General features: G+C 38.9%; 6 protein-coding genes and 4 long non-coding RNA genes across 13 annotated transcripts; 5 read left to right on the forward strand and 5 right to left on the reverse strand.

The window, feature by feature from the left end:
- Window positions 1-19054: 19054 nt before the first annotated feature.
- LOC124308985 (uncharacterized) lies at window positions 19055-391699 on the reverse strand. The gene is made up of 5 exons (XR_006909155.1): window positions 391626-391699; window positions 179371-179375; window positions 160282-160291; window positions 118078-118085; window positions 19055-19124 (listed from the first exon to the last, which is right to left on the reverse strand). It is a non-coding gene; the product is annotated as an uncharacterized LOC124308985 (long non-coding RNA).
- Window positions 248732-388659, reverse strand: LOC124308978 (protein O-GlcNAcase). Of its 2 annotated transcripts, XM_046772178.1 has the most exons (13): window positions 387653-388654; window positions 387395-387446; window positions 386901-387234; window positions 352183-352627; window positions 350101-350684; window positions 349602-349913; window positions 349326-349500; window positions 278290-278343; window positions 272508-272593; window positions 257888-258051; window positions 257618-257813; window positions 257043-257202; window positions 248732-249006 (listed from the first exon to the last, which is right to left on the reverse strand). In XM_046772178.1, exons 1-13 carry the CDS (start codon window positions 387723-387725, stop codon window positions 248870-248872), a joined length of 2772 nt encoding a protein of 923 aa, XP_046628134.1. In that variant the 5' UTR covers window positions 387726-388654; the 3' UTR covers window positions 248732-248869. The 2 variants fall into 2 exon arrangements, with proteins under 2 accessions (XP_046628134.1, XP_046628135.1); XM_046772179.1 differs by lacking the exon at window positions 278290-278343 and having other exon boundaries at window positions 387653-388659.
- On the forward strand, window positions 271002-279619 carry LOC124308984 (uncharacterized). Its single transcript, XR_006909154.1, has 3 exons — window positions 271002-271020; window positions 271085-271087; window positions 279486-279619. It is a non-coding gene; the product is annotated as an uncharacterized LOC124308984 (long non-coding RNA).
- A 9140-nt stretch (window positions 391700-400839) lies between the features above and the next one.
- LOC124308979 (negative elongation factor A) lies at window positions 400840-411040 on the reverse strand. 2 transcript variants are annotated; one of them, XM_046772181.1, is made up of 7 exons: window positions 410802-411040; window positions 408120-408552; window positions 405956-406366; window positions 404777-404973; window positions 402347-402446; window positions 401962-402232; window positions 400840-401188 (listed from the first exon to the last, which is right to left on the reverse strand). In XM_046772181.1, the coding sequence occupies exons 1-6, from the start codon at window positions 411009-411011 to the stop codon at window positions 402000-402002; spliced, it is 1584 nt and encodes a 527-aa protein (XP_046628137.1). In that variant the 5' UTR covers window positions 411012-411040; the 3' UTR covers window positions 400840-401188; window positions 401962-401999. The 2 variants fall into 2 exon arrangements, with proteins under 2 accessions (XP_046628137.1, XP_046628136.1); XM_046772180.1 differs by lacking the exon at window positions 400840-401188 and having other exon boundaries at window positions 401872-402232.
- Window positions 411041-413968: 2928 nt separating this feature from the next.
- LOC124308982 (28S ribosomal protein S15, mitochondrial) lies at window positions 413969-416239 on the forward strand. Its single transcript, XM_046772184.1, has 4 exons — window positions 413969-414386; window positions 414500-414633; window positions 414709-414904; window positions 415047-416239. The coding sequence occupies exons 1-4, from the start codon at window positions 414163-414165 to the stop codon at window positions 415288-415290; spliced, it is 798 nt and encodes a 265-aa protein (XP_046628140.1). The 5' UTR covers window positions 413969-414162; the 3' UTR covers window positions 415291-416239.
- Window positions 415433-421565, reverse strand: LOC124308983 (chromatin modification-related protein MEAF6). The gene is made up of 4 exons (XM_046772185.1): window positions 421373-421565; window positions 420787-420990; window positions 420610-420646; window positions 415433-416772 (listed from the first exon to the last, which is right to left on the reverse strand). The coding sequence occupies exons 1-4, from the start codon at window positions 421442-421444 to the stop codon at window positions 416435-416437; spliced, it is 651 nt and encodes a 216-aa protein (XP_046628141.1). The 5' UTR covers window positions 421445-421565; the 3' UTR covers window positions 415433-416434.
- Window positions 421566-440370: 18805 nt separating this feature from the next.
- Window positions 440371-456363, forward strand: LOC124309048 (probable serine/threonine-protein kinase MARK-A). The gene is made up of 9 exons (XM_046772281.1): window positions 440371-440885; window positions 444274-444475; window positions 444580-444732; window positions 445687-445933; window positions 446029-446380; window positions 446777-446905; window positions 448994-449102; window positions 451182-452775; window positions 452818-456363. Exons 1-9 carry the CDS (start codon window positions 440848-440850, stop codon window positions 453690-453692), a joined length of 3699 nt encoding a protein of 1232 aa, XP_046628237.1. The 5' UTR covers window positions 440371-440847; the 3' UTR covers window positions 453693-456363.
- A 1268-nt stretch (window positions 456364-457631) lies between these two features.
- On the forward strand, window positions 457632-475860 carry LOC124308986 (uncharacterized). Its single transcript, XR_006909156.1, has 4 exons — window positions 457632-457641; window positions 471051-471062; window positions 473008-473009; window positions 475699-475860. It is a non-coding gene; the product is annotated as an uncharacterized LOC124308986 (long non-coding RNA).
- LOC124308980 (polyglutamine-binding protein 1) lies at window positions 458842-465185 on the reverse strand. 2 transcript variants are annotated; one of them, XM_046772183.1, is made up of 6 exons: window positions 464995-465185; window positions 464765-464874; window positions 461327-461502; window positions 460548-460728; window positions 459287-459444; window positions 458842-459153 (listed from the first exon to the last, which is right to left on the reverse strand). In XM_046772183.1, the coding sequence occupies exons 1-6, from the start codon at window positions 465062-465064 to the stop codon at window positions 458961-458963; spliced, it is 888 nt and encodes a 295-aa protein (XP_046628139.1). In that variant the 5' UTR covers window positions 465065-465185; the 3' UTR covers window positions 458842-458960. The 2 variants fall into 2 exon arrangements, with proteins under 2 accessions (XP_046628139.1, XP_046628138.1); XM_046772182.1 differs by lacking the exons at window positions 464765-464874; window positions 464995-465185 and adding exons at window positions 461594-461700; window positions 461805-462071.
- Window positions 475861-525657: 49797 nt separating the features above from the next.
- LOC124308987 (uncharacterized) lies at window positions 525658-532397 on the forward strand. Its single transcript, XR_006909157.1, has 3 exons — window positions 525658-525669; window positions 528438-528445; window positions 532268-532397. It is a non-coding gene; the product is annotated as an uncharacterized LOC124308987 (long non-coding RNA).
- Window positions 532398-576716: the final 44319 nt, after the last annotated feature.

Raw genomic sequence — 576716 nt, forward strand, 5'->3', positions numbered from 1 at the left:
CATAGCGAATTAACGATTTCGAGGCGTGTTAATCACGCCAGGCGCCCAACAGAATTTCGCGATATTGTTTTTAAATCCCGGTTACATCGGGGGCCGCCAAATTATTGTGTACGCGGTAAGTTCTCTGTCATTTTCTCCGAGTGGTCGAGGTACGGAAAAATACACGTCACAATATATAGTAATATTAAATTCTCGTATAACGTGTATGAAATTTAAATAATGCAAACTCTCCTTGTCTGGTATTATGTACACATCAAAAAGTGTAATAATCATGTGATCAATGATCATGAACCAAAATAATCAACCATTCCCAGCCCGTATACTTTTTTTTTTTAATACATATAATTTTTTTATTGATATGAAAATATGTGACGCCTGGTGTTCTCGAATATTTTTAAACGCAGTCTATGGAAAAATATACGAAGCCAGCTCGATAACATTTATGCAAAATGTGCAATGGGCAAGCGGTTGGGGGAAATTTTTTTTTTCTCGAACTGAATCTTCCAGAGAACCATCAGCGAATTCCAAGCAAGCTCCAAAAACATACCGAGCAAACGCGCACGCGCGATCATGAACGTAGCTGTAGTGTGGCTGAGTGGATACTACATGAGGGTGGAGTGATGCGGGACACGGGTTCGATCGCAGTTCACTCTTTTTTGGAGTTTACTCCTTAAGAAACGATTTGAGTTATAGAGCCCGGTACGGAAATTATATGAAGAGTAAAATAAAGTTTAACACGAAAACTTGAGGCGTTATAGAAAGAGACAAACATGTATATTGAACGTGCAAAAGAATGAGATGCAATACATTACACAGCGTATCCTATACTCGGGGTCTCTTCTTTGTGCGGTGCTTCGTAGTCTCACTGTATAGTTCACTACCTCTGGTCTGAGAGTTGAATGTGTGCGTATGTTTGTACGTGTGTATTGTGTGCCTACGTATTACGAAGTTCTGTTGCAACTTGTATACTGCTGCCGAGTACAGGGTATGCATGCTGTATAATAAATACATATAGTAGCATTTATTGTATCGATACAACGTACACAAATAGCAACCTAACCATCAACTTTTAATGTTTTGATTTTGAAGTTTTCTTGTACTTCTATGCATTGATACGTGTATTTTTATGTACAGCGCTTTTATTGAAGTAATATAAATAATCCGAATAATTACAGATATATGTTTGTTTCTCTTATCATTTTGGAAGATGCGTTCATTTGCCCTCTTTTTCTATTCGATATATCATAATTATCGTTCGTAAGGAGTAAACTCCGGTTGTGCGTCGGAGCTGACACACACACTTTTTTGTTTTTTCAAGACCTCCAGTAATCAAGTACTCTTGGCTTGTATTCGTCTGACAAGTTCTCGTCATTGCTAGTGTATGCGTCTGGAGGCGACTTTGGTTCGTGAATTGCAGATGCCTATTCTTCATCCTCTACTATTTCCATTTTTAAATTTTCATACGATTCTTCAAAGTACAGGGAACTTTCTTCCTTCATCTCAACGTCAGTGTATTCTTCCATTGCATTTTTTACCTCTAATGTTTTTCGCGCCATTCAACCAGAAAAACTGATTTATTTTTATCTCATGTCTCGCATGATACGTCGCAACAGGCAGATGAAATTAGAACTCCGCCGAAACAAAATGTAATAGTTTTGGTGCGTCTAAGTCACAAGATAACTTGAATTTCTTCAATGGTATACTAGCCATTCCATGTTAACTTTCTGATTTCTTTCAATGTTTTGGAAAAAAATAACAAGCAAAGTCCTAAGTAGTTAAAGCATTAGCCACGTTGATTTCAAAATTGTAAGCTCGCAATCGATTCCAGTAACCTCACAAACTACTAAAATACCGGGCTCCGAAGGATTTCACGATCGTAAAGGAAGCTATGCCAGAAACCGTTCAGCAATTTGTGGGAGTAGTTTTTGTTGTAAATGCAACCGAAATTTATTGAAACGAAGAAGCTGCTAAATTGTTGCTTAGAAAGAGCTTTGTAATGTTAAATAAGAGGAATTGAAGCAAAACAGTGCGATTCTAATGGGAATTCGGCTGCACGTGTATAAGGGTAGTTCACCCCCTGAGTGACGTTATTTCGAAAAACGCTAAAACACGTATCCCCTACGTTTTTCTGCTGTTTCAAATGCAATCAATTTCATTCAAATCCAAATATTAGTTTTTTAGTTATTAAATTTTTTTTACTTTCAACCCCTGTAATTTTCGACTATTCAGCCCCGTCGTAACCGACCATAATGCATTTTTTATTATTCGTCATAGGAATTATTCTCCAATTGGTTTCATGCAAATATCTCAACATATCCTCAAATGGTCGAAATCAGGGTGGGACACCTCAGGCAGTTTCCTTGTCAGAAACATTCCGTTAAGGGGGGGGGGGGGGGGGGGGGGGGGGGGGGGGGGGGTAAGGTTTTGCACTTTTGAAAAATCGAATTTTTTGTTTTTGTATTCCCAAGATTTTAAGTCGATCTGAGCAAAACTCTTGAAGTTACTGTCTAGTTAGTCTCCTGCCGTTTAACACTATAGCTCCGACAGCAAGTATACAGCTTATTCACTTCTATCGTTCTGGTCCATTATCCTGTTTCGAGAATATTTTATTTAGTAAAGACAGGTAAGTAAAGCCATAAAGACATATTTTATATTTGTATGTATACTATACACTGTACAATATTTTAAAACGAGAGACGAGCGTCAGTTTGTCGTTGTACGTTCGATCGTGCGCTTGTGATTTTTTCTCAAAACTACTTTTTCAAAGACCGTGTTCACTGCCATTTAAAAACTACTTAACCGATTCATTTCAAACTTGGTACACATTTTCTACATATAAAGTATCTCCCCCCAACGTTTAGTTAAAATTTATTTTTTTACATCAAGGGTGTTTCCCACCCACAAAATCGCGGAATTTTTCGTGGCAAATAGCAGTTTACACTTTAGATGGCCACCAAAAATTTTGAAATGAAAAAAAAAATAATCAAAGAACGTTGGGGGTAGGATTTGATGATACTTTGACTAAATTTTAATGGTTTTTGATATCAGATAATTTCCGACCGAGATATAGTGGACACCGCAAATTGTTTTTTTTCTGACACGTTCTGGGCCAAGCTCTGTCACCGGCTTGTTTTTCAATATTTCCGCATGAAAAAATTACAGAATATTGTTAAAAGTATACTTAATAATGTACAAAAGGTTTGACTGAATTTTCTCAATCCATACTTTAAAAAAAATTCACAAAAGAGTGTTTTTTTTTTTTACGCTGAAAACCTTACCCCCCCCCCCCCCCCCCCCCCCCCTTTAATTTTATAATCGATAAATACTCATAATGACTAACTTATGCGTTCTAGATTACAATAAAACTTGAGACTTATAATTGTACAGGTGTTTCTTGGCAAGCAAATGAAAGTTATTCTCATCTCTCCACATCTATTTGTTATCATCGAGAACGAGTTATTCAGTATAATTGGCTAATAAAACAAGCTTATTCAAGCTAGGCGATATTCGATCGTGATTGATGTATGGAACGTCTCTATCATCAACGATTACCATCTAGTCATGGATTAAATCAGCTAGATTTCAACCAATAATAATCAATGCAGAACTACAATAACTATATGCTTAATTTTGCGTTTACATAAAACGCATCATGTGATTATAATCTAACATCAATTAGCACAGTTTGCTTCTTTAATCAACCAATTATGCGTGAAGTATTTTCTCTAGACCCTTGTACGTGGATTTCCTGCTGTAAGTTAAAATCATGGATAAGAGTAATTAAATAAATAAGGACAGTATGAATACACTACTGACCTTCTATGATTTTGTTGTAGGCCAGGATAACTGATAGCACACTCTCATACACGAATTTCAGTGTAGGCCACTTGTCAAATATTATTTGTATAGATATCGGAATTTTAAACCTCCACATCATCCAGTATTTTGCTTCATGGCAGGTATTCATAATCATTGGATCTATGTTGCACTCTAATAAACCTGTCTTGTTTCTACTTGGCCTCATTAAATATATATCCAATCGTTTGTGCACATCTTCCCCAACATCGTCAATCCATTTGTAAAATAAATCAGTGACTGTGGCTTGGATTGAATGGACTAATTTCTCATACTGCTCATTCACTTCGTTGCTCATACTGCAATAACTCAACCATTCAGCATCATCGAAAAATTTCTTCATATTTTCCAATCTGGCAACTCTAAGCCGCATGCTCAGTGCTCTACCAGCAAAGTATGGTGTCGAGGAGGGATATTCTTCTTTTTCTTCAAGAATTTCTTGTTTGGTGTCCTGAATTTCGTCGGCAAACATCTTCCATACCTGCCCACATATGAATTTAGTGACAAATAAATGTATATATTTGAGTTTGTAAGAGCTGCAAATTGATTTTTACTGTGTGAAAGGCTGATCGATTTGAACTACGTAATCTGCGAATGTTTTAATAAGTTTCAAAGACACCAGATACCAATTTAATTCCGAAAAAATTAACATCAGTATTGGAATTTTTCGAAAATTTCTAAACTTTTGTGGCATACATTTTCTAGATATCCCGTTGCGGATACATTCAATAAGCAAACACTGACAATTAAAAAAACAGAGGTATAGCTGGGTAAGCATGTGAAAGGTACCCTTATTCATAGCCGATTATGCAGAAGAGTAATTCATGCCACATGCCTTCGATAATCGTTTCGATTAATCGTTGTAGAATATAAATTAACATAATTGTGTATTAATGTCACAAGCGTTAGAAACGGGTTATATCAGCAAGAGTGTGGTCAATGGCACAAGGCATAGGCAAGAGCTGTAATCACACGAGTCATATATCGCCTATTTGCACGTGTTGTACATAATATTTCTCATTACATTAACATTGAAAATCTTCTTTCGCGTACCATTTATAAATGCTGGAAGTAACCAATCTTAAAATCATGTAACAATATTATTACCACGCTGCTAGCGATCCGAGAAGGTGGTAGGCATTCTCACCTGTTATTCTTGCTCCACGACTGATGTGAAAAAAACCTTGCAGGCGTTGGCAAAAGACCGCCCAGCGCCTGCAAATGGTATGTAAAAGAGAACACTCCAATAAACAAGTATAGAAAAAAATGCAGATTGAAAATACGTATCCCTTATGTAACGGAGCTGCACATCTACTTCCGCTCGTGCGGCCATGGCACATATTGTGTGCGCGCTACCACTTTACGCTCTTACATCTGAAAACACCAGACTGCAACAACTGTGAAAATAATTTCTATTTTCAAAGCCTGTGGAACATATGTTGAATATCCTATTTTCGGACAGTGCAATAACATAACATTGGTGCATGCACATAATCAAAATGCTACATCTTATACACTAGAGCTTTTTCGGCGCATGGGCACCGTTAAATACCTTAATTGCACGGACTCTATTATTGAGTGTGAGTTGTCAAACTTTGAGTTCGACGTGCCGTCATTGGCACCTTGAGTGCTCCACAGAGAAAATTTTCGTTCATATATGTGACAAACTCATTAGTAGTTCATTGTGTTAATTGACTGACTGGCAATCGCCATGGTTTCGATAAAAAAATCTCGGTTTGTTCTGATTCCAAAATCGTCTGTTGATGGGGCAAGGTGCCACATAAGCAGAGTTGGTCTTTCTGCAACTTCTTTGCGCCATCCCTTTTAAGGTTTTACTTTCGGCAATTGAGCGTCCACAGAAATGCGTTGACTGCGTGCTTCTTACGGTTAGGAAAGTTCGAGGAATATCGCAAAAATGGGCCGTTCATAACAAAGTCAACACTGACAGCACGTGGGATTAGAGAGTGATAGTTTACGCTCAATAACACAGTGTCTTTCATTGAGATATTTGAAAATGCACTTGCACCAAAGCAAGACTGCGTCTGTAAATTCAAACATTTCACTTGTGATATGTCAGCATCAGCTTACCACACTGTTCAAATGTGGGTTACTCCAGCCCTCTGACACTTCACCCGAGCTTGGGTCTACATAATGAGCCCCGACACTACGCGGCGTTAGTTGTAGTTTAGGCCAAAGAGAACTAACCTCATGTCCCAAACAATGAACCGCCATGAATAAAATAATTCTTCTTCACGTCGTTGGCGCTGCACGCGGCCAAAGTTACTACTAGCGCCGCGTGTGATTAGAGTCATGATGTGGTAACAGCTAACGCAATCAAAGTACGTGAGCGTCAGAGGGCTGGGTTATTCTATGCATGCTCCACAGATTTCGAAAATCGAATTTTCCAGGTATCTTTTGCAAGATATACCATAGTGTAACACTACGATGGTTTACGCGTCTTTTTCGTCGACGTTCCGTACCTAAAGTATTTATTGTTCATGTGACCGTACAAAAAAAAAAAAAAAAATTTGCACAGTACAAAGACTTACCGACCATAGTTTTGTCACCCGCGACTTATATTGCAACCTTTCCACACAACACGTGACATCGGAACAATGTATCCGAAAAATTTTCCGAATATTCCGCTTGTGTGGCGTTACGTGAGGGTGAGTGTACTGAGCGGTGGTAGTTAATGATTGATGAATAATCAAAGATGCTCCCACGTAACGACAATGGATAAAAATTAAAACTGAGAAAGACTTACCTCTCGATAAGCCAGTAATGTGGGTACGTTGTTGCCTAGTCCTATACAGGTCTATGAGGCTTGTTCAAATGGTTGAGGCTAATTTATAATAATGAAAATGGGAAAAGGTTGTCGTTCAAAATAAATGGTTCGAAATAATTTAACTGATAAAAGATGAAGTATGTTCTGTAACAATTAATGACGATAATCACATAGAACCCGAAGTAACAATTTATAAGGTGTTTGAGTTTATACAACAATCCACGCCGACGGACGAGTTTATATTCAAATGCAGAGAAGCTGCAGAATCACTAAATTTGACCGTTTGCGTATTTAAGTAAATCGTGTGTTATTCTATTCTAAATGATATAATTATTTGATGCCAAGAACATCTATCCTGAACGATACTTATAACTAGCTGGTCGTGATTATTCGATATTGTATCTCTCTTTTTAAATTATCTTGAATTAATTATAAAGTGGGGCCGAGCTGAAGATTGGAGAATAACTCTCTGAATTCCCAAGGAAATTGTCTATAGTTGGACACCAATTCTTGTTGCTGTTATTTCGAATTGTGTTCAAATCTTGGAAAAAATACGTCCAATCTCATTGGGGGTAGTGAAGCTAGCCACCAACTCTAGTCTTATTTTTAAATGGATATTGTAATAGTAAATTTTGATTAGAAAGGCGAAAACAAGAATTCGTTCGCTGTTGGAGATTAGCACTCGGATTGACTTATCTTCAGATGTGTTCTTGTGGTGTCGAGATCGAGAGCCGTCGGATCGTGTCGGTCTGTGTCAGTAGTATTCTGGAGCAGGGCCTCACCTCGAGTTCTTAAGGGTGGATGGATGATATTGGAAACGATGAACCCGGTCCCTCAGTTTTGATTATCAAAAAATACTTTTCACAATAAATGTCCGAATGTTTGACTCGCGGTTTTGATACGAAATGGTTTGTATTATTATTATTAAAATGATTATTTGACGGAAGTAATACAGTTCTTGATTATTAGAGTAAATGTTTAATATAACCAGATCTGGATTGAATCTGGGCTGAACTTGATTTAATTTGAGGTAAACGGAATGTCATAGAAATGTCTATTCTCGATGACATAAGAAATAGTTAAGAACAGGAAAGAATTTGGAAGATAGGAGATAGTGAGTCTTTTCAAATCTCAAGATAATATGAATTCTCGAGTTGACGAATTAGCAAGAGATTTTAGGCCGGTCACAACTAAGATTTTCCGAACACTACTATTACTCAAGAAGGGACAGACGAAAAACGTGGTTGCTTGGGCCTGAGGGTATTAATAAAGAAAACTTAAAGGCATCTGCAATTGCAATAAGTTGCAGGGGTAATTAGCCAATGAAGTGCGAGGCCGACCTCCCGATGCCCAAATCTAGGTCAGCGTTAGTTCGCGTTTTTCGATGGTGTTCCGACGATTCTCAATCTCGTCATTTACAAGTATAAGATGTTGACTAAAGGTATCTTAAGATAATTCTCAAGCATTCATTCACACATCTTAACAGATAATCTATTTTAATTTGGTGTTTCCAAAGGTAGTGGTTTATCTTATTTATTGATGATAATTTTGACCTAAAAAGAGACATATTCCCGGGCTGAGCGCCGCTGTTACTAGCTCAGCAATTCTATAAGCGCAGTTCCTGGTGTCAGCAAATAAGATACTCGTACAATGTCAGCGGATGCCGAGGACTGTACGTGACCTTATTAGAATATGAGATTGTGATGAAATAATTGAACAAATTAAAGAAATGAAATGAAATGGAGTTTTGAAAAAGGGACGCCAAGGCGGTACGTCGGGGCTTAACAGTGGTCTTGTGATAAAATACTTGGGGTCAATATCTTTTATAAATCCAATACAGGTTTGTTATAAGCCACATATAGAGAACATAGAATAGATGTACAGTTCAGGTTGCTCGTTCCATATTGATAACACACAAAGTACGTTGATCCTACATAGGATTGGTGATCGTTCAAAATAAATGGTTGAAAATGAATGAATCTGGGAAAAGTTGATACAAAGTCTTTAAATGATTTGGTTATGAAAAAGGAATGATAATAAATGAATTTTAATCAAATAAAAGAATTACGATGATTCTGTGTGTGAATCTAAATGAAGATAGCATCGACAGCGAAGTATTATTCAAATACAGCTAACTGTAGAAAAGCCGTAATTGCACCGTTTACGCTCTTCAGTAAGTGTTGTTTAATCTTAACGATATTTGGTACAATGTATAATCACTACTAAAAACATTTATGCTAAACGATTATTAATTCTACAGTTGATTGGTTATTATAATATTCTATCTCTCTCTTTAGATTAACGTAGTTTCATATCAATATACAAATTGCAGCTGCATTTAGTTGATCCGTGAAATTTGTATTATTTATTCCCGATTAATTATCTGTAATTGGGCCTGGAGAATCACTTTCTGAATGTGAAACACATTGACGTCAACTCAATTCAAAATCCCATGTATGTACTTCCATAGATCCAAATATCTTACAGGCAATGAAACCCGTGATGAATTGAAGATGAACAAAAGTATGCTATGGATTAAGCTAAAACCTGGAAAATCCCTCTCGGAATACCCAAAGGATGCAGCTAGGCACTAATTCCACTATGTTATAACCAATTTTTGTGTTAGTTATATTTCGAATTTCTTAGAAAAGAATATGTTCTGTTGATCCATGGCTAGAGGAGCTTTCTACTACCTCTGATATTTGGTTGTAGCTTCAAAGTGCTTAGGAAACAATATACGAGTATTTCACTTAACTGTGGGTAGAAAAGCTTGCCATCAATTCGAAATACGATATTTAAACGGTGAGTTTAACAAAATGGCAAGAATATCGGTTCACTTGGAGTTAAAAAGAACTGCTCGAATTGACTTATCTGTAAATCCGTAGATCGACGAGATGGAGAGCCATCAAGTCGTGTCGATTAGTGTTCGATGGAATTCTGGAGCACAGCCTCACCTTGAAATCCAAAGGGATGACGAATACGCAACGTTGATATGCTCAGCCATTTAGTCTTTGTGAATTTAGAATTTGGATATATCTGTTGCCGAAAAGTTATTGTTCAGAAATGTCTGTAAGTTCACTCACGATTAATTAAGGGGCTATACCAGTGTGACATTTTCAAAAAATCGTTTTATTTTTTTTTCTTTGTCGACAGTTTGTACTTTCAAGAATATCCTATAAAAATTTCAAGGCCGTATCTCTAATACTCCCCGGATGGCAACCTTCTAAAGAGTAACCGCACGTAGGTATAAAATGGCCCCATCTACCCTGACGTGTTGTTACCTGAATCTTTTGGCATCATGAACGGTACGTAATGAAGAGGAAGAGGAGGGTCCATAGTATGGGCCAGGTATAGCTGATTAGCAGTTTTTATGGTAAATATCATTTTACCTTGCAAAAATCGATAGTTAAATGTTTAAACACGTTTTTCTCGAAATGAGATTTTTCAAATTTGCTGACATTGTAACTCAAAGACCAATCATCCGGTTGATTTAAAATTTGAACTAAGTACTCTTGAATATATTTACTCTATAATGACCTAATATATTTTTTATTGGATGAAAATTGATGATTTGGTATTGAAAATAACGACCATTTTATAGGCAAGAAAACAGATCTTTTTTCACAACTACGCCATTTTGTTAGATTTTGATATTTTTCGAAAATCTTAACTCATTTCACAGGAAATGCCTTCAAGTTTAACGACATTTTTTTCTTTTTCGGTTTCAGCTACTCAATCGGCCGGAATCATGTTAGTAGTGGAGGAACGTTTTTTTGGTGCCTCCGAAGGTAGTGCGTAAGTCTCGTGGATCTGAATATTTTTCGATGAAAAACTTATCTAATATAGGTGCAATTCCCTTGGGTTCAGTCTTACAATCTCGTTGCCTGGACCACCAAATTCTACTAGCAGCAAGTTTAATACGTTGATAACATTAATAGATGCCATTGGTCAACCTAACAATGAACTAAAGAAAGACAATGATACCTATTTCCAATGTTCGGGTCATTTAATCCAGTCTGAGCAAGTTATCGCCTACATACCGACATGCAAAATATATGTAAGGAAGTTTACCTCCTTAAGAATGGGTTGAGTAAGGTAGTGGACCATCGAGACGAGTGAGGAAAAGAGAGAGAAGATAGAGGTTGCGAAATATATGAGGTGAAAATAATAAATAAATAGAATATTAAAAGAGCGAATGAAAGTGGTGAAGAATAAACATTAAATGTAGTTTCTTTGTTTATTTCAGGTTAGTAAATGGTTGTATATAGAAACTATGTAATTTTGAATAAGTAAATAAAATATAAAACTTTGTTTATTTCAGAGAAACGGTTCATAGTTATGTTACACCCACCCATTGGACTACTTAATAAAGTAACCAAATATTACATATATAACACGTACATATTATCGCAAGATATGTGCATGTAGAAAGGATGTCCTCAATCTCGCATGCCACCTATGCAATCAATAAATTACAGTTTTGATCAAATGCTTATACGAAGAGTTTAAAGCCAGAGGAGCCTATCATTCATTGTTCATAAGGTTAATTTTCAAGATCTCACGATATTGAAGAATGAGCCTCATCGGCCTGGTGAGTTAGTCTACGCTAGTTCCGAACCCTTCACGTGCATTTTTGATTAATTACTGGGAAATATTTTACCATTGCGATATTAATTTACAACGTGTGATCAAGACATATGTGCTCATTTTTTTTTCTTTTTTTGTAATTTTGGATTTGTAAAATTCAAAGTTGCGGATCCAATGTGGTAGATGCAAATTCAAAAAATAGTTTGATTCTAACGAAAGTAAGTGCCTAGAAGTTTTTGAGGTCGCTGAATCTGAATCTGCAATCGGATTTTTAAAATTCGAAATGGTTTACCCAATGTGGCGATTGAAAAGTTTGAATTTGATCAAATCTGTACACAAAATTCTACCCAAGGTTTTATGGGGTCGCTGATTATGAATCTGGAATCAGATTTCGAAAATTCAAGATGGCGTACCCAATATGGCGGAACAAAACTTTTTTAACTGGATTCGATCAGATTTGAGCTTTTGGTCCGCCATATTGGATCTGCCTTCTTGAATCGTGAATATCTGATTTCAGATTCCTAATCAGCGACCCCAAAATTCCCTGGATAGAATTTTGTATACAGACTTGATAAAATTTGAACTTTTCATTTACCATATTGGATATGCCATTTCGAATTGTAAAAATCTGAGTTCGGGTTCGTAATCAGCGTCCCAAAAAATCCCTTAAGTGGTTTTTAAGCAAAATTCAACAATTCTCTAAATTTTTCGCCACCATCGTGAATCCGGCATTTTGAATTTTAAAAATCTGAATTCGGATTCGAAGTGATCTAAAAAACCCCTCTATACCAATTTTCATTGAAAACCGTTTATCTCAAACGTGTATGCTGCAAAGGGTTAAGCACGTAAAGTTCACTCAGTGAGAAATTTAAATCGCGACACCACCAGGACGGCAGGAGTAACACGAGGCAGTGACTGTACCGGCGCGAAGGATGGGAGGCCTGAGCTGATGCTGCGACGCAACAATTTTTGCCCGCAGGAGGTTAGACGTTAATACAGGATCGAACATAAAGCGAATGAAAGGATGACATGGGTCATAGAAATAAAATACCGAAGTCAAACAATAAAAGCTGTACAAGAGGTGACAATAGGAAAATGCGGGGTAGAGCGTTGTCGTTTTCGTCTTGCCGACGCGACAAAAAGAGAGAGTTAGAACAGAGATTAGGTGAGACTAACAATGAGGAACTTTTGAAAAAAAATTCAAGAATGAAAATTACGAAAGGCTCATCAATATGATCGTCAAGATCAAAGTGAATCAGCCACACGAAAACCCGAGGTATGATGAAACGTGAGACAAGCAGTCGTCAAAGAATAAGTAGGACAAAAGGACTCGGGTGTTCGATTGGTCACAGGAAACTCAGTTATATTAAGGCTTTGCCTTACATCGACGTGTGAGACTCGTGCTACATCGATCGGGCCAAGCATGAGAATCACAAGTAAGAGCCGTGGTATTCATACGGGCGACCGATTTTGTTGTTGATCGTGAGCCCGTGCAATCGAAACTTAAATCATGGGCTAAAGGGTTGAACAGGAGGAAGAAAACTGTAAGCGGAATGACTAAGGATAGCGAAGAGACCACAAAAGAAAGGTACGGAAAAAAAATACTAAGGATTGAACGCGAAGGTTCAACCAAACTAGAAAATATAATTGCCAGCGGTTGAAAAGTCGTCCTTTCTGTTGGTCGTCAAGACCAGGAGTGACGGAGTGCGGTCCAGCGATGTAGATAGACGGAGAGCTAGCGACCAAATCGGTCATGTGGCTTCAGCAGTAATAAAACTCCGTTAGATACTTATCTGATTAACCTTTCCGGATAATCTTCGTGCTGGCAGGCTGTGGGCGGTGGGTGCGGGTGTAGTGGAGTGGGGAAAAAAAATTTTGAAAATGTGGTCTAAGCGACTTTAATTTTTATCGCAAACAGTTACTCTGTTCTCCCAATGCACCCAAAAAATCAATCGGTTGGGGAGAAGGGGTTGACAGCGTTAAATATAATAAGAAAATAATAATAATTTTAATGTGGGCTCCGCAGTATTGAGTTTTTTTCTGACGCGAGTTTAATTAATATGTAAACCCCAAAAAATAGCCATGCAAAAATATTTGTGGGAACGTATTGAAAAAAATTATTGAAATCGTTGGATTTCGTTAGAAAATGAGCTAAGGGGAATGCCCAAACGGACGTGGAGGGGATATCAGCCGGCGAGCGCGTCCGCACGCTCACGGCGCGTCGGTTGTGTTCAGGATATCGTTTACGCAGAGTCACAAGGAAACATAAAAACTTCAAAACATCTGACTCTCGGATTAGCTCTAAAAAGTCTAACGAGCAGTAGAAAGGTCGTGAACAAGTATGGACATTGCTGCAGCCATAATGTTGTCGAAGAGCTGGAAACGGAAATGACGTATGCGGCAACAGAAAGTTCACAGGTCTGTCCAGCAGGAATAAAGCTGGTTCCACATCTCAGCACAAGAGTTGCCTTCGACAATTCCGATCGATTTGCGGAAACAACGAACGGCAAAGATACGCTGCACGATACTGTTGGAATTATATTTCAATTTGAGGAGTTGACTGCCCAGGAATTGGAAGATTCATGTGCTACTTTGTCAACAGATGTGCAACCAGGAACATCTACATCACAGGATGACGAAGTTATTCAATACGCCACACCTGAAATTTCTGAAGAGAACAAACGTTCGAAGAAGCGAAGAACTTTTGAAGGTATCTCTGAAGATCTGCCGTCGTATACGAAAACGCCACGAATGCCCTACAACTTTTTGCCACCAGGTGACGAAAGAAGAATCTTTATTCCGAGCAATTTAACAGCAATTGCAAAACTCGATACAGTGCACATGATTTTGCATGCACTAAAGATTCCTAACGTGCCAATGTGGACAGTTTTTAACAGCCAGATAGTGAAAGATGATAGTTTGAAACAAAATATTTCATATCTCACGCCTGTCAACGATTCTCCGACAAATAAGGCCGTTGTACTTAAGACGATGTGTGATAGTCAGAAAATTGCTGAGGAATGCGGTCAAAAATATGTTCAGATTACATATGATTTGGCAATTTGCAGAATGGCGTTCCAAATTCAATCAAAGGAATTTTCTGAAGAAAAAAATTTCAACAACATCTTTATTCACTTGGGTCAATTTCATATCGAGATGTCGCATTTCAAAGCCATCGGAAAATTTATTGACAACTGCGGTCCAACACACGCAATGGTTGACAGTGATCCCTTGGCCAGTAGTTCTGTGGCCGGCTTCATTATCGGCAAACATTTCAACAGATGTAAGAGATTACACCCGATTGTTTCATTGAGATTAAAAATTTTGCATTTCGAAGCATTTCTTCGGCATGAAGGGATAGCAGGTTTCGAGGATGTTAAATTGCATCTTCAACGTGTACAAGAAAATTTCACTGAAATAGAAGAGGATTGACCACTCGCTGATTTGATAACAAAATATTCACAGTTTGCAGAAAGGACATTGAGTGGTGAATTTGGTAAGACCCCACAGTTTTACATGTTCTACACCAAACTGATCGATTATTATCACGTACTATCCAGAAGTATAAGATCAGCACATTTCGAGCTGTATCTATACATTTTGCCGAAAATCACAAATTTATTCTTCGTCATGAATCATCAAAACTACGCACGATGGACTGTGAAATACCATGACAATTTGTTAGGAGTTGATGAAACTCATCCGGGACTTATCGATGAATTAAAAAAAGGCTCTTTCGGAGTGAAAAGAATAAACCATTTTTAAGGCAGCCCATTGACATAACTTTGGAACAGACCATCAATGCTGATGCTGGTAGGAAACTGACAGGAATAACACATTTCACAAATTCAATATCTGCGCGCCAACGGTGGGCAAAAAGTCACAGTCTTCGATCGGCCATTATATCACACGTTTACGAGGTGACAGGGATAGAAAAATCTGAAGCCATTATAGCAGATTTGGAACCGAGCAAAATGAATAAACAACTGAATTGTTTAAACAATTTCATGAGTACGTTACAGAAAAACATGAGTCCATTCCAGGAAAACCTCGACAAAAATTTGCTGTTCAATATTGCAATAGATAAAGCAGCAAAAGATTCAACCGCCGAGTTTCTATTAAATATCGAAGAAAAAGGAAACCGTTTGCGTCAGAATTTTATTGCTGCATGCCACGAAAACCCTCAAAGATTTGAAACTGCAATCTCAAAGAACAAGATAAGTAATTTCAATACTGAGGGTGTTAAGAAGAATATAACAATAAATAACAAAGTTCAGGAAGTGCGGATGCAGAGAGACCTCTTCGGACGAATGCTCGGTATTTCGGTCGAACATAATATCGACATTGCCAAAGTAATGAAATTTCCTCTTACACCAGTGCCAATGTCCATGTACCTTTTGGATGGGAAAATATTCAAAACTGCGAAATCTGTCTTGTTTAAAATCTTGGAAGCAAAAATCGAATGTCCATCACCATCACCACCTCCAATCGATATCCTTATTGTAGATGGATTTTTTGTGCTACATCTCATGAAAGATGTACCGAAAACGTTCGGATCAATATCCAAGAAATTCTTGACATTGGTCACGAGGACGGGTGCTCAAAGGATTGATATAGTCTTCGATCAGTATTTTACGCCATCGATCAAAGATCATGAACGATCATTAAGATACGGATGTCAAGGCAGTAATTACATGATCACTGGGGCTTATCAGGCCAGGCCAGCTGATTCTGTGAAAGAACTCAAACATAGTAAGTTCAAAGAAGCTCTTATAAATTTATTCGCAGAACATTGGGCGACGGAGGAAATGATACCCTTCATCGGTAACAAGACAATTTATTTGAATCAAAAAAGTTGTTATTCTTACAATGTCCTCGATAAAAATGTCGTTCGAACCACACAAGAAGAGTTAGAATGCAGACATCACGAGGAAGCTGACACGAAAATCGCGTCCACGTATCCAAAATCAATTCGGCTCACAACATGTGTTCATCACAACATCATCAAATGTTCTGATACAGATATTCTTATTATATTGCTTGGAAACATGGATCACTGGTGCTCAACAATGGATATGTGGATGGAAATCGGTTCGGGAAATTCTTTGAGGAATATTCACGTGACAAAAATGTATAATACATTGGGTGGGTTTTTGTGTAAGGCGTTGCCAGGCTTCCACGCTCTCACTGGGTGTGATTACAATCCTTCGTTTTATAGGAGAGGTAAAGCATCTCATTTCAAAATCCTTGAGAAGTCACCAGAGTTTCAAACGGCCTTCGCGTCTCTTGGAGATATCAGCTCAGAGCACGCAACCGCAGATAATTTCAAGATCTTGGAAAAATTCGTTTGTCAAATGTATAGAATAAAACACATTGAAGACGTCGACGAGGCTATTCATCTCTTTTTCAGTCATCTCTTTTTAGTGAATTATAAACCCGCAGAATAAGAACAGTTACAAAAAAAATTGAAAAATTATGACGCTTCCAACTGCCTCCATGCCACGCTGAGGTGCATCAGCAACTACTGCGCACTAGATACATAACTAGTATCTGGAACAATGCTCATCTGGACATTCCTTCATCGTTGAAACCTGAAGGAAATGGGTGGATTGACAAAGAGTCTACGTCCAACTTTGTTTGGTTCGAAGATGACCAATTACCAAAGTTTACAACAGATGTTATAATTCAACCTGATGAAACCAATGATGACGACGAAGTAGGATCAGGTATGAGTGAAATAATAAACCAACAATAATTTCAACGAAATACGTACAAGAAAATATTAAAAAAATGCTGATAATTCATATGAAATTAACACAATAACAATGCCAATAGAATACAATTCAATTCAAAAAAAGCAATTAAAAAAACATACAGTAATTAGAAGTTCGAATAAAATGAACACTGTTAAAATTGTTATTCAATAAATACAATTAATATGTTTCAGAGGACCATCAATGTGAGAGCGACTCCGGAAGTGACAGCGACACTGATGAATAAGAAGAAACAGCTGACAAGCAAATATTGGACAGCACGCTCATCAGCCCCATACCAATTGAATGATACTTTATAATTTTTTTGCATAAATGTAAAAATGAATAAGATCAAGAAGACAAATGGATTTTACATTAATACAATTTCTTCGCATAAATCAAAATGAATAAAAAAAGGAATTAAAATGAATTTTCTACGCACATACAATTTTTTCGCATATGAATGAAAATGAATAAGAAAGAATAAAAATGAATACAATTTTTTCGCACGAATAAAAATGAATGAAAAAAAGAAATAAAAATAAATCGAATTTTCTGGCAGGAATAAAAATAAGAAAAAAAAGAAATAAAATTGAATCAATTTTTTCGCACGAATAAAAATGAATGAAAAGAAGAAATAAAAATAAATAGAATTTTTCGCACGAATAAAACTGAATAAAAAAAGGCATAAAAGGGAATATTTTTTCGCATGAATAAAAATAAATAGAATTTCTTCTATGAATGAAAATTCATAAACGCTCAGCTGAAGCAGCTGCTCGTTCGGGAACGTTCGGGTTTTCCCGTTCAACGGGTGCAAGACAGACAGCGGCTACTCTCTGTTAGCCGAACACAACCGACGGTGCGTGAGCGTGCGGACGCGCTCGCCGGTTGATATCCCCTCCACGTCCGTTTTGGTCTTCTCCTCAGCTCATTTTCTAACGAAATTCAATGATTTCAATAATTTTTTTCAACACGTTCCCACAAATATTTTTGCATGGCTATTTTTTTGGGGTTTACATATCAATTAAACTCGCGTCAGAAAAAAACCCAATACTGCTGAGCCCACATTAAAATTATTATTATTTTCTTAATTATAATTAACGCTGTCAACCCCTTCCCCCCAACCGATTGATTTGAAATTTTTTTTGGGTGCATTAGGAGTACAGAGTAACTGTTTGCGATAAAAATTAAAGTCGCTCAGACCACATTTTCAAAATTTTTTTTCCCCACTCCACTACACCCGCACCCACCGCCCACGGCCTGCCAGCACGAAGATTATCCGAAAAGGTTATTCAGGTAAGTATCTAACGGAGTTTTATTACTGCTTGAAGCCACATGACCGCTTTGGTCACTAGCTCTTAGACCAAGAGAATGGATGGCGTGTTCCCTACCTAAGCAATGCACGGAATATGTCCGCCGTTGTGCAAGCGAGACAGGGCATTCCTAGTGCCAATCGCTGTCTCTTCCTAAGACCGCTATCGACTGAATATCCCATCGACATAGTTCCAGAAAGCCGCTATTGGCTGATACCCCATCGACATAGCTCAAACAAGGCCGCTATTCGCTAAATATCCCATCGACGTAGTTCAAACAAGATAAGGAATAGGCCCGTACTGCTATCTGTCTCTTTCTAGTCGGCGAACACATTTTTGTCCTGCTCTTATTTTCTAAATCGATGGTAATGAACTTTTCTTGTCCTTTGTTTTAAACAAGGAGAGGATAGAGTTTTTGGGTATGACGGTCAATTCCAGAAAAAACGTTATACTGTATTCAGACGTTTTGGTCGAAGCATGGCCGCCCATACAGCACAAAACATCTATGGAAATCCCACTGGGTCTAATACAGCCCATATATATCCAGGACTATTACGATATCCTAATGACATTTTGCATAAATCCAGGGTTGCGCCAATGTCTATGGGATATCCTATTGTTGGACTTGAACATGCAGGACATTTATAGGATATCTGTTTCATAACCAATATGTATATGTCGGAGTATGACAAATCTTTAGTCTTTGTTCAATAATTCCATTTAAAAATGTATTTAGTCTTTCAAGAATAAAAGGATATTTCATTTGAAATTGAACTCTCGATGAGTTCACCGTATCAAGCGTCAAGCGTTATTTGCAAGCTATGAATATAGCTTGTAACCAATATTATTTTTGTGTGTGAGGGTTAAAGAATAAGTGAGATGATTGGTTACCCTACGGCGCAGTTACTAACCTGAATAATTAGATATTGAGAGATAATAAAAGAGAAAGATATGATTGTTGGGCGCCAGATGCACATGCGTCAGAAAATAGATAATTAGAGAAAAAGATATAAATGAAGACAAGATCAGGTTCTACGACGGTTTTGCACAGCTTGCTCAGTATAGACAAGGTAATGGTAGAGGGGAGGGGCTGAATCCAATAGATAAAATAAGAAACAGGTGAAGCAGAAATAGTATCGAATATATTGGCTAAGAAGCGATAAATCCTAATAACAAGCAAACAACTGAAAAGATTGAGACACAATTAAGATAGGTGAGATAATTAATTTACAGCCAGAGAAAAGTTTAGCGAGAGATTTAACAAATAACGGAACGTTTTCAGAATAAACGAGAGATATGCGTAGGCTCGCGATACTATGATTCGAGGTAATAATTAACACGGTTTTATAATGAATAGGCAGAACAGAAAAAGATATACGGTACTTAAATTAAGCATTGATCAAGCAAACCATAAAATATGAGAAGCGATTATAAGAAACATGCGAAATACAAAAATTGTAATAGTTATCACATTACCAGAATTATCGGAGACATAACAGAGGCAGGGAATTATTAATTACGAGGTAAATTCAAGGAAACCGGTCAAGTAGAGAATTATTATAAAATATAGAAACTAACAGATAATACGTAGTCTCTAGTTTGCGATACGTGCGAGAAGAAAGAAAGATAATAGTCGGTACGGTAAAAGATAATTTCGGGATTAAGACAAATAATACTCAAGAGACTTAATACGCAACATACGACAAACCAACGAGACTACGGACAACTACGATCAGCGGTATTAGCGAAGAAAATAATGAAAAAGATGTTATTCGATACGGCGCAATACTCCAAAGTCAAAGGAACGACGAGCGGGACCGCGCGGCGATGTAAGATCGCTCACGCGGTACACTCACTACAATTGATTACTCAAAGATAATAGGTAAAGAAATAGTTATGAATTAATCAGAAGAAGTATAACGAAATAGTAATGCTCAATAGCTAAGATAAGAATTGACAATTTAACAGAACACGCTGCTATACAGCGATATTAGATATTTAGGTATTCTAGAAGAGAGAGATAGTAAAATAAAGCAATAGTCACTAACAATGCGTAAGTAAGAGTCAACCAGTCGCGAAGTTACTTGCAATAAGAAATAAAAAGGGACAAGATAAGAAATAGTAGAGAATAAGGTACGAGCCCAGGTGGCTCACGCAGACCAACTGCAAGATAGAGAGAGAGAGAGAGATAAAGATATGATAAATGGCAAGTAGGTTCGTGGCTTCACAAAATAGAAAAGGAACCTCACTTACGTGAAAAGACGATATAACAGGTACTAGAGAATGCGGTACGATAGCGATAGAAACTTTTGATAGTGATAGCGAAGACACGTCTGGCTTAGGCGAAAACTGAATGTAGAGTGTCGAGACGAGCGATGATCCTGATTTTTGTCGTGCTGCTGTCACGTGATTCTTCCTCAAATTTGCGTTATTCTAATTGGGCCAGCAGGTCGCGTAGGTCTGGTCTACAGGTAGGCGGCGATAATCCCTCGCCGCTTGCTTTTCTTCTTCCTCGCTGACAGGTATTGAGGTATCGGGACGTCGGAAGGTGGTCGGAGATGTTTACCCTCAGCTGTGCTGCATCGTTGGTGAGAGGGGAGGTCGTACCTCTCATGTGTTGCGATATTGAGGTGTGCGATAATATTGCGTCACCGATCTCTTGGACTTGCGACCGATTGTACTTCAGTCCTTGCTTTACTGGTACTCCCCGTTGTAGCTATTTCGTTGGCGCTGCATCCCGGCCCTCGCTCATCGGAGCCCTCATGCCGAAACGATCTGGTGGTGATGGCCCTCGACCCGGATCCCCACACTATATCCACCAGATCCACTTGGTCAGCATAGTCTAGCCTATTCCACGCCACAGCCCTTCGATAGGACGGTTCATTAGGAGAAAACCGTCCTCTATTTGATAGACAACGACTTAGTAGATGTCATGGTCGGTTCAGCTCCAGGCTGATAAGTATCGACGACGGGAAGCTTTGTTGTGTTTTTGACGCATAGCCCTGTACGCCATCTGGCGATGCATCCGAGCGGTAGAAGCATTGATTCGTGGTTCGGCTCCTGGCCGATAATTCTTAAATAGTTGGAGGTACTGTTTGTGCATCACGCACGACCCTGTTCACAACTTAGATAGGCATCCATCGCGAGTGGTTTCAGCGGTATTCGTTCGTCTGTAGTCGGTGGTCGTCGGTGTTGAGCTGGTACGTGACCCCTGTCAGGCAGTGTCCTGGTATCTTGAAGCGGAAGCCTCGTAGATGGTTCTCGTAGAGCAAACAAATGGTTTGCTTATAACAACGCTTGGATGAAATCGACAATCACGGCCGAGCAGGCAAATTGACCGAACGTGTTGAGATCATCGCGCTTTTACAATGAGCAATCCTCGACGAGCCAATCCTTCATTCTCTCCGCCTTTCCGAGGCTTCACTTCGACATATATATATATGTGTGATATTTTATAGATATTTATATGATCACTTGACGTCCAATCGCTGCATCCACGACATTTTATAATTACATTCTATGTTAATTATGTATTTGTATGTCTCGTCATCACTCATAATTGTATTGTATACATATGTACACACACGCACACACACACGCGCGCGCGCGCGGGTGTTGCATGTGTGGTAATATAATGTCACAGTTTATTCCGACTAATACATAATCTTGTTACTGTTTTTGATCGGTGATATACGTTTTCTTTTTGAATATTATATAAAAATTTACACGTCCGTTCGGTGCTATGATTGCGGTGATTTCATATGTGATACTTCTTAATCTTAATATATATAAATCTCGTGTCACGATGTTTGTCCTCAATGGACTCCTAAACCACTTAACCGATTATAATAAAATACGCACACCATGTGCAGTTCGATCCAACTTGAGAGATAGGATAGTTTAAATCTCAAATTATAGTCGCAATTAATTTATTGCTAATTATTTGTCTGTTATTATTCGACAGTCACAATTATCTGTTAACTCCAAATGATTCTAACAGATGTCGATACCTTTAGACTGGGTTGAGTAAGTAATCAATAGATGGCGCTGCTATGGTAAATCTACGAACGTGTCATATAAGCTACACTAGCAACCCATCCCAGCTTCGCACGGGCATATAATAATATAATAAAAGAAAATACACAATGTTTACAGTGAGTTTCTAGAAAAATAACATTTATATTATTACTTAATATTATTATATGCCCGTGCGAAGCCGGGATGGGCTGCTAGTGCTATTATAGAATTCGCGCCCTCTTATTGCGACATGGCTGATGGCGTTTGTGTGCGTTGCACGTGTTCGCTACTACATCTAGGACACGGAACCAGTGAAAATTGAATAAATGTTTCAGACAATCATAAAGTTAAATATCAGGAACCTTAATTGCTCAAATTGGTATCAAATTCATTTTTACTTTAATTTGAACATAACCTTAAATCGTACACGTGCAACATGATCGTCATTTATAACAATTCAACATTTTCTTCCGTAGTATTCTTTTGTATAGTATAGAAGTGGGAAATCTATACTAGCGATATATATTTTATTACATATATTCGATTTATACGTATTGTAATATTTTCGTTTTATATTTCGATGGTTTTAGAGGAGCTATAGACTGCTTTGTTTTGGGTTTTTTTTGTTTTTTAAATGAATGGTCCATATGATTACGTTCATTACTATGTCTAGTTCATGTATACATAGGTATATGAATGTATATTATATACTGTAACGTTTGCCCAGATGGCAGTGTAGAGCGCACTGTCAGCTGATACACCAGTGAAACGTCGTGAGTCTTTATCCTCGCTACAATAGATAATTTGGCGAATTTTGATATTCAAGGAACTCTAAATAACCGTTGCTAAAAGAATTGTTGAATTGTAGAGTCCCTGGCTCTTGCAGTTCCGGATTTTACACTTCCCTGCGTGTTGAAGTGCGGCGCGTGAGCATTTTACTTCCTATCTAATCTTTTTTTTTTATAAATGTATGCCTTACTCATAGGACTAGGATTTAACCTGTCGTCCTGAGTTTTATCCACTATTATTACTGTAAGCTGTCAGATCCAGTATTACCCTTCACTGTGGTCCTGGGTGTCCACCGGTTAAGGTTTTCCCCAAACTCTCTATTTTAACTCCCTAACGGTGGGAATGAATACAAGAGGTTGTTTTTAAATAAAGCTTAAATTGAACTTGAACACAAATTGGAACTCTCCTTTTATTACTGGTAATCAATTAAATTCTGGTTTTGACAGCGATAACTTATATTTAAATAATCTTCTTATAGCTAATTTCGCATTCTAACTTACTCTATTAAAGAAACTAAAGGTGTGCGAGGATTCATCGGTCCTGCTCCCGTATGATATAAAGTGATATTTAAAGAATAATATGTGATGTATTTTATATAATGTCTCTAGCCAAGTTTATACCACGAGATTAGATGCTAGCTATTTCTAAATTGATTTTAATTATTTCGTAATATATGAGTCGGTTAGGTAGAGACCTATATTCTGCTACAGAATTTTTGAAATAATGACTGCGTATAGCCCACAGTGCTCATAGTTCGATGGTACACAGGTCTGCTGCTTGTATGCCGAAACGGGCGCCTAGATAACTTCCTCGGTGTTTCACCGTTTGAGAGTTATAGCGATACTAGACCTTCTGTCGGTGGAGGTCTTCACTAGTCCCATCCTCAGTCGTTGATCTGTACGGTGTGAGTAATTGTCCGCGCGTCCCGCGCTTTTGGTATTGTCACGGTCGTCGTTGTTCCAGCGCACGTCAGTGTTCGTAGATTTGCTGTTGGTGTTAGAGTTCATAGGTGACTTCGCACAGCGGCGCTCAGGCGGCGGCATCTAAACAGTGTTGCTCACAGTCTGTTATGATTAATCGGCGTGTCAACATGCGCTGCCGAACCTCCCTGCCCGCCGGTTACGTTACAATACATACATCAATGAAATGCTATATTTTATTATTTAATTATCCGACTATCACATCCTCTGATTACACAAAACATATCCCTATATATTGTGACGTGGTACTTCATATCCCGTCAAATGCGCTATAATAAAGCACCCTTCCCTCCACGAAATACCGCATAAACAGCGAAGGCACGTCTGAGGCCAATAAACCAACAAGAACGACTAGTTAAATTTAGATGAGATTTATATATTAAGCTAATACCTGTCTATTTTCTATCTTTTATATCGCATTACAAGAGCCGCGTCCCAGAACTTCGCTTCGAGTGAACCAGATATCGCTAGGCAGAGGTCACGGACCGGGTCAACAGCGTCACACCGTCAACCAGAGAACAGACTATCTCTACCTAACTCCAGGTAGATGCTTGCTAGAACTGCGAATAGGGTCAGTTTGGCGCCAAGCGCAAGGTGCCAATACAGACCTCCAATGACCAGACTTATCAGCCAGTGGCGGGATTCCGTAACTCTCTACCGACAATTATCGTCGTTGCTAGCTAGCGATAGTTGTCGCTTGCATCGACGATGCTAGCGACGTAGGGTGATTCTGTAACTTGGACGTAACAATATTCATCGATGCAAAACTATAATAGTCACAGGCGCATCGATAAATGTCGATAGATTTTCAGCTAATTTGACAACGTCGCAGATATTATCACTAAAAATCTACTAACTTCTAATAGATTATTTGTGAACGCGAACAAAATCGTTTATTGTTCTGTATCTTTGCCGTGATCTTTCCTCGCGTTGTATAAAAAAACTTTTCTCCGATTAATCAAAAATGTAAAAAAAATGGAACAGTGTTAGTATACTGAGCCCAAACAGTTCCAATGGTTTGAGCTACTTTGAGTACTATTAACGATATAAATGTTGCAATGCTCAGCTAAATTGATTTGGAGAAAAGGCCTTATGTCCTCTGTTTGTCATCTATCAATGACTAGAATCACTCTATCCAAGTAATTGTATAATATTCAGAAATATTTTTTTAGGTTACTTTGACTGAGCCCTCTTCATAAGTCTATTTCTCAGCATCGAAAGTTGATTAAATATTATTAATAAATCCATTTTACGGCGAATCAAAAATGCACTTGTTATTTTTTATATCAAAAAGCCATCGAGAGATTTGATTAAATACTATTATTTAATCAACCCTTACGATATCTTATAAATGGACTTGCATATTTGGAAAGATATTGAGGATTGAGTCAACGTAACCTTAAAAGTATGTTTTTGAATTTTATACAATTACTTGGATAATGAACACCGTTTTATAGAGAACGTTAAAACGATTATATTATTGTGATGAAAGAAATAATTGCTTGAAGTGAATCTTCATATTCACTTGCATGATGAAGTTTTCAATCCGTTTTAAATCTAAGTACTATTTTGAAGGTTAGAGAAAAATTCACGCGCAACACATTGACACGTTGTTGCACCAAGACTATCGTCTACTATGTGACTGATTAACGTTACGCCTTAGCGAGACTTTCGTATCCATCGCTAGCCGAGTGACAATTATCGTAACCTAACGATTCGAACTAGCGACAAATATCGTTAACTGCGTCGTACAGAATCACCACTAGCGACAATTGTCGATAGGAGGCGTTAACGATAGCGATAATCGTCGCTAGAGAGTTACGGAATCCCGTCACAGAAGCCAAACCACCCAGATTATCGCGACCGCCGCTTGGATGCGTCGCCGATGGATAGGCGCACCGTAGACGACACTTAGCAGCTAGGAGCTGAACCAACCCTAACGCCTATTTCGCCGTCAACCGTCAAGTAAGAGCATGTTTATCTGATGCACATGTCTCAGCAACGGATCGGAGCGTGGCTATCAAATCCGATGAGCAAGGGATGGGCGATGTCAGACTGATCAGTTTTGGATGAGAGGCCCGTGTGGTAATCACCACCACCAGGACGTCTCGGTACGCTTGTGCCGCGTAGCTAGGAAGCTGGGTCCCAAAATTTCTATATGATTTGCTCGTCTGGCAGACATTATTAATATCAAATTTTTTACCGTAAGAAACATTAAGGTCTGCCACCATGACAGGCCTGCGTTGTCAATTGACAGCGCTTGAAAAATTTAAAAAAAAAACGGTATGCTAAATCATTTGTTCGTGTCTGCCTCTTGGACTGATGTTCAGAATCGTCCTCAAAACGATCAAAATCCAGAGGCAGACATTCAGACCTCTGGCTTTTGTAATAGTAAATTTTTTAAGTTTTTTTTTATGATTTAAAAACGAGTATATGAAATGTTCGCTCGGCAGACCTGAATTGTTCGATTAAACACAATGTGAAGGGCCACAGAAAAATGGTCTGCCATCATGGTAGCGCTGAGTTTTCAATTGACAGCGCTTCAAAAATGTAAAAAAAAAAGATGTGCTAAATCATTTGTTGATGTCTGCCTCTTAGACTGATGCTCAGAATCGTCCTCAAAACGTTGAAAATCCAGAGGCAGACATCCAGACCCCTGATTTTCCAAAGGCAGACCATTTGAATATAAATTTTTTTCTCAACTCTACGCTAATTATTAGTTTAAACAATTTGTTAATAACTTTTAGGCAATATTATTATTGATGATTGTTCTTCATAGCATGCCGAATGTTGTTGAAGTTTTCAGATTTTTATTAAGTAACAAAGTACGAAAAGTCTGATCGTATACAATTTTTGGCTGGGACGATCAATGACATACATCCTTAAATTTATTTGCGTCTTCTAACGTTATAATAAACCGTTATTTTTTTCATTTTTTTAATTGGATCCAATTAAAAAGACTGAACAATATAATAATACTAAAACTATTAATACCAACAATAAATAGCCGTACTCCCCACTTTCCCTTGATTCTGCGTGAACTTCAAAAAATGATACACCTCAAAATCAGTGACCAAAATGTCTGCCAACTTTTTTTTATACTCAGGTAGTCGTATTGAATCGAATGGACGCAACTAGAACGACGAACAAATGATTTAGTAGAGCTTTTTTTTACATTTTCACAACTACGTCCCGTGATAATGCAGGGCCCTGCATGTCTGCCTCTGGATTTTCAACGTTTTGAGGACGATTCTGACCATCAGTCCAAGAGACAGACACGAACACAGGATTTAGTACCCTTTTTTTTACATATTTGAAGAGCTGTAACTCAAAAACGCAGGGATGTAGGACCTTAATTAACTGGACCAAATCGATTTGTATTGATCTGAACTTTCATCCCTATCGATATGAAAAACGAACAAATCATTTGCCAAAATGGCAGCCAGCTCCCTAACTAGTAGGGCGAGTACCTAGCTATGACACCGGAGAAATATACTGCACGGGGAATACCAGCATAGCGAGGAGCAGGCAGCATCTTTCTACCTTTTCAATATCGATACCGTAACATTAAGTAAGATCATTATACCGCTCAATATCGTCATCTACCGGCAAGATCTATTCCCCCATCGATACCGTAGTACCGTGAGGGGTACACCATCCCCTCTCACGCGCAGCGCGGGGCAACCGACGGCAAACCACCCTCTACATATCGCTCAACGGATCGAAAATTCAATATATGTCAACGAGGAAGAAGGTGGACTACCGCCCGTCTTACCTGTTGACCCGTCTCACGTGACCTGTTGGGCCAATTGCGATCACCCAGAACAAGGATAGGATCACGTGACGGCAGCACGCCGAAAATCAACCGGGATCGCGAGGAGCATCCGTCGACCCGTCACACTCTTCGTCTAGTGCTTAACCACTATAGCCGTGTTTCCTCTGTTTAATAGTTACCGTTTCCGTATCGCATCTACTCTATTTTTTAATGTTTCTCCTGTTACCGCAACTGCATTCTCTACGTTCTTCTATTCACGTAAGTGAGGTTTTCTTTGTTACATTGTGAAGCCCCGAGTTATTTGCATTGTATCTCATCTATATATTTTACCTATTTTCTCTTTTATCTTTCCTCGCGGCTTACGTTGCGTGGGCCACATGGGCTCGTTCTTCATCTTATCTCTGGTCTAATACCGCAAATAACTTCGCGACTAGTTAGCTTACTGTTGCAACTTGGAAGTGGGTATGAGAGTGGATAAAAATACGATGTTGTTCAAGAATTTGGTCGTTTATTGTTCGATGAGATTCTTGTGAATAAAAAAAAAGTAATACAAAAGGCGCCTGCAACATTAAAAAATCGAGATTATATACAACGCATGTTGCATGGCGATCGTTTACACGTGTAAGTACAAAATTTCGGAGCACATATTTTTACTTAAATTGCATACCTTTTCTTGTTTGATTGACGTATTTTATCTTAATAATATTCAGCCTTTATTTTTAACTTCAAACTGACGATGAATTGTATTCTATCGTAATTATTACGATAGATTATTTTACAGACTTCCTTACTCGTTTTTATTCACATCCTTACTGACTGACTGACAATTTTTTTTTTTTTCGTTCTGCGCATGTCGTTGGACGCCGCACGGATAACTCGTATGTTTAAGACGCATTCACATCTGCGCGTTTGTGAATCCTTAAAACTAATTTACATGAATCGTTTTTAAAGTAATTAATCTTAACACTTCCTTATTTAATTTGTAGTGACTATTGCTTCCTCTCTTAATTTTGCTTCGCTTATCTAATATCGCTGAATTGCAGCGTTTTGCTATCGCTTTGCTTCTGACTTCATAGGAATTGACTAATTATCTGCCTTATTTGAATAACGTATCTGTTGTTCCTTGTAGTGATCGACAGATTAATCAGCTTATATATTCTCTCAGTTTGTCTTATTTTGAGTATCTTACCTCTATCTCTTACCGTAATTGCTATTACCTTGTCCATATCTTTTTGTCTGATTTGATTAATTTGGCTTGCTATCGATTACTGTTGAGTAATTAATATCGTAAATATACCACGTGCGCGATCTTCCATCGCTGCGCGGTGTAACACTAGCGCAGTCCAATTAGATCAAATAAGGGGTCGACATCTTGAAAATTGTCAGTAGCAATTTTCCTTCGGAAATCGTTGGGGGGAGTCTCTGGCAGTCTACATTTTGGTTTTCGGGGTCCGCACGGCGTTGCATTTTCCGCCATCTTGAATTTAAGGGTAAAGTTCTGTTTCTTGAATAATTTGTTTATTTTCAATTTTACACGAAAAATGATTCTTACCAAAGTTGATTGGAATAAATTTTCCTACAATTTTGGTCGCTGTCAAATTTGTTTGTAGGGTCAAATGAAAAATAAAGGTGATAATTGAATAACAAAATTTCACCTCCTCTTTTTGGGTCTAAATAAAAAAATATCGACCCTCCGAAAAAATTGATAGAGACCAAAATTGTAGGAAAATTTATTCCAATCAACTTTGGTAATGATTATTTTTCGTATAAAAATGAAAATAAACAAGTTATTCGAGAAACAAAAATTCACCCTTAAATTCAAGATGGCGGAAAATGCAACGCCGCACAGTGGGGCAGAATCCCAAAAAGCTGGCCAAAAATCAAATTTTTGAATTGTATGTATTCGTCTATATACGTTAAGATCTGGTTTACAGGTAGTCTTAGCATGAAATTCGGGATCAAGCAGGTATATACCTGCTCTAGGGTCGCCTTGGCATCAGTCGACATTCAGCCGTCGTTCGGTACGCACTAAACAAGTATACGCGTCAAAAAATTCTTGCCTGTTTCAAAGTGCTGTGAAACGGACGAAACTATCGGAATTTGGATTCTGCAAAATGGCATCACTTTCTGAAGGTATGCAGAATATATAGTTATGCACTGTATGTTAGAAATATTTAAATTTTGCAACAAGTAAACATAAAACATTGAACTTTTTTTTTCTCAAATCGATTTTCTAATAGAGTTTTAAAAATGTTTTCGCGAGTCTCGGCCTGGTTTCGACAAGGAACTAATAGTGTATAGTATGAAGTATAATATAGTAAAAAACTGGCTGCTCAGGACTGCTCAACGAATAGTTAGACTAATTTTTCGGGAGAAATACGTGGCGTGACATTAACGGGCGTGTGAATGTAATGCATTGATTATTACGTTACAGCGCGTTGGTATATTTTGGCAGCTCAAACGATGGAAATACAGCCCGCCGTTTTTTCGAAAATGCTGCCACATCTGCTGAAATTACAGGAGTTGATGAAAATATGATTCACCGATTTCATGTTATCTTGCAGGTAATTTCGAGCGGATATGATATAGACGATGAAAAATTCAAAGACTATTGTGTAAATACTGCCCGTTTATTCGTTGCTTTATATCCATGGTATTACATGCCAACATCTGTACATAAAGTGTTGATGCACGGAGCAGAAATTGTAAAATATGCCCTTTACCGATAAGACAACTTTCTGAAGAGGCCCAAGAGTCACGCAATAAGGACATTAATAACTACAGATTACATCATTCAAGAAAATGCTCCAGAGAATCGAATATGAGAGACATTTTCAATAGGCTTCTCGTAACATCAGATCCATTTCTCTCAAGGATCAGGAAATTGCCCGAGAGACCGGCGAAATCTCTATATAAAGAAGCTAGAGAAATGTTTAAACAACCTGAAGTCATCAGACAAGAGACAAGGAACGATTCCGATTTAGATACAAGCGGGTCAACATCAGAATCGGAATCGAATGATTCGAACATCGAAGATGACATTCAAGATTTTTATTACTAGAAATAAATAAGAGTTATTTGATTTGCTGCAAACTTTGTACTCAAAAAACTTTTGATAAATAAATACATTGCTCAAGAGATTTTTTACTCATTCAAACCTAAAAAAATCATGAAATATTTTCTATTTAAAAATATTAAAAATTGAAAATTTTTACGGAATCGACCATATATCGCGTCTGCTATTTTAAAAATTAACATTTCAATAACAAATTCATAATTAGTGATCCCAAAAACCCTTAAGAAATACGATTGGGTATTTTTTACTGAATAATTTGACTAATTAGTTAAGTTATGTCTGCCATTTTGGGCCCGCCATTTTGAAAATCGTGATTCTGATAACAGATTCGTAATCAGCGACCCCGAAAACCGCTGAGGAAAGTATTTAAAATCACCTACGCCACTTTCTGATTTTTGGCCAGCTTTTTGGGATTCTGCCCCACTGTGCGCCGTGCGGTCCCCGAAACCCAAAATGTAGACTGCCAGTGATCCCCCCCCCCTGCCCCCCAATGATTTCCGAAGGAAAATTGATACTGGCAATTTTCAAGATGTCAAATCCTAATTCGACTGGGCTACACGTCGTTCTTAAGATCTGGAGTATTGCGCCGTACTGAATAACATCTTTTTTATGCATTGCTCTTCTCTATTATCGCTGGCCCGTAGTTTGTCCGTAGATCTTCTCGCTTGTAATATATCGCATTATCGTATCTTTTATTTAATTTCGTTTCTTAATACGTTAAAAATATCTGTATCTTTCCTATATCTTAACGTTATTTATTTCCTATCATGCTAGCCTACCTTGAGTGACCTATCTTGTCAATCTTGCTGAATGTATCTCAACTAGTAGTATCGCGAACGTTCGCAGTAGTATACCAAGGCGGGTTCTACACGCAGATTCCGGTTACCGACACTTACCGACCGAGCCGACCAGTCCGCCTATACATTCTCCCCAGACTCAAACCCTTTTCCGCTCCGCACAGCCCAGACTCAAACCCTTTTCCGCGATGACGTCACAGTCTGACGTACCGAAGGTCAATTACCGACAGTTCGAGGGTCAAAATCGTGCTGTTTTACCTACAATCTTACCGACAGTTGATCGATCGAGGGTCAAAATCGTGCTGTTTTACCGACAATTTTACCGATCGAAGGTCTGTAGTGCTCGCCTGTCCCACGATAGGACTGCTGATGTGTAACCCACTCCGAATTCCTTTCCCACGGTAGGACTGCTGACGTGTAACGTCAACCACCTCACATTCCTTTCCCACCTTATCAACCACGTGACATTCCAAAATTAATGGTTCCGAGAATTGTTTGTCTCAACGTCGCACCGAAATCCTTTGACCGCATACCGCTCGCCGTCGAAACGATCGCATTGTTTTGTCTAACCACCTTATCAACCACGTGACATTCCAAAATTAATGGTTCCGAGAATTTGCTGATGTGTAACATGAACCACCCCACATTCCTTTCCCACGGTAGGACTGCTGATGTGTAACATCAACCACCTCACATTCCTTTCCCACCTTATCAGCCCCGTGACATTCCAAAATTAATAGTTCCGAGAATTGTTTGTCCCAACGTCGCACCGGAATCCTTTGACCGCGTGCCGCTCACCGTCAAGTCGAAACTTGTCAGGTGCGCGCGCATACGTATTTGATATCAGTCCCGTGACATTTCTTACCCTCCATCAAATTATGTGGTGGGGGAACGTTATAAAAGCGAAAAGTGAAAAGTTCGTCGTCAGTCTGAAGCTGTTCTTGCAAATGAGAAGTGCTCTGAAACAACGTGAGTTGAAGAAACGATTAGAACTGCTCCTCAAGAATATCAGAGAAGTAAAACATCTCCTGAAAATCAGATCCGACCTCAATCGACTTACAAGAGATTTCGAGCACCTACAACTGAGCCGTAACGACAATGGACTTCTCAAAACTGAACGAAATCGCGCGGCTGGAGACGTTTCTGCCGTTGAAAAAAGTTTCGGATCTTGAAGCCTACTTCGAATACAGAGTCAGCGGTGTTCGTCGAGTCAAAACGAAATTTGGAGACAAAATCGTTCTGGACTTAGATGACGCTTTTACGATTTTTCTGCCCAACCGACTGAACAAAGCCCTCCACGAAAACGAAGATTTGTACCAGAAGGTGACAGCAGCCAGTAAGGAGATACGGTTGCATATACGCTATCTTGGCGGACCCTACAGTCAACTCGAATTTGTATACGTATAATATTCAAACAATGTTCTGTGTAAGTCTTACGTTTAATAAACAAAAAAAAGATTGAAATTATGAATATTTTTTCATTTATCCATCCTGTATACCTTTAATCCTACGTTTTGTATCTAGAATTAAGTCTCAAAGAAAATGTCCGAACACCACTAAGCGACGACGGAGGGTTTCGAGCTGCAACTCTACGATGAGTATTTGGACGGGTTCAGACCGGAGTGCAAGGTCGGCCGATAGCCGCGGTACAGAGCCTGCGGTGTTGGGTTACTATCGCTCTTGGAATGCAAAACTCGGTTTGAGTACAGCTCGGTCAAGGATGGAGAGCAAGGTCGAATCTTACATAAGCTTCTGAAAAAAATTCTCTCTTAAGAGCTAAGGTGAAGGTATAAAATCATTTCATGAATATTCTTTAAAAGTTTAATTGAGTACAATTTTTAGAGTATGGTTGACAATTACTTCACAAAAAAATAGTACAATAATTCTATTCAACAGTGTCATGACCAGGGTGATATATTCGCCAGGAATGCGGGACCGTTCTTGTAGACGCTTCTGCGCAGTAACACAAATCGTACAGCCTCGCCATCCGGACAGTACGATGATTTTGTAGCCAATTCTGGAGTATGCAAACGTTTCGTGCTGCACAGATTGCGTTGGGTATTGTGTGAAGGTCGCATCTCAGAGCTGAAGTTTTTTGCAGGGTTTCAAGCGACGGGCAGTCAAAGTCCAACATATCGATGATTTCAACTTTCGGAACGATTTTGAGCAACCAATCTCGTTTTTCTTCTCCTTTTACGTACACGGTTTGAGCTTTGCACAGCCTGTCTTGAATGGTCCGCTCAACTTCCTCAAAAGGTACGGTTCCACAGCTCCAACGTAAGCCGTGAAAATCGCGTTCTAACCAAGAATTTTGGCTTTTATATTTGACGTCCAGTAAATTCCATTTGTAAGGTGGTTTGAAGAAAAACACTGAAGGAGATGCTTCCGAGTAGATTGAAATTACAGCCAATTCTTTTAACGTGAAGGTGTTGTTGAGAGGTCTACGAAAGCCTTGTATGTCAACGATGAGCTCCATCTTTGAACTGTGCGAGATGGTGGAAACGGGTCAGCTTTTATACCAACTTTTTCACCCCACCACTGAGCGGGTTGTATTCGACAATACGATCGTGAACGATCAAGCAGTACGCCGATGTTTCAGCGGGAAAGTTGGTTTTAGCTTCAAATTCAAGACGGATGTCGACGGGTCCGTACTTCAAAGATTCGTTTTGTTTCGAACAGTCGATAACGAACAAGGGGACGTCTCGAAGGAATTCACTCTTTGTCAGCAACGGCTCGGGGTTCTTGTCGTAGTAGGTAGCTTGGAAGTTTGCGTACATCTCGTACAGGAGCGCGTAGAGATTACGACTCATGTTGAGGTTCAGGTTACCGTACGGATAAGATTGAGAGTTTAAGAATAGCTTGACGTCCGTGATATCGCAATGATCGAAATGACTTGCGTTCTTGCCGGTCTTGTTCTTTCTACTTGTTTGGAAACTCAAAATGACGTACCGAGGTTTTTCAAGCTGAGTGGAAGTTTTCACAGTCCAAACGTGTTTCGATGTCGTGGGAAGTAAGGGATATTCGTACAATTCCCAACTGCGGAAGCTCATCGAAACAGGCGGATCTCTCTGAATGAAATTTAGTAGGTCAACTTTTTTCTGATCCGCGAGTTTCAAATACGGTATTAGCCATTCCACTGCATTGATCGTGATTTTGAATTCCTCCTCCTGAGTCTGCACGATTGCGTTGACGTCAGTTTTTGATCTCGTCAAAATTAACTCATGTTTAGCGTTGACAACGATCTTGCGGTAGTCTTCAGCGAAACCCAATATCATGCTGAGCGGTATCAGTACGTCAAAGTTACCATCGGCATCGGTTAATTTTTTCTTCTCTTCTACATCGAGCCATCCAGCGTTCTCCATCAGCCAAGTCTGACCAGGGTGCAGGGAAGCGTAACCCTTCATGAGACTTGTCAAGCCAACGTTCTTGCTTCTATCAACCTCAACTGCGTTAATTTCGTAGCGAATTTCTTCAAACAGATGACAGATGGCGTTGTTTACGAGCTGTGTGTTCACAGTAGCTGTACCATCAGGTTTGAGGAGTCGTCCGTGGATATGTACCGAACTTTTGCTGGGTAATATGCATAAATCCTGATGCTGAACGGTGATTCGAATTTCATCGCTGTTGTTGAAAGTTGACGAGGCGTAAGGTTTGTGAGCGTGAATCTCGTAATGCGCAACGGATTCGTCAAAGACGACTGGTGTTTGAATGTTCAAGATTTCCTCCTCCATGGCACGTAGCAGATGATAAAAAAGCAAAATCGGATTTTTATTTGTCGGAAATTCCTCTTCCAAAAGGTGTCAGTTTCAGACCCAGAGCTATCAGGAACTCCACGTTTCGAGGTGTTAGCGGTTCGGGAATCGAACGACGACTGACTTGATCGGGGCATGTCGACTTACTGATATACCTACTCTTTGACAGTCTGTTATATACGATTCCCATCGTTTATTGCGATTTGATGTGTAGTCTCACAGTGATAACTTCTCCACGAAAATTAACCAGGTCTCCGTCTTGATCCACTAACCGGAGCTGAAAGTGATCTATGGTCTTGACGGTGATCGGAAGGTAAATGACGTGCGACGGTACTTCCACGATCTTATATCCTGGTGGGACGGTCGGGAAAAACTCGTGAATAGTGTGTACTTTGTGTCCATTGACGTAGGCGCCCGTTGTAATGCTACACTCGACTCGCAACGCGTTGACCTTGAGTATAGTTACAGGCACGTCCGATTCGTGAGTTTTGTCAACCTCCAGTACACGTGGTGTAAATCCCAAAAGTTGAGCAATGGAATCATTCGGCTCAAAGTTAACCGTGTGGTTGCATGTGATTTCGCTGCGTAATGTATTATTGTTAGGTTTGATGGCGAGCCTGATGTCTGTATTTCTTAGCACGTTTTGAAGATACTTCTCTATGTCCTCGATCTCGTAGCTGCCGGTAGGTATGGTGATCACTTTGTCAGCTACGTAAATTTTATTGTGACCGACATCAACGTTGGGAATCGAATTAAAGGTTAACAGCTCTACCAAGCCAAGAGCATAACTTTTATCACGAGCAAGTTCGATCGGTGGGAAATATTGTGCCTCGAGTATCGAAGAGGTTCCCGAAATCGTTAACGTTAACGAATCATCCATGACTGCGAGTGGTAGACTGACTTTGACGAATCACGCACCATGTTTATATAGCTCTCCACTCAGAAATTTCAGACACAAGTGTCCGCATTCAAATGTATCGTAATCCTGGTACCTCTCATGATTGTATTTGACGCTACCAACGCCGAGGTATTTTATGAGGTCCGAGGGTGGTTGAAGGTTGCCGAAACTGTCAAAGTAATCGATATTATTATCGCGTTTCTTGTACGCAACCCAGTGTGTTCCCGGACCGTCTTTGTCGTCAAGGTTGATTATAGCTGACTCGTTTCTTCGTGGACCGTTTTCGGGCATTTCGTTTCGCATGAAAACACCGCGGAAATGCGGAACCCTCAAGATTTTTGCATATTTCAACAAGTCCCAATCAGTCAACGCTCGACGTGGTAGCATCGCATCTAGTTTTTTGAAAGATGGAGACCAAGACCTGTTCTGTACGGTTTCATGTGAAGCCCTTTGCCCAACGCGATAGCTTCCATAGTTTTGTTGTGTCGTTTGCTTTCCTCCAATTCTCGTTTAGCCGCGCTCGCATCGTTCACAGCTTTTGCTATACCGGCCGCACCACCGGCTAACGCACCCGTAGCGCTAAGACCGGCAAAAATAGGAATCAGAAACGGTAGAAAACCACCGACTTTCGAAGGTACCGGTAGGACGCGAGGTGTTCGCACTTTACATTTACCACCCGCTTTTTTAACGGCGTTCTCAGCTCCCTTCAGTGCAGATTCGATAGCTACTTTTGCATCGTTGCTTGGAACCATAGAACGTTTTGCAGCATTTACAATTTTTCTCAAGGTCACATTTTTTGACTTTCGCATTCCCATTCCGAGTTTTGATTTTACTTTCATTGTATTAGCTACTGCCCAAGCGGCTGCCTTCTCACCCAAATTTGCGTCCTTTGCGAGAACCCGTTTCCAAGCTTTCTCAGCCAACACCCTATCAGCCTCGTTTCTAACCTCAAGGTTCTCACGATTTTTCGAATACGCTATATCGTGTTCCCTACACGCTGCATCGAGAGGATTGATACCGGAATCGCCTCTCGCGAGTCTTTTCGTCAACTTCGTACCGGGACCGCAGTATTGGTAACCGGGAACATGCAACTCGATCGGAAGTTTGTTGATGATTCTATTCACCAGACCCTTGCCACGATGTTGCCGCCTGCTGCTGCTTCGTTTACCTCTGTACGCGATCATGTTCGTGCGTTGACTGAAGAAAAGTGCTTTAAAACGGGGTATTTATAGCAAATCCGATCAGTCATGTCCGAGATGCGATTTGAGAAACAACCTACCAAGCTTCCCGTGATGAATTTTGACAAACTTTCGGAGCAAAATGTCAAAAAGCACAAACGGCACGGTGAATTACTCCCGAACAGTGTACGTGCGATATTCTGTGGACCGTCGAATTGTGGTAAAACTAACGCGTTGCTCACACTTATAACCCATCCCAACGGACTCAGATTTGAAAATATCTACATCTACTCGAAATCTCTCAACCAACCTAAATACCGATTGTTGAAGCAATTACTGGACCGTGTTGAGAGTACGGAGTATTTTGCGTTTACCGAGCGTGAGCAAGTGATTCCACCGGAAGAAGCACGGCCCAACTCAATAATCATATTTGACGATGTAGCGTGCGAGAAGCAGGACAATATTAGAGCCTACTTTTGCATGGGTAGACATCACGACGTTGACTGTTTCTATCTCTGTCAGACGTACGCGCGTATTCCCAAACATCTCGTGCGCGACAACGTAAACTTACTCGTGTTATTCAAACAAGACGATATGAACCTGAGACACGTATACAACGACCATGTGAACACCGATATGTCTTACACAGAGTTTAAAAGTGTGTGCTCTGCATGCTGGAACGGTGAGAAGTACGGGTTTCTGGTGATCGACAAAGACAGTGAGCTCAACGAAGGACGATACAGGAGGGGATTCGATTCTTTTGTTAGCCTGGAAAAGGAATAAAATTTACCGTTTTCGAGCGAGAGACGCAGTAGCGCTGCAGACTCAGTTGCGTCAACATGCAGAGCTCTGAAATTTCCAAGCAAGAAGATGTCCTACATCAGATCGCTCAAGCAAGTGCTGCGATCCGTCGAAAACACAGATTGCTCAAGTCGGGCAGGGAATCTACGACTCAGAAATTGAGTGACGTTTTCAAACCAGTAGTGACTCCGTTGCAAGAACTGGTGAATGTTACAAAAGACACCAAACCTGTCAAACAAGAGGTGGAAGAAATTAAAGAAGAAATAAAGGAGATGAAAAATGAAACGAAAAATGAAACTGTCTCGGAAACGGACGATTCCTTTGCTTCGGCGGGGGATGAAACAGTCGTAGAAACACCGGTCGAGGACGAGTATTTTGCACTGATGAGAGATGCGAAGACAAAAGGCGAATTGGACAACGTGTACGGTGTACGCAACCTCTCAAACGGACCGATGATCGGTGATTCGTTGATATCTTTTGAGAGTGACTACGTTCGTATTGGCGACACGCGTTACCCGAAAACGAAGGGTTTGCTGGAACTTTTGTTCAAAAAGAAGCCCGATGGTTCTTCTGTGAGCGCCGGAGATCGGGAAAATTTTAAAAATATAATCCTCGCAACGAACGCGCATAAGAAGTATTACTCGTCCGACGGGGCTGTTCGAAACGATAACAGTTACAAATTTAGAAATGTCATTGCCGAATTGATGGATTATTCTCCGTCACCTCGTCGAAAGGGTAAAGGTCTACTTCCGCAAGCTATGATCACTCGACAAGGTGTTGAAACGGAATACGTCTTCTGGGATGATCCAAACGAGTTGGTGGAGCGTCTTCGTTTACTCCTGGCATCTCAGGCAGCGGGAAATCCGAGTCACAATAACGAAATAATCTCCATTATCGAAGAGCTACGCGAAGCAGGAATCATTTATTAAGCAGCTCCCGTCATTTTTGCATTCATTACCGAGATGAGCGTCGACGTGTTTGGACGTCAGCTGAATAAAAACACGACCGCGAGCACTCGCGGTCCTCCGGGTGTCGGGTTTCAAATAACAGCGGACGGGCATTACGATATACGGAACAAGAGACTGTGCAACGTCGCCGATCCCGCAGAGCCGAACAATGCTGTAACTTTAAAAACCTTGAGACGAAAATTCGGCGTGCTGCAAAAACGAATCGACAACCTCGATCAAATGATCAAAGCTTTGGAGATCACCACGGAGAAAGCCTTGGATACCTTCTACACAGACTTTAAAACAGGCAGAGACTTGTCGATTCGAAACGCGGAAATCATTTCCAAATTGGACACCAGACTAATAGCGTTGGAACATGAACGAGGAAAAGCAAGCACTGGTGACGGAACTGCATAAGCCTGCACGCCGGAATTACCCGCGTCGACGTGTAGACGTGCGCGGCATCGACGAGACCTGGCAGGCGGATCTTGTTGATATGACGTCGTACGCTGGACAAAACAAAGGCTTCAAGTACATGCTCACAGTCATTGATATCTTTTCAAAGTATGCGTGGGCTGTACCGATAAAGAGCAAGTCTGGAGATGATGTTACGAAGGCAATGGAATCTGTGCTTGTCCAAGGACGGGTACCGAAAAATTTACACGTCGACAGAGGAACGGAATTTTACAACTCGAAATTCGAATCGCTTATGACACGCTACGGAATCAAACTTTACTCCACGTACAGTAATTTGAAGGCTTCGATCTGTGAACGTTTCAATCGCACGCTGAAAGGTAAAATGTGGACACGGTTCAGCATGCAAGGAAGCTACAAGTGGCTCGATATCTTATCCGATTTGGTTTCGGCTTACAACAACGTCAAACATCGAACCATAAGAATGAAACCGTCGGATGTCACCGTTGCAAACGAGAGGCTGTTGTTACGTCAGGCGTACGGAGGGCTTCGAGCGATACCTACCGTATCGGCAAAGTTCAAATCCGGCGACAAAGTTCGAATCAGCAAATTCAAAAATGTCTTCGAGAAAGGTTACACTCCCAATTGGACGACCGAAATATTCACGATAAGTCGAGTGGAAAATACTCATCCTGTGACGTACAAGCTCAAAGACTACCGAGATCAACCCATCGCTGGTGGTTTCTACGAACAAGAGCTCCTCAAGGTTAAGCATCCGGATATCTATCTGGTGGAGAAGGTGCTCAAGAAGCGTGGAAGAAAAATATACGTTAAATGGTTAGGTTTTGACAATACACACAACAGTTGGATAAACGAATCGGACATGTAACATTTTAATAAATGAATTTTTTTTGTAAAAACGTATGTCCCTCTTTATTTTATATCCGACACACAACAAGTATGCGTCTTTTTAGACAATCGACAGACATGGTACAGTTATAAAGCTAAGGTGTAGGCTTGTAGCCCCACGGAAGCGTGTCGGTTGTATTTTGAAACACGATCCGCTTGTCGTCATTCCAGCTCAGTGCTACTTTCTGCTGTTCTACGGTGTATACCTCGTGCTTTCGACTCATGATCAAATGCTGATTTGAGGATAGATTTTCACGTTTCAACGCACAGTCCAAATAATCGTTGAAGGTTATTTTTCTTAATGCTGATCCTCTGACTCCTTTGGCACGTTTAGTGTCTGTCTCATCTCCCATGACTCGGAACGCGTACAGTTTAGCTCGTAACCCTACAAATTCGAGCATGATTTTGCCGTTGTTCTCGTCTTTCATCAAACCGAGAACTTTTTTGTTCGCTAGAGGCATTCCGTAAGCGTTGTCAAGAAGATAATCCGACGTGTCAAATTTATGTAAGTCCGCCTTCATGTGTTCGTATATATCGGGGACGGTAAAATTGTAAATCAAGCTATCGGTATCCGTGTACATTAATTTTGCTTGGTTGCCAAATTTCTGTTTAATGTAATTATAATGAAAATTATAGATGTACGTTTTGGCTAGATCCATAATGGAGAAACCTGCGTACAATGGTTTGTTCAACTTGACTTTCGTCCTACTCATTTCAACGATAATTATATCTTTGTCGAACACGGTGCAGCTGTGAAAATTAGGCTTGGCTATGGTAGCTCTCGCACCGTACCGTCCATCCCATTCGGTGATCAGTCTGACATCTCTGTACTTTCGCACGTTTTCCATAGTTTTGCCAAAAACTGCGTTGTTCATTAGCTTGTAAAAATTTTTCTCAAATTCGTTGTCAGATTTTTTTCGCAAATCGGTATTTAAATCTATATATTTTTTCAGCCACGGAGTTTGCTTGAATTTGAGAACTCTATGAATTTTGAGTAATTTTAAACCTAATTGTAAACATTGTTTCAAAACGCGGTAGTGAACAACGTAGTTTTTCTTGGAAAATAGCGTGGGTGTCAATTTTAGCTGTTTATTGGTCGAAATCGGAGGTACATAGTGCTCCGGACACAATGGTAAATCCTTATGAGTTTCATGCAGTTCCGCAGGATATTCCAAATCTACCTCCAGCACGTAACCAAACTCTGCGTCGTCCGAGATGGTAAGAACGTCGCATTGTCCGAAGTCTGACACCCATTCGAAGGAATTACACGGCAGAACAAAGCTCATAGCAGCACCGTACAAATTATTAACGTCAAAGTACATGAGATAAGATTCTTCGACCTCAGGATCGAATTCCTCTCCCATGTACCTGTTGTTGGCCTTTGCGTATCTGTTCGAACACTGTGATACACCACCACGAATACCCTTTTCGATAAACATAACCATGTCTATGTCGGTGAGAAGCTCGAGTTCGATGTCTGTACATTTTAACATTGCATCAAACGACAGACCGGGCGCTGTGTAGTAATGTAACGGGTCCAGTTTGTACGTCGTCCAACAGCTCTGTCGAAAATTTTAAAAAACGTCAGCCAGTAAAAACACGTCCGTCTGTAAATACAAGTCCGAATACTCTCCCAAAGTTTGGACGTTAAAAGTTTGCCATACGTCGCACGCATGCGCGTAATCGTCGTCTGATATATTCCGGTCGTTCAATTTTGAATAAAACTGTTCTTTGACTGGTAAATGTTTCTCCTCGAGCTTCTCCCAACTGTCTATGTATTCGTACGGGAAGACACCTTTCCTAGTCAATAACCGAAATTTGTTCAAGCTACTGCAGAATTTACGTGTTATTGTTTTTCGGCAATCGTCCAGATACGATGATAATTTATCGAGACTGCTAGGCATGAAACGGTACGAATCTATGAATCTAAACTTTATATCTGTCCCCTCGACGTATTTTGTAAACGAAATGTACTTTTCTTTGTTTACGGGTAGAAGCTCAGTTGTGCCCTCGAACGATGTAGCCAGTGCTTTGATCAGGAAATGTGAATCGTAACCCGAGAGATTGTGGAATATCACTGGGATGGTGTGCGAATTTTGGTAATTTAGATTACAGCTGCGGTGAGCAGCACCACGGTACTTTCCTGTGAAATGACAGTGATCCCGATGTTTCACGTCTGTGAGCGTAAACGGTTTTTCACAAATATGACAGACCGCCGACAAATCAAATTCGTTGATCTGATTGAAATTTAGTGGTTCCATCGGTACAACAGTCTTGTAATATCCCTCTAACGAAAGTGCCAATTCCTTTAACTCGTTCACAAACCATTGGATGCAAGTTTCTCCACGATTAATTTTGAATTTTGAAAGCGAATCGTCAAACGCGCAATGCAGATAGTAAGCTATACTATACGGAAGATGCTTCTGATAAATTGTTCTATTTTCCCCAAAACTTTCATGTGTGGGTTGCAGTAAACATTCGAGATCCGCGTAAATGCAGAATGGAACGGTTTCTTTGTGCTTGAAATTTTTGAATTTCAGTATTTTTTCCTCATCTGTAGGTAGAATAACTTTGGTTTTGTTTAAATTCATGCAATCAGCTCGGTGCTTCAACAAACATCTTTCGAAATTGAAATGAGACAGACACCTATCGCACAACCAAGTTTGACGTTTATGCTTGGAAATTTGGGAACTTGTTAATCGAGACAGATTTCGAATACAAGTGAAATGAAAGATTCTGTTTTCTTCATAATTTACCATTTCATCATCATCGTCATCGTCGGTTTCAGACTCTATCGCTAAAAGATGGATTGTAGGCTTATCAGACTTGTTTCGGCTCAAATATATGGGTACAATTTCACTACGCTTTTGTTTTTCCCTACTATCTATACCATAAACGTTAATTGATAGGTCGTTAAGCTTCTCAAATTTTGAAATGGTGTTTTTGTCTAGAGACATAGGAAACGTTATACCATCATACCGTAGCACTGAGCTGAAATGTGGGTACGAGCTGGTCGCGTTAGGATGGTTGTTGTCGGCTGGGAACAGGGCTGCGGTGACCGACCAGAGGAAGCAATACGAGTCGCTGTTACGGATGTTGACGACAGCCTTCTTATCTTGAATATCTTTGGGTAGTGGTGTGTATGTGAAGACACCGCCTCGTAGTGGCACGTACTTGTTGATATTCACAGTCAAATTGATTATTTCGGTCAGCGACCAGCCCGAATCCTTTTCCTGGAAATCTTCCACCTTTTTCAACAAACGCTCCGTCGCGTTTTCGATGAACCATTCGCTGATATCCGTTGTCTGGAGGATGATTTCATTTCTCGTATTAAAAAATTTGATCTCTTCCACCGTGCGATCAACTTTTCTGAGTTCAAATTTACAAGCCAGGATAACGTTGGCTTTCAAGCTCCCGTCTTTCTTCAGAGCGTTTTTCAGTCTCGTCACAGCTAGTACCTTTGCGTCTTCTAGAAATCTCTCCACATCTTTATGCTTCAAATTGACGATGGATCCAGTTCGAATTCTACTCTCGAAAGCTGATTCCAAATCTTCCCACCGTACTCGATCGCTTCTTCGTCGGCTTCGTAATCCGTCACCCACTTTCTGCAATTGTTGAAATTTGACTGTCAACGATTTCAGAATTCCAATTGTAGTCAAAATTCTTGTCTTCTCCCCGATCGTTGAGGCGTTGTTGCGTAAGATTCTATTCAAAAGCCTGATATTTTGGGTTCCGAGTCGAATCCATTTTGCAATTTCTGTCGGCGACGATTTTTCCGATAAAATCTTGAACGCCGATTCCATAATATCGATCAATCTCAAACACTTCGCGGATTCCATCTTGAGCTCTCACGTATGCTTGACAGGTTGTGACGTAATGATCGTTTGCAGTGATGAGCGTCCTTTTTATAGGGCAGCTGTACGGATGCGCGCGCACCTTTTGGCATTCCAAGAGCGATAGTAACCCGACACCGCAGGCTCTGTACCGCGACTATCGGTCGACCTTGGATATCAAACCGAATAAGTGAAACACGATTCTCGGAACCATTAATTTTGGAATGTCACGTGGTTGATAAGGTGGGAAAGGAATGTGAGGTGGTTGACGTTACACGTCAGCAGTCCTACCGTGGGAAAGGAATTCGGAGTGGGTTACACATCAGCAGTCCTATCGTGGGACAGGCGAGCACTACAGACCTTCGGTCGGTAAAATTGTCGGTAAAACAGCACGATTTTGACCCTCGATCGATCAACTGTCGGTAAGATTGTAGGTAAAACAGCACGATTTTGACCCTCGAACTGTCGGTAATTGACCTTCGGTACGTCAGACTGTGACGTCATCGCGGAAAAGGGTTTGAGTCTGGGCTGTGCGGAGCGGAAAAGGGTTTGAGTCTGGGGAGAATGTATAGGCGGACTGGTCGGCTCGGTCGGTAAGTGTCGGTAACCGGAATCTGCGTGTAGAACCCGCCTTGGTATACTACTGTTCGCATTTCTATTACTTATCACATCTCTCGTTTTGTTAATCTGTTAATTCTCACTCATACCTTTTCTCTGGATGTATTTGAATTTCTTTCATGAGTTAATTGTATCCGAATGTCTTGCATCTCTCGCTGGTAATTAATATCGCTCGTCTTTTGTCAATATATTCGATACCATTACCATTCTCTATTTTATTGTGTTTATCTGTTGAATACGACCCCTCCCCTCTGCCATTACCTTGTCTATACTGAGTCAGCTGTACAAAACCGGCGTAGAACCTAATCGTTTCTTCTCTTGTCTTTTCTGTAATTATCTTATATCTGACGCTACTGCGTCTGGCGCCCAACAATAGTATTTTTATCGTTAATTATCTTATTATTCAGATCAGTACCTGCGCCGTAGGGTAACCGGACTTTAGTCCTCACAATTATCTTTAAGAATATAATTTAAATTAAATAAACAAAATTCTGGTTACAAGCTATAAAACTGTATAATATTGAGTTTCATGAAAAAATTGTAGAATCGATTTGTAATGTCTCAAGATGGAATGATCCATCTAGTCTTCTAATGAACTTGATCAATCAATGAAAGACGCATTCATCTTAACAATCAGGAAGAAAGTAGCAATTCTGTTAACGCAGTAGATAACAATCCTACTGCAACTAACTTCATATCTATACCATATGTTTCAGGCGTGTTCGAATCTCTGAAGAGAATACTCACATGACACCATGTCAAGTTCTTGGAAAACAATTGAAACGGTCGTAAATGTATATTTGAGTCTGGGAAAGATCGGATTTCGAAAGGCAAGCGTTCTAATGTATTGTAAGATTACATGCAACGATTATAATCAAGTTGGACAAACTAGTCGCCTCTTAAATACTAGGTCAAGAGAGCATCAGAGAAATATCTTTAACGCTGTCGCGTTGTGCATGTTATTCATACCTTTTTATTAATCCTTATCCAAATAAATTATTTTATATTCAAAATTGTTTTGATACCTGTAGATTACTTTTTCAATTTTTCAAATCGTATATTCCTTTCAAGAGATATTAGGAATTTGAAAAGTCACAGATCAGCCACGACACGGCGCGGCAGCGCCTTTTCTATGCTAACCAGGCATTGCAGCGGTGCGGGAGAGGGGCGGGATATACATAGTTAATACTCTTAAAAATAAATATACACACATAAAACAACAAAAAACGTAAAATAAAAAAAAAAAACAATAAAAAAATATAAATAAAAAATGTAAATATATAAAAAACTTAGGAAATTTCAATAGGTAGGATCACATAAAAATGTAAAATGTTGTAAAAATGTAAATAAAAAAAAATACTGAATAATCTCTCTCACTGAAGATTAAATACCTTATTTAAATAAAAAACCGATGAACAAATTCGGATTATAAGCATAAATAGATAATGTGGTACTGCGTTAAAAAAATATAAAAATAAAACAACAACAAAAATATAAATAAAAGGTAAAAATATAAGAAAAATCTTATGTCCACCCGTGCGAAGCCGGGATGGGTCGCTAATCTGTCGATAAATTTGGTCGCTTTAACTCGAAATTATCGTGGATTCTATTCTCCTCCCCTTGAGTCAGGCGGGTGCTTTACCTCGTTTGCTCCTACAACTATACCTGAGTCAGGCGGCGCTATGCTCGACACTGCTCCTAACGTCTGGCTATTGAGTCACGCCCGGTCTCTACTGGAATACTGCTGCTCGGTGCTGCTCAGCGTGGTCCGTGTATACTCGGTTTATTATCCCGGTGTTGTCGCCTCGTCGTGTGTAGAGGTTATATCCTGCTCATGTTAGGTTGGTTCTGTTATGTTGAGCTATCATGCTTGTACTCGGTTACGTGTCGAGTATGTCATGCAACCGGCACGTTGCAATATGTATTAGGATAGTTCTCGCCTGGTTAAACTGTGTGTGTTTTTTTTCTCCGTCTCAATTGGGGTGAATAACTCTCTAAGAAGATTTTTCATATTGTTTCCATTTTAGTCTAAGGGTTTTGGATATGCTATCACATGAACTGTTGTTAATAACACCATATCGGAGTACTACGGATAGGAATATTTGACGATTCAATTGTGACAAAATTTTCGTCATACCTAATGTTTCCAATTCTATTTCATTTTTTTCCCTGCCTGACAGATCAATAAATGTATTCGTTCTCCGTAGGGACCCCACCTTGGGCCTATTATATTATATTTATTTCATCCTTGCGGGTATAAATTTTTTATATATTTTTTTGCGTCCACCTATGTGGATGGACGACAAGTTTTGTCGTAGAATTTATGCGAAAAACGATACTTTCTAAGCTTCTTACCTTTCAAATAATGCGTGCAATAAGTTTCGTGTATGCGGGTATAGATTTTTTACAAAATTCTTAAAAAATTAAGCTTGAGAAGATGACTCGGAAATTTTTGTCGTCACCTCTGGAATGTTGGTGTACGTTTTTTTGCAATAATTTCCGTCAACTCCTTGAGTGGCAAAACGATTTCACTGTTTGTACCCCAAGAGCGAAAAAAACTAAATATTTTGATTTTAATGAATCGTAGCACTTACGGATTTTGTGGTTGCTTATTACGAATTTAACGGCTCATACGCAGTTGAGAGCCCGAAAAAAGTAATTTTTCATGACGAGACACTTTAATACATTAGAACAAAAATTTATACACGCGGCATTCCACGCCAAATCGGATGGTTTGAAAAATTTTGATTTTTGATTTCCTCATTTTTTCAGTATTTTTAAGTACCTCTAATAAGAGCCTTTCTGGTGAATTTTGAGATTTTTTGGATTATTTGTTAAAAAAATATCAAATTTTCCAAAAAATCGCTCTTCTCTTGGTTTTTTGTTTATAACTTTCTTAATAATGGTCCAAATTGAGGTTCATTTTTGTTTAAATCTTTGTTTTTAAATGGTCTTTACAGAAAAAAATACAAAACAAAAAATATTTAAAGTGTTTGTGATTGAGATTTTTGAGTTTCAAACTTTAAATCGTGTTTTTGAAAGTAAGTGTTCCTTTCGATTTTTTTTTTAAATTTTTCATTTCAAACTACTGTTCTTTCAGCAACTTTTAAAACCGATCCGGTTGCCTCCATACTGACTATTTTTTTTCGATTTTTAAAAAATAAAAAAGAATAAAATTTACTATAAATCATTATGAGTACCGATTTTTGCCACTGTATACTCTTTTTTTACTTATTTTAAATTAATTTTAATGCTTCTTAATTGGTAATAGGTATTTAAAATTAATAAGTAAACGTTAAGTCTATTTATAAACAATTATAACGAACATTTTCATTCATTTACGTGTAAAAGCAAAAAAGATTTGATTAATATAAGGCAGTATCTGGTCTTTAATCCAAGAAATAGGTGAAACATTAATTTTTAGTGTAACGGTGGCTTCTCGAAAAAAATATTGATTTTCCCTAATAACCTTTACCTCAATGTGGAAAATATTTGTCAACGAGAAAAAACCTCCCATCAAGGACTGAAAAATGTATTTATAAAGCTTGTCTAAAAATTTGAGACTGATTGCTTCAGCCATTTCCGAGAAATCTTGCTAACCGACTTTAAAAACATAGTTTCGAGAAAACCCCGTTCAAAGTTTCAAAAGCATTGATAAATGCTCCGGGGCGTCTTTGTCGGGGAATATTTATCGGATCGACATGAAATTTTCTGTTTATATACTCAGATATATGTACATTACGGAAATGTATTAAAAAAATTGAACTTTGAAAAATCGGAACTACGCTTAACCCTTTAAGTTCAAAGATCAGAAATTCAAAATAGTGGATCTAATACGGCGGACCAAAATGAAAAAATGTACTTTTGATTTCAGCAGTTTGGTCTGCCATATTAGATCCTTTATTTTGAAGTCATAGATTTTTAAAGTGGGTTTGCAATCAGTAACTTCGTGACCTCCCTAAAATCAATTATCATGCAAATCGAGTGTATTTTGGTCAACTATATTGGATCAGCCATATAGTTTCTGAATTTCGAGGAAAAATTCGTAATCAGTGACTTCCAAAACCACTGAATATCGAATTTCGCAAAACATCGTTCTAGTCAATCACAAGGTAATCAATATGCACCGTATGCTGTCAATGCCGTTTAAGGAGTTGATATGATGATTTGAGGTAAGGATTGGGCATGGAGCAGTCTTCCACCGGTATAAGTAGCAAAATTATTGGATGACCGGTTCTTAGAGGGAGCAATATTCACATGCTTACCTGCGGATTGAATGCAAATACTTACGGTAGTGGTCTTACGATCAAAAATTGCCTTCACACTATCTCGACGAGTGTAATTATAGAATCCATACAGTGCCTGTATTCCTTCTTCTATATTTCTTACGGTTTTAAACACATTCGTAATCAGATTTTCGATGAGTAATTCTAAGTCTTTGATTTCTTCTCGGAATCGCACCATATCATCGAACCAACAAGGAGCTTGCACATCCAAAATCGTACCCGATAATATTTCTATCACTCTTAAGTGTTCCAGAAACATCCTCTCTACCTTTTCACACAGCCTTTCGTATTCGGTCCCTTTAGTTCCACCAAATCGTGGTTTCGAGATGATTTGCGTTTCATCTGATCTGAAATTTTCTAGTCAATATTTGCCTGTATGTTATTATATGACAACACAATACTACCGTGCAAAATCGATCATTGCTTGACATATTTCCAAGGAATCATTGCACCTGGTAATGAATGTATCGATGTGACAAAAAATATATTCCTCGTCAAGTTTCCATTCCTCCGACGTTAGTTGACTATGAGCATCAGAGATCTGCGTAATGTAAATTACTTTATTATAATGAGATAGTAGATAACATAGTTAAATCGTAATAAGGTTGAATAACTTTATTGCGAAATGTTATCTCTGATGAGTTTATAAAATAACACGATTACATTTCATTGAACACAGCCCGCAAAATCCACTTACGAGAGGACAGTACGCTGAAAATACTACATTGGCATTATGCAAGGTGTACCAAAAGTTTCGCGACGGCCAAATACCTCAAAAACTTCCACTTGTGGAATAACCGTTGTGTACTGAGGTTGTAGGATTTTCCCCGAGCCATTTTCAACGTGAACCCGACGTTTTTTTTTTTGCTTTTAGAACCTCATGTTTTCGACCCGGAATTGGCAAAAGTGAAAAATTCTACGATCGGACATGACATTGGACACTACAAATTTTTACCTCTAAAGGTTATCAGAAGATTAAGCGCTTGGCACAAGGCACGGATTATCGTGATACAAATCCGTTTGGTGAGTTTCCGAGGTCACTATAAGTGAATTACATGTACGATCCTGAAAATTGAACAGACCTACACTGCAATTGGTTCTTATCCTCAAATTCCGGCCACCATCTTGGCTCTGTCATTTTGAATTTCCAAAATCTGACTTCAGATTCGCTTCGGGGGGACCTCGATTACTTTATTAAACTAACCTGCATCACGATTGGTCCTTGGTTGTAAGCCAAACATTCAACCTTGAGGTAACAATCAGAAATCAAAATTTGCAGTGTCCAATATCATATCTGATCGTGGAATTTTTGGTTTTTTTAATTTTTGGGGTCAAAAACATGGGTTCCCATTCAAAAAATTCAGCTTGACCTTGAAATAACCTCGAAGGTCATCTTCAAGGATCTAAGGTTACGACTGATTAACTATCGAGGAGAATCGGCCAACTGTAGCCCACGGATTTGCACGAGACTTCGCAGAATATGAAAGTCATAAAAATAAACGAACACGCATTTCAGCTTACCCATAAACACTGGACCGTTTACGAGGAAATAACGGTTACAGTTTCAATACCTCTTGATGAATCCGCATGCGCGTATCGTGCTCAAGCCGAGCGGTGGCGCAGTGGCTAGCGTTACGGCGTCGAGTTGCTGCGTCTCGTGTTAAAGTACCGAGCATTTGTTTTTTTTTTCTTCCGATATTCGTCAAAGTGTGCTTCACGAATATTTCTCATCTTATTAATAAATACAAGAGTGCTATATTTAAATTACAATTCATTATTCCAAAGCAATTGCCCGTTATTCCGAAATATGCTACAGAGTATTGGGTTTGAAAATAATTGGAAATAACGAATATATAATAGCGGGTAGCTTGAATTTTATGTTTATTATTACATTATTATAATTTGAAAGGATCCGATATATACCTTTCATAAAAACATGATAAACATAAAAATTTTGCACACCACGAACAAGGCACGAAAGCACTTTTGTCACAGTCCCATTTCTCGGTGTGGATGTTGTCTTATATTACAAGTGGACGTGATGTGATTGAATTCATAATCAATTGTAGGCACCAGCATTCAAGAAAATGATTTGGTATGCCGCAAAATTATAACTGGATCGCAAAATTTTCAGCAACGTCAACGACGTTGCTTTTCCAAACATTCACAGCGAGAAATGTGGCTTCGTGTATTGATCGTGGTGTGCAAAATTTTAGGCTCGAATATTTTTAGGGTAGGTATCACTCCAAGAAATCCACCGGATCTTCTTGAATTTTAATATTGTAACAACAAACACAAAAATTAAGTTACCTGCTATCATGCATTTTTCAATTCCAATCATCTTTAATTCTAATATCTTGTAGCATATTTCGGTATAACGGATAATTGCTTTGGAATGACGAATTGTAATTAGGAACATAGCACCCTTGTATTTATCAATAAAATAAGAAACATTCGTGAAGCATACTTTGACGATGAAAGGAAAAAAAAAATTGCCGATACGCTAGCCACTGCACCACCGATCAACTTGGACTCAACGTGCGCGAATGGATTCATGAAGCAGCATCAAAACTTTAACCGTTATTTTCTTGAAAACGGTCAAGTGTTTATGGAAAAGCTGAAATATACGTTCGCTTCTTTTCATTACTCCTTCATTCTGCGAAGTCTCGTGCAAATTCGTCTGTTATAGTTTGCAGGTTCTCCTCGTAAAGGGACAACAACTAATCTACAACCTTAGTACCCGACATTGTTCTACTACGCAAAGTTTTCAAGTTATTCAGTCATCCCAGAATTCTCAGGACACCCTGTATGTGCGTAAGTATCTCCAATGAACACTCAACCTAATCATTAGACATATTGTGACAGGATGGGCGATCAAATACGCATACGATACCACAACAAGTATGGGTATCGGAGGTGCGAGAGGCAGAAGAAGAGCCACGACAGAGGGTCCACCTACCATTCACGGTATCAGTGATTCAAGTTCATTTATAAAGTTTGACGGAGTTAATTTCACACTAATCTATGTCTCAGTACTCAAATCAAAGTTGAAAATACCACCTATTAAGAAGGAAAATATACAGTGTCTCGCAGTAGGCTTGAGAATTTCCTATCCGCTTAAATACCGAATCAGGTATATTTATATGCGATTACAGTTATTTATTTATTTATTGAGGAAACGAATTGACAAAAAAAAAATTGAAATAAATCTGGGAAATTGAGGGGAAAAAAATCGAAAAAAATCGATTTTTTTTTTCAAAATAACATCGGTACCAACGAGTACAAACGATGCTTTTTACAATAGCATCAACGCAAAATATTTAGCTCAACATGAGTTGCGGACCAATTTTTCTTCCCCTTGTATTTTCTTCCCCCTTAAGGTACAAACGAAATTTAAGGTGGTACAATCAGGTACGCACCGAGTACAATCGATTAAAATATAAAAAAATCCTTTCCGTTTAGTGGGTTGCCAACTTCACGTGGGTAAAATTAAAGATAGGATGACCAGCCTGCGAGAAACAATCGAAGAACTTGAGTGGTACCGAGTCGGCGATAACCGACTGCGAACATTCAAGATATTCTCGCGGTATTTACCTGCAGTGACAGCCGGCCGGCACTTAGACATCTGGACGCATACATCGTGAGGTCAGTGCTGACTTAGGGCTGCATCACTCGTCTATCACGGCTGGCAAAGAATAACCACGTGAGCCTTATATGGGTGCCAGGACACAGTGGCATCCAAGGCAACGAGCTGGCACACAACCTAGCCAGAGAGGGAGCCTCACGCCAAGTGAGCGACGAGGACTATCTCATTGACCTATCTCCGGGGCACGTAAAACGCCTATCTAAGCAACGAAAGGAGACCCGCCTCGCGGAATTCTGGGGCAGAGCACCGGGCATGGCTCATACGAGGGCCCTATTCTAAGGACCATCGCAAGCATTAGCAGCCACGCCTATCAATCTAAACAGGACCGAGCTAAAAACCGCGATGGGTCTCATTACCGGTCATTGGTACACGTGCAGGCACCTCGTACACTTGGGGCTCAGAACGGAGTCCCTGGCTCGAGATGCGAGGAGGAGCAGGAGACTCCCCTCCACTTCATCACCCGGTGTGGTTGGCTCGAGGGACCGTGTAAGCAGACCATTGAGGAAATAGGGGTGAGCAGGCTGCTTCAATTCGCCAAGCTGGCCAACCTCACGTCATTTTCTACATACTAGAATTCCTCAATGGCCCCGGACACATTGGTCCAGTGGGACTGAGCGCCCGGCTACCTCCGTATAATATACAATACAATACAGTAAAATAATTCTGGTTGTTTTTTGATTGAATTTATAATATATTCATTATTCTTATAAAATAAAAATCTGTTGAGAATATGCAAATATTGGCGCCTTTTCTGTGTGTGGATATAGACGAAGGATCGAGCTAGTCAATAGCAGAATTAGAATAAGACGTTGATACGTAAGATATGTTTTTGTTTTGATTCTGGACTTTGGTCTGTGGATTTCCGCCTTCTTTTCAGTGTGCATGTATTTACGCCATGATACAGTCATGTGTATCAGTTTCCGTTACCATACATTAATAAACGCTATCTTTTCATTTCACGAATAATTCACCGTGTTGTGTTGTCTCGTTTATTCCTTACCCCAAGTGTCTGAAGCTACAGAAACCCTAACTAATTTTCAACAAAATCAATAAGTATGTTACGGGGTAGACGATAGTGATCACGATGAGCGGATATCCATGACCGCATCCACACTCAGCCGTGATGTTATGATGGCTTATTTCGGGTTCGTTACCCGTCGACTACACGCACGTACGAAGAATCAGAGGAAATGAGAGAAAGTTACATTCATGAGATGAATGTTTGCGGGTACAATTGATTCATTTTCAAAGACATGGAGAGTGCAACGAGAAGACGAGGGAAGGAATAAGGAAGAGAGGTCTTTTTGATGTTGTCCGAATGAGTAAAGACTTGATTGCGTAGATGGGGTGAAGAATGTGAAGGACTGGCTAGCTGCAGTGCATGGGCAGAGGGAGCATTCTGCTGACGCGTTATAGGAACTGAGACAGTAAAGTGATAAGAAGAGGATACAGGGAATAAAGTAACAGTAGTAGGAGTGTGAGAAAAGAATTTAAGGTCTGGAGGACGTAAAAAATATTTAAAAAAATTGAAAAATAATATTTAAAAATAGTTTTTATTTTTTTTTCAATACGGCGCACCACTTTGAATAAATTTCAAAAAATATATGTCATGTAAGAGAGTATGAATGTTCCGAAAAAAATAATTTCATAATTTTGTTCGAAACATACCGTACTCAAAAAAAAAAAAATAATAATTTAAACAGATTTCTTATTTCAATGGAATAAAACGAATTATCAAACAGCATAACCATTAAATTCAGACCGTTCTTTCAAGAATCAATTTTTTGACCCAATAATAAATGCTTCCCAAACCTTTCCGATTCACTACTTCAATTATTTTTGAATTCTAACTTCAAAAGTTCGTATCAATTATGTCGACAACAGAGACAGAGTTTGACAGCTGATACTTGAGGTGGCCAGCCTGCACGAACACCCGATAAAACTCGCGCATGCGCAGTTGATTTTCAGCTGTCTAGAAATTGTCCCGGTTCATAAAATGGTAATGTATTGTGACGCTGATTTTTAGTGCACTTCAGCCACTTGGAAGAGTACCGAAAACTTACCGCGTACACAATACTTTGGCGGCCCGCGATATAAGCTGGAAAAATTAAGATGATACTTAACATATCGCGAGATTCTGTTGGGCGCCTGGCGTGTTCAACACGCCTTGAAATCTTCATCTTCTGTAAACCTCGGGCAATATGCTCGGTTGCTCAGTATCGCAGAGAGGGGTGGGGTAGTTTTGGAGAGAGAGAAAGACACTCACCAATTACACGCTATTCGACAAAAATATAAAAAAAATAATATATTTCACAATAGCGGCGATATAATAATAAAATAAAAAATAATACAGGATTCACTCTTCGCGCTATTGAAAATAACTACAAAAGAAAAATCAACCAACATCAGGAACAACCAGCAATCCAAGAAACCTTCATCTTACCTGCGCTAGTCGCACTCGTAATAGTAAACAAAAGGGCAAAAACTGAAAACAAAAAATTACTTTCCTAACCGCGGTCGTCCTCTACTAAACAACAGCGCTAATCAAAACACTGACTACTATCCGCATTTACAAATAATTCTCAATTTCTTAACTTTAATTTAAAGAGGTTAATTGCAACGCATCCGAAGTACGAATAGTACGCGTTTGAAACCCAATATCAAATAGAAATACTGTCAAACCGAGCGCTCACCCCCGACGATTTGCGACCTACATAAGATGTGACACTCTCAAATATGCTGGCGCGACGAGACTCCGTGTAAAGGAATTTGGCTGCACGCAATTTAAAAACAAAATGACTCAACTCAAAACCATGAATCTACTCGATACTTTTCATAAACAAAATTGACTCTACGCGTTATCGCGAAAACTTAAGCTACGGCCATCAAACAAGAAGATCGGCAAACGAATTTCGAGTATTCCTGTAATCGGTGCGCCGATCTAAGTCGTCCTCGAAATTGGTTCGGTAGGGATTAATAGAGCTTACTACTCTGCAGCCCCACCAAGAATTCTTCCACTTGGCAGCCGGACATCTCCACTCTCGTTTTTTTTCTCTTCGCTCGCGATAGAAATAACTGCAACAACAACAAAAAAAAAACTTTCGACAACTGCTTCCGTTTTTACTCTTTTCGCATCCTTTCCTTGCACATGTATAGAGTATGAAATATAATTGTGATGTATATAATAATAATATCTCTTTGGATTATAAAGATATCTCGCCGCCGCCGCCGCCGCCGTGTCAGGAATCCAGACCTTCATTCCACCACCCGGCCTTTCCTTTACTACCTCACCCCTCCCTCTCACACCCCAGTCCATTTCTCTGTCGTCAGGCCCTTCACCAAGAAGGCCACACTTCTTTCCACCCTTCAATAACTTCACAAGGTTAACCTCGAACCCATATATATGCCCTTATGCCTGGACAGATTTAACCTCGAACCTACGTGTATGCCTCCATTCCTTTACAGATTTAACCCTTTACCCTAGATATACAACTTTATACCTTTATAGATTCAGCCCTTTACCCCACATATATACAATAAACACCCGTCTTGGGATCAGGGATTGAACCCTTCACCCTAAATATACCCTTATACCTACACAGATTCAACCCTTTACTCGAAGTATATAACCTTATACCTTGTAACGTGGCATTTTCGATGCGCGTTCTAAACGGCTCCCCGAACTCTAGATAAGACTCGAAATTAGGGATCCCGCGGATCAGACCGCTAATTATTTCATAAAAGAGTGCCAGGACAAAGGTCACGCAACCGATACTCTGAGAGGGGACAATTTCCGGTCTGGCGAATACGATTTTTCAGGATTTTTGTTTATTTTTTTTTCTGTTTCGAGTAAATGCGACATCATACACGGGACCGGCGGCAAATTCAAAAAGCATTATAGAATCATAGTCGCGACGGACCGCGACGAAAGGAGCGCCTCCCACGAGGCTACGGAGGGAGCGTCAACGTAGAGCTTTGCCGCGAGGGAACCCAAGGCGGACGAGATTCCCGTTGGTGGCCGGCGAGCTGTAGCCTCCCCGCTCACCACGCTGACGTCACGCAACCACGTGAAGTCGTCACCACGCCACTGTCAAACAAACTACGGGATACCGGAGACTGGACAGCCAATCAGCACCCCGCAACAACGGGAGTCAACGATAGCGATAAGTTAGGTCATAAGAATTTCGGAAAGGCAACGCCAATGAGAGCGGAAGAGTTTTTCACGACGGATAGCACCTATGTTCGAGGCATGTTCCAATTGCGACTCCGATTAGCGGAGCTCGACACTTGAGTCCTGGCGACAGTGAGCGACAGTTGTGCATTTTTGAATATGTTGGAATGGTTAGGGAATAATTTCGCACGAATTGTTTTATTTATCAGTATAAAAGTACTATCATTTATGTGGTAAAATACAATATTCATTTACTGCGCTATCGTAGACAAACATGACAATTTATATTACATAAGTAATATGCCCTTTGATTTTCACGATGTCTTTTTCTTTTTTCTTTTTCTTTTTCTTCCTTCGAATCTTTGTTTTTCAAATTTTTTCTACGCTGACGCCATGCACATTGATATTTCCGATTTTTATTCCTTTTTTATTTTCTTTTTCTGAAAAACGAAGATTATTTATTATTATTTTATTTCATTTATTTTCATTTAAAATTATTTGTTTCGTATCGTATTTTTTTATGATTTTATACGTAATACACGTTTTTACACTCGATTAGCAAAGCACTTGATAAGTCAATGTGGTCAGTGTCACAATTGATACTCCTGTTACGTGGGGGTGAGGGTGGAACTGAGCGGTGGTAGTTAATGATTAATTGAATAATCTAGCTCCCACGTAACGACAATGAATAATAATTAAAACTAAGAGAAAGACTTACCTTTCGATAAGCCGGTATTTTGTAGGATCGTGCTGCTATAGACCTGTACAGGTCTGTGAGGTTTGTTTAAATGGTTGAGGCAATTACAATAATAAATGTAGGAAAAAGGTCGTTCAAAATAAATGATTAATATAATTTGACTGGTAAAAGATGAAATATATTCTATTTCAATTTGGTTATCGAAATGTTTGGTAACAATCAATGGTGATGAATATATATATATATATGCCGAAAATAACAATTTATGAAGTATTCAAATTTATAAAAATCGTGTGTTGTTCTATTCTAATGGATATTATTATTTGGTACCAGGAACATCTATTATGAACGATGGTTATAACTAGCTGGTCGTGAATATTGTATTGTATCTCTCTTTTTAGATTATCTTAAATCGATTATATGTATATTTTTGTTAAGTCTTATTCATTGATTCTTGGAAACAATAAGTACAAATTAATTGGGGGTAGTGAAGCTAGCCACCAATTCTAGACTCGGTTTTTGCGAATTTACTGATGTAGTTTTTGATTATCAAGGTGAAACAACAATTCGTCTAATTTAGAAGATTTACACTCGGATTGACTTAGCTTTTTGGTGAATCGGTCGACGAGATTGAGAGCCGTCGGATCGTGTCGGTCTGCGTCGGTAGAATGCTGGACCAGGGGGCCTCACCTCAAATTTGGAAGAGTTGATGAATCGAGTGATGTAGAACGTTGGTCACTATCTCTTTGTGAATTTAGAATGATATCTTGTTGTCGAAAATTTGAAAGTGTCTGTTTGTAATTTTGATGATGAGTTAAAATTGATTCGAACGATTATTTATTAAAAACGATAGTGTAATTATTATTATTGTTACTTAAGATTACCTGATTCGTTTGAATCAGGGCCGAACTCAATTTTAACTAAGGAAAATGGAATATCATAAAAATGTCTATTCGCGAAATGACGAGATTTAGTAAAGAACAGAAAAGATGGAAATGTAGAAGATAGTGAGTCTTTTGCAGCTAACAGGATAACTGAATGCTCGCATTTAACGAATTAGCGCGAGACTTTAGGCCGGTCACAATTAAGATTTTCCAAACACTACTCTTGCTCGAGAGGGCTAATCCGGGTTTACTTCCACGCACTTCGCGACTTGACAGACGAAAGACGCGGCTTCTTGGGCCCGAGGGTCCAAGGAGCTGCAGTTGTAATTGGTTACAACGGTAATTAGCCAATGAGGTGCGAGGGCGACCTCCTGGTGCCCAAATCCACATGGTCAGCGTCACTTCACGCTGTCCAACGGTGTTCCGACGATTCTCAATCTCGTCGGTGACACATTAAAAATATGAACAAAAGATATTCGCATGCAATGTTCACACATTCATTCATACATTCCAATGAGTAATCTATTTTAATTTGATGGTTCTGAAGGTAGTGGTTTATCCTAGTTATTGATTATAATTTTAATTTAAAAAGAGGGATATTTCCAGGCTGAGCGCTACTGATACTAGCTCAGCAGTCTCTCATCTCAGTTCTTGGTACCAGTTAAATAGAATAAAGTTGAACCTTATACTAGGGATCATTGTTGGTCTCTACGTGACTTTTGCCAGGAGGGGTGGAACTCGCCGTTATTAGAATATGAGATTTTGATGAAATGATATCTGTGCATTGAAGAAATTAAAGTAATGAAATGAAATGGAATTTAGAAAAAGGTACGCCAAGGCGGTACGTCGGGGCGTAACACTCCTAATATCAAGAACCAATGAGTCACGCGCGCATTGCTTTAATGTATTATTAAAAAAGAAACGATTTTCTTCAAATATGTCGCTAAAATTTGTCGCGCGTATATATAGGTTAACGTTATAAAGTATCAATATATTACAAATATTACATCTATAATGTGTGGGTACATATGTATATTTTTATAAAGTACTCACTTATTCTCTTTCGATATTTCTCCGTCCCTTTTTTTGTTAATAAATGCACTTTCTTCCATTTCCATCTTTTCAGCACTTTATATACACGAATTTCACAAGTATACAAACGATTGACACATCAGCAGTCACCATCTGTGGATGCGCGTAGCAGGCTGTAGTACAAACACACACGCGCAGGCGCCCAGCGCCACTTAAACGAAACAGACGGAGCAGGCATACATTTTCGCCGTACGGTAGGAAGAGAGGGGGATATTACCCCCTCTCCATCCGTCTTACGCTTTTTCGATCAGACTACGGATCTGACGCGCTTACGGATCTGACACGAGCTTAACATTTTGTACCCATCTAAAAAAGTGCAGAGCGCCGCTAAAGAAGTTTTCACTTCAAAAACCAATAAACGTAATTGGAGTGCGAAATGGCGGAAGCAGATGTGGGCGCGTTTTTGGTGTAGCTGCGAAGCGGTAAGCGCTATTAATTCTTTGCGAACGCATTTCGAGTGCAATTCAGATTGGTGCACCGGTCAACGGTTGGCCAGTTCCTCGTTGAGTTGGAGTGGCACTCGAAATTTGTTTGCCGATCTCCTTGTTGATGTCCGTAGCCTGAGTTCTCGCGATAACGCGGAGAGTCATAGTTTTGGGGTGAGTCGCTCTTGTTTCAAATTGAGTGCAACCAAATTCCGCTGCATGGGTTCCAGTCGAGTCAGCTTAGGTAAAAGTGTCACCTCTCGTGTAGGTCGTGTATCATTGTACGTGGACGCTCGGATTAACAGGGCGATTTGTGAACTTTTCGGGAATTGTGAGTACGAATTGAGTTCGGATGCGTTTCGATAATACCCATACGATTACCGTGGATATCGACGTAATTAAGAGTAACAGCTAGGTATGCGACTAGCGCGTCGAATAAGGATTAGCTTCAGTTATTGCCGTTGTGGATGAGCATTGTAGCGTGGTGATTAATGCTTTATTTCGTAGAGGACGATAGCTTATAGCGCATCGAGTACGATTTTGGTCCTATTTTTTTTTTGTCTAGTGGTTTATTGTTAAGTGGCAATCAGCGCTGTGAATAGTAGAGGACGGTCGCGGTTAGCGCGTCGGGTCAAATTCTGTTGTTGGTTTTTGATTTATTGTTACGGATTGGAACTATTAATTCGAGTAATATTCAATTTAAACAGCGAAACATTTGGCTCGGTAGCAACACTGTCATTACAGCGGTTATTCTTTTCGGTTTCCCCCTCTTAGTCTAGTATGACCGGCTCCTTGACGACTCGGCCATACTAGAACAGTCCTTACGAGAAAACCAAACAAGGCTGTCACGCACTTCGGTATTTTTTTTCCAACCGGTTAATAGCGGCTTTCCTCGGGATACATCCTCGTTATAATTCACGGTTTTCTAATCTATGATTAATTTGTTCGGGTACTTCTGTTCTGTTTTTTTTTTTTTTTTTTGTACTAATTTATTTTCTGCGCGGAAAAAGAGGAAACCGATCAAGGAAACCTCAATCATCGGTTCGGAACTCGTGCCATTTTCTTTCCCGATTGTCAGAAACACCCGACAGACCAAGTCCCTTCGAAAGAAAACTTACGTTTCCTCATACTCCTCAAGGCTATACGCAACATTTGTTCCTTCGAGCCGGATTTTTGTGTGAGAAAACGTGAGAAAACTTGGAGAATTGTAGTGTGCCTCGTGGCGAGAATTCGGGCTCCTCTCGGGTAATATCACGGACAGTGAGAATCGACAGAAAAAGGTGCGTCCTCGAACATTGAACATTATTTATCGGGTTTAGACTCTCGGTCTTTGTGTCGCTCGAAGACGACACTTGAGAAGGTCAACCGTGTTTACGAAGAGTGCGCGCACGCTAAACGAGCTATACAAACTCGCCGGCACACGTGCTCTCAGCATTCCTCGAGTGAATCGGACTCTCTCTCTCTCTCACTCGTGAGGATCACGGTCGATAACGCGGTCAGTCTCTCCATCGGTCGGTATCCAGGGAGTCAGTCGGTAAGTCGCAAGGGCAGTTATCATCGGAACGGATTCAAACCTTCTTACCTTCGAGTCAGTGAGTGCCGCGAACGATCAAAACAAACGTTGCTGTGACAGATGAATTTCGCGATCGGTTTCGAGTGAGTTTACTGTACCACGGGTTACCTTTCTCTCACGTATTCGTTTAATCTATACTCGACAAGGGATCGGACATTCCTCGAGCTTTGAATTTCGAAGTTTTCGAAGAAACGCGGTTTTCCTCGAGTTTGAACAGACAATCCTCTCGCGAGTGCACTGACTATCGGTTTTTCGTACAATCGGAAGTGTAGAGTTCGGTCTCTCATTCCAATCCTCGTTTCGGTTTCGACCCTAATACAAGAGAAGCGTGGGAAGTACGACTCGGATCAAGGCTCGAGGTTCCTTCACTTACGGAATTTCTCGAGTTTATCGCGGCTTGGGCCCGGGCCCTTGAGAACTTCGAGCGGGAGACGGCTCCATCGAAGACTCCCGCGAAAGCAACGAAACGAACGAGTTATACGCACACGGCCTCGGGAGCGGTCCAAGGTGACAACGACAAGGCGCAACCGTCATCGGATAAATATACGTGCTCATGCTGTAACGGCAAGCACTATATCACGACTTGCGCTCGTTTTCTCTCGATGACCCCTACTGACAGACGAAGTTTGGCGGAGAAAAGTAGGCTCTGCTATAACTGCCACGGCCCCCACGGAGCAAACTCGTGCCGTTCGGTAAAACGGTGCCAGAAATGTGAGGGAAAACATCATTCCCTCATTCATCAAGGGTCTCCAGGGGATCGGACGAAGGTGGCTCCGGCCACAACGACGGCGGCGGCAACATCGGACCAACCCTCGACATCCGGTGAGCAGGACTGACCACCAGGGGATAGACGTTCTCCTCTCGGTCGGCGGATTAACTCTATTCGGGTACAGGAAGAACTTACAAGGATATTCTTCCAAAACAGATGTGAAGGAGGGAAGTCTCAAGGTCTCGGAAACCCCTTCCCCTCCTCAACCATCAAAGACATCGAACCACGGGCAGCGAGCGTTCAGCAAGAAGGACACTGCGCAATCTTCCCTCAACTCGGAAGATTTCCCACAAGCAGTTTTACTGGCGACTGCTCGTGCAACGGCTTTCAATGACGATCAAGGACTTTCACAGGCGGTCAGACTACTGATCGATCCCGGTTCTGAACTCTCGTTCATCTTAGAGCGGATGGTGAATGATCTTCGCTTACAACGGAAAGCAGCGGCTGTTTCAATCATCGGCATCGGAAGATTCAACACGGGTCCAACAAGGGTAGTAGTTTCTCTGAGAATCCAGTCGTTGTTAACTGACGACTCGGTTACAAGTTACGCCTACATTCTCAAGCGACTCACCACCATCCTGCCATCATTTTCATCGGAAACCATCAAACGCGATCTTTTCAACAATTTACCCCTTTCGGACTCAAAATTTCTTTATCAAGGACCAATCGACGCATTAATCGGAGCGGACGCTCACGGCAAAATCATCGAGCCTCAAATCGTCAAGTCGGATTCACACGGTCTCATCGCACAGCAAACAAAACTCGGTTGGGTTATCTCCGGCCCGGTGGACGCAACAGTTCGTCACGTACGAGCATCAAATTCAGCTGTGCGAAGCGGCGGCTCGGAGGATGAAGACCTCCGCCAGATATTACAACGGTATTGGATTCAGGAAGAAATCCCATCGACAGCAGGAGCGGAAACAAATCCGGACGATTTGATATGCTAGCAGCATTTCAAGGACACTCACTCAAGGGAGTCCACCGGTCGTTATATCGTTCGGTTACCATTCAAGGAATCAACCTCGTTGCTCGGAGAGAGTAAGCCGACGGCTCCACGTTGCCTTCGACGAGTAGCAAAGCGGTTGTCGACGGACGCGTCATATCGGCAGCTGTACACGGAGTTCATCAAGGAATATGAATCTTTGGGCCACATGGAGGCGGTCTCTGACCACTCGGAAACATCGGCGGCGATATATCTCCCCTATCTTGGCGTCCTCAAGGAAGATCGCGTCACAACTAAACTCCGAGTTGTATTCAACGGATCGTGCCGAACCTCTTCAGGCGTATCTATTAACGAGATGCTTCATGCGGGCGGCAAACTGCAGGTTGACGCTTCGGATGTCTTGATTTGGTTACGGCGATCGCGCTGGTAATCCCAGGACGACTGGGATTACCAGCGTATATTGTGGTTTGACGAGGACGAAAACCTCGTAACATTTCGGTTGACTACGGTTACGTACGGGATGACGTGCGCTCCATGGCTTTCCCTCCGGGTTCTTCACCAACTGACGGAGGACGAAGGACATCGGTTCCCCCTCGCGGTACCATCCCTAACTCAGGGTCGTTATGTCGACGATATCTTCGGCGGTTCAGACACAAGGGACGACATCAAGGCGGTAATTCTCGACCTTATCGGAATATGCAACGCGGGCGGCTTTCCATTGCAAAAATGGAACTCAAATTGTGCGGAAATTCTCAACGAGTTGGGTCTTCAGCCCAGCCCCGACGCCACGATTCAATTTGACGATGAGGCTGTAAGCGTGCTCGGCATGTGCTGGCATCCTGCCTCAGATAGTCTTCGCTTCAAGGCTAAGGTATTCGCCTCACCTACCTTTACAAAACGGTCGGTGTTATCGGAGATATCTCAAGTTTACGATCCCCTCGGGTTCATTTCTCCGGTAATTATTCGAGCGAAGATCCTTATACAGGAACTGTGGCTCCTCAAGGTCGGCTGGGATGATCCACTTCCATCGGACGTTGTCACAAGGTGGCTCGAGTTCCGCACGGAACTCGCACAGTTAAACAATATTATTATCCCTCGCTGGTTACAGATCACTTCCTTGAACACGGTTTTCCATTTGCACGGGTTCTCGGACGCATCGGCAGCCGCGATGAGTGCCGTAGTATACATCAGGACGGAACATCAAGGACAACCCACGACGGTTTCACTGGTCTGCGCCAAGACGAAGGTCACGCCGATCAAGAAACCCGTCATCGCGCGGCTAGAGCTCACGGCTGCACTGATGCTCTCTAAATTGATGGCCTACGCCCAACGAATGTTGGGAGTAGAGACGATACAACTCTACTGCTGGACGGACTCATCGGTTACTCTCGCATGGGTCTCCAGCCATCCCTCGAGGTGGAACGAGTTTGTGCGGAATCGGGTAGCAAAAATTCAAGAAATCATCCCTCAAGGACAGTGGCGTCACGTAGGTGGGAAAGAAAATCCGGCGGATCGCGCCTCAAGGGGCATCTCACCCTCGGACCTGGAGAATCATCCCCTTTGATGGACGGGCCCGTCATGGTTGGTCGAGTAACCATCGTTTTAGTCAAATCCTCGGGTGACGTCACTGCGGAGGAGGCGCCGGAGGCTCAAACAAACCCTCCACGTCACTCCGCCCTCTCGGCACACACTATCAAGGCATCGGTTTGGGATCTTCTCGAGCGATACTCGAGACTCTCAAAGTTGCTCCAAGTAACAGCAACGGTGAAACGCGCTATCAGGCGGCTACGTCGGGAGAAAATTTACGAAACCGCAGTTCTCGATACACAAGAACTCGAGGAAGCTCTAATATTCTGGACGAAGGCCATACAAAACCAATTCTACGGGGGAGTTATTAAGGCGCCTTTCGTGGATCAACAAGGAATTCTTCGGATCGGAGGGAGATTAAAATTCTTGAACCTCTCGGACGAAGAAAAACAACCGGCAATACTTCCCCGGACATCAAGGTTCACAGACCTCATCGTCGAGGACGCGCACAAGCGGATTCTTCATGGCGGAACCCAACTTACTCTCGCGTATACACGTGAGACATATTGGATAATCGGCGGACGCCCGTCGGTACGCGCTCGCATATACAAATGCGTAGTGTGTGCACGGCAACGAGGAATACGAGCGCGCCAATTAATGGCACAGCTTCCGGCCTCAAGGATTACACCGTCTCGTCCTTTTCTCCATTCGGGTGTGGACTACGCCGGGCCGTTCACAATCAAAACGTGGCGAGGAAGAGCGGCGAAATCATACAAAGGGTACATCGCGGTTTTTGTGTGCTTTTCTACTTCGGCGGCACATCTGGAACTCGTTACGGATTATACGTCGGAGGCTTTCGTCGCTGCTTATAAACGGTTCACCGGTCGACGCGGAATCCGTGCGACACTTCAAAGCGACAGAGGTACAACACTCGTAGGAGCGGATAAACAACTTCGGAGACTCTTCGAGCAAGCCTCAGCAGAGAACAACCATCTATCGGCTTCCCTCGCATCCCACGGTACAAAATGGATCTTCAACCCAGCGGCGGCTCCTCATTTTGGCGAAAAATGGGAAGCTGCAGTCAAATCGCTAAAGCACCACCTCAAACGGATCATCGGGGACTCGATCCTTACCTATGAGGAATTTACAACCCTCCTGGTCCAGATCGAGGCCATTTTAAACTCTCGGCCTCTCTGCCCTACATCGGACGATCCAGAGGACCTTGCGGCTCTCACTCCTGGTCATTTTCTGATCGGAGAGTCGCTCATCACGGTTCCGGAGCCAGACTGTAGCTCGGACAATATCAATCGGTTGACAAGGCGTCAACTCATCCAATCAAGGATTCAACTCTTCTGGGAAAGATGGTCTCGAGAATGTATACAGCGCTTCCAAGCCATCTCCAAGTGGCGGCATCCATCTACGGAGATTAAGGTCGGATCGCTGGTCCTGATAACGGATAAACGGGTTCCGCCATCTCAATGGCCTCTGGCTCGAGTCACTCGAGTCTTTCCGGGTTCAAATGGCCTCGTAAGAGTCGTTGAACTTCGCACGACTACAACAACGCTTACGCGGCCGGTCACAAAGCTCAGTATTTTACCAATCGATTCCTCTGATACTTTATCACAGTCGTGATAAAGTGCGGGCGGAATGTTACGAATTGGAACTATTAATTCGAGTAATATTCAATTTAAACAGCGAAACATTTGGCTCGGTAGCAACACTGTCATTACGGCGGTTATTCTTTTCGGTTTCCCCCTCTTAGTCTAGTATGACCGGCTCCTTGACGACTCGGCCATACTAGAACAGTCCTTACGAGGAAACCAAACAAGGCTGTCACGCACTTCGGTATTTTTTTTCCAACCGGTTAATAGCGGCTTTCCTCGGGATACATCCTCGTTATAATTCACGGTTTTCTAATCTATGATTAATTTGTTCGGGTACTTCCGTTCTGTTTTTTTTTTTTTTTTTGTACTAATTTATTTTCTGTGCGGAAAAAGAGGAAACCGATCAAGGAAACCTCAATCATCGGTTCGGAACTCGTGCCATTTTCTTTCCCGATTGTCAGAAACACCCGACAGACCAAGTCCCTTCGAAAAAAAACCTACGCTTCCTCATACTCCTCAAGGCTATACGCAACAGTTATTGTTATTATTAAGACAGCGACTAGCGCACGTAGGCTTAGAAGCCCTCTAGATTTATTTGAACTTTTCTTTTCTGTTTGTTTCTTTTTTTTGTTTAACCTAAGTGTTTGAGATTTCGAATCGCGAATAGCGACTTTTAAATTATTATTTCTCTTGTTTTGCATTTTGAGTCGCAAAGAGCGACGTTTGAAGTATCATTTTTTTTTATTTTTCTTTTGTATTAGCGTTGGCTGGAAATATATTATTTTAATTTCATATTAGCTTGGTGAAATAACGTGTTGGTGTTGACTATCTCACACTCTCCCTCTCTACCCAAAAATTATCCCTCCCCTCTCTGCGGTACTGCGCTACCGAGCATATTTTCGCGGCATAGCGCGTTGACGATTTCGAGGCGTGTTTATTATGCTAGGCGCCCAACAACATTTCGCAGTTTTATTTTCTGGATCCAGGTTACATCGTGGACGCCAAATTATTGTGCATGTGGTAAGTTCTCGGTCATTTTCTCCGAGTTGTCGAGGAGCGGGAAAAATCCACGTCGCAACCTATAGAGTTGAATAACCCTATATATCGTATCGTACTATATTATATCGTATAAAGATATCACCGCCGCACAGTGGATCACCACATAGGAAAGAGCGGACATCGCACTTGTGGAGACGAAATATAGCAGCTAAAGCGAAATACTTATGCATACTTGATCATGAAGCATTGCTTTACCAAGTTAAATAATTGTTGTATGCAATATTGTTTAAATAACAATTGTTAACAACAATTTTTTTTAATGTGCTGCTACCACTGACATTAGTATTAACCAATATACATCATGAGAAGGTTGCACGGTCGGATTTTGCACGTCTGGTGTGCAAAATCCGAAAGCTTCTCGTCATTGTAACTAACGCGTCTTTTCCCCCCAAAATTCTCTTGTGTTTCATGCATAGGCACCTACGGGCAGCTGGGACCAATGGATTCGTGAAATGTAATGATCACTCAAACATGTAAAATCAACAGAATCTTGAACACTGTTCAACATTCTTTTATATGACAATTTGAACTTGCTTATGATATTCGACTGTTAAAATACCGAAGAATGGGCGCCATTTTTGTACACTAATATTTACATATCCTACACAAGTATTTTTCTTTATCGAAAAGGGATGTTACTAACACGTATAAAGTTGGTATCTAAATATTTGGATATGGAAGAGCTATACTGCTTTGAGGTTTCATGTATAAAATGACAGGAAAAGAAATCCATGTGAGTCATGAGGTTCAGAGCGATGTTCGACATGAATATTAAACCAATTTTTCGCAAAATCGGTTATTTCTATTTGCTCAGAACTATTTACAACTTAAATTTCTCAATTAGCAATGAATATCATGAAAAAAATTTTTTGGCTCATGTCCGCACATCAACATTGCTCGATCCACTGTGCGCCGCCACTGTGTTAAGAATCCCCTTCTACTTCCCTTTACCTTCCCTCCCTCCCTTTCCCTCTCAAGCCATTCCATCCACCGCTCACTCTCCCCCTATTTAATTCTTTACCCTTCGACCGTAGACCTTCGACCTACGATCTTTGACCTTCGACTTTCGACCATTGATCGACCTTCGACCTTCGCCACGTTTGTGGCCTTATACCTATGACGATTTGACCCTTTAGCATACGTATATATCTGTAAAGATTCAACCCTTAACCCTACAGATATACTATTTTACCTTTACTGATTTAACCCTTTACCCTACATATACATATACCGCAACACCTATGAAGACCCTTGACCCTTAAACTTCTGTAGATACATCCACCTAGGAATTAGGGATTCAACACTCAAACGTTTATACGTGTTCATGTAGAACAAAGCACCTACCTGTTTCGTTAGCGTTTGTACGCCGTAGCGCTCACCGAGAGGCTATGACTGAAATTAGATTCTTCTTTAACCCTTTGAAGCATATATTTTTTAAGTGATCATATGATCGTGAAGATTCTTACTCGGGAGTTTTTGAGGTCACTGATTACGAATCCGCAATCAGATTTGCGAAATTCAAGATGTCGGATTCAAGATGGCGGCGAAAGTTCAGAAAATTGTGGGATTTTGCTAAAAATGATTTTATACGTTGTAACGTGGCATTTCGGTTAGGCATGCCCGTTACAAGGTACTCCCTGAACCTTGGCCGGAGTCCAGGGATAAGGGTTTCGGAAATCGGGTCGCGAAATAATACTAGAGAGCGCCAGAACTGAAGTCACGCATCCGAGCTTCGACAGGGACACAATCGTGAATTACGACTTATAGTCTGGCCAATTTAGACATAAAAATAGTGATCGAAACACAATAATTCCGACAGAGCTGAATTTTGGTAGAGACCTTGGGTTTACCATTATAAATAAAAAGAAAAAAGTCCCCATCGATACCATGTGTGCTAAAAATTTTCGATTTTACTCGTTAACGGTTGGTTTTATCAAAAAAATAGTTCAAACTAAAACTGTAGAACATAAAATTATCCACAAAAATAATCTCTATACTTTTTTTCCTAAGAATTATCATTTCCGAGATATCGCGATTCTAAAAGTCGAACGAGTTACATTCTATACAATATGCAAGCATATTATATATGTCGCGGATATACATAGTATATGTATAGTACATATTGTATATATATTATATATTATAGTATATATATAGTATATATACTGACATACATAATATATATATACGGATATACATAGTATATATATAGTATATATCAGATCTTCAGCGTCATGAAATCATAGTTTATAACATAATATTAGACCTCGTGAAAGGAAATCGACGTGCGATTTTTTTTAAGAGGTGCCACATCGAGATTTTATAATTCCCGTTTGATTAACACATAAGAAATCCAATTCTGACAGTCGGAGGGAGATAATAATTTTTCTATGCAACGAACGGAACTCTATACAGTAGCGCTTGACAGTCTATATGTTTTCTTCGAATGTATTTGATGGATATTATGCAACATTTTAATGTGACCCACTCAAGGAAGCTGGGAGTTTATCCTAGGTACCCATTTTTCGAAAAGGCGAAAAACAACGTTTTGCGCAATGTTGAATCACTCGAAGATCGTGCGATTAAAAAATTTCTCCGACCCGGCGATTCGAAGAAATCATATAAACTGTCAAGCGCTACTATATGTATAGAGTTCCGTTCGTTGCATAGAAAAATTATTATCTTCCTCCAACCGTCAGAATTGGATTTCTTATAGTTTTTTTTGTTTTGAGGCAGTCTAATATATACTATATATATACTATGTATGTCAGTATATATACAATATATATATACTATAATATATACTATATATACACTATGTATATCCGTGACATATATGATATACGTGCATATTATATAGAATATGACTCGTTCGCCTTTTAAAATCACGATATCTCAGAAATGATAATTCTTAGGAAAAAAGTATACAGACCATTTTTGTGGATAATTTTATGGTCTACAATTTTGGTCTCACCTATTTTTTTGATAATATTAATCGTTAACGAGAAAAATCGAAAAAACCGACAATTTTGACCTTTGACCTTGAATAACTTTTTTAGCACACATTGTATCGATGGGGATTTTTTTCTTTTTCTTTATAGTAGTAAACCTAAGGTCTCTAGCAAAATTCAGCTATGTCGGAATTATTGTGTTTCGAAATATCCAAATTGACCGGACTATAAGATATTGCAGGCTTTTGTTTTTTTCTTGAGTACACCGGCCACAAGCCAGCGACCAACTCCGACGCCGAAGATATTTCGAGGCGAGGCGAAACCGCGGAGATCTTGCGTGAAGGATGCCGAGGCTGCGGAGGGGGAGACAACGCAGATCCCTGCAGCGCGGGAATCCAAGGCGGACGCGATTCCCGCTGGCGGCCGGCGCGCCGCGGCCTCCCCGCTCACCCCGCCTGCGCCTGACCAAGGCAACCGCGAGAGACCAGCTAGCGACGAGGGAGCACCACCCCGCCACAACCCCAGGACACCGTAGATCTGCGCGGAAGACGACCTCGCGATCTAGCGTTAAGTTCTGCGCCGCGTAGCGACGACAGGTACGCGTCAAGTTGCGCAATCTCCGAAATCGACGACAGATCGATTATTGCGCATTCTTAGGGTGATGACGTCACGAAGGATTAGCGTGACGAGATCGGCGTTGCGGCCGATCGGCCATCTGAGATCACTCTAGTTCTGGCGATTGAGCGAGGCGGTATTGTCTTGAGGATCCGTATTGATTTTGAGTTTCGAGCTTTCTTTTGCTTTCGCGGCAAGAAGTGTGGAGCGATGTTGCGCGGAGTCCGATCTGAATTTCGCCCTCTTCTTTTCTGTTTCATGGGGGCAGTTTCTATTGTGGTTGCGAGGATGGCCGCAAAAGATCACGAGGGAGTTGGCGACTTCATTGTCTGGATGTGGAGCGGTAAGCGTTGCTGATATTCTTGCGATCTAATTTCGAGAGTAATTGAGTGGGGGCTGGTCCGAGAAAGGATAGCCGTGTGTAATTTGCGTATCGAAAAATCCTCGAAATTCGTTTGCCGATTCTTTCGTTTGGTGACCGTAACCTGAGTTGCGCGGAATAACGTAGAGCCAATTTTAAGTAACCGACCTGGTCGAATAGCGTCACGGGTTTGAGTCACGGCAAGACAACTGCAATTTGAGCGTAATCAAATTCCGTTACCCTGAGTCACGTCGAATCGAGTACGATAAAGTGTAACTTCGTAAGGGGGAGCGTTCGCATCCGCGAACTGCGTTCAGACGTCGCGAAGAAAGTCGAGTTCGGATGCGTTTAGAGAACCGCCAGGCGATCCCCGTGGTGACCGGTGCCATTAAAAATAACGGCTGGAGATGCGAATAGCGCGTCGAGTCACATTCTCTTTTGTTTAAGTATTGAATTATTGTTTATCAGTAAAGTGGCGATTAGCGCCCGTAGGCTTAACGAATTTTCTAGATTTAGCAACGATCGCGTTTAGCGCGTCGATTACGATTTCAGTTTAGTTTGACCTAGTGGTTTATTGTTAAGTGGCGATTAGCGCCGCAGATAGTAGAGGACGGTCGCGGCTAGTGCATCGAGTCAAATTCTGTCTTTAGTTCGAGTTATTGTTTATTTTTCAGACAACACGAGTAGGCGTAAGAAGTCGTTTAGATTTAGTCACGTTTGCTTTCTTCCTTTCTATTATACATATTATTTTTTTGGGTTAGTTAAGCTAAGTATTTGAGTACGACTTGCGAATAGCGTGTTTTCAATTATTTTTTTTGTTTCCAAAAATTTTGAGTCGCAATGGGTGACGTTTGAATAATTATTTTTCTTTTTGTATATTTTTTTTTGTATTATCATTGGCCGAGAATATCTTAGTGGATTCTATCATTGCTGTGTAAAATAACGTGTTGGTGATGCGTACCTCGCCCTCTGCCGTTACCTAAAAATTACCCCTCCCCTCTCCGCGGTACTGAGCTACCGAGCATATCGTCGCTGCATAGCGCATTAACGATTTCGAGGCGTGTTAATCACGCCAGGCGCCCAACAAAACTTCGCGAGATTGTTTTTAGGTCCAGGATACCGCGTGGACGCCGATTCATTATGCACGCGGTAAGTTCTCGGTCATTTGCTCCGAGTGACCGAGGTGCAGGAAAAATCCACGTCACAACGTTTACTGTCTGAAAAAAAGAATACGATTTATCGAGAACAACCTACATATACCTCAGAACTATATTAGGTTCATAATTAAAAAAACCCGAAAATCCATAAGTGCAGGTTTTTCATCGATATTTAATCAGTGGGCCCGAAAACTCCCGAGTAAAAACTTTTATGGATATTCTCGAAGATTTAAAATTTGGTGTCCGCCAGCTTGAATCCATTTTGAATTTAAAAAATCTTAGTTCAGATTCGTAATCAGCGAGCCCAAAAACCCAGTTTCACTAAATTTCAAGTTATTTTCTCATATAGATTCTTCAAAGATGATTTTTTCAGAAAAAAACATAATTTTTTTAGTTTGTTTATTTAAAAATCTTATATCCTAAACAATGATGCTAATTAGACTGTATTTTTATGTTCGCTCATTACTAAAGTAACTGAAAAGTGCAAAAAAACGGATCCGATTAAGTAAAAAAGTAAATAAATTAGAAACATTCAAGAAAATCGAGATGGGAACGTGGGTTCCCGCCATGCTTCAAAGGGTTAAGTAATAGAAATGCATAGAACAATAACATAAGGTTCGATGCAAAAATGATTTTTCACCTAGTAGAATTTCATATAAGTCAGATTAATATGATTTCCATTTGATTGAAAATCAACTGTCAAACAAACTTGGAAGCGTAACCAATTAATTGTGTGGTGTAAATTTCATATTTTTTGTTTTCTTATTTCTTTTCTTGCATGAACATATAATACTTTGTTACTAAAACCTTGAAAATCACTGAATCTTTTCTGTTCGATCAAATATCACGTTACTCAAAACTTACTTCTTTACTTGCAACAACTTGTATGACGTGCTCGAGTCGATTTTAACGTCGACGTCCTATATATTTCCAAGTATGGAAGTCCACATATCTTGAACGCGAAAAAGGGCTTATCAGCCCCATTTTATGCATAATTCTCAACAAAAATACTTCAATGCATTTTCATTTTATGGAGTAATAAAGAAATGTCATAAATTTTACTAATTTACAATTGCTATTTTTTAGAATTCAAGTCATTTTTTAGTTTTTACTACAACTACTACAACTTTAGTTCTCTGTCAACTGAAAATGCCTTGAAGTTTTTTTGTTCAGAATTGTAGATAGAATGAGATTATTAAGCTTTTTTCTTGTTCAAGATACGTAGACCTTGATATTTAAGAGATATACAATACGTCAATGTTAAAATCGATCACAGCACCACGTTGTGTATTGGTAAAACCAATTAAATAGCCAAAAAACGACAGCGGAATGATATCCCGCGTCTGCAATGCAGCAACCAGGTAAACCTCCATGTCTGAAAACGGCGTATTCGGAAACAGTGATGGAGTCAAATTGTGCATCTGTAATACATCAACGAGGTGAAACCTTGCGTCTATAAGATCGGAGAATAAATTAAGAAGTCCAGAACCCTACATGTTGTAAAACATAATTAGCGGAGGGAACACGACTACGGTGCAATAGCCGCAGCAACGATCAAGGCAAGTCTGAATCTACTCACTGCACACCAGGGAGCACGTTTTCGGAGAAGCTCCGACGACAAACCAAAAAACTGGCGTCTTCATTTTCGCTGTTACGGAGTCAAATTCCGCGTCGGCATGGCATCAAATATGAAGCAATAGAACTTGAAATCTTCACCGGTCATAGTTTGATATTTGTACAAGATTAGTACTTGTCCTTGTCTGGTTACCGTCCGCCTTACCCGAGAACTACTTGTAAAACCCTTTCGTTGTTGATGATTATTTAAACAATAATCCTAAGAACGACGAACACCACGGATTAAAATGTATATACGAGAAAATTAATTGTTATTTTCTGATGAAGACTTACATATCCATGATTCTTTAATACATAAAAACCCATAGACAAAAACAGAGACTATCTGATTGAAATGATACTAACTCCCAATTTCTTTTGCCATCACGCAGCTCTTTTAAATTTTTCATATAATAAATCAACAACTTTGTTATTTTTTCAGGACAAAAACATCCACCGGCATGGTGTTTTCACGAGCGGATCGCTCACGAAAACTCGCGAACGTTACAAGATGTATATCAGAATTAAAGTGCAGCTCACAAGGAAAGTCTTTCCGCTGACATCCTTCGATTTTGATGAAATTTATATATGTTATTCTACATCAAAATCTAAGAGACACGTGTTTTTTTTATCGGCGGAAAAACGTTTCTAGGGGGTGAAATTATCCTTTGAAGTTAAGACCTCCGATGGGTACTTGTCAAGTTTCACCTATCTTCACCTGAGATAATCGAATGCACCCAAATGGATAATTAGCTTAATAATGAACGATGAAAAATGCAACTGGTTTCATATCGGGGGATTGCATGGGAAAAAAGTTATAGGGGTTGAAATTCATAAAATCGTTGTAACAAAAAAACTGTTGCACCTAGCTCGATGGATTCAATTGCACTTTGAAGAGCGAAAAAAACTAATACATATGGGTTTTCGTGTTTTTCTCGCAAATCAAGTTAAGGGGGTGAACTACCCCTATGTATGTTTACATTTAATCCCAATAAAACGGCAGTAATTCTTTTTTTTTTATTCCTTCTCCTACTGATATGTTTTTTTTTTAATTTACCACTACCGTATCGCGTATATAGCATTTAATGAACGGTTTTATCTAGGAGCCAACTTATTTATAGACCGATCATTCGTTGAAAAAGTATTTATATCTGACTTATCGATAATTATGACTGATTTATATTTGGCAATGAGATAACATAAGCATACGATAAGCGCTTACACATATTCGCTTCGCTAGATAAGACCAAGTTTTGGGACGACGCGACGCACAGAAAAACTGCGTAGTCAAGTAAAAAAAAGAGAGCGTACAATATGCTTGTATCTTTTATTGATAATATGTCAACAGTTTAACAAAATAATCACTATAGCAATAAATAGAAGCGAATATACAATCATATGCTCTATTAGCCGTATAAGTACTGCAGTAATGATAGTCATTGAAAAAGTGTTTCAAACATAACAACTTTTTACACCAGGAACAGCGAACAAGAGAAACATTTTCACATCCTGGAACTTCACAGTGTGAGTTGCAGGAATCTCAAGATGCAAAGTGTACAGGATGTTTAAAATTCGCTGGTTTTTCTTCTATGTAACCACTTTTGTACCAAGAATATTTGAAAAGATCGATATAACGTGGTGACGACAGTTGGTTATGAACAAGTGACTGAAGCTTTGTGATATTGTTTCTCAAATGCAAATCAATATCATAATTCATTAAAAGACAATTATCAGAAAAATGTCTAACAAAATTTTTCCATACTCGGAATCCAAAAACATTGAAGGGCTGGATTTTTCCGGTAGTTCCTTTAGGTGTAATCATTACTTTGACATCTCTATTTGAAGGTTTCACATCAAGTACAACTTGGGGACAGTGTCCAGTCCAAGAATCGATCAGTAATAAAGATTTTGAAACAACTTTCGGGAAAAATGCATGCTGCAACCAAATTTTAAAATGATCTGAAAATAGAAAAACCTATTATTTTTTCATTCGAAAACATGTCTATACAAAAACAGCGGGTGTAATTTATACCGGAAGTAAGCTTCTAGGATTTGGATACTTCTATGTACACATTATCTGGTCTGAAAAGCGTTTTCTTCGCTATTGGACCAATCTTGCCAGTTGGTTCTTTTAAAACCAAAAATAGAGGAGAAAGCAGCTTGCCGTTAGCTGATATAGTCGGCTGAATAGTGTAACTGTGGCTCGTAGAAGAGACTGATTGTATAAGACATTGTACTTGCTTTTCTCCTTCGACTGCTAAAGTTCTTCCGGAATGCATTTCTAGTTGGAAGCCGCTCTGATCTGCGTTAAATGTATTTGACAATCCGTACGTTCTAATATTTTACTTTACGTCATAGACAAATTTTTGAATTTGTTGTTCCAAGACTTTTCCATCTTCAATTGTTTTGGATATAATGAATTTATTAATTTTTCTCGATACAATACGATGAGCTGCTTTGAATGAGTTTATCCACGTATGAGATGCTTTGAAACGAAAATCAGTATGCCCTAATTCTTTTTGAGCCTGTAAGGCCCATTTTTTCAAATCAGAATCGTGCACTATTAAACCAGCATCCACAGCAGCATTGAAATTTTCGAAAGTGTAACCACAAATTCGTGCTAAATTTTCTTTGTATATCCCCCCCTTGTTCAAATTGTGGGCCCACCGGTGCAACTGTCGTATAGATTGCACTTTGTTTTACTTTTGTTTAACACTGCCCAAACCCAAATTTCCTTTCTTTCCGCTGCGCCAATACTCAACGGCCCTTAATTTGTACTCGTAGGATAAGTCTTCGTTATCACGAGTGCATGTATCAAGCGAAAGTTCTGGTTCATACAGGGCGTTTGCGCATTCTTTATCTTCAACAATTTCCATATCCCAATCCTTAAACGGTTCTTCGAAATGCAAAGAATTTTCTTCTACCATTTCGAAACCACTGTATTCGTTCATTGCACTCAACAAAATATTTTCAAAGTTTTCTTTCAACTGTATTTCATCGTTATTTACTGGCGAATCCGGTAAACACATAACTTCAAAAGTTGCGAGAAGCATTCTAATAACGTTTAAAGGATTTATCTTCATTTTGATTAATATTTGCAATTTCATTTTAAATAGTCTCGAATTGTAAGTCACTTCTTTCGTCGTGTAAAAGAAAAATAGCCGACTGTGGTGAATATATTCCGCGATCGCAGTTTTATCACTGCTTCTACGTCGTATTTCAAATCTAATTATGGGAGCGAATCACAGACTGAATAGAGGTGACTCTCAGATAACACTTTCAAGTAGGGGGGGGGGGGGGGGGTTCGATAACTACGAAAATATGTCAGTATTTACTAAATCTTTGTGAAAAATATAAGGAATAGATATTTTCAAAATTCGTGTTGTGGTATATTCAATATTAATTAATAAAAAAAATTGTTACCCGTAAAAGTTATTCAATCTGTCATTTTTGGCGGCAAGAATAAATAAGTGAATTCTTTTGAACCGTGAATATGATTCGTATGAATACCGTAAAAAGTTACAAAAAATAAAAAATTGATAAAGTGGTAGAATTTTCAGCGTAAAAATTTGATTTTTTCCAATATTCCTTGCTCAATTAGGTAAAATCCATTGTTTGAATAAATTTTAAATAGAACGTTTTAAGTATAACTAGAAGAGTCTCAAATTGCCTTCAAATAAAAAACAAACCATTAAGATCGGATGCATACTTTTGGTCCTATCACTTTCACCAATTATGAAAACGTAATTTCGAAAACAATCTGTCCATCGTTTGATACGTAGATATTGAGAATTTAGAAAAAAAACGTATCACTAAAAGAAGAAATGAGAAAAAAAAAGAATTAGTACCGTTTTATTGAGATTAAAGGTAAACATACATAGGGGTAGTTCACCCACTTAACTTGATTTGCGAGAAAAACGCGAAAACCCATATGTATTATTTTCTTTCGCTCTTCAAAGTGCAATTGAATCCATCGAGCTAGGTGCAATAGTTTTTTTGTTATAACGATTTTATGAATTGCAACCCTTATAACTTTTTTCCCATGCAATCCCCCGATATGAAACCAGTTGCATTTTTCATCGTACATTATTAAGCTAATTATCTATTTGGGCGCATTCGATTGTCTCAGGTGAAAATAGGTGAAACCTGAAAAGTACCCTTCGAAGGTCTCAACTTCAAAGGATAATTTCACCCCCTAGAAACGTTTTTCCGCCGATAAAAAAAACACGTGTCTATTAGATTTTGATGTAGAATAACATGTATAAATTTCATCAAAATCGACGGGTGTCAGCGGAAAGACTTTCCTGTCAGTACACTACTTGAGTCTGAATTAAAACTGCCTGTACGATCATGAAATTATGAAATGACATCAATTTTTTACGATAGTAAATCTGTAGCGGTTAATTTTAACAGTTTTGGTAACATGAAAAATTAACGATAGCTCCGGAAATCGAACCTGGTATCTAATGATAAGGTAAGGATGTTCTGTTCAGGTTTTAGTTTGTTAAGACTGTGTAAATCGCAAAGCGTATGGACCTAAGTTATGACAAGTATGTTCTAATTTGGTCAGCTTTCATTTCGTTATAAGCATAATGAAAGGAATGAACGTTAGCAAGTATCCCAGGTTATCGTAATTAGAAACTATTTTACTAACCTTCTGGTATAAGCATTTATATTCTTGACAGCATGAGATGCAACTATTCAGGTCCTTGATAGTTCTTATGGTTTTACCTTCGAACAATTCTTCGAAGTCTACATACTGTTTACACTTGAGTATAATCTCGTTGCTTAATGCCCGATACAAATTGGCCAATTTTTCTCTTGTTCGAAGGTAGGAAGAGTTCAACCAAATCACTCTGCAGAGGTTGATAATCTTTGGAATGTGAGCAAGAATGCATTCTGGCGATCGACACTTCTGAAGTTCTTCAGATGGCTTCAACAAAATTTGCAAGAACTCGATATTGGATCTGGCTTGGTTGATTCTGTACTCAATCTCTTCGCTGAGGGAAACAAATTGTCGCACATACGTGGATTGAGTGATATTCAGAATATTGATTATTTTTTTCATGACCGGATTTTGAAGTTGGAAATTCAAGCTGCCTAGATTTTCGTCTGTAAAATTGAAGGACATGAGGATTAGACTTATATTGTGATAACACAGCTTGCTATTCGGTTGAAATAATACTTAATAATATCTTGAATAAAACTAAACTTACAGCGATAAACCCAAAATTCGTACTCATCACGTGGGCACAATAGTTCACGAGGTGTCGTCTGATCTTGATCACCTAATGACGTCTTGATTTGTCTAGTCCACCCTATCACCACTTGTTCTAATCGCTTAACTACTTCTCTTTCAGCAGCAGCCTCTTCTGTCGCGAGATTGTGTCCTTCACGGGGAATGTACATGACAGTTAATCCCAACAACTTATACCTCAGATCCGTAAGCAAAGTCAGAAAATCATGCAACTTGGTGCAAAAGTCACTCTTGACGCCTTACAAAGATTAAGGAGAGAATAGGTAAGGATCGATAATTAGAATTTATTTTATTTGGTGTTTTTCTACAAAATAGAGTTTTAGGGTCGTTTAATGGGTCCTACGTACTTCAATACAGTCCAAAGTTTTTTATGATTAAAATTCAGATTATTCATGTATTTAACACGCAGACAAGAAAGTCATAATTTCAACCCAAATTAGTCACATCTCAGTCGAATCGCATAACGGTCACTGCAGGAAAAATTTGCTGCAGCTACAAAAAAAAACAGACTTTCTGTTTCAACAATGAGTTCGAAAAATTTTAACAAATATCTCGATTTAGTATAAAGATCGCAGAAAAAGCTCTCGGTTCTCCGAACCAAAACTACGACGACTAAGGGACTCTACGAGGACTTTGAAAAAGATGTGGGGTGAAATTCACCCCCAGTGATCAATTTGAGTTAAACGAATAAAAATCCAAATAAGTAAACTTACTAATGATCAAATCTTCAAGTGTTTATAGAAAATTCTGAAGCGCATATAATACTTAATGCTCTTTTACCGGAGAAGAGTATTCTGTGTTTATTTATGCATGACGAACGTATATATAATGAAGGCCTGGCGCTACTTCAGAAACGCCTCAGCGGCAATTAAAATTGTTCTACTAGCCAGCGAAATCAGAAACTCCATAAGGCTACCGTATCCGCATGTCCGTTCAAGCTGAATTAAGTCAACCGTACTTCTATTTATCAAGGCATATTGAGTCACCCGTATTATTTTCGTTCGTCAAGGCGAGTTGGACCACCGGGATTTCTGTTTATGACAGCGCATTGAGCCAACCGTATCATCACGTATCAAATCTCGTGAAGCCGACAAATTGGATCTGCCATCTAGAATTTTCGAAATCTGATTTCAGATTCATAATCAGCGACCCCCAAAAACCCCTGGGTAGAATTTTATGTACAGACTTGAAAAAATTTTAACTTTTCATCCACCATATTGAATACACCATTTCGAATTTTACAAATCCGATTTCAGATTCAGATTTAGCGACCTTAAAAAGTTCTGGTTACTCACTTTAGTTGGAATCAAACTTATTTTTTGAATTCGCGTCCGCCATATTGGATCCGCCATTTCGAATTTTGAAAATCTGAGTTCAGAATTGGATTCAACGCATTGAAATACATAAGAAACGTACTTGATTTAGTTGTAGAAATTTTTTCGTTTGCATAATTGCAGTTTTTTCACGATTTCTAGCCATTTTTAGCGTTTTTTTTAGATTCAACGCATCGAAATACATAATCCTAGATGGGTCTTGTCAAATGTACAAACCACTTTTTTTTGTGTGCCGGTGTAATCAATGATTCATTTACATAGTTATTTAAAAGATAAAAAAAATGGTGAAATTTTTGGAGGGGGTCCGTCGTGCCCAGAGATTTTTTTGTTTTTAAATAATGAATGAGTTTGTTCGAGATGTATCACAACAACTTGTACCCGGTGCTCAAGAGCCACAAAAAATAATTAGTGGTATCAGACCACCTAGTCTTTCGTGCCCCAATCTCCGCTACATATGCAAAGTCTTTTTCACCTCACATATTTGCAATATTCGTCTTTGGCTTGTACACACGCTCTTACATTCGGCATAAAAAGACCTACCTTGCCTCTTTGGTACACAATCTACTATGCTCTGTTTTTGTAAATCGTACACCTTATTCGACTGGTTGTGTAAAAACAGACGTATTTCGGCGGGATATCTGTACAAACTTATTTCGTTGAGTGGCTAGAACAGACATATCTCGAAAGACGCTACAGTAAGTCTAAACAAAGCTCTATACATATCTTGTAGAGTCGATTGAGATACGTCCATTCTATCCGTCTGTCAAAATGCGTCCGTTCCAAATTTCTCAGCGGCATACATCGGCTCTAGATAATGCACCAAAATACGTTTGTTTTCATAGGACTCGTCGATTATCGATCGGAATGTCGTTTCATAATTATTTCACCGGCATATACCTTAATTTCATCAAAAACGGAATCGTACACTACTCAAAAACATGAACAACGTTTTGTTTATGTTACATTGGTTTTATTCATGTTTGAATTCTTTTTCACATTTTTGCAAAACTTAAATATGTCCTAACAGAACGCTATTTCTTATTCTACCTTAATATATTTACTTGCATTTGATAAATGGTGGCATATTTACTGGCCCCAATAAAAAATTGTTTCTTTTTCGCAATTTTTGTGTAGGGCTCTAGTCTTTACCATCTCAATCAGCATGCCAATTTGTCATACATCATCGGTTATAACAAACTGTATGGAAATCGAATAGCATCCCGACTAAAATCACGGAATATTATTTCAGAACTTAACATGGGTTGTTTTTAATATCAACAGTACTTGGGCACATCGCAAACGATATGCAATCTTTTTTTCAGCAGGTTAGTAACCAGAACTTGTATATTCATCATTCGCAGCCTGTTCAGAAACACGGAAGAATTCGTTATTTAAATACAAATTGACGTGACTATGAAAGCCGTTTGACTTGACGCTAACAGTATGCCGATGGTTGTCCGAAAAGAATTTTGATTCGAATCTTATTTCAAAACACATATACTGACAAAAATATACGCATCATACTGTTTCGTTCGGCTTTTCGAGTTTGTGTATTTTTGCAATATCTTGATACTTTTCAGCATTCACCTGACTCAACAGAATTACTTTTTTTCCTTTAGCATTGCAACCCTTTTGTCACAGAATACTGCTCTAATCTATCACTTAATATTTCTTAATCATTGTTGGAGATATCACAATCCAAATTTACACCATGCTCCATTATGCACCAATACGTATCGAGCAAAATCGAGACGCAGGCGTGAACTCACGTACTCGCGCACTTCGGCAAGAGTCAGCTTCTAGAAGGTTCTTCGACCATAAGTCAACATTCACAAGGGTCTTCTATCCCTAGCGAGGGAAGTTAGATGAGCAACGAGCAACTCTTAGAAGTTGGGAAGGTAAACAATTCTTGGAATCATCAGACAAGTTGCGACACAACGTTGAAAGGCTACATTGTAAGGCTACGTTGAGAAGCACGCATCGATCGCCAAACATCGAAGGTTCTCGATCCATACCTGCATCGATGGTGAATTAGCAGAGAACAAACTGACCGTCTGACAAGCAGTGATATGATGTCGAGCGGCCTGCGTCAATCAGCAATACGTTAAATTCTATAAGGTGGTTACTTGAATCTGGGAAAATAGATTCTAAGAATAATGGTTAATATTAAGGAAGATTATTTCGTTCAGAAAACTCGAGATTACAGTTTACATAGATCCGTATTCAATTTTTGCAGTGAAGGGTATACCAAGTTCGCCAAATCAACAACTTCCACTTTTTCACGTAAAATGCTCCCCAACCAATTCTATTTTTCTGATCCCTTTACGTAAACTTTCGAAGCCTTACGTAGTGCTTTACATCTAAAAGCGAACCTAAGCTTTGTGAATGGTACATCGCGACTGCTCTAAGATAGTTTTTTTGGGGAACTGGACTGCGTAGTTAGACTTTAACACAAGTGGATAGCTTGGTTCTTGTGGCGCCGATTCCGCCCCCCTGGTCTAAATCCCTACCACTTTCTGTTCTCCCGAACGCTCCGATTGATATTCAATACAGAGGCAATGCTAGAAGACAAATAGGCGCACAAACAGGCTGATTTCTCGTGCGCTGGCGATCCATGGCTCGCTGGCGCAGAACTGTTTCTCACTTTTTTCCCCTTCTTGTTGAGCGCCAGGTTGGATCTGGATTTTCTTACATAACCCCGAACTGAATTAAAATAGTCTCTCCTGATAGCTGCTGCCGGTGACCCGAGGGCCGTGTGTTCGTGTCTGAAGTACTGATACTGTCCGAGGCGGCGGCGATAATTTTAAGAGGGTGCAAGGAGGGACAGGAAAGAACAAATAAACCTCAGAATGATATATGCAATACTAGTAGCTTATAACCTTTTAAGTCGATGTCAGCATTAATAATCCGCGGGTTGTGCCTCACTAGAAGTCTTATTCTCCCAGATAGCCGACGCACTTACACAGTACGACGCGCACTCGATGGTACTTGACTGGATCGTATTGTAAAAGATACGCAGTAACCGCACGGTAATATCTGACTAACTGTTCGGTCTGCCGGGTAAGAGGTGGCTTACCGGACGTCCCCTTCCCGGCCCCCTCCTCTTTCAGAGGTAAGTGGCTTGAATATTCTTTGAAATCCGCGCTTTCGCGTTACAAGATATACGTATGCTAAATACACGAGCCTGGGTCTAACTAATATCTCTTCGACCAGCGAATCAATTCTCTATTGTCGACCTCTCTTACCCCGCGCGCACCTCGTTCATACCTTGTAGTCTTAATTGTAAGAAAGCTATATTAGATACAGTCTGAATAGGCGGTTTCACTCTCGTGCCCCACATTCTGATGTGAAACCGAGATACGATTTCTTAAAACCTTGCACGTCTAGTATTAATTCCATTGCTACTAATACTGGACTAAATGTTGTAATTTGCATGGTTTTATACAAACTTTCTCACTTCATCACTTATCGGGTTATGTTCAGTTATACGATCATGTCAAGTTGAGCAGTATGCAGATATATCAGCCAGAAACGTCAGTTTTAGCCTCAAATTTGATACGAATATCAATTAGTCCAGATTTAAGGGCTTCGTTTTGTTTCGAACAGTGGATGAAAATCAAAGGTTCGTAGAGCAGAAATCTACTCTTCACCAACAAAGGCTCGGGTTCCTTACCGTGATACGTATCTTGGAATTTGGCGTACATTTTGTACAGTAAAGCGAAGCGATTATGACTCATGTCCAAGTTCAGGTTACCATGCATATAATATTCGGAATTCAAAAAGAGCTTCACATCGGTGATGTTGCAGTGATCAAGATAACTGGCATTTTTGCTTGCTTTGTTTTTTCGATTTGTTTGGAAACCATGAACAATGAATGGTCTCTCCAGTTCGGTTGTCTCTGTCCACAGACCAAACGTGTTTTGTGGTAGCAGGTAGCAAAGGATATTCTTACAGCTCTTATCTACAGAAACTCATGGAAAGAGGTGAATCTTTTTCGGTAAAATTCAACAGTGTAATTTTTCGTCGATCAGATGGCTTCACATATGGTACTAACCATTCCACTTGTTCTACAGGGTGAGTTTTTTATCTTGAGACAACGAAATATCGCAAAAAATACGCATTATACAAAAAAATGTTCATAACAAAAACTGTTGTTATTGAAGGGGAAAACTAACCCCATGAAATTTAACCCCTCCTCCCCCTCCCTGACCCCTGAGGGCGTGAGGAGCAGTAACTTCGAAATCTTAGATGGAAACCCCTATTTTTTATTGCAGATTCAAATTTTTCATGAGAAAATACACAAGTTTTTAAAAAATATTTGCTTGATCCGATACAGATGGTGCTGTAATTGGGAAAAATCAAATTTTCCATAATTACAAGACATGCGCTTTAAATCGAAGATGAGGAAGTACGTTTTAAACGTTTTTAGGGATACAATTCGGGAACTATCGGGTTGCTTGTTTTCAAGTGATCTTTCACGTACAGGACTCAAAATGGCGACTTTCTACTTCGACGCATTTGTTGATCCGCGCTTCAAATGTATGTACACAACTGAGAAGTGTCTACGGTGTTATTTGCGCACAAGCATTTCTGATTCGCTGAATCATGTTCTCTCGAGTCGTTGGCACTTTTTGATAAACTTCACTCTTCTTCTATTGACATCGTGTGATTACATGATCTCCCTGATATACCATGGGCAGAAAGCCGCAACTACACGACGAAACCGATGGAAGCGAACACTGAGTTACTATAAGTTGTCGCTCTTCATTCGGCAACGTTGACCGGGAGGCACTCTCCGTAAATGCCTCCGCCTAAGAACCGCCAACGACAGGCAACCTGGACAGTAGGATGTAGCAGTTGCAAATTTGTACGAGTTGGTGTCAACGACGAAATCACAGGCAGAACATTACGTGTTATCTATCGGTATATCGGGCTATACCACAACCAATACTCGCCACTAGAAGGATGACCCAATTATAGTGGGGAAATAAACGACCAATCACAGGAATAAACTCTCAAGTTTAATTTAAAATAAGTTGTCAGTGCCTACTTGCCCGAGTCACCGGCTAAGATAAGGCTTTTGCCTCCGTGTTGTTTCGTTACGAATTTGCTCATATTTTCTATTTTCTATTTTCTCGTATCTTAATTATCACTTTTGGTTGTGTTACGTGGGGGTGAGAGTGTACTGAGCGGTGGTAGTTAATGATTAATTGAATAATCAAGCTCCCACGTAACGACAATGAATAAAAATTAAAACTAAGAAAAGACCTACCTTTCGATAAGCCGGTAATTTGTAGGATCGTGTTGCCATAGTCCTGTACAGTTCTGTGAGGTTTGTTTAAATTGTTGAGGCAATTTTATAATAATGAAAGTGGGAAAAAGGTCGTTCAAAATAAATGGTTTAATATGATCTAACTGGTAAAAGATAAAGTATATTCTGTACGATTTGGTGATTGAAATGTCTGATAACAATGAATGGTGATAATGACATAAAAGCCGAAAGTAACAATTTATAAAGTGTTTGAGCTTATATAACAATCCACGCCGACGGACGAATTTATATTCAAATGCAGAGAAGCTGCAAAATCACTAAATTTAAACGTTTGCGTGTTTGAGCAAATCGTGTGTTATTTTATTCTAAATGATATTATTGTTTGATACCAAGAACATCTATCCTGAACGATGGTTGTAACTAGCTGATCGTTATTATTGTATTGTATATCTCTTTTTAGATTATCTTAAATTGATTATATTTCATGTTGTTATTTCTTGTTGGTTAAATCTTGGAAACAATACGTATGATTTAATTGGGGGTAGTGAAGCTAGCCACCAACTCTAGACTAATACGATCAATTCTCATATTTTTTGGTGAACTTTTTTTCGTTTTCTTGAAACTTTTTTTCATTTTCTGAAGACTTGTTTTTGTTTTCTGGAAACTTTTTTCCATTTTCTGAAAACTTTTCTCGTGGTAAACGAATAAATATGAATAATTGCTCAATATATTGATAATAAATGAATAAATAATTGATGAATACATGAATTCACATGTTATTTGAATTCTAAAACTTCGATCTGCTCAATATCGTATTGCTGGCGAAACGTCTCTGCTTCATGAAGGATCGCCCTGGGTGTCGAACGCATATATTTACAACGGTTCTATGCCCTCAGTTCCAGCCTACGGCTAGTTTATTGCGGGGTTGCAGCACACCCTCCAAGTTCTGGTGCCTGTTTGCCCAGGTATCGGTTGCATATTACCGTCTTGTCAACTCATGATCAATTTTTTCAGTACATTGGGGCTAACCTCGCGTTTTTTTAATACCTATTGAACACTGTGGGGTGGATCAACTCTTGGCAAGCCCCTCAGACCGTTCCTATAATCATTAAACGTGATGTTTTTATCGTTGCAGTTTTCGCATTCTTTGACACGTTTGCTCACTCTGATAATGTTGATATGTATCGTTTCGTCTTCAACCGTGGTGGTAAATGTGTATAGTTTTGCACGGATCTATCGTATTGTTGAAGAACTATCTCTGTTTGATGATGGGTTGTCCTTACAGCAGTTCTATGCCCTCGGTTCTATCCTATGGTCAGTTGATTGTGGGGGTGGTGGTAAACCCCTCAAGGTATTGCGTCTGTTTGTCCAGGTATGAGTTGCATATTACAGTCTTGCCAACTCAACGGCAATTTTGCAGTACAATGGGACTAACTTCATGTTTTTTACTACGTATTAGGCATTGTGGTATGGACCAACTCTTTGTAAGCCTCCCCATGCGATGCTTATAATCGTTAAAGGTAACGGTTTTCAACGTTGCACTTTCGGCATTCTTGACACGTTTGCTCACTTTGATGGTAAATGTGCTTAGTTTTACTTGAATCCCCGATGAATTCGGTCATAATTTTTCCATTGTTCCCATCCTTCATCAGAACACGAGGTGTGAAATGCTCGAGACAAAAGAATTAAAATCTTTATGATTGTTGTGAAGCTCTATAGGATATTCGGATATCCATCGGTCCAGGATGTAACCGATCGGTGGATCGTCCGAGTGAGTTGATATATTGATAGGATTATGCCACCACTCTAACGAACCGTATAGATTGTTTACGTCAAAATACATGAGATACGATTCCACGTTACTAGGATCAAAATCTTTCCCCATAAACCTGTTATTGGCCCGAGCGTGTCGATCAGAATATTGTAAATTCACTCCCGTGTATTTGAGCATAGCGTCGAAAGCAAGTCCCGGCACTGTGTAGTTGTGCAACGGATCTAAATCATATGTTTTGAGACATCTGGTCAGATCACCGTTTTGCATTTATCAATCTCTATAGTTCTCCATTGGCTCTAAATGGAATTCTTCCCAAACATTTTGAGCATGCTTGTAATCGTCGTTTAAAATATATGCATTACATAGGTGTGAGTAGAAATGCTTCTTTGCAGGTAGCTGAGTTTCATTGAGCTTCTCCCAGCAATCGACGTATTCATGGGGAAAACGTCGTTGCCAGTCATCAAACTGAACTGAGTCTGGTTATTGCAGAATTTACACGTTGTACGTTTATCTGCTTCATTCAAATATGTGGAAAGTTTATGGAAAGGATGCTGCTAGCCATAAAAATCAAACCGAATCGATGAATCTCAAGCACATTATTGTTCCATCAAAGCATTCGTGAATTAGATATATTTTTCCTTATTTATTGGCAGCAGCGTAATTTTATGGGGAAAAGTTGATGCTAGGGATTTCAATAAAAATTGCGTATCCAATAGGGTTGATGAATTGTGTAAAACTGATGGAATTGTGAATCGTGTTAATGTTTATAACGGCCAGGAATATGAATATTTTTACATACGTTAATTCTAAATGAATCTGTTTTGAAAGACATGTCAGAAATCAAATTATTGCTTTACATAATGTCATCGTACTACAACAATGCGGATTGGAAAATGTTGTGATGCATACCGCACTCTCGACAGCTCCGCTAGAATCTACTGAATTTGTATTTTCAAACATGAATCAGCCCGGTTACATCAACTATATTGCATGGGAAGTAGTACGTGTAACAAAATGAGAACCACTAGACGACAGAACAAGTAAAACGAGTGAATGTTACCAAGAGCTTCCCCGTCTATAGAGGAAACGGTAGTCTTTTCATGTGACCGGGAAACATGCAAAAGATTAAGTTATATTAGGTTGGCTAGGTTGTACAGTCTCGAGTTGGGATAGGTTATATTAGGTTGGGTTGTAGTGTCTTGGGTCAAGTTAGGTTATGTTAAGTTGGAGTAGCCTTGACGTAGGTCCGGTTGTAGAAACCTCGAGGCCGTCGCGCCAACCGCGAATTGCTCAAGAATCATTGAACTATCGAAGCTAGCGATCAAGGTTGATCGAATAAATCATTTCAGAAAGTATTTTATCAATTTAGGTTAGGTTGGGAAGTCTTGTATTAGGATAGGTTATATTAGGTTCCCCCCACAGGGTCGCCACCTTGTCGTGGTGTGGGGGGTTTGAGGCTCGCCGTGATGAACTGTTGGAGCGATGCTGGCGGGGCCCCCGGACCCCAGAAGGTCTTACCATGCCGGTAAGGTCCACAGGGAGCGGAGAGTGACTAACGGCGACCTAAGGGAGGGACCCTGACAAAAAACCCAAGATGGAAAGTACTAGGAGATTAACAATTACGGCGCAAGGGATCGGAGCCCTAGTGCCGGCGGGGAAGGTTGGTGACAGAGCAGGCCACACCCCGTCGTCATCATATGACTGCAACCAACTACACATACACACACACAACAGGAGGAGGAGCGGAACTTCAGTGCAAGGAAGCCCGGACATCTACTACACCTTGGACAATGAGACCATCCTGAGTCCGCCGGATCTCAGAACACCCGCGAGACAGCAGGAGGATGAAGATGAGGCTTCCATAGAGCACCCAAGAAACGCGATCAAGAGAGCTAGTGCAGTAATAGAACAATTGCTCGACATTGGACTGAAGATAGGCAAAGCCTACGGGCGAAGCCTCAATTTGAAGCGGGAGGCGCGGATTGAGGCAGACAACCTGGCCACACGAATTAAAATGGAGCTAATGGATGCAATCAACTGCCAGGAAACGGAGGAGGAAATAGAGAGAGTGCAGACCCTCATCATGAGCTGGCCGAGTAGAATCGGGGCAGTGATGTACAGGGTCTCCGAATCTAGGCGCTTTAGTGGGACCATTATAAGCGAAATGGAGCAACTGAGAGACCAAGGCCAGTGGGTGATAAATAGATGGAGTGAGAATGCCCCACTAGACTTGACGGATGAGGAGATACAGGAAAAGAGAACATCCTGGACGGCTCCAAAGGACAGGCGACCTAAGCGCGAAAAAGATATAGAAAGCGACGGTAGCCGGGAGGAGGCACAGGAGAGCTAGGGCGGCCGCAAACCCAAAAAGACTCGGGACACAGTAGAGAACGCAAGGGGGTCACACCCCCCGTCCCCCACGCTGGAAAGGGAGATGCAAGAAGCGGAGGCACCCCAAACGAACAGTACACCCAGCCAGGGAGCAACAACTTCCACCGGGGGATCGGATAAACAGACGACAACGCCCACCCCGATAGGACCCACACCGAACGAGGAGGAGCCACGAAAAAAAAAAACGAAAGTAAGTGAAAGAAGAACGGTGATGATCCGGGCTGAGGGTAGGACCTACCCTGACCTCACCACGGAACTCAAGAAAAAAATCCGGACCGACGACATCAAGGTCTATGGGATTAGACGGGCGAGAGGAAAGGAGGACGCCTTGGCGATGGTGCTTGGACACGCGGACGCGACGCAGCTGGTAAGTAGACTCCAGGGCGAAGGGCTCACGGCTGAAGTCATGGGAGACAGGAGGAAGAGGGCCATCATACAGAATGTTGAGGCTACAGCAACGACCGCAGAAATCACTGAGGCAGTTAACCGGGCCACAGGTGGACAGGCGGAGGTGATCTTCGTCAAGAACACACTACGGGGCACTCTCACGGTATGCATCGGGGCCCCCGGTAAGGTGGTCGATGCCCTTGTTAGACAGAGACACTTGAAGATTGGATGGACGCAAGCCCGGGCTAGGGAATTTGTCCAGGACAGCAGATGCTTCAAATGCGGGACGGTCGGTCACATAGCAGGGGAATGCAGGGAACCATCGAAGATCTGCTTCAGATGTAAGAAGCCGGGTCACATGGGGAAGGAGTGCGAAAGGCAACAGATGGAGAGCGGGAATAAGAAAGGAGAGGGAAACGGGGCTCCCAAGGCTGCCACCCACCCAAACCAAACCGCAGCGAAGGGACAGACGATGAGCAGGGCGACGCAGCCGGTAATAAGCGCGACGAAAAAGTGCTGAGGGGCACACGCACCTTCAGGTCCATCGGGGTGCAAACAGCAAGGTGGGAGGATAGACCTACTTCTACCAACACACCGAGAACTGAGGGCCTCCCCCGCCCAAGGGCAATCAGCTACGCACAGGCGGCCAAGTCGAACGATCTGGCAAGATATCGAGCACCGCGCACCTCAACGGCAACCACCGCTAATGGGGCGACCGGAGGAGCAGGAAAGACAAAAGGACAAGACGCCGGGCCCGCCCCCGATCAACGGGGAGACACTGGGACACAACAAACGGGGCGCAACAACACGAGAGGGGTCGCACTTAGGGTTAAGGTAAAGGGGGAAGAATACGAAAGAACCCTTGCCCGGATCAAGGCGTGCATCCCACCACCGGTAGGTGGGGGACTGAGGGGCACAAGGAAAATCAGGGATGGGTCTCTCCTGATGATCTTCGAAGAGATGAAAATAGCCAGGGAGATGGCAGAACTGGCTACAGAAAAATTAAGGTAGTTCTGGAGGTACACGTATCAGCCAAAAGTTTCGACCGCAGCGTACAGTAAAACCCAAGTCTTATATGACGCCGTCGGTTAAGAACTTTTGACAGAGCTGGTACACTCTGTGTGTCCTACACAATCACACCTCATGCATGGATAGGTCCCCTACACGCATAGAGCGCGGCGCTGTAATCGTGGCAACAGCGCAATTCTCTTATATATTTGTAGCTTCCACCGTGTATCAGTGTTTTACGAAATATTGTTAACAAAAGAGTGTGAAAATGTCATTACGAGTGAGATTCAAGGGTCGGTTTTTGAAGAAGATTTTGTTGGAGTTTGTAATCCTTATAAACAATTATTAATGGTAAAGACTTTACTACCAACTTTAAAAGATTTGAAAGGCGTGATTTCCAACGAGATGATTAAAAAAATAGCAGGAGCCGGAATCCACTATGAAATTCTAAAAGAGATATATTTAAAAACCGGCAAAGTGGGAATAAAAAAATTATTATCCGAGAAAACGATCTCAAACAAACCAAAGGTTACAGAAGCCACAAAAATTATCGAAAAGGTTGTTGTGCACCTAAAAAATAAGCTTTGATTTTAATATAACTTGTTTATTTATTTTCAAAAAATACATTGTTGTTGTTTTAAATATTTTTCATCATTTTTTAGACACTCAATACATATTTGATTTATTGATGCATTTTATTTTATAAAGACACACAAATGTCGACCAAACATGGTTGTCAAATGTCGTGTATATATATATATACACGTATGAATGAATGAAATAAATTTCATTTGTTGAGAAAAAACATTTATTTCAACTCGTTTCCGCAATTATTGAAACTCAGAAAAAAACACATTTCAAATTCCCGGAATTTACCGCGGGCCCACCAGATCGCCGCAGCGAACACTGTTGCCATTTCATCACAGCTGATTGTGTTTTCGTGACGTGAATTCCGTGACGAATAAAATAATACTTTTCGAGTGTCAATATCTCCGAAACTGAGTAGTGGAAAATTACCATTTTTTTTTTAAAGAATCGCACAATAGTACTGCATACACGTGCATTTTTATTCGAAAACGGTAAGTGGCGTTTAGCGCCTATAATAAAAAATCTGAGCAAAGTCTATCCGTTCACGTGTTAGGTATACGCATCGCGTACAAAATAACCGATTTTTAATTGCAATTATCTCACAAACTACGTAGTGGATTGATTTAAAAATTTAGGAATCGCTTCATTAAGGTTGTTTCTACACCATATTGAAATTTCATGCAATCCGTAAGTCGATCAAAAAACTCCAGAACTACCTTAAGGGAGGGTGTGGACGTCAGACTGCTAGGTGACAGGGAGACGTTTAAGATCCGGGGTCTGGACGTGCTGATACAAGAGGAGGAAATTCTAGCCGCCCTCGCCAGCGCGGTACCAACAGAGTCTGAGGACAGTGACCAGACGGAGATATTAAGAATCTTCACGTACCCCTGGATGGAGAGAGCTGCTATAGTCAGAACCAGTCGCGCACCTGGCAATCCCTGAGGAACATGGGAATAATAAAGATAGGCTGGACCACGGCCAGAATCATAACGGGTATGCAAGGCACGCGCTGCAAAAATTGCAACAGGCACGGACATAAGGAAGAAGTGTGCCGGGGTCCTGGGGGACAGGGGAGACAAAAAAACCCACAAACACCACCACAATCCAGAAATAGAGTTAACGGAGTACCAGAGGAAAGACACCCGGAAACGGACGTGAACATAGACACACAGATGGACGTCACTGGGGAACAGGCCGCTGCCCCAGTGGGATGTAGCACCAGAATCGAATCAACCCTACCAGGCGCGGACACGGACCTTAATGCCCACAATGAAGAGGAACAGCAGTAATATCAACCTCAACTTCATCCAAATTAACCTTGACAACTCGAGAACAGCCTCGATTTACTCGGACAGATGGTGGGAACGATGAAAGTAGACGTGGTCATCGTTAGTGAGCCATCCAGGTCAGGGCGTGGTTTTGGGAACTGGTACTCGAGCAATGACGGCAAGGCCAGCATTGTTACAACACGCAGAGACCTGAGAGTGCGGAAGCTAGCCACGGGCAAGACGTTCGTAGCCGTGGAAGTTGAGAACATCATAGTCATTAGCTGCTACCTCCCGCCTAACGATAAGTGGCAAGATTTTAATAAACAGGTCGCCGACCTAGATAAGTTGCTCGAGACCGCGCGGAAGCCGGCATTAAATGAGAATAAAACGACAGGACTCATACTAGCGGGGGACCTAAACGCTAAGTCGCGGCTCTGGACGGACAGGACGGAACGGAGGGGAAGCAGGATCGAGGAAACGATAAGCAGCTACGACCTGCTATGTCTTAACGAACACGGAATACCAACTTTCGAACGCAGGGGCTCAATGGCAGTACTGGACATCACGCTGGCATCACCAGAAATAGCGGCTAAGACGCACAGCTGGAGAGTGTTGGAGGATGAGACCCTGAGCGATCACAGGGCCATCGCTTTCACAATCGAAGCGACTACGAGCAGCGCCGAGGAAGCAAAACAGAAAGAGCGACAAACTAATACCAGGACGAAGTGGAGCTTAAGAAAACTGAACCGCTCCAAACTTGAAAAGCTTTCAAAAGGCATGGACAGACCAGGTAACGGAAGCCCGAACGAAATAGCTCAGGCCCTGACGGAGAACATACAGGATATATGTGACGCGGTGATGCCAAAGATCCCGAAGAAAGGAAGAAGAAGAGCCGCCTTTTGGTGGAATGAAGACATCGCGGAGGAGAGGAGAGGCTGCATGCGCATGCGCAGGGAGCTGCAGCGGGAGAGATGGAAGAGGAAGGCTTGGGACCCTATCCTTGAAATCAAGGAAGACGAACTGAGGGAGAAGAGGCGGCACCTCCGCAAGAGAATTAAACAAAGTAAGGGTAAAGCATGGGAAGAATTACTGGCCACCGTTGATAAAGACGTATGGGGCAAGCCATACAAGATAATAAGAAGAAAGGTAAACAACCTAAACGGGGCACCTACAAACATTGAGGAGGCCATGAAGGTATACTCGGAACTCTTCCCAGATGGCCCAACGCTAAGCGCCGAGGACGATAGGGAGATAAAGCAGGCACACGAATCCGAAGACGGGCACAGCGCAGCGACACAAGAAGAAGTAAACCTAGCGGTAAGACGGATTAAGGTGGGAAAGGCACCCGGCCCAGACGGCATCCATCCCGAGATCGTAAAACAACAACAAATATACAGGCATAACCCCCTCCCACTCCGGGAGGTACTGATAAGATGCTTTGACCTCGGCTGCGTCCCGGGCATCTGGAAGACCGCCGACCTGGTCCTCATACCCAAAGGAAACACTACTCCGACGATGGGTCAACCTATGAAATACCGCCCGATAAGCCTGATCAATGTATTGGGGAAAACGTTGGAGAGGATGATAGACACTAGGATAAAAAACCACCTAAGGTCCAGACAGTACATCAGCAGGCACCAATACGGTTTCAGGGAAGGCCTCTCTACTATAAATGCCATCCAACAAGTTGTTGACAGAATAAGGCATGGACTCGGGCGCAAGAGATGGGTGGCAGGGATATGCATAGACATCAAGAATGTCTTCGGCACAGTCCCCTGGCCAGAAATAATAAGAACAGCCAGACAGGCAGACCTCCCGGAACATATAACGAGGCTTGTACGCTCGTACCTCCGAGACAGATTGGTTAACGTCAACGCCGGGGGGGAAAATAGAACTGCTAAGCTAACCAGGGGGGTTCCACAGGGATCCATCCTGGGACCAACATTATGGAACCTTGCGTACAATGAAGTGCTGACGAAAACATATAGGACACCAGACAAGTCGCTGACATGCTATGCAGACGACACGCTCATCCTAGTGGAAGGCAAATCAGCCGAAGAAACTTCGGACAAGGCAGCAAGGGCAGCGGAAGAGGTGATTGAGCGGATAGAGGCACTCGGACTCGAAATAGCGGTGCAAAAAACCGAAATTGTCTTCTTCACAAGACGAAAAACACAAATACCGGAAAGTGTGCAAATCAGAGGTCTCAATATACCTATTGGGAAGGTACTCCGGTATCTAGGAATATACCTTGATCAAAAACTGAGCTTCGCAACACACCTCGATAAGATTACGAAAAAGGCTATTGGTGTGACGAATGAGGTAGGAAGAATCATGCCCAACATAGGCGGCCCTAGGCAAACTAGGAGGCGACTCTTGGCCCGAGTAGGGGAATCAATCGCCCTATACGGTGCCCAAATATGGGGCAAATACATGAATATAGAGACTAGAGCGAAAAAACTTAGAGAGATCCACAGGGCAGGCCCAAAGAGAGTGACCTCGGCCTACAGGACCGTATCAAATGCAGCACTGGCGGTCGTTGCGGGAATTCAACCTCTGGAGCTTACTGCCCAGCAAAGATACAGACAATGGGAACAAGAGGAAAGGGTCTGGGCGCTGGACACCGGCAAAAATCTAATAAGGGCGGAGCGGAAAGCCATCCACAAACGAGAAGGAAGGCACGCAGCGAAGTGGGCACTGGAACAGTAGAAGGAGGAGTGGAAAAGCGACACGACCACTGGTCAATGGACCAGGCGCTTAATGAAGGACATAGAGCCCTGGTTGACGCGAAAACATGGGGAAGGCAGCTACCATCTAACCCAGGCCCTAACTGGGCATGGGGCCTTCAACACTTACTTACATCGCTTCCATCGCCGCCGGGAGGCAAAATGCTCTTTCTGCACTGCACATAAAGACGACGTGGAACACACCATCTTCTGGTGCCCAAAGTGGGCCCCCTCCAGGGACTACAGATGGCGGGAAAACTCACGAGTGCAGATGAACCCGGACAACCTGATCCCCGAAATGCTAAAGAGCAAAGCAAGATGGGAAGAGATAAGCGCGGTGATCCACGAGATCATAACATCGAAAGAGAGGTATGATAGGGAAATGGGGTACTGAATCTCCCAATCTAGCAAACATACACATAACTAAATAACAAAAAACTCATGATTTATTTATTTATTTATTTATTTATGTTTACACCATGTCTATTGACAAGTTTTAACATCGTAACGTACTTCTATGTCTATTTTAAACTATATACTAATTTACCTATTTTGCTTATTTTTACACACTGACTATCCATTTACTCTATTTATTTATTCTATTTATTCTATCTATTTATTCTGACTATCCACATTCAATTCATTTATTTATTCATACTTTACACCGAGTTTATTGACAAGTTTTACCATCGTGACTTACTCCTATCTCTATTTTATACTATATACTAATTTACAAGACACCTACTTACCTATTTTGCTTATTTTACACACTGACTATCCTTTTGCTCTATTTATTTATTTTATTTATTATATTTAATCTATTTGTTCCATTTATTCTATTTATTTATTCTTGTACATAGAAGTGAGACGGTTTCTTTTCTCAAACCGCAGAGAGTTAAAGATAAGAGGGTGCTTCAAATAGTGGGACCTTAGCCTATGCAGAAGTAAGATAATAACCAAGAGTGCCTAACATCCCTTGGAAGGGGGCTACCCCGCGTCCCCACGAGGAGGGGCTCGCGACCAGGGGCGACTGCCATAGCCGGTCCGAAGCCCGGTTGAGAAAAGTAGACGGGCCTGACTGAACCTGACTTTGTCCCCAGCTGGCTACCCCCGGTGGGCGAGATGAGGGCACCCGGGCAGGTCTCCTCAGGGGGGCACGCTACGGTGCGACACCACGCCGACTGGATCGGGTGTAAGACGTAATGACGAAAGGCGGTTCCTTGCCCCCGAGCTGAGGAACTCCAACTCGGCGGTAGATCTTCGGCAAAAAAAAAAAAAAAAAGGTTATATTAGGTTGGGTTGTAGTATCTTGGGTCAAGTTAGGTTAAGTTAGGTCAAGTCCTACCGTCTTAGGTCAGGTCAGCTTTTACTCCGCTGGGTTAGGTCGGGTTAGAGCTATGGATGATATAGGCAGGGAGGACTATCTCCGCGTACAGAAAGTGTCCGTAAAGCCGAGGCAAAGAAATTGAGATCGCGTCGCTGCGTGAAAAATTGTATCATTTTTCAAACTTCACTGAGTTGACGAGTTATAAAAGTACATAGTTAGAAAAAAAAAAAAAAAATGGTTCTCGAATTACAGAAGATTTCTGTGAGTACCAAGTTTCATCATCTTGCTCATTATAAATGTTTTTATCGTAACATGTTTAAGAGTTTTTGAATCGTTCAATTATTTGTGTTTATATATGTAAAGAAAAAGTATTAAAGTTTTGGGAATTCTTCATTTTGATTTATTGTTCATTGTTCATGATAGTGTTCTGCGGCACATGGTTTTCGCTCTTTTTATTCGAAGTGTTTGTGTAGCATTTTAATTCAAATTTGGTTGTTTATCCTTGTTTACAGTATCTGCTGAGGACTCTGAGAGTCCCTAGGGTGGGTCAGTATAAAGGATTTTAAGAAACGCCGCCAAGGTGGGGCAGAAATTCGAAGCTAAATTGCTTATTTTCGAGGGCTAGCTGACGACTGCCGATGGTAGGGTGACGATTTCATAGACTTCTTCGGCATCAGATGGTTGATCGATGGGTGGTGGGGGTAACGCTGCCCCTTCGAGGATTGGGATCACCCGGTGTGGCACGCGCCGGAGGCATTGTGGGCGGTTTTCCACCCGAATTACTAAACATCTCCCTCAATGCCTCTTTTTTTTAATGTTTTGAAATAAAAACAAAGGGTTATATATCAACCCGTTATATATCCTATTTGATTGTGTCTATGAATTGAAACTCATTTCCTCTCCAAATAACTTGTAAGTTAGTTATAGATTATTTTTAGGTTTAGTTGTGAATTTTTTTAAGGATAGCGTCGTTTATCTTGGTTACATAACGTTGGTAAAATTTGGTTCAATGTTGTGTCGTGATCTTTTTGTTTGGGGATTCTTCTGAGAAATTTTTAAGGTATTTTGATTCACTAAAACGTTTGTGCTATTCGTAATACCGTTTATTGTTTGCATTTCCACGTCTTGATTTTGATCTTGTGCTCGTCTAGTATCGTTTGATTGACTCGGTATTTTTGCCAGATCGTTATCTATGTATGTACGGAGATTTAATTATTGCTGTTGTTGTTGTTGTTGTTGTTGTTATTGCTATCGTTATTATTATTATTGTTATTATTATTATTATTGATGATGATATGTTACACCTGTATGCATAAGGGAAGAGAATGTGAAGATATTTTGTATAATTGAATATTTTATTGTGATTCTTAGACGATTCACAGTTTCCGTGTAAAAAATGTGCATGCATCGGGTTGCAAGCCGGTGTGTTTACCGACCCAGGATTGTGAGTGGGGAGAGGTTGTGAAATTGATCAATATGGCTGTTCATGTGGCTAAGCAAAAATAAAAAACCTGCACACCCCCAACTACCGTTGGGTCATGTGATGGGGAAAAAAATTGGTCAACGAAAAAGCAGGTAGTGGGCAGCGCGCAGTGGTGACTGGGTGGAGGGCTGCAGTGGTGGACCACCGCTGCCATCAAAGAATAAAAAAAAGTTTATGACAAACAAGTCTCAGCCTGCACACCCCAACCCTTATCAGCGTGGAGCATGTGATGGGAAAAATCGGTCAACGGAAAGCAGGCAGCGAGCAGTGTTTGGCGTGAGAAAAATCTTGTCTTGTCGACTCTTGACCGGATGCTTTATGCACATACAGTTTTGGGGTTTATGACTCTTTATAGCGAACAAGTCCGAGCCTGCACACCCCCAACTATATTAGCGTGGAGCATGTGATGGGAAAAAATTGATCATCAAAAAAGCAGGTAGTGATCTCTTGAGGAAATTTTTCCAGCTTATACTGTTGTCGCGTTACATTTTTGCCTGTATGTCACGAGGCGTACACCCCATTAACGATTGGCTGATTGGTTTTTGCTCGGTGGTGGGTGAGCGTGTCTCCTCTCGTACAAATCCGAATAGCTGTTTGAAACGTCTCTAGCATTTTGAAAAATCTCTCGTGCAGAAACAGGTGTTTGACAAAGTGAGTGGTAAAAAAAGGTGTTCATACGCAAATCCGAAGACTTCAACGAGTTTCTACTTTTGTGTGTAGTTTATAGAATATATATAGTGCTACACCAATCCTCTTACGATACTGCGAATGCCGATTTAATTTCCGTAATATCACATTTTGTGTGTGTGTGTGTGTGTGTGTGTGTGTGTGTGTGTGCGCGCGCGCGCGTGCGTGCGTGCGTGCGTGCGTGTGTGTGTGTGGAAAAGCCAGTTTATATAAGCCTACAGATCAACTGATCCGTATCGTAGAATCGTATTTTTAATATAAATCACTTTCAATCCGAAAGGGTAGATACCATGTTATAATAACCGTCCAACAGTAGAATTAATAATTGCTCAGTATAGATGTTCTTGGTATAAATTACATGTTTACCCAAATATCACGAAAATAATACAACACTTGCTAAGGAGCGTAAATGATCGAATTAAACTAGTTCTACAGCTTCTCTGTATTTGAATACAAATTCGTACATCGACGTTATCTGCGTTTAAATTCACACACTTTATCAATTATACTTTCTTTCATTTGATTTTTATGTCATTCATATATTACTGTTCATTTTTCATAATTAATCGTTAGATGAAAACACGGTACTTTTTACCAATTGAAATCATACTTACCCATTTATTCTGAACAGTCACCTATCTCATTTCATTATTGTGAATTAGCCTCAATAACTCGAACAACTCTCGCAGCCCTGTATAAGACTAAGCAACAACGAACCCACATTATCTGTTTATCGAGAGGTGCGTCTTTCTTAGTTTTGATTTTTTTTTTCATTTTTGTTACGTGGGAGCAGTCTTGATAATGTATGGTCATTAACTACCACCGCTCAGACACGTCTCACCCCCATATATTATCAACGTTCTATGGTATTTCATGATGATTGCGTGTTCACCGTGCGTTAGTAACTCTACATTCAAGTGGTAAGCTGGTCAAATCACAAGGTGGCTTGATGAGGATGTGCTCCAAACCCTATCAGCTTATGCCGATGACTGCGACTTCCTTGGGTACAAGCTTCTTGCCATGGCCGATGAAACATAGCACGTCTTGGGTCATCGCCAAGTTGCAGAGGGATGTTGCGATCGATTTTACCCATATGCTTGTAGAAGATTAACCATTGAGCCACCTGTACAAGTGCTGTGATCCCTTGCCAATGAATTTCGTAGAAGTGGAGGATATGGCATCGATTATTTACGGTACATAACTGCATGAAAATTTTAACTTGTTGAATTTTCCGCCGTGATATTTCAAATGCAGAAGATTTTCCGCAGTGATATTACGAATTTCAGACAGCTGAGCAGAATCTTCTTATAGAACCCTCGCGATTCTCGGTGGTAAGCAGACGCTATATTCTCCCTCGATCGTTGCCAGAACACAACCCGAATTTCGTTTCGACTAGTCTCAGTCCAGTGACGTCATACACCTCACCAATTTTGAGTTCCGACATCTTCTTGGTCGACAGATTCTCCAGGTGGCTGACGTGGTTGATTTTTCTCAGATCTCAGAGAGTTTCCGATGAGAGCTTCGTTTTCTCTAAGTGTAGATAGTTCACAACGAAAATAGACGATGAACACGAAGTGACCATCGAAATAAGCTTGCATTCTATATATCACACATCCCCACTATAATTTTCCGTTAAATAAGTCTCAATATGCATATTGTAGAAATTTTTTCAATGAATCTCCCCTATCTCAAAATGATCGATTGAAATTACCACTTCAGCCATGTTTATTGTTGGGACCACCTCAAAGGCCTCAATTCCGAGCATTTTTTTTTTTTTTTTCATGAGATCAACGTTTTCACGCGCAACTGATTCATTGATAATACTAGTTCCTGGCGACATGATTTGACCCGTTAAACAAAATTCGATGGGAATTTCGTGAAAGGATTGAAAAAATAGCTACGATGGGTATGAACATCTATTCACAGCATCCAACCACCATTTTTCAAACGGCATATTTCCCCCACCAACACACTGTAAACGGTGGTCATCTTGTGGCTGACGTTAAATACAAAGCAGAGTCGATCGATGGAATAACGATTGATCAATGAAAAGGGGGTACCATCTGTGGTACGGTACACCTATGATAACACTCTTGCGGTAACATACCAATTGTAGTTATGGCAGACGTAAAGCCATCTTGTGACGGACATTAGAAACAAAACAAGTCAAATTGATAAAACAGTGACTGATCGACGAAGGTAGCACCACCGGTGCTTACACTTCCATTAGTGAAAGGTTTGCCACAATCACGCGTATACAACAATCATGTGAATACCTAAATGTCGTAAATCTAGTTTAAATACTTCTGCATGACATGCTGGAACGGTGATAAGTATGGATTTGAAGTCATTGACAATGATAGAGAACTCGATAATGGTCTATACAGAAAGGGATTTGACAATTTTGAGAACACGAAAACCAAATAAAATACATTATCGTTGAAGGAGAACAAACTGTATCATTGCAGAGCTAGTTGTGTCAATATGCAGGAAATTCCTCAGGAAAAAGAAGTCTTGTGCAAGAATGTTCAAGCGAGTAATTCAATTCGACGTAAGCATAGACTGCTCAAGGCGGGAAAAGAGTCAATGCAGAAGAAAATGAAGGATGCCGATAAACCTCTAGTAACTCCACTGCAAGAATTAGTAAGGGTTACTTGAGGTGTGAAACCTGTCAAAGAAGAAGTAAAGGAAGAAATGACAGATGAAATGAATGAGAAGCAGAAGAACGAAATCGGAACTGAGGCAACAGATTCTTACGAAACTGCAAGAAGAGACGATATGGATGAAACTTTTGTATAGTCATCCATAGAATTACAATTAAAAGATGAGATGTTTGACGATCAATAAAAATAGAACGATTCGGATACCGTTTACGGGGTGTGGAACCTTTCGACTGCCGGACTGATGGCTGCTGACTCGCCGATACGCTTCGAGCATGGATACATTTGCAAAGGTGATATGCGGTATCCGAAAACATGGGCTTGTTGGAGTTCTTGTTTAAAAAGATACCGAACAGCGCCCACGTTACCTCTGACGATAAGAAGAAGTACAAAAGTGTCGTCATACAAAATACTTTAGCGCGATTGAGCCTATTTAACATGTTCCTTATGCAAAATTCAAGCATGTAATTGCAAAGCTGCTGAATATTTCTACGACAGGCAGAGGTGTATCGTCACAGTCTTTGAAGGGTATAGGCAAAGCTGTTTTGCTACCTCAGGCTTGGATTACTCGACAAGGTGTAAAAACAGATTACATTTTTTGGGACGATGGAAACGAGTTAGTGAATGTCTTCGCTTACTTATAGCATTCCAAGCGGCTGGACATACAAGTCACATTAGTCAAATAATGTCAATTCTCCAAGTATCAGGCGAAGCGAAAATCATTTATTAGCTAACTCCCATCGTTTTTTCGATCATTTCCGAGATGACCGTCGACATGTTTTGACGGTAGCTGAATAAAAACAACGCTGTGAGTACTCGCGGTCCGCCAGGTGTTGGTATTTAAATCACTGCTGAAGGGTATTACTATATACAGAACAATAGACTGCGCAATACAGCCGACTTTGAAGAAGAAAACAAAGCTGTGAAGCTAAAATTGTTACAAAAGTAATTGAATTTTTCGCGAAACCGAATCGTTACCTTTGGTCAAATATTCAAAGTTTTGCAGACTATCACAGAGGAAGCGTTGGACACCTGGCAAGGTGACTTGAAAATAAACAGATATCTGCTCACACGTAAAACCGAAATCATCTCCACGTTGGATAGAAGGCTAACTGCATTGCAAAATGACCGAGGAAATGCTGGCGCTAATAACAGAGCTATGTAAGTCAGCACGACGAAATTACCAACGTCGTCGCGTAAACGTTCGCGGCAAAAATTATGTATTTAATGGTTAGGGTTTGATAGTACACACAATAGTTGAATAGAAAAATCAAATATGTAACATCATGGACTGAATAAATGGGAATTGTTGTTACGAACAATGTGCATCTTTTATTACCCACCATATTTGCATCCCATACATAACTCAGAACGATCTTTATTTACATTTTTTTTTACATCTTATAGACGATATATATTACAATTTTACACCTTATACTGAAACGGTCAGCTGATCGAAGCATCGATAATTGATAGCCGACGCTGTATATAAACCGAAAACAAAGACGACTGACCAGATCCGATGGAAGACGATTGGGACAGAGAGGGTCGACCAAAGATCGACGAAGACAAACTGCACGATCAGCGGCGCACACCAGTGCACCACACACCGATACACAATCGCGCTTCAGCAAGCAGCAGCACATGCTGCTCGAGAACGTTTTCGGTAGAAATAGATGGTCACCAAAACACGTGATAGCAAAGAGGGACCCCAAAATCGGCCCCTATTTTTAAGCCCAATATAATTTCTGAACGAAAATAGATAAATGAACGAAAGAAGATTCAAAATAATCGTTATTCCATGTTGTATCCGGGTTTTGTGTGAATTTAACCCCTATCAACCCCTAAAAATGAAAAAACTACCCCTCTAACGGGGTGTGAAGTTATACATAACTAAACGCGTAGATAAAGTATATTTTAATTATTTATTACTTACGTCAGTCAGTACTTATCATCACTTCAAACACTAAAAATTCAAAAACTACCCTTATCAAGGGGTGGAAGGCAATTGATGACCAACTACATTTATGATATAGTATTTAATTGGATTTTCTCATTATAATATAGTAACTAACTTATTACACGGCAACGCGCCCCAACACTTGAAAATCAAAAACTACCCTTATTAAGGCTAATCCTACGCAAAGCGCGAGGCTGATCACGGAACGTCTCGTCATTGCCACAGGTATTCTAGCAAGTTCGTCTCGGATGAGTTTTGCAAGCATGGGTTGCTTACCTCAAAATGCTTGCCTAGACAGCTCCTACACACCCACAAAGTATGTCCAGACACAGAACATAAACACCCTGTACAGCAATACTATGTTTCTGAGATTCATATAAATTCCATTTCATTCATTTTTAGTATTTGAACGATGTCGAAAATTCAAAAATATCCAAAATTAGCAATAAAATCTTATTTCTTACATCTATTTGTTATGTCACACAAGTACTAAGCCACGATCACTCATTAATTAAACCCGAAGAATGATTCGTGTATAGATTTTGAACGTAAAATGTATCATTTTGTCGTTTTTTTATTTTTTTTTTTTTTCATTTGTAATGTGGCACAGGTTGAATTTCGTAACCTTCTTTTTTGGAGCTTTTAGGTAGTGAACATTAGAATGATGTCGATTTTTCATAATTGTAGAAGAATTTATACACTGCAAGATAATTTTTGGCAAAGAACAATTCAATTATTGAAAATAGAGTTGAGTAATTGAAAATTGGAGGAAATTATCACGTTTTTGGAAGAATGTCGCTACAAATCTTCGATTTACCTCGTGATTTTCGGCTTAAACTAGATTCATAAACCTTGTGATGTCCAGGTTCACGAATTTCGATTCTGCTGGTACGAATTTCTCATTCAGATTGCCTCAATCTGGAATTATGTTGTGGGTCGAGCCAAGTATCACTACGCGAGTTTATAATAATTATTCGTACACAGCACTTCAATTTAAATACACATTTGTTAACAATTAGATATTCTTGTAATTGATTCGGAGCTTTGGTTTCAAAATAATATTGTTTACGCATTTAGTTATACTAAAGTTCGAAGATTCTGAATAAAAGCGTTCGGTGATTTAGAATGATCTGTTATTGATTTCGAAGAATTCCGAATGGTATGAAATCTCAATTTGTTCTGCTTCTTTTGAAGATCAATTAAGTTCAAAATTTTCTGGCGTCTGAAGATGATTCCATGTTACGTCAGTTTGGTTTCAAAGGTTCAAGGACCACTTACACCGTGGTACTGATTATTGGAAAGCGCACGTTCTGAAACGAGAATCGTACCTCAGAACTGTGTCACTTGCCATTCTCTTAAGACGAAATCAGAACAACAACTATTAGGGGGAAATCCTGTAACGCCGGACGGCACCTAGTACCGGACACACGTCGTATATCTCAAAGTAAACAAAGTATCAATAGTTCTCTTGTGTGGTTCGAACCTGCACAATGGACGTAGCGATGGGAATGCGCTGCACGTGGCATTGTGCGCCCGTGTGCCGCCAAGAGACAGTTGATATTTGAGCTGGCATAAATTTACGTCTCGCCTAAGTTTCGCGTTTGTTTATTTTAAACAACGCATGATTTTGTTCTTCTATTTTTGGTCTGGGATGTTCGTTGGTATGTATTCTTTCAGATAATGGTCAATAAAAGTTGATAAATTTGCAAACAAGCACATATTTCACTATTTAGCTGTGCATTACGGGTCCCTATTATCGGACACCCAATTTTTTCTCTGAATTTGACTATCTATGTAAAACTTGTTGTGACGTGTTTAAGTGTTGTTCTACCATGGCTAACCAATCAAAAATACTCGAAAGAAGATAATGGTCTGAAGGAACTATAAAGAAGGCAGTTCAAAGAGTCTTAAGTGGCAACATGACAGGTAGAGAAGCTGCGGTGAAACATGGAGTACCAAAAAGTACCTTGTGCGATAGCGTGAAGATTATGAGAAGTGGAGGCGAATGTACTTTCAAGCCTCAACTGGACTTCTTCACGACGCAGGAAGGCTGAGAAAAGTGAGATTTTGACTTCGTCGCCATACAGGACCATGCTCGAAGAAAAAGAAAACGTCAAAATGTCAAAGGCTAACACAAGTATAAACAAAAGAAAACCTGTTGACAATAAACGTGCTGCGAAACCGAAAAAACGTAAGACAACTGAGAATTTGTTGGCGATTCTTCAATTGAAACACGCGAAGCAACGCAAAGAAAAACCATGTGCCTTGTATGCCTTGAAGAGAACGATGAGGATTGGATTAAGTGCTGCAATTGCAAGGAATGGGCGCATGAGATGTGCGCAGACATTTCTGAGTGCTCTGACAAATATACAGGGTGGGGCATCTAAAGTGACCGGGGCAATTTTCTCGAAAACGAAGCAAAATCTCAATAAAAATTTCAGACGAGAGCTGTAGGGTTTTGAAGGGGACGGAACACAGCGCGTTTGAATTTTTATTAAGTGGATGCGCCAAAGAGATACGAAGGTCAACTTCGGTTTTTTAAATGGGATGGTGTAGTTTTTATTTTGAAAATGAATAGAGTATTCAATTTCGAGTATAAAAGTACAAGTGCACCAGTTTCCTAAAATTGACACTCAATAGGATGTTTCAAAAATAAGAAAAACATGTCAGTTCTCCAGTTTACGCGGAATCAATTTACAATTTTATCAAAGCAAATGTTTGAAATGATGGCCATCAACTTCAATACACTTAGATTCCTTTTTTCCGTTGCGACACGTCCGGTTTCTGAAAACAACCGTGTGACTCGATCAAAAGTTCTGCGGGATGGTTGACTTCTTTCGGGGTATCGTTCTCCGTGTAAATTACAAGCTGCACTAGCGTTTTTATGCTTCTCGCCATAAATGTAAATCATATCGATCTTCTCGGCAACCGTATACCAATCCATTTTTCAAAAATAATAATTACGATAATAGGAATTCTGAATGTTACTACTGAGGAAATTTCTACGACGTGATGTGAATACTCTCAATAACGATCATTGAAGAACGTTCGTCTACAACTTTGTCTTCTGACTGATAAGTCTTGGTTCGATTTTCAAAGGTAGCATTAAGCATCTAATGCCTGAAAAAGTTGTTCACAGCAAACAAACCTTAGAGGCATTATTTTTCCCGCGTGAAGTAGAAAGTTGAAATCGAATCAAGAGTCATCAGTTAAAACACAAGGTTGTAGGCGAATGTTATTCGTCGATGTTGTTCGTCGTTGTATCTTTTTCTTATTTTTGAAATATCCTATTGAGTGTCAATTTTAGGAAACTGGTGCACTCATACTTTTATATTCGAAATTGAATACTCTTTTCATTTCCAAAATAAAAAATACACCATCCCATTTAAAAAACCGAAGCTGACCTTCGTATCTCCTTGGCGCATTCACTTAATAAAAATTCGAACGCGTTGTGTTCCGTCCCCTTCAAAACCCTACAGCTCTCGTCTGAAATTTTTTTTGAGATTTTACTTCGTTTTCGAGAAAATCGCCCTGGTCACTTTAAATGCCCCACCCTGTATATGTGACCAGTGCAAAATTCATTGAGTTTTAAGACATTTTTTCTATCCGTACTATTAGTGTCCGGTACTAGGGGACACTTCTCTGACACCCTAGTTTTTGTTACTAAATAAAATTGTATTTTGTTCTTAGGTTCATGTTATATACTAATTCCAAAAGTTCCTATATTGTTCAACATACTCTAAAGATTATAACAAAAATAAAAAAAAATTATGTTTCCACTTAAATAACGATTTGATCAACGAATAACCTTAGGTGTCCGGTACTGAAGGACTTCCTCCTAATACGGCCTGAAACTAACTGAAATAGAGTTCATACTTGAACTGAATTGAATAATTCGTGAATTCAATATATGATCTCGAATCAACGCAGGTACTGAATTATTGTGAATGATAGCTGGCAGCCGTCTAAGAATCCAGGTCGGGCAACCGTAATAAAAAGCTAGGTCACAAGCTACTGTTACATCGTACTTCGCCCGATTACTTTTAGAAAATAGTACTCTTACAATATTTTTCATTCACAAAATATCAATGTAAACGGCTTCTGAATTTAAATGATATATATCTCTGCTGGGTACCTGATTCTGAGTAACCTATGTTCTTCTGTGTCACTCATTATGGCTGAAAAAAAGCACCGCAATTTAATACATTACAATTATGTTAACAAATGAACGAAATCAAATGATTTTCTGCGATAAAAGATTTCGCGTTTGTACACTCACTGTTCGATACCATGAAGTCCTTCTCAACCAACTTTTCAGTAAAAGAGAATTGCGTGTTACTAAGAAATGTTCTGCATTTTTCCCTGAAAAATTGAACAGTTACTCTCAATTCCATAGTATCAGTTTTAAGGCTTCGAAGGAAACAGAAAAAACTTCATATACAGGGTGGGGCATTTAAAGTATGACAGAGCAATAATACTCAAACTATTGATGATACTCAAAAAGGTTAGTAAATCCTTTGAAAATAATTATTTTGATTTGATTCGATTTTTCGACTACTTTCAAACTTCGTGTGACTCGAATGACCTTGTGTTGTAGATCACCGAATTTGTCTCAAAGTCAGTAATAACGTAGTAGAAAAAAACACGTTGTTCTGTTTAAAAAAGTGGCGTTGACCTTGACGTAGCTTCAGCGCCTTCACAAAAAAAGAAATAAGATGGTCCAGTATGACGGTCTTCTCGAACAATGTTACTTTCATCTGAAACTTTTTTGAGTATCATCAATAGTTTGAGTACTATTGCTCTGTCACACTTTAAATGCCCCACCCTGTATACAGTTTATGGTTGCAACGTCAATTATTTTGAAGTGTACCGCAATAACGAGCCAAGATAACGTATGTGGATCAGACACAGCGCGATAAAATAGCAATCAGAGATTGTATTTATCTTGTTATTGTTGTTGTTATCTTGAAACATCTCCGACATATACCGTTGATCCCTAATCCATCCCCTTCCTAATCCTGTACCACCCCGACGCGACAGCGCAAGGGGGCATACCCTGTCGGGTATGGTAGGTATTAGTGGTAATGGTGGTGTTGAAGATGACGGTGACGATGACTATGATGTTTATTATTGTCATCATCATTGTGCCTGTTGCCATCATCTTCACCGTCGTTATCGTCGTCATTGGTACTAGTATTTTAACCTATTTTTGTTGTTTATTCAGCAGCAATGCATTTATTTAGAAGATGTATCTATTGCAATCCGGTAATCTTGGCATTCATGCTTATTTCGAGTTTTCCGAAAAAGCATTACATCGCGACAGGATGTTAATCTGAACCCCTTTGCTTCCTGCCTTACTGCTGTATTGGTTAGTGCAGTATCCGAAATAAACGACATCCATACCAGTTGCGTTTGTGCACATATGCAATATGAGTGTATAGGTTCCTGAAAATGAACAAGCAGTTCCATAAAAAAATGCATCGCGAGCATAACCCCACCTTCATCAAATGCGTTTTTGATAAACTCGGATTTGACGTAATCAGCCAATATTTCCAGATTACAATACAATAATTTCTTGGAAAGAATATTTTGGCTAAATAAACGATGAACATGGGTTGAAATGGCAACATTATAATCATTTATTTTCATTTCAAAGCGCTTCGACAGTTTAATCAATGATTTCTTTGAAACCTTGGACATAACATTCTTTATTCCCGGAAACTAATTTTCTAAAAATATTCAACGATTGTGTTTGAATAATGAGTGCGTATAAAAATAAGTACTAGTGCCGATTTATGAGGTGTTCTTTAACAATAGTTACAATGATCATACCAGATATCACGTAAACTGCTCATAATGAATTAATCTGAATTTTGATCGTCCAAAGCTGAAATCTGCACCTGAATATTTTTCACTGTACTTTGTGAAAAAAGGAATTGCAAGAAATTGTATATAAATTTTCTTGGAAGAAAAATCATCCGAAATTTTGGTGAAGCGATTTCTGTATAAAAGGATACTCTCGGGCCACGAGTTGATACTCAAAAACGAAGGTACAAAGATATTTTCTATTGTATTCAAGATTGTGCCGTCCACACATTCGTTGATTGTACCAAACATTACTGAGTTATGGAAATTCGATGGTGTCAGTATTTCAAAAGGTTCTCTAACGAAATAGGTTAGATCTTGTACGGGGACTGTTGGAAATCCCAATTGTGCGGTGAGTTTGTCATCGTCATAAAATATAGTAAGAACAGCGTGTGCTGGATCTTTGAAGAAATTTTCAATGATAGAAATACATTGCTCATTCCAGTCCTCGTTATCCAATGCGAACAGTGTTGTGCACTCTTTGACGAATTCACTCTGAAAACATAATCAGTCTTTACTCTTGCTTTGCCAGTTCAAAGAATAAATCAGTCAGACCTGACGATGTAACCCTCAGCTGGTAGTATGTCCGAGCATAACAACTGGCATACTGAGTCGTCTCATTTACCAATCACTAAAATGCATATCGCGAGCAAATGAATGTTCATTTTGATTTGCACAAATTATCAGAGAGTCTTAAAATTGTTTTTCAAAGAACAAGAAGATTACTTTGAAAAAAGTAATCATGAAAAAGAAATATTGAACATAAAACATAATGGAAATTCCAAGGAAATCGGAGAAATATTTTTTCTTCCCATTTTTCTGATATTCTTTTCTTTATTCTCATTAGTTTGAAGTGAGTATGAGCAAGAGTGAAACGTTTCATATCCCTTAAGTCCAGCTCAAGATTTAATAGTATTTAACTGCCGAAAGGTTTCGTGGCGTTCTTTTCCACATTTTTCAAGACCTGGAAGTGATCGAAAAGGTCATGGTCGAAAGTGATGAAATTTTCATTCTCTTCATTGGCAAATTTTTGGAGCATTCCATTAGAACAAAATAAATCAACTATCGACCAAGTTTCAACACTACTTTGAGAAAAAAAATGAATACATCTGATGTCACATCTCGAATGTGCTCTACCCCGAGATATTAGGAACATTCTAAATCGTGTCATACCTTTTCTTTATATCATGCAATTTTGTTTTATTTTCTTCAATTGCTTGCGCGGTTTGTTCTTTTGTCCTTTTTTCATAGTAAAACAAAATAATCTTAACAGTAATCTAGGTAAGCCGTCTGCAGGCGTGCGTCAGATGGATCCTTTAAACATTTGCTGAGGACTAAATCAATGCCCGAAAATACCGGAAGGTATTTTCAAGAACAAGACACCTGGCGCGCACATGCAGTGCAATAAAACCATCCATCAAAGATTATCTGTTTGTAAAATGACGACCCAAGTCTAAAAATCCGTCCGAAATGACGGAGTAGGCGTAAATAACCTACTAACTGATCCCAGAGTGCAGGGGCTGCTCAGGGCGAATAAGAAGGCCCAAAATATTAGTTATTCATACTTGAAACTTTCTTATTAGTCTGACTCACTTAAAAATGGAAGAGGCCAATAAGAAAGCAAGTTAGAAATCTGCAGACTGAAGAACAAATCCTTGAAAAACGATGCACTGAGCAAGAGTGTACCAATTCAACGAAAACCTTCAAAAGAGACAGTTCGAAATCATCTCTTAAGTAGAGCAGTTCTTCGTCAACTTTTGATCAGACTAGTTCACAAAATCTCTTGAAATTTTGACGAATTAAATAACTTTAAAAACATTCCGTGCTTCACATATTAATGATCAATACTATTTTTCCATAACAACATTTAAGCATTATTTCAATTCAGTTTCATTTGAATAAGTCTAATGATTGTGTTTAATTGACACTGTGAGTCAAACCAATTCCCATAATAAGTTTCACCGTGAATAAATCGACCTGGTAAATTTTTTACACTGTCTCCGCATCCATTTTGTCACCGGTTTAGCACAGATTAATTCTTTCAATTAGTATATCTACCGGCGCTCTGTGTGACATTGGTGAATTTTTTTTTCTACACTACCAAATGCTTAATATCAAAATTGCGTTGATTGATTATCCATAAATATTCGCAGAATGATTTATGAACGCTAGCAAACTAATTCATTGGACAGTGGACTCTCCATACATCGTCGATCAGTATATCGCCACGACGCGACGGCCAGAATATCTACACTCGCAAGGAAACGTTTTCAGGTGTCCCCCTCCGATTCCGATGAAACTCTGGTATGTTATAGAGGGTCAAAATCGATGACATACGTATTTTTTTTTATCGGCCCAAACTCATTTTAAAGAGGTGAAACACCCCTCCAAAGTTGACCACCTCCCAAGATGATTTTTCTGTTTTCATTACAAGGAGGGGATTTTGATAACCAATAATGATAGTCATAAATACCTTGTCAAAAGTGATGAAAAACACACTTCGAATATTCTCAAGAACTCTTTATTTTCGGGGTTAACTTGTATATACAAAGTTCATTTTTCACATTAGAAACAAGATGTTCATCAGAGCTCAATGAATCCAACAGCACTGTGAAGAGCATGCAAGAATACAGAATACGTGCTTTCGATTTTTTCCAAAAACTGAATTCATATCGACTTTTTTCCCAATATTGCGGATTATGTCTAGTATTTAGCCATGAATCATTGAATAACATTGTTTGAGGCTCGCATTCATTCTGGCATCGCTCTCTTATCATTTTACTGTTTTACCATTTTTTTTCAAGAAACGTAAATATTTTTCATTTCAAGCAGACTATCAACTACTCGAAAATTCGATGTGTGTCATATGTAAACAAGTCATATCTCTACTTGAATTAATTCTATGGCACAGATACTTGAGGGGTAAGGGCTGGGAAAAAGATAAACAAAAAACAAGTAGTGATTATTAGCCATTTTGCATTGAAAAAATTAATAAAGAAATTTTTTTTGTTACTTTGATTCGTACACTAAATACACCTGTGAATAGTTTTGTAAATAAATTACGTTTTTATATAATACAAAATTGCTGAATATGCACATGATTCTACTTCCTCTACCGTGGCCACACCCTTTAAACAAAAACAAGTTCCAAGTTTATCTATAAATCGCTTTATGGATGATAGTCGGTACAATAATGATATTCATCAAAAAAATGCTGTAGGCAAAGTGATTCTTCACACCAAGAACATCTGATTACTGCGACATTCGTGCAACCTTCGATTTCGCAATTCGGATGAGATGACTGTCCAAATGCAAAATCAACGGGGTTATCAAATTCATCAGGTTTCTTTGCAATGAACCCGCTTTTATGCCACGCATAACGAAACAAATTATGATATCGCGGAGATGACAGTTGGTTGTGAACTAAAGACTGTAATTTTATTATATTATTCCTTAGATGTATATTCAAATCATAATCAAAAGGAACTAGGGTGTCTGAAAAATGACGAATATAATTTTTCCATATACGGAAGCCGAAAACATCGAGAGATTGAATTTTTCCAGTGGTTCCTTTCGGTATCAATAAAGTCGTCAACTTTTTGTCTGGTGGTGTTGTCTCTTGCACAACTCTAGAACAATGCCCACTCCAAAAATCAATTAGAAGTAGACTCTTCGGTCCCACTTTTGGGATAAACACTTCTTCTAACCACATCTTGAAATGCTCTGTAATGAATCATTGTGATTAATACCGTTTGAATATATGCAGCGCGAAACAAGAATTATTATACCTGAAGTAAGTTTTCCTGATTTGGAAGCTGTGATGAAAACATTTGGCGGTCTGAATAATTGTTGTTCAACTATAGGTCCGAACGTTCCGGATGGTTCTTTTAAAACAATAAACAAAAGAGATAATAATTTTCCGTCCGCTGAAATTGTAGGCTGTATAGTATAACTGTGCGTTGTTGAAGTTACTAATTGTACTATGCACGACACTTGTTTAGTTCCTTCTTCCGTTAACGTTCGTCCAGAATGAATCTCTATTTTGAAACCACTCTGATCAGAATTATATATATTTTGTAATCCATATTCGGAAATATAAGGTTCAACTCTTTTCAAAAATTCTTTAGGACTCTTGTGTAAATATTCACTATTTTCCACTGATTTTCGCGTGACGAATTTATTGATTTTTCTGCTAGTAATGCGATGGATCTTCTTAAAGTGAAGTAACCACGTTGGCGATGCTTTAAATCGAAAATCCTTATGACTGATAAGTCCTTGGGCCTGTAAAGCCCATCTTCGCAGATCCGTATCATGAACAATCAAGCCTGCGTCAATGCCATTTTTCATATTCTGCAATGTATACTCTGATATGCGAGCCGATTTTTCCATGTATGTTCCTCTCTGGTTGATTTGGTGTGCCCAACGACGCAATTGTCGTACTGATTTGAATTTTTTATATCTATGACGAAGCGTATCAATTGAGCAATTCTTTTTCGTCTTTGCACTTCTCCAATATTTAACAGCTCTTCTTTTATAATCGAAACTTAAAGGTTCGTCATCTTCAGAACAGCTATATTCAGGTCCTTCGGAAGGCACCTGAAAATCTGCATCTTCCACTGCGAACGTTTCAAGATTTTTGTAGGGCTCTTCAAAGTCAAGAGAATTTTCCTCAATCATTTCCCCACTATTATATTCTGTCATGCTTTGTGATAAAATGTTTTCGAAGTTCGATACTATTTCACGTTCATCATTTGTTAACGGGGACTCGGGTATATTCATTACTTCAAATGCTGCCCACAGAAGTTTAATAACGTTTATTGGATTCACTTTCATTGTAAACGTGAGAAGAAATTCAATAACTGCTCGAAGTTCTGTTTTTAACGTATTAACAAGCACTGAACGGTCTCACGACTTTTCATATTGAAAATATCCGAAAGATACGCGTAATCGATAAAAAAAATATCTGTGCCATAGAATTAATTCAAGTAGAGATATGACTTGTTTACATATGACACACATCGAATTTTCGAGTAGTTGATAGTCTGCTTGAAATGAAAAATATTTACGTTTCTTGAAAAAAAATGGTAAAACAGTAAAATGATAAGAGAGCGATGCCAGAATGAATGCGAGCCTCAAACAATGTTATTCAATGATTCATGGCTAAATACTAGACATAATCCGCAATATTGGGAAAAAAGTCGATAAGAATTCAGTTTTTGGAAAAAATCGAAAGCACGTATTCTGTATTCTTGCATGCTCTTCACAGTGCTGTTGGATTCATTGAGCTCTGATGAACATCTTGTTTCTAATGTGAAAAATGAACTTTGTATATACAAGTTAACCCCGAAAATAAAGAGTTCTTGAGAATATTCGAAGTGTGTTTTTCATCACTTTTGACAAGGTATTTATGACTATCAATATGAGTTATCAAAATCCCCTCCTTGTATGAAAAACAGAAAAATCATCTTGGGAGGTGGTCAACTTTGGAGGGGTGTTTCACCTCTTTAAAATGAGTTTGGGCCGATAAAAAAAAATACGTATGTCATCGATTTTGACCCTCTATAACATACCAGAGTTTCATCGAAATTGGAGGGGGACACCTGAAAACGTTTCCTTGTCAGATTCCTACAATTACAAACTAGCGTCCCTCGTTCCCATCCGATTCGTGATCTGATCAGGCAATGCAACGCCCCGTGGTCGGATTCCCTTAGGCAGTGGCGTAACTACCGGGGGTTCTGAGTGTGCGCAGAACACGGGTCCATGTAATTCAAGGGCCAACGGTCTAGAGAAACAAAAAAAATTTGCAGCGAAAGACACCCAACTATAGAATGAAACAAAATCAGTACATGTTCCTTGAATATTTATTTCAACTTTTTAATTATTCTACAGAATTAAACACAGTCAAACTTAAAATCTAATTGATGCATTTCTTTGTTCAACGGAAATTCTTCTTTCATGCTTTTAGGGAAGCACAGATTTCAATTATATTTCTGATATCCATTTCCTGCGCTTCTTTACTTTCGATGGAAAGTATAGCCAGGCTTGTCAACCTTGTTTGGGCCATCGTGCTTCTTAAATAATTTTTTATTATTTTCAATATAGCAAATGACCGTTCCGCGCTGGATATTGCAACCGGCAAAGTCAGAAGTAAAATCAGAGCTGAACAGAAATCCGTAAAGGATGTGTTCAAAAGTTGGTATTCAATAATCAAAAATCTAGCTAACTCGTATACCGAGTTTATTTTTTCTACTTCCTTTTTAAAAGTGGTTCTGAATAATATGAGCTGCTGACAAAAGTTAGATAATAAATCAGACGGATATTTAATTGATAACGGCATGCCGAATTTTATCAATTCTTCGTCAGAAGCTGTTCGTAGAGTTTGTGGCAAAATCGAAGCGAACAGACTGACCGCATTATCCATTCCTGTAAAGCGGTCATTTAACTGACGGATAATGATATCCAAAGTGGCGTTGTACACTTGGATTTCGAAATTTTCTTTGGCATTTGTTAATCATTCATCGCTACAAAGTTGGTCAAACTTCTTTTTTATTTTACGAGTTCTCTTATTCTCGTATTCAACGTCTATGTTCCACGACTCCGCCAGCTCTGCAGTAGCCGTTTCAACGGATTGAAAATCACCTCGCAATGCTGACATTTTATCGTACGCATTTTTCAAACGATCACATGCTTTTTGCAAGACAAAATTCGGGGTTTGGAGCAATTGAGATACAACATATAAGGTATTTAAGATTTCGGATTCTTTATGTTTATTGCGTCATTTCTTTCAAGTGCGTTTTCTGAAACGAGAATGATTCTAGTCAGCGCTTTCAAGATATCTTTAAAAAGAAAACGCAAGGAAAATATCGCGTTGTTACGCGAAGACCATCGAGTAGGAGACAAACGCTTCAGCGTATGATTTTGACTTTTGACAACAGATTTTAATAAGGCCCACCTCTTGATGCTATGTCCGAAAAATACGTAAACGGTTTCCACGAAGTCATAAAACTTTTTCACTTCCAAAACTTAAGGTACCGCATCATTAATAACCAAATTGAAGTTGTGGGCAGAAAAGTGAATATACGCAGCTTTCGGTTGACTTCTAAGTATTCGTGCCTGTGAACCGTTGTAAGCGCCACTCATATTAGCTGCACCATCGTATGCCTGACCGAGAAGTTCATCCATACTTAAATCATTTTCGTTCAGAAATTTAAAAATTAAAGTTTCTAGTGTTTCTGGTTTTTGATCGTCTGCGGTTACGAAACCTAAGAAAGCTTCTTTAATTTCAATATCCGAAATATTTTCATATTCTTTTGAGAGCTTTACAAATCGAACCATTATGCTGACCTGGTCGATTTTAGATATGTCTTGTGTACTGTCAATTATGATTGAGAAACCCGGAGAGCCATTAATTTCACTTATTAAATTATTCTTTAGTTTGTTTCCGAGAATTTCTATAATTTCATTTTGTATCTTGAGACTCAAAATTTTATTTTTTTAGTATCGTCTGCTAAGAGCTAGATCATATTTGGCTAAGAGTTTGACGATGTTTAAGAAATTTCCTGAATTCGCGTTTTTATTTTTGAAACTTTCGTCATGCCCTTCTAAATGGTAAATTACTAATAGCTAAAGTCAGAGTTACATTAATGACTCTCTCGATTACTTTCGACCAGTAACCATTCTTGTTTACGATTTCCTGCTCAAGATCTTTGTCGAGTACTCTTTTACTTTTCCATTGACGCACATTATGACAAGCATCGATATGAGTCTGTGAATGTTCGTGTCTTTTAATACCCTGAGTTAAGTGCTACCAATCATTATTTCCGTTTATCCACACAAATTTCGAATTATTGACGTTTGATTTATCTGCAAATAACCAACAAGGCTCACAGTAAGTTACATTTAACTTTAAGGAATAAACCAGCCAAGTTCTCGGATACTTGACTCCGTTTTCTGATATTTTAGTGTAATGTGACACATTGAAACTTTTATTGTTGTGATCTCTTGGAAAAGGTCCAGTCGGTTGATATGGTCCATGTGAAATGATAAACGATTTATTGTTTGTGGCTAAGGGATCTTGGAAGTTTGCTCGGTCAGTAGGAAATGGTGTACTTGCATATGGCACTAATGTATCGCTGAATTTGAGCTATCTTCACTTTTGAAATTTGACTCTGCGATGGTCATCTCAATAGCTGAATCTGAACTCTTATTTGACGAATCTGCTGAATTCTTCATTTTCTGTGATTCATTCTCTTGAATTGTAATCCCTCCTTCACCTTGTGTATCCCGTTCGTCCTGTGATTCAGCTTCTGAATCATCTAACTGAATAATATTTTCTCCCAATTCCGTGGAATCGGTATTATCACTTTTAGATACAGAGGTATCCTTGAAGAAACTTTCAATTTTCGGATGTTTTTTTATGCTTTCACTTGGAAGTTCTTTCTTTCTTCTAGCAGCTCCGCTCTGGTATTTAGGCATTTTTCCAGCACAAAATACAAACTTACATTTAACGCAACGTTTTCGATGTAATAAACGTAATTCTATATAAATAGTGAATACAAAGTATAATCTATCTTCATAGGTCCAGTATATTGAATAAAACATTAGGTTTATAGTAGGTTTAGTATGTAAAATTTTACATAGCCAAATATCTGGGTAATTAGGTGTTCTCACTCAAACTGCAAATTTTTATCAAACTTGACCTATTTAGCTCTCTAAATAGTCCAAATCACCATACGAGAACAAACTGACCGAAAAGTACGGTAATTACCGGGTAAACGCAGGTCCGCGGTCTCGGACAAGTTAATACAAGAAAATGATCAAGCAGAGTCCTGCAGAGACAAACGTGTCGAGTGTCTTTCTGTTCGATCAATGTTGCATAAAGAAACAATATAATATATCGACGCCTCTTACAAAAAGTAGCATGTTTCAGATTTATTACGAAAACTGGCTCGTTTCAGTTATTGCCGTGAAAACTAACCCGTTAGCACCAGCCCCTCGCGGAGGAGTGACTTTGGGTCGCCTTTCCCTTTCCCCGCCGTCCCTCGCCAAGGAGTGGTTTTTGGGATGACATCCCTTTCGTCCGCCACCCCTTTCCGAAGAGGGATTTTTTCACCTAGAAGTTTCGACAGCTCGCCAACCCTTTCCCCGCCACCCCCTCGTCACGTCATAAATACCAGGTGTCGTTCCGTTACCCCGGAACCCCTGATCGCGAAGCAGATTTCGGGACTCTACAAGATGGCCGCTGGGACTGTACCCCTTTGCCCCGCCACCTCTGTGTTCAAAAACCGCGCCATGCCCGTATGGCGGCAGCACCTCTCGAGAGAGGCAACTGACGCGCCATCCGACATCTCAATTTTAGATTACCCGCGAAAAGCTGACCAATGGGAAAATTACCAATTTAAATGCGTGCGCCTCTCGAATTTTCTCATTGGTCAAATATCACGCCACAACTCGTGTAATTTTTCTTTTGGTGAAATTTCTCGTCGTCTCATCGTGGAATTTTCCAATTCGTAGAAAACTTCAGTCATGCGCTATCTAGTCATCTCCAACGGACAACGCAACGTGTTCTTAATTTTTTTTACGAACAGTGCGGACGCCATTCTCTTGTTATCAAATTACCATGTGTATTTCCAAATGGTAATTTTAATTTTGTAGCACCATCTCAAGCAAACCTCATAGTTTTCACTTAAATATTGAAGTTTAACATTATTCTGAGTTTTCTGCAACAATTATTTTGTTTAATAATTTGCTACAACCTTTCATCGTCGTCTCAATTCAGTTTAACGTGTTAACGAACACGTGCAAGCCACTTTCTCAATTACTTCATTAAATTTTGTCATAATTAGCAGCATTTAGTCATCTCAACGAGTTTGTAAATAGTGTAAATATTAAGCCGTGAAAACAAAAATGAAAGATTAGTATCTTTATAATATTCTAGTGTCGACTCAGTGTCAAAAATTCTCTAGCAATAAATCCTAACCACTATCTACCTCATCACCAGTATTTCTCTTAGAACATCTCAAACATTTTTTGGTCCTTTGAGCCGGATTGAGGCAATTGGTTGAATTGTTGCTAAATTTTTAAAAACATTCAAGTGACATCTCATGAACTGAACCTACACCACTAGCGCATTGCGGAGTATCCTGGACGTGATACGGCGCTTAAGGGACCTTCAAATCAAACTTAGACATGATTGAGCAGAATTGGGCAAACTTTGAGGCCGATCATGAAAAACTGACGTCCTCAAAATCAGACATCTCTATTGAACACGACTACTTCAAACAGCACGTGTACGAAAACATGATGCAGTTCTTTGTGGCCACACAAACTGCGTTGAAGACCAGAATGGCTGAATTGGAAGCTGCCAATCAGCCAACAGGAGCATCCTTTGCAGACGTGAGTTTACCAACTGAGTCTCACGCACGGCCATCTCTCCCTGGCATCTCAGTCTCACGATTATCTGGGCATCTCAGCGATTGGAGACCATTCTCAGAGATGTTCGTCTCGGTAGTCGAGAATCAACCAGCTATTTCAGCAGTGGAAAAAATGCACTACCTGCACAGTAGTCTCGAGGGTGAGGCACTAGACCTTATTGCCGATCTTAATATCTCGTCAGACTCCTTAGCGACCGCCTGGGAGATTATCACTAAACGATATGATAACAAACGTCTTCTCATTAGTAGCCATATCGACAAGCTTGTGTCTCTTACCAAGATGAAACAAAGGTCTGCGTCATCTCTCAATGCGATGCTGAACACAGTTTCATCAGCAAAAAGTGAACTCAAGGCGTTAGGAGCCCCAGTTGACCACTGGGACTACCTACTAGTACATCTCATAGTGCATAATCTGGACGATAAAACAAGGGAGGATTGGGAGATGAAACTGGGAGCATCATCAGAATTCCCGAGCCTTGGTGATTTGACATCATTCCTAACCGGAACTGTCAGGGCTCTGGAGAACATCTCAAAAAACACGCCATCTCATACTCCGGTGTCAGCTAGTACTTCTGAACGGTCGAAATCGTCATCTCAACGTGTTTACGCTACGAGAGTAGGTGAACAAACTTCGTTGCCATCACTAGCGCAAAGTCCTGCGACGATACATCGGGCGCAAGCTGAACAGGTCACTACTACTAGGGCATCTCAACGGGAGGACTCGTTCATGGAGTTTATACCGAATCTCAACAAGCGCTGCTGCTTCTGCCAGAAGGATCACTTCATTGTGTTTTGCCCGGAGTTCCGAGATATCTCGCCAGCTAACCGATTAAAGATATCACAGAGCTTCAGACTGTGCTTCAACTGTCTGGGAAGACACAATGTCGCGAATTGTCGTCTCACTCGAGGATGTAAGGTATTTCAACAGCGCCACCATACCATGTTGCATGAAGCATCTTCAACAAAGCCATCTGTAGCATCTCGAGTTGCTAGACCTCTCTCGGACACCGCATCAACGCAGACTTCTCAAGCAGCAACTGATCACCCTTCAACCAGTTCATTTCAACAGAAAATGGAATGACAATAATGGTAGTGGAAGTCATCTCAATTCCCACGCCGTCATTTCAAGCGAAGCCAGTCATCTCAAACCGATGAAAGAATCACTCAATTCTTTTCTCAGTCATCTCAACAATTTCAAAAAAGGTCATCTCAAATCCAAAAGTTGAAGACATCTGAATTCCAGAAACAGACATCTCAATCAACTTCAAAACCGGCCTCGCGCCTGCATGATAAACCTTATTCTCATACACCAGTTTTACTTGCAAGTAGTCTAGTTCAGGTTATCTCTGATGATAACACCTCTCATCAAGCTAGAGTTCTCATTGACCCAGGCTCAGAACTGACACTTGTAACAACTCACTTAGTCAAGCGGGTGAATGCAGCTGTTCAGCAGGTCAATATACCTATCATTGGCGTGGGAAATACCTCTTTAAGCAAAACTCTCGGATGCGCACACCTCACACTACGGTCAACTCATTCATCATCTCAGACTGACGTCAAAGCTCATATCCTCAACCAGATTACCACTGAAATACCACCCCTTAAACTCACGCAACAAAACTGGACACATCTCAATGAATTAGAACTGGCTGACCCTAACTTTCGCAAACCCGGACCGGTAGACATTCTCATAAGACCAGATAATTTGAGTAAAATCATCACGCCATCTCGAGTAGGATTCAGCAATTCAACAGAACCAATAGCTTTTCACACAATTTTTGGGTGGTCAGTTATTGAGCCCGCCTCATCAAATGATTCAATACAGTCATCTCGATCACTGCACCTCGTAAATAATCATGACCTTCAGGATCTTCTCACAAAGTTTTGGGTCCAAGAGGAAGTACCGACCATCTCAAACATATCTCACTCAACTGCTGAAGCTGCCTGCGAAGAACATTTTCAAGCCACTCATACTCGAGATCAATTTGGCCATTACCAAGTCAGGATTCCCCTCAGTGATGACATCTCGAAACTAGGCAACTCAAAAGTAATCGCATGAAAGTGCCTTCAGAGACTTCTCAAAAGACTCTCATCTGACCCGGTTCTCAACGAAAGATAATAGTTTTGCACAGAATACGAGTCTATAGGTCACATGGTTCCTGAACCGTTCGACTCACACAAGCCATCTCATGCTTACTACTTTCCTCATCGTGGAGTTTTAAGAGAGAAGAGCATATCCACTAAGCTACGGGTAGTATTCAATGGATCCCGTAAAACGACATCTCAAGTGTCTCTCAATAACATTATGCACACTGGACCCAAAACTCAATCGGACATCCTCGATGTTCTGCTCTGGATTCGAAAACACAAGTACGTCTTCATCACTGACATAGTTAAGATGTTCCGTCAAATACAAGTACATCCAGAAAACTGGGATCTACAGCGAATTCTCTGGAAAGATGAACATTCTCAAGTCAGATCATATCAACTGATAACAGTGACACACGGAACTAGATCTGCTCCAGATCTAGCTTGTCGAGTTTTCAAACAGCTGGTGGGGGATGAAGGTGAAAACTACCCATTAGCAACTGGCCCAATTCTAAAGGGTATTTATGTTGATGACATCTCAGGCGAAACGGAAACTTCAGAGCATCTCCAAAGAATTGCATTTCAATTAAATCAGATGTGCCTCTCAGCTTGTCTACCCTTAGACAAATGGAAGAGCAACTGCAAAGACTTCTCAACACCAACAAGCTCTCAAGTTGACTCATCTCAAGTCCACTCATTTGAAAATCAAGAAGCAAAATTACTAGGAATCTCATGGCACTGTTATTAGGACGTCTTCTCATTTCAAGGTAACATCTCAATCAAAACGTCAATAACGAAACGGTCAATTCTATCAGAAGTTGCACAACTTTTTCATCCTCTCGGTCTCATCTCACCAGTTGTCATCAGAGCGAAAATCCTAATGCAACAGCTCTGGTTAGAAAAGTTGTGTTGGGACGATCCACTAACTCCTGAAATTGTTCATAAGTGGATATCCTTTCGTGAAGATCTTCATCAGCTAGCAAATCTCAAAATTCCCAGGTGGCTCAATCTGCATTTTCAAGCCCTTTCAGTTAAAATTCATAGGTTCTCAGACGCATCTCAACTAGCTATGGCAGCGCAGTCTATCTCAGAGTGCCCTTCTCAGATGCGGAATCGAAAGTTACTCTCATTTGTGCAGACTAAAGTTGCTAAAGTTGCACTTCTCAAATGTCTCACAATTCCTAGACTGGAACTATCCGCAGCAGTATTGGTGTCCAATCTAGTGAAACACACTCAGAAAGTTCTCGACCTCTCAGATGTACCTCTTTTTCTCTGGATTGATTCATCCGTCACGTTATCATGAGTAAAGAGTAGTCCAGTGCGATGGAAGGAGTGCGTTGGAAATCGAGTCTCATCGATCCAGGAAGCTACTTCCTCCGCTCATTGGCGATTCACTTCTGGCAAACTCAACCCCGTAGACTGCGCATCGTGAGGTCTAAGTGCATCTCAACTTATTGAACATCCATTGTGGTGGAATGGACCATCATGGTTATCTCAAGAACCCGAATTCTGGCCAACTATGGTACCGCCATCTCCTAAAGACGATCTCGAAGAAAGACCTGGCATCTCCCTTACTGCAGTCTCATATCAACCACCACTTTGGGATCTCATAGACCTGTCTCAAGTTTAGACATCTTACAGAAACTTAACAAAGCTGCTTCGGATCACTGCATTATGTCAACGAGCCATCTCCTGCTTCAAACGAATACCAAACTCCAATCTGACCATCTCACCATTAGGCCCAGCTGACCTCGAGCAAGGACGACATCATTAGATCAGAGCTACTCAAACAGCCTACTTGTCGTTAGAAATCTCATCAATCAAAGCCGGAAAGTCTCTACACAAGTCATGTCCTCTCAAAACTAACTGCCAGACTAGATTATCTTGGAGTATTGCGAGTGGGTGGACGTCTCCAGAACTCACAACTACCTCCCGATCAGAAACAACCCGTGATACTCCCTCGGAACTGCAAGCTCTCAGAACTCATCATCGCCGATGCTCACTCACGAACTCTACATGGTGGAACTCAACTGACCCTCTCACACATCAGACGCAACTACTGGATTATTGGGGGGAGAGCCCCAATGAAATCATTTATTCAGAGATGCCTCACGTGTGCTCGAATTCGCGGTGTTCGAGTATAACAACTCATGGCTCCCTTACCGGAAACTCAAGTCACTATTCTTCGAAACCACGGAAGTGGACTACGCTAGACCTATCTCACTGAAGACATTTTAAGGACGAGGTGTGAAGAGCTACAAAGGTTGGATATGCATTTTTGTATGCTTCATCACCTCCGCAGTTCATCTCGAGGCTGTCTCAGATTACTCTACTGAAGGATTTCTCAAGGCATTTCGAAGTTTTACCAGTCGCAGAGGGATATGCAAGACCTGGTAGAGTGATTGTGGAACAAACTTCAAGGGAGCAGACGCTCTTCTCAAAACCCTGTTCACTCAGACAACTCAGGTATCTCAGGAGCTGCGCCGACTTCTCGCCAACAATGGCACCAAGTGGGCCTTCAATCCACCCGGAGCTCCTCATATGGGAGGCAAATGGGAAGCTGCAGTAAAGTCGACAAGGTGTTCTGACCATTTATTTCACATCAATGCCGTAATAGTCCAGGGCATTTAGATCAAAATCAGCCGGAATAAAGAAATTTTTGGAGACAGCAGATATCGAGATGCGGTTTTTTGCATTGTGTTCAGGAAGGTCCCAGGAAAAAAGTCTATATCGTCTGGTGGGGCCATTTTTCGAAAAATGCATTCTGGGCCAACAAATGCACTTTGCAATTGCATAATTACTTGCAATATTATGAGAACGACTAGAAACTCGGAAAAATCGCTCGGAAATCGTTACTCGGGGGTTTTTGAGGATGCTGAATTCAATTCTGGCGTTAGAATTATCCGGAGGCGTTCAGGGTGGCTCTGCGGGGGAGCCCGGGGGGTGATTGAGGGAAAATTGCAGCGTCCATGAAAACAGACGAAAATCGCTACTCGGGGGTTTTGGGGGATGCAAAATTCAACTCTGGCATCAGAATTATCCAGGGGTATGAATTATAAACATTTTAATTTAATATCGAATCATATTACACATATTATAAAAAAAAATTCGTTCGAAAATCTTTCCTGCCTGAAAACTAGATTCGACAAAGGCGCCAAAACTATCAAGAGAGTACAGTATCGTTACCGCGGGTACCGACGTGAACAGAAAGTTTCTGTATCGACTGGAGAGCAAAAATACATACAGGACTAGAATTTGTGATTTTTCACTTTTTCCATTACTTTTTCCCGTACAGCAACCGGAAGCAATTTGTTTATAATATATGTAATATGATTCAAGATTGAATTAAAATGTTTATCATTTATACCCCCCGATAATTCTAATGCCAGAGTTGAATTCGACATCCCCAAAAACCCCCGAGTAGCGATTTTCGTCTGTTTTCATGGACGCTGCAATTTTCCCCCCAATCACCTCCCCCCCCCCCCCCCCCCCGCGCACGACCGAATCATTCTGATGCCAGAATTGAATTTGGCATCCCCAAAATCCCCCGAGTAAATTTTTTTCGTTTGTTTTCATGGACGCTGCAATTTTCCCCCCAATCACCCCCTAGGCACCCCTGCAGAGCCACCCCCGAACGCCGCCGGATAATTCTAACGCCAGAATTGAATTCAGCATCCCCAAAAACCCCCGAGTAACGATTTCTGAGCAATTTTTTCGAGTTTCCAGTCGTTCTCATAATATCGCAAGCAATTATGAATTGCAAAATGCATTTGTTGGTCCAGAATGCATTTTTCGAAAAATGGCCCCACCAGACGATGTAGACTTTTTTCCTGGGACCTTCCTGAACACACTGCAGAAAACCGCATCTCGATATCTGCTGTTTCCAAATATTTCCGATTTATTTCCTATCTTCCCTGGACTATAAGCTTAACTTTCTCTCCTGCAGTCGAAGAATCGCGGATGGGCAATGGTATGAATGAAAGGGTGCCAGCGCTTGTACCGTACTCCCCAATGGTATGTGCCTTATTCGAATCTTATCACGCAGTGATGAATACATGTTCGCATCCCTTCAATGTGACCTATGTGGAGAACGTAAGAGCACTGCGCTCCCGACGTTTGTATCAGGGTGCCAAGTGGTCTGTATTGGATTAGAACCCGTAAAATATTAAATCATCCTCTTTTTTTCTTATGCCCTACAGATGGCTTCCGTGATGACTAAGTCAGATGGCTTTGGTCTAAAAGTCAGCTAAGAAGGGCCCTTATACTCGTCCAGTCATTACATATGTCAATGACTTCACCTTTATTAATCAAGAGCTTCAACAAAATGAAAATGAGGACAGTGCAGATGAATTGCTTGCCGACCATATCCAATTTTCTAATAAGGAGAGTGCGCGAAAAAGTGATGACCGAGGTGATGACATATCGAATCAATCAATAACAGAAATAGAAACAGATTTAGAGCATGATTTGTTATTAATGGCCGCAGGAAGGTGCAGATATGTTGAAAACACATTACATCCAGATCGTCTTAAAAAGAGCTATTAACATTGTACACAGATGAAAAGGATTCTATCCATTTAATCAAAAAAAGTACACTGCGTTGGATTCTTACGCAAGGTAAATCGAAAATGAGCCGTGATCGTTTGCTTGGAGTACAAACGAAAGAAAAAAAGATTGTTGACAAAAATGAAATACACAATAGGTGGTAGGTGGGGTGATATACGAGGTTATATGTTAAAACCGATATTATTTATTATGCATGTAATATGATAGAATTCAATGTAAAATATCCCTAACCATCCCTAAGCAATATTACAACTTTAACTGTAAATATATTTGAAAAAAAAATAAGTATGAGTATCTAAAAATATATCTATCCGTCTTGATCAAGATATCAATTTATCATTCGTTTTCTGTATAAAATATTATCCTCTCGATTATCCTCAATATTATTCATTGGTTAACTTAAATTTTTTATTTGAAACCACTTGAAACCAAGCTTGAAAATTTGTTCTTCTGTGAATAAAATATTTTAGTGGTGTTTAGATCGAAAATAGAGCAACCATATGGAATTGATTATGGCTAATTTAATAACCCCTCCAATCACCCGTTAGCTCGACATTCACAAAATTGAAATTGCATACGTTTCACAGATTACGTTTTATTTGTCAATACTTTTGTTTACAATTACGCGCAATAACGTCTAATTTGAGGTCAAATCTTGATTATTTGTATTCTACTCGGTTTCTCTAATTTTTCCGCAAAATCTGAAACATTTTGAATGTGTCACATTTCATTTATTTTCGGGTTTATTCGAGGGTTCGTTTTTATTAGGTTACAGTCTGTAACATCGGCACAACGAATTAATTGAGTGGGAAAAATCACTATTCCAGGGCCTTTCACGACTTGAACTTTGTTAGAATTCATGAGATATGTAATAGCTCTTTATTTCAGCATTTTTTCAAATCAATTTGATGCAGACAAAGTTACAAACTTTCACCATCTTGAATATTTCACACTCGATCTTTGTAGGCTTCGGACTAGACACTTTTAAACTAGTTAATGCCATTTTTCTGGTTGACTTATAAGTAAATTCAAGGATAAATTCTGCTTGTAATGCATTATAATGGGTACATCAAGGGATTAGTAACTGTGCGAGAACATCGATAACAATTACAGGGATTACAAAGATTACATAGAATACATACAGATTGCACCAATGACAGCTAAATTACAAAAGATCAGGCGAGATGACAGAATTCACAACGATTACAGAAGATTACAGGGATTACGTAAATATTGCAAAGATTACAGATCGATTGCAACGAATACAAGAGATTATAAAGACTACAAAGATTACAGCAAGATTACAGTAGATTACGAGCGATCACAAAGATTACAGAAGATCACAAAAGATAACAAGGATTACAAAAGATTACAGAAAGATGACAAAGAGTACACGAGATTGCAGGGATTACAAAAATTACAAAATATTACAAATGATTACAAAATCCTTGTACACCAGATTACTTATACCTCGGGTTCTCTGATTGAGCTCAAACTTTGAGAACCGGTTGCGTGCGTCAGGTCAAGTATGAAAACACATTTGACCGACTCAACTATGGATGAGTTTTTTTCCTGAAATCTAGAAGACAATTTTTTTTTTTCTACGACACATTTCAGATTAAGAAGCCCTCAGCTTTTTGAGATGTCGTCCAAACCTCAGATTCCTTTTCCACTGTCTTATAGTTACTTTACACCCACCTTCATTTCCTAATCCTCACACAACTGCCTCGGTTTCTGTACCGAATCACTAGGATGACCCCTAAACTGCAACTAGTTAGTCTCCTGCATCCTTTCAACCAAGCACTTCCAAGACAAAGCCTAAGATAGCCAAATAAGCGTCCTCGTTGAGCCTGGAGTAGGTTCTGGTAGCCACTCATCGATATTTATACTATCCTCCCCGTAACATTTTTTGTTCAATTTTCAGCACAAAAGAAACATAAAAAATTATGGAACCGTAGTTTTAATTTATTGTTATGTCTATTATAGACGGGTTCCTTACCGCCCGAAGCAGCCACACCTGAAGGCTATTCATAGGATATTGAATAATGATTGATATTTGTTGAAAGGTAGTGTATTCAAAAAAATAGATTCGAAGATTATCTTGAGACGTGTATTTATAGAGAGTAGATTTTTTAAGTGAGATGTGCGATTATTAAGAGTTAGAATACCAGTGAGTTTAGAGACGAGACGTATTGGTGCAGGAAAGGTGTAAAAATACAGAGTGAAGGACGTAGAATTAGCTTAGCAATGGTGATAGCGCGTAGCGTGAGAATGGATGGAGATAGGACAGGATAGAAACTATGATGTTAACATGGGAAATTAGGAAGAGTTAGCAACTAGGAGCAATAAATGAATAAGACGTGTGGCAGTACACCGGACGTAAAGTTATCGAAATTTGAATTGCGCGAAAAAAATAGTGGGGTCGTCTTGAGGACCATCAGAGTGCATTTTTGTATTTCGTGATGCAGACAATCTGTCCTTAAAGTTTGAGCCAAATCCGGGAATCCAAAGTACAAAAATGATACTAAATAGAAAAAATCATTTCTGTGACTGAATTTGATTCAATATTCTTTTTTATATTTGTAACGCGGATTTTCGCTGTAACTCAGCCACCCGGAGAAGTGACCGAGAACTTACCGTGTTCACAATAATTTGTCGAGCCGCAATGAAAGCTGAAGATTCTATTTTATTAAAGATATCGCGAAATTCTCTCGGGCGCCTGGTGTGATCAACACGCCTGTCGATCGTCAGCTCCGCTGATCTTCGGCTCAAATTTTCTGCACCTGGTAGTTCAGTACCGCGGAGAGAGGATGGGTAATTTTATAGAGACGCAGAAAGGATACTTGTTCGTAACGCAATTTAACAAAAGGCAAATAGAATAATATATTTTTTTAACGAAGTAAAACAAGAAAAAAAAAATAAACAAATACTTAACTCAGTCTTCGCGATTCCAAAAATAAAAGCAAAGAAAAACAAAATATTGAAGTAATCTCAAATCTAATTACACTAGTCGCACTCTCAATAACAAACCAACTTATTCGAACGCGCTACTGCGATAGCAAAACAAAATAATAATACTCAATCACGCTATTCGCAATTTTCCTTAATATTAACTTCAGAGCTATTCACCAAACATAAAAAAAAATAATCAAGCCAAAGCTTACAACTAATGATGGCGCCAATCGCCAAAGAACATGAAATAAATTTGTGAACGTCATCGATGCGCTATTTGCAATGACGCAAAGGAAAATCTTAATAATTAACGCGCTAGTCGCGATATAATTCAAAACGAACAGGGAAGTACTTCTTAATTTAATTAACCCAAACTCAAGGCAAGTTCGACGCAACGCAGCGCAAATTCGAATATCCCTTAAACAACGAAAAACAATCGTACCGCTAAATCGAGTGGGATGGCACAAGGGGATGGCCTGACAGTTGTGATCGACTCTGGAGCGTCCTTTCTTGACAGTGTAGGGTTTAGTCCCAAGGTCACCCTCTGCCACCGTTCACCCTAGTGGGCCCGCGTTTTCAAGTAATTTTTAATTTTTTTAAATTTTATTGTCAAACGAAAAGCGTAATTAAAATAATAATTGTATTAATACAGACAAAAATATCAAACTATAAAAGAAAATTAATTCAAACAAAGACGATGTATGAAAACAATAGGAAAAACGAGCAATGAGTTCAAACTAGATGAAGAATAAAAGAAAAAAATTTGGATACACAAAATTTTTCAAACGCAATTAAAATCAGGCGGGTAAAAATTCCAAACGAAATATAAAAAAAAGTTGGGTTTATATTAAAGTGAGTAAATAAAAATAACGTTTACAGGCATTTTGATTTAAAAAAAAGAAAATGCCGTAGCATGACTTGAACCTACAACCAGCAGCGTACTATCCGAACACCTTAACGGCTAGCCTATCACGCTCCTTCCTACGGCGTATTATATTTGAAGCTCAAACTCGTCACAAGAAATTATTTTGATCGATTACTCGAAAACGCGGGCCCACTAGGGTGAACAGTGGCAGAGAGTGACACTTGGGACCGAACCCTACACTGTCAAGAAAGGACGCTCCAGATTCGATCACAACTGTCGGGCCTTCCCCTTGTTAGTCGCCAGGTGACACTTTCGATATATGCCAACGCGACTAGACCCCATGCAGCGGGATTTGGCCGCACGTAATTTACGACCAAAAAGACTCTACTCAAAACCTGGAACTCTACTCTAAATCTGCAACAAACAAAATTGACTTCACCAAACACCAAACAAGGAAATCGGTAAACGAATTCCGAGCACGTATATAAACGCTATGTCAAAATCGCCAACCGTTAGTCGATGTGTCGGTCTTGACCGCTTTCGAAATTTGCTGGCGAGAAGGAAAATAATGCTTACCGCTTCGTAGCCATATCAAGAATTCTCCAACTCAATTTTTGGACTCTAAGGTTCATCTGCGCGAAAACAACGGGATAAACTCTCAAACACAAAAAGGAAAACAATGTCAGTACTCATGGTCAGATGCCAAGATCTCAAAAATCATCAGTTTCCTTATCTTACGCAAGGACTAAAGTGACCCACTCTGTTACGCGGAGCCGAAGTAAAAACATAGGTGCGATCATTTATGAGAATTTCCTAGATTTGATTGGTTTCTGGATTACTGCATCTCTAGATCCTAGCTTATCGCTGATTGGCTGCCAAGCTCGCCAGTTCTCCATCGTTCGGTAGTGGCGTGCTGAAGGCTTCGCGAGTCTGTAGGATGCTGTTGTTCTGCGGGGATGCTGCGGGCCAATAACGGGAATCTCGTCCGCCTCGGTTTTACTCGCAGTAGAACTCTTCGTTGGCACCCCCTTCGTAGCTTCGCGTAAGGCCCTCCGCTGGAGGTGTAGCCCCACTCTCGTCATTCCTTTGCCGAAATTCTTTCCTACTGTTGTCACAAGACGCTGTCGAATTTGCCGCCGATTCCATGCCTGGGGTCGCACATACTCGAAACAAAAATCCTAAAATCTTCTATTCACTAGCCTGTAAAAGTGTCCCCTTTCAAATTCGTGACCCGCGTCCTGGCACTCTAACTCGAAATTACTAGAAATTACCACCGCCAAATCACTACTTCAGGGTTCCGCCTAGGGTTCGGAGAGCCGTTTGTAACGTTACAGTTTATATAAATACTACTTCATAAATGAAGGACGGACTGAACAACGATCGGACTTAATACATAAGTATTATACTAACAATAAGTCCGATGCAGTAAACTTGGTGCAAATTGGTACTGTAGCAAGTCAATTTTGTTGGATTTGAAATTTCTTGAGGACTTCGTACGGTGCACGTTATATCGAGTAGTCTGTTACGGGCCCGGTACAAAAATTACAAAAACAACTGTACACTTCGCGCTGTTTACAATTTCGGGTATGCTACGAGATATACCGGTAAATACCCGTGAAGTGCCCCGCAGTGCCCGATAATTATAGGCAAATCATGTTATAAGTCCATTCCGTGAGCGGCTTCACTGCTCTTTTGTGAGAATGCGGTTGATGTTCCCTTGGCGAAACTCGAAGCTGCTTACAGTGAACTTGTACCCTAATTTTCCTACAATTAAGGGTCCTTGTGAGGCACTCCAGGGAAAAAACCCGATATGCAATCTAATTTGCCGTACGGGTAATCGAAGCATAATTGAATATCTCTTTACGATACCAGTTTTTCCAAATCGCAGCTGTCGTAAGTTGGTTTATAGTCACCGACCGCTTCTTCGTCGAGTTTACAATGGAATCCACCTGAAACAGGTAATTTAAAGTTGCTATGTAATTATTTCACGCTTATATTCTGGTTGATAAGTGATAGGATTGATCCTCAATTATTAAATGAGAGTCATTTCACGTGAAACCAAATACTCTTCAAACATCACCAATTCAATTCTAATTTACTCGAGATTTAATCTCTATATTCAACTTAGAAAAAAATGTGATAGGTGTTTAACAAACAATTATAGTATTTATTCCCGACTCAAGCATAAAATTAACTTTTTTTTACCTCAAAAGCCAGACGAAAGTGGCGATCAGTGCGAAATATGAGCTCATATTCCCCGCACATCGAAATCCAGAAGAAGCGAGCGGCTTGGAGAAAACAAAAGAAGCTAGAGCAAACAATTGCCTACAAGACTGCCTACGCCGCGGCAAATTTAAAAGTTTCAACATCAAATAAATATTGCAGCCACAGTTAAGTCAGAAATAAGGTTCTATATGTAATACAGGAATAAAATTGGACTATTGCCTTGGATGATTACTGCCTGGGAATAATCTTCAACTTTATTCCCTTGTTACATATTGTACTATTATTTTAAAATACAATGCCAAATTTTTCATTTTGCCCCAGTGGTTTCCTCATAATAGCGATTGTATAGTCGAAGCTTCTTCATAGGCGAAGTTGCCTCGTAGTTTTGAATAGAACCTTTTTTATTAGTATGAAGGATAGAGGTTGAGGTTTCTTGAATAAAAAAACTCTCGCGTTTGAGCCATCGAATTATGAATGTTTATTGGCTCTTGTGGGAAAAGCCTTGCGGCATAAAAACCCACGAAGTATGAACGTGTATTTGTAAACGTATAAAAGCGTGTGTCGATTGTGTATATGAATGTGTAAATGCCGGTTACAGCCCGTTTGGCTCATGCCACCGCGATCTCGAGTGCGTTTCGTATTGCGATTTTTGTTTTATTCGATTCGATCGAATTTCGTATGATTTGCATTTGCCTTACTCCGAGGAGCGAACGTGTATGAGAGTATGATTGGTGTTGGTAGTACACCAAGAGCGCTCGGGCTCGTTGTATGATTGAAGGGTGCAAGACCCTTGGTATGCGTGTATGGGCACTCGGTCCCGTGTAGAATGAGAGACACTCGGGCCGTACTCATCTACCTTACTCCGAGGAGCGAACGATACGAGAGGCTATTTGGGCCTCTCGTCTTTTGGTTGTGTTAGGAGAGAACGCACGGCGTCACTCACGATCGTCACTAGACGGACGACTTAACTCGACTGTTTTAAAAAATGCGTGATGCGCGCTCGCCTCCTCATCTACGCGAGATTTGGCATCCCTGCGGAGACGAATCGTTCGAGCGCGGCTCGCACGGAGATCGCAATGACACGGGCACAAAACGACGCTCAGGCACCGAACAGCGATATCTTGCATAGTAATAAAGGTAATTATATTTTCCGCCCCGTCCTCCAGATCACTAGGTAGTTTCTCATCTCATGGGCTACGTGCCACCACTTTTAAAGTTATTATACTGCAAAAAGACAATTGCAGCTACCATGTATGCAGTAGCGTTGGCTGCTGACTTCATTCCTTTTCTTGGTGCGTTCCTCTACGCCACGTATTTGTGATGAAAAAATAAAACCGATTATGTCGCGAAATCGACTTCGTGATAACGATCCAGAGGGATCAAACTCAGAAGAAAGTGAAAGGGAAGATCACCAGCCTATGGAACTTTTAAAGCGACTTGAAAAGTTGAAAAAAAGATTGCGGAAAAATAAGCACAGACTTCATCGGCATCATCGGCATAAAGAAGATAGCGTATACACAAGGAATGATCGTAAGTTGAAATTTGGATCAAACCAGCGATCACAGATCAGATCCGCTGCAGACGAGTTCTGGGCGGATTGGACGTCAAGTTGTGTCTTCCCTACGGCTTCTCCCTTGACGAGTTCTCAGGAGATATTAGTCACGAGTTGACTGATAAAGCCAATCTATTCTGAGACGACTTCTAAAGATGACGAGTGCCTTTGGCTTCTCCCTAGACGAGTTTTTGGGAGATATTGGTCACGAGTTGACCAATTAAGCCGATTTTGTAAGTAAACATTTCCGTAACAGGTTACGAAGATGCTTCGTTACACTCCTCGCGACGAGACCGATCCAGATCAACCTCATGACGAGGCCGGTCTAGAGCAACCACACGACGTAGCCGATCCAGATCAATCTCACGTCGGAACGGTTCCAGGTCAATCCCACGTCGAAGCCGTTCCAACTCAACATCACCTAGGGATCTGGACGTTGATCCAATTCAAAACGACACCAATGCCATACCTCAACCTCTGGTAATTCATCCGGGACAGCCGAGCGCACCCGGTGTCAAGTCTCAGTCGTTATGTGAAAACATATTGAAAATACTAGGCTACAAGGTTAGTGAGGAAAAAATTTGGAGCAAGGAAATTCATCCAGATATTGCCAGAAGATGGGAAATGATTCCAACTAAACGACTTTCCCCTGATTCAAAATCAGAATTAATTACGAAATACACAGTTCCGTCTAATTGCACCCTTATGGAAGCCCCGTTATTAAACCCAGAAGCGAAGGGGGTGATGTTGCCCAACACAATTTAGAGAGATGTTAGACTCGCAACAATTCAAAACCAAATGGGTTGTTGTTTATCAGCTTTGGGTCAAGCATTGACACACCTTATCGAAAATAACCAGATAGGGGACAACGTACAACTGATTGAATGGGTTAGTGACGCAGGTCGCATGTTGTCAGATCTACATCATACTGATTCTGAAACTCGAAGGTTATTCGTAACCACTAGTTTCAATCCGTCAGCTAAGGAAACAATGACAGGGGCTCCAATCGGAAAGTTTCTATTCGGTAATAATTTGGAAGAGCAAGTGAACTCAGCAAAATCTATGAAAAAAATATCCTTGGGTTGGAAAAATATTTTCAACACCAATGGAAGATTTCAAAACCGCTAGGAGGCTTATATCTCATAAATGCTATATGAGTACTATAGATTGACAAGATGCCTATTTTCTCATTTCTATCCATCCAGATCATAGAAAATATTTGAGATTTTTTGTTTGAAAATCAGATTCACGAATTCACCTGTTTACCCTTCGGACTCTCGACAACTCCTTACGTATTCACGAAGATTCTGAAACCGGTTGTCAACGAATTGAGAAAAAAAGGGCTAATGTTAGTCGCATACATAGTTATTTTTCTATTATTAAGCAACAGTTATCAGTCTTGTGAAGACAATGTGTCACAGACTGTAGATTTGCCACTCAAACTGGGATTTCCAATTAACGAAGAAAAAAGTCAGCTGATTCCTTCTTGTAGCAAAATATTTATGGGTTTAGTGTTCAACTCTAATGGCCGTGTGTGGAGATGGCAAATCACATGGTTATTGGAATGATTTGAAAGAACGAAAGCACATGACCATTCTGGAATTATTTTCGGCTTTATTTGGCCTAAATTGTTTCGCTTCCAATAAATCAAATTGCGATATTACTTTAAGAATAGATAATGCGACTGCAAGTAGTACAGCAAGGCGGGTTCTGGATACAAACACCTTCTTTACCGACCGAGCCGCTCCGCGCAGCCCAGACTCAAACCCTTTTCCGCGATGACGTCACAGTCTGCCGTACCGAAGGTCAATTACCGACAGTTCGAGGGTCAAAATCGTGCTGTTTTACCAACAATCTTACCGACAGTTGTATCGATCGAGGATCAAAATCGTGCTGTTTTACCGACAATTTTACCGACCGAAGGTCTGTAGTGCTCGCCTGTCCCACGATAGGACTGCTGATGTGTAACATGAACCACTCCGAATCCCTTTCCCACGGTAGGACTGCTGACGTGTAACGTCAACCACCTCACATTCCTTTCCCACCTTATCAACCACGTGACATTCCAAAATTAATGGTTCCGAGAATCGTGTTTCACTTACTCGGTTTGATATCCAAGGTCGGCCGATAGCTGCGGTACAGAGCCAAGGATCTGCAGTGTTAGGTTACTATCGCCCTGGGAATGTCAAAAGGTGCGCGCGCATACACAAACGTAAATCTGTAACATCTGACCAAGTCCACCGTTCGTATAAAATAGGTTAGCACGTGAAACTTGTACATCAGTCAGACTGCTATTCTTGTGAGGCGAAAACCTTAAAATCATCATGATACGTAATAACGAAGAAGTAATTATCGGATTTAGCAACGCGACGTCAGAGTTCTCGCTACAAGATCTTCGGTGGCTCGTTGAGTCTGTCCGGAAAGCTCGTGTGCAACCGCACAGACTACACAGGATATATTTTCAGGACAAAACGTTGATCCTGACTTTTCAAAAATGGCAAAACGAAGTAATTGCAGTATTATCGGACATTGAACCGGATGACGATGAAGGCGAAGCCGATTTGATCGAGTCTCGTCAGATCAACGAGGAGTAAGAAACAAACCGAACCGTACACATCTAATGTTACCCACACAATCGAAGACACACACACACACACACACACACACACACACACACACATTCGACGAGCCCAAACGAGGTTCGCACAGCGTTTCGTCACAGACCTGAACACCGAATTCAACGTGTTCTTACCGGCACGGATTGTGTGACTGCTAACGAGGACGAGACCCAATATCAGAAATTGATGCAGACGATGGAGGAGGAGCGGTTGTTCTTGCAGTATATGGACGGTCAGTACGGTCAAATTGAATTCAAAGATGCGTCGACTCTCGCTTAATTTGTACACACCGTACCTGGACAACGTGTGCAGCGTCTCCAATTATTCTACGTTGCATAACCTTTATGAAAATTGTATACATTGTTGAACGAAGCTTCTTTATTTTATATCATTTTATTTTATACCATTTAATGGTACGACGTTCTGTATTGAAATATATGTATTTATCACTCAACGCAAAACCATCCTGTCCACCTTAAACTCGACAAATTGTTGGTAACAGCAATTCGACTTTTACAATCTGAGAAAGTGCCAATTTGAACACCGATGAGCAAAGACGAAGGTTTTCTAAGCTACGTTTTGAACCTCGTAACTGTAACGTGAACAGTACGATGAGATTTCAGCGGACTCAGTCAAGGACAGAGTGCAAGGTCGACCAACATCTGAGTTAGCGTACGTTTAAAGCCGCAGGTCCTACGGAGTTGGGTTACTATCGCTCTTGGAATGCAAAACATGACGACGTTGGTGTACAGATTAGTCGAGAATGAGATGCAAGGTTGAGGTGCAGTTTAGATTTCGTTTGACAAGTTTTTTATTAATTTTATAAAAAAGTATTAAATATATATATATATATATATACATTCGGTTTCTCAACAAAAATTTTGCGAAAGGCTTCAACGATTGGAGAAAAGATGAGAATTATCACAACGATAGGTTCTGAATTGAAAACGGATCGTGAAACTATGACTATAAGATCTGGTATTTATTTATTTATTTAACGAAATTAAAAATCTGTTTAGTAACTTAAATGTATTAAAATATTGTCGAAGATCTAAAGAAATTAAAATATTGTCGAAGACAAAAAAGGTTTGTACATTGTGTGACTATAATGATCTGGTACTTATCTAAAGAAATTATAAATCTGTTTCGTAACTTAAATGTATTAAAATATTGTCGAAGACAAAAAATGGTTTGTACATTGTGTGACTATAATGATCTGGTACTTATCTAAAGAAATTAAAAATCTGTTTCGTAACTTAAATGTATTAAAATATTGTCGAAGACAAAAAAGGTTTGTACATTGTGTGACCATAATGATCTGATACTTATCTAAAGAAATTAAAAATCTGTTTCGTAACTTAAATGTATTAAAATATTATCGAAGACAAAAAAAGGTCTGTACATTGCGAACTACAGCATCAAGTCGTGAAACAAAGACTGTATGATCTGATACTTATTTATTTAACGAAATTAAAAAATCTGTTTCGTGGATCGAGATATCCCCTGATTCGTCGTAACTTAGGTGTGTTAAAATAATAATAACTAACACAAAAAAAAAAGGTCTGCATACCGTGAACTACAGCATCAAGTCGTGAAACTATGACTAGATGCGCACAGTTTGAATTAGTATCTGACATTTTGTTCAATTTCTACCACGATGGTGAACCGAAATCCATAAAATCAATGACTTCAACTTTTTTCACTCAGAATATTCCAAACTTTTTACGTCAACTGTTGAACTGCAGCGATTAGTTCACTCTCACAGCTCTCTCTCGTACATGAGGCGTGCGAAACTTTTTCGCCAAGTTCCAAGAACTGCCTCGCCATCTTACACGCGCTGCAGGTTCGTTCGGGAAATATCTAGAAATTTCTATCAAAGAATATTGCATACGGTTGTCCACGAATTTTCGATAATGCGTGAGTCAGGCTGTTGTTGCTTGCCCACAAAAGGGACCGTTTCAGCATGGAGCAGTTCTTCTAAAGCAATTCTTACAACGATAGCTTAGTCAAGTATGTTCGATTGAAAGAAGAAAAACAAATAAGGATTCTGAAAATTAATAAAAATCATGGAGACGACACCCAAAATTTCATCTGAGAAATCTTCACCGACAGAAAATTCAAAAATGGATTCGATTCGGAACTCAAAATACCAGAAGTATTGTTCAAAGTGGTAAATTTCCACGAAAAAGACTCTGGTTGACCGTTGATCGAACTAATCAATTTGACGGTGAATATTAACAAGTACGTACCACTACGAGGCGGTGTCTTCACATACACACCACTACCCAAAGATATTCAAGATAAGAAGATGTAGTAAACATCAGAAACAACGACTCTTACTGCTTTCTTTGGTCGGTCACCGCAGCTCTGTTCCCAACCGACAACAACCATCCTAACGCGATCAGCTCGTACCCGCATATCAGCTCAGTGCTACGGTATGATGGTATAAAGTTTCCTATGTCTCTAGATCAATATTCTCAAATATCGGGGGCGGTGAAGTGGTACATTAAACCAACCGCGTCGGTATACATTAATTTTGTCTGATGTTCAAATATCATTTCAACGTAATCATAAGGGAAATTGTGAATAAAGGATTTTGAAAGATCCATGATGGAGAAACCTGCATACAATGGTTTATTCAATTTGACTTTCGTCCTGCTCATTTCAACGACAATTATATCTTTGTCGAAAACGGTGCAGCTGTGAAAATTGGGTTTGGCTATGGTAGCTCTAGCACCGTATCTTCCATCCCATTTCGTGATCAGTCTGACATCTCTATACTTCCTAACATTTTCCATAGTTTTGTCAAAAACTGCGTTGTTCATTAGCCTGTAAAAATTTTTCTCGAATTCGTTCTGAGATTTTTTGCGCAAATCGGTATTCGAATCTATGTATTTTTTGAGCCACGGGGTTTGTTTGAATTTGAGAACTCTGTGTATTTTGAGTAATTTTAAGCCTAATTGTAAGCATTGTTTCAAAACCCTGTAGTGAACAATATAGTTTTGCTTGGTAAGTAATTTGACTGTCAATTTAGGTTCCAATGCTTTAGTCAGAAAATGCGAATCGTAATCTGACAGATTATGCAGTATCGGAAAAGTATGCGAGTTCTGATCTTAAAGTGAGTCAAACATCTATCATATAACCAAGTACGATCGTTACGGAAAATTCTGTTAAGAAGCCGTATATTTTGACTTCAGACTTTTATCCATTTTTGAATTTCTACTGTTAATAACGATGATTTGTCCAACGAGCGAGACTGTTCGGATGCGTGGAGCGGTACGCACCAGAACAATTACATGAATCGAGATAACGACATTCGGTGAACATGGGACCACCCTACGATATCACATTTTTACGTTTGCAAAACATAAACACAAGGGTTCGTTATATAAGACTGCAAGTCCTGGGCCAGCTCATTGGCAGTCAAACTCGAGTGTCTTGCGTCTTCGACTATATACTTTGTCAGAAAAGAAACGGTAAGTCCTTATACAAATTGCTACCTAACGTAAATTTTTTTCAATTTATTACACTCATTCACTTCTTTTGTTCAAAAAAAATTAGCTGTATATTTCAAAGTATTGAGGAAACTTCAAGTGATTTTAAAAACATATTCAACTACTCATAAATCTCCAAACTCAGGTTAATAGCTTTCGAATTTGTTTCTCACCTGAACATATTCAACTACTGAAACATCTTCAAATTTTCAGTTCTGGACCAGCTCATTGGCAGTCAAACTCAAGTGTCTTGCGTCTTCGACTATATACTTTGTCAGAAAAGAAACGGTAAGTCCTTATACAAATTGCTACCTAACGTAAATTTTTTTTCAATTTATTACACTCATTCACTTCTTTTGTTCAAAAAAATTAGCTATATATTTCAAAGTATTGAGGAAACTTCAAGTGATTTTAAAAACATATTCAACTACTCATAAATCTCCAAACTCAGCTTAATAGCTTTCGAATTTGTTTCTCACCTGAACATTTTTCGACTACTGAAACATCTTCAAATTTTCAGTCTTGGACCAGCTCATTGACAGTCAATCTCAAGTGTCTTGCGCCTTCGACTACATACTTTGTCAGAAAAGAAACGGTAAGTCCATATACAAATTGCTACCTAACGTAAAATTTTTTCAATTTATTACACTCATTCACTTCTTTTGTTCAAAAAAAATTAGCTATATATTTCAAAGTATTGAGGAAACTTCAAGTGATTTTAAAAACATATTCAACTACTCATAAATCTCCAAACTCAGCTTAATAGCTTTCGAATTTGTTTCTCATCTGAACATTTTTCAACTACTGAAACATCTTCAACTTTTCAGAATATACCCTTTTTTTCTTCCTCAGATCATGGTTCCCGATGTATTCAACTTGCCACCAAGTCCGGAGCCGGCACCACAGGATGTGATGTTTCCGGAACCGGATCTACCGAACATACGTCGGATATATATATATACACCGTCAGATCGAGACACAGCTCCAGGAGGAACAACTCCACGATCTCATAGGCATAGTTTCACGACTGGATGCTGCAGTTCACGGCGTGCAGACCTTTTTCGTCTTTGATTATATTTTAATACACTTGACTTACGACGAATCTGGAGATATATGGCTCCACGAGACAGATTTTTAGTGGAAGAACGAAGACAAAACAGGTCTGCACGCCGGAACTACCCGCGTCGACGTGCGCGGCATCGACGAGACCTGGCGGGCGGATCTTGTTGATATGACGTCATACGCTGGACGAAACAAAGGCTACAAGTACGCTATACCGATAAAGAGCAAGTCCGAAGATAAACCCAACGGCGGACTGTGGTGGTCCATTACCCAGACGATGTCTTACGTAACTCGCGTCCATGAGACAATGTAAATATACAATTTGCAAATTTTCACGATTCTAGGTTTCTTAAATTTTTTTTAGAAAGTACATTAAATATGTCTTTTCTTTGTTTCAAATCTCTTTTAATGATCAACCAATGACAGACAGTTTAATAGTAGTAGTGTATCATACAGTAATATACGAATAATGTCACAGTAGTGGGATAAACAGGGTTTTTTGAAAAAAAATTTCACAACGAAACGTCGCTGCAGTTCAACAGTTGACGTAAAAAGTTTGGAATATTCTGAGTGAAAAAAGTTGAAGTCATTGATTTTATGGATTTCGGTTCACCATCGTGGTAGAAATTGAACAAAATGTCAGATACTAATTCAAACTGTGCGCATCTAGTCATAGTTTCACGACTTGATGCTGTAGTTCACGGTATGCAGACCTTTTTTTTTTGTGTTAGTTATTATTATTTTAACACACCTAAGTTACGACGAATCAGGGGATATCTCGATCCACGAAACAGATTTTTTAATTTCGTTAAATAAATAAGTATCAGATCATACAGTCTTTGTTTCACGACTTGATGCTGTAGTTCGCAATGTACAGACCTTTTTTTGTCTTCGATAATATTTTAATACATTTAAGTTACGAAACAGATTTTTAATTTCTTTAGATAAGTATCAGATCATTATGGTCACACAATGTACAAACCTTTTTTGTCTTCGACAATATTTTAATACATTTAAGTTACGAAACAGATTTTTAATTTCTTTAGATAAGTACCAGATCATTATAGTCACACAATGTACAAACCATTTTTTGTCTTCGACAATATTTTAATACATTTAAGTTACGAAACAGATTTATAATTTCTTTAGATAAGTACCAGATCATTATAGTCACACAATGTACAAACCTTTTTTGTCTTCGACAATATTTTAATTTCTTTAGATCTTCGACAATATTTTAATACATTTAAGTTACTAAACAGATTTTTAATTTCGTTAAATAAATAAATAAATACCAGATCTTATAGTCATAGTTTCACGATCCGTTTTCAATTCAGAACCTATCGTTGTGATAATTCTCATCTTTTCTCCAATCGTTGAAGCCTTTCGCAAAATTTTTGTTGAGAAACCGAATGTATATATATATATATATATTTAATACTTTTTTTATAAAATTAATAAAAAACTTGTCAAACGAAATCTAAACTGCACCTCAACCTTGCATCTCATTCTCGACTAATCTGTACACCAACGTCGTCATGTTTTGCATTCCAAGAGCGATAGTAACCCAACTCCGTAGGACCTGCGGCTTTAAACGTACGCTAACTCAGATGTTGGTCGACCTTGCACTCTGTCCTTGACTGAATCCGCTGAAATCTCATCGTACTGTTCACGTTACAGTTACGAGGTTCAAAACGTAGCTTAGAAAACCTTCGTCTTTGCTCATCGGTGTTCAAATTGGCACTTTCTCAGATTGTAAAAGTCGAATTGCTGTTACCAACAATTTGTCGAGTTTAAGGTGGACAGGATGGTTTTGCGTTGAGTGATAAATACATATATTTCAATACAGAACGTCGTACCATTAAATGGTATAAAATAAAATGATATAAAATAAAGAAGCTTCGTTCAACAATGTATACAATTTTCATAAAGGTTATGCAACGTAGAATAATTGGAGACGCTGCACACGTTGTCCAGGTACGGTGTGTACAAATTAAGCGAGAGTCGACGCATCTTTGAATTCAATTTGACCGTACTGACCGTCCATATACTGCAAGAACAACCGCTCCTCCTCCATCGTCTGCATCAATTTCTGATATTGGGTCTCGTCCTCGTTAGCAGTCACACAATCCGTGCCGGTAAGAACACGTTGAATTCGGTGTTCAGGTCTGTGACGAAACGCTGTGCGAACCTCGTTTGGGCTCGTCGAATGTGTGTGTGTGTGTGTGTGTGTGTGTGTGTGTGTGTCTTCGATTGTGTGGGTAACATTAGATGTGTACGGTTCGGTTTGTTTCTTACTCCTCGTTGATCTGACGAGACTCGATCAAATCGGCTTCGCCTTCATCGTCATCCGGTTCAATGTCCGATAATACTGCAATTACTTCGTTTTGCCATTTTTGAAAAGTCAGGATCAACGTTTTGTCCTGAAAATATATCCTGTGTAGTCTGTGCGGTTGCACACGAGCTTTCCGGACAGACTCAACGAGCCACCGAAGATCTTGTAGCGAGAACTCTGACGTCGCGTTGCTAAATCCGATAATTACTTCTTCGTTATTACGTATCATGATGATTTTAAGGTTTTCGCCTCACAAGAATAGCAGTCTGACTGATGTACAAGTTTCACGTGCTAACCTATTTTATACGAACGGTGGACTTGGTCAGATGTTACAGATTTACGTTTGTGTATGCGCGCGCACCTTTTGACATTCCCAGGGCGATAGTAACCTAACACTGCAGATCCTTGGCTCTGTACCGCAGCTATCGGCCGACCTTGGATATCAAACCGAGTAAGTGAAACACGATTCTCGGAACCATTAATTTTGGAATGTCACGTGGTTGATAAGGTGGGAAAGGAATGTGAGGTGGTTGACGTTACACGTCAGCAGTCCTACCGTGGGAAAGGGATTCGGAGTGGTTCATGTTACACATCAGCAGTCCTATCGTGGGACAGGCGAGCACTACAGACCTTCGGTCGGTAAAATTGTCGGTAAAACAGCACGATTTTGATCCTCGATCGATACAACTGTCGGTAAGATTGTTGGTAAAACAGCACGATTTTGACCCTCGAACTGTCGGTAATTGACCTTCGGTACGGCAGACTGTGACGTCATCGCGGAAAAGGGTTTGAGTCTGGGCTGCGCGGAGCGGCTCGGTCGGTAAAGAAGGTGTTTGTATCCAGAACCCGCCTTGCTGTACTACTACTGCAATCTCATACATCAATCGTATGGATGGTATGCAGTGTTCAGAACTCAGTCAAACATCTAAAAGATTATGGCAGTGGTACGAAAAGCGAAACATCTTAGTATTCGCATCATACATTAGCACATCAGATTACTTGGAAGTAGACATAGACTCAAGGAGATTAGAGAAAGAAACAGAATGGGAACTAAGTGGCTTTGCATTCAAAACAATTGTGAATAAATTCAGTATCCCAGATATAGACTTATTTGCTAGCAGACACAATAAAAAGTGCGTCCTTTATGTATCCTGGTTCAGAGATCCAAACTCAATGACGGCCGATGCATTCACCATTTGAGAGCCACATCCCTTTAATCTAAAACTTACCTTGGTGGCGGGCATATTATCAAACAGGCGTACAAATTGAGAGGTATTCCCGAAGAGGTAGCCAAGATTTTGCTTGTATCAATATGCCCATCAACTCTCAGGCAGTACGATTCGGGGCTAAGGCTATGACATACATTTTGTATCGCGCAGAAAATTAATATCTATAATAGCTCAATTCCAAACATTATCAAGTCTCTCACCGATCAATCTGACTCGGGTTCGTCGTACGGTTCTTTGAATTCCTTTCGTTCAGCTGTATATCTAATATGACGATTTAGGCCAGAATCTACTCATTAAGAGATTTTGGAAAAGTATGCACAATATGAATCCTTAGTAAACCAAGATATAAAGTGACTTGAAACCCAAGTGTGGTATTAACATATATCTCTACTCTATACCCAAACGAAAAACTAACTTTGGAAAAATTGACCTTCAAGCTAGTATCTTCACTTGCCCTAGTCACTGGTCATAGGATGCAAACCTTTGCTCTTATACAGCAACATTAAAATACTTACTGACATGATTGAAACAAGAATTACGAATTTAATAAAGACATCCGGTCTTAATATGGTCCAACCGGTATTAAAACTAACAAATTTTGATGAAAACACCAATATTTGTGTCGCATCCGTATTAAAAACATATATCGCAAAGACTAACAATATCCGTGGTACTATCAGTAGATTGTTCATTTTCACTAGAAAACCGCATAATAAAACCGTAACATCGCAAACTCTCAGCAGATGTGTAAAAACTGTTTTAGACAGAAGTGGATTAGACACGAACATCTTTAAGGCACACAGCATAAAGATGCTCCCACATGCTGCTTATAGAAAGGACCTGAATGTAGAAGAAATGAGAAAAACTGTTGGTTGGACTAAAAAATCAGACGTCCTTGCCAAGTTTTATAACAGACCAGTTGTAGAAGCGTGTTCATTTGCAAAAGTGATACTTTCTTTTTTCTAGGGCTCCGGCTGAGCATCTCTAGACGCCAGGTTTGATTCCTGGCTCCGTCGTTAATTTTTCGAAATCACCAATTTTTCGAAGTTATATCTTTCAGTAATATTTGCTCGATGATTTTTATCTTATTTTGGGCCAAATGTTTATAGCCTATAGAAAAAAAAGATCTGCTTAATTCAAAAAATGTATCAGAATTTCAAATACATACAAGTATGTTTAAGTTCTGACATCCATTGTCGTAAGATGGCTTAAACATCTACCTAGTTATCTAGAGGACGGGACGGAAAATATAATTAAATGATCAAACGAACTTACCTGTGGAGTTCGATCATAATTATATGACCGCCCCGTCCGTATAGATCACTCCCACCCTGTTAACCCAATTCCCCCTAGATCACGACAACAGGTTTATAGTTGAGGAGCTGGCTGCCAAAATTTCTAAATGATTTGTTTGTCTGGCAGACATTATTAATATCAATTTTTGAACCATAAGAAATATTAAGGACCGCGTCTGCCACCATGACAGGCCTGCGTTGTCAATTGACAGCGCTTAAAGAATTAAAATAAAAAAAGGTGTGCTAAATCATTTGTTCGTGTCTGCCTCTTGGACTGATGGTCAGAATCGTCCTCAAATCGTTGAAAATCCAGAGGCAGACATCCAGACCCCTGATTTTCCAAAGGCAGACCATTTGAATGTAATTTTTTTTTAACTCTACGCTCGCGCCAGCCACAAGTAGAAAATTCTGCGCCTACAAAATGTTAATGAAAATAATTATTGTTAGATACAAGCAATCGATAGGAATAATTTTAAAAACATATTTCAAATATTTGGCTTCTAAATCTGTTACCTGCAGTCCCGCAGGTATAAAATGGACTGTATAGTTTGTCTTTCTTTCTTAGAGAGAAGAAAGTGAGAACGTTATAACTCCGTAGAGAGCTGGGGCATACCTATACATAAATATATGTGTAGGTATATACCTATACATATGTAATAAATTGTTACATAATTATTTGTTTGAACAATTTGTTAATAACTTTTGGGAAATATTATTATTGATGATTGTTGTTCATAGCATGTCGAATGTTGTTGAATTTTTTCAGATTTTTATTAAGTCACAAAGTACGAAAAGTTTGATCGTACACAATTTTTGGCTAGGACGATCCATGACATACATCCTTAAATTTATTTTTGTCTTCTGACGTTGTAATAAACTGTCTTTTTTTCTTCTTTTTATTGGATTCAATAAAAAACACTGAATAATATAATAATACTAAAACTAGTAATACCAACAATAAATAGCCGTAATACCCACTTTCCCTTGATTCTGCGTGAACTTCAAAAAATGGTACACCGCAAAATCAGTGACCAAAATGTCTGCCAACTTTTTATTTTGTCTTCGGGTAGTCCTATTGAATCTAATGGACGCAACTAGAACGACGAACAAATGATTTAGTAGAGCTTTTTTTTTACAGTTTTACAATTACGTCACGTGATAACGCAGGGCCCTGCATGTCTGCCTCTGGATTTTCAACGTTTTGAAGATGATTCTGGCCATCAGTCCAAGAGGCAGACACGAACACATGATTTAGTACCCTTTTTTTATACATTTTTGAAGCGCTGTAACTCAAAAACGTAGGGGCGTAGGACCTTAATTAACTAGACCAAATCGATTTGTATTGATCTGAACTTTCACCCCTATCGATATGAAAGACGGACAAATCATTTACCAAAATGGCAGCCAGCTCCTTAACTATTAAAGAATGAAGTCAGCAGCTAACGCTACCGCACACATAGTGGCTGCAATTGTCTTTTTGCAGTATAATCACTTCAAAAGTGGTGGCACGTAGCCCATGAGATGGGACAGTACTTAATGATCTATACGGACGGGGCGGTCATATAATTATGATCAAACTTCACAGGTGAGTTCGTTTGATCATTTAATTAAACAAATGAATAAGGGAACGCGTGTGGAAATCAGCCAGGTTGACTCTATTACAAGAAAGTTTCTGGCTGGACACTAGTTGATTTATGATTTTGTTAAAGTTTTTGGCCTGTCATTGGCTGGGTGCTAGTCAGGTAGTTATCTTTTCCACGCGCTCAGCGAAACAGCAAAACCCGATCCGTTTTAAGGAACAGAGGATAATTAGCATGAAACAAAGACCAAATGCTCGACCAAACGTTGATATTTTTAGTTCGGATTAATCTGAGGCGAAAATGTGAGTCGATGTATTGAATATTCCTGAAGGTAAATAAAGCTTACTATCATTTGTAATTCCTGCTGTCTCATACATGGTGATGTCAGTTTGACTATCTTTTATCGTTTTCATGTTTGTTGTCATTTAGGCGAGGTTCCGTATATTCAAGATATTGCAAAGCAAATAGTCAGGTATTAGTTCTGATCATATAGAAATTTTTCACAGTAAATTGTTTCTTTACATCAATGATAATGGAAACTACACATGATACGTTTTCGAGTTAGAATTGTATATTTTATTAAATTTAATAGATTGCAGATGTCGACTTATAGAGATGAACTGCGCAGTCTTACTAGGCCGCTGAAGCTTAAACAGAAGGACAGAAATAGTCCTGGGGACCAGCCCTCTCTTTTGTACAATCAAAAGAATGGGGAGAAGCGCGCCAAAGTAGCCCACCAACACCCAACACGTGCTCGCGAACCGGATACGCTATCTTCATCTACCGGCGCTCATAAGCGAATGAAACATGTAGACCAGCACCCATACGAGCGCGTGGATCTGCACACGAATCCACCAGCCCTTCCCCTCGAAGACCAACCAAAGCATTACAAGACACCTCGACTTCTGCTGTTACCTCTGACTCAAGTGCCAGTATGACTGACAATAGCAGCGCAACGAAGGCACCGATCGTAAGCGTTAAAACGATCAAGCAAACTGCGGATCGAGTTAAACCACTTGCCTCATCTAAATCAAACCAAAACTCCGGTAAGCCCTAGGGTCGTAGTATTAAAATACGTGAAAAACAGTCCGACACACTGAATCAGCCGACACCCGAAGCCACTACCAGTAAAGGACGAAATTACGCCCCTCGATTCATGGAATTCGTAACAGACCTTAACCACCTACCATTAACGCATAGTAAATTTATTCAAGAAATACGCGCCAATCTCCTCGATAGACAAGATAACCTAGCCCACTGCATCTCGGCAGACAGCAAGACATCACGAGGAGTCGCGGAACAACTAATCAATAGGAAAATAATCACCCGAGATCAACTTTAACAGCTAGACCCTGTGGTAACGAACGTATTGACACAGCCACATGGTAACCGCCTCATTTACAATCTAGTGACCAAAAAGTACCACTACCAAAAACCAACTGAAGAAATACTGTTCAACGCCCTAGCAAACCTGAAGAATTGCTTAGAAAAAGACAAAGTCAAATCGCTCTCGATTCCAACACTAGGCTGCGGCTTAGATAAGTTGGACTGGAACCTTGTTAATCGGATGTTCCATTACATATTTAAAGACTCCTACATAATGATCACCATTTGTAATTATCAAAACCCGACTTATGACTCGAAATCTTCTGAATCTGAAGCCGAAGCATCAATACCCAGAATCCCTGCTCCCCCTAGCTAACTCGTCGGCTGACGCGTCAGACCGGCACTAGGTCAGCTCCAAGACATGCTCCCGTTTCTGCTTCCTCGCGCTACCCAACTGATATCTCGGAGAGTGACTCCGTGACACATGATCCGGAGTCAGCTGTTGAAGACACGGATAGCGATGCCTCCATTGTACCTACGGCAACGCTACCACCTTCACGCTCACAACGTCGCGACAATCACGAAGAGCGAAATCCGGACCGCCCCCATGTTGAAAATGATAACTTTTGTTGCTTAGATTACTTAATACAAAATCAAAATGACATATTACCAACACCCAACGTGACCGATACTAATGATGGACTTCTCATGTTGTGCGACAATTACGCTCATTTCGTATCAGCTGATTTTCGTTGGACAGAAGGACTAGAAAAACAGTTGATAGACGAAAATCTGATAAGCATGGAATGCTTTCAAAACCAGAATCCAGAAATATCCGACGTAATCAAAACTCGGTTGAAAACCGACAAATACATTTTTACCCTCGTAGTGAATCACGCCAATCAGACCCGGGCAGACTTGACGACATTTTCTACACGTTAGTTAACTAGAGGATTATCTTGTCCGGACTAGACAATCGGTCCATATCATTCCCCATGTTAGGACCAGGAGTAGATGATATTCTACGATCTCTCCTCACAAAACTCATTTATCACATTTTTGCGGATTCAGATATTCGAGTAACACTTTGTAGAAATACTACAATTATACCGGACGAACGATTACGCGAAGACATGATCGAAGAGTACCACGAGTCACTGATTGGAGGACACCAAAGCGTTACAAAAATTTTCAATAAAATAAGAGAAAAATATTTTTGGCCAAATATGAAAGAGCAAATTCAAAACATCATCAGATCTTGCGGCAGTTACCAGAGGAAAAAACTAGTCAGGATCAAAACAAAATTACCCATGCCAATTACTGACACGCCCACAGAGGCCTTTGACAAAGTAGCCCTAGATTTAGTCGGTCCACCCCTGTTACGAAATCGAATAACCGCTACCTTTCGACCATCCAGTGCAATCTGACCAAGTTCTTAGACGCCATTCCAATTCCCGATGCTACTGCAAAGACGATAGGGACAGTATTCGCTAAAGAATTCATCGCGCGCTATGGATCTCCGCGAACTATACTCACTGACCAGGGACGAAACATCATGAGTACCGCTTTCAAAAAAATATGCAGGCTCTTCAAAATTAAACAACTACGAACAACCGCCAATAGACCGCAATCAAACGGCTCATTAGAAAGAAGTCACCTTGTAATCACCTAATACATCAAACATTACACCAACGCAGGTAAAGATTGGGATGAATTCATACGTTTCGCCATTTCCTGCTATAATACAGCGAAACACGTGAGTAGGCATTATTCACCTCACCAGCTGATCTTCGGCCCGGAAGCTAAACTACCGACAGATGCGATACTAAGCAACACATCCACGCATACATACGATACATTCCTCCTCGATCTAATAGCGAATCTCACAGACATCCGTAAACGCGCCGCGTTGAACCTGAAACAAGCTAAACAGAAAAGTCAAGAACAGTATGACAGAACGATTAACCCACAACGGTCTGAAGTAGGACAAACTGTCTACCGATTGAACGAAACAAGGTCAAAATTCCAAGATCATCCAAAGGCTCGTATGTAATCAAACGCATAATAAATGACGTTAAGACCGAAATATACCTCACGCTAAACAAAACTAAAATAGTCCATCTCAATAAACTGAAAGTGGCACATACATGGAAAATCCCACATTAACCCCTTCAATAGCAAACGTAGTACAAAATAATAACAATTGCACCGGTTACACGGGTGAGGTGACACTGTCCACAACTAGATATTCGACCTCATCTGAAACCCACTTATACATCCCGAACTTCACCCTCGATCTAGACCCGATATACAAAAACCTTATTACAAATCGGCAACTACCATATTGCTACCAAGATCTGCTGTTGCGCTACCAAACAGACATAAATAAAATAAAAATACACAAGTAAGGTGAGAGCCCATATATGCTTGTGTACACTACCGCATTAAAATAATTGTAATTGCGGTTTTATACCCTTAGTTCAGCCTAAAATATACCTACACTTATAACCGATATCATTGTACGAATAGGTCAAACTCTGTATCTCATAAAAAAAAAAAAAAATAGTTATACTTACGACCCAGCAAATCAAAGAAAACATTGTTGATTCATCCTAAGTATACTAACCCGCTCCCACGCGCATTAACCCTAGGCAGCTAGCTTTAAACAATATTTTGTAACCATACTATTATAAATATATGCCTTACGCTCATACGCAACCCAGAATCTGAATCATACTATCTCAAACATAAACTTACTATTACAAACACTTATCATCAAATATCCAACTAATGTTACTGAACGCTTCAATTTGTATTCAAACTACATTCATACTGCGACTACATACTTGTAAACACACACCAATTATTAGTTTCATACATACCGACAGCATATCATGGTCAGATTATAAATACCATACACTACCTACAATAAGTAAAATTGTAAAACTTATTTTAAGCACATAATTTGAAATGATGTTTCACTACTGTTATATGACATTTCCACCTTCTTGCTTTGCATATTCAGGACCGTATCTACCGTTATACTCCCTCTGACGGGGGGGGGGGGGGGGGGTGTTACGTCCAGCATACCACTTCTCTGTATTTTTCCTATTCGTTAACTTTCCCACCGTCCTTGTATGAATCTCATGGTCTCTGTCCTGTCCTCTTATCTCTAACTAGTGTCACGCTATTCACTATCGCGCTTACTCATCTAATTCCATTCCCTTCCTTCAGCATCTTCACACCTTTTCTGCACCCCGTACGTTTCAAGTCTCTAGCGACACTCCTATTCTAACTCTCGGCAACTTCACATCTAGACTATCAGCTTCTTCGAAATAAATATATAAGTAATATCTCAAACAACCCTACGTTATCCAACCATCATCCTGATTTCCGGTTGACCTGGAACGTAAAAGCGAAGCCAACCAGTTTACTCCTACCGCTCAGGAGTAAACTCAGTTTGACGTATTGCAGCGTACCGGTTACCCGAGCATACACGTAACTGAGTACACGCATGATCGAACCACATGGAAGGACCAACCAACGTCAGCGGAATAATCACTATGCACGACGAGGTGACAATACCGAGGAATTAAACCGACTATATAAGGACCACACTGAGCAGCAATGATCAGCAGTGTTCAGGCGGAGAGCTGACCTGACTCGTAGATAGTCGTTAGGAGCAGTGTCGAGCAAAGAGCTGGCCTGACTCAAGGATAGTTGTTAGGAACAGCGGTTAAACAAAGATAAATTCGAGTCAAAAGCTACCAATTTAATCGTACTCAAAAGAAACGTGAGATTCGAAAAACGAAACCCAATCGAGAAAATTCAATAAATTAGGAAAATGGGAAAAGAAGTCGATAGTAGAGAAACAAAGACAGCTTCGCGTTTAATCTTTAGATTATTGGAAAACTAAATTTATTTATATGTTATTTTGTCTTTTATATCCATTTTGTTATCCAAATCAACGTACTGTTATTTTGTAAAATATATTATTATTATTCGTGCATTCGGCACTTATGAACTATGTACGCGGTTGTTTCCTTATCCGAAAAATTAGGGAGTAATCTTGTATCATTTAGAGATTCAGCGACGGTAACACAACCACACACTTGGCATCGTTATAAACCATGACTTTAGTCGTGTAATTGTGAATCCCGAGCCTGATTGACAGCCACGGCAATCCACCCTGGACTGTAGAGACTATCAATAAAATAAAGAACAGGCACGGCGAGCACGAGAATTTCAAACCCTGCATCGCTAGAGGGACCACGGCAACGGCATTAGCACCTGAGACTGTGGAATAGGTCAAAACACAAACGACGGCTGTAGTTCAGCCTTAGTTGTTAAAAAAAAGCGGCGAAGGTAACCCCTAAGCATATCAAGGATAAATTGAAGCAGCAAATGATTTTTTTTGAATAGGCAATACCTATCTTTCTTATCCCTAGTCCCTTGAAATAGCCCGAATTTAATAAATAAACTCACTATTAACATCTTTCTGCAAAGAACTCACAACCGATGCACTTTCCATGAGCGAAACAGCTCTCGAGAAAGCCAGCGAACGTTACAGTATACTTAATAAAATCCGATCCTTTTATTTATTAGTTATGCTTGTAATTAAGGAGTTATACGCAGTCAGTGTATTTCAAAAATCGATTTTTTTTAATTGCATTTTTATAATAGACGTATTATATATTCCAGTATAGACGGAAGATTTCATGTCGATCCAACAAATTTTCTCGAAGTTACGCGCACATTTACAAAAACGACCCAGAGTGTTTGAAAATGCTTTTGAAACTTTGAACGCGTTTTTCTCGAAGTTAATTTTTAAAGTCGATGGACATCATTTCTCGGAAATGGCTGAACCGATGAATCACAAATTTTTACACGACCTTCATGAATATATTTTTGAGTCCTGAATCGAAGTTTTTTGCTCGCCGATAGATATTTTCAATTTTATAAATAAATGAAGGTAAAAATTTGTATGGAAAGTCGTTTTTTTTAAGGAGAAGAAGAAGAAGAAAAGCCGTTTAGCTAAAAATTGATATTCTGCTTATTCCTTCCATTAAAGAAGGATAATACCTTATATCAACTGAATATTTTTTGTTTTTTCATTTCCGATGATCCAGCCCAAAGATATCTTGCTCACCGCAAGACGCTTTTTTTTATCAGTGGCCCTAGAGATCGGCTATGGAGCTTTAAAAGTCATTATATTTACAAATAAAAAATGTCAGAATAAAGTTCAATTTACTCTAATATGTATATAAATTTTTATGTTAATAATTTGAAATGTCTCTTCATGAAAAATCTTTGAAAAATTGCTTTTTTTCGGCCTCCTGACTGCGCTGCGCACTGCCTGTCCCACCTTCACTTTCTTGTAATATGTGCGCGTTTGTATATTTATGTATATTGAGTATCAAGGACCACGTGGTATACTTAACTTTATTTTTTTTTTGAAACATTCTTTGAAATAAATAATAATAAAAGTCAAAAGACGATATGATTTGAATTAAATGAAAGATCTAAAGGACCTGAATTCAAATTTCCAACCTGTCAAGAAGGACCTGAATGGTAGCTCGCAAAAATTGTAAGACGGGTCACATTGCTCAGGAGCTGAATTGGCGAGTTGAGGTTTGAACTTGGTCCGGTTACACCTGGGCAAGGTTTTATGCAGTTTTCCTGGTTTCTTGTGTGAATGCGGGTGTTTCTAGTGAACATCATAAGACGGCTGCAGCCGCATTAACCCCTTGCTCCGCACATGCATTTATGCCACCGAGAGACATGCCCTATCGGTCGTGGTGGGTGTGATAATTGATAACATCATAATATATCATACATAAAAAATATAAATATAAAATAAAATATCGGGTGATGTATACATCAGAAAGCGATAATTAATTGGATTTTATATACAAAGCGTAACGAGCTTCGCTTCTATCGTGTGTCCCACATAATCTAAATTTTTTTTTTTAACCCACAGTGTAAGTATTTCTCGAGTTACACGTGATCGAAATTAAAACAATAGAAATAATAAACAATAAAATAGTCGCACACAGTGAGCTATAGACGCTGATATTTCCGAATCTATTTATTGTAGAGGATCAGGATGGATCAGATTTTGCAGCTAATCAAATTTTGCTTCAGAATATGTTTATTAATCACACTATTCTTCAAATCAAACCCGTACTTTCATTGGTGTGAATATTTAATCAGATTTTTCACTACGATCAGCTCGACTTGAAATTATAAAAAAATACCAGATTATTACTCGTCCAATTTACAAAAAAAAAACCTAAAATTTTTATGATAGAGTGACTTGGAGTGCAGTTTAAAAAAATAAGGAGACCGAATTTGTATTTTGTTGAAACTTTATACCAGAACTGTAGTTTTGTCAGATTTTTGTCATTGAAACTGATCAGTTCAATATTTTGCCATCGTGAACATTCCACGCGATTTGAGAAAATTTATGTGTAATCCGACAGGCTTATCGTTTCGTTAGGAGTAAGCCTTCTTAGAGCCATCAACAATAATTTTTTGTTTTGATACATTTTTACTGAAACAAGCAGAGAATTGGCATGTAACAATTAATTTTCGCTAAAGCGATTCGTAGCACACTGTTGGACCATGCTTTTTTACTACGGTTTGAAAACAAAATAACTGCCGAAACTTTTTCGTTTACCTGCAAGTAAGGCCAAAATTTTGACTTGGATGGATGGGTCCTTTTGTAATGGTAACGGGTCGTCTATAAGACTTGGAGTATTATTTTACTATCAGCAATGCAGAAGTGAGCAACGTTTTCTGTTTACTGTATCGTAGTTGTGTGAAAATAATGTAGGGAAATGAATCGCAGAAAATCATGTCGTCAACGTCAAATGACACGAGCGGATAAAGTGAATAATATGAGACGCAAAGACTAACCCGAAAAAGAAAACATCCTGTGAATCGTTATGAATCCGAAACGGACTCTGTTCGCGTGAGTGCTTCGACGGAAAAACTACGTAGTTCAGCTGATTTAAAACTAAGCATAAACTTTGATATCGATTCTGTTTTTCTAAATTACGTCATCCTGTGTTCGTATATTAATGATTACGTGAGATGCAAGCAGTTCGGAAAAACAATAACAACCATAAAAACCTTTACTCATGGCGTCGGATTTGAGCTGAAAATAGAGTGTCCTTCCTGAGAGCCTTGAATTGTTTTCTCATACTCATATATTTACAACGCGTACGAAATACTTACCAGGGTCGCTTTTGCTATGCAAATGACAGGGATCGGACTAAAAGGCATGCAAGGATTTTGTCGAATTATGCATCTAGCGTAATTAGTTTCACAGACGGTGTATGCCGCGATTGTATAAAATATTTTGACTGCTCTGAAGCAATCTGAATTCAGTAAAGAAGAAGAAATGATTGCAGAAGCAACAAATGAAACAAATGCGGGATTAACCGTCTCAGACGATGGCACATGGCGCAAGCGGGGCTTAAATTCATCGACGGGAGTATGTAGTGTTATTAGACATTACACTAGCAAAGTACTTGATGCAAATATACAGTGCAAATATTGCAATTTCTGTGAATTCTGAAAAAATCAAGAAAATACTGCTGACAAGGAAACAAGCAGTTTTGCCCGAGGTGTGCAAAAACATGTATCCCCTACTTTTTTCTGCTGTTTCAAATGCAATTAATTTGATTAAAATCCGAACGACAGTTTCTTAGTTATAAAAATTGTTGAACTTTCAACCCCTATGATTTTCGACCATTCAACCCCGTCGTAACCGGCCAAAATGCATTTTTGATAATTCGTCAGAGGAATTATTCTCCAATTAGTTTCATTCAAATATCTCAACTGGAAGTATGCGAAACTATGAAACAACTAGTCAGAATGCCCAACTTTGGGGGCTGATTTCACCCCTTTGAACCGTTTTTCCGACGATGAAAAAAATACGCCTCGCTTATATTTCGATGAAGAATGAAATATCTTCAAATGGTCGAAATGGGAGGGGGGGGGGGGGAGGGACACCTCAGGCAGTTTCTTCGTGAGTGTAAGGGCTGGGCTAATCGTCATAAACATATTCGTATTTTGTAACAGTCGAATAAGCCCGCCTTAATCATAACAAGATTTGAATGTCGGTGGATGTACAGGCTTGACCGTCGTAGCTAGGTCTATAAGTTTCGTCCTCGCCATTCCTCGCTCTCACTTCCTCGATGACGACCGAACCGGTGACACGTGTAAAAGGAAAAAAGAAATATAATCTATCGATATATGTAAAAGTGGAGTGAGCTCTTCGAATAATAAATGTTTGTACCGTAGTCACCAGTATATCAAATTTAAACAAGCACCTGAGTTATTAAAAAAGAGAAACATATCTAATCAGTAAACGACGAAAAGGCAATAAGGGAAATTGAATAAATTAACGGACTAAACTGGACAAACACGAGGATAAAATCATACTAGGATCGCTATTGATAAGTTTACATTACACACCTATTTATATTCTTTTTACACATATTATATACATTTTATACAAATAATCACGATTTTACCATATACAGAATAAGAAATAATATTTTAAACGATTTTATCAGCCAGTTATACATTCTGTTTTCATCTTTTTTCTTGTTCTTTTATTAAACGTTGGCACGGTGATACGGCAAGTGTGATGAACAAAATTATTTATTATTTTAATTTATTTATTATATTGTAACGGAAAAAGGGCATTCCGTTACAATATAAACCACCAGGGCTTTTCCAGCAAAATGAAGGTTGATCCAATCTTTGAAATAATCAAAAGATCAATGGAAAAATACGTAATCAAATATACCAAATCCATAGACGATAAAGATTCCAGAACTTATAAGGGCATCATTGACAGAGCATCATATAAAGATACGGAAATGACCAAGAAAGAGTCTGTTGGACACGTCAAGAAAAGAATGGGCATGAGGTTCAGAAATGAATAGAAAAATACAATATGACTTGGAAGAAGAGGTAAATTGACGGTAATTGACAACCTCACTGACAAACTCACAATTTATTACGGTCTCGCGGTAAAATGAAATATTGATTTTGTGGAGAAAATGAAAAAAGCGATTATGGTTATATTTTTTTATATGTCCAATAACCACAGCAAGACGATTGTCCACCAGGAATCAATTCACGATGTACTTGAAAGCGAGCTGAAGCCACTAATAAATTTAACAGTTACCACATGAGCTTCCTCTTCATCCAGATGTTACCAAATCTATAGAGCGAATTTTTAGCAACCTAAACTCTGAAAACTTATTACTATGCTACGTTTGAAGAAATACTAAAAATTCAAAGGCCAGATTCAATAACGTTTTTTCGCGGATAGCACCCAAAATTTACCACAGGGATTCAAGCGTAATTTTAACTCTCGGGCGAAATCATTTCTCCAAGTTACAGATGCATTAGACATCAAAGTAGGAAAGAACGCTGATCGGTATGGCGAGAAGAAGACGAACGCGTACGTAGCGTCGAAATTTTATCCCGCAACGCAACCCGTAAAGAAAGGAGGATTCAGCTAGAGCAGTCACGGGATCGCTGCTGAGGATGCTGCCAGTGCTGCGTAGGACTTACTGTAAGCCCCGGGAACCGCTGATTAAAGGTGAGGTGGAAAAAATATTCCTATATTTATGATATCGTTACTATGAATTTTTTTTTAAAGTCGATTATTGTAATTTTTTTCCATTGACAAAAATTGATTTTTTCAAAAAAATACCCCAAGTTTGGAGCATCAAAAAACTTGTGTGTGAATTTTGTTCTGATATTTGAGAAATTGTAAGAATTATGGCTGATTTACCCGGAGCGACCGAGTTGCCAAGCAGATCATTTCTTCGTCAAACTCGGTAATCTCGAAACATACTTTTCGAAAACTGTTCCTAAAATATTTCTGAAACGGCTCGATCGATTTTCACAAATCTTAGACATAATATTTTTTATGTGAGTAAGAAGTTTCTTCTCTACATGCACGATGTATAAGGAGACTCTAGTGTGTAGATGTTGTGTTTACCCTTTTTGAATCCTTGCTTCCGATGAGAAGCCCGTAAGACAAGCAATGCCGTCTATTGAATGATATGCGGATGTGCAAATCATTTATCTACGAGAGAATATTTGTTGAAACAATGTAAAATCGAAAAATTGGTGATTTCGAAAAATTAACGACGGGGCCAGGAATCGAACCTGGCATCTAGAGATGCTTGACCGGAGCCTTACTCCACTAGACCACCTAGCCACTCTGACTCTGTTGTCGTTAATATCTCTCATCGTCATCTCAGGCGGCAGGGCGGTCTAGTGGAGTAAGGCTCCGGTCAAGCATCTCTAGACGCCAGGTTCGATTCCTGGCTCCGCCGTTAATTTTTCGAAATCACCAATTGTTCGAATTTACATTCTTTCATAATATTTTTTAGGTAGATTTTCTATTCCGCAGCGTATGATTATTTTTACTTGACTAGCATTTTTTTATCAAGCCAAAAGCGTCAAAAATTGAGGATAAGAAATAAATTAGAAATGAATTTAAGCTCAATCAAGCACTATTTCGCAAAACAAAACCTTTATTCGAAACTTATGCAATGTACAACATTTTATACGTTATATTTTGAGACTGTTTGAAATTTATGTTTCAAATAGAGCGCCCGCAGGGAATCCGAGCACCACAGACCATGCCGGCGAGGCATATGTTTTACATAGTAGGGTTAGATAGCAGGGCTCCCAAAGAATATGTATTCATTAAAAAAATTGTGCACATACTTAAATATACGTATTTTCGAATGAAATAAGCCTTGGTAAAATCGTATAAATAGTTTTTCAGACAAAAGTTCCCAAACAATTTCCACTTTTTTCATCGTATACTGGTATGTGCCCTCTTAACCCTTATGTGCGCAGCCAACTTCTCCTACGTTGATGTGCACACGGGGTACCCGGGTACCCATCTCCAGTTTTAATTACATTTTGAGTTCAGATGTGAACAGAATCATTATTAATCGATTTACTTCATTGGGTAAACATAATTAAAAAGTGATTAAGCTATATTTACGTTTAAAAGTAGTGTGTAGTTGCCTCGAAGAGAGATCGGAGGTGGGGATCTCGAGCGCTCCACAGCAAATTATTGGATTTATCGAGCAGCAGATGTTACAAATGTTTGTGGAAGTTGTAGTTAGATAGCGTCCCCCCTTTCCAAGTTTACAAGGACCCAGCAATGACGCATTTGCTCAGTAACGAACATTTATTAACATTAACATTGATTTACAGATGAATATAACAAAGTTTTCACTACTGGGTACCCGAGTATCCTGGGTGCCCACTGGCACTAACCGTACTTCAAGTTAATTTTTTTATTGCAAAGAATCATTTTTTTCGAAATATAGCTATGAGCATCTCTTCGTGAAGAGTTGAACTTCCTAGAATCGAAGGCTCAGATTCTCAGCGAAAAAAAAATTTTCAAAAAACTAAAAGCAAAAATGTGACGAGGTGGGTACCCGGGTGCGCACATAAGGGTTAAAGGAAGTGATATTCAAATAACACATTTTTTAAAAGGCAATTCCAATAGCTTCAAAATAAGGTCTAGTCTGACCCTACACGATGAATAGTACTGCACATACAAGAATTCGAAGATCATCATGCATGACTGTTTTGCCACTCCGTCTAGTTTAATTTTTTTTATTTGTTCAAATTTCTCCTCGTATGATTCCAAAAATTGTGACACTAAAATTCAAAAAATGTTAGAAGAATGCTTTGAGGGCAAAGACAACATTTTCACAAATACTTGTGATAAATATCCCTGGTCAAGAGAGGCCAAATGTCCCTGTTTCAAAATTTTCAGACTATCCAATCAGAAATGTTTCTTAAGTCATAAAAACATGTGCCCAGCGGTTCATAACTTGGTAACCCAAATACTAAATAAAAAAAAGTATGACTATATTACCATAAAACTTTTTGTGTAAATTAATTTGGGCGCAATGGGCCACTCCAGAGATTACAAGAAAAAATATTAATAACAGATTAGAATTGTTACATTTCGGAAGTAAATGAATGTAACAAATTTTATTAATGTAATTTCATTGCTTCAGGTGCATGTTACCCCACAAATCATTTCAGATTTTTTTGAGTGGTGTGCCACGTCAGAACGACGATTATTGCGACTTTCTTGCTACTCTTTTACTATTTTCGAACATGTTTTGGAAAAAAGTTATCTAAATAGCTATGGAATATTAAGATTTGCCTTCTAAATATTACTATACTTGATATCCAGCCGCGCCACCTTGCATATGAGAGAGAGTGCTTTGAGCTTTGAGTCTTATTTTAGAGCTAAAAATAATAAGTCGGACCGATTTTTTATTTTCTTTTTTTAATTCGTAAACAAGTTAAAGTCAGATTTTTCAAAAAAAAATATAATACTGCTGATGATTATGATGCTAATACATGCGATTGAAACAATGTTTTATTCTTGTACCTACGAAAGTCGTTCGTGACTACATATCATTACGGAATATGTTACTAATGGCAATTAGCAGTCACTGTTTTGGATAAGTATGTGAAAGAAATTGTGTTATGCTCTTATCGATTATTGAGTTACGAATCGCTACCCAATTTTTTTTTTTACTACCCAAGAAATATTTCTGAACGGTTAGTTTAAAAGTCCTGATGCAGCATTTGACCCCTCTTAACCAGGGATACCATTTGACCCAAAAGTACGTGTTTCGATGTGGGATGACATCTATTTAGCATTAGTGAACCTTAGAAATGCATATATATATATATATATAAAATAAAATATAAAAACTTTTTTGGCTCCCTATGCACGAGAAAGATGAGTAAATTATCAATTTTTGAGTGTCAAGTGCCGACACTTTACGCACGGACGTATAAAAGTTCGCCTTCACTCAGAAATCGGTACAATACAAACGAACTTTTTTGACAGGGGTCGAAATATATTGTATTCAACTCGGACGTGAAACTTTCGCACTTCTGTGATCGTTGAATCTGTTTTGTATCCTCTCACCACCAATCCGATAGAACTCTTCACTCAACATTAGCCCAACGCTGTCCAGATCGGTCAAAAGTAGCGCGATATTATTAAATAAAGATCCATTGTTATTTCATACGAATCGCAGATTCTCTACATTCTCAAATGAATTGTTTTTATCATTGATCTGCGATAGAGTTCACGATTTACCTTGGATTCAACGTTTAATCATGTTATAAAAAAGTTAATTTCGATAAAATTGAATTTAAGACTACTTTCTGACAGTGAGCTCTCCTTATGCAGTACTTCTATCGTATAGGCTGCTATTGTAACAGTAGAGTGTGAATGAAACAGAATATGGCAAGCTATCTGCAAAAGTAAAAAGCGTATTTACTTATCATCCGGTAGTTTATTTTTATGTGCTCGGACCACAATGATGGATGATGGGAAAACCGGAGATAAACAGTGTTTCAGATTACCAAAGATAACGAATTCAAAGATTTTCTGTGAAATCTTCTGGCAAAGTTTAATTTTATTGTACATGAAGCATTCTACGGGGTATCGATGGATAACAGAAATGATTATTTCAGTTTTGCCTTAGTTTTTTATACGGGATTACAGGTTGGAAATGAGAGGATAATTTTTTTTTGAATTTCTCACACCCTATGTAAGACATGAATCAATTCGAAATTGTCCGAAGCACCCAGTTCCTACATTCTGAACACGTTCAGCAAAATGTAGTAAGATATAGCAAAATGTTTGAGCCCTTGTTGAAAATCGAGTTTTTATTGCAGCAAAAAATGTCACTTCACATAATATTTATAAATATTTACATCTGATGACCGTTTGATGTCGCAATACATTCTTTCGGAATTATTTTGTTATTTCGTCTCTTTACACCGAAACTTTGAAATTTCAGGAATGTGCTTTCTTCCAACTCACAAACGAAGGGATTTTTTGTTCATTTTCATAACCCAATTTATTTTAATTTTGATTGTTTTTTGTTCAATCGTCAACTCTAACATCAAGACAGTTAATGTCGTAGACGCTTCATTTTCAAAAAAAGGCTTAAGAATTTTGTTGTATGTTATTAAGTTTTGGCAAATTGTTCACGAACTGAAAAAATGGGCACTTTAGAAATATCAAATTCATTTATTTCTCAGATAGAGGTAGATAAAAGCTTTTGAACAAAATGAGGCTCCATTTCTCGACCAGTACTTTCACATAAACATTTTGGAGCAAATCTGAAGTCTGAAATTAAGATCTTATTCTCGTTTCAGATTGACACCTCGTAAAATGCTTCATCTATTCCGGAGTTCGATATATTATTATAATTATTTACTCTTGACTGCACTCCAGAATCCAAAATTCTTTCAGTCGAACACTTTGAATGCAATCACTAATTTCTGACAAGGAGTCGCTAGGTCGAAGTTCGCTAAGGAGCAAGAGTTTAGTATTCACGACTCAAAAATAGTTGTGTCGAAAGATGTGAAATAATCACATCGATCCCTTTTGAGGTATATTAAACAGAAAAGCCAACGATTCAACAAATACTGTTTCATCGAGTTCACGCATGGGTCAAGCTAAGCGAAACTAGTCTTTCTAAATATTGCTGTTACGAACTTACTTGTGCTATCCTCGCCACCACTGGATTCAGCATCTAAATATTCCCTGTGAGAGTCAGTTGAAATCCTGGTTTTTAACTTATCTTTTCGTCTATGCATTTCCCTCAGCCAAGTAATAACTGTCAATCCCGTGCCTTTAACCTCAGATGGTCTTGCGCTTTCTTCAAGTTGTTGACACTGAATAATGTAGAATATCAAAAACAAATGACAAAAAAAAAAAAAAATGAATTGACAAGTATACCGAGTGGTTTTTTTATTCAGAACCAATTTTAATTTTCAAGAGGCGCACTATTGCAGATTCCCAATTCAGGAGTATATGGGTATGTCATACTCGTGTGTCTTTAATCATTTATATCTTACGGTTGAATTAATCGATTTAAACGTTTGTTTTTTCAATCGGAAGCTCAGACGGTGTAAAAAAACGTATTGTTTGTGGAATGATTCGAAAAAAAAGTATTCTTGATGTAACAGAAAGAATAAAAAAGAATTTATTAAAAATGGTCAAAATACCATTTCACCCCTGGGTATCCCATACCCAGTGCACCACTTGATGGTTAAGTACAAATCATACTTTCTTAATTACTAAGGCTTATCGCAACGCATCCGAGCTCAACTTTCTCCAGGTCTTCCAAGCTCGATTCGCGAATTCGAACACTCCCCTTTCAACAATTCGCGACCTACACGAGCGGTGACACTTAAACCGCATATCGTGGCTCGGCCCGGTACAGCGGAATTTTGGCTGTGTGCAATCCCCAAACCGCGAGAAACGCGACTCGATAGTGTAACTCTACTCGGCTTTCTCAATGATCCAAAAATGCACTCAACTAATTAACGCGCAACTCAAGCTACGGTCACCAAGCAAAAGTATCGGCCAAAGAATTTCGAGTACTTCGATAACGCAAATCGTCGATGGCTATCCGTTTCTCGGCAAGCCGTTATTTAATGACTCCCGAAATTCTTTCGCGAGAATATCAACAGCGCTTATCGGTCCACGTCCACACAAAAAAGTTGTCCACTCCCTCGTGCTTCACTACAGCCATCCTCGCCACGAACTCTTCACAAAGGAGAAAATAAGAATACAACTTGAACTACTCGACCTCGCAATCACACCGTCCGCCTTGCTTAATCGCCAGAACTAGAGTGCTTTCTAAATTGACCACCGGCCACAACGTCGAACTCGATACGCTACTTCCTTCGTGACGTTATACCCGCAAGAATACGCAACAATCGATTCGTCATCGATTTCGTTGATTGCGAAACTTGGCGCGCAACTGCCCTCACGGAAAAAAACCCTCAATTTTCGGGGGTAAGCCTCAAAATTTAGGGGTTGACCCTGAAAGTTGAGGATAAACCCCTAAATTTAGGGGTTTACCCGCAAAAATTGAAGGTAAATCATCATTAATAAAAGGTTTACCTCCAACAGTTGGAGATTAACCCTCAACAATTGAAGATTTTTTCACAAGAGTTGAAGGTGAACCCTAAACGTTGAAGGTAAAGCCTCAACGTTGAAGGTACACCTCCAACGTTGAAGGTAAACCCTTAACGATAAAAGTTAATTCCTAACAATTGAAGGTTCAATCCCCAAGACATGAAGGTGAAGGTACACCTTCAACGATGAGGGTAATTCATATCCCCAAAATTTAACTGATGGTAAATGTGACGGTGAACTATCAACATTGCGGGGATTGTCCCCTGCAACCCCAAGGGATACACCTAACTCTTCTTGAGGGTAAACTCGAAAATTTGGGTGTCAACGCGAAAATATAATATGTAAAAGATTGGTGGTGAACCCTTGATTCCATTGCAGGGTAACATAACCCGTGAAATTTCCAAGGTAATTCTTATGATATTCGTTGAAGTTCTATTATTCCGAATAACATCTGAAACGATCTATCTATATACTATTTATAGCAAAACCAAAGATTCAATTTGAATTTAACTTTCCAGCAGCTCGCTGCAATTAGGCCATCGCATCATATAGTATAAGGATCACTACTGATGTTTTATTTTACTTATCCTGCATGACATTATGCAACGCTCCAAAAGAATACTACTTAGTTTTTTCAGGGCTGAAATTAGAAATCATAAACTACACTATATATGGGGATTCCCACGTCAACTCGGTGAATCAAAAACATTGACCCTCTTCGATTTTCTGAGTGATTTTTTATATGATCTTTGAAATTATCTGAAAATTATCGAATCTGAATATTTTATATATTTTATATATTTTCATATAGTGTATGTACATTGTACATGTACGCATACATCTTCATTATAATATAATAATGGATGGAATGCATTGGGTATAGATAATTCTTCATGGCTATATGAATTATACATACGTACATTAAATTTTATTTACGATTATTTTTCTGCGTGGGGATACATTATACCCTCCTTCTATATTAAACACGAATTCGTATAGATATACAAGAATTTAATAATGTTAATATATAATTTTCGTGACATTCAATGATCAAAATGAATATCCAAATGCATGTACAATATATGAATATGATTGCCTCAAGATATCAAATGAGAAATAACCAGACAACTTCTTGATTAGTCAGTTTCTATTGTATTTACTAATGGTGTGCAATGCACTTTTGTAATACCGTTACATCTATTGTCCCAATAAAATGACATAATAAGCTCTTAACTCGAGAATTCTTTCAAAGTGAATCCTCGATTGGGAGGTTCACCCTCAACTTGGAGGTAAACCCTTGACTTGGGAGTAAATCCTCGACTTGGGAGTAAACCCTCGACTTGGGAGTAAACCTTCGACTTCGAGGTTAATTCTAAATTAAGGGGTACGAATTTACCCCTTGGAGGTTGAGGGTTATTTTGGGGGTAAAATTGGGTTTTTTTTCCATAAGGGTGTCGTCGCATCGCGGTGCAGAACTTTAATGCTAGATCGCGACGTCGTCCGCCACGCAGTTCTACGGTATCCCCAGTGGATTGGGGTGGTGTTCCCTCGTCGCTAGGTAGTCTCTCGCAGATTTCTCGGTCAGGTGTTGGCGGGGTGAGCGAGGGAGGCTGCGGCGCGCCGGCCGCCAGCGGGAATCGCGTCCGCCTTAGATTCCCGCGACGCAGGGATCTTCGTTGACTCCCCTTCACAGCCACGACATCCTTCCCTCGAAATCATCGCCAGTTCGCCACTCCGCAATCTCCTCGAAGTTGTGGTTGCCCTCTTGCCTGGTGCCGTTCGATAACTACTTCGGTATCGGGAACCCCTTAAGTTTGGTTCCGCCTAGGGTTCAGGGAGCCCCTTGTAACGGGCATCAAAAATGCCACGTTACAAGGCAAAACCAAAAGTATTGAACAAACAATACAAGCTCCAATAGGCAAAAGTTTAGTCATGAAAGATGAAAACATATCTTTAAAGAAACGACATGCGTACTATGGGCAGGTGCAATTAGGTATGGCTGTGCTTAATGTAAAAAAAACGTATTTCTTATTTATTCTTCAATTGAAAAGACTCCATTTATACTTCCTGTTGCTTTCGATGAAGTTTTTGTCAAGAAAATGCTCATATCATTGAAGACGGCTTATTATCAAAAGATACTACATTTTATGAGTGGAATGAAAGAAGATTCTCAAGAATGTCGTTGATTTAATCTTGAAAAAAAATGCTAGAAGAGAAAACTAGAGTTAATTATGCTGAAAAGTTTATTATCATAAATGAATATTTAAAGATTACTTTTAATCCAAAATATAATAATTGGTTGTGATTATGATATTTATGATTGTTATAAAAAACATATTTTTATACCTAATTTCATCAAGATTCAATTATGGGAGCTTTCCAGTGTGAAATTTTCAAAAAATCGATTTTTTTTTCTTTTGCTTTATCGAATAGTATACACTCTTCCGAATATTCCCTGAAATTTTCATGCCGAAATTCAGATTATTTCGGGTACTGTAAAGCATTTCTTGGAAGAAGGCAACGGAGCGCTACAGCTGCCGCGTCGGCCGTTTGCCCGTGCGACCGTTATTTCTATTGTCTCGTTCCTACCTGCACGTACATGAACTTGGCTCGCCAATTGTCGAAAATGTGAATTCGGACTATTGCATAATTTGCCGTTAATTAGCCGTTAATTAGTCGCGCGACTTATTTTTTTGTCGCACTCAATTTTCAAACAAAAAAGCGGATGGCGTTCTGATTTTTCAAGAATTTAGCCCGGCAACTACCAAAATAACGCACAGCGAGCATCATGAGTGATTCTGATTAGGTTGATAATTTGCCGCAAATAAGCCGCAAATTAGTCGTCGAACTTTTGTTTTTGTCGCACGCAATTTTCAAAAACAAAAGCGGATGGCGTTCTGATTTTTCAAGAATTTAGCACGCCAACCGCTTTTTTTTTTAAATTGAGTGCGACAAAAACAAAAGTTCAACGACTAATTTGCGGCTTATTTACGGCAAATTATCAACCAAGTCAGAATTACGCATGGTTTGAGACGCATGAATCCGAATGCAACGTCAATCACGAAGGCAGCGCGGGAAAAATGGAAGTCGACGGTATAATCGAAATATTCAAGAGATCAGAAGAATTGCACAACGCGAAATACGGTTTCTATATAGGAGACGGCGATACAAAAACATTCAAGATGTTATCAGAAGCCAAGCCGTACGGTGACGATTTGACGGTAAAAAAAAAGGAATGCGTTTTGCACGTGAAAAAGCGAGTATATAAAAGGGGAAACGAAGCAAGAAAAAGGTTAGTTCAACTAAAAAAGGCCAGAAAGCAAATCGAAGACAAAGCAATGGAGAGTGAACTGAAAAAAAAGGATCTCGTTCGAGTACTCCGAAAACTAAAAAAAGTCAAACAAAAAAAACTGTTGTTGAACCGAAAAGACCGCAATTGACGTTAAAATTATTGACAAATCTCTCCGAATATTATGGCTTGGCAGTTCGTCGAAATTCCAATTCCGTGGAAAGTATGAGGAAAGCCATATGGGCTACATTTCATCACAAAAGCTCAACTGATGAAAATTCTCAGCATGATGGCATGAGTATTGCCCTCCGGGAGAAAATTCGTGGTGCGAATGGCGCAAGGCCGAGGCCACAGGAAAGGAGTACACCCATCCACCAGCACTCGACGAAGACGTACAGCAAGTTTTAAAGCCGATTTACGATGATCTAACAACGGAGGATCTCTTAGAACGATGTACGGGCGCGAACACTCAAAACAATAACGAGAGCTTCAATCACTGTGTGTGGCAACTAGCCCCAAAGCACGTATTCTGCGGCAAGCAGATAGTAGAAATCGCTACGCAGTGTGCTGTGTGCATCTTCAATGAAGGTTACGACCCAATTTTAAAAATTTTGGAGACGATGGGATGCACGATAGGGCCGAGCGCCGCAGATTTCGCCGCTAAGTACAAGAATGCGCGCATCACCCAAGCAAACCGCCGGGCGTCCCTGGATAGCAAAGAAGCGAGGACAGCTCGTCGGACTGAACAATCCATTGAGCACGATCTTTTCGAAGAAGCAGAAGGGATATTGTACGGATCTGGCATCGCTGATTGACTGTAAGTAAACGATTTACCTAAAATTTCCTTACTTGAAACTTTGAACGCGTTTTTCTCGAAACAGCATTTTTCAAAACCGTGTCCAACTTGGAGGGCAGAGTTTTAAAGCTATCGAGTTGAATTTTTTACACAATATTCTTAACGTCATTATTTATCGTGCTACGGAAGCTTTTTTTTCACATCTTCCTATTTTTTTGTAAAAAAAAACTGCCAAAAAAAAATGCTAAAATTGATACTTTTTGTTCAAACCGGCGCCATTTTTGCAAAAAAAAAAAAAAGCCTCCATAGCACGAAAGCCAATTATATACCGATCAATAATCTTTTTGTGTTTTTTGTTTCAGATCAAAATTGTGACCCCCAACGTGGACACCACATCCAAGTGCATTTTCTGCAACAATTATTTCATCATTTTTATAGATATTAATTAATAAATAAATCGATCTTTAAAAAATTGTTTTGTATTCTTCAATACCCAATTAATATACAAAAAAAAACCAGACCGATTAGATTATTTTTTCTTTAAAAAAAAAAATCACGAAAAACAGCGATTTTTCGGGCTGTCACACTGGAAAGCTTCCTTATGAGCATAATATTATAAAGCACATTTCAATTCATTTTGAAAACCATCCCTGAGTAATTATTTACATTTAAAAATTTGATCTACATGTTACTTTCATAAATTTATCGTCGGTTAAACCGGTGAACTCAAATTAACAGTTCCAGAAATTACTGTAAAAATATCTTCCAGTTGTAACGAATTTCTTATATTGGTAGGTTAGGTGTTATAAACGCATAATGGTGAAGTAAATCTTATAGTTATATAAATGGTTATACAGATAAAGTTGACCAGAAATGTTTATGTGAGATGAAATAAAACAAGACAAAAATAAATACTTAAAAACAACTCTTATCTTTCTGAGGCGTCGTACGATAAAAATAAATGTTTGTCTTTTATGTTGAGTCGTCAGTCCTTATATAATATATATTTCGATCAATCTGGTAATTGGTGTCAGAATTTCCTTAAACTTTTCCAACAGGGTTCGAAAGGATTACATAAAACAAATAAATAAATAATTGAAATTCCGTCTCGATGCTTATGTGTTAATTCGAGTTGTCACATTTATAATTGATGTGAATGACTGTGTGGATACTGACCGACTGACTATCCTCGCAGCCTCACGATGATCGACACCACACGTATATGTGTGAATATACACATGTGACGTCCAGATTCTTACACAGTATTGGTACTAATTTCACAGACATAGTTTCACCAACGATTGCAAAGTTTTTAATCCTTTGATTTGACCTCTCAATATGAACCCGAGCCTTAGCAATTGAGAAGTCAAAACCGCTTCGTTCTTAATAAAGTTCTTTGTCTTTCAGGAAAGGTGGTCTTATGAGTTTCCAACCATATCTTGCACATAATTCATCGATCAAAAATACCTAGTTGAAGCTTGGATCGTTCGTCGAACGGTTTTTTAAAAATGGGATTATCGAATTTCTCAGACTTAACCACACATTTGAAGGATAAAAAAATGTGTCAAACATCACAATTCACCCCCAAAAAGAGCCCTATAGAACAAAAAACCACCGCAACCGGACAAATCGTATATCTTCAATCGTGCTAGTGAACCAAGTGAACGTGCCACCTAATATTGATAGGGGGTGTCTGTGGCAACACTAAAAACTATTTCCGAAAGTACGATAATTTACAAAAAATGGGACGGGTACATCCGGTATGAAAAACCTCCGTTCGAGAGCGAAAAAACCATTTTTAACATCGCAACGAGTAATCAAGCCATTCAATATCGACATCAAGATTGTACAGGAATGAGACGAATTCCTGAGAGATCCAAGGAATTAGAGTCATGTACGGATATTCTGAAATCAATACGTTGATTATAATTTTTTTCTTTGTTTATTTTCTTTCCGCCGAGTAATAATTATAATTATACATTATGGTGTTCTTGAAGTATTTGGATGCAGCGTACGGCTGATGCCGTTGCATCGCATACTGTCCACCCTCGCCACGTCCGCGCCAATTCCCCCCACGTCTCCCTTTACCGCCGCTTCCTCCCCATCCTCGACCCCTCCATCCGCCTCGTCCTTTGCCCCTCCATTCTCCTTGTCCGCGGCCCCTCCACAATTTTTCTCTTCTACCTCTGCCTGTGCCCTCTTCTTGTCCTCCAGCGTCATGCCCGAGCTCGCCTTCCTCGAAGCCGCTCACATCACTTTCTTCTGATGAAAAACAATATTGAATGACAAAATAGCTTTTCCAAAGTGATTTACGGTTGATTCACTGATTAAATATTGTTACAAGTTTTAATTAAACGCCAAACAGCCGCAATACACATGCTGGGAAATAAGTTGGAAACACCCAAGTAATTTGTGAGGGGTGGTTAAACGTCAAATATGTTACGTCAGGTCTTTTATAATTTTCGACAAAGAATTCTATGTTGACCCTGGATGTCACCTGAAGGTACAATCTCAAGGTCATTGCAATGGAGTCCCTTTCTATTAAACTAGATGCCCATTATTTTCGCTCCGAAATTAGACAGAGCGAACAATTTCACCTTTACCGACTCCTGAGTGATGAAATAGCTCTAGAAAACAATAATAGGTTGATTTTAAGAATATCTATTTTCGTGAAAATTATATGAGTCAACAGTTTTCAGGCTCCGTCAGGCGGATCTGATCATGATCTGAAACTTGACCTTGAAGTAAAAGTCCACGGTCATTCGAAGATCAACCTAAAGATCTCTGCTATAGTCCTATACGTGGCGCAGACAGTCTCCCGACTAGTTCGGATGGCTCTTCACTGAATAGAACGGGACAGGATGATCGGGCGACGGCCAGCGCCACGTACAGGACGGTAGCAAAGTCAAAAACGGTGACAAACAACAAAAATGAGTTGTCAAAAATTGGGGTTTATATTTTTTTTCAAATAAACCGTCCTTGAAATGATTTTGAGTTTGTGACTCCAGGTTAAATTCAAGGTCGCATCGCATCTCTTATTGAAAATTACGTAAGACCTCACCTTGGTAATTATCTGTCGACCACCCCTAACGATTATTTAGGTGTTCACATATTTTTTCTCTACCCTGTATAAGAGGCCATTCATAAATTACGTCACACAAATTTTATGGGTTTTTTACCCCCCTCCCCGTCCTTGTCGCAGATGGTCACACTTGTGAACCCCCTCCCCCCTGGTGTGACGTTACATATTTTTCAATTTTATATTTAGAAGTAATTAAATTAAAACTGCATTTTTTTCAAATTTTATTTTATTTACATTAAAAATAATCTTTAATTAAATTATCATAAAGTCAAATATTTTAGATAATGGACAAAACAAAAGACCAATTAAAGAACGATAAACGATAAATAATGTTAATAAAAGATACAAACCTTAATCATCTTGTGTCCACAGACCGTAGACCCACTGTGATATATATATATATATATATTGTTACAAAGGGTGAAATCACCCGTTTTGTCCCCTTTTAAATGATCTAGTAGTCATCATAGATAAAAGACGTTTATAAACCTCTTATGTCTTTAAAAAGAATAAGGTTGCTGCGTCAACCGATATTATTGTAAAAACAGTCAGTCTCTAGACTTTAAAAAGAGAGCTTGTGTCCAAATACATCCATTTTCTTTCTTAATATTCCTTGTTCGTGAGACTTCTTTGGCTCGGCGTTCGCTTAAATCGCACAGAGAACCCTTTGTTTCTCTTAGATCTTTCGTAATTTCCCCCCGTTGTTACAATATATATATATTACAACGATAGCTGGCACTCAATCTATCCCTTATGAGTTATTTGAAGTTCGGTAACGAATCCACGGTCGACAGGATACTCGATGTGTCCTTACTCGACTGCCTCTCAATCAGAACTGCCTCTTTCTTCTCACCTTCTTATTCCAAAAAGCTTCACCAGGCTCACCAGCCCGCTCGCCTTTTCCCTCTTTACCTCTACGGGTAGATAACGGTACTTATCCCGCGACCGTGCCTACGTTCGGTGACCAGATGTGTCACCCCGAACCCAATCAACGAATGTCATAAACGACTACCCTTGTGTTTAAATTAACTACTTATTACGGTTATAAAATGTTAAAGCTAGGGTCTTGGGAATTTCCACTCTCAGGGAAAAACCCGACCATTCTTCTCTCTCCGACATATATATATTGTAACGTTCTTGGACGTTACGGAAATAAATATAGATTTGTGAGTTTGATTATCAAGCCAAAATCAAAGGCGTAAATAAATGTCGTGAAAAAGCTTTAATTGCAAGATATGTGTTTCTCGTTTTAAGTCTGAAACAAGACTATTTTTACAATAATATTGGTTGACGCAGCAACCTTATTCTTTTGAAAGACATAAGAGGTTTATAAACGTCTTTTATCTATGATGACTACTAGATCATTAAAAAGGGGGCAAAACGGGTGATTTCACCCTTTGTAACACTACTCCCCCCCGAGGAAAAGAGTCGTCCCGACTCGGGAAAGATAAAACAATTATAAAAGTGATCTAGCAGTCAGTACTCAAAGGTGAGTTGGAGCTGTGGCTCTAAAAATTTAAAGACTCCCTTTTTTACCATCTGGCATTTGCCCACAGTCTCAAGGTAAACCACAGAAAACCTTGAGCAGATACTTGAGCGTTGAATAATTTCAAAAATTTATGTGCCTTGTTTTATAAAGGTAAGTGTTGTTTAGTGTTATGTATCTTCATGAATTTGAAGACATCAGCAACGGTCCAGATCAATGTCAAAAAGAAATCTAATCCTCTTAACGAAGGATTGTCCGAACGAAACAGGTTCGGGTGAAAACATCGAGGCGGGAACCGAAAATTCCGGGACCAAACAGGATAAAGGCGGATTCGCTTTTGAAAATTCACACAGGAAACAGGAAAATAGATGGGTGACTGATCCAAGACTTCTTCAGAAACAGCATACCCTGGAGTTTGGGAGGACAAATATGAGTAGTGGTATAACAATTCAAATTCACTAAGTGAATTTGGGAAAATACACGAACAAAATAAATTGAATATTTATTTAAAAGAAAAGAAACGATCTTATCCGATTTATTTCGGGTCATTCTTTAGAACGAAGGCCACAGTCGTCCTTAGGAATCAGAAAGGTCGGAAGGTAAAAGCTGTTTGGCAAATAATCTGAAAAGTGCTTACAAAAACTCACACTTGAGGTTAATAAAATGTGAAAATCAAGCAGTCGCTCATCGACCTTGAAAAATAATCGTGACTCTACTCACATTTCAAAAGAAACCAAAGCCTATCCGACACAAAACTCGATTCCAAAGAAGAAGTTTCTAGAAAGAAACAAAGAAAGAAACAGATTTCGACAGAAACAAAAGCTCATCATCGACGTCTTCATTTCCCTGACAGGCAATAAAACAGGTTGGGAATGCCCGTCACGCATAACCAAAATATTTCAAAGAAAGAGGTTAACTCCAATGATGATTTTATATAAAAACGTCTGAAACTAGTTCCTCAAACCAGCCTCAGACGAAGAGTTAGATTGAGGATTGAAGATTTTCTTCCCTAACCTCTATATCTCTTGAAGACGATTTATCTTGACCTTGATGATTTGTTGATTATTGTTATTCTTGGATATGAAGGTCACAACTCAAAACACTTTTTTATAGTATTTACGTTTCGGCCCTGACGGGGGCCCTCCTCAGAACAATTTATTTAAACATCTGTCACGAACAAAAATGAAATAATGTACAACTAGGTTTTAACAAAATTAAACATACTGGTATAGATAATATGCAAGGATGTTTAAGCAAGTATAAAAGAGAGGAATTACCTAGTATGGGATGACACTTCCAATTACATCGAATGCGTGTTGGTAATTAATGAATAAATAGAAACAATAAAAACAATAAAAAAAATAAAAAAAAAATAAAAAACAAAAACCGAAACACACTGCGTTCGCGACACGTAGTTCTCAAAAATTCATATTTGTTGTTAATTTTGATAAAATAAAATAAAACACACAGCCGTTATAGGTTGAATCCAGAGCACATTTGCACAAGTGGAACGTCCAGTGTGTAGTGGGGGGAGGTCGATATCGATAGTTATCAGAGCAAACGCAGAGTCAACGGGTTAAAAGGAAACCAAAATTTTGTTAAGGAGGTAAAATCGAGAGCAAGCTCAGTCGGTAATGGATAATTACAATGGTCGTATCACAGAGTTGTAAATATTACTCAGATGTTCTATGTCTTGTTTTCGGTTGACAGAATTGGGATGTGCAACAATATTGCACATTTCTAACGGTAGCCTATTGTAATACAACGGTTCAACGTCAATAATGCTGGCTTGAGAATAATTAAAGGAGTGGTCGAAATCGATGGCATAGGATAACCGAGCATAAACGCAATATTCATGAACACGAGGATAATTATACTGCACTGACGACACATGCCATCGATTTCGTGCTCTGGATTCAACCTATAACGGCTGTGTGTTTTATTTTATTTTATCAAAATTAACAACAAATATGAATTTTTGAGAACTACGTGTCGCGAACGCAGTGTGTTTCGGTTTTTGTTTTTTATTTTTTTTTTTTTTTTTTTATTGTTTTTATTGTTTTTATTTATTCATTAATTACCAACACGCGTTCGATGTAATTGGAAGTGTCATCCCATACTAGGTAATTCCTCTCTTTTATACTTGCTTAAACATCCTTGCATATTATCTATACCACTATGTTTAATTTTGTTAAAACCTAGTTGTACATTATTTTATTTTTGTTCGTGACAGATGTTTAAATAAATTGTTCTGAGGAGGGCCCCCATCAGGGCCGAAACGTAAACACTATAAAAAAGTGTTTTGAGGTGTGACCTTCATATCCAAGAATAACATTAATCTCTATATCTCTTCTACGCCAATTATAGAAATCTGAATGCGAGTTTTGTATCATTTCTCTACTATTCCTTTTACATAAAAAAAAGCAATGATTGGCATCATGTCCAATTTTATTACAAAATAAACAAGTTACTACAGTTTGATCTGTCGTAACTGCGCCTCTAATTTCGTGTTTGTTACTCTGATTCTGAAGAGAACCACGATTTTCACGATTATAATACTTGTTATTATTTTTATTTCTGTAATTTTGAGGCTTTGTCTTTTTCGAGTGCTCAAAATCCCGTCTTTCTGAGGTGTTTTTGGACATCTCAATTTGGCGAAGTTTGTTTGACCCAAAATATTGCTTACGCATAGCCTCCACCTCAAGGGCTTTGGCCGTTGCCTCTCGCAGAGAAGTGAGACCCGATGTCCCAACGGCCATTTTGATTTCCGGATCACTAATTGCGTTTAGAAAAGCTTGGGTCGCTAATAAGTTACGAGACGGCTCGTGGTCTGGCAAAGCTACACGAGAAAGCCGTTGAATATCTTGGCTAAGTGACGCGAGGTCTTCGTCTCGTCTTTGTCTTCTGGTCTGTAATTGAGCTGTATATAATTTTGTCAGATGGTCATTTCCGTATCTTAATTTAAGCGCGGAGCTAAGTTTTTCATAATCGGAAATTTCTTCCTCAGACAATGCTGATGAAACATTTAAAGCCGGCGTCCGAAGACAAGAGGCAAGGCTGTGGGACCTCATGGCGGAGTCCCACTGATTATGTTTTGCTATTGTGCTAAATTGACGCTCATACTCTGCCCATGAAATTTTTCCATCGAAAATTGGCGGTTTTAAAGGACAAATGGGTTTCTCGTTAATCTGAGAAGCAACCCCAGGAAATCTCGAATTATTTAATTGACTTAAATGAGATTATCGAGGCTGAACCTGAGACAGAGGCTCAGAAAAACCAACCTCATTATCTACTCTTGCTCTACAAATTGGGGATTCATCTACCCCTCTAATAAAAGGCACAGACCTTGAGTCACGAACATCCTGGGATCGTCCTGGATGTTGGACCTCCAGAACAGCGGGAGAGGAAACAGGAGAAGGAAGTGGACTAACGACTCTGGAACCTCGAGGAGTAACGGCCGGTTCTCCAGAGCCACTCATTTGATGGACGGATTGAAGGGCCGCCACAGTCGTCCGGAGCAGGTCATGAAGACAGGTTTCCGAACGTTTTCGAGCCTCTCCTTCTCGTCTCCGCTGTTCTTATTGCTCTTGAAGCAACTGGACAAGTTGTTGTTGTTGTCGAACAGCGGCTTCTTGTTGTTGGCTCATAATCTTTAGTAGATCGATCTGTGAGACCGAGACCATCGTAGGGACAGGTAAAGAGTCCACTGAAGGTGAACAAATTGTCTCGGGAACCCGCGGATTTTCCGTGATGGACTGTTCTTTTCCGCCACTTTCCTGACGACGAGAACGTGCCATACGACTGTTGCTCATAGTTTATTTCACGCACCGAATTGACTCAATTGAAAAGAAACTCAAGATCCCACTTCTGACACCAGTGTAACGTTCTCAGACGTTACGGAAATAAATATGGATTCGTGAGTTTGATTATCAAGCCAAAATCAAAGGCGTAAATAAATGTTGTGAAAAAGCTTTAATTGCAAGATATGTGTTTCTCGTTTTAAGTCTGAAACAAGACTGTTTTTACAATAATGTTGGTTGACGCAGCAACCTTATTCTTTTGAAAGACATAAGAGGTTTATAAACGTCTTTTATCTATGATGACTACTAGATCATTAAAAAGGGGGCAAAACGGGTGATTTCACCCTTTGTAACAATATATATAATATATATGAGGTATTCCATGCCAACTGAGAGGACATTTTCCCTGACCCCCGCCAATTAACTTCATTATTTTTCATACGATTCTACAACCTAAAAAAAGCACACCATTTTTTCAGATTTTTCGTCGCAACCATTCTTTTTTAAATAACTTTACAAACCTTTTTATGGTCTTAAAAAAAACGCGATTTTTTATTTTTTTACAGAAATTCACATATATACAAATTTCGCGTTTTAATATTTTAGATTTTGGCATGTGACGTCATAAAGCTTTTAACCCACCTGCCCCTTGTCACACAATGTCACATTTCGTTGACCCCCCCCTCCCCCCCTCAGCGTGTGACGCAATTTATGGATGGTCCCTAACAGTGCGTTGGTCAAAAAATATAAATGTACACAACCGTAAGGCCTTTTTTCCGGTAACGCTATGGAACAAGCAGTGACCAGTTAACGTATCGACACGCATCCTAATTACAGTGAATCGTGTACAATTGCAAACGGATTCAACTATCAGTGCGCATCGCGTTGTTTCACTGGACGAAATCAAGTCGATAAAAAACGCAAAATTTTGCGTCTTAACGTCGTATGTATGTGAAAAAGTGTAATCTCCGCTCTTTATGATTGTCTCCTATATATTTATTCCCGCGGGAATATAATAAGTAGTAAGATAACAAAAGCAGTCAAAAGCAGCTATACGGGGGACGCGAAACCCCGACTCTCAGTTCGCAACAAAGACAATGAACAAGAGACGCTAGGACGATAATTCACTTGAGAGCCTGTCTCAAGCAGCGCTCAGGAAAAAAGTAAAAGCGTTTGACAGGATTACCGGAACCAATAACTACCGGATGTTTTTTTCAAAATGATAAACGGAGAGCAGTTCCTAACCTCACAAAAGCGAGATCCAGATCTACATTGACAGAATCGATAGACGGGACCGCCATCAAAGAAAATGCACCACCAGAGACATCTGGCTTCGCATTTCTGAAGCACACGAGCAGCTGAAAGACGACGGAGGGTGATGCAGCCATCCCCAGCAAGAATCAATACGAAACGCTCTCGGACAGCATGGAGTACACAGATGGAGACACCGAGCAATCACCAGCAAAACAACAAGGCGGCTCAAATGCACCAAAGAAGCGAGCACCAATCGAAAGCGGCGAAAACTAGGCAAGAGCCTCCGAAGCAAAGGTAAAGCCGCCACCGATACACGTATATAACGCCAAAGTGTGAAACGTAATTGAGATTTTCACGGAAGCAACTATCGCGGAGGAAGACTTCTGGGTCAAACAGACGGACACAGAATACCTTGGGGTGATGCCACAACGAACTGAAGTTTTTCATGCGATGAAAAAATTACCGGTAGCCAATGCCCTTCAGTACTACACGTTTACACCGAAAGAGGAAAAAACGAAATCCCTAGTGTTGAAAGGGATAAGAGCCGATTATGACGAAAACGAGGTTAAAGAGTATATCGTTAGAAAAACCTCCCTAACCTCGAAGTGGTAGAAGTTACCAAACTCAGCTTCGATAAAATGGATAAAAGCAAATTTCATTTTATAGTACAGCTGACCCCGGACGGCAAGGCCGTGGCCCTAATAAGGCTTAAATTTATCCTTCACCAACTAGTGAGGTGGGAGAGGATACAAAAAAAAAACTATATTTCAGTGTAAAAGATGTCAACGGATAGGACACGCCAGCAAAAACTGCCAACTGCAGTTCAGGTGTGTGAAATGTGGAAAAGATCATGGTCATGTAAGAAACGGGGGCGTGTGCGAGGTCGATCAGACAGGACCAAAGGAACGAGTGAAATGCATAAACTACGGCAACTTTGGTCACCCAGCCTCGTATCAGGGTTGCCCGTACTTAGCAACGGCGCAAGACTTGAAACGACGGGCAAACGAGATGAGAAAAGCCTTACGGAACGAAAAAATTAACAAAATAGACCGGTACATCAACCCAGATATACCATACGCAGCCTTAACAGGTAATTATACAACAAACTTTCCATCGGTACCGAGACAGAGAGGTGATACCGAGCAAAATGTCAACGACGAACGCCAGAGACAAAATCCAGCTGTCAGTCAAAACACATCGTCAGAAATGATAGAAACCGTAATTTTAAAAATAAACCCAGCAGCAACGACAACAACAACAACCTCTCGCAAATCGAGAGCATGATGAATAAATTCAGAGATAGCATGATGCAGATGCTCGGAACACACCTCTCAGAATTGGACAAAAAAATAACGGATAACTCTAGAAAGACTGAATTTCTATTAGTACAATTTAACTATTAGAGATAGCTACGGACACTCTACAATAGAACGAAGCGCAGACCCATAGCGGGGCCCCTAACTACTAAATCGAATTTTGTGCGATAAATGTCAACTCGCTAGCGGCGAATAAACGGAGACTGGATCTCAAGGTTTTTGTAAACACCAACCATATGGACATAGCGCTGATTTCAGAAACCAAACTCAACAGCAAGCATAAACTCGGTTTTCAGAACTATTCGTTCATCCGGACGGACAGACCAAATGTAAGAAATGGAGGCGAAACAGCAATCTTGATTAACAACAGAATCAGCTATTCATATATCTCTCATCCAAATTCCTCAGTCAACAAAATTATAGAGTACACTGCCATAAAAATAAAAGTTAATTCAAATAACACGTTATATATATTTAGTATATACGCTGCCTGCAGCAATAAAAGATCTTTTATTACAGAACTTGACAAAATTTACCAAGGCCACAAGCTAGGTGGAAATAAGATGGTCTTCATTATGGCAGGAGACCTAAACGCGAGACACACGAGCTGGGGAGACCACAGATCGAATGAGAGACGTATACTGCTTACCCAATGGAAAGAAGACAACGGAATCATGCATAGAACCTCCATCTACAACGCAGACAGGCCTACGTACCCGAGTGCGGGGTCATATCTCGACCACCGCCTTGCTGACACTCGAATCGTGCTGAAAGATCTGAAAAATAACAAACTTACCTCGCTCCCATATGACAGCGATCACAACGCCATAAGCTTTGCTATCGACTGCGACGAGCTATTCCTTGGTTTGGTCCCCCCCCCCCCCCCCCGCCCTCAGAGCCGAGCATCAGATTCAACTTCAAGAGGAGAAACTGGAGAAATTTCGCGCAGCACCTACAGGACACTTACGACGCTCTGCTACCGCGGGATAGAAATCTAACAATCGCTGAGATCGATTCGCCAATAATAAAACTGGAAGAAACTATATTAGAAGCCATTAACTCAGTTGTGCCAAAAATCAGACCGGACACCAATAAAGGTTGCATGAAGTACGTGAGTAACAGATTTAAAAAATCACAATCCGTACAATCCGTCCTAATTGCAGAGATATTCAAATCCAACAATTTCTACACACAGTCAAGCAGGAACATCAAAATACAAATAAAAGCTATCAACAAACAGCTAATCAAACAATTCAGAAAATCAGAAATATGGTATTGGCAGGCCAAAGCTTTTTAGCATCAATTACAGAGATTCGGCGAAGTTCTTTCCAAGAATCAACAGATTCATGAGATACAAAGAACCACCAAGAATCGATACTCTCGCAATAGACAAGAACAACAACGCGTTACTCACAGAGGGGGTATTAAATAATTCGGAACTTATAGGAAAAGGCGATAATTACATCTTCACGTAACCGATAACAAAGCTCAACACAATTGCCAAATATTTTGAGTCAATCAACACACCAAGATACTCAAACCAAGGAACCGAAACCAAGCGACAAGCGGACACAGTGGCAGAAGAAATCGAGACAATACTCCAACACAACAGAGCACATTACATCACACAGACAGAATTTTCAGTCAACAATCCAGCTCATTACCGTGTCCGGGACCAAGATATGCCAAAATTCCTACATCGACAGTCAGAAGTAGTACTGTTACTCAAAAAGGCAAAGAACAAAACCTCAAGCGACCTGGACAACATTGCAATGATAGCGCTAAAGCATCTTCCACCCAACATAGTTAAAGACTACACAATTATTTTCAACAACTATTTTAACCATTCATATTATCCAACGAGGTGGAAGAGAGCCAAGGTTATCCCAATAAAAAAGAAGAACAAAGACACAGCTGACCCTGCAAGCTATAGGCCGATTAGCCTCACCATAAATATAAGCAAAATTTTCGAAAAATTAATAAAAATGCAACTTACGGAACACACAGACACGAACAAAATTATACCGGACAACCAGTTTGAATTCAGAGCCAGACACTCAATAGTCCACGCTATAAACAAATATTCCTCAGACATCAACAGATACCTGTTGAATGGCGAGATGGTTGGGGCTACACTCATCGATCTTGAATAGGCTTTCGATTCCGTAGGGCTAAACGGGTTAATATACATACTGGGCAGACTCGACTTCCCACATTCACTCATACTACTAATCTCCGACATGGTACATGGCAAGTCATTTGTCACCTGGGACGGAGTCAACTCAGCAACACTGGTCTTTACGATACGAGAAGGCATGCAACAAGAAACGGTCACATCTCCAGTTCTCTTCAACATCTACAATAGTGAAATACTTAACCTATTCAATCTAAACACAAGAAACAACACCCATTCCGGAGCATACGCCGATGACATGGTGGTGTACGTTACAGACAGCAAGATCACAGTAATTCGAGAAAAACTCAACAATATCGTAAACCAAATATACTCTTATTACGAAGAATGGAACCTTAAGATCAATCCGAACAAAAGTGAAACAATGTTGTTCAGAAAAACGCTGAATGAGATTTTTCCGAAAATAGTACCCTGTATAAAAACATTTCAAATAACAATAGAAGATAAAGACACCGGAGAAGCAACAGAGATCCCCAACAAAACAACAGTTAAATTGTTGAAACGTATAATTTTGAAAAACTGGTAAATTCGAAAAATTAACGACGGAGCCAGGAATCGAACCTGGTATCTAGCGATGCTTTACCGGAGCCTTACTCCACTAGACCACCTAGCCGCCCTGACTCTGATGTCGTTAATTCCTCTCATCACCAGTAAGTTCAAATTTGTTTTCTTGTGCTGTGATAGTATGTGTGAATATAGAAAGTGTTCTTCCTCTTCGAGCAGCACAACAGTTAAATACCTCGGCGTACACTTCGACCACTTGTTCAGGATGAACAAACATCACGCAGCCCAGCTGACAAAAGCTAAAAAGGCACTTAAAGCAAATCACAAAATTTTCTACAACAGAAACTTGGAACCAAAAGCAAAAATTATCTGTTACCAGCTGTTGGTTCGTCCCATCCTCTCATACGCGGCTCCAATCTGGTGGAACGTTGGACCGTCAATTATGGAGCACTATCGTAAATGTGAAAGATCGTGCCTGAAAGCACGCCTGGGGAGATACCGCATAGCTGAGTCTGACTATACAAGACGGATATATAACAAAGAAATATACGATCCAGCCAACATACCGAGATTTAACACTTTTTGTCTCATACTGACACGAAACTATTACAGCACGGTGTATCAAACAAACAACGATCTACTCAACGAATTAAGGATAAACGACGAGCCAACAGCACTAAAGATGGCGCGGAGTAATTACTCCCCTCCAGAACTCTTCACGAACCTTGACAGAATGGGTTGCATCGAGGACGAGAACAACTTACCGATGATATGTCACATTCAGAGGCATTGCGCTCGAATAGCAGTATATATTGACCCTGATAACGTTCCAAGAGACAATTGGACATATTCCACGGCTCTACCAAAGAGAGACTGCGATAGTCTTGATAGACTATGTGCAAATTACTGGTGGCTTCAGTGGGAGGTCAAGCACATGGACGAGTTAAGAAGAGCAAGATTGAAGAAATTGAATCAGCAACAGCAACAAAGAGTCGCCAACAGGGCACGACTCGGATATCGCGATTAAAAATCGAACACAACCGTTGGTACGCTAGCACCACTTCTCCATATGTATATATATATATAATATGTACGTATTGTAAATAGTAGATATATAACACCCAACACCCATTTCCAACCTTCCCATCCTATTCCCCTCCATAGCCCCCTCCCCATACAAAGCCTGCCGAGGCAAGTAACAGTGACGATGGTTTTTTTATTTCTTTTTTTACCATAGCTTTTAACTACCAAAGGAAGTATCGATTACTGAACACGAAAAAAGTACAATTAATAAGAGAAAATAAATCTACATTTATAAAAAAAGATATTTGGTAAGACGCATCACTAGATGACAAACCAAAGCACAAGTATTACGGATTAAGTTAGATAAGGTTGTTTATTACTTAAAAATGTATCTTGATAAACCGTGAAAATAAACCACCTTTATAAAACAAAAAAATAAACGGATTCAACTATTCATTTACGACAAACTTACGTACTTACACTGCAAATATGACAATAAATATTATTAAATTACGGGGGTTCTTCCCAATGTGACGGGCGACTAGGGCGGCAGCTCTGACGCCACGTTCTCGTCGGGGCGTCGTCATCGCAGCGCTCCGTGATTCTATGGCGACTGAGCAAATGGATTAAATGATCACTTGTTCGACTAGTGCATTATGCATAACACAACTCTACATAAAAATTTTTCGTCCATTTCCTAAAATTTATTTTTGATTTTTCTTTTCATTATGCTCCAAAATAAAGGAAAAGTACCCATATTCAATATAAAGTTTTCTTTTATAGTAGTTTTGATAATAATACATTCTTTTGAGTTATCGTAGAAATATTAAATAGTTCTGGTATATTTAAAAATACCGCCAAAAAAGAAAGGTTGGAATAGTTTTAAAGCAGTAGTCTCTGAATTTTTAGGGAAGAACAAAGATGAAAATTACCAAGTTCTAGTTGAAAATATGTTAAAAAACTTCATAACCATGGGTTGCAGAATATCTCTAAAAGTACATATGCTGCATGCTCATTTAGATAAATTTGAAAACAACATGGAGGCGTGCTCAGAAGAACAAGGAGAACGTTTTCATCAAGATATTATGAACTTCGAACAACGTTATCAGGGCCAATACAACGAAAATATGATGGGTGACTACATTTGGGGTTTAGTAAAAAACGTACTATGAACATGAAAGAAAAAGTAATAGGGTTCACTTTCAAACTTTTTTCCACTATTTTGTAATTTGATATGATAGTAAAAGTTGATAAAAGTTACGTATAAATATATTTGTTTCGAGTTATCAATAAATAAAAATTTTAACTATGGATTTTCTAAAATACACTTCAACCATTCTCCTGGATAGAAAAGCAAACTTTTCTAGGGCACATACATTTTTTTCATCCAACTGTCGATAAATCTATCGAAATTTCATACCCTCATATCCAAGTCAATATTCGCGTTGGCCTGTGTAAGTTTATTATAAAATAAAAAGTCATTTACTCGCATAATCATGTGACATTTTACGTTATGATGCATTACCTGATTTTCATATCAGGCAATAAGTTCCATGCCCACATGAAATCCTATCCTACACAGAACAGCCTTTTTTTCTGAATGTGAAGATTTAGCTTTCATACTTAATGCACTGCCAGACCAGACATACAATAATTAACCGTCTATATCACAATTTTCGACAGATTAGCTGTCTTGTCCGTACTTTTGCGCATGTGGATACATTGAGGGTTTAAAAGAGTCCAATCATGTCAAGTAATAACACAGCTCAAAAACAACAATTAAAAATAAATTCGTTATTTCCATATTTTTCGTGAATTTTGGCGTTTGATGACGTAGAATTCACTAATAACATCATAATTATAGGCTCTATTTTTCATGTTAATTTGGTATTGAACGAGAGGGGGTTGGTTTCGGGAGGTTTTCCAATCAAAAACGGAAGTCAGATCTTAACACTTTCACCAGGTTTTGCGAGTGATGGAGGAAAGATATCAGGGTCGGAGAGATAGTCACATGATGGCAGATTACTGCTGCAGGACGCTACAAAGGCATAGTTCCCAAAAATATTATTAACGAAAATATAGAGAAAACTAAAACTAAGAGAAGAAAAGAATTCAAAAAAGTATTTTAGTTTCTATATTTTTTTCACTTTTGTCTGAATAAATTCAGTATAACTACAGCCATCGATAATATTTTTTTCGATAAATTGTAGATATAAAATAGAAATCCAACTTTTCATTCAAATATTAATGCTTTGCCGAGTCATGTATATGAAAATGTCAATAAAATAAATAACAATAGCCAATTTCGAAAAACTACGCTTACTCCCAGGGTCGTCGAGATCAAATCTTATTAAGACCAATCAAATATCAAAAGCAACCAAGTCACTGTTAACCAGTGCGATGATTGTTGAACAATGACGCAAGAAAACGTAATGTCCTGCCGGAATTCGAACAAATTTCAGTTACTCGTCCAGTTCCAGTAACGAAAAATGTAACTCTATAATCACGCGCCCTCAGCCCTCGGAGTAGAATTTTTGTGCCTTTTTGTACGGTCGACTATTTCAAAAATACTTATCCGATTGACTCGAAAAAAAATTTCAGATATTCTTCAAACATTCTAGGATGAAACCCCGTATTTGAAATGACTCGCTAGAAATATTGAAACTTCGACAAAACAAATTTCAGATTACAAAACTTCCTATAAAAAAAAGGAAATTTCGTATAAAATATAATTATGTGATTTTTTATATTTTGGGTAATAGTTTAAAAACATTCAGCCAAAATAGGGTTTCAGTCGGAACTTGAGGACAGGATCTGTCAGATTTTGTGTGTTCTCCGAGGGTTAACTTTGAGGACAAAGCTATTTCTCCTGAAGTTTAAATTGCGTACAAGTTTCCGGTTCGACTTATTGTAACTTGACTGAAGCATTCGTGCTTAAACATTATACCTACCGTTATACTATTCTGATATTATCGTCAGTCATGATTGGTTTTAAACGATACACGTTTTCAAATATGTGTGGCAAGTATAACCAAAACTTGACTAAAGCATTTTGCATACGAACGAACCGCACATAATAAAATGTGCCAGAATAGTGAGGTATTCTTTAATGTTAACTTAGCACCACAACCGTTTTATTACGGTTTTTTTGAAGAGCATGAAATTCGGCATTGTGGCATTCAATTAGCCTGAAATGAGCCTAAAATTATGGTATAGTTAGTTTTTCGCTTTTCCGTTGTGTTAGTGTCAACTTGACGGAGATGAGGTATAAGCATGATCATCATAATATTCTTTTTACAACACCTGCTCTGGAAGTTGACTTTTCGATCGCTATATGTCATCTCCAAAATACACAATAATCGCATACTTGACTATGTGTGTTTCATAAACGCACATGTTCGGTTAAGTATCAGATAACTGCACAGATTCCACCTAAACTATACTACTATAGAAATATAACCACACGAGTACAGTCTGTATTAAACTCACTCTATCTTTTTCACTTTACTAGAAACTACTCAAACGCCATTTGATGCCGCTATAGTAATTTAAGTTTTATCGTTTGTGTAACTACTCAAACGCCATCTGATACCGCTATAGTAATTTAAGTTTCAAAATTATTATATTCCTCTCAAATTCGACTTCCAGATCAGTTTTTGTAAAAAATATTGTATTCTACGTGTGGGATAAGTAGCGAATACGACAGTCGTGATTACGACATTCGCTGTAAGGTTTATGAGACATTTATATGAAGACTCGTGTGGTTGTCGCAACTCGCCTGACGGAACAACACGACTGTCCGATTATTTGCTACTTATCCCATATGTAGCATAAATAACTATTTCATGATAGTACACTATGGCACGCCGTTTTACTATTTAATGGCAGAAAAAAATTAAGTTAAAATTAAATTACCACGAAAAATAAATTTTATATCTGTCACAACATATTAAAGTGTGATGAATTAATTTTATGTCCATTATTGCTTTAAATTGTTACATAACATATTTTTAGCAAGGGGTTAATATACTTTCACAGATTAAATAGTAATAATATTGAATAAAAACAATAAAGGTATCAAAATATTAATATCACAATAATAGTATCGAATAAATATAAAACTAGCAACAAATATTCGGTGTATATGAAGAACTTTATAATACGAAAATATATATTTTCCATTTGTATTTGGTGTATAGAAGTTGACTTAAAACTTAATTAGAATTCAAATTCAGACTTGAACTTAGATTTAGCGGGAACAATTTTTAGGTATTTCATTAGTTTAGGGCCTACTCTCTCAGTTGGGCACTTTTTTCCGTGAAATTCACAATGGCAAGTATTGTTTTGAAGTCGGTCGTAGATAGAAGGTTCGCTAGCGGGATGTTTGGTTCCAAAAATCTGGCCAGATAGTGATTACGTAGCGCAGTAAACAAGGGACACTTGGTTAAGAAGTGTTCGATATTGTCCGGCTCTTGCAAATTATAGATTTGGCAATTGCTGCTGGGTGAAAATCGTATTATTTGGCCATCCATTTGTAGGCAGCAGCAATTTTTATTAGCAAGTCTGATTTTCGCAAGGACACGCTTAATTTTCAGAGGCCGTTTATATAATACATATTTGACGGGAGCAAGCTGCAAAGGCCTGTGAATGTTGAACTCCAGGGATTTGGATTGTCATGCGGCGTCCAGGTCTTTATTTAGCAGAATAGCACGGTAGTTTTGAAACAAGGTACCGATTTTTGCCTCCCACACACATGGGTCCAGAGTATCCATTAGTTCGGGGCAATCGCACTCCATTAAGAATTCTCTAAGTTGTGTAGCCCAGTTAAAAGGTGTCGAGCCTGTAATGCGCCGGGCAAGATGGAAGAGGCGAAGGAGACAGATTTTGCTTAGAGAGGAGTCTTTGTCCTTGAGAGTTTTAATTACCCAGTTTAGCAGCATGTGCATTGCTTTCCAGGACAACGGCGTCAGACCAAACTCCAAACGTACAACCCAGTCTGGCGTGTTTCGTGGAAGATTGTAGATTCTCTTGACGTACTGCTGCTGGATCACCTCCAATGAATTCCGGTACCATAAAGCCCAGGCTGGGAATGCATATAAAAATACTGAGGCAACCATAGATTCGAATATCTTTGAGTAGGCTTCTAGAGAGTCACATTTTGCTCTAGCCAGTAAGGCTATGGAGGCACCTGCGGCACATTTAGCCTTGCTGGTTGCTGCATGTAGAGCAGTGCGCCCCATGGTAGAGGAGGAGGCTTTGACTCCTAGGTAGGAGTAGTTTCTCACCAGTTTTAAGCAGTTTCCTTTGTAGCTCCTGTAACTCTCAGGAAATTCCTTCTGTCGACCAGCTGCTTTAAATGTGACTACTTCAGTTTTCCCACTGTTGACGGTAACACAGTTTAGGTTACAATATTCTTCGAGTAGTTTGAGCTTACGTTGTAGGTTGATTTGCGAGTGAGCCAAAATGACCATATCATCGGCAAATAGCAGTAAAAGTAAGTCAGTTGTACCGTTGAGATTAAGACCACGCGCACCTTTTTCCCTGAAGAACATCTGAATGTCGTACAAAAAAAGCAGGAAGAGGTCTGGACTCAAAGACTCCCCTTGAAGTACACCCTCTGTTACCCCGAACTTGTTAGACTTGTCCCCGTTGGAGGTAATTTGAACGGTGGCGTTTTCGTACAGCGATTTCATTGTATTTATGAATTTTGTACTGATGCGTATGTGATGGAGTTTTGCCACAATCTTTCGTGAGAAACAGAGTCAAAGGCTCTTTGAAAGTATACAAAAAGACCATAGATTTCCCTGCCATCTTTGTGCCTAAACAGGAGCTGGATAGTGTTGACCAAGGTAAATATAACATCAGTACAGCTGCGTCCTTTTGGGAACCCCATTTGGCAGTTAGGCAAGATGTTTTCTGCCTCCATCCATTTCGTCAATCTTTATTTAAGTAGGGTGGTGAAAATTTTGGTGACTGTGTTACATAAAGCAATGCCCCGATAATTTTTGGGATCATTTATGTCACCCTTCTTGTACAGCATAGTTACCGAGGCTTCTGCCCAAGAAGTAGGCATTTGTTCTTCTGCCAGCACTTTGTTAAGGGATTTTAGCATTTCTTTCCAGTGAGGGGTCAGGTTCTTGAACAGTTCATTTGGCAGAAGGTCCGGCCCCGCAGCTTTTCCGGCTTTCAGAGATGATAAGACAGTCGCGAGCTCTTCAAGCGAAATTTCAGGGTCCAAAATATCGTTTGGGATTCTTTCCGTTAGTATTGGAAGTTCCAGCCTAGATGGATAGACCTTGACATAAAACTCATTCCAAGGATTGATGGGTATTGCCGAGCGTGGTCCTGCCTTGAAAGAAAATTTTTTAACCTCAGACCAGAAGTTTGAAGGGGTAGAGACCATTTTGAGAGTGTCTTTGATCTTTTCATAGTGCGCTTTTTGTTTTTCATGACATATATTTTTGTAAATCTTTTTGGATTTTGCAGATTCGAGCCTGGCAGGTAAATTGTGGTTCTCTTTTTTACATAATCGGAGAGATTTTCACGGGCTACTTTTGCATGTGGATATTTTACCTGTGAAGCTTCTTTGGCTCAGCAGGTCGGCTTTTTCTGCTGCGGAGAGTAAAGCAGAGTGGAGTGAGTTATACTGCAAGCTGGGATCAGATGAACCTTACAGGCCTGTGATCAGAAAGAGAAGGCTCCAGGACAACCTCGAGATCCATTACACGGTGCAGTGCGTGGAGTTCTATCCACACTAAATCGATAATCGAAGTTCCAGGGTTGGCAAAAGCAGGTTGGGCCGGAGTATCACTAGGGGTCCTGCCATTTAGAAGTACAAAGTCATTGTCTATCAGAAAGTCCATAATTTGGCGGTCCCTATCGCAAACGGTGTCATCGGAGCTTTCCATGCTGCTGTTCAGGACTGAATCCATGAAAAGTTCTTCAGCCCACGAATTCCGCAGCCCTACTTTCGCGTTCATATCACCACCAATTATAAATACGTTGTACGTTTGTGAGGCCTTGATTTCATCGACTGCATCCTGAAACAAGTCCAGTAAGTGATTTAAATTCAGGCACTTGCGGAAATATACTGACCCAACGATTAGTGTCGTAGACCCGATGATGACTCGATTAAAAATCCACCAGGGAGAGTTGTCCAATTCCACCATTTCATAGGTTTTATTTATTGCAGTAAGAAGGCCACCACTCGCACAACCGATAGAGTGCTCCCTGACTGCATTTGCCCAAGATGTGTTGTAAGTGGAAAGAAATGATGGAGGCGTCGTAGGCGGAAGAGTACACCATGTTTCGCAAGTGGCCAGGATGTCAGAAGAATTTATCAGCGAGCAGTGTTCAAAATTTTAAAAGCCATGTAAATTCCAAAAGGAGATTTTTATTGTTCCTGCTAGGTAAGTATTTAGTTTTTTGGAACTTCTTTCCGGTTTAAATTGGGCCGTCTAGGGGGAATTCCAGGACGTTGTAGCACTAGAGAGTTTTGCGATTCGCTCCATACGTAAACTTGGTTTCCAATTACAACAGAGTTTCCTTTTCTGGTAGCATTCTTGCCCTGCGGGGAGTTGCTCCTAATAAACTGCCTGATATTCCAGTCTGTAGTACATTCCTTCGGAGCACAATCAGAGTCGATGAAAATTTTTGAACCATTTAACTTGTCTTTTTTCTTTCTGAGAATATCGGACTTCGTACAAGGGTTAAATAGATCTACAATGACAGTCAACGCCGAATTTATCCGTTAGGAAATGCTTGATTTCATCATTATGGTTACTTGAGTTGAACGTGAGACCAGAGATTGAAATCTTAGTTCTTCTATTTTCCTTTTCAAGGAGTTCCAGTCTATTCGTGAGTTGATCGAGCTTCGCTTGTTGCACTCCACCTACGGGAAGACTAGCAGTTATTTCCGTCTTTATTTTTCCATGTCACTAGTTTTAACAGTATTTTGTTCTAGTATCGTAATGCGTGTGCTGAGTTTGGATTTAGTCGACCGGAGATCCTCTTTTAGGCCATCAAATGTTTTTTGCATTTCATCGAAAGCAAGGAGGTTTTTTTGGAGATTTTCTTCCATTTTCGTGGTAAGCACGTTGTGCTTGGCTTGCTGGTCCTTCCTCATGGCTGCTAGTTCCTCTAGGATTTTGTTCATGTCGCTAGGAATTTCCTCGGCTGGAGGACCAGAATTAAGATCGGTTATTATTTCTTCGCAGCTGGGCTTTCAATATTCTTGGTTAGCGCCTCGCTATCTCTCTTTCTTTTCTGGTCAATGAATTTGAGCATGGATGGACAGGACTCAGATCTGTTTAATAAGAGTCTCTGGAGGTTCGTTTTTCTGCCTCTCTACGAGGACTTGTTGTCAGTCAGAAGCGTGGACCCTACTCCTTGGCTCTTCAAGTCGGGACTGTTTACAGCCGCTAGTTCCGTCGTTACTCCAGAGATAGCGCTAGTTGTCATTGAGGTGAAAGAGAGAGAGCGGGTGATTAGACTGAGACAGAGAGAATACTTCCTAACCTGCCAGCAAGGGCAGGGTATAAACAATGTCCAATATTATTTCCAATTTTCACAATAGAGACTCCACTTATGTATCAATATAGATTTTAGCACTGGATATTATTTATGATACTCTGAACTAATTAAACAGAAATAGTTTAAGAGAATATCACACAAAACTTAACAGTTTAAAAAACACGATGCGATACGGTTGAGCGCTGGTGGCCACCCCCCATACATAATAGTTATTAAAAATTACTATCATGCTATAACACAATGTTGAATTATTATTATGTATCGGCATAAATTTCACTGTTAAATTGCAATCATGATATAACATTATAAAAAATAATTGGATTATAATTATGCCAGCGCATATATTTAATTTGGAATTATACATATGGTGTGACATAAATATAATGAGCTCATAAACAGTTCTACTTTTGATAGTGAGTATTGGATAATTGTGTTACGTGGGGGTGGGGCGTGTGCTGAGCGGTGGTTTTTAATGATTGATGAATAATCAAAGATGCTCCCACGTAACGACAATGAATAAAAATTAAAACTAAGAAAGACTTACCTCTCGATAAGCTGGTAATTTGGGTAAGTTGTTGCCTAGTCCTATACAGGTCTGTGAGAGTTATTTAAATGGTTGAGGCTGATTTATAATGAAATGGGATAGGTTATCGTTCAAAATAAATGGTTGAATATGATTTTGATTGGTAGAAGATAATGTATATTCTTCAAACGATTAATTATGAAATGAATCAATGATATAAAAGAAAAACCAAAGATGGTATAATCATGAAATATCTGAATTTAAACATAGATAACGTCGACGGAAGAATTCATATTCAAATACAGAGAAGCTGTAGAACTAATTGAATTCAACCATTTACGCTTCTGTTAAAACGTAGGGTTATTTTTATAATATATGGATAATATATAACTAAACATAATGCTTGTCAAAGACATCTATCCTGAACGACTATTATTTCTACTTCTGGTCGGTTATTATTATATTGTTACAAAGGGTGAAATCACCCGTTTTGTCCCCTTTTAAATGATCTAGAAGTCATCATAGATAAAAGACGTTTATAAACCTCTTATGTCTTTAAAATGAATAGGGTTGCTGGTCAACAAATATTATTGTAAAAACAGTCAGTCTCTAGACTTTAAAAAGAGAGCTTGTGTCCAAATACATCTATTTTCTTTCTAAATATTCCTTGTTCGTGAGACTTCTTTGGCTCGGCGTTCGCTTAAATCGCACAGAGAACTCTTTGATTCTCTTAGATCTTTCGTAATTTCCCCCCCGTTGTAACATTGGTGTCAGAAGTGGGATCTCTTCTGTGCCATTTGAGTGGATTTTGAGTGTAAAGAAGTAAATAAAAAAAAAAATGCAAAGATCTCCTCTGACGAGAGCATCACGCGCGGAGCGACGAGCTGCCGGACGCGTTTCATCGTGCCAGCGTTCTCCTCAACCGGCGTTTCCTCCCGTTTCTCGTCGTTCGGAAGCTGAGGTTCAGCCCCAGCCCCAACTAGCTCTCGTGGCAGAGCTCATCCAGGGAAACCAAGATTTGCTGATGCGTCAGATTCAGCAGCAAGAACAACATCAACAACAGCAACAACAACATCAACAACTGCTACAACAGCAGCAACAAGAACAGCAGAATCTTCTGCACGAACGCCTCTCGCAACAGCGTCAACAACAAGAAATCGTGTCCCAGGCGTTGATCGGGATCCTGCAAGGTGTGCAGAAGCTTCAGGAGCGGCCGCAGGAATTCCCGATACGCCCAGTTCCATCCCCAGGTAGAAGGACTTCTCTTCCTTCAGTCCCGGTCCCGGCAAGGAGGACCTCCATTCATTCAATTCCGGATCAATCAAGGTCTGACGCTATTTATGGGGGAGGCGAAATTCCCCCTGTTGCTAAAAATTTTCCACCTGCTCATGTCTCGCGACAAGCTCAGGTTAGCTCTTTTCCGCGATGCCACGATGTTCCGTCACGTGATATTTCGGAAGTAGTTGAGCCTCCTGTCGCGTCGTCTCATCCTAGCGTAGATATTCAGTCAGAGTTCCTGGCCTTTTTAAAATCACGCGGAACTGTCAATGTTCTCCCTCCGCAGACTCAGAGTTCGTTCGGACTTAATCAGGTCTCTGTACCTGCCGCGAGTATTGTAGAGTTGCCCTCGAAACAATCGAATTTGAAGCCCGGTTCGTATGACGGTTCGTCTGCTTGGAGTCTATACGAACGTCAGTTCAACATGATTAGTAAGGTTAATGGTTGGAATCCGTCCCAGAAAGCAGCTAATTTGACAGCGTCTTTGTCTGGTCCGGCTTTGGTAGTTCTTGGATCGCTTTCAGATTCGGATTCTGAAAATTTCGACAGCATTTGTGCGGCTCTTAAGCTCCGGTTTGGCGAAGAACATCTTTCCAAACTTTATTTTACTCAGTTTGAAAATAGACGTCAAGGGCCCAAGGAAGATTTAGCCTCTCTCGGAAATGACATCGAACGTCTCGCTCGACATTCTCTTACTGATTGTGCAGAAAAAGCTAGAGATCAGATAGCTCGGGCGAAATTCATTAATGCGATTCGGAATCCGGAGCTTCGGTATCATCTGAGGCTCGCAGCTCCAACTTCTCTACATGAAGAAATTATTAAGGGCTTAGAAGCCATAAACGAGGCAGATTTAGGTTCGCGTCAACTTCATCGATTGAGCCAAGCCGAACCTTCAGAAAATTCTTCGTCCCGTCCTTCAGTCAATCAGCCTAGCTCAGATTCTCTTCCAGGAAGGAAAAATAGTGGTTTCTCTCGTTACAATAGATCAAATTCCAATCGGCCTGTCTCAGAGTGCCAGTTTTGCGGCGCAAAAGGACATATCGCGAAGAATTGTTTTAAACTCGACCGTCAGTTGAAGACTGCGGAAGATTCGTGGCGCAAAAATGCTTCCAAGAGGGCTACCTCTAATCCGGTTTGGGCAGCACAACCTTCTGTTCCTCAGAATTCGGGAAACTAGCTACCGATGTTTCGAAAGGGCGGATATCATCGGTTTCTTGCAAGTTCCTTAGCCCTATTGCTTCACAGTTCGTGGTTAGAGGCCTGCGACGTACCGGCCTATATGCTAAAGGTTCCGTTAACGGACTAAGTTGTTTGTGGGTGATAGATACTGGAGCCGAAATTTCCGTTGTTCGTCCTGATATGATTTCGTCTCTTGCTTCAATTAATCCTTCTGCGTCTATTCGCACTGCTACCGGAGCAATTACTCCTGTCGTAGGTAAGATGGTCGTGCAGGTAACAGTAGCGGATTGTGTTCAATCCCCACATGAAGTTCTAGTAGCTGATATAGAAGATGAAGGCATTTTAGGCGTAGATTTTCTTTCCGCTCACAACTGCGTCATTTCTACCGGCGATTCGACTCTCTGTTCTGGTTACCGTAAAATCAACCTCGAAACGTCTAAGTTTATTAACTCTTCTGAACAGAAAGAAACTCTCTCGTCTTTGCGCGTTTTAGAACATGTGTCGGACTCATTAGTCGTTCCTTCTTATCTCACGGAACTCTTTACTAGGTCTTCTGAAGATTTAGATATCGCTCAGACTAACAGTCTCGTTTGCCTTTTTAATGATTTTAAAGAGACTTTTGCTAAAGACTCTGCCGACATCGGGAGATGTACCATAGCTAAGCATTCGATAGATGTAGGGAATAACGCTCCGATTAAACAGGCAGCTAGACGGCTTCCTTTAAATGGTCGCAGGGAAGTTGAAAAATTAGTAGAGGATATGAGAACAGCAGATGTTATTGAGCCGTCTTCTAGTCCATGGGCTTCTCCCATTGTTTTAGTCAATAAAAAAGATGGTTCCAAGAGGTTTTGTATAGATTATAGGAAGTTGAACGAGATCACCAAGAAAGATGCGTATCCGCTTCCTCAGATAGGAGATACCCTTGATTTAATTTCTGGTGCCCGTTGGTTCTCTACGATTGATTTACAGAGTGGTTATTGGCAAGTCGAAATGAATCCGTTAGACAAAGCGAAAACAGCTTTTGTCACAGGGTTAGGTGGACTTTGGCAATTTAAAGTTATGCCTTTTGGCCTTTGTAATGCACCAGCTACCTTCGAAAGAGCGATGGAATTTGCCCTTCAAGGTCTGACTGGCAAGTTTGTTTAGTTTATCTCGATGACATCATTGTGTTTGGTAAGAGTTTTGATGAGGAATTGGAAAATCTTAAGCAGGTTTTTAGTCGTTTATCCCAAGCTGGTCTTAAAATGAGTCCCAAAAAATGTCATTTTTTCAAAAAGGAAGTATCTTTTCTTGGACACGTCGTTTCAGCGGAAGGTGTTAAGACAGATCCTTCTAAAATAGAAAAGGTCTTGAATTGGCCTCGTCCCGATTCAAAAGCAAAGGTTCAAAGTTTCTTAGGACTTTGTACTTATTACAGACGTTTCGTTAAGGGCTTTGCTTCTATAGCGAGACCTCTACATGCTCTTACAGGAATTAAAGTTGTTTTTGATTGGACTTCCGAATGCGAAGGAGCCTTTGTTCTCCTTAAAAAATTATTAACTTCGTCACCGATATTAGCTTATCCCATCACCGATTCTCAATTCATCGTAGATCCTGACGCTTCTCTCTGTGGTATAGGTGGGGTTTTGTCTCAAATTCAGGATAACCAAGAGCGCGTTATTAGTTATTTCAGTCGGGTCTTGTCTAAACCGGAACGCAATTATTGTGTTACCCGTAGGGAATTATTAGCGATGGTAAAATCTATTTGCCATTTCCATCATTATCTTTATGGAAGGAAATTTTTGATTCGGACAGACAATGCTTCCTTAACTTGGCTTCTTTCGTTCAAATCACCTGAAGGCCAAGTAGCTCGATGGTTGGAGAGGTTAGGTCAATATGACTTCGAAATTAAACACCGTCCCGGAGTTCTGCATGGTAATGCTGATGCACTTTCTCGTCGTCCGTGCGGGGACGATTGCAAACAGTGCTCTCGTTTAAATAAACAGCTAGATCCCTCGCTTAACGTTCGTCAAATTTCTTTCGTTGAAAATAAAGAAGACTGGATCATCGCCCAGGGAAAAGATTCAGATCTCCTCCTGGTTCGGAATTGGAAATCCACAGGAGTTAGGCCTCAGTGGGAAGAAATATCTTCTATGAGTCAGTCTTTGAAAATTTACTGGGCGCAGTGGGACTCCTTGTTTCTCCTCGATCAGTTGCTTTATAGGAAATGGGAATCACCTGACTCCAGGTCGGTTCGTTGGCAGCTTCTGGTTCCTAGAGAAAAGATAACCGAGATTTTGTCAAGCTTTCATGATTCACCTGTCGGTGGTCATTTCGCTTCTAATAAGACTTTAGGTAGGATCAGAGAAAGGTATTTTTGGGCTAACTGTCGAGCTGACGTTGAAAATTGGTGCAGAACTTGCACGGTTTGTTTAGCCAAGAAGGGACCTCGTGAAAAAGGGAAGAGCTCTCTTCAAATATATAACGTAGGAGCTCCATTTGAAAGAGTCGCAATGGATATCCTAGGCCCTCTTCCTCTTTCTAGGTCAGGAAATCGGTATGCCCTGGTGATAGCAGATTATTTTACAAAGTGGTTAGAAGTAGTCCCAATTCCGAATCAAGAAGCTAGCACCGTTGCTCGAGCTTTCATTCGAGAATTTGTCTGTCGTTACGGAGCTCCTCTTGAATTACACAGAGATCAGGGTCGAAATTTTGAGTCGAATTTGATGAAGGAGTTCCTTCAAATTTTAGGGATTAGGAAAACTCGTACCACCGCTTTGCATCCGCAGTCTAATGGAATGGTAGAAAGATTGAATAGGACGCTTCTTCGTTATCTTTCTTCTTTCGTTGATCAGGATCAGAAAGATTGGGATGAGTGGATTCCCTTATTTCTTTTATCGTATCGTTCTGCAATTCACGATACTACCGGTTTTTCTCCAGCTATGATGTTGACTGGTCGGGATCTTCGACTTCCGTCAGATTTAGAAAAGGGCGTCAATCCTTCCGTGACTTCGTCCCAAGTGTATTTTAATTCCGTTTTCCGTCAAAAATTGGACGAGGTTCATGAATTCGCTAGGGAAAGAATTCGTATGGTCTCTGATAAGACTAAGGATCGTTATGATATTAGAGCTAGAAATTTAAAATTTGAGAAGGGAGATTCCGTTTGGTTATTTCAACCTCGTCGGCAACAAGGGCGTTGTCCCAAACTCCAAAGTAATTGGGAAGGTTCTTATTTTATTGTTGACCGGATTAACGACGTTGTTTTTAGAATTAGACGTTCCCCTCGTTCGAAATCTAAAGTCGTTCATCTGGATCGTTTAGCTCCTTATCTGTCAAGAGCATCGTTTCAGTAGCTCTCTGAAGGTTAAAAAGTTCGTTGACAGGTTAAGGTTAGTTCGATGTTGTTCGATTCGAGAAATTTTGATACATCGATTTCTTTGGCTTGAAGAGTGTTTCGGTTCTGCGCTTGAATGAAGTAGTGAGCGTTTGGTCGATCCTCTCTTATTTTTTCTAACCCACATGTCAGTTTCTTTGAGTTTTTATAGATTTTTCCCGACGAATCTGCCGTCTTTGGCTGTTCCCGATGTTACCCCCAACTGTACTGTTTGTCCGGTCTTAGCCTGGGTTCTCCGGATATTCAGATAAGATCGTTCCTTTTCTTTTGACTACATATTTAATTTATTTTATTCGTGTATTCTCCTAAATTCACTTGGTGAATTTTAATTGTTATACCACCACTCACATTTGTCCTCCAAACTTTAGGGTGTGCTGTTTTTGAAGAAGTTTTGGATTCAGTCACCCATTCTTTTTTCCTGTTTCCTGTGCCGGTTCTCGGAGGGAATCAGCTTTTACGTTGTCTAGGACTCAGAGTTTTCCCGAGGTTTCCCGCCTCGTCGTACTCATCTGTATTTGATTCACCGGACTATTTTCCCTGAAGAGGATTGAATTTTCTTTTCGGCGACGATCCGGATGATTTTGATGTCTTCAAATTCATGAAGAACTCACTAACTCACCCTTAACACTAACCTTTATAAAACATGGCACATAAATTTTTGAGATTATTTAACGCTCAACTATCTGCTCAAGGTTTTCTGTGGTTTACCTTGAGACTGTGGGCAAATGCCAGATAGTAAAAAAGGGAGTTCTTAAATTTTTAGAGCCACAGCTCCAACTCACCTTCGAGCACTGACTGCTAGATCACATTTTTTTGTAATTGTTTATCTTTTCCGAGTCGGGTCGACTCTTTTCCTCGAGGGGGAGTAATGTTACAAAGGGTGAAATCACCCGTTTTGTCCCCTTTTAAATGATCTAGTAGTCATCATAGATAAAAGACGTTTATAAACCTCTTATGTCTTTAAAATGAATAGGGTTGCTGGTCAACAAATATTATTGTAAAAACAGTCAGTCTCTAGACTTTAAAAAGAGAGCTTGTGTCCAAATACATCTATTTTCTTTCTAAATATTCCTTGTTCGTGAGACTTCTTTGGCTCGGCGTTCGCTTAAATCGCACAGAGAACTCTTTGATTCTCTTAGATCTTTCGTAATTTCCCCCCCGTTGTAACAATATGGTATCTCTCTTTTTAAATTAGATGTAACTTATGTTAATAGACCAATCCTACGCTACAGATCAGTCGATCCGTAGAATTATATGCGTTACTTAGCTCTGATTTGAGCCTGCAAAAATATGGCTTGGGGGCAGAGCTGAAGACAGGAGATTGAGAACCGTCGGTCGTGTACGTCGGTGTCCGTAGAATTCTGTGGCAGAGCCTCACCTCGAGATCGGAAGGATTGACGAATCAGAAGGATGATGAACGTCAGGCACTTAGCTTCGTGAATTTTGAATGATACTCTTCTATCGAAAGCTATTGTTTGAAAAAGTCGACTTGGCGGTTTATGTATTGTAACGTGGCATTTTCGATGCGCGTTCCACACGACTCCCCAAACCCTGGACGGGACACGAAATTAGGAATCCCGCGGATTGGGATGCGGCATCGTGCAGGGGATCGGCAGCAAATTCGAACGATGTTACCGGATGGCAGTCGCGGCGGATCGCTACGAAAGGAGGGCCTCACACGAGGCTACGGAGAGAGCGTCAACGGAGAGCTCTGCCGCGAGGGAACCCAAGGCGGACGAGATTCCCGTTGGTGGCCGGCGAACCGTAGCCCCCCCCCCCCCCGTCGCCCAACTGACGACAGGCAGCCTCGCGAAATCGTCACCACGCCACTGTCGAACTACGGGGTACCAGAGACTGGACAGCCAATCAACACCCCGCGACAGCGAGATTCAACGATAGCGATAAGCTAGGCTGTAAGAATTTCGTAACGAGAACCCCAAATAGATCGGGAGGATTTTGACCACGGATAGCGCCCATGTTCGAGGCATGTTCGAATTGCGGCTCCGATTTGCAGAGCTTGACACTTGAGTCCTGGCGACGTTTCGCGATAGTCGAGCCTTCAAAACAAAAAAAAAAAGACAAAGAGTAATTTTGTATGAGTGACATGGCCGAAACGGGAGTCGGCGAGTTTTTGGTGTGGCTACGGAGCGGTAAGCGTTTTTAATACCTGGCGAACACATTTCGAGTGCAATTTAGACCGGCGCACTGACAAACGGTTGGGGCCATTTGCTTATTGAGTTAGAGTCGCACTCGAAGTTTGTTTGCCAATCTCCTTGTGAATGACCGTAGCCTGAGTTTTCGCGATAACGCGTAGAGTCACGGTTTCGAGTGGGGACACTTTCGGTTTGAAATTGAGTGTAGCCAAATTCCGCTGTACAGGGTCTCGTCGAGTCTGCGCATGTAAAAAGTGTCACCTTTCGTGTAGGTCGCGTATCATCGTGCGTAGATGCTTGGTTCAGCAGGACGGGTTGCGAACCTTTTTGGAAATAGCGACTACGACTGGAGCTCGGATGCGTCATGATATGCGACACGCAAGCACGAAAAGAAAAGCTTACTAGATTGATTAATTTGGTCGCGATTAGCGCGTCGAGTCACGTTCTGTTGGTTTAGTTTATAAATTATTGTTTATGAGTAAAGTGGCGATTAGCGCCCGTAGGCATAAGGAATTTTCTGGGTTTGTTACCGATCGCGGTTAGAGCGTCTATCGGGATTTCAGTTTAATTTTTGTCGAGTCGTTGATTATTAAGTTGGCGATTAGCGCCGTAGTTGGTAGAAGACGGTCGCGGCTAGCGCGCCGAGTAACATTCTTTTTTTTTTGTTAAACTTAAGTATTTAATTTTGAATCGCGCCTAGCGACTTACGGATTATTATTTCTCTGTATTTGTAATTGGAATCGCGAAAAGCGACTTTTGCAATATTATTACTTTTATTTTTGTATTATCGCTGGCGGGAAATATATTATTTTAATTTTATTATGGCTTTGTAAAATAACGTGTTGGTGTACGTGTGTCGTATATCTCTCTTCCCAAAAATTACCCCTCCCCTCTCCACGGTACTGAGCTATCGAGTATAGGGTCGCGGTATATCGCATTACCGATTTCGAGGTGTGTTGATCACGCTAGGCGCCCAACAAATTGCGCGATATTGTTTTAGGTCCAGGATACCTTGCGGACGCCGAATTTTAGTGCACGCCGTAAGTTATCGGTTTTTTCCGAGTGACCGAGGAGCGGGAAAAATCCACGTCACAATATACACATAATGTTTTCTTTTATCTGAAGTTGAGATTGTCGGAATGAATCAATGAAATTAGTTTCTCTGTAAATAAGAGATTTATTTTATAATCATTGTTACTATTTACAATATATACAAAATTTTACAAGTTACCTGTAAATGAGAGAAATGCCAATTAAAGTCAATTATTCGTCTCTCTTTCACAACTCTGCTTTTATCACCTATATCGTTATAACAATTGAATATCTATTTATGAATCTTTCGTCTGAGTACGTGCTCTCTCTTATGATCCTTCTGTCTGTCTCTCTCACTCATAATTTACTTTCGCTGTCGATTACTCTCCTCGATGGTGATTCATTTCATATTCAACGAGACATCTAGCAGGTGTCATAGAAGTGCGCGCGGAGCATGCTAAGCGCGAAATTTAAAGAGAGTATAATCTCTTTACATATATATTGAAAATGATTCTAATGATTATTAATTAAAGATGGTAATGTAGCTGATTATTATTATAAACACGTAATATTACCTGATTCAGTTTGAATCAGGGCCGAACTTGATTTAAGTAAGGAAAATGGTATAGCATAAAAATGTCTATTCGCGAAATAACGAGATTTAGTAAAGAACAGTAAAGATTATAACGTAGATGATAGTGAGTCTTTTGCAGCTAACAGAATAAACTGATTGCTTGGATTTGATGAGTTAGCGCGAGACTTTAGGCTGGTCACAATTAAGATTTTCCAACGCTCTTTTTGCTCGAGAGGGCTAATCCGGGTAGATGTCCACGCACTTCGCGACTTGACAGACGAAAGACATGGCTTTTTGGGCCTGAGGGTCCCTTCAAAAAAGAGATATTTCCAGGCTGAGCGCTGCTGATGCTAATTCAGCAGTCTCTTGTCTTAGTTCCTGTTACCAGTTATAAGAAACAAAGTTGAACAACATACTAGGGATCGTTGGTGGTCTCTACGTGACTTTTTCCAGGAGGGGTGGAACTCGCCGGTTCAGGCAATACGTTATTTTAATGTTATCTATGGCTGTAGCTTTCGTTACAGCGTTGAAAGGGAATTTTGAAAAACACTTCACGTATTGAGAGTCCTAGTTATATTGTGATTTCGAAAAATAATCCGCCCAAGCAATACGCCGGACGTAACAATTGCAAGTTTTATTGTAACAAAATAATAATTAAATTTATTTCAGTTATGATCGTGCTAAAGAGGTAATCTGAATTAATTTCATGTACATAATGGAGTATAAAAATTAAAATAATGTACATAATGAAAATGCAGAATTAAAATCATTTACATAATGGAAATGTTTAAATTGAAATTATGTACATAATGAATCGCAATGAATAAATTTATGAGCCGTGATAATATTATTCATCTAATTACTAGTATGCAGCAACATAATTTTTATTCAATAAATTATTTTACATGTTTTCATGATAATCTATCAAAATTAAAACTATGTAGTGACATAATAAAAACCCACGGCTGCTAATAAAATTTATGGTGGTACATAATAATAATTCTCTCATATTTAATTATGTCAATATATCGTTCTGTTGCACATTTATATTTTAAGCGTTGTCATAAACAAATTTCATGAATGAATATTATGATAAATCATAATGAAAATTATTTATTAATATAATATTATAAATTTAACCAATTAATCGATACGTAGCGGCATAATTAGAATGCAATCAATTATTATTATGTCACAAGATAGTAAAAATATGTACTATCATGCTAGAAGATAATAATAAATAATTGAATTTATGTTGGGACATTATAATAATTCCTTATTTTTCGTATCTTCCCTTATGTATTTAGAATCAATTTATATCGGGTCATGATATGTTACATTTGATTATTTCAGTACATAAGGAACTTACCAAAAAAATATTTAATTAAAATTGAAAATGATAAAATAATTTGAATTGTTTTTAAAAATATTTCACGATTAAATATTAAAACGGCGTTCCATACTACACGTTATTCTATTGCTCTTCGTATCTCAAGTACATCAAACGTTAGTGAAATTTAACATTCAGCTTTCTTGTCAGGACCCCACTTTTCTCGCCACAGCATCAATATCTGGTGTTGGCGTAGGTACTCATATAAGCCCACAGTAGAAAAGTGATTACTCACTCAAATCAACCAGCGGTTGCTGGCTTGCTCCCTGCTCAGCAACGGTGGTTTGAGATTGTTCTGTGAAGACAAATAAACTTTATTATGTAATCCCATCTAATCCAGAGATACTATTTCATGTGATTGTTCATATCAACGTCAACGCTTCAAAATTTTCTCATAATTGATATTCTTGTCCAACCAATTTTTTAACAAGTGCGAAGTTGAGTAACAAATTTGCGATTTGTTTAAAAATGCTTGACGCAAAGTTATCTGTTAAAACAAAGAACCCAAATTTTTTCAAATTTTCAAAAAATAGAAATAAATCTAGTGAAATGTAACAACTTTTTTCAGCTTTACAGTAAGTTCAGACGTGAATTTTACCAAAGCTAAGAACATGCAATACTCAGAAATCACGAATGAAAAATTCGGTTATGACGTGAAATTAATGAAATTTTTCTAATAACCATAATGGTTGCCATGAATATCGATAAAATATTTTAACTTGGATCATGCGGTCGCAGAACGAACTTGTCCCATCCTTGGTTTTATAAAACAGCTGACAATGAGCATGATGAGTAAGAATTCTCGACCTCGTATGTAATATATTATGTTATTGGTGATCGGTCAATTAAGAAAACGTAATTTTAGTTAACGTTTCGACCCGGGTATGGGCCCTCCTCAGAACGATTTATTTAAAAACTGTCAAAAAAACAAACAAAAGGAAAATAGGACTTAAAAAAATTAATTAACAATGGTACTAATAGTAATCGGACATAAATATTGCAGAAGTAACATTCTCAGAGACAATAAACATAGTTGATAGTAAGAACCTTATGAATAATTATGATAAGGATGTTTTTTGATGTTATTTACCTTTTGAGTTAAGTAGGTGTAATAAGATGTAGTCTATTTCACAATAACAATTGGCGGAAACTGTGTTCTTTTTAGTGACGGTAGACAATGTCAATCTTCCAGTTGTTTTTTTTGTAGGAGTTAAAGGTTGGTAGTCATTTATTTAAAAGATTAAAGAACTATGTTTTTTTCACAGTCAATATGTCATAGTGTTAAAGGTTATTGAAAAAAGTCAATTAGCAATGAAATTAATTCACAGGTGTCAATTAGGTGGAGGTAAGATCTTTATAATTACATCCTACACGTATAACGAAATATTGTTGGTTGAACCAATTGGTCCAACAGGTGAATAACGACTGATGGGGGAAAACACAATAATCCAGAGTGAAGGTGAACATATTATAAACATTATACAGAAAAAACAATAAATATTTGGAACGAAAGGTTATGTAGAATGAACTGTAAATGGGACCTAAATAATAATTTTTTTTATATAAAAAAATAAAAAAAATTAGTTAAGGTTAAACAATATTTGTTGTGTGGGCAGAGATTAGAGGTTTGTAAATATTGCTTAAATGTTCAACGTCTTGTCTGAGATTTACAGTATTGGTATGACCTACAATGTTGCACATTTCTAAAAGCAATCTTCTGTAATAATTTTGTTCTTCACAAAGGATGTTTGTGTTGTCAAAATTGAAAGTGTGTTGTTTATCAATCCTATGTTTAATTTTTTTAAGTCCTATTTTCCTTTTGTTTGTTTTTTTGACAGTTTTTAAATAAATCGTTCTGAGGAGGGCCCATACCCGGGTCGAAACGTTAACTAAAATTACGTTTTCTTAATTGACCGATCACCAATAACATAATATATGACAATGAGCATCATTCAGAGTCACCACTTCTACCGATTCTTGACGAGGAATCGTGTGATGCCTCTAATGGAAACGAATGGCACTTACCTTGCCTCTCGCCGGCCATCCTGCTCACTGCATGGTCCAAATGCAACAGGTGCCGATGCGCTAGTGGCGCCGGACGCGCATGCGCAATGTAGCGAAATGACCGTAGCGCAGACCCGTGCCGAACGCAGAAGCTAGTCATACAGTTAGTCCGAATAAATCGTGGTACACACCAGACTATGGCTGATGATCAGGCAGCAATAGGTGAAATGATTTCAAAGTAGAAATAGATTCACGAATTAATCAACAAATTGAAGAGAAATAAATTTTTCGCTAAAAAATTGAAAATAAGAATTATCACGGAATTGGTTGAAAATGAATTATCAAGGCCAGTAAATTAAGAAAATATTTTACAGATCCTGTTGAGAGCGTTGAGAAGTATTTTTAGAGAGATTCACAGAGATTGAAAGGACTTCTTAATTTCATGAAATTTTTTTCAAACTCCGACCCAACATTTGGAATCATTCGATAAAATATTCATGAAAAACCATACTAATTATGCAATTCATGTTGGAAAAAAAGCGTTTTTTAACGTCACTTGAACGATAGTTTTGAAATATTCATTTTCACCCGTGGTGTTATGGTAGTAGCAACATTTTCTTCCATATTGTCCTGAACATCATCAATGTTTGTTCCTTAATTTTGCAAGGATTGTGATTTCAGGCCGAAATCATCGCTTATTTTACTGGCATAAATAGGTCGCTTACAATACCTCCACAACCTACGAATAAATAATCTTATGTTAACTCTAACTATACAAGGCCGGTTCTGAGTACAAACACCTTCTTTACCGACCAAGCCGCCTATCCGCCGACCAAGCCACCTATCCGTGCATCCCAGACGCAAACCCTTGAAAATTGCCCCCACTCTTGTAAGATAAAACGTGCTCTGCCGACCGCTCGTCGGTAAGAAAATCTCCCAAATGACCATGATCATTGGTAAAAAAATTCTCCAAATGACCATAATCGTCGGTAAAGAATCCTTCAAATGACCATGATCGTTGCCAAAAAATGCCTGAAATTGCCGTGGTATTACCCCTTGTGGGATAAATTGTGCTCTTTGTCGGTAAAAAAAATCACGCCATCAAGCGGGATCAATAACTGCATTACCGAGCGCATTCCATGAATCCTCAGACATTCGAGCAGACCCCGTGCATCTTTGAACGTTCGACCGCGAATCCTGGCTGGGTCAGGTTTTGAGAGCTTCCAGAAGGTTTGAGAAGATTCTCCGGCGATCGAGAGGTTTCGAGGGCGAAGGTACGACGTTGGAAGGCTCATGCAACGGCCTTGAACGAATCTAGGCTGACAAAAAATTCATTCGACGTGTTTCTACTCGACATTGAGCGGCATGCGGTCAAAGGATTTCGGTGCGACGTTGAATTCTGAAAGGTTCTGGAATTTGTATGCGGCTGCTTCGACCCTGAACGAATGTAGGCTGACAAACAATGCGTTCGACAAGTTTCGACTTGACAGCAAGCAGTCCGGGACCGTGAGAAAGAGCTTCTTCGACCCTGAAAGATTCTTGGAAACTTGGACTGACAAACAACGCGTTCGACGAGTTTCGACTTGACGGTAAGCGGTCTGCGGGCAACGGATTTCGGTGCGACGTTGAATTCTGAAAGGTTCTGAAATAAACTCTTGACTAGCAAGACAGAGGTTCTGAATTAACGGTTGATATTGATGATGAAAGATATTTTATTGAAAAAAACAACTTGAGATCACAGTTTTACATGAAATTCATAATGTGATATATGAATTTAATTACATGTTTCTTACTCAACGGTATCGTACCCATGCTTCAGGCAATGGGAATAAATAAATGTTCGAGTAGATACCGATTGTCTTTTGTGTTTGAGTAAAAAATTTCGCAGTAACAATACGTTTTGAGCTGCACAGTTTGGATGTAATATAGCATGATGCGTACAGTTTGAATTCGTATCCGACATTTTATTCAATTTCTGCAACGACGGACGACCCAAATCCATCAAATCAACGACATCAACTTTTTCACCCAGAATTTTCTGCAGCCAACTCTTCTTCTGCAAACCTTTTACGTAAACTGTTGAAGCATCACGTAGCGACATACATTCGATGGTGAAGTCAAGCTTCTCAAAAGATAAATCACCACCTTCCCAGGATAGTCCATGATAATTTCGTGACAGCTATAAATTTTCGCTTTTGAATGGAGCGAGTAAATAATTCCAATCGTACGGAGGTTCGAAGGGAGAAATTGACGGGTTGGTATATTCGTCTAGTGATACAACTGCCAACTATTTTGGTGTAAAACCGGGACCCGGTCTTCTGAATCCTTGTACGTCGACTATGAACCCCACTGTGAAAAATACTGAATCGATTGTCACAATGTTCAAGGTTTTTATACCAATTTCCTCACCCCACCACTTAGCGGGTTATATTCAATTATACGATCATGTAAAATCAAGCAGTAGGTAGATGTACCAATAGGAAAGTTATTTTTAGCCTCAAATTCGATGCGGATATCTATCGGTCCTGATTTCAGAGCCTCGTTTTGTTTCGAACAGTTGATGAAAATCAAAGGTTCGTACTGTAGAAATTCGCTCTTCGTCAACAGAGGCTCGGGTTCTTTGCCGTAACAGGTGGCTTGAAAGTTTGCGTACATTTCGTATAGTAATGCAAAGCTATTGTGACTCATGTCCAAGTTCAGGTTACCGTAAGGATAATACTCGGAATTCAAGAAGAGCTAAACGTCAGTAATATTATAGTGATCAAGATGACTGGCATTTTTGCCAGCTTTGTTTTTTCGATTCGTTTAAAAACCGAGCATGACAAATCGCGGTTTTTCCAAATAGGTGGACGTTTTTACAGTCCAAACGTGTTTCGTGGTTGCCGGTAGCAAAGGATATTAGTACAACTCCCAACTGCGAAAGCTCATGGAGACAGGTGTATCTTTCTCAATGAAATTCAACAGTGTGATTTTTTGTTGATCCGAGAGCTTCACATACGGTACTGACCATTCCACCTGATCAATCACGATTCTAAGGTCTTCGTCGTCTTGATTTTGAACGATGGTATTTAAATCACTTTTTGATCTTGTAAGAATCAGCTCGTGTTTCGCGTTAACGATGATCTTGCGATAGTCTTCAACGAGGCCCAATATCATGCTCAAGGGAATAACTAAATCAAAGTTGACATCAACATCAGTTGATTTTTTTGTTTCCTGAACATCGAGCCATCCAACATTTTCCATAAGCCAACTTTGACCAGGGTTGAGCGAAGCGAAACGTTTCAGCAGGTTGGTCAGACCAACGTATTTACATTTATCAATCTCTACAGCGTTTAGTTCGTACGGTACATCTTCGAACAAATGGCAGATGGCGTAATTGACTGAAGTTGTGATCGCCGCTGCAGTGCCGTCCGATTTGAGCAATTTTCCGGAAATATGCAGCGAACTCTTGCTCGGTAATACGCATGAATCCTAATTCTGAACGGTGATTCGAATCTCATCGCTGTTGTTCAAAGTTGACGATGCGTACGGTTTGTGTGCGTGTATTTCTTGGTAGGCGACTGATTCGTCAAAGACGACAGGTGTTTGAATGCTCAAGATTTCCTCCTCCATGGTACGTAGCAGGCAACGAAACAGCAGAATTATAGTTTTATCTGTCGGAAATTCGTTTTCCAAAAGGTGTCAGCTTTAGACCCAAAGCTATCAGAAACTCCACGTGTCGACGTGTTAGCGGTTCGGGAATCAATCGATGACTGACTTGATCGGGACATGCTGACTAACTAATATAACTGTTTTTGGACAATCTGTTACAAACAATACCCATCTTTTATTGCGATTTGATGTGCAGTCTCACAGTTAAAACTTCTTCGCGAAAATTAACGAGGTCTCCGTCTTGATCGACTAACCGAAGCTATATGTGATCAATGGCCTTCACGGTGATCGGATGGTAAATGATGTGTGACGGTACTTCCACGATCTTATATCCTGGCGGAACGATAGGGAAAAATTCGTGAATAGTATGCACTTTATGTCCATTGACGTAGGCGCCCGTTGTAATGCTGCATTCGACTCGCAATGCATTGACCTTGAGAATAGCTGCAGGCATATCCGAATGGTGAGTTTGGTTAGCTGTCAATACGCGCAGTGTAGATCTGAGAAGCTGACCAATAGAATCGTTAGGTTCTGAATTTACGATACGATTACACTTATTTCGCTGCATAACGTATTGTTGTTAAGCTTGATGCTGATTTCAATATTGGTATTTTTTAACGCGTCTTGAACATACTTTTCAATATCCTCAATTTCGTAGTTGCCAGTGGATATAGTGACTACCTTATCGGCTACGTATATTTTATTGTGACCGACATCAACGTTGGGAATAGAATTGAAGGTCAACAGTTCAACGAGACCGAGAACATAATTTCTGTTTAGAGCAAGTTCGATCGGAGGAAAATATTGCGCTTCGAGAATCGAAGACGTTCCCGATATCGTTGATGTAAACGAATCATCCATGACTGCAAGTGCTCGACTGACGTTATTAAATTACGTGTCATGTTCATATAGCTCATCACTTAGAAATTTCAGACACAAGTGTCCGCAATCGAATGTACCGTAATCCTGATACCTTTCGTCGTTGTACTTAACGCTACCAACACCGAGATATTTCACGAGGTCTAACGGAGGTTGAAGATGACCGAAACTGTCGAAGTAAACTACATCGTTGCCGCATTTCTTATGTGCAACCCAGTGTGTCCCAGGGCCATCTTTACCGTCAGAATTGACTACAGCTGTCTTGTTTTCACGCGGTCCGGTTTTGGTCATTTCGTTGCGCATAAAGACACCTCGGAAGTATGGAATTTTCATGATTTTTGCATACTTCAGCAAATTCCAGTTGGTCAACGCTCGGCGTGGTAGCTTCACACTTAGTTTTTCGAATGATGAAGACCGAACCCCGTTTTATAAGGTTTGAGTTGGAGACCTTTACCTAAGGCGATCGCTTCCATCGTTTTGTTATGCCGTTTGCTTTCCTCCAATTCTCGTTCAGCCGTGCTCGCATCGTTTACAGCCTTTGCTACACCCGCAGCACCCCCCGCTAATGCACCCGTAGCGCTAAGACCGGCAAAAATAGGTATGACAAAAGGTAGAAATCCGCTGACTTTTGAGGGTACCGATAGAACGCGCGGTGATCGGACATAATGTTTACCGCCTTCTTTTTTCACAGCTTCTCGAGCACCTTTGAGTGCAGACCTAATGCTAGTTTTCACTTCATAGCTCCGAATCATAGACTGTTTTGCCGCTCGTATAATTTTGTTCAAGGAAACGTTCTTTGGTTTTCGACACCCCATGCCTAACTTTGTTTACCCCTTCATCCTGTTAGCTACAGCCGAAGCGGCTGCCTTCTCACCCAAATTTGCGTCCTATGCGAGAACCCGTTTCCAGGCTTTTTTGGCTAATATTTTACCCACGACGCTTCTAGCTTCAAGGTTCTGACTATTTTTCGAATACGATTTATCGTGTTCCTTACACGCTGCATCGAGAGGATTGATACCGGCATTGCCTTTCGCAAGTTTTTCCGTCAACTTCGTACCAGGACCGCAGTATTGGTAACCGGGAACGTGCAATTCGATCAGGAGTTTGTTGATGATGCTATTTACCAAACCTTTCCCACTTGATCGCTTTTTTGAGGATCGCTTGCGATCACGTGTGTGCGCACTCATGTCCGCTCTGCGACTGAGAGAAAGTTGTTATAAACGATGCATTTATAGAAAATCCAGCCAGTCACGTTCGAGATGAGGTTCGAGACACAATCGACCAAACTGCCAGTCATGAATTTTGACAAATTTACGCAGCAGAGTACAAAACGGAACAAACGTCATGGCGAATTTTTGCCGAGTAGTGTGCGTGCAGTATTCTGCGGACCATCCAACTGTGGCAAAACCAACGCATTATTTGCGCTTATAACGCATCCGAACGGTTTGAGGTTCGAAAACCTTTACGTTTACTCAACATCTCTCAATTAACCGAAATATAAGTTTCTGAGTCAAGAGCTCGAAAATGTCGACGGTGTTGAGTATTACCCCTTTAACGAGCATGAGCACGTCATTGCACCGAACGAGATGCAACCTAACTCGATCATGATATTCGATGACGTAGCGTGCGAGAAGCGGAATAAAATACGCGCGTACTTTTGTATGGGTAGACATCACGATGTAGACTGTTTTTATCTTTGTCAGACGTACGCTCGAATCCCTAAGCATCACGTGCGCGCCAACACCAACTCGCTGATCTTATTGAAAGAAGACGAGATGAATCTGAGACATGTGTACAACGATCATGTAAACACCGATATGTCGTAAGTAGATTTCAAAGTGTGTGTGCGGCATGCTGGAACGGTGACAAATATGGGTTCGTAGTGATCGACAAGGATAGAGAGCTCGGTAATGGTCGGTTTAAGAAGGGATTTGACAATTTTATAAACATGACAAAAGAATAAAACACACGATCTTCGAAGGCGACGAAACAGTAGCTTTCCATAACTAGTTGTGTCAACATGCAGGAAATTCGTAAGGAAAAAGAAGTCTTGCATCGTATCGCTCAAGCGAGTAATACGATTCGTTGTAAGCACAGAATCCTTAAGACGGGAAAAGAGTCGCTGCAGGAAACAATGAAGGATGTCTTCAAACCTGTGGTAACCCCGCTGCAGGAATTAGACGATGTTTCTCGCGGCACGAAACTTGTCAAAGAAGAGGTGAAGGAAGAACTCAAAACTGAAACGGAGGATGAGCCGAAGAACGAAATGGAAGCAGAAGATTCTTTTGCAACTGCAGAGGAAGAGGATCAAACTGTCACCGAATCGTCGGTGAGATCAGAAAATGAATATCTTGAGATGCTCGACGATAAAAAAGACAGCACGAGTTAGATACCGTGTACGGAGTACGAAGTCTTTCTTCTGCCGGGCTGATGGTTGGTGACTAACCGATAAGCTTCGAGCGCGATTCCGTTCGCATAGGCGGTACGCTCCATCCGAAAACTCAGGGACAGCTGGAGCTGCTGTTTAAAAATATGCCCAACAGCGCTCACGTTGCCCGCAACGACAAGGAGAATTACAGAATATCCTTCTCGCAACAAATGCTCACAGAAAGTACTATAGCGCCAAAGAGCCTATACGAAACGCTCAGAGCAAATTCAGACCAAATTCAAGCATTTAATTGCTGAGCTGCTCAATATTTCTACGTCAGGCAAAGGCGTATCACCATCGTCACGGATGTCGAAGCATACGGGCAAAGGTGTTCTGCTACCTCAGGCTTGGGTTACTCGACAAGGTGTTGAAACAGATTATATTTTCTGGGACGACGCTAACGAGCTGGTGGAACGTCTTCCTTTGCTTATGGCATCTCAAGCGGCTGGGAACACAAGTCACAACAATGAAATTATGTCGATTCTCAAAGAATTACGTAAAGCCGGAATCATTTATTAGTCAATTCTCGTCGACTCTGCAATCATTTACGAGATAAGCGTCGACGTGTTTGGACGTCAGCTGAATAAAAACACAGCTCTAAGCACTCGCGGTCCTCCGGGTGTCGGGTTTCAAATAACACCGGACGGGCATGACGATATACCGAACAACAGACTGTGCAATGTCGCAGATCCCGCAGAGCCGAACAATGCTGTAACTTCAAAAATCTTAAGACGAAAATTCAACGTGCTGCAAAAACAAATCGACAACCTCGATCAAATGATCAAAGCTTTGGAGATCACTACGGAGAAAGTCTTGGATACCTTTTACACAGACTTTGAAACAGGCAGAGACCTGTCAATTCGAAACGCAGATATCATTTCCAAGTTGGACATCAGACTAAGAGCGTTGGAATATGAACAAGAAAAAGCAAGCACTGGTGACGGAACTGCATAAGCCTGCACGCCGGAATTACCCGCGTCGACGTGTAGACGTGCGCGGTATCGACGAGACCTGGCAGGCGGATCATGTTGATATGATGTCGTACGCTAGACAAAACAAAGGCTACAAGTACATGCTCACAGTTATTGATAACTTTTCAAAGTACGCGTGGGGTATACCGATAAAGAGCAAGTCTGGAAATGATGTTACAAAGGCAATGGAATCTGTGCTTGTCCAAGAACGGATATCAAAAAATTTACACGTCGACAGAGAAACGGAATTTCACAACTCGAAATTCGAATCTCTCATGTCACGCTATGGAATCAAACTTCACTCCACGTACAGTAATTTGAAGGCTTCGATCTACAAACGCTTCATTCGCACGCTCAAAAGTCAAATGTGGAAAGGGTTTAGTACGAAAGGAAACTTCAAGTGGCTCGATATCTTATCTGATTTTGTTTCGGCTTACAACAACGCCAAACACCGAACCATCCGAATGAAACCGTCGGATGTCACCGTTCTGAACGAAAGGCTGTTATTACGTCAGGCGTACGGAGGGCTTCAAGCGAAACCTACCATATCGGCAAAATTCAGGTCCAGCGACAAAGTTCGAATCAGCAAATTCAATTCAAAAATGTCTTCGAGAAAGGTTACACTCCCAATTGGACGACTGAAATATTAACGTTAAGTCGAGTGGAAAACACTCATCCTGTGACGTACAAGCTCAAAGACTACCGAGATCAACCCATCGCTGGTGGTTTCTATGAAGAAGAGCTCCTCAAGGTTGAAAATCCGGATATCTATCTGGTGGAGAAGGTGCTTAAGAAGAGTGGAAGAAAAATACATATTAAATGGTTAGGTTTTAACAATACACACAACAGTTAGATAAACGAATCGGACTTGTAACATTGAATAAATGAATTTTGGAAAAACGGATGTGCCTCTTCATCTCATACCTGATACATAACAAGTATGCATCTTTATTTTTTAGACAATCGACAGACATATGCATCGCTGTACAATTTTTATATTTCGGAGCGTTCGTATTTACTATCCTACATAATAATATTTTATATATCATGGTACAATTATAAATTAATTCCTACATACATTACGATACGGTAATTACAAAGCTAAGGTGCAGGCTTGTAGCCCCACAGAAGCGTGTCGGTTGTGTTTTGAAACACGATCCGCTTGTCGTCATGCCAGCTCAGTGCCACTTTCTGCTGTTCTACAGTGTATACCTCGTGCTTTCGACTTAATATTGAATGCTGATTTCTAGACAAATTTTCACGTTTCAAAACACATTCCAAATAATCGATGAAAGTTTATTTTTCTCAACGCTGATCCTTAGACACCTTTGGTACATTTATTGTCTTTCTCATCTCCCAAGACTCGGAATGCGTACAATTTTGCTCTTAATCCTACAAATTCCAACATTATTCTCCCGTTATCCTCGTCTTTCAATAAGCCGAGGACTTTTTTGTTCGCTAGAGGCATTTCATAAGCGTTATCAAGCGGATAATCAGACGTATCGAATTTATGCAAGTCCTCCTTCATATGTTCGTATACGTCGGGGACGGTAAAGTTGTAAATCAAACTGTCGGTATCGGTGTACATGAATTTTGCTCGGTTGCTAAATTTCCGTTTAATATAATTATAATGAAACTCGTAGATATATGTTTTAGATAGATCCAGGATGGAGAAACCTGCATACAACGGTTTATTCAACTTGACTTTCATTTTACTCATTTCGACAATAATTATGTCTTTGTGGGAAACGGTGCAGCTGTGAAAATTAGGTTTGGCTATGGTAGCTCTAGCACCGTATCTTCCATCCCATTCCATGATCAGCCTGACATCTCTATACTTCCTAACATTTTCCATTGTTTTGCCGAAAACTGTGTCGTTCATCAGTTTGTAAAAATTTGTCTCGAATTCGTTGTGAGATTTTTTCCGCGAATCAGTATTTAAATCTATGTAATTTTTGAGCCACGGGGTTTGCCTGAATTTGAGAACTTTGTGAATTTCGAGTAATTTTAAGCCTAATTCCAAACATTGTTTCAAAACACGATAGTGAAAAACGTAGTTTTTCTTGGAAAGTAGCGTGATTATCAATTTCGGCTGTTTATTGTTCGAAATCGGAGGTACATAGTGCTCCGGACGCAATGGTAAATCTTTATGAGTTTCATGCAACTCCTCAGGATATTCCAAATCTACCTCCAGTATGCAACCAAACTCCGTTTCGTTCGGAATGGCAAGAACGTCGCACTCTCTGAAACCTGACACCCATTCGAAGGAATTACACGCCAGAGCAAAGCTCATAGCAGCACCGTACAAATTATTAACGTCAAAGAAGATGAGATCAGATTCTTCGACCTCAGGATCGAATGCCTCCCCATGTACCTGTTGTTAGCCTTTGCGTATCTGTTCGAGCACTGTGACACACCACCTCGAATACCTTCCTCGATAAACATAACCATATCTATGTCGGTTATAAGCTCGAGCTCGATGCCTGTACATTTCAACATTGCATCAAACGACAGACCGGGCGCTGTGTAGTAATGTAATGGGTCCAGTTTGTACATGGTCCAACAATTTTGTCGAAAATTTTGAAAAATGTCGGCGAGTAAAAACACGTCCGTCTGTAAATACAAGTCCGAATACTCTCCCAAAGTTTGAACGTTAAAAGTTTGCCAAACTTCACATGCATGTGCATAGTCGTCGTCTGATATATCCCGAGCATTTAATTTTGAGTAAAATTGTTGTTTGGATAGTAAAGGTCTGACCTCGAGCTTCTCCCAGCTGTCTATATACTCGTACGAGAACACTCCTTTTCTGATCAATAACTGAAATTTATCTTAGCTACGATAAAATTTTAGTGTGATTGATTTTTGATCATCACCGAGATACGTTGCTCATTTTTCAAGACTACTGGGCATGAAACGGTACGAATCTATGAACCTAAACTTTATATCTGTCCCCTCAACGAATTTAGTGAAGGAAATGTACTTTTCTTTATTAACAGGTAAAAGTTTAACAGTACCTTCGAATGACGTTGCCAGTGCTTCGATCAGAAAATGCGAATTGTACCCCGACAGATTGTGGAATATCACTGGGATAGTGTGCGAGTTTTGGTAATTTAGATTACAGCCGCAGTGAGCAGCACCACGGTACTTTACCGTGAAATGACAGTGATCACGATGTTTCACGTTTGTGGGTGTAAACGGTGTTTCACAAATATGACAGACCATCGATAAATGAAATTGGTTGATCTGATTGAAATTTAGTGCTTCCATGGGGACAACAGTCTTGTAATATCCCTCTAACGAGTACGCCAATTCCTTTAACGCGTTTGTAAACCATTGGATGCAAGTCACTCCGCAATTAGTTTTGAATTTTGAAACCGAATCGTCAAACGCACAATGTAGATAGTAAGCTATACTATACGGAAGATCCTTCTGATAAATTTTTCTATTTTCCCCAAAGTTTTTAAGAGTGGGCTGCAGTAAATATTCTAGATCTGCGTAAACGCGGAATGTAACGGTTTCTTTATGTTTGAAATTTAATAATTTGAGAATCTTGTCCTCTTCTGCTGGTAAGATAACTTTGGTTTTGTTCAAATTCATGCAATCAACTCGGTGCTCCAACAAAATCTTTCGAAATTAAAATGAAACAGACACCTATCGCACAACCACGTCTGATGTGAGTGTTTGGAAATTTGGGAACTTGTTAATTTCGACAAATTTCGAATCCATGCAAAATGATGTGTTACATTCTTTTCAATATTTTCCATACCATCGTCGTCATCATCATCATCGTCATCGTCGTTTTCAGTCTCTATTACTAAACGATGGATTGTAGGTTTATCAGACTTGTTTCGGCTCAAATAAATGGGTACAATTTCACTGCGCTTTTGTTTCTCCGTACTATCTATACCATAAACGTTAATTGAAAGTGTCTCAAGTTTTTCAAATCTTGAAATCTGGTCTAAAGACATTGGAAAATGCAAACCGTCGTATAGTAGCACTGCGAAGGGGACCTTACAGGTTGTCACTCACGAATTTTGATGGGTCTCAGATACGTTGTAGAGGGACCTACCCTGAGTACCTGAGTACAGGGATTTTTTTTCAACGGCTCATAGTTTTCGAGAAAAATCGTTCGGAAATTCAACTCGTACCTATTAGACGGGTAAGGTAATATAATTCCCGAGCAAGCGAGCGTACCCAAATGGGCAAGGTTCACGGCTCCGACTCTGGCGGTCCCAGGTTCAAGTCCCAGGCGATACTTTTTTTTTTTCTCACGAAATACAAATTAATTTAATGGACTGTGCAAAATCATTTAATTATTTATTATTATTTTATTTATTATTATTTTTAGACTTTTCTTATTTTTTTTTTATCAAAATTTTTTTTTTAATTTTTTTCGTTAAAAAACTTTTTTTAGTTATTTATTATTATTTTATTTTTCGTAGCGACGTTATACCCAACGTATTTATTCACACAACTGATGCCTGCGAAGGACTGGCATCGTCTGACTGCTCAACGTCCAAAATTCCGTTAGGGCTCGTATAACAAAGGAATGGAGTACAAGTGGGGATGAGGATCGCAAGTAGCAAACCTGACTAGGGTATTATATTCAAAATAATGGGCCGACCGTTTTAAAATTCATATTATAATCAAAAACTTCTTGTGAAGGATATTATAATTTCTTCTCCTGTGACAATTTTTTTCCGTGTGAAAAAAAAAATAATAATAAATAATTAAAAAAATTTTTAAATGAAAAAAATTTTAAAAAAATTTTTAATTTAAAAAAATTAAAAAAAGTCTAATGGTAATAATAAATAAAATAATAATAAATAATCAGACGATTTTGCACAGTCCATTCAATTTATTTGTACTTCGTGAGAAAAAAAAAAAAGTATAGCGCAGGACTTGAACCTTGCCCACTGCGCTGCGCTCGCTTGCTTGGAAATTATATTACTTTACCGGTATAATAGGTACGACTTAAATTTCCGAACGATTTTTATCGAAAACTATGAGCCGTTGAACAAAATCCCTGTACTCACGTACTCGGGGTAGGTCCCTCTACAACATATCTGAGACTCATCAAAATCCGTGAGTGACAACCTGTAAGGTCCCTTGTGAGCTGAAATGCGTATATGAAGTAATTTTACTGGAATTGTTGTTGTTGGCTGGAAAGAGGGCTGCGGTGACCGACCATAAAAAGCAATATGAGTCGCTGTTACGGATATTGATGACAGCCTTTTTATCTTGAATATCTTTGGGTAGTGGTGTGTATGTGAACACACCGCCTCGTAGTGGCACGTACATGTTGATATTCACAGTCAAATTGAGTATTTCAGTCAGCGACCATCCAGAGTCATTCTCTTGAAAGTCTTCGACTTTGCTTGACATTTTTTGTCTCGCGTGCTCTTCGAACCACCCGTGTATGTCAGCTGGCTGGAGGATGATCTGGTTTCTGGTATAGAAATATTTCATTTCTTCAACAAATTCGGCGTTTTTTGTTACACCAAATTTGCAGATCAAGATGCAGTTGGCTTTTAAACCTCCAGCCTTTTGTAGCATTCTCTTCATTTTGACAACGATGAGGTGTTTGGCATCTTCGAGAAATCTGTTCAAGTCCTTGTGTTGTAGATTGATGACGGCTCCCGTTCGAATTCGACTCTCGAAAGCTGTCTCCAAATCTTCCCACCGTACTCGATCGCTTCTTCGTCGTCTTCGTAATCCGTCACCCACTTTTTTAAATATTTGAAATTTGGCTGTCAACGATTTCAGAATTTCAATTGAAAGTCAAAATTCTTCTCTTCTCCCTGATCCTTGAGGCGTTGTTGCGTAAGATTTTATTCAGAAACCTGGTATTTTGGGTTCCAAATCGAATCCATTTTGCAATCTCTGCCGGTGACGATTTTTCAGTTAAAATCTTGAACGCCGTTTCCATGATTTGTATTAATTTCAAATACTTTTCGGAATCCATGTTTGTTTCTTCTTCTTTCGATCACGCACTTGACAAAGATAGAGTTGCAAGGCTTGCTCTAGAATGACCACTCTACGCTGGCACGGTCCCTTTTATGGGCAAGCAACGACGTGACTCACACATTGCCAAAAATTCGTGAACAGCCGTATGCAATATTCTTCAGCGAAAAAAATCCGTTGTTCACTGACCGCTCGCCATCAAGTCGAAACTTGTCGAACGCATTGTTTGTCAGCATAAGTATCCGAGAATCGTTCAGGGTCGAGGCGGCTTCTCCACACGGTTCACGAACTCAACGTCACACCGCAATCCCTTGTCCGCAGACCGCTCGCTATCAAGTCGAAACTCGTCGAACGCATTGTTCGTCGGCCTACGATTCCGAAAATCGTTCAGAGTCGAGGCGGCTTTTTCACACGGCTCACGAACTCAACGTCGCACTGCAATCCGTTGTCCGCAGGCCGTACGCCGTCAAGTCGAAACTTCTCGAACGCATTGTTTGTCAGCATAAGTATTCGAGAATCTTTCAGGGTCGAGGCGGCTTCTTCACACGGCTCACGAACTCAACGTCGCACCGCAAACCGTTATCGGCAGGCCGTTCACCGACAAGTCGAAACTCGTTGGACGAATTGTTCGTCAGCTTAGATTCGTTCAAGGCCGTTCAGGATTCTCGGTCGAAAGTTCGAGGATCCACGGGGTCCGTTCGAACGCCTGAGGATTCACGGAGTGCGCTCGGCAATGCAGGTATCGATCCCACTCGATGGTATGATTTTCTTTACCGACAAAGAGCACAATGTATATCACAAGGGGTGATACCACGGCAATTTCAGACATTTTTTACCAACGATCATGGTCATGTGGAGGATTTTTCACCAACGATCATAGTCATTTGGGAGATTTTCTTACCGACGAGCGGTTGGCAGAGCACGTTTTATCATACGGGAGTGGGGGTAACCTTCAAGGGTTTGCGTCTGGGATGCACGGATAGGCGGCTTGGTCGACGAATAGGCGACTTGGTCGGTAAAGAAGGTGTTTGTACTCAGAACCGGCCTTGTATAGCTACTACTCTGAATAGATATGGCACCACCTTCGCCGAATCCCCCCGTACCCGACGATGCCACGGCAGTTGAGGTCACGGAAGCGGTCTTCCCTAGTAAGTAAACCATGTAGCAACATGTCATGTATGTGCTGAAAATTACAGGATTTAGATACTTGACTTGTATCCATTCTTTCAAATTTATGTGTCGAACTTCACTGTAGTTTTCGGTAATCAGGACGTGATAAGGTTTGGTGCCGTAAGAACGAATTTTGAAAACCATCCCCAAAGCTTGGAATATGGGTACATCAGTCTCCGCCAATTCGTCCACTTTTTTGTTTATCCTCTCGGATCTGTTCCATAATTGGTTATATAGTATAAGTACTATTTGAAGGTACTCTGTGTGAATTTTTTCAGATTTTTACATTTACTCGTTTCGGAAATGTTTTTTTTTTTTTTTTTCTTTCTTTAAAGCCGTATATCATGCATGATCAAAGTCGGACAAAAAAGCTGGAATACAAAAAAGTTTTGTGTTTACATGGACTATTCAATGCAATATATGTTATATTTTTTATGGCATCAGAAAGGCTATTTACAGCAAGAAAATGGAGATTATTTTTTCGTCCAATGCGACACCTTTGACTTCGCTGTAAATTTTACGGGTATATTATTGAGTCTTGGTGAGCGGTCATAGAAATGTATAACGTATTTTCGTTAACGTTTCGGCCCGGATATGGGCCCTCCTCAGAACGATTAATTTTTTTATTGGACTGTCAAGAACAAAAAATTTTTTTTAAATATACAATAAGACATTAATTACTATAGATGTAATACTATTGAAGCTATTGTCTATTGTAGATTAGTGAGTACATATTAAATATCTGTTATGATTATAAAGTGATAAAACTTAAAGAGTAATTTACCTTTTATAGGAAAGAGGATTCAGATACAAGTCAGAATCGTAAAATACCGTTTGGCGAGCGCAGGTTCTTCAAATAGAATGACAATAATCGTTGTCGACTTCTGCAATTGTTAAAAGTATAGGTGTTCAAAATATGGAAGTAATTAATTAAAAAAAACTATGTATCTTCACTGTCTATAAGTCAATGTATTAAAAGGTTTAAAGAAAGGGTTTATGGTAGTTAAAATAGTTTAAAACATGGGCTATATTCACAACATCGAGCTTTCACACGGGAAAGCGACAGCTGACTACCTACGTCGTTAGATCCGCACAGCTGAAAAAATGTCGAGGATGAAGAACCACAGGATCTTTCTACTTCGATGTAAGAAACAAAGAATAATGCCTAAACACTTGAGTTTCTCAAGGACAACCTCTCACAGTATTAATTTCAATCTGTCAAGTTCTAAAACCAAAGCCAAACAATTAGTAATTAATTTCGAACTATCTTTACTCAACCTAGAAATTAATGACGTGCATATGTATATTATCAATTCTGAAAAGATTTTGACTAACTTAACCGAGCGAACCAACCAAAAACTGGGGAGCACTTCTGGAAAAAAGTTCTTTGATACTCAATATCGGATGTAAAATAATAAGTTCAACTCTATCAAAAATCGTAACATCAAAAAATTCACCATGTTGCTGGCTCAAAAAAAACCTTCCAACAACCACAACGAATTACTTTCAAATGGAAAAAATAATTGGTTAGTAAATCTAACGGACACTCATATCCCTGATAACGTTGCTGAAGTAGTACAAGTCGGTCCTAAATTTGGACGCCCATATAATAATCGCGATCTTCCTGTTTTCAATCTCATCTCTAATTTTGAATAAAAAATAACGAGTTTCCCAATCGATTCAAGAAACCAAGTAAGATCAGAATTTAGTAACAGAGTTCTTAACTTTCCAAAGAACCCTAGAAACAACAGCAATAATTTTGTCCCAAACAAAAAGATTCGTGATACCATGTTTTTTAAAAAAAAACAACCCGAACATCATGTTTTTAAAAGCGGATAAAGGCAATACGTCAGTAGACATGCACAGAGAGACTTACAATAACAAAATGCGACAACAGTTTTCGGACACTAACACCTATAGAATTGCTAGATACGGCCTCTGCAATACCCTACAGACTAGGGTGAACAAACTCACCTTCAATTGGTTCAATTCCAAATTAATAAACAAAAGCATACACAGATGCATCGCTACCTATAACAGTGTTCCCCCACGTGCATATGGACTAAAATCCGTAAAGAAGGAATCCCATTACGAATTATAGTTTCTTTTGTTAATAGCCCGACTTACGCCTTATCTAAGCTAATTAATTCATGGCTCACCACAAATATCACCCCCCTTACCTCCAGAGTCAAAGATAGCTTTACATTGGTTGAAACAATAAATAAACTGATTATTTCAGACGATTATATTTTAATATCACTAGATGTAATATCTCTATTTACCAATGTACCTATAGATCTCGCTATGCTCGCAGTAAAAAACCGTTGGGCCTCTCTAGATAAAAAGATTCCAATCCCACTCACTGAACTTGTTAAAGCCTTAAACATTTGTTTTGATTCGGCAATCTTTAAATTTAACAACGACACATACGCACAACAATTCGTGTTGCCCATGGGATCCCCTCTCTCTCCAATCTTGTCAGATCTTGTGATGGAAGACCTAGAAAGGTCATGCATCAGCAATCTAGATTTTGATTTACCCTTCTATTTCTGATATGTTGACGATATTTTAACTGCTGTCCCTAAAGAAAAAATAGACTACACACTGAATACTTTCAACCAATATCATCCACGATTACAATTCACCATCAAAATAGACGATAATAACGCCATCAATTTCCTCGATTTACTGCTGATACATAACAACTCTAAAATCAAAACAGATTGGTTCCACAAAAAAACTTGGTCTCAAAGATATTTGAATTTTAATTTCCACCACCCGATGTCCTACAAGATAGGTACCATCTTTAATCTTGTTGACCGAGCCATCAAATTATCAAGTATAGAATTCCATGAAAAAAATTTGTCACTCATATATAATATTTTAAGATGGAATGATTATCCACACGGCTTTTTACACAAACATATAAATAAGAGACGCTTCCATATCAATAACCTGCTTGACAATAATATTGACTCTGCATCCGCAGACGACAACAATAGACCAGCCACCACATTTATTCCCATCCCATATATATCGGGTCTCTTTGAGTCACTGAATAGGTTATTTACCAAACACAATGTCAAGTTTGTGGGAAAAAACTCAAAAGACTTACAACTTGTCTTTGATTCGGGAAAAGATAGGATCCCTATGGGCAAACGATCCAATGTTGTTTCCAAAATACCCTGCAACGATTGCAATCAAGTTTATATTGGGCAAACTGGCCGCCATCTAGACACTAGAATCAAAGAACATCAACGCAACGTACAAGATAATGAGGATCGACATACTGCTCTAACTAAACACGTGATCAAAAAATAACATTCTTTCAACTACGACAATGCAAACATCCTTTGTGAAGAAGCCAATTATTATAAACGGTTACTACTAGAAATGTGTAATATTGTAGGACGTCCAAATTCCGTTAATCTTAGACAAGATGTTGAACATCTTAGCAATATTTACAAACCGCTGATTATCGCCCACATGTCACACATTGTTCAACCTTAACTAATTGTGAGATAAAAGTTACCGACGTCGCGATGCCAGCCCATGCTGATACATGCTCTGATATAATCTTGCTTTTCACACGCTACATCTTCGAAAATCATAACAGAGTTGAGTTGTAAGCACATCTTTCGGTTTTACAACCTCCTTGTTCTCGTGAAACGGGAAATATCCCACACCTTGCACGGGTACAGTAACTTCTGCGAAAATTGATACTTTGGCTGGATGAGGGATTTCGAATATACCTAGACATTTTTGAATTTGTATTTGGAAATAATTTTCTATGGCGTTACTCCACCTCCTTCTTTCTACGCTGAACCATTTTATCGAAATTTGCGACAGGTAGTTGATCTGTCTTCTCTTGAAATATGATAATGCTTGGTGAACGTGACAACAAGAACTAAGATGACTGTATATAAGTTAATCCTTTATAGAACTCTCATTAGCTGCTGCTCGACTATGAAGACGTGCACACGTAAGCGACGTAACAGAGGTTTTCTAAATAAAATCATCAATCGTCTCCCAGTTGAATTGCACGTCCCTGGGTATCAGTATTGCGGACCGGGAACTTTTTTGATCAAGAGATTGGCTTGCCGTGATCTCAGTACCAAGCTACTGGACGCTGCATGTAAAGACGACGATATTGCATGTGCAAAGAATCAAGATATCACATCGCGACATCTGGCTGACAAAGTGCTCGCTGAGAAGACGTGGAAACAAGTCTTGGCCAAGAACGCTAGTGTGGATGAAAAAGCCGTAACTTGGGGAGTCACCAACACCATGACAACTAAGTCTAATGTCGGAATGGGTGTGGCAGGGAAGTTGTCAAAATTTGGAGCAGGTTGAAAGATACGGAAGAAATCCACAAGGGGTTGGAAGACTCAGCAGCGGAAAAAGGACAATAATTCTCGAATCTATTATCTGGGCTGCAAAGTCCTCCATGCGAGTGGGACATAAAACTGTTGAGGCGGTGTTAGTAGATGCTCGTGCAGCTGCCTGTGGAGCGCGGAAGAAAGTTCGTGTGCCGCGCGTTATACCTGTACCTGATAAAATTGGCGGCATCCTACTGCTTATCAATCCCATTCTGGCTGATCTAAGCGCTGGAGCTCTAGCAGATGATGCTGCGGGTATACCTAAAGCGGTCAACGAGGCTAGCGCCAACAAACATCAGTTGGGCGAAAATGGACGTAGTCCAGGAAACGGGTAGAAAAAAGGGCAGTTTTATGTCACGGTGTGCAGAAAGGATGACACCTGCGGATTCTGGTAACGATTATAGCCCACATGAATGCCTACTACTTTCCAACCAAAGATTTGAGTTTCTAAATTTTTTACACGCATTCAAAGTTTTGAAAAACAGGTTTTCTACTAGGATCTCCTAAACTATTAATTGTACAGAAACAAAGTCCAATAACTTTTTCTAGGTCTCAGAAAGACGAACAATTTCGTTTTTGGAAAATCAAAATCGGTCAATTAGTTCTCTTGTAAAAAAATAAGAACCGGCTGAAATGGCCATTTCTTAATTAACTAATTATGAGTCCAATAATATATGTATGGCTTTAGGAATCTCAGAAAATATGTCTCTTAGAGCACTCAAAAAGCTCGCAAAACTGGGGCTCGATTGGATGAATAGTTTGTGAGAAAAGCTATTTGTTATGAAAAAACCGACTTTTTTTGCAAGGAATTTGCAGAGCCCTAGAGCGGCGTACAGCAATTTTATTAGCGGATTTTTAATCGAGAAGGATTCTATTATCATGTACACTTAAGGGCAAAATGATTTTTGATTATTAAGTTGGTGAAAAATGGCTCCAAAAAGAGGGTATGTTTTTCAGCCATAAACAAATGGAATTTCATCGACAATTTTCACGTTACAGGGCTACGATTAGTCTCACTCGAAAGCTGTTATTTTTTGACGAATTTACAAAAAAAAAAAATTTGCCAAAAGTCAATTAGGGAGGGAGACAATTTTTTTTTTCATTAATTATTGCACCGCCGGTTTTAAACATAGAAGGCTAAAAATTGGACACGATACAGGAAAGGGTTCATACTAACCGACAATAAATTCTGGTAGCAGTTGCTCATGAATTTGTTCATCCGCTTTGCGGTCAACTCAGTGATAAAATACAGCACCACGCCGAGCTCTCATCTCATCGAAGATATGAAAATTTTACATTTTCGCGGCGATTTCATGAGGAATGATCTATCGAAATCAGGGCCAAAAATACGAGAAGCTGCAATTAACAATGTTTATGATAAAAATGGTCTGAGGAAACATTGGGTTGCATACGTGAAAAATGGCGATCACGACGCGCATTATGATAGTTTCGGTGATTTGCAATCACTTAAGGATTTGATGAAGTATCTCGGTTTCAGTAGGACAAAATACAATCATAAGAGATAACAGAAATATGATACTGCAATTGGCGGCTACTTGTGTTTCAAATTTCTCGGCAGGCAGCTATAAACAGGAAGGTGCAACATGTGCAAGTATCAGTCATGGCGGAATCGCTGACGTCGATACTGTCGGGCACATCCTCTGTGCTAGTGCGCAATATTTCCTTGCCCCCAATCGAGATATGGTCGTAAAAGAACTATCTTCTCGGACTCATCAAGTTTCTAACATTCGATTCAATACCCAATATTCAAGAGGGGTATAATAAATTTTACCTGGAACGACCAGACAACAGTGGAGAAGTCATCACGATACCCAGGGGAAGCTACGAAATTAGGGATATTGAGAGTTTTCTGCATAAGGAGCTACCGGCCGACACCACCCTCTCATTGTTAGAACATTGCTCTACTTACCATCGTGCACCGACTTACCGTAGTGGGCAGTCTTGTTACCGACCGTTCGGCTGGCGCTTACGTGTTACGTTCCGAAAGGAACGTTTCGAGTCGATTCTGATTCGCCGCGTGATTTAAATTGTTCTCCTGACTTACGTAGTTGGTATATGTAAATCTCGGGAATCCGCTGATCAGCTCCTCAGATCTTCTCATTCAACTCGCCTACAATTCTGAGAGTTTGTTAGGTAAGGCTCGTGCCAACCATCACTATGCGTGATTGAAATAATTATTTATGACAACACTTGGGTCAATTACACATTTATTAACAATCTCCTTCTAGTTCTCAATGGTGGGTTTACAATTGTGGTACAGATTGGTGTTAATCACTATCGCAGTGACAAACTGTTAATAAGTCTCGGAGGTTCTGAATTAATTATAATGTGATTTGATTCTAGGATTTCGGTAGAGTTCTGATCTGTTCTCTATGATGTCTGAAGTTCTTCTCTTCTATTCTGTTTTCTGGAAAGGTTGGATTAGTGGGGAAGTGGGACGAGTTCAAAAGGAGTCGCGGTTTCTCGTGGGTCTCGGATGATTGGTTAAGGATGATGGAATAATTGGGGGTAAGGTTTCTGGTTCGTGCATGAGATCTCGGTGGTGGATTAGCGCGAGGTGGTTGGTTTAGAGAAGCAAGCGACAAAGCGCTAATTGGTCTTATCATCGTTAAAATGAGGGCGCTATCCTAAATTCTGAGAGTAAGGGTTTCTTTCTCTGTGAGCTATCCGTGATTTCTCTTCCCACGTTTCCGGTGTTTTAGTCTTTACGGTTATCTTAACTGTTGCAGGTTTTTATTACTTCGGGTTATTACGGTTGAGATCGTAAATCAAAGGTTTTATGTGAAAGCTAATGTTGAACGGTATAACGGTTAAATGGGAAAAAATATATATACCATGTATGTGATGAATTTGACTGATGAAATAACGGTCAATCTAGCGTATGGGAACTATCGATATAAGAATTTGGACGTTATGATGGTAACCGTGTGTGTTGGTATTAATCTACGACTATCGGTAAGAGTACGTAAGGCTCTCTTATGGTAACTGCACGCTGGTCAGGTAGGGCGCAGAGAGGGCGCCGCCGTGGATACCGGCTGGCACGTAACATACGCACCAACACGGAGTGATGAAGTCAAAGCGTCATCCTATGGCTACTTACTTACGTTTATTTACACATTTTTTTCTAATTTTCAATAGTAAAGATTACAATTGTTATATAAACTAATGATTATAATTTACCACAGTCACATAACTGGTGCTCAGCCTTGGAGGTTCTTAGTTAAGTTATTCTATGATTTCTGAACGGTGCTTATGAAATTACATTCATTTTTTATAAGACACACAACCTTCTTGTTGGCTTGCAGGCTACTATATATATTCTGAGGATGGAAGTTCCAGGTATCAAATTTACCGATGTCACGTTTTATTATTTCATAAATTTCCAGACATCGTTCCTCATACATGAGGCTGTCTGAGTCTGTATACAGGGTCCGTTCAGGAAGTAGTCGAGCTGAAGTTTTCCCACCCAAACAGAACGACGGAGGGGGACCTTTTCGCGTTAGTTGGTTGTGGGGAGTCTTAGCTAAGCAGCGCACTGGTTCCCAACCGCCTTCGAGCATTTCCAGAATGTAGGTTGATTTTAAAGTGAACCACAGTGAAGGTGCCTTATCACGCTTCGCGATGAACCGTTTAATCGAGCAGCGTTACGCGATAAGTTTTGCTTCGAACTCGGTACAACCGCGAATGAAACCCCTGAAATGATCAAAAGTTCCCAGCCACTCTACAGCCCAGATATAGCTCCCCCAGACTTCTTTCTCTTTCCCCGACTCAAATGGGTTCCGAAAGGACGGCACCATGACTCGGCCCAGGCCATTCAAGAGGCCGTGACGAGGCACCTTGACTGGGATTCACTTCAAAATCGACCTACACTCCGGAAAGGCTTGAAAGCGATTGGGGACCGGTACGCTGCCAAGATTTCCCATAATCCGACCCACGCGAAAATGTTCCCCTACGTCGCTCTGTCTGGGCGGGAAAAATTCCGTCTGACTGCTTTCCGGACAGACCCTGTATAATAATTAACAATGATCTTACAATACCAGTAGTATATAATCATAGTGAAAATCGTGGACGCATATTTTCGATAGGTCTAATCCACAAAATATATCGGTTTATTTAATTCAACTACTGTTTTCTGCAGTTCCACAGCAACAAGATTCTCGCTAAAAACGGAACGACCATGGAAATTGAGTTTGACGATGAGAGCTTCCACTCCGTATCTCCCTTTTTACGTTGTTACGAGGTTGATATCTACTTAGTTTCGGATACTATCAATGGATTTGCCGAAAACAGCAGTATTCATAAGCTTGTACGGACTTTTCTGAAACTCGTTTTTAGCATGCTTGCGTGTACCGTCATTCAAGTCTATATATTTTTATAATCAAGGTGAATGATTGACTTTCATGACTCTGTGAAAGTTGACGAGTTGAAGGCCATTTCGTAAAGTTCGTTGCAAATTTCGATAATGCAGAATGTACCGAGTTTTGGGATACATGGTTGCCAATTACTTGGCTTTTTCCGAGACAAGAGGCTCCCCGTGTTCTGAACATGGAGGTAAGTTACAGTAAATGTCATGAACAGCGTGCGGATACTCAAGGTCGACTTCCAGCATATATCCAACCGGTGAGTTATCAGCAACTTTATAATTAAAGTCGTCAAGTTTGGGCACCCATTCAAAGCCACCGTAAGAGAGCCAATGCGTCATTGTTCAGCCGTAAAGATTGTCCACGTCGTAGTACATCAGAAATTTTGACTTTTTATTCAGGTTGTAGTCTATTGTGTATTTGATGCTGGCTTTGGCATACCGATTGAAACACTGATTTACACCACCCTTGATACCTCTTACAATAAAGATTACCATATTTATATCGGTTAGCACTTGCAATTCGACCATGGTAAATTTAGGCATCGCACGAGCGATCTTAGGCTGAATCGAGACCGTGGGCCTTTCAGACAACCACCTCGGAAATTTTCAAATACATTCGCAACGGTAAAACATCCGTTTTTGGGTATAGTTGGAGTATTCACCCAAAATTTTGATGCCAAATTCTGTCCACACTGTTTTGGCTTGCTCGTAATCTTCGTCAGTGATGGTATGACTGTTGAAGACGCGAAAAATTTGCTCTTTTGGTCGTAAGTTGGGTTCGTTTCGCTTTTCAAATGCGTCAAGATATTGAGAGGGATATATGCATTCTTGTGTGAGTAATTTTATTTTGTCGTCTCCGATCTTGTAAAATTCTCACTCTACTATTTTCAGCTCTTGAAGATGCAGAGCTAGTTTTTCTAACAAAGAACTTATAAACCGGAAAGATTGGATGAATCGAAATTTGATATCACTGTCTTTGTTATGTTTTGTAATTGAGATGTATCGTTCGTTGTTCAGGAACAGAAGTTTTATACGACCGTCAAAGTTGGTAGAAATGTCTTTGATGAGGAAATAAGGATCGTATCCATTCAGTTTGTAGAATACGATTCGCACCGTATGGGAATCCTGATAGTTTAGGTGGCAATCCTCGTGTGCCAAATCTTGATACTTCCCAGTGAGATGGCAGTGGTCCCTCACATTTGTCTTTTGCAGACTTGGCCTTACACAAATGTGGAAAATTGTTGATTTTTAAAATTCTGCTTCTTGGTCTCTGGTCAGTTGCACTATTGGTAGCGGACAACAGAACACTGTAGCCTTAGTTAACCATAAGAGCTGCCGCATAAACCATTCAGTACACGTGGACCTTGATAACTACCGTGAAAGGATAGTTCGTTATCGTAGGTGCACTGGCGATTAACATAGAATCCTACGCTGAATAGTTCGTGCTCCTGAAAAACCTCAGTGCTGGAGTTAGTGTGCTGTGTAACTAGCTTCAGAAGACATTCAAAATCAGTATGAACAATAAATGGCACTTTTTCCTCATTATTAAAAATTTTTAATTTCAATGTGTTAATCATCGGTGAAAGTAGCACGATTTTGCAGTTATTCATCTTTACACAATCTAGTTCATGAGTTACCAACTTTTCTGCATTTCGAAAGTAGTATTTCACAAATTGATACAGCTTTATTTCTCTTACTAGCTGACTGTAATTTAACCTCTAGACGGCTGTCAACACCACTATAGTGGTGTTGCCATGATTCGAACATATCCGGGGAACATTGGGGGATGATTATATGGAAGTATCCCACCAAAGTAGGCATGCATCAACGAAAAAAAAATCCCGGCTGCCAGCAGGTTAATGTAGGAGCTACCTCGCATAGGATTGTATTTGTTGATGTTAATTGTCAAATTGGCAATCTAATGCAAAGTCCAGCCTGAGTTACGTTCTTGGAACTCCTTCATGTGTCAGGAGGATTCAGTGTATTTTTTGCAAACCAGGCTCAGTAATCTGTAGAATCATAATTCATCGTATTAAAATATTTCACTTCAATAATTTTCTCATCGTTCTTTTAAACACTATATTGCACAGCTAACATAGCGTTGATTGTCAAAGCATTCTCTTCTTTCAATATATTTTTAATCCGCGATTGAAATAAAGCATTTGCAGCTTTTATAAAAGTAGTTGTATCTATATGTTTCAAGTTTACAATGACTCCTGATCGTATGCGTTTCTTAGAAGCTACCTTCAAATCACATCACTTAACGCTATCACTATATCTTCCGCGTGTGTTTAAAATACCACCATCTTTCAGCGAACACTGGTGGTAACTTGAAATTTTCAGCTTGACTGATAAACGATAAACAGTTTTATTTTTTGGAAACACATTCTCAATGTGTTTACGCCATGCCTGGTCCACTTCGCCATCTTATATAGATTGAACCCTGACAGAAAAGCAGTATTATTTTATCGCAATTTTCAGTAGAAATAATGGTACGCCTGATTTAATCACCTCTGTTCTGCTCGCGTACCTTGCAGCTCACTGGATAGTTGTCGAAAGACTGTGATCAAGAAATTCATAATCGACCTTTTGATAGCGACAAATTCATCAACAAATTTTTAAATTATTTCCCTAGAAGGAATTGCTTATTTTGAGAACCTTCGCTAACTATCCGTGAAATGGGTTGCATTCCAGAGTCATAACTTATTAACTCGAAGTGCACGTTGAAATCTGATATCCGTCCTATGCAGTTATCATGCGCGTAATGCCTCAAGTATAAAAAGATTCGTAACAATGTAATGACAAACAAGTTGAAATATGCTCGGTGATTTTACCAAGTCGGTGATATCTGACTGCATCCGATTGAAAATTCCAAGAACTGTTAACGCTGAAAAAAATTGCCACCGTCGTTTCTGTTCGGTGGTGATAACCGTAAGTTGATATATCTGACAATACATTTTTTATTTGAAGAGTAAGTCATATCCGACACAGGCCTCTCGACGTTATGTTGAAACTTCTTTGGCGATTCTGAGAACTGTTTGTTTTCGTGGATTCCGAGAATTCGTAGTTACTGTGTATTGTAAGCAGGATGAAACCTGCAAAGACAATTTTACTAATTGTAAGTTACTGACGTCATCGAAATTCTTAAGGAACAAATAGCAGCCCGTTGGAGACAAGCGTCTGAAACCGAATGTGTGACGTCATCATCGAGAAAATTCTTACATGCGCTTATTCTGAGTCGGCATCCTGCAAGTCATTTCGGGGTTGAGCGGGCACATACAAAGGATACAAAATAATGAACCTGATACTTCACGAATTTTTCAACACTACAGATGTCGAAAACGATTCATTACCCCTGCTTTACCTGACGAGTACGTGTGGATTTACTTGCGCAGGTTTCAAATTTCCGGCCGTTGCGTATGCGCTGTAGGTAGATATGGAAAATCAGAAAACTTTGGTGACCCAGAATCCGTGTAGCCCATCTATTTGTGTCCCCCGCCAAATCTCTGCTTCGAGGCGTCTGCTGTCACAGCCATGGCGTAAATGGTTAGTCACGGCCTTAGTATTTCCGATCGTAGACTACCCTCCCGTGGTCTACAATGATATCTCAGACGTCCAGAACCTGAAACTCTAGAGATTGATGAACACTTATGTCCGCTTGACCTGTGTCACTCCCACGAACAACCATATAACTCATTGTCAGGCGCAGGGTATCTGATCACAGACACTATCTGTATCTGTCATTTCTTTTTGTCACTCCCGGCAGTGAGCGCCCCTTCTACTTTCGTGAGCTTTTTGTTAACCATGGCGCTTCAGACTACATTCCATCAAGGCTCGTGCGTAGCGATTTTCACCTTCCGAGCTTTCGAACTGAAACAATGAGCTGATTATTCTCTGTGGGTGGCATCTATTTCTGGGACAAATTACCTGTGGATCTGCCCAATGCTCGTTTTCCCAAAGGCTTCACAAGCAGGCTCTCTGAGGGGTTTGAGGGACATTCAAATCTGTACTGAATCAAAACGTGCTCGTACGTTTGTATTCTATTTGTTGAACTTTCGTAACTTTTCTCGTAACTTGTGTAATCTTACAACCTTATCTAACAATTTTATCTTGCTTATTTTATTCGTGCTCGTACTGTTAGCTATTATTGTACGTCTTGACTTCCTTATTTATGTAACATCTTTTCTTACTTATTTTTATCTATTGTTTCTCTCTACTAACTTAATTATTCTATTTTATTTTATCCCTTTATTCACTCACTTACTTCTATCTACTGTACCTCCTTACTTACTCACTTATATTATTTTACTCTAGTTAGCTATTGATTTTATTCATACCTGGTAACGCTAATTTCTGTTACCCTCAGATGAGGATTTACCGTTAACACTGTGGAACGATTCTCCAATTATTCTGAACTAACTAAATTATAATAAAAATATACGTTGGGCCCCAGACGCTTCAGCGTCGAATTTTTAAACCAATACTGGGATACGATATGATCAATAACTAGAGAACCCGTTGTATGGCTGGTTAGGCCAAGGTACTCACACGAAATGGTAGAGTGGTGGTATTCAAGGCAGCTAACGATAATTAAGGAATTGAAGAAATAAAGAATAAACTCAAATCAGTTAAATTAACACAAATCATTCGTATATTTTCGATAGGATTAGGATCACACATTCCAGCCAATAAAATTGGATTACAAAAGGCAGCGACGGTTAATGGATCAGAAAATAATAGTTTATAGTTAATTTAAAGAGAGAGTGAGAACTTTATCGGGAATCGATAGATAACAAAGTGACAATAGCTCGGAAGGTAGTAACAAAAGAGTTGGACAGACTTTACGATAGATTTCAACTAGTGAGAAGGATTGGCATTGATTAATACTTTACGAAGTTGGTAGCTTAGGCGAGAGAATAATAATTACTGTCAAGTGCAAGAGACAATTTACGACAGTGTTATCAATAGACAATAGAATTAATGATTTACAATGCTTAGAAATTCGAAAAGTTTCACAGAGAAATCTTAAAATATGATTTTCGAAAAAATATGAAATTGTGAGAAAGTGAGAAATTTATAGAAGGATTTGCAAGACGAAGAAATATACTTCATTACAATAAAAGCAGCGATGATTGCAGAACTTAAACTAGCAAAGAAGTACGGTATTGCAGAGAAATACAAAAAAAATTATAGCAGGTAAATGCAATACAAAACGGTTTCTATTGCTTAAGCAATAGAAAAGGTACGGTAGTATTTAGAGGCTTAATATACGCTCGGATTGACTCCAAGGAACTCGATTTACAAATCAGCAGGCAAATAGCAACTAAAACATAATTGGAAGTACGATACAATAAGCAGTAAAATACAGTGAGCACTACTAGCATAGAAGATTACGGGGAAAAAATAGCGATAGCAAAAGACGACAGAAATTACAAAAGCGATTCTACCACAAAATTACAAAAAAATCAAACCATAGAGATATTTATTCGATAGCTACAAAGTCACTCAACGATAATATTTTACGGACTTAATTAATCAAAGCAATGATGTACTCACACGACAGCCTACAGCAACTCAGAGCCATGGAGCATGATTCACAGAGAAACGAAAAGAGATAATTAAGATACAAGAAAATGGGAAATGTGAGCAACTTCGTAACGAAACAATACAGAGGCAGAAACCTTACCTTAGCCGGTAACTCGGGCACGCAGGCACTGACAAGGAAACTGCCTGAGGTGTCCCCGCCCGATTTCATCTATTTAAGGATATGTTATTCTTCATCGAAATCAAATCAAAGCGACACTAATTTTTTTCATCGATGCATAAAGTGTTTGACGGGGTGAAATCAATCCCCAAAGTTGGGAATCCCCAGTTGTAGTTTCATAGTTTCGCATACTTCCAATTGAAATAGTTGAAAGAAACCAATTTGAGAATAATTATTATGGCGAATAACGAAAAATGCAATTTGCCCGGTTACGACGAGGTTGAAAAGTTGCAAATTATATGGGTTGAATATTAAAAAAATTTTATAACTATAAAACTATTGTTCGGATTTCAATGAAATTAATTGAATTTTAAACAGCAGAAAAACGTAGGGGATACGTGTTTTTGCGTTTCTCGAAATGACGCCACATGACGGGTGAACAACCCTTATACACGTGCAGCCGAATTGCTATTAAAATCGCACTACTTTGCTTCGATTCGTCTCATTTAATATTACAAAGCTCTTTCTAAGCAACAATTTAGGAGCTTCTTCGATTCAATAAATTTTGGTTGCATTTATACAAAAAACCACCCCCTCAAATTGCCGAACGGTACACTTTCACCTAAAATATATTTCTGACCAAGAATTCATAAGCTCAATGTTCCACTTAGACCCATTGCGTCCAATTTAAATTCGCCAACTTATAAATTATCGAAACATTGTGCCTGCATATTGTCTAACATAGTTGAAAAAACTATACATCATGTTACAGACTCATGGTCATTTGTCAAGGAAATTACGGGTATAGTTCTTCCAGAAAATCACATACTGCTACCTTTAGACGGGTCCTCTTTTTTCACTAATGTTCCCATTAATCTGGCAAAAGCTACTGTGAAAAGCAACTGAGGCAATATAAAAGATCATACTACTATACCCAAAACTGAATTCATGACTGCACTTGAAAGGGTATAGCAGAATAAGTGTTGAATCCGCTCTGTAAATTAGCGGCATTCTTTTTCACGTTCAACATTCTTAATCTTCATTTTACATTCTTTAATCCCAAATCTCTGCGTGGACATTTTAGTCACGTTTTAAAGTTCATGAAATACTCAACTGCTGGAAGTTCCCATTCCTTATTGACGAATTTCTTCGACTGATTTGCAAGAAAAAGATAATCCTTACGCCTGTCTGCCACATCTGACAGCCAGTCTTGCAATCTCGACAATTTCTCTACTTTTTACTAGTAAACACCTTTGCCTACCTACCAACCGTTTAATCCTTACTTTTCGTTCCTTGTTTTTTATGACGTGTATCATAAAACGCCCGCACGTACATCTCACATTGGAAATGTACGTTTCTGTTTCTCGCTCACTTGCTCACTCCCTCTCATTCCTTCGTACCTACCCACTACAATCTTTTTTTCGGTGCAAAATTTTCCTATGAGTGACCATCTCTCCCACTCCCAAGCAAAATTCATCCCTTCTCTCAAGGGACACTCCTACCCCTTCCAGTGGTTTTTTGGCCATCGGAACTCAGTTAATTTTTAAGAACTACTTCTAAGATCAGATTCGTTTCGACCAACGCGAAGAGAAGACCAACTTATTCGAACTTCCACAATTTCTTCTCACTACCTGTATCCCGCGTGAATCTCGTACAACATTATATCAACAATGTATTCAATTTATTCCAAGTTTTTTAATAAATATATTTGTTGATTTAAAACATTCTAACATTGAATCATCTTTGAGGCAAACCCAATTGTCTCAAGGACGCCAGTGCATCGAAAATCTTTCCCGATTGGATTGACGAGGATTTACAACCCTCGTTGGTAAGAAATCTCTTACCACCATCGATGCTGAGCGCAAACAATAAGTATTCAATAATTGTCCTGTTACCGAATTTCTCTGGGACGATTACATTTCATCCGGTCGCAAAACAGACTGATTCCACCCAAGTTTCAGCCTAGCGGACTGCAACGACGGGTTAGAACTTTAATAAACCACGTTATTTGGATTTTTCCAATTTCCTCCACAAAACGAGCGAGAACCGCGAGAGATAAGAGCAAATTACAGTGCTGCGCGGAAAAAGAGGTTATGTATGAGCCGAATGTGAGTGTTATTGTGGGCGAGGATGGCAAAGTAGACGAAAAAAGCGCAGTATGGAGGGAAAATGTCATCCTGCGGAAACTGGTAAGAGAAATGGATAGCAAGACAAAGTTGCTGATCGACAAAGCGAGAGAGCTCGAAAAGATGCTGAGAACAAGGGACAGGGCCTCATCCTCGTACGCGAGTGCACTCAAAATTGGAACGCAAACGAGCAGATTATCGAGGAACATACCGGCGATAGTGGTAAAACCGAAGCATCATGAAGAAGGGAATAGGACAAGGGATAAAATAACATCCAATGTGCACCCGACAAAGCTGGGAATATGCGTTAAAAAAATAAGCAACGCAAGAAAAGGACAGGTGATAAGCTGTGAGCATACGGAAGATGTCGAAGTACTCAAGAAAGCCTTAGAGGATAAGGTAGGCCCCCAATACAGTGTAATCCAAGAGCAGCTACAAAAGCCAAAAATAAAAATCGTGGGTATTAGCGATGAATATAACGCAGAAGTTCTTCAACTAACCATCAGGAATCAAAATCACTTTATCGATGAAGAAGAGGATTTCAAAATCACACACATCAAGTATTGGCCGAAGATAGAGACGAGCACTGCATATGCGGAAGTTGCCCCAGCTGTGTTTACGAGAATAATTTTGGACAAAAGGATTTCTGTCGGATCGGAAAAATGCAGAGTATTTGAAGACTTGGATATAAACAGGTGTTTTAAATGCGGTGGTTTAAACCACAAAGGAAGTAAGTGTCAAAATGAGAGGGCCTGTAGCTCCTGTGGGGAAGATCATGACATAAGGGACTGTAAGAATGACGAGAATAAAAAGTGCGCGAACTGTAAGAGGTCGAACGAAAGGTACAAAACGAGATACGATTTACACCACGCCGCGAGCGAGGTGAATAAGTGTCCTATGTATGAACAATTACCCAATGAGGTGAGATCGCGCACAGACTACGGTAATTGCGAAACAGTTCCCACATAATGGAGCAGAATCTACTTTATCTAGAAGACCTAAAAATAGATGTGACTGAAATAGACTGCAATGCCGAATATTAACGATTAATTGAATCATTAGGAACTACTTTCAAAATACTGCATGTTAATATACGGAGCATAAATAGTAACTTTAATGAACTCGAAGTGATGGTGAAGTCGCAATCAGTAGATTACGATGTGATAGTATGCTCGGAAACTTGGAGAATTGACAATGAGGAATTTTTTGGGACCGATGGATATACTATGATATACAGCAAAGGGTCACATAACAGATGCGACGGCGTTGCTGTTTACATTAGGAACCACATGAATTTTGTCTCAAGTATAGTCAACATAGAAGGTATTCAAGCGATAAAAATCAATGTGAAGCAGGTACAGTTGGATTGTATAATCACAGCGCTATATAGACCCCCGAATTGCGATATAGATTTCTATCTGGAAGGGTTCCTTCAGTATTTACAATCAAAAAGTACATTAAAGGAACATGTAATGTTGAAAGAATGTAAATTCGAAAAATTGGTGATTTCGAAAAATTAACGACGGAGCCAGGAATCGAACCTGGCGTCTAGAGATGCTTGACCGAAGCCTTACTCCACTAGACCACCTAGCCGCCGTGACTCTGTTGTCTTTAATATCTCTCATCACCAGTGAGTTCGAATTTGTTTTCCTGTGCCCGGTTTATGTGTGAATAAGAAGTTCCTTCTCTGCATGCACGATGTATAAGGAGACTCTAATGTGTAGATGTTGTGTTTACCCTTTTTGAATCCTTGCTTCCGATGAGAAGCCCGTAAGACAAGCAATGCCGTCTATTGAATGATATGCGGATGTGCAAATCATTTATCTACGAGAGAATATTTGTTGAAAGAATGTAAATTCGAAAAATTCGTGGAAGGGAAATCGACTAAAGATGCGTTAGCCGATCTCAGTAAGCTGATAACGGAATCTCTAGACGTGGGGAAAAAAACAGCAGTAGTGACTATCGATCTAGCAAAAGCATTCGATTCCCTCGATCACCAGATATTACCGGAGAAACTTGATAGACTAGGGTATAGAGGAAAGATAAATGACTTAGTAAAAAACTATATTACAGGGAGAACTCAAAGAGTCAGAATAGGTGGGGTAACGAGTTACGAAAAAACAACAGAGTATGGGGTGCCCCAGGGTACGGTTCTGGGCCCATTCTTGTTTATCTTGTTTGTAAATGGCTTAAAAGAAATAAAAGATTCAGGGGATATCCTGTCCTATGCGGACGATACCGCAGTTTTTTTCGAAGCTGATACGTTGAATACTCTACAGAGAAAAATAGAGAGAGGGTTAGCAGTAATTTTTAAATGGTTTCGTACTAATAAATCAACTGTGAACATAAAAAAAACAAGCTTCACCCCCTTTGGATGCTACGAGAATAGCTTACCGAAAATGCGCAGAATTGTAAGCCACTCGATGGAATACGAAAGACAAGGCATATGCAGTTGTATACAAATAGATAGAGTGGACGCGGTGAGATACCTAGGTTTAATTATAGATGCTAACGTAAAGTGGAAGGAACATATAACGAAGCTAACTGATAGACTAAGATGAGTAGTTTACATATTAAGCAAATTGAGATACATTCTCGGGAAAAAAGAGGTTATCAATGCGTACTATGCGTTCTTTCACTGCTAATATCACATGCATTAGAAGCATGGGGTGGGGCCTACGAAACTGCCATAACCAAAGTAGCAACACTCCAAAATAAAACAGTGAGGACGATAAGTTTTAAGAACCACAAGTACAGTGCGGACCGATTGTATAGAGAATGCGGAGTATTAACAGTTAAGAAAATGTATGCTGTAACGGCGGTGAAAACTTGTAAAAAAAAATCGATTAATGCCAGTGCGAGCTCCAACTAGAAGGGCGTAACATCAATGTGTTGTTGTGCCGTTCCGAAGGACCACGCTGGGAATGAGAAGCTGGGAAAATGTGGGACTATAGATATTTAACGAGCTGCCAAGTAATATAAAGCAGGAGAGAGATAGCAAAAGGTTCAACATGGAGTTAAAAAACATGTCATAAAATACTGGCAAGGACTGTCAACAATCATCAAACATATAGTAACTAGTAAGAATATTAAAAAATAAGAAATAAAAAATAAAAAATAAATAAATAAATGAATAAAAAGTAATAGATAAATAGATAGATGCAATAACAATAGATAAATAAGAAGATCTATTTAGTATTATAGGCTTATATATCTATATACTTTCATAGTTTAGGTAATATATTATTAAGTTGCCGGCGAGAAGGCACCCCAGGACACAAATGTTAGAGCACTTAGGGGGCATCCATGAATCACGTGAGACTCACGATGGGGAGGAGGGGTACTTGAAAATATCACGATTGATCACACGGGGGGAGGGAGGGGTCTTCTCGGACAATATCACATGTATTTTTTGATGCATTTTTTCTAAAAATACCGAGTATATTTAGAGATTTTTATTGGTTTTATCACATTTTTTACCCATGCACGCGAGTAGTCGATCGGTGAAAAATCACGTGATAACGGGCAAGGGGGGGGGGGGGGGGGGGGTGTTCACCAAAACCTCATGTGTGATCACGGTGGGGGAGGGGCGGAGGGTCTAAAATTGATTATAAAGGCATCACGTGATTAATGGATGCCCCCTTATCTGGGCCTTCTCTTGCCTGGTGGTATTAGAGCACGCATCTATGTGTAGGAAAATGATGTACGATATAGCACAGAATAATGTATTGTAATACGATGAACACTATGTAAATACCACAGCAATTCTATTATTATCAATGAGCAAACAATAAACAATATAGAATTAATAGCTTACAGTATATCCAAGGTAACTAATTTTACCGGGACAATCTCTAGAAACTATACAGCAAGTGCGCACGCGTGAGTTTTATCGGCCGTTAATGCAGGCTGGCTACTTCGAGTTTCAGCTGTCAAACTGTATCATGTTTTCGGCAGCGATGTAATTCGTACGAATTTTCGAGGTTAGAATCTTAAATAACTGAGATAGTGACCGCGGTATTGCTGAACGATTCTATTACTCTTAGATAACTCATGCTCAATAAGAGTAAATAACAACATAACCACAATCCGCTACTTTACACGTAAGAGATTCACAGCTCTTGACACATTTTGTGCACGTTGGTCCCTTGCTCAGCCGACGAAAATATCATCGCGGTGCGATTTTGACGACTAATCAGATTGAATTATAGCGCATGCACAGTTGTTGTGTAGCTTCAAGAGATTGTCCCGATATTATAATCTTATTCATTGAAATAGATATGCACGTAATATACATATATTTTCGATTTCTGACTTACAGTTCTCAGTTTTGCGTACATTTATATTGTAAACAATAAACTATGGCCTCCGAGGATGACGATATTACTCCTCATTCTAAGAAACATTCTCGGGATGACTCGAAATGTGCTGTTTGCAATATTTATTTAAACATATATGCCGAATAAAAGAAGAAAAAACAATTTCATATATAGTCGAAATGCTTGATGAGAGAAGCAATTTGAGACTCAGCTACCATAAAGACCGTGATAATCTGATAAGAGTATTGGTACATTCTCGTCACATCAACGGTAAAATCTATAAATGTTATATCGAATACACGCCAAATGGTATCGGATATGCAAGTATACTATGTTCCTGCTGTGAATGCCCCAATGGTAAACGTACTGTGGGTTGTTGTGCGCATGTGGCAGCTGTTCTTTATTATTTTTTATTAGAAGAAAAATTGTTTCGCATTATCTTGGCCGAAAATTCACAGTAAAATAAAATAAAAACTCTTACTTTTTTTTCATAGGGACCCCATATTTTAATATTTTGTTGAATCATGGCTCGCGGAATAAATGTTGAGGCGTAACAAAAAAAAAATATTCCCAAGCTGGTGCCACGCAGGAAATTATTGATATTTCATTCAAAAACTTTCAATCCGAACCCTAAGCTCCAATTTGTGATTGAAAAATCTGTAAAATAATCTAGTTTTGTGTATTTTTGCGAGACCTTTCGATTAAGACTAAACTCGAGATGATCGGTCGAATAATCGCGGAAGAAGTTGGACAAATCTAAAAAACGCGGTTTATTGAAGTTATGACCCGCCGTTATAGTCCGCAAGGCTGAAACTTAGGGGGAATTAGTCTTTTTCGCGGACGGATGAAATGTAATCATCCCGAAGAAATTCGGTGACAGAGCAATTATTACATACTCATCCTACTAAACCCTTTGCCTTAACTCGACTTACTTTATCCATCACAAATGTTATTACAAACATATTTATGGTGTAGCCATGCGATCTTCTATAAGCCCGGTGACAGCTGATCTGGTAATGGAAAAACTAGAGCAGTCTTTCATCAATACATTACCTTTCGAATTCCCTTTTTACAAACGGTATGTTGATGATATTGTTACGTGGGGGTGAGAGTATACTGAGCGGTGGTAATTAATGATTAATTGAATCATCAAAGTTGCTCCCACGTAACGACAATGAATAAAAATTAAATCTAAATGTAACCTTACGATAAGCCGGTAACTTGTAGGATCGTGTTGTTATAGTCCTGTACAGGTCTGTGAGGTTTGTTCAAATGATTGAGACTAAATTTTTAATGATAAAAATGGGAAAGGTTGTCGTTCAAAAGAAATGGCTTGAAATGATTTAACTGGTAAAAGATTAAATATATTTGGTACGATTGGTAATTGAAATGTCTGGTAACAATGAGCGTTGATAATGACGTAACAATTTATGAAGTGTTTGAATTTATATAACAATCCACGCCGACGGACGAATTTATATTCAAATCCAGAGAAGCTGCAGAATCGCTAAATTTGACCGTTTGCGTGTTTGAGCAAATCGTGTTATTCTATTCTAATGATATTATTATTAGATACCAAGAACATCTATCCTGAACGATGGTTATAACTAGCTGGTGGTGATTATTGTATCTCTCTTTTTAGGTTATCTTAAATTAACTGCTGCTGTCATATCAAATTGTGTTTAAATCTTGGTAACAATACGTTTGATATAATTGGGGTAGTGAAGCTAGCCACCAACTCTAGTCTTACTTTTGACTAGATATTAGGATAGTAAATTTTGACTGGACAGGTGAAAACATTAGAATTCGTTCAATGTTGAAGATTAGCACTCGGATTGACTTATCTTTAGATGTAATACGGCGAGATTGAGAGCCGTCGGATCGTGTGGTCTGCGTCAGTGGTATTTCTGGATCAGGGCCTCACCTCGAGATCGAAAGGGTTGATGAGTCCAAAAGTTGTTAACGTTGAGCACTTAGTCGTTGTAAATTTAGAATAATACTCTACTATCGAAAGCTATGGTTGAAAATGTCAATTTGATTCACTCGCGGTTTTGATATACATTGAAAGGTGATTCTAAAGATTATTATTTAAAGGTGATAATGTAACTGGTTATTATCATAAGCACTTAATATTACTAGATTCGATTGAATCTGGGCAGAACTTGGTTTGATTTGAGGAAACGGAATATCATAAAAATGTCTATTCTCGAAATAATTAGATTTAGTAAAGAACAGGAAAGATGGAACGTAGAAGATAGTGAGTCTTTTCAAATCACAGGATAATATGAATGCTCGAATTTGACGGATTAGCAAGAGGCTTTAGGCCGGTCACAACTAAGATTTTCCGAACGCTACTATTGCTCAAGAAGGGCTAATACGGGTTGACGTCCACGCACCTCGCGACTTAACAGACAAAAGACGCGGCTTCTTGAGCCTGAGGGTCCAAGGAGCTGCAGTTGTAATAAGTTACAACGGTAATTAGCCAATGAGGTGAGAGGGCGACCTCCCGGTGCCCGAATCCACATGGTCAGCGTTACTTCACGCTCTTCGACGGTGTTCCGACGATTCTCAATCTCGGCGGTGACATATTAAAAATATGAACGAGAGATATTTACATACAATGTTCACACATTCATCCATACATCTTAATAGGTAATCTATTTCAATTTAGTTCACAATGGATGAATAGTTTATGCTAAATATCAATGATAATTTTGCCTTAAAAAGAGAGGTATTATTAGGCTGAGCTCCGCTGTTACTAGCTCAGCAGTCTCCTATCTCAGTTCTTGGTACCAGTTATAAGAAACAAATTTGAACCTTATACTAGGGATCATTGTTGGTCTCTACGTGACTTTTGCCAGGAGGGGTGGAACTCGTCGTATTAGAATATGAGATTTTGATGAAATAATATCTGTGCATTGAAGAAATTAAAGAAATGAAATGAAATGGAATTTTGAAAAAGGTACGCCAAGGCGGTACGTCAGGGCGTAACAATATCAACAAATGCGTACATCAGGACAAAATCCACATTCTATTGAATGCTTTTAACAACTTCCATCCGCGTTTAAAATTTACCTATAAATTAGAATCTAAACATAAGATCAGTTTTCTTAATACACTTATTAGAAATGACAAAGAAGTATTAATAACAGATTGGTGCAGAAAAGAAGCTTGGTTTGGGTGTTACATAAACTGCAACTCACATCACCCTCTACAATACAAAAAAGTGTTGCGATTGGGTTGTTTGATAGATGAATTGGTCTATCTCACCCAAGATTTAGAAAGAAAAATCTAAAATTGGTCAAAGACACATTAAAAACCAATGGCTATCCTACTAAACTCTTTAGCCCTATTCAATCACAAAGGGTGGAAAAATTCTACAACACTGCCAGATGTCCAAACCAAGACCAGTTGGATATAAACAATAAAAATCATGTAACTTCCATTCCTTTCATCAATGGTCTATCACAACAAATCAAACATATTTAAAAAAAGAGAACACACGGGTAACCTATAAAATAAAAAAATACACTTAAATTCTTGTTTTCTGCTCTAAAATCACAGACACCCACTCTTGAACAAATCAAGACTGTATACTGTATAGACTGTAAAAACTGCAACAAATGTACTGTAGAACGAGTAGAAAGTTTCGTGTCTTGAGCACCCGATGTAAGAATGTATGTAGATGTATGTTTACATTTTGGAATCTTACGCTCCGATGGGAAGCCACGCAAGACGGGCAAATCCGTCTAATAAATGATATGCGGATGTGCATATCAACAGTTAAAAAAACGTATCGCAAATCATGAATATGATATTAAGTCCCATAATCCAGATAAGTCAGCCCTGGTATTTTATACACTTACTGAAGGTCACCATTTTAATTTCGATGATGTCAAAATATTAGATCAAGAAAATAATTGGTATAAAAGATTAATCAAAGAAATGATCCACATCTCCACAAATGATACATGCAACAAAAGAACGGACATATAAAATCTTAGCCATCTATATTCTGACATCATAAACAATGGAAATTAACTCAAACCATTATCTCAAACTTCCAGCAAACTTCAATTCAAATTTCGCACACTTACTATCTTCACTCTGTTTGACTACGTAATACAACATTGTTAACACCGAAATTTGGTTGGGCATATGAAACACCTGTTTAAAACCGCACTTCCTCCATGGTAGCCGTATAATGAATACCTAAGCGCTTAGGAATGTCCTTTAATGTAAGTTTCCTCAGTTTAACATTTACTATAAAATTAGATATAAATTCTCAACATTTTTGTGCTCGATGAACACCTACTAAGTTCGCTGTAATTATATAAGTTGTTTTGTTTGTTTCTTTTTCCAATAAATAGCCTGATGATCGCTGGCTGGGCCCAGCCGTAATGCCGCAAAAAAAAACCTTATCGGTTTTTCTCTTGTCAAAATTGACCTTTCCCCACGAAATCCTCACTCATATATCTTCTCGGGTCGAGAAAATCGACGCAATAAAGAATAACATATCCTTAAATGGACGAAATCGGGCGAGGACACCTCAGGAAGTTTCCTTGTGAGTTAAATTTAAAATAAAACTGATTGGTAACAAATGAGGAAACGGAAAAAGCATGCAGAATTTAGGAAAAAGCTAATCGCTAAAATAAAACGATAGAACGATAGAAAAACGGTAGAGGTAGAATAAACGATATCGATAGCGGCACAGCAAAAAGGAAAAAGGTAAAGTAACTGAAGGAAATCTAAATCAGCGATAGCAAGGAATAGCGAAGCTATCTCCTGGCTGGTTGACCGTAGAATACACGGAGGTTGGAGTTCGACTGGGCAATCTCGCCGCTGTCGTCAGGTAATCTTCTTCCTGTGATTGGTCGTTTATTTCCCCACTGTGGCGGTCTCGGAACCCCCCCTCCAATTCTTGCTCGCGCTCGAGGCGCCCCAACGGGGATCAGTGAAATTATTTTATATCTTTATTATCATTATTATTATTTTCTGGTAACCTTGATTCTCCCTCTGGTTTTTCTCTCCCGCCTAACCGGCAAAACGTGATCTGCGTGATTTAATAAATACCGTGATAAATCAACAGTAAATATCAGTGGATTATTTCCCTCTCCCTGAAGATATTGAAAATTGTAGCGACGCTCGCTATACCACCATAATTGGGTCATCCCTTTGGTGGCGAGTTACGATTGTGATTGCGTTGCGCGTCTTCGAGAATTGCCGATAGATGACACGTAATGTCATTCCCGTGACTTGGCTAAAGATCTGCGTTTCGGTGAATTTGTCAAAAACGCTTCTTTATGAAAGCCGAGTATGTTATAGATAACATCGTGAGAAAAATTTCCCTTGCTGAGCGTGGTATGGTCTACTGTACCTTTTAAAACTAAGTTTTCGAATACCTTAATCTTACGCACTGTGTCAACGAGCGTAAATTACTTGCTGCCAATGTTACCGGCTGTCAGTGGCACTTTTGGTGCCTCCTGCTGCAAGGTGTTGCAAAATACAGCATATATCACACGTCTGGATGGGCGATATCTGACTTATGTAATTACAGCACTCACCTTGACTTATACTACGTACACTCTTGTACTCTCGTCTTCAACTTTGCGCGTACCGGAAATCACCCACTTTCCGCGCTTGTAACATAATACACTCTTCCTTCCTTTTACAAAGTAGAAATGAATTTACTTCTGAGTCAAGTTACTTTGCAGCTGGAAATATCTATTTAAAATTTAATACGTTCTAGTACTTTAATGGAATGAGTACAATGACACAAAATTTTGCCCTTTGAATACATCATAGTACAGATTTATTTTTCTGAAAAATCTCAGGTAAGACATAATTAGAAACAATGAAGTGATTGGACTTCCAATGGGTTCATTTATATAATATTTATTGTTATTTCTCGCTCAAATACACATACGCACTGTTGCGTTCTCAGCTTAGAATATTTTGCTCCAACAGGGAGACGAGTAAAAAATTTTATTTATGCAAACAAGTACGATGGCTTCAAGCTAGAAACTTCGACGCATGGTGATTGTTATTGAATCAGCGTCCTGTGTTTCTGGCTGGTCGACGAATCCAAGCTTACCGTAGAATTCATGTGCTTCTTTGTTTGTTTTAGAAACCGTTGTGTGCACGCCAAACGAACCTAGAGTAAATTTTTTTTTATTATTCGCAGTGAGCAAAAAATATAAATTATCATGCAGTAAATATGATATGTTGAGTATTGAGAAAACTAATGAGAAGGGGTGGGCGGGTGGGAGAAATTTCACCCTTTGAATCCTAATGTGTCACAACTCAGTAGAATTGCATAACGATTACACGGAGTGAAATTCACGCAAAATATAATATTTTCCTTCAAAAATAAGTTCTAAAAATCTGGAAAAAAATGTCTACGTATTGTTTGAAGTTCGCAGAAAAAGGTCTCTCAATTTTCTTATTTAAAATTGATTGTTTGAATATTGTAAGACTTCGGCAAAGTTAAAGGAAGTGTCAAAAATGTCGAACAAAGCTTTCATTTCGTATGGAGAATGGCGCCAAGTAGTCCAGGAGAATAAAATTAAGTTCTATTCTGGAATAACGTAGGTTAGCCGATTTTTTTATAGGTTCGTTAGAGATGGACGAACATATTTTCACTTATGCCCCAAAAAGTTAGGTCCGGGTTTGTCCGTAACGATTGTTTAAACTTTTGAGAGCCCACATTTTGTTAAATAACGTCTTTGTTATGGGTCATACACGAAAACTATTCAAACAAAAGTCGTTCGTCTCATCATTGTCGATGAAACAAGCTGTCGTGAGATCAACTTCCTCTATTTGTTTAGTTGCAAAATGCAAAATGCCGTGGAAAAAAAAAAATTCACATTTCTTGTTATAAATAGATGAATAAACGAAGTGTGGCTTTAAAACTATTGGTACAGGTAATATGAAGTGTCTTCAAAATTATCGTGCAAGGCTTTTTTGGCTGTGTTATATAGTTGAGCAACAATCCGCGACAAGCCAAAATCCGTATATCGTCTGCCTTTTCTTATTTGATTGGCCCACGGGTTGCCAAAAAATCATGGAGTCAGTTCGTTACTAGTACTTTCCATAAATTTTTTGCTTTTAAACAAATAGAGATATCTCCAAGAATATTCATATTATTGTAAATATTATGATGGATTGTACTTGCCCTTCATTTTACGAGTAATATAAAAAAAAAAAACCTGAATATCTTGATTAAAACCGGAGATAACGGTGCTCAAGTGTTATTTTATTTATTGTTGTTGTAATTAATATTGAGGGGGAAAAAAATCAGCTATTTCTCAACACCCCAAGGCATCACCGTGAATTTTTTCAGATTTCTAGGTGCGTTGTATCTAGTAAAAAAAAATTTCTCAACGTTCGTCGAGCGGGGTTAGTCGGAGGAATGAAACCGGGTGGCAAGGTGGGGCCTCGAAGCTTTGCGCGCCCGGCTGTTCTCGCTGCTTAATGAACAACTCAATAACTCCGTTAATAATTATCGTACAACATTTTATTTTTTCAGAACTAAGCTATTTTTTTTCTCAATAATTTGGTTCTGTAATTAGATTTTTAATATTTATAATATTTTTTTTTCTTTTGGATTTTAGTCGTATTCTTAGGAAATATTGTTATAAATAACTTTAGATATATATCTGTGAATTTGAAGATAAAATGAAATTAAGAAAAACTTAATTACGGTGGTGTATGTATACATATTGTGACGTGGATTTTTCCCGCTCCATGGTCACTCGGAGAAAATGACCGAGAACTTACCGCGTGCACAATAAATCGGCGTCCGCGAGGTATCCTGGACCTAAAACAATATCGCGTAATTTGTTGGGCGCCTGGCGTGATCAACACGTCTCGAAATCGGTAATGCGATATACCGCAACCATATACTCGATAGCTCAGTACCGCGGAGAGGGGAGGGGTAATTTTTGGGTACAGAGAGATACGACACACGTACGCCAACACGTTCTCTTACAAAGCAATAATAAAATTAAAATAATATATTTTCAGCCAGCGATAACATAAAACAAAAGAAATGATACTTCAAAAGTCGCTCTTCGCGATTCCAAATACAAATACTTAGGTTTAACAAAAAAAGAAAGAACAAAAAAAAATTAATAGATCTAGAAGACCTCTACGGCCTACGTGCGCTAGTCGCTGCCTTAAGAATAAACGCTAACTCACGAAAACCAAAAACAAAATTGGACCCGACGCGCTGCCCGAGATCGTCCTCTACGGAATGACGCTAATCGCCAACTTAACAATTAACTCCTCGACGAAACCGGAACCGAAATCCCGACCGACACGCTGACCGCGATCGGTAATAAATCAAAAAAAAATTGCTTATGCCTACGGGCGTTAATCGCCACCTTATTACTAACCAATAATACAAAAGCCCAAACGAAAAAGGGGATCGTCGCGTTATTCGCGACTGTCCTCTACAAAAGAAAATTCTTATTAACACGCACCCGAGCTCAACTTTCTCCGTGACGTCGGGACGCGGTTTGCGAATTCGAACGCTCCCCTTTCGACGGCTCGCGACCTACACGAGAAATGATACTTTATCGTACTGATTTGACGTGGCTCAGTGTAACGGAATTTGGTTACACTCAAATTCGAGATAATAGTTCCTCGGCTCAAAACGTGACTCGACTCGATCTCCTCGATCACTCGGAATTGGCTCTACTTTATTACGCGCAACTCAGGCTACGGTCACCAAACGAAATAATCAACAAACGAATTTCGAGGATTTTTCGACACGCAAATTACAAACGGCTATCCTTTCTCGGACAAGCCCTCGCTCAACTACTCTCGAAATTCGATCGTGAGAATATTAGCAGCGCTTACCGCTCCACATCCAGTAGACGAACTCGCCTACTCCCTCATGACGATGGCTGTTCATCATTCCTCGCGATCACCACTTCCGTACAATAACGCAAACCCAAAGAAAAGCCTGACCTAACGCAACTTCGCCACGTGACTACTGTCTTAGTTAGTCGCCAGAACTCGAGTGATCCCAGATGGCCGATCGGCCGCAACGCCGATCTCGTTACGCTAATCCTTAGTGACGTCATCACCCTAAGAATGCGCAACAATCGATCTGTCATCGATTTTGGGGATTGCGCAACTTGACGCGCACCTGTCGTCGCGACGCGGCGCAGAACTCAACGCTAGATCGCGATGTCGTCTTCCGCGCAGCTCTACGGGGTCCTGGGGTTGGGCGGGGTGGTGCTCCCTCGTCGCTAGCTGGTCTCTCGCGGTTGCCTCGGTCGGGTGTAGGCGGGGTGAGCGGGAAGGCTGCGGCGCGTCGGCCGCCAGCGGGAATCGCTTCCGCCTTGGATTCCCGCGCTGCAGGGATCTGCGTTGTCTCACCCTCCGCAGCCTCGGTATCCTTCCCGCGAGATCTCCGCGGTTTCGCCTTGCCTCGAAATATCTTCGACGTCGGAGTTGGTCGCTGGCTTATGGCCGGTGTACTCAAAATAAAAAAAAAAAAAACAAAAGCCTGCAATATCTTATTCGTAATTCGCTATTTCGTCCCTGTCGAAGCCCGGATGCGTGACTCCAGTTCTGGCGCTCTCTATGATTATCTCGCGACTCGATTTCCGAAACCCTTATTCCTGGATTCCGCCCAGGGTTCAGGGAGTACTTTGTAACGGGCAGGCCTAACCGAAATGCCACGTAACAATATATATATATATAATGGAAGAGCGAGAGAGAGATTCCAAGCTTTACAACAGATTTTTGCTGTGAAATATTTATTTTCCTTACATGTATATATATATTTCTATACGCAATTTCGAGCGAAAAAAAATATGTATAAATATTTATGGTCACATGTTCATTATTATTTTATGTATTGTAACATTATATATAATTGACGCTTAAATCAGTTTCACTTTTCCTACTATTACCCTAGGTATTTTCAATTTTTTTTTTTTTAAATTTTGGATGAGTGTAATCTATAGAAATATATATACACATATGAGGAAAATATAAATTTCAAAGCAACAACCCGTTATAACGTCCGGAATCTCTCTCTCGTCTTCCATTATACATATATCTATGTATATATGTATACATACACACACCACCGTAATTGATTTTTTTTTAATTTCATTTCATCTTAAAATTCACAGATATTATATATCTAAAGTCATTTATAGCAATATTTCCTGAGAATATGACTAAAATCCAAAAGAAAAAAAAAATATTATAAATATTAAAAATCTAATTACAGATTCGAATTGTTGAGAAAAAAATAGCATAGTTCTAAAACGGAAAAAATGTTGTACGATGATTATTAACGGAGTTATTGAGATGTTAATTAAGCGGCGAGAACAGCCGGGCGCGCGAAGCTTCGAGCCCCCCACCACGCCGCCCGGCTTCATTCCTCCCACTATCACCGCTCGACGAATGTTGAGCAATTTTTTTTTTACTAGATACAACGCACCTAGAGATCTGAAAAAATTCACGTTGATGCCTTGGGATGTTGAGAGATGGCTGATTTTTTTTTCCCCCTCAATATTGATTACAACAGCAATAAACAAAATAACACTTGAGCACCGTTATCTCCGGTTCTAATCAAGATATTCAAGTTTTTTTTTTTACTTACTCGTAAAATAAAGGGCAAGTACAATCCATCATAATATTCACAATAATATGAATATTCTCTGAGATATCTCTATTTGTTTAAACGAAAAAAATTTCAAGTCACCCAAAAATTGTGATTTTCAAGTATAAAAATTTTTTTTTTTCATTTATGAAAAGTACTAGTAACGAACTGACTCCATGATTTTTTAGCAACCCGTGGGCCAATCACATAAGAAAGGGCAGACGATATACGGATTTTGGCTTGTCGCGGATTGTTGCTCAACTATATAACACAGCCAAAAAAGCCTTGCACGATAATTTTGAAGACACTTCATATTACCTGTACCATGAGTTTCAAAGCCACACTTTGTTTATTCATCGATTTATAACAAGAAATGTGATTTTTTTTTCCACGGCATTTTGCATTTTGCAACTAAACAAATAGAGGAAGTTGATCTCACGACAGCTTGTTTCATCGACAATTATGAGAAGAACAAGTGTTGTTTGAATATTTTCCGTGTACGACCCATAACAAAGACGTTATTTAACAAAATGTAGGGTCTCAAAAGTTTAAACAATCGTTACGGACAAACCCGGACCTAACTTTTTGGGGCATAGGTGAAAATATGTTCGTCCGTCTCTAATGAATCTATAAAAACATCGGCTAACCTACGTTATTCCAGAGTAGAAGTCAGTCAATTTCATAACTTATTCGTCTGGACTAAAGATTGGATTTCAGGACTAAGAGACTCTACGAGGAGTTTGAAAAATTTTTGGGTTAAATTCACCCCCAGTGACCCATTAGGGTTAAATATTGATACTGAACGGCTATCACGGTGCGATAAAAATTATCCGACAAACTGATCTAGGAATAAATTGATGTATTTCTGACGTATTTTGGTGCGCTAAATATGATGACGTAACCCGTTTTTTCCATTACGTCAAGATTTTTATTCTGTCGAAAAGTTTCATTTTTGAAGAAAATTGATATCTTTGGCTCGCATTATCTCCCAAACCGTTACGTAAAGTGCATTAAAAAACTGATGGTATGCGTTATTACCTACGCTTATCTATTGCTATAACTGTAAAGGATAAAAATTTTGGTTTCTGCTGTCAAAATTCACTACTTGGGCTGTTATTTTCGTTGGATGAAAATACCCTTCTCGCATTGAAATCATCTTGCATGAAACGTTGAAATCGGAAATAATACATATATCTTAACAAACGTGAAAAATATGGAATTTTCATGTCGAAAATATTTTTCATAGGTATTTGTAAATGTAATAAAATTAGAAAACAATGGTATATCACTAAATAAGTTACAACATATGACATATACTGTTTCCACCGTACTTTATGTAGCGGTTTGGCAGATAATATGAGTAAGAACAGTGCAATTTTCGTCGAAAATTCTATTTTCCGATCGAATATCTCGCAGCCCTGATATAGTAGAAACAAACGGGCAACAACATCACATTCATCGCACCAAAATACATAGGAACTACACCGAATAATTCGTTGAGTAGTTTTTCGATAAAATTTTGCAGGGCTGTGTTATGATAAAAATTGATACTCTGGAGTAAAATCAAAATGAAATGATTTGTACAGGCTTTCAGAAGCTATTATTTATGAGCAGAAAGAGATGAACGAAATTTCCAGCAAGTGGGTATTCTTTTTTAATTAATAAAATCCACTAAAAAATCATCGGCCTTTCAAGTCGAGAATTCGAAGAGAAGATGCATTTTTTAGGTGGCTGTACTGTTAAATATCAATACTATTTTGATAATTTTTTACAATATGATCGCACGTCAAGTGTTTAGTTTAGTTTAACTCACAATCAGTATGTTCGTAAGCTACGGTGTTTGGGCCAGAAATGTGGAAAAAAGAATACGAGAATTATAAACAACTACTTCGATATCGAGTTTTTACTTCGACCTCTTAAAAGACAGTGAAAAATGAAGTAGAATTATTCGATTTCACTTCACGTTGGCTCATGTTATTTGAAAAACTACTTTTCACAAATTCACTGAACCGACTTCTTTTCCTTTTAATAATTAATCCGGTATAGCTACTTATCGATCAAAATCAATAGAATGGCAACCCTCGAAAATTTGATATTGAACAATGCTAAAGTAATGAAAAAAATAGGCGTGGTAGAATTGTAAAGAATAATTTTGCGAGCAAAATGACTCATCGGAGAGTGAAATCGAACAAATTCTTCAAATTGCTCGCTGTTTTGAAATGAATAATCGACATCAAAGCTCTTGTTAATAATTATCATTTTTTTCTGCATTATTCGTAGAAATATTGTAGGTTTTCGAATGCCATGGTTTCCTTACGGGGTGGATGGTTGTGATCACGACGAGCAGTTATCGATGACGATATCATGTACGTGCATGTACGAAGAATAAAGGGATCGAAAAGTTAAATGTTTAAATATACAATTGATTTATTGTAAAAGGTATGGAAAGTACAATGCGAAGATATGGAGGACGAAAAAGGGAAGAAAGGTGAATTCAGATGTTGGCCGATTGAAAGATGATTTGAGAGTGAATATACGGGAGGAAGGATCCAAGCGACTGGCTAGTTGCAATTCAGAGGTAGTATTCTGCTGATGCGATATGGGAGTTGAGGCAATGAGAGGATGATAGTAATAAGATTCACTGTATAAGGTAGCTGTAACAGTATGGGAGAAGGGTCAAAAGTCTGGAGGACATAACGTGTGATAAATACTTGAAGTGTGATCATTTTGTAATAAAATGATGAAACAAGAATTGATTTTTCACAATACAATCTTATTAATACTCTCTCTCGCTCACACATCACTCTTCCTCTCTCTTCTTCTATTCCTCCATTCTCTTGTCCGGTTTACGGACATTTTTTAGCGTTACCAAGGAACGTGCCGTTGTCGCATAAGAAGTATTCACTTAAAAAAACTTGAATGGCTACTGAGGTAACTGCTTTTGTATATACCAGGTCATCTCTTGCAAAGGCTTCGTACGGCGCTACAATATACAAGCTCAGAGATCTTAACGTAAGCTCCGTTATCGAAGCAATAAGAGTCGTGACTATTTACAGTTCCATGTAGTGATATTGTAAATTTACAGAGATAATGGTATTCATTACATTAAAGCAACCATACAAGTAGTCATACAATTTGGGAATAAATTACCCTGGACTTTAATGATATGATTTCACATTATAGTTTTTTATCAGAAATTGCTTCAAATGACGTACTTTGATTTTATTTCAAGTACGAATATGTAGTGAATTTACGTCAAGAAAAAAAATATCATGAACAGTTTATTTTAGCTTAGAACTTTAGCTCGAATTCCATTATACGTACCGGGAGTCTCTGATGAAAGTGTCTATTCCGAGCCACGCGCTCACCCCCAGCACCAACACACGGATAACTTTTACGTGAGCGGAGCGAAGCGGAGCGAAGCGGACAAATGCTGCGAACGAAAACTTGTGCATGTGTTGGCGCTGGCGGTGACCACATGGCTTGAAGTCAGTACTTTCACCAAGGACTCTCGATATGTACAAAACTTCATCTTTTGTTTATTAGTACGACTGAAAACTTACCATTTGCCCTCAAAGCAGCAAGAACACAAGTGACAAGCCTCTTTGCAACCGATTGGTCGGTTACACTGGGTAGTATTGAACATATCAGTTTGGAAGGGTATTGTCTGGATAACTCTTCCGCAACGTCAGGCACGAATGCGTGAAAGTATTGTATTGCCTCCTACAAATTGCAATTAACCAAATCAATCCAACTATTATTGCAGCAAACGGTTCGGAGATATACATAAATATTGTGTACTGATTACTAAGGAGTAAGGACATCTTAAACTTGCTGTATTATTAGCAAAAGTGCATATGCGATGTTTTTGGGGGCTCCATTCTAAACGTCACATCATTTTTTACTGCATAGTCTCTGTGTTCTATGAGGTTTAAACATGCTACGGATTTTATATCAACACGTATCTACCAAGTAACTAGTGGTTGATGGTATTTGAACAGAAAATGTTATTCAAATATAAAACTGGATGTAACAAAACAGTTTGAAAACCAATGTGCATCGAGAATTATTTGGGTAGTAAATTTAAATTTTTAAGAGATTCAATGACGAAAAAAATGGATATAAGTTACTGATTTACCTTCTCATATTGCGGTAGATTTTTGACACTATCGTCTAACGGATATTTTGCTTGAAGTTCTGGAATCCAGGAAATTGCCATCTTCTGATTAAACGCTTTGAGGTTCAAAGCAGCGAGTGCATATCCCACAATGCCATCTTCATCCTCGACAACCATGCACAACTCAGGGCTCAGTAATAGATAGCTTCCTACCAATCTAGACTCATGTAAAACAGTAGAATGACTGTCTCTATGATAAAATTTAGTAGGAGCAGCTAAATAAATGCTTACCTATCAGCTACAATTGAAGTGCCTCCAAATATTTTGTTGCAAATTGTTCGAACTGCATCCTCGTCAATTGCTGAATAAGGTCTAATCGTATAAATTTTACTACACGGAACTTCTGGCGCCTTGTAAACAAACAAATCGTTTCCACTATCTACGGGAATTAATCTCTGTAATTTGAAAAGATAAGTACGATAACTTTTGTAATAAACAATCACCAGTTAACTAAACAAATCTTAAATGGCTAGTGAGGTAACTGCTTTTACATACATATACCAGGTAATGTCTTGCAAAAGCTTCGTAGGGGGCTACAATATACAAGGTCAGAGAACTGCGCGTAAGCTCAATTATCGGAGCACTAAGAGTTGTGACTATTTGCAATTCTATGTAGTTTTATCGTAAAACAGCGACTGCTATGTTTAAGTCGGCTGCAGATCCGGGCAGACGATGACATAACTCACTGTACAGAACTGTTTATGAGGCCTTTGCACGAACTAAGTGACTACGTTCGGGACATCGATCCGTCTACTGATCAACTCTATGGGTTCTTAGCCTATACTATTTTCTATTCAGCTGATAATTTCTTGAATGAAGTCTACTTCTTTTAGAAGGGGTAACATAACTATAAAAATTTTTAACTTTGCCAATTTTTTAGGGATGGAAGAAAAAGTAATGAGACAATCATATTTAAGGAAGTTATTGGGCGTATATTTAAATATGATACAAATAATTATTATCAACAAATATTAAAAAACAGCGACACTGGAGCCATTGTCTTGAGAAATGTTGAATTTTGCGACACCCAGTGCACTGGTGCAAACTTAAATCTGGGAAAATATATTACTTGATCTAGATGTTTATGGCTAGAAAAATCCGGAAGGGATATTAAAAATATTGATTTTCGTGTGATTGGCGAGTGTCTGAGTGAAAGACGTTATATTTTCGACAAAAACAAGGTCATCATTTAACAGTAAATAATGGTTAAATTAACTTATCCAAAATCTCCTACGCATTTCTCTAGTTATAAATATGTGGATTAAGTAACGTTTTTTTCCAGATTCAAATTGGCACCAGTTACACTGCGCGCCGCAGAATTCAACATGTCTCGCGATGATGGCTCCAGTATCACTATTTTTTAATATTTGTTGATAATAATTTTTTGTATGATGATTAAATATATGCCTCATAACTTCCTTAAATATTCATACATTGTTACGTTTTCTTCTATTAAAAAAACAATGTCACATTTTTACATTTTTACAGTGGTGTTACCCCTTAATCAACTCAATTTTCTTGCCCCTTTGACTCCTTACTATTGCCTAGCTGTTATGTTTTATCAATATAAATTGTTAATTACTAGACATGTAACCCGAAAATCCCTCTTAAAATAGCCTTTTCAAGCGACACAGCGCGTTTGCACCAACACATACTTGACTTTGCCATGAGCTGAAGGCGACAGGCGAGTTTTAACTTGACATTAAGGGGAAGTATCTGAGTGAATTTTCCAAATATTCGATTTTGTTTGTTGTTGTTGTTGTTGTATTTTATTATTCTTATTTTTATTATTATATATTTTTTATTATCATTTTATTATAAATTGTAGTTCAAAGAATGTCTTATACAAATTTCATGCAGAAATTCGCAATATTATAGAAGTTGTGGGTTATTCTGCAAAACGCGGCAGAACGTCGAGCGCGCGATCGGTCGGGTTTGCAACTATCGCACTGGGCCTTTTGTTATACCGATCAGGTATACAAGGGTACGATAACCCTCGGTGCCTGGGGTTGTTTCGAAGCGTCGGTCTATCATTCATCCTACAGAGGTGAACAGTATTTTCTATTCTGTGCATCATTAGTAAAATCGATAAAATGAACCGTAAAGATCAGCGAAATAAAATCTCAAGAACGGATAGATTGACGTTCAAGATCCGTAAAGACAATCCTCCGGAAAAAACGTCCGTTGAATCAGCATGAATGTGAAAAAGATGACAGTAAAATGTGTGCTTCTGCCGAAAAAATTCGAAATTCAATTGAATTAGAACCGAGTGTGAATCACGACATCGAATACGTTCTGTTGAATTTTGTGACTGTTTTTTGGTTTATCAGTGAACACATGAAATGTAAAGACTGCGGACAGACAATTACCATTACGAAAACCTGGGATTGCTGATCAACAGTAAGGTAAAAAATATTTCTATCGTGCGAGTAATTTTTCTGACAAACTTCGAAACAGTATTGAAGTACACTTTTTGAAAAATGGAAAAATGAAAAATTCCATGTCAAATCGACCAATAGTTGGAATCGACCCTCTTCGATTTGGCCGAATTTTGGTCAGGAGTTTTCTTTCATCCTATTACGAAGTTCTGCCAAAGGAAAAAAATTTAAAAAATTTTTTTCAAAAGATATGAAGAACTCAAAATTTCACAATTTGTCCTGTTTTTAAAATTATATTTTAAATATCTTGAAAACTATTGCAAATTAAGAAATGATCAATGGTTAATTTCAAAGGTGATACTTGAGGCAGTGAAAAAATAAATTCTCGAAAAAAAATTTTTAAAAATCTCAAATTTGTGAAGTTTTGAATTTTTAAAAGTTCTCAAAATTGACGCTCGACAATAAATTCTTGACTCAAATTTTTTTGTATACTACCTTGAACCAATCTTAAGAGATCCTGAAATTTTTGAAACTGTGTTTTTTGATTTTCCTAAAATACGAATTTTTGAATTTTATTAAAAAAAAATTATTTCAGCATCATGGAGACTCAGGATTTCTTAACGGCACGGCTCGGCGAATCTGTGGTGTGTCCTAATAGTCACCCTCGCGCTTCCCAAGGTGACCCACTCCTCGACTCACCTTCCCTAAACCGTAACGTAGTACTTAGTTGTCCTAAATCTCTTTGTCATTTGTAATAGTTTAATTGATTACCCTGGTTGTCCTAAATCTCTTTGTCATTTGTCATAGTTCAATTGATTACCCTAGTCGTCCTAAATCTCTGTTTGTCATTTGCAATAGTGTACTTGATTCATTTCATTAAACAAAATATAAACCAGTGTGGACAATCCGAGTCCCATCCATTCGTCTTGTCCATACCACTGAGATCCTGTCACCCAGAATACTGTACTTTCATCACAGCAGGTGTGTTCACACTTTATATAAGCGAAGCCCAAAGTAATTTATTTCTATCCGCTCGCGAATCGATTACATATATATCCTTTTAGATCACGCTGAACGAGATCCTTTGGATTATCGTCCGTGCGTGACACTCCGAAACAATATACATATTGTATGAGTACTGAACATCACGTCGAAACTTATTCGAAAAATCGTCAAGCATTTTTCATGACATGACAGTGAAGGGTTATGGATTGAAAAAGTCAATCTTAAAGACATTGTCGTGAAGATTCACAGCAGTCTAAAACTGTTGCGAACATTTTTCTGAAACGATTGAGGTTGGCTTAACCTCTCCCTCTATCCGCGTAAGTAAGCCTTCATGTGCTCTTGCTACGGTTTAACCTTTTTCAAGCCTGTACTCACTTTTTTTTTGTCCACAAACCCTCTTTCTGTAGATTTCTTGTACCTTGTGTGAACCATCTTTCTGGCTTGCTTTTTGAAGTCATTGCACTGCCCTCTACACTTTTCTGCTTTTAATATTGACTTCGGTGAGCTTACATAACCTCTTTCTATCATAGCATGCCTGTACCTTACCATTGCTCTGCTGTCTTGACCGCTGCACTTCACTGATGTCGTCATAACTTTGGTGCCGCTGGTACATAGCTACACTTATTTCGGCCAGTCGGCTCGGGATCTATGTATCCGTGAGGGTGGTCCCTATTTTGAGGGGAAGGGGGGAGATTATCATTGAGACACCCCCCAGATCTATTCAAAATCATTAAAAGAAAATGCGTGTAATGTTTTAAGCCTCTACGACAACTGGAATACATGCGTCTAACAATAAACTCTACAAGTCTTAAATGTAAAATACACGTAGTATTTATAACCGGTTATTTCGTTTTGTAAGACTTTGGTGTAAATGAATGGACCGATCTGAAAATTGGCAGAGTTGTTGTTTACAATCTGAAAATTCCAAAATTTCATTATAATTTCGATATACATTTCTTTATATACATATGCTCAATAACATCGCTTTTATTAGGCTTATATGTATACAAGGGAACACTAATGTAAGATTTTTAAATTTTCAGGGTTTGTTCCTATCATTATAAGCAATAACTCGGCCAAGTTTCAAATCAATCCATGATTTTTGCCAAAGTCATACAAAACGAAATAACTATTTATACAAATTACATGTATTTTATTTTGAAATCTTTCGGAGCTCAGAGGCACGTGTACCAGTTGGTGTCGAGGCTTCAAACTTTACACAGATTTTTTTTATTGATTTGAAACAGATCTGGAGGGTGTCCCAATCAAAATTTTTCCGAACCCCAACTAAATGTGTCCTTCTTCGATACTTCTACAAACTTCTTTTCGCTAGCAGAGCTGCTGTTAAGGCCAGAGGTTTCAAATATACGTGGCATTACAATAGCGTCGTTCAGACAATGTTTGTGGTTGCTAAGCACACTTGTCAGATCCATTCCAACCAGTGTTCTTGAACCCTTTAAAGCAGTCACAACCTCCGCGCACCGCTCAAATCTGTGGAAATACTATCATCTACCTCTAGGTCTAGGCCGTTTCTCTTGATTGCGTGTGGAACTCTCCTCACTCGGCCCTATGATGGGTCTTGTCCTGGCTCTGGTGGCGCAACTCATGGTGGTTCACATCCTGTATCGCCTGTTGCGTTCTTGGCTCTAGAATTAGAATCATTTTCAATAACGTCACTTTGCTTACTCTTCTCTATCGCTCTCGATGTCTATTTCTCTAGAAGATTCGTATCTGAACCTGTACCACTTTGATGCAAACTCCATCCGTAGTCATCTGGATTACATGCACTTTCATTTCGTCTTATTTAACTATTACTTCATCGCCGTAACCCAGTTTTTGCTTCATTTAGAGATCTTCGAAGCCTCTCTAGTCACGGTCAGTTACTCTCTGTTCCCAAGTTATCGTGTTGGTGAGATGGGTACACTTCACGTTAATGACTCTTCATGGAAAGATTCTTGCTGCCTCACCGTTTTTGTATGCCACCACCCATGATAGTCCGGTCAATTTAGCCATAAAAATAGTGATCGAAACACAAAAATTCCGACAGAGCTGAATTTTGGTAGAGACCTTGGGTTTACCATTATAAAGAAAAACGAAAAAGTCCCCATCCATACCACGTGTGCTAAAAAAGTTATTCAAGGTCAAAGGTCAAAATTTTCGGTTTTATCGATTTTTTCTCGTTAACGGTTAATTTTATCAAAAAAATAGGTCAGACAAAAATTGTAGATCATAAAATTATCCACAAGAATGGTCTCTATACTTTTTTTCCTAAGAATTATCATTTCTGAGATATCGCGTTTCTGACAGTCGAACGAGTTACATTCTTTATAATATACACGCATATGTCACGGATATACATAGTATATGTATAGTATATGTAGTATATATATAGTATATATTAATGTGGTCCTCATTAGAATGTTGACGAATTTATTCCGGATCACCGCATCAAATCAACTATAAATAATTCAAAAACCATTCACAATTTTTTCAGATTTTTATATCAATTGTAACCCGTGCCTGTAAGACGAAGGATTTCCCAATTTAAAATACACATGTTTTGAATACGTTCTTAGTATATATTTTACTGTAAGAGTAATAATGTTCGAAAAAATCCATGAATGTGAGGTTCTGGTGAGCATGAGTGCTACTATCTGAGAAAAAATTCACATCATCATACCAGGTAATATAGACAATTGCATTTCTAATAAATAAAAAGAAAAAGTCAAATTTCTAGGGTGTGTAATTCGTCGAGATTGGTTGGTATGATGAAGTGAATTTTTTTTTCAGATAGTAGTACTAATACTCACTAAATCTTCGCTATTACAGATTGATTCGAAAATAGTCACTCTTACGATAAATTATATGCTGAGAATGTAAATGAAACAGGTATGTTTTAAATGGTGATATCCATCCATTTACAAGCACGGGTTAGAATTGATATAAAAATCTGAAAGAATTAGGAAATTGTTTTTGAATTATTTATAGTTGATTTGGGTGGTCTGAAAAAAATCATCAACACCCTAAGTAAGGATCATCCTAGTATATACCGCGACAATCTCTTGAAACTATACATACAATGCGCATGCGCGAGTTTTATCGGCTGCTCGGACAGGCTGGCCACTCCGAGTTTCAGCTGTCAAACTCTGTTTCTGGCGGCGATGTAGTTCATACGAATTTTTGAGGTTAGAATCTCAAACAGTCGAGGTAGTGACTCGGAAAGTTGATGCTAATGCTCTTTGAAAATTGGCTTTATTCGACTGAAATGAGAAATCTGTTTAAATGTTGGGTGCTTGGAAGAAACGCAGCAGGTAGGTGGGAACATTTTATTTGATCACTTTTATTATTTCGTACATTAGAAATAACAATGAAATTTTTTTCTATCAACAGGTGATACAGCCAAAATAATTACATCTCCAATATTTACTGTTATCTGCCTATTCAATTTATCACACGTACAAAGATCATCGCCACTTTCAAGCAACTAAGCAACTTTCTCACTCTCTTGTGATTTCGGTGGTAATATTGAATTTCATCACTCTTGAAAATGAGACATTAAACCGAGCGTTCAAGAAATTTAAATATCTCACTACCTGTAACAGAATGGTGAATCTTTTTTTTTCTCGAAAATAGTTCAACAAAATTTACAAATAGTCGATGGTCAATCTATTTTTTCCGATCAATAAATTATTGGTACTACTATTAAATTTTTTTTAATGATTATCAGAGTTCTTTCGCAAATTTTCAATGATGTTCGATTGAATAAATAAAGGGAACCTAATACTCAACTTGAAAATTCAAGTAATATTAGATTTATTAAAATGATTTCTGTATTTCATGTTAGTGCGGCTCGAAGCAAAGAAAATCTAATCGGAAGCGTAGAAACCAGGAACGTAGATCACATCCTATGACACAAGTTGAAAAACAACTTTCTCAAAATGCGCCTTAACGTCACAATTAGCTTCAAGGACAATCATGTTTTAGAGTAATGTCAGAAAATTATTACGAGGATATTGACTTATCGGATTCAAGATTGTGTCCCTTATTCCATCAGAATAAATTAATATCTAATTTTTAACGAAGTTTATGAAGATTTTTTTCCAAATAATGTAATCCGATACAATATCTTGTTCATAATCCTCCGAACATCACCTTGTAACCAGGATATTTGGAAAGAGTCCCTTTGTTGCAGGAACCATTATAAAATTCTTGGTTTTCAATTCGTGCTACTGAATAACTTCTGCGTTTCAGGTTCCATTTCCAATCTCAAAATCAGATTTTTTTTGCTCCAGACAATGCTAACATGAAATGCAGAAATAATTGCGGTAAATGGAGATTCACAAGCTTTCAGTCTTAGCGTAGGACCCTATAAAGAGTGTAAAATTGAATTTGGTTTTAAGTTATCGTGCAACTAGGTAGCTTGATGACACCGTCAACTAAAATTAAATTTAAAGACATTTTTAACTGAACTTATTTAACAATTCTAGATTTAGATTGATTCAGTTTGCCTAGCAAAATTCGACCCCACAATCTAATTGAGGACTTGAAAAACTATTCATCTGAATTTAATGCCAAAGAGAGTAAAAGTAAGCTTCAAAATAAGATACCAAATTAAATGGCATAAAGTTTGAAAAACAATGCTGGTCAATAATAATGCTTGAATTACAATGGTGCACAGAATGATTCCTCGGTAGAACGAATTGGCAGCAACGGTTAAGTAACAAATTTATCGCTATTGGCTCGATCAAAGTAAAATGATGGAATATTTAGCCATTATCATCTGTAGTATATCCCGCTCTTCAATTTTGCCTCTACTGATGTTCAGAAGGTGGCGATGGCCTGATGAAATTCACTCTGGCACCTGATGTCTGACGGAACAACCAGGTTCGATGGTTCTAATGATTGCACCGCTCGAGAAACCAGGATCCTTGCCACCTAAACGTTTTGACCATCAGGTAAGGCATAATTTTCCTCGTGTTAATTCAAGTTTAAACTTTGAGCCTGCTGCAAAAAAAAACTAATTTTATCATTGAATCCATGTTAAAATATTGTAATAGTCAAAGATCACGTAATTAGAAATTTACCTACATGCTTCCATGCCTGACAAATTTAGTCCCGCTTTGACAATGAATTACTTCGTACCTGAAAATATTAAAAGCTATTATTATCAGACAGGATCTTTTGGTATTTTTTGATACAACTAATTTCCAATAAAATGCACAAAACATAAATCGTTAATGAGACGCATTTTTAATTTTATGTAAATAAAGAATCTGTTCACAATAAACTTTGTTTTTACTTACCTACCTCTGTTTGTCCAGACTCCCACTTGTTAATGACATTTCACATTGAATTTCAGATTTCTTCTTTCAATAAATAACACCCAATTTCTGTATCATTTGATATTTGCTTTTCCGTTAAATTCTTTATTGCGTCGGTTGAATATCTTCCGATATCGACCGCGGTATTGCTGAACGATACTGTTCTTCTTAAACAATTCACGTTACGTAAAAATAAACAGCAGCATAACCTCAATCCACGGCTTTACGCGCGAGAGATTTACAGCTTTAGTTTAATTTTCTGTACGTTGGCGCTCTGCTCAGCAGACGAAAACATCGCCGCAAGGCGATTTTACCGACCAATGAGATTGAATTATTTGGCGCATGCGCATTGTATGTATAGTTTCAAGAGATTGTCCCGGTATATGCCGATATACGTAGGATATATAAAGTCGGACATTTAATATACGTAAAAATGCTTATTTGTGCCTCTTAGGGCCGTTTTTTCCAGCTCTGGGTAAAATTCACCTAACGGTTAACCAATGTAATTTGATAGGGTTACCCGTCAGGTGAATTTTACCCAAAGGTGGAGAAACCGGCCTTTATATGTATAAACCATACTATTCGGAGAATATACACTCAAAAGATACTCAGTCCCTTATTCCGTCTACCAGTATAATAACGTTCGACTTTTAGAATCACGATATCTCAGAAATGATGATTCTTAAGAAAAAAAATGTACAGACCATTTTTGTGGATAATTTTATGATCTACAGTTTTAGTCTGAACTATTTTTTTAATAAAATTAACCGTTAACGAGAAAAATCGAAAAAACCGAAAATTTTGACCTTTGACCTTGAATAAATTTTTTAGCACACATGGTATGGATGGGGACTTTTTTCTTTTTCTTTATAATGGTAAACCCAAGGTCTCTACCAAAATTCAGCTTTGTCGGAATTTTTGTAACTTGAAATGTCTAAATTGACCGGACTTTGAGTATTTTATTGTTGAACTCAAATCGCAGAGCATTCGCCCTGCCTTGTCTCGCTAGTTTACCATCCTCCCAAGGCATCCAACCTAACCACCGTCGAAACTGGCATGACTGGTTTTCTGGCATCTATCCGGCGTCACTGATAATTGATGATTTCAATACGAACCAGCATGGTAACAACTATGATGCTGACAATTGGCGGGTCTTCTGCCACACTCGGATCTCTTCTGCCATTCAGCTCAATATACCATACACACATCTCTGATAACTTGCTCGACCTTCGTTTATTTGGCGACCAAGAATTCATAAACGGTCAATCGCAATCGCCTTTCATTGCAGGACATGATTTGATTCACGCTCGTGTAGTCATGCATACGCCAACAAAATTTAGGATCATCTCCGCTCCCACTTGCTTTTTTGCCTAAAGTCTTCGTCTTGTATTTCGACAGCTCTAGTTGAAGCTCTTTCGAACCTGATACTCCTGTCAATGATATGCTGTAGTGCCTACATAATAATCTTAGTTCTGCTATCGACGCTCATTTGCCCATGTTCGCAATTTCACCCCTGCTCGTACTGCCCCGCCATAGATTTTTCTCAAGCTGATAATTCATTTGCATATTAGAGATGTCCTTTATTGTCATTAGAAAGGGTCGCGCTCTTTTACTGATTACCCCCGTTTTCGTATCAGCAGGGACTCTTTTCATAAGTAAATTTCTGCACTCGCTCTGCGTTTCGTGCTATCCGACTCCCTAATGCGCCTGATGCCTGCGCTATTTGGTACCATCTGCGTTTCTTTGGGCTTGCACCATCCCAGCGTGGCGATTGCTATTTTCTCCGTTCAGGAATTGCATTGTCAATTTCTATCTGTTTCGCCTGGTCTCTCCATGGCCCAAGCGGTTATATCTCTCCTCAGCAGACGACAAATGCCAGCTTCCCACTTTATTTTACGAGCGCAGACGTTGATGGGCTCTCCCTTGGAAATATCAATGGCCTATTTGCAATTTTTCTTATTCTACTCCTGATATCCAATAAATCGCTTAGCACAGCCGTCATTATCAAGCTTAGAAAGAAGGCTCAAAAATAGATAAGGAGTGCTGGTTCTGGACATAGATCCCTACATTACCGATACAGCTCGGACACAAGCCTTCATAGCTCGAATACAAGCTTTTTTCCACAACGTTCGAGGGTCACGATTTCATCAATTGAAAAAGACTCCTTCCCCCAAATTGCGCTTTACATTAGCATAGTTTTTTTCATCCTCATCGGACATTTGCACTCTATCTTTACCACGTCGAATAAAACTCTGCACAATTACGCTCTACCTTTACTGTAATATCAATAGTTATCGAACAAGACCGAGGAATTGCATGACCGAGCGTAGACGGAAAATCTTTTCGAACTCTCGTACACGAGAAGTTCAGCACTCTGAGTCAGTGTCTAGAAAGTTCTTCTACTGTGAGTCCGAAGATTCTTTCATCCCTCCGATAAGCAGCGTGGAGAGGTGAGACGTTGAGAGGTTTGCGAATACGAGTTCTCAGTGTATAAGCTCACAAACAGTTCTCGAAGTCGTCTGACAAGTTTCGAATTGACATTGGGAAGTCTGCGTCGATCGGCAAACGTTGAATTCTGAAAGGTACTAGAGCTACATCAGCTTCGATGATGAACGAATTCTTGGAATTAAACTGCAGAACAGTTCTCGAAATCATCAGGCAAGTTTCGACATGACGTTGGGAACCCTGCGGGCCTCCAAATAGTCGAATTGGGCTGTGATTACTACCAAGTTAGCAGAACTCACCTGAGGTGCTTGGCTCATGTGAAAGGCAAGTATGTGTTGGCGCAAGCTCACTTCGTTGTTTGAAAAAACCTGTTCCAAGAGACTCTTGTTATAATTGAACCATTTATTTCCGATGATGGTAACTCTTCTCAATTTTACTGGCTTTCCGCATTAATACCAGTAACGTATGTAAATGTGAACCGAAATGTGAACGACTCAAAAGTCGTGGAATCAGAATCACTGCTAGTGTTAAATAGCTTCGATAACCGCTTCTCGAAAACGACCACCCATGTATTCCGTAATAATCTGGACATATTTGAAGTTTTTTACTCCAAAAATCTTTACACACCAAGTACCAAATAATTCATCAGCTAATCGGTCTTGGATCGTTATATCGGGTCTGTCATTTTAGTTTTTTAAATTTTGTATTGAAAATTATAAGCAGGGACCTCGAAAACCCAAATTTATTGGTCTTCAGTTTTCGTTGGGTATTTTCTAGCCACTATTTTGAATTTTTTAGATTTATTCTCAAAAATGATGAAAATCTAATTTCAATTGACCGTCTTTTTCACGAAATTCAATAAAGCGCTGTTCATTTTTACGCATCTGATAAATTTTCAACTACTTGGTTGTTTCTGATTTAATTGGGTTTATTCTGAAATTAAAATTGAAAAACCAGTCTCATGACTCTATTAGAGCATTTCATAAAAAAATACAGAGAAATAGAAAGTGTAACGATAACGATATAAGAGAAAATAGAACGAGAAGGTAAAGAAATAGAATGGAGACAAGCATCGAAGAAAAGAAGAACCAAGAAAGAGAAAAAAGATACAGAGCAATAGAGGATAAGCAGCTCATCAGAAGAAGAGATTGAAAAGTTCAAAGAAAATAGAGAAAGCGGATATTTGAAGATTCAGGTGTTTGAGTAAAACAGAAAAGTTATGCTATAGGGATGAAATGAAAATACATCAAATATGAGTTACTGATGTTATCAAAAGTTGAATGAAGTTGTTAAATGATATATAATACCTTTAACAAGGGATGCAATAAGGAATATACACAAGGTGCCCCTAAATTCGATTCCACGGGCCAGCCAACATGATACCTTGCTAAAATCCAATTGATAATTTTTTTACCAGCAGCTCGTCAGACGCATAATTATAGAATTATAAGAGAAAGCGCTAAGCGATAATCCGTGTGCAGCATTGTCTTTGAAAGTGCCGCCACAGAAGTTAAATTACTAAATCAAATTAACTATATGAATATCGTCAGCAATGTGGTACAACTACGTGTAAGCAAAAGAAAATATTAGCAGCTGTCATATATATAGAGTTATTACAATAGAATAGTATTTTTTAATAACACCTACATGGGAAGTTCGACATTGCGCACTGAAAAGTACGCACGAAGCGCCCGAATCGACTACACCTCAAAAACCGTTAGATAATGTTAAAAACTGCCAGGCAATGTTCATTACGTAACAGATTTCGATATTACTCAACTGTTTACGACATTACCGAACAGTTTGGGAATTGTTGAGGAATCAACCGCCTCGCACACCCTCTTCGGCGCGCCGGGTCGAACTTCCCGTTACAGGTGGAACAAAAAATAGAATACTGTACGCGTGCGCCTATATTACCCTCGCACTGGTTTTCTGTCACTCTCAGTTCGCTCGACCGACAAACAAACTCGTGCTAGAATCACATGCTTTGCGCATTTGTACTGTAACATACTATTTTGTAACAAGTGTGCATAATTATTTGAATACCCTGCGAGGTCTACATTATTTAGTTGATGATCATTTTATAGACAATATAACTAAAACTTTTTTCAGAGCGGTTCTGCTAATTTCGGGATTTTGAGATTGATCTTTGTCTGTATTATGCTTCATGAAACGGAGATGTTTGTAGTTCTACGGTATGAGCGATTTTCAAATAGTGTTAGTACAATAATTTCTAGAAAAATATGTAGAAGAAAAACTTTGAACGCAATTATGCGAAGTGCGTCCCCAAAGTAACAAGAATGATTTCCAAATTGATATTCCTTTCATTCAAAAAACATGCACTCATGTAGGATTTGATCACCTTCGAAGTTAGTCTCCTGGAACTGAACATAATGATTTCAGCGATGCTGCCATTCTTCGCAGGAGGCTGATCAGAACCTAAATGATGTATGATGCTGTAATTTCATATGGGTTTTGGCCTTGGGGGAACAAGTTCAACACAACCTCAATTTCACACTGTGTGAGGTTTTTTGTTCCCCGGAAGCAAATCTCACTTGATTTTAGTACTGTTGAAAGATCCAGTCAACCGCGACCACGCGACAGCCTCTCACATGAACACTTCTAACACTGTTACAGAGAATGCGTCGCTAAAATCGTTGTATTCGGTCCCAGGAGACGTAAAATTCAAACGAGGTCGAGTGTAAATGTATGTTTTACGAATGACAGAATTTTTCTCAGGATCATTTTACTTTCGGGACGGCCCTTGAATATCCCGGAACTACATTTTCGTGTAATACCGCCACGATATTTGAAGAACCACTCACGATGTCAACCTCAACTTCAATGGAGAGGATTTCAGAAAATATCGTACACATGATCTGTATTCCAAATTAGATCAAGAAAAATTTGTAGTCTATTTAAATTTCCAGAGTAAAAAATAAAATGAAATTTGATTTTCTTCACATTCTGATATCATTCATGTTTGTACTGATTTTCTAAAAGCAATCAATACAGAAATACCAAATAAATACAAAATTATTGAGCAAAAAATATATTCGGACTTCTTTTCCAGAAACTGTAGCAAGACTTTATTGTTCACTATAATCCGATCGGCTTTTATTTATTCTAAAATGATTTTGTATTACTTTGCTTTTTGATATTATTATGAAATGCCTGACGAGAATGATAGCAAGGGTAGTAGAGGTTAGATTATATACAATTGTACTTGATTAAGGTAGGAAATTACGATTTTGATTTCTTCAATATTAAACTTCCGCATGTGGATCAAATCAGGATTTCAGTGTGAATTTCACATCTATTTATATACCTTGCTGATTAGATTATGACTATCCAATTTAGAGTTCCATTTAAGAGATGGTCAGAATCCAATAACCTAAGTAATACAAAATGACAGTGTGATAAGTAAGATTCAAATTGTTACATACATCACTTGAGTAATTGAATAATGAGAAGTTGAATACACTGTTGAATTTGGAGACTTGGACATATTTTCGTAATATCTTTTCAAATACTTTAACCACTTGTATTCTTTATCGACTGACTGACAAGCTCTCGAATATGAAGACAAAGTTTGAGAAAATTGTTTTCTTCCTGTGTGACTATATATTTTTCGTAATACTTTATGCTCAAAGATAGGCTTCCGATCTGCATATATTGAGCGAAAAAAGAAGAGATACGAACCTGTAAATCTGCAGTAAGTCCACCTCGGAATACCCAGGGTTCTTGATCTCCGCTCATAAATGTTTCTTTCCATCCATTGGAGAACCCTGATACATTAAAGAGTTATTGAATTAAAAACCGAAAGGGGGTTTCACCAAGATTTTTAAATTGACATCTACGTTTATATTTAAACTAATTGTATTTACGCAATTCTGAAATTCAAATTGAATACTACATAATATAGCTATGTCGAAATCCATGAATTCTCTTAGTCCAAAATTACACTAGAGAAAAGAATTCTTGCGCTCAAATATGAAAACTTATTCATTTGTATTGCGATTAATATAGTTTGTTAGTGTCATCGAAAGTTGATGAAATAACAGTTTAGGTAAGCTTGTTAGTTCAATGATTATCGAAAGAGAAGTTTCATCACAGTACAGACTAACAAGTTGAACTGAAATAGAAAAAAAAACAAAGAAATATGATAAGGTTGATTTATTCAACAAAAGCCGTTCATGAAACTTACCTATCGATATATTCAAAATTGAAATATGATTTTATTGTCATTAAACTATTACAGAACTGATCACGGTTAAATAAAAAATCATGCAGTGTAAAAAGCCATTGCACTAGTGGACTATATACACTACAGTATTACTTCGTTACAAGAGTCTTCGTTATCAGAAAATTTCCCCTTTGTTCCGCTCGAGCGATTTTATAGCTCTCCCCACTCCATCTGTGTATCCGAGGTTTCCCAACTTTGGCATGGACCCATCGTTATAAGCGAACTAACGATTGCATTAAATCATACGTATTTAGACACTGAATTGACATACATAACCGTCATGTTCTTGAAACAAGGAGTGGTTCTGATCATCGACACACTCACACATGTGTGATTTCCAAGTCCTCCAGGCAGCAATGGGGGAATATTGCGGCGATGAATTTCTTGGAATCTTATTCCCCTAACCACCCTGGTAATCTCTTATAATGAAGTATTACTGAATTAAGCACCTTGCGCAGGACGGATGTTATACCTACCAATAGGATATTTGTGTAAATGCATCCATATCAGCTATGAGTTGTGAAAATAGTATAACTTATGTGTCATGTTTCCAATTGAATCAAGACTTTCGAAGTTATCGAACAATAATACTTGAAGTAGTTGTGTCTTATGAAAATATCTGTCGCGATTTAGATTTGTGAACAGTAGAAAATAGTCAAGTTCGTCGGGTTGTTATTCTTTTATATTTACCATAAAAGCGTGTTGAATTATGTGTACACAAGGCGCGAGGTTGACATTTTCGTAGTACCTAAGCGTCAGAGTTTTCGATTATGTTTAGATCAATTGATATAACAAATCATCAGAATATAAATCACTTTGAAAAAGTTAAAGATTCTCCAAATGATGCGCCAGCTTGCAATCTGCAAAATGAACTTGATTTCTGACATTTAAAATCAAGTAGTCGAACTTTTTCGCTGATACGGACTTCTCGATTTTTGCAGTTGTGATCTAGAAAAAGACTCATTCAAACAAACTGAATAGTGTTACGTGCTCAGTCTCTCTTCGTACTCACAACTTATTCTCCTTCTCTCTTATCTGGAAGCCTCTTCATTTGATCAGACTAAACAATCTCTGCAATGTCCTGTGTACACCTGACTATCTCCTCTCATTTTCGGACACTGATCTTGCACTCTGGTTTCTGCTCTCATTCACACTTAGATCTGCTCAACCGAAACCACTTTCCATCTACTTTTTGAACTGTACACTTTATTTTTACCTCTCGACCTAAGCAATTTTATTTGCAACTCTCGCATTACTCGACACCACGCATACGTTTATCATCATAAGGACTATTTTACCTCCAAAAGCCATGTTCACCATCAGTACCTCAATCACAAATCCTGATTCAAGTTGTTTGTAAACGCAAAAGTAAAGATGAACTTAGTCATGCTCTATTCCTTGCCACTTGGAAATATATGATCTTCAAGTCGTTACGATGGAAAAATTATAACTTATAATTGATCTTCAATTGAAGACATACATCTATCTATTTGGAATTGGTGTAGTGGATTTCCAGTGGGTCTATAAAAAGCATCCAAGTATGAATATATTTCGAAGACGAAGAGAAAGTGATGCAAACTGAAAAACTATGACATTCTATATTCGATATGCAAAAGAAACTTGTATTCGCAGCATCACTTCTTATCGAAGTGCAGTGCTGAAACTTTGTAGAGATATTTCGTTATGGTTTCAGAACTAGTTCAGGGATGCAAACGGTAAAAATTCTCAAATAATACTTCAAATCGACATATAGCACAAAACATGTTATGTCAAAATACTACTGGAAAATAGGCTGATACACATATCGTCTCGAGAAAATGCTATATTGTATTACAACAAGAAAAGACGTTATATTGAATAGTGTCTAAAAAAAGAGTTATCAAAATACAGTAGGTAAAGACGCTTTCTCAAAAACGTATTTATTTTCTCTGAAAATAGATTGGCAACACTACGGTGCACTCAATATTAATTTTCAAACTTGCATTTAAGCAGATTTACTAACTTTGGACCAAATTTTTGGGATAAAAATAACCATCTGGCTGCAATTAGGATTTTTTATAGTGTGCACTAAATTACAGTACAATTGTTAACTGCATGATGAAAAGAAAGAACGAGGAAGAAATAACAAGTTAATTTTATTATTTTATTTAATGATTAATGTTATCCACTTGACCTTTGGATACTAGAGATAAGTTTTTCGAATCCCATTTTGATAAAAAAGTTATGGCTCCAATATGTCGAAGTAATAAAACATGCGTATTAAATATTTGCATTTTTTTAATTTATTATTATACTTCTTGGTGTTTATTTAGTGTTTTCATTATTTTAAATTATTAATACCTTCTTGTGAGTTTATTGTCATTGGTTATTTTGATTACTATGAAATAGAAAGATAGCTCTACGTAAGTATATGTTCGGGATGAACGTGAAAGCTAGTGAGCAGATTTTTAAGATTTCAACTGATAAACACACAGCCAAACTCTAGATAGCCCTAGACACAGGCTCCAGAGTGCAATGTAGGGTAAATTCGAGATCCATGGGATCTAGGTAAATTATAGGTGTTACTATAATGATCTCATAAGCCATAAGTAACAATTCACTAATTTCTATTAAAATGAACAAGGTGTAGTTATTACAAAGGATAAATAATGCTTCGGGTTTAAATATCGAATCAGTAGAGTAACCCAGAATTGATACAAACAGTTAACAATCCTGTCTCGATACAGCTTGCGAGCTGCAACGACTGAAGGGGAGGTTCTAGTCAAAATGTGTTTTGTTGTTGTTGGAAAGCACTATGTCTACCTATCACTGTGTCGCACTGTGTCGATTGACTTCGTTGATGGAAAGCCCCCAATATCTTCCTTGTGATTCCGAGAGTAACGTAAGCTATGTTTCATCACTCTATCGCCTGAGAGGACTGAAGAAAGAACAGAACTGACAATATTTCAGCCATCCTCGATAATTGTAAGTGAATCAGCTGTGAATTGCTCGACTCACAATGAGACTAGAGAGGCTGATCATTATGGACTTCATTTAGCCTGCACGAGGTAGTTGCTACTGATCTACGATTCGATGTATATTTTCACCGTTCCCTGTCATAGGCTCTAACTATTTTGATATCACAATCTCAAAATGACACAAATTTTTCAGTGCCCAGAGTTCAATCTCGCCGACAGATGGTCAGAACACTCATGTGTGTCGCAGCATTCGATTGGCCAGAGCAGTGTGTAAGTGTTCAGTTGGTCTGTAAGTGAAACTGAACATTGGACGTTAGAAAATTTGTGTTGCCAGCTTCAGCACCTAACTGTCAAGCGAAGGGCCCTGGGTTCGATCTCCTGTACGTTGTTCTTTTTTATATGTAATATACAGATAAATAGCATTAATACAGTTATAATGCCAAAAATTGATATCAACGGTTTATAAAAAAAAGCATCCAGAGACAGGAAATCGATCCCACAACTCACCACGCACCACTTTAGTGCCGTACTATTGCATCCACGCTTAGCTTCGTATGCGAAGTTGCGGTTGAGCTATTGCTGGAACTGACCCAAATGTCATAAAATTTAAAATCATAAATACGCAGCAGCCAGAACCAATGGGATCGAAAAGAGAACCATGATGGTTCAGAGATCATAAAGTATCATCATCACGTGGAAGCTGAACGAAATCCGCTTCGATTAACCTCCCTACTTTCAGCTCTCCTTGTGACGGGATATTTTACGTGGAATTCGTCTGCAATGCATGGGTTCCACTTTTTCTGTCTTTTCGAGGTCTAGAATTTTCTCAACTAGGACAAAGGTTGGACGTGATTCAACGTTGATACGTCGAGTGCCTTCGCTCATACATGTGTTTACGTTTCTGCTGATGATTTATAACCAACGCAGATAAAGTATTCAAAATTTTAAGTAAGCTGTGCTGAATTTAGGCATCTGCTCTAAAGTTGCAAAACCATGTCGTTGATTTTCAACTTTCTGCAATTGATTATAATCTTGAATACCATTTCTTATTACGCATTTTATAAGAAAAATTTTATGCATCAGCTGTTCGAAATGGTTTAAAATAACGGTAATTACCATAACACGATCCTCTTAAACCAACAGTTGTCACCACTTTTTAACAATAATGAGACTCGTTGGGGAGGAGAATAGTAGCGGGGGAAGCAGGGTCCATAATACTTTCACCTCCTTCACCCCACTTCCTGCCACCTTTTCGGCGGAAAGGGGGGGAGGGAGGGGGGAGCAAAGAGTGGCTCTCTTTCCCACGTCATTCCTCTACCCTCAAACAGGTCTTATTATATGTGACAAGATTTCAGACGAGACTTTTCTAACAACTTTTCTTCGGGCAACTACAGCTTTGAATAACAGAGAAAATATCAATTTTGGGGGATTATACAGGTACATACGAGTCATCTTTGCAGATCTGAAGATTGACAATTACCGCCAACACGCCAATCTCACGCCTTGTATAGTAGTGATGTCATACTACTTGGTAACGAAAGATATTAAATTTCTTCGTCGAAGTGGAAACTACGGTAATGTATATCATTTTCACAACAATCTGATATGTTTACATGTCTCTAATTTTTAACGGTTATTACGCGTATTGTTCGTGCTTTTCGATGTTCTACTTTTAAGGAAGTTTTTTGATACGGATGGACGTGAAACGATATTTCTGGTCTGTTTCATCGGATTCAACTGACCTGTATCAAATAATTGACATGAAAATAACGCAACTTTTAGGAATTATGATTTACACATAGCTATAAACATAATCCAAAATCTAAACTGAATTCAAGTCGTATCGAATTGAGAATCTCCACAGATAGCATTGTATTCCAGTGCAAGAAATTGTCGTCATACGTTATAGGTTTGTTAAGCATCTTGAGCGGAATATTTGAATAATTACGAAGAACCAAAACTACGTAATCATATGAAACGGTAAAGTGCAATGAGTTTCTAGCAATCTGCGGGTGAATTATGCTTTGGTTAGCATTTCACTGTGTGGTTCTGATAATCTCATCTGCTAAAAGTACATGTTGATACCTCATTTCTTGTAATGCTGTTTATTGGCAACGAGAGCTTGCATACAATTAAGCAGGAGTGGATACCCCTTGCCTCAAAAAATCCGGAATATTGGTATCTCGGTAACTACTAAGAAACTGGATAGGAGTTATGCATAGAGCTATGGTAATTGCGTGCACTACCTTGAGTTACTAATTAAAACAGGTAAATAGCATACATGTGTAGCTTCCTTGGGTATACGTAGTCATCGTCGTTGGAAATCTGCCAAACCCTAGTGAAAAAACAAAAAGTAGAAACGGCAAGTTAGTCAGTATTCAGATATATTTCAATCTTACAGTTTAAATACCAAAATAGGGAACACTTTTGACCGATTACATTTTTAACGAGAATCAATCAAATATATGGACGTAGAGTACTATTTCAAATAAAATATGAGATATTCAGCGTTACACAATATGTTTTACCAGCAATGAGAGTATCAGATCTCCGGATCACAGATTCTGCTGAAACTTTTAAGGATGTTTCTTTAGCTCAAAATATGGAACTTCTCATTTGCAATTCCATCCATTCAGCCTTCCTTTGCTCGATTTACAATACATCAGGAACGCGATTAATTTTATACTTTACTGTGGCTCTGAAATAATAACATATCTGTTAAACTAAAATCTACAAGGTGTCCTATTTTGAAAAACGGGCTTAAATTTATCTAAACATAACTTGAGGCGAAAACATTAAATTAAAAAATGTTTCAAACAAAATTTGTTGTACATGAAGGGGGACATCAGATGAGCAACCCGATTTTTGGGTCCGGAGCCTCTGCTAGGCTCATCAAGGCTCAACTTTTGTCTTTTAAATGAAACCTTGAGAATGAGTCCTACGGTGAACAGAATTGTTCAACATTAAAAAATGTTTGAGCACTTGTTTTCATTAGTTTTTCAGCATTGCTAAGCATTCAAGAACCACCAGCATCAGCGTTACCCAATGTACACCGCGGGGAGGTTCTTGAACGCGTTCTCATTTTGAAATTGAGCGCAATCATTGACGTAGTGCCACTTTTTTTACGAGAAAACTTCGATTAACGTTTTCGGACTGTTTGAAGACGGAAACCAAAAAATGACTCCGAGTAAAACTTACTTATTTTTCAACGAGAAATGAGAAAATTCTATAAAAAATACCAGGTGCTGTTTGAAAAATAACAGTTGGGTTTCGATGGGCCCAGCAGAGACCCCGGACTCAACAACTGGGATGCTCATCTGATGTCCCTTTTCATATACAGCAACTTTTGTCCAAAAGGTGTTTTTCAGTTTAATGTATAGTTTTCGATGTATTGAAACTTATTTTATCTCAAATGGGACGCCCTGTACAAGACCCTGTAATTGAAACTTTAGGAGAGAATAATAAAAATTAATGTAGGTGGTGATTCTTGACCTCAAGATGATGATAGAAGGTTAATTCTTGGATATGAAGGTCAGAAAAATTAAACGAAGTGAAATTTGTTTACGTTTCGGCCCGAGTTGGGGCCCTCCTCGGAACGAAATATTTATCATGGTCTTAATGGACCGCATAGTGCACAAGCAAGAGTATTAATTTAAAAACACAAGTCATGTAGATGAATGGAATGGACCAGTTAGCAGTACAGTATTTGAAAACCGACAAACCAATACGTCTCTCCCAACTACTGATATTCACCGACTTATCTCTTAAGTGACTGGAAAGGAATTTGAATTCAACGCAACTATCGATCGATGTACTATCGCCACTGACCAGTACGATAGTACGATAGTACGTCGATTGACAGTTGCATTGACTTCAAATTCCTTCCCAGGCACTTAAGAGATAAGTCGGTGAATATGAGTAGTTGGAAGAGACGTATTGGTTTGTCGTTTTTCAAATAATGTACTGCTAACTGGTCCATTCCATTCATCTACATGACTTGTGTTTTTAAATTAATACTCTTGCTTGTGCACTATGCGGTCCGTGAAGACCATAATAATTATTCCGTTCCGAGGAGGACCCCAACTCGGGCTGAAACGTAAACAAATTTCACTTTGTTTAATTTTTCTGACCTTCATATCCAAAAATTACCCTTCTATCAATGCAAATTAATATTGAGAGCAGAAATGGACAACAGGATTCTTTGATCAGGGTATTCCACCCAATAAACTGCTGATATAATTAATTTTAACCGAACTGAAGAACGGTCCAATGAATAAAACTTTTTATCACAAGCTTCATATTTTGGGGCAAAGGAACACACTTAAAAGTTTCGGTAGAATCCGTGATCTGAAGGTCTGATACTTTCCTGATGAGTCTAGCAGCTTGCCAATAAAAATCTTGCCTCCCTGGTAACTTCTGAGAAATCAAAGTCAACTACATTGAAATTTCCATATAGCGGGCACTTTCGGGATCGGAAATCTTGTCCGCTATTGAGTAGTGTCTGTTATTTAGGAAATACCTAATTTTTTAGTGTACAAATATGTCGTATCTTATTGCGAATAAGTATACACATTCCCACAAAACATGTAATATTTTAATAGACGAAAGAACATGAACGAATAAATGTATGTAAGTATTCAAAATACATAAATTGTAACAAACAAAACAAAACAACACTTTTTGTTATAATAAAATACATAATAAAATATATATGTAATAGGTTCAAAAAAGAACGGTTTCGTAATATGTAGCAAACTCCAGCGTACGCGATGGTATGTCAACAGCCAAGAGTTCGGTAAACAATGAACAAACTGAAAATTTTGCAAGCCTGTCCGCTATTAGGCAATTTTTTCATGAACAAATGCATCCCCGGCAGTGTTTGCGTCCGTTATTAAGGATGTTAAATATTGGAAGGTATATTTTCGGTTAGCGCGATGCTTTTCTATCGAGGATATCTAACTTGTTCATTATAAGAAGGTATCCGCTGTTAAGAGGTGTCCGTTGAGAGAATGTTCACTGTATATAATATACATATTCACAGATGGTACAATGACAAATTACGCTATTTGTAGATTTAAAAAAGTAGCTGCTGGTACATGTTTCACATTTTCAAAAGATACAATTCGCTACTTGTTTTACATAATACTCATTTGTAAAATATGTACATGTATAATCGCGCATTCCATATAAGTTGCACAGACAAAACCAGGGACCCGAAAAAAATGGATTATTCATAACATGTCAAAAAGTGTAAGACAAACTACATCAATGGCATATTTAATCATATGTGAGTGGGCTATTTTCTCATTCTCTGCAATGAAACTCTGTTATTATTATAGATCCTTTAACATTGAATTCTTTGATGGGAGTGATAGACTTTTCCCTATTATCGAAAACATCGAATCTCAAGCTAACAGCGTTTACCATTCACAACACATAATGCGCACAATCCCTATTGCATAGAGCCGTTTCTATGGGCCAAAATGTTAGAAAATCAGACTTCGTGAGTGTTCAATGCTGTAAGTAGAGAACGCCATAGGACAAAGGACGTCCACATACGGAAATTGATTTTGCGACAGCTGGTTTTTCTCCCTAACTGGTGACGCTGTCAAGGAATTGCAATTGAAGGATTGCTTCTCGTTCGGGCTGCGCGTTACAAGCTGAAATTCTCCAATTGTAATTCCTTGCCAACGTGACTAGTTCGAAAGCAGTATTAGCTGTAGCGGAATCAATTTTCGTATGTGTACGTGTTGCAGTTGTCCGCCAATGCAGCCAGCTTTTGATGCTCTCACAGCCGACAGAATAATGTGGCGCGATAGAAAATTTGACAGAAAATCAAAACGTGGTAGGAAATACCAATTGGAAGAAACTCAAGGTTTCGACACGACTTCACAACCGCAGTATGAAGGTTTAAGTTTGTAATATTAATGTAACGTTGAAAAATTCATGTCTGTCTGAAATTCTGCAAACCACGATTTTGCGTTATTTAGAGAACATACACATATTTTGGAGACCCAATATTTTATATCATTCTACAACTGGAAAATACTGATCTTTATTTTAATAATTTATTGCATTGGAAGGTTGCTATAGTCAGTCTTTATTTACCAAGATATAATCATAAAAAAATTTGCAAATTATCACAAGACAGTGACATGAAATGGGTGAATAGATTATGTTTGAAAAATAGCTTCAGCTAGTACCCAAAATGCATTGATATCGAAAAAAATGGACTAATTTTGTATCGTGAAATAGGGGCGTCATTTATGTTGACTCTTACCCGAGTCTACGCATCATTGGTACAAAAAAGTTATAGTTAAATTTTAAATCATTCGAAGTCGACTTTTAAGCATTAGTGCTCATAAAACGTACAAAGTAATCGAGTTATTTAGAGAAATAGCGATGAAAATGCATTTCTACGGTTCTCAGTATGTAATTAGTGATCATTAACGGGTTGAATGAGCCGTGATTATTCGAGTCAAGTTGTATGTTTGCCGCTACTGTATTACTTACACGCAGTATCACGTGACTCCTATTGATGAGTAGAGTTTAGTGTTGAGTCACGCAGTACCAGTTGTGCCATTACAGCAGCAGCAATCGTGCAACTTTACCTAAATAATCAAAGCTCATTCAAGCCGTTGACGGTCAAAAATTACTAACAACTGTAGGAATGCATTTTCTGGCAGATTTATTACCTGAAACACAAATGTTTCTGGATAAATGTGTCGCGCATCGCACATAAAATTACGCTATGGCTTTTTCCTATCAGTGATGCGTAAGCCACGACAACAGTCAACGTAGACGACACCGAAACATTTTATGTTGCAAAATAAATCGGTTTTTCCCAATTCCAGTGGATTCTGGATACTAACTGGAATCCATTCTTTATAAATAATCGACTTAATCCATTGCATGCTCCCGTTTCGGGTTATTATTCGACGTGTTCGGTCGAACGAATAGTCAGAGGTGCCCAGGCACGAACGGTCGCTCACGCGTGTATACGAACAAATGCGTCGCGCGGCCGACTCTCTCTGTTTTGTCTTTGCATGTGTTTTATTTAGACGAGCATGAAGGTGGAGGAGATGGCGCGGGCCAGGCCGCGTCAGTCAAGTACTCGAGCGATTCGGGGTCAGTCGGTTCATTCCTTTTGCCTTTTTCTTTTCTGCGTGCGTTTCCAGAAAGACGGATAAATCTAAAGGGTTTTTCTGCAATTCGATTGATACTTGGATCTTGTGGTGTCTTGTATTTTCAAATCCTTCCTGAGTGTTGCATGCAGGGGAGCTGGAATAACTTCGTAAGTACACTAACACAAGCGCGGTACGTCCCGCCAGGCACACCGGCGCAGCCCGGTTGTACCAATGAGCATTGCTTGTACATACTTCGACTCATACAAGATAATCCTTCAGGTACACCGAATCAAGCGGTGATACCTGAGCACAAGCGCAATGCTTACACGAAGTCGCCAGCGACTTCATTTACCACGATTATACTGTACGAAACAGTCCAGACGCCCAGCGCAAATATACATAAATATAGAGATTCAATTCGGAAGTTTCAAACGAAACCAGCAATCAATACGACCACATATATATAATGTCTCCTACTCGTAGATTTCACCTCCGAAATAATTAATTGTGCGAAATATATTTGATATGACAAATATCTTATACACATTGTAAATTCAACATTTGCGAGGGGTTTTTTTCTCTGAGGTTCATACCTCAAAGACTCTGAGCCATAATAAAACATAGAACTGGTGGCTCAAAATGTGTGTTTATTTCATTTATTCCTATTCCCTAGATCGTTGTTTTCTAGAGTTGGAAATCGTGACCAAATGAAAAAATACGCGACCTCGTTTTTATTAAAGAGGACGCGACCCACGAAACACGACGTGAAAATGAATTGTATCTCAGTCAGTAAAGACTGACTGTCGCATCCTCTTAATGGGTACTCTTTAGTGCCATTCCATGGATATGCCATCATAATACCTCGCTAAAATACAACTCAAAAATTTTGTGCCGGAGGGGCTCGTTAAACGCATGGTTTTCGAATTATAAGCGACAGCGTTAACAAGGGGAGGGCGCGATTTGTAAATAATCGATTTTAATGAAACTCAGATATGTTGTAGAGGTATTTGCCTTAAGTACCAGACTAACCGGAATTAGGATAACAACTCTTATTCACCCAGAAAATCCTCTACAACAGAACTAGAAGTGAAAATTGAGCACCTAAGCGAAAGAAAAAACGGATAGAAGGAAGGACTGAAGCAAATAAAAGACACAATAATGCAGCTTAAAGGTAGAAACGGAGAGAAAGCGGATGGCAGTATATGAGAACTGGAGAAAAAACTATGAAAAGAGAAGAGATAAGAACAAAAATAGACAAAGTAGAGAAAAAGGTCAGGTTGCAGCAAAGGTTAAGTAGAAGAAATAACACAGTAATCGAAGGGATAGAAGGGGCGGACATAGCACAGGTAACGAAAAAGGCAATAGAGAAAGGAACAAGGTTCAAAGGGATCCAAGAACTAGGTGGAAAGAGAGAGAAAGGGAGCTCCAGAATCATGAGAGTGGAATTATACACCAAAGGAGAAAAGAGATATGCTTACCAAGAAATGGAAGTCGAGAAGAACTAACTAAGAATGGAGGATGACCTGAGAAACGAGATGAAAGCTATTAAAAATAGCAGGAGAGGAAAGAATAGGAGCCGAGGGAATAAAGAAAAAATAGAGTTCGACAAAATCCACATATAGGGAAAATTTTGGAATTGGAATAAAGGGGACAAGGCAATAAGGGACAAAAAAAAAGAACGCAATAGACATCAAAGGAAAAGAAGGAGGAGGAACGAAGAATGCGTGAAAGCTGACAGAAGAATCGGGGGGACTAGTTAGAAAATGGAATAATGAAGAGAAAGAAAGAAATTGAATAGAAAAACAAGGATTCTGAAACGTGACAGGCCTAAAACGCAAAGACAAACTCTGAAGACAAGTAACGAATTGGGACGTAATCGACCGGATGGAGACATGGGTGGGCGAAAGAAGATGAAGAGGATTAAAGACAGACTAGCAAAGGGATGGGCGTTGAAGATCAAAAAGGCTAGACAGGAAAGGAAGATGTATAAGAGTAATAACCGGAATAATGAGAGACTTCAGGCTAAAGGACAAAAGGAGGGAAAATGAAGGATGTTCAACTAAGGATGACGATAGGAGAGGAGAAGTGGGGCAGAAAAACTGTATACGTAAATAAAGATGTAGAAAAGATGCTAGAGAAACCAAAAAAGACCACGAAAGAAGCGATCGTAGGTGAAAAAAAAAATCATAACAGGGTGGAACTGGAACGCAAGAATAGAAGAAGATGGGGGGGGGATTAAAGAAAAACATGAAATGAAAAGGAAAGGAAAATCGAAGGAACAAATAAATCGAATAAGGTAGGGAAATCCATAATGAAATAGCTAAAAAAACAGCAGAGAAATGAAGCAGGGGAATGGACTAACAAGGAAGGTATCCCAGGTCGAACTCTCCGATTTGATTTCTTCTGTAACATAGTATAGTTGACTAAAAGCTAAACGACACGTATTTTTTTTTAGTCTTTTTTTTTGGGAAATGGCATTTTTGATTTCTTGTTATGAAAAAAGTTTCCAGTGGGATTGGTTAAACAATATGTTCTTGTGGGTGAAACTACCAAATCGCCCACTGACATGCCTTACTTTAGAGGGTGGTTCACCCCCTTAAACTGTTGAAGGGCAGATTAAAAAGAACTACGTTTCTCTTAGTTTTTAGTCTACTTTAACATATTACAGAATAAATTAAATCGGAGAGATCGATTTGGGATACCTTCCTTGTAAGAAGGAACATACACATTGAGAAGCGCAAAAGCAAAAACAGTAATCGTTATCGGAATCTATTCGCAAAACTCTCTTTATTTCTCTACTACTCTAATCGCGTGAGTACTTCGGCAAAAAACTGCGAAGTTCAATTGGTTTAGAACAAAGCATAAACTTCGATGTTGATTATGTTTTTATAAATTTCGTTACCGTGTTTTCGTTTATCAGTGATCACGTGAAATGCAAGCAGTGCGGTGAAGCAATAACAATTACGAAAACTTCTATTCATGGTCTTTAGTTCAAGCTGAAAATAGAGTGTCCTTGTGAGCCCCGTAGTGTTCCCTCTTCCCCATATATTTCTAATGCATACTAAGAAAATACTAGGTTCGCTTTACTATGCGTACGACAGGAATCGCGGAGTGAAGGCATGCAACGATTTTCTGGAATTATGGATCTAGCACATCCAGTCTAACAGACTGCGCATAGCGCGATTGTAAAAAATATTGCGACTGTTTCAGAATCAGTACAAGTTATTATTTTTAAGTCAGTAGTGCGAAAAGAAAAATAAATGACTGCAACAAATGAGACAAATCCGTGATTAAACGTGTCAGGAAATGGCAGATGGCGCAAGCGGTGCTTCAATTCATCGACGGGAGTATGTAGTGGCATTGGACATTACACTGGTAAAGTACTTCATGTAAATATCAAGTGCATATACCAAATTCCAATATTACAAAATAAGGAAACTACTGCTGAGTTTCAGGACTGGGAAAATAATCATAAAAATATATGTACTGTATACCGCAAGGGTTCTTCCGGAAAAATGGAAGTTAACGTAATATCTGAATTATTTGAAAGATCGATAGGAAATTAGCATTGGAGGTTCCAAAACTTATAAGGGCATAAATGACAGAGCATCATATGAAGATACAAAAATAACCAACAAAGAATATGATGGACACGTCTAGAAAATAATGGCACGAGACTTAGAAATTGTAAAAAAAAAATACCAGCGGACTAGGAGGAAAAGGTGAACTGATAGGCAACCGCATTGCCAACCTCTACAATTTATTACGGTTTCGCGATAAGACATAACAGTGATTTTGTGGAGGAGATGAACAAAGCGATTGTGGCCACAGGATGTCCAACGACCAGAAATTATAAGAGAATTTGAAAGTGCCCTTGAAAATGCGTAATATATACAAGAATTTTGATATATTTTGATTTTGTTCCGTTTGTGCTCCTTAATTCTTATATGTAATTGCCTACTTGTTTGCCTAATGTATATCTTGTCACAGTTTTTGCAGGGAATTTTGTAAAACACGCAAAAACGGAACATTCACGGCCTAGATGAAAATGACACTGCTTTAACCAGACACTCCATTGAACTAGACCATGTTTTTAGTTATGAACGTGCTAGCGTCTTAGCTGTGGAACCGGTACATTACAAACGTCTTCTTCTTGAGATGTGCAATATTGTAGCAGATGCTCTTGCAGTTAATTTACGTTAAGATATTGAACATCTCAGTAATATCTATACGTCGGTAATACATCATTCTTAGTTTCCTAAGCTACCTATTGTGCATAACTCTACTCTATCATCAAAACTGTATTGTTTCGCTTCTATGTTCCTAGGTCATATCTATGTCTATTACTAGCCGATAATCCTTTCTTCTAGTCCGACCGTTGTTGTCTCAACGTTTCTAACGGTCATCTAATTTCAACGTCCGTCTTTCCTTGCCAGTAAATTTGATCCAAGATGGGAGCTTGGGCGTTTCGTATTGCACTGTATAATTATAATATAGTGGTGTATTTTAAAATTATATTCTGTAAATCTGTTTCATCGTCACGTCCACATCAAGTTTTATTATCCAAAAAATTCTCACACCAGGTGAATATTATTCCTTTTTCTGTTAGATTAAGTCGCATTCACTTGGTGATGTGTTTCCTATGTAAGCTATTTTTTAGGTTGTATATTTTTTTTATTATTTATCTATTTATTCATTTTTTTATTTTTTCTGTACAGGGTGTCCCAATTCAAAGTACACATTATGTTTTCAGCCGAACTAACGTTTCAATTGGAAAATGTGTCCTACAAACGTTGTTCGGTTCAGAGGGGGACACATGAAGATTTTTTTTTTTGGTCCAGCATCATAATTGGTGATGCTGTGGAGGATGCACCAGTTTTTTTAAATGGAATCATGCATTTTTCTTTCAACTAAAATATTCTTTATTTAAAAATCTACAATCTTCTCAGAAGATGTTTTTTTTCTAAATGAATAGTTCGTGAGATAGAACAGAAAAACAAATATTTCATTACTCCAAACTTTCTCTGTGATATGTGTGATATGTCGGAGCATCAGTGGGGTGACTACAGATGTTCAAAAATACCACCATCAAGAGCAATACATGCTCTCACTCGCTTTTCGAAGCTCTGCACCGTTTTCAAAAGGATTGCCCTTGGAATGGCTCTGCACACATTAGTAATTCTATTCATCATGTCAACCCTAGTCGTTGGAGGCTCCCGGTCAACAACATCTTTAAGGAATCTCCACAGGAAAAAATCAGGCGATGTGAGATTCGGCGATCTTGGTGGCCACTCAACTGGACCTCCTCGACCGATCCAATTACCACCGTAGGTAGCCTGCAGATAATTCCTCACAATTCGGTGATAATGAGAAGGTGCTCTATCTTGTTGGAACCACATTCATTCTCTTATATCCAAGTCAACTTCTTCTAAAAACTCTGGTAATGCGTTCTGCAAAAAGTCGAGATATCTTTGCCCGGACACCGGTCCCTCGAAGTAATATGGCCCTACAAGATATCCGTTGACGATCCCACACCAAACATTTAATTTCCACCGATGTTGGTGATCAATCTGTCCAGAGCTTTTGGAAAAAGTTAACTTGGGTACAAGAGCACGAACGTGGTTCGAACAAGATGGAGCACCTCCTCATTATCACCGAATTGTGAGGAATTATCTGCAGGCTACGTACGGTGGTAATTGGATCGGTCGAGGAGGTCCAGTTGAGTGGCCACCAAGATCGCCGAATCTCACATCGCCTGATTTTTTCCTGTGGGGATTCCTTAAAGATATTGTTGACGGGGAGCCTCCAACGACTAGGGTTGACATGATGAATAGAATTACTAATGCGTGCAGAGCCATTCCAAGGGCAATTCTTTTGAAAACGGTGCAGAGCTTCGAAAAGCGAGTAAGAGCATGTATTGCTCTTGATGGTGGTATTTTTGAACATCTGTAGTCACCCCACTGATGCTCCGACATATCACACATATCACAGAGAAAGTTTGGAGTAATGAAATATTTGTTTTTCTATTCTATCTCACGAACTATTCATTTAAAAAAAAAACATCTTGTGAGAAGATTGTAGATTTTTGAATAAAGAATATTTTAGTTGAAAGAAAAATGCATGATTCCATTTAAAAAAACTGGTACATCCTCCATAGCATCACCAATTATGATGCTGGACCAAAAAAAAAAAAATCTTCATGTGTCCCCCTCTGAATCGAACAACTTTTGTGGGACACATTTTCCAATTGAAACGTTAGTTCGGCTGAAAACGTAATGCGTACTTTAAATTGGGACACCCTGTATATGTTTTTTTCTCCTTTCTCTCTTTCTGTATCTAACCTTGGCTTGTTCTTGTGACACACTATTAAAAATTTCGATTTTTTACAGAAAATAACCCTGTCGGTGTACAATATGAAATCGCATGCCTGCCAGCTCGGATCGATTGCGTTTGTTTATAAAAAAATGTTAAGTTGCATTTTTAAAACCGTTTCTGGGCTCATCGCGATCCGGTTGAAATTTTACACACAGGTGCTAAAAACATTACTGAAAATGAATTCGAGTGCCTGCCACTCGAAATCGGTTGTAAAATACCGCCTGTCAATCAAAAGCCGGCAAAAAAAAAGTGCAACACCCGCCTTTGTTACGAAACTATACTTGCAATTAGGTCCCGATCTGTGCAAGTCGCTACCTGGATGCCATGCTTTGACCGAATGCGATTTTAATCCATCTTTTTTCAGAAAGGGGAAAAAAATACCTCTGAAGATTTTGCAGAATTCAACAGAATATCAGATAGCTTTTGCAAATCTCGGGGATTGCCATGGGGACATAGCCGACACTACTTTAAAAAAAATCGAAGAGTTCATATGTGAAATGTATAGCGTTAGAGAGGTGCGTAATATTAACGCGGCACGTTTGTCCATTTTTTTGAAAAATTTTAGGCTCAAAAATGTTTGTGAGAATTTCATGAAAGAGGCAACGACTTTCGATGCGTCTACCATTCCTCGGTGTGCATCAGAGCTCAGACAGCAAGTTTTGCGACCTAGGTATATGGTAAATATTTGGTGTAATGCGTTCTTGAAAGAACCAACGGCTCTGTGCCCCACCAATTGCGGATGGCTTCGAAAAAAATGGTAAATACAAGTTCCTTGGGTTCGAGGGAGAGCAAATCCCGTGATTCGTGGAGGACATAATTATACAGCCAGAGAATGTTACCATAGATAATACCGAAAGCATTGAAAATAACGAGTGTGACAGCGCACTAGCGAGGATCTATCGGACAATGATTCCGCAAGTGATTAAATGTATTACTTTTTGAAGTTATACTTCTTTAGGCGCGTTGAGAGTGAAATTTTAAGATGCGCGCGCATCACTGTAACACAAAAGTAACAGGTTGAAGCTGCCCGCTAAACCGCTCATAGCTACCAACAAAGTAAAAATAGAATCTCTATTAGTCGCGCATGTTGGCACGCTTGTCGCCTCTGATCACTGTTTTCATATTTATAATATTTATCCACATCTTTCTAGTTTCTACATTCACAACACGTGTTTTAGTTTCATACAAGTGCGAATTATATATGTGCTAATAAATTGTATTCAGTAGTGATTTAAATTGAATGTTTTGATTAATATTATTTACTATTCGTAAATATTAGTGAAAAAAATTGTGCCTATATACTTTTTCAAGTGCTCCAATATAATTGAGGTCAACTAGCCGTATGTATTATTATTTATAAATTATTTATTCAATTTCTATTCCAGTTTTCAAGATGGGTAAAACAAATGCAGAAATGTGTAAAAACTATTACAATCGAAAGCAGGCTGCCAAGGAAGCTGAAAAAATTCGGCAAGGCTTGTTTAATCATGCCAAAGAAGTCTTCTCACGCGCGTACATAAGTACACGCACCCATTTTTTTTATAAATAAACGCAACCGATCCGAGCTGGCAGACACGCGATTTCATATTGTACACCGACAGGGCTATTTTCTGTAATTTTTCCATCCACTACGAAATCAGCCCGACAAAAGTGTCGCTAGCTCTCGACCTATAAACAAATAAACGTTTTTTCATTGGCTTGCGTATCTAAGAAACAGATACTTTTTGAATGATATAATATAACGTATGTATATTCGAGCTGATTAATTAGAAAAAAAATGAGCCGTCACGGGACGCCTGGCAGATGTGAAACATCGACATTATTTTGTAAAATTAAAATTAATTATAATTAATAATCAATTTAAAAAAATTAAAATTAATTAAAATTAATAATCAATTAAAAAAAATAATTTGTTTTTAAGTAAAACACAGGTTATGTGTACCGTAGTAAACAACACTGTATACACTATGGAGTATACACTATAGGTATCCGAGCTCAGTGTGGCGAGAGAGATGGCTTGACGCCGGATCGAGTGGGAAGAGAATCGTACAGTCGATTGCGCATGGCGACGCGTCGCCACACCGTACACACTACTACATATAGACTGTATATATATACCATCATATAGCGTGGCGACGCGTCGCCACGGCATGCGTCGCCACGCCAGAAATCGGTTTTACGTGCGGCTATAGATGTTTCACATCAAAAATTCTGTTTCTGCAATTGCAGATTACGAAATTATTCACGAAATTCATACATTTGATACAACGTGCACAGAAGATCAAATCAATTCACACGAATATTAGAGAAATACTCAACATTACAAGTTATGCAAAAACCATAAATATGTTCATACAATATTTGTGCTAACTGGACTTATTTCTGTACCACTAACGATCAACAGTACATAATTTAACAAAGAAAAATTGTTTTCTTCCGGGGTTACCCTACTGTAAAATTATTAATACAAAATTTTTTTCTCCTTAAAAAAACAAAAAAATACGGTTAGCATGGAGGCAGAAATAGTAGATGGACTATAAATTATGTAAATTAAATTTTTCACTGCGAAAAATTATAACGTGTTTTTCTCGGTACTATGTTTTTTGAAACGGTGTATACAATGTCTCGAGTTGTAATAGATGAATCGACTTGAAATTTGGCACCCATATTCAAAGGATTAGTACTTTTCAGCTGGCGGGCGGTTTTATCGGTTTCATTTTTTGTTTAATACTTAATCAAAATACAACGTATTCTCGAGCAGCAAAGGTTGAAAAAAATTTAAGAACCCGACTAAAAAATGTTATTCGCACCTCGGGCGTAAGATTAAACATCCTCGTGCGCACAATGCTCACTCCGTCTGTAAAGTCCTATTTTATGGGTGGGTACGAACAATACTATCTCGTCACTAAAGGAAAAAAGAGGAAAAGCCCCGTCAGCCGAAAATCAAAAGAATATAGTTACTCAGCATATTTTTTATTTGTGGTACAGACCACCGATACTTGTGATATCGTGTGAATCGATTTACCGCGCATGAAAATCATCGGAAGGTGCGAAAATACATATCAACGTCAAATTGTATTATCTTCCGATAAAACCTTGTGAACACACTCCTTAGAGTGTACATGCTCTATTATCAAAAATTTATTAATACTGTATGAGTAGTTTCTTTGAAATGAATTCCTAAAAATCAACATGTTTCTACGTTCGTTACAGTATAATAACTTCTTAATATATTTAACTGTCGCGATCGTCAAAAATGTCATTTCGTGATAATGAGGTTGAAGGTAGTAACCTTACTGTAACGATACATGTTTAGTAAAAATCGTTACTCCAAACCTTTAGCAATGTCCGAAATTTACTCCAAAACAAAACGTACTCTATTTTTGAAACGCCAACTCCTTGAAAGTCATTCTAAAATTGAACAATAATGATTTTCTCCCTAATGTTTTGTACGTTATCATTACTAACTTTAGCCGCATTCGTGATAATCAGATTCTTAATTGCATGCACGTGGAATCTGAATTATCACTGGAGGATGAAAGTTTCTAGTGCTCGGTAAGGCGTCGTGGTGGAATCAAATTTCCGTTTAGAACAAGTTAGCATTTTTCGGCTGATCTGTACATAGGGTCTGAAAATCGTACGAATGGTTGTACATTATTATATTTATTTGATCTCAATTCTCAAGTCAACACATTGAACTGTATTGTGATATTAATTTGATCGAAATCTACAAGATAGTTATTTCACATTACTACATATATAAAAACATAGCAAGTCATGTGGAACATATTCTTCCAATTACTTGTTTTACTTTCATGAGTCCCGCAGTTCTTGGGCATAAAATTGAGATTCACGTTTTCACAGAGTTGAAGAGCTAGAGATTACATTACGTCTCCAAAACTAAATGTATCTCAATGTTACATGTTAACTGTAGCATATTATCTTATTGTGAGCTGCAGTTATCTTCACATTTCCCGAATCAATAGTGGGTATATGAACTGTGTTATCGATGAATATGCAGGAGCGCGCTGCGGCGGAAACTATTTTCCAGAACAAAGGCACAATTTCCATCTACAGGATCTAGACGCCGCAAACCACGAAGTCAAAAATACGTCAACCTACGGCGCAGGACTTAGACGCCGAAAACCACGAACCGGACGATCCGAATTTGTTATTCTACGGAGTAACGAAAATAGACACCGAAAACCACGGTGCGGATGACCTGGATGCATAAAAGCTACGAAGCGCAGGATTAGGTTAGGCAGTGACCGATAGTGACACTACGTCTATGTTTACGAGCAGTCATCTTCAGACCTATGTCGGCCATTTTTATTAATTTCGTGCCACATTTTCTCTAATTATTCTTTCGCATATACCGTCTGATTACGCGTGCGGATTGACTTCAAAATCAAATGGGAGCAAGATTTCGATGGCGTGTACTACTTTTTTAAACTCGAAGTTCAATATGCAATATGTCCCAAGCAGCATTCTGTGTCTGAAAATTTCATCAACTCTACCCCTCCGAATGCGAGTTCGGATTCACTTAAGGGCGTTGCCTATGCCTCGAAGAGCGCGCGCAAACAGAGACTCACGATCTTCCTTCTCATTTCCTCATTTTTCAAGATAATTAGGTTCTTAGGGGGTCATTTTGAAGGTAAAGGATAGATCTGTGTCGCCTTTTTTGCCGAATTTTCGATTTCGCTTTCAGATTTGCGTAAAACGTACTTGAAAGTACGTTATGTTTGAAGTGAAACACAGCGGACAGTGAATTTTTTTTCGCAATTCGGCGAAAAAGGCGACACAGATCTATTCTTTATCTTCAAAATGACTCCCTAAGAACCTAAGTATCTTCAAAAATGAGGAAATGAGAAGGAAAATCACGAAGCATGAAACAGCAAATTTTTCGCGCAAAAGGCGGGCGGCTGCTAGCGCCACGACTGCGTTGGCCGGCGACCATGCGAATTACAGGCGATGAGAGTAGACTCAACACCCCCCACTACAATTCCCCTCCTTCGAATCCTCGTCGCTCGGCACGTGGATAGTGTTCCGCGCTTTTATTTTTGCCTGTGTTTTTCTACAGTGTTTTTTATTATTTCGAATCAGTATTTATTCCCGCGATGGCTAAGAAGAGAGGGAATGTGTCTTTGAAGAAGAAGAAACGACCCGGCATAAATATTTTGGCTAAATTTCAGGAAAAAAGGAGGTAAATCGAATTATTTATATGATTGATGGTGCACCCTCTCTGACTTCGAGATTCAATCACTTGAGTACGAACAATCGCAGGGCTTTAATTTAAGAAGGTACTTTCAAGAGCCGATAGTGCTGTTCATAATAGCAGTATACATTCATTCTCTAGTTTTTTTATACATACGAAAATATAAACTAAAATGCATTGTGACGTGTGGTGCTAGCCCGGTTTGCATTAGTCGCTAAAATATGTCATCAATTTGTTACGTGTTCAGGTTAAATGATCGAAATCGATATTCGGCAATTAGCATGAGTGTTTACACTTTGTCGATCATAAGGAATATTCTTATCACTTATTGTGACTACCTAAGTATCCAAGGTAAAATTACAATGTACCTGACAGAATTTTCCATACAAAGTAAATACGGCGCATACGTATTAGGCCACTAAAATACGCGCGTTTTGTTTTTTGAAATAAACTTGACGTAATTCTGGGGTAATCATACATGCACACATTACTTACAAATCAGCCACCTACAAAACTGTCATCAAATCAGATACTACTGCGAAGTATAATTTATTTAGAAACTAATAATGATTTTGATATACTATAACTAATGATGACAAAAAAAAAAAAAATTGAAGTCAAAATTGAAATTCAAAAAAAAAAAAAAAAAATTTTGATAAAAAAAAAATTGGAGTACGTGGTACTTGGCGGGCCCATGTTTATATTGCCATTACAACATTGATATAACTCGACTTGTATTTTCTTGTGCTTGTTTTAAAAAAGCCCGCCTTTTACCACTATCTCCGATTTTTTTTATTTCAATAAAAATTATTTTTTTTTTTTCAATTTCAATTTTGATTTCAATTTTTTTTTTTTTGTCTTTATATTACTTATAGTATATCAAAATCATCATTAGCTTCTAAATAAATTATACTTGGCAGCAGTATCTAATTTGTTGACAGTTTTGTAGGTGGCTGTTATGTGGGTGGCTGTCACATTAATATACTTGGCGAAAGGTTTTTGCACCAGAGGTGCTTTTTGGGAATATCAGTACTTTTTGTGGGATTTCGCTTGAACATTTAAAAATTTTGCTCGCTCGCTGCGCTCGCTCGATAGATTTTTGGGATACAGAATTAATATTTGAGACGACAATAATCGGTGGAAAAGCCAAGTTAGAGCTTTCTCATAATTACATGTATCAGGTCGAAGGTCTTCTACACATTACGAATAGGAAGTGGTGCTATTTTATAGTTTGGACGCCAAAGGGATTGATTTTTGATAAAATAAAACGTGACGATAAATTCTGGACCGAAAAAATGGAGAATAAATGAGCAGATTTCTTTTACTTTTGTTTGTAACCCGAGATCGTAGATTCTAGACGCGGCCGACAACGCTCAATCCGCGAACCCCCTCAAATCATCGAAGCCCAGAAAAGGCCGCGCGTAAGAAACAGTAAATTCACGACCGACAGACGACAAAACACTGTAATATAAATATATGTACATATGTACATAAATATAATAGCTTTGTATATAGCTTACGTGCAATATTTCTGTGATTTATGTTTAGTTAGTTATATGTATTACTGTGCTAAAAATTTGCTAGTCATATCGTTATAATTATATATCTGATTATTCATTCCAGGAATACTTTCTGCAGTCGGACCAGACTGCGTGTATACCTATATATTATGTAAATATTCTATAGCCTATTTTTTCATTACTATCTGTGACCTGCACTCGTGACGTACTACTTTCCATAGTTTGCACTTTCTATAGAATTTATTTAGCCATATAATGTATACAATGCTCGATGCTTTGTTATATCAATTTTCTTTATCAAGATTACTGTCATGTTTCACTTATACTGTTTCAATTTAATTTCTATGAGATCCTTCTCATACAGATTTCGTGATTATGTTTATTAATTTTAAACGAGTTCAATTTTACTTTTACCATTTCATATTATTTTTTATCATTTTGTATTTGTTTGGTGCAAACCCGATCATGGTTGGGAGGTAGGGACGGGTTAGGCGGGTCTCTGTTTGATAGCGACCTCCACGTGGTGAGACCTGGGAGATTGATGATATTTTCGTTGCTATATCATGAATTTGCTCACAGCTATTCGTTGCATTTTCAATTTAAAATGACCTGTGACGACGTCTGGCCGGTATTCGTAAATAGTTACGTATTATTTTCGAGACTGTATTAGGAACAGCTCTCAGCCGATCAAGCTATGCTTTGAGCTGCCTCAAGACAGTCCTGCAAATCGAACCTGACTATGAATACCGGCTATTAGACTCTTACCAGTCACGTGATCGCATTGCGTAGAAATACGGACGCCGGTGAATATAATTTTCGTTGAAATATGAAGAATGTATATCTATATCAACATACGTATAAGGAATTCTACGTCACGTCAATCAAAAAATGGCCTCGTATTTTTTCAATCTATTCATACTTTTTTTCACATGAAATAAAGGTAAAAAGAATCGACACGCATTTTGGTGTTCGTCCGAATTATGTTTGTTTTCGAAAGTTACAAGACAATCATTCAATTTTGATGCAAAAGGAGCTCGCATATATCCGGTTCTATTCGACGTAAAGACATCATTTACAGTGCATTCGGAAGGTGAACGAATAAGCTTTCATAAAAAAAATGCAATGTTGAACATTATTGAAAATCCCAATTTTTATAAACAATTCAAATGTTTGATGATTTTTACCTCATTAATGACAAGTTTTTGAATTATAAAAAAAAATAGTTTCGGGTTCCTTATTAAATTCTGTATTACTAGTAAATTTTTCAAGTGGAATCTGAAAGGAGTCTACTTTTTTTTCTATTTTTCATCAGGTGCTGTGTCGTGCCGAGCGCGATACACTGGGCTGTTTAAAAGTATTTGAAACCGAATGCCCGTGAGGGGTGGAAGAGGCTAGCCCGCGTCACCCGCCCCACTCCGGCGACAGCTCGGTTGCTCCGTCTCACTTGTTTCTTTACCCTCTCTCTCGCCACGGTTAACGCGGGAAGCGGAGTAGCCCGCGCTTTCTAGCTAGGCAACGCCCTTAAAAATCAGAAGGGGACGATGTTTCTATGGCATTAACCATATCCCTTTTCTAATTTCGATCTCAATGCGTGATGGCGTTTGTCACTTATTGACGTCCCATGCTATGTTGTGTCGACGGGCGAAGGAGAACGAGAATTTTCATTTTACATCAACTTTTGCTGTTAATATGTCCGAAACTGTAATGCAGATGTCAATCAGATTTACGGAACAAGACCAGGTAGACAAGGACTCTCGATCCTGTGAGTTTCGTTAAAAAATATTCACTCGTTCTAGAGATATGACACCCTTATTTCGGGTACACGTTGAGCCGAGTAAATGATTCTCGGTTAGCGCTTGTCGGCCTACGGGTACTTGGCGGCGATTCGTTGCCGTGAATCTTGATCATGACAAATATCAGAATTAAGATACATTTGAATGCAAGCACTTGTGTCTGATATTTCTGAGCAGTAAGCTATATGAACATTACACGTAATTTAACAAAGCCAATACATCACTCGCAGTCATGGATAATTCATTCAAGAGTCAACTATACGGTACGCCATCTTTGTTAGTCGACGACAGATCTGACTGATGGCCAATGTAAGAGCTTCCACCATCAGGAGCGTACACATCTGCAAATCATGTGTGGTGCTTGTAGGGCCACATCTTTCTGAAATTTATTGTTTTTAAGAGAATATATACTAAATGTCAAGTTTTGGCCACCAGAGAACGATTCAGTTGTAATGAGGAAGAGGTATAAGTGAGTAAATTATTACATAAAAGTACTCGATGTCTACTAGCACGTTTATTACAAAAATAGTTTACAAACTTGAAAAAATGTATAGATTGTACATGTTAGCAACTTGTACGCAGATATGTTATTATTCCATATAATATCGTAGTCCCACAATTGCGTACAAAAACAGTATGTCGATAAAAGTATTTAGATTGTGATCAGATGGACAAACAGTATGCACGTACGTTTGAATAGAAATGTATTGTAAAATTATGTATCCACTTTTTTATTTACCTTACGAATGCCACCTTACGAATGGAATTATTTAGACGACAAATATAAAATACCAAATTAATGCTTGGAAAGCAATTTTCATGGTCTACCTTGGAGCTGTGGGAATATATCGTGAAAAACATTGAATGGACAACTAAATACGAATTGGACAAAGCTAACGCGGTGTATGTAAAAGGAGCAGTGAAATGAGAATGCAACTAATCAGTTGCAGAAAATTGTCCCCTAATCGTCGATGTGCTGGATTTGAGCGATCCATCGCTTCAAAACCTACTAAAAACTTCAAGTGCTACTGTACAGTGTGACAAGCATGCAATACCGAACGCAAATTGTGCATTTCAGAACGTCACGTCACTTCAGAACTGGATATTGTAACATCATGCTTTATGGTGATGCAGAACAATTTGTCTTACTGTGCATCAGCAATCTTCAGGAACAATACCGCATTCCCGGCGAATATATCATGATTGTGATACTGATTGTTTCCGATATAAGCTAAAATTATTCAATCAAGCTTATTTTTAGACGTACTCATGAATTAATGTAGTACCTTTATCCTAGTTATTAACCTCTTACCGACCGAACTTCGCACGTATCTGTTCCAGATATGGAACCATGGCCAGGAAAAGGTTAAGACTGAAATTTTTGAACAATTGTTTGATTCTAGAAACTGTGAGTCGTCGTAAGAATATTCTATAGAAGCTTCTGAAACCTCTTGAAGTGAATCTAATAAATATAGAGGTCATTGGTATTACACCGGTGTGGTAAAAAATATCACGTAGTTAATATCATGGTGAGAAAGGAATGTGGCGTGAATAATATTACACCAGCATCCGAGTTGACGAACAAAATTCTTGGAACCAATCATGAAGTAAAGAATGTCACGTAGTTGATATCACATCCAAGCCGACAAACAGTTCTGCGAACTGATTATAAGACAAATAATGTCACGTGGTTGATATTACACCGGAATCTCAACCGGAAAACAGTTCGCAGAACCATCAATCGTAGAATGTGGGGTGTTTGACATCACACCGGAAGCCACTCAAGGTCAACACTCAGATTGCCTTGGGAAAGTCGTTTGCAGCGACATCGTAGAACAGTTCAGAGAAAAGGCTTTAAGTATTCGTCAGTAGGGTGATGACAGGTAAGATAGATAAGATTGAGCGAATTTTCGGTAATGCAGCGCGATTATGACCTTCAGTTAGTAAGAATTTCAGCATATTTTTAGTAAGGCAGCGCGATTTTTAACCTCTGTTTGATATTTGATTATAATTTAATAATAAACAACGTCGGTAAAGCAGAGCGCAGTGTTGACCTCATAGCATCAAAAGGGTTTGAGTCTCGGTAAAGTGTCAGTAAGTGTTGGTAGTAACAATCTGTATCCAGAAGCAGCACAACTATAACATTCCTGCTATACCCTTTCGGGCACAACCCCACAAACGAATAGCTTGTGCAAGATTTAAGAGAGATGGATTAGAGACCGTCATTATGTGTCTACAATCGTTTTAAGATTTTTAACAGAAACACCCGAATTTGCACGCTCCGTCTTACAAGTTTTGCGAGCTAACGCTAAGGTCCTCTTCGACAATACTCGACATGTTAATGATATGAACTCAAAAGTCTTCGCATTCCGAGGTCTTGTACATCTATCTAGTTTGGTGTGGTGGCCCGTGGAGTACCACTTACTAATTAAATTTTTTTGGAGTTTACTCCTTAAGAAACGATTTGAGTTATAGGGCCGGGTACGGAAATTATATGAGGAGTAAAATCAAGTGTAACACGAAAACTTGAGGCGTTACGTAGAAAGAGACAAACATATATATTTGTCGGATTGAACGTGCAAAAGAATGAAATGGAATACATTACACAGCGTATCCTATACTCGGGGCCTCCTCTTTGTGCAATGCTTCGTAATCTCACTGTATAGTTTACTACCTCTGGTCTGAGAGTTAAATGTGTGCGTATGTTTGTACGCGTGTGTGTGTGCCTGCGTATTACGAAGTTCTGCAGCAACTTGTATACTGCTGCCGAGTACAAGGTATGCATGCTGTATAACGAATACATATAGTAGCATTTATTGTACGATACAACGTTCACAAACAGCAACCTAACCATCAACTTTTAATGTATTGATTTTAAAGTTTTCTTGTACTTCTATGCATTGATACATGTATTTTTATGTATTACACTTTTATTGAAGTAATATAAATAATCCGAATAATTACTATTTAGATAGAAGGCAAGAAATATATGAATCATCGACGTGGGATGCGCGAATTAGTGATGAGGACGAGTGTAAATAAAACGAAGATGATGTTGAGATGGAGAGAGATGATGATTAACAGTAACCGAGAATTTTATTCATTCTTATGCGGCGATACAGACCGTATCGCAAGAGAGCGTTACAGAGAGTGAACATTTACAGAGCAAGAGAACACATAGATTACACACATACATGATTTCGAGACAGTAGACAATACATGAGATACAGCTGATAGGTTTTGAGTCGCAACACGGGCAAGCGGCGAGATTTGACGCAGAGACGGCAAGTAAATATTGCACGCGAGTGTGAGGACGATTTTGAGTGTCGCGAGACACACATTTAACTATTCGATACTTTGCCGAAACATACCGCCCGCTTCACTATCGGTAACGATCGCGAAATTAGATTATGCCGCCCGCCGTGCGCTATTCATTCTTAGAGTCAATAATTGTCTTGAGAGGACACTGGAAGCACACACAATTTTACGATCGGACGTTTTAACACAGCGGATTTCGTTTGAACGGTCACAACGCGAACGAGACTGTCGGTTCGCGGAGGCACTTCGATCACTTTCGCGAGGGGCCACACAGATGGAGGTAGATTTTCGTTTTTTACGAGAACGATGGATCCGATTTTGATGTTCCCGTGATGAGTCTGCCATTTCGAGAGGTTTCGGAAGTAGTGAAGATACTCCGTACTCCATCGTTTCCAAAAATGCTCCAGCATTTGACGCGAGTGTTGCCAATGCGATAGCCGTTGAACTGGCACCTCGATGAGTGACGGCTCAGGAATTGTGTTCAATGCTGAGCCGACGAGAAAGTGTCCTGGAGTCAAGGCACTTGGATCCCGTGGATCGTCCGAGATAGCGCAAAGAGGTCGAGAAGTGAGCGTGGCTTCTACTTGCGTGAGGAACGTCGCGAATTGCTCGAACGTTTGAGTAGCTTGTCCGATAACTCGTTTGAGGTGAAATTTGACCGATTTCACTCCCGCCCATTTTCCACCGAAATGAGGCACGGAGGGAGGATTGAACCGCCACTGGGTTCCGTGTGATGCAAGGATGTTCGCGATTTCTGAGAACTCCTTTGAGGATGCAGCGAGAAGACGGCGAAATTCTGAGTCTGCGCTGACGAGATTCGTTCCACAATCGCTTGTGATCGAGGCGCAAATTCCTCGTCGAGATGTAAAGCGTTTGTACGCCGCGATGAATGCCGCCGTCGTGTAGTCCGAAACTAGCTCGAGATGTACAGCCGAGGTCGTAAAGCAGATGAAGATAACGATATATCCCTTGCATGATTTTGCCCCTCTTCCGCGGGAGGCTCGAATCGAGAATGAACCAGCGTGGTCAACGCCAGAGTGGAGAAACGGCCTTGATTGCGTGACTCGAGACTGAGGGAGTTGGCCCATCTGTTGGCTGCTGAGAATGGTGCGATGACACGCACAAGGAAAGCAACGATGTATGAACATGCGGATCGGTACTCTTCCTCCCAGGATCCAGTACCGCTGTCGAATTGTAGCGAGAGTGAGTTGCGGATCTCTGTGGAGCGTCAACCGATGATGATGATCGATGATCAATGTGGAGAACGATGATTCGCGAGGCAAGATGAACGATTGCTTTTCGTCATACGAAAGCGATGAGTGATTCAGTCGACCACCGACTCTGAGGAATCCGTTCGAATCGATGAACGGCGTAAGTCGCGATAGTGGATGACTTCGAGTGAGACTTGAGCTTGTCTCGATTTGGCAAATTTCTTGCGCGAAATACGCCTGCTGAGTCACCTTGGTCCAATACAATTGGGCGTCATTCAATTCCCGAGTCGAGATTGGTCCAGAATTGATAGAAGACGTGGGTGATTGATTTGATGATTTCCGCTTCGCGAGGAAATGGTTTGCAGCACGCTTACACAACGCGATGACTTTGAGGAGAGTCGATAGTTTTGAGTAGCGATCGACTAGATCCCAGATTAGTAGCAACTTGGCTGTTGCGATATGCGTCGACAGCCCTTTTCTTTCCTCGAGATGAATATCTTCCTCTGGTCGCGGAGATGAGGATGGCCAATTGACTGAAGGCTTCGAGAGCCAGGATGGTCTGACAGTCCAAAATTCAGAATTTTGGATTTGCTCCGAATATGCACCACGAGACGCAAGATCAGCGGGGTTTTCAGAACCCGAGATGTGATACCACCGAGCGCGCGCGAACTCTTGGATTTCCGTTACGCGATTACGAACGAATTCTTTCCACCGCGATGGGTGGCTTTTGATCCACGCGAGCGCGACTGTGAAATCCGTCCACAGATAGACCGAGGTGTTCTCAAGATTTAGAGTCTTTTCCACGTGACACATCAACCGGACGAGAAGATTCGCAGCGCAGAGTTCGAGACGAAGAATTGTCACCTTCTTTAGCGGCGCTACTTTAGTTTTCGCGCACACTAGTGAAACGCACACTTCGTAAGTGTCAATGTACGTTCGCGCGTAGATCACTGCGCCTAATGCACTTTGAGAGGCGTCCGCGAAACCGTGGATCTCTATCCCGAGAGATGCTGAACTTAACCCGATCCATCGTAGGATGGTGATAGCTGAGATGCCTTGAAGATCTTGTAGAAACTCGATCCATAGCGAGGACAATGAAGCTGAGAGCGGCTCGTCCCAGTCGAAACCGAGTGCCCACAATTCCTGCATAAAGATTTTGGCTCTGATCGTGATCGGCGAGAGCCATCCGAGAGGATCAAAGAGCTGCGCGGTTTGTGAGATGACTTTTCGTTTCGTGAAATTGTCCTGAGTTTGATGAATTTGCGGAGAGAACGCGAACGCGTCAATGTCTGGTCTCCACGCAAGACCGAGAGCCCGAAAGAATGGACTTTGATCGAGATTTAGATGCATCGCGATCTCTTGATGGTTTCGAGAAATATCAACGAGAGTTTCTGGGTGGCTTGAAGTCCACTTTTGAAGTTCAAAGCCGCCCGCCTTGAGCAATTGATTGAGTTCGTTGATTTTCTCGCGACCTTGATCAACGTCCTCTGCTCCTGAGAGGATGTCGTCGACGTACGTGTTCTCGAGAATGACGTGGCTCGCAAAGGGATACTGCTTACCTTCGTCCCGAACGAATTGATGAAGAACACGGATCGCCAGATACGGAGCGCTTGCAAGACCATACGTTACCGTAGTTAGTTGATATTCTTCAATCAGTAGCTCTGGTTCTTCCCTCCAGAGGATTCGCTGAAAATCTTGGTCATCATCGTGGACCAAAATTTGTCGGTACATCTTGACGATGTCTGATGAGGACGCGACTGGATATTATCGCCAGCGTAAGAGAACGTCCGCGAGGTCGGTTTGCACTTTTGGACCGACAAGAAGATTTTCATTGAGAGAGAGTCCGAGGTTGGTTTTTTGAGACTCGTTGAACACGAAACGCAACTTTGTTGTGGAACTGCTGTCGCGAACTACACCGTGATGGGGAAGATAAAACACGCGGGAATTGTCTTCAGGTGCATTGATAGCGCGACGCATGTGCCCGAGTTCACGGTATTCACGAAGGAAGCTCGAGTAAGCCTCCTTGAGATTCGCGTCGCTACCAAACCGTTTCTCCAAACGAAGGAGCATTTGATGCGCGGGATTCCGGGAGTTGCTGAGCTCTACCAAATTGTCCTTGAGCGGCAGCTGAACTACGTAACGACCGGACGCAGTTCGAGAAACCGTTTCGCGAAAGTGTTGCTCACAACGCTCTTTTTCGGAAGTTAGTGTCAAAGGTTTCGACACTTCTTCCTGCTTCCAAAACTGCTGCATGAGATCGAGCAGTTTGTGATCGAGGGAGCATTGGAAGCCTTGGACTGCGCCATACGAGGGGCTTGCTGCTTCCGCTGAAACGCAGCCGGAGAGAACCCAGCCGAACTGAGTTTCTTGCGCGATTGGAGTTTCTGGTGCTCCTCTTCGAACTCCTTGAGCAATGATGTTGCTGTAGATGTCGGCTCCGAGAATTACGTCGATTTGGCCGGGATGTGCAAAGCTTGGATCCGCGAGGTTGAGTCCTTGTAGATGAGGCCAGTCTTCGACGAGAAGTCGAAATGAGGGTAGATACGATGTAAGTCGCGGAAGCACGAGTGCCTCCACCTGACACGAGAACGAAGTGTGAGCACGAGATTGGAGTTGCAATGTCGCGATGCCGCGAGTCACTGCCGATTGATGAGCTCCGACGCCAATGATCGGTATCGTTGCTTGATGCCGACGTAGTCGCAATTGTTGCGCTAGCGACTTCGTGACGAATGAACTTTCGGATCCTTGATCGAGTTGAGCGCGAGTGATGATTCTTTCTCCAGTCTCCAGATTCGAGGTGATCAATTGCACTGTGGCGAGAAGAACTGGAGAGCGCTTGATCATTGTAGGCTGAGCTGAGTGGTTGATCACCTGAGAGGCGCTGTTCGAGATCGGTGCGACTGCACTGCAGGTTGCGCTACTGCAGCCCGTCCTTGAGATGTGCCGCTGTTGGCAGCTGTCAAGATTGAGGAAGAGTTTCGATGCAGCAAGGAATAATGTCGACCGTTGCACACGCGACACGGTTTGTTGGATCGACAGTCCTTCTGCTGATGTGGACCGAGACAATTGAAGCAAAGCTTTTTCACAGAAACCACTTCCCTTCTTTGATCGAGAGATTTGTCGCGAAAGGTCGAAGAGAACGCGATGTGGTGGTTGCCTTTGCAACAAACACACGACTGTTCCTTTGATTGCGCTGTATGTGACCTTGTCGTCTGAGGATTTGACCTTCCTTGCGATGAGTGCGGTTTCGACGTCACGATTTTATTGTGAGCATGAGCTTGCTCCACGGCTTCGAGGGTGTGGATGCGACCGATGAGAAACACCTTGAGCTCCACAAACGAGGGGGGCTCGAGTTTCTCACTAACACTTTTCTCCCACTCTTCGCTGGGTCGAGCTTACGAATCGTCATGTGCACGATGATGTGATCCCTTAATTTCTCGGGACTATCGAGAAGTTCGAGCGCGCCAAGAGCTTCGCAAGTGTTGCTGTGCAAACTCTTCAGTTCCGATGATGATTTTTTTGCGACACGAGGAATCGCGAAAAGTGTCGCGAGATGAGAATCAGTCAGAAGCCGCTTGTTTTCGTATCGTGAGACGAGAGTTTCCCAGGCTCGAGGGAAGTTTTCTGCGGTGAGAGAAATGTTTTTGATGAGTTGTAACGGTTCATCGGTCACACTGGTTTTGAGGTCGTGCAGCTTTTCCACTTCCGAAATTTGCGAATTTTCGCGAACCATCGACGAGAAGAGGTCGTGAAACGGCTTTCATTCTGAGTAGCCGCCCGCGAAAGTGGGCAGTTCAATACGCGGTAATCGTTTTGATGATCCTCCTGCTGGTGCGTCTTAAAGAGCTGCAGCGGCTTGCGCGGTTGCTGCAGGCGCAGGCTTTAGCAATTCGAGAAGATCAAGCATCACTCCTTCGCCACTGAAGAAGTGCTCTTCACACAGTCCGTAATAATCTTTCGCGAAGTACGAAAGCTTTTTGATCGCGTCGAGTTGATCACCTTTCGCTGCGAACTTGATCTCGTTGATCTTTTCGTGATTATCTTGGAACTTATTCCAACTTGAATTTAAAGCATTAAGCCGCGACTTCACCTGCCCGTAAGTGATTTTTTCCTCGCCGAGCTTGCGCAGGTTGTCGACGGCACGAGAGATGCGCCATATGTAGGGGGCCATACTTAAATTACGTAACAAACGTAAGGGAGGGGAGGGGTCAGACTCGATTGTTACACTTTGTTACGATACGGGGGAGGGGGTCTTTTGATGCTTGTACGTAATTTTTTGAATTAAATGTAAAATTTTTTGATAATTAATAAAAAAATTCAAACTGAATTCCCGCGCCAGATTCTGTTATAGCCAAACCTTTAACATTTTGAAACTAGCGCGCTGCGGTAGCTCTTGGCATTAGATCACTCAACTTACAGTAATTAAAACACTTAATAATTAATTAATAATTAATAAATAAAAGAATAATGAAAAATACAAATGATTTTAATGAAATTTTATGCTATTTCGTTATTTGATTCCGAAAAATTACGTACAATTTGGGACGGGGGGAGGGGGGTTGACATTTTGTTATGATCTGATACACAGGGGGGGGGAGGGGTTGAAAAGTTCTTCAAATTCCGTTACGTAATTTAAGTACGGCCCCTAGTCCTTTTGACGTCCGATATGTTCTTCGATCGACATGTTGATGTACGAGAGGATTTAAACTTACACGACGAAATGAGTTTTCATGAACGAGACACAAACACACTGATAGTAGCGCGACGCGATTTACACTTCGGGAGACCGGTGTTGTTGACGCTCCGATCTTAGTCACGGTCACTACAGAGGACACCGCACGTTTGAATTTAACGGACGCGACTGCTTTTTGTTGATGGTTTTCACCGATAACGAGATTGTTCACTTTAATAACGTGTACTTTCACAATTAGATGCTCACGCGATAGTTCCGTTTTCACTCACTAGCTAATTCGTTTTCCCGTAAGTCGCAACGATGCGAAAGATTCGACTCGATTTGCGAATGATCCGATTCGATTCACGACTGATCCGGCTCGAAGGACCAAAAAATTGTTAGAGAGAAGGCAAAAAAGATATGGATCATCGACGTGGGATCCGCGAATTAGTGATGAGGACGAGTGTAAATAAAACGAAGATGATGTTGAGATGGAGAGAGATGATGATCAACAGTAACCGAGAATTTTATTGATTCTGATGCGTCGATACAGACCGTATCGCAAAAGAGCGTTACAGAGAGTGAAGATTTACAGAGCGAGAGAACACATAGATTACACACATACATGATTTCGAGACAGTAGACAATACGTGAGATACAGCTGATAGATTTTGAGTCGCGACACGGGCAAGCGGCGAGATTTGACGCAGAGACGGCAAGTAAACATTGCACGCAGGTGTGCGTACATGTGTGAGGACGATTTTGAGTGTCGCGAGACTCACATTTAACTATTCGATACTTTGCCGAAACAATTACAGATATATGTTTATTTCTCTTATCATTTTGGAAGATGCGTTCATTGACCCTCTTTTTCTATTTGATATATATCATAATTATCGTTCATAAGGAGTAAACTCCAATCGTGCGTCGGAGCTGACACACAGACTTTTTTTTTTTATGGATTCGTATTTCCATTAACTAGCAGTCTTCAATCCTTTGCTTGCAATTACAGAGCGGTAGCAAAGTTCGGCAGCACACTTATAATTGGGCTTTAAAAGCACTAACTATATTTACTGCTTATAACTCTCGAAAAAATAGACTAACCCAGGTGGAAATAATTTTTAAGCCCACCTATTAATTTGACTCTACGATAAGTGGAGAAAATCGGACAATTTCGTAGTTTTTACATACAAATTTTTGTAGGTAACCGTTCATTTTCGTGTAATATTGTACTTTTTCGTAAATTATTGTCGTTTTCAATAAATAAGTGTATATTCGCTAGCATATGCACAATTGTTATTCTTATATCAAATGCTATGATGGATATTATTTGTGGTAATATGTCTTAGAATTCTTGGGTTGATGAAATAACAAACGTTAGTTTTTTCATGAGACTCACCTATTTAGATAAAGTGAGTTCAAAGATATGCGAACGATTCTCCAAATTCATCTAGATAATACTCACGATCAGAAAATGAGAAGATCAGTCTTCGGACGTAGACCCAAATACTGCTAAGTCTGGACTTGTCCGCAATAGTTTTCCTTGTGAGAAAGATGCAAAATATGTCGGTTTTGTAACAATGTATTTCATACTTTCTCATACACATTCATAATCTTATCGATTTGAATTAGCTTTTTAAATTGTCGATCAACACAATTTTTCGTGAAAATTCGAACTCATAAAATTCATAAAGCTTTAAAAAGTTGTACTTTTCAACTGAATTCTTATAATACTAAGAGTAAAAATGTTAATATTATCTGGAGCCGTAATTGTAATTATTTTCCATGGAAAACTGCAGATTTTCATGATTTTTTTGCAGAAACTAGCAGTTTTTCATAAAATTCCACAAATTTCTACGAAAAAAGATCTATTCTGCCCTTTATCGGTAATTGTAATTACCTTTTATAGAAAATTGTGGAATTTTATAATTTTTTATAACAATTCGTAATTTTATATGCAAAATACTACGTTTTGTGACGACTTTCCACAATTTTATATGCTTTTTGACGATTCCCTATGATTTCCAAATATTTCCAACAATTTTCAACGATCTGAATTTTACCGTAGTTTGGCGTAAAATTGATTTCTGTAGGAAAGGCTATTAAAGGGATCCCCATAGTGGGGATTTACTTACACATCTACATACCTATGAAAGATTTCCACCCCCTAAATTCTCAATGATAAAGCGATAATTCGAGCATTTATTAACTAAAAATGGTACCTTGGATACAATTGTTGTGGGCAAAATAGTCACAGCCGCAAATAAGGCTGGAGGTAAAATAAAATTTGAATGAAAAATCTTAAAAATAGCTGACAGGCACGCAGTATTTGCCATTATTTAACCCACAACATCACAGCAAAAATATTCGAATCAAAATCCCAAATTGTGCGAATCGGAGACGCGAAAATCACTTATGCACATGTGTTCACAGAATTTGAGATGACTGATTTTCTGGAAAAGTTGTTACCATCGCATAGTGGGACGGAATCACTAATCTCTGGTGGAAAAATGAAGTTTCGTCTTCGGTGTTTTGAAGTAGTGGATTAGGTGAAGTGATAGTTCCAGGGTCAAATTGCAGACTAGGGAAAGGACGAGCCTTTATACCTGCCATTGTATTACAGTTGTAAAGTGACCCTCGCTCGAGCCAGACGCATCGCGCTCCAAGCGAAATTTACAGTGTTGTGTTTAAAACGTCACCAAGCCCAGAAAAATTGAGTTATCAAAAACCTAAAAAATGGATTCAAAAGGGGAAGGTAAGTATATCATCGTGAAATTCTAGGTTTATAGCAATGATGTCATCATATCATATCATATACAATGAAATCAACAAAGGAATGATTTGTCCAAAAATGGACGTAAAATTGTAACGGAAAATTGTAAACATGGAGAGAAAAGTTGAGCTGTACTCGATTGCCCCGCGGCTGGACTTGTATTAGGTTGCAGATTGATCTATTATAATGAAAACAACAACAAAGTTCAGCGATTTTACGCGCCACCCCTATTGCTGAAAGTTTTTGTAATAAAAAGTGCATTTTTCTCAATATCGAACTAAAACATAAAATATAGAGAAGCAGTTTGAATAAAAATTTGATGGTTTCAAAAGATCTATTCCGGGGTGTACTTACGTTGTGAGCTCAGTGCCCAGGATGGGCCTGGTGAGGCCCTACTCGATTTTTTTTCTCATCGCCCTCACTTTTTAGTTGTAAAGGAAGACGGGTTCTGGATACAAATCCCTACTTTACCGACATAGCCGAGGCGTCAAACTTTTTCGCGGGAGAGGGGTTATCCCCACCGAGACCGACGTTATCAGCCTTCATCTGCTCTGCGCTCTGCATTACCATGATATCGATCATCGGAAAAAAATCATCTGTTTTGCGCTCTGCGTTGCCATCGTTGATGATGAAATTATTTAAATTTTAGTTACTTTTTCACCCTCATCGATAAAAAATTAGGTATTATATGTAAACTTACCATTATCAGCATACGTTTGTTTCATCATCATCGGTTAAAATCTCAGGCTCTACAGTTACCAACATGCATCGAGCAAGATCCAGACATAAACTCGATTCACGCAGTTCGACAAGACTCAGCTTCCAGAAGGTTTTTCCACCATGAGTGAGCGAGGGGAGCGTGACGTTGTGAGGTTAGCAACGACGAATTCGCATAATTTTGGAAGGTACACGGTTCTCGGAATCGTCAGACAAGTTGCGACACAACGTTGAGAGGCCCGCGTTGATCGGCAAAACGTTGTGGGTTTTGGATCCACACCTGCATAGATGTTGAATTAGCGGAAAACAGACGGATCGTGTGACAAATTGTGACATGATGTCAAGCGGCCTGCGTCGATCGACAAAACGTCGAAGGTTCTGGATCCGCACCTGCATCAATGACGAATTCGCAGAAAACAACCGGATCGTCTGACAAGTATCGACATAATGTTGAGCGACCAGTGTCGATCGGCAAAACGTTGAAGGTTGTAGAACCACATCTACTGCGACCCTAAACGAATTCTCGGAATTTATGAAGACTGTAATATATTAAGTTATAACACGGGAAATGGTTTGGAAACAGTTTATTCGATACATCTTATCAAGCCTCCGGCTTCGAGCTGACTCTGGCCTACAAGATAATCTTTTCGGGAGAGTCCGCTGACTCACCCGATTGTAGACGCCAGCTCGTAGAGCGTCCCAATACACTACAATCTCCTACCTTTTTATTTTGCAGCTCACAGACTAATAATAATAAACTTAATAGAAGATAATAGCAAACTTACATTGACCTTCATCTATTTGACTTTACTTTCTTTATTTAAACGGGCTGAGCGTCGTAACGGTATCGTTTCAGGTTCTACCTCCTCGTTATATTTTGCTACCCTTTTCTCTATTCGTCGAGTCAGCTGATTCGCGTGTCTCTTCCAAGTGAGGTCCGGTGCTACCTACACTTCGAACGTCACTAGTGACAAAACCTCCGAGACCGTTGCCTTTACCTGTTTGGAATCTCCTCGCCTTGATCTTCCGCCCATACTGCGTCCCCTACCGCGAAGTTTTCTATTCTCTTTAACATTTTCGCTTCCACTTGCTTGACTTATTTTTGTTCAATATCATTTTGTAAGGACGGTTTAAGGAGATCAAAACGCGTTCGCAATTCTCTCTTATACAGCAGCCACGCCGGCGTTTTCCCGGTCGTGTTGTGTGGTGACTGCGGTAATCAAACAGAAAAATATCTATGTCTTGATACAGCGATTTTCCTTCTTTCACAAGTTTTTTTACTTTCGTCTTAAACGTATTTACAAAATGTTCCGCCGCGCCGTTCATAGCTGGGTGGTACGGGGGTGAAAAACTATCTTTGATTCCCGATGCTTTCAAAAACTCGCCGAACTCTTCGCTCGCGAATTATCGACCATTGTCGGATACTAAATGCCTTGGCAATCCGAATCTCGCAAACAATTTTCCAAATTCTGCATTAGTCTTGCAGCCGTCATACAGTTTCCAAAATCTACCACTTCCAGCCATTTAGAGTGCGGATCGATAACCACCAAGAACATGCGACCCTCGAATGGGCCTAAAAAATCGCAATGAACTCTGGACCATGCTCTGTCGGACCACGGCCATGGCGTCAACTGAACCTTCGCCGGCTTGTTTCGATTTTCACCACAGATTGCGCATGAGGCTACTACATTTTCAATATCACCGTCAACCCCCGGCCACCAAACATACGAACGCGCTAACATTTTCGTTTTCACAATACCCAGATGCGAGGCGTGTAACTCCCTCATTACAGCTTGTCTCAATTACTCAGGTATCACTACCCTGTGTCCCCACATTATGCAGTTTTGATCCAAGGTTAACTCAATTGTTCTCGCAAACTACGGTTCAAACTCTCGAGCTTTTCTTCGCTCAGCGGCCAACACTCTCTTACAAATTTAGCTACTTCTTTTAGAACTTTTTCTTTTGGGGTTCCGTTGCTATAATTCGAAAATCTAGAACTTCGAGGCCCTCATTTATGTATCGTACCGCAGTGAACTCTTTGTCAAAAACTTGAATCTCGTTCTGAATTGACAGTGTATCGCAATTGCCATTCTCTGCCGATTTAATATATTCAATCCGATAATTAAAACATGACAAAAAGTACGACCATCGCTGTAAGCGACTTGCTATCATAACCGGTATTCCGTTCTTGGGACCGAAAATGTACAGTAATGGTTTATGGGCCGTTCTCAAAATAATTTCGCGTCCGTATACGTACTAGTAGTACTTTTTGAAACCAAAAATTATATCAGTAAGAATTTCTTCTCTGCATGCACGATGTAAGGAGACTGTAGTGTGTAGATGTTATGTTTACCCTTTCAATCCTTTGCTTCCGATGAGAAGCAAAAATTATATCACTCGCCTCTTCATCTATGATTGCTCGATTCAGTTCATCTGTCGGAATCATTTTCGATCCGTATTCGATCGATCGCTCACTACCGTCTCTATACTTATGCGATAATATCGCTGATAATCCATATGCCGATGCATCGCACGCCAAGATTAATTGTTCTTTAGGATCGTAATGCGCGAGAACCTTTTCGGAGGTCAACTCAGTCTTGATCCACTTGAACGCCTGTTCGCACTCATCCGTCCAACAAAACTCACTCTTACTCTGACATTCATACAGTGGTTTCATGTATTGTACCCGACGCGAAAGAAATCTCGCATAGTATGTAATGAGGCCTATAAATACCGCTGATTGTTTTGCATCTTGTGGGCGCGGTGCTTCTATCATCGCTTTGACTTTAGCTGGTGCCTTGTGTAATCCATTTTTGTCTATAAAAAAAACCTAGTATCTCTATTTTTTCTTTAAAAGATCGCATTTTTTTGCGTTAGCTCTCAGACCGCATTCTCCTAGTCGCACAAGTACGGTTTCCAGTATCCTACGATGCTCGCTTTCCGTGTTACCCGTCCAATACAAGTTATCCAGATATACTTTTACTCGAGGAATGCCACTCATACACGCTTCCATATGACGTTAGAAAACCCCTGCACCCGACGCTACTCCTTCCGGCAGACGCGTGGATGTAAAAACCTTTATGTGTCGTGATTGTTAAGGGGGAATATCAGTGTGACAGGCTGAAAAATGAGGTATTTTTTGGGAATTTTTTTTTTGGAAAAACGGCTCGATCGAATTATTTGGGATTTTGTGTATTTATTATTGAAGCATTGAAGTATACAAGGGAAATTTTTTTTATTTTCAGTACATTTTATAAAGCAGAGGAGCGATCGCAAAATGGCGTCTCAAAAAAAAACTTCCCGACGGTTGACTACATAAGTGCCACAGCAAGCATCCGAAATCAAAAATTCGAAAAGATTATGAAATTATGATAGTATAGATATCGCAGCATCGTAGGAAATTTGAAAATTTTGATTGGAAAAAAAATGGCGGCCATTTAAAAAAAAAACGAATTTTACACAAAAAATTTGCGGTAAATTATGAATAAAAAAAAAGTAAACAATTTAAAGAAAACTCTACGATGCGACGATAGCGACAAGTTTTCTGAAGAGAATCCTTTTTGAATGAAGTCGATTGGACAAAATTTGACCAAGTTATGCTGTCAACCAGGTCAAAAACATGGTTTCGAGAAAAACGCGTTTAAAGTTTCGAGAGGATAAAATTGAATGATGTCACTTATATATTGATATACAACAAGTTCTTACCGATTAATCTGCTATCCCTGGACCATATAGAAGCTCATTTTCGTCCAGCACTAACATTTCCTCATCCTCACATCGGTTTATAGCACTCAAGCGTCCCTCGTGCATGCCTGAATAGACAAAAAAGTCGGGCCGGACGCGTCCTATACAGAAGGCTCTGAGAGCGTCGACGCTTGGTGCCGATTTCGAATACTTCTAAGCCTAATATTGTTTTTAAAATTTGTAGGCATATTCTTAAAGGTCAAAACTATCTATTTAAGCAAAAAAAAAAATCGATTTTTTTTCACACTGATATTCTTCCTTAAACAGTTGCGAGACGCTCCTGCAACTGGGATTTGCATGCGTGCTTTAAATCTACTTGCGAAAACGTCTGCCCCCCTTCAAGTGCCGCGAATATCTCTCCGATGGTGGGCAACGGATACTTGTCAATCACGAGTTGAGGATTTACTGTTAATTTAAAATTTTCACAGATTCTCACTGACCCGTCTGACTTCACAATGGGTACAATGGGAGTTGCCCACTCGCTAATTTCGACTTTTGCCAAATGAACCAAACCTACCAGAATGTCGATTTCTTTCTCTACTTTCTCTTGAAGAGCGAACGGCACGTGTCTAGCTTTAAGTGCTACGGGCTTAGCATTGTCTTTCAAAACAATTTTTACGCTACCCTTATTAAACAATCCCAATCCTTTGCCGAATAACAACAGATACTTTGCTGCCATCTGCATCTCTATTGATTTCTCTTGTGAAATTAGCAATATGGAATTTAACTTTCTTTCATAGTTTTCATTCGCTTTTAATCCTAACGGCCATTCACCAAGTGCTGCCAGCCATTGCCTACCGATAAGGGTTGGCCCTCTAGCGGGCACGACGTAACAATCTAAGCGTTTAGTCACGCCGTCATACTCAACTCTTAAGTTTTTTATCATTCCTACTGGCGGTAGCGTATATCCGTATCTCTCTAACGCTATTGACGTAGACTCGAGTTCGTATTTAGGAAGAATTTTTTTTCGCGTCTGCTCGGACATTACGGCTAAGAACGTGCCCCCATCCGCCTGCATTCTCACCTGTACATTATCGATATTTAAACATACTTACATCGGGTCCGCTATTATTCTACCTGTGCTCGAATACAACGCGTAAACATTTTTCTCTTCGGTCGCTTGACTCGTTGTTGTGTACACTCGTAGATGTAAACACCCGCGGTCTCCTTCTGGCTCGTCGTCGAAATCTTCGTTGCTTCCTTCTTCCTCGAGATAACGCACCGATTGGTGTTCTGCGCCCCTTTTTCCCCAGCACGCCGCTGCCAGGTGTCCCTTGCGGTTACAGTTGGAGCACGTCTTCTGCTGGTGAATGCATGCTCTCGCGTAGTGGCCCGGTTTCCCACAGCAATAACATTCGATTTCTTCGTTATTCGTCTGTGCGATCGGTCTTCCTTTCTCATTGTCCGTGCTCTCTTGTTTATGTTCTCCTCTTGGCCTCGCTCTCTGGCTTCGTGAGCGCCCTCGTCCCGGATTTCCTCTCCCCCGGCTGAATCCTCGGCCACTCGCTGATGCCCGTAGGTAATTGACATCGTGAGCTCCCGCCGTGGACTTTGCAATGCTTTCCACTTTCGTGGCATTTTTCGCTGTCTCCTCGTGTGCCACTGCTATTTTATAAGCCCCGTCGAACGTTAAATCAGTTTCCTTAAACAGCGTAATTTTTGTTTTATGACCTCGTAAACCGCATACCAACTGGTCTCGTAGCGCTGTCGGCACATCCGCAAAATTACAGTGCAATGTCATTTTCTTTAAGCGCGCCGAACATTCAGCAACCGTTTCAGTGGTTGACTGTACCGTTTAGTGAAATTTGCATCTTTCAATAACCTCGGACGGCTTAGGCGCTAAATGTTGTTGTATTATTTCCGACAATTGGGCGAATGTTTTCTGCTTTGGCTATGCCGGGGCACATAAGTCACGAACTAACATGTACGCGTCGTTGTCTATCAGCATCAACGGCATTCCGGTCTTCTTATCCTCGGGTGTGTCCTGTGTCTCGAAATATATTTCTAGCCGTTCGGAAAACGATTCCCAATCATCCTCGCTTAGCTTAAACGACAGCCGTTTCGCTATATCCATCGTACCGCACTCCTGTTTACTGTTTTTCTGTTCTAAGTTCCGCGCTAGTTGCTCACCGACACACGAACACACCAAATCGTATTCTTCACACTTTACTCACTGCTTCACCGGAATTCTATCTCGAATACATTTGAACAATTGCTTCCTTAACTCATCTATCGATGCTTGCTCGTTTACGGCCTGTTCTCTTTCTTTAAGCTTTTCGATTACACCTTTTTTGGACAATTTGTACACCCACGATACCTCTGGTGCAGTTGCGTTGCTTCCGCCACTCGCGTTCTGTCCTCCGCACTGCACCTTTCCCGGCATTTATCGTTATCACGCTCGTTTTTTTTTTTCTCACGCACTGCCATCTCTGTTCTATATTTTCTCGCATCCCGTTGCGACTACTGATGCTCTGTCCCGCCTCACGTGGTGTTTCGCATCCCATCCTCGTCGTATCCCATCCCATCCTCGTAAATTGTAATATATTAAATTATAACACGGGATATGGTTTGTAGACAATTTATTCAATACATCTTATCAAGCCACGAGCCTCGAGCCGACTCTGGCCTACAAGATAATTCTTTCGGGAGAGTCCGCTGACTCACCTGATTGTAGACGCCAGCTCGTAGAGCGTACGAATACGCTACAAAGACAAACAGTTCTCGAAATCGTTTGACGAATATCAACATGACGTCGAGCGGCCCGCGTCGATGAGCAAAATATTGAATTGTAGAAAGTTCCATCTCAAATCTGAGGAATCGTGTGTTTTAAGAATAATGGTTGATATTGAGGAGAAAAGATTTTATTTGAATGACTTGCGATTACGGTTTACATAAGAGCGGGTCCACGTCACTTCACTCAAAAAAAAAAAAACCGCCAAGTCACGGATCTTTGCGCTATTGTAAATATCCGTAGTACTATGTAAAAAAAAAATACTATTTCAAGGATTTTGGAATTTTTTCAAAAATGGCGGAGTTAGAGCCATGTGAATTTCGGTAAACCACTGTTGCACCGCTATATTTGAAAATTCATATCGCCGAAACTATTCATCGGAGCGGACTGATCCTGCAATCATTCTGTTGGTAAAGGAATACGCTTCCGTAGAAAAAATTTTATTTAAAAAAAGACAATTTCTTTCAATTTTTTTTACCTTTTTTTTTTATCTCGCTGCCATTTCCACGGGCCTAACAACAATTCATGGAGAAAATTTTTTTTAGATACCTGTATCCTTCCCCTTCAATCATAAAAAGAAATCTATGGAGAACATACCTGGGCCGGAAAAAAAAAGAAACATCTCGTCGCGCGTCACTGCGCGTGCCGATCCACATCGGCGTTACTCCCGCGAGCTCGCTGTGTTATGTATAGTGGAGTTAAATTTCATTTGATGCTCTTCCACTTACCCAGGCTATCCATTCTACGAAAATAGTTATTTAACTACTTTATCCCTTCCGTATCCGTCTACTGGTCATCTTTTCTCGGAGTTATAAATACCTGTTCTGAGAATTCGGAGCCACCAAGTGCACGAAATCTAATTCTTTCATCTGTATCGGGATTCAATCCCTCAATCTACGAGGTTGTTTTGAAAAGGAAAATTATCAAACCATCATTGTCTATGACAGGAAGGACTATAGGTTTCGAAGAATTTATTATTTCGTACGGCCCAAGTGGATCGGAACAGTGGATCGAGGTCAAATTTGTTCTTTGTGCGTGATCCACGTGTGAAAATTATGTTTCTTTCTCTGCCGCACACACTAAATGCAACAATTGCACCAAGTTGGCTGCTCCTCTCCGAGAGCATATTGTGAACTGATTCGAAATAAAAGGCTCAGCAAATCCGTAATTACTGCAGTCTCACGACAAACTCGCAATTAAACGGTTAACAACTCTTTCGTTATGGAAATGCCGAGAAATCAGTGTTGTGATCCGTTCGGCTTGCCAAGGCATTAGAAAAATTTGCGCCCGGTAACACAGTGAATGCGCGATAAGGTGACATTGATCGCACACGGTTGTCTGATTTGTGATAGTTGTCGGCTGATGTTAAAGGACAATGCAGTGCCCAGTACGTCGAAGCAAATCGTCACAGAAATTGGTTCAATACCGTCATCAACCGAATGTCAATCCGGAAATTCATGTATTAATTTTCCCGAGGTTGATAAAATAAATGTAATCTCTGCTATTAATTCGTCATTGATAAGTTTCGGTGAATCACCGATACCCGTGAAGAAAATGAAAACGGTTTCGGAAAAAGTACAGTTATTCGGGAAACTTTCAAGTGCATTAAAACAACATTTTTCGAACTGTGTACCTACGAACAGCGAGAGTGCAGATTATACCGAGTGGTCAACTCAGTTGAAACATAGATTCAACGAAAGAGATAAGGCATTCAGATTGACCATTCTTACTGCTCGTCCAAAGAGTTGGAGTGTGGGAAAAATTGAAAAAGAGTTCAAGGTCACAAATGGTTCGCATGGTGAAAAGGTTAGCTGAAGATGAAGCGATATTATCCTCACCAAATCCGAGACCTGGCAAGACGATATCATCATGCGAAGTTGTATCCCTCGTGGTAGAATTTTATTGAAGTGAGGAGGTCAGTCGCATAACACCAGGTGAGAGAAGCTGCATAACCGTTAAAACAAATGGTGAAAAAATATTGCTTCAGAAATATCTGATATTGAACAATCTGAGAGAATTGTATCTATTGTTCCGTGATCGTTATCCGTATAAAAAAATCGGTTTTTCTAAATTTGCGGAGTTGCACTCGAAAGAATGTCTTTCGGCAGGACCGAGTGGCACACATACCGTGTGTGTTTGTACCTATCACCAGAATGTAAAGCTGATGATGATGGGCGCAAATATTAGTGATTTAGTTAAGAAAGGAGCTGTGAATTTTCCGACCTACCAGCATTGTTTAGCTCAAATCGTTTGCAATCCATCACAGCCACGGTGTCATTTAGAAGCATGCTCGAATTGTCCTGGTGTAAATATCATCGAAACATCGTTGCAAGAAGCCTTTGCGCATAATTTCATCAACGATGTTACTTATGAACAGTGGATATCAGTAAATCGAACGTCTTTGGAGACACTCACCAAAAAGTCCGAGGATTTTATAGATAACTTCTGAGATTAATTGTTAAAATTGGTTGCACATGATTTCATTGCGAAGCAGCAAAGTAGTTATTGGCAGAAGATGAAAGACAGCTTGAAAGTTGGTGAATTTTTAGTAGTATGCGATTTCGTTGAGAATTATGCATTTGTTGTACAAGATTCCACGCAAGAGTTTCACTGAAGCAATAATCAGGCGACTATTCATCCAATCGTGGTTTACTATAAAAGTTACGGTGACGATCAGTTGAGATATTTTAGTTTTGTGATAATTTCCGAGCATCTGAAATATAATAGAGTTGCGGTTCATTTATTTCAAAACAAGTTAATCAACTTTATGAGAGAGAAGTTTCAAAATTCGATTTCTATGGAAAAAATAATTTATCTCTCCGATGGAGCAGCTTTCCAATATAAGAACAAAAAGAATTTCATAAACATAACACATCACTTTAAAGACTTTCAATGCCAAGCCGAATGGCATTTTTTTGCTACATCACATAGAAAAGGGACCTGTGATGGTGTTGGTGGAACTGTTAAGAGATTAGCTTCACGTGCGAGTTGACAACTGATCAGCAATTCTGATCCTATGCAAACACCGCTGGATCTATACAATTGAGCATGTTCTTATTTTCGGAGGATATCTTTTGCGTACTGTACATCTGCAGAACATCAAGCGGAAGAATCTATTTTACAAAATCGATTCGATAAAGTCTTGACAATTCGTGCCACTCTGAAATTACATGCGGTCATTGCAGTATCTTCTAAACACGTCAAAACAATTTGATTCGACGAAAATTATGAATTAATTTCAAATAGAGGTGTCCTACTCAGCATTATCCTGCGAATCATCGCTAAAAATATCGGCCCTTTTCAGAGCCACCAAAATATTGCAAAAGATCCATCAGTCACATAGCACAAACCAAGTGAAATAGAATCAGACCCAATTCTATCACAGGTATGTTCAATGAACCATGACCGTACTGGAATTCTCATAACACGTATTTATAACTCCGCGAGGATGACCAGTAGACAGATACGGAAGGGCTAAGGTAGTTAAATAACTATTTTCGTAGAATGGATAGCCTGGGTAAGTGGAAGAGCATCAAATGAAATTTAACTCCACTATACGCAACACAGCGAGCTCGCGGGAGTAACGCCGACGTGAATCGGCGCGCGCCGCGACGCGCGACGAGATGTTTTTTTTTTTTCTCCGGCCTAGGTATGTTCTGCATAGATTTCTTTTTATGATTGAAGGGGAAGGATACAGGTATCTGAAAAAAATTATCTCCGTGAATTGTTGTTAGCCCCGCGGAAATGGCAGCGAGATAAAAAAAAAGGTAAAAAAAATTGAAAGAAATTGTCTTTTTTTAAATAAATTTTTTTGTATCGAAGCGTATTCCTTTACCAACAGAATGATTGCAGGATCAGTCCGCTCCGATGGATAGTTTCGGAGATATGAATTTTCAAATATAGCGGTGCAACAGTGGTTTACAGAAATTCACATAGCTCTAACTCCGCCATTTTTAAAAAAATTCCAAAATCCTTGAAATGGTATTTTTTTTTTTACATAGTACTACGGATTTCTACAATAGCGCAAAGATCCGTGATTTGACTGTTTTTTTTTAAGTGAAGTGGCGTGGACCCGCTCATAGATTCATAATGTTGGTACAAAAAAATAATTACGTACAAGTTCTTATTTGACAGTATCATAACCAAGTTCTAGTCTTTTATGTTTCAGTAAAAAATTCTGCAAGGAAAACACGTTTTAAGCAGCATAATTTCGATGTAATAACCCATGGTGAGGATCACATTCAAGTGTAGTGTCCCCAGCATCTTGTTTAACTTTTGCAACGAAGGACATCCCAAATCCGTCAAATCGATGACTTCAACTTCTTTTTCACGTAAAATGTTCTCTAACCATTTTTTCTTTTCCAATCTCTTTACGTAAACTTTCGAATCATTAAGTAGCGCTTCACATCTCAGTATGAAAACAAGCTTGTCGAAAGGTCACCGCTGCTCCAACATAATCCGTGGTAAGTACGTTTTAACCACGAATTTTCGCTTTTGAATCGAGCAGATAAACAATCCCAGTCGAAACGACGAACGGTGGTTCAAAATGGTAAACTGACGGATGAGTTTCAGCGTTCAGAGATAAAATCGCTAACTCTATTAGTGTGAAACCGAGACACGATCTTTTAAATCCTTGCACGTCTAATATGAATTCCATCGTGAAAAATATTGAACTAAAATGCTGTAATCTGCTCAGTTTTGTACCAACTTTTCTGACCCCACCACTTAGTGGGTTATATTCATTTATACAGACATGTAAGATTCAACAGTATGCAGATGTACCAGCCGGAAAGTTATTTTTAGCCTCGAATTCGATGCGAATATCAATGGGTCCAGATTTTAGGGGTTCGTTTTGTTTCGAAAAGTCGATGAAAATCAAAGGTTAGTACTAAAGAAATTCACTCTTCGTTAACAAAGGCGAAGGGTTCCTTGCCGTAATTAAGGCTACCAGACCCCCCCCCGTCCGCCCGAAATAATGTATGCATGCAATCATTTAGTTATTCAATTTTTTTAATATTATTTTTTTTTATTGTTTGTACCAGAGCCCAGGGTTCTTCCCTTGTTAGCTTTTTCTCTTCCACTTTTTCCATCTTTTACCGTTTAGCTCTCGTGGGAGCTAAATTATAAGAGATTTTAAGATGTCTTAAAACGCAACGAATACTACCCCACATTTCTCTGAACTTTTGGGATAACAGAAGCGTTGTTTCGGGTCCTATCGATGCCTAACGAATACTTGGAAAAAAAAGTTGAAACGAACTCGCACATAATTCGGGACATGCGGGACAATTTTTATAAATGCGGTACGAATTCGGGTGAAAAAAAAACCGGGACCCTTGGCTGAAATCCGGGACTGTCCCGCCTAATCCGGGACGTCTGGTAGCCTTACCGTAATACGTAGCTTGGAAGTTGGCGTACATCTCGTACAGCAATGCGAAGCGATAGTGACTCATGTCCAAGTTCAGGTTACCGTACGGATAATACTTAGAATTCAAAAAAAGCTTCACGTCGGTAATGTTACAGTGATCAAGATGACTGGCATTTTTGCTAGCTTTGTTTTTTCGCTTCGTTTGAAAACCGAGTACAACAAATCGTGGTTTCTCCGATTGGGTGGACATTTTCACAGACCAAACGTGTTTCGTGGTAACAGGTAGCAAAGGATATTCGTACAGCTCCCAGCTACGGATACTCATGGAAACAGGTGAATCTTTTTCGATGAAATTCAACAGCGCAATTTTTCGTTGATCAGACGGCTTCACATATGGTACTAATTATTCCAGTTGTTCTATAACAATTTTAAAGTATTTTTCCTCATTTTGAAAAATAGCATTCAAAACAGTTTTGGATCTTCTACGAATAAGCTCATTCTTCGTGTTAACGACAATTTTGCGGTAGTCTTCAGCAAAACCCAATATCATGCTTAGGGAAATAATTACATCAAAGTTACCGTCAGCATCGGTTAATTTTTTCGTTTCTGCGACATCGATCCAATCAGCATTTTCCATAAGCGAACTCTGACCAGGGCTTAGCGAAGCGAAACCCTTCAACAAGCTGGTTAAACCTACGTTCTTGTTCCTATTGATCTCTACAGCGTTCAGTTCGTACCGCACCTCTTCGTACAAATGGCAGATGGCATTATTGACCGAGGATGTGATTGCTGTTGCAGTACCGTCAAATTTCACAAATTTTCCCGAGAAATGCAGTGAACTCTTGCTCGGTAATGTGCATGAATTCCGATCTTGAGTGGTAATGTGAATCTCATCACTGTTGTTGAAACTTGATGATGCATAAAGTTTGTGCGCATGTATCTCTAGGTGTGTGATTGACTCATCGAAGATGACATGCGGTTGAATGTTCAAGATTTCCTCCTCCATGGTACGTAGCAGGCAACGAAACAGCTAAACCGAAATTTTATTCGTTGGAAATTCCTTTGCCAAAAGGAGTCAGCTTCAAACCCAGAGCTATCAGAAACTCTACGTTGCGACGTGTTAACGGTTCGGGAATCGATCGATGACTGACTTGATCGATACATGTTGACTTATTATTATAACTCTTCTTGAGTAATCTGTTATACACAATTCCCATCTTTTATTGCGATTTGATATGCAGTCTTACAATTATAACGTCGCCACGAAAATTAATCAGGTCTCCCTCTTGATCGACTAACCGAAGCTATACGTGATCTATGGTCCTGACGGCGATCCGAAGGTAAATGACATGCGACGGCACTTCCATAATCTTATATCCTGGTGGAACGATCGGGAAAAATTCATGAATAGTGTTCACTTTGCGTTCGTTGATGTAGGCACCTGTTGTAATGCTACATTCGACTCGCAGTGCGTTGACCTTGAGAATGGCTACAGGCATATCTGATTGGTGAGTTTTTCTAGCTGTCAATACACGTGGTGCAAATCCGAGAAGCCGACCAATGGAATCAACTGGTTCAAAATTTACTCTGTGGCTACATTTGATTTCGCTGCACAACGTGTTATTGTTAAACTTGATGTGGATAACAATGTCGGTATTTTTCAAATCATCTTAAATTACTTCTCAATATTTTCAATTTCGTAGCTACCGGTAGTAATGGTGATGACTTTATCCGCTATATACATTTTATTGTGACTGACATCAAAGTTCGGAATGGAATTGAAGGTTAACAATTCTACGAGACCAAGAAAACAATCTTTATCAGCAGCAAGCTCGATCGGAGGGAAATATCACGCCTCGAGAATCGAAGACATTCCCGATATCGTTAACGTAAGTGAATCATGCATTACTGCAAGTGTGACGCTGAACTCATTCAATTACATATCATGTTTATACAGCTCACCTCTAAGAAATTTCAGACACAAGTGTCCGCATTCAAATGTATCATGATCCTGGTATCTTTCATCATTATACTTAACGCTACCAACACCGAGATATTCTACAAGATCTAACGGAAGTTGAAGATGACCGAAACTGTTGAAATAAACAACATCGCTGCCACGTTTCTTGTATGCAACCCAGTGTGTTCCAGGACCATCCTTATCGTCAAGATTGACCACCGCCGTCTCGTTCTTACGCGGACCGTTCTTAGGCATTTCGTTGCGCATGAAAAGTCCTCGCAATTATGGAATTTTCATGATGTCAGCATACTTCAACAAATCCCAATTAGTTAACGGTCAGCGTGATAGCTTTAGATTTAGTTTTTTGAAAGACGAAAACCTAAACCCGTCTTGTACGGTTTAAGATGGAGACCTTTACCTAAAGCGATGGCTTCCATCGTTTTGTTGCGCCGTTTGCTTTCCTCCAATTCCCGTTTAGCTGCGTTCGCGTCATTCGCAACCTTTGCTATACCAGCTGCACCTCCAGCTAATGTACCCGTATCGCTAATACCAGCGAAAATAGGTACGAGAAGAGGTAAAAATCCACCAACTTCAAAGGGTACCGGTAGTATGCGTGGTGATCGTACGTAACGTTTACCACCTTCTTTTCTCACACCTTCACGAGCACCTTTGAATGCGGATCTAATGAATGTTCTCACATTGTTGCTTGGAATCATAGACTTTTCCGCTGCACGTATGATTTTTTTCAAGGAAACATTCTTTGGTTTCCGACACCCCATGCCTAACTTTGTCTTCACCTTCATCGTGTTAGCTACAGTCCAAGCCGTCATTTTTTCACTCAATTTCGCGTTCTTTGCATGAATTTGTTTCCAAACTTTTTCAGCTAAAATTTTATCCGCAACGTTTCTAGCTTCTATATTCTCACAATTTTTAGAATAAGCTATATCATGTTCCTTGCACGCTGCATCAAGAGAATTGATACCGGAATCGCCTATTGCGAGCCGTTTCGCCAACTTTGTACCAGGACCACAATATTGGTAACCAGGAACATGCAACTCGATCGGAAGTTTGTGGATAATGCTATCTATTGAACCGTTCTCACGTGATTTCTTTTTCGGAGATCGCTTAAGATGACGTGAGTGCACAATCATGCCCGCTCATCAACTGAGGAAAGTGATTAAAAACGAGGTATTTATAGCTAATTCGATCAGTCCTGTTCGAGATGCGGTTCGAGAAACAATCGATCACGCCGCCGGTGATGAACTTTGCCAAATATATGAAAAATACAAAACGGAATAACCGTGATGGTAACCTGTTACCGAGCAGCGTACGTGCAGTATTTTGCAGACCATCCAACTGTGGTAAAACCAATGTTCTATTCACGCTTATAACCCACCCAAACGATTCGAGATTTGAGAACGTGTACGCCCACTCAAAATTTCTCAATCAAACGAAATACATGTTTGGGAGACAGTGCTTGATAGTGTCAATGGTATCAAGTACTGCTCCTTTAACGATCATGAGCAATCCATGGCACCGAACAAGGCGCAACCTAACTCCATCGTGGTATTCGATGACGTAGCGTGCGAAAAGCAAGACAACATACGTGCACACTTCTGTATGGGTAGACATCATGACGTAAACTGTTTCTATCTTTGTCAGACTTACACTCGTATCTCCAAGCATCTCGTGCGTGATAACACCAACTTGCTGATCTTATTTAAGCAAGACGAGGTGATTCTGAGGCACGTCTACAACGATCATGTAAACACCGATATGTCGTACACACGGTTTGAAGACTTGTGCATAACATATTGGAACGGTGACAAGTATGGATTTGTAGTCATCGACAAGGATCGAGAGCTCGACAATGGTCGATACAGGAAGGGATTTGACAATTTTATGAACATGAGAACGGAATGAAATACAACATCATTGAAGAAAAAGAAACAGTATCGTTGCAGAGCTAGTCATGTCAACATGCAGGAAATTCGTCAGGAAAAAGAAGTCTTGCGTCAGATTGCTCAAGCAAGTAATGCAATTCGTCGTAAGCATAGACTACTCAAGATGGGAGAAAAGTCAATGGAGAAGAAAATGAAGGATGACTTCAAACCTGTGGTAACTCCTCTGCAGGAATTAGTAAAGGTTACGCGAGGTGTGAAACCAATCAAAACAGAAGTGAAGGAAGAAATGAAAGATGAAATAAAGGATGAGCAGAAGAACGAAATCGAATCTGAGGCAGCAGATGCTTATGAAACTGCGGGAGAAGACGAAGAGGATGAAACTTTTGTAGTCATCCATGGAATTAGAGGATGAATATCTTGAGATATTTGACAATCAACCACACCAGAACGATTTGGATACCGTTTACGGGGTGCGGAAGCTTTCGACTGTCGGACTGATGGTTGGTGACTTACCAATACGCTTCGAGCATGAATACATTCGCGTAGGTGATATGCGGTACCCAAAAACCAAGGGGTTGTTGGAGTTGTTTAAAAAGATGCCAAACATCGCTCACGTTACCTCTGACGACAAGGAGAAATACAAAAATATCGTCCTCGCAACAAACGCTCATAGAAAATACTATAGCGTGAAGGAGTCTATTCGATATGCTAGCGATGCAAAATTCAAGTATGTAATTGCAGAGCTGCTCAATATTTCTACGATGGGCAAAGGTATATCGTCACAGTCGTTGAAGCGTACGGGTAAAGTCTGCCTGCCTGTCTGCTACCTGAGGCTTGGATTTCTCGACAAGGTGTTAAAACAAATTATATTTTCTGGGACGATGCTAACGAATTGGTGGAACGTCTCCGCTTGCTTATAGCATCTCAAGCAGTTGGGAATACAAGTCACAACAACGGAATAATGTCTATTCTCGGAGAATTACGAGAAGCGGGAATCATTCATTAGCCGATTCCCACAGCTTTTACGATCACTTCCGAGATGAGCGTCGACGTGTTTGGACGGCAGTTGAATCAGAACACCGCTGCGAGCACTCGCTGTTCGCCAGATGTTGGATTTCAAATAACTGTTGAGGAGCATTACGGTATACAGAACGAAAGACTGCAATACTCGTGTTCGAATCTCCCGCCCTCCGCTACATTATCGACCGCCAGACCTGGATCATCGTTCTGGGTAGCATGCCAACACCAACATGCCCCTCTCTCTCTAAGCGCTCTCGCTTTCACTTATATATATACTCTAACCTACGCATCGCTACTGCTTTTCTGCTAATTACATCTCTCATTACAATTAACTAATCTCGCTTAAATTCAACTACGAATTATTGCCATTAAATTCAGTGAATTTTTGTACGCTTCTTTTCTGTTCACGGTGTTAATTTCAGTACTTTACTCGTACAATTTTCAAGTCTTCCAGGCATGTGACTACAGACCGCATGGCACGTTAATGCGTAACCTGCAAGTATCTCATGCATCGCCTCGTTTTCAAATCAAATAAACTAGCAGCACTTACGTAAAGCTTGACTGTAATTTAGATTTATACTAAACCTAGTGAATAATTGTTATTTGATAAATTAAAATTATTGACAACGAAGTTGTCAAGTGCTTGTGTTAAACTTAAGCCACCCAGGTCCCAGTATATCTCGCCGTACTCTTGCTATCTTGCCCTTTTCTATCCTAAGTCCTATCGTGGGAAAAGAATGCGGGACGGTAACCGATATCCCGGTCGGTAAAAAAGTTCATGCCGCTGCACACTCTACAGTTGACAGGCGAGCACTACATAGAGACTTTGACCTTCGGTCGGTAAGCTTTTCAGTAAAACAGCACGATTTTGACCTCCGACCGATAAGAATTGTCGGCAAGGCAGTGCGATTTTTGACCGTTGACCGATACAACTGTCGGTAAGGTTGCACGTTTTTGATCTCAAGTCGGTACGGTAGACTGTGACGTCATCGCGGAAAAGGGTTTGAGTCTGGGGAGGATGTAGGTAAGTGTCAGTAACAGGAATCTGTATCCAGAACCCCTCTTGTTATACTCATTGCAAAGCTTCTTAGGGCTAGCAGGTTACTTTAGAAAATTTATTAAAGGGTACGCGAATATTTCAAAACCGTTAAGTGACTAAGTTAAGGGGGGCGACAAGGAGCCATAAAATTAAACCAAGAGCAGTCCGAAGCATTTACGAGATTGAAGGATATACTAACGGAGCAGCCCGTGTTGCGTATTTACAATCCGAAATACGAAACGGAGTTGCATACGGACGCCTCTCAAGAGGGATATGAAGCGATTCTTTTGCAACGCTGTTCGGACGATCAACAGTTGCACCCAGTTGAATATATGAGTCACAAAACGACGGAAGCTGAAAGAAATTATTCGAGTTATGATCGCGAAGCGTTGGCAGTGGTGAAAGAGTTGAATAAATTTCACGTTGACCTTTCACATTTACCTTTTAAAATAATTACAGATTGTTCAGCATTGGAGAAAACAATAAAAAAAAGGATATAACCCCACGTGTGGCACGATGGGGTATGCTTCTAGGAAAATTGGACTGTGGAAAAGAATGCCGCACGTTGACGCCCTCAGCCGATACCCCGGAGTATACTCAATAAGAAATGATCTCGTGGATCGAATTCAACAAGCTCAAGAAAAGGATGATCGAATATGTCTTATACGGCGAGCATTGCTGACTGGAAGTTACAAAGATTATGTGGTAGAGCACGACTTTTGTACAAGACGAGCGAGATAGACAAACTACTCGTGATACCAAAAAGAATGCAGACCGAGATAATTCAGCGAGCTCACGAAATTGAACATTTTGGAGTACGAAAAACCCAAAGTCTAATTGTCGATGAATATTGGGTCGATAAACTCCGCGAAAAAATCGAAATTTATATTCAAAATTGCATCCCATACATTCTTGGATCGCGGAAAGAAGCGAAAGCCGAAGGATTTTCAAATCCTATCCCAAAGGAAGATTTACCGTTACAAACGCTCCATTTGGACCATTTGAGGCCATTGGAATCAACAAAAACAAATTATCGGCATCTACTAGTCATAGTAGATGCATTTATAAAATTTACGTGGATTTTTCCGACAAAATCAACAACTACAACTGAAGTTTTAGATGAGTTGCAGATTATGCAACAGACGTTCGGGAATCCAAACAGGATAGTCACAGATAGCGGAAAGGCATTTACGTCGGGCAATTTCAGAGAATATTTTGAAAACGAAAAAATTCATCACACTCTAGTAACAACGGGGATACCACGAGGCAATGGACAAGTAGAAAGAATCAATCGAATTATTATTGCCATTTTGACGAAGCTGTCGATTGAAAATCTATTGCACTGTGTAACATGGCGTTTCAGAGTCGCCCGTCCCAAGGGCACACAACCGTTATTATTTCTATTTACGCGTCCTCAGCGGGGTACTCCAACCGAACTCGATACAAAATAGGCAAAAACTACTTTTAACTAATTCTTTCCTTGTAAATTCTGTATTTCGCGCTTCGGCGCACGCTAATAAGATACTTGGACGACAACGATCCCGACCACCGAGGGACCGATATCTACCGTTTCTAGCTCTCGACGACTTCGCCTACCGACGGTCTAATCAGACTATACTGGCTACCTTGGTGCACTTCTTTGGCTACCGGGGTAGCATCCACCCGAACCTTCCGTATCGCCTCGACTGCCGGTGAACAGGGAGATGAAAATTCTCCCGACGGCCGAGGGCACTACTCCTCAAGGAGAAACCAGCCGCCCGCTCTATCGGATGCCGTAAGGATGGCGTGAAGGGCAGACCGTAGCCTGCCATCTTCCGACTTACCGGTCTGGTGCCGGACCGACCCCAAACCACTACGTCCAGATTGATAAAGCCATCGTTCCGAGGATCGACGCAGCCTTCCTGTCGGCAAGGACTAATTGTGTGGGTCGTGGTCCACGGTTGAGCCAGCCGTCTGACTGCACGACCTTGAGTATAGGCAGCCAGCTACTGCCTGTACAAAAGCCGGTGGAAGTGAACAGTGAGGCATCACTCTCCACTCGGTAATTCTGACCGAGAGGCACCCTGTGCATGCCTCTGTCACAGAAGTCCCCGATGATAGGCCACCTGGACAGTAAACTGAAGCAGCTATTAAACCGTATGAGTTGGTGTCAATGACAAAATCGCGAGCAGCACATTACGCCACATCTAACGGTAATCTTCGAAAACGCATGACCACGCCGTAACCAATATTCGCCACAGGGGGATGGCCTATTTGCAGTGGGGGTCAACCAACCAATCAAAGGGAAGAAGAATCACCTCACGACAACCGCGAGATCGGCGAACCGAACTCCGACCTCCGTCTATTCTACGCTTGACCCGCTGAGCGACAACTGTCTCAATCCGTATTCTCCCGATTATTCTCCCGTTTTGAGCTACCGATCCTTCCTCCTTTACCGCTATCGTGTCTATCGTTGATCATCCCGCTACCGTTTTATCACCACTATCGTTTGTTTCATCGTTAGATTTCTCCTGTAAATTCGAGTTCCTTCTTTCCTTCCTTCCCGTTTTGCTAATTCTAAGTTTTATTAAAAATAAATTAAGTGTTATGTGCCTGAAGTCACCGATTAGGGTAAGGCTTCTGCCTTGTAGTGTATAGTTACGAACTTTCTCATAGTTTCTATTCTTTCTTAATGTATTTATCGACTTTGTGTGAATTACGGTCCACGGCTTAGAGTTGCGGTAAGCCGCCGTGGAACTGCATGATTTCGGTCATTAATATTGTATTTATCGTTTCTTGATTGCATCGTGCGATGCCAGTTTTGTGTGAATCATGGTCCACGGATTAGAGTTACAGTAAGCCGCCGTGTGACTGCATGATTTCAGTAATTAATTATTTTCGTGTCTGAGCGACCTCGTAACTTCCGATTAATCAATTCTCTTGTATTTATGACTTTTCTGATTGTTTGTTAATTTCTATTATCCTGCTTCTGTATTTTCTATCGTATTTTGAGCCCTATTGGCTTTACGTTTCATTCCATACTTTTTTGCAATAGTAGTGTGCCTTATATTTTATTTCTGTTATTGCTTATTATATCTTTATTAATTTTCGTGCCTATTGTATCGTATGTCGATTTCCTTGGAGTATAACCGAGCGTAGAATCAGCCTTTAAATATTACCGCACTTTTTTCTATTGCTATTGTCAATTCTATATTATTTTTGCCTGTTATTTTTTTCTCTGTATCTTGTTAAGTTAAGTTCTGCGTATTATTCTTGATTCTCTTGTACTGCGGTGTATTTAGTGTATTTCTTTATTTTGTGAACTTTCCGAAATTCTCACTCTCTCATAATTTTGTATTTTGTATTCTCTCGAAAGTTACGTTTAGGAATTCATTGTTTAATTCCTCCGTTCCGTAATTATTGTAAATTATTGATTCTATCGATTATGAATAACTCTAGCGAAAATTATCTAGTCGATCGTTTACGCTATCGATTGTGTAAATTGTTAATGAATTTTAATCTTTTGTACTGGTTATAATCTATGATAAATTCGTCGTATTATCTACCGAGCTATCAATACTTTCTTTTCTACCGATTGCAATAAAGTTCTCACTATCGTTTTTAATTAACAGAATAATGAGTTTCGTTAGTGTCATTTGCCACTTGGGTAAGATCACGTCGCCCAGTGACGTGTAGTTTTAAGTAAATTCTTGCATTATATCGCTTCTCCTGACCTACGTTCATTTTTTTCTGTTAACTACCGTCTCTCGTTTCAAACCTACCGTTTAATTCTATTGTACCGAAATTTTTGTGAACAACGATTGCTTATTTTATTAACTACCGCTGTCGATACCATTTCATTTGCCTGTCTCAATCCTGTAACCTTCTCGACAATATATGATCGATTGACCTGTTCATTTTTCCTGACTTGAGTTTACTCTTTATTTCATTATTTTCTTCAATTCTATAATTATTGTTAGCTGCCTTGAATACCGCGACTCTACCAGTTCGTGTGAGTACCTGAGCCTAGCCAGCCATGCAACGGGTTCTCTAGTTATTTTTCGTACGGTTTCGTGTTATTTTTATTGATTCGTGTTATTGTTTGAAAATCGACGCTAACGCGTCTGGCACCCAACATAATTTATTTTGTTATAGTTTACGGGGTTATATACAGTTAGAATTTTCAAAAAATTGATTTTTTTTCATTTTATTTTCTTAAAGTACATATATTTAAGAATACACACAGAAAATTTCATATCGTTCCGGTGAATATTTTCGAAGTTACACGCAAATTTGAAAAGGCGTTTCAGAGTGCTTGAAAGTACGAGGCTGGAGCGGAAGCGCTTACCTGGAACGCTGTCCTTTTATGCACCTGCCTATTGTAAATGTTCCCTTCTAATATATTTGGATGCGTAAAGCAACAGCGTAATATTGTTTTTTTTATACCTGAAAGGTAAATTTTTATTTTTCTCTCCCTAAACTTTAAACGCGTTTTTCTCAAAATGGTGTTTACAAAGTCGGTGACGAACATTACTCGAAAACGGCTAAACCGATTAGTCTCAAATTTTAACACGAGCTTCTTAAATATATTTTTCAGTAATGAGTCGAAGATTTTTCCTCACCGATAAATATATTTTTTTTTTATAAACAATTTAAGGCCGAAATTTTGGTCAAAAATCGATTTGTTTTTTGAGAAACCGCCATTTTGTGAAAAAAATTTATTTTGCTTATTCCTTCGATTAATTACTAGATTTAACATTACTTCAACGAAATCTGTTTGGTCTTTTAATTTCTGAGGATCAAGTTCAAAGATATAGTGGTCACCGCAAAACGTCTTTTTTGAGAGAAGCTCCCGGAGATCAGCTGTAGCTCCTTTCCAAATAAATATTTTTACTAATACTAAGTCTTAAAATACAGTTAAAAGATACCATAATATGTGTACAAATTTTTAGATCAATGAATTTAAAAGTTTTCTCAGAAAAAAATTCTGAAAAATTCGCTTTTTTTCGGCCTTCTAACTGTATATGTATAACCCCTTAATGTTCTGAATAAGTGGAGAATCGTGCCAAAGTGTCAGTGGTAAATCCTCAACAGAATTTAGCGTTACAACTGGTACAAACACGTGAGTAACGCGCAGCGTGCAATAAATTGCACATATCAGCGAAGCATAGGGACATCTGCGTTTGAACTTCTGATCGGAACAAAAATGAGAATTCGTGAGGATCCACAACTACGAGAACTCATCGAGGAAGAAATCACGAACACGTTTGAGGAAGAACGAGAAAAAATTCGAACGAAAGCAAAAAAACAAATACTTACCGTACAAAACGAGAATCGAAGAGGGTTTAACAAAAAAAAGAGAAGCTGCAAAAAAATATGCAGTGGGAGACCTCGTGGAAGACCGCGACTCAAATTGAAAGAAAAATTTTTAGGACCGTACCGAGTAAGTGCGGTAAACCTGAATGATCGTTAGGTAGAGAAAACCGACGGCGACGGACCGCAAACAACTACGTCGGCAGCTGACTCGATGAAAAAATGGAAAAGCGGAAACTCAGACAACGAAGGAAGCGACGCGGAATCGTCTGGGTCAAACGATTATCAGGATGGCCGAGTTGTGGGATCGTCCCAATAAGTATCGTGTGCGTAGGGATAATCGCAAATAGGGCGTGCGCGTAATTATAAGAGGGGCGGATAAGATCACGCAAGAGAATCGATGAGAGTCGAGAAGTTGTCGAGCGAGAAGCAACACGAGTGTAAAGCCGATCCATTATTATTATCATTAAACTTATACTTCATTATCAAGAGGTTGTAGTTTTCTTTTCCTAAAATCCCACATATATATATCTGTGGAATAAAAGATGCATATTTTTTCATATATATATATATATATGTCGGAGAAGAATAAAGAGGATATATCATCAAGTGAATTCGAAACTTGAACTTTAAATGAGTCCGCCGTATCGAGCGTCAAGCGTTATTCAGCATGCTTTGAATATGGAACAAACAAATGGTTTGTTTATAACAACGCTTGTATGAAATCGACAGATACGGTCAAGCGGGCAAATTAATCGAACGTGTTGAGATCATCGCGCTTTTACAATGAGCAATCCTCGACAAACCAATCCTTCATCCTCTCCGCGTTTCCGAGACTTCACCCCGACATATATACATGAGGTATTCCATGCCAACTGAGAGGACATTTTCCCTGACCCCCGCCAATTTACCTCATTATTTTTTAAATGATTTTGCAACCTAAAAAAAGCACATATGAAAAAATATGCATCTTTTATTATATATATATATATATTGCGACGGGACGCCTGGCTGGCGTACCGGCACCTGAAGTTCGACACGTGCCCCCAAATATTGTGCTTGGTGGTGACAAGCCTATATCTCACGACACACTCGATAACTCCACCACATACCGTAAAACCAACCAAATCACACGATTTACCATGCCCCTTCTTCATGGGACACGGCCAATCTCTATCCCCGAAAACCGCGAAACTAGACAATAAGTAAGTATAAAAAACGAGCGCAAATGTGGCTCGAGGTCTATCATCTATTGTGCCATACGCCAAGGTAGATCGACGAATCGTTCAACGCGAGGACCCATCCGTGCTTATATTGACGGAGCATCCCACGTCTACGAGGAGCCAGATATTGACGGACCCACGATCAGGAGACGTGGAGTTTTCCTTCCAGGAATCCTCAAACACCACTCCCCATCAAAGGAAGGCATTCAACGTATTAAACATTTTATTTGTTTTCAATAAAAGTCCTTACGTATTAGGGAGCCGTGTTTGAGTGAAGAACAGCACTGCGTCTGACCTCATAGCTCAGATACGGTGATCGTCTCATAATCCTCTGACCCATAGGTAGGGCACTTGAACCTGTAGAGAGTCTCTGTCATTGCGACTGAATGCCTTGATACAGGTGACGGTAAGTTTGCGTAGAATTCCCTTTCATTTGACTATCACACAAATAATATTCAGTCTTGCCGTAGGTAAACCGAATTATTATCTAAGTCCTTCTGACTACCATGCTATCACGTAAATAATATTCTGTCTTAGAACTAACTAAACGAATCATTATCAATATCGAAACCGACTTGTCAACGACGATCCCGGATTGCCGAATACCGTCCTTCTGACCACCATGCTATCACGCATGTAATATTCAGTCTTGCCGTAGGTAAACCGAACTATTATCAAATTAAATAAGAAAGAGCTATTCCTTACTAAATTACCACAAATTTCTTAAAGATCACAAGGAAAATAAATTCAAAGCCTCACATCCTGTCTCTCATCCCTCCTCCCGGGAACGAAACATTCACTTATTATTTAAACACTTCCGTTCTGGAAACGAATTTTTCGCATCACGAGTCAACCACTCATAGCGATCGATCTGTGTGTGCTTCACACACACAGATCAAGTTTGACCCTCAACCGTTTACACGGCCTGTGATGATGGGTTTATTCCACTCGTGCCATTGCACACGAGGGTGAGGAAACAACTTCTGAGGCTGGCTCGAAAACCAAGTTGAAACGGTCAAACTGTTCAAGCTCTTCCAGGAGTTCACCAAATAATCGACAAAGACATTCTCCACCTTCCTTCCGAGTCCAGAGACTGAATCCTCCAGCTCTATCCAAGAGACAGGAAATTCTTAAAATTAATATAACATTCAAGCTTGCGCGAAATCTCCACGTCACCTCACATATCACGTATGAAATTCTAACGAAATTCAGCCCGCGAACAAACTCGAAACGTTTCAATATATGTCGGGGTGAAGCCTCGGAAAGGCGGAGAGGATGTAGGATTTGCATTTCGTGGATTGCTCATTGTAAAAAGCGCGATGATCCCAACACGTCCGGTCAATTCGCTTGCTTTTCCGTGACTGTCGATTTCATCCAAGCTCTGTTACAAACAAACCATTTGTTTGTTCTATATTCAAAGCATGTTGAATAACGCTTGACGCTTGATACGGCGGACTCATTCAAGGTTCAAGTTTCGAATTCACTTGATGATGCATCCTATTTATTCTTCTCCGACACGGCCATCCTGACAAACCACATGTCCCCATGTGAACTGATCTGCAAGAAATTTGATTCTCCGGCAGTAAAAGTTCGTTTTTAATGAATTCAATTTTACTTTTATCATTTATATTGAACATAAAACTTAAATTTCAGTTCCAATCCCACATTTATTGACAAAGCAATTAATTTCGATACATGTGGGTAATTTTAAAGACTAAATACATTTTTACATTTCCTTCACTTCCCTTGAGTGACCAACATTTCTATCACTTCCCTTGAGTGACAAATGTTCTTAACCGCTTTCCTTGAGTGGTCAATGTCTAATCATTTCCCTTGAGTGATTTCTGACACAACTTTTACATGAAGCTGCCCACCGGACACTAACGGTTTCATTCAAGAAATTCCGATTTCGACCGAGCTACGGCTCCAAACTCCCATGTATATATGTATACCATTATATATGTATACAAAAAGATAACACACACACAGTTCATGTACATGGCTTATAACCCCAAGGAAGCGTGTCGGTTGTGTTATGAAATACAATCCGCTTGTCATCATTCCAGCTCAGTGCTACCTTCTGCTGGTCTACAGTATAAACCTCATGCTTACGGCTTAATATTAGATTTTGATTTTTGTTTAAATTTTGATGTTGTAAAGCACATTCCAAATATTCATTAAAAGTTGTTGTTTTCAATGCTGATCCTTTTACACACTTGGCTCATTTTTTCTCTCTCTTATCTTCTAACACTTTAAATGAATATAATTTCGCTCTTAATCCGACAAATTCTAACATTATTTTACCATTACATTCGTCTTTCATTAAGCCGAGGACTTTTTTATTTGCTAAAGGCATTCCGTAGACGTTATCGAGTCCGTAATCAGACGTGTCGAATTTCTGCAAGTCCTCTTTTATACACTGGTATATGTGAGGGATAATGAATTGATATATCAAACTATCTGTATCAGTGTACATTAATTTTACTTGATTTCCAAATTTCGTTCTAACATAGTTGTAGTGGAAATCATAAATATAGGTTTTCGAAAGATCCAAGATGGAGAAACACCTGCATACCATGGTTTGGTTGGTTTAACTTTTGTTATACTCAATTCAACTATCATCATATCCTTACTGAAAATAGTACAGCTATAGAAATTTGGTTTGATTATAGTAGCTCTCGCACCATATATCCCATCCCATTTCGTGATCAACTTGACATCTCTGTACTTCCTAACATTTTCCATCATTTTACCGAAAACTGCGTTATTCATAAGCTTGTAGAAGTTTTTTTCAAATTCATAGTGTGATTTTTTCCGCAAATCGGTATTTAAATCTATGTAATTCTTAAGCCATGGTGTCTACCTGAATTAGAGAACTTTGTGAATTTTAACAAAGTTTAGACCTAATTGCAAACATTGTTTCAGAACACGATAGTGAATAACATAGTTTTGTTTGGAAAGTAGCGTGGTTATCAATTTCGGTTGCTTACTATTTGAAATCAGAGGTATATAGTGCTCTGGGCACGGTGATAAATCCTTATGCATTTCATGCAGTTCCTCAGGATATTCCAAATTAACCTCTAGCATGTAACCAAACGCTGCTTCATCTGCAATGGTAAGAACGTCAAATTATCTGAAATCTGATATCCATTCGAAGGAACTGCATGGTAGAGCAAAGCTTATAGCAGCACCGTATAAGTTATTGACGTCAAAGTACATGAGATATAATTCTTCGAGATCTGGATTAAATGCCTCTCCCATGTATCTATTGTTAGCCTTCGCATATCTGTTCGAGCACTGCGACACACCACCTCGAATACCTTTTTCCACAAACATAACCATATCAATTTCAGTGAGAAGCTCGAGTTCTATACCTGTACATTTTAACATTGCGCCAAATGAAAGACCAGGTGCGGTGTAATAATGTAAAGGGTCCAGGTCATACGTTGTCCAACAATTTTGTCAGAAATTTTGAAAAACGTCGGTCTGTAAGTACAAGTCCAAATACTCGCCCAACGTTGAAAGGTTGAATGCTTGCCAAACCTTACCTGCGTGTGCATAATCATCATCCGATATACCCTGGTCGTTTAATTTTTAATAAATTTGTTGTTTGGTTGGCAACTGTCTATCCTCGAGCTTCCCCCAATTATCTATATACTCATATGGGAAAACACCTTTTCTAGTTAATAGCCCAAATTTATTCAAGCTACTACAAAATTTACGTGTAATTGTCTTTTGATCGTCACTCAAATATGTTGCTAATTTTTTGAGGCTTCTAGGCATAAACGAAAGGAATCTATAAATCTAAACTGTACGTCCGTTCCTTTAACAAATTTTGTAAACGAAATATATTTCTCTTTGTTAAAGGGGAGAAGTTGAACAGTACCATCAAAAGATGTAGCCAACTCTTTAATTAGAAAATGTGAATCGTAGCCTGATAGGTTATGGAAAATCACTGGGATAGTATGTGAGTCTATAATTTAGGTTGCAGCCTCGATGTGAAGCACCACAGTACTTTCCTGTGAAATGACAGTGATCGCGATGTTTTACGTCTTCGCGTGTGAACGGTTTTTCGCAAATATGACATACCGTTGTTGAATGAAATTCGTTAATTTGATTAAAATTGAGTGGTTCCATGAGTACAACCGTTTTGAAATAAACTTCTAAAGAGTTCGCCAAGTCCTGTAATTCTTTTACAAACCGATTGACAACACGATCATTTTGAATGTTGAAATCGAATCGTTGAACGCACAATGCGGATAATAAGCTATACTGTACGGAATAGGCGTTTGATAAATTGTTCTATTTTTTGACACTTTAATATTAGTAGGCTGTAGTAAACATTCAAGATCTGCATAAATGCAAAATGGAACAGTTTCTTTGTGCTTAAAATTCTTAAATTTCAAAATCTTGTCTTTCTGTGTTGGTAAAATAACTTTGGTCTCATTTGAATTCATGCAATCGATTCTGTCCTCCTACAAACATTCTTCTGATTGAAAGTGCATGAGACATCTGTCACATAACCAAGTATGATGCGCATGTTGAGAAATTTGAGAACTTGTCAATCGAGATAAATTTCGAATCCAAGCAAAATGATGTATTAAATTCTTTTCATAGTTCTCTACGTTATTGTCGTCTTCATTTACAATTTGTTTCTACTACTAAAAGATGAATCACAGGCTTCTCAGACTTATTATGGCTTAAATAAACTGGTACGATTTCACTACGCTTTTGTTTTTCAGTGTGATCTATATCGTAAACGTTAATTGACATACCGTTGAGTGTTTCAAATTTTGGAATACCATCTAAAGACATTGGAAAATTCAAACCATCGTATCGTAGCACTGAGCTGAAATGCGGATAGGAGGTTATTACGCTGGGATTTAATGTTGAGTCGCTATTTTTAATGTTGACGACAGCCTTTTTAGCTTGAATGTCTTTTGGTAGTTGTGTGTACGTAGACACACCGCCTTGTAGCGGCATATACTTATTGATGTTCACTGCTAAGTTTATCATTTCGATCAACGTCCAGTCAGAGTCCTTCTCTTGGAAGTCTTCCACCTTTGCCAATACCTTATCTTTCACGTTCTCATTGAACCACTCGGGGACGTTTGTTGACTGTAAGATTATTCCGTTTTTGATTTTGAAAAATTTTGTTTCTTCTACTGTCTTATCATGTTTCATAACACTAAATTTACACGATAGGATACAGTTTGCTATCAAATTTCCCGCCTTTTGAACTGCATTCTTCAATCTTGGCACAACCAGGTATTTAACATCCTCTAAAAAATCGATAAAATTCTTGTGATGTACGAGAGCCACTTCTTCGTTGTTTCCGCAACCCAGCACCCACTTTTTGAATCTGCTTGAATTTTGATGTCAACGACTTCAAGATTCCGATTGTTCTTTGAATTCGAGTCTTCTGTCCGATCATCGTGGCGTTTCGTAGTATTTTATTTAAGAGCCTGATATTTTTGGTTCCAAATCGCATCCACTTTTGAATTTCTGCTGGTGATGATTTTTCAGTTCAAATTTTGTACGCCGTTTCCATGATTTTGATCAATTTCAAACACTTTCCAGACTCCATCTTTTCTAGCGCGTATGACAAAGCTGCAGTAGTAAAGTTTACTTCAGAATGACTGATAAACGACTGCATGATCCCTTTTATAGATGAACTCCGTGGCTCAATTGGAGAATTGTGTGCAGTATTCCATAATGCTTATGGGTAAGAGAGTTCTTGAAACTTGATGAGACAGTTTCACACGCCTCATGTACGAGAGCTTTGGTAGTGAACAATTCATCTGATATATGGAAATGTTAAGTTGAAGCTATTGGAACTTTAATACATTCTACGCAAAAGTGAAAAGTTAGACAAAGATGATGTCGTATGCACATCCTACATGAAGACGTTGCGCTAAGAGTGGTCTTGAAGGAATCAGTTCTTTACAAACTCGCATCGAAATAAATTGGGTGATCAGAATCAATGCAATTACAAAGTTATCACATTTACTTTCCAACAAATCAGGACTTGAGTTGAGTAAATAATTTTATTTGTGTGTGTTGGTGTTCTTTTTCAGCCAAATGAGGAGAAGACAACAACATCAAGCTTGAGAACGAAACGAATTTATCTAATCGGTGAGTCGTATTAGAGCATAATACACATTTTTTTTTCTTACCTAGAAGAAAACAGCTTAAAATTATTATTTTAACTATTTTACAGAAAATGTCTGAATATTATCAAATCGCGGAGCGCATTTACGTTCCGACTGAATAGGTGGAAAGGCTACCAATCAATTATATATTTGAAGCGTGCACTGCGGCTATTGTCGCTGCTGCAGACTCACAATCAGATTCAGATGCAGTCCTTGTGTTCCTACAACAGGATGGAATTCTAACTAAACTAGTTGGCGAAAACGACAACTGGGGGTTTCTCAAGATTTATATAAAGGAATATGGAGGAATCCAGAAAAAAATAATGCTTTTTTATAATCATAGTTTTATAACAGACATGTATTGTAAGAAACAATTTTTCTTAGTAATAAGTTTTGTGTGATTCCGCCAATATTTTTACACACATAGCTTCGGAACCTTTCAGAATTCCACGTTTGCGTGGTACAGATAATTTTTTTATTAAGTTATTCTGAAGTTGCTGCGTCGTTAAATTCAATTTGATTATATTTACCACCCAGATACTTCAACAGCAACTGCTCCTGCTCCATCGTCTGTATCAAGTTTTGGAATTGGCGTTCATTCTCGTTGAGTAGTCTCACAATCCGTGTTGGTAAGAAGACGCTGAACGCGTCGTCGAGATCTGTGACCACTCGTTGACCGGACCTTGCCTGGACTCTTCGGATGCCTGTCACTTTATACGTTCTAAAGATTTCTAGATCTGTTAGTTTCCTTGTTGAGAGAAATTCATTCATATTTCCAACTTCGTTAAATTTAGTGAAATCCATCTTTTTAACTTTTTAAAATCTTTTGTTGTATTTCTTGAAAATTTAAACGTTCCAACTTCTTTTTCACTCTGTTCAGCTCAGACTATTGGTCGACAACTCTTCCAATTCAGGAATATTTTTTAAGAAGACGTAAATTCGCTCTCATAATTCTGCTTTATTTGAGGTTCTTTTCATGAGAAGTAGAGGATCGATGCAAGACTAACGTTCTAAATTGAATTTTCAACTTTTATAGTCATATTTCTCCCCACCATGCATATGTTATGATTTTTCATTGCACATAAATTCGTTCATTATCAAAGCAAATGTGAATCTACAACCTTCCAGAATTCAACGTTTAGCTCATAGACGAGGGTCGCTCGATGTCATATTGATATTCGTCGAACGATGTCAAGAACTGTTTGTCTTCATAAATTCAGAGAATTCGTTCAGGGTCGCAGTAGGTGTGGTTCTAGAACCTTCAACGTTATGCCGATTGACACAGGTGAGCGACCATCATGTCGATACTTGTCAGACGATCCGTTTGTTTTCCGCTAATTCAGAATCTATGCAGGTGTGGATCCAAACTTGTGTCGCAACTTTTCTGACGGTTCCGAGAACCGTGTACCTTCCAAAATTCTGCGAATTCGTCGTTGCTAACCTCACAACGTCACGCTCCCCTCGCTCAATCATGGTGGAAAAACCTTCTGGAAGCTGAGTCTTGTCAAACTGCGTGAGTCGAGTCTACATCTAAATCTTGCTCAACGCATGTTGGTAACTGTAGAGCGTGAGATTTTTACCGATGATGATGAAAACAACGTATGCTGACAATTTTCATTTTGTGAAACGTATATAATTTTTGAACTACTGGTAAATTCGAAAAATTAACGACGGAGCCAGGAATCGAACCTGGTATCTAGCGATGCTTTACCGGAGCCTTACTCCACTAGACCACCTAGCCGCCCTGACTCTGATGTCGTTAATTCCTCTCATCACCAGTAAGTTCAAATTTGTTTTCTTGTGCTGTAATAGTATGTGTGAATATAGAAAGTGTTCTTCCTCTTCGAGACACAAATTTGTAAGAATGTCTGTAAGTGTTTACATTTTGGAATCTTACGCTTCTTGGTGCGAAGCTCGTAAGACAGTCAATGACCGTCCAATATTGAAATGCGGATATGCATCATCAATATTAATATTAATCACGAGGCAATTTTCATTTTGTGAAACGTATATAATTTTTGAACTACTGGTAAATTCGAAAAATTAACGACGGAGCCAGGAATCGAACCTGGTATCTAGCGATGCTTTACCGGAGCCTTACTCCACTAGACCACCTAGCCGCCCTGACTCTGATGTCGTTAATTCCTCTCATCACCAGTAAGTTCAAATTTGTTTTCTTGTGCTGTAATAGTATGTGTGAATATAGAAAGTGTTCTTCCTCTTCGAGACACAAATTTGTAAGAATGTCTGTAAGTGTTTACATTTTGGAATCTTACGCTTCTTGGTGCGAAGCTCGTAAGACAGTCAATGACCGTCCAATATTGAAATGCGGATATGCATCATCAATATTAATATTAATCACGAGGCAATTTTAATTTTGTGAAACGTATATAATTTTTGAGTCAGGGCGGCTAGGTGGTCTAGTGGAGTAAGGCTCCGGTAAAGCATCGCTAGATACCAGGTTCGATTCCTGGCTCCGTCGTTAATTTTTCGAATTTACCAGTAGTTCAAAAATTATATACGTTTCACAAAATGAAAATTGCCTCGTGATTAATATTAATATTGATGATGCATATCCGCATTTCAATATTGGACGGTCATTGACTGTCTTACGAGCTTCGCACCAAGAAGCGTAAGATTCCAAAATGTAAACACTTACAGACATTCTTACAAATTTGTATCTCGAAGAGGAAGAACACTTTCTATATTCACACATACTATTACAGCACAAGAAAACAAATTTGAACTTACTGGTGATGAGAGGAATTAACGACATCAGAGTCAGGGCGGCTAGGTGGTCTAGTGGAGTAAGGCTCCGGTAAAGCATCGCTAGATACCAGGTTCGATTCCTGGCTCCGTCGTTAATTTTTCAAATTTACCAGTAGTTCAAAAATTATATACGTTTCACAAAATGAAAATTGCCTCGTGATTAATATTAATATTGATGATGCATATCCGCATTTCAATATTGGACGGTCATTGACTGTCTTACGAGCTTCGCACCAAGAAGCGTAAGATTCCAAAATGTAAACACTTACAGACATTCTTACAAATTTGTGTCTCGAAGAGGAAGAACACTTTCTATATTCACGTATGCTGACAATGGTAACTTTACGTAGAACACCTAATTTTTTACCGATGAGGGTAAAAAAGTAACTAAAATTCATATAATTTTATCATCAACGATGATAACGCAGAACGCAGAGCAGATGAAGGTTGATAACGTCAGTCTCGGTGGGGATAACCCCCCTTCCGCGAAAAAATTTGACACCCGAGCTGTGTCGATAAAGTAGGGATTTGTATTCAGAACCGGCCTCACTTTACTACTCTTTTTATAGCGGATTTATATTCCTGGCTTCAAAAAAGAAATGTTTTGTTTTAAGTTATTTTTGTTAAGCCCCTTCCAAGAGGCCCAAAAAAAAAATTTTTTTCCTCCATGTCCTTCATTTTCATTGCATGATGCATCATTCGCTCTACGAATGATTCGAAAATTATTAATGAATAGTTACGAATAATAGTGCGGAACAAATAATAGCTAGTGAGATTGAATATACCTATTTATATTTTTTGACATTTCAAAATCCGCTGCCTATGATCCTGCAGTACCTGATTTATTCAGGAAGGGTATTTTCCTTCTCATCAGAAACAAACTAAATGATCGTGCAGCTACAGCAAACGAGGAAATTGAAAGGCCATGTCCAAAAAAGTACAACATCTTTTCACGCTTTCGGATGACATGCAATGTCTCATACGAAAATTGTTGTTAAAATTTAGTGATAAATGGAAAACCGTTTCAAGGCACGAGGAACATTTTTTAAAGTTTTCGGAATGGCAGAGTATTTTTTGTTCCTTGAAAGAGACTCCAGGATGTTTGAAAAAGTCCAGCAACATGGGTCGGCCTTCTTAAGAATTTTCCGAAACTAGTGAGCGTACAAAACGGAGGAAGACTGAAAAATTGCGTGCAGGGACAAGTGCTGAAGAATTGTCTTGCGCGATGAGCCTTTGAACATCTGACAAATTAGATGCTACAAAAGTCGTCCAAGATGTGACATCGGGAAGCCCATCAAAAGCTGCACAGTATAGGTGATCTATCGGATCGATTTCGGAAGCCCCTCTATCTCCTGATGCTGCTCTGTCAGTTATAGTTGAAACGAGTTTATCAAAATCACAGTACCAGAAAATTCATGGTGAAAGTAGAGAAAATTGCTCCACTTTATTTACGTTGTACAATAAAGTAAATCAAGCGAAGCTTAAATGTGACCCACCGTAATCAGATATTTTTGTAACGGATGTAGTGCCTAAGGAAAACTGTCTTTGCTGGACCACACAATCGGAAAAATCTTCTTAACTCAAGCGGATGTGATTAACCTTATATTAACCCAACGTGATATGCCTTACGAAAAAGTTCGCAACTTGAATTCAATTTAGAAGTGGAGTTGTAATGGCACTTCTGGCCACAGTGTATTCGAGCAAAATTATACCAATGCCGATGAAATTAAGTCCAATGCAAACATTTGTGTCACTTCACTCGCTCCATTGCAACTTTTACCAGTTGACCAACTAAGACAAATACAATTATTGTATGGAAAAATCCAAGGCTATCTTCTCTTCGTTTTTGTTGACCAATCAGAATTCAATTTTCGCACAAAAATACTGAGGTCACTATTAACGTAATAGAATTCATTTCAAACAGCAAGAGGCTTAACCTTGTCCCTTACTAAACTATCGTAAACGCAACAGCTGTAAGCGTTTTTTTCAAACTTGCTTTCACTGTGACAAATGGTAGAATTTGCAATGCAATCACGGATACCGCATCTACTCAACGTTGCTATTTGTGTAAAGCAACTTGAAAAGACTTCAACAATATTGACGCAATGTTAAAAAAAGAAATCAATGGAGTTCACTTGGAGTTGAGAGTTCGGGTTGTTAACATTACATGCATGGATTCGATTCTCCAAGTGTTGTTTATATGTAGGGTACAAACTTGATATCAAAAAGTGGCAAGCGCGTGATTCAAATGATAATGAAAATGTAAAGAACAAATGGAAAGAATACAACAAGGTTTTCGTTAACAATTGGGTTTGATAATCGATCAATCGAACTGGGTTTGATAGCGCAAATGATGAGAATACCAATCGACGATATTGTGGAGCCTCTACCATTTCAGCTTCTATGACAGGAATCAATGAAAATTTAATCGAACGTATTTGTTATACTGTAGGCACTTTCAAGTGGCCATGAAGTTAACTCGATTAGACTTCAAGATTATTCCCTACAAACAGCTCGAGACTTTGTACACTCGTATCCGCGGTATCATATGCCAACTACAGTGCATAAATCATGGTGCGGAAATAATAAATTCTGCACAATTTCCAATTGGACAAATACGTGAAGACACTTTAGAGTCTAGTAATAAGTACACTAAGAAATACAGAAAAGGTTTTGCGAGGAAATGTTCCCAAGTAAAATCTGAAGACGTTTTTTCACGGCTTCTGTTAACATCCAACCCACACATTTCTACTTGGCGCAAATTACCTTACAAAAAAATGTAAGTCATTGTGGCTAGAAGGAGTACAGTGATTAACTGCGCTAAGTATTTCAACAAGTAAAGATAGTTCAAGGTATTTTCCAGCTGAATCCACTGACTGTGAACCAGGTGATTCTTTTGATGACGACTACTAAGAATTTACGTACCTAACGCGATTATTTAATAAATAAAAATAGTCGAATTTTTCATGTTTCATGTAGCATTTCGTAGTTTATATTTACTCAATTTAACAGTAATTTCTATATCATTATAATTTAAATACTACTGTATTAACCTAATTGAAAGCAAATCATTATTATTTCTGTACTATCAGTACATCACTATTATTTCAGTATTTCTGTAGTACCCTAATTCCAAGCAAATCATTATCATTTTAGGACAAATAAAAAGGTTTTTTCTACACAAGTCGTCCATGTCGGTTTCTCCATTTGATTTTTTTAAATTTTGACTTCAGGTTCATAATCAGCGACCCTAAAAACTTTCGAGTACAGCTTTTACCCTATTTGAACGCGTATTTCAATAAATTTTTACCATAATGATTTTATCATTTTGTTTTTTCAAATTTTTACTTCAGGTTCATGATAAGCGACCCTAAAAACTCCCGAGTACAGACTTTTAGCCGAATTGCATCCGTTTTTCAATAAATTTTCATCCGTATTGGGTTCACCATTTTATTATTTTAAATTTTGATTTCAGATTCTTAATCAGCGACCCCAAAAACTTCCGATTGCGGGCATTTGACCGAACTGAATTCATTTTCGACATTTGGCTAAAGATTTCGGATTCCGTCTCATTGTGCACCGGCCGGTCATTATAACTACAAGCTGAATATGAAATAAGTTATAACAATATTACTTGTTCAATAAACATGCCAAGCATTTAATGAACTTACGTTGTACAAAGAGGATTCCTAGAAGGGAAACGACCTGACCAACGATGCATCTGCAGATAAGCAACCGAAGTTACAATAATTCTTTGTAGGGTGGTAAGCATGGAACCAATTATGGCGCCTGTCACAAACCCACCTGACTTGAACAGCTGTCGTAGCTGACACGAACTCCACAAAAAGGGTTAGCATGCGCTGTAAAACATTGAGTTTGGTAAGATATACTTTGAAATTATGTAATTTTGGAAAGTGTTCAAAACTCTGATAGCAATGTAGCATCAAATCTGAAAATTTAAATATGATAATTTTAAGGTAAGTTGTATCGTGAACGGTTTCATTCAAATGATAAGCCAATCAGGGAACTCGATTTTTGATGGATGTTGCATTATTTTTGCAGACAAGCAGCGTTACGATCTGAGCTAGGTCGAAAACTAGCCCAAGAGATTCACTTGAGAGTCTCATGAGACTTGTTCCCGGCTATAATTTGCAAGGTTATCAAAATGCGGCAGTCAATCGCTGACGGACAGCTGCTTAAGCTAGACGGGCTTGTAGCAGATGCCGTGCATAGTCCTATGATTAAATTCCCACAAAAATTCGATTTGATTTGGGTTATCTATCTGGCGGCGCATCGTAGTTAGCATCGTTTCCGTTACAGGGATCCTCTGGCTGTGTAACTTGGATTAGTATAAATATCGAGTGTAGTCTCTTGTAGGTATGATTTATAGCATTGCAGTCAATGATGTCCAACATAGGATTGGGCGATAGTTGATAAATATTTGAATCTTCATGATACAAGTTCATTAAGTGCATTGCATGGACCTTGTTCTACTACGAGGATGGAATTACCCATGCTTGGAATTTAGCTTCTTACTTCATTTTCCAAGGTATCATCAATTTGTTCATCTTATTTCAAACTGTATGCATGCTTATAGGTTATGACTTGGGCCACATCAGGACAGCTATCTCTGTTTTGCGAAAAATCATTAAAAATTGTCAATGTTTGCATTAAGGTATTGGCAAGGAGAAATTATTTGCCAATATTCAATGAAAATTAAGAGTCGAATCCACCATTTATCTCTATAATTCAAAATTAAAACTAACCGAATCAGATTGGCAATGAGCAAATTATTTAGTATAAAAGAATGCATTGAGCACCTAAGTTTCCGTACAAATCACCGGGTATTCACTCCTGCTCAGCCGGATGCAATAGGACGTAGGATGTAAAGTCACAATAGGCTGCTTTACTTAAGTGGCGAGCGCCTTTAATCCTGTACCTATTTACCACTTAGTTCGGCTAAGCACAGGTTCGTCAGAGAGCCCAAGTTTCTCAACCAAGTACCGCTCTCATCAAAAATACTATAGGTTATGTCTTCTGGCAAAAACATGAGTTGTGCAACTTTTAACAAGGTTGAAGTTAGTAACGTTAACCTATTGAAAATCTGAGAAAAATAATTATTGCGCAATTTGAGAATGACTTTCAAAGAGTTCACTTTGCATAACATGAGTATGTTTCGTCTATTGTGGTTTACTAATTTTCGAACACTCTCAAAGGTACTAACGATTTTTCATGAGTAAAAATCGTTACAATGACATTACTAACTTCGTATTCATAACTTTAAATAAAAATCATAAAATGTTAGAAGTGGAATATGCTCATGAATGTATTTACCTAAAGAAGTAGTGAGTCTTAACTCTAAAGTTTGACACATTGTAAGTAATGATCTTGACTTACCAAGCCATTTGATGTAACTGTTCAAAAGAGAGACAACTCCTCTCATATCCCATACGTATGCATAAAGATCATATAACAGCTCTCGATTGTTGCAGTATGTAAGTCGTTGAAAAAGCCTGTTCACTGCAGCACACATGTCGTTCATTTTAGCTGCCCGAGAATGCCATTCTTCAACCTGAAACAAAAAAAAATATTACAAACTAAGATGTCATTGAGCAGAAAATCATCATGAAATATTAGTTGTTCTAGTCTGAAAATCATCTTCAATTCGCTCACGTCCGCTTTGTTGTACATTTCTTGATTTTTTGGTTGTTTCATAACAATGTGAGCATTGCTCTTCAGCCAGTTAAATTCTTGCAACAGTTGAATTCCTTGCCCACCATGTTCGAAAGGTAGGTAAAATAGATCACAAAGCAAAGAGAGGTCTTCTTTCGTCAGTTGTTTTTCTGGATCCACTACATTTGAACCTTGTGTCTCCAAGGCATCATGATTATCATTATCCGTCTCAACTACCATTTGTGATCCGTTTACAGCTGATGATGATACTTCCAGCTCAACTTGCATACTGCCAGATGCTCCACTGCATGTCTACAATCGGGAAACACTTTTTTTAAGACCAAGAAGGAGCTACGATATTGAAGCGCGAGATTCACTATTTAAATAATTTGTTTCATATCTAATCTCAGCTTAAAAATATAATCGAAACACAGTACATGGTCAACACTTCAGTAGGTTTCATTTCAACATACACAAAAGCAACTCCAAGTAACCTTACCGAAATATTTTCTATCATTGCGTCATCTTCAGTTGTGCTTTTTACCAAATGCGCAGGTGAGTGGCCAGGTGTAATAGTACATTCCATTGGTTCAGTGGCTGGTGTAACGTTAGGTATCGTTTCGCTCCCGGAATTTGGTACCACCGAAGGTATAATCGATTCATTGACTACTTTAGTATCGGATACTAAAGAGTTCATAACAGGTCCACAAGCAGGTTGCAGAAAGCCTTCAGTACCTGTGACGCTCGAACACACCTCTGCCAATGCTTTAAGATGATTTGAATTATTAGAAGACGTTGTAGCTGCCGATACTGTAGTATTTGTTGTTGACGTAAGGCTCATGCATGTGTTGACCGAAGGTATTATCGGGATTGGAACTGTAGGAGCCACGCATGGCTGAGGTTTTACAATGACTCCCCAAGCTGCACGTTTTTTATGAAATTCAACCAGCCAATCACTTATAGCATTTTTAAGAGCGTGCCGAGGATGGTACATATTAGGGCACAGATTTGATGGTACATCTTCACCAACCACGCCATCTTCTGTTTCAGTTTCCAGTTTGATATCAGCCGATACGGTGTCATCTAACGGAAAAAATAATTATCGAAAGTATAAAACGTATGTTGCCACATTTTCTTACTGTTGCTAGTTTTATATACTTAAAATTTAATTCATTATTAGGAGTGGGGGCAACACTGATTATGAGAGAACCATCAGGGGATCTGATACCTTTTCTTGCCTTGTCAATGCGCAATTGAACGAATGTACATACAGTCTGTCTCATAACTTACTACTATTGAATAAACCCTTAAGGATGTATGCAATATTTTTTAATCTAATAGTGCACCAGAGAAAAATAGATCGCTAGTTTTTTGGCTCTTCCTGGGACGCTGTCATAACTAGTCACATTCAGTTTTTCTGAATTTCAGCGATACCTAACCTGACATCCCACAAAACAACTAGGTGTTTCATGAGCAGTTTATCCTACTTGAATGAGAATACGACTCTCCCACAGGTATTCAAACCTATTCAATTATTTTTGACGAATGTGTTTAAATAACTTCAAACCATGTATTCAATTTTGACCATCGATGCATTGAAACTTTTGGCCTTGAACTATCTAAAAACAATGATCTTAATGGCGCTCCAACGAAAATACAATAAAATTCATCTAGAGTGTTTTTTACTATTGGGATATGGTATGAATATCGGTGAATATTGCAGAAGTTTTTTGTATCAAATTTTAAATCTGAAATTTAACAAGGAGCTCGAATAAAACAAAGAAGCCAGAAATAAAATTTTTTTTCACTGTTAATTATTTCTCTAAATTACATGATCTGTCCGGAAAGTAGTCGGACTGAATTTTTCCCGCCCAGATAGAGCGACGGAGGGGAACCTTTTTACGTGGATCAAGTTGTGGGGAATCTTAGCTAATCAGCGCACCGGTACCCAATCGCCTTCGAGCCTTTCCGGAATCGAGGTCGATTTTAAAGTGAACCTCAGTCAAGGTGCCTTGTCACGCTTCGCAATGAACCGTTTAATTGAGCAGCGTTACGCGACAAAGTTTTGCTTCAAACTAGGTACAACCGCGAGTGAAACCCATGAAATGATGAAAAGTCCCCAGCCACCCTACAGCCCAGATGTAGCTCCACCAGACTTCTTTCTCTTACCCCGATTCAAACGGGTTCCGAAAGGACAGCATCACGGCTCGGTCCAGGCTATTTAAAAGGCCATAACGAGGCACCTTGACTGGGGTTTACTTTAAAATCTACCTACACTCCGGAAAGGCTTAAAAGCGATTGAGGACCGGTGCGCTGCTTAACTAACAATAAGACTCCCTACAATCCGACCCACGCGAAAAGGTCCCCCTCCATCATTCTGTCTGGGCGGGCAAAATTCAGTTCGACTACTTTCCAGACAGTCCCTGTGTACATTCTCTACGGTAAATCCCAAATAATCCGTTGTCTGTATGTAAGGATTGCAATCGTTACCTCAAATTCTAAGAGAATATGACAATTTTCGAACATGCAAGTTTTTAAGTACACTCAGTAAAATCGACGAAGTAGTTATTTTATAACTTACTCAGACTAAGATCTCTTTTTCCATCGATGTTGCATCGACTCCATTGGGCCAAGGTATGTATTGCCACAAAGTTAGCACCATATTCACAATTAGGATTTGTCAATACTCCTCTCAATTTAGGAATGAGATCTGGTGACCTCCCGGAATAAGGGCCAAGGAATACTCTTTTTTGATCATAATCATTGGCGTGGAGATTATCCCAGATAACTGGAGGCCTACGTAAGACGTCAGTGATTTCCTCTATCGATTCGATTGTTAAGAGCCGTGAAATGACCTTCGGTCCTGTCCACATTACATCAATTTCTTGTACTAATTTACTACCCAATGTATTTAGGTACTCTGAACTAGGGACGTTTGGCATAGCGCGCGTCGCACAGTATTGCGTTGGACAAAGCAGAAAACGTGGTTGTCCAAGGTGTTGAAAAATATCATTTGTAACAGAGACCTGAAACAAGAAATGAAAATCATTCGATCACATTCAACAAGCAAAGAAGAATGTCACACGAAAGGTGGGTATTGAAAGACCTAGTGATGTAAAGAATTGTAAACAGAAAGGTGAAAGGTATTCTATTACATGCACAAGGTAGACTCTATTTGCACAGGGTAAAAATTAAATATGTGCAGCCACTTCGCCAGATGATGGTTCCAAAGGACAGGGCTGGTAGAATTCAAGTCGTCTCAAAAAAGTGAGAAGTCTCTTTAAACCCTAAGAAAAAATGACAGGAAAGTGACCGATCAGGATTAATTATTATATAGTAATTAGACGACGTATGCTACCACGGTGTTATTCATCTCGTCAAAAAGAGCCCCAATTTCTAGTAAGGTAGTTTTTTCCAAAATGCTTCTTCTTACAATCGTGCTAAAAAAAAAGTGCTATTTTTTCATTACCATCATTTACATAAGCAGTCAAAATTTGAGTGAGCTTGGCCGTGGGAATCTCGAATTATTAATTGTCAAAGTTTTAACTCTCAACACGAGATTCCCTATCTTAAGCCTGCGGCGACATACCCAAGATCTACTTTTCCATAAATTTCTCGGAAATGCTCCTAGGAATGATTATGAAAAACAAGTATGATGTAAAAGACACCATAACGAAATCTTCCCTCGCTGAGTGAGGTATGCTCCACCGTACCATTTCAGAGTAATTTCAATCCAAAGTTGAGAATTTCATAGTGCGAACGACGTGAGTCAGCGAGAGCAAGAAAGTGAGCCAAGATGACAGTGAACGCTAGCATCTCAAATGTTAGAATCTCACAAATCTGTATGACTACCAATTTTCAAAACTTCCGCTAAACTTTTCAAGATGACCTCTTATAGAGCACCAAATGACTGAACTATTAAGCGTTGATGAAAATAAAGCCCTAGAGCATCGGATGGCCTACGGCTTGCCTTTAGCTGGTATTGAAATACTTATTCGCGCCGAATAACATCTACTTTACGAACATGCCACATAAAGTACGATTCTTTGTCCGTCCTCAAAGTGAGTAAACGTACAATGAAGCCTCCGCAGAAACTAAAACGAAAGAATACTGATCGTGAAAGTCTACCTATAGCAGGAACTTCACGATCAGATTTTCCACGCGAATTTGTTAAAAGTAAATTTGTTGATAGTTTGCATGTTTAGAAACACTGATCCCGGAAATGAAAGAGAAGACAACCCGTGCAGTGTACTCTTCTATAGAATTAATAGAGAAAATGGACGTAATGAACAAGATGCAAAGTATGGTAACATCAAATCGATCGAAAATTTTGGGTAAAAAAATGACGTTGGAAGTCATAGATCTAATGTATAGTGACGAATTCATTGAGAACAAAGAACTGATGACTACAGAGAAATAATGCGAATTGCATACTGAAATAGCACCGATAAACACTAAACATGCGACAGTAGTCTTCAAGTTGACCAGAAAAGAGTGAAGATCAGCCAGAAAGGTCCAGTCGCATTTGAATTTACGGCAAATTTGACATGATATTTTCGTAAAATTGAGTAATAATGAATTCATAAAATACTATATTTTACGGCTTGTACTCCAAAATAGTAATATTAGGAGGTTTTAATAATTGAATAAAAATTTGCACTTATTCCTCTGTTCTACCTATATTGGCAATATTCTACCTGAGATATTATTAAAGTTTTATTTTTGATTGTAGTTAAATGCAGTTGGACTTTTGGAACTCCATTCGAATTGTCCACTTAAAACATTAACGACAAAAATCAGGCGCAAACTCACAAGTAAAACCCAGCTATGGCGTTAGAAGAACCACGTAAAATGCAGCAGTAAAAAGTTTGAAAAATATCAAATAATGGATGGGTGGGTGTTTGGTCGTTTTGAAAAGGCCAGAAAAAATACGCATCTGATTAGTACACGAACATAGCGAGAATGGGCAATGACCACTTGAATTGAAACCTTAAGAAATATACATAAAAATCCAGAATGAACGCAAATAATACTGTCGACTGATATTGATTTATCGCACTGTATATGGAGCAATCCATACCATTTCGACCTGGGTCTGATCATTGACCTCTCGGATTGAGTCAGCGATTTTTTACATGATTGTTCTCATTTTAAAAGTTCTTTAAGAGTTCTCACGCACTCGCTTTTTGTTTTAGATTCTTTGGACTCGATTTGAATTTTCTACAATTTTTGAAAACGATTGTATGGATCGAAATAATTTTAAAATCTGCAAAAATTCTGAAAAATCTGTCTAGAATCAAAATTTTTAAGCTTATATATGCGGTGGAAAGATTCTTCCGTCTTACTGATTTAAAGCTTTTCCCGAAAAAAAGTAGAAGCGGGTGTCATTTTACTAAGGATGGTTGCTGAAAAATTATCGTATGTCAAACCAGATTACTGAAAATATTTTAGATTTTTTACAAGATTTTTTTTCTTTATTTTGCTAAGGAAAAAAATTGAAAATAATAAAATGGTTCCGAATAATTTTCAAAAATTCGGTGTGATATATGAAAATATTTCAGCAACAAACCATAGTAAAATGACTCCTGCTTCTAATTTTTTTACAGTTTTTTTCGGAACAAGCTCGAAAACAGTAAGAAGGAATAATCTCCCCACTGCGTCGATGAGCTTAAAAATATTGATACCTGATACACGATTATGCAGAATTTTTTCAGATTTTTAAATTATATTGATCAACAAAATCCTTTTAAAAACTTGTAGAAAATTCAAATCGAGTCCGAGAAATCTGAAGAAAAACGCGCGCCTTTCAAATTGAGAACAATCATATAAATACTCGCAGACCCAATCTGAGAGGCCATCGCTCAGACCTAGATCGATATGGTATGGACTGCCCCATTCGTTTTGAAATGATTTTGGTAACTTTTTTAAAGAAAATCATTTGTATTAAGAGGTAAATAAAAATAATCACATCCGTTATGTTAATTTTTGGTAAACTCCAATGTCCTCGTTAGTGTTAAGAAGTTAAAAAATGTGTATATGATATATCTATTTTATTTTGAGGGCATATAGACCGGGTGATTCGCGATATATAAAGTTTATCTCGCAGTTATATGTTCTCTCGTATATTAGGACACTGCATCTTCCAAATATTTGTAAACCCATGTAGAAGACTTACATAATCGAGTGAACAACCGCAACGATCGTACCAGCACGACGCTAGTTACGTATTCGCACATATGCAATATACATATATTGTGATAATATGTTTCCCTAACACTCAGTACTCATTAACAACTGAGTGAGTGTAGCGAGTGCAAAACAACGTTGAACCAGCGGGGGACCAGGCGAAGCGACGAAACGAGCATAATCATCAGCCAGTCATACATAGCATTAAAGTTCGAAACCAAATTTTGGATGTTCGGATGTTCGGATGTTCAGAGAGTGACGTCACCAACAATTTTTTCTCACTTGACGTCATCGATCTATAGTAATCGTCGACAACCAAAATCAGCTAGCCGAATTCCTCAGTCCGGAAACAACCACGCAGTAGAGAGGACGTATGAGAATCGCACTCCGCGGATTTCGAGGACCAGGTTCTCCAGCTCCTGGATCCCTGCGCTCCCAGTCCGCTAAATGCTGAAACTCGACTTCCAGGACAAGCGCTCCGTAGTTCATGTGCTACAGGTCCACTGCTGGGTGAAACTCGACTTCCAGGACAAGCGCTCCGTAGTCCTGTGCTCCAGGTCTACTACTTGGTGAAACTCGACCTCTAGGACAAGCGCTTCGTAGTTCTAGCTGTCCAGGTCCTTAACCTGGTGATTTTTGACCTTCAAGAGTAATTTCCCGTGATTCCTGCGCTCCAGGTCCTTTACCTGGTGGATCTCGCCCTCCAGGACTCGCGCTCCGTAGTTTTGGCTGTCCAGATTTTTTACCTTGTGGATTTCGACCTCCAGGACTGGCACTCCGTAGTTACGTTTTGTTGAAATTGTTGCTGTACATTCAATATCTACTTATAACGTTACTGACTGGACGTCGAGACTCACTATGTAAATTATTGTGTATGTATTGTAACGTTTGGACGAACGTCACGAAATAAATACGGGGTCGTGAGCTTAACTAGCGAAGAAATCAAAGGCGGAAATTAAATATTGAGCAAATGCTTTAATGGCAAGTAAGTGTTTTCAGTTTAACCGTCCGAAGCAAGGCTGTTTTTACAATACCATCGGTTGACGCAGCAACCTTATTCATTGTATGACAGATGAAGTCTTACATGTCTTTTATCTGTAATGACTAATAGATCAGTTGAAAGGGAGGTAAAACGGGTAATTTCACCTTTTGTAACAGTATATCACGACACATACGAGCAGAATTATCTGGTAGTGAATTATGTTTTAAAGTTTTACAAATGTACGCTAAACTAATGACAGTAAGGCTTTATCCAAACGAGCACAAAAATCAGCTGTACTAGACATAAGTACTAGGCGTAGTGAGCGCATAAGCACATCTTGAATTGTGTATTTGCACATATGTTTAATGATGTGTTTATTAACACTTATTACCCATTGAACAGTCCTCAAGCAGCTAAGGCGTAAGGTATCTGGTAAATCTCGTATCATCTGGTAAAATACTGACAACGAGTAAGTGAGCGCACGAGCACAAAAACCAGCTACACTAGGCATCCGACCCCGAGCGAGCTAGAGCGAGCGAGGATTTTAAAGCTAGTAATTAATTATTTTATGGAATAAAATTCCGGAAAAAATCACAGAAAATTACACAAAACGAGACGTTCAAGCTGTCGAAAAGAGAAGGTAGTCACTAGCTGGAATCCACCGGAAATCAGCAATCGAAATCTCCAAGAATTTTTAGACGCTCGAGTTTGATACCGAAAAATCTGAAAAAAATCCGTAACATGTGTATAGATATCTGCTAGATTTGTGATTTGTTTCATAATTTTCGGAGTTAAGATGTCAGATTTAACGCGAAGAGAGTACAAAACACGTTTTTTTTTTGCGATAACTTCGAGCAAAATGGAGTTAGACGGCTCAAATTTGGTATGGGTCGATCGTTCATCAATATCAAGCAGGAGGTCACTTGCACAATCCATTCAGAGCGGGGGCACTTTTGGCATGCTCACCAGGCTGTGCCTTGTGCATGGAAGAAAATTATGCCTTTGTGGTCAAAAAGTAAAAATTTAAAACTTTTTTGAAATAGCAAAGTCAAAGAGACTATTCATCCAAATTTTGTTTATCTTACAGTCCCAAAGTGAAGCCTTTGCTTTTGCACATCAGTTTTGAAAATATTTTCCTGACAACAGCCTAGGGAGCCAAGATATGTGGGCAGAACCACAAAACTTCGAACTTTTCCGAAATAGAAATATTTATTTTTAAGTCTGCGAACATACATTCCAGATTTGGTGTGTTTCCAAATGCCTTGAAATACGAATAATTCGCGTTTTTAATTATTTTCAGGTAATCATAATAATTGTTGTTTTAACATTAGCAAAAGAAATGAGTGCGTTGAGTCAACGCGACAGAAGTGAAACTTCCGAGTCGTTTATGTATTTGTTTTTTTTTACCCTTTTACTAGGTTGTGTGGAGAATCATTAGTATAATTGTTGTATTCAATGGTGAAGTGAGGTTGAGCATTATATATGACAACGAATATGTCCATAAAAGGCGTGTATAAGATTGAGCTAACTAAGCTACATGTCTGTTAATTTACAATAAAAGCATGGCTGAAAGTTAACACTTAGATTCCACATCTCTCTGGAATCACACTGTTGCCACACTGGGATCAGACTGACCTTAAACTTATCCACCTACAAATAATAATTCAGTATGAATAAAAAACAAAATAAGTTACACATTGATGAAAATCCAGAAATAAAAATTTAATTAGTAAGTGATACTTGACCTTTTTACAAAAATACCTTCAGGAATAAATCAAATTCTATCATTATCGTTTCACGTATGCATCATGCCTTGAAAGAAGCACGCAGAGTACCGCTTACTAATTTAATTATTTTCTCTGGATTTTCACCATTGTATAAGTTATTTTGTTTTTTATTTATACTTGACTATCATTTGTAGTTGGATAAGTTTAGGGTCAGTCTGATCCCATTGTAGCAGCAGTGTAATTCCAGAGAGATGTGAAATCTAAGGGTTAAGTTTGAATCATGCTTTGATTGCGAATTAACAAATATGTACTTGGCAGTAGTATGTGATTTCAATCTGTTTTGATAAACGATAAAAAGACATTTTAATGTTTTTGGCGAAAGGTGTTTGCACCAGTGGTACTTTTTGAGGAGATACACATATAAATACGGTGACGATCAGCTGTATGCGGTCCCCATAAGCGACAGCTGACAATAACATGAAGAAGACGCGAAGGACGCCGATGACAGCCGACGATGACCGACAACACGCGTACGGAGTCAGAGGACACAGACAGAATTCAGATAGGCTCGCGGGACACGGACAGAAAATTGCGAGTTTGACCGCAGCGGTGAATTCGACGGAGGGGCCCTCAAGAGTATAAGTACTGGTGCGCCAGGAGGCTACGGCAGCAGATCTCCGGGAAAGCGCCAAGCTGACTCACCATGTGTAATTGAGATCGAAACAGGGGGCAGCGCCTAATTCAATATGGCGTCCAAGAACGAGATACGAGTGCAGTGGCAGCAAGATAACAGAAACGGTTAAAGGTAGGAAAAGGTTTCAAAGAAAACTAAAAACAAATAAACCGGTGTAAGATATTCCCTAAAACCGCACAAAACTTGGTGAAAAGTAAGTATACATAATCTCTAATCGGCTTGCTGAACGAAACATGACTTGCGAAACACTAATCCCGGACAATTTGGTTATCGAGAATCGAAAAATGTGGATAAATTTACCTCACACATTTGCTGAGGCTTCACCAGCTAGCAGAAAACTGGTTAAAGGCTTTAGTATTTAATGGCTTTACAATTCCAAAAACATAATATTTTGTGGCTGGAAAAACAAGTTAGAGACTAAAAAGACGGTACGTAACCTCATTGCCTTCTGCCTACAAAGATCAAATCCGCATGGTGCACCAGACGGGATTCGGGGAATCATTGATAACGGTGAGATAAAGTCGATGTCCTGCACGTGTTAAGCTGGTTTGAGCTAAAAATGCAAACACATCGTGGTAGTGTTAATATACTGCAACAGGTACATGCTATTCATTACAGCAGTCTTAATGCATAGAGTAAATAACGATCCAAATCAAAAATATCTGAAATGTAAAAAAAGCCGCCAAGTACCATAATTACATTATGATAAAAAACTTGTCGTCAATCTGTGCCCTGAAATCAGGAAAAATGCCAAGCACGACGTCCCCGCACGTACACGTGGTGAAGTCGGACCTCGCTTTTCGTGTAATGATATCGAAACATCATTCCAAGATCTACGTACTTGGCGGGCACACTTTCTCTCTTTTGCACCCATACTCGTCCTACGTGTGCTTGTGCCTTTAACCAAATTACACAAGCAATGATAATATTATTAGCTTTAAACTACATAATTGAAATAACAATAAAAATTGTATTTATATATGGTAATAATGCAATGTTTTCTGTATTTTATAATTACTACTTACGCAAACAACTTAAATCAATTATTAAGAGTTTATTCATACGGTGAGAATTAAATATCAAACTGACACAATTTAACACAACTTTATTTCAATGTGAGAAAATAAAAAAATTTCGTCACCGTCTTAGTGCAGTCTGTAGCGGGTAAATTCACGAACTGCCTGGAAATTGCTGTCATTATAAGGATTTAACAATAGCCACAATTGAGAAAAGTTTATCTATAAATTGGGAATATTTTCTTTAAAAAAATGTTTTTCGTATTTAGTCGGATATAAGACAAGCTACTGACAGTGTGACGTTAGTTATTTATACTTCCGGTCAACGGCTGTTTTGAACTACTTGTTGTGTATCGGGACATGGAAAAAAAGCATCCATACGCTCGCACGTAGCGATTTTCCCATTTTCAAGTAACAGGTAGATATTATTCATTGATACTATGTCGCCAATTTTAAAGCGAGAAACATTGACAATCATCTCTCTAAGTATATTTGTATATACGCGATTAAGGTTTTTTTCTAGACAGTGACGTATTATTCTTGATAATAGCACGAAACTTTGAGAAAACAATAGGAGAGTCAATTTTTATCTGGCCCGTAGTATTTAGTGACACTGCGGATTAAAAATTAGAACTCATTATCTCCAGAGCGGCAATATTAAAAGGTGTACTTGCTGTGTATGAGCATAAGAAATATTACACAATAATATCCAGTCAGTTCTCGAATTTGCCAGATACGGGTTACACTAAGAAGCTGCAAAGGATTTTTAAATTCTATGACTAAACTAAAGTTATGCTAGATTGTGTTACTTCAATATTCAATTTTCACCACATGAATAAGCCCTTAAGAATTGATTTAAGGTGTTCGCATAAGCAGTCATTATAATACAGAAAACATTGCATTATCACTAGGGTGGTCCTCATTTAGAATGTTGACAAATTTATTCTGGATCACCCCACCAAATCAACTATAAATAATTAAAAAACAAATCATAACTTTTTCAAATTTTAATATCCACTGTAACCCGTGCCTGTAAGAGGAAGGATTTCCCAATTTAAAATACACGTGTTTCGGACACGTTCTTAGTATATATTTTACTGTAAGAGTAATAATGTTCGAAAAAATCCATGAATGTGAGGTTCTAGTGAGCATGAGTGCTACTATCTGAGAAAAAATTCACATCATCATACCAGGTAATATAGACAATTGCATTTCTTATAAATAAAAACAAAAAGTCAAATTTCTAGGGTGTGCAATTCGTCGAGATTGGTTGGTATGGTGATGTAAATTTTTTCTCATATAGTAGTACTAATACTCACTAAGCCTTCGCTATTACAGACCGATTCGAACATCGTCACTCTTAAATAAAATATATGCTGAGAATGTATCTGAAACAAGTGTATATTAAAACGTGATATCCATCCATTTACAGGCACGGTTTAGAATTGATATAAAAATCTGAAAGAATTAGGAAATTGTTTTTGCATTATTTATAGTTGATTTGGGGAATGGACTGAAAAAAAATCGTCAACACCCTAAGTAAGGATCACCCTAATTATGACTATGAATATAATTTTGACACTCGTGTTCGCTGCGGAAAAAAGTTATGTTCACATTGAGTAAAAGTTAATAATTCTACATAATTCTAATACCGGTTAAGTGCCAGGTTATTGTATACACTCTTGAGTAATACCTCACCAAAAAATTAAGTGCACCAAATTGCCCCTTTGGTTATGGTGAATTTTTTGATAAATGGAAGCGGGAATTCAGGCACGGCGCGTGCTGGCGCGGCATGTATACTATACTGTGCGAAGTGCACCACAGTAGGGTGCGAATTTTAGTAATTTGTTTCTCATAAATATAATTATTATTGTACCGGATTCAACTATCATTTTCATTAACAAATCATTACTGATTCTTAAAAATGTTCTATTATTGTCTAATAGTACAAGATAATTAGGTTTGAAAATGGCAAAAAGGACTTAATTCTTAAATTTTTTAAGACAAGTAGAGGGTCATTAGAAAAGCCTAAACCCACCAAAATCCACAAAATTTCCTTGTGTTGGGTCCGCCATCTTGAAAAACATAAAAAACAGGTAATCCTCGATATCTCGACTTCTATTGGTCGGATTTTCGTTTCTTTTTTTAGTTTTGTAGGGAAAAATATTATCTACAACTTTTATGTGAAGTAATTTTTTATAGATGCGAAGGAAAACATTTTACGATAAAAAAAAGTGTATCACAGTATATACTTTCCATCTATAGACTTACATACGGTATAATACACTCAGAAAGAGTAGACCCAAAACGATACAATTTTCTCCGCAATAAACTCCGGCCATTAGTAAATTTTTGAAAATTTCAAGCTATAAACTTAATGCAAGGGACACTTATTGTATATTTTCAGTTATTTGAAATACAGATTGGATATTTTCGGAAAATAATTAAAAGAATTTTTAACAGATTCATAATAATTCAATAATTCAAATAATAATATAATTTCTGAATGAATCTAGACAAACTATTTAATTTAAAAATTCTCAATTACTAATAATTTCGAATTATTTGTTGGAATCGCCAACTGTAAACAAACCAAGGGTAGTTGCAATGTCTAACTGCAGTGACTCTAGCGACAATAACGATAGCGATTCGGATAGCAATTGGAGCCTTTAATTTCAAGTGCATTTAAGTCATTTTATTATATGAATGTAATATTTAATGTAATTTCCTAATAAATAAGTATTTGTATTCAAATTCGTATTTACATTTACATACTTTCCCAATCTACTATATCCTACACATGTACGTAATAATGAATTATTTCTATTCAAAACCCCTTGGTACCTAATTCCATAGAGATTGATTCAAATTTAAATAAAATTACCCGCCATTTTTCAGCCGCCATTTTGTTTTTTGGAGACTTGACTTGAGATTCGTGTTCAGCGATCTCAAAAACCCCCTGGTACCAAATTCCATAAAGATTGATTCAAGTTTAAATAAAATTACTCGCCATTTTTGGGCCACCATTTTGTTTTTTGGAAATTTTACTTCAGATTCATGTTCGGCGACTTCAAAAACCCCCTGGCACAAAATTCCATAAAGATTGATGCGAGTTTAAATAAAATTACCCGCCATTTTTGGGCCGCCATTTTGTTTTTTGGAAATTTGACTTCAGATTTGTGTTCAGTGACCTCAAAAACCCCCTGGTACCAAATTCCATAAAGATTGATTCAAGTTTATATAAAATTATCCGCCATGTTTAAACCGTCATTTTGTTTTTTGGAAATTTGACTTCAGACTCGTATTCAGCGATCTTAAAAATCCCCGAGTAATGAATCTGATAGCGATTCGATAACACCTTCAATTTTTGGCTAGAGATTCGGGATTTGGAACCACTATGCGACGTGTACGTGCGGGGAGGTTGTGCTTGGCATTTTTCCTGGTTTCACGGCAATGATTGACGATAAGTTTTTCATTATAATGTAATTATGGTACTTGGCGGCGTTTTTTACATTTCAGATGTTTGTGATTCGGATTTCACTACTTTTTGCAAGTCTCCAACAGCAACAATAATACATCGTATAACCAATCATTTGATAAATACAATCCTTTCAGCCGTCAAGACATATAACACTTGCAGTTGATAATGTTGCACGCTGCGATAACTCACTAGGGAATAAAATCGGATTGATATACAACTTGAACTTATATAAACAAGAAGATAATTTACTGGTGACAAATGAAGAGTTGCGAAATGCAATTGTGCATGCGGTGGTACAGGTGAGTTAAAGTATTTCGCACAGTTTTAATATGTAATTTGAAACTGAACAATACAATTTAGCCGTGCGTATATGTGACCGATCAGTAGTGGCGACCTTCATCACTGAACAGTGCTCGCGCGACCATAAAGATAATATAGAACATAGAGTAAGCATCCCGTCAGCAGCCCAGAGTGAACCATCGTGATGTCTTTTATTTTTTGACACTACACATGTGCACACATACAAGTGAATTTCGCATGATGAACTCTCAAAGACGAAAGCATACTTTTCAAATGTTTTGTGACGAGCTGATTTCTTATTCAGAATTGTTGTGGGTGAAATAGCGGTGGGAGATTACAGTTAAATCAAAAGTGAAGAAAAAATTATTATAAAATATTTGGTTGACAACTGACACGCGTATTCACACACTCAGAACGTCAACATGGCTACCGCTGAAACGACTGGGATAGTATTTTGGTTGTTTAACGATTCGTGGCATTTAGATACCACTGGAATTTATTCCACCTACAACAAAATAACAGCCCGAATAGGTTAATTGCATTTCCGTTGTTGGATAAGTTCTACATACTGATATTTTACGACGCGAAACTTCAGTGATACAAGATCGCGCCACCATTATCTTTTCGGCTCGGTGCTGAGCTGGCGAGGCTGAACCAGAGCCGAGCGTAAATTCTCGTGGGCCCCGTCCGCTGGACACGATACCCCTGCACAGCTTGTGTAGTACACTACACAACAGCTTGAGCGGGTTGAGCTGCTGCGGGCGGCCCCGAAAGTTTCGAACAATTCATTTTTGACTTTTCACCGATATGAAGAATCGACGCTGAAATATCCAGGTGTTTGAACAAAACATGTGAAACTATTCATATTTATTATAATTTTCCAGATCGTCGTATTGGCCATATGAAATGCATATCAATTTTGAATAACTCGTGAGGATAACGATACGTAATTTGCGCGCATAACCTAAAACTTGTCATTGTTTACCTCTGACGAAAATCTCTACCGACATGTAATTGAAAAACGATAATGAGATCTTTTGACAAATTATTCTGAATTTACATTATTCGTTATTCTGCTTTCAACTTTAGATATTGAACGTTATTGTCAGGCTTGCCGTCAAATGTTTGGGGATACATATTTTATCTCCAATATTACGAAAACAAAGTTTGAATCGTGAAATTCGTTACCTTGTGGAAGAAAAACTGGTTAAGGTTACTGCAGTTATAGTTTATAAATCGAATCGGAAAATTTAATTTTATGAACATAAATAATCAAACCAACATTTGTGAAGTAGTATTCCGAAACGAGACAGAAAAAATTATGCCGGTTGTGAATGAGCTAAGATTGTAAGACAGGATCTTTAAAGCAACTACACAACTTAGTTGGCATGCCGAGAGTTTGCTGTATAATTTCACTAGTAACACTGTCGAAAGCTACAATGCTATCGTCAAAAAGTTCAACGGAGGAAAGCGTATTAATTGCCGAAGAAGACATTCCTATAACACTCAGTGCGCTGGGGATGTACACTTCAACAAATTAATTAAATAAAACAATATTACCTGTATTGTCTAAAAAATTCTTGAAACCTTACCCCCCTCCCCCTTCATTCGATTTGATTTAAATTGATTCGATTCGATTCGATTTCATTTAATTTAATTTAATTTAATTTAAATTATTTTGCCGCCACTTCTAAAAACGAATACATTTAACTGTCAATTTCGTACATTTTGATTTAATTTAATTTAGTCTAATTTAATTTAATTAAAATTAGTTAACCGGGACTTGTAGGAATGAACTTATAGGATCACAACTTGTACAAAACAAACCTTTCGGAGCAAATTGTAAAAATTGAACTAGTAGGATCGCCACTTGTAGAAACGAACTGGTAGGCATCGGCACTTGTAAAAATGAACTTGTAGAAACGGTCCTCTCCCAAACAAACTTTTCAGAAGGTGCCACGATGGAAGTTCGCAAATTATTTTGTCGTGCAACACCCTGGTATACATATATGGGCCAGTCCACTGTATTGCCTAGCATTTATTGAAATTAATTTGTAGTACTATTTTTATTTGTCTGCCCTAAAAATCATGAATATTTTTCTTCCTTATTTTTATACTCTCGTTTATACCAATAGCTAACTGCATGCCAAATGTGCATTCATCTGCGCATTCGTTCATTTACTCATTCTACACATAAATTGTTTACAACAGGTGTATATAGGGTTAACATTGTAAACTTAAATCGTCTTTGCCCTTCAGCGTCATTATATAGATAAATAATCTTTGTTAATATCGTCTACCGTTGAAAAATGTCTCTTTTGATTATGGTTTACTTCTCTTTCGATCTCCAATCGTTGTTTCGCTGAAGGTAGTTAATGGCGACATGCACGTGGATGTTATATTGTTTATTTCATTTTTGAAGATTTGTCTCCCGATATAATTTCCATTCCGTAACATTTTAGTGGCAGTGGTTTTGTCCATCGACCTGCATACCTACCTTTCTACAAAAAAAAAGTATTGAACGCCAAAATTTTCCGGCACCATACCAATTAGTGATAGCCGTGCCGCGAACGAACTCCGACTAACAAGGTTTTGTGACAGTTATTCTAAACTTTTAATACGACGTGTGTACCTGCCACCATCAAAAACTCACTATGACCGATAGCCCTGCAACAAATGTTCAATTTCATCTATGTAGTCACAACTTGGAGCTATTGAAATTCACCATGATACGTCATCCATAAGCGGACACAAAACTGCTTGATTTTCAAATCTTCAAATGTATTTAATGTCTGAAATCACCAGCATTGAACATCCGATATCATCGCAGTATAAAGCATTCCTAAAAGTGAACTACTCTTAGCAAAGTGAAAATTCAAGTGCAACCCTTTAATTGGCACAATATATCCATCTATATTTGGAACCATGAAAACCCCTGTGCCCCCGCTTCAACAAGTTGAGTCCATGATTGTTATTCTCCCGATACCCGGACCATCAGACGAATATTCCTCTGTGGCGGCCACCGCCGGCAACAACCTGAGCTCGGTTCGCTACGATAAGGCATATAGTCCAGGGAAGATAGGAAATAAATCGGAAATTTTTGAAGGCAGCAGATATCGAGATGCGGTTTTCTGCATTGTGTTCAGGAAGGTCCCAGGAAAAAAGTCTATATCGTCTGGTGAGGCCATTTTTCGAAAAATGCATTTTGCAATTGCATAATTACTTGCAATATTATGAAAACGACTAGAAACTCGGAAAAATCGCTCGGAAATCGTTACTCGGGGGTTTTTGGGGATGCTGAATTCAATTCTGGCGTTAGAATTATCCGGGGGCGTTCGGGGGTGGCTCTGCGGGGGCACCCGGGGAGTGATTGGGGAGGAAAATTGCAGCGTCCATGAAAACAAACGAAAATCGTTACTCGGGGATTTTGGGGGATGCCATATTCAATATTAATAGAAACTCCTACGATTTATCATTTAAATAAAGTGTTATTTTCATAATTTGTGATTTTTCACTTTCTCTATTACCTTTCCCGTAGAGCAACCGGAAGCAATTTGTTTATAATATATGTAATATGATTCAAGATTAAATTAAAATGTTTATAATTTATACCCCCCGATAATTCTAATGCCAGAGTTGAATTCGGCATCCCCGAAAACCCCCGAGTAACGATTTCCAAGCGATTTTTCCGAATTTCCTGTCGTTCTCATAATATTGCAAGTAATTATGCAATTGCAAAATGCATTTTTCGAAAAATGGCCCCACCAAACGATATAGACTTTTTTCCTGGGACCTTCCTGAACACAATGCAGAAAACCGCATCTCGATATCTGCTGTCTCCAAAAATTTCTTTATTCCGGCTGATTTTGATCTAAATGCCCTGGACTAATAAGATGCTTCAACTCGACGCTGCAAGACTACCTCCAATTCACCGATACCGGTAATAGCAGAGCATTATCAAAACTTTATCACCTCCGTGATCAACAATCACCAACTTACCCCAAACAAGTTTCTACACCTGGTATTTTAAGCACTACTTTTTCTCTCCTTCAATTATTCTATATTTTCTACCTCTAGCTACCGACATTGCCATATATGTTGATGCACGTATATTTACCCCTTATTCATCAAACAAAAAATCCACGCCAAAATAGTGACTTCTTTCAACGTGTATATCTTATATTTCATTATATTCTTATATTCAGTCTCGTCTATTAATTAAGAAAGTCTTAAACTTACAAGGAGAGTATCAGGCATTCCGATCACGGATTCTGTTCAAACTTGCAAGAGTGTTTCCTTGGTCCTAAAAATGAAGCCCCTTATGATCAGTACCATCTAATGGGGCCTTTCGTCGCAAGGTACCATTCATAAACTGACACAAAATACCATTTTCGACGAATTTATCAGGCCTTCGGTACTGCTCTGGACTGATCCAGCAAACTTGGATATATCAGTGAAACTTTCTGAGTAGACCATGAAAATTGATATTTCATGTGATAACTCACTATATTTGACCCTTATTGCTCTGCGAGGCCAACGTATTGGTGAATATCGTGAGCTTTACTGAAAACATCTGCGGAGTAAAACGACATCGTAACATTAGATTGCTCGTGTATGCCCACGATATTCTGACTACAAAAGCGTCCATATCTTCGGTTTTAGCTCGCTGGGAAATAACATTTGATAATATTCCATGAAATTTACTGCTTACTATTTCAATGCCCACATCGAAAACACATGGAAACATCTGCTAACAATTACAAATTATTAATTTTGGTATACAATTGGCTGAAACTTCCATCACAACGGATTCTACATCACTTTGATCGCCGCAGCTAGACGGACGGATACTACACATGAGCGAAGTAAAGCAAACCGTGCAAAGGTTTATATTACATATCGCCTTATTGGAATACATACAGTGTTGGCTGGCATGTAAATTAAATAACGCAATGAGACAAGACGTTAATATGGCAGTTTGCTTTTATTTGCTTTGAAGTGCCTTCAAAAACCGAGATTTGTTCTTTACACTTATTATTATTTATTAAAATACCCAAAAGGTTCCTATCTTTAATACTATTTTTCCATTTACGAAGATTAAATATCTCCGATTTCATCTTGGGTAATACATTCACAAGCTCATTTACTATCCAGTTCAATATTCTGAGCAACGACCTTCGAAATCCTGCAAATAAACACGAGAGATCGATTTTTCAGTAAAACTATGTTGGTACTTACGTTATAACTACTTTCATAACAAATATAAAAAATTTATGTTTTTAATAAATACTTTCAAAGAATTCTGTTCATGTAATGCAATGGTGTTATTTCGATATAATTATGAATTTTTGGTTAGGTTACGGCTTCTAATCAGAGAATTGTGTGTCACAGCTCAATACAGAAATTACGAAATGTAAGAAAATAAGGAGTAACAATAATCTATTCACCATCGATTTTCACTCACAAGGCCAGCTTTAACATAGCGATTCTGACAGATCCACTGAGACATCTCAATCGGTACACAACAGACGATGTTGGTGAGGTAGCACGCTATTCCAGTCAGTAGCCTAGTCATAGTGGGCTGTTAGCGAAAGCTCATAAGGGGGATTACGTTCTATGTTCATTTATAAATTTATGCGCTAGTTTTATGACAACCTTTTTCTTCTACTTTTTGTTCATAATAACACGCCGTAGTTTACGAAGCGCAACGAGCGACGAAATGTCTATCAGATGGAACAGAGCATAAGAGGCTTCATTCTTAGAGCCAAGGAAACACTCCTGCAAGTTTGAGCAGAATCCGTGATCCGGAGGCCTGATCCTCTCCTTGTTAGTCTGAATTTATATCGGACACGATATATCAGATGGAGAAAAAAACAAATTTCATTGTGGCTTACGTGTCGCAGAACTATGCTTCAGACCTTTTGCTAAAACTACCTACCTTCCAGCAGTTAATTCATTGCAGATTAGATCACAACGCCTGAACACTCATCAGTTTCGAAAAACAACATATTTCTATTCTTGTCGATTTTATAAAGATTCTACCAAGACATATTGATACTGCCTAAGCTGAGAAACAAAATGATAATATGCAACACCCTCTTAGTCTAATATTACCCTCACATTTTCCTAATCTAAATTACGATAACAGCTCAAAATGTCACTAACCTAGCTTAAATGAGAGAAAAGTCTTTTCACCCATACTAATTGTCGTCTTACAAGTCAGCTATAAAGACCATAATGTCAGCCGTATAAATGCTACACAAGGTCATTGTACTCTCAAACGCGGTAGTAGTTGAGCTTAAGATGTAACCGCAGCCATCTCCCATGACGACATTTATCGTACAGTGACTGCATCTGACCACTATAGCCATGTTTCACGTGATAAAAACATTCTAAAAACTTGATACTTTAACGGCCATATATTCCATCTTTTTTCGAATTACTGAACTATTAGAAAAAAATTTTGCTTTATTAATAATGCCGTCGCCACATCCTCCCCCGTTCTTCGCGTAGAACTTTTTTTACTTTTCCAGCCCGCTCTATACCTGCAATCGCAACGTCTAATTGCTTCTTCATTTCTGGTCCATAGTAACATTGTGCCACCACCCCTCTCTACCATTAATGAGAACTGCAACCACCCTGGTACATAAGAGTATCACGCCAGCAAAATCTGCCCTTGCCAGTAAGCAATCCTTCACCCACATATCCCCATAAAATTAATTACTTATATTACCCCATAGATTTAATTCCTTGTATTAATCTGCGAGCTTTAACTGGCTCGTCGCACAAACGGGAAATAGTGAGAGCATAGTGGAGAGTAGAGGAATGATGTACCTGACAGAATCGGATCCGACCAAACCGGAAGTCTACTATAGAATGCAATTAAATAATTGATTCTATTCGCGAGCTGTCCGTTTATTTCTATTAATGTATTTCACTGCTTCACTGCCGATTTCACTGCTGCGCAAGCACAACGGCGAAAAATTTGAAATGCTGCGCATCACAACGATGCGCAAACACGTTCCAGAAGATTCTACACTATGTTGATGAATATGGCATCACTACTTTTATACCGATTCCAATCATTTCTTTTGAAATAAACAATTTTGGAACAATACCCGACAATTTACTCTACCTCACCATCATTCCATCCCGTGCGTACCCTATCGACGGTCAAGGTCTAGCGTAAAAGCAAACTCTTTTCTTTGGAATGTTCTGCGAACTGGCTACAATCGACCTTTTTTGTTCATGCAGCAATCTTCTTCGAAAGAATCAAAAACCTTACATCCCCCCCTCCCATAACTCGTGGTCCCCGGTGTGATATCAATCAACTCACATACCCAAGACAATGTTTACGTGATGCCGTTAGTTAGCAAAAAAGTGAGAGCTTTCATAAAGGACGAAAACAACGGCAAGTCTATAACCGAACTTATTGTTCTCAGAACGAAATTGTATTCGATTAAAGTATCAGGTGAAAGCACAGATAAACAGCGAGTCAACAGAGGCAGACCATCTACTTTGAAAAAAATTACTTTAACCCTTTCGTGCATAAACTTTTTCTTACATGCAATTCACTTGCAATTTTGCATGCACGGGCTTTTGGGTTCGGATCCAATATGGCGGGCAGACAAAAACAACTTGAATTTTTTTTTTTAATTCTGTAAGATTTTTTGGTATGTAATAAGCTTCTGTAAAAATTGGCAATCGGATTTCATGGTAGATTGGCAGAAAATGCTTTATTTCGTGGGAAAGTACGAGTTTCCATTTGTTTACATGGGTTATTTTTCAAAAGAAAGAAAAAAAAATTTTATATTTTCTTTAGACTTAGAAATATTTCAGGGACTGCGGGACCAAAAAAACTCAGTAGTTGTTACAAAAACAGTAGTTTAATAAATAAAAAAATCTTTAAAAAAAAAGATGGGACGCTAAACGACCCTGCGTGAATTAAAGGGGGTTAAACGATTATCTGCAATACACTTTCATTATCGGAATTCAGTGAGAAGTCAAAATGAGATTTGAAGTTTGGAACTGTAACGTGGCATTTTTAATGCCCGTTACAAACGACTCCTTGAACCCTAACCGAAACGAAATGTAGAGACTGCGGTATCAATTGATGAAGTATCCAAGATTCCGAGGGGGCGAATAACGAGGTTGAAATTAATAACAACGTTATCGTAACGAAAACATTGGAAAAAATCACTAGTTTCTTACTTTTACAATGATTTTAAAGGAACTCAGATTACAAAATATAAGTATATTTTATTTTATTACGGTTTACTTAATTTCAAACAGTTCCAAAATCGCAAAATAACAGGTTTTCCTCATTATCAGCATGAATCGTCAAGTTTACGTTACTAACTTCAACATAGTAGCGAATAAGATATTTCACAGTTTTTGTTTCTTTTATTTTCGAGTATGATGGCACAATTTTATGGAACGATGGATAGCGACGATTTTAAAAGATGTCGAAGCTACGGAAGGGAAGCCAACGAAGATCCCTGCATCGCGGTCCAAGGCGACATCAATTCCCGCTAGTGGCCGGAGAGCCACAGCCTTTTCTCCGCTTTCTCCGCCAATAGCTGGCTACTGGACTTGCGAAGAATCAACTAGCGACGAAGAATGACCGCCCGCGCTATTATGTAGCTACGCGGCTGATGAAATTGCAATCCAGGGTTAAGTTCGGCGTCCCGACGTTCCAGCAAATGTGCGTCAGATTGCGCAATCGACGAAATTGATGGAAAATCAATTGTTACGGATTCTTGCGGGCATGAAGACACGTAGCAGGGGCCGCAAAGTGATCCGTGTTGCGGCAGTTTGAGAAATTTTCATATCACTCTAGTTCTGACGATTGCGTAATAGACACGTTCTATGCTCTTCGATAACGAGTTTATTTTTTTTACAATTACGAACTGTCGATGACGAAAGACTTCGAAAAACTGGATGCTTTTTGTAGTAGCTGCAGAACGGTAAGCGCGGCTTAATTTCTCACGATCGAATTTCGAAAGTAATGAAGTAACGACTTGCCAAATAACGGATAGGCATTTTAGATTTGCGATGTCGATAACTGCTGGAAATTCGCTGGCCGATCTTCTTGCTTGGTGACCGTAGCCTGAGTCCCGCGTTATCAAGGAAAGAAAATTTAATTTTCTAAAATATTTTGAGTAGATTGAAGAATGAAGAAAGTTTAGTCGAAATTCCGGTCAGGTAAATGGAAGAATTTAATTGTTGGGAAAACGAACATGTTTGCGTTTTCGACGTTTCAGCCGGGCCCTGCCGACCATCCTCAGGCTATAATAATTACAAAATGTTTCAGAAAACAATTCTAATTGGAACACTAACATAGTCTCTGTTCCAATTAGAATTGTTTTCTGAAACATTTTGTAATTATTATAGCCTGAGGATGGTCGGCAGGACCCGGCCGAAACGTCGAAAACGCAAACATGTTCGTTTTCCCAACAATTAAATTCTTCCATTTACCTGACCAGAATTTCGACTAAACTTTCTTCATTCTTCGATCTACCTCCTGGTCACTAATACTTCACAAATATTTTGAGTAGAGCCACGGTTCCGAATTAAGTCTTTTTCGTGTAATTTTAGTACAATTCGAATTCCGTTGTAGGAGGTCGAGTCGTGGTATCACGTTTCGCAGTGTCGCGTCTCGAATAGGTTGTGAATTGCCGTAATTGAGTGTTCGAAATAGACAATGGATTACTTAATTAGTAATTTTGAGAAAATGTAGCATTTGAATACGTTGGGACTGCGTTTAGTTGAGTCTGAACTCGTGATTTATGATTAAGTTTACTGTTACGATTTGAGTCTTACTCGTTTCGATTTAGTTGACGGTTACAATAAGAATTTTGTGGTGTCAAATTTCAGACATATCAATTTGTGATTGAATACGATTGACTTTAGGTTGTGTTGACTCATTGTCAATTAATGTTTCCGTTTTGTTATATTTGAGTTTGAGTAAAGATTGAGGTTACAAATAATTTCTGTTCAATTTTCGTTTTGGCTTGAGATTAAATTAAGTTGCATGTCTAGTGCTACGCCTCGACGTACTTTTTTCAAAATTGTTTTCCCTTCCCCGACTTTCCGTGTGGTAGTGCTGACTTAACGTTAATCTAGCACCACCGCCATTTTTTAGACTTTTTTTGCAGAGCAGAAAATACGGTATTTTGCCACTAATTAGCCTAAAAATAACCTAAAATTATGGTGTAGTCCATTTTTTGATTTTCTAACGTAGTGGTGCCAGCTTAACGTAGGTAAAAAACCTATCTCAATTGTTAAATTCATTACGGGTGCGACAATGTTGAAGTGAAGTCACCATTTTTCATCTGTGGAAGAACATATGAAAAAAGGAATTTCATGCCCCCAAAAAATAATATTTCGATATTTCGATATTTCGAATTTAGCTGACCACTTGTTGCTGATCTTGCTTCGTGTTTTCGCAAATGGAATGTAACTAGCCGTATCAAGCTGGAACCGCCACATTATAAAATCGAAAAATCCTCTATGGAATAATTAAGGGCTAATTAAAGGCTAATTAAATGCTCTATTTTCGAATTAAATGCTTTGAGTTTTTTAAAAGAAACCTGTGGCGGTGCCAGCTTGAGATAAACCTGGAACCGCCACACCTAAAAAAAACGGGAACGAGGTCAAATTTCTAAAAAGTGTGAAGGTCATAATTAAAGACTGATTAAAGGCTCCAGGAACGAGTATTTCATTAAAATATATATTATATATAAATTAAAATATAAGATATATATATATATATATATATATATAAATATAGAATATATATAAATATTAAAATATATACTATATATATTCACCCCCAAACAGCTTCAAAAGTTCCATTTCTGTATAAAAATACGCCTGTTAAAATTTCAGCTCTTATTAATATTATGAGGGTGCGCACCGTACTTTTCTTTTTTTCATCAGAATAACGTGTACGTAATAGAGTTCGTCGCTGAGGCACATTGGAGACTATGTATCTATATATCTGGCATGTTTAAGTGTGTATAATACACGACTTATTTTAACCTAATTAGAACGGCAGAATAACTCGGGCAAAATGCTTTTTGCCCCTTCTTATTTTTATAACTAGCTTACGATGCGTCGTACAGAAAATTCACAAACAAATTTTCGTAGAGAATTGTACGCTCTACAAAAAAAGGTCTCTTATTATTTTTCGATAAATTCACTCGTTGAAACGTTATTCGAGGTCAAAAGTCAATAAGAATGAAAACAACTTTTGAAAGAGTAGATTTATCAGAAAATAATAAGATATCTTTTCTTGAACAGCGTTCCATTCTCTACAAAAATATGTCGGTGGATTTTCTGTACGTCGCCGCATCGTTAGCTGCTGACAAAAATCAGAATGAACAAATACTTTTCTCCATATATTTTTATGGAAAATAGAAAAGTGCGATGAACAACCTTTTAATGTTAAGATTGAGAGCTCAAATTTTGAAAGACGTATTTTCGTACCGAAATGAAACTTTTCAACTTGTTTGGAAGTAAAATAAAATTTTTTTTTCTTATTAAAGTGCCTTGTTATACATTCAAAATAGTTGTGAAATTGATTTTTCGATATTATTATGAATTTAACTTATAGATAAGACCTCAAGAAACAAGAAGATATTTTTCCAGTATTTTGGGTATTATAAAGTTTCAACTGGTTAATGTGCCGTGAATGCAAACGGCTCATGGTTACCTGTGGTGAGGTACGAAAAAACAGAGTATGGTTTCAGGTTGAGGGCTTACAACGCTATACAGCACATGATGTGAATATACGATATATTGTCGATTAATGTTCACACCACGGAAGAAAAGTTAAAAATGGCAATATTGATTATTTCAAGAAATCTTGCAATTGAATTATTTCCCGAGATGTGCGGTGCTGTGATAGCCAACATCACAGTCGTCTCCACGCAATTCTCAGTCTACTGAAATCATACATGCTGAGAATACCAATAGCTATTTTGTTCAATAAAAATGATTTTTTCCTACCAATGAGATTTAATATTAACAATGTGTACTATAGGCAATTACTGGTGAATAAAATTGAAAATTTTTTGATACATAATGGAATTTAACACAGGTCATTTAAATGAATTCACTCCAAGCGCTTAGGCATTGACAAGCTTTTTTTGATAATTGTCGATATACCCTTTGTTTGCCTGCATTTTTGTAATCATTATTGAATCATATTTTATTATTAATATTTTTATTATTAATTATCACTGATTTACGATTCTGATTCATGGGTGAATTCAATTCAATGGATCGGGGGCGATAACGTCGGAAATGAACCGAGTCAAGGTAGAGTGAAACATTGTTTGGATAACGGTGACTGGCTTAGACAGGCAGAACACATTATTGCAACAAATTTGTGAGCGATAAACTTTTCGACAATGTTGACACTTGATCCAATAGCACTCCATATTTATGCATCAGCATGAAGTTACGGACAATACCAGAAATTACTCTATTTAAAATAGTCTCGGGAATCATGGATTGAAAAGAGGTATCATGATTCCTGATAGCGACGAAGTATAGTAAACTATGAATAAAACATTTTCGTCTCTTGAGCACCCGATGTAAGAATGGATGTAGATGAATGTTAACATGTAGGAATCTTACGCTTCCGGTGGGAAACCACGTAAGACGGGCACAGCCGTCCAATAAATGATATGCGGATGTGCATATCATTAAGTTTTTAATTATAGTAAACTATACTGGCAAAGGGTCCCGTGAAACTTGAATTATTTTTTAGTACTAACAGAACAGAATAATCGGTTTGATCGTTGACAAAACATGGGTGAAATCAACTAAATACTGAAAAATTTGGTGTATCCTGAAATTCACTCAAATTTCTCTGCTGATTTTTGTAGGGCTTGTGATGTTGAAAATTTTTCCGTTATCAGAGACAATTCAATAATGCATTGTTTTGGAGTGATCGAAATCTGGAAATTGAAATAAATTTCCTCAAGACTTGTATGTATTTTCTGAAACACAGACTTTTGAAATCTGCAGCGGAAAGCCTATGATTATGAAATTGACGTAACGCCTTTAAAAACCCTCTAACTTGTTCCGTCCGCGAGTTACACTGATTTTTCGAGTATTGAGGTGGTTTTCACCCCTTGGGGGAGGAGCATTTAATTCGCACGGGTGGTTGGTTAAGAGCCTTTAATTCTAGAGTAATTTTGACGCCTCTAGAAAGCCTGTAACTTGTTCCGTCAAAGAGTTACACTGATTTTCCGAGTTTTGAAGTGGTTTCCATCCCTTGGGGGTGGAGCAGTTAATTTAAGCGGGTGATATTCCAGGAGCTTTCAATTCCAGAGTAATTTTGACGCCTATACGAACTCTATAACTTGTTCCGTCCAAGAGTTACACCGAATTTAAGAGTTTGAGGGGTGTTCTTGTCTAAGGGTGGTTCTCAGAAAATGTTTTATCCATGGATTCCCGGAGCCTTTAATTAGTCTTTAATTATGACCTTCACACTTTTTAGAAATTTGACCTCGTTCCCGTTTTGTTTAGGTGTGGCGGTTCCAGGTTTATCTCGAGCTGGCACCGCCACAGGTTTCTTTTAAAAAAAGGAAAGCATTTAATTCGAAAATAGAGCATTTAATTAGCCTTTAATTAGCCCTTAATTATTCCATAGAAGATTTTTCGATTTTATAATGTGGCGGTTCCAGCTTGCGGTTCTCTCTGAAGAATGTTTTGATATTGTTTTTCGAAGCCATTGTTTGTAAATTATCATAAACAATTGTAACGAGCAAATATTAAGAAAAAAAAAATTTGTTTCACGTGTTTTTTCTCATTTTTTTCCTTCTCTAGGCACAATCTAACCCTATTCTATACAAACTATAAGTATAAGTATCGATGAATTTGTACACAGTAGTCAGGTGCCCCCAACATTCTTGAAGGATCAGTCACGTGTCTGCATTTAGTGAACGCGGCGACAAAGACATGGGATCTTCTTGATATTTAACAGAAAACTATTCACAAAACATCATTAGCCGGAGTGCGTTTAGATTTTTTGAATCAAGTTTAAGGGGGATGTTCATGTTTTTCCCCCCATTTTCATGAAGCTCAGATCTTTCTTTAACCCCTTCCCAAGTACAAGGTCAAACGCGTCTCACTGTATGAGAGACATTTGTTACCAGGATACCATTAGTCCAGGAAATAAAGCCGAACAAAGGTCTTTTTATGACACAAATTCAGGATGGATGAGACCTATATATTCTTATTAGTCCGGTCAATTTAGACCAAAAAATAGGGGTGAGGTTACAATAATTCACACTTGGCTGAAAATTGATAGGGTTGTTCAAAACACTGTTATGAATGAAATGTGAAAAGTCCTCATCGATCCGACACCTGGAAAAAAATTTACTCGGGTTCAAAGGTCACAAAAACGGGTTTTTCGCGATTTTCAGCAAAACGGTAAGTTTTATCATAAAATTAGCCCAGACAACAATTGTAGATCAGATAATTAACTATAAAAAATATCCAAATACTATTTTTCCTAAGAGCCACTGTTTTAAAGATATAACGATTCAAAAAGTCGAAAGCGTTGTAATCGTCATAATATGCACACGTTTCCACGGCACCTTTGAGGTAGTGTACTTAGCACGGTTTTTTTACTGTGGTTTCCCCGGTAGGCCTATTCCACTGCTCTGTTGTGATTCTGTTTAATTTGAAACTATTGAATAATTAAATATATTGGCAAGCGTTGAAAATGATAAAAGGGGTGTGAATTAAAAAAAAAAAAAAAAAGTAAAGTTTATCCATCGGAATCATAATTGTCTGAAACTTCTGCTTCCTCTTCTCCTTGTTCTTCTTTTTCTTCTTGTTCTTCTTCTTCTGTTTATCTTCTTCATCCTGGGTGCAAGTAAATTGCCCCAATAACGACACATCGCATGTCTCTTCGTTAGCATCAAATGAATCTTCAATTGTTGGTAATTCAACATTGGAGCATGACAGACCTTGACAATTTGTACATGCTACAGAACAAAACAGTCCAACTTTTTTGCAACCACATTTATCACTACATCCCTTTTTGCAGTTGCAAAAAATTGTGTTTAGCAGTTTTTCTGGCGCAGGAGGGAGTAAAGTTTGAACTGGCTCTAATGAATTGTCGACCAACTTCCAACCCCATCTTTTGGGTCTAGCTGATAACCAAGCCAAACTTGAACTAGGTAATATACCCGAAAAAGATGTTGATGAGCAGCCGCTGAGGTTGAAGGAAGACAAGCTAACTGCACTTGTTTTTTATTTCGAGTATTTTTAACGAAACATGCATATCGAAACTTATCTAAGCACGTAATTTTTTTAGGAGCTCCATACATGGAGAGAAGAAAGCGAATTCCGTTGGTGATAACTTCTTGTGGAGTTGAATTACTCTTTTTAAACACTACAGCACATTGAACTAAATCTTGTTTTTCAAACATTTTAAAAACAGTTGTTTTACCCCTCCTGAAAAATGCAGATGTCGTATCATAGCCAGTAATTGCATGTAAAAATAGTGCATGATTTGACACTTTGCAAAAGTAGATAAACTTTCTTATGAATATATTAACAATTGATGTTGAGCTTTTCCAGGTTTAAAAAAAAAAAAAACAGTTTTTTCGATTGGAGTTCGAGCAGTGAGTAATACGAGTAAGTCTACATCTTCACCTACGACAATAGTTGTATTTGTTAAATTGAATTGCTCTATTGCTGTTTCAATTATCATTACATCAGCATCATTATTAGCTTGTTTTACCAATATATTTTCAGCAGTAAACTTTTCTTTCAACATTGCAATGAACCGAGATTTGTTGTGAGTATTTGCAAGAAATTTCTGTTGACTGGTGGAAACTGTCATAGATTGATCAAATAAAATATCAGAAGATGAAGATGTTGCTGAAGTTGAATGGGAGACAGATGTTGCTCAAGGTTACACTGACGTATAAAATGAGGGACTGCGTTTCTTTTCACCCGAAATTCTCATATTCATAATATTTTATATGTGTAAGTTACACTGACCGATAGAACGATATTTTTACTTGTATTACAGCTTCAGTGATGTATATACGTGGTGTACTTATTAGGGTGGGCCAAAAAAAATGAGTATTTTTTTTTTTACTTTATACTCTGAAAATCGGTTGCTAGATACCTCTAAAGAATTCTCACCAAATATGAGCTCTTAATTTTGATAACAAGGTCCTCCGCTTTACAATTTTGCATTTTTTCCTGAGTATTAGAAACAAAAATTCATATCTCTTCGACAACTGTTCGTTAAAAAATATCTCTCCTCATATTCTTGTAGGAAATCGAACGCTCTACAAAAAAGGTCTCTTACAATTTTTTCATAAACCTTACCGTTTAAAAGATATCAAAGCTTAAAGTTTGATTATTTTAAGAGAAATTTCTGTTTTGCTTATGCATTTTTTAACTCGCTTACAAAAAATTTTGATGAATTGCGCAACTCATAGTTTTGTAGGAAATCAACTGCTCTACAAAAATGGTGTCTTATGATTTGTCGATTAAGTTAAGCGTTTAAAAGATATTCATCGTCAAACTTCAATGCATACTAATTTTAACAGTTTTTGATGAATAATTCGAAAAATTTCAATTTAATTCATAAGTTTCATGAAAATTTATTACAATGTGAGTTCCTAAGAAAAGAGAAATGTTTTAAACTATTTTTCTTTTATGTTTTTAGTTCTATATATTACATATTTTTTAATTTTTAATTTTTAATATATATTTTTATACTATTTTTCTTTTATTTTTTTAGTTCTATATATTATATATTTTTTAATTTTTAATTTTTAATATATATTTTTATACTATTTTTCTCTTTTCTTAGGAACTCACATTGTAATAAATTTTCATGAAACTTATGAATTAAATTGAAATTTTTCGAATTATTCATCAAAAACTGTTAAAATTAGTATGCATTGAAGTTTGACGATGAATATCTTTTAAACGCTTAACTTAATCGACAAATCATAAGACACCATTTTTGTAGAGCAGTTAATTTCCTACAAAACTATGAGTTGCGCAATTCATCAAAATTTTTTGTAAGCGAGTTAAAAAATTCATAAGCAAAACAGAAATTTCTCTTAAAATAATCAAACTTTAAGCTTTGATATCTTTTAAACGGTAAGGTTTACGAAAAAATTGTAAGAGACCTTTTTTGTAGAGCGTTCGATTTCCTACAAGAATATGAGGAGAGATATTTTTTAACGAACAGTTGTCGAAGAGATATGAATTTTTGTTTCTAATACTCAGGAAAAAATGCAAAATTGTAAAGCGGAGGACCTTGTTATCAAAATTAAGAGCTCATATTTGGTGAGAATTCTTTAGAGGTATCTAGCAACCGATTTTCAGAGTATAAAGTAAAAAAAAAAATACTCATTTTTTTTGGCCCACCCTAGTACTTATACATATTATGATGATTACAACTCTTTCAACTTTTTGAATCGTTACATCTCTAAAACGGTGGCTCTTAGGGAAAAAAGTAATTGGACATTTTTTATAGATAATTATCTGATCTACAATTTTTGTCTGGACTAATTTCATGATAAAACTTACCGTTTTACTGAAAATCGCGAAAAACCCGTTTTTGTGACCTTTGACCCCGAGTAAATTTTTTTCCAGGTGTCGGATCAATGAGGACTTTTCACATTTCATTTATAACAGTGTTTTGAACAATCCTGCCAATTTTCAGCCAAGTTTGAATTATTGTAACCTTGGATGTCTAAATTGACCGGACTATATAGAGCTGATGGGAGTGATGAAGAGTGAAGGCCTATGTGTTTCCGAGCACGATTTTGTTGGCGAAAAAACAAAAAAAAATGCGGAGCGTTCAAAGTTGGTGAAACGATGTTTTTGAGCGATAGCGAGGAAACTATCGATCTGAGAGAAAAAAAGTTTTATAAGAATTTATAACTGTTGAAAAGACGAACAATTTGGCCGGTCACAAATTGAAATTTACTAATTTGTTCTCTTGCAAAGTAATAAAAACCTGATAAAACGACCATTTCTACAATAACGAATAATTTATCCAATAATGCATGTACATCTTTGAAAGTCTCGTAATATATGTCTCTTGGTAGATCGGAGAAAAGCTATTTGTTATTAAAAACCCGATTTGTTTTGAACGGAATTTCTGGGCTGACATATTTTCGAGGAGCAACAAAACTGAAAAAATATTAATCCCGAAGAGTCCCACTATTATGTACACCATGAGACAAAACGATTTTTTACAATTAAGTGGGTGTAAAATGACTCCAAAAAGGGAGTACGCTTTTTACTCGCAAACAAATGGAATTACTCCGCCAATTTTCATGTTACAGAATCAGTATTAGCATTATTGAAAAGCTGTTATTTTTACACGGATTTATAAAAAAAAAGATTCGTTCAAAGTTAATCAGGGGGGGGGGGAGATAATTTGTTTTCAATAATTATTGCAGCTGCTCTTTTAAACATAGAGAGATAAAATTTGGGTACAGTATAGAAAAAGACTCTTACTAAGCGTCATAAAATTTTCGAAGACATTACTCATGAATGGACTGTTCATTTTTGCGGTTAATTCACGGTTAAGACGTGTGGCCGCGTATGGCGACGGAGTGGGGGACATCCATCTCCGCCTGGGCGGCGCTTGCGCTGAAGGTGAATTCGCGGGTTCAAATTCCACGAACTTGGAATATCTCTTGATGACAATGAACGTAACGAGATGTTTTTTTTTTCAATCTCGGCTAGCTTTTTTCGTGGATCGTGAATTTATTATCAACATCTCAAAAAAAATATCTTTGAACCTCGAAATTTGTTTATTAATTTTTCATTTTACTCATATTTAATCAACTTTCGGATTTAATGTGAATTGCCTTTCATAATTATAAAGTTCCTCTATGAGTTTACCGAAAAAAATCGACTCAATGAAAAATATGTTGTTTCCGAAGCATGGATCATCTAGAATAAATACGAAACGTATTTACGTTTGAACATGGCGTATTTAATACAACAAACGGTTATAAAAAGTACCGAAGCAAAAAATACAAACGTCAAAAGCCCTTGAAATTGAGGCATACGTAAATACGTTTCGTATTTATTCCAGAGGTTCTGTCCCTTATATTCCGATTTTTCCGCAAAACGTAATTACCCGTGCTCCGGAAACAATATATTTTTCATTGAATCGATTTTTTTCGGTAAACTCATAGAGGAACTTTATAACGATGAAAGGTAATTCACATTAAATCCGAAAATTGATTAAATATGAGTAAAAAGAAAAATTAATAAACAAATTTCCAGCTTCAAAAATATTTTTTTGAGATGTTGATAACAAATTCACGATCAACGAAAAAAGCTAGCCGAGGTTGAAAAAAAAAAACATCTCGTTACGTTCATTGTCATCAAGAGATATTCCAAGTTCGTGGAATTTGCACCCGCGAATTCACCTTCAGCGCAAGCGCCGCCCAGGCGGAGATGGATGTCCCCCACTCCGTCGCCATACGCGGCCACACGTCTTAACCGTGAATTAACCGCAAAAATGAACAGTCCATTCATGAGTAATGTCTTCGAAAATTTTATGCCGGTTAGTAAGAGTCTTTTTCTATACTGTACCCAAATTTTATCTCTCTATGTTTAAAAGAGCAGCTGCAATAATTATTGAAAAAAAATTATCTCCCCCCCCCCCCCCCCTGATTAACTTTGAACGAATTTTTTTTTTATAAATCCGTGTAAAAATAACAGCTTTTCAATAATGCTAATACTGATTCTGTAACATGAAAATTGGCGGAGTAATTCCATTTGTTTGCGAGTAAAAAGCGTACTCCCTTTTTGAAGTCATTTTACACCCACTTAATTGTAAAAAATCGTTTTGTCTCATGGTGTACATAATAGTGGGACTCTTCGGGATTAATATTTTTTCAGTTTTGTTGCTCCTCGAAAATATGTCAGCCCCGAAATTCCGTGCAAAAAAAATCGGGTTTTTAATAACAAATAGCTTTTTTCAAAAAGTATCAATTGATCGAGCTCCGGTTTTGTAAATTTTTTTAGTTTACCAAGAGACATATATTACGAGACTTTCAAAGACCTACATGCATTATTGGATAAATTATTCGTTATTGTAGAAATGGTCATTTTAGCAGGTTTTTATTACTTGGCAAGAGAAGAAATTAGTAAATTTTAATTTGTGATCGGCCAAGTTATTCGTCTTTTTATACCTATAAATTCTTACCAAACTTTTTTTTCTCCCAGATCAATAGTTTCCTCGCTATCGCTCGAAAACATCGTTTCACGAACTTTGAACGCCACGCATTTTTTTTTTTTTTTGCCAACAAAATCGTGGTCGGCAACACATAGGCCTTCATCGCAGCCATTAGCTCTATAAGAATATATAGGTCTCATCCGTCCTGAATTTGTGTCGTGCAAAAATGCTTTATTTCCTGGACTACATGGCAACCGCTATAAATAACGCAAATGTTTTCTGCTTGAATAAATCAAGAAGAACGGGAGGCTGAGAATCTACTCACCAATGCTGAAGAACTGTTGTATAGACCAGGAATTACGGATTAGTGATGAATTAAAAAAAAAACGGTGTTTTGACGCAATAAGCAATCCTGATATTTTAAACTCGTTATTCTCGAAACCAGGTTTTTCAAATCGACGGACATAACACGATAACTATTTGACCGATTCACTCTAGATTTGGACAGCATGTGCTTCATTCCTTTGTCTTGGAATTCAGTCGGCCAGATTGTTGGTACATTATTTTTTCATTTTTTTACTCTAATGATTGGGCAAAAAAGTGATGAATTAGGTTTTTTATTTTTATTTATACGGTGGCCATTTTTTTAAATCTTCAAAAATCAAAACCGTGTTTTACTGAAGTTCTAGTTTCATATCTTAACTTCGAAATGACGTTTGGTTTTTTTTTTCAAATCAGCCGTTTAGCCAAAAGGCTGTCCACCGCCAAAAAAAGGCTTTTCATTTAACCAACTCCGACGGGCACCATTTTCAATATTTTCTGATACACAAAATTTTTCATATATTGTACATACATACATTCACATAAATAAACTGATAGTACAAATGCAATAAAATCACCAAAAAATTGACGTCTTCTCGGTCTCTAATGTACATTCCCTCTCAAGTCTAAACCTCGTCAACAAGTCGCACGTCGAGAGGTAAGTAAGAAAAGTTGATACGTAGATCTAACAATTTATTTAAATATTGAGGTTAAACTTTTGAGGCAAGAAATCGAGTCTTCCGTACGTTGTTTTGCCCACGGAGGATTTGTAATTTTTTTTTGCTAACATTGACATACCCATAATAAATTTGAGATTAAGACTTGCTTCTGAGGTTTTCACGGAAGCTGAGCGTTTTTGAAGTCTTTTTGCAAGCCGCCCTCACGGCCAAACTGTTCAAGTTAGAGAGGCGCCATCTATAACTTTCCGGTGGAAGATTTTGTGTTCCACAAGTGATTTTATGCATTTTAGTCTACCTGTAGGTGTTTCAGAGTGTTCGCGTTGAAAGTACCCGCAATGTGAAAAATTTGCAGATTTACAAAGTTTTTAATTATTTTTCAAAAATATACCTAGCTACAATATACCCAACAACTCGGATTCTCATTGCATAAGATGGTATGAATATGCAAAGACATTTCAACGTAATGTTGAATTTTGATACAATGTTAATTATTTCAGCCAGCTATCAGATTTATCTAAATTGCACTGCACCACCTTTCAAATTTTTTTCACCAATCTGTTTTTTGACATAGGCTCTCTAATTGTAAAAAACAAGCCAAGTTTTTTATAACAAGCACCTGATGCGAAGAAAAAAATTTGAAACAGCTCAAAAGATATCACATTAAAGGTTTAAACTCATAGCTACAACAAACATGACCAAATCTCGTGATGATAATCTTGTGTCACGATTCTTTTGAGCAGTCCTACCACCAGATACATTATTAGTGCAGAACAAGGTTAAGCTTGTTAACATTACGTAACAATACATTTTTTTTTAAATCATCATTTTAAGCTTTAGCGTCAGTCTAAACTGCTTCTTGCAAAATAAGTACATATCGCGTTATTTAAGAAGCTTGGTGAGCCAAAAAACTACTTCTCACGAATAATATTACAAGAAAATCGAGCATTGAGTATTTATCAAAAATGTCAATACATTCGTGAGAGATTTTTTTTCTTTTTTTGAACCATATGAAAATGAAAGATACTGCAATCATGAGGCAAAACTTACATGTAATTTTTCATTTCAAATCGCTTCAAAATGAGAAAAATAGTGTTGTTTGATTTCACTCAGCAATAATTATTTTATTCACAAGACAATTTTCAAAAGTCTCACTAGAAAGCTTTTTATTCGCCACGTTGGTACTATTAAACCTTTAATTTTACAACATTACATCAATGCTAAATTTGATGATCAACAAAGAGTAACATTGAATTGGCTACCTAAAAAATATAGAATCTGTATGAGTGTTTTTGTATAAAATAGTTTTCTGAATGAAATAAGCTATCATAGAATGAAATCAAACGAATCTAGTAGATTTATCGTAATATTGAAGCTATTTGAAAAGAAATATTGATTTTTAAACTTGTTTCATTACGGTATAGTTTATTTTCTAATTTCTTAAGAACACAATGTACCTTACAAACACATAAATTGATTGAATGCTCAAAATGCTACTATCTTGTAATAAAATCAATAAGAAGTATCAACAGTTTTTTGTTCATTAGCTTCCTAATGTCACAATGTATAATGCACCATAATTCATTCGATATCAAATTAGCAAATTAGCCATCCTATTTGAAATTGTCTTCCTACGTTACTATCATGTTCTTTAGCCTCACATTTTTTTAACATCATGAATAAATAGATCACACCGTTTTGATGAAACTTACTTGAGCGTGTGCGAAGGACTGAAACACTTCTTTATCAGCTTCACTCATTTCTGGTTCAATATCGTCGAAGAGCAGAGCAAATGCGATGCAACCGAACTGGCTAACTTGCTCCAGTTTCCTTTTTAAAGCAGCAATTTCTTTTGGACTAGAATAAGTAATATCTAAGCCAGGTGACAAGGCATAGTAAAAACTGATTCCACACTCCTTAGCTGCAGTTATAAGACCAGTTAAGTGCTCGGCTTCTTCGACTGTATATAAATCTCGCCAGTATGCACGATGTTTGTAATCGTCTTTTGGTGCATAGAGATATGAGTCCATTCCCCACTTTTTCATTCTGAAACCGAACGGGAACAGTTATTTGCTATATTTCACAAACAAAGAAAATATGTCAAGCAGTATGTGAAATGTTTCCATTAGAAAATCTAAAGATGTGATCGACAACACAATAAATTTATTCTGTTATTATCTTTCAATGATTGAAAAGACATTCTTACTTCTGGAATAAATCCTTTCTCTGTTCTGTTGTCCAAGGGCGGCCGTAGAATCCTAAAATAATGAGAATAGATGTAAATTTCAAGTCGATTGAACGCATCGGGCTGGGGTTAGGGTTGTAACAATAACATTATTGTGCCACATTCATCATTACTTAGCTCCACATAAGGTCAGAGAATACTGATGTGGTTTGATTGAAAACTTCAGTGGTGATGTGGTGTTCAAGGGGAAGTATCGAAAGATTATGAACAAATTGTTACCTTCAACAACGCCACATATGAAATTTCCATTCTTCGTATTTGAATTATGGCTAGCTCCATTTGTCACCGCCATCGTGAAATACAAAATATGTTTTTGTTTCGATTTCCTGAGTTCGAAGTTTAAAATAAAATTCGAAACGTACAAACTCGACCTGCGTAGTAAAAAAACAAGGCAAAACCATAAGGTTTAACTTTCTACTTCAATTTAAACGTCACTGAGTTTGCATGGTACACAACAGTACACAACGACAAGCTTTAGTTATGTAAAAACTACACTCGGGTAAGACTTCGCCAAAAGTAGGATCGATTTCTATTCTCACGAATTGTTCACGATCGGTGGTACACTCGATACAGTAAAAACATGATAACTTTCTACCATATTGTCATAACGTTTTCACTGGCTTCACTCGATGCGCACTGAGTGCAAGTTTCCTAGAATTCCGCTACTTATTAAGCTCCATATACTTTAGCCTCACATTAACACCCAGGTGGGCTAATATTTTTTGAACCCTTCCTTCGTCGTTTGTTGGTATTTAATAGTGAGTTCCTGACGTTTGATGGTGAATAGTTTAATCGTTATTAATAAAACAAATTCGACTAGGGATTTCACGTGACGTCAGCCCTTCATGATTGTATTTTGTGATCGAGCGCTACCTTTGCAGAATCGTTTGTTGGTATTTATTAGCGCTTGTCCAACCTTCAATAGTCCCACAATTATCTGTGAATATTGGAAAAATGGCCCAAAAATAAAAATAAGAGGACAGGGGCAGGATTCTGAACATCAAGTGAGTTCGAGTTAGTGAGTTCTACAGTTTTCCGCTCTCCATGCTATTATTATAGTCGATGGTTAATGAACATCACGGTCGGTACAGAGCTTATCGATGTTAAATATTATTACGAAGTGGCACATGCTGTTCATAGAGAGCGATAGCTAAGAAAGAAGAGAAAAATAGATGTTCTGACGTTTGTTTGTATTAATCATACATAACCTCTTATTCCTTCTCAAAAGGTTGGGTCAGCCCCAGGGTCTTACATACAGGTCTGGAAACTCTGGTGGTGGGGGGCGACTCACTTCTTGAGTCCGCTTTCAATAATTCTTAGATTGGCCGCAAGGGTCGCTGTAACCTAGTAGGGTCACTCGTGTCACCTGTGAGCGACAGAGACAGAAAAAATTTCTCTCTGTTGGCGCAGGCGCGCTACAACCTAACCGGCCGTACTAGATAGTAGCGACAGCGACGCAGTGCCGAAACTGTAAGCTACAAATTGATTCAATGTGTGAGTCACTCCTAGCCACGGTCTTACACACGGAGTTTCCAGACCTCTATGTAAGACCGTGGTCAGCCCCCTGACACACGCTGCTAAAAGTGGTTTGCAAAATGTCCCTCGATTCTGTCGCCAATTTCCACCACTAGTGGCGCTAACAGTTACCTGACGAGCTTGCGCGCGAGCCCACTGCTCGTATACTAAAAAATTGTACGCGTCTTGTCCCCGTTTTTTAGTTTCTCTACGTGGCGCTAGTAGACTTCTGACACGCTCGCTGCCCTCGCTGACCGCGCGCAAGCTCGTCAGACAACTACTAGCGCCACTAGTGGTGGAGATTGGCAGCAGAATCGAGGGACATTATGCGAAACACTTTTAGCAGCTTGTGTCAGGGGGCTGCGGTTATGTATTGTGCAGCATGTTGGGAAATCATCCACTCAGATACGCTACCTGACGGATCAAATATAAACTACTCTATGCAGGTCAAGCTTAAACTGCTGATATCAAATATAATATGTGAGAAATGTAGTTTAAAAGTGTTAAACTTTTTTTTACATATTAAGTAATCAATTATTATCTATAAGCTTAGTTATTACTTAAAAACATCTTAAATTTCAATATTTGATCAAAAAATTTAATCATGGAGTTTCCACCACGAGAAAATAAAAATAAAACTTTCTGCTGCGTGTATGGGTGTGATAGCAAGTCCAGTAAGAACAATACAGTTCGATTTTACACTTTTCCTTCGGCAAATTCTAGTTTTGTAGTAATCAAAAATAAATTTGGTGAAGATGAAGTAATTGATCGTCGATTAGCTTGGATAAAAGCATTGAAAATTGGGAATGAGGTTACACAGTCAAAAAAAGTGTTTTCATTACATTTCATCAAAAATGACTTCATACCAACATGTAAGTAATTACCTATAGAATTTCATTTCATAATTATTTGTTTATCATCAATATGAAATGAAATTTTTTGTAGTGTAATATTTGTCAGAAAAAATAAAAAACAATGAACATTAAATTTTATTTTTCATTGCAGCCAATGTTACGATATTGCACCCGCAATTTCATGCGGTGGATCTTTTAAACGAGAAGTTTGGAGACAAAATGCAATTATTTTATACTCATTATCACAACTAGTATCTGATTGCTGTAGGCCACATTTCATTAGATGTCCCGCATCAAGTATATCTTCACCACCAATAAAATTTTTATGACTAGGCTGAGTATTTGCAAACTCACAAATTTCTTGTATTGAAATTTTCATATTTTATTGAATTTTTTTTGAAAATTCGAGTTTAATAACTGTAAATAAATACACGCTTTCACATAAGAACACGAAAGCTGATTCAAAAATGCGTTTTAGAATAGTTACTGCTTCTGCCGCAAGGAGAAGCGACGCCCCCGGCAGATTTCCCAATAGGTTATTCGTGGTGTGAATCGAAAATAGATTATTTCAATTTTTAATCGCAGATAAATATAAAGTTTATAGCTGAAATGGCGCATTCGTGTGTTGTGCAGTGTTGCGGAAATAATCGTACAAACGTAAAAGTTTCTGATGGGTATATCAGTTTTTTTCGTTTGCCTCAAGTTAACGTGATGTAACACCTAATTTCCGTAATTCATTTTTTGTACCTGGCATTGACATTCGAATTATTCAATGTTTTGAAAATTAAGTGTATTCTCCAGAACATGAATCCCGTAACATTATCGCTACAACTCCGAACCACGGTCTTACATACAGGTCTGGTAACTCCGGCACTTTTGAGTGGTAGGGGGTGTCACCGTTAGTGAGGCACACGGTCTTGTTTCCTATCTATCCGCTAGGGGCGCCATTGGCCCGGGGTATGATAGATATAGATGTATACCGATAAGATAACCTGCTCATCGAAGTTTTTGACAGTTCATAACTCAGTGTAAAGTGTGTAAACGGTGGATCATCTCCACAAGATCTCAAACTGTCTCAAAAGTTGTGAGCCCTCGCTTGATGTTTATGGATTTTATTGACTTAAACATTTGAGGATTCCGTTAAAATAAAACAATTATCACGCCCGCCATGGAATGCTAGTAAACATCTCAATCATTTTTTATTCGCATCTTTCTTCATTTTTGAGTGTCATTCAGGATTGTTGATTCCGAAAAATCAGCTATTCGGATCTGATTTATGATTGGCTCACCCCGAGGGGGCAGCGCTGCAGACGGCGAAGACGAGAACCACGGTTTTGCCTCATTATCTGAGTCATTCCCCACCCTACTAATTTCCGGACCTGTATGTAAGACCGTGCTCCGAACATACTCAAAAGACCCATCATCCTTTCCCCGCGCAGATTCAACGTTACAACAATTATTCACTACAGATCTAGGGTATTTTGACGCCGTTGGTACCGGATTTACTTAAGTCCAGTCCAGCGCGAGACACAAATTTTTTTAGAGAGAGAAGCTGCACTCCTAGGCACACCATGGGTGCGTTCGTAGAGCACGCCTACGCGCTTTGAGCGCTAACGCTTACGGACCCGTTCGACCCATGCATACTCACACCACGGGTGAGGGGCGATTTCATTTCGGTCGCGATCGATGTTTATATACATATATATATATATGTCGGAGAAGAATTAAGAGGATGCATCATCGAGTGAATTCGAAACTTGAACTTTGAATGAGTCCGCTGTATCAAGCGTCAAACGTTATTCAACATGCTTTAAATATAGAACAAACAAATGGTTTGTTTATAACAACGCTTGGATGAAATCGACAGTCACGGAAAAGCAAGCGAATTGACCGGACGTGTTGGGATCATCGCGCTTTTTACAATGAGCAATCCACGAAATGCAAATCCTATATCCTCTCCGCCTTCCCGAGGCTTCACCCCGACATATATATATATATATATATATATATATATATATATATGTTCCGAAGAGAATTTGGTAAGAATTGACTATATATATATATGTAGTCAATTCTTACCAAATTCTCGTCGGAACTTTACGATGACAGCTATGCTTTGGATAAAATATAAAACTACTAAACGACAAATTTTCGAGGACGATTTTTTCGATGCGGATTCCTTTCATGAATACCGACTCCATCATTGGCTATAAACATCTAAAAACGAACCTTAACAATAGCTATTACAGGAAATTGACTTGCATCGCAATGTATATGCGTACGTATACATGAGTATAGGTATAATAAATATATGCGCTACAGTTAAACTAACGCCTGGAACTATTGCCTAACTACAATTGCTTCAATTTTCACGAATAACCGGTCGGCTATCAAAGGTCGAAATTTCACTATCCAACACCACCAAATGACCAACAAACGATTGCTAACACGGGAAATTGCATTTCAATGCAATTTACAGTTAAGAAGAAGCTGTAGTAAGTTAAATGGGCTGGGATTTGGACAAACTCCCAGAACTAGTGTTTAACTACAGTCGTTTTATGTACTTTTTTTGGAGGGGTTTGGTGGGAGGGACGAGGGCTATGTTTTCAATTGTTACAGATAATTGAAGGACTATCATTGGATGGGAAATCATGAATAAACAGGTTCATAAAGTTAGCACCCGAAGTCAATACAATCGACTGAAAGTAGTTTAGAACGTTTGCGCGTGGCTTCAATATGAAAAATATCACTCGCTCTCGTTTGCGCGTTCACTCGTTTCGTGAAATATGCAAATAAAGATAGGATGCTGAAATTCAGCACCCGGTTTTTGAAAATGGTATTATGCGAAAGACTCATAGAATTTTGAATACATTGTCATGTCAATCGTTTGCGCGTCGTTTGCGCAACCAGCACCGCAAAGTAATTATTAGGCAGAAAATATCAAAATTACCAATAAAAAAATTAGTTTTTCTAATTTACAATATTAGCCACCAGAATAAATTATTGCACATGCGCCGAGAGCGGTTTATTTCCGTGTGTTTCAGATTCCAACCAAATACTAGAACCAATGTGATAAATAGCTGAAATATGCGTATCAATCACTTTCAATCGATCACGCGGTTTGCGCGTCGCCCAAACCTGAAAAATATTACAATAATTCGTTTGCGCATTCGCGCGGTCTTAAGAAAAAGTGGAATGAACACCGGGTGCTGAATTTCATCTCGTCTCTAGAATCGTTTGCGCGTTGTTTGCGCAAACTGCACCCGCAAGAATTATCCAAGAAATAACAAAGTTGGTGTTATAATGCAAAGCAAATATAAATTACATAGAGGGCCCAAAAAATTCAGCACATTTTCAACACCATACGATAATGAAATATTTATTCAACGTCCAAAGCATGCTCCTTGCACAACATAACAAGAGTAATACATATTCTCATTTTGGAGTGATCAATCAATGTGTCGGTGTTGATTTTGATATTTTCTGCCTAATTACTTCGCGGTGTTGGTTGCGCAAACGACACGCAAACGATTGACACGACAATGTACCCAAAATTCTATGAGTCTTTTTTTGAGTCTATTGACTTCGGTTGCTAACTTTATTAAGCTCTAATAAACACCACCAAACGACCAATAAATGATTCTCCGACACGCAGGACTCAAATCACGGTGTAAGAATAATAGGTGGTCCAACCGCGGCTCGGCGACTGTAATTATTTTCACATAGTTCTGTACTTGTACACCAGACAGCTATGGGTCTCTATAAGTATATGACCATTGCAAACAATAATGGCGGCATGTAGTATACCAAAGCGAGGTGGGTAATTTTAGGTTAATCATGAGATGAGCGTGTGATATTTATAAAAATATGAGCAGAAGTTGCAGTTGAAAACATAAAATACCAATAATAATAACAAATTAGAAAATATATGAAACATGCAAAGTCATACAAAATAAATAGAAGTCATAATAAACCTATGAGGTTGTAGTTTGTAATGTTGACGAAACAGAATAATCGAAAAAAGTTCGAACTTTGAGTCGTCGAACTACTCCGTGGGTCGAACGTTTGAAAAATAGCAAATACACTACGTAAATTTCGAAGTTGGTTAAAACATTGTATCTCGCTTATTTTGCAATTATAACAATATTTGAGTTACAAAATTGTACTCTTATGAGTATCGTATTGCGTCAACGTTATGAATTTCAGGCAACTATAAAATAACGTTTTCATCAACTCAGATAATTTTCTCTTTTCACAGCTGTGCTTTAGAATGTCGCTAGTATGAATTTTTACCCATTGTCACATTCTCATAGTTATGTAGTAATGCATGATACATGATACAATTTCAGCCTTGTGTTGCTCGCAAGGAAATGAAAAATTGTAATTTTGTATCATATCAGATACAGTAGATTCATATACAGATCCATTCTAAGATCCTATGTGCTTACAGAAGTATTTCTCAATCGCTGATAGAAGAGAGAACAGAAATATATTGCTACGAATTAAACCACCTCTGGTTTTCATGTTAATCAATTCTGCTTCGTCAAGAGTAACATTTTTTTTAACTGACTGAAAGGCTTTCTGGCATACTTAACACTTATTTTGCCTTCCTGATTTGATACAAAAACCCAGTCCCATAATATATTATGCAATTGACCACTGAAGCTGACGCAACATCATGGTCAAACCTGAGAACATCTTCGCATTCCCATTCCGTTGTTTGGATAATAGAGTCTAACTGCGTCTTTAATTCTTGCAAGTGGTTTGAAATATGTGTAGTATTCTTTCCCAAAATCATTGGGTAATCTGCCAATGGAACTAAACGCTTGTGCGTTTCTTCTTGCACTGTAGTATTTTTAAATTTTGGGGATTTCAACAGTTGATACTTATATTGATATTAATTTATAAAGTTGTAAAAATGAGGGGGGCGTAAAGTGGTCCTTAGCAGCTCAGGCTTGCCTGATAATCCCAAAAAAATTCTGCAACATAGATTAGATACCATTTCATAGCTCAAATAGGCTTGACACAAGAAAATGTAATATCGAATACTACAATATTGATATGCTTATTGTTAGTTTAAATTGCAATACAAATTAGGTTCACCCCAAGATATAAAAATCGGAAGGTACAACAAATATAAAATGTGTAAGATTTTGAAGATACGTTTTTCAAACCCTGCGTTCCACCATTATTGTTTACCATGGTCCTACAGATCCGTAGCAGTCTGGTGGGCGTGCAACCATTTATGCTAAAATAATCGCAAGACTTAGCATTGCGCGCATAGGGCAGCCAGACCACCCATTATTCTTAATAAAAGAATACAAGTATGAAGGGCTAATGTCACTTGAATACACTAGCCGATGTTGTTTTATTAGTAACGACTACTATTGACTATCAAACGTTGGGAATTCACTATCAAACTCCAACAAACGAGCAACAACCAACTAAAAAAATCAACTCACTCGGGTGTTAATGAGGGGCTAAGTATATGGCGCTCTTATGTTTCCATCACGTATATCCAGATATATAATGCAGTGATATTATTATGACTACGAAATGACCATACATGGAAATAATCGTATATTGCCATCTAGACGCCGTATACCCTCCACACTATGCAACTACATTTGAAGTAATTCATTTCGGCTAAATTCAGCAATATTGATCTGACTGCATCTCACAATCAGTCACATGGACATGAGTAATATTGTTTGAATACATGGACAACATGGATACTAGGGTGATTCAGAAAAAAAAAATTTTTTTTTTTTTTTTTCCAAACAGGTTCAAAAGTTTCATTTAGGTATACAAAGACACCAGTTAAAATTTTAGATTTTAATAATAATATTTAGGGGTGGCTCATCGCACTTTTCGATTTTCCATAAGAATAACATAGGAAAAATGTTGTTTGCTTCTTATAGTTTTTATAACTAGCTAAAGAAGTGTTGTAAAAAAAATCTAAAGACATATGTTTGTAGGAAATTGAATGCTCTACAAAAAAGGTCTCTTGTCAAAATTTCGTAAAACAAACTGTGTCAAAGTTACAGCCTGTCAAAAGTTGAGTTACTTATAATTTGACCTTTTTTGAATGTTATAGCGTAACTACCGGTCTTATAAAAAATTGTACATGAGTTTTTTTTGTGAAGCATACACTCGACTTTAAATAGATGATAAATGATAATTCATTTTTGCAACAATGAAAAAAAACTATCTATAATGTATATATGTATATATATCAGGGTGATTCAGAAAAAAAAAATTTTAAATAACTGATAATTAATTTTTGCAACAACGAAAAAAACCGTACACTTTAAAAAAATTTTTAGCAGAAATCTGCTCTAAAATTGTTTTTCTCGTTTTATTATTTTTTTTTTTTTATTAATGGTAAAAGATAGTTTTTTTTTCATTGTTGCAAAAATGAATTATCATTTATCATCTATTTAAAGTCGAGTGTATGCTTCACAAAAAAAACTCATGTACAATTTTTTATAAGACCGGTAGTTACGCTATAACATTCAAAAAAGGTCAAATTATAAGTAACTCAACTTTTGACAGGCTGTAACTTTGACACAGTTTGTTTTACGAAATTTTGACAAGAGACCTTTTTTGTAGAGCATTCAATTTCCTACAAACATATGTCTTTAGATTTTTTTTACAACGCTTCTTTAGCTAGTTATAAAAACTATAAGAAGCAAACAACATTTTTCCTATGTTATTCTTATGGAAAATCGAAAAGTGCGATGAGCCACCCCTAAATATTATTATTAAAATCTAAAATTTCAACTGGTGTCTTTGTATACCTAAATGAAACTTTTGAACCTGTTTGGAAAAAAAAAAAAAAAATTTTTTTTTTTCTGAATCACCCTAATGGATACACACAATTGACTATAAGATACCAGTTCTTGATATGAACAATAGGAGCTGATGGAGTTATAGTAAAGGGATGAAATTATGAAGTGGTACTTAAGATACGTGACTAATATTTTTATCGCAAGCAAAAAGACGACTGATACAGAAAATCAATTTTTCATGATTCAATTTCCATTAAATTTTCGATGCTTATTTAAAACCAGTGCATTTTTCGCGGCAAACTGAGATTTTCGAACATAAAAATAGTATTTGCACATATTTATTTGAAATTAAATAATGCACTGTTGTTATTAAAACGTCAGTCTATGTTGCACCAAAACCTGGTAAACTTTAGGTAATCATTATCACAAAAGTAATAGAAAAACAAATTTCAAAATAATCTGGCTATCTGCTAGTTTGAAACATGGAAAAAAAATTGGTATGTCTACATAATTTACCTCTGTATTTATCAAGAAAATATCAACACGTCTGCCATAATCATACAGCATTTTTGATTGCATTTAGCACTTAGTTGCAGCTATAATTTTGAGTGAGTGTAAGCTACAATATTTTATCTCAAAGCAGAAGAATAGTAAATACTGGAATTATAAACCCATTTATTTATCACATGACATCGTTGAATATTTAATTTTACAACCTTGCACCAATGACGATTATTAGCAAAAATGATGAAATTGAGGTTGCCAATTGGGAAATATAAAAGCTGTCTCAGAATACTGACATGAAATAGTCTTGAATGAAGCATCGTAAAGTTTAATTAAACGAATTGTTTAGATTTTGATTGATTTTGTAATAATAAGAGATTAAACATTGATATCTCAAATTTGTATTTATGTTTTCAATATCATCTATTTGTGCATTGTATCGCGATGAAAAATGATCACAATATAAGATTTGACTCTAAAGATATTACAATTGACCAGCCTAGGCTGTGGGTCGGTCTAGCCGGTTGACCAGCCTGCCAATTGACTAGCCTAGTTGGTTGACATAGGTTGCAGAAGGTAATATACATTTTTTTTTACCTGTTTTCGTCACATTTCCAAAATTTCTCATACTGAAAGACAATTTTAACAGCTTATCAAAATTTTAAATAAATCCACAAGTCTTTTATTCTTTGTGAAGTGTAAGAATTCTCGACCTCGTAGATAATATATTAGTGAGTCTTGGTGAGCGGTCATAGAAATGTATAACGTATATTTTCGTTAACGTAGATAAAAAGATTCCAATCCCACTTATTGAACTTGTTAAAGCCTTAAACATCTGTTTTGATTTGGCAATTTTCAAATTTAACAAGGACACATACAACAATTCGGGTTGCCCATGGGATCCCCTCTCTCTCCAATCTTGTCAGATCTTGTGATGGAAGACCTAGAACTGTCATGCATCAGCAAACTAGATTTTAATGTACCCTTCTATTTCAGATATGTTGACGATATTCTAACTGCTGTTCCTAAAGAAAAAATAGACTACACACGGAATATTTTCAACCAATATCATCCCCGATTACAATTCACCATTGAAATAGAAGGTAATAACGCTATCAATTTCTTGGATTTATTGCTGATACACTGCAACTCTAAAATCAAAATAGATTGGTTCCACAAAAAAACTTGGTCTCAAAGATACTTGTATTTTAATTCCCACCACCCGATGTCCTACAAGATAGGTACCATCTTTAATCTTGTTGACCGAGCAATCAAATTATCAAGTATCGAATTCCATGAAAAATACTTGTCACTTATATATAATATTTCAAGATGGAATGATTATCCACACGGCCTATTATACAAACATATAAAAAAGAGACGCTTCCATATCAATAACCTACTTGACCATAATATTGACTCTGCTTCCGCAGACAACAACAGACTAGCCACTACATTTATCCCCATCCCATATGTATCGGGTCTCTTTGAGTCGTTAAATAGGTTATTTACCAAACACAATGTCAAGTTTGTGGGAAAAAACTCAAAAGACCTACAACTTGTCTTTGACAGTCTTTGATTCGGGAAAAGATGGGATCCCTATAAGCAAACGATCCAACGTTGTTTATAAAATACCCTGCAACGATTGCAATCAAGTTTATATTGGACAAACTGGCCGCCATCTAGACACTAGACTCAAAGAACATCAACGCAACGTACAAGATAATGAGGATCGACATACTGCTCTAACTAAACACGTGATCAAAAAATAACATTCTTTCAACTACGACAATGCAAACATCCTTTGTGAAGAAGCCAATTATTATAAACGGTTACTACTAGAAATGTGTAATATTGTAGGACATCCAAATTCCGTTAATCTTAGACAAGATGTTGAACATCTTAGGAATATTTACAAACCGCTGATTACCGCCCACATATGACACTTTGTTTAACCTTAACTAAGTACATAATTTTGATGTCCCCGTGTTACATATTTTTACAAATGTTTATACTTGTTCACCTTCACTCTGGTCATATTTGATTCTCTCAACAGTCGTCGTTTACCAGTTGACTGAAACGGTTTAACAAAATTGTTTAGACATGGAGAATAGGGTCATAACGATACCATTACCTTTGTTTCGACATCGTTTAAACTATTTTAACTATCGTAAACCCTTTCTTTAAACCTTGTTAATATTTTGACTCATACACTGTGAATATACATAGTTTTTTTAATTACTAACTTTCATATCTTTTACACCTACACTTTTAACAATTGGAGAAGTCTACAACGTTCACTGTCATCATATTTGAAGAACCTTCGCTCTCCAAATAGTATTTTAGGATTCTGACCAGTCTTAATCCTCTTTCTTATAAAAGATAAATTACACTTTAAATTCTATTACTTTTTAATCATAACAGATATATTATATGTTCTCACTAACCTACAATAGACAATAACTTTCAATAGTATTACATCCATAGTAATTTATGTCTTACTGGAAAAAATTTTTGTTCTTGACAGTCAAATAAAAAAAAAAAATTAATCGTTCTGAGGAGGGCCCATATCCGGGCCAAAACGTTAACAAAAATATACGTTATACATTTCTATGACCGCTCACCAAGACTCAATAATATATCTTTTATTCTTTATTCCAATTAATTTTGAAGCAACCTTATGATAAATTCATTTTCATTATTCATTTTTATATTTATTCAAGAATTTGCGTAATTTTTCTTGATGAATTATTGCTTCCAAATTTGAAACTCATAAAATAGGTTTAACCTTCTACGTATCTTGAATGTGTTTCTAGCAAAGAGAAAAGTGTTTCCGAATTCTTCAAAACTTGAGACATTGATCTTTTTCAACTCATAATTTTAAAAGTGCTCATCAAAAGCAGAAAATTCTACATGGGAACATTCTTGAAATGATTGGAACTAAAAATTTTTTCAAAATATTTGCAGCTCAAAGTTGACTTCGTTAAAAACTTATAATAAAAAAAAGCGTCTTAGAGATGCTACTATCGTGTGTAAAAAGTTAGATATATTCATGTAAATATAAAAGATACACGTTCATATATTTGATTGATATTTATTTTTCCGTTGTATAATTTCGACGTACATATTTCTTATACGAGATTTTCTCAACTTTTTTATCTCATGATGACGGTATGCAAATCAGATATCAAAAATTTATTAAAACCAAAAACAATCCCAAATAGGGTGAAAACTAGATGATTTATCAACATTGTTTTAGATAGCGTTCTTTAATCAGATTTATATGAATATTTATTTCGAGACAGTATGATTTGAGGCCAAGAATAGGTGCAACCCCTGATACGAACTATATGCACCCCTATGCGTTGAATTTAGTAGATCTAATGGCCATTCTAAAATCTCTGTCAACCAATGAATTCTAATCGTTTTTAGTATACGTTCATTATTAAATTCCTCCGCTAACGAATTATATTCACGAAAATACCCTTTTTTTTCATACGTTTATTTGTAACAATTTTGAACAATTATGGATTCACAAAAAATTCTAATCATTCCAAAGTTCAATTATGTTTTACCTGAAAGTGCAAAAAAATTCAGGATTTTGTATGGAATATAAAAAACAAAACAAAAGGAAACAAAAGGTGCCATCATAGTAGCTTCTATGACCAAAAGGGTTAAAACTTCTTCCATTCGAGGCATACTCCTCAGAGTATAATTTCAAACAACTATCTTAAACAATATTAAAAATCTAATTTGTAACTCAATTTATATCATTATCTTTATTCTTGAAGTAACCAAAAGTATCGAATTCAAAGTGTCAATCTTCCAAAATAACCTTTCATATTTTCAGAGTGTAATCATAAGTTAATAAACAATTCCATGTAATAACGACTTATCTTCGATTCCTTGCCGCTGCACAAAAATCATCCGCCACTGCCGCTGACTGCTGATCCTGCATCTAGCTGAAGTCAAGGTAAATCACATATCAAATTATCCCTTTGTTTGCACGCTTCCGTCACGACCCGTCGACTGCATATGGCATCAATCAGACCCCAGAAAATATTCGGCTTTGAATATCCAGCAACTATGAACTTTTTGAAAAAAAAGGTAGAGTTACTTTTTGTAGTAAATTGATTAAACTTTCAGCTTGTACTGTCAGATTATCAAAAATAAAAAATGTAACAGTCTGATAACGTGCTTGAAGTGGAACGTACTGCTCAGCGCTATTTAAGAACAATGAAAAAATTGGAGTCAAAATGTCGGCATGTGCAGACAAAGGGTTATATTATATCCATCAAATTCCCTCTTGTAAATTACACATAAGGTTCCAACTATAATTTCATAACGCGGTTGGTTCACGTCTGTCCAGTGTACTTTAGTACTTAATCGATATTAGCAACTGAAAACTACTGATTGTACGTCGCAGTAAATTTTCGTAACATAATTTAGAATCTAATTCCTGAATTGTCCAGAAGTGTCCGTTGGAACGTCACAAGTCGTTCAGCGGATATCACAGTAAATAACATGTTTGCTTCGACGGTGCAGCGCATCCGCAGTAGCTAATACAAAGAAATAGGTCGTCACATTTGAACTATCGCCCTCTACGCCAGTCCCATCACCTTGGTACACGTGCCATAATTTGTATTTCAGTAATATTCATGTCAATATTATATTCTGTGACTGCAGTCAATGATTCGATTTTCACTAACTCTCATCGATGTAATACACAATATATCAACCATCTGTGCATGTGCAAATCAAAAAGTTCAGCAGCTTCGACTCCCAATTTTATTTTAAATGCGAAATTATATTATTTCTTTAAAAAATATGATATAACACCATTTCAAAGCGGTAAAAAACAAACCATCGAAATATTAAAGTGTGACAATGACTGACTGAAACCTAGTTAGGAACAGTCGCAGTTGCATTTGGTCCAAGAGCTCCTGCTGCAGCTGGTTCTTCGGTGACAATGCGTCGATTCTTTTTTATTCGTTTCCATTCGCCATTTGTATAATTCATTTGAAAATGCGTTTCAACAAGCATGGAAACGGTGCTTCCATCAGCTTGGGTAACTTCTTCTATATTTTCCGACAGCATAACTGTAACTATGTTACCCAGCTTTGGGCAAGGATTATCTGAAAGAAGAGAAGATTAATAGTTAACCAAAAAAATGATTGGAGGATAAAAACTGCCAACAACAAATTGTAGTTTCATGTGATTATTCATTAAAATATTTTATTCAAATTTACCTCTAGAACCGGCCATAAAACCAAGAATAACTGCTTTCTCTGGTCGGGTAACCTTATTTGCTGTTCGAAACATATCTTGGGCTTCGAGCATTTGTTCCCTCTGCAAGAAAGAATGTCAATACGTATTACGTTCGATCAATTTGTGTGCAGAAATGTACATATCGGTTACAATGGAAGCATAATTTTTACCACCCATAGGGCAGTAGAAGTAACATTTCTTAACAGTAGTGTGGTATTAAGATGATGCTATAGTCAGCCTTCACCAACAAAATAAAATGACACTTTGTGACAGATACATTGTTCTGTTTTTGACTATTATCGAAGCACACGCAGCACTGATATAAACATGCCGCAATCAGCGCAATTCTTCATGCAATTCTGAACAAAAACATCCAGAAACTTTTGCGTTTTATGCGAGAATAAGACTGGGAAATGTATTACTAAAATAAAAGGTAATTTATTTGCAGGAATACATTTCTAAGAACCATTATGGCATAAAACAAAATTTGTATCTATGTATTCTTATTTGGCATTGCATGCTACATATAGCATTTCCACATAAGTGATGTATAGACTTTTATAATAGTCCACATAAGTGTCATTTGACACGATCAGTAAAGGCGAACTATAGCATCCTCTCAAATACTTCTACCATACAAATTTTTTCGATATCCAGAGGCGGTCGATCCCGATATCAGCTCACTTCGAAGATTACATGCTTATTCATTTTGATTGAGCTGAATGCCATCAGTAATTTGTATTCTTGTATGTAAGGTCCTTGTTGTTAGAGTGAAACCGCAATGGCAGTAACATGTTTGTTAGTGTTGATGAAACTGAATCAATGGCGAAGAAAAAGAAACAGAAAGATATCGAGTTGGAGACATTCATCACTATGGACCGATAACTGGTTATTAGACTGAACGTTAAAAAAAAAGTTTGTGCTCCCAGTTCAAAAACCTAAAGTTAACCTTGAAAAAAGAAGATCCTCCAAATTTCAATGTTCTATATTAATATTAAGGTGTGCCGATAATTTTTTCAAGTTTTTTTTTTTAATAAAATTTCAGTTTGTTTCAGAGCCTAATATTTTTTAATATGACAATGATTTAAAAAAAAACAAACGGTAGAAAAAAAAATGTGGCATTGAAAATACTTTTTACTCAAACATTTTCAATTTTTCATGATGGAATATTCAACATGGCGTCCAAAAAAAATATATCCTAGAAATTATTCTTTAAATAATTGTAAGCAAGCCTAGAATAAAAAATTAACAAATCAAAATAGTAGCGAATAATAAATCATGTGACCGCAGGGCTGAGTTCAGAAACCTTACTCGAGTGACTCGAGTATCGTTGTGTCTTTGTTTAATCTCATGTGTTAGACAGAGACAGTATGATATCAGAGTTCACTCAGGTAAGGTTTCTAAACTCAGCCCTGCGGTCACATGATTTATTATTCGTTACTATTTTGATTTGTTAATTTTTTATTCTAGGCTTCCTTACAATTTTTTAAGGAATAATTTCTAGGATATATTTTTTTGGAACGCCATGTTGAATATTCTATCATGAAAAATTGAAAATGTTTGAGTAAAAAGTATTTTCAATCCCAGATTTTTTTTTCTACCGTTTGATTTTTTTAAATTTGTCGTACCTGTGCATTCAGGTGTCATATGTGGTAACTCATGCATTGAATATTTTTAGGTTATCGACTTAGAATGTACAGAGATCTAAGCTTTCAAATCTTCAATACCACACAGTCAACTTTGAAATTGATTTGAGCGTATACAAGGTTTCTGCAAATTGCTGTTACGCGTGCACGTTCTAATGCTGCTGAAAAAGTGAAACACGAAGAAAAAAAATCATTTGAAAGAGACGTCTATTCTTCACTTTTTCTGCACAGGTTATGTCACGTGGCAACAGTTTTGTATTGAACTCGTGCGACTTGTTGAGCAATATTTTCAACAAGTTTATAATTTGATAAAATATTTCGCCCAAAAAAACTTTGTAAAAAAAACCCTCAGACACATGGCGCCCCACGCCATGGCGTGGTTGGTGTACTAGGTAAATTGGCCCTGCGTCTATATCACAAACAATCCCCCCCTCTGCCTCATTTTCATCCTCACACAAAAAAATAGTAACATGTCATCATCCAAAATGAGAAGATTGAACCTCAAAGAGGCTAAATCAACATCTTGGTTAGGCACAGATATAGATCCTGATTGCTGCTCGTCAGGTCTAACTAACCATTCCAATACAACAGTTCCTTTCAATAGTTGAAATAGCATTAAAAACAACAGAAAGTAAATAAAAATTCGTCCTCAAAATCTTATCTAATTTTAATGATAATGTCTTATTTAGAGTTAAAATGGTTAAAAATGAATTTATTATGATCGAACACTGTATGAAGCATATATATATAAAATAAGAATGTTACCGTGAGAGACAATCCTTTTCTAGTATTAGCAGCTGCAGTAGCCGGTGGTGCCGTCGTTTGTATTCGAATTTGTGTTATAGTTTGAGTTGGTCTGACAATTTGTATATTGACAGGTGAACTTTCAAGAATAGTTGAAGTTGTTGGATTGACTACTGGCAATGTCGAACTTGCTGTTGCAGGTGCTATAGGCGTAGGAACTGGAACAACAAATATGACATATTTAAAATATAAAAATAAAAAAGATCTAACTCAGTAATTAATAAACTGCGAAATTTCTTATTTTCACTGGGAATTTTTTGTATGATAATACAATCCCTGATAATATCCTAAAAAAAATGTATATTTTGTTTCAATGACTCGTTTTCACCCTGTGAATCGTCAAATCTTTCTGAAAAAGTTTGCAAATAGTTTTCAAAAATCACTAATGTAATTGTTCAGTTTTTGATTTGAAACATTGAAAAAAAAATCAACAATCAAGTCTGAGATGACGAGGGTCTGCGAGTGGATGAGAATGAACTCATCCGTTACACAAACGGGTTCGTAGAGAATTTTTAGAATGCAAGTTTTTATACAATTTCAACATCAGGTTTAAAATACAGTAACAAACTCTGAACTATGACACGTAATATATCAATACAAAAATGGAAAATCCAATTTAACTAAAAAACAACGAAAAAAACCAACTACTACTCTGAAGTTTATGTCAGAATTTTCTATGCCAAAAATCAAATAATTCCTTAAGTGATTTCTTAAGATTGACTTTTTTTGTAGGATAGTTTGAAAACTCATAGGCTAAACAAATTGGTTGAAGAGAGATTTTTATTTAGAAGGTTTTTTGGAAGAAGCCAAATCATGGAACGAATTCTTTGCAAAAATAAAAATATCGTTACTGAGTGTTTGCTGAATTCGCATTCGTTATTATGTGCACTGGTATAACCAAAAACTACCAAGTATTCGAACTTCCTGATTACACAAATAATTTCTTATCGATCGAAGGAGTAATTGAAAGTGAGAATAATAATATAGATGTATATATATCACAGTCTAAATAAGTATGAAATATCAAATGCTCATAGCTATAAAATCGCAAAAGTTGTGCAAAATGGATGGTGGTTTAAAAACTGATGTTGCTGAACTTCCTCTACTCACTCTGAAGGTCATAACAGAACGCTGACTTACTTGTTTGCGCTGCAATAGTTGCCACACCAGTTGTCGGTGTACTAATAGGTGTAGCGTATGGTTGCGTAGGTGCAACAGGGGTTGCAGGAGGATTTAAAGGTGCCAATCCCTGCGCATACTCCGGAGTGGCAGGTGTTTCCGGTGAGGTAGGTACTACCGTGGCAGCAGTTGCAGCAGCAGCTGCCTGAGCTTCGGCCGCCTTCTTTTGTTGCTCCTCTAACTCCAGCATACGTTTACGTTTTTTAGCTTGTGCATACCCTAGGGGTTGTTCATTTATATCCAAAAGCTTTATTCCACCATCTTTACGAATTCGACTTCCGATTGGTGTCCTATTAGACATTGATGGACTTGTCAGAGAAGGTGAGCGAAATCCACTGGTTGGAACTCTGCTGGGTATTCCTTTCAAAGGCGCTGGAAGGAACCGTGATTATTTTAATCTCTCAATATTTATATCAAAATCAGTGATTGAGGAAATGAACGTCATGTAGCACATACATCACAATATTGATGTAGGTCAATTATAACATGACATTTTTTTTTTTTAATATTCTTTGAGGTGTGAGCAGATTGAAAAGGTAATTTTAGTTCACTCTAGTAGTAAATGGTTGTGTCAGTAATTATTAAACCCTTGAATGTTGACTGACAAGGTCTTGTTGGAAAATAAGTACTACCTAGTACTTGAATATCTCAATTTTCGAAATTGCACTGACTTCAGTTTTAAATTAAACCACTTGAAAATTTAAAAATTTCAATTCTTTTCTCGAGGTTTCATTACATTAACACGTCGACTGCCAACTACGAGATATTTCATAGATTGTTTACTTGCCCAGGACGCCTACTACGAGTTATCTCGTAGTTGGCTTGCGCGAAGAGGTTTCTGCTACATAAGCCAACTACAAGATAATCCGTAACATATTTTTTTTGAAAACATTCATAACAATTTTTAATAATATAACATGATTAAATCAAATTGGCTCTTTAGACCAGAATCGTGAAAAATTCCGTGGCAATCAATGTGGTAAAGTTATGAACTTCAACCTTGTTACACAATGATAATCCAACTCGTGGTAGAAAGTGGAATTATTCACAAGAATAAGCATTGTACAAGTATTGACACAGCGTTAATATACCGATTTTGTGCAAACTCAACTCCTTCGATTCTGTTCTAGATATGCAAAATAGTAATTTTTCTTTTGACATTTAGTTCTAGTGGCATTACTAACTTGAACTTTGCAGTATTCGAACCATGAACAATAGCTTTGAATTAAAACTTTAAATATAGTGCTAAGCTGTTTTAAATTTATCTTTTTCTTCAGCTGTCTATTTGTTTGTAAAAAAAATTATAACAAGTGGCATAGTACGATTTTGTATTTGCCATTCGAATGAAGCAGTTATTTTTAAATGGAATTTCGATACATATTTATTTAAAAAGTCTCGGTAATTAAGCCTTTGTTGAATAATTTGACCTCTGTAAGATATGAATAAATCATGAGATCGTAATATTACTTAGGAACAAAATGTTATTCCAGACTTATGTTAAAAATGTGACGTTATTGAATTTATTAATAATTAAATTCCTATTTTAAACATCAACCCTGACTTTTGGGAAATAGACAAGAATTATTTGTGAAATATTAGAGTGTAAAAGTCGTCAACAATTTGAATTGACTGACATATATGCTGAAGGAGTCTGTTGTACACAAAAAGAGCTTAATTCTGAATGGTACTCTGATACTTTTTTCAAATCAGTCAAAAAATAAGCATGTTACGTTTCTGTTCAAAATAATAAAGTGAGCACACCGTTATATTACACAAAATTATATTACACAAAATTATTGTACACGATATAATTTTGTGTCGTAGCGTAGTAATGTAATGTAAGCAAAGTGTAACTTTATGAGATATAAGTTTGTGTGGTATAATTTTTGGGTATGATAATTCGGTGTTGTAGTCGAATTTCATCTAATGTCAGGTGTATAGGAACAGTATGCTTTTAATGTGATTACTTTGGAGGACTTAATGTTACTATTTGAATGGCAAAAGCCCAAAAAAAAATCAGAAAAAAAATTGTTACAGCTTATTAGTCATACAGCTAATGGCTCCAACGAAATACCTAAAATTCAGTATCATTTCAAGTATTAGTTGATAATTAATCTAATCTCACTTGTATCAGTCATTTTCCTGGGCATTCCACGACTTCGTACTGGCACAGTTGGGGCTGCACTTTTTTTCATATTACTAGCTGCATCTGCACTCTTTTGTAACAATTCCGCACGCAGAGCAGCACTCTTGGGTTTCCTCTTGAGTGTGAAATGCTTGATAGATGCTGGCTGCTGCCCAACGACTGATGTCAATGCTGTTTTATTCAAATAGTGGCATTCTAGCGGAAGCATAGCTGCATCACATTGTTTTTTTACCAACTTCCTCAGGTCATTGACTAGTTCACCAAATATTGGACGATGCTCATCAAGATCTGATATGTCAGTGTTCAATGAGCCTGTTGATGGAAATGTTTTCATCGCTTCAGACAGCATCGATACCCACAACTCATTATCCAGTGATGCTACTTCGATGATTTCTTCCAACTCAATACGCCACTATTTTCAAAAAAAAATGCGTTTACTATGAGTAGTGAAAATATCAAATCAGTGGGGTATTCGAAAACTGCTGAGGCCCATGGTACCATTGATTTTCAAATACATTTCATCAATTTCAGGCAGTTATAAAAAAAATTATAATTTTCCAAAATCGAAGCTGCGGCCGGTGAGTAGGGGAATTCAAAAAATCAGAAAAAGATTCGGAAATATTCCTATTTTCACCCCCGACATAACGCTACAAGTTTCATCAGAGAACGCGAAATTTTAACCCCGAAAAAAAATAATAAACTCTCCCGAATTGACGAAAACGTTGAATTTTCTAAGTTCGAAGCTGCGGCTGGTGACTAGAAATATTCAAAAAATTATGAAATAATTCAGAAATGTTCCTATTTTCACCCCCAATATAACGCTACAAGTTTCATTAGGGAAAGCGAGAAGATGACTGTGAACATCTGTGTTGAGTGCTGCAACTACTAATCGACAACTGCTAAATCGTCATTGTTTATCAGGAGCTCGTAACTGTCTTGCACATATTTTCACAAATTTCTATGTTTATCCGAGTATTGACACTACTTGACGTATGGTAGAACGTGAGAATCGAAATTTCCAGCTCGGGCGCCCCTGGCCCTTATTCGCCCCTGGATTTTGCAACCTGCGGCTGAAACCTGCAGCTAACTTCAGCGTCGTCCAATAACTGCATCGTTCATCTGATAGTTTCAGTTTTATACTCTGTTATCCGAATAGATGCAATATAAAAGTAACAACGTGTACGTTCGAACAGTAAAATAACTGCATGCAAGTTACGCGAGAGCCTTACAGGTAAAATTAGGACAAGTGTGAAATCGCTTACACAAATTTCGTCGCCTTTTGTAATTATATCATACACATAAGGTACAAATCAGAGGTTCCAAATTCCGAATGCTCATTCAAACGGTAATCCACTGAAGTTAAAATTAATATACATTGAGGAAAAAATCAATTTTGTGCAATTTCAGAATAACTTAAATAAAAAATTCATTATATGCTTGTATTTTACTCTACTACAGTTTCCTGAATTCCAAACAATCCTAAAGTTACAAAATAAGGATATTTCCTGAAACTGCATCCTTATAATAACGTTACTAAATTCAATCTCATAAAATTCAAGTAATTTACATCGTTCAAGTCTTCTTGGTACTTTTTCCCACAATTTAAATTATTTACTCATCAATTCATACTAATTGTGAAGCAAACTGTCATGCACACTGAAATCGTTTTGTGAAACAACTAATGTGACATACGGCTGTTAAGATTTTCATTCAAGAGATCGTTTGAAATTTAAAGCACATTACAAATTATACAACTCATGTCTGTTTCAGAGAGTTAGAATTAGTTACAATACTGAGGAGGGAGCAACTTTGTCGAGGCACATGAAATATTGGTGTGAGCAATATATACCTCGGCGTGACTCACATGCAGCCACTTCATCAATGAATTTCCATAGTATAAATAAACACTGTGTCTATTTGCACTACAGAGTGAACTTAGGCAGAATATGCTAAATATGCCAAATGATCGCATGTTAGTAATGTAATCGCATAAGTTTTTTCAAAACATCTGCGGTGTCCGAACAAATTTTCAAGTGAATGGAATATTTTGGAAATATCATCTCTGAGGGTGACAGACACCGAAAGCGTGTTTCAGACCTCTGGTATATGTTATGATTTTGGATAGTGATAGAATAATATGATTTATTGAAAATCTACCCGAGGTATAACAGAGATCTAACTTGATTTAGCCTTTATCACTCAATTTTGGCTTGCCACGGATAATCGTTCAGGCACTCAAATATTTTGCAAAACAGTTCGGGACAACTCAACACTTAGTAAGTCCGGAGTGTCCGTTGACAGTAGTGTGAGTAGACACTTTAATAAATGATATTATCATATACAAATCAAAATGGACATTTTCTCATTGTATAGAATATTTGCACTGACTGAACTGTTGCAAAACTGCAGAAGATTGGCTACCTTTTTCGCAGATAGTTTACACCAGAATTTTCATGCCTAGTAACGGGAAAACAGGAGATGTGGTATCTGGTTGAAGAACTACATTTTTGATACAAGTGACAGGCTGGATATAAGAAAAACCGTTGTGACAGATTAAATGAATTGATAAAAAAGATCATTGAACATGGATATCAAGTTCAATTGTGAAAATGGTAACAAAATATGAATACTTATCGACTATATTATAATAACGATACATACTTCTTCGACATTGCGTCTTTGTAGGTGAAAGAAAGAAAGGAGTAGTTTGAGCTTAACTTGAGTTTGCAAATCCGGAAAGCAATCTTTTATGTTTCGCAAAACTTCGGCGTTTAATTGGGAACAAATTGAGCTGCCAGTCCAGCTATCATTTGACGTGCCGAGCTTATTATGAAGCCATAACGAAGTATCACTATCTCGCACGTTTGCCATATTGAAATTGTGTAATTAAATTCTGTATGGCCTGAGCCACGGTCTTACATACAGGTCTGGAAACTCTGGTGTTGGGGGGCGACTCACTTCTTGAATCCGCTTTCAATAGTTCTTAGATTGGTCGCAAGGGTCGCTGTAACCTAGTACGGTCAGAGATGAGTAGGGAGATCTCCAACGCTCGGCTTTTCGTGATACCAGCTAAGTTGGATCGATAATGGGATCTCAACATTTACTATTGTTTTCGCAAGTTTTTAGTTTTCTTGGATCTTTGGATAACTTAAAAAAAAAGAATAAAATGGTATGAACTGTATTCAGGCCTTCTGGCATTCCTCTAAATTTCAGAAAAATTGAAATCCATTAATAATAGAGAAATTTATGACCGAACAAATAAATAGAAACTCCAATTCCGGCATGAGAAAAAAAAACTTGCTAGAAAAGTAGTAAATGTTGAGATCCCATTATCGTGTCGTGCTTACAAATCATATTCTTAATTATAAAATCAGTGTGAATTTTTTCAGAATTTTAAAAGAAGCTTTTTCGGAATTGGTTTTACAATTTTTTTCTATTTCAGTGGTGGCTAAAGAAATTTGCAAAAAATTCCGACACTGTTTTAAGTCGATTGAAACCGTGGTTGCAACATCATACTAAAGAATTATCAAAATCGAAGAGGGTGAGGTACATGGGTTGCAAATTTGACGCGGAATGCCCCATATACGATGTATATCTATTAGGATGGTGGTTAAACGGATTTTTTACGTTAAGATTTTCATTTCGAGCTCTTAGTGGCCTTATGTGATTTTCTTTTTAATTAGAAAAAAAGGTAATTTTATGATTTCCGGAATCTCGCCTATTGACAGTGGTCTCCGATAGGAAATATCCTCAGGATTAGGGAAAAAATAATTAAAGAAATCCTGTGCGCAAAATTGTTAAGAATCGATTTGAATACCAAAAAATTAAGGAAATTTGGAAATTGAGGAAAATGTTTCCCCCCCAAAAAAAAAGAAAAAATGATCGAAAATGCGTACTATATTCTTGGGCACTAGAATGGAATTCCCCACACATGTTCTTCCTATACAATCAAAAATAAAAACGTCTGACAATTCAAGGAAAATTAAATAAAGTATAAAATACGACTACAGGTCCTTCCCTTTTTTTCTCTTCTTAACCTGCCGGTTTTTCCATACTTGTAAAATAATTATGTAATTCACTTAGCATCTTGATACCTCGAGAGCTGCTGGCGCTAAACTGAACACTGTGAAGCCTCTTAATTGGCTGCCGATATCGGAAAAAGAGAGGGGTCCATACATTGTTGCTACTGAAATAATTTTGTCATTCCGATCTCGCATCTCTCAAAATTCTTAAGAAATGCTCGTCAAGATTGATATAAAATGGACGTTTTTTTTTTAATAAGGAAAAGTTTTGACAGTAATGGAAAATAGAGATTACTAAAAACAAATGTATTGTTTTTTAATAACACCGGCCCAATTAAATTTTAAAAGGCTTATGGTTGAATAAACCTCAGATTTGGGTTTAACGGACCAAAATGCATAAAAATCATACTTGGTCTACAGTTCCACAAATTTATTTCTTAGCAAAACTGCCAATGTTTGGCGATTTTTATGGTTTTTTGCAATTTACTCAAAATTTTGAGGGTGTACGGGCAAAACTGACTTCAGATTCGGATTCAGTGCGTCAAAATACATAAAGATAGGTAGGTCCGGTGAAAAGTACAGACCACTTTTTTTTTTTTGTGGGCCGGTGTTATTAAAAAACAATACATTTGTTTTTAGTAATCTCTATTTTTCATAACTGTCAAAACTTTTCCTTATTAAAAAAGAGGCGCCAAAAACGGGGAACAAATCGATTCACTCTCGGAATTTTATTGTTTCAATTATTTGTTCTCTTCTGGGTTACCCCCACTACAAAAAGGGTGGGTTCACTAAAAAAAAAGCAAAAGGAAAAAAGGAAAAAATCGACCGGCTCAGGAAATTTTCTTTCTTTCATTTGTTTTTTCGCTCCGAAAATACAAAAACAAAAGCCGAGATTGAATTTAAAAAAAAAAATAAAAATAAAAAGAGTGAACTGCGATCGAACCCGTGTCCCGCATCACGCCATCCTCATGTTTTTTTTTTTTTTTTTTTAGAGGAGGAAACCATATTTATTTAGATAAACAATAAATATATAATATTTACAATGTTACACTTGTAATTATTTTAGTTTATGTAACTCCGGCTTAAATTTTAAGCTCAATCTAACATTTTGTTTTACATTAAGTGGTTAACTTATTTTTTAGTGTTTTGTTTAAGACTTGAATGCAGTATTATAGCAAAGGCAGCAGTAATTAACTTAAATACAGGAAACAGCCACACCACAGCTACGTCCGCGAGCGCGCTTTTGCTCGGTATGTTTATGGAGCTTGCTTGGAATTCGCTGATGCTTCTCTGGAAGATTCAGTTCGAGAAAAAAAAAAATTTCCCCCAACCACTTGCCCATTGCACATTTTGCATAAATGTTATCGAGCTGGCTTCGTATATTTTTCCATAGACTGCGTGTACAAATATTCAAGAACACCAGGCGTCACATATTTTCATATCAATAAAAAAATAATACATATTTAAAAAAAAAAAAAAAGTATTCGGACTGGGAATAGTTAATTAATTTGGTTCAGCGTCCGCTAATTGAATCCAAGATTTATCAAATCTGCAGATACTTTTATTCGCTGACATTCATAACTGAAACAAAAAAAATCCCAATTCTTGCATTCCTGGAAACATCTGTGCGAGCGGGGACAAGGATGCGATTGGCAACCACTTGCTCGAGCAACCGAGTGTATCTACATATACACGATTGTGGGCCACCTTCGGTGCATGGCCGCCTGGTGTCAGGTCGGAAATGGGCCACCTTCGGTGCGTGGCCGCCTAGGTGTCACGTCGACGCTCCAACTTAGCTGGTATCACGAAAAGCCGAGCGTTGGAGATCTCCCTACTCATCTCTGATACAAGTTCTATGTCCATTGGCGTGGTCAGGACGATAACTCAAGACGCGAAATTAATCATAAATTTGGTTTAATTATTGCAGATTATCTAACTGCGTCCTGATGAAGTTGTGAAAAATAATCATCAGGTCAAAACCCAGTTCTTAGCGCATAAGAATGAACGTGTTGCGGTTCGTGCCGAACGTGATCTGTAGCATCACAAAATGTGATGGTTATGTAGCAAGATATTATGCCTTCAAGTCGGCTCTCAAAATAAAATGGGTTCGGCCCGAAAAAATTCCATTTTACAAGCCAGAAAAAACCGGGGACCTTGGTTTGAATTTGAAAGTAACGTCGAAAGATTTTGCTGGTAGATTTGGCGAGTCTAAAGAATTGCAAGAGTACGTGTTCTGTTCTTTGTCAGACTTTGCATACATTTTGGCATTCATTTGATACCTTTCTTTTGCATTCAATTTCCTGAAAAGGTTTCATTTGTCATATCAACAATTTTTAGCGCCGACGAAGTAGTCAAGAAGCTGTTTACGCTAGAATATCTTCCAGAAATGGAAACAAGAAAAATGAAACGAAACGAAGCAGTCGCTCTTGTAAGGAGGCATGAATTAGACTGGGGCTCAATGGAGGCAAAACGTATGTTATTCAACAGTATTTTGCTATGAATTACTTATCCTTGTTGTGAAAATACAAATCAATTATCTATTACAGTTGCAAAGATGACCGCTATTATTCAAGACATGCAAAAAACAATGGATAAATTTCCTAGGAATGCAATCCTCAAAGTTGAACTCAACGAACTCATTCATAAGCGGAAAAAATTCCTCGGATATTTACGCCAATGGGACTATAAACGATTCGAATGGATTCTTGAGAAGCTCAACTTGGTCTATAAACCATATCCTCCGTAAGTCATATTATGATTGAATAATGTCAAGATCGTAAGTCATACCATTTAAGATTCAGATGATTTAAGTAGATCATTTATTTGTTTTGTTATGTCAACAAATATAGCAAACTCCTAAAGTAAGTAACAAATCGATTTCTAGAAAACTTCTCCCAGTAACGCGGAAAGACTCACTCCGCAAGCTAACCCAAAAACATTGTGATGAAATTGTACAAAAAAAGTTGGATGCTTACAAAGCTGAGCTGACCTTAAAGCAAAAACAATTCTTCAAAGAAAAATCAGAAAAGCTTGCCTTCATCAGACAAGAAGAGTTGGAATGTGAGTTAGAACCTACTATTACCGAAGAAGAAATACAAGAAGCCAAGAATAAGTACGAATCGCTTTAATAAACATATTTCTTTACCCAAATGACTTGGACCCTGTATATACATATGAATAAAAATTATATACCAAATATTATCCGAATAGCGACTGATGATTGAACTAAAATTGAAATAGAAAAATGTTGAATAACTAAGTATTAAGTGATATATGTAAACCATGATTCCATTTTATTTAATTTATTACATTACAAGATGATGTTAAAAATATTCAGTCAGACGTTTAAACATAACTCCTTTTAAAATATTAATTATAGCCAAAATACAGTTTGTTCGAATACATTATATGCTCTAGGGTGATCCTTATTTGGCAATCGGAAAAATTTTCATTGGAAGGCCCTCAGATCTGTTCCAAATCATTAAAAAAAATCTGTCTCAAGTTTCAATCCTTTACATCACTGGAACACATGCCGCTAACGTCTGAAAGTTTTAAATGCAAAATACATATAGTTTTTATAATCAGTTCTTTCATTTTGTATGACTTTGGTTTAAATTCAGAGATCAATTTGAAACTTGGCAGAGTTTTTCCTTATAATAATAGAAACAAACCGTGAAAATTTCACAATTTTATTAATTTAAAATATATTTTTTTTTTATACAAGCTTAATAGTATCACTTTTATTAGGCTCGTATATAAGGAAATAATAATTATAGGATTTTGAAATTTTCAAGGATTGTTCCTATCATAAGCAACAACTCTGCCAAGTTTCAAATAGGTCCCTCAATTTATACCAAAGTCATACAAAACGAAATAACTAGTTTTAAAAACTACATGTATTTTACATTCAACGCTTACACAGCTTAGAGGCACGTGTTCCAGTTGACGTAGAGGCTTGAAACTTTACACAGATTTTTTTTTAATGATTTGGAACAGATCTGGGGGGCGCCCCAATGAAAATTTTTCTGATCCCCACATAATGACCAACGTAATACGCACACATATGTTGAAGAGAAGTCGCAAAAAAGAAAATTGACGGTGCAGTTTAGAAATTAATTATACTAACATTAGTCGGTTATATTCATATATGACAGATTAAATTCTCCATCAAATACTCCGAAACATGGTTATTGTTCTTTGTTGTTCGTTTTTCAGTTTGTTGTGTTATTTTAAACTGCAAAGTATGAATTGTCCTTGGAAGCGTTATAGACTTCATCTGTGCCTGGACCGTTTATTATTACTTTTTTTTGCACTGCTTGAAGACGATCTATTTTTGTGAGAATCTTTGCTATTGGTATGGCTGTCCTTGACTGGGGTAGTTACGTGATCTATACCTCCGTTAGACATCGGCCCATTAGTAAACTGAACGTTACTGTTGTCTGCGTTACTTAGAGTACCATTATTCTGGGAATAACTTGTTTGAACCAAGGTGTGATTTTTACCACTTGTTTCTTTGTTATTGCCTGCCGTTAACACTGAATTTGTAAAGCTGCAATTGTCCTCGCTCCCGCTGTTACCAGCTTGAGATTCCGACTCGCTGTACCGCTCAACTGGAATCATTTGTCTCTCGTGAATAGTTAAAAAAAAAATAAATAAATAAATAAAAAATAAAGGGAAAAGCGAGTCTGTTGACACAGCTTAATTACAGAAGTCATTTTTAGTTCTAATCTTCATAGTTTACTTCAACTAGAATTCTAATAAACTTTATTCATTAAATTGTCTATTTTGTTGATTCAAGTTATCAAAAAAGACTAAGGTTGTTGAACAAACTTTGCATTCATGGTAATGTAACAGTAAAAAAAGTGATAGACCAAAATCAAAGAGCCAATAGAATATATATATATTATCACAATGTACATATTAGGGTGATTCAAAAAAAAAAAAATTAATTTTTTTTTCCTTCCAAACAGGCTTAAAAGTTTCTTTGGGATATAAAAAAATTATTGTGAAAATATGAGCCCTTAATATTAATATTAAGATAGTCCTCATCGCATTTTTGTAATTCCCATAAGAATAACATGGGAAAAATTATTTTTGCTTCTTCTGATTTTTATACCGTTCATACAACTGATTGACTCATAAATCGCTGTTATAATCCTTATAGAGAATTGAACGCTCTACAAAAAAGGTTTGATAACATTTTTTTATTAGTCCACGCGTTCAAAAGTTATTGAAGATCGAAGTTCAATTTTTTAAAAATTTGATCGAATTTAGTGAATTACACCGAAACTGTTGGTTTTGGTGACAAGTTAAGGATCAAATATTTCGTCAAACATAAATTGGAGTTCTAATAAATGTTGAGCATTGATTTTTTTTTGTTCAATTCAATAGATATGATGCTTTTAAAGAATTTTTTTGCAGAATTAGAGCTAAAAATTTATATTAGGTTCAAAAATCATGTTGATTTCAATTTAAGTGATGACCTAAGAGACCTTTTTTGTAGAGAATTCAATTTCCTACGAAAATATGAGACGAATTTGTTTTTTATAAATAGTAGATACCGAGATATGTATTTTTCTTCCTCACCATAAGAAAAAAATATAAAACTGCGAGGCGAAGGACCTTCCTATTAAAATTAAGAGCTCATACTTGGAGAGAATGTTTTTGAGGTCTCTACCAACCGTCAAACTTCAATGCACACTATTTTTAATAGTTTTTGTACAAATTTTGCCAAAACTCATGAATTAAATTGAAATTGTTTGAATTTGTACAAATTTCTCCGAAACTCATGAATTAAATTGGAATTGTTTTAATTATTAACAAAAAACTGTTAAAAATAGTGTGCATTGAAGTTTGACGGTGAATATCTTCTGAACGGTTAATTTAATCGACTAATCATAAGAGACCATTATTGTAGAGCAGTAAATTTCCGACACAACCACGAGTTGCGCGTATTATAATGACTTTTTGTTGAAGAGTTATAAAATTCTAAAAAAAAAACGACATCTACCTTAAAATGATCAAACTTCAACCTTCAATAACTTCTGAATAGTGAGGATACAAAAAAATTGTAAGAGACCTTTTTTGTACAGAATTCAATTTTCTACGAAAATATGAGACGAATGTTTTTTTTATAAATAGTAGATACCGAGATATGTATTTTTCTTCCTCACCATAAGAAAAAAATAGAAAACTGCGAGGAGGAGGACCTTCCTATTAAAATTAAGAGCTCATACTTGGAGAGAATGTTTTTGAGGTCGCTACCAACCAAGTTTTCGGAGTATAAAGTAGAAAAAAAATAGTCGATTTTTTTGGCCCACCCTAATATATATATATATATAGAATGCGTATTCGAAAATTTCAGGTGACTTGAAAAATTAACGACGGAGCCAGGAATCGAACCTGGTGTCTAGAGATGCTTTACCAGAGACTTACTCCACTAGACCACCTAGCCGCCTGACTTCCGTCGTTAATTTTTCAACTCACCTGAAATTTTCGAATTTGCATTCTCTACGAATTTTTCTCACGTAAAAATATATATGACTTCTTCATATCATTCTGATGATCAGCCGGATCCGGTCCAAATGGCTTGATACAGGAGTGTAATGAGTTACACTCACAAACAAGCCACGATTACATACTGTCTCAAACTGTGTCTCTTGCGACGAATCCTTCAACTTCTATATGTATATATCAACTTCTATATAGAATATATATATGGGGCATTCCACGCCAATTCGACCTGGGTTTTACCCTTGAATGCGCGATTTTTTCTATGATTCTTCTCAGTTTGAAACGTACTCAATTTTTTTTTTCGACTCAATTTGAATTTTCTACAATTTTTAGAAACGATTTTATCGACCGTCCGAAATTAGAAATTTGAAAAAATTATGAAAAATCCTGCGTCAGATATAAAAATTTTCAAGCTTGGACCCGGAGTGGGCCGATCTTCCTTTCTTACTATTTACAAACTGTTACTGACAAAAACACATTAAAAAAATTAGAAGCGAGAGTTATTTTACTATGAATGGTTGCTGGAACATTTTCGTGTGTGTGTACATAATATATTGACAGAGTGAATTACTAACGACTGAATGGTTTAATGCACTTGCACTACAAATTGAAAGCAAGACCAGTTATCTTGTCTGGACGACCAGTGTTTATAAATTCAGGTGACAGGTCAATGCAATGTATGTAACCTCGAAAAGTTCGACATCTAGTGGTCATATGAATTTATGAATCCTGGTTGCCTTGACAAAACAATTGCTCTTGCTCTTGTATTTTAGCGCATGCGCTTTCAATCATTCGGTTCATTAACAATTCACTCTGGTTATAGTGGTATACTTATACAAAGTGAATAGCTACGGTTGAACGATATAACGAACTCGCTTGTGCTAAAATTCTAGAGCAAAAGCAGTTGTTTTGTCAGGACAACCGAAATTTGTTAGCTTACATACATTGCGGCAACCTATCACCTGAACTTATAATAGTTGGACATCCTGGCAAAACAACTGGTTTTGCTTTAGAATTCTAGCACATGCGCGTTAGGCTACTCGACCGTTAGCTACTTTGTATATATATATATATATATATATGTGTATTTAAAAAAAAAAAAAAAAAAATGGATTCTTCCTAACGCTGCCCGATAAAATGCCTGTTTGGGACCTAAATAATAAGCTCTTAAAAATTGAGCCACGAGATATTTACGAAATGCAAAATCACAACTTCAAATATTCACTTTTCTTTTCCAAAACAATTTTTTTTTTTTTTTCAAATCTTCAGATTTCATATATTAATTTTCAATTCTCAATAAAATAGAAATTTCATATCAAATCCCAAATTTTGTTGATCGACTGAATTGACAAAAAAAAAATTGTTTTGGAAAAGAAAAGTCAATATTTGAAGTTGTAATTTTGCATTTTGTAAATATCTTGATAAATACGCAATATATGAAAAAATCACAACAGACTTTTTGTCAGATATGTTATATTTTGGGAGATTTTTAGGAAAAAGTGAAAAAAAAAAAAAAACGAACAATCAACCGCGCCAGTTCTTACGCAAAAGCTATGTGGCTCAAATTTTAAGAGGTTATTTTTTAGGTTCCAAACAGGTATTTTATCGGGTAGCGTTAAAAAAAATCCAAAAAAATTTTTTTTGAAACTAATATACATATACATATACATATATATATATATATATATAGAGAGAGATATATGAGTTTACAGGTATGTAACAAGGTAAGAACATGATGTAGCTCAAGATAAACACAACTATCAAGTATAAAGCTGTGGTGTGTACAGTGAAATTATAAAGGATTAGGTAATTTTCTGGTAAAACAGCATCGATAATGGAAATAGATTTATGGAACAACAAAATAGACAACAATAGTGCCAGATAAAAGGGTGAGAATTCAAAATTTAGTTATGGATATCCATTGTGGACCTTACTTTTGTCTTGTGTATTTTCCAGTATTCCATTCACAGCCTGTAACAGAAGATATAATTTTCAATAAACTTCTCCTGTTAGGCTTGGATTACTTAGGATCACTTAAATAAAATGTGCCTATACAATAATTTAAAATACAACAAAAATTTGTTTAATTAAGGATAATATAGCATACTTACAGCAACAGATGTGATTGACGATTTGGAAAACAGCCGTTCTGCTTCTTTGAACTTTCTGTTGCGCTTATCTGCCTTACTATTTGTGTTCTTATTGCTTGCTAAATAACGATCCCAGCCTCGTATAATATTCCCATACAGTTGCGTATCCTCAAGATAGCTTCCCTCAAAAGCATATATCTGTCGTTCTAAATTTGCTAGCGTGTCCTAAAATTGAATTTTTCCTATTTGTCACTCAAAATTTAGCGGCTTCGTTTCAAATTTCCTTAGAGCCAATTGGTTCGTCTTTCGTGATTGTAGTTAAGCGCTTAATAAATCGCGATCCGAGTAGAAATATATGATTATAACTTCGAAATTGAATCAAACATCAGGGACGAGACCGAGTCAACGTACGACATGAGGCATTAGTTTGGAACATAGATTATAAACGGGTGATATCCTAAGATGTAAAGTTTATCCAAATACATGCTTGTCTTTACTAATTTTACGGTATTATTGGTATCGTACTGTACGGCAGATCGGACGGGGTTTAATACCAAAACCTTTTGGCATAATATATTATATTTATTATATAGTATATTTGACTCACCGCTATTTCAGCCTTACGCTTCACAAGCTCTGCTAACTCTGTCCGCAAATCCACTGATGATTTAGTTGACATAGTTTTGACAAGTTTCTTTTGCAATTTTGTGTCTTATAAGTTAAAAATTTGCTTCACACTAAATAATTGCATGTAAGTCAGAGCACAGTCTTCTTGCATACAGCTCAGTCACGCATACAGGCTGGGAAGTCGTAGGGTGAGGGGAGACTCAAATAGTCTGGCAAAGCGTAGTGCTCATTTTCGCCACTTGGAGCAGTACAGGCTTGGGGTAAGCCAATCAAGAGTTAGCTTTCAACAGCTGTGTTATGACAGAACATGAGCGTTGTGTGACGTCGGAACGGTACCTAGTGGAAATCTCCAGATGTTAGACACCGGAAACATTCACACGCAGCTACAGCTAGACTCACATCAGTAGTTTGGGTCACCAATTACCGATTAAGTATTGAAATACACCGGACAACGGGCATTCTGTCGCTCTAGTCGAACGAACCGAAGAGGGAGAAATTGTTGGATAAAAGATTTAATTTGGCTTACCTTTTTGAGAATATTCTGGATGCGATGACTTGTAGATTGGTGAGAGGTTTTAGCGGAATAACTGACTTTAATATTTGGATATTTTGACTAAGTTTGGTTTATTTTATAAGTTTTGATATTTAAAAGTCACAAACGCAGAGTTACACTTTGTAAGATCTTAAACTTAGTATGACAAAATGGATTTTAATTTCGCTGAACTTTTGGGCAGAGTAACGTTGTATGAAAGTTTTAATGCAAAAGGCTAAAGGATTTTACCGCGAGACTGTACCGGAACTAGATGACGAATCTGGAGGTAGAAACACAAGAGGACGATCGAGTGATCGGTCGCCCTTTTTATAGGGGTCGATCGTTGCGCAGAACGATCCCCCTCTCTAGTTTTTTGGTCACCTTTGCGCACCTCCCCTCTTTTTCTAGGAACTAATTAGGTCACGACATCCTCGCGCATACACGCCTGTTATCTTAGTTCTTTAGCTATTACTATATCGTAGGTTTTTACGTATGGTATATCGCTGCTTGGTGCGGTGGTGTAGGTGCGTGGACTTGTTCCGTAGTTCTCCGAACTGCGTGAGCTTTTCGTTGTGGCGCCAGCCCCCTTTGTGGCGCCAGCCCCTTTTGTGGCGCCAGCCCCCTTTCTGGTGCCCCTCAGCCACTTAACTTCTTCCTGTCTACCTCTTAATGTTTTTGCTATCTTGTTCGTTACAAAGCCCATATTTCATTCTGGTTACCTGTCGTTTGTTAGTTTTATAGCTATATCTATGTAGGATTACATATGTATTATAGTCGACTACTGTCGTTGTTAACCTGGAGTACAATAGCAATTGTTTATGAACATAGTTTGTTATTTGTTTAACATTATTAGAATCGCGCTGCTGCGAATATCCTTAATTGTTTGTGTTATAATTATCTTAACAGATTTAGAGTATTTAGTAATTTGATGATTCATAGCTTTAGAGCAGGTTTACATGTGTGCTTTTGTATATGATTCCTTTCTGTAGTTGTTAATTCTTATATTGATATAAATCGGCTTGGAAGCTTCTAGAATGTTTTCGTTTCGTCGGTAAGTTTCCTAATGTATTCTCTAGGTAAGGCTCTGTATGGCTCCACATTGGAGATCTGCATTGCCTTCAAAACGTTGCGCGTGTTGCCTACAATACGGCGTTGCGAAAGAAGGTATAGTTCATGCTGGGTAATTAGCATTCACGGTTTGATGGTTTTGCAGTCTCTGGTTTTATGGGTTATTGCAGCAGTGCTATCTTTACATTATATTGGTTATGCATTTATCTATGGTTTTACAGTCTTCTGTACTCCAGGCTATATAGTAAAGCGTATGTTGCTTATAGTATAGCTCTCAGCTCCGAATGCACAAATGGCATTGTTGAGTGCTATATAATAATTGGGTATAATTGTGTTAGTTAATTATAGTGTTAATATGATATATAATAACGCATAATAGTATTATAGTTCTCTGTAGTACGAAGATCTCGTAACATGGTTTTTAAGCCTCGGCTAGTGAATTTCATAGTTATTTCCATCTAGGGATATTTCGAATAGTTAGACAGTTGTTTTAATTTCTTATGGTTACAAGATTCTCGTACTTCGAGTTTGGTTAGTTGATAAAAGTAACATGCAGTAATAATAGTCGATAAAACATACGGACGTTCCGGTCGGATGTTACAGTTGACTGAAGTACACTATAAGCTAACTGATCAATAGACTGAGGCCGTGTTCGAAAATTGACTGACAGTACTGTCAGCAATCTTTCATCTCTTTTGCGCTTTCAAGTTCGTGAATAGCTCTGACTCTGTCCTAGGGAATTTCCAGTACTGTCAGTCCACTTACGAACACGGCCTGAATCTCATGAAGTCCTCAATTCTATAAAATATGCAATTAAATTACAAGTGGCAAAGAAAAGTAACAAATCTGATACGTTGGTGACATTAAACAATTTGTCATCAACCAGTCATTCCGATGCACAATTCCTTTTGTTAAAAGAAAATTCAGTCCATTGATAAGATGGTAACAGATAGGCTAAGGGTATGTTCCGATATACACTGCGAGCACTGCAAGGTGTGACGTCAATTTAGTATACTGCGAAGCTGTTCCTTTATAGTTAGCTATACTGGTTACTGCTTCAAACGGAACGCAGTACAGTATACTGTGATCGACATTTTTCAGCGTTGCTTTCATTTCATACATAATATTTGTTTCACACTGCAATAAACACAATTTATTCAAATTTTCCATTTTAGTCTTTAACGGCCGGTATTTTTAAATGACAATATTCAATAATAATAATTATCAATAGTGGAAGCTGTTAAATTTCTGAACGCTGTTGATCACGTGATCAAAGCACTGAGAGCACCTTACCTCGAAAGCACCAGTGTTCACAGTAGAAAAATGCGACGATTTATGACGTCATATATTTCCCTAGGATACTGCGACTGTATACTGTCCGTCTATAACGGTGTTACGTTCCGAGAGGAACGTTCCGAGTCGATTCTGATTCGCCGCGTGATTTAAATCGTTCTCCTGACTTACGTAGTTGGTGTATGTAAATCTCGGGAATCCGCTGATCAGCTCCTCAGATCTTCTCGTTCAACTCGCCTACAATTCTGAAAGTTCGTTAGGTAGGGCTCGTGCCAACCATCACTATGCGTGATTGAAATAATTATTTCTGACAACACTTGGGTTAATTACACATTTATTAACGGTCTCCTTCTAGTTCTCGATGGTAGGTTTACAATCGTGGTACAGATTGGTGTTAATCACTATCGCAGTGACAAACTGTTAACAAGTCTCGAAGGTTCTGAATGACTTATAATGATTTTATTCTAGGATTTCGGTAGAGGTCTGATCTGTTCTCTATGATGTCTGAAGTTCTTCTCTTCATTCTGTTTTTGGGAAGGTTGACTTAGAGGGAAAATAGGAGGAGTTCAAAAGGAGTCGCGGTTTCTCGCGGGTCTCGAATGATTGGTTGAGGATGATGAAAAAAATTGGGGGTAAGGTTTCTGGTTCGTGCGTGGGATCTCGGTGGTGGATTGGCGCGAGGTGATTGGTTAAGAGAAGCAAGCGGCGAAGCGCTGACTGGTCTTGTTTTCGTTAAAATAAGGGCGCTATCCTGAATTCTGGGAATAGGGGTTTCTTTCTCTGTGAGCTATCCGTGATTTATCTTCCCACGTTTCCGGTGTTTGTCTTTTTGGTTATCTTAACTGTTGCAGGTTTATTATTTTGGGTTATTACGGTTGAATGGGAAAATATATATATAACATGTATGTTATGAATTTGACTGATGAAATAACGGTTAATCTAGCGTGTGAGGACTGTTGATATAAGAATTTGGACGTTGTGATGGTAACTAAGTGCGTTGGTATTAATCTACGACTATCGGTAAGAGCACGTAGGGCTCTCTTATGGTAACTGCACGCTGGTCAGGTAGAGCGCAGAGAGGGCGCCGCCGTGGATACCGGCTGGCACGTAACAACGGAACGAATTTCTCCCCAGTAAGAGCACTGAACAGTGCTCGCAGTGTATATCGGAACGTACCCCAAGACTCCATGTATGCGTTGAGCTCCGGCAAATGCTGCGGTGACCAATCAGGAGCCCGGCGCAAGTCCGGCAGCGGCAACCTCCGGCATGCCGCACCGCATTGCGTTGAGATCAAAATATTTTAATTTTTCCGCAGTACCGCACGTCATTCGGCTAACGTCGAGAACCTTAGGGGCCATTCGGAATCTGGCAAAGCTCAAATCATGGCTCAAATAATAGTGAACGCGACGTAGGTTATGTCATATAAAACAGTTTATGAAAACAAACCATCAATAACATCAACATAAGATTCCACTATGGAATATAATTGTGATGACGTGAATGAACTTGTAATTCATTACGTAAGAAACCGCCCGGAATTACGCGATAGAGTATTCCTTTCTTTTAGGTTATGTAGCTATCGTTTGTATACATTTTTACGACGCATCTTCCATTTCCGTACGTGGCGTGGCGCTAAAGTCTGCCGCGTGCATGGAGTCGCTTTCCGCATGCGTTTGCCGGAGCTCAACGCATGCATGGAGTCTTAGCATTAGTCTTGGAAACGGAGTTGTTACACAAAATCACACAAGTCACGAACAAGTGTGACCGTTTCGATAAATAATATAAAGCGAACGTGCCCGCTAAGTAAGTAGCGCTTGGAATGATGTTTTGATCACACTATATGAAATAGCCGAGGTCCGACTTCACGACGTGTACACTTGTGGACAATGAATCTGAGCCCGCTAATTTTTCACACTAGACAGTTAAGTTGGCAACACAGGAAACGTACAGCGCTATAGACGGCCGAGCGCGAAACAAACTCACTCAATAAACATAAAATAACTCATGACCGTCGAATCTAACCTTAGAATATCCCGGGGATAATGATTTATTGGATTGACACATATTCTACAGTCAATTTCTACGGTCATGGGTTATATTACGTTTATTGAGATTTGAGTTTGTTTCGCGCTCGGCCGAGTATGGCGCTGTACGTTTCCTGTGTTGCCAACTTAACTGTCTAGTGTGAAAAATTAGCCGTCTCAGATTCATTGTCTACAAGTGTACTTACTTGCTGAGAGATCGTAGGACTTGGGGTTCTTTCCTGATTTCACGACAGACACCGGCAATATCTAAGTTGTTCTTGAATTTTTATTGTGATTTGGTTTCGATAACTTGCGATAACGCGTTATAAAAAACTGATGAGAGTGAAATTTCAGGATGCGCGCGCATCACTGTAACACAAAACTGTAACACAAAATTAACAGGATGAAGTTGCCCACTCAACCGAATTCATGCGCGCGCATCACTGTAATACAAAATTAACAGAATGAAGTTGCCCACTCAACCGAATTCATTAAGTCTCGAAAAAAAGCTAAACATTTATCCACATGGTTTTAGTTTTTACAGTCACAACACGTGTTTTATTTTCATACAAGTGCGAATTATATATGTGGCAATAAAATATATTCAGTAGTGATTTAAATTGAATATTTGGATTAATATTATTTACTATTTGTGAATATTAGTGAAAAAATTGTGCTAAAATACTTTTCCATGTGCTCCAATATAATTGAGGTTAGTTATCCGTATGTATTATTTATTGATATAAATTAAAATATCATTATTTAATATAATTAATACTAAATATTATTAAATTATCAATGTTGAATATTTATCATTGGTTTTTTTAATATTTACAAAATAAAGAAATGAATTTAATAGAACATTTAATAAAAAGTTCGTGACAAAAATTTAATAGATTATTTAAATATAATGTAAGACATCCGTTATTTGTTTTATTGTTTTTTATTACATACTTCTTTTCTTTATCATTGTGTGACAGAAGATTTTGACATGTTGTGTATTTTTTAATGATGCCAAAGAAGTATAACTTCTCATGCACGTACATATGTACACGCACCCATTTTTTTACATTTCAGATGTTTTTGCCTAGATATAACATATAACTATACTAGAAGGGGCACTGGGCTCTCAGTTCTGTGCGAGAGAGAAAGAAATTCAGGAGGCCACCTGCACTTGTCGTACAGTCCGTTCAAAAACTTACGTAAAATGGCTCAGCAGAATAGACTTATCCCTTGGGACCTTGTGAACACGGTTTGTGGAGATTAATAATGTATTAATTAAAAATTACTTATTTACTAGATAAAAAATTTCATCGATTTTCCTCAAGTTCCTCGATTGATTTTGAAAAGCTATCATTTCAGAATTTATTATTTTATGCGCAATAACTCCTGGACAAAATCACAACAAGCCACACCAAACGCTCAGGGCAGACAGGACTAACTCTTGAGTTAGATTATCCACTCCATGGTTGACTCGACAGAACGCATGCGCAGAAAGATAAAAAAAGACAGGTGGCCTCACCCAGCCCCCTAACACTCACCACTGCTCGTATACTAAAAAATTGTACGCGTTTTGTCCCCGTTTTTTATCTCCACTACGTGGCGCTAGTAGACTTCTGACACGCTCGCTGCCCTCGCTGACTGCGCGCAAGCTCATCAGACAACTACTAGCGCCACTAGTGGTGGAGATTGGCGGCAGAATCGAGGGACATTTTGCGAACCACTTTTAGCAGCTTGTGTCAGGGGGCTGGCCTCAGCTTAGCAGTCTATTTCACAAATACGTCCCACTCCGGCGTTCAACCCAGCAGTGTCTCTTCTAGTATAGATATATTTCAGTGGTTGGTTTACCTCAAGGTCCGTAGATGTGTTACGTTCCGAGAGGAACGTTTCGAGTCGACTCTGATTCGCCGCGTGATTTAAATCGTTCTCCTGACTTACGTAGTTGGTGTATGTAAATCTCGGGAATCCGCTGATCAGCTCCTCAGATCTTCTCGTTCAACTCACCTACAATTCTGAGAGTTTGTTAGGTAGGGCTCGTGCCAACCATCACTATGCGTGATTGAAATAATTATTTATGACAACACTTGGGTTAATTACACATTTATTAACGGTCTCCTTCTAGTTCTCGATGGTAGATTTACAATCGTGGTACAGATTGGTGTTAATCACTATCGCAGTGACAAACTGTTAACAAGTCTCGAAGGCCCTGAATGACTTATAATGATTTTATTCTAGGATTTCGGTAGAGGTCTGATCTGTTCTCTATGATGTCTGAAGTTCTTCTCTCTATTCTGTTTTTGGGAAGGTTGACTTAGAGGGAAAATAGGAGGAGTTCAAAAGGAGTCGCGGTTTCTCGCGGGTCTCGGATGATTGGTTGAGGATGATGAAAAAATTGGGGGTAAGGTTTCTGGTTCGTGCGTGGGATCTCGGTGGTGGATTGGCGCGAGGTGATTGGTTAAGAGAAGCAAGCGGCGAAGCGCTGACTGGTCTTGTTTTCGTTAAAATAAGGGCGCTATCCTGAATTCTGGGAATAGGGGTTTCTTTCTCTGTGAGCTATCCGTGATTTATCTTCCCTCGTTTCCGGTGTTTTGTCTTTTTGGTTATCTTAACTGTTGCAGGTTTATTATTTTGGGTTATTACGGTTGAATGGGAAAAAATATATATATAACATGTATGTTATGAATTTGACTGATGAAATAACGGTTAATCTAGCGTGTGAGGACTGTTGATATAAGAATTTGGACGTTGTGATGGTAACTAAGTGCGTTGGTATTAATCTACGACTATCGGTAAGAGCACGTAGGGCTCTCTTATGGTAACTGCACGCTGGTCAGGTAGAGCGCAGAGAGGGCGCCGCCGTGGATACCGGCTGGCACGTAACACCTCCCCCGTTAAGATTCGAGCGTCCTCGCTCGAAGTAAGCGAGTGCTGTTATACCGACGTGAAGTTTCCATAATTCGATTACTTCTAAGGGTTAACGTGATAAATCATATAACATATTACATAAAATTGTGAATTACTTAAATTTACATGAAATTAATAATGAATTATGATTACTTGAATAATAGTAAAGTATAGTGAACAGAATATTGATCAACTAAATATAAGTGAATATACTTAGAGTGGATATAATAGTGCTTAATGTCTGATATTTTGATTATTCTAAGAGTATATACGATTAAGGTAAGTAATATTGATATAAATGCCTATTATTATTCTATGATTAAGGCATGAATTATATAATGTTTGAAATATGTAGTGAATATACCTAAGATTATTCATAAAAAAAATTTTAATTTATAAGCTATTATATGAATTATTACAGGTCTATGTAATATTTTAGTATTATTATTATATATGTTATATTCTATGAATTATTCTATGAGTTCGGATCTTGTAATCTGAGGTTGTTCGTTTCTATAAGATTGATTGATTTATTTTGTATATAAGTAAATTTTCTGAAGATTTGTATACTTCCGATTCTAGTATATGCTTCATCAGCAATCCAAGTAATTGAAATTTGAATTTGGTTAATAAGCTATCTTTGCTCTGTCGCAATGAATTATTTTACGTTTGTTTTTCTCTAATTCTATTTCTATATCATTCTTTTCTGGCAATACTTCTGTGATTTTGTACGGTCCCTTGTAATTGTCATCTAACTTTCCTGTCTTTTGATTTTTCACTAAATAAATGCTTTGTCCTATTTTGAAATCAACTGGATTTATTTTTCTGTCGTAATATTGTTTCGATCTGGCTTTAGCTTTTTCTAAATTTTCGCGTGCTGTATTTCGGATTTCTATAGTTTTAAGCATTAGGTTCTTTACGTAGTCGTCATAGGTCAGAGTTTCGTCGAGGGGTGGGAATTCTGAAGGCATGCGAGCGTTCCGTCCGTAAACTATTTCGAATGGGGTGTGGTTTGTCCCTTCGTGTCTGCTTGTATTGTAAGAAAATGTCGCGTGAGGCAACCATTCGTCCCAGTCTCTCTTCGTTAAATAATGTTTTAGGTAATCTACAAGTACTTGATGGCTTCTTTCTAAAGAACCATTTGATTGAGGATGGAATGCTGTAGTCTTGAATTGTGTGATTTTGAATGCTTTTGCGACTCGTCTCATTACTTGACCAATGAATGCTGCTCCTTGATCTGTTAATATTGTTTTGGGACATCCGTATTTACAGATAAAGTTTTTTACAAATGCATCTGCAATATCTTCAGCAGTTGCATGTACTAACGGTATTGCTAAACTGAATTTTGAAAGATTGTCTTGCATGGTCAATACATACTTGTAACCGTTTGGGGATGTTTCGAAGGGTCCGACTATATCTAGCGCTACTTTGTCGAATACGTCTGCAGATGTGTCTGTTATAACCATAGGTTGTTTGGTTTTAATGCGCGTTAGTTTTTTCTTTTGACAGCTGACACATTTCTTTATAAAATCTTCTATTTGCTTTTTCATATTATCCCAAAAATATTTCTGTCGAATTCTGTTATACGTTTTCGTGATACCTTTATGTCCTGCGATCGGAGATTCGTGATTTTCTTGTATTATTCTGAGTCTGATATCTGGAGGTGGAATGATAATTTTGTCTTTGCAGATCGTTATGATAATTTGTGTTCCGGCAAATACCTGTCTAATGATATTTTTAATTTTAATCCATCCAAGATCGTTTATTCCACTTTTACCTTGCGATATGCTTGCTGTTTTAATATTCAAATCTTCCATATTCTGTTTCAAATGTACAAATGCATCATAATAGTTATTTTCCAAAGGTGTGTCTTGTTTATGTTCTTGAGTAACCAATGCGATTATTCGTTTCTTTGGTGTTCCTAATATAATTATGTGTCCTATCTGATATTCTGTGACTGGTTTAATGTTTTTCAAGTATCCTTTTTCATCTAAAAATTTACCTATCTCGCCTAGTGCTATTCCGTTAGTGGAAATGAAGCATAGATAATTATCTTTTCTCATTTCTAAATTGTCTCGAGTTTCTATCAAATTAGTAGATTCTTGTCTTGGTAATTCTACTGAGGCTTGCGAATCGTCGGATACTGTGATATCCGATACGTTATCTAAGTTACTTATTTCAATTGATTTGTCTTCTAGATTCTGTGGATCATTAAGTTCTACTATTGCATCTAGATCTGGTAAAGCGTTTGAAATATTTATCGATATCGGATTTCGTTGGCTCTGAGGATCTGGAGTTATATATGTTTTCGAAGATTCTTTGTTAACGTTCTCAAGTGAAGCTAGGTTCTTGGGAGTCTGCAAAATTTCCGCTGCCTGTATTCTAATTTTTCCAGTGCTAGTTTTGTTTCTCACGGCTTTAGGTTTTGAAGGTTTATTTGCATGGGTGCTTTGGTGGCCTTCTAAACCTTTGTAACATGCGTATTTATATGTCGGTCTATGTTGTCTCGTTGTCCGTCGGGGTTCTGGCATATGGTTTATACAACTGTTAGTGTTATTTTTTCCTGTATTTTTGATGTTTTGTTTAGACGCAATAGTTCTCGGTTTTATGGTCTCGGTCTCCATTATCTGTTCGTGTCGAACTGGTAATTGTTCTGTCCTTTGCTTATCTCTAGCGTCGCTTCCGCTTGAGGATGTGTTTATTGTTTCATGTCCGAGATCTTGGAGCGTTTCGTCCACGTCCATCTTTTGTGTGGTCTCAAAGGACTTGTTTATACACATGGGTTCTTGCAAGGGGTGTACGTCTGCCTGAACTGTGATTGTATTAGATTTTTCGCTTCCCGAAGCTGATGCAACGTCTGAGGTTATAATGCGTCTTCCTGTACATTCCTTGTCCAATTCTATTTCGTCATGAAATTTCTTTTGTTTCGAAATTACGTCATTCGTCTTTGAAATAGGGTATGGAGTAATTTCGTCTGCGTCTGTCGTTACTTTCAAATTATCTGTAATAGTTTTACGTCTTGTTCTAAGTAATGGTGAAGGTGTAAATTCAGCTGTTTTAAAAGAACGTTTCTTTAATAAATCTCTGGCTAAGCTTCTCTGGAAATTATTCTTCCTATTGCTGGAAGGTGTTCCTGAACCTGTCGGTGTATTATTAATATTTGGCACGGATACAATCTTAGGGGTGTGAATAATCGTAGCTGAAGTATGCTCTTGAGTGGGTGTCGGGGGTGAGGCTAGAGATTGCCCGCTTTCTGTGACGACTATAGCTGTATTTTGTTTTATACTAGGTATACTCGATTCCATATTACTTTTATTAATTCTATGCTTTACTGGATTTAATTTATAAGAATCATCGCTATCCAGTGATGAGGATTCAGAGTCTACATAATCTGGGAGTAACGTAGATTGATTTTTCTTTGATCTTTCATCCATCGAAGATGAAGATTGAGAATCTGATTCTATTTCTATGATAACAGATTGTTGATTTTCATTCGATTTATTGCTAGCTAAAGTTCTATGATTTTCTGGAGAGTCTGATAGTTCATCCGATGATGAATCTTCGTATTCAGAACGATGTCTGAATGGAGTAAAGCGTTTAGCACTTGATTTTCTTTTATTAAGGATTTTTAATTTCCTATGTTTACCGGTTTCCTGTGAGTTTGTATTTTTGTCTACGAATTTAGATCTATGACGACTGGCAATAGGTTGCGCAGGCCTATTGTTATCCATCGTTCGATTTTTGCTATAATCGGAATTTGAGTCTAATCGTGCGCCTCTCGGGTTTGTCACGTTTTTAGAATCTACCGTTCCGACATGTTTGTTTCCGCCTGAGCTCGGAAAACCTAAAAAGTCTTCCTCGTCTGTACTCATTGCAGCTTCTTGGATTTTGTAATCTGCCTGTATAGTTTCTTCTTCCACGGAGGAACTACTTACATAACGTCGTCTAATCTTCGCGTCTCTCTGAATTAACCTTTGAGCGGAGTCAGATGACGACCGTAGCCTGGCTATACCCGGTGCTACGTTAAGGGCAGGGTCTGCTGATCGTCTCCACTTGAATTTTATGGGATATACGTCCCTTTTTCCAATATCAACGGGGTTTCTCGACAACGCGTCTGCGTTTGTATTTATTTTGCCCGCTTTATACTGAATTTTATACTGGAATTCTTTTAAACGTTCTCTCCATCTCATTACACGTGACGTAGGGTCATTCGTAGAATTTACCCATACTAACGGTCTGTGATCGGTTAACAATGTAAATTGTCTACCATAGAGATATGGTCTAAAAGTTTTAATTGCATAAACGATTGCCACCATTTCCTTCTCAGTTGTCGAATAATTTCTTTCATGCTTGTTCAAAACTCTAGAAGCATACGCGACGGGCGCGTCTTCGCCTGGCTTTCCTTGCGATAAAATGGCTCCTACTGCGAAACCAGATGCGTCTGTTGTGACTATAAATTGTGACGAAAAATCAGGATATTGTAGTATAGGTGCTTCACAAAGTTTGTCGCGCAAGATTTCGAAAGCTAATTGCGTATTAGAATTCCATTCAAATTTTTTATTTTTGCTAGTTAATTCTGACAAAGGCTTAGCGATTTTAGCAAAGTTCTTAATAAATCTACGGTAATATCCGGCTAGTCCTAAAAATTCTTTAACATTCTTCGTGGTTTTCGGAACAGGAAATTTCTTTACAGCTTCGATTTTTTTTGGATCTGGTTTAACTCCGTCAGCTGATATAATATGCCCTAGATATTTGACTTCCGTTCTAAGAAATTCGCACTTGTCCGATTGTAACGTCAAGTTTGCTTTTCTTAAGCGTTCGGCGAGCTTTATAAACTTAGTTGCATGCTCTTCAAGTGATCGTGCATAAATTACAATGTCGTCTAGGTATACGAATAAATCTATTCCCTGTAAACCTCGTAAAACTAAGTCCATAAGTCGTTGAAAGGTTGCTGGTGCGTTTTTCAGTCCAAAAGGCATTCGGTTAAACTCGTAATGTCCGTGGGGTGTTGTAAATGCTGTCTTATGTTTATCGTCTGGATGCATAGCGATTTGATGGAATCCTGAGGCTAAGTCAAATATTGAAAAATATTTTGCTCCACCTAGTTGGTCGAGTATGTCTGATATTAAAGGTAATGGATAAGCGTCTCCAATCGTTTTTTCATTTAATTTTCTATAATCGATAACTAATCGCCATCGTTTGTTTCCTTTTGAATCTTCTTTCTTTGGTACAATCCATAGTGGTGAATTATACGGTGAATTTGATGGTTCTATGATATTCATTTTTAATAAATCTGTAATCTGTTTCTCGATTTCTGGCTTTTGAAAGGGAGGATGCCTGTACTGTCTGGTGTTGATGGGTATCTCGTCTGTGGTTAGTATACGGTGCATGCATGTGTTGGTAACTCGCAGGGGTTCTCCGGGGATGTGAAAGAGGTCAGCATACTCGTCGATTAAGAGAGCAACTGCTTTACGCTCTTCTGAGTTCAAATGGTCTAATCGCAATAAGTTGAATACTTCATTAGCGCGGTTTCCTCGCGTCCGAGTTATCGCGTGCTCTAAAGTTTCACATTTTATGCTATTACTATCCTCGTCTACGCTTGTATCGAAAGGGTACAAGGGAATTACGGGAATTTCCATTTCAACATCTTCATCCAGTGTGTTAATCGCGTACAAATAAGCTATTCCATTATTATTTGAAACAACGGTTTCGCCTATGTATATACCTTCCTGCGTATCTAAGCGCGGTACGTAACCCTCTAAAATTTCCGTGTTCTTGACTCGAATAAACATCGCGGTTTTCTGTCTGGCCAGCAGCAGTACGCTTTCTGTTTCCGAGAACGGTATGTTGATCTTGTCTAGGGTCACGGACTTTGTTCGATAATCGATCTTTCCGTCATTGTCATGCATAAATTCTGATCCTATAATACCTGTATAATTCAATGGAAAATCTTGTGGAACTACATTGAATTCTCCGAGAATGTTATTAATCCTGATTTTAATTTTTCCTAATGTCATTGGTTTGTCGACTTTTGAGACTCCATTAAGTTCGTAAGTAATCGAGGCATCGATCGATTCTGGATTTTTCAATTCACTTATTCTTATCAAATTTAATTGAGATCCTGTATCTACTAGAAATTTTCCATTTTTGTGTTTGAGATCTTTTGATTCTATAATTATTGATGGTGATCTATGATTTGGGGATATTGAACCGATATTAAATTCAGCACTACGGATTTCTTGTGCATTTTTATTTTCTGTATTGGGTTTTATTACTCTGCTACCTGACGCTGAGTCTCGGAGTTTCCCGTCGTCGCGTCTATTCGAGGGGAGGCTCGAGCGTTTCCCGCTTGTGTATTAGTGACGTTGTTTGTCTCTGTTTTGCCTCCTTCACGCCTGCTATTATTATAAGCGCGTTTTCTACAATCTCGGATAATGTGACCTATTTTCTTACAATAATTGCATTGTAGGTTAGCATTCGGATTCGAATTTTGAATTGCTGCTCCATTGTTTTTATTTTTTAAGTAGCGGCATTCGTCTATCACGTGGTTATTTCGTTTGCAGTATCGACAGTATTTATCTATCTGCTGATTTGAGTTTGATATATTTGCTTGACTTGAAATATTTTGTCGATTGCCATTGATTCGAGAATTTGAAATTTTATTCCGGTTTATTGCATTTGAACTATTTGTTTGAGCAGTATAACAAGCTTTTTCTTCGGATGCTTTAGTTGTTGGTTTATACATATTTTCGGCGTTCTTGATATTCTTTTGACGCTTTTCTAATTCCATAGCTTCGGTCACTACTTCTTGCAATGTATTATACTTAGATTTCGACAGGAAAAGGGAGTATCTAGGAAGTAGTCCGGCTATAAATGATTTTACTGCAACTTTAATTGCCCATGATTTTAGTGATTGAGCATCAGTTGTTTCTGTTAAATCAATTTCTGCTAATGTCATCTGTAAATGAGTGCCTATTCTGTAGTTGAAGTCAATAATTTGTTCGTCTTGTCTTTGTTCAAAGTCGTTAAGTTCTTTTATCCAAGTGTCTATGTCTTTGTCTGGTTTAAAGTGAGTTCTTAAAAATTTCGCAAGTTCATCGATTGTTCGTATTTTTGCGTTTGTTACACGTTTAAGTGGTTCTCCCCTACATTTTGAACGTAACATTTTAACTTGAAATTCTTCTCCGCATTGTGGTATGAATTGTTTAACACTTTCAAATTCATCTATGAATGTTTGAATCGAACAACCAGCAGATGTATTATCGAATTCTGGTATTATTTTGAAAACATCTTTGTAATCGAATTTATGGATATATGATGATCCGTCTACTCTAAGCGATGTATTGGGATTTGTGGTACTTGTATTTTGTTGGGTGCTAGTTTCCATGGGAACTTGAGTATTATCGTTATCAGGCATTTTGAAAATTGTATTTTGACTTACGTTACGGAGACTATAAGCAATGAATGACGATTCTCAGGGGTTGGGCGGGAGGGCGAAGTTTCCGTTGAAATTGATGTTCTGCGATGCAAGCTTCTACGATGCGAAGGTCTGCGATGAAAAGATCTACGGTGCCACGTTCAATGTTGCGAAGTTCTCCGGTGCTACGTTCTGCGATGCACAATTCTTCGATATCGTCTGGTGATATGTTGTTGATGATAGTTGTTGTAGGTGTTTAATCAACAGTGTATGTTGATAACAGTTTGAAGAAGTTTAGTTCGATGATGATTTGGTCACAATCATTTATCAGTTATATCGTCGATGTGCATTCCCAATGTTGAAAAAATTTTCGAGTTTTCGAAGGTTTCAGTAGCGTTGATTGTTTGATGATTATTTAATTATTTCTAGTTGGCTCTCGCACACGCTGCCACCATTTTATTTATATGGTAGAGCTGTTACGTTCCGAGAGGAACGTTTCGAATCGACTCTGATTCGCCGCGTGATTTAAATCGTTCTCCTGACTTACGTAGTTGGTGTATGTAAATCTCGGGAATCCGCTGATCAGCTCCTCAGATCTTCTCGTTCAACTCACCTACAATTCTGAGAGTTTGTTAGGTAGGGCTCGTGCCAACCATCACTATGCGTGATTGAAATAATTATTTATGACAACACTTGGGTTAATTACACATTTATTAACGGTCTCCTTCTAGTTCTCGATGGTAGATTTACAATCGTGGTACAGATTGGTGTTAATCACTATCGCAGTGACAAACTGTTAACAAGTCTCGAAGGCCCTGAATGACTTATAATGATTTTATTCTAGGATTTCGGTAGAGGTCTGATCTGTTCTCTATGATGTCTGAAGTTCTTCTCTCTATTCTGTTTTTGGGAAGGTTGACTTAGAGGGAAAATAGGAGGAGTTCAAAAGGAGTCGCGGTTTCTCGCGGGTCTCGGATGATTGGTTGAGGATGATGAAAAAATTGGGGGTAAGGTTTCTGGTTCGTGCGTGGGATCTCGGTGGTGGATTGGCGCGAGGTGATTGGTTAAGAGAAGCAAGCGGCGAAGCGCTGACTGGTCTTGTTTTCGTTAAAATAAGGGCGCTATCCTGAATTCTGGGAATAGGGGTTTCTTTCTCTGTGAGCTATCCGTGATTTATCTTCCCTCGTTTCCGGTGTTTTGTCTTTTTGGTTATCTTAACTGTTGCAGGTTTATTATTTTGGGTTATTACGGTTGAATGGGAAAAAATATATATATAACATGTATGTTATGAATTTGACTGATGAAATAACGGTTAATCTAGCGTGTGAGGACTGTTGATATAAGAATTTGGACGTTGTGATGGTAACTAAGTGCGTTGGTATTAATCTACGACTATCGGTAAGAGCACGTAGGGCTCTCTTATGGTAACTGCACGCTGGTCAGGTAGAGCGCAGAGAGGGCGCCGCCGTGGATACCGGCTGGCACGTAACAGATGGACCACTGAACTCTAATATAACTGGAATGCTCGCTGCAATGGTAAGAGCACGGAGCATTAAAGAGGAGCACAATCTCTGACTGCGAATATGGTACCTTTTTTCGTATAGCATCCAGGTGGCATTCCGATCGCTCCAGACCCTCCGCGATCGGCATAGCGGCCATGTTGAAAACAATTTGCAAATGGCGGTTTCCGCTTTGGCATTAGAGGCACGGAGCCACGGAGCATTAAACGTATATATTTTCCGTGAAGCGCCTACGTCACAGTCCAATTTTAGTATATGATTTTCAGAAAATTTCTCATTGCGTGGACCACTATGTTCAATTTGGTTGGTTTTATATATAAATCGCGTACACTTTATTTCCGGGTTTGTATTTTAATGGCAAAAATTTATTTCGAGTTGGTGATCCTGCAACTGTGTTGCGTTTAAAACACGGTGTAAGAATAAGCGGTGGTCCGACTGGCCCTCGGTCACTGTGATTATGTGATTATTTTGCCTTAGTACAACGGAAATCCGCCAGGAGCCTCATGCGTTAGTGTGGATGAGGTAACAATAATGGCGGTGATCTAGCAGGCGGTATTCACGAAAGTTTGACGTTTGCATGTCGAAAATCAAATCTGCTGCTGAAGATTGCATGGGTACATTAATATTTGACGAAAGAAAATAATTGTATGATGAATGTATGTGACTATAGCGACAATATATTAGTGAAAATGAAATGCATGATGAATTGAAAGACCAAAGATTAAATAAAATTCCATTGGTACGCTTTCTTGATAAGAAGAAAACGGTAATCACACTGAATCAATCATGCAAAGGATACACAATAATAAATGTGTCAGGGTAATAACAAGGTACTATATATATTATATATTATATCATTATTATATTAAAATATTTCAAAAATTTAACGCGTTTTTTATGTAGAGTATAGTTTGGTTTGCTTCTTTTTTAACCTACTAGTCTTTACCATTTTCCGACTTTTTTTTAGTTGATTGATGCACTCTCATAACTGTATAGTAATGTAGACAGTATGCAATGACTTCTTCCTTATGCAAATCATATGGAAACGAGAACTTACAATTCATTAGAGCATCATCAACTGTCACCTGATATATATTAGGTTCGCCATAGTTGAACTGCTTTTTGCAAATAAAATGATTGAATTTAAGATCGGCGCCAAATTGTTTCACAGCATTGGACCACTTTTGAAATATAGGAGACTCTTTTGTCAGCTCCTAGACATTCGCTTCGACAATCAGGCAAACAACAATCCACCATTTTCTTGCCTTTTGAGTAAACCACAGAAATCCAACGTTGATCCCGGATTGCCTGTCAACTTTCGTTATTATTACCACCATACATTCATTATTGTGCATCCTTTGCATGATTGATTCAGTGTGATTACCGTTGTTTTTTTTTTTTATCAAGAAAGCGTATCGACGGAATTTTATCTAATCTTTGGTCTTTCGATTCATCATGCATTTCATTTTCACTAATGTAATGTCGCTATAGTCACATTCATTCATAATACAATTATTTTATTTTGACAAATATTAATGTACCTATGTAATCTTCAGCAGCAAATTTGACTTTCCACATGCTAACGTCAAACTTTCGTGAATACTGCCTGCTAGATCGCCGCCATTATTGTTACCTCATCCACACCGACGCATGAGGCCCCTGGCGGATTCCCACCGTACCAAGACAAAATAATCACATCGACCGAGGGCCAGTTGGACCACCACTTATTTCTACACCGTGTCTGGAAGGTACATTCGCAAGTCTTTCTACAATACGGAAACCATGGAACAGATACTATAGTTGCCTGCCGGCAGGATCACGCGTGCGTGCGTGTGACGGTCACATCACGAACTTGCGACAGAATGATACTTGGGTAGATCTGGACAAGCTCTGGGAATTAATACCACAAGTATTGTTATAATTTTCGCGAATCAGTAATAGAGTATCAACCGTCTGGATTGTGTTATTCAACACCTTTAAACTAGAAAAAAACGATTGCCCCACGGGAAATAGAATTTTGATGCAATTTTCAGTTAACGAGCAGCTGCGGTAAGTTGGATGCGCTGAGGTTGGACAAATTCTCGGATCTAGTGCCCTGGCCACAGTCGGTTTAGTCCAAGGTGTAAGATAAATGGTGCAGTCGTGGTGCACTCTATCTCCATAAGACTACGGGTTTGTCCGAGCCATTTGTGCATGGAGACTAGAGTAAGGGAGTCCGAACGCATATGGAGGAATCGTCGAAAAGTGGTTCGTGAAAGTGATGAAAGATCTTGTAGTTCGGGATGTATTCGCAAGCGATACTAGCGCCTGGTTACGAATAGGATACGCTGACGGAACCCGCAGTGGTAGCGCCACCAGGCGCTTACAATCCGTGGATCGTTCATCACTTTCACCGACCATTTGGCTAGCATTGCGTTCGGATTCCTTACCTGTAGTCTCCATGCATTTGTGAGTCGCTCTGCCTGTGATATACACAGAGCCTTTCCGCTTCGTGGGAATTCGTGCGTCTCCGTCTCTAAAAAGTCTGAAAAAGTCGAGGTGTTGGGATATTTGTTCGTAATTGGAATTTGATGTATTAACCAAAAGTGGACTTTGAAGTAAATAATAATTATTGTAATTGGAACAGTGTGATGATAATAAGCGTTGAAAGATGTACGGAACAACAATAGGAAATTAAGGATACTAGGATAGCTGTAGATGACAGCGTGTAGAGGTGTAACCGAACGATACCTAAGGTATGTGTAGCTTTTAATAGAATTTAAAATGGCCTCTTCATCCGTTGTAACAAACCTCTGCGGAGTTACCGAGTTCACGGTTACTCGCAATAAATGCGTACTAAACCGCTTATCGATTACGAGTATCGGAACAAATAGACTATGTATTTTCTCACAAGCCTCGGCTATTGGTCTTTCCGCACACTGCAAAAATTTTACATTATGGACTGATTATGGAAATGATACTCCAAGTAACTTTCAAAATAAGAATAATTTTTACCATCGTTTGCCCTGAACAAGCAATCACCGTCCATTCTCCACTCTCGCTTATTCGCATAGTCTCATTTTTTCATCACGTAGATTTGAAGTACGAATCATAGGTATTGTCATTTATCCGCTATTATTACACGACTATCATCCTGGCAGTCTGACACAACAATGGGCAAATAAAAAAGGAGTTACAGACCAGCCCCCCGCCTCCCCCCCCCCCCCCCCCCCTCTTCAGTCTCTAATTATTAAATTCGCCATTTCCATTTAAACTCCAAACGTATTACAATATTACAGTGATGATTGGCTTGACATAAGTACGACATAATAGAATTTATTGTTGTTGTTGCATCATTGTATTTGCTCTGACTTTTTTCTGCACAGACTAGTAATAGCTCTCTGCATTTGTACCTGAAAAATAATCCGAGACTGGTGACAAGTAGTTTTCTCTTATTTTTGGTCATTGTGCAAATCTCATTCTAGTTCCATTTGAGTTAATCACTGTATTAGATTTTGACAAAGGTTTCCTTATCATTCTAATGACAAATATGTATGAAAATCTTACGCGCAGCGTTTTACTTAAATTAAAAATAATAATGAAAAATTACTGTAATATTTATTTCACTGCGAGATTAAATTGTTCTAATTTATACGATTATCTTATTTTCAAGTTTATATCTGTTATGTGGAATCATGCAATACGATTTGGTTCTTAGTGAGAATGTATGCAGAAAGTTATTAGGTATGAAAAACTACTCAATTTCTTGGCAATTGAAAATATTAGTAGGTCCTTTCGATTTTTGTGCAGAATTTTGGTCACAACTGCTTTCTTCTCGATTTGTGTTGTATGAAGAGAAATTTAGTTTTTATTGAATTTTTATGATAAGAGTAAGGAAGATAGACGAGATGGAAGGTTACAGGCCAACAAAGTCTTTTAGCCACAGGCATAGCATTGAACAATGCAGTAAACAAGAACGAATGGCAGTATAGTTTCATTGCAAGGGCTTCCTTCTAGGTGTGTAATTGAATTTAGACTCATGATGTTCGTCCTGTTGTATAACACATTGAAAATTCAGACAAGCTAGAAGTCAATTTGAAGTACCTAATCATAAGCAGTAGACCCTCTGTGTAAGCACAAAACAGTATTACAGAACTGTTTGCCTAGGTGTTGTTTTGTCTTATTGAATTTAAAAGTATTTTGTAATTGGAGATTTGATAGAGATCGAAAATAAAATTCTTCATATTAACAGAACAGACTCCCACTTATTCATATACTCAATAAATATGCTCACATGAATGAGCATACAATAAGTTGAAGTTTGTCTGCAATCGTAATCTTCAACCATACGTAAAATTTTTATAAAGAATTTTTTTCTGCAACTCAAATTGAGTTTCGAATTTGTAACAATACTTGAAATTGACCAAGCCTAAAGAAGATTTGATACAGTATGAATTTCAGCTACATGAATATGTACTCTTATGAAATTTAGTAGTACCGGGACGGAAACGTAGAAGTCTCAGAGAATTTTACACCGCTCCTTCAGAATTTATCAACTTTGAAACCTCAGCTCATGTAAAATTCAGGCTTTCATTCTTAATTCTTGTATCTATCTCTTTTAAATTCAATAATTTTTTGGAAACCACACATGTACAACTGTGAAATCAAAGGTCGTAATCCATAAGAAAATATTGGATCAAGTCGGGTCGTCATTAGTGGATAAAAGTTACAATTATAAAATGAATATACTTTGCTTAACTTTACTCTATAATTTATATCTTGGATTCAACAGCTTCTTCCAAACAGTCTCATTATGCAATTTTGGCTTTACAAGTTTATACTACGTATAAAAGTTAGGTATATGGCAGTAGCCTACAGGATTACAATTAATTGCCGTAATTGTTCCTAATACAAAGCTGATAACACCGGTCAACACGATTTTTGGCTTTGATTTCTGCATGTGAAATTTTGGTTTCTCCTACGTTACAAATAAGGGAAAATATTATTTTTCTGATCAAAGTTTGCTTTTGTAGAAGCGAGAGCAATTTTTTGAATTTTCAAGAAAAATGACTGATATTTATATTATTTTTTATAATTGTATTTTAAATTACGATCAAAAAAGTTTTTGCGGAACATCAAAGTCTTTTTTATTCAAGAATTGTGATAAATAATTATAATATGCAATTTGCAATCAGGATAATCAAAGTGCTACTATCTATTGCTCATAAAATGAATTAAAATCTTTAAAACGTACTTATCGACGTAAATCAGACAAAAGCAAACTTTAAAAGCTAAAAATGGATATTTAAGTGTTTTTCGATGTCTGGAATCAGAATTCAAGCATTAGAACCGAAACCCAAAAAAAAATTTTTTTTTTGTCGACCGGTGTAATTCTTATTATTTTGAACTTTACGGATACTTCTTTGAATATTTTACCATAATTAGTTGAATTCCTCGTATTCCATTGGTTCGAAAATGAAATTGCTTCAAAGTCATTGTAAAGTTACAATTGGTCATTTTTTTGGTGTTTCCTTATCGTAATAACAATAACTTCAGTTTCCTAAGTATGCCCACATATACAAGCGAAATGTAGTTTCTCTTATTCAGTCATTGGCAAGCTTTAATACTCAATACCTTTTTACAAATACATCATCGTGAAGAAATGATAAAATGCTATTGAAAAGTCTGTAGTAATTGAAGACACCTTTTGGATTTTCGCAAACACAACTGGCTAATATTTTTTTGCCGACATTATTGAAAGAATTTGAATAATTTGATAGGAAGAATCAGAATTTAAATTTAGCTAGTTCGTAATCATATGATCATATTTTTCTATAGAGAGTTTGCAGATTTGTAAGCCACTATTTCGAGCATTGTTCACAAGGCTTTCATCACATTTCAATTTCTATAATCTTATCGATATAAGTTTGGTAGTAAGGTTTCCAAATCTGGAGTAAACTATTTTTCCTAAATATTTTTGATGCATTTTAAATCTGCACTTTAGAAAACAAAGGTGGCAATTGGGAAAGGCATCACCTTTGAACACGATCTTTTTTGCCACATCTCATATTCATGTATTCTGCGTACTCGATTTTCATTTGCTATTTTTCTTAGTTCCACTTTCTCCTTTTTCAAAGTTTATAGGATTACAATGCATCGGAGAGTAGGGCACAGCAATTACGATGGCAAGATTGCTGGCCTTTATGATATGGAGGAGACACTTGGACGGGGCCACTTTGCTGTTGTCAAACTTGCTCGTCATGTATTTACTGGTGAAAAAGTCGCCGTCAAAGTTATCGATAAGAGTAAACTAGATGAAATATCGCGTGCTCATCTGTTTCAAGAAGTGAGACATTATTTTCATCCTACAATATATTTTAGTTGTGTTCATTCATTTCTGAGAGGAAAAAAAAAGTATTCAAATGTTATATTTAATATTCTCCTTTCTAGGTGAGATGCATGAAATTGGTACAGCATCCAAATGTCGTTAGATTGTACGAGGTAATAGACACACAGACAAAGCTCTATCTTATACTCGAATTGGGTGATGGCGGCGACCTCTATGATTACATTATGCGGCATGATAGTGGATTGAGCGAAGAGGTTTGTGCTGTAATACTATTTTTTTTTAGGAATTTCCGAATATCAGTCCTTGCATTTGTCTACTTTGGGAGCTATTTTATAGAATAATTGAAGAACTCGTCCCCAATATTTCAGAGTAACCAAATTCAAGCACATTCTTAAGTTCTAACGAATATTGATAGACAGACATGCCAAGGCAAGCTCATACAAGACAGTTTTATACAGGGTGTTTCATTTTAACCCCCCTAGGCTGATTACTCCAAAATTAAGCAAGATTCAAAAAAAGGTTTTGTATAAAATATTCAAGGTTCGAAGGGGCAATGAATACTAAGGTAGCAGATTTTTCGTAAATGGGCCATCAAGGTCAGGTGAAGATCTAGTTGGTTTTTTAAATTAAACAGTGTATATTTTCCATTAGCGTCTGAAGAGACATGAAATTTTGCATCAAAATGTACATTCTTATCACTTAAACTTGATCGGTAATGAAATACGAGCTAGTCAAGTTGCTATGGAGCACGGTACCGGTAAGTTACCGCATTCTGAACCGAAAAGTACTTTTTAATCCTATTTCAGATGCCCCAAAAAAAAAGTACACTGTTCCATTTTAAAAACCAAGTTGACCTCTACCTGACCTTGGTGGCTCCACTTGAAAAAAAACTGCTGTGTTGATGTTCTTTCCCCATTGAAACCTTAAATATTTTTTACGAAATATTTTTTCTTACCTTGCTTAGTTTGGGAGTAATCGGCCTGGAGTGATTGAAATGAAACACCCTGTATAACTTCGAGACAAGCTTGAACAATCGCAAACTCAGATGAAGGAGGCTTGAATAATTGAGGCTCTGTCAGCATTGAAAGTAATCGTAGTGAAATTATTGATCAGATGATACTAAAAGTTACTCTTTGATTAAAAAATTGATTATTCACTACTTAATAGTACTTTTCACTATATAATGATACTGTTTTGTGATAATTCAGGTCGCAAGGATGTATTTCAGACAAATAGTTAGGGCCATCTCTTACTGCCATAGGCTCCATGTTGTGCACAGAGATTTAAAGCCTGAGAATGTTGTGTTTTTTGAAAAACTCGGAATGGTGAAGCTTACGGATTTTGGGTTCAGTAATAGATTTTGCCCGGGGCAAAAGCTGGAGACGTCTTGCGGTTCTTTGGCTTATTCAGCACCAGAAATTCTCCTCGGAGATAGTTATGACGCTCCTGCTGTTGGTGAGTGTGACATAAGCTGTGAGATAATATCAAACTAGCGAAAAAAATAGTAGTCTTTTAAATTACACTTTAATTAAAAATACCTATTTTCATAGATGTATGGTCTCTGGGTGTTATACTATACATGTTGGTTTGCGGTCAAGCTCCGTTTCAAGAAGCAAATGATAGTGAAACCCTCACCATGATTATGGACTGCAAATATTCAATTCCAACACATGTCTCTGATGGATGTAAGCAACTGATAGCAAGAATGCTTGTCAGGCAACCAGAACGGCGTGCTACCCTCGAGGAAATAGCATCCAATCCCTGGCTTGTTTCAGGGTCAGATTCTGACCCTGTAGAATCGTTGCCCCTTGTATCAAGGCAACAAGTTTCAGAGGACCACCATAATCTCATTATTACCAAAATGGTTAATGGAAACATTGCTACCAAAGAAGAAATACTTGAGTAAGTGAAGCACTATATGATAATATATTTAAGCATATCGCCTTCTTTTTGGCTGTATGTTGATTTTTTTCCTACTTCCAAGCTTAGTAAAATAATTGTGGTCCTTTCACCGAAATTATTTAAAAAAATACTTGGGTAACTTTTTTCATAGAAGTCGTGAAGAATTTCATTTTTCATTCAGAGAACCCCACTATTCGTCAATATTGTTTAGTTTATTCACGATTAATATATATTTTATTTGCACTATGTTTTCTCAGATATTTTTTTTTTTTTCGTTTTGCTACTGTGTGAAGTACGGATATTTTCTTTCTGTTCGCAATCTAACTAATAAAAATTTACCAGGTAAGTAATGTCAATTTACAAATAAAAGTTTTAATACTTTGAAAAATATTGCAGTGCACTAGATAAGAATGAATACAATCATATCACTGCAACGTATTTCCTGCTGGCGGAAAGGAAGCTTCGTGCTCACAGGCAAGAGCAAGTACAAAAAAATGGTTCCGAAGTACTTGACATCTCATCCAGGTGAATCTTGGTGATAGTAATGCATGTGATAAGTTATTCACATTTTTTTCGCTCTTGCATGCTACTATAAATATCAAATTACATTATATTTATCAACGAGCTCTAACTACTCTAACACTATCCACTTGAATTCCTTTGCTTTAATTTAGTACCACAATTTAATTATCATTCCCATTTTTACTATTTCCATATACAGGGTGTCCCTAAATTGCCTCCCACGGACTAGCCAGCATAAAACCTCGTTAAAATCCAACCGAGAATTTCTTTTCCGGAAGCTCGTCCGACGCATAGTTTTTGAATTATAAGCGATACCGCTAGGCTAATCAGAGTGCACCATTTCATCTGGATTTGCCGCCACGGAAATTGCTGTTTTGTTCGTCTGGGTGAATTATTATTATTCGTTTACGAATTAAATATCGGCACCTCCCCTCTCTCCCTGTTGTACCCCTTCTCGGGCGCTGACCTCGGTATTGTTGCCGCGGCACACGCTGCTGGCCGCACATCCATGGGCGCACACTTGTGTGTGTAAACAGAAGCGCATCCTCAAGCATACGGGGGGCAGCAGCAAGAGAGGGGAGGTGCCGATATTTAATTCATAAACGAATAATAATAATAATTCACCCAGACGAACAAAACAGTAATTTCCGTGGCGGCAAATCTAGATGAAATGGTGCACTCTGATTGGCCTAGCGCTATCGCTTATAATTCAAAAACTATGCGTCGGACGAGCTTCCGGAAAAGAAATTCTCGGTTGGATTTTAACGAGGTATCATGCTGGCTAGTCCGTGGGAGGCAATTTAGGGACACCCTGTATAGTGAACAGCAATGTTATATAGAATCATGTTATTCATTTCAAAAAAATTCTCAGTCTCTTATACTATCAAAAAACCTAGGATTACTTTTCGTATTTTTCTGTGCCAAAGTTATTGTTACAAAATTCTATCATTCCTCGAATTTATTGTCTTGATAATTGCGATTAAGAGAGTGTATGACAAGTAGAATTATCTAAAATACACCAATTTTCGAAAATACATATAGTTGACACTTGTAATAATTGATTATACTATTTAAATATACTTACCGTAGAGTAGAGATGAAAGAAAAAAATCGATAAGGCCAATGTGAGAAATCACAAAATTTTAGTTTAACTCTTGATATGTTTTTTTTTTTTTATACATTTAAACTCATACAACTGTTGTTATGCCAAAAAATGTAGTTCACAGTGTTTTAATCTGTGAGATAATTTACAAATTTTTGTCCATATCAACGATTAATTAATAGATAAATCGTTGCTCTTGGAACAAGTGTATTTAATAAAAATTACACACGTGTTCCTGGAAATGCTCCTAAGCTTAGAATTAACCTACAAAGTCGTCCCAAATAGATTAGAGGATTACATCTGACTTAATCTAGATTCTGTGTTCGAAATTATTGTTCATGCTGCTTATGGTATTATTTTTACGTTCTTGCATGTATTCAAATTTAAGAAACATTCGCTAGTTGTTAGACGTGCTAACAAAGTATCAAATTACTAAAATTAGAATTGATTTCGTACGCTTCGCTATTGTGTCCTAATAGGAAATTATCATAGGCGACAAATGGTTTATATGACTTCTTCTTGAACGTTGGAAAATTGTATACACATTTATTGAGAGCTGTCTCAGCAGCAGCATAAAAATATTCTAATAAGAAACACGTGAATAAACGATGATATGTATATTGGAAAAATACGCAAACGTAACATAAGTATGTAACGCCATAAACAAAAAGATTCGGAAATTGTGTTATTAACCAATGTCCGTAGTGATAATGTAATATGATCGACGAATGGAAGAGTGATAAAAAAAAATCTTATTTTTTATCATCAATCTTCTAATCAAATGATTATAGTATTTCTATCAAGGGTTTTATTTCATTGGATTATATTGTCATTTCATCATTTGTGTCCTTGTCTATTATCTTTGGCTGTGTAACCAAGCTTGGTAATGAACTAAATATTTCTTCAATAGTTCTTGTTTGATTATGTATTCATCATATCTGGGCGGTGTGTATGACACACCTAACTTGACAGATTGTTTATTGTTTCAGCAAGCAAAATGTTCTCGCTCCAAATAATACAGAAGTCGATCAGCATGCATTAAGCAATTTAAATGAATCAATCCGAAATATTCCTCGAACAGTTGGCGACGTAACACAGGTAATGATGACGACTATGAAAACTATTGTATTAAAACTATCATATATATAGTAGCCAGTCACCTGTCTCACTCTTATTGTCGCAAACGTATAATGTGCTCGAAAGTTTCTTTCGAAACAGATTTTCAACAAATAAGTCTCAAAATTTTAACAAATTAGTCCTTTTTTTTGTACTTCGTGATCCGTGAGTTGAAATGCTGAGAAAGCATTTTGCAAATAATTGGTCAAGCCTGAATCATTTATGGAACATGACTTATATTTTTTTTTAACAGAATCAGTCTAATTGTAATGCAATACAAACATGGTGCAATATGGTGGGCCAAAAAAATCGACTATTTTCTTTTCATTTTATACTCCGAAAATTTGGTTGGTAGAGACCTCAAAAACATTCTCTCCAAGTATAAGCTCTTAATTTTAATAGGAAGGTCCTCTGCCTCGCAGTTTTATATTTTTTTCTTATGGTGAGGAAGAAAAATACATATCTCGGTATCTACTATTTATAAAAAAGAAATTCGTCTCATATTTTCGTAGAAAATTGAATTCTCCACAAAAAAGGTCTCTTACAATTTTTTTGTATACCTCACTGTTCAGAAGTTATTGAAGGTTGAAGTTAGATGATTTTAAGGTAGATGTCTTTTTTTTTTATGAATTTTATAACCTTTCAACAAAAAGTCATTATAATACGCGCAACTCATGGTTGTGTCGGAAATTTACTGCTCTACAATAATGGTCTCTTATGATTAGTCGATTAAATTAACCGTTCAGAAGATATTCACTGTCAAACCTCAATGCACACTATTTTTAATAGTTTTTGTACAAATTTTTCCAAAACTCATTAATTAAATTGAAATTGTTTGAATTTGTACAAATTTCCCCGAAACTCATGAATTAAATTGGAATTGTTTTAATTATTAACAAAAAACTGTTAAAAATAGTGTGCATTGAAGTTTGACGGTGAATATCTTCTGAACGGTTAATTTAATCGACTAATCATAAGAGACCATTATTGTAGAGCAGTAAATTTCCGACACAACCATGAGTTGCGCGTATTATAATGACTTTTTGTTGAAGAGTTATAAAATTCTAAAAAAAAAACGACATCTACCTTAAAATGATCAAACTTCAACCTTCAATAACTTCTGAACAGTGAGGATACAAAAAAATTTTAAGAAACCTTTTTTTGTAGAGAATTCAATTTCCTACGAAAATATGAGACGAATTTTTTTTTTTTTATAAATAGTAGATACCGAGATATGTATTTTTCTTCCTCACCATAAGAAAAAAATAGAAAACTGCGAGGCGGAGGACCTTCCTATTAAAATTAAGAGATCATACTTGGAGAGAATGTTTTTGAGGTCTCTACCAACCAAGTTTTCGTAGTATAAAGTGAAAAAAAAATACTCGATTTTTTTGGCTCACCCTATGGTGTAATGTATACTGTAAATTGAAAAAGTTGCATTCGTAAGTTTACGTGTTAACGTATTTTGTGCTTACATTTTTGTTTCACTATATATCTGCAAACTAATTTGGCATCAAGTATAATACATGAAATCGCATGAGATGAAAATACTGTAATTCTCTATCGTTTATTATGAATATGTGTCAAGTTCCACAAGTCACTTTTAATTGCTTTGATTTTCCGAAAAAGTCATTTGTTTTGTTATTCGAAGAGAACTTCCAGATCACGAGTCTTGCCATCACAACAAAAGTCCACTTTGGCACTACATGAATTCCTCTTTTATTCATCGACAGAAGTACAGGTAAACTAGCATCAGTTATCTACGAATACTTTTGACATTTATCTATGCTTTTATTATACTCTTATCTAAGAGCTCTTAATCTGTGATTACTTCATTTCGTGCCTTTTTTAATGAACTGAGTTCTGCCTCATGATGGTACAATTATAAAGTACGAAAATTTCACATACCGACTTTCCGATGCTACTGTACTTTGTCAAAACTCATGCATAAAACTAGGTCTTGAAACTTGAGATCATCTGACCATATAAATAAGGTAAATAAAAGATTCGAAAGCTTGTAGATATTTTGATACAAAATAATTTATTTCACGTGCCTTGCAGAACTTTCGAACAAGAAAGTGCAGTATTGTCCAAGAAGAGGACGACGAGGACGATATGTCTTCTTGCTCAGGTCGAGATGATCATGGTAGTAACTCGACGCAAAGTTCGGTTAGCAGAAGAGGATCAAGATCAGAAGGAAAATTGTCACACGTTATTCAGGAAAAACTTTCTCAAAATCTGGAGAAACATTCCATTCATAACAGTCACATACACACTCACTCTCATCACACGCACGATCCAATAACAATATCTGCATGCAATAAAACGACAATAGCCAACTCGCGCGATGATTGTGATAAGTTCATTAAGGACAGCAATAAATCTGTGTATAAATCCTCAGTCAAAGTTGCTGACAGCGGTGGAGGTGTCGAAAATTTATCTGAACCAATGAAGGCAAATCTGTTTGATGCCAACTTCAGAAATAATCTCGACAATTCCGGACTCGAAGTTGCCTCAGAGGACTGGATAAAAAAAACCGAAAATATAGACAGGCGGCCCAAGTCTGTAACTGATTATTCAAAATCAACCCCTTGTAACAAGTGGCGAATGGGGACCAAGCACCAATCCTCTTTGCAGTCTCCAGAGAGAATAAAACCCAGCTTAGATACTTCAGCTTCAGTAACTTCTACAATTCTTACAGTATCATCGACCGTTCCGATTCCCTTAAACACAGCTACAATTACAGGGAACAGTCAATTGTTGCCAAGCTATAAATCCTTGCCAGCGCCACACAATGTAACACTTCCAGAATTGTCTTTCAACGAGATTCTCGAGGATCAGGATATGGCCTCTATAGACTGGTCAAGAAATCGTATCGTAAGACGGACCAGTTACGAACAAAGGCGAAGTAAATTTCACAAAACTCGCACTGCGTCTTGTTCAAGTTCTGATGCCAGTGATGACGACAGCGAAGGGAGAAAAAAGCGAGCTCACAAACTGGGAACTTCGGGAAAACCGCTACCGCCACGAAGGGATAGTCATGATGATTCAAGCGATTCTCAGGATCCAGGTGGCAGTGAAGGAGGAGGAGGCAGCGGTAACACGACTGGCCATGGGAGAGCTTTGTCTGACAACAGAGAGTGTCCTCCAAGTTCATCGAGCACGGAAGATAACAAGAATAATAGCGGGACCAACAATGGTACAGAGGGAAATAAAAGATGCGCTATTAACAGGGCGACTGTTTTTGAAAGAAGGCACAGAACGGGTAGACGAAGGTCTGGCGAAACGCGATTAAGAGAGAGCCAATCTTTGAATCGTATTACTGAAGTTCAAGAAGCCGAGGGTCCTTGTCATATCCATAATTCTAGCATTGTTGTCACTCAGTATACTTCGAGCACATCGTCGGCTAATGTTAAACAGAAGGCGAAGGGGTTTGGTGCGAGACTATTTCACAGTTGGTCACTTACCACTAACAGTATAAACAGCAGTAATAGTTGTAATAGTAATAGTAGTAGTAGTATTAATAATAGTAGTAGTAGTAATAGTAGTAGTAGTAGTAGTAGTAGTGGTAGTGGTAGTGGTAGTAGTAGTAGTAGTAGTAGTAGTAGTAGTGGTAGTAGTAGTGGTAGTAGTAGTGGTAGTGGTAGTGGTAGTGGTAGTGGTAGTAGTAGTAGTCGTAGTAGTAGTAGTAGTAGTAGTAGTAGTAGTAGTAGTACTAGTACTAGTACTAGTACTAATAGTAATAATAGTAACAACAACAACAATAATAATAATGATTGTAGTGGTAGTAGTAATAGTAGTAGTAGTAGTAGTAGTAGTAGTAGCGGTAGTAGTAGTAGTAATAGTACTACTACTACTACTACCACTACTACTACTACTACTACTACTACTAGAAAATCAATAATCGTAGAATTAAAGGAAAACACGATGAAACTACAACATTCAAAAGATGATAAAACAGTACATCATTATCACTCTGATAAATCCAAATGTAAAAATGTAGTATTTGTTCAAGGTTTTAGTAATAGTAAACTCGATAAATCAGTTGATATAAGTGAGAAAGAAACAGTTAATCCGGATAGTCATCACTATTTGGTAAAATCATCAAAGTTACAAAGTAACAGAGTATTTTCGTCTAATAATAAAAAACCAACCAATAACGAAGATGATGATAATCGTACTACGGCTATTACAAAAAGTAATTGCAAAAACAAAAAGCTTCATTTGCTTAGTCGTTACTTTGCCATTCACAAAAAATTATGCATTCCGTTACCCTCGATATTCGGCAGAGGACGCTTATATAAAGCTCAATCTTGTGGCAGTATTACGAGAGACAAGGTATCTGCTTTGTCTCCTAAATCTGTACTACTTTATCGTCATGGTACGTGTTGGGAGGAACAGCGACACTGGTGCGACAACAATCATCGATATCGAGGCAGTTACGGTGACATTAATCAGAATTTGGACATCACCCATCAATTAGTTAATACAATCGGTCAAGGGTGTTCGGCCGTTCCTGCAGCTTGTCATATTCACTTTGGTGATACATCTAAATGCTGCAGTCTTTGTTGACTATAGAAACACTGTTAATGTAAAGATATATACAACTCTATGTGTGCTCATGTGCGTGTGTACGTATATTAGGGTGGTTCTTATTTGTCAGATGTCCGAAGTTTTCCAATTAAAATACACGTGATTCTTACCTTCTGATGTAATTATTTTACTGAACATCTAATCTTTGACGAAAAAAATTGTTATTATGTGGAATTGACAGGGATCGATAGTACTTTCAAGAAGAAAAAGAAGAAAAAATGTATTGGCTATTCTATGGCATTTTTATCCTGCTAATTTAAATATTTTTCGTTGTTTTAATTGAAAATGATAGGAAGAAAGCAAGATATCTGTCATATCTGACGTTTATTACGTATTCAGGTTATCTAGAAATATAACATGATAAATTTTAGGTTCTAATAAAGTCATCAAAGAGATATTTAGTAACAATCATCCGCATCTAATTTAAAAAATAGAAAAATATTGAAATAAGCAGGGTATAAATGCCTGAGAATGGCCAATACATTTTTTCTTTTTTTCCCCTTGAAAGTACTATCGATCTTTGTCCATTCCATATAATATTTATTTTTTCCATCAAACATTAGATGTTTCAGTAAAATAATCACATTATAAGAGAAGAATCACATCTATTTTAAATGGAAAACTTCGCGTCGTTACAGTGGATAGTAAAAATCAAGTTAGGACATTCACGTTACGTTCGAAATTTTTTGTTTTTTTATATAGATACAAACGATGAGGTGGCATAATTGAAATTCGAACATGGGTTGAATAAAAACCACCCAAGTGTACATACATCTTTTAGACTACAAATTTACACCTGGTTTGTTTAACTTTTGCATTATTATTCAAATGTTAATAAGTATACTTACTTCATTTGTGTTTCTCAGTTCATCATAACATATTAATTTTTATTTTTTTATTTTCCTAGACATATCCGAGTATTATTTAATTTAATTTAATTCGTTATCGTTCTTTCGAACCTTGTTCATTAGATAATACGCTTTAAATCAATTCATTGCCTTTCTTGTCTGGAAAATAAAAATTCTTTTTCCTATAATGTTTGGCACTGTAGGTGAAAATATGTGGAAGATATTTCATAAAAGGAATAAAGAAGCAGTCTCGTAAGGGGGAGTTTTAGAGCAATAATTTCAAGATTTATGCTGTAACATGGCTCTGTGCTAAAAAAGTTATAATATTAACTAGTGAATAAATAAAATGAGCCGAGTTGAAATAGACTGGAGATTAAAGATTAGTATGGTAAGACGTTTTCCTACCTAGCATGTGAAGGAATAACTGCATCGATCTTTCCTGATTGATTTTAAATCGTTGCTTTAAGGGTGAAGATGTATAGAAGTAAATTTACTATTTGATTGTCATAATATAGTATATCAGTAAATGAATAGTATTAACACGTAGATTAAATTATTTAGAAATTATTATATATTTGACAGGAAATAAATTGGTGTGTAACAAATGATAATAATTTAAAAACGTCATTCAAGCCGTAATTCTCGATTATCAATAAGAATTAATTGCAATAATTTGAAAATGTGTGAAAATGTAATTACCCTTTAGTTGCTGCTACTGCTGCCACTACATTACAAGTGGCATATCTAGTCTGTGAGAACAAACTTGTCTTAAGTACTGCAGAGAGTTTATTGTCGGCATATCTCGTATTAGTTGTATATTAAATGTAAATTAAAATGAAAACATGCATAAATATAGATATGTATAAATATAATACCCTATATACATTTGATGAAAAAAGTGATAGCAGATTTTTGTGTCCGGTTCAACACGTCATTTTAATCTACGGTTTTCTTCGAAGTTATCCGTATACCCAAATTGCTTACGCCAACCATTGTAATCACATTAATGTACTTTACTGTAAGCTAAAGATAATGAAAAAAAGAGAAATTCAATCTCGGCTGATTACATTTAAAAGGTTGGAAATATATTCAAATTCTTACGGTTTTGAAAAATTTTTCCCACTTTGACGACTGGGGATTAAGTCCATGCAGAAGATTAAATTTTGTACAATAACTGAAGGTACATGTGTAGTGTATACTATACATCATCTTATGATCTCGTATTTCGAATCTTGATTAACAAAACATTAGTAATCGCAATAATATATTAATAATAGTGAATTTCCAAAACAGTAATGTCTGGTTACATTTCAATTTTTTGGCTTGGCTTGGATTGGATTGCAAAATTCAACGGAAATGGAATAGAAGATATTTTAACGTTGACGTATCAATGTGAAAAATAATTTATATTAAAAGGGATCAAGATGAGAGAAAAAAACATCCAACAAACAGTTTCTGAAAAACAAAAATATGTATGTTATGTAAACTTACTGTTTATATCGATATGTATACATACCTATGTATATTTAGTATGATAAGAATGTAGATAAAATTTTATCTACATCAAGCCGTACCATGTACGCCACGTTAGGAGAGAAAAAGAAGAAAACAAAAGAACACAAAGAAAACAGTGATTATGAATCTTTATTAATATTTGTTACAGAAATGAACATGTTATTATTTATATCGTAATCAGACAACTGTCATTACTGGCTCAATAATACATAAATGTAACAACAGAAGTGTCAGAGATTTTCAAAAATAGTGTGTTAAATAAAATTCAATGTACTATGTGAAATCTATGTCTTGTGTTGTCAATTATTCAATCCATGTTATTACTTTATTTTTACTCTTTTATCCCGAAAAACTCTACGGCCTCGTGTAACTCCCAATATCCATCATACAGCTAATTATTTTGATGAATTTCCAGAGGGGAATATTAGAAAAATGTAGAAACTGGTAAAAATTACTACTAATTTTTACAAAAATTGGAACATTTCCTACTATTTCTTACAAAATTGTAAATATGCATAGTTTTTCGTAAAGTATTGTTAGGTTTCGTTCAAAATTGTAGTAGCTTGTAGATTTTTTATTGAAAAATACAATCGTTCATGAAAATCTACAAGTTTTTATGGGAAACTATGAATATTCAATATCAAAAATTTAAGACATGTTACGAAATGTCCCAATTTCTCTAAATATTCGTAGAAAATCGTAGAAATTATGCAGGAAATGGATCAGAAGAGAATTTGGTTGTATGTAAATAGAAAAGTACGTAAAAACAAAAAAAATCTGACATTGACATAGAACATCTGTTTGATGATACAAGGGATGAAATTGAAGGCAAGAGAATACAGTTTAATGAATACTTTGGTGGGGTAGGGATAAAGTTAGCAGACAAAATCAAAACTAGAAATAATGTACGTAAAATTGAATCAGTCAAAAATTAAATTTTTCTTGACCCTACTGATGCCCTTGAAATAATAAGTACCATTGGTAAATTGAAAAATAAAGCTAGGGGCGTTGATAATATTCATGCCAATATTATAAAGACATACGGCAAGTATACTAATTTCATAAGGCGTTAGTTTGCGTGTGTAATCTAAGTATTTCTACTGAGATATGTAGTTCCTGTTTTTAAGGCTGTTGATAAACATTCCTGTGGCATTCTTATTTTACTATATTTATTACTTGCATCTAATTTTGCCAAAATTTTCGAGAAGCTGTTGTATATTAGAATCACAAGTTTCCTATATAAATATAAAATCCTTTCAAATTTGCAGTTTAGTTTTAGGAAGGGATTTGCAGCAAAAGATGCAAAAGCTAAATATGCTAAAAAATAGCTAATGTAACTGAAATTAGTTACGAAAATTTAGACCAAAGTAAACCAACTGCAGCAGTGTTTTTAGATTTAACTAAAGCTTTTGAACATGGTGAATCATGGAAAACTCATTGTAAAGCTTGAATTGTTTAGCATAAGAGGTCTATCACTAAAAGTATTTACCAGTTATTTGCAAAATGGAAGGCAATTAGTTAAATTCAATAGTATGAAACATACATTTTTGAAAATCTAAACAGGGGTAGGACAAGGGATAGTTTTGGGACCACTATTATTTATATTAGTGACATATATATTTTGAGGAAAGTATTGAGAAATGTTTTATTTTTTAATACGCCGGTAATACTGTGATTATATGCTCAGATATTACATCAACTGGCTTTATCACAATAGACTATCCTTGAATGTGAGCAAGACAGTTTGTGCTACTTTTGGCTGTTGCAAAGATAGCATACCAGTCAATTTTGAATCAGAAATTGATGGTGGAAAAATGTAGCAGCTCTCTTCAACTAAATTTTTAGGTGTTTGCATTGACTGCCATCTGAGATGGAATTTAGAGATTATAAAGAAAGTAAACTACACTAAATACCTTCTATACGTATTTTCAAGAACTGGCAAACTGATAGCACCTAACAATTTCAAAATGATTGTGTATGGAATATATTTTATTGTTAGTGTTGTTCCTTATGGGATATTAGCTTGGGGATCAGCCAATAAAACAATAATGAGCCTAATCGAAAGTGTACACAACAGCATTCTCAGGTTGATGCATGGTTTACTGGCAGGGAAAAAACATCTAGAACTTTACAAGATATACATGCTTGATGCTATCTCCCATAATTATCAAAACCATAGTCAAGAACACTCAGACAACACTGCAATCACTAAAAATAAAATGCTCAGATTACCCAGAGTAAAAAAAAATTGGAAGAAGTCATGAGTATATTGCCAGACTAAATTTCAACAATTACGAAAAATTTATGAAAAACATAAAACCAAGAGGTATAAAACAATTATCCAGAATTATTTCAGGAATACTGGTGTGTAATAATAATGCCTTTCACAGATTTACTAAATAATTTTTATAGTGATTTCGTTATATTTTCGGATTAAGTTATTTTTAAGTTGAATTTTTATTTTTTAGTGATCAGTCTATGTACAGACGCAGAGAATCTCTACAAAATACAGCACTGTGTATCGTATTATTACAATGTAACTTGGTTAATAATAATAATAATAATAATAAGAAAAAAGTAATGTGTCAATTAAATTCAATCGAAATTTTTTGTGATAATGTATACTATTTGTACAGTCGATATTTTACCAGACGCTTGGCGAAAAGTTACTTATCGGTGAGTGGCAAACTTTTTTTTCTTACATAATTTCATTACGATGAATTTTTTTATGAACCAGGAGGTGTTTAGATTAATAACAAGCAAAATCACACTGAAAATTAATCAATTTATTAATTATTTTGAAAATTCGACAATTCTTCATCATTATTTACGTTTTGCAGTAAAATTGCAAATTAGAGGTACAACAGATGTCGAGATATTCTTTTCACTCCGATTTTTCCGGAAAAAAAACTTTCGGTTTATTCAAGCTTTCTGACTCTAGTTTGGTGACTTTATTGGAACGAAGCACTGCGCCTGGACTTGGATATGGCCGCATTTGATAAAGTGGTCCTGACGCCGTTGTATCTGCTCCTGTTTTAGCTTCATTGTGTCTGGCCAATCCATCTGACCATTTTCCTCTGCAAAAATAGCATGTTTGAAAATGATCACGTATCAAATCCACACACAGCAGATGCCAATGATTTGAATGCCTTGAAAAAATTATAATAATATAAAGATATTTAATTAGAATAAAGATAATTATATAACGACCTTGGGATATCACTGTAAGATGCTGGATCCATGGGATCTAAAGATCGATCCTTCTTCTCTTTAGCGCTTTCATGTCTCTGAACACGTCGGTTGTCAAAACCCATGTATCTGTCTATAATTTCAAGTTTTTGTTCCCGTTTTGCTTCTGCTTCATCTATCTGTAAATCATGGTTGCATTAAATTAAGTATATATATCATACGTTTATCAATACTGTGCAGTAGCAGTCAAATTTCAATTTTTGATTTTCAAGAACAACTTGTCTACTGATTCTTCTCGATCTAGAGGCTGGCAGCTGGTAATGTCTCTTGAAAAACTGAAGTCATGATTTATTCATTTGCAAAATTGAATAGAAACTGATTCACAAGATTTACTGCATGTTCATTATAGCTGAAAAGAGTTCTTACCGTTACTTTCAAGTACTTCTACATGATCAATATTTATAGTTTTTGTAATGAATGGACGTTTTTTCCTAGACATGATACTTTAAACGTCAACTTTTCGATAAAATGGAATTTCCAATTGGAAGCTTTCACCTTGCGTTGATTAGTTTTCGTACGGGCTTCTTACTAATTTTTTCAAATGCACAGAATATGCCATCTATTAAATTGGACTCATTATGCTTGAGTCTTTGTTACGGTGAGCAAAAGTGTTTTTTTTTCTTTGTATCCTTATCATATCACAAAAAATATTGTAGTTTATAATTTGTCAAAATTCCCATGCGTTTATACAATTCTCATTAATTATCATGATGAGCTGTATATTATAAAATTTATGAGGGATATGTGTTCACTATTACAATTACTTATAATTGCACGTCAAACTTCAATACTTATCACCAGTAAAAGAGTATCAAAACTTTTGGTATGAACATCGCCGACTCGTTAATTACAGTATAAAATCAAAATACAAATAATATACAGCTCAAATGAAGTTTGGTAGAATATTGTAGGATTGCATAGAAAAAGTGACTTGTTACCAGCGCTACGGTCTAGGATTGACCCTATAATACGATTTTGTTTTTATGGGAATGAAATTGAGTCGCATAATAAACTTGAATCTATAATCCTAAATATTTGCGATTTTTCGACTCATATTAACATACACAAAATGTGCAGTTAATTTTCAGCATAAACAAAATAATGCACAGATTGAGGGTTAAGAATTTTAAACTTGATATTGCTTTCGAAGATTGAAATAAGATACGTTTCATTGATTGCATCAATTGATTCTTTTCTTTTAGGTATTTCAGGATATGCACACCTCCATGGGCTCTTGGTCACTGGTGCTTTCGTCACTGGACAAGTTATCATCTTGATCAGCTGCTTTTAAGTGCAATTCCTCACGTAATTGTGAGGCTGGCTGTGATATCTGGCACTTAGGATGTCCTGGTGGATACCATGACACCAAATCTGATGACCACTCCCAGTAATAGTGTTGTCCACTGGTGGGAATGATTGAAAGTACATGAATTATTGAAAATGTAATTAATTGATGAAACAAGCATGGATGGAGGAAGGTCTCAATTGACTATTGTATTTCCAAGAACCACGAGAACTATTTAAAAAGGCTGTAGTTATTCCTTAGTAAGTTGTCCATAAGTATTCTGTAGGAATGCTCATGGTTTTTTTCTGAATTTTAGCAGCTTTCCTAGAACAAATGTGGTTTTATTTCTAACATTTCCAAAGCAAATGTCATTTACTGAAGCACAGCGCTTGAGCATTTGATATTTTTTAAAGCTTTTATAGAAAGACGCACACTCACCATTTGCAAGCCAATGCAATGTGCATTTGAATCTATAAAAAATTCTGCAACATTTGGGTAAATCTTTGAAAAACAAACCTAATCTAGTTCTGGCGCTTTTTCATTGAGTTGATCACCGGGGAGATGGCCTAAATCGACTTGGACCTTGATTATATCGATGCCTTCAAATGTAGCAATCGAAGTGGCAAATCGGAAGGTACAATGTTGGTATTCGGCATTTGATGAAAGAAAAAAAGAAAAAATGTGAATGACGAAAAAAACGAGAGGTTGATACTTACGATCCTGGATCGAATACAGCTTTCCAAGTATCAGGTAATGGATACTTTAGTAACAATCTTATTTGTCGTTTAATGTACTTTTCTGTAGGCTGCAGTCGTCCTGATCCCCATAATTCTTTGCATTTACTGTTGCATTCGTGATAGATGTTGTACTTGTTTGGGCAGCTGCTATAGCCCTATAAAACAACAATCTTATTCTACATTAACGGATATTGTCTACTCGTAAAAATATTGTTAGTCAATCACTTTTGTTATTGTTATCTTTACCAGGCCCAGTCTTAGGTGGGGGCCACGTGCATCCTTGAACAAGTGACAACGATTGAAGGGGAGGGCAGTGTCCCAAGCCACTACTCGAGTTTTGGAATTAATCTTTGCTGCATAGATAAATATTGAGTAAAAAAAATTCAAATATTCTAATATTCTACATATGTAAGATTTTGCTTCGAGCAGACCATTTTTCTGAACAAACTATATCCACCTTTATGGTTCAGCAGGTATTTTGTACAAGTTGTTGATGTAAGTCTCTGAATCAAACTCAAGGCCACTTTTCGATTCAGTTGACTGTCTAGCAGAGAAAACAGATACTGTTTTGGCGTACAGTCTATTTCTTTGCGGCTCATATCTCAGTTGTTTATGGCGTAAACTTCAATTGTTTAAAGTGGTTCTAGTTGCTAATTTCACACACTTTTTAGCCGGTATACTCACGTCTCTACTCATCCTCAATTTTGTAACAAAAAAACGCTGTCCAGGTTATATTTTCGTTTTAATGTGTTTTGGTTTTTCTGAAAAAATTTATTATCAATACTAAAAAGACTCAAAATATGCACAATATATAGCCCAAGTGGAAAAGTGGAATCATTTATTGCTCAGTAGCTATTATCGGAAGCAAAAAATATTGAGACAGACATGTTAATGTAAAATTGAAAAAAAATTTTTTACTACAACGAATTTCAGATCAAGAAAGTTCTTGTGAAATGGAACTCCAACTTAAGGGAGCTTTCCAGTGTGAAATTTTCAAAAAATCGATTTTTTTTTTTTTGCTTTATCGAATAGTATACACTCTTCCGAATATTCCCTGAAATTTTCATGCCGAAATTCAGATTATTTCGGTTACTGTACAGCATTTTTTGGAAGAAGGCAACGGAGCGCTACAGCTGCCGCGTCGGCCGTCTGCCCGTGCGACTGTTATTTCTGTTGTCTCGTTCCTACCTGCACGTACATGAACTTGGCTCGCCAATTGTCGAAAATGTGAATTCGGACTATTGCATAATTTGCCGTTAATTAGCCGTAAATTAGTCGCGCGACTTATTTTTTTGTCGCACTCAATTTTCAAAAAAAAAGCGGATGGCGTGCTAAATTCTTGAAAATCAATCAATCACTGTGTGTGGCAACTAGCCACAAAGCACGTATTCTGCGGCAAGCAGATAGTAGAAATCGCTACGCAGTGTGCTGTGTGCACCTTCAATGAAGGTTACGACCCAATTTTAAAAATTTTGAAGACGATGGGATGCACGATAGGGCCGAGCGCCGCAGATTTCGCCGCTAAGTACAAGAATGCGCGCATCATCCAAGCAAACCGCCGGGCGTCCCTGGATAGCAAAGAGGCGAGGACAGCTCGTCGGACTGAACAATCCATTGAGCACGATCTTTTCGAAGAAGCAGAAGGGATATTGTATGGACCTGGCATCGCTGATTGACCGTAAGTAAACGATTTACCTAAAATTTCCTCACTTGAAACTTTGAACGCGTTTTTCTCGAAACAGCATTTTTCAAAACGGTGTCCAACTTGGAGGGCAGAGTTTTAAAGCTATCGAGTTGAATTTTTTACACAATATTCTTAACGTCATTGTTTATCGTGCTATGGAAGCTTTTTTTTTTTTTTTGACATCTTCCTATTTTTTTGTAAAAAAAACTGCCAAAAAAAATGCTAAAATCGATACTTTTTGTTCAAACCGGCGCCATTTTTGCAAAAAAAAAAAAAAAGAAAAAAGCCTCCATAGCACGAAAGCCAATTATATACCGATCAATAATCTTTTTGTGTTTTTTGTTTCAGATCAAAATTGTGACCCCCAACGTGGACACCACATCCAAGTGCATTTTCTGCAACAATTGTTTCCACATTTTTATAGATATTAATTAATAAATAAATCGATCTTTAAAAAATTGTTTTGTATTCTTCAATACCCAATTAATATACAAAAAAAAAACCAGACCGATTAGATTATTTTTTCTTTAAAAAAAAAAATCGCGAAAAACAACGATTTTTCGGGCTGTCACACTGGAAAGCTCCCTTAAATAGCGTTTTTAAGTACTACACCGAGATTGAGTAGAAATATGAGTATAATGGTTTAAACTTTTTAAATCGACCTTTTATTAGACGTGAAATGTATAAATAAATTCAATGAATTTTCTATGTGGAGCCCGTAACCTGACTGCTTTTTGATATATCGAACGGCCCCACCAGCACAGTAAAGTCAAATGCAAAAAATTTGGCACGAAGGTTTGAAAATATTTTCCTACGTAATTTGATCTCCTGGATACAGGGAAAATCGATAAAAGAATCCTGGTGGTACCCTTGACCTTCATAACTGCCATTTCAAGGTCAAATTTTTTTTGCTGTTATTTTGGCCTCAAAGCAGGTAAACCCAAACCAAAAATAAACCCTTTTGGGCCAAAATAGTAAAAAAAAAGAACTGACATTGAAATAGCAATTTTCAAGGTCAAGTATGCTTCCAGGAATTTTGATATTACTTTTTCCCATATTCAACACATAATATATATTCCCTGAAAGAACATCAAATATTATGAGTCCCGTGGTTGGCCCATATATCGACCACTCCGACCATTAAAAGGTTAATTAATCTTCTCTTATTGAACAACTGGGATATGAGCCGCAGAAGAAAACACTGCGCTTGAAAACAACACTCCATTTACCATTGATAGGTAGCCAAACAAATTGTATAGTAGCCTTTGTTTTGATTCAGAGACTTACATCCATTCGTAGCATAAAATTGATAATCGAAATCAAATTGGTATTGATCATTCAAAGAATTGTTGCGTTTGATATGAACTACTATATGTTTACCTTAATAGGAATGGTTCTATGCTATTTTGCACATAACTGAAATACCCAGATAGCAAAGTTCCATTTTTTGTGAGGAAAGGGTATCCGTTCCTGCTTGATCGAATACCAGCCTTTGTTCTTGATGAATAATATTGCAAGAGATCAAGTATCATTACATGCTTTTAGAAATTGAGATTGATAGTAATTGGACAGCATCATGCTGACTCAAGCCAATATATTTGTGCTATAAAAAATTTCTCCTTTGAACTGGTGTGCCCAAGGTGCTTTGAATACAAGCACAACGTATAACTATCGCTTCTTGCACAGGAACACAGTGCTATCTGGGTATCCTCATAGTTGGCTCTGATCTTTACCATAAACTTTTGAGATATATCTATTTGATTAATATCATCCTTTGCGTTGTCGTAGTCCTCGGCAATGATCTCCTCGTGAATCTTCTTCTTCGGATCCTTTTTTACAGATTCTGCAAAATTTTATTTCTTCACATTTGTTCCAAAAGTTTACATGGAAGTTATAGCTTAAGCTAGGTTAAGTTCGGTGAAGTTGGATAAGGTTACGATGACTGAAGATTTTTGACGCTTACCATTTTTTTCACTTCCAGAAATAAGACCTCGCTTAGCAAGACGAGCCGCCAAGGCAGCTGGAAGCGGCATTTAAGCTGATTACTGTTTAAACATCGGTATTTCTTGGAATAAATTTGACAATTGGACGGCACGGACCACTGATCTCTACTAATCTCTACTGCATGGAGACTACAGTAAAGGAGTGGACACAGCATAAGAGAATAAGTAGTAACGGCGTCCTCAAAAACCCGTCCTTCAATTAGTTCTCCGCTCTGCCACTAGCATCGCAGAGGTCGAAAAGATCGTAAATATTGGGTATGTTCCGATATACCAGTGGCGAGCACTGTTCAGTGCTCTTACTGGGGAGAAATTCGTTCCGTTATTGGGAAATCATCCACTCAGATACGCTACCTGACGGATCAAATATAAACTACTCTATGCAGGTCAAGCTTAAACTGCTGATATCAAATATAATATGTGAGAAAAGTAGTTTAAAAGTGTTAAACTTTTTTTTAAATATTAAGTAATCAATTATTATCTATAAGCTTAGTTATTACTTAAAAACATCTTAAATTTCAATATTTGATCAAAAAATTTAATCATGGAGTTTCCACCACGAGAAAATAAAAATAAAACTTTCTGCTGCGTGTATGGGTGTAATAGCAAGTCTAGTAAGAACAATACAGTTCGATTTTACACTTTTCCTTCGGCAAATTCTAGTTTTGTAGTAATCAAAAATAAATTTGGTGAAGATGAAGTAATTGATCGTCGATTAGCTTGGATAAAAGCATTGAAAATTGGGAATGAGGTTACACAGTCAAAAAAAGTGTTTTTATTACATTTCACCAAAAATGACTTCATACCAACATGTAAGTAATTACCTATAGAATTTCATTTCATAATTATTTGTTTATCATCAATATGAAATGAAATTTTTTGTCGTGTAATATTTGTCAGAAAAAATAAAAAACAATAAACATTAAATTTTATTTTTCATTGCAGCCAATGTTGCGATATTGCACCCACAATTTCATGCGGTGGATCTTTTAAACGAGAAGTTTGGAGACAGAATGCAATTATTTTATACTCATTATCACAACTAGTATCTGATTGCTGTAGGCCACATTTCATTAGATGTCCCGCATCAAGTATATCTTCACCACCAATAAAATTTTTATGACTAGGCTGAGTATTTGCAAACTCACAAATTTCTTGTATTGAAATTTTCATATTTTATTGAATTTTTTTTGAAAATTCGAGTTTAATAACTGTAGATAAATACACGCTTTCACATAAGAACACGAAAGCTGATTTAAAAATGCGTTTTAGAATAGTTACTGCTTCTGCCGCAAGGAGAAGCCACGCCCCCGGCAGATTTCCCAATAGACGGACAGTATACAGTCGCAGTATCCTAGGGAAATATATGACGTCATAAATCGTCGCCATTTTTCTACTGTGAACACTGGTGCTTTCGAGGTAAGGTGCTCTCAGTGCTTTGATCACGTGATCAACAGCGTTCAGAAATTTAACAGCTTCCACTATTGATAATTATTATTATTGAATATTGTCATTTAAAAATACCGGCCGTTAAAAACAAAAATGGAAAATTTGAATAAATTGTGTTTATTGCAATGTGAAACAAATATTATGTATGAAATGAAAGTAACGCCAAAAAATGTCGATCACAGTATACTGTACTGCGTTCCGTTTTAAGCAGTAACCAGTATAGCTAACTATGAAGGAACGGCTTCGCAGTATACTAAATTGACGACACAACTTACAGTGCTCGCAGTGTATATCGGAACATACCCATTGTGACGCCGAACGGTACCTGGTGGAAATTTCCAGATGTTCGACACTGGAATCGGACACACAGCTACAGCTAGACTCACATCAGTAGTTTGGGTCATAAATTACCGATAAAGTATTGAAATACACCGGACAACGGACATTCTGTCGCTCTAATCGAATGAACTGAGGAAGGAGTAATTGTTGGATGAAAGATTTAATTAATTGGCTTACCTTTTGAGAATAATCTGGATATGGTGACTTGCAGCGTAGATTGGTGAGAGGATTTAACGGAATGACTGATTTTAATATATTTGGATACTTTGATTAACTTGAATTTATGTTATAAGTTCAATATTTCGAGTCACAAACAACGGAGTTACTCAATGTAAGATATTTAATTAATATGACAAAGTGGAGCTGAAAGCTCGCTGGATTTTTGGGCAGAGTAACGTTGTAGGAAAAGTTTAAATGCAAAAGGCAAAAGGATTTTACCGCGTGACTGTACCGGAACAAGCTGACGAATCTGGTGGTAGAAACCAAGAGGACGATCCGATGATCGGTCGCCGTTTCTATAGGTGTCGATCGTTACGCAGAACGATCCCCTTCTTTAGATTTTGTCAACTTTTTCGCACCTTCCCCCTTTTTCTAGGAATTAGAATTAGGGCACGACATCTTCGCCGCATGCACGCCTGTGATCTTAGTTTTTTAACTATTACTATATTGCAAGCTTTTACATATGGTATAACGCTGCGCTGGTGCAGTGGTGTAGGTGCAGGGCCGTTGCTCTGTAATTTTCCATTCTGCGTGGGCTTTGGTGTTGGGGCAGCAAGCCCCCCTTGGCCCCTCGGGTATCGTGCTTCTTCCTCCCTGTGGGCGTTAGGACCCGGGCCGATCTTAGCAGTTATTTCCTAATATGGTAATCACTGTGCGCATGCGCTAGTGGTGACCCATATTTCGTGGTGTACGTTAATGCCGTCTAGTCATAGTTTACTTCTTAAATATTCTTACTATCCTGTTCGTTACAAAGTTTATATATTAAGATTGTCATATAGGTTACTTGTCGTTTTGTTAGTTCTATAGCGTGTAAATATATGAAATTGCATATGTATTATAATTGATTACTGTCGTTATTCACCTGGAGTACAATAGCGATTGTTTATGAGACATAGTTGCTATTTGCTTAACATTATTAGGATCGCGCTGCTGCGAATATTCTTAGGTGTTTGCGTTATAACTATCTTAACAGATTTAGGGTATTTAACAATTTGATAATTCGTAGTTTTTAGAGCAGGTTTACATGTATGCTTTCGTATATAATTCTCTTCTGTAATTGTTAATTCTTATATTGATATAAATCGGCTTGGAAGCTTCTAGAACGTTTTCTTTATACTTGTTGGTTGCCTGTCATTGGGCGTTGCCACGTATGCATCTTTGGGTTTAGTGCGAGTTGATTTACCTTTGATCGTTTCGTCGGTAAGTTTCCTAATGTATTCTCTAGGTGAAGCTCTGTATGGCTCCACATTGGAGATCTGCATTGCCTTCAAAACGTTGCGCGTGTTGCCTACAATACGGTATTACGGAGGAAGGTATAGTTCATGCTGGATAATTAGTATTCACGGTTTTGACGGTTTTGGAGTCTCTGGTTTTATGGGTTATTGCAGCAGTGCTATCTTTACATTATGTTGGTTATACATTTATCTATGGTTTTACAGTCTTCTATACTCCAGGCTATATGGTAAAGCATAGGTTGCTTATAGTATAGCTCTCAGCTCCGAATGCACAAATGGCATTGTCGAGTGCTATATAATAATTGGATATAATCGTGTTAGTTAATTATGGTGTTAATATGATAGTGATATATAATAACGTATAATAATATTATAGCTCTTTGTGGTGTGAAGATCTCGTAACATGGTTTTTAAGCTTTGGTTAGTGAATGTCATAGGGAGCTTCCCAGCAAGGAGACACAGTGTGACACTGTGTTACACGGTCGAACACTGTGCCTTGGTGCTTGTTGGAACGCTTTGAGGTTCTTAATTCAGTCACTAGAGTCCGCTCATGCGTTATACGCAAAATTTACGAACATTGAGCGCTCCAGGAAAAAAAAAGCATTTGTGAAACGCGTGTAGATTATCATTGCATTTAATAAATAAATATACACAATACCATGCGTCGCAAATAAAATCTAATAGAGATTTTGCAATTGTTCCTAACCACGCGGCGTAGATCGAGGTTAGGTGGTAAAGAGAACTCGGGTGGCGGTACTTTTTATTTTTATGCGACCGGTAAAACAGCGCGGTTCTTTATTGACACCATGCTTTTTAGGAGACGTATACATAAATACATATAGATAATGCAGAATATAGAAACTCTAAAGGGACGTACAATACATTTAACGAGACGCACACATTCACGGCGGTGCGCTCGGGACAGACTCACTCGGCCCCAACCCCAGTCGTGCGGCTAGGCCGCGCTTTTCGCGTCTCATTAATGGGTGGGGGTTGTGCGGTCCGGTAATCACGCCGTATTTCTCAGATTCTTAACAAATCTCTAACTAAAAAATTGGCAGCAATGAATCCAACACAGTGTAACATCCGACCGGAACGTCCGTATGTTTTATCGACTATTATTACTGCATATTACTTTTATGAACTAACCAAACTCGAAGTACGAGAATCTTGTAACTATAGGGAATTAAAACAACTGTCTAATTATTTGGAATATCCGTAGATGGAAATAACTATGACATTCACTAACCAAAGCTTAAAAACCATGTTACGAGATCTTCGCACTACAAAGAGCTATAATATTATTATACGTTATTATATATCACTATCATATTAACACTATAATTAACTAACACGATTATATCCAATTATTATATAACACTCGACAATGCCATTTGTGCATTCGCATTTGAGAGCTATACTGTAAGCAACTTACGCTATACTATATAGCCTGGTTTATAGAAGACTGTAAAACCATAGATAAATGTGTAACCAATATAATGTAAAGATAGCACTGCTGCAATAATCCATAAAACCAGAGAGTGCAAGACCTTCAAAACCGTAAATACTAATTATCCAGCATGAATCATACTCTTCTCCGTAACACCGTATTGTAGGCAACACGCGCAACGTTTTGAAGGCAATGCAGATCTCCAATGTGGAGCCATACAGAGCTCCATCTAGAGAACACATAAGGAAACTTACCGACGAAACGATTGAAGGTAAATCAACTCGCAATAAACTCAAAGATGCATACGTGGCAACGCCCAATGACAGGCAACCAATAAATATAAAGAAACCCTTCTAGAATCTTCCAAGCCGATTTATATCAATATAAGAATTAATAATTACAGAAGAGATATACAAAAGCACTCATGTAAACCTGCTCTAAAACCATGGATTATCAAATTGTTAAATACCCTAAATCTGTTAAGATAATTATAATACAAACACCTAAGAATATTTGAAGCAGCGCGATTCTAATAATGTTAAGCAAATAGCAACTATGTCTCCTAAACAATCGCTATTCTACTCCAGGTGAATAACGACAGTAATCAATTATAATACATATGCAATTTTATATAGATACACGCTATAAAACTAACAAACGACGAGTAACCAATATGACATATAGACTTTGTAACGAACAGGATAGTAAGAATATTAAGGAGTAAACAGGAACTAGAATTCAGCGCATCGTGAGCCCGAAAATGCACACGGTACTAACATAAAACATGAGTCACCACTAGCGCATACGCACTGCGATTACCATATTAGGAAATAGCTGCTGAAAGTACGCCACGAGGGGAAGAAGCACAGTAGCCGAGGGGCCAAGGGGGGGCTTGCGCCCCAACAACAAAGCTCACGCAGAATGGAAAATTACAGAATAACGACCCCGCACCTACACCACCGCACCAACGCAGCGTTATACCATATGTAAAAGCTTGCAATATAGTAATAGTTAAAGAACTAAGATCACAGGCGTGCATGCGGCGAAGATGTCGTGCCCTAATTGGAATTCCTAGAAAAAGGGGGAGGTGCGCAAAAGGTGACAAAATCTAAAGAAGGGGATCGTTCTGCGCAACGATCGACCCCTATAAAAACGGCGACCGATCATCAAATCGTCCTCTTGGTTTCTACCACCAGATTCGTCATCTTGTTCCGGTACAGTCTCGCGGTAAAATCCTTTTGCCTTTTGCATTTAAACTTTTCCTACAACGTTACTCTGCCCAAAAGTCCAGCGAGCTTTCAGCTCCATATTTTCATATTAATTTAAGATCTTACACCAAGTAACTCCGTTTTTGTGACTTGAAATATTGAACTTATAAAATAAATCCAAGTTAATCAAAGTATCCAAATATATTAGAATCAGTTATTCCGTTAAATCCTCTCACCAATCTACGCTGCAAGTCATCATATCCAGAGTATTCTCAAGAGGTAAGCTAATTAATTAAATCTTTTATCCAATAATTACTCCTTCGATTAGAGCGACAGAATGCCCGTTGTCCGGTGTATTTCAATACTTTATCGGTAATTGGTGACCCAAACTACTGATGTGAGTCTAACTGTAGCTGTGTGAATGATTCCGGTGTCTAACATCTGAAAATTTCCACCAGGTACCGTTCCAACGTCACATATAAAATTTTTCATGGTGCATCGGCCGGGAAAACCAAACGTTATAATCGCAAAAAACTTTTTGTGACGCGAGTAGCGACCGACGGACGGCGGAAGCTTTGCGCACTACCGACACGAACTGAAAATCATCCTAATCTCGCTCGATTTGATAAAATAACTCAACAAACCTGAATTTTAATACCCGTTAACTCGCCAAAATTCTAAAAATCAATGAGTCAGTCAAGAATTTTTCCATCCGCTCTGGAAATTTTCCATTCGAATATTTCTTCAATATCGCAACCACTGGGATCTTGTATCACTGAGATCCCTCGTTTTCATCGAAATACTCTGTCGAACCAAGATTTCAACCTTCAATCGAAACCTCTGACAAATACCCGTTGTTCTCATAACGGATGCTTCCAAAATCGAACGAAATAAACGGAGGAAAACGCGGAACCGTAGCGAAGCTTTGGGAACAATATACTCAGCCGATTATATTAAGCGATCCGCACGAAATTCCGGACTCTGTAAAGGAGCCTTATCTCAATAAACCGCAGAATTCTAACCATACCATCGGAACTTTTGAAGATATTTGCTATCACACGGGAGATACAGAAGAGCGAATAAAAGAAAGAAATAAGCTGTTCGAGCCCCCAACGCGACCCAGAACGATAAGCGAAGAAGACGCAAAGATTAGGAAAAAGGCAAAAATTATTTCTGAATACCTCCCGTTCAAACTTTCAACGATTTCTACCTCCTTTTTCTCCGACACGGGATCTAAAAATTAAAATAAACCTTATTAACAAAAGATTGTGCAATCCCAACATTAAATGGGAAAGGAAGACCCTCCTACCGATAAAAAACGCCCAGCCGTAGTACATACTCCGCCTTCAGATCGACGATTCAGATCACAAGTTAGTACGCAGGGCGACCAATTATTTGAAGGACAATTAGAAAATTTAGAGGAGACGAACGCGTCGGGAAACTCAAGTCTAACTCCCGAACAGTCACAAATCTCCAACCAAAATTCTAATCCAGCGAATAAAAATTCTCCGGAGAACTCGAGAAAAACAGAAAAATCCACTCAAATACTTATTCAAACGCCTAATTCGGAAAACCAATCCCAAACACATATTAAGGTGCCGCTGACCTGGCATGTCCTATATATATTTCGTGACGTCAGAAGCGGGGAAATCGCCCGCACAAATCCTGATAAAACGGGGGTATGAATCTGACTGGGAAAATTTTTAAAAGATAGCTTGAATAAAATTGTACGTCTGTATCTCAGTCACTACTATCGAAGATCATTGATAACGTCTAATAAAAATAATGATGAACTCAATAAAATCACGTCGCGTCAAACATGGCCGATCGGGCTAGCGACTTGTTGAATATTCACCGTTTGTACGATATCAGAATTTCTTTCACTTTTGCCAGGGAGATACCGACGTACAAAAACACACACGTAATCCGGGAAAACCTATAGCACCAGTCAATTTGCTGTAAATATGGCACGATTTGTGCGGGCGATTTTCAGGTGACAGGAGCCCGTTCTGATGCACGAGAAGTCTGTAATTTAGTTCAACGTTGAACCTCCAGAAGCGCTGTAGTCGACCGAAGCGGTACCAGATGATAAAACGACATGGTAATACGCACACGTCCTATGTTTCTGCTAAAGCAACAATCTGCAGTGCCGACGAGATCATGGGCTTTTAGGTGGATACGAAAAAATGTACAACTCACTCAGAATAACCGTTAGATTTCGAAATTCGTGCATATTATAAGGCATCGTTGGGAAATGGTAATATCAGTTCACAATCGCGGTAACTATTCGTAATCACACGTAGCCCGACTATACGTGAACGGGGCATTCCATGCGAAACCGACCAACCCGTGACCTCGACCAATTTTTATTCTATTGAAAATTTTACACTTGTACCTGCCAAAAGCAGTCTTTCTGAAATATTTTAGATGTTTATCTCAACCCATCCAAACACCATAAATTTATCAAAATATCGCACAATTTTTTTTTAAATGCTGATGGCTTTTCCAAAACCCGATATTAAAATAACATACTGTTTCTTTTCTCGTTTTGAGTCGTAGTTCCGCAAAGAAAATTATTCTTTTTTATTTTATTGAAGGGTTTTGGGGCATTCTACATCGAGTACGCACCACTTAAATCTACCTTTTTTCATCGATTTGATAGAAAATCATTAACAAAAACGAAAATACCTATCCTTTAATTCCTGTTCGTCGAAAAGGCAGATGTAAATGGCGAATAATTGACATAGAATGCCCCATATACGCTCCGGATATCCTCATCTAATAGTAGCATCAATGTCCGCAAAATTGTCATACTTACAGATTATTGACCGAAAGATTAGATGCGGCAGTAAAATAAATACCGAAATTGCAGGAAACACGCAAGTATAGGCGTGAGGGTTTAGGGTTGAGATAAAAAATTATACTCTTGAACAGACCATTATTTATTTATTTATAGCAAATTTGGGGGGGGGGGGAGCCGGTTGATAATCGTCCGAGCCTGTTTTAAAGATTACCCTAATACATACGTGAAATTGTTTCTGAACCGGATGTGTTTAACAATACTAGAAATACATCCCGCAAAAAATCTATGTCATTGTACATACATACAATTACTGCATACAACGGTTCAAGATTCGTGGCAAATATTTTACAGGGCCGATCCTTGTTAAAATTCTGATGAAGAATTTGCTTGTCAATTTTTTCTGTTTTTAATTATGAACAAATAAGGATTTCATACTTTATTTGCTTCGTTTCATTTGTCAATTACGCCTAGTTCTGAATGATGCTACCAAAATTTTTTTTTACATTAGACGAACTACCTGAATGTTACTCATTTGGTGGAAATCGTTATAAAACTACATACCGTGACTTCTCGTAGATGGTATACGCTACGGATACGCTAGCGAGTTTTGGGTTGGTTTCTGCATCGTATACGACCTACGAAAAGTCGGGGTATGTGTTACTGTTGTACATCAAATCCGGCACAATCCTATAAGATTTCACAGAAATTTGGAACTCTCGAAGGAATCAACTTCTTCGGATTCCGAGTACTATCCCTCACACCCCACTGTCCCCACTATCCGAGCGACCGTCACTTCTGCCGCAGTGTTGGGCAAAATTGTAATAAAAAATTAACAATTACAAATCACTAAGGATAATTTTTAATGACATCGAATTCCATTGAAATTATTTTCAGTAATAATAATTGAATCGGAGTTCAGTGAAATTACTTTTGACAATTGTAATTGACTCAGAGTCCATCGAAATTATTTCCAGTAATTGTAATTGAATTGGATTTCATTAAAATTACATGGAGTAATTCGAATTTAATCAAAGTTTATCAAAATTACTTTCAGTGATTGGAATCTAATCAGAAATCATTTCAATTATCCTCAGTGATTGTAATTAAATCAGACATTATTAAAATTCTTTTGAGTAATTGTAAACCACACGATGTGGTCCAATTGAATTTTTTTCTCTAACGTTATTCCTGTGAAATAATAACAAATAGACAAATAAATTTACTCCGTTTTTGGAGTATTCAAATGGTGTGATCGGAACGAGTCTTTTACAGTCAATATGTGAATGGGCTATGGTTACCAAAGTTTTTTGGGTAGCTAATCGAGGATTTCACATTACTTTGAAAAATTAATTTGTTTAAATAATTTGCTTGACCAGCCAATGTGAATATGTAAGCTCCATGAAGTTCCCGATGTTTTCGGAATTTGAAATTATGTTGAGAATTCGACATTACGTTTCCAAAGGTAATTTGTTTAAGGGGGGGGTACACCATGCAAGCAAAAAAAAATACTGCAACTTTGCGATTTTTTTTTGAAAAAACAGATTTATTTATGAACATGCGGTCTTGAATACATTAATATATAAGTCTTTGAGAACTTTAAAAAAATTTTTTATTGTCGAAAAATTTCAAAATGGCGTCGTGACAGTTGGATCCCCAAAGCCGCTCGGAAAAATGGGGTGCGAGATTTGGTGGAGTCGTGGATAGTCCTAGAACACACAAATTACAAAAAATTAGTTGTATATTATGTTTTCTTGTCCACTACGTACCACTTTTTTGATATCTAGTCTGAAAAATTTTTTTTGACCGTTTGAAGTCGCAAAAACGTGGTCGAAAAATTGAAAAAAAAAAAAAATCGTCACTTAAACAATCATAAAAAATTTTTGAGACTAGATATCAAAAAAGTGGTACGTAGTGGATAAGAAAACATAATATACAACTAATTTTTTGTAATTTGTGTGTTCTAGGACTATCCACGACTCCACCAAATCTCGCACCCCATTTTTCCGAGCGGCTTTGGGGATCCAACTGTCACGACGCCATTTTGAAATTTTTCGACAATAAAAAAATTTTTTAAAGTTCTCAAAGACTTATATATTAATGTATTCAAGACCGCATGTTCATAAATAAATCCGTTTTTTCACAAAAAAATCGCAAAGTTGCAGTATTTTTTTTTGCTTGCATGGTGTACCCCCCCCCTTAAATAAATTATGAAAAACAATTGAAATTTGAAAAAAAAAAACATAATGATTTCCATTAATTGTAATGGATAACAGAAAAATTACAATTGTTCCAAGTAATTGTAATTAATAGCAAAAAAATTACAATTTTTTCAAGTAATTTTAATTGACAACAAAAAAATTACAATTATTTCGAGTAATTGTAGTTGATAATCATAAAATTACAATTGTTTATACTAACTGTAATTGGTAAATCAAAATTTATAATTATTTCCCGCAATTGTAATTAGTTACTAAATATTACAGTTATTCACAGTAATTGTAATTTACGGGTAATGAAATGACGAAAGTAATTTCTGCTGCCCAATTCTGCTTCTGCGTTTCCTCGCGTACCGTCCACATTCACTTTTCGCGGCGAACGAAGCAAACGCAAGTGTTTTGGTAATTTGCCGTGTCACAAGTTCTAATCACGTGCAAATTTTCACGCGGCCAGTGTGTATACATATATTTGTTACAAACAACAATAATCTTGTGAGTGCAACAATGGATGAGTTACGTCGCACGGCTGAACCGAAAAAAGGTTAAATTTGACGCGCCGACGAACGAATCGTTCGTTGCAATGGTAAGTGTTTTATACTGCAAATTTCTGTTATGCAATTATACATATCATTTACAAGAATCCTGCCAAATCTGCACTTGCTATGCAGGGTGATTCGTAATTCACAGCAAATACTTGACAGGGCGAATCCTTGTCAAAATTGGAGTCGACAGTTCCTAAGAAATTTTTCGGGAAAACGCCTTTTTTCATTCAAAGAAATGGAAATTTAATTTTTTCGGATTTCTGTTTCGATCAACCTTTTAATTTCTTGGGTCATCGTCAGAATTGATATCGAAATTCCCCGGTTAATTTGTAAATAATTTCTACGAAAATTTTTTTTTCACAGCTGTCTCGGGGGGGTCACTGGGAGTGTAAATTCAAAATGGCGACCAAATCATGCTCATGCGTATATTCGAAAAATGGTTTTTTTAAGTTAAAATGGTTTTTCTTAAATAACTCGGCCGGTTTTGATTTTACAGAAAACCCGTCGGAACAAAAGTTGTATCAATTTTGATTCTCTACAAGTCTAGTTGTTACAGTTTTTCTTCCAGGATCAAGATTTTTGGAATTAAACCTGAAAAAAGCGACAAATTCGAAATATTTCCATTATCTCGTTTATTTTCAACTTAATGGCATAAATGAATAGCAACAAACTTGTTGATAATCAAATTCTGAACAACTTCGGTTCCCACCTTTTTTTCCAAAAATCGATATTTTCGGAATTTAACCCGAAAAGGAAGGATTCTCCGTCAACTCGGCCACTTTTTTTCGATTATCTCAGATCTGCCCCATAATTGGTTAAATCAAAGTACTACTGAAAGGTACTCTGCGTGAATTTTTTCAGATTTTTCAATTCATTATTTGAGAAATTGCCGTTTTTTTCTTTAAATGAATATACACTACCGTTCATAAGTATGGAAACACTCGCCCCAGATTGTTCTCACTGTACCCATGATGCTCACTGTATTTCTACGAAAATGTACACCGTTGAGGAGTGGGGAGGGACTTCCAGCATTTTTATAGTATAGAAAAAAAATGTAGAAAACAAATCGTCTTGTTTACGTTTGCTTCGAAAGAGTGGCGTTCGAAAGATCGTCGTTTTTTTGACATTTGTTTCGATCGTCGTTCTGTTATACATTTTTCAAAATATTGAGTAACCAAATTGTATACGTGTTTCAAATTTTCTTTTCTCTGTTCTCTTCATATATAATCATTTTGATTTTTCGTTAGGAGTGTGCAGAACATAAGAATTGCTGAATGCTTCGTTGTGAATACCACAATTTTATCGGAGCCTAGATTCGAATGCTCGGAGAGTTCAATTATTGTAATCGTACGGTAATTTTCTTTTCCGATAATTGAAGAAATTTACACGTGTTGACATATACCCTAAGTACGATGCAAATATGCGAGAAATTTCAAATCTTAAAGAAAATGAATATTACGACTGTTATTATTTCATCATGTAAACCATAAAAAGTCAGTTGGGACGAAATTTAGGTTCTTGAGTCAGAAATATCATTCTGACAAAATGTGAACGCGTATTTTCCAAAACAATGAAAGCTTTTTCGAAGTGATATGTGAGCATAAAAAGTCAAAACCTATTTCTACGATTTTTTTTTCCGAAAGCACCGAGTCATTCAATTTTGTTGCAAAATGGGCGCGCAGTAAAGTTGAAGAATCAATATCTCATCTCCGGTTCTATTTGACGTAGAAAAATGATTCACAGCGCATTCGCGAGCAGAGAGGATAAGCTTCCGTAGAAAACTTTGGTTTATCCGGAAACATTGAACATTGTAATTGTTATTAACGAACGAATTGTTTAATGGTACCATTCTTGGCGAGGCTTCTACCATTTTATACATTCTATAAAAAATCTTTCCGATTACAAATAATCCGTCGGGTTTGACAAGGAATTTCCCATTCATATTCATTTCGAACGACCATACGTTAGATATCTGCTATCGGTAGTAAAATATTGAACACGGTGAAATTTAGAGTGATTCGTAAAAAATGAATATCTTAATTTCGAAAGAATTATCTCAACTTTTCGGATTATTCAAGATGATCGAAATTTTTAATCACACTATTCCATTTCATCAGATTCGACCATTCACTTTTAACATTTTTGTGTATAGTGAGATGGCGCCGACACATGGTTATAAGAGAACAGAAGAGGACCCATGTATTTGTATGTGTCTTTATATGATAAGGAGGGGAGAGCACGAATTCTCTGCCAAAGTGTATTTTTATCGACAAGTACTAATCATGTTATGGATTCTGCATTGAAAAAGCGAAACAACCAAATGAACACGCTTACATTTTACAGGATAATCCGTCGTAACCGTTGGACGGACGCAATGTCACATGCCGCGAGGATATCTTCATGGAGTGGTGAACTATGTTCGAATTACATTACTTCGCAAAGGATGTTAGAAACTCCCATCAACCGGGTGAAGGAACTATTTCGCAGAACCCGCAGCTTCATAGTTACCTCGAATCTCAGATACTATTTCCTTGCATTTAATATCTCAGAGGGTATAAAAATAATCCTCAACGTCGATGTCAACAATTGTTTCATATATCCATAGTAACATGAATAAAGTGTTACAATATTATATATAATCATTTTTTGAAACCCTTTTCACTAGTAAAATAGCTTCGAACATAAAATTATTTCATTATTGTCAGTAGAGTTGTGTGTAACAAGCGATGTACAATTCCAGAATGATTCCAATACAGTAATACCCCGAAGTTACGCTATGGGTCGTTCCGGCATTGACGGCGTAAGTCGAAAAAAACGTAAGTCGGGGTGCACGTTTTATACAACTGTATAATGTACATATATATAATATATATATATATATGTATAAATACTCACCAGAGATAATCATGTATGTACCTCATAGAAAACCTCTGAAGAAGAATGAGAAATACTCTTTATTTTGCAAATATAAAATGTTCGAGCACAGTCGTCTGCCGACACAAAGATTTTTTTTTCTCGCGCACAGTCACTATCCGTAGACTGAACGAATAATCGAATACAATGTAATGCACGGACGGAAAATAAACATGACCATTCAAGTTTGCCGACAAGGAGAAGCGGAGCTGGGCTGGGGGGGGGGGGGGGGGGCGACCGATGGCGTAACTTCATAAAACGAGACCACAACGATTCGTACCAGTTTTCTTTCAATCGTATTTTTCGAACATATTTCCAAATATTTACAAATGGTGAATGGCGATATTTATGAAATCATTTTGAAAATACTTCGTGCTGTGTAAAATTAATATTGCGCGATATGTTTTAATGTATATGGGACATTCTTTTACAACCGAACACCTTTGTGACCGACACATTTTTGATTCAGCTGAAATTTTTTTTGACGAGTTCTATACCGAAAAAATAGGGATACGTATTCGAGGATTTTTTATTTCACATATTTCGTAAAATTGAGGGGATCGAAAATTTGATAATTTGGTGTTTTTTGGCTTGGAAGACTCACTTTCAAAAATTCATAACGCCGATTTTATTTGAGCTGGAAAGTTCGTTTTTTTCATCTCAAAGCTAATAAAATGAATTTTATTACAACAATTCTTTCATTAACGATTATTCCGAAATTTATACTGTTATAAACAATTGATATGTTTTAACCGATCTTTAACAATTGCCCCAACCTCGTAGCGAGTTCTTAGCACAACCATCGTATTCTACGTCAAATTTTTCATCCATAACGTATTTTGAATTGATGGAGAATACGATGGTCGTGCTGAGAACTCGCCACGAGGTGAAGGCAATTGCTAAAAATCGATTTAAACATATTAATTATTTATAACAATATAAATTTCGGTTAGTCGTAAATGAAACAATTGTTGCATTAAAATTCATTTTATTAGCTTTGGGTTGAAAAAACGAACTTTTCAGCTCAAACAGAACCGGCGTTATGAATTTTTGAAAATGAGTTCTCTGTGCCAGAAAACACCAAATTATCAAATTTTCGATCCCCTCTATGTTACGAAATATGTAAAATAAAAAAATCCTCGAATTCGTATCCCTATTTTTTCGATATAGAACCAGTGAAAAAATTTTAAGCTACATCAAAATTGTGTCGGTCGATTTTTATCTATATCTCTCCGATTCGTCAAAGAATGTCCCATATTCAAGGGTGTTTCACGGAACAATAAATTGAATTTGCTATATTCACCGTAAAACTATCAAAATAATCAGTTCGGTCGTGATGCAATCGCTACACACATGACGTTATCATTTGCATGCAAAATTCGGGTCAATCCTGGTGGTATGGTTACCGACTCAGATTCAGGCCTTTTACCGACCGCGTTTTGTCTAATATTGTGTTGCGCTACTCCCCGGTGGAGAGTACCACCTTCGAATGGTTTGGAACCGAGGAAACTTACGCAGAGGGCGCTTCGATCGATTACAACTTTCAGATCCAGGTCAGCGGCACCTTAAGATTCCTCAGGAATTCAAAATGGTAAGCGAACCCGTTGCAAGTACAGGCGCAACCGCCTTACCCGCACCGACTTATCATTATATCTCAATTAAGGATGCTTTAGAGGCAGTCCGGGTGTTTGACGGCAATCCGTCCCAGGTTAGAAGTTTTGTGCAGGGATGCAAGGATGCACGCGAAATGGTCCCGCCTCAAGTCGAATTAAGCCTCGCGCGAATAATACGTAATAAAATCAAGGGAGTAGCTCGACGTGTGATCGAGAACGAACGGTTCGATACCGTAGACGAATTAACCGCGCGAATAAATGAGCTTTATGGACCAGCCAAATCCGCTAATCTGTGTCAGGGTGAACTAGGGAAAATTTTCCAAAGACAGAATGAAGACGTCGTGACGTACGCATCAAGGGTACGCGAAGCGATGGAAAATATAAGACAGGCATTCTTGCAGGAACAACGTAAAGATGATTTCGAAATTTTCACGCGAAATACCGAAGCGAACGGCAAAGCCGCTTTTCTGCGCGGATTAAGACCCGAAATCGACGGAAAAATCCCCACAGTACCCGGTACTCTAAAAGAACTGGTCGACGCAGCGATGAAAATAGAAAAACAGGAGAAAATTAAAATCCAACTTAGACGAGGAGATCAACCTAGCACAATTTAAGACGCTACGATAAATTACGCGATGTTTCAACCATATAATTGCGTTGTATGTGGAGCAAACGACCACGATAAATACGATTGCCAATATAATTCAGATAAAAGCTATTACGACCACCGTAAACCTCGGAATCAAACTTATGTTATCCAAGGTAATCGAGCAGACTATCGGAATAATTATAATTCGAGAGATGCTTATTCGGATCCTCGACGTAACTCGAACACCTACCAACTGCAAAATAATACTAACTCGAGAAATCAATTTCCGAAACATCAAAATCGTCAATTAAATTACCAACCGCAACCCGGTTACGATTCAAGAGAAAATCGTCCCAATCGACAGCAGGGACCTCCGAATTTTAGTAACCAAGACAATCACAGTAATCGAAGGTCGAACTCCCCTAATCGACAAGGTTATCCTAGAAATAATCAATATCGCGAAAATCGCTATTAAGGGAAGAATCAATACCGCGGAAACATTTATCCCAACAATAACTCGTACCGTGAAAGAACTTATTCAAGGGACCCTAGCCCGCAGAGGATACAACCAAATTTCAGACAGGGAAATCAGCGTCCAAATCAGTACGACGATAATCAAATAATTAGACAAACGCGCTATACTCCGCAAACAAATTATCAGCCCTACAATTCAAACCGACCTGAGGAATACCAGACAGAAAAACCACGCGAATACTGTCGATATTGTAGAAACTACGGTCAGCGAATGTTCAATTAAACAGCAAAATGGTAGATCAAACCAAATACCGCGAGAAAATCGAGTCTCATTTTCGGGAAACGGGGAGAGCCTGCCGAACGACGGTGCGACCTCGGAGGCTCTCAAAATACCCAACCGCACCTTATCTATTATACAGGGCGTACCGATAGAAAACTAGTGACGTTGGCTACAAGCGATATGGAACAAATAATTATAGATCCGCTTCAAAATTCCGATAACAAATCCATCAATACGATCATAAATCCAGAGAGTATAATCCCTACGATCAAATTAGAAGCGAGCGAATTACAAAATCCGAGTACTTTCATGTTGGATACAGGCTCCGACCTGAACATTATAAAAAATAATTGTGTAAGGTCAGAAATCGAAATAAACGAACAAAAGAAATTTAATCTTAGCGGAATAGTCCCCGCGTGCGTAGAAACTATGGGAGAAGTTCCCATAAACGTAATAGGAACCGAAGCTCAGTTCCATATAGTTCCAGAAAATTTACCGATCCCACAGGACGGAATAATAGGATCCCAGTTCTTCAACGAAAATCGAGCTCAGATAAATTTTGATAAAGGCACATTAGAATTCGGTAACGTACAAATCCCATTTCTAAACTAGCAGGAAAAAACGACTCCGGATAGAGCGCAGACTGGCAACTGCGACAAACTCGCGGAGACCGAACTAGGCACCGAGGTTTTACCGCTCCTGGATGTAGAATCTAACGGGTGTCTCGGTTATACAAAATCCGATTTAACGACGGAAATTTCCGAACCTCTTAAAGGAAAGGGAAAGGTCAAAAATCCGGAAGATGTTATCGTAATTCCATCGAGGACACGGCTTGGCATCCGTATCAATCTCGAAAAAACTGAGTTAACCGAAGGGTACCTACCTCTGATAGACGCAGGTGACAACGTCTACATAGGGAACGCGTTAGTGGCAAATCGAGATAATAAAGCGTACCTTTATGCAATTAATACGTCAGACTCGGAAATAAGGCTGAGGAATCCACCGCAAATCCTGGAGGAAATGAGTGAAACAGAGGACTCTTCAGAATCAGATACCCAAAATTTTAAAATCAAAAGCGAGAATGCAAAAGAAACCGTTAATTATAAGAATATACCCACAAAATATCAAATATATCCCGACGAATGCATAAAATACGACAATGAATCCGTGAGAAACGATAATAAATCTACGAAATATTCCTATAAATCCATGAAAAATAATGATGAATATGCGATAAATCCAAGTGAATCCGATGAATCTATGAAAGATAATGATAAACCCATGAAAAAAAAAAAATAATGAATCTACGTTAATACCAAGTGAATCCAATGAATCCGTGAGAAACGATAATAAATCTACGCTATATTCCAATAAATCCATGAAAAATAACGACGAATCCGCGATAAACCCAAGTGAATACAATGAATCCGTGAAAAACGATAATAAATCTACGAAATATTCCAATAAATCCATGAAAAATAACGATGAATCTGCGATAAATCCAATTGAATCCAAAGAATCTGTGAAAAACGATAATAAATCTACGAAATATTCCAATGAATCCATGAAAAATAATGACGAATCTGCGATAAATCCAAGTGAATCTAATGAATCCATGAAAACGATAATAAATCTACGAAATATTCCTATAAATCCATGAAAAATAATGACGAATATGCGATAAATCCAAGTGAATACAATGAATCCGTGAAAAACGATAATAAATCTACGAAATATTCCAATAAATCCATGAAAAATAACGATGAATCTGCGATAAATCCAATTGAATCCAAAGAATCTGTGAAAAACGATAATAAATCTACGAAATATTCCAATGAATCCATGAAAAATAATGACGAATCTGCGATAAATCCAAGTGAATCTAATGAATCCATGAAAACGATAATAAATCTACGAAATATTCCAATTAATCCATGAAAAATAATGACGAAAATGCGATAAATCCAAGTGAATCCAATGAATCTATGAAAGATAATGATAAATCCATGAAAAATAATAATGAAACTACGATAGTACCAAGTGAATCCAATGAATCCGTGAAGTACGAAAATAAAACTACGAACAATAAGTGTAAAAGTAATTCCGATGAATCCGAGAAAAATAATAATGAATATTCCGACGAATCCATAAGAAATGATAATTCTATAGTAAACCTGAGTGAATCCAATAAACCCATGAAACGTGAAGATAGATCTGAGAAGAATGAAATTAAAACCAGTAAACCCACAACGAGTGAATTAAATAAAATCAAATTAATGGAACCGTATATTATTGACAACGCAAACAAGGCTGTAACGAATAAACACACCCCGATATTTAAAGTCTACGCGAATCCGCAAATCTAAACCCTATACGAAAACAGCCGGAGACGAGTATAAAAGGAAGACAACGTGCGCAATCCCGCGAAATATCTCTACGCAAAACACAAATCAATCTAATGAAATAAATATCCCGAAAATAAAATGATTATTCATGGTTCAAAATTCCCACGACGACCTAGTCAAAGCCAGGGTCGAGCTTTTGGAATCCTTATTGAGATTAGAACACTTAAATACCGAGGAAAAAGAGAATGTCTATAACTTAATCCGAGCAAATGCAGATATATTTCACCTACCAGGCGATAATCTAGGATGCACTAATGTAATTAAACATAAAATAACCACAACCGATGAACAGCCAATAAATACAAAACAATATCGCTACCCACCGATCCATAAAGAAGAAATTCAAAAACAAGTAGGAGAATTATTAGATTCAGATATTATCCAACCTTCAGGGTCTTCGTATAACTCTCCGTTGTGGATAGTGCCTAAGAAACCGGACTCTAAAGGGAATAAGCGCTGGCGCATTGTCATCGACTATAGGTCATTAAACGAAAAAACGCTAGGAGACGCATACCCGCTACCCAATATCACAGACATCTTGGATCAACTAGGTGGTGCTAAATATTTTTCAGTCTTCGACCTAGCCTCTGGGTTTCATCAAATTCAGATGGATGGAAAAGACAAGGGTAAAACCGCCTTCACAACACCTTATGGGCATTAGGAGTTCAATAGGATGCCATTCGGTTTAAAAAACGCGCCCGCAACCTTTCAGCGTTTAATGGACCACGTATTAACGGGACTCCAAGGAATAGAAATGTTCGTATACCTGATATTGTATACGATGATATTGTATTATATGCAGAATCGCTAGAAGAACACGACGAAAAATTTGGAAAATTAGCCGAGAGATTGAGGCACGCGAACCTAAAACTTCAACCTGATAAATGTGAATTCCTAAAGAAGGAAGTAGGCTATCTCGGGCATATTATAGGCGAAGACGTTGTCCGACCAGACCCGAAGAAACTAAAAGCAGTAGAACTATTCCCAAGACCCAAAACCCAGAAGAATATTAAACAATTCTTAGGGCTAGCAGGCTATTACCGCCGTTTCATCAAGGACTTTTCAAAAATCGCAAAACCTATGTCAAACCTATTGAAGAAAAACTCGATCTTCTTATGGTCGACAGTGCAACAACAAGCTTTCGAAAAATTAAAACGACTACTGTGCGAACAACCCATATTACAATATCCAGATATTACGCGACCATTTGTAGTAAACACCGACGCTTCCTACTTTGCAATCGGAGGAATACTAAGTCAAGGAGATATCGGAAAAGATTTACCAATCTCATACGTCTCCAGAGTTCTCAACGGAGCAGAATTAAATTATTCAACGATTGAAAAGGAGCTTCTCGCAATAGTATACAGCGTCCAATATTTTCGACCTTATCTGTACGGCAGGAAGTTTACATTAGTCACCGACCACAAACCCCTACTCTGGCTGCACTCAGTGAAGGATCCAACTTCACGATTATTGAGGTGGAAAATCAAAGTTGCCGAACACGAATACACAGTTGTCTATAAGACCGGAAAAACCAACCTCAACGCAGACGCCTTATCTAGGAATCCCGTCGCCTCACAAATACTCGCAATAAACAAGTACTCACTGGAGCCAGACGGATCAAGCGAAGACGAACCCGACACGGTCACCACACAGGCCGACATACACTTGGACCCACCATTAGCCCACGATTACGAAGAGCTCAAAACTATATGCGATGGCAATTTTAACGAACCCCGAGCAAAATCCGGAAACGAGGATGAGTACGAACAACTTAAAATGTTAGAAGAGTGGCTAGATGCAGACGACCACCCTCACACAACAAAACTTGAGGACACTACTAAGGATATCGCTAACGAGGAGACTGACCACGAAGGAAAAAGCAGCAACCTAACCAACACTGAAAATAAAACAAATGGTGGCAATAAAGCGCACAAACTGGAGACGTTAGGAAACAGGCTAACACCATACGACGATGCTGACAAAATCGAAATATTACCACCCGACAAAAATTTAACTGAACAAGAGAGCGAAAAACAAATCGTAAAGTCTAACCCTGTCATAATCGAAGATATTCGGTCCCGTTCTAATGTAATCACCATTCGAGACAATATAGTGACGAAAAAGGGAGCAATCATTTGGTTTGCAAATGAGCACGGAGAACCCATAGATTCGGGAGGAAAATCACTCGCAGCCTGTGGCAAGGCTATAAAACTTGGAAATATTAACGCAAAGGGAGGAGAAACATGGTTTAAGAGAAGGAAATCGAGAAAACAATTTGTAATAATCTTGTCAGAAGAAGGAGATGTAAGCGAGCAATTAAAATCCGCTATCCGCGAACTCAAGACTCTTATCACGCAGTTTAAAATAACACCACTATTCATGTCAGAAACTAAAGTTGGAATCTATACAATTCCCTGGAAACACATTGTTAATGTACTCAGAATAACATTCATCGCCGATCCCGTAAAAATTCTAGTTTGCACGAACAAAATTATCCTACCCCCTCACTCGGAACGATTGACTATTATCGAAGAAGCTCATGTTTCAGCAATAGGTGGACACAAAGGCGTCACGAAAACATATAATCGAATAAAACAACACTATTACTGGGAAAACTTAAAAGAAGAAATCCAAAAATTTATCATGCAGTGCATAAGCTGCCAGAAGAAAAAGTTAGTCCGAGTAAAAACTAAACAACCAATGGTTATAACCGACACGTCTTCAACCGCGTTTGACAAAATATCATTGGATATAGTAGGACCACTACCTACAACAAAAAACGAACGCTCATTCCTATTAATAATGCAGGATAACCTAACGAAATATTCATTAGCCGTGCCCTTGAAAAGAGCAACAGCGCAAGAAATCGGCGAAGCCTTCGTAAAGAAATTTATTTGCCAATTTGGTGCACCAAGAGCTGTACTGACTGATCAAGGACAAGCATTCATAGGAACTTTACTCAAGTCAATAGCCAAATATTTTAAAATTCAACAATTTAAAACAACAGCGTTTCACCCGCAATCGAACGGTTCGCTAGAAAGGTCCCACCACGTGCTAACAGAATACCTAAAACACTTTATAAAAGATAAACAAGACTGGGACAACTGGATCGAGCTAGCTATGTTCTCTTACAACACAAGCACGCACGAAGCTACGAAATACTCACCCTACGAATTGGTATACGGGCGCATAGCACGCGCGCCATCGAGTCGAGTGCCTGCCGATGGAGACCTAAAACTGTATATAGCGAATACATATCCGACCTGTTAGACACGTTTCACGACATTCAAACCGATGCGAGAGAAAACATAGAAAAGGCCAAATTAAGGTATAAAGAATACTACGATCGTAAACTACACCCGCAAGAAGTCAAGGTCGGGCAGAGGGTGTTCTTAATGAAGGATAAGGAGGGAAAATTCGGAGACCATTATACAGGTCCTTATGAAGTTTTAGAAGTATTGAGTAAGCAGAACATTAAAATTCAAATGGAAAACGGCAAGACAAAAGTCATACATTTAAACCGCATGAAGATAGCTCGGACCCCGGAAGAATCACGCATAACCCTTCAAGAAGAAACAGTAGACAGACACGTCCGTTTCGGCCCCCAAATTAGTGAATTCTCAGGCGACATCCTTTCATCGCCTAAAGGAACGACATTGGTAGCAACAATATCTAGTGACCTTGATATGACTACGGGTCAATGTAAAAAGATTACAGAGAAATTCGGACGATTACCATCATATAATAAACCAATAAAATTGGGAGAAATAATAACCTTGGTCACAAATAAAAACAGGATAATATTCTTTTTAATTACTAAAGAAAAGGCCGATTCAAAGCCATCGTATGAAACGCTAGAAAATGCTCTAACCAAGCTCAAAGAAACGTATAAAAATTTTGATCTGACAACACTGGCAATGCCTCCACCGGACTGCGAACCAGGGAACCTGGAGTGGAGTAAAGTACGCGAGATGCTGAAACACAATTTTACGGAAGAATTTGACATAAGTATTTATCATGACTCACCAGCAGCTGCCACGAACCTGTTACTAACATTGGATGATTACAACATTGCACCAACAATAAAAGTTTTGATCTCAGGAAGTATCGTACACGCACTAATCGACACCGGAGCCCAGTGTAGTTTCATCGATCATGCCGCTGTAACTTACTTGGAGAGTATCGCACCAAGGCCATTGCGACGATTACCGGATGCCCCCCCAGTAATGATGGGAACAGCACAAACCGGGGTCTTCCAACAATCAATAAGAAGAGTAATAATAAACATGCATGTCACCGGAATGAGACTGCAGCACGACGTAGTAGTGATGAAGGACCTATCCCAACCTTCCGTTCTCGGATTAAACTTCTTAGACAAAACGGAGGCAAAAATAGATCTGGAGAATGATTAGGAAAACCACCGATCACCATACCATTCGCAGACCGACGACGGAAAGAACAAAGACAGGAGCGGGACAACAGAATGGAGATACAAGAAATAACAGGCAACCTATTTGACGCCCCACTTGACACCCCGCTAGCACATTGTGTTGCCAAGGACCTCGAAATGAACGCTGGAATAGCCCTACAATTCAAAATTCGATTCAATTCCATAAGACAACTGAAGCAACAAAAACCCGAAGTAGGCGACGCTCTTTCATTACAATGGGGACAACGATTGATGTTCTACTTAATAACCAAAAGAGAAGGTTCGTGGATGGCCGCTTGAGTGACAGACGTGAAAAATCGCGCTACGACTCTCTGGTGTATTACTATTGGCAGATCTCAGCTGCAAGGCGCCTTAAGTGATAGTTTTAGTGACAAAAAATCAGGCTTCCTTTTGTGATAATCACCGTGGCTCGCAACTACACCCAAGGAGAAAAAATCCGAAAACTCTGCACACAGTTTTCGACAAAGTGAGGTTGGTTTGTTTTTCAGTCCACAATCATGTCGTCTCCTTCTAACAACGGTATCTCCCACTCAGTCTCGGCTGAGCAGGAGACTCCACAGAACACCAACAGAGGGCAGCAGGTTACGACCCCGCTATCCCATGATAATGATAACCGCACTGCCGATAAAACACCCGGCACTAGAGGTCGCAAACCAATGGCACTCACATGGAGTTCACTCAACCTGGACGTCATAGGAAACCCGATTGACCTTTTAAACAACAACAACAAAAAGAGGTCTCGAGAAACGGAGGAAGAACATCCGGCAAAAAGAAGACTAGCACTGGACGCCGCTACTATCGCCAGCCTCCGAGAGGGCATAGTTGAAGCCCTATCGGAGAATGTTCAAAAAATAATCGACTCCAAGCTGTCCTTTATTTACAACCTCCAGACGGAAGTTGAATAAATTAAAAAATCAAACGCCGAGACCATAGCTAAGCTAACAGACACCGTTGCGGCCAACGACGATCGACACTCCCGCAAATTTGACGAACTCAGCGAGAGGATAAATAAGCTCGAGTCAATGTCTCAACAGGGCACACAACTATCTTCGGCTTCTGCACAGAATGCTTCAGAACAAAACGTTCGGACTGATGAGATACAAGCTGCAGTCAAAGCCCACACGGAACAACTCAACAAGAAGCTTGACTCTCTCGACAAACACCACCGGCAGTTGAACATCATAATTAAGGGCCTAGCAATACGCGACGTTCCAAGGCAAAGTCTAACAGAGACTGTCGACAAATTCCTGGAAGATAACTTCAGTGTGTCCAGCTGTGTTGAGCAAGCGAGAATCATAGGCAGCTATAACAAGACTGGCTCAGTTATCAAAGCCAGAATCGCTTCAATGAAAGCCAAAACGGAGATAATGAGGAAGAAGAGGACACCGGGAGCTCGCAAGATATACATCGAGCATGACCGAACACCGGAAGAGCGAGATGCTGATTACAAACTCAGGCTAGCAGCCAGACAACGTCGCAACGATAAAAGCGGCAGCTATACAAACGCAAGTTCCATCCCACAGCCATCGACCACCTCTCACTTACCGACTGGTACCCCCCCAAGGACTCCAACGACGACTCTCTCACAGGCCACCAACTCTCAATTTCCACTGGACACCCGGATACAGGCGCGCTGTTCTTCAAAAAACGGAAACTGAGGATAGTATTTTGGAACTGTCACGGGTTGGGTAATATAAATAGTTACACACGACTAAGTAAGGCAGATATTTTTTGCATAAATGAAACATGGTGCACTGACAAATCCATTACACTCTCCAAAGAATACAACGGCTTTAATATTATTTGTTCACAGGCTACCAGGATGCATGACGTGGGGAGGGCGAGTGGTGGACTCTTAATGGGCATCAACAAAGCTTTCAAACACGAAGCTCTAGAAACAACTCCTTGGCGGATCATTGTCAGGGTGTCTCTGGAGAACTGGAGCTTTATCCTATGCAATATTTACTTTAGTCCGTCTCTGCCACTTCAGCATCTTTTGGATATTCTTCAGTTGACCATAAATGACATACGAATGACTTATCGCGATGAGCTATTAGTGATGGGAGGTGACTTTAACGCCCGTGTGGGATCCCAGGGCTCAGTTCATGAAGATGCCCTTTTAGGCTCTTCGTTACACTCAACTCGTTCATCATTAGATACCACTCACACGGCCAGGGGCTCACAACTCATAAACTTCGGCGACATCAATGGACTCATCCTGCTAAACGGGAGAACCCCTAGCGATTACCCCGCCCAGCACACCTTCTGTTCCTCCTCTGGTAAGTCAGTCATAGATCTGGTTTGGGTTGATCTCGCGGGTGCAAATCTTATAGACGACCTGCAGACTATGTCCGAAGCTACCACATCAGATCATTTCCCAGTTGTAGCAACACTCAACTTTCTCATAAAGACGCCAACCTCTCCTTACTCCTCCGACTCTTTCTCCTCCTCCGTTAAGCTGAGATGGAACTTATTGAGATAAACGACTCGTTTATTGCAGTGTCGAATGTCTCGAGGTTTAAGGGAGCAGGATGTTTTCGGATATAAATAACGATAGACACCATCAAGCATGTACATACGTTAAGATAAGGTTTTATTATTTCTTTTTAATATTGCACGAGAACGTGTTTTACTCCCTAGCGGATGATAGACGACTGACTCGCCTTCCGGCCGCGTTCTCGCATAATGCCTCTCTCGGCCACGCATGGGAACATAGTTAATGATGGCGTCGCATCGAGTGCGCACGCAGGCGCGCGACTATTCGAAAAGTCCGATAACCCTTTTTGTACTCAATACACTCACTGTTTGAGAACTCTTCGAATGACATCAACCCTAAAATACTGCGAAGTTTCACAAACCGATCTCTCGGCACGGCTTTGGTAAATATATCCGCCCTTTGACTCTCCGTGGGCACGTATTCTACTAGAATTTCCTTACTAGCTACCTTTTCTCGAATGAAATGAAATCTCACTTCAATATGTTTTGTGCGCTTATGAAATTCCGGATTTTTCGCCAACCGAATTGCACTTTGATTATCTATGTACAGTTTAACAGCCTTATCACATGTCGAACCCAGATCAAGCGACAAATTTCTCAGCCAGATTGCTTCGCCCGCCGCTGCTGTAGCCGCCACATACTCCGACTCTGTGGTACTCAGTGTGACTAGCTTCTGCCGCTGACTCGCCCACGCTGTTAGCCCATTCGCAAAACTAAATACGTAGCCCGTCGTTGACCGACGAGTGTCAAGATCGCCCGCGTAATCTGCATCGCAAAAACCCATGAGCTCATTTTCTTTGCCCTTGCTTCTGTAAACAATACCGAGATCTCTTGCGCCGACCAAATACGCGAAGATACGCTTCACCGCTCTCCAATGTATGAGACTATGCTTGTTCAAGAATTTTGACACCGAATTTACCGCGTATGCAACATCAGGACGCGACACTACCGCCAAAAACATAAGTGAACCCACCGCTTCACGGTACGGTACATTTTCTATAGCTTCGCCGTCTGACTCTACTGCGCTTAACGCCGCGTGAGGATCCGCAGGTACACTCACTGCTTTCGCACTCCTCATTCCAAATTTCTCTAGTATTTTCTCTACGTATTCGCTTTGATGTATAAACATCGATTTCCTTTTTCTGTCGCGTATTATTTGCAAACCGACGAATCTACTCGCATCTCCTAGGGTTATTTCGAACGCACCCTTCAAGAAAGTTATCATAGATTCAAGCACGCGAGACGATTTCGAGGCAACAAGCCCATCGTCGACGAATAACGCTAGATACACGCTCACACCTTCGACACACCCAGTATAAATGCACTGATCACTCGTCGACTGTTCAAGATCGAACTTTCTTATAAAATCGCTGAATTTGCGATTCCAGCATCTGGGAGATTGTTTCAGCCCATATAGAGACTTATTCAGTCGACACACCACACTGTCACAGTTTTCTTCTCCTACGTCCAGCCCCTCAGGAATCTTCATAAAGATTTCTTCCTCGAGCTCACCGTACAAGAACGCCGTACAAACGTCAAACTGTATTAACTCGAGATCATCCAGCGTGACTCGAGCCAAGAACATCCGAAGCGAGTCATATCGCACGACAGGAGAAAACGTCTCATTGTAGTCTTTCTCACGTTGTTGTAGAAACCCACGCGCACAGAGACGTGCCTTAAAACGCTGCGCATTTTCTTTCTTCCCTCGTATGACTTTAAACACCCACTTGGAGTCTATCAGCTTCATGTCCTCGTCTCTCTTCACTAATGACCAAGTATTGTTCTTTTCATGAGCCAGCAGTTCTTCTTCGATAGCTGCAACCCACTTCGTGCCGTCTTGACTCCCTACCGCTTCGCGAAAAGTCTCAGGAGCACGATACTCGACGAAATCAATGTCAAACACGCCCTCATCCGCCCCTCCGGCATATCTCAACGGTCTTCTGATGTTCGCACGTACTCTCAGCTCTCTCCGACCGAGCTCAGGTTCCTGTTGTTGCACTGGTTCGTCTCTTCCTTGCTGCGGAACAACTTCTCGTTGTTCTCTGATCTCGTCGTCTTCTCCCCGTTCCTCGACTCTCGGCTCTTCATCAGCACCGTCTTCGTGTTGTTCTTCCTGTAACTTGTCACCAGGTATCACCAACACGTGTTCTCTCGGTCGCCAATCTCCGGCTCCCACTGATTCATCGAAGACAACGTCTCTCGACACTGATACTCGCCTTGTAACGGGATCGTACAAACGATAGTTCGACGATTCTCCTTGGTATCCCACCAAGACCACTTTCTTCGACTTGTCGTCAAATTTCCTTCGGAATTGCTTTGGCACGTGTTTGTATGCCACCGAGCCGAATACTCGCACGTGTCTCAAATCCGGTTTTCGTCCAGTCCATACTTCGTACGGCGTCTTCACCCCTGTACGACTGGAATGCACCGTTCGATTCAACACGTAGACTGCAGTTCCCACTGCCTCCGCCCACAAGTTCAACGGAAGTCCCTTCGCCCTGAGTATGGTCCTCGCACATTCGACAATCGTCCGATTAGCTCTCTCCGCCTTGCCGTTTTGTTGAGGTGTATGCGGTGCTGTGTTCTCTAACACGATACCGCGCTGTTCTAAATATTCGTCCATTTTCTCGTTCTTGTATTCTCCCCCATTATCCGACCGCACAATTTTTATCCTCGTACCGAATTTGTTCGCCACCATACTCTCGTACAGTTTGAACTTCTCGAGAACTTCGTTCTTGTGTTTGAGAAAATACACTATGCAGAACCCCGACGCATCGTCTATAAACGTCACATAGTACGACGCACCTCCGAGAGAATTGACTTGCATTTGACCGCATACATCCGAATGTATCATCTCACCAGGCTGTGTGTTTCGCTTGCTGTCACACACTCGAAACGGTTGTCGATGTGCCTTCCCGAACTGACACGATTCGCAAAAGAATTTCGACGCATTTTTAATTTTTACACCGTCGACGAGACCGTTGTTTACCATTTCGCACAAAGCTCGACCACCCACGTGTCCGAGTCGCTCATGCCACAGCCTGAGATCTATCGACGTGACATTCACTTCGCTCGTCACTCGCGGTAGCTCGACACGAAAAAACATTCTATATATGGCATTACTTTGCCTCGCACCGATAGCCACGATCTCACCCCTTTTCTTTATCGAAACCGTTGTCAAGTTGAATTCAACATCGCAACCCTTTCCCGTGCACGCGCCCACCGAGAAAAGATTTTTCCTTAGCTCTGGTACATATAATACGTTTTCGATTACGCCCTTGTGCCACCGACCATCGACGAATTTCTCTATTCGAATTGTCCCCTCGCCCGCGACCTTGCACACACCGTCGTTCCCGAGAACAACAGTGCCGCCCTCACTCGGACGAAAATCGCTGTACCACTCGCGTCGGTATGTGATATGTCGCGACGCGCCACTGTCGGTTAACCACGAATCTGCGTTGCCGGCACCGAGCAAGCGTCTAACCTGCTCTGCCGAGGGACTCGCACGACTCTCTCGCGCTTCCCGCCCCACTCGCTCTTCGCCGCCCGACGCCATGAACGCACAATCACGCGAACCACTACCGTCCCGCTTCTCACGATTATTTTTCTTTGTTGGACAATCCCGCGCGTAATGCCCCTTCTCTCGACATTTGAAACACATCACGTCTTCTATCGCGCGCGGTTTTCTCGAATTTCCCGTCGACTTCGATTTATTTTTCGTACCCGCGTTTTTCGCACTCGCGTTTTTCGTACTCGTATTTTTCACAGCCGAAAGAGCCTCCGTTCTTTCTCCACCAGATCCGAGTCGTGCTTCCTCGCGAATCAGGCTATCTATCAGACTCGTTAATGTTTGATTTGCCTCGGCAACGTTATCCCACACTGTCTGAAACGTTTCGAATCTCGACGTCAGACCCATGAGGATTTTTGCCATCACGTCGACATCATCGATAGTCCCACCGAGATCTTTCATCTGTTGAACCATTCCCTTCACCGTTGCCACGTGCTGAGCAATCGTATCTCCCGGTGCCATGCGGTACTCGTGATACTTTTGTCTCAGAAACAAACGATTCTGCGCAGTCTTTTGCTCGTGCATCTGACTCAGCGCGTCCCATTGTTCTTTAGCCGTCGCACACGTGACCAGGGAACGTAGCTCTCCCGCTTCCACCGACGATGCGATTAGTACTTTTGCTTTCGCATTATCTCTCTTCCACGTTTTCTTCTCAGTCGTACTCGCGTCATCCGCTGGCTTCGGTCTCTTCCCATCCACTACGTCGTCGACGTCCGCAGACTCGAGAACCGACATTATGTGATACTTCCACGTCACATAATTTGTCCCATCGAGTTTCACTATTCCTCTCACCAACTGTTCGTCGGCCATTGTACCCCCCTCACGAGAATATTTCACTCCCACAGGTATCTTACACACGCTTCCAAAATGTCCGTCACGCGGTCGACAATCCCGACCCACGCGTCTCGTTGCCACTCGAAAAATTCGCGCTGTCCCTTAAAACCCCGCAGCACGATTGCCTGGGCCCATAACCTATTGAGATAAACGACTCGTTTATTGCAGTGTCGAATGTCTCGAGGTTTAAGGGAGCAGGATGTTTTCGGATATAAATAACGATAGACACCATCAAGCATGTACATACGTTAAGATAAGGTTTTATTATTTCTTTTTAATATTGCACGAGAACGTGTTTTACTCCCTAGCGGATGATAGACGACTGACTCGCCTTCCGGCCGCGTTCTCGCATAATGCCTCTCTCGGCCACGCATGGGAACATAGTTAATGATGGCGTCGCATCGAGTGCGCACGCAGGCGCGCGACTATTCGAAAAGTCCGATAACCCTTTTTTTACTCAATAGAACTCACCAGCACAGGATTCCTACACAAACGCCATGCTACTGTCTTAACACTTGGGGATCTCATTTGAGACCTCTACGACTGACTCTCTACACACAAACCTCGTCTCGGCAAGCATAGAGGCCTCCAAAGAGGCAGGAATGTTAACGCAAAACACGCAAAACACTGTACAATTAACCACTCACAAACCGTGGTTTGACAAAGACTGTCGAGACGCTAAGAAAAAGCTACATCAAACTCTAAGGCTGGCCAGAGCTGCCAAATTTAATTTATCAGAAACTGAAGAATATCTAAACCAAAAAAAGAGATACAAGGAGCTAATCTCCACCAAGCTCAACTCCTACAGGCTCACAGTTGTCCAGAGATTTGCTGACATTAGTAATACCACACAATTTTGGCGCACATATAACATCTTCAAAAAGCACTCCCACTCGCCCTCTCTACCTCTTGCCACCTGGAGCGAATTTTATAAAAATGTATTCCCGCCTAGAATTATAGACAACACTACCTATTTCGGAGTGTCAGACCCCATACTAGACACATCAATCACGTACGATGAGATTCGCAGGTCAATTAATGGCATGAAAAATGGTAAGGCACCAGGTCCAGACGCAATCACGGGTGAATTCATAAAAAATTTGCCTTCAAACTGGCTTCTCTACATACAATCGATGTTCAATAAAATCCTCGATACTGTGCACATTCCCAGTGACTGGGCTCAAGTTGCTATGTTCATGTTATTCAAAAAAGGAGACCAGTCGGACCCCGGTAATTACCGAGGTTTGGCTATGATAAATGTTTTAACAAAAGTTTTCACTACGATCTTGAAAAACAGGCTAATAAAGTGGATTGATCTGACTGGTGCCTTGCCCGAGGAACAGGCAGGTTTCACAGCCAAAAAAGGCTGCATTGACAATATTTTCTCGCTATTGGCTGCCCTTCAAATAGGACTGAGAAACAAAAAGAGCCGCCTATACGGCCTCTTCGTTGATTTTAGGAGAGCCTTCGACTCCGTGCCACACAGCGCCCTCTGGAGGAAACTCTTTCTCTTGGGTGTCAGTCCAAAAATGATAAGAATCCTGAAGTGCTTGTACGACCAAGCAGAATTACGTGTTAGATCGGAAGGCCGCCTCTCGGGGGCGTTTGAAGTCACGGAGGGGGTTCTACAGGGAGAAATACTCAGTCCTATTTTATTTATTCTATATTTGCACGACATAGTAGATTTCTTTAGGTCTAAAGGTGCACAAGGCATCCAAATCAATAATGTATATGACTTAATAATGCTACTGTACGCTGATGACCTGGTGATACTTGCTAGAACATTCTCTACTCTCAGGAAATCCCTCAGAATTCTTGAGGAATATTGTGCGTGTAATAAACTCACTGTAAACATGGATAAAACCAAGATCATACACTTTAGGAAAGGTGGCCCAAGGGAAAGAAGGAGTCTCTTTTACAACGGTCAACCAATTGAATGGGCAGTCGAGTACGTATACTTGGGAGTGCCGTTTACAAGCTCCACGCTGGGACTTTCGGCGGCTAAATCAGCTTCACAAAAAGTACATTCCGCCGCCGGGGCAGCGGTCTCGACGCTTGCTAGTATCAAAGCCGAGTCTTGGCATGGTATCACAAAGATTTACGAAGCCATTGTAGCTAGCACGCTCCTATATGCCTCTCATATTTGGGGCTTGCGCTACCTAGACACACTTGAAAAGTCCCAACTAAGTTTTTACAAGAGACTCCTCCTTCTCCCAAGCGGTACCCCCAGTGCACCACTAAAACATGAGCTCAATTTATCCTATGTAAAGACCGGGGTGCTGAGATTGGCACTAGGATGGATCGCAAGGATTCTTGAGATGGACGAACATCGCATTCCTAAAATTTGCTTCAGCAGACTTGTAATTTTAGCAAACAGCTTATCCACCGATCCCAGTTACAACTGGATCTTGCAGATTAAACAGCTTGCTGGAACTCGGTAATGCTCCACCAACAATCTGGTTCAGCTCATCCAGTGCTCATTGGAAAAGACTGACCCCCAAAATCCTGAGCTCATTCTCTGCCAATCTCAGGAGCCTTGATCTAGCTGCCATCACAGAAAAAACTCCTTGTCAAGTGGCGATTCCCCGTCATCTAAATTCGCCTATCGCATCATATCTCAAAGAAAATCCTGTTCATATGGCCAGAGTACTCGCACAGGCAAGACTTGCCAACAATCACTACTTCAGCTTTAGTTTTAAACGCATGTATTATGGTATAAACCCGCAACTTCTATGTTCAATTTGTAACCTACAAGAAAACGAGAACCTGGCGCACATCTTTCTAAGGTGTCCAGTCTACAGACCCTACAGAGAACACTTCATCGCTCCATTATACCCTACTCACGCTACTGATGATGTCTCCCTGCTCCTCAACATCCTAAATGACCTTAGACCCGTGACAGTAAAAGCCGTTTACTTATTTCTAGCACGCTCGATGAAGCTCAGAGCGTTTTGCTTAAATGACTAAAGGGAATATCAGCGCTCCCTGTGCAATATTCTACTCGTTTTAACAAAAATACTATCCTCAGCTTACCGCCTAACGAACCAAAGTCATTATATAAATTATATTATATCAAGGAAAATTATTATTATAATTATTATTTTTTATATCGTTAACTGATTAAGGTTTATTTAGTTTAGCTAGTTATATTATATAATTTATACGTTTTACTTGCACAAGACTGTTTTATCCCATGTATTAGTGAAATTCATGTGTATCACCTGCTGTAAGCTTAGCTTTATAAGCAGTTAAATAATTAAATAAATAAAAAATTAATAACCAAAAGAAGAAGCAATGATAAACCGACGTACGATGACTTAAAAGATGCATTAAAAACCCTCTATCATAAATGCTCCATGCTCAGAATTAACGAGATAGCAATGCCAAGAATAGGCTGCGGATTGGATCAACTAGATTGGAACACTGTAAAGCAGTTGATTAAACGCGTCTTTCCAAACGACTTTAAAATAAAAATCTACAATATCAAAAAAATGAAACACGCCACAACGCAATTACCAGAATTGCCAGACGTCATTGAGGAATCGTAGTAACCTCTGATGACCTGTTCATCCGTTAAAATCCACCATTAAAATACGCACACACACCTTAATCGGGCAAACCCGTGGCCAGTGACTTCTCCCTCTCTCAAGAACAAATGGAACCAATGAATAGCAGCCCATGACCAAACTCCACCCATTCAAGCTCCACCCACCTCGAACCTGGATAATTCTACGCGTAAAGCTATATCTATGGCCGCTCCGAGATGCCTCCGCGATCCGTCTGTAATCGCAGCCACTTAAAAACTAAGTCAACAACACGCCCGACCGAATATACGACACTACTCACTACAAGAAATAAAAAAAAACCCAAACAGATAAAATCAAGAGGAGGAAAACGATGTTCTTAATTACAAGAGAGAAAATAATAAAGGATCAAAGGAACTAGTGAATTTAAAAATGATTATAAGATAAAACAATATATTCTCATACACAAAATCTCGACAATAATCTTAAAATAACGAGTATAAACAAAAGGAAAATCAATTACAACCACCTATAATAATCCCGATAAAATGAGGTTAAAATACACACATGAGAATACGATATAGACGTAATATATAAAGGGAGGCCAATGATGAACTTGAACCTATTCCTGCAATCGTTAACACTCCGTTTCTGTAACAAACGAATAAACATCGATTAAGACACCGTCTGGAATGGGAACCTTATAGGCCTTGTACCGACTCACCACGTGCCCATAATTTAATAATAACGAACGAACGATGAAATTAGCTACTCGGTTACCAACATCAACCGTAATTAATCACACCTAAGTAGACGGGCCATTAAGCTTTTGGTAACCAAGGTTTCAGTAATAAATAAACGAAATAAACATAGCTAGTCGTGCACCGACGCCTGGTATTAAGCGCGCCCGTCGACATAGAGTGCCTCCTCCTCCGAAGCCACGTACACCCCAAATTCGCTAGCACATTGCGAACATTTGGCGCCTGTAAAGGTCGCCACCGGACGGGCGCAAGTATCACAGACCATCAAAGTGCCTAAGGGGAGCGCAAATAACGGGTGACGCCCCCGCCTCATATAGGGTCCCCGCTTTATCACTACGCAAGTCCGGCAATATACTCCTCCGTCAGACGGACGCCACGCTTCAAAACTCATGCAAAGCGTCGACTTACAGAACCATTCCCATAAAGTCTTTTGCCGATCCTCCCACAACCTGGCGAAAGGCAAGTCCCAGAGCTCCACCGCCGAAACCACGTCTCGCATTAAATCAGTCAAGAATCATCGCGGTAGAACTAAAACAGCAAACTATATTAAAGCCCCAATCATGTGAACAATTTAAACATGACCAACAAAACCAACCGATATCCATTATGCTTTTCTCTCTTTTTATTTTTCTTCTTCCTCTTCTTTTCCTCTCCCCCGCTCTAAACAAACTACCAGAAACAAGAAAATTTTCTTGAAAACCTAGAGACGACTGAGACCGCAGGGAATTTAGCCGGGGCTTATATAGGGCCTCGAGAGTACCCCCCCCCCCCCCCCCCCCCAAAAAAAAACCTGGTAAGAATTACAAACTAAGGCCCAAATACGCCACACACACACATCACACCAACCCAAGGCTATGGGGTGGTATACCAGAGGAGGGAGTAAGGGTAAATCAGAACGCGCAGACACGCCCGCGCATAACCCCGTACTCCAAGCCTGCGCGATTCCCCTACGCTCAGCGATCAAAACGAAAATTTTTAAAAACTTTACGCTTCCCCTATTCCAAGAAGACATACCCAACCACACAATGCCCGCTGAAAACCAACCGCTCGCAATTAATAATCCTCATCAACATTATGATTTCAACTACTACATCAACATTTCGATTTTGCAGATGAATCTCTTGGTAAACCAGGAAAATTTGGTCATAATATTCGCCGATAGATTTCAGCCAAATATGCGAACTTTAGAAATAAAGCGAGCTGGTAATATTATTGTCGTAATATGCAATAGAATCATGCCAAATTGGGTAAAGAGCGTGACCCGTCAGTTGTTATGGAACGACGACCTGCCACCAAGAATCCATAATTATAGCGTTCATACCGACTACATCGTTAGCGATATACACCACCGTTAATCTTCTCGATTACGGGAATTATCCGAATAGCATAGTAATAATCAAAGACGTAGATGGCGAAATATTTTCAATAGTTTTTGATGATTAAAATTACAAGGTCAAGCAACACTTTATGATCGACAATCTGGCAATCGAAATTCCTAACGACGATGACGATGAACTAATAAACTAAAACCATGACGAGACCCACTGTCGGGTATATTATCAACTAATTCCAGCATCATAACTAATCATGCCGCGCATAGATACCTTTAGTTAAGTACATCGGATATATACATACATATAGCATACCTCTAACAATAAGATAGGAATAAAGAAACACCCAGCCCTTATGCGGGAGTGACGGCTAATATACGACGAGAAAGTACATCGAACAAGTCCCTTAAATGAAATGATGCCATACGAGAACAACGCTTTAACCTGTGTGCAAGGGAACTATCACAATGCGAAATAAACGATAATCGAACTGATGCGAAACTATGGTGGTTGCAGCTCCAAAATGTACATCATAGACCTTCAAGGATTTCACGGGGAAAATCATGTCTTCATGATAAAGGAAATCGCAGTGATGAGTTGCTGCGAAGGACCAATACACCATTCGATAGTCCGTATGGAAACAGAAAAATCTACTCTTCCGCCAGAAATCCAAACGCTCAACCAGCAATTCACAGATCACCACCACGGGCTCGATTGGCACGATGGCACCGCCGTTGCCAGTGACGTAACTAAGGCATTAGAGGCAATGTACAAGAACACAAGAATCTACGTAAAGGGCTCAGATAAGGTCGAAGCCTTAAGACCATACTTCAACGACATAGTAAACCTGGATAACCACGGTTGCCCGCCCTTAGCGGCGATTAAAGAAAGCGGAGTACCCTGCATCCAACATTCTTTTATGGATTTCAAATTCAACTGTCCACTCCGCAACGTCACAGCATTACTTCACTGGATGAAACAATCCTTCCGCGAGCCTGTGAACTGCGACAAATGGACAAACGAACCTAATCGGCCCCCACAAATAGCAATGCCAAGCTGTCAACGACGACAGGAGACACCGAAACGAAGGGTGCCTGAGTCACATAAGAAAATAGCCCTGAATTTACTGGGACACATCGTTAACACGATCGAAAAAGTTTGCAACAATCCAGAATAAAAAAGAAATAATAATGAATACGTGTCACCAGTCCTCTAACGAACCAAATACCTAAACCGATAATCAGACTTGCAAACCCCATATAATTATGCCCACTCGATAGCCCAGATGTAATGAATTCATTTGCACTATGAAAAGAATTTGTTGAACTCGTAACTTCACCGAATTGATAGTACTGATGCCTATACGTTGTAACATTACAGGGCTAAAGATGTACGTTATCGACATACAAGGACTTAGAGGGAAAAATAACACGTTCATCATTAAAGAAATCACCGTGAGAAGGTGCTGCGGAACCGCAATACACCACCTTATCCTCATCACAAAGACAAATGGGACTAACCTACCCGCGAAAATTCAAAGGACTAATCGCTGGCTGAAAGAGTGTCTCCACGGCCTTTCCTGGGAAGCCGGATCAAACACCCGCGCTCAATTGGAGGAATTAATAAACTCACTGGACGCTGATGAAACTGTATACGTTAAAGGCAAGGAAAAGCAAACCATACTACGTGAATATTTTAACACGGTAATCAACCTAGAAGATTATAGATGCCCAGGTATATCGGACATAAAAAACTACGGAACCTCGTGCGACGAACATTCAAAATTGAACCCGGACTTCAACTGCTCATACCAAAATACCGCAGCCATAATGTATTGGCTGAAAACAAAATTCTGTGGACCGGTGCCTTGTAGCCGATGGAAACCCAACCCAGACATCGCTTTAGAACCACCTGTGGCTACAGACCCGGCGAAACTAGATCGAGCGCTCACCGCAAGGAAAGGACTAGACGTCTTGGAACAAGTAGTCGAAGCAATCAAGAGAATTAACTGCAACATTAAGGAAGACGAAGCCTAAAATAAGAACCACCCATCTCACAAAACACTGACGAAATATAACAACCATCAAAGTGTCCTAACCTCCTCCACAACCACACGTCCTCACCAGAGCAAAAGACAATTCCATCGAACACCAGAATGTTTATTAATTACAGTCGATTTTCTTTTACGATCACAGAGGATCGAGATGGGTCTCCGGCTAGCAATCCTGCCCTAACTGATCTGGATGACCATGGCCCTAATCGCCTACGACTGCGGATCGAAAATGATGAACCTGACCACGGTATCTCTCCTTGAAGTAGGAACATGCGACCTGCCAAAGCTACAACCTGTAACTAGCACCATCAAAATGCAGCTCCTACAACTCACCGACTACTCAGAGGCACGAATCACGCAATGCAAGGTAGAGATACATCGATCGATCTTTCACTGCGGAATGCATTCGCATATTTCGGCAACTAGCAACGGACAACTCGAATATATACACCTCGTATCAAAAGAAGAATGCATACAAATGCACCTGCACAAATCATGGAGATTCGGAGTTAATAGCGTTATATCCTTATTAAAACCAAATGGAACAACGACAAAAACCATATCACTTGGCGGAGCAACGAATTTTGACGGGACTTGCGAAGGCATACAATACTCTGACGAATACGGAACATGGAGCGACGTAATAGTCCAAGGATACGTAAAGATTAGTCTAGCCGAAAATACTGCAAAAATAAACTTAAATTCAAATAAAATCATATTTCGATCTGGAACAACATGTGACTTCAGCAACGGTAATTGCGTAGACAATGAAGGGGGAAACACGTTTTGGGAAACCTTGCCAAAGGATTCCTGTCAACTGGACCGATACGATGTCTTATACGAAGGCAGAGCCATAAAAATCAAAAACAGCGATGAAACCTATGACGAAGTGTATACAGTTACCACTCAAGACATAACCTTCGCCTTTTCGAAAAAGGGACGTCAACAATTATGCGGGTACGAATTGATTCGGACCGAACACCCGAAACTACTCATCATCGAAGAACCGACTAAAAACGCGTTCACTCACAAAAAACCCATAGCAACCAGCAACTTGGACATTTTCACCTATGTAAACTCAAAATTCGTATACGTGGAAAGACATATGAGAATGCAGATGTCAGCATTATACCGAGACGTACTCTCGCAGAAATGCAAATTGGAACAACAAGTTTTACGGAACTTATTGACAACCGCAGCCCTAACGCCCGACGACTTCGCGCACCAATCAATGAAAGGACCAGGCTACATGGCAACAATAGCAGGAGAAGTAATCCACATAATCAAATGCATACCAGTCGACGTAAAAGTTAGAAAGACGAAGAACTGTTACCAAGAATTACCGCTATTCAGAGGAAACACCAGCATGTTTGTATCACCGAAGAGCCGCATGTTGTTAAAAACCGGAGTACAGATAGAATGTAACCCTTTCATCCCAGTAATGTTCCATTCTCGATAAGAAATGGTATAAACTACTACCAGAATTGACTGAATCAGTGTAACCAGGCACAATAGAACCTTTGACCACACCAACATGGAAATACATTAACCCCAATAACCCAGCAACCAGCGGAATCTACTCCTCGGAAGATCTGGAACGACTGAGAGATATCATGTTCCCAGCAGAGAGATCTGGAATACTAAACGACATGGCAAGAGGAATGTCAGGACAAACCATAGCAAATCAACAATTATCTATCATGCAATTCCTAACCGAAGAAGCGATGCAAAAAATAGCCAAGAACACATGGACAAATATGTGGGGTTGGTTCGTAAGCTTCGGCACCCTCACCGCAGGAGGAATCGGAATTTGGGTAACCATCCAAATAACCAAATTCATCCTCGACACAATAATCTACGGATATGCTCTGAAAAATGCCTACGGGTGCAGCTTTCACATGCTCGAAGCCATATGGAATTCCCTGACCAACCTGCTCTTACATTTAGCCAGACAAAAACAAGAGAATGATACGGAATCCAAAGGACCATCTAACAATCAAACTAAACCGCCGCCAGAACCAAAACCTTTAGATATATCCTGGAACCAAGAACAACCAAAACCGAAACACTGCTCCGGAATCCCCGAAATACACATGGACATGTCAATCAAACACGAATACGCGATACCCGGATCCCTCAAGCAAGAAGTACCAGCGCCAAAACCTACGGTCACGCAATATTATGTATCAATGGGAAACAACACGAGAAACGTTAACCAGACCGAACCAACAACAGAAGGAAACGGAGAATACAAAACACCCCAAGGAATGCCGATACCCATATACCCCAATTTAAACATGAAACCATCAACCCAATCACCAATTGCAAAAAACGTCTCAACATCAACCATGGACCCCAAGGACAATCAAAATACCGTATGGATTCAAAAACCTACAGCACCCAACGACCGTCAGGAAGAATGATCAAGCAGAGGCTCGCCATTCTTGCATAAGCGGGGAGGTGTAACATCCGACCGGAACGTCCGTATGTTTTATCGACTATCATTACTGCATGTAACTTTTATCAACTAACCAAACTCGAAGTACGAGAATCTTGTAACCATAAAGAATTAAAAAAACTGTCTAACTATTTGGAATATCCCTAGATGGAAATAACTATGACATTCACTAACCAAAGCTTAAAAACCATGTTACGAGATCTTCGCACTGCAAAGAGCTATAATATTATTATACGTTATTATATATCACTATCATATTATCACCATAATTAACTAACACGATTATATCCAATTATTATATCGCACTCGACAATGCCATTTGTGCATTCGGAGCTGAGGGCTATACTATAAGCAACTTACGCTTTACCATATAACCTGGAGTATAGAAGACTGTAAAATCATTGTTGAAGATATAAATTTGAAAAACTGGTAAATTCGAAAAATTAACGACGGAGCCAGGAATCGAACCTGGTATCTAGCGATGCTTTACCGGAGCCTTACTCCACTAGACCACCTAGCCGCCCTGACTCTGATGTCGTTAATTCCTCTCATCACCAGTTAGTTCAAATTTGTTTTCTTGTGCTGTTGTATGTGTGAATAGAAAGTGTTCTTCCTCTTGAGCACAACTGTAAGAATGTCTGTAAGTGTGTTTACATTTTGGAATCTTACGCTTCTGATGCGAAGCCCGTAAAACAGTCAACGACTGTCTAATAATTGAAATGCGGATATGCATTATCATTAATCACGAGGACTTTTCATTGTTGAAGATATAAATTTGAAAAACTGGTAAATTCGAAAAATTAACGACGGAGCCAGGAATCGAACCTGGTATCTAGCGATGCTTTACCGGAGCCTTACTCCACTAGACCACCTGGCCGCCCTGACTCTGATGTCGTTAATTCCTCTCATCACCAGTTAGTTCAAATTTGTTTTCTTGTGCTGTTGTATGTGTGAATAGAAAGTGTTCTTCCTTTTGAGCACAACTGTAAGAATGTCTGTAAGTGTGTTTACATTTTGGAATCTTACGCTTCTGATCCGAAGCCCGTTATATCTTCAACAATGAAAAGTCCTCGTGATTAATGATAATGCATATCCGCATTTCAATTATTAGACGGTCATTCACTGTTTTACGGGCTTCGCATCAGAAGCGTAAGATTCCAAAATGTAAACACACTTACAGATTTTATGGTTTATTGCAGCAGTACTATCTTTACATTATATTGGTTATACATTTATCTATGGATTTACAGTGAATAGAAAGTGTTCTTCCTCTTGAGCACAACTGTAAGAATGTCTGTAAGTATGTTTACATTTTGGAATCTTACGCTTCTGATGCAAAGCCCATTGTATCTTCAACAATGAAAAGTCCTTGTGATTAATGATAATGCATAGCCGCATTTCAATTATTAGACGGTCATTGACTGTCTTACGGGCTTCGCATTAGAAGCGTAAGATTCCAAAATGTAAACACACTTACAGACATTCTTACAGTTGTGCTCAAGAGGAAGAACACTTTCTATTCACACATACAACAGCACAAGAAAACAAATTTGAACTAACTGGTGATGAGAGGAATTAACGACATCAGAGTCAGGGGGGCTAGGTGGTCTAGTGGAGTAAGGCTCCGGTAAAGCATCGCTAGATACCAGGTTCGATTCCTGGCTCCGTCGTTAATTTTTCGAATATACCAGTTTTTCAAATTTATATCTTCAACAATGAAAAGTCCTCGTGATTAATGATAATGCATATCCGCATTTCAATTATTAGACGGTCATTGACTGTCTTACGGGCTTCGCATCAGAAGTGTAAGATTCCAAAATGTAAACACACTTACAGACATTCTTACAGTTGTGCTCAAGAGGAAGAACACTTTCTATTCAGTGTAAAACCATAGATAAATGTATAACCAATATAATGTAAAGATAGCACTGCTGCAATAAACCATAAAACCAGAGATTGCAAAACCGTCAAAACCGTGAATACTAATTTATCCAGCATGAACTATACCTTCCTCCGTAACGCCGTATTGTAGGCAACACGCGCAAAGTTTTGAAGGCAATGCAGATCTCCAATGTGGAGCCATACAGAGCTTCATCTAGAGAACACATTAGGAAACTTACCGACGAAACGATTGAAGGTAAATCAACTCGCAATAAACTCAAAGATGCATACGTGGCAACACCCAATGACAGGCAACCAACAAATATAAAGAAAACGTTCTAGTAGCTTCCAAGCCGATTTATATCAATATAAGAATTAATAATTACAGAAGAGATACACAAAAGCACACATGTAAACCTGCTCTAAAACCATGGATTATCAAATTGTTAAATACCCTAAATCTGTTAAGATAGTTATAACACAAACACCTAAGAATATTCGCAGCAGCGCGATTCTAATAATGTTAAGCAAATAGCAACTATGTTTCATAAACAATCGCTATTGTACTCCAGGTGAATAACGAGAGTAATCGATCATAATACATATGTAATTTTATATAGATACACGCTATAAAACTAACAAACGACGGGAAACCAATATGACATATAGACTTTGTAACGAGCAAGATAGTAGAAATATTAAGAAGTAAACAGGAACTAGAATTAAGCGCATCGTGACCCTGAAAATGCACACGGCACTAACATAAAACATGTGTCACCACTAGCGCATACGCACTGCGATTACCACATATTAGGAAATAGCTGCCGAAAGCACAAGACGGGGGAAGAAGCTCAGTAGCCGAGGGGCCAAGGAGGGCTTGCGCCTCAACAACAAAGCTCACGCAGAATGGAAAATTACAGAACAAAGTTCCCGCACCTACACCACCGCGCTAGTGCAGCGTTATACCATATGTAAAAACTTACAATATAGTAATAGCTAATGAACTAAGATCACAGGCGTGCATGCGGCGAAGATGTCGTGTCCTAATTAGAATTCCTAGAAAAAGGGGGAGGTGCGCAAAGGTGACAAAAAATCTAAAGAGGGGGATCGTTCTGCGCAACGATCGACCGCTATAAAAACGGCGACCGATCACCCGATCGTCCTTTTGGTTTCTACCACCAGATTCGTCATCTTGTTCCGGTACAGTCTCGCGGTAAAATCCTTTTGCCTTTTGCATTTAAACTTTTCATACAACGTTACTCTGCCCAAAAGTCCAGCGAGCTTTCAGCTCCATTGTGTCATATTAATTTAAGATCTCACACTGTGTAACTCCGCTTTTGTGACTTGAAATATTAAACTTATAAAATAAATCCAAGTTAATCAAAGTATTCAAATATATTAGAATCAGTTATTCCGTTAAATCCTCTCACCAATCTACGCTGCAAGTCATCACATCCAGAGTATTCTCAAGTGGTAAGCCAATTAATTAAATCTTTTATCCAACAATTACCTCTTCTTTGGTTTGTTCGATTAGAGCGACAGAATGCCCGTTGTCCGGTGTATTTCAATACTTAATCGGTAATTGGTGACCCAAACTACTGATGTGAGTCTAACTGTAGCTGTGTGAATGATTCCGGTGTCTAACATCTGAAAATTTCTACCAGGTACCGTTCCGACGTCACACATGCTCCGCAGCTGTGTCCGACTGTGTCGTTCTGTGTTGTTGTTGGAAAGCACCATGTTCGACAGAGTGTCGCTCTGTGTCGCTCTGTGTCGTTGCTGGAAAGCACCCATAATCATTTTCATATAGAGATATTCCAAATAGTTAGACACTTGTTTTAATACCTTATGGTTACAAGATTCTCGTACTTCGAGTTTGGTCAGTTGATAAAAGTAACATGCAGTAATAATAGTCGATAAAACATACGGGCGTTCCGGTCGGATGTAACAATATAGTAATAAAATTAGTCCATACGATGAAAGTGACCGATCCGCGGTAGAATGAAAAGTGACGCATCTAAATGATAGTATATTGGGGGTTAAGGAGACTATTTTTGTGTGTTCGTATGTTCTTTTCGTTTGTTGTCTGGGAGCATTACATCGATGTTAATTCTAATGTTTCAGCTTATTTTTATTCAACAAAATTTGATACACTCGTTTTAATAAAAATAATAAATTAAATAACACTGCACATTAATAACGAAAAGTTTTACACATGTAAACATAAACACTGCATGAATTTTGCTATATTGAGTCTAGGAAATTAGTAGTAACGGTATGTCTGATCTAAATATATATGAGGTATTCCATGCCAACTGAGAGGACATTTTCCCGACCCCCGCCAATTTGCTTCATCATTTTTTATATGTTTCTACAACCTAAGAAAAGCACTCATCATTTTTTTCAGATTTTTCGTCCCAACCATTCTTTTTTAAAAAATGTTACAAACCCTTTTCTGGTCCTAAAAAAAATGCCATTTTTTATTTTTTTCCAAAAATTCACTGACTAATTCTGAGTCCCAAAACAAACATTTTGAGCCATAGTTTATAGGGAAGAATTGATTTTTTGTATTTTTCAAATATTCTTTTAGCGGAATAATTGTATCTTTTAGCGGAATAATTGTAATTGTAATATACGAATTGTGAATTTACTTTATTATTTTTTATATGATTCTACAACCTGAATAAAGCACTTACCATTTTTTTCAGATTTTTCGGCCAAATCATTCTTTTTTAAAAAATGTTACGAACATAACAAATGTTTTGTTTACATGTATGTATACAAGCACGCTGTGTCCACTCCTTTACTCTAGTCTCTATGCTCTACTGTTAGACCAGCCCCCTGTAACACAGTGTTCCTAACCTTGACTGACTAAATTATGGTATCAGGGCCGTAGAATTATGATACTGACAAGAAAATTATCGTACTTCTGTTTATTTTCAATAAAAACCACAAACGACGTCAATTTATCATTTTATTGCCATGAATATCAATAAATCGGACTATAAAATTTATTTACGTTACAGGTTAAAGGACTGTCTGTCTTTTCCAGCCCCCTGACATTCACCACTGCTCGTATACTAAAAAATTGGACGCGTTTTGTTTCCGTTTTTTAGTTCCTTTACGTGGCGCTAGTAGACTTCTGACACGCTCGCTGCCCTCGCTGACCACGCGCAAGCTTGTCAGACAACTACTAGCGCCACTACTAGTGGAAATTGGTGGCAGAATCGAGGGACATTTTGCGAACCACTTTTAGCAGCGTGTGTCAGGGGTGTAACATCCGACCGGAACGTCCATATGTTTTATCGACTATTATTATTGTATGCCACTTTTATCAACTAACCAAACTCGAAGTACGAGAATCTTGTAACCGTAAGGTATTAAACCAACTGTCTAACTATTTGGAATATCCCTAGATAGAAATAACTATCATATTCACTAACCAAAGCTTAAAAACCATTTTACGAGATCTTCGCACTACAAAGAGCTATAATATTACGATACATTATTATATATCATTATCCTATCAACATCACTATTGATGGGACACGATGATTTATGCAGGGAATAAATAACACAGCATACTCTCTTGTAAGGTTCAGTGAGAAGTAAATTTGCTTTATTCATATGTTCGATTGCTCGCGCAGTTATCTGTATAAATCGATAGTCTTTATATCGATACCAAAGATGGCTGACAACATCGCTCATGATGAGTATATATATATAATGCGCGGGAGTTTCAACTTTTGAGTTTACACTCTTAACAATAAGTAACTAACACCCTTATATCCAATTAGTATATAACACTCAACGATGCCATTTGTGCATTCGGAGCTGAGAGGTACACTATGAGCAACATACGCTACACCATATAGTCTGGAGAATAGAAGACTGTAAAACCATAGATACGTGTATAACCGATATAATGTAAAGATAGATGAACTGCTGTAATAATCCATAAAACCAGCGACTGCACAACCTTCAAAACCGAAAATATCAATTATCTAGCATGAATTATAGACTTCCCTTCGGAACGCCGTATTGTAGGCAACACGCACAAGCACATTGGAGGTAATGTAGATCACCAATGTGGAGCCATACAGAACTCCGTCTCGAGAACATGTCAGGAAGCTTAATGACGAAACGACTCCAGGTAAATCAACTCACAAGGGAATTCTGTAAGGCGAAACGCCCATATAGAATCACAATTGATGTATCAATACGATAATAATCCACCCTTTTGGGTGATCAAACGTTATACCAGTTATGAGGTAAAACGTAAGAAAACATATTCCTAGCTTCTCACAGGCATTGCACGACACTAAGGAATGAACCCAAAGATGTATACGTGGCAACGCCTAGTAATAGGCAACCAACAAACTTAAGAACAACGCTTCAATATCTTCCAAGCCGATCTATATCAACATAAGAATTAACACTTATAGAAGAGAATTATACGGAAGCACGCACGTAAACCTGCTCCCAAACTACGAATTATCAAAATCCTTAAACATCCTAATTCTGTTAAGATTTTTATAATACGAACACCCAAGAATATTCACAGCAGCGCAATCCTAGTATTAGCTTTGAAGTTGACTGAAGAATATAAAGACGGTTACCCCTGGGTAAATTTTTGTGTATCAGTTTTCGGCGGGCAAGTCGGCCCAGGTGGGCCTGGGAGCGTAGGAGGTTTCTGCTCTATCAACTCTACCTAACGGGCTCGTACCGACATTCTTAGCAGCCAAAGTGGTGTCAGTACGGAAGCTTGAGATTGAGTCGGTACGAAATGAGTACGTGAAACTACTACGCTCGTCGGTAAGAAAATCTCCCAAATGACCATGATCGTTGGTAAAAAATCCTCCGAATGACCATGATTGTTGGAAAAAAATCCTCCAAGTGACCATGATCGTCGGTAAAAAATGCCAGAAATTGCCGTGGTATTGCCCCTTGTGGGATAAATTGTGCTCTTTGTCGTTAAAGAAAATCGTACTCATCGAGCGGGATCGATAACTGCATTACCGAGCGCACTCCGTGAATCCTCAGGCGTTCAAGCGGGCCCCGTGGATCCTCGAACGTTCGACCGAGAATCCTGGCATGTGTCAGGTTTTGAGAGCTTCCAGAAGGTTCGAGAAGATTCTCGCGGCCTTGCACGAATGTAGGCTGACAAACAATTCGTCCGACGTGTTTCGACTCGACGGTGAGCGGCATGCGGTCAAAGGATTTCGGTGCGACGTTGAATTCCGAAAGGTTCTGAATGCTTCGACCCTGAACGAATGTAGGCTGACAAACAATGCGTTCGACAAATTTCTACTCGACGGCGAGTGGCCTGTGGACGACGAATTGCGGTGCGACGTTAAGTTGAATAAACCCATGTATGCAGGTTTCTCCATTCTGGATCTGTCTAAAACACGTATCTACGATTTTCATTACAATTATATTAAACGGAAATTTGGCAACCGAGCAAAATTAATGTATACGGTGTGACGTGGTATTTCGTACCCCGTCACATGGTTTAATTATCACACTTCCCTACGTACGGAATATCGCTAAAAATAACGAAAGCACGTCTGAGGCCAATACTCCAAAACAAACGACTAGTTGTCTTTAAGTGAAATTCTCTTTATTAAGCTAACTCTATTCTATTTTCTAATTTTGTAACGCTCTACGAGAACCATCTACGAGACTTCCGCTTCAAGATACCAGGACACTGCCTGACAGGGGTCACGTACCAGCTCAACACTGACCACCACCGACTACAGACGAACGAATACTGCTGAAACCACTCCCGATGGATGCCTATCTAAGTTGTGAAGAGGGTCGTGCGTGATGCACAAACAGTACCTCCAACTATACAAGACTTATCGGCCAGGAGCCGAACCACGAATCAATGCTTCTACCGCTCAGATGTATCGCCAGACGGCGTACAGGGCTGTGCGTCAAAAACACAACAAAGCCTCCCATCGACGATACTTATCAGCCTGGAGCTGAACCGACCACGACATCTACTAAGTCGTAGTCCATCAAATAGAGGACGGTTTTCTTTTAATGAACCGTCCTATCGAAGGGCTGTGGCGTGGAATAGGCTAGACTATGCTGACCACGTGGATCTGGTGGATATAGTGTGGGGATCCGGGTCGAGGGCCATCACCACCAGATCGTTCCGGCATGAGGGCTCCGATGAGCGAGGGCCGGGATGCAGCGCCAACGAAATAGCTACAACGGGTAGTACCACTAAAGCAACGAGTGAAGTACAATCGGTCGCAAGTCCAAGAGATCGGTGACGCAATATTCTCGCACACTACGATATCGCAACACATGAGCGGTACGACCTCCCCTCTCACTAACGATACAGCACAGCTGAGGGAAAACATCTCCGACCACCTTCCGACGTCCCGATACCTCAATACCTGTCAGCGAGGAAGAAGCAAAACAAGCGGCGAGGCATTATCACCGCCTACCTGTAGACCAGACATACGCGACCTGCTGGCCCAATTAGAATAACGCAAATTTGAGGAAGAATCACGTGACAGCAGCACTGTTACGTTCCGAGAGGAACGTTTCGAGTCGATTCTGATTCGCCGCGTGATTTAAATTGTTCTTCTGACTTACGTAGTTGGTATATGTAAATCTCGGGAATCCGCTGATCAGCTCCTCAGATCTTCTCGTTCAACTCGCCTACAATTCTGAGAGCTTGTTAGGTAAGGCTTCTGCCAAACATCACTATGCGTGATTGAAATAATTATTTATGACAACGCTTGGGTTAATTACACATTTATTAACGGTCTCCTTCTAGTTCTCGATGGTAGGTTTACAATTGTGGTACAGATTGGTGTTAATCACTATCGCAGTGACAAATTGTTAACAAGTCTCGGAGGTTCTGAATGACTTGTAACGATTTGATTCTAGGATTTCGGTAGAGATCTGATCTGTTCTCTATGATGTCTGAAGTTCTTCTCCATGTTCTGTTCTCTGGAAAGATTGAATTAGAGGAAAAGTAGGAGGAGTTCAAAAGGAGTCGCGGTTTCTCGCGGGTCTCGGATGATTGGTTAAGGATGATGAAATAATTGAGGGTAAGATTTCTGGTTCGTGCATGAGATCTCGGTGGTGGATTAGCGCGAGGTAGTTGGTTTAGAGAAGCAAGCGGCGAAGCGTTAATTGGTCTTCTCATCATTAAAATGAAGGCGCTATCTTGAATTCTGAGAATGAGGGTTTCTTTCTCTGTGAACTATCCGTGATTTCTCTTCGCTGTTTCCGGTATTTAGTCTACTCGATTATCTTAACTATTGCAGGTGTTTATTACTTTGGGTTTATTACGGTTGAGATCGTAAATCAAAGGTTTTATGTGAAAGCTAATGTTGAAAGGTATAACGGTTAAATGGAAAAAACATATATACCATGTATGTTATGAATTTGACTGATGAAATAACGGTTAATCTAGCGTATGAGAACTATCGATATAAGAATTTGGACGTTATGATGGTAACTATGTGTGTTGGTATTAATCTATGACTATCGGTAAGAGCACGTGAGGCTCTCTTATGGTATCTGCACGCTGGTCAGGTAGGGCGCAGAGAGGGCGCCGCCGTGGATACCGGCTGGCACGTAACACCTCCCCCGTTAAGATTCGAGCGTCCTCGCTCGAAGTAAGCGAGTGCTGTTATACCGACGTGAAGTTTCCATAATTCGATTACTTCTGAGGGTTAACGTGATAAATCACATAACATATTACATAAAAATTGTGAATCACTTAAATTTACATGAAATTAATAATGAATTATGATTACTTGAATAATAGTAAAGTATAGTGAACAGAATATTGATTAACTAAATATAAGTGAATATACTTAGAGTGGATATAGTAGTGCTTGATATCTGATATTTAGATTATTCTAAGAGTATATACGATTAAGGTAAGTAATATTGATATAAATGCCAATTATTATTTTACGATTAAGGCATGCATTATATAATGTTTGAAATATGTAGTGAATATACTTAAGATTATTCATAAAAAAACATTTTCAATTTTATAAGCTATTATATGAATTACTACAGTTCTATGAGATATTTTGGTATCATTATTATATTAGGGTGCTTTTTTTTGCGACAATTTTTTTTTTTCACTCCCATCTCGAAATTTTGTGGGAAATACCTGACAAAAAATTCCCTCAAAATTTGTGCCCTTAATATTAATATTAAGTGCTCCCCCGAGGCATGTAAAGATTTCCCGCTTAAAATACACGTAAACTTCAATTTTTTTCTGTAAAACATCTACAGTTCAGAGGCATTTTATCGTATAGTCTAGGACATCAGTAGGTCTTCTTCAGAATAAAATGCTCTACAAAAGTGCTCATTGCGGTGAAGTCGTAACTCACACCAGCGGGGTCGTACGGGCCACCCAAACCCAATTTTTTCATGAAATTCTTGTTTTTCTGCCTCTATCTCGTAAATGACAAGAGCGACAAAAAAAAAAAATGTGGAACAAATTTGTAGGAAATTTAATTTCCTACAAAAAAGTTCCACAAAACCAAATTGCTCACATCGATATTTATTGAGATATTGGGCTTTTAAGGTGAGGAAGTATGGAATTTTCATGAATTATTGAGTTAAATTGTCGAATTATTGATTTTCTATTTTGAATTGTGAACTTTTTTGCATGAAAATGAATGGCTGTTAAAAAAATATGTATGCCTGAGTACAATTTTCATCTTAAAAAAAAACAATTTATTTAATGGTGGTTTTAATAAATTATAAAGATGTAATGAATAACAAAAGATTGAATCACAGTAAATGTATTTTCTAAAAATACAAATAAACCTGTTTAGGAAATTGTTCTTTTTTTAAGATGAAAATTGTACTTAGGCATACATATTTTTTTAACAGCCATTCATTTTCATGCAAAAAAGTTCACAATTTAAAATAGAAAATCAATAATTCGACAATTTAACTCAATAATTCATGAAAATTCCATACTTCCTCACCTTAAAAGCCCAATATCTCAATAAATATCGATGTTAGCAATTTGGTTTTGTGGAAATTTTTTGTAGGAAATTAAATTTCCTACAAATTTGTTCCACATTTTTTTTTTTGTAGCTCTTGTCATTTACGAGATAGAGGCAAAAAAACAAGAATTTCATGAAAAAATTGGGTTTGGGTGGCCCGTACGACCCCGCCGGTGTGAGTTACGACTTCACCGCAATGAGCACTTTTGTAGAGCATTTCATTCTGAAGAAGACCTACTGATGTCCTAGACTATACGATAAAATGCCTCTGAACTGTAGATGTTTTACAGAAAAAAATTGAAGTTTACGTGTATTTTAAGCGGGAAATCTTTACATGCCTCGGGGGAGCACTTAATATTAATATTAAGGGCACAAATTTTGAGGGAATTTTTTGTCAGGTATTTCCCACAAAATTTCGAGATGGGAGTGAAAAAAAAAATAGTCAAAAAAAAAAGCACCCTATTATTATATATATATGTTATATTCTATGAATTATTCTATGAGTTCGGATGTTTTTGTAATCTGAGGTTGTTCGTTTCTATAAGATTGATTGATTCATTTTGTATATAAGTAAATTTTCTGAAGATTTGTATATTTGCGATTCTAGTATAAATTTCTGTGTTTTCGGTTTTGTCGTGGGTGGAGTCACTGTTTGAAGAGTAGGAAAGGGTTGAACTTTTGTTATTGGTCCGTTTCCGTCTGGGGGGTTGGTCGGGTCTAGTCTATGAGCTTATATAAGGGTCTGTTTTGAGGAATTTATCGTAAATTTGAATTTGAGTTCCGACAGGAGAATTTGCAAAAAAAAATTGAGATGTCGAAAGTGTCAGTCGCAGTCGGTGGTCTGAAGGCGAGTTTTGGGTGTTTTAGTTTTTGTTATTGTCGAGTTTTTCGATCTTGATTATTTGCTTGTTTTAGACCAATCTTAGATTTCGTGATTTGAACGTGAATTTGTGTTTGTGTTGTAGGTTTAGTCTACGAATAATGTTTTGGTGTACTGTGTGGTATTAAGTTTGGTTTATCTTGATTGTTTTAGCTTAAGATTTTTGGGTATATTAACATCGAAGAGATGAAGATGCGCCGGCTGCGGAGGGCCGCGTTGCGGGCCGAGCTCGCATATCTTGAGAGATTGGCGGAAGCGCCGTGGGACGGCGATGATTACATCGATTACTTCGGAATTAGGTGGATGGTGGAGGGCCGGTGGGGCCAACACAGTCCCCACGACGACTGGTTCCACCCAGCGTGGCGCTCAGCCAGGGGGCTGTGGTCGGTGTACGATCAGGATTAAAAAAAATATAATAAAAAAAATTAATTTAAAAAAAAAAAAATTTCAAAAAAGAAATGAATAAATAGTCTTTTAATTTTATCGTACCTGATTCGTGTTTGTGTTGGAACTTATTTTCCTTCCTGATAGTCTATAAGTTAGTTCGTAGGTTATTTTCAGGTCTTAGTTTTAAGAGAAAGCGAATTATTATGTGTAAGGTTGTTCGTCAGTTCTGTCCTGATATATTGAATTTGGTTCTAATGTTCCTGATCGACTCCTGTCTTCATGGTCTTGTGGTAAGTACGAGGTAACGGTTTTATTATTTGTTTTAAATATAGTGACGTCCGTCTGAGCCACTTGGTGTCGGTAGAGTTTGTTTCGAAGTTTGGTTCAGCTCTGATTTTGATGACTGTTTTGAGAGTGCATCAATATTATTTCGATTTTCTAAGATATTTGTATTACTCGTAATCTCGATTGTTTGCATTTCTACATCTGAATTTTGTTCTCGTGTTTGTCTAACTTCTCCCGATCTTTTGCTCAAGTGTAGTAATAGATTTGTGACAGAATCACAAATTGCACCGATGAGCCATATGCTCCATCCGTAAACTGAATGTAACGCGTAGCCGTGAACTAGAGTGTCGATTAAAAACTTAATTCCTCTAAATGTTATCCATGCCCCTAGTAAGGTTGCACTGAATGTTCCGACTGTATTGAAAAAATTGTAAACTTTTCCCCAAGCTTCTCCAAAGATCTTTTGATTGCTTCTTTATCTATAAGTGAATTAACAGATAATCCGTGATCAGCTGAGATTTGACCTGTTGCTTCTCGGGCTATTGTATTTAACACGGCTGGTTTTTCTACTGGAAACATTATATTTTAGCGTAATTTTTCTAGATCTTCGTTCGAATAAATTCCGCCTGTTGCGAGGTTTTCTGGCGTAACGTATTTCCAAGATTTCTTTGTATTGGTAGATATTTCATCGGGAGCTATTGCAGGTACTAAATTAGGTGAGGTACTGTACCAAGCATTGTTGATGTTGAACATCGGTGATAAAAATATGTTACATTCGATTTGATTTCCTGATTTTACTAAGATGTGAGTTCTTGGTAGCATAAATAAACTTTCGTTGCCTCTATAAATTGGAACTTCTTGATAGCATTCGTTAGTTTTCCTTGTTCTAACGTCCACTGGTACGCATTTCGCTACACGTACTACTTCTCCTGCGATGTAAGCGATATATCCTGGTTGTTTCATGAGATGGAGTGCAAATTCTGCAGGTGCTAGTGTGGCTGTTGAGAGTGCGGTGTGTAGTACTTTATTTTCTAATTCGCACTGTTGCAATATGGTGTCGTTATATAGAGCAATGATTTGATTTCTGACGTGTCTTTCAAGATGAATTAGTTTAGAATTTACGTATGTAAAGATGTCCATATTCCTTACTGTTATGCCGTTAATTTTCGTAAAAAAGTTTCCGGTCATTTTATTTAATATGAAAAGTTTAGGGTGTTCTGTTTTAATTAATCTATATCCGCATAAAGGATAGGTTCCGCGAACTGATAAGGCAAAAGTTATATCGTTTGTTGTTACTGAATAAATTTCTTGACCATATTTCCCAATCGTATTATCTTTAATTTTCTGAGCTGCACCTTGATATAGAACTGAATATTTTTCGAAACTACATCTGTCTGCTTGGATTATATCCCAATACGTATTACTGCCTTCTACGTCAATGCAATTCCCTGATGAATATTCACAACGTACGCCGGATCTAAGAATTATTTCGTTTCTCTGTATATTTACCGTAGCTTCATAATCTTGTAATGTGATAAAAATTTGTCCGTAAGCTACGACATCGTTCCAGCTTCCATAGTGATCGGAAAAATGTTCTCCTTTGCAATTCCCTGAGTTGTCTACATCTCCGGCTAGGACTATAGGTCTCGATGTCGTTGAGTTCAGTCGTATTTGTGTGAATAGTTGTCTATGAGTTCGGTAAGAGCGTGCGTAGTGTAGGTCTCTGCATGCGTCACGGGATATTTCGTCTATGTATTCGATGTTGCCATATGAGACAGCTGATATGTGTGAGTGCATGCCGCAATGGAATACTGATCTATGGATTTCTACCTTGCATTGGATTACTTTGACGCTTGAAAATTCGGCTACCTGAAGTAATTGTATACTTGTATCTATTGCAACTGGGTTTGAAATTGGAATGTTACATTCTTTGATGTTGATTAACGATAATGTTGTAATGTTCATCGATGGTGCTCCACAGTCGTAAGCTACAAAGCTATTACCTGGCCATATGGCAAGTATCAAGAGTGTTCCGATGAATAGCAATCTGCGTAAGCTCGCGTCCATGATTATCTGAAAAATTATTATGCTTCATCAGCAATCCGAGTAACTGCAATTTGAATTTGATTAATAAGCTATCTTTGCTCTGTCACAATAAATTATTTCACGTTTGTTTTTCTCTAATTCTATTTCTATATCATTCTTTTCTGGAAATACTTCTGTGATTCTGTACGGTCCCTTGTAATTGTCATCTAACTTTCCTGTCTTTTGATTTTTCACTAGATAAATGCTTTGTCCTATTTTGAAATCAACTGGATTTATTTTTCTGTCGTAATATTGTTTCGATCTGGCTTTAGCTTTTTCTAGATTTTCGCGTGCTGTATTTCGAATTTCTATAGTTTTGAGCATTAGGTTCTTTACGTAATCGTCATAGGTCAGAACTTCGTCGAGGGGTGGGAATTCTGAAGGCATGCGGGCGTTCCGTCCGTAAACTATCTCGAATGGGGTGTGGTTTGTCCCTTCGTGTCTGCTTGTATTGTAAGAAAATGTCGCGTGAGGCAACCATTCGTCCCATTCTCTCTTCGTTAAATAATGTTTTAGATAATCTACGAGTACTTGATGGCTTCTTTTTAAAGAACCATTTGATTGAGGATGGAATGCTGTAGTCTTGAATTGTGTGATTTTGAATGCTTTTGCAACTCGTCTCATTACTTGACCAATGAATGCTGCTCCTTGATCTGTTAATATTGTTTTTGGACATCCGTATTTACAGATGAAGTTTTTCACAAATGCATCTGCAATATCATCAGCAATTGCATGTACTAACGGTATTGCTAAACTGAATTTCGAAAGATTGTCTTGCATTGTCAATACATACTTGTAACCGTTTGGGGATGTTTCGAAGGGTCCGACTATATCTAGCGCTACTTTGTCAAATACGTCTGCAGATGTGTCTGTTATAACCATAGGTTGTTTAGTTTTAATGCGCGTTAGTTTTTTCTTTTGACAGCTGACACATTTCTTTATAAAATCTTCTATTTGCTTTTTTGTATTATCCCAAAAATATTTCTGTCGAATTCTGTTATACGTTTTCGTGATACCTTTATGTCCTGCGATCGGAGATTCGTGATTTTCTTCTATTATTCTGAGTCTAATATCTGGAGGTGAAATGATAATTTTGTCTTTACAGATCGTTATGATAATTTGTGTTCCGGCGAATACCTGTCTAATGATATTTTTAATTTTAATCCATCCAAGATCGTTGATTCCACTTTTACCTTGCGATATGCTTGCTGTTTTAATATTCAAATCTTCCATATTCGGTTTCAAATGTACAAATGCATCGTAATAGTTATTTTCTAAAGGTGTGTCTTGTTCATGTTCTTGAGTAACCAATGCGATTATTCGTTTCTTTAGTGTTCCCAATATAATTATGTGTCCTATCTGATATTCTGTAATAGGTTTAATGTTTTTCAAGTATCCTTTTTCATCTAAAAATTTACCTATCTCGCCTAGTGCTATTCCGTTAGTGGAAATAAAGCATAGATAATTATCTTTTCTCATTTCTAAATTGTCTCGAGTTTCTATCAAATTAGTAGATTCTTGTCTTGGTAATTCTACTGAGGTTTGCGAATCATCAGATACTGTGATATCTGATACGTTGTCTAAGTTACTTATTTCAATCGATTTATCTTCTAAATTCTGTGGATCATTAAGTTCTACTATTGCATCTAGATCTGGTAAAGTGTTTGAAATATTTATCGATATCGGATTTCGTTGGCTCTGAGGATCTGGAGTTATATATGTTTTCGAAGATTCTTTGTTGACGTTCTCAAGTGGAATTGGAGTCTTGGGAGTCTGCGAAATTTCCACTGCCTGTTTTCTGATTTTTAGATTGCTAGTTTTGTTTCTCGCAGCTTTGGGTTTTGAAGGTTTACTTGCATGAGTGCCTTGGTGGCCTCCTAAACCTTTGTAACATGCGTATTTATATGTCGGTCTATGCTGTCTCGTCGTACGTCGGGGTTTTGGCATACGGTTTACATCACTGTTAGGTGTAATTTTTCCTATAACTTCGATGTTCAGTTTAGGCGCAAGTGTCCTCGGTTTTATGGTCTCGGTCCACTCTTTCTGTTCGTCTGGAGAAAGTCGAACTGGTGACGGTTCTGTTTTATGTTTGTCTCTGTCGTCACTCTCGCTTGAGGGTGTTTTTATTGCTTCGTGCTCGAAATATCGAAGCGTCTCATCAACGTCCATCATTTGTGTGGTCCCGAAGGATTCGTCTACACATGTGGATTTTTGCAAAGGGTGTACGTCTGCCTGAACTGTGATTGTGTTAGTTTCTTCGCTTTCTGAAGCTAATACAACATCTGAAGTTATAATGCGTCTTCCTGTACATTCTTGGTCCAATTCTATTTCGTCATGAAATTTCTTTTGTCTTGAAATTACGTCATTTGTCTTTGATATAGGGTATGGAGTAATTTCGTCTGCGTCTGTCATTGCTTTCAAATTATCTGTAATAGTTTTACGTCTTGTTCTAAGTAATGGTGAAGGTGTCAATTCAGCTGTTTTAGAAGAACGTTTGTTTAATAAATCTCTGGCTAAGCTTCTCTGAAAACTATTCTTCCTATTGGTGGAAGGTGTTCCTGAACCTGTCGGTGTATTACTATCACTTGGCAAGGATACAATCCTAGGGGTGTGAATAATTGTAGCTGAAGTATGCTCTTGAGTGGGTGTCGGGGGTGAGGCTAGAGAATGCCCGCTTTCTGTGACGACTGTAGCTGTATTTTGTCTCATACTAGGTATACTCGATTCCATATTACTTTTATTAGTTCTATGCTTTACTGGATTTAATTTATAAGAATCATCACTATCCAGTGATGAGGATTTAGAGTCCACGTAATCTGGGAGTAGCGTAGATTGATTTTTCTTTGATCTTTCATCCGTCGAAGATAAAGATTGAGAATCTGATTTTATTTCTATGATAACAGATTGTTGATTTTCATTCGATTTATTGCTAGCTAAAGTTCTATGATTTTCTGGAGAGTCGGATAGTTCATCCGATGATGAATCTTCATATTCAGAACGATGTCTGAATGGAGTAAAGCATTTAGCACTTGATTTTCTTTTATTAAGGATTTTTAATTTCCTATGTTTACCGGTTTCCTGTGAGTTTGTATTTTTGTCTACGAATTTAGATCTAAGACGACTGGCAATAGGTTGCGCAGGCCTATTGTTATCCATCGTTCGATTTTTGCGATGGTCGGAATTTGAGTCTAATCGTGCGCCTCTCGGGTTTGTCACGTTTTTAGAATCTACCGTTCCGACATGTTTGTTTCCACCTGAGCTCGGAAAACCTGAAAAGTCTTCCTCGTCTGTACTCATTGCAGCTTCTTGGATTTTGTAATCTGCCTGTACAGTTTTTTCTTCCACGGAGGGACTACTTACATAACGTCGTCTAATCTTCGCGTCTCTCTGAGTTAACTTTTGAGCGGAGTCAGATGACAACCGTAGCCTGGCTATACCCGGCGCTACATTAAGAGCAGGGTCTGCTGACCGTCTCCACTTGAATTTTATGGAATATACGTCCCTTTTTCCAGTATCAACGGGGTTTCTCGACAACGCGTCTGCGTTTGTATTTATTTTACCCGCTTTATACTGAATTTTATACTGGAATTCTTTTAAACGTTCTCTCCATCTCATTACACGTGACATAGGGTCATTTGTAGAATTTACCCATACTAACGGTCTGTGATCGGTTAACAATGTAAATTGTCTACCATAGAGATATGGTCTAAAAGTTTTAATTGCATAAACGATTGCCACCATTTCCTTCTCAGTTGTCGAATCATTTCTTTCATGCTTGTTCAAAACTCTAGAAGCATACGCGACGGGCGCGTCTTCGCCTGGCTTTCCTTGCGATAAAATGGCTCCTACTGCGAAACCAGATGCGTCTGTTGTAACTATAAATTGTGACGAAAAATCAGGATATTGTAGTATAGGTGCTTCACAAAGTTTATCGCGCAAGATTTCGAAAGCTAATTGCGTATTAGAATCCCATTCCAGTTTTTTATTTTTGCTAGTTAATTCTGACAAAGGCTTAGCGATTTTAGCAAAGTTTTTAATAAATCTACGATAATATCCGGATAGTCCGAAAAATTCTTTAACATTCTTTGTGGTTTTCGGAACGGGAAATTACTTTACAGCTTCGATTTTTTTTGGATCTGGTTTAACTCCAGCTGATATAATATGCCCTAGATATTTGACTTCTGTTCTAGGAAATTCGCACTTGTCCGATTGTAACGTCAAGTTTGCTTTTCTTAAGCGTTCAGCGAGCTTTATAAACTTAGTTGCATGCTCTTCAAGTGATCGTGCATAAATTACAATGTCGTCTAAGTATACGAATAAATCTATTCCCTGTAAACCTCGTGAAACTAAGTCCATAAGTCGTTGAAAGGTTGCTGGTGCGTTTTTCAGTCCAAAAGGCATTCGGTTAAACTCGTAATGTCCGTGGGGTGTTGTAAATGCTGTCTTATGTTTATCGTCTGGATGCATAGCAATTTGATGGAATCCTGAGGCTAAGTCAAATATTGAAAAATATTTTGCTCCACCTAGTTGGTCGAGTATGTCTGATATCAAAGGTAATGGATAAGCGTCTCCAATCGTTTTTTCATTTAATTTTCTATAATCGATAACTAATCGCCATCGTTTATTTCCTTTTGAATCTTCTTTCTTTGGTACAATCCATAGCGGTGAATTATACGGTGAATTTGATGGTTCTATGATATTCATTTTTAATAAATCTGTAATCTGTTTCTCAATTTCTGGCTTTCGAAAAGAAGGATGCCTGTACTGTCTGGTGTTGACGGGTATCTCGTCTGTGGTTAGTATACGGTGCATGCATGTGTTAGTAACTCGCAGGGGTTCTCCGGGGATGTGAAAAAGGTCAGCATACTCGTCGATTAAGAGAGCAACTGCTTTACGCTCTTCTGAGTTCAAATGGTCTAATCGCAATAAATTGAATACTTCATTAGCGCAGTTTCCTCGCGTCCGAGTTATCGCGTGCTCTAAAGTTTCACATTTTATGCTATTACTATCCTCGTCTACGCTTGTATCGAAAGGGTACAAGGGAATCACGGGAATTTCCATTTCAACATCTTCATCCAGTGTGTTAATCGCGTACAAATAAGCTATTCCATTATTATTTGAAACAACGGTTTCGCCTATGTATATACCTTCCTGCGTATCTAAGCGCGGTACGTAACCCTCTAAAATTTCCGTGTTCTTGACTCGAATAAACATCGTGGTTTTCTGTCTGGCCAGCAGCAGTACGCATTCTGTTTCTGAGAACGGTATGTTGACCTTGTTTAGGGTCACGGACTTTGTTCGATAATCGATCTTTCCGTCATTGTCATGCATAAATTCTGATCCTATAATACCTGTATAATTTAATGGAAAATCTTGTGAAACTACATTGAATTCTCCGAGAATATTATTAATCCTGATTTCAATTTTTCCTAATGTCATTGGCTTGTCAACTTTTGAGACTCCATTAAGTTCGTAAGTAATCGAGGCATCGATTGATTCTGGATTTTTCAATTCACTTATTCTCATCAAATTTAATTGAGATCCTGTATCTACTAAAAATTTTCCATTTTTGTGTTTGAGATCTTTTGATTCTATAATTATTGATGTGATCTATGATTTGGGGATATTGAACCGATATTAAATTCAGCACTTCGGATTTCTGGTGCATTTTTATTTTCTGTATTGGGCCTTATTACTTTGCTACCTGACGCTGGGTCTCGGAGTTTCTCGTCGTCGCGTCTGTTCGAGGGGAGGCTCGAGCGTTTCCCGCTTGTGTATTAGTGACGCTGTTTGTCTCTGTATTGCCTCCTTCACGCCTCCTATTATTATAAGTGCGTTTTCTACAATCTCGGATAATGTGACCTATTTTCTTACAATAATTGCATTGTAGGTTAGCATTCGGATTCGAATTTTGAATTGTTGCTCCATTGTTTTTATTTTTTAAGTAACGGCATTCGTCTATTACGTGGTTATTTCGTTTGCAGTATCGACAGTATTTATCTATCTGCTGATTTGAGTTTGATATATTTGCTTGACTTGAATTATTTTGTCGATTGCCATTGATTCGAGAATTTGAATTTTTATTCCGGTTTATTGCATTTGAACTATCTGTTTGAGCAGTATAACAAGCTTTTTCTTCGAATGCTTTAATTGTTGGTTTATAGATATTTTCGACGTTCTTGACATTTTTTTGACGCTTTTCTAATTCCATAGCTTCGGTCACTACTTCTTGCAATGTGTTATACGTAGATTTCGACAGGAAAAGGGAGTATCTGGAAAGTAGTCCGGCTATGAATGATCTTACTGCAACTTTAATTGCCCATGATTTTAGTGATTGAGCATCAGTTGTTTCTGCTAAATCAATTTCTGCTAATGTCATCTGCAAGTGAGTGCCTATTCTGTAATTGAAGTCAATAATTTGTTCATCTTGTTTTTGTTCAAAGTCGTTAAGTTCTTTCATCCAAGTGTGTAGGTCTTTGTCTGGTTTGAAGTGAGTTCTTAAAAATTTCGGAAGTTCATCGATTGTTCGTATTTTTGCGTTTGTTAAACGTTCAAGTGGTTCTCCCTTACATTTTGAACGTGACATTTTAACTAGAAATTCTTCTCCGCATTGTGGTATGAATTGTTTAACACTTTCAAATTCATCTACGAATGTTTGAATCGAACAACCAGCAGATGTACCATCAAATTCTGGTATTATTTTGTAAACATCTTTGTAATCGAATTTATGGATATATGATGATCCATCTACTCTAAGCGATGTATTGGGATTTGTGGTACTTGTATTCTGTTGGGTGCTAGTTTCCATGGGAACTTGAGTATTATCGTTATCAGGTATTTTGAAAATTGTATTTTGACTTCCGTTACGGAGACTATAAGCAATGAATGACGATTCTCAGGGGTTGGGCGGGAGGGCGAAGTTTCCGTTGAAATTGATGTTCTGCGATGCCAGCTTCTACGATGCGAAGGTCTGTGATGCGAAGGTCTGCGATGCGAAGGTCTGCGATGAAAAGATCTACGGTGCCACGTTCAATGTTGCGAAATTCTCCGGTGCTACGTTCTGCGATGCACAATTCTTCGATATCGTCTGGTAATATGTTGTTGATGACAGTTGTTGTAGATGTTTAATCAACAATGTTTGTTGACAACAGTTTGAAGAAGTTTAATTCGATGATGATTTGGTCACAATCATTTATCAGTTATATCGTCGATGTGTATTCCCAATGTTGAAAAATTTTTCCGAGTTTTCGAAGATTTCAGTAGCGTTGATTGTTTGATGATTATTTAATTATTTCCAGTTGGCTCTCGCACACGCTGCCACCATTTTATTTATATTGTAGAGCTGTTACGTTCCGAGAGGAACGTTTCGAGTCGATTCTGATTCGCCGCGTGATTTAAATTGTTCTTCTGACTTACGTAGTTGGTATATGTAAATCTCGGGAATCCGCTGATCAGCTCCTCAGATCTTCTCGTTCAACTCGCCTACAATTCTGAGAGTTTGTTAGCTAAGGCTCGTGCCAACCATCACTATGCGTGATTGAAATAATTATTTATGACAACACTTGGGTTAATTACACATTTATTAACAGTCTCCTTCTAGTTCTCGATGGTAGGTTTACAATTGTGGTACAGATTAGTGTCAATCAGTATCGCAGTGAGAAATTGTTAACAAGTCTCGGAGGTTCTGAATGACTTATAACGATTTGATTCCAGGATTTCGGTAGAGATCTGATCTGTTCTCTATGATGTCTGAAGTTCTTCTCTATGTTCTGTTCTCCGGAAAGATTGAATTAGAGGAAAAGTAGGAGGAGTTCAAAAGGAGTCGCGGTTTCTCGCGGGTCTCGGATGATTGGTTAAGGATGATGAAATAATTGAGGGTAAGATTTCTGTTTCGTGCATGAGATCTCAGTGGTGGATTAGCGCGAGGTAGTTGGTTTAGAGAAGCAAGCGGCGAAGCGTTAATTGGTCTTATCATCATTAAAATGAAGGCGCTATCTTGAATTCTGAGAATGAGGGTTTCTTTCTCTGTGAACTATCCGTGATTTCTCTTCCCTGTTTCCGGTATTTAGTCTACTCGATTATCTTAACTATTGCAGGTGTTTATTACTTTGGGTTTATTACGGTTGAGATCGTAAATCAAAGGTTTTATGTGAAAGCTAATGTTGAAAGGTATAACGGTTAAATGGAAAAAATATATATACCGTGTATGTTATGAATTCGACTGATGAAATAACGGTGAATCTAGCGTATGTGAACTATCGATATAAGAATTTGGACGTTATGATGGTAACTATGTGTGTTGGTATTAATCTATGACTATCGGTAAAAGCACGTAAGGCTCTCTTATGGTAACTGCACGCTGGTCAGGTAGGGCGCAGAGAGGGCGCCGCCGTGGATACCGGCTGGCACGTAACAGAGTGGTGGTCAGAAGTACGAGAATTCTACGCAATTGTGCCTTCGCCCATATCAAGACATCCTGTTGCACTGCAGGAGGCTTTTTATGGGTTCACGGGCCCTACTTATGGGTCAGAGGATTCTGCGACGATCACCGTATTTGAGTTTAGACGTCAGACGCAATGCTGGGCTTGGTTCAGATACGGCTCCCTAGTACCTGAGGACTTTTATTAAAAGAGACGAAATTCGTTGAGTACGTTGAATACCCTCCTGCGATTCAGAGTGGTGTTCGAGGGCTCTCGTAGTGATGGAGTCCACGTCGTGGGATCGTGAGTTGTATCGACTGCTGGTCCCTCGCTGGGATGTGTTGCTCCGCGAAACAGATGTGCGGATGTGTCCTGAGTCGGACGAATTAGCGATCTACTCGGCCTGTTATTCGATCGCTGATAAATGGATAAATAGATATCAAGCCACGCTTGTGTCTGACTTTTATACCTGCTAGTCGTCCAGTTTCACAGGTTTCGGGAATAGTGATTGGCCGTGCCCCTTGAAGAGGGAGCATGGTAAATCGCGTGATTCGGTTGGTTTACTGGTGCATGGTGGGGTTTACCGAGTGTGTCGCAAATTTTGGGCTTGTCATCGGTAGGAATAATATTGGGAGCTCGGGTTGACCGTCAGGTGCCGGCACGCTGACGAGGCGTATATATATATATTGTAACGTGGCGATGTAGAGTCGCCAGTCACAAGGGCACACAACCTTTATTATTTCTAGTTTACGTGTCCTCAATAGGGTAGTCCAACCGAACTCGATACAAAATAGGCAATAACTACTTTTAACTAATTCTTTCTTTGTAAATTCTGTATTTCGCGCTTCGGCGCACGCTAATAAGGTACTTGGACGACAACGGTCCCGACCACCGAGGGACCGATAGCTATCGTTTTCAGCTCTCGACGACTTCGCCTACCGACGGTCTAATCAGACTATACTGGCTACCTTGGTGCACTTCTTTTGCTACTGGGGTAGCATCCACCTGAACCTTCCGTATCGCCTCGACTGCCGGTGAACAGGGAGATAAAAATCCTCCCAACGGCCGAGGGCACCGCTCCTCAAGGAGGAACCAGCCGCCCGCTCTATCGGATGCCGTAAGGATGGCGTGAAGGGCAGACCGTAGCCTGCCACCTTCCGACTTACCGGCCTGGTGCCGGACCGACCCCGAACCACTACGTCCAGGTTGATAAAGCCATCGTTCCGAGGATCGACGCTGCCTTCCTATCGGCAAGGACTAATTGTGTGGGTCGTGGTCCACGGTTTGGCCAACCGTCTGACTGCACGACCTCGAGTACAGGCAGCTAGCTACTGTCTGTGCGAAAGCCGGTGGAGGTGAACAATGAGGCGTCACTCTCGACTTGGTAACTTTGGCCGAGAGGCACCCTGTGTATGCCTCTGTCAAAGAAGTCCCCGATGATAGGCAACCTGGATCGTAAACTGAAGCAGCTACAAAATCGTATGAGTTGGTGTCAATGACGGAATCACGAGCAGCACATTACGCATCATCTAGCGGTGATTTTGGAAAACGCATGACCACGCCGTAACCAATATTCGCCACAGGTGGATGGCCTATTTGCGGTGGGGGTCAATCAACCAATCAGAGGGAAGAAGAATCACCTTACGCCAACCGCGAGATCGGCGAGCCGAACTCAGACCTCCTTCTATTCTACGCTTGACCTGCTGAGTGACAGCTACGAATTTCTGAATCCTCCTGATATAAGCTCTCGATCCTTTTTCCTCTACCGCTACCGTTTCTATCTTACTATCATTTTGCTCTACCGTTAGATTCTTGCTGTAAATTTAAGTCCTTTCCGTCCTTTCTTTTTTCCCCTGTTGAATATCACAAGTTTTATATAAATTAGACTCAGTGTTGTGTGCCTGAGATGATCTGGTAAGGTAAGGCTTCTGCCTCAGTATTGTATCGTTACGAAGTTGCTCATAATTTCTATTCTTATGGTATTCATCGACTTTACGTGAATCATGGTCCACGGATTAGAGTTGCAATAAACCGCCGTGTGACTGCATGATTTTGGTCATTAATATTGTATTTATCGTTTCTTGGTTGCATCGTGCGATGCCAGTTTTGTGTGAATCATAGTCCACGGATTAGAGTTGCAGTGAGCCGCCGTGTGACTGCATGATTTCAGTAATTAATTATTTTCGTGTCTGAGCGACCTCGTAACTGCCGAATAATTAATTCTTTTGTATTTTCAACTTTTCTGATTATTTGTGAATTACTATTGGCCTGCTTCTGTATTTTCTATCGCATTTTGAGCCCTATTGGCTTTATGTTTCATTTCATACTTTTTTGTGATAGTAGTGTGCCTTATATTTCATTTCTGTTATTGCTTATTATATTTTTATTTATTTTTGTGCCTATTGTATCGTATATCGAGTTCCTTGGAGTACAACCGAGCGTAGAATCAGTCTCTAAATATTACCGTACCCTCTTTCTATTGCTATTGGCAATTTTATATTATTTTCGCCTGTTATTCTTTTCTCCGTATCTTGTTAAGTCAAGTTCTGCGTATTATTCTTGATTCTTTTGTACTGCAGTGTATTTAGTGTATTTCTTCATTTTGTGAACTCTCCGAATTTCTCACTCTCTCATCATTTTGTATTTTGTATTCTCTCAAAAGTTATGTTAGGAATTCATTGTTTAATTTCTCAGGTCCGTAATTATTATAAATTATTGATTCTATCGTTTATGAATAATTCTACCGAAAGTTATCTAGTCGATTGTTTACGCTACCGATTTTGTAAATTGTTGATGAATGTCAATCTCTCGTACTGGTCATAATCTATGGTGAGTTCGTCGTATTATCTACCGGGCTATCGTTACCTTGTTTTCTACCGATTGCAGTAAAGTTCTCGCGTGTCTAATTGACGGAATAATAATTTTCGTAGCGTGATTTGCAACTTGGGTAAGAGCACGTCGCCCAGTGACGTGTAGTTTAAGTAAATTTTTGCATTATATCGCTTCTCCCGACCTACGTTCATTCTTCTCTGTTAACTACCGTCTCTCGTTCCAAGGCTACCGTTTAATTCTATTCTACCGAGATCTTTGTGAAGAACGATTGCTTATTTTATTAACTACCGCTGTCGATACCATTTCGTTTGCCTGTCTCAACCATGTAACCTTCCCGACAATGTATGATCGATTGACCTGTTCATTTTTCCTGACTTGAGTTCATTCTTTATTTCACTATTTTCTTTAATTCTGTAATTATTGTTAGCTGCCTTGAATACCGTCACTCTACTAGTTCCTGTGAGTACCTGAGCCTAGCCAGCCATACAACGGGTTCTCTATTTATTTTTCGTACGATTTCGTCTTATTTTTATTGATTCGTATTATTAGTTGAAGATCGACACTAACGCGTCTGGCACCCAACATAATTGATTTTGTCATAGTTTAATATTCTGAATAAGTGGAGAATCGCTCCAAAGTGTCAACGGTAAGTCCTCCTCCGAGGGTAAAAGAATTTTGCATTTCAATATATACATAAATATATATACAGTGTCTCATTACAGGTAGATAAAAAGTACGCATGTACGCACGCACATACACATATATATATTAGGGTGTTTCAAAAAACGACGAATTTTTTTTTCCTATGGTGTCCAAAAATTGATAGTATACCTAAAAACAAAAATTTTTGCGCCAATATGAGCTGTTAATATCAATAGTCAGGTTTGCCTCTATACATTTCTTTATTTTCCATTTTAATAACACGGTAAATTTGTTTTTTTTATTTTCTTAATTTTTATCACTTTAGAACGGTTTATCGTAACAACAATCTGAAAAAAGAGATATATAGGAAATTTCATGCTTTACAAATAACGTCTGAAGATCAAAATTCCTCAGATCAACCGTTTCAAAGATATCAGCGATCATAAATAACACCAATCACAAATTTCAAATATTTTCCAATAAAACTACAAAAAAATATCATATGCCATATTTATATTATTTTTCATGTAAAAGTACTTAAATTCTGTTAACCTGAGATTGTAAACTTTTTTTTTTTGCTAATTAATTCAATACTTAACTCACAAAAAGCACAAAAATGATTTATGTGATATTTTTAACCTTTATATTTAAATGTATTCATGCTTTTTGTGAGTATATATATATTTATAGCGCTTAACTATAAATGAAGAGGACAATGTATCAATTAGTGACGACTAACTAGTACGACTACTTCGTCACGGCTAACGATAAACTCGGAATATGTGTAGAGCCGACATACCTATTTTTTCTCATTTATGGGTAGCAGTGTTATTTCACCGGGAAAAGTTGACGCTAGGGATTTTATTAAAAAGTGCGAATCATAACCGGACAAATTGTAAAAAACTATTAGAATTGTATGTGTCTCTCTGAAATTCAAATTACACCGATTAAGAGCAGGACCAAGATATTGACCCGTGAAGTGACAGTGATCGTGACACTTTTTCTCCTCAGGGGTAAACGGCTTTTCGCAAATATAACAATTCTTTGCGCGCATGTGACGATGGCGTTGCACTTGGATAAGACACTCTATCGGAATTCTGTTTTTGATTCGGGACTCTACTTGTATTGATAAATCTTCAAGCTGCTGCATGAACCAATCTATGCAATCGGTACCGCGTTTACTGTCGAACTCCGATGAAGTCTCGTCGTACGTGCAATGTACATAGTATGCTACACTGTGCGGGATATGCTCTTGAAATTAACGTGTCTTATGGTTCGAAACGTGATTTTGGAATTCATCAACCGGTAAAGACTCTAATATACATTCGAGATCGGTGTAAACGACAAACGGGATGGTACCTTTGTTTTGAAAATTTGAAAATGTTAAATCTTTAGACTTGGAAAATTCCATGCGCACTTTATTTAACATAATGCAATCTTGTCGATGGTTGTCGTAAGCATGTTTCACGCTAAAGCGACACAAACATCTGTCACATAAAAACAGTTGACCATTATGAACAGACAATTGTTTGCTCACCAATCGTGAAAGAACTTTGATCCAAACAAAGTGAAATCTTGATGTTGACTCTCGAGCCATATCATTTTCGTGGTAGTAATGACATTCGAGTATTAGAAGATGAATCGTGTCAATGTTCGCGGTACTCAAATGGTCACTCAAATAAATTGGTACGATGACGCTTTTATTCGATTTTGCATGATGTGGAAAAGTTTGAGATTATATCCCATATATGTTGCATCGCCGTGAAAATCACGCTTTTAAAACGACGTTCTCGATTTCTCGCTCGCCGATGTTTACTAAAGCTCAATCATCAGGTGCCATGTGATGGAGTCGTGCACCGCGCGCTGTTTATATGATGACCGGCTAGGAATCCATAAGGGTTCCTAGAAGAACCTACCACGGTGGTAGTGCGTAGTGCATGGACCATGAGTGGGTTGTGTCACGGAGAGTCCAAGATATGAGGAGTGGGAGACAGCTCTCCGGGATATACTTTCTTGGTCATTTCATGGTCATTTTAATCCGAACAGGCCCTCCGTGATACACTCTACTAGCATTGCTACCGAGTGGTTCGATTTTATATTTTATTATTCTTGTATCGAAGCTTAATAAAAGGCATGTAAGCTGTGTCACTGTGGCACTCAGTGAAGTACATTGTTTTTCTATTTTTTGTCATTTTTTTATATACCAGACGCGTGACATACGTTCAGGTCATTAGATCTTTTGTTAATTTTATTTTTGCAGGTCAGGTTTGGGAAATCTCTCGAGGGTAATAAAAGACACGATGACTACAGATGTAATTGAAAAACTCTTTGAATACTTTATTATATCACGTTGCTTACACGTCATCCGGAAGTACTCGACTAAACTCGGCTTCCGCTGCGGTGACTCTCACGCCCTCTCACTCTCCACACAGTCTGCCAAACATGGCGTACACTCCCAGAGACCTGCGCTCTCAGGCGCGGGAGATTCCAGTACGAGAACACTCACTTAACAAGATCCTGACAAGTAAGCCTATTCGTTACCCTGAACGTATTATCGTATCTGACATATACATTGATTCGCAAATTATTCAATTTCTCAAACTTTTTCACATCGTGCAGAGTAGCAAGGAATTTGATACCTGTACAGTCCAATTCGGAAATATACCGACGATAATGACGAGTCCTATCGGTGTTGGTGTTGATTGGGCGGAGGGCTGCAGTGATGAACCAGAGAAGGCATCTTTCCTCATTGTTTTTCACGCTCACCACCGCTCTCTTCCGCTGAATATCCTTGGGCAGCTCAACGAATGTCGAAAGCCCTGGGACGAGAGGCTGGTTGATGTTTACGGCAGTATTGAGGATCTCGATTATGCTCCACCCAGAATCGCGTTGTTCAAAATCTTCAACCTTCACAAGTAGATCGTTCCTTGCGTGTGTAAACCAAGCGTCTATATCGCTTGAGGGGAGGATCGCGGTGTTGGAGGTGTTGAAGCTTTCAACTTCTTCCACAATCCCGTCGTGCTTTCTGTTTTCAAATTTGCACGATGATGCGAGGTTAACCTTCACATTTCCCTCCTAGCGCAGTACCAGCCTCAATCGCTCAACGATGATCCGCTGCGCGTCGTCCAAAAAGGCTTCCAAATTCTGATGCCGGATATTTGTGACAACTCCCGTTCGGATCCGGCTGGCAAAATCACTATGGACATCGCCCCACTGTACGCCCGCAGGACTGCCGATATTAGCGCCCATCACCACAGCGTGCTGCTGCTGCCGCTGCCGCTGCTGCTGCTGCTGCTGCTGTCGCTGCCGCAGGTGTCACTGAATCTTTGCTATCCAGGATTGTACGAGTGCGATTGCATGTTGAATTTGCAGTTTTGCACCTATGCTCGTTCTCGGATGCTTGGAAACATCACGCAGCAATTGGAGATTTTCCGTTCCAACGTCAATCCAATGTTTCAAGATACCGTCATTCTCCTGCTCAGGATGCAGCTCGCCCAAGAAATTGTGCGCATTCTTCATTATTTTAACGAGATTTGAGCATGTTTCACCGGCCATGACTTTAATGTTGATATAAGCAGAAATTTGTAAAACTTTTGACTTGCACGTATCGTGTAAGACTGACGAGTCTGCATGGTATATGTTGAGGTTATATATATGCCGATAGATCGCAAGAATTTAAATGTGGTGGTGAGGATCCAAGCTTTGTACCACCCCCACCATCGAAGAATGAAAAAATCCTATGCCGAACAGGTCTGAACTTGCACACCCCATCTCCAATCAGCCTGGAGCATGTGATGGGAAAAATCGGTCAACGAAAAGCAGGTAGTGAGCAGTGATTGGCGTCAGAAAAATCTTGTCCAGCCAACTCTTGACCGACTGGTATGTGCATATGCAGTTTTTGGGTTTTATTACTCGTTATAACGAACAAGTCTGGGCCTGTACACCCCCTCAACCTCATTAGCGTGGGACATGCGACGAGAAAAAAATCGGTCAACAAGAAAGAGGGTAGCGAGATCTTGAGAAAATTTTCTCAGTTTATACCCTACTCGCGTTACATTTTTGCCTACATGACACGTGGTATACGCCCGATCCCGAATCAGCGTGGGGCATGTGATGGGAAAAATCGGTCAACGAAAAGCCGGTAGTGAGCAGTGTTTGGCGTGGGAAAAATCTTGTCTAGCCAACTCTTGACCGGCTGGAGTAGATATACAAGGCCGCTTCTGGGTAGAAACACCTTCTTTACTGACCAAGCCGACCAATCCGCCTATACGTGCATCCCAGACGCAAACCCTTGAAAGTTACCCCCACTCTTGTGAGATAAAACGTGCTCTGCCGACCGTTTGTCGGTAAGAAAATCTCCCAAATGACCATGATTGTCGGTAAAGAATCCTCCAAATGACCATGATCGTCAGTAAAAAATGCCTGAAATTGCCGTGGTGTTACCCCTTGTGGGATAAGTTGTGCTCTTTGTCGGTAAAGAAAATCATGCTCATCGAGCGGGATCGATAACTGCATTACCGAGCGCACTCCGTGAATCCTCAGGCGTTCGAGCGGAGCCCGTGGATCCTCGAACGTTCGACCGAGAATCTTGGCGTGTGTCAGGTTTTGAGAGCTTCCAGAAGGTTCGAGAAGATTCTCACGGTCTTGAACGAATCTTGACTGACAAAAAATTCGTCCGAAGTGTTTCGACTCGACGGTGAGCGGCATGCGGTCAAAGGATTTCGGTGTGACGTTGAATTTTAGACAAACAATTCTTGGAATCGTCCGACGAAAACAATACTCGGAATCGTCCGACGAGTTTTGACTTGACGGCGAGTGGCCTGCCGACAACGGATTACGGTGCGACGTCGAATTCTGGAAGGTTCTGAAATTTGTATGCGGCTGCTTCGACCCTGAACGAATGTAGGCTGACAAACAATGCGTTCGACAAGTTTCGACTCGACGGTGAGCGGTCCGGGACCGTGAGAAAGAGCTTCTTTGACCCTGAAAGATTCTCGGAATCGTCCGACGAAAACAATACTCGGAATCGTCCGACGAGTTTTGACTCGACGGTGAGCAGCCTGCGGACAACGGATTGCGGTGCGACGTTGAATTCTGGAAGGTTCTGAAATAAAATCTTGACTACCAGGACAGAGGTTCTGAAATAACGGTCGATATTGACGATGCAAAATATTTTATTGAAAAAAACAACTCAAGATTACAGTTTTACATGAAATTCATAATGCTGATATATGGGTGTTCTTACTCGACGGTATCGTACCCATGCTTTAGGCAATGAGAATGAATAACTGTTCGAGTAGATACCGATTGTATTTTGTGTTTGAGTAAAAAATTTCGCAGTTACAATACGTTTTGAGCTGCACAGTTTGGACGTAATATAGCGTAATGCGTACAGTTTGAATTCGTGTCTGACATTTTATTCAATTTCCGCAACGACGGACAACCTAAATCTATCAAATCAACGACTTTAACTTTCTCACCCAGAATTTTCTGCAGCCAACTTTTCTTCAACAAACCTTTTACGGAAACTGTTGAAGCATCACGCAGCGACATACATTCAATGGTGAAGTCGAGCTTCTCGAAAGGTAAATCACCACCTTCCCAGGATAGTCCATGATAATTCCGTGACAGCCACAAATTTTCGCTTTTGAATGGAGCGAGTAAATAATTCCAATCGTACGGAGGTTCGAAGAAAAAAATTGACGGGTTGGTATCTTCGTCGAGTGACACAACTGCCAACTCTTTTGGTGTAAAACCGGGACCCGGTCTTCTGAATCCTTGTACGTCGACTATGAACTCCATCCTGAAAAATACTGAATCGATTGTCACAACGTTCAAGGTTTTTATACCGATTTCCTCACCGCACCACTCCCCGTAACGCTCCTGGAGAACGATATCTACTAAGCCTATCACAGTTCCATGTATAACTCTAGCGATTAGTTTACTCTCACAGCTCTCTCTCGTACATGAGGCGTGCGAAACTCCTTCGCCAAGTTCCAAGAACTGCCTTCCTATCTTCCACGCGCTGCAGGTTCGTTCGAGTAATGTCTTGAAATTTTTTTCGCTGAAGAATATTGCATATGGTTGCTCCCGAATTTTCGGCAATGTTTGAGTCACGTCATTGTTTATCCATAAAAGGGACCATGTCAGCGTAGAGCGGTCATTCTAGAGCAAGATTTGCAACTCTATCTTTGTCAAGTGTGTGATCGAAAGAAGAAGAAACATGGATTCTGAAAAGTCTTTGAAATTAATACAAATTATGGAAACGGCGTTCAAGATTTTATCTAAAAAATCGTCACCGGCAGAGATTGCAAAATGGATTCGATTCGGAACCCAAAATATCAGGCTTTTCAATAAAATCTTACGCAACAACGCCTCAACGATCGGGGAGAAGACAAGAATTTTGACCACAATTGGAATACTGAAATCGTTGACAGTCAAATTTCAACAGTTTCAAAAAAGTGGGTGATGGTTTACGAAGCCGACGAAGAAGCAATCGAGTACGGTGGGAAGATTTGGAGACAGCTTTCGAGAGTCGAATTTGAACGGGAGCCATTATCAATCTGCGGCACAAAGATTTGAACAGGTTTTTGGAAGATGCGAAACACCTCGTCGTTGCAAGACTGAAGAAAATGCTACGAAAAGTGGGAAGTTTAAAAGCAAACTTTGTCTTGTGTTGTAAATTCAATATGACGAAAAACGCTGAACTTGTTGAGGAAATGAAATATTTCAACACCAGAAACCAGATCATCCTTCAGCCAGCTAACATATACGGGTGGTTCGAAGAGAACGTCAAGCAAAAAGGGTTGGCCAAGGTGGAAGATTTTCAAGAGAGAGACTCAGGTTGGTTGCTGACTGAAATAATCAATTTGACTGTGAATATTAACAAGTACTTGCCACTGCGAGACGGTGTGTTCACATACACACCACTACCCAAAGATATTCAAGATAAAAAGGCTGTCGTCAACATCCGCAACAGAGACGCGTATTGCTTCCTCTGGTCGGTCACCGAAGCCCTCTTTCCAGCCAACAACAATCCTAGCGAAATCACTTCATTTCCACATTTCAGCTCGGTGCTACAATACGACGGTTTGCTTTCTCCAATGTCTTTGGACCAGATTCCGAAATTTGAGAAACTTAACAAACTTTCAATCAACGTTTATGGTGTAGATAGTGCAGAAAAACAAAAGCCCAGTGAAATTGTACCCATTCATTCAAGTCGAAACAAGTCTGATGAGCCTACAATCCATCTGTTAGTAATAGAGTCTGAGAACGATGATAACGATGATAGTATCGAAAATATTGAAAAGAATGTAACACATCATTTTGCATGCATTCGAAATTTGTCGAGATTGACAAGTTCCCAAATTTTCAAACGCTCACATCAGACATGGTTGTGCGATAGGTGTCTGTCTCATTTTAATTTCGAAAGATGTTTGTTGAAGCACCGAGTTGATTGCATGAATTCGGACAAAACCAAAGTCATCTTACCAGCAGAAGAAGACAAGATTCTCAAATTTAAAAATTTTTTACACAAAGAAACCGTTCGGTTCTTCGTTTATGCAGATCTAGAATGTTTACTGCAGCCCACACATGAAAGTTTTGGTGAAAATAGAACAATTTATCAGAAGCATCTTCCGTATAGTATAGCTTACTATCCGCATTGTGCGTTTAACGATTCGCTTTCAAAATTCAAAATTAATCGCGGAGAAACTTGCATCCAATGGTTTGTGAATGAGTTAAAGGAATTGACACATTCGTTAGAGGGATACTACATTGTACCGATGGAACCACTAAATTTCAATCAGATCAACGAATTTGATTTATCGGCGATCTGTTATATTTGTGAAAAACCGTTTACACCCACAGACGTGAAACATCGGGATCACTGTCATTTCAAGGGAAAGTACCGTGGTGCTGCTCACCGCAGCTGTAATCTAAATTACCAAAATTCGCACACTACCCCAGTGATATTCCACAATCTGTCGGGCTACGAATCGCATTTTCTGATCGAAGCCCTGGCAACAAATTTGAACAAATTTCGGTTATTGACTAGGAAAGGTGTCTTCCCGTACGAATACATAGACAGTTGGGAGAAGCTCGAGGAGAAACATTTACCAGCCAAAGAACAGTTTTATTCAAAATTGAATGACCGGAATATATCAGACGACGATTACGCACACGCGTGCGACGTATGGCAAACTTTTAATGTCCAAACTTTGGGAGAGTATTCGGACTTGTATTTACAGACGGACATGTTTTTACTGGCTGACGTTTTTCAAAATTTTCCACAGAATTGTTGGACGACGTACAAACTAGACCCATTACATTACTACACAGCGCCCGGTCTGTCGTTTGATGCAATGTTAAAATGTACAGGCATCGAACTCGAGCTTCTCACCGACATAGACATGGTAATGTTTATCGAAGAGGGTATTCGAGGTGGTGTGTCACAGTGTTCGAACGGATACGCAAAGGCCAATAATAGATATATGGGAGAGGAATTCGATCCTGAGGTCTGAGAATCTTATCTCATGTACTTTGACGTTAATAATTTGTACGGTGCTGCTATGAGCTTTGCTCTGCCATACAGTTCCTTCAAATGGGTATCAGACTTCAGACAATGCGACGTTCTTACCATCTCGAAAGATGCGGAGTTTGGTTACATGCTGGAGGTAGATTTGGAATATCCTGCGGAACTGCATGAGACTCATAAAGATTTACCATTGTGTCTGGAGCACTATTTACCTCCGATTTCGAACAATAGACAGCCAAAATTGACGCCCACGCTATTTTCCAAGAAAAACTACGTTGTTCACTACAACGTTTTGAAACAATGCTTACAATCAGGCTTAAAATTACTCAAAATTCACAGAGTTCTCAAATTCAGGCAAACCCCGTGGTTCAAAAAATAAACAGATTTGAATACCGATTTGCAGAAAAAATCTCACAACGAATTCGAGTAAAATTTTCACAAACTGATGAACAACGCAGTTTTTGGCAAAACAATGGGAAACGTGCCAAAGTACAGAGATGTTCGATTGATTACCGAATGGGATGGACGGTACGGTGCTAGAGCTACCATAGCCAAGCCTAATTTTCACAGCTGCACCGTTTTCGAGAAAGAGATGATTATCGTCGAAATGAATAGGACGAAAGTCATATTGAATAAACCCTTGTATGCAGGTTTCTCCATCCTGGATCTGTCTAAAACATAGATCTATGATTTTTATTATAATTATATTGAGCAGAAATTTGGCAACCGAGCAAAATTAATGTATACGGATACCGACTGTTTGATTTACAATTTAACCGTCCCCGACATATACAAACATATAAAGGAGGACTTGCATAAATTCGACACGTCTGATTATCCGCTTGACAACGTTTATGGAATGCCTCGAGCAAACAAAAAAGTTCTCGGCTTGATTAGAGATGAGAATAACGGGAAAATAATGTTGGAATTTGTAGGATTACGAGGTAAATTGTACGCATTCCGAGTCTTGGGAGATGAAAAAAACAATAAACGTGCCAAAGGTGTTAGAGGATCAGCGTTGAGAAAAATAACTTTCAACGATTATTTGGAATGTGCGTTGAAACGTGAAAATTTGTCCTCAAATCAGCATTTGATATTGAGTCGAAAGCATGAGGTATACACCGTAGAACAGCAGAAAGTGGCAGTGAGCTGGAATGACGACAAGCGGATCGTGTTTCAAAACCCAACGGACACGCTTCCGTGGGGTTACAAGCCTGCACCCTAGCTGTGTAATTACCGTGTCGTAATCTATGTAGGACTTAAGTTACAACTGTACCATGATGTATAAAATATTATTACGTAGGATGGTGAGTAAGAACGCTCCGAAATATAAAAAATTGTACAACGATGCATATGTCTGTCGATTGTCTAAAAAATAAAGATGCATACTTGTGATGTGTCAGGTATAAAATAAAGAGACACACACGTTTTTAACAAAAAAATTCATTTATTCAAATGTTACATGTCCGATTCGTTTATCCAACTGTTGTGTGTATTGTCAAAACCTAACCATTTAACATATATTTTTCTTTCACGCTTCTTGAGCACCTTCTCCACCAAATAGATATCCGGATGTTTCACCTTGAGGAGCTCCTGTTCGTAGAAACCACCAGCGATGGGTTGATCTCGGTAGTCTTTGAGCTTGTACGTCACAGGATGAGTATTTTCCACTCGACTTATCGTGAATATTTCAGTCGTCCAATTGGGAGTGTAACCTTTCTCTAAGACATTTTTGAATTTGCTGATTCGAACTTTGTCGCCGAATTTGAATTTTGCCGATATGGTACGTATCACTCGAAGCCCTCCGTACGCCTGACGTAATAACAACCTTTCGTTTGCAACGGTGACATCCGATGGTTTCATTCTCATGGTTCGGTGTTTGGGGTTGTTGTCAGCCGAAACCAAGTCAGATAAGATATCGAGCCACTTGTAGCTTCCTGCCATGCTGAACGGTGTCCACATTTTACCTTTTAGCGTGCGATTGAAACGTTCACAGACTGAAGCCTTCAAATTACTGTACGTGGAGTAAAGTTTGATTCCATAACGTGTCATAAGCGATTCAAATTTCGAGTTGTAAAATTCCGTTCCTCTGTCGACGTGTAAATTTTTCGGTACCCGTCCTTGGACAAGCACAGACTCCATTGCGTTCGTAACATCATCTCCAGACTTGCTTTTTATCGGTATAGCCCACGCATACTTTGAAAAGATATCAATGACTGTGAGCATGTACTTGTAGCCTTTGTTTTGTCAACCGTACGACGTCATATCAACAAGATTCGCCTGCCAGGTCTCGTCGATGCCGCGCACGTCTACACGTCGACGCGGGTAATTCCGACGTGCAGGTTTATGCAGTTCCGTCACCAGTGCTTGCTTTTTTCTTGTTCATATGCCGACGCTCTTAGTCTGGTGTCAAATTTGGAAATGATTTCAGCGTTTCGAATCGACAGGTCTCTGCCTGTTTCGAAGTCTGTGTAGAAGGTATCCAAGGCTTTCTCCGTGGTGATCTCCAAAACTTTGATCATTTGATCAAGGTTGTCGATTTGTTTTTGCAGCACGCTGAATTTGCGTCTCAAGGTTTTTAAATTTACAGCATTGTTCGGCTCTGCGGGATCTGTGATATTGCACAGTCTCTTGTTCCGTATATCGTAATGCCCGTCCGCTGTTATTTGAAACCCGACACCCGGAGGACCGCGAGTGCTCGCAGCGGTGTTTTTATTCAGCTGACGTCCAAACACGTCGACGCTCATCTCGTAAATGATTGCAGAGTCGACGAGAATTGGCTAATAAATGATTCCGGCTTCCCACAATTCTTCCAGAATCGACATAATTTCATTGTTGTGACTTGTATTCCCAGCCGCTTGAGATGCTATAAGCAAACGAAGACGTTCTACCAGCTCGTTAGCGTCATCCCAGAAAATATAATCTGTTTTAACACCTTGTCGAGTCACCCAAGCCTGAGGTCGCAGAACACCTTTGCCCCTACGCTTCGACATCTGTGACGATGGTGACACGCCTTTACCTGGCGTAGAAATATTGAGCAGCTCAGCAATCAAATGCTTGAATTTGGCGCTCTGAGCGTTGCGGATAGGCTCGGTGGCGCTATAGTACTTTCTGTGAGCATTTGTTGCGAGAAGGGTATTTCTGTAATTCTTCTTCTCGTTGCGGGTAACGTGAGCTGTTGGGCATCTTTTGAAACAGCAGCTCCAGCAGTCCCTGAGTTTTCGGATAGAGCGTGCCGTGTATGCGAACGGAATCACGCTCGAAGCTTATCGGTGAGTCACCAACCATCAGCCCGGCAGTAGAAAGACTCCGTACCCCGTACACGGTATCCAACTCGTGCTGTCTTTGTTTATCGTTGAGCACCTCAAGATATTCATCCTCTGATCTCACCGACGATTCCGTGACAGTTTGATCCTCTTCCTCTGCAGTTGCAAAAGAATCTTCTGCTTCCATTTCATTCTTCGGCTCATCCTTCGTTCCAGTTTTGAGTTCTTCCTCCACCTTTTCCTTGACAAGTTTCGTGCCTCGAGAAACATCGACTAATTCTTGCAGCGGGGTTACCACAGGTTTGAAGACATCCTTCATTGTTTCCTGTAGCGACTCTTTTCCGTCTTGAGGATTCTGTGCTTACGACGAATCGCATTACTCGCTTGAGTGATACGATGCAAGACTTCTTTTTCCTCACGAATTTCCTGCATGTTGATACAACTAGTTCTGGAAAGCTACTGTTTCGTCGTCTTCGAAGATCGTGTATTTTATTCTTTTGTTATGTTTATAAAATTGTCAAATCCCCTCCTATACCGACCACCACCGAGCTCTCTATCCTTGTCGATCACTATGAACCCATATTTGTCATCGTTCCAGCATGCCGCACACAAATCTTTAAACTCTGCGTACGACATATCGGTGTTTACATGATCGTTGTACACATGTCTCAGATTCATCTCGTCTTGTTTGAATAAGACCAGCAAGTTGGTGTTGTCGCGCACGAGATGCTTAGGGATTCGAGCGTACGTCTGACAAAGATAGAAACAGTCTACATCGTGATGTCTACCCATACAAAAGTACGCGCGTATGTTATCCTGCTTCTCGCACGCTACGTCATCGAATATCATGATCGAGTTAGGTTGCGTCTCGTTTGGTGCAATGATGTGCTCATGCTCATCAAAGGGGTAATACTCAACACCGTCGACATTTTCGAGCACTTGACTCAGAAACTTGTATTTCGGTTGATTGAGAGATTTTGAGTAAACGTACAGATTTTCGAACCTCAAACCGTTCGGATGCGTTATAAGCTCAAATGATGCGTTGGTTTTGCCACAGTTAGATGGTCCGCAGAATACCGCACGTACACTACTCGGCAACAATTCGCCAAGACGTTTTTTCCGTTTTGTACTCTGCTGCGTAAATTTGTCAAAATTCATCACTGGCAGCTTGGTCGGTTATGTCTCGAACCTCATCTCAAACGTGACTGGCTAGATTTTCTATAAATGCATCGTTTATAACAACTTTCTCTCAGTCGCAGAGCGGACATGATTGTGCACACACGTGATCGTAAGCGATCGTCAAAAAAGCGATCAAGTGGGAAACGTTTGGTAAATAGCATTATCAACAAACTCCTGATCGAATCGCATGTTCCCGGTTACTAATACTGCGGTCCTGGTACCAAGTTGACGAAAAGACTCGCGAGAGACGATTCCAGTATCAATCCTCTCGAAGCAGCGTGTAAGGAACACGATATAGCGTATTCGAAAAATCGTGAGAATCTTGAAGCTAGAAGCGTTGTGGATAAAATATTGGCCGAAAAAGCCTGGAAACGGGTTCTCGCAAAGGACGTAAATTTGGGTGAGAAGGCACCCACTTGGGCTGTAGCTAACACGATGAAGGTGAAAACAAAGTTAGGCATGGGGTGTCGAAAACATAAGAACGTTTCCTTGAACAAAATCATACGAGCGGCAAAACAGTCTATGATCCGAAGCTACGACCCGAAAACGAGCATCAAGTCTGCACTCAAAGGTGCTCGAGAAGCTGTGAAAAAAGGAGGTGGTAAACATAATGTCCGATCACCGCGCTTTCTACCGGTACCCTCAAAAGTTGGCGGATTTCTACCTTTTCTGATACCTATTTTTGCCGGTCTCAGCGCTACGGATGCGGTAGCGGGAGGTGCTGCAGGTATAGCAAAGGATGTGAGCATGTAAACGATGCGAGCGCGGCTGAACGAGAATTGGAGGAAAGCAAACGGCATAACAAAACGATGGAAGCGATCGCCTTAGATAAAGGTCTTCATCTCAAACCTTATAAAAAGGGTTTCGGTCTTCATCTTTCAAAAAACTAAATGTGAAGCTACTACGCCGAGCGTTGACCAACTGGGATTTGCTGAAGTATGCAAAAATCATGAAAATTCCATACTTCCGCGGTGTCCTAATGCGCAACGAAATGCCCAAAACCGGGCCGCGTAAAAACGAAACAGCTGTAGGCAATCTTGACGATAAAGATGGCCCTAGGTCATACTGGGTTGCATACAAGAAACGCGGCAGCGATTAGTTTACTTCGACAGTTTCGGTCATCTTCAACTGCCGTTAGACCTCGTGAGATATCTCGGTGTTGGTAGCGTTAAGTGCAACGACGAAAGGTATTAGGATTACGGTACATTCGATTGCGGTACTTGTGTCTGAAATTTCTAAGCGATGAGCTATATAAACATGACACGTAATTTAATAACGTTAGTCGAGCACTTGCAGTCATGGATGATTCGTTTACATTAACGATATCGGGAACGTCTTCGATTCTCGAAGCGCAATATTTTCCTCCGATCGAACTTGCTCTGAACAAAAATTATGTTCTCGGTCTCGTTGAACTGTTAACCTTCAATTCCATTCCCAACGTTGATGTCGGTCACAATGAAATATACGTAGTCGATAAGGTAGTCACTATATACACTGGCAGCTACGAAATTGAGGATATTGAAAAGTATGTTCAAGACGCGTTAAAAAATACCAACATTGAAATCAGCATAAAGCCTAACAATAATACGTTACGCAGCGAAATCAAATGTAACCATATGGTAAATTTGGAACCTGACGATTCTATTGGTCAGCTTCTCGGATTTACACCGCGCGTATTGGCAGCTAACCAAACTCACCATTCGGATATGCCTGTAACTATTTTCAAGGTTGACGCGTTGTGAGTCGAATGCAGCATTACAACGGGCGCCTACGTCAATGGACATAAAGTGCATAATATTCACGAATTTTTCCCTATCGTTCCACCGGGATATAAGATCGTGCAAGTGCCGTCGTACGTCATTTACCTTCCGATCACCGTCAAGACCATAGATCACGTACAGCTTTGGTTAGTCGATCAAGATGGAGATCCGGTTAATTTTCGCGGAGAAGTTATAACTGTGAGACTGCACATCAAATTGCAATAAAAGATGGGTATTGTATATGACAGATTGTTTCAAAAGAGTTATATTAGTCAGTCAGCATGTCCCGATCAAGTCAGTCATCGATCGATTCTCGAACCGCTAATACGTCGAAACGTGGAGTTCCTGATAGTTCTCGGTCTAAGGCTGACACTTTTTGGAAGAGGAATTTCCAACAAATAAAACTGCGATTCTGCGGTTTCGTTGTATGCTACGTACCATGGAGGAGGAAATCTTGAGCATTCAAACACCTGTCGTCTTTGACGAATCAATCGCCCACCAAGAAATACACGCACACAAACCGTACGCATCGTCAACTTTCGACAACAGCGATGAGATTCAAATCACCGTTGAGCATCAGGATTTATGCGTACTACCGAGCAAGAGTTCGCTGCACAGCTCTGGAAAATTGGTCATATCGGACGGCACTGCAGCAGCGATCATAATCCTAGTCAATAACGCCAACTGCCATTTGTTCGAAGATGTACGCTACGAATGAAACACTGTAGAGATTGATAAATGCAAAAACGTTGGTCTGACCAAACTGCTGAAGGGTTTCGCTTCGCTCAACTCTGGTCAGAGTTAGCTTATGGAAAATGCTGGATGGCTCGATGTTCAGGAGACGAAAAAATTAAGTGACGCCGATGGCAACTTTAATGTAGTTATTCCCTTAAGCATGATATTGGGCTTCGCTGAAGAGTATCACAAGATCATCGTTAACGTGAAACATGAGCTGATTCTTACAAGATCAAAAAGTGATATCTATGTCATCGGTCAAAATCAAGACGAAGACTTTGGACTCGTGATCGATCAGGTGGAATGGTTAGTACCCTATGTGAAGCTCTCGGATCAACGAAAAATCGCACTGTTGACTTTCATTGAAAAAGATACACCAGTCTCCATGAGCTTCCGCAGTTGGGAGTTGTACGAATATCCTTTGCTACCAGCAACCACGAAACACGTTTGGACTGTGAAAACGTCCACCCATTTGGAAAAACCGTGATTTGTCGTGCTCGGTTTTCAAACGAATCGAAAAAACAAAGCCGGTAAAAATGCTAGTCATCTTGATTACTGTAACATTACTGACTTCAAGCTCTTCTTGAATTCCGAGTATTATCCGTACGGTAACCTGAACTTGGACATGAGTCACAATCGCTTCGCATTACTGTACGAGATGTACGCAAACTTTCAAGCCACCTATTACGGCAAAGAACCCGAGCCTGTGTTGACGAAGAGCGAATTTCTACGGTACGAACCTCTGATTTTCATCGACTGTTCGAAACAAAACGAGGCTCTGAAATCTGGACCGGTAGATATTCGTATCGAATTTGAGGCTGAAAATAACTTTCCTACTGGTACATCTGCCTACTGCTTGATTTGACATGATCGTATAATTGAATATAACCCGCTAAGTGGTGGGGTGAGAAAATTGGTATAGAAACCTTGAACGTTGTGACAATCGACTCAGTATTTCTCACGATGGAGTTCATAGTCGACGTACAAGGATTCAGAAGACCGGGTCCCGGTTTTACACCAAAAGAGTTGGCAGTTGTGTCACTCGACGAAGATACCAACCCGTCAATTTTTTTCTTCGAACCTCCGGACGATTGGAATTATTCACTTGCTCCATTCAAAAGCGAAAATTTGTGGCTGTCACGGAATTATCATGGACTATTCTGGGAAGGTGGTGATTTACCTTTCGAGAAGCTCGACTTCACCATCGAATGTATGTCGCTGCGTGATGCTTCAACAGTTTCCGTAAAAGGTTTGTTGAAGAAAAGTTGGCTGCAGAAAATTCTGGGTGAGAAAGTTGAAATCGTTGATTGGATAGATTTGGGTTGTCCGTCATTGCGGAAATTGAATAAAATGTCAGACACGAATTCAAACTGTACGCATCACGCTATATTACGTCCAAACTGTGCAGCTCAAAACGTATTGTAACTGCGAAATTTTTTACTCAAACACAAAATACAATCGGTATCTACTCGAACAGTTATTCATTCTCATTGCCTAAAGCATGGGTACGATACCGTCGAGTAAGAACACCCATATATCAGCATTATGAATTTCACGTAAAACTGTAATCTTGAGTTGTTTTTTTCAATAAAATATTTTGCATCGTCAATATCGACCGTTATTCCAGAACCTCTGTCCTGGTACTTAAGATTTTATTTCAGAACCTTCCAGAATTCAACGTCGCACCGCAATCCGTTGTCCGCAGGCTGCTCACCGTCGAGTCAAGACTCGTCGGACGATTTCGAGTATTGTTTTCGTCGGACGATTCCAAGAATTGTTTGTCTAAAATTCAACGTCACACCGAAATCCTTTGACCGCATGCCGCTCACCGTCGAGTAGAAACACTTCGGACGAACTTTTTGTCAGTCTAGATTCGTTCAAGACCGTGAGAAACTTCTCGAACCTTCTGGAAGCTCTCAAAACCTGACACACGCCAAGATTCTCGGTCGAACGTTCGAGGATCCATGGGGTCCGCTCGAACGCCTGAGGATTCACAGAGTGCGCTCGGTAATGCAGTTATCGATCTCGCTCGATGAGCATGATTTTCTTTACCGACAAAGAGCACAACTTATCCCACAAGGGGTAACACCACGGCAATTTCAGGCATTTTTTACCGACGATCATGGTCATTTGGAGGATTCTTTACCGACAATCATGGTCATTTGGGAGATTTTCTTACCGACAAACGGTCGGCAGAGCACGTTTTATCTTACAAGAGTGGGGGTAACTTTCAAGGGTTTGCGTCTGGGATGCACGTATAGGCGGATTGGTCGGCTTGGTCAGTAAAGAAGGTGTTTCTACGCAGAACCGGCCTTGTATATCTACTGGCTGGTATGTGCTGTAACGTGGCATTTTTGATGCCCGTTACAAGGGGTTTCTTGTACCCTGGGCGGAACCAAAATTTAGGAATTTTCGAAATTGAGTCGCGAAGTCTTTGCAAAAGAGCGCCAGGACTAGACTCACGCATCCAAAACTACAAGAGGGGACACCTCAGCGAATAGCGTAATATATTTCAGGTGTTTTTGTTCTTTTATTTTCCGAGTCACACTGGCATTAGGCAGAAGAACATTCTTGAAACTTCACTTATCGCTTTGAGCAGGCCTTGTGAAGGTACAGTATTTTTTTCAGATTCTTCAATCATGTCCTACATCGTGAAAATGACTAAAATAACGCTGCGACGCCACCGCGGGGTAGCGGTGGACGGGAACCGGCCGCCCGCCATAACGTAGAGACTCGGCGCGCCGCAATTTCATGCGCATCGACACCTTTAATGATTTTTTACTCGAAAACGAAGAAAAACACCCCTTTGAAATTAATTCACAGGTTGTAGTACAGTTCAAGGAACATGTCAGAATTTAACAAAAATTTTTTGATCGTCTCAGTCACTGTTTTAAAAATCTTTGAAAAATTGATTATTAAATAAACAATTGATGAAAACTTTTTTTCACCATTTCGTATTTTTTTTTGAATTCTATGGAGCTTTCCACGTAATTTCGAAAAAAAAAAATATATTGTATCTAATTTTTAGACAAAGTTGTGAATTTTTGAAAAAAATGGGAGTCTAATTTGTTATTGTTAATAAAAAATCGAATTCAGCATTATGAGATTCGCGCTTTGGCACAAAAATCTAACTCCCTCCACACAATCCACATGCCAAATTGAAAAAATATCTGAGAGATGACTGATCCGGTTGACGCGGAATAGCCCGTAGCCGAATTCCGCTGTACCGGGTCGAGCCGCGTTATCGGGTTGTTCAGTGTCACCTCTCGAGTGGGTCGGGAAGTGCTGAATTGGAGTGCTCGGGTTAGCGAATAACGTTTTGGAGGATTTTGAGAAGGTTTGATTTCGGATGCGTTGCGGTAGGGTACAGTTTAGGTTACGTTTAGTTTCGCTTGCGCTTAGTTCCGTACCCTTTTGATCAAGATAATGTTAATTGAGTTGTGTCGCCTTGAGATTGTGTTTAGTTGAAGTGACATTTAGTGGTGCTTGCGCTTAGTTAGGTTGCGGCTTATTTAAGATAGTGTTCAGTCGAGTTGAGGTGATGTATAGTCGAAATTGCCGTTGCGTTGAGCAGCGGTTGAGACGAGAAGTTCGAGTATTGAGTTTTGGTTGCGTCTGAAATATAGTGGCGTTGCGGATCTGTTTATTTGAAATAAGCATTGGGTTGAGTTATGTTATCACGTTTAGATTTAGGGCAGCTCGTGGTAGCGTCGAAGCTCTGAGTCATGTGAAATCTCGGGTGAGATTGAGGACGCCGTCTGTTCGGTAGCCCGACGGTGCACCGTCGAGAAAGTAGTTTTAGTTTCGGTTTTGAGCAATTATTGCTGTGGGGAAGAAATGGCGAATTTGCAAATTGAGAATAACGTATAGCCATTTTGTCAGGGTTAAGTGAAATTTAGTTAGGGTGCCGCGAGCTCAGTAGAGTAAGAAATAGAGTAGGTTACGTGTCATTTTCTGTTCATTTTTAGAATCGCAATGAGCGACTTTTGGATTATTTTTGTTTGTTTTTGTATCACCGCCATTGTGAAATATAAGATTTTATTTCACTTCTTTTGTTAAGTAGCGTGTGTTTTTCAAGTGTGTCTCTCTCTCCAAAAATTACCCCTGCCCTCTTCGCGGTACTGAGCTACCGAGCATATTCTCGAGGTGTAGCGCATTAATGATTTCGAGGCGTGTTGATCACGCCAGGCGCCCAACAAAACATCGCAATATTGTTTTAGACCAAGGGTACATCGTGGACGCCAAATTATTGTGCACGCAGTAATTTCTCGGTCATTTTCTTCGAGTGACCGAGGAGCGGGAAAAATCCGAGTCACAGTGCACATGCAGTTTTTGGGTTTCATTACGTTAAATTTTTGCCTGTATGCCACGTGGTGCACGCTCTACGAATGATTGGCTGGCTGGTTTTTGCTCGGTGGAGGGCGGGTGTGGTTCCTTTCGTATAAATTCGAACAGTGGTTTGAAACTTCTTTAGCATTTTGAAAAATCCTTCGTGTAGAAGCAAGCATTCGGTACAGTGAGTTGTGAAAAAAGGTGTCTTTTGAAAAACCCGAAGACTTCAACGAGTTTCTATTTTTTTGAGTACTTTATAGAATATAAGTATATATATGGTGTTGCACCAATCCTCTTACGATACCGTGAATGCCGATTTGAATTCCATAATGATTATCACATTTGATTAGTATGTTAACGAAGTTTTTCTATTTGTTTCAACTCTTCGGTATTCCCTTGTCACGAACGCCGCATATGTGCACACCAAAATATGTGATTATATACCAATATGTCATTGATTATCAATATCGCTTTCAAAATAGACGAGGAAGCATAGCCTCAAATTCATCATTATATTCATATAATTGAACCATTATATCAAACGGTTCGTGGCACGACCAAAGCGCACCGGCGTAGTTGACCGTTGCAACATCAGCGTCCCCGCGCCCGCCAGATCCCGGGTGTAATTAACACCGGGATGAGGCGAGCGCGAGATCACGCGCTTCAGGAATGATCATCGCGAGGCGAGCCTTTGTTCTAAATTGTAAAATCAGCAGAAACCTTGCTCGCTGTCCGACGCTCCATGGGGCGTCGGACGAGCGAGTGAAGTTAGTCCCGTTCGAGACAGCTGAGAACGACCTTAACGGAACCCGGCTCCTTGGCAGCAATCGCGTATAGAAGTTGTAAGTCCTTTTCCGCCACCGACGATTAGAGGGTAATACTCTGATCTATACGCGGTCGGGAAGGCTTGTCGCGTCACGGAGTCAGTTTTTCGAAGTTGGTAATAAGTGCTTGAAGTTGTGCCACGAACTCAATCAAGTTGTGTAGAGATAAGAGTGATCATAACTGAGCGAGAGAGTGAGTTAGAATTCGAAGTAGAAACCACCAAAGAGTGAGTAGGTGTATGCATGCAATTATTAGGTTAAAAAAATTGTAAGCTTCCTCGTTACCGATTTCTTGCATTCCAATTTGATTTATTACAACTTGGTTCCCTAGTAAACATTCTATCACAGTATAATTAAATCCTCCAACTCATTTCCCAGGGATCACCCTGTAGAGGACGATCACCTACCATCCCACGAAAAAAATTAAAATAAACCTCTGCGGAAATCTAGAGGGTTAAGTCGTCGCAGGCAAGAGCGCTCCGCACGTGACACCCTATCACCATATCCATAAAAATTCGGGAAAAATTATAAAATCATATTAAAAAAAAACTAAAATATGAACGGCTGGAAAAGAGGACCATTGGACTGCCCACCCCCTTCACCACCACCTTCGCCAACATACAAACGGGTGTGTAGAGGGGCAGATTATGAGGAGGAGGATGATGAGGATGTGGTTAATAGCGACGCTGATACGCTGGTTATCGACCATGAACAGTGTATTGATGATAGCGATGGTGATGATGGTGATGATTACGATGTAGATGTTCACGAGTTTGAACATAATTTGGTTGGTGAGCATCATCTAGAATCAGCATCATCATCGGGCGATGAGAAGGAGGAGGAGGAGGAGGAGGAGGAGGAGGAGGAGGAGGAGGAGGAGGAGGAGGAGGAGGAGGAGGCTGAGGTGGAGGATGTTTGGAATGGTGGTGATGGTGATGGTGAGTGGGTGGTGGTGAATGTCTGAGAAGTGGACGTTGAGTTCGAGGACGGTTTTGACGGCTACGAAACCGTATACATCCGATTCGGTATGCTTCTGGATGAGCTTGATCACATCCGCCAACTCATGGGAGACCTTGGCAGAGCTGACGATCAGGGCTATTATTCGGAAGAGGATTGGTGTGTAGCACTACATTAAAACAAAACTCTAGTATCTTCCATACTTTCTCTGTATCCGTCATTTTGAATAGGTGAAAACTTTTTTGGGTTAGAGATTTATCATGCATATGAATGATGAGTGCAGCAGCATCAACTTTTTCCATTTCGGTTTGCTCTTTGTACAGATTTTTCATCGCGAATCAATTTTAGAAAGAAAAATTGCCATCTCATCCCACTCGCGAGTATGATTCAAGTGATGATGATGATGATGATGAGTGGCCGATCGTTGATTGGGGTGAGGATAAGGAGGCAGAGGAAGAAATAATTATCGGCTTTTCCGAAGCAACATGCGAGTTATCGCTGGAGGAGCTTCGGGAACTTGTTGAGGACGCGCGGGCTGCTCGAGTGAGGCTAAACAGTATATATTATACAAATTATGGTGATATGTGTATGGAAATAACTATAGAAAAATAGTAGAATGAAACTATCGTAATAATGATGCATGTAGACAATAATAGCGATGATGTTGATGATGATGCTCATGACAGTAATCATGATAATAATGATTATTTTGAGGAATGAGATTTACAATTATACAACTATTCGTCGTGTATTTTACCGCAAATAAAATTTATAACATTTTTAAAGGGAGGGAGGAGAGAATAGAGGAGGATCTCACCTGGGCAGAGGGGAGAATGAAATGGAAGTTAAGGGAGATATCAGCTATCGAGGAGAGAAGGGGAAACAGAGTAAGAATAGGGTATGCAAAGATCTGGATGGAAGGGAAAATGTGGAAGTGGGATGAGATAGGAGAGGTGCTTAGGGACGGTGCAGGGAGAGAGGCGAAGGGAGGGGAGGGGAAAAGTAGGGGAAGGCGATAGGGAATGGACAGCAAGCGAGGAAAGACAAGAGGGAGGTATAGAAGCACAGGCTGGGGTACATAGGGAAAGGCAGTCGGGGGAATGGGCAGTGGGGAGCAGCAGAGGCAGGGGGGGGGGCGGGAGAGACAGAGGAGAGAGAGGGGAGTAGGCGAGACGGAGAGGGAGGGGTGGAAAGTAGTTTTCTGGAATGTGGCGGGGCTTGCGAGAAAGGATGAAGATTTCTGGAGGGGTCTAAGGGAGTGGGATGTAATATTTTTAATGGAGACATGGATAGAAAAGAAGGGGTGGGAAAGGATTAGGAATAAGTTGCCAGCAGGGTATAAGTGGGAAGTGCAGTATGCGGTGAGAAAAAATAGGAAGGGAAGAGCAATAGGCGGAACGCTGTCAGGGGTAAGAAAGGAGATAGTAAGTGGGGAGGGAGGGAGGTAAGAGGTGAAAGAAAGCATGATAATAAGGAAAATAAGTGTAGGAGGGGAAAAATGGATAGTAATAGGAATATACGTAAATGGGGATCTAAAAGAGAAGATAGGGGAATTGAAGGAGCGGCCGGGAGAGGTAGAGGGAGGAGCAAAAGTGCTAGTGGGGGGTGAGTTTAATGCCAGGATAGGGCAGGAGGGGGGAGGATGTTGGGGGGAAGGAGAGGAGGCGAGTAGGAGTAGGAAATCAAAGGACAGGAAAACAAACTCGGAAGGTGAGCAGCTGGTGCAATTTTTGGAAGAGACAGGATGGGCAATAATGAACGGAAACATAGAGGGTGATGAGGAGGGAGAATTTACGTATGTAGGAGGGGCGGGGGTGACAGTGATAGACTACGCTATAGGAGACAACGAGGTAAGGGATAGGGTCAAAAGGATAGAGATTGGGGATAGGGTTGACTCGGATCATCACCCGGTAATAGTGTGGATGAGGGGGGCAGTGACTAGGACAAGAAAGGGAAAAAGAGTAGGAGGAGCTAGTAAAGGAGACTGGACAGAGGAGGGTAGGAGGAGGTTTAGAACAGAGGTCAAATGAGAGGGGGTAGGAGAAGCGGATGTAGGCAAAGAGATAGAGAAAAGAATAAGGGAGTTTAGACGAGCTTTAGATGTAGGAGGGAGGGGGAGTGAAGTGAAAAAGGGTTGGTGGGATGAGGAATGTAGGCGAAAAAAAGCGGAAGTTAGGCAGAGTTTGAGGAACTGGAGAAAGGGGGAGGGGGAAGGGGAAGCGTATAGAAAGGAAAGAAGGGAATATAATAAGCTATGCGAGAGGAGGAAAAAGAAAGAAAATGCGGGATTCATAAAAGAAGCAGCGGAAGAAAGGACAGCAAGTAAGGTATGGGAGATAGTTAACAGGGAAAGAAAGAAGTGGAAGAGGGTGAATGAGGAAATAGGCGATCAGGAGTGGAGGGAGTATTTCATGGGATTATTAGGCGGAGTGGAAAGCAAGGTAACAGAAGGCGCGGGGACGGCAAATAGGAAGGGGGACGGGGAAGGGAAGCTGCAGTGGGAAGATATTGAAAAGGTGATAAGAAAGCTGTGGGATGGAAAGGCACCAGGGGGGGATGGAATAGTTAGCGAGGTATGGAGGTATGGGGGGGAAGAGATGGAGCAGTGGATATGGAAAATATGTAACAGAGTTTGGGTGGGGGAGGGCTGGCCAGAGGATTGGGGAGAGGGATTGATAGCGCCGATAGTAAAGAATTGGCAGGGGAAAAGGGTAGAAGAGTATAGAGGGGTGACGCTGATGCCAACTCTGTATGAGGTGTATGCGATGGCATTAGCGGAAAGGTTAGAAAGAGAGGTAGAGGAGAAGGGCATGATACCGCAAAATAAAACTGGCTTCAGGAAAGGAATGGGTACAATTGACAACGTATATGTGTTCGACTATTTAATCAATAGACAGGTGGGAAGGGATAAGGGAAAGATGGTGGCGTTCTTTGTGGACTTAAAAACGGCGTTCGATTCGGTGGACAGGAAGGTGCTGTGGGAGACTACGGAAAGGAGAGGGGTGAAGAAAGGGCTAAGGGTAAGGATAGAGGAAATTTACAAGGAAACGAAGAGTCGGGTGAGGAGCGGGGGAAAGGTCGGAGTGGCGTTCTGGACGGCCAGGGGGGTAAGGCAGGGATGTCCGCTCAGTCCGCACGTATTCAACCTGCTGCTGGCGGATTTAGAAGAGGAAATCGGGAGAGGGAGAAGGGTTGGGGGGGGGGGGGGGTGGGGTTGGCCGGCGGCAGGGTATGTACGTTAGCGTATGCTGATGACATAGTGCTACTAGCGGAATGTGAAGAGGAGATGGAGGTAATGATTAGGAAGTTAGAAAGGTATATGGATAGGAAAAGGCTGACGGTAAATGTAGGGAAATCAAGGATTATGAGATTTAGGAAAGGAGGTGGCAGAGGGAAAAAAATGGATCGGAGATGGAATGGGAAAAGGATAGAGGAGGTTAAAGAGTTCTGCTGTCTAGGGTGTAGAGTAAAGTGCAATGGGGGACAGGAAGCACACGTGAAGGAGAGAGTACGGAGGGCAGGGGTAGTAATGAGGCAGGTATGGGGAATAAGAAAAAGAAGGTTTGGGAGGGATTGGGAAGAAAGGATTTGGTTATTTGACAGGCCGGTATGGACGGTAATAGAGTACGCATCGGAGATATGGGGGTGGAGGGAGTGGAGGGCGGTCGAGGCGGTACAGGATAGATTTTTGAGATGTACATTAGGAGTGGATGAGCGAACACCGGGATATTTAGTAAGCGAGGAACTACAGAGGGAGAAGCTAAGGATTAGGGCAGGGAGAAGGGCATGGAATTTTGAAAGGAAGCTGGAGAGAGGGGAGGGTAGCAAGCTAGCTAGGAGATGCTGGGGAGAGATAAGGGAAAAGGCAGAAGTTGGGAGGCAGGGATCGAGATGGGAAAGAGAAAGGGAAAGTTTCTTTGAGGAAAGGGGGGTAGAAAGTAGAGAGGTAGTCGCGAGAAGGGAGAGTGGAGAGGTGGATTTTAGGGAAATAGAGGAGAGAGAGAGAGGGAAGAACAGAGAAAAGAGAGGTGGGAGAAAATAAGGGAATCGAGGTACAACAGATGGTACGGGCTAGTGAAAGGAGAAGGGATACCAGGGTATCTGGGAAAGGGTTGGGGGGAAAGCAGGTGGACAAGGGTGGCAAGATTTAGATTAGGAAGCGAGATGAAGGAGGCAAGGTACTGGGAAGAAGAGGAAAAGAGAAGGTGCAGGGTGTGCGGGGGGGGGAGGAGGAAACATGGGAGCACGTATGGGAAAGGTGCGTGGGCTGTGATAGAAGGGGGGAAAGCTGGCAGGAGGTGGTGAGGGAGATGTTAGGTGAGGAGGGGGTGGGAGAAGTCTGGATGAGAGAACTGGAAAGGATCAGGGATGTACAAGAGAATGAAAGAGTGAGAGATGAATGGGAAATGGAAGTCGATTAGGATAAGGACGAATAAGGAATAGAATAAGATATTTATTCATGAAAAAATTCTAAACGAAAAGCTATTCTGTCATACCCTAGCCGGTGCTGCTGCTGCCGCTCTCGCGGCGCACGCCGCGTTCCTATTTTTTCGTTCTTCGCCACGATCACGTGCGTCAATCAGGTAGTGGCCCACGAGGCGCAGAATATCTCTTTCACTCTGCCCGCCGTATTTTTCCAATGTTGCACCTACAAAAAGTGGATGATGATAATTAGAAAACAATTATAAACATGTGTGTCGAAAAAATGTTCCGACAAAAATAAATTTTCCATATTCGCCGTAATAATAACTGTTGAATAAACTTATGAAGTGTTGACAAGATAAGTTCAAAGATTTGACGAGCACGTGGTTACCCAACAAGTGGTTTTATTCAACATAGCTGATTTGCCATCTACGGTGATTCATAGGTAAGTTATCTCAATTACAAGTATTATTTGAAGATGGTTGATTTTTGAATTAACTAATTTTGAGGAAGGAACCTCGACCTAACATAATCTGAGCAGAGTAGTCAAGTACCTTCTGTGAAATGTCGGTTGCGGGAGGGATACGCAGTGAATAGTGTTAAACATGAATCTAGAATTCATTACGGTCCCTATAGGCTTGGAAATTCATGATGCTTTCTTATTTACAGATAGGCAAATGTTCGTTACGCTAACTGATGTGCTGGATTATTGTTGTAAAGGAAGTTTCAGTGAGGGTGCCCTTGTTATATTTAATTATATTCATTAAATAAAACTCACAGACCAACGCCTTGTAGGTGGTCAAGGCCGAGAAATTTTTTTTTGCCTCCCCTCTTTCCTTGCCCGCTGTACTCCAGGGTCAGGCCATTACTGAAGATCTTCTCCATTACGTCGCGTATGAAATCTTTGACTCCAGCGCCTCCACAAGTTTTCAGCAGGTAGTGAACCTTGATACAAAATTAATAATCATTATGCGGTATACCAAATATGTTACATGCTTAGCATGAAGGATTTGTTCACTTAGTTAACCATATAGCTTCGTGCATGAAACTGATCCAGAAGTATGATCGAAAAAATACGTTTAGTTAACTTCTGTTTCAATCATGTAGCACATTAGGATAAATGTCATGTATAACCTTGCACTCAGAAATTAATGTGAAGTGAAGTCAATTCTAAAAACACTTACTATCATAGTTCTGCTGCTGCGGTTAGCAATACAAAATTCTGCATACCATACGATTCTATAACCAAATTACTTCAATTCGTGAGATATAATGTATTATATTAAGAGATTACCCAATCTAGTAGATAATCACTGTAGCAAAAGTAGTTTTAACTTGTGTCGAATCACATCGAAAATGTTTTACATTGGTCATTTTGCGTAGGAATTCTAGCAATATGGTTTGCTCAATATAAGTGGTTAGAACTTTGTTTATTTTGCTAAGTTAAACTTTACTGTATTGTTCCAGCTATAATTCGACCTCCAGTACTTGGACCGAGTTTCAAGGTTTCTTCTCCTATTTCAAAATTTTAGGAAATTCACAGAATATGTAAAAAATGGTTTCTTTTTACTATAAGAATAGATTTTTTGATATTTCCCAAGTGAAAGTAACTTATGATCAATTCTTATCGTAATTTGTATGATTATTGTTCAAATTTGAGATATACAACCCCATTACTCAATGTTGTTCATTATTCTTAAAATTTCAATATATTTAAATAATTTTCGATACTTCTTTACAGCCCAAAGTAAAATCTCGACTATAGATTGAATCTGTTCACACGTCAACACTGCTTTTCGGGGTTTGATGTATTCACAACAATACATGAGACTGAAGTTAGTAACGTTAACGCAACGAAACATGGGGGCAAATGGGGCAATCACTATTTTGCAAGCTTATATTGACTTTGCAGTGGTTAAGTTTTCAAAATATGAATACATTTTGTCTTATTATGATTTATTGCATTTCAGATATTTCTGCAATTCTAAAATAACGATTTTTTCGAAACGTAAATCGTTACAATAACGTTACTAACTTCAGCCTCATAACAATACAGTATGTTATACTAACAATAAGATCTTGATATACTAAGATCTCTTCATATTGACAAAATGATACCGATGCCATTTGTCTTACATACTTCTCAAGTTTTAATTTTATCAAAAATTTTTATAATCATTGTATGCATTTTGTTCAAAATGAAAAAATACAGCCTCAACGAACGGAATCCATCGACCGATATTCTCCTCTCAAAGTAAGCATTTTAAAATTTTTCTTCCAAAAAAAAACAGCTTGTGACAAGATAAGATAAATTTGAGCACCCCTGTAACCATTGATAACTTACTAATAATTTGTAATTCTCTTTTTCTTCGAGTGCCGCCTCAAATTCCACGACATCGAAGTGGGTTTTTAAAGGGAAACAATTTCCAAAAGTTTCTCCGAACATTTGCAAAGCCTCCGTCACCTCTGGTGACTTGGCGAATTTAATGCACTGACGCAGCTCGGTCACAGCATCAGTTATCTCCTTCATTGATGTCAACATTTCGTTCTGCTTGATATCGCGGCGTTCTAGCTCCATTACAAGGTCAGAGAATCGTTCTGAAAATATTTCATCATAATATATTGTATATAGTTTTGTTTTTTAATATGTTTAAACTTTTTCATAATTTATTAACATAATTCTGGATATTTATAGTAAGTTTTTATCATTCTTCAAACTGCCATTTTTTCAAAATTTATCCAATTTATTTATTTATTGTTATTTAATTCCCTTATTAACATTTCATTCATTCATCATTACTGTTTTATTTATTTATTTTCATTTAATTATTCGTTGTTATTTTATTTATTTTCCTTCATACTTATCTTGTTCATAATTAGCCTTCGATTATTTACTATTGTTGAGAATTTGAGAATTTTAATGTTAGGCAGAATCGCGTAGTTATTTGGTGATTTTCGGGATAAGTAATAGTTTTTGTAGGTAAACCCTTCAATACGGTACGTTTTCGTTTAAGTCCAGTTATAATGAAGCTATCAGTCAGTGGAGAATTGCGTGGCTTGCAATACAACGCATTGGTGATACATACGTTCCTAGAAGCAAAGATCTGTTGGTTTCGTTTTTTGTACATAGAGGAGACTTTGAGAATTTTATTGTTAGACATGCCCTAACTATACGTTTCACGATGCCGATAAATATTAGATGCATGATGTCCAACACGAATTGTGTGATGAGACCAAAGTCCTGGCCACGATCACGTGCGCCAATTAGGTAGTGGCCCACGAGTGCAGAATATCTTTTTCACTCTGCCTTCAAACTTCTGATTTTTAATACAATTATGGAAGAACTGTGATTAACTCCTAGTCGAGTATTATTTGCAGTCAAGGTTAAGTATTCCACTTAATTTTTGAATGGGAACTTCTAATACGCAAAGCAAATTATGTACGTTGAAAATCAGGAGCAACTGAGAAAGAGCTGCAATGGACAAATACGTGCAATACTGATAATACGACTGAAATCTTGTTCACAAGACCTTTTCTGTCAGCGAAAGTATGCGTTTGTTGAGTGTGATTTTAAAAAGTACCTCATTGACTGCTCATGGTAATTATACATTTATCATATTATGAAACAATTTATTATTCATCGCAAGTAATCTTTTTCATTTTCTACAATACTTTTTTTGTACTTTTTTATAACCAGTTTTGTTATTGTTACTGTTAGGTCAAATAATTTTCGTCTCTTTTACAGGTTGTACAGGTGCTGTATGCAAATCCATTGTCTATGTAAAACCGATCATGCACCGAAATTGTGTATCCAAATTTTCACGTACAGATCCACGGATATCATGAATCAGCTAAACTGGTCTAGTGGTCTACTTTGTCTTCGAATCGTTCCTCGTGTCTACCCGATTATCAGATCTTGCCAAATGGTAATACGTTCACAAAAATTAACAGTCACAAAGTCAGAAAGTCATCTGCAAATTTGAGCAATCGATTTATTGGGTGATCTCACCAGCTTTTTAATCTGTCCCAAGTAATTTTCAAATGGAAAGGCACTAATGTCTTGTACAAGGCATAATAAATTGTCCACATTGACTGATCATCTGGTGCGTAAAGTAAATTAGGGCTATCTAGTGCTACAGAATGCCTAAGTATACAATTTTACTTTTAACGTTCACTGTGAATGATGTGATCTGTTTACTAAAAATTCGTTGCTATTGACGATCACTACTGTTCTCATTAATTATTAATTGTTCCAGAATAACCCACGACTCACCTAATATTTTACTGCACTCGTGGCACGGCGGTGCAGCCACTGTAGCGATCACAGGATCTGTCTGCACAGAGGTGTCAAATGTTGCAATCGATTTCTCCCTCAGTAACATCAAAGACTCCTTTGTATTCTTTTTACCTATATAACCATATTGTGGTATTGCCGAAGGTAAGATCATGAAAACAGCGCATTATTATCGAAGTTTTGAGTATTAGCTCTGCACAAGTATAACATCATTCCAAAATCTTTTGATTTTTTTCGTTTAGTATCTCATATTCTTGAGTTTTGCTAATGCCTTGAAATTTTTCAGTTTCAGAAATAGACATTCTCTCACTGGAATCTGATTGTACGGTCACAGGTTCCCTGGCCTTGAGCCGAGGCTCAGTACCCACATCGCTTGACTCCTCAAAGACACTTTCCTCCTCGGCATCAGTAGCCAATTTCATGGCTTTCGTCAATGTTCCTAAGTAGGGTAATTACAATTAACATCAATATTGTCAATGAAAATGTATATATTTAATAAATGAAGATAATTCAATGAATAAAGTATAGGAATTGTTAGATAATAAGTTTAATTGTTGAGTGTGACTGAACAATATCATATGATGATTTACCAGTTGACGTAAAGCATCGCACCACATTGTACTGCAGCCAATCTCTGCCTGGGACTAGCGGTTTTTTCAGACCCTCGTCGCTCCGTATAGCCTTTGGTGGCCACATACAAACTGTCTTACCGGCAGCTGTCTTTGACAGCCAAGCAGTAACAACTGCACTCACCGTGTTGTCGTCAAACAAGACGACAGAGTATTTTTTTTCAGTCATCTTGTTGAGCTGAAAAATTGAAAGTTTACTCGTACAGGGTGGCCACTAAATCTCCATTACAAAATTCCCTGACTTTTCCAGATTTTTCAGACAAAAATTTTATAATTCTCCCTACCTTTTCAGTGAAATTCATTAAAAAAAAAAAAATTGTATGGAAAATGAGTATATTTTCATTAATTCATTATAACCAATTTATCCGAATTGGTCAGGGAAAATTATAAAATTCTTGTCTGAAAAACCTGGAAAAGTAAGGGAATTTCGTGATGGTGATTTAGTGGCCACCCTGGTATAGTACTGGACTAAATTGGTTCAGAATAATGTAACATTTTTACGGCAACTAATTTTGTACCCTTCGTGAAAACTACAGTTTTTGCTCTGATGTCTGTGATATTTACTAATGTATGTTTTCGTTCCAATCCAGTTATAACGAAGCTACCAGTCAGTGTGGAATTGCGTGGCTTGCGAAACAACGCATTGGTGATACTTACGTTCCCAGAAACAAAGATCTGGTTTCGTTTTTTGTACATAGAGGAGACTTTAAGAATTTTATTGTTAGATAGAATCACGTAGTTATTTGGTGATTTTCGGGATAAGTAATAGTTTTTATAGGTAATCCCTTCGATACGAACCCTGTCCGGTGCGTCATCTCTCTGTCTAGTTTGTCTTGCAGCTGTTTTTCGCGTGTACTCAATTGTCAGGTCTTCTCGAATAGTGATGCGTTTAGAAATATTGACGGTCGCTAATTCAGAAAGTCATCGACAAATTTGAGCAGGCGGTTTATTCGGTGATCTGACCAGCATTTTAATCCGACCCAAATATTTTCAAAAGGAAAGGCACTAACGTCCTGTGATGAGCATGATAAGTTTTCTACATCATCTGGTAGGTGAAGCAAATTGTGTACATTGGAAACTAGGAAATGTTCGCCATATAACTCTGGAATTTGGTGTACGAATTCCCGCAGTAAATCTCGTGCTACTTGAATTTCATTTGCTAAAAGATCTCTATCGCAGAGAATACGCATTGCTGCGTGTAGTTTTAAAAAGTGTCTTGTGAGGGGTTTGCTGACTAGGCCTTTAATTACTGATGGGCAGCAGTACATTAGAAAAAATTTACATTCGGTTGTCTTCCAAAGATCGATGGTCTCAATTTTCGATGAAATTCTTTTGCAATATTTGTGTAAAGGTCTTTGATTCTTTAGTTGATCTCTTGAATCACGTCTTTATGAAGTTTTACGTTAGATCTAGACCCTGTCACCCATGCCTTAACTATACGTTTGACGATACCGATAAATATTAGATGCATGATGTCCAATACGAATTGTGTGACGAGACCAAAGTTTTGAATTGACTTCAACGGAGTCGAATGCTTATGATGTTCCGTTTGAGTTTGCCGAATAAAGCATTCATCGGTACGTTTTTCTGCATCCATTTCCGGAAAGATGAAAGTTTTTTTTCAGTAGTATAGCAAGGGGGGTTCTACACGCAGATTCCGGTTACCGACACTTACCGACCGAGCCGACCAGTCCGCCTATACATTCTCCCCAGACTCAAACCCTTTTCCGCTCCGCGCAGCCCAGACTCAAACCCTTTTCCGCGATGACGTCACAGTCTGACGTACCGAAGGTCAATTACCGACAGTTCGAGGGTCAAAATCGTGCTGTTTTACCTACAATCTTACCGACAGTTGTATCGATCAAGGGTCAAAATCGTGCTGTTTTACCGACAATCTTACCGACCGAAGGTCTGTAGTGCTCGCCTGTCCCACGATAGGACTGCTGATGTGTAACATGAACCACTCCGAATTCCTTTCCCACGGTAGGACTGCTGACGTGTAACGTCAACCACCTCACATTCCTTTCCCACCTTATCAACCACGTGACATTCCAAAATTAATGGTTCCGAGAATTGTTTGTCTCAACGTCGCACCGAAATCCTTTGACCGCATACCGCTCGCCGTCGAAACTTGTCGAACGCATTGTTTTGTCTAACCACCTTATCAACCACGTGACATTCCAAAATTAATGGTTCCGAGAATCGTGTTTCACTTATTCGGATGTCGGTTTGATATCAACCACGTGACATTTTTTTTGGTTTGTAACTGCCGTGTGAACTCTACGATGAGTATTTGGACGGGTTCAGACCGGAGTGCAAGGTCGGCCGATAGCCGCGGTACAGAGCCAAGGATCTGCGGTGTTGGGTTACTATCGCCCTGGGAATGCCAAAAGGTGCGCATACACAAACGTAAATCTGTAACATCTGACCAGGTCTACCGTTCGTATAAAATAGGTTAGCACGTGAAACTTGTACATCAGTCAGACTGCTATTCTTGTGAGGCGAAAACCTTAAAATCATCATGATACGTAATAACAAAGAAGTAATTATCGGATTTAGCAACGCGACGTCAGAGTTCTCGCTACAAGATCTTCGGTGGCTCGTTGAGTCTGTCCGGAGAGCTCGTGTGCAACCGCACAGACTACACACGATATATTTTCAGGACAAAACGTTGATCCTGACTTTTCAAAAATGGCAAAACGAAGTAATTGCAGTATTATCGGACATTGAACCGGATGACGACGAAGGCGAAGCCGATTTTATCGAGTGTCGTCAGATCAACGAGGAGTAAGAAACAAACCGAACACGAGGTTCGGACAGCGTTTCGTCACAGACCTGAACACCGAATTCAGCGTGTTCTTACCGGCACGGATTGTGTGACTGCTGAACGAGAACGAGACCCAATATCAGAAATTGATGCAGACGATGGAGGAGGAGCGGTTATTCTTGCAGTATATGGACGGTCAGTACGGTCAAATTGAATTCAAAGATGCGTCGACTCTCGCTTAATTTGTACACACCGTACCTGGACAACGTGTGCAGCGTCTCCAATTATTCTACGTTGCATAACCTTTATGAAAATTGTATACATTGTTTGACGAAGCTTCTTTATTTTATATCATTTTATTTTATACCATTTAATGGTACGACGTTCTGTATTGAAATATATGTATTTATCACTCAACGCAAAACCATCCTGTCCACCTTAAACTCGACAAATTGTTGGTAACAGCAATTCGACTTTTACAATCTGAGAAAGTGTCAATTTGAACACCGATGAGCAAAGACGAAGGTTTTCTAAGCTACGTTTCGAACCTCGTAACTGTAACGTGAACAGTACGATGAGATTTCAGCGGACTCAGTCAAGGACAGAGTGCAAGGTCGACCAACATCTGAGTTAGCGTACGTTTAAAGCCGCAGGTCCTACGGAGTCGGGTTACTATCGCTCTTGGAATGCAAAACATGACGACGTCGGTGTACAGATTAGTCGAGATGCAAGGTTGAGGTGCAGTTTAGATTTCGTTTGGCAAGTTTTTTATTAATTTTATAAAAAAGTATTAAATATATGTATACATTCGGTTTTTCAACAAAAATTTTGCGAAAGGCTTCAACGATCGGAGAAAAGATGAAAATTATCACAACGATCGGACTCTTGAAAGCGCTCGCGGAAAAATTCTAACGTCTTCAGAAAACGGATGGAGGTACGCGGTCGATGAAAATAATACTTGGAATCTGTTCTATGCGACGTTGAATTCTGGAAGTTTCTGAAATAAACTCTTAACTAACAGGATAGAGGTTCTGAATTAAAAACGGATCGTGAAACTATGACTATAAGATCTGGTATTTATTTAACGAAATTAAAAATCTGTTTAGTAACTTAAATGTATTCAAATATTGTCGAAGATCTAAAGAAATTAAAATATTGTCGAAGATAAAAAAGGTTTGTACATTGTGTGTGACTATAATGATCTGGTACTTATCTAAAGAAATTAAAATATTGTCGAAGATAAAAAAGGTTTGTGCATTGTGTGTGTGACTATAATGATCTGGTACTTATCTAAAGAAATTAAAAATCTGTTTAACTTAAATGTATTCAAATATTGTCGAAGATCTAAAGAAATTAAAATATTGTCGAAGATAAAAAAGGTTTGTACATTGTGTGTGACTATAATGATCTGGTACTTATCTAAAGAAATTAAAAATCTGTGTAGTAACTTAAATGTATTCAAATATTGTCGAAGATCTAAAGAAATTAAAATAATAATGCACACGTCGACGCGGGTAGTTCACGGTGTGCAGACCTTTTTCGTCTTTGATTATATTCTAATACACTTGACTTACGACGAATCTGGAGATATATGGCTCCACGAAACTGATTTTTAATGGAAGAACGAAGACGAAAAAGGTCTGCACACCATAAACTGCAGAATCCAGTCGTGAAACTACGACTATGAGATCGTGGAGTTGTTCCTCCTGAAGCTGTGTCTCGATCTGACGGTGTATATATATCCGACATATGTTCGGTAGATCCGGTTCCGGAAACATCACGTCCTGTGGTGCCGGCTCCGGACTTGGTGGCAAGTTGAATACATCGGGAACCATGATCTGAGGAAGAAAAAAAAGGGTATATTCAGAAAAGTTGAAGATGTTTCAGTAGTTGAAAAATGTTCAGGTGAGAAACAAATTCGAAAGCTATTAAGCTGAGTTTGGAGATTTATGAGTAGTTGAATATGTTTTAAAAATCACTTGAAGTTTCCTCAATACTTTTAAATATATATATAGCTAATTTTTTTGAACAAAAGAAGTGAATGAGTGTAATTAATTGAAAAAAAATTTTACGTTAGGTAGCAATTTGTATAAGGACTTACCGTTTCTTTTCTGACAAAGTATGTAGTCGAAGGCGCAAGACACTTGAGTTTGACTGTCAATGAGCTGGTCCAAAACTGAAAATTTGAAGATGTTTCAGTAGTTGAAAAATGTTCAGGTGAGAAACAAATTCGAAAGCTATTAAGCTGAGTTTGGAGATTTATGAGTAGTTGAATATGTTTTGAAAATCACTTGAAGTTTCCTCAATACTTTGAAATATATATATAGCTAATTTTTTTTGAACAAAAGAAGTGAATGAGTGTAATAAATTGAAAAAAAATTTCACGTTAGGTAGCAATTTGTATAAGGACTTACCGTTTCTTTTCTGACAAAGTATGTAGTCGAAGGCGCAAGACACTTGAGTTTGACTGTCAATGAGCTGGTCCAAAACTGAAAATTTGAAGATGTTTCAGAAGTTGAAAAATGTTCAGGTGAGAAACAAAATCGAAAGCTATTAAGCTGAGTTTGGAGATTTATGAGTAGTTGAATATGTTTTAAAAATCACTTGAAGTTTCCTCAATACTTTGAAATATATATAGCTAATTTTTTTTTTGAACAAAAGAAGTGAATGAGTGTAATAAATTGAAAAAAAATTTTACGTTAGGTAGCAATTTGTATAAGGACTTACCGTTTCTTTTCTGACAAAGTATGTAGTCGAAGGCCCAAGACACTTGAGTTTGACTGTCAATGAGCTGGAGCTGGTCCAAAACTGAAAATTTGAAGATGTTTCAGTAGTTGAAAAATGTTCAGGTGAGAAACAAATTCGAAAGCTATTAAGCTGAGTTTGGAGATTTATGAGTAGTTGAATATGTTTTTAAAATCACTTGAAGTTTCCTCAATACTTTGAAATATATAGCTAATTTTTTTGAACAAAAGAAGTGAATGAGTGTAATAAATTGAAAAAAATTTACGTTAGGTAGCAATTTGTATAAGGACTTACCGTTTCTTTTCTGACAAACTATGTAGTCGAAGACGCAAGACACTTGAGTTTGACTGCCAATGAGCTGGTCCAGAACTGAAAAGTTGAAGATGTTTCAGTAGTTGAAAAATGTTCAGGTGAGAAACAAATTCGAAAGCTATTAAGCTGAGTTTGGAGATTTATGAGTAGTTGAATATGTTTTTAAAATCACTTGAAGTTTCCTCAATACTTTGAAATATATAGCTAATTTTTTTGAACAAAAGAAGTGAATGAGTGTAATAAATTGAAAAAAATTTACGTTAGGTAGCAATTTGTATAAGGACTTACCGTTTCTTTTCTGACAAAGTATATAGTCGAAGACGCAAGACACTTTACACCACTTGAGTTTGACTGCCAATGAGCTGGTCCAGGACTTGCAGTCTTATATAACGAACCCTTGTGTTTATGTTTTGCAAACATAAAAATGTGATATCGAAGGGTGGTCCCATGTTCACCGAATGTCGTTATCTCGATTCATGTAATTGTTCTGGTGCGTACCGCTCCACGCATCCGAACAGTCTCGCTCGTTGGACAAATCATCGTTATTAACAGTAGAAATTCAAAAATGGATAAAAGTCTGAAGTCAAAATATACGGCTTCTTAAGAGAATTTTCCGTAACGATCGTACTTGGTTATATGATAGATGTTTGACTCACTTTCAGATCAGAACTCGCATACTTTTCCGATACTGCATAATCTGTCAGATTACGATTCGCATTTTCTGACTAAAGCATTGGAACCTAAATTGACAGTCAAATTACTTACCAAGGAAAACTATATTGTTCACTACAGGGTTTTGAAACAATGCTTACAATTAGGCTTAAAATTACTCAAAATACACAGAGTTCTCAAATTCAAACAAACCCCGTGGCTCAAAAAATACATAGATTCGAATACCGATTTGCGCAAATAATCTCAGAACGAATTCGAGAAAAATTTTTACAAACTGATGAACAGCGCAGTTTTTGGCAAAACAATGGAAAACGTGCGAAAGTATAGAGATGTCAGGCTGATCACGAAATGGGATGGAAGATGCGGTGCTAGAGCTACCATAGCCAAACCCAATTTTCACAGCTGCACCGTTTTCGACAAAGATATAATTGTCGTTGAAATGAGTAGGACGAAAGTCAAATTGAATAAACCATTGTATGCAGGTTTCTCCATCATGGATCTTTCAAAATCCTTTATTCACAATTTCCCTCATAATTACGTTGAAATGATATTTGAACATCAGACAAAATTAATGTATACCGACGCGGTTGGTTTAATGTACCACTTCACCGCCCTCGATATTTGAGAATTTTGATCTAGAGACATAGGAAACTTTATACCATCATACCGTAGCACTGAGCTGATATGCGGGTACGAGCTGATCGCGTTAGGATGGTTGTTGTCGGTTGGGAACAGAGCTGCGGTGACCGACCAAAGAAAGCAGTAAGAGTCGTTGTTTCTGATGTTTACTACATCTTCTTATCTTGAATATCTTTGGGTAGTGGTGTGTATGTCACGAGCGCCGCACATTTACCCAAAATTGTAACATAACAATTATCATTTTTATTATTATTATCTTAGAGACAAGGAAGCATAGTTTTAGTTCGACCATATAAAATATCTTATTATAATCAGTTCGTGGTATAGCCAAGCGCAACGGCGTAGCTGGACAGCCAGCAACGTCAGCGTCTTCGCGCCCGCCGGATCCCGGGTGTAATCAACACCGGGATGAGGCGAGCGCGAAATCACGCGCTCCGAGGATGACCGTTGCGAGGCGAGCCTTTGTTTAAAATTGCAAACTCGGCAAAAAGCTCGCTCGCCGTCCGACGTTCCGAGGGGTGTCGGACGAGCGAGCGAAGACAGTCCCGTTAGAGACAGCATCAAACCAACATCTACGGAATCAGGCTCCTTCAGAGCTGTCGAGTAAAGAGTTATCAGTCTTGGGTCTCCGACGATCACAGAGAGAATTCCCTGTAAATCTATCCGCGGTCATTCAAGCATCTCGCGTCGCGACATCAGTCTGTGAAGTTAGAATTAAGCGCTATAAGCAAAGCCACGAACTTAATCAAGCCGTGTAGTACGTAAGTGAGTGAGTGAAGGTGTAAGCTTCGGCACCTTCGAGGCCGAAGCCGAATCCACAAGTGAGATCGCGAAAGAGCGAGAATGTGAGTAGCGTAAGAACATACTGTAAGCTTCCTTGTCTAAATATCGCTGCTTCTAGTTATTCCATTAAATATTTCTACTTGCTTCCATTCAAAATTGGTACACAATAATTGAAATCCTCCAAACCATTTCCCACGGAACGCCCTGTAGAGGACGTTCACCCCCGAATCCACCAATAATTAAATAAATAAACCTCGTTAATAACAAAGAGGGTAAGTCGTCGCGTGCGAGACCGCTCCGCACGTGACAGACTAAACTGGTGTCAGAAGTGGGATGCAAGGAGGTGATTTTCCTTGGGAATTGGAATCGAGGATTCAATTTTTGTGAAATTTAAAATCAAAAATTTTTCGAATTTTTTTTGTTATCTTCAACAAAAGAGGGAGTCGAACTATACGTAATAGAATCGCTTATCCTTTCGATATCCTTCCCTACCCCCGGACTTATCAACATGCCAAATCACGCTCAGGCCAGAGACGCCGCCGATGTGACGGCCGACCTGGTCGCCAGTGTCTCCACTATGGTGGAAAATTTGACTATTCAAAATAATTTCGCGAACATTCCCGAATTTGACGGGACGAATATGCCGTTACGAGATTTTTTGCAAGACATCCAAAACGCGTCCATGTTCGTGCCAGCCGCGGCAGAACCGCAGTACCTCGGCGCAGTAATATCGCGATTACGCGGGGACGCGCGAAACTGTATCTACGGCGAGAAGATCGAGAGCATGGCCGGGTTAGTGAAACTGTTGAAAAATCGACTCGCCCGCGGACACACCTACGATTACTATACAGAGGCGCTGATGACGGTCCGGATGAAACGCGATCAAACCATCGGGCAATTTTACGACAAAGTCCGAATTTTGCTAAGCGGCGGAAGAAGCGCGTACAAGTCATATTTTGGCGTCGATCCGCCAGAATTGAACCGGGACCCGCTACATCGAATCGCGCTAGGTTCATTCGTAAAAGGGTTGCCAACCCATATCGGAGCCGCGGTAGATTTGCGAGAGCCGGAAAGTCTCGAAGTAGCCTTCCAAATCGCCGAAAGGCTAGCGCTTCGAAGCAGTCAATGGAAAGGAATTGAGTCGAACCAGGAGGAAATGGCGCGTGTTCTTTACGCTCGCTATAACTCCCGAACTCCGTCGCCGACGGCTCGGGAAGGTAGACCGATGTCTACTTATCGAAGCCAGTCACCACAACCGGCAACCGGGTGTTTTTCTAAACCCACGCAAACGTCTGATAACCGCGAGACTGCTACGGGAGGGCCATATACTAGTCCGTTAACACCTTGCGGATATACACATTGCTGCAAACAAACCAGGTGTTGCCCGTGCTGCCCGTTAATGCAACGGTCATCTCAGGGACGTTCCCCGCAAAGGGAGCCTCTAAACTGCCCTGGGGCTCGCCGGGCAAATTCCCCTGCGGGCCCGAGCGGAGTGAGCGAATCGAGTCGACCCCGAGAACACCAACAGTCAGTGAGGTTCCTGGAGAACGATGTCTCGTTCTCTGGACCCCCACCGACCAGGAGAGCCCAGTAGTCGAACTAAGTGCTCCCGAACTTCGTAACAAGAAGGGAAAATTCTTTCTTGACACGGGTTCATCAGCCAGCTTAATTAAACTAAATGCCCTCGATCCAGACTTAATTATAAACATTGACGATAAAATATGGGTAACAGGATTAGAGGAATCGGATATTCCGACACTCGGCTCAGTTGTCCTCCACATCTCTGAAAAACCAGCTAAGTTTTACGTGTTACGAAACCTGCCGCTGAGATGCGACGCGTTAATCGGTAAACCTTATTTTTTCGCGGAAAAAGCCGAAATTTCGTTTCACCATAATACTTTAGTTACCTCAAGCGATCCCATCCGACCTAAGCGTTTCATAGGTCTACCTCCTTCCGACGCAGAACCCACGAGGCGCGTGTTAGCGGCGAAAATCGCTTCGGAGAAACGAAGTTATAAACTGCGCGCGCGTACGAGTGAGCAGATAAGCATCCCTTTAAAGAACGCGAATCTAAAGGAGGGATATTTACCGCGAATCGAAACTCAACCGGGTGTGTTTGTCGGAGAAGGCATCGTTGCTCCTACGGGAGGATCGTGCTACGTCTTAGCAATAAACACGCTATTCGACGATGTCGAATTAGAAATCGAGCCTCAGGAGCACGAAGATTTCGAGCACTATCGGGAGAACGGCTATTGGAGCGACGAAAGCTCCGACGATAGCGGTGTAGAAACTACTCCGCCGACGGATCGAGTAGAAGCTATAGTTAAATCATTGCGATTAGACAGGCTCAATGAGGTAGAGCGCGCACATGTTATAAGTCTCATCGAGGAATACCCTCACATGTATAAGCTACCAGGCGATAGATTGCGGTGCACGGATCAAGTTCGCCATCGGATCCCGACGGTGGACGAGCTCCCGGTAAACGCAAAACAATACAGATTTCCTGTAGTATATCGGTCGGAACTAGAACGGCAAGTTGAGAGAAAGTTAAGCGAGGGAATAATTGTTCATTCACGCTCCCCGTATAACTCGCCGGTCTGGATAGTTCCCAAAAAACCCGACTCTCAAGGGAATCCGCGGATGCGCATGGTCATCGATTTCCGTAAATTGAACGAGAAGACGATTTCCGACGCGTACCCTCTCCCGAACATGATAGAAATACTCGAACAGCTGGGAAAAGCTACGTACTTTTCGACATTCGATCTAGCGAGCGGCTTCCAGCAGATCCCGATGGATCGGAGAGACGGTCCAAAGACGGCGTTTTCCACAATAAACGGGCACTACGAGTACGCTCGCATGCCCGAAGGTCTTAAAAACGCGCCTGCGACCTTTCAGCACCTGATGGATCGGGTGCTGATTGGGTTGCAAGGGACAGAACTGTTCGTGTATCTCGATGATATCGTAGTATTTGCGGAAACTCTCGAAGAGCATAAGACTAAAATCAGGCGTCTCATGCAACGTCTCGAGGAAGCTAATCTCGTCCTCGAACCGGATAAATGCGAGTTCTTGCGTAGCGAAGTCGCGTATCTCGGGCATATCGTTAGCCGTGACGGGTTGCGAATGGACCCGAAGAAGTTAGAGGCAGTGCGTAAATTCCCGCACCCAAGGACGCAGAAAAACGTGCGGCAATTTCTGGGACTCGCCGGTTATTACCGTCGGTTTATTCCGGATTTCGCAGCCATATCCAAGCCCTTATCAGACTTACTCAAAAAGGGAAAATCGTTCGTATGGGAACGAGAGCAGAAACACAGCTTTCGCAGGCTTCGCAAGGCCCTCTGTCGAGAACCGATCTTACAATACCCCGATCTATCTAAACAATTTATTCTAACGACCGACGCCTCGGAATTTGCACTCGGTGCAGTATTGTCGCAAATTCACGATGGCCACGATCTACCGGTCGCGTACCACTCTAGAATCTTCACTAACGCTGAAAAGAACTACGGAACTACGGAACAGGAGTGTCTGGCCATAATCGATTCAATTGAACATTTCTCCACGTATCTCTATGGAAGAAAATTTAAGCTCGTAAGCGACCACGAGCCTCTCAAATGGATGCGTTCTACGCTCGATCCAGGCAAGAGGCTCAACAGATGGAAAATTAGGTTGTGTAAATACGATTATGAATTTCAACATAAGCCAGGGCGTGAAAATCTAAATGCCGATGCACTCTCCCGTAATCCCGTAGACCTAGAGAAATTCTCGTCTACAAGTGATTCGGAAGTAGAGACGAATGTCCCTCAGAAGGCTCAGATCTTGCCTTTATCTTCGAAACCTTCCGGTAACAGAAAAGACAAGACACCTGAGACATCAGCTGGCCCGTCCAAGGCCGACGCATCGGTCATAGCGGCGCGCACACGCTCGCGCCTACGCAGCGTGCCCACGGTCCCCACAGTACCCGAAATAAGAGAGGGGAGCTCGGAGAGCTCAGGCCCGGTGGCGACACGAACGCGCGGGAAGGTCGTTACAAGACCCGCCAGGCGCCCACCTCCCGCCGATGCGAAACCCTCCGGATCTGAACCCGAGAGCTCAGGGCCACCCATACAGCGCTTACACCGCAGTATGTTGCCCTCACAGTTACTTCCTCCGAAAAGACCGAAGTCTCCACCCCCCGTAGAGGTCAAGCCCCTCGGAGGTCCCCAAGAGACGGTGTTTTCATCGGAATCCGCAAGCGCGACGGCTGACCAGAGGCCTGCCACTATCACGGTCCCGCTCACCGCCCCCAGCAACGATTCAGATGGAAGCACGGAGGAATCGGAAGCAGATAATACAAAGACGGTAACGGCAACTCTAGAAGATTCAATTAACAAATTCAACGAATCATTAAGGCGTTTGGAAGAGAGGCATCACACCAATTCCTCCCGCGACCCCAAAAAGGGGCCCGATAAAGCAGATTTTGACTGGCCTGATCATCTGTCGGAGGGGGATGAGGTAGAAGAGGAGGCCCAGATGATTCTCCAAGAACAAGACCCTTTCGATGACATCGCCGGAGATGCTGAGCTTGCCAGCCGCTTGAAAGCATTAGAAGACAGGTTCAAGTCACCATCGGACCAGGAATTAGTACGGCGGCTGAGTGCGAGGGAGAAGATATCATCACGCACGGAAGAAGAAGGAACGGAGGCGGACGACGAAAACGACGAGCAACCAGCTGAGAGAGAGAGCACGCCGCGAGAAAACGCGAGAGAGAGACCCGAGACAAGTATGGCCGCGGGACTCGAGCGCGAACCCGACACCACGCAGCCCGCTCGGACCTCTCTACTGCCCGCTCCCCGCCTCACGGTGAGATGGTCATTGCCCAGCAACGATGCGGTCCCGGCTGCAAAGTCTACACCATACCGAGCACGTGCGCTACCACGTGCTATACCTTCCGAAAAGTCTCCCGGTAATAAAAGCAAATTCATAACTTTCTCTGATGACCCCATCATAATAGGATCGAAAGACACGAGTTCGTCCCCGATCACGTCGTCCTCACTGGACTCGTCCAGTGAAGAGGAACCTGACCAGGGAAAACCTATAGCAAAAACAAGTACGATAATTAGCTCGCGAGAATGTCTAACGTACAAACCAGATAATTTAGTCCATTTCATCTCTGCCGATGGAGAATTATCAACCTCGGTGGGAAAACTACTCGCTGACCTAGGTAGGATAG

The sequence above is a fragment of the Neodiprion virginianus genome, chromosome 7, assembly GCF_021901495.1.
Source record: "Neodiprion virginianus isolate iyNeoVirg1 chromosome 7, iyNeoVirg1.1, whole genome shotgun sequence".
Classification (NCBI taxonomy): domain Eukaryota; kingdom Metazoa; phylum Arthropoda; class Insecta; order Hymenoptera; family Diprionidae; genus Neodiprion; species Neodiprion virginianus.

Coding starts and splice junctions, on each gene's coding strand:
- LOC124309048 (XM_046772281.1), top strand. CDS start 440,848: ATGACAGCGTGTAGAGGTGTAACCGAACGATACCTAAG. Junction 444,476..444,579: donor GTGCTCATCTGTTTCAAGAA/GTGAGACATTAT, acceptor TCTCCTTTCTAG/GTGAGATGCATGAAATTGGT. Junction 449,103..451,181: donor CAGTTGGCGACGTAACACAG/GTAATGATGACG, acceptor CGTGCCTTGCAG/AACTTTCGAACAAGAAAGTG.
- LOC124308980 (XM_046772182.1), bottom strand. CDS start 461,946: ATGAGCCGCAAAGAAATAGACTGTACGCCAAAACAGTATCTGTTTTCT. Junction 460,729..461,326: donor GCTGTATTCGATCCAGGATC/GTAAGTATCAAC, acceptor CATTCCCACCAG/TGGACAACACTATTACTGGG. Junction 459,154..459,286: donor TCTTACAGTGATATCCCAAG/GTCGTTATATAA, acceptor CTATTTTTGCAG/AGGAAAATGGTCAGATGGAT.
- LOC124308979 (XM_046772181.1), bottom strand. CDS start 411,011: ATGGCAAACGTGCGAGATAGTGATACTTCGTTATGGCTTCATAATAAG. Junction 408,553..410,801: donor AAAGACGCAATGTCGAAGAA/GTATGTATCGTT, acceptor TTTTGAAAATAG/TGGCGTATTGAGTTGGAAGA. Junction 402,233..402,346: donor TTTTATGGCCGGTTCTAGAG/GTAAATTTGAAT, acceptor CTCTTCTTTCAG/ATAATCCTTGCCCAAAGCTG.
- LOC124308983 (XM_046772185.1), bottom strand. CDS start 421,444: ATGTCAACTAAATCATCAGTGGATTTGCGGACAGAGTTAGCAGAGCTT. Junction 420,991..421,372: donor AGCGTAAGGCTGAAATAGCG/GTGAGTCAAATA, acceptor ATTCAATTTTAG/GACACGCTAGCAAATTTAGA. Junction 416,773..420,609: donor GGAAAATACACAAGACAAAA/GTAAGGTCCACA, acceptor AAATGATTCCAG/TTGAGCGGTACAGCGAGTCG.
- LOC124308982 (XM_046772184.1), top strand. CDS start 414,163: ATGAACGTGTTGCGGTTCGTGCCGAACGTGATCTGTAGCATCACAAAA. Junction 414,387..414,499: donor GAGTCTAAAGAATTGCAAGA/GTACGTGTTCTG, acceptor AACAATTTTTAG/CGCCGACGAAGTAGTCAAGA. Junction 414,634..414,708: donor GGGCTCAATGGAGGCAAAAC/GTATGTTATTCA, acceptor TATCTATTACAG/TTGCAAAGATGACCGCTATT.
- LOC124308978 (XM_046772178.1), bottom strand. CDS start 387,725: ATGGCGGTGACAAATGGAGCTAGCCATAATTCAAATACGAAGAATGGA. Junction 387,235..387,394: donor AGAAAGGATTTATTCCAGAA/GTAAGAATGTCT, acceptor GTTCGGTTTCAG/AATGAAAAAGTGGGGAATGG. Junction 352,628..386,900: donor AGTCCTTCGCACACGCTCAA/GTAAGTTTCATC, acceptor TTCTTGTTTCAG/GTCTCTGTTACAAATGATAT.